The 550,072-nt window shown below is 36.9% G+C and overlaps 4 protein-coding genes and 1 long non-coding RNA gene across 29 annotated transcripts; 3 read left to right on the top strand and 2 right to left on the bottom strand.

Annotated features, from left to right (window-relative positions):
- The first annotated feature begins 4,811 nt into the window (after window positions 1-4,811).
- On the top strand, window positions 4,812-39,180 carry POSTN (periostin). Of its 8 annotated transcripts, XM_059996056.1 has the most exons (23): window positions 4,812-5,064; window positions 6,358-6,456; window positions 9,825-9,889; window positions 11,669-11,826; window positions 13,957-14,121; window positions 15,056-15,202; window positions 15,727-15,868; window positions 17,031-17,243; window positions 18,223-18,357; window positions 19,514-19,662; window positions 21,230-21,366; window positions 21,941-22,071; window positions 22,573-22,703; window positions 22,810-22,912; window positions 23,021-23,088; window positions 23,814-23,859; window positions 26,801-26,881; window positions 29,949-30,038; window positions 30,715-30,804; window positions 31,834-31,911; window positions 32,293-32,376; window positions 36,726-36,767; window positions 38,323-39,180. In XM_059996056.1, exons 1-23 carry the CDS (start codon window positions 4,946-4,948, stop codon window positions 38,358-38,360), a joined length of 2,511 nt encoding a protein of 836 aa, XP_059852039.1. In that variant the 5' UTR covers window positions 4,812-4,945; the 3' UTR covers window positions 38,361-39,180. The 8 variants fall into 8 exon arrangements, with proteins under 8 accessions (XP_059852039.1, XP_059852042.1, XP_059852045.1 ...); XM_059996059.1 differs by lacking the exon at window positions 29,949-30,038; XM_059996057.1 differs by lacking the exon at window positions 26,801-26,881 and having other exon boundaries at window positions 4,814-5,064.
- Window positions 39,181-163,716: 124,536 nt separating this feature from the next.
- Window positions 163,717-430,533, bottom strand: LOC132413827 (uncharacterized). Of its 2 annotated transcripts, none has more exons than XR_009516815.1 (5): window positions 430,411-430,533; window positions 418,161-418,249; window positions 359,940-360,045; window positions 239,347-239,395; window positions 163,717-163,771 (listed from the first exon to the last, which is right to left on the bottom strand). It is a non-coding gene; the product is annotated as an uncharacterized lncRNA (long non-coding RNA). The 2 variants fall into 2 exon arrangements; XR_009516816.1 differs by having other exon boundaries at window positions 430,373-430,484.
- Window positions 430,534-430,657: 124 nt separating this feature from the next.
- On the top strand, window positions 430,658-469,944 carry SUPT20H (SPT20 homolog, SAGA complex component). Of its 14 annotated transcripts, none has more exons than XM_059996066.1 (26): window positions 430,658-430,769; window positions 433,194-433,289; window positions 436,562-436,597; window positions 437,255-437,313; window positions 437,782-437,848; window positions 440,504-440,633; window positions 441,640-441,743; window positions 444,162-444,278; window positions 444,493-444,546; window positions 447,063-447,202; window positions 449,017-449,173; window positions 449,273-449,329; window positions 451,833-451,904; window positions 453,043-453,200; window positions 454,707-454,733; window positions 455,296-455,328; window positions 455,879-455,996; window positions 456,554-456,656; window positions 456,790-456,948; window positions 458,898-458,967; window positions 459,519-459,673; window positions 461,968-462,023; window positions 463,907-464,026; window positions 467,378-467,483; window positions 468,890-468,993; window positions 469,753-469,944. In XM_059996066.1, exons 2-26 carry the CDS (start codon window positions 433,287-433,289, stop codon window positions 469,891-469,893), a joined length of 2,346 nt encoding a protein of 781 aa, XP_059852049.1. In that variant the 5' UTR covers window positions 430,658-430,769; window positions 433,194-433,286; the 3' UTR covers window positions 469,894-469,944. The 14 variants fall into 14 exon arrangements, with proteins under 14 accessions (XP_059852049.1, XP_059852052.1, XP_059852061.1 ...); XM_059996069.1 differs by lacking the exon at window positions 430,658-430,769 and adding an exon at window positions 430,795-430,812; XM_059996071.1 differs by lacking the exon at window positions 430,658-430,769 and adding an exon at window positions 430,845-431,037 and having other exon boundaries at window positions 456,557-456,656.
- Window positions 469,945-470,007: 63 nt separating this feature from the next.
- Window positions 470,008-476,233, bottom strand: EXOSC8 (exosome component 8). Its single transcript, XM_059996080.1, has 11 exons — window positions 476,158-476,233; window positions 474,995-475,031; window positions 474,689-474,752; window positions 473,836-473,909; window positions 472,702-472,747; window positions 471,893-471,998; window positions 471,759-471,804; window positions 471,461-471,557; window positions 471,040-471,160; window positions 470,710-470,816; window positions 470,008-470,377 (listed from the first exon to the last, which is right to left on the bottom strand). The coding sequence occupies exons 1-11, from the start codon at window positions 476,172-476,174 to the stop codon at window positions 470,262-470,264; spliced, it is 831 nt and encodes a 276-aa protein (XP_059852063.1). The 5' UTR covers window positions 476,175-476,233; the 3' UTR covers window positions 470,008-470,261.
- A 1,178-nt stretch (window positions 476,234-477,411) lies between these two features.
- Window positions 477,412-514,673, top strand: ALG5 (ALG5 dolichyl-phosphate beta-glucosyltransferase). Of its 4 annotated transcripts, XM_059996048.2 has the most exons (11): window positions 477,412-477,543; window positions 480,951-481,122; window positions 481,480-481,526; window positions 483,639-483,707; window positions 488,482-488,574; window positions 492,342-492,455; window positions 496,102-496,161; window positions 501,605-501,756; window positions 508,719-508,804; window positions 510,911-511,026; window positions 513,436-514,673. In XM_059996048.2, exons 1-10 carry the CDS (start codon window positions 477,478-477,480, stop codon window positions 511,024-511,026), a joined length of 975 nt encoding a protein of 324 aa, XP_059852031.1. In that variant the 5' UTR covers window positions 477,412-477,477; the 3' UTR covers window positions 513,436-514,673. The 4 variants fall into 4 exon arrangements, with proteins under 4 accessions (XP_059852031.1, XP_059852030.1, XP_059852033.1 ...); XM_059996047.1 differs by lacking the exon at window positions 513,436-514,673 and having other exon boundaries at window positions 510,911-511,118; XM_059996050.2 differs by lacking the exons at window positions 488,482-488,574; window positions 513,436-514,673 and having other exon boundaries at window positions 510,911-511,118.
- The last annotated feature ends 35,399 nt before the right edge of the window (window positions 514,674-550,072 follow it).

The raw sequence follows: 550,072 nt of genomic DNA, 5'->3' as shown, positions 1-550,072 counted from the left end.
ACTGAGTTATTTGTAGTGAGGTGGATGGACCTAGTGACTGTCATACAGAGTGAAGTAAGTCAGAAAGAGAAAAACAAATACCGTATGCTAACACATATATATGGAATCTAAAAAAAAAAAAAAGGTCAGAAAGACCTACGGGCAAGATGGGAATAAAGACACAGACCTACTAGAGAATGGACTTGAGGATACAGGGAGTGGGAAGGGTAAGCTGGGACAAAGTGAGAGAGTGACATGGACATATATACACTACCAAACGTAAAATAAATAGCTAGTGGGAAGCAGCCGCATAGCACATGGAGATCAGCTCAGTACTTTGTGACCACCTAGAGGGGCAGGATGGGGAGGGTGGGAGGGAGGGTGATGCAAGAGGGAAGAGATATGGTGACATATGTATATGTATAACTGATTCACTTTGTTAGAAAGCAGAAACTAACACACCATTGTAAAGCAATTATACTCTAATAAAGAGGTTAAAAAAAATAAAATAAAATAAAGATGGCTTCACTCAAAAAAAAAAAAAGAGACCATCATTAATCTTCAGTTGTCTGGCATTTTGAAATGCATGTAGATTATTTAAATTTTTTCATATCAATTTCATATTATTATTTTAATCAAAACATAATAGACTGTATCTGTGCTTCTTGAAACATATACTGTACTTTCTCCACTAGATGTCTCCAGAGAAATACAAGTAAATACTGCTAATTAAAAATGCTGGTAATACACACCCAGCTCAACGAAGGACAAATAGTTACATTGGTTACTTAGTATGAGAGTGAAATCTGTCACTTGATAGGCTTTTAAGGAAAATGAGAGTCTAAATGTATAAAGGAAAGATGGCACACTACCCACGTTTATCACAGAAAGCCCTTTCGCTTCTAAATGAATTAACGTTAAAGAGACATCATTTAATGTTTACTTTGTATTTTGGCTGTTATGATTGTTTTAATGAGTGAAAAATAATCACAAAATTTAATTTTTAGCTTAATCTGAATTCCTTTTACTGTTGGCTGAGTTCAGCATAATCTAATCATTTTAACAAAAGGTTTTCTCTTCCTCGAAGGAAGCGAAGATCTCTGGGTCTTTGCCGGGACTTCAGTTTACAAGGCTGCAAACCCAGGTACCAAGGAAGGCTACGCACTTCACAGGCCAAGGTGCTTGGACACTGAGAAGTGTGCCCCCAAGAAACTGTGGCAGTAACTTCAAAGCCTTATCGGCTTTTAGAAGTAAATTCTATTACCTGTAGTTTCCAAATGGGCCAATAAGAAAGGAAAGTAGTACTTAAGAAACGCCAAGATCCCACAGACCATACATTTAAGAAACAGGGGATTTTAAATTATCTGGGGGAAATAACCACTCTGGATCATTCAAAACCAAGGAAATTCTGTTTTAAAAATCCAATAGTTTGGTATGTAATCATTCCACAATGATTCGTGTATCCAATCATCACGTTGTACACCTTAAAGATATACATTTTTGATTTGTCAAGTATGCCTCAATAAAGCTGGGGGAAAAAAAGTATGGTTCCTAGAAAAAAAAAATCCACTATTGGCTTGAGTATCCAGGTTTGTTGAATCCATAGGCCATGTCTAATCCCAGAGATTGTTAGGTAAGTTTAATGTTGGCTACATGCTGGTGATAGTAAGCATGATACTTTAATCACATCACAGTCTCCAGAGGCTACGAGGCTGCTACAAAGATCCACTGGATAATTTGCAAACTGCCAGTAAGTTAGATCCTGATAGCTAGAAACAAATGTCACTGTCTTTCAAACACATTATTTTTCCTTGGTTGTGTAATAAACCATTTCTTTTTCATTAATGACTTACAGTTCTGGGTCAGACTTTGCAACCCTGAAAGTCAGATTTAATTATCAAGGTTTCAAACTTCCTCCAAACTGTTAAGAAAATTACATAGCCAACCCAGGGTCAGGATCCTTTCATGAAGCAGAAGAATAAGGGTCCTATGTGGAGTGAGAGATTAACCCTTGATGAGTGCTCAGAAAGGAGAGAACTGTGTCCCTCTCAAGATGTTTAAACTTTTCCCTACAGCTTAGAAAGTATTCCCAATCTCCGGAACTATTTCCTTCCCTCACCCTGCCCCAAGTTGTTGGCTATGGACCAGGGTTCCATATTAGCTTCCCTGAAGTCAGGATCCTGGCTAAAGTAGTTGCTTGGACTTCCCCCACTATGTAATATCTTATAATATCACCCTTCTGGACTGGGCTCAGCATTTTAAGTTGCAGTGCCTTTTTTTTTTTTTTTTAATATATTTACTCTAAAATTTTCCTTCTCTTGGAATGTTCTCCAACCTCTAAATTTACATGAAATTTATATGTACAATCTGGCCTTCATTTTCAAGATCCTCTTTGATGGCATTACTCACCCTGAATATAAATATTTGTTGAGGGCTAGCATTTGTTGACTTCCAAATATGATGCTCGAGATGGATACATTTAAGACTCAATTATTTGAAACTCTGAAAAGAAAGATTTAAGAATACTCTTTTCATAGTATAAGCATATACAATGCTTTTTACAAAAAGTAAAACCCTACCTACTGTCAGGAAGGAGAAGTCATCTTTTGAACTATGAATGCATTTCCATTTTCACGACTTTCCTCATGCAATTATTTGTCTATTTGTACCAAAGGAGGAGTCAGGGTGAATGGAAGCCATTCATTCCAGTGGATAAAACTGTGGTCACAGGAACACAGGTCACAGGTCAAAATCGTTCTTTAAAATAATCGATATATTTTCAATTTATAGGCACTGTTAAGAAAGTAGGTAACATGACATATTAATTCTGCCTTCACCCCTATCTTCAAAGTCAAGTCCACCTGTTATCATTCTGGACCATATTTAAATAACTTTTTCACTCTTGATACATATTTTCCAAGTCTATATCTCTCTCTATACCTCATTCCTTCCTCTCCAATCAAACCCCATTGGATCTGAGCAGATTTGAGCTTCATTACAGAAATGCTTACTAACAGTTACAGCTGTCTAAAACGAAAAGGGTTGCATTAATCTTAGAGAGCATCTCAGTAAAGAGTGGATGACTATTTACAGTGATGATGTTGGAGGGATTTCTGTATTTTGAGTTTGATTTGTTTCCTGTAATTCCAAAATTCTACTGTTTTATCTTAGAAGATAAGCAATCTACGTTATAATGTCTCACCAGCCTAGAATTGAAGACTTTTATATAACTGTTATCAATAATGTTCTAATAGCTAATATACTGATATCAGATAGAACTTATTTTCAAAAAACCTTTTCATTCTACTCAATAAGCAATTACTGACCACCTTCTATCTGCGCAACATAAGAGTAATAGAAACCTATTGTATAAAGCAAAACAGTGACATACGAGCAAAGTTAGAGTAATTCCATTCAGAGAAATATAAGTGATAGATTAATTCTCTGCTTCCCACAAGGGACCAGGGAAAGAATATAATTTACCTCTTACCATCTTTTCTCCAGCTCTCCTTTTGAATTGCTCTTTCATTTTCTATACCTTAATGTCAAGATTTTCAAATTGAAAAGAAGCCTCTAAACATATTTTGGAATTTATTATTACATTGTATACTTTGTTACTAAACTAGCAGCAAGTTGCAGAATTATTTTAGTGCCCCAAGACAAAATCCTATAGCAAGCTTAATATAACTCTCCTGATACTTGGAATCCTCTCTGGCCTAATCCAGCCTTCGCTAAAAGACCTTCCAATTGGGCAACATGGAGTTTCAGTCTAAAATTTCTCTATATTGCCAGTGGGGAAACAACTCCGATGGGCCACTACAGCGGGAGCACTTTGCAACAAGACATATTTGAATTACACTTTCACTTTAGGATAGTGTGTAACTTATTTATCCAGGGAAACTCATTGTAGTTATTTAGCTAATTGTTGACATATCATGTGTGGAGTGGTGAGAGTGGATATTCCCTTGGCTAGGAATTGCACTGTGTAACATTAAGAGACTTTGGTTACTCTTAATAAAACAGAAGAAGAATAATTCTGGCAATGCCCCTGTTTCTTAATATGTATTGCATTATTCTATTGCAGTTAGACTGGTAATACTTGTTTCCAACAGGGGATGCTTTTGTCCTGTGGTTACCAAGAGATATGCTGTCAAATGGTTAACATCATGCCCTGTGTGTAATGAAAAAACAAAATGACACATGTTTTTCTTTCCTGCTTTGCTTCAAAAGTTAGGGAAACTTAACAGAACCAGATTTATGTTAACTCTATCTATTCCTTGATAGCTGAAAAGAGAAGTGAAATGGGAGGGATCCCCCCGGTTTACACATTGCAAGGAAAATGTGATCCCTCCTACATGTTTCATCAGCAAGTTAAAATTCTTGTCCCATATTCTGTGAAAGTTTATGTCCATTCAACATTTGTTTTTAATCAACAGCCATTACTGCCTTGTGATTATCCAACCTACATCTACCTTTGTTATCTGGTGAAAAATAATCTTTCAGTTCTGATGTGAACTGAATATGACAAGATGTGATAAGATCAAATCATACTCTCATTGAGCACAGGAACATGCACCCTGAAAGGGATGTATTACAGAATGATCCTTAAAATCTAAATAAAATCATTTCCCATAAAAACCCTCTAAATTACAAAAGAATAAAACAGAAATATGAACATGAAATGAGCCAGGTAGTAAAAATAAAGAGAAAGATAAATAATATAAAAATAAAGTAAATATCCTTTTGATAATGAGAAGAAAAAGAGGCTCAGTGTGCTCAGTAAACATAGCTGAAAAAGCAGATTCTAGCTGGCAACTTGAAGTTGCTGATGTCTTCTGGAGAGAGTTCAGATTCCCAGGTTGATACAGAGCTCCCTCCCAGAACTCTGCCATGTATATAAGCTCTGAGCTCTCCAAAGCCCACTGCCAGTTCTCTTCGTGGACTAACTGCAACGGAGAGACCAGAGATGATTCCTCTCTTATCCATATTTTCTCTATTCTTGCTTGTTGTGGTTAACCCTGCAAATGCCAATGGTCATTATGACAAGATCTTGGCTCACAGCCGTATCAGGGGCCGGGATCAGGGGTAAGTCAGTGGTTTGATTTTATAAACCTTCTTTTCCCTTAGCTTGTTATATGTACAATTCTACATACAGTTCCTTATTTATACCTCAGGGTTTTTTTTTTTTTTTCCTACTTATTACAATGTAACAAGAAAAAGGAAAAAATGAGTATTCTGTGGTTGATGTATGTGTCTTAAACTTTAAGGATTACTCTCCAAAAAACTTGTGTATAATTGCTTTTTATGGAACACTGTAAGATTTTAATGTAATTAACAACATTTAACAGGGCATTTCTTCATGATTCAGTTTATTTGTGCTTTTATTTGATTCCAAATTTCTAGAATGAGGTTTCCAAGATGAAAGAATCTATTGTTGGAGACTCTCATTATGTAAACAGCTTTGAAATATCTCACATTATGTTAGGGAAAACTTCATTTATTATGAATATTAATAGGTAATGTAACCAGTTTTCTGAATTTTTTGAAGCATTTAAGAATGCTTTTAAATTTTGCATTCTGTACAATTTGCAAAAACTTTATTTCTTAGAATAAACTCAACTATAACTTAGCATTTTTAAAGTTATCAGACATAATTTAGTAACTTAACCAACAATTTATTATTAATTTTTGAAATGGCTCTTGGCACTACATCCATAATGTCTCAGAGAGATGTTCATAATGCCTCAAAGTTCCCTTGCCTTACAGAGCAAATAAGACTTCCTTCTTTTTAAGGGAGAAAAACACTTAAAATTCTGGCAGAGGATGTCTTAATCTAATTACTTCCAGGCAAAGCAATAAATTTTCCTTTGTGCAGCCATATTATTTAAGTTAATCTTAGCATTCATTTACTTCTGTGATTGCTTACCTAGAAAATTACAGAGTACAGTGTCCTTGGACTTAGTAAAACCTGTCTATTTTGCTGTCTGATCTGTCATTGTTCCAGAGCCTTAAGCCACCCCCAAACCCTAAATGAGCACATGTTTGGTTTAAAAGTGTCAGTGAAATACCTACTATTAAAAGTAATAAGACACGTTGTTTAATTCTATTAGGTTAACTTTTGAAACAATGGCATTTTACTCTCAGAGATGTATAATTTCCTCTCTCTCTCTGTCTCTCATAGACTTTAGTTTTTCCAATGATTCAGGAGGATTGGATCAGAATGAGATTTGTGCTGACTAGAATCACATCTTTTTTTAGAATTGCATCTTTGATAATCGAATCCACATATTAACTTTTTTCTTTTTGTACTATCTGACATGTAGATATGAAAAACTAGTTGTCATTAGGACATTAACTTTCTTTCCTTCCATCTTCCAGCCCAAATGTCTGCGCCCTTCAACAGATTTTGGGCACCAAAAGGAAATACTTTAGCACTTGTAGGAACTGGTATCAAGGTGCCATCTGTGGGAAGAAAACGTAAGTGTCATTTTTTCCTTAATGTGCCAGTTCCAAAGACAACACCACAATGCCCATGTCTTTCCTTGGACATACACATGATCTTCTTGAAAATATTCTGCAAAATTGTGAGCTTAAAAAAAATGGATCACATATGAATAAAGACATTTTCCCTGAATTTCTCCCTCTACTAGTGGAACTCATGTTATTCCTGAATCTATGGCACTGGCCATGTGATCTGGTATAGAATCACTGACAGTTTGACTATGTCATTTCTACTCCTGGTTTGGCCTCTTTTATCTTAGGCAAGTCAATTAACCTCTTTGCCTCAGTTTCCTCATTTTATTTAAAAAAATGCCAGAAGAACAAATTGATCTGAAATACCAGTGTTTTCAGATAAAAATTAATGTTTGCCTACAGTCATTTAGAAATTATATAAAGTACACCAGTTTACCCCAGAGTTTTCATCAAAGCTTAAAGTTGGAAGGGACTTAGGTTTCATATCTTCATTTAATCCAGTCATTCCATCCCAAACTGTCAGATCTCCAGGGGTCCCCAAAGGTGATAATGGAAACCCACCACTATATTACTATTTCAACAGCCAAAAAGATGATTACTTTTCAACTTAGTTATATACTTCACTGATTAACCTAGAGTTGGAAAACATTTTTATTACTTGATAGCTTATTGGTTTAATCAATTAATAAATATTGGTAGAAGAAATATAATCCTAGACATATAAAGGTTGATAAGTACTCATGTGGTGCAAATTCTTCATTTTAAGATGAAGGAGCTGAATTATAGATAAAAAAAAATTAAAGATGTCATCCTCAGTCAGTGAAATGGCTCCTGCCTGCTTCTTATTACTCTGGACAGCAACCTCAGTGAAGGATGACTTGAGAACCAGAATATCTGAAGCACATCATCATTAAACTTCAGTTACTCTAAATAGGTGGAAGGATTGGGGGATTGTTAAAAAACATATTCTTAACTTAATAATATTGGTTACAAATATTAACTGTGGAATCACATAACATTTTGGAGTCTTGTTTCTTTGCCTGTGAAATGCAGATTTAATACTTGGAGAGTTTCTGAAGGTAAAATGAATGAACAAATGAACTAATGTGAAATTACTAAGTAACTCTAACTCATAACATTAATCGTACTTAAATTTAAACTACTTTAAGCAAATTGGGTATATGCTGGTGTGAAAAGGAGGCGTATGCAGATGCCTATTTAAAATGCATAGGGTTCTCTTTATTTTACTAAGAATCATGTATTCAAGGCATATAACCTTATCTGGACTGTGCCTCCCCATGGTAACCAAGGCTAGGACCCCACAGGACACTGCTGCCCGTTCCCACATGTTGGCTTAACAGAGTTTTAACCGATGTTACTTTTTGACCTGGACATTATTCTTATTAGTTTGCATAAATGTGCTAGACTTGTGGATCATTCACACAACTACAGCGTAAGTCAGTAGTTACAGGGATCCTGGCCATGATTTAGGTCAGGCCCCAGTTGGGAACTCCAAAGCTCTGGATTTTTCTCGCTTTGTTCTTTGTATTCTTGGTTACCATGAGGCCTATTTGGAAGGCACACTAACTGCATAAGAAAGGACCTGCTCTCTGAAATATTTAGGGAAAATTTTTATTACACACTTCCCGGAAGTGAAGGAAGTCCGATATAATCTTACTTTAACCATCTAAATATGTTAGAGATGCCGATGCTTGTACAAAGCTTATACCAAGATTCTTTCTTGCTTTCCATTAAAAAAGAAAAAAAAATTCCTGCTTTGAAGCCTGGTTTTTTACCAGAAATATAACAGTGTCTCCTTTGTTTAATTATATTAGCTTATTTCCCTTAACTTCATTTTCACAAACACATTAACATCTGTGCTCTGGAATAAATGTAAACGCTAGTTGCTAGTTTCAAACAACCAAAGGAATCAGTAACATTGACAGGAAGAATGCCTGATTTGCCATCTGCTTGCAGCTGCTAAAGTTTCCAAAGTCATCTTTAGGACTTCATGTATCAGTTGACAGAAATGTTTATCTTCTGTTTGAATAGCTGCTTTGGGGATTTGGGGGAAGTAACTGGGTGGGTCTAATGAAAAACAGGAAGTTTCCTAGGTTTAAGATATTCCCCACAATATATATTGGCTCAATAATATAGAATTTTGTAGACCTCCTTCAAAAAAATGTCAGTGACATTTCAGTTGGCATTTCCATGAGATTTTAGATACTATTCAGAAAATGAAGATAAATTTCCCACTTTCAGAGATATGCACATTCATGAGATTTTTTTACTCTTATTTGTCCTACTGACAATATGGGAACTTTGAGTTTTGTGTAGCATAAATTTCCTGGAAAAAATACTTCTTTGTTGTCATTGCTTTCAAAGCATTAACTCAGACAACTGTATTGTTCAAGTATCATCTGAAATTGCAATTGCCTGTTTTGGAATTCTATACCATATAGTGCATTAATATGAGCATATGTTATAGAAATTTTTGCTACTTTAGCAATTTCTTCTTCTATTTACTATTTTACATAAAGTATTATTAGTCCCGAACTAAAAATTATGTATCTCATTCTTATTGTTTATGATATATGCTAAAGCTAAAGTATAAGCAATTCTTAATCAATCCCTTGGCATCCAAATATTCACATTTATTTTTATGGGTAGCCATGTAAATAAAATTATTTCAGGGACCATATTTGCATAAGGCTCTCTTACAGTCTGTGTATGTTTCCGATACCAGCTATTCTTGAAATTATATTAAAATTAGAGAACAGTTTGAAAATTTAGTTTCCCACTTATCTCTATATTCTTATCTTTTAACTATCCTTAAGCCAATATTCCATGCCAGAAATTTTATTCTCATCTATAGTTTCATGTTTTACTACCTATAAGTGAGTTAATAAATTTTTCTGACGTTCTTAGTTCCTAATAACCTTATACTAATAAACATTTATAGCTATTTATAGTTTGCAAAATTATTTCCAAAGCATTGTTTTATTTGAGATTCACAACTACCCATGAATAAATATTTTAGCTACTACCTTCATGTTAAATAGTTGGGGAAACTGAGACTCAAATTTATTAAATGATTTGCTCAAGGTCACACATCAACTAAGTAGTGGAACTGGGAACCAAACTCCATTCTTCTGGCTCAAGATCCTGGAATTTTTCCACCATGCCATGAGGCTATAGAGAGAAATCAAGCTAATATAAATACCTTGATGTCATAAACAAACAAACAAAAAAACTGGATTTCTAAATTCTCAACAAATCAAGGCAATAAGTAATATGTTTTGCTAAGTTTATGTCAAAATATATCCTTTGTAGTTCTCCCATTTTAATATTAATTTTCTTCCAATGTATAGGACTGTGTTATATGAATGCTGCCCTGGTTATATGAGGATGGAAGGAATGAAAGGCTGCCCAGCAGGTAAAGTTTCAATTACTGAATTAAATGAGGAATTTGTCTTGTTTGAGGAAAAAGAGTTGAAGTAGCTTATAGCAAAGCCAATTGTGTGTGTGTGTGTGTGTGTTTAGCACCATGATAAATCCAAGATATATCCCCCATATCTTGGTGTTAATCATGACTTTATCATGTTGATAAAGTATTCAAATATACATCATATACACTAAATGCTGGACAACAGAAGCTTATTCTAAATTTAAATTAGTTCAACTTTCCTTCAAGAACAAAAATCGCCACTACAAAATCCCTTTCTTTGAATTTGTCTAGGAACATGGGCTGACTACTTGGCAAGACATCATCTTCTCTGCTTCAACAGCTCTGGTTTTATAACGTTTCTCAGATTGAAAGTTAGTTTCCTGTAACTTGCCAACTAGAGAAAAATTAGTTCATCTATTTCCTCTTTGAAATGACAGCCATTCAGATAGTTAACACAAATCATCACACCCTTCCTCCAGCTACCCTCTCTTCCCCAACAGAATCTTCTCTTCTCTGGGCTCATGGCCCCCAGTTTGAATGTGATATAGACTTTGGAGTCCTTACTGTAATTGACAGCAACCCATGAAAAGCCTCTAATCCAGTCTTTTTTTCCTTCTGATTGTGATCCAAGACTGGTGTCTACTATCTATGTGTGTCCAGGAAGCTGAGAAAATATTAAGACAAATACCTCAGTTTGGGGCAGGTGGGCTCCTGAACTTTGGTTAATGTTATTGGTAACCATGTCATATCGTTAACTCATGCTGAATTTTTAAGTAATTAACATTGATTACAGATCTTTTTTAAATGAATACTGTCAAATCAAGTCTTCCTTTGGGATTTGTTTTTTTTTTTTTAACTTAGGCGTGGGACTTAAATGGAACCCTGTGACATTTAACTGTCACATTTGACTCATTTTTCCCATCCTGTTGGGGTGTTTTTAAATCCTGATTTTGTGACTTAATTTACTAATTGTGTACCTAGTCTTGCTATATTCACAAAGGTAATAACCATTTCTCCTATGATATGATCCAAATCATACTAAATTTTAAATAAGACAGAGTCATAAAAAATAAGTTGGCTGCACCCAAACTTCAGGCTGACATTCATATATTAATCTTTCTTCTGAAGTTCAGAAGATGTATTCTAGAAGTATTAGATATTTTTATATATTTCCTTCCTGAAATTATGATGAAAAGAAGCAGGTCTACATATTTCTTTCAGGGACCCAAATCTGTATAATTACACCCCTATACCTCCTTCCTGAAATTATGATGAAAAGAAGCAGGTCTACATATTTCTTTCAGGGACCCAAATCTGTATAATTACACCCCTATACCTAACAGTATTATACTATTTAGGAGCTTTAAGCCAACACGAAAAAATAAATTACCTTTGCCATTGTCAGTGAGAAGTGAGGAACTTTTGTTGTTTTTCAGAGAAATAATCAAAGATACTTACTAATAATTGTAATTGAACCATATTGACATAGCAGATTTGACATGTAAACAGACTAAGCCTCAAACAAGGATAATAATTGAAAATTCATTTTCCCTCAACACCAAGGATATATGGAATGATATTTTTCAATAGTACTTTATTATCTGACATTCAAAAGGCAACTTTCACATAAAATTGATGATTTATAGAACTGTATTGTTGAAATTATCATTTAATATATTGGGGGGCTTTGCGTAAAGGTTAAATTATTGTAAAATAACATTCTTGAAATTTTTTCCTAAGTACTTATTCATCTCTTGATTATTTCAGTTATGCCTATTGACCATGTTTATGGTACCCTGGGCATTGTGGGAGCCACCACCACGCAGCGTTATTCTGATGTCTCAAAACTGAGGGAAGAGATCGAAGGAAAGGGGTCATTCACTTACTTCGCACCAAGTAACGAGGCTTGGGACAACCTGGATTCTGTAATTCATTATTTTCATGAATATAAATTTTTTTACTGCTATTGGTATACTTTAATTGGTTTACTGACTTGGAAATGAATAGAAATTGTATATCTTTCTGTCGTACATATATGAGGATACATAAAAGGATGAGTTAATTGAGGGTAAGGAGAAAATCATTTTAATACATCCATAAATGGAATAACACCCCAGTAGGCTCATGGACTAATAAAGGTAAACTAATAGTGGATTGAACAAGCACTTTATCATTATTCTATTTTACTCCTTTCCTCTTTCCCTTTTGGTTGTGAAGAAATATAGGTAATTTTAAATGACATATCTCATAGAAAGGCAAGTTAAGAAGCCTAGTGGAATTTAAAATTTTTAATAAGCTATATTATACATATACTTATTATTTTAATTATATGTAAATATATATGGCTGTTCAGAGACTGACAGATTTATAAACGTGTGTGGATATTTAAATTGAAGGGTTGTAAGCAATACATTTAATTTTCAGGCTTTTTTGTGCATAATCTGATTTACAACACACTAAATTATGACAATATACAAATCTGTAAAACTGGTATAGAAATATATTCCTACTTTCTACTTGATATGAAGATGAACTGATAATTACTACTAGAGTCATACAATACTTAGTAAAACTTAGGCAGATTCTTCTAGATTTTATCTTGCTTCATTAACTGTGAGGTTAATTGCTTGCATTATAGAACTTTCTCTCTTCTGGTTGTCTTTGACCACATCTCTAACCACCTCTCTGGTCCTTTTTGCAGACTCCTCTTCTTCCATGCCTTTAGAATGGGTCTTATTAAGGTCTCTTCCAGGAACTATACTCTGAAGTTTAGATGCACTTCTGATGGCTTCAGCTTTCACTTTAATGCATAGAGCCATGGAATCTGTGTTTCTTGAATCCCAGGAGAATATTTCTAACATCTATCTTAATATTTCTCCTTGGATACACCATCTGTATCTTTAAACAAAACGTTATCTAAAATAGATGCCACTTTCTTTCTCCCCATCAACAACTGCTTTTCTGCTGTCTTTTTTCCATAATTGGCAGTACCAATCTCAGAGTTCAAACTTGAAAATTATGAGTTATCCTTACTTTGCCTCTCTTCAGTTCTTAGAAACTACTGTTAGTCACCCATATCTAATTTTTCATCCTCATAATAGTCTTTTTCCTGCTATGCACTACCACCAGATTAACCTTCCTAAAGCCCAGGCTAATCATTATATTCCAAGCCCACAACAGCCTCAATGGCTCCCCATTGCCAGTTTAATTTACTCTTTACTTGGGCATTAAAGTCTTCTATGTTATGGTCCCATATACTTTCTAAAATTTCTTTCTTAATATTATCTGAGAAACGTAAAGGCATATAATAACCACAATGGACAACTTCTGCTTTCCCAACGTTCACCCTGTGCCAGGAGCTGGACTTAGAATGATCATCACACCGTCCCTACCCTGTCTACCTACCCTGCAAGACCTGTCTCCAAACCTGAATTGCCAGCCATCTTCATTTGATCTGGAAAGCATTTTTTTTCTCCTTCCGTCCTTTATCTTACTATGTTTATTTTTGCCTGCTGCTATAGAATAAGTACCTCAAAGGTCGAGACTTCACCTTACTTATCATTGTATTTCTCATAACACCAAGTACAGTATTTTAGTGTGGTATTGGATAAATTAAAAGGTACAGGATGGTTGAATTCTTGAATTTGTCATAGAATAAACATAAAACGGTTATTAAAACTCTGATGTTGTACACAAATATAATGCCACTTTTATTTTGTTTTCCACTCAAAGTACTTTAAATATCTGATAATTTCATATTCCCTAAGCCTTTACAGCAAGATCATCTCTTCATCAATACATTTATTAAAAATTTTGTTTTGTCTCTAAAAATGTCCAAGTGCTCTGTAAGAGCTGGAACCCTTTACTGAGTACCTCTACTTACAAAATTTCTTAATCAATTGAAATAGTATAATTTTAAGTTATTTATGTCAATTTGGCTTGACCGTCTGGGTAATTCAATGAGAAAATAACAAGAGAGTAGAAACAGAGTGATTATAAGATTTTAAATAATTAACTATAATAAAATAAACTTCTGTCATTTCAATTTTTCCTAGGATATCCGTAGAGGTTTGGAGAGCAACGTAAATGTTGAATTATTGAATGCTCTACATAGCCACATGATTAATAAGAGAATGTTGACCAAGGACTTGAAAAACGGCATGATTGTTCATCCGATGTATAACAATTTGGGGCTCTCCATTAACCATTATCCTAATGGGGTAAGTTTCATTAATAAAAAGTACCTTTCTCAATAACATTGCCCTTAATTTTTTTCTATACCTTTTATATAAGGTTCCCAGAAATAATAAAAAGTTAGTGAATATAATGTAAATGCCATATCAAGACTTTTCCTTACATCTAGAGCATGTAAATTTCTAATTCAGTGAGTGATTTCTATTAAAGAGTGATTGCAAGGAAGAAATTAAATTGATAGTTCATTGATAGTAGACTTAGGTGTTCTACAAAAGGAAATTTTAGTATTTGATGTGTTTGAAAAACTAATAATCAGAAAAAATAATAAGTATTTGTCAGAGAATTTATCAGAGAAAAATCAGAGAATGAGTATTCTTTTATTCACCCTCTGGCTACTATACTGATTTAGGTCCTTGTGTGTTTTAATAAAGTCTTTGTGGGAGACGTCCAACCAGGGTCATAGAGCTCTTTCAACAGTCAGAGTTCCAGGAAATAAAGGGTCAGTGAGGACTCAATATTTAGGAAATCATTGAAATAGAACTGATCATATTTATGCAATAATTGTTTGTTTCTGTCTCAGAACTTTTTTTTAGGACTAATTAGACTTCTTTATGTAACTCATTGACCTACATTAGAAATAGTGTATGACTATCTTTATGAAAGAAATAGAGGAATAAAAGCAATAATTTAAACAAAAAAAATGTTTTTGCCTTGCATTTCTAGGTATGTTAAGTGTAACTGGACTTGGGTTCTCAACTGGTTGCATTTTTTCCTAGGTTTTTTTTTTTTTTTTTGGACACAGTAATATGTAAGTCTTCACCCTCAGAATTTACATTCAGAATGTCAGTTCTTTCATGTTACATTTACCAGTAATCATGAAAAATAGGAAACGGGGGCTTGCAGTCTCAGTGGTCAATAGATAGCTGTGATTTCTAAAATTTGATTTTCTCAAATAATTAGGTTGTCACTGTTAACTGTGCTCGAATCATCCATGGGAACCAGATTGCAACAAATGGTGTTGTGCACGTCATTGACCGTGTCCTTACACAAATTGGTACCTCAATTCAGGACTTTATTGAAGCAGAAGATGACCTCTCATCTTTTAGAGTAAGTACAAGAAGTAATAGCAGATTGTCTGGGACCATTGAAATTCCTCCTCTTTCCCTGTCAGAATCTAAAATAATTATAAAAAGCTATTAAATCTGGCAGACACATAACCAATGTATTTCTTGAAATGAAAAGGTTTTCATTTTACGCAGAAGAAATCATCTCCTTATATGAAATAATAATATTTACGTGGACATGATAGATAAAGAATGATTAGTTTCATGACTGTAGTGTACTTAGTGCATTTAGAATGAATTCATCAATTATTACGTTTACTGCTGTATATTGTTCAGTCACACAAGCATTGGCAGAATTCCCCATCTTACATACAGTTTGAGGAAAGTTTGAAAAGACATGGTTGTTTGCATCAAAAGATAATATTTTAAAGATCTAACAAGAGTTATATCTAACTTCTATAGTTTTCTATATAATCAACTCCCTCATGTCCACCCAGACTGAGTGTATTGTAATTTTCTTCTGGATTTGCAATGTGCCAGCCTCTAAAAAGCACATTTGTGTTTCAGGCAGCTGCCATCACATCTGATATATTGGAGTCCCTTGGAAGAGATGGTCACTTCACACTCTTTGCTCCCACCAATGAAGCTTTTGAGAAACTTCCACGAGGGGTTCTAGAAAGGATCATGGGAGACAAAGTGGCTTCAGAAGGTACTTAACTGTCTCTCTCTAGGAGAAGTCTCCCAGAATTCCAAGAAAGGAAATGAAAAAGAGATCAAGTCCTGCCAGCATTATCACCTTTGATAAGCAAAGGCAAAGAAAAACTTTTATTCTGAGGTGGACTATAAAAATCTTAAAAAACAAAATCCTTGAAAGAGTAGGCAAAGTAATTCAATAATTAATTTAATAATTAAAATAATTAATCAGGGTATCCTAAAGATCACATTCTTCTGCACTGCTTTCAAGTAACTAAGTAGCAGACATTAAAAAGAATTAGAAAGTGTTGAAAAGAAATATTAGATCATCAAACTTTAATACTGTATACATATTGTTCAATGCTTTTAATTCTAAATTTACACTGAAGTTGAGTTGAGAAAATTGCATGGTTCTCTTTGGCCATTACCTATTGATACACAGAACTTGGCTTCTTTCGAGTCTCCTTTTTAGTTTCAACTAGATTTTACATTGTGACTAGCACATTTCGCTTACTCAGCCTACCCCAAATTGGCTTAACCAATTTATGATGAGATATTTTGGTGCAAATATAGACAATTTAGGCACAGATCCCTTCAGAAGTCCTTCAAGAAAGCATCTTTATTTTGGTTATTTTCTAGATGTTGCCTTTAGGGTTGTCACAAACCTTCAATTTGTAAAAAAAACCAAAAAAACAAAAAACATAGTATCTGCAAAGTGCAAAATAGTGAAGCTCAATGAAATGAAGTATGCCTGTAGAGCTGTTCTGTCATGGGTAGCTGATGTAAGATACTGCTTGGGTGTTTGGAACAGGTATCACTAGCAAATAACTTTATAGGCCTTCTGAAAGGAGGAATTATTCTTTGTTCCCATTGGAAATTCCTTTCTTATGATAGAGGGAACTTGATCTAACACATTTTCTAGAACTACACAAATAATTCCATGCAGCTGATCTTCTTTTCTTCTTACTTCCTACTGAGCTGAGCTAATTTTATTGTAGAGTTGAGGGAAAAAACATTTTGAGAACATAAACAGAATTTTAAAACCTTAGGTCAATACTTAGGTCTTATATATATTATATTTCTTAGGAATACTTAGTTCCACAGCGAAACACATCTTTTAAGGGTCAAATGCTATTCTCCTTGATCTGAAAGCTTACTCTTTGTACTTTGTCCTCCAGCTCTCTTGAAGTACCACATTTTAAACACCCTCCAGTGTTCCGAGGCTATCATGGGAGGAGCAGTATTTGAGACTCTGGAAGGAAACACAATTGAGATAGGATGTGATGGTGACAGCATAACAGTAAATGGAATCAAAATGGTGAACAAAAAAGATATTGTGACAAATAATGGTGTTATCCATTTGATTGATCAGGTCCTGATTCCTGATTCTGGTGAGCAACAGTTTCATATTGTTCTACCTACTATCGTTTACCAATTAGATGCCTTAAGAGTAGGCAGATGGAAAATAAATGTGCAGTATAAGGAATGCCATATGAAGCACAAACACAAAATTAACAATGAGCTGAGTACTAAATAGGCAGCTTGTGTGGTCATGGGCATTCCATGCATTGACCTCTGGCTTTCCAGAGTTTCTTTTTTTTTTTTTTAATGAATTTTTATTGGGATATAGTTGATTTAAAATGTTGTGTTAGTTTCTGCTGTATAGCAAAGTGAACCAGTTATACATGTACATATATCCACTCATTTTTAGATTCTAATCCCATATAGGTCATTACAGAGTATTGAATAGAGTTCCCTGTGCTATACAGTAGGTTCTTATTAGTTATCTATTTTATATATAGTAGTATGTATATGTCAATCCCAATCTCCCAATTTATCCCTTCCTCCCTTCCCCCTTGGTAACTGTAAGTTTGGTTTCTACATCTATGACTCTATTTCTGTTTTGTAAATAGGTTCATTTGTACCATTTTTTTAGATTCCACATGTAAGCGATATCATATGATATTTGTCTTTCTCTGCCTGACTTACTTCTAATACCTAATATTGATAAAGATTATCACAGTGCCAGAGCTTTTCTTGAAAACAGAAGGGAAGATATAACCAAATGGTTACTTTTGGATAAATGAAAGACCTATGGCACTCACAAGAGCAGAGAGATAAGAGGCAAGTAATAAAGAATCCAAGAAAACTGCAAAGCAAGAAGTCAGAAAGATATTGTCCTTCTGAAAGTCTTTGGTCATCAACCCCAAAAAAGGGAAGCTGGAACTCTCTTACTAAGGAAAGGCAGGATGTCACATTGCCAGTACAGCAAATAGCTTATGGAAAATAGCCAAGAACTGATTTACTAATTTCATGATTATGGTAATAACAACGATGACATTGTTTGAATGGTAATGGTTTATGTTACAGCCAAACAAGTTATTGAGCTCGCTGGAAATCAGCAAACCACTTTCACAGACCTTGTGGCCCAATTAGGCTTGGCATCTGCTCTGAGGCCAGATGGAGAATACACTTTGCTGGCACCCGTGAATAATGCATTTTCTGGTATGTACTGGACACTGTCATTCCTACTCTTTCCTCCTCTACACACATTGTTTCTTCACCATGATTGTTTGCATTAAGAAATAATAGATATTTTGTGAGGTGTTAATTAGTTTCTTTACCAGCTACACATACAATGCATTAGCACTATGTAGTGTCTATTAAAATGTCCTTCATTTCAAAACATTTCATTATAATAGATAATAGCCTACAGGAAGTGAAAGTTTGTGGTAAGTAGTCTTCAGTTGTTCTGTGAACCTGATCATATTTCCAGCATACATAATGGATGTATTAACAGATCTTAAGAAAAATAAATCTGATTTGTTTATTTAAACACCAACATAATAATATTTAGGAATACGTAGGTGCATTTTGCAACTCAGAATTTGAATGTAAGGTATCAAATTATAAATAAATACAAACAAGAGAAAATGATACACTTCCATATTATGATGTGAACTGTTATTACAAGTATTTGACCTAGTAGCTGCTATTCAAGGACTGTGTTTAGATTAATACAACCTGACACTTTTTCCAGAAAAAAATGACTTCACAAAGACATATTTAAATTGTTAGGCAAAATTTAGCAATTAAAAACTAAATAAGTATCACCTTTTTTAATGCTTTTCCAAATACTAGGTTGTGACATAGAAAATCATTAACGAGAAAATTCAAATTCCTAGAAATGCTGTTTTTTCTCTTCGTAATAGTAATATCCATACATGTTGACATCAACCCATCTTTAAGAGGTTACATGCTTCAACTCTCTCTCCATAAATAAAAATAAATGTAGAAATGATTCATCAGTAGTTTCTCATGTGACTAATGGACATCAGATTCTCAGAGAAAATCTTGGCCAGGCTTAGAGTTTAACTTTTGTCAGTGACCGCATAAAACCATGTGGCCCTCACATAGATGAAGCCCATTGTTTGGACTGCTTGGAATCATATTGTAGTCATTTGATGAAATAGCTCATGGAATTTCTAATTTGTGCACAGAATTCTTAGCTTTTGGCATGTAGTCATCTCATATACTATATATGTGTAGGATCCATAAGATCTATAGTGGTAGGGATTACCCATTTTCATGATTTTCTCTTACAGGAGAAACTTTGCTTTCTAAACAAAATAACACTCTTTTGTAATGAATTTACTTATAGATGATACTCTGAGCATGGATCAGCGTCTTCTTAAATTAATTCTGCAGAATCACATATTGAAAGTAAAAGTTGGCCTTAATGAGCTTTACAATGGACAAAAGCTCGAGACCATTGGCGGCAAACAGCTCAGAGTCTTCGTGTATCGCACAGTAAGTGAATCCAAATGAGATAAAATACCCATGCTGGCCTAAATGTCAAATGACGTGCCCTTGTCAAAGACTGTTCTTTTTTCTTTTTTTTAACATCTTTATTAGAGTATAATTCCTTTACAATGTTGTATTAGTTTCTGCTGTATAACAAAGTGAATCAGCTATACGTATACATATATCGCCATATTTCCTGCCTCTTGCGTCTCCCTCCCACCCTCCCTATCCCACCCCTCTAGGTGGTCACAAAACACTGAGCTGATCTCCCTGTGCTCTGCAGCTGCTTCCCACTAGCTATCTATTTTACATTTGGTAGTGTATATATGTCCATGCTACTCTCTCACTTCGTCCCAGCTTACCCTTCGCCCTCCCCGTGTCCTCAAGTCCATTCTCTACATCTGCGAAAGACTGTTCTTGTAACAAAAGTTCCTTAGAATTTTATTAATGTGGTCTTAATAGTAAATATTTATAGGAAGATCAGGGAACTGAATAGCTTGTTTAAAAAGACTTTGAGGAAAGTATACAAAAAGTGCTGTGTATTAATAATTCTGATAACTTGCACTTGTTTCATTATAAATAACGTTTTCTAAAGCATTATTTCAATTCCATAAATCACTAAAACTCATTTAAAATAAGCTTTTGCTTTACAGAGTACCGTACTTTACTGTTTACAAGGTAATTTTTATATTGAGTCCAATGTTTAGGATGATCTTTTAATGTATGACCATCATCCAACCACCGAATCTCTTTTGAATGGCTTTCAGGATAAACTTTTATAGGCACATAAAGATTTCTAGTAAGTGGTTCTAATGTGCTTTATCTGAGGGAAAATTTCTAGAAAATATTTATTATCAGAATTACAGTGCTACTTAGTGGTGCTGTTCAGTTTCTGTCCAGGCAACCTTGCAGCTACAGTTAAAAAGAACTCATAGGAAAAAAAAAAAAAAAGAACTCATAGGAGATCAAGCATTACCTTGAACTAAACATGACACACAGTGCTGTGCACCATAGTTCCACAAGGCCAAGACACACATTTTAAATGATGCAGAAAATGCGCCGCATTCTAAATGATACATATATAAATATTATTGTTCAGAAATGCTATAACTTAATCAGTAATTTGACTTAAAATTGATAGTGTCTTACAGTCAAGATAATATACTAAATATTTGTGAAGAGGCAGTAAAGTCACGAAACTTTATGGTTAAAGAGGGTCTTAAAAAGTTAAAGGGTGAAAGTTCACAAAAGAGGGTCTGTAAGAATGATTAGAACCTAGAGAGGAATGATAGGAAATGTAGAAGTGGAATTATATGGAGTTTTTAAATTCACTGACAAAACTACCTGCCCCACACATAGGGTAGCTTGCTTAGTAGTGGAAGACCTAGTTGAATAGGAAAAGTGAGGTCAGAGTGTACAAGACCTTAAAAACAGAGGAGAGAAACTTTTTTCTCGCATTAGAAGTCAGGTGACCTCTTAGAAGAGCCCATCCAGAAATTCAATTATGTAGCTTCTTTTACGTAGGGAATTTCAAGTAAGGAAATGGACAACTGTATCTTTATTTCTTTGCTAGGCTGTCTGCATTGAAAATTCATGCATGGTGAGAGGAAGCAAGCAAGGAAGAAATGGTGCCATTCACATATTCCAAGAGATCATCAAACCAGCAGAGAAATCCCTCCATGAAAAACTGAAACAAGATAAGCGCTTCAGGTAAGCTTACTAGTTTCACTTCCACAAGAGAATAAGAGCTTTTGGCATAGTTTTGTTTCACGGTAAGTATTCCAAAATCCATTCGGTATTCACTACTGCTGAGAACAGAATTTAGAATAGAAAGTCTATACAAATGTTTTTAAAATTAAGATATGTTCTTAACAATATTTTTCTTCCTGGTGCAGCATAATATGACTTGGTGAGTAAAAAACAAACAAAAATCAACCTAATAGACTGAACTACTTCTTGCAAATTTTTTTATAATTAAGTTTTTAAAAACTGATAGTATATTCTAGCAAAGACTATTTTGCAGAATATTAAATAAAGTGTGACCTCACCAAGATTATAGGGGGAAAACAGAGTTTAGGAAATTTAAGAATCATATGTATATTTAAATAATTTCCCCATGATAAACCTTTAACAGTAAATTGCATTTGAAACATATGAAAACATATGAACCAATTTCTCATGCTTCCACGTATAGGGATTCTACTCTATTTCATGCATGGTGGGTAGGCTTACCTAGATTAAATCTAATAAAATAAACATATGTCCATATGTCCTTCCTGCTTAGCATCTTCCTCAGCCTACTTGAAGCTGCAGACTTGAAAGAGCTCCTGACACAGCCTGGAGATTGGACCTTGTTTGTGCCAACCAACGATGCCTTTAAGGGAATGACTAACAACGAAAAGGAAATTCTTATTCGTGAGTAGAAGTGAACACCAGATATATTTGCCCCTTGATTTCAGGATCTCATTTCTTCCTCAAGCGTTCCTGCCCAGATATCAGCCACCAAAGTGTCCCCTCTTTCCTATTCATGGCTAGCCTTCGTCTCCTTTAATTTCATTTGGAATAATTAGAGGGTCACTCATACTGCTTACCGTAATGTTGTTGGACTAGATGTTCACTTATGTTGTCTCTATTAAAGGGCACACAACTAGGTGACAAAGAAAGAAATAGTCACAATTTCAAAAATAATTTGACTTTTTTCTCCCAGTAAGTTGGATAATATTTTGATTGAACTTATTGAAGGGACTGCATGTTTTGACATAGCATTGATATCACATTGAGAGAACAATGATATTATGAGAAATTACAGTGTGGAAAAAATAAAGACAAAGAAATATTTTTCTCCTTCATCCTCATAATATCAAAATGTCAAAATATATAACATGTTATTAAATAAATATATATTTTTCCCCCTAGGGAACAAAAATGCTCTTCAAAACATCATCCTTTATCACCTGACACCAGGAGTTTTCATTGGAAAGGGATTTGAACCTGGTGTTACTAACATTTTAAAGACCACGCAAGGAAGCAAAATCTTTCTGAAAGGAGTAAGTTCTCTAGTATGAATCTATGAGAGTGTTAATCTATTATTCAATTATCCTAATGTTCATATTTCATTAAATTTCCCATTGAAATTATCCCCTGTTTTAATAGGTTAATGATACACTTCTGGTAAATGAATTGAAATCAAAAGAATCTGACATCATGACAACAAATGGTGTCATTCATGTTGTAGATAAACTCCTCTATCCAGCAGGTTGGTAATTATTGAACTGAATAATGAAAACATAACTCTTTTTCAATAGAAACCTAGATTTTTATTTCATCCATTCTTACAATATTCATTTAATATTCCTCTTCACAGACACACCTGTTGGAAATGATCAGCTGCTGGAAATACTTAATAAACTGATCAAATACATCCAAATTAAGGTACAGATGTTATTGCATGTGTTTCTAATGTGTTGAACAGACATTGCAGGTTTAACATAAGAAACTAGAAATGTATACATTAATAAGTAGATGTACACTGGGACTGCATTGCTCTTTGTTGATTATAATGGTACACTGGCATCATTTCTTCATGGTTTTGTTTAAGGAGGATTTAATAAAAGCTACTTGGGGCCAAGCAGAATGTTAAGTATTATGAGAAATATTAAGTTGAATCAGATATGGCCCTTTATTCAAAAAGTTTACAGTCCAGCAGGGAAGATAAGACATGTAGATAAGAAACTATAATTTTTCTATTATCAAATATTTTTGCTACAGAATATAAGGGAAAGATAAAATATTTGCTTATAAGAAGTTGTCACCAATCACAATAGTTAAAGGTAAAGGAATATTCTAGGATAAATATTGGGTTGAATATTGGTAGGGTTAAAGCACCAGACAACATAGGGAGTATTATTTAATGAACTTTTAATTTGGGATTCGCTATTCTATAATTTTTAAAACTCTGAGTAACAAATCCAACCATTTTATGCCATGTTGCCCAACAGCAGGAAATTGGAAGATGATTTATATGAAGCCTTCATTTTTACTAAATATAATGATAGCTTCACTGTCTTTACTTCAGTGAAAATTAAAAATCATGGTGCCAAGATTTTGTTAATACAACTACTACATTTCATGTTACTAAATATAACGTTTATTTTCAGTTTGTTCGTGGTAGCACCTTCAAAGAAATCCCCATAACTGTCTACAGTAAGTACATAGTGAATATTTGTCACATATAAGTGGCAAGATGTAAAAAAAAAAAGAAAACCCAAGAATTTTCTTTGTGTTTACTGAGATGATTGATAATCTGGTATTTAGAATTCCAAACAATGGCAAATCTCATGTCACTTGAAACAGGGCTTGAGGTCTGGATGAGACCTCTCAGCCTTGACTACACCCTTCAACTCCAATGAACCACTTCCTCATTCATCTGCTAGCTTGATATAGATATAATTGCTAGCATTGCAAAGACGCAGGAGAAAAAAGACACAAACATACAAAGAGGAGAGCTAGCTAAAAGGCACTTGAGAGCTATCTGAAAATTCAAATATGTGGACACAGAAATAACATTGCTGAAAGATTTGTAGCTCATTCCACTCTCAAGACCTCAGCCATCTAAGGGCAGGCTGTCAGAGAAGTCTAATATTTATGGGCTGGTGGTTCAGAAACTCTTCCCCATTCAAAACTGGATGAAGGAACAAAAAAATTGTCAGGTGATAAACCTAGAGTTTCTAGATTCCAAGGTTCTTTTATTCCTGACTCTACCAGATTATCAAAATTAAACCTCTACTTCTTAACAATAGCAAAGGTATTTCATTTTCATAAATGTAACTCATAGTATTTCTTATTCAGTGTGGCTTTTTCCTCCTTTGTCTTTTTTCCTCTCTTCCGTTGCAGCTTTCAAAGCAGAAATTCTTTCCATTTTGTTTTGACTCTACAATTCAACACTCAAAATGCATCAGTAGCTAAAGCATTGCTTCAATTCCCACATTTATCTTGGCAAGAATTATTCTATTTTATACCATGAGCATCCTGTTATTTAATTAAGAAAATTTTCCTTAACATTTACACTAGATATGGAAAAGGAGTAAAGATGATGTAAGGAGCAAAACAAAAGGTCTGCTGTTCTTACTGATCTTAATTATGTAATAATAACATAAACAATCCTAGTATCAGGCCAGCTCAGCGCTGTTTCAATGACTTAGTTGGAATACTTATAATTCAACACGGTTTAAATTCCAGTATGGAAGTATACAATCTTATTAAAGATATATTTTATAAAAAATGAAAGAATGCTTATGGGCTCTATTCATCAGAAATGCTATGTCATCTTCCTCCACTAAAAACGTATATCTGCACTACATTTCTTTACCTTTTCTACTTTATCCATGAGAGGCCCACTACCTTTTATATGTCAATGCAATATTTTGCTTACATTGAGCCAAAATATTATAACTCCTTTATTTTCCTCTACTTAAATTGTTCTCACAGAGAACAAGCTACAGTTTGTGAAATTATGCAAGTCTAATGAATCTTACCTACCTACTCAGCTCTTGAAAGAGCTCTGAGATTTACATGCTGATGTGGAATATTTCTTTAGCTCTTCTCCGTGTATGCAGTTACTTGAAAGCATAGTTCAAACAGAGGTTGAGACTAATTAAACCAAAGATTCCATTTTCATGTTCCTTTATTGACTTGTCTCTAAAATTTTAATTTTCTTACTATGTATTATTCTTGTCCCCCAAATACCATACATTTTAAATTGTAAGGGGGGAAAATGCTCTTTAGTATGTGTTGTCAAATATATGACATTTGAGATGGAGAGGAAGAAAATCAGTATTTAATCCTCAACCCGTGATCTGTCAAAACTATTTAAGTCTTCAGAAAAGCAAGACTGAAACAAAACTAGGACCCCAATAAACATTCTAAACTTCAAGTTCCTTAACATGAAGTAAAAATTTAAGCTAAAAGTAATTAACCCATTCTGATAGTAGCAGCTGAGACCTCTGTGAATTTGACCTTCCTGGAAAGGTTCCTCTGTGGCCAGGCCACCTGTGGAATCAGTAATTGGACACAAAGATTTGACATATTTTAGTTTCATAATTTGAGATCTCAATATGTAAAATCTGAAATAACTGAGACACAGTCACAATTAAGCTCTAGAATCCATATGAATTCAAAGAGTTGACACACATAAACATCTCAGAAACCTGAACTGAGAATGTGACAGAAATCCAGACTGTGCTAATATCTCACCTCTAATGCTTCAACACAGTCTGTTATGATTGCACAGATAGCTTTAGTGCTTTATCTAATGAATCCATCTTTTAAGGCTCTAATCAGAAATGATAAAGAGCCAGTAGTAGCTCTGGTATCTGGCTCCAGAGGCACACTTCCAGTTAATCTATACAACCAAAAGCCAACCACATAGTTGGCTGTTATCTGAAATATATTTTGCACATTATTATTATTTCAGCTGGATGGATGACATACATTCAAAATACATAGCTTTCAGTATAAAAATGATGATGATAAAGCTGAAAATTAAAGCCAATTTAGCCTGTAACTTAAATAATTAAATACATGATCATATCATATTTGTTGCATAGAGCTCATGTCTGGCTGGCTGGAATCCATTTTTACATTTAAGTATTCTGAACTATTTTTGTATTTTCCTTTCTGTATCACTGTTATCAAATGCATGAAAAATATTTTGAGTCTTTTTCTTTCAATGTCTTCTTCTAATTGAGAAAGAATCCAACAATGCAATTTAAGATATTATGAATTGCATGAAATTAATCATGTTTATTTGTCTTTGTTGCTACGCAGCCAATATTTTCAAGAAGTACAAAAGAAGGTAAAGAGCTTTAGTGGTGCAGTTCAAAATGATAGATTTCTAGATAGAATTCCTTACTTAGCAAGTATGTATTTCACTGGAACAAATCCAAGTCACTGGACTTCAGAGTTCATCATCTGGACATGAGAAGATACTAGATAATTACCAGGAATATTTCCTGTATCTGACTTCCTGAACATATTACCACATCTGATACCTCAGTACCCAAACAAAGACCAAAAAAAGAGAGAGAATTTTGTTCAGGTTGTTTTTATGTAAACATCATTTATGTTCCACTTTCTATACTTTCAGCAACTAAAATTATAACCAAAGTTGTGGAACCAAAAATTAAAGTGATTGAAGGCAGTCTTCAGCCTATTATCAAAACGGAAGGTAAAAATCAATGTTATACATGGTTCCTTAAAAATCCATATAATAGACTGATTTCTATGAATGTATCTACATTCTTTTTGAAACTAACATGCTAAATATTTCTATATCAATGGCATGCTCATTTAACAGCAGAATGCGGAATGTAAGTTATTTAGCAGAGTAGATGGTGCATGAAATGTACTTTCAGTACATTTGCTTGTATTTGATTTCATTTGAACTTAATTTACCATTGCATTAGCACTAGTACCCAGATAACTCACCATACAAATAAATCCTAAGCTATTTTTCCTGCACCTAGACTCTTTTAGAGAGTATACTCTTTATAGTTTTGTTTCCAGTCTCCCCACATAAATCTCTTTTATACTGTTGCGAGGTGTTCCAAAAAGTGCAGGCATTTTTGATTCAACAACCTAAGAGAGCACAGAAGCTGTATACTGAAGAAAGCTTTTAAAATGTATATCCACACATGATATATTTTTTAATTAAACCACCAGAAACAGAGGAAATAAGTAGTTGGTGCAGTTGAGTCAAACCTTAGAATCCTTAATTCCAGCCCTGAATGTGTGTCTATATATAATATACATTATATATTCTTATATGTATACATATATAACACATTAAATAGACACATATACTTACATATATACTTATCTCCTGATGTTTCAGACTAGAGCATTAAATAAAGTTACTTTTCTCTCTCCCCCTACTGTGTATGTTAGCCAACTCCAACATCTCTGATGCCCCCTTCATTTCACATATTTTAATTACTCCCAAAGGATCGGAACTTAAGAATTATTTCCATGTCTAAGAATCTTAATGTGGTGACTGGCCACAGAAGAAAGACCAGGTTTTCTTCATTATTCTGTAAGAAGAATAGAAACAGTCTTCCAAAAAAGGAATAGATGATATCCTCAATTGAATCTCAAGAAAACTATTATTGTAATTATCTTTGATTTGGGTATTCTCATTTTACGAATTAAGATGGCAACTTCTTGAATACTTTTGATTCCTCGAAAAGTGTGTCATTACTTAAACCTTAGACATTGGAAGTATGTATGTAAAAGTGTATTTCCTAGCTAGTGAGTTATCTATATTTTTATACATTCTTGAGACTTAAAATTGAGGTATTTGGAATCTGTGCTTTTTTTAAAAAACATACTATACCTATTGTCATTTGAGTATTTGATTGCTCTTATATAGTGATGAAGAGAATTTGATGATTTAAGAAGTTAAATCTCAGAAATTTTTGTTGAGAAAATGTTTCTTGATCATTTTAATGAAAAATGATAAAATGATCCTTGATGTTTAGATTCTTGTACTCTTTTTTAAAAATCAGATTCCCTAAAATTTTGTATAATCACTTGTACACAGCTTCTATAGTAAAAATCATTCACATGTACTATTTTTATTTTCAAAGATTCTTCTCTTTTCTTTCAAGCTTCTTCATTCAACCCATTTATCTTCCCAATCTTTGTGAGCAGGATTCTATTGTATTACTTTTCTTCAATTAGGAACACAATGAAGCATCAGCTCTACTTGAGTTTTTCCTATGAAGGGAACTAAGATGAAAAATGGGGTCAAGTCACCTATGCATTAACAACTCTCCAGTTAAACAATTTGGAAGTTTTACTTTGTGCAATATAATGAGGGAGACAAATACTTATTTTGGCAGCCATTTACAATTGTTCAGTTCTAGAATTACTATTGGCATTTCCTTCTCACTGTTTGAACTTTTGCTGATTCATCGATAACTCTTGAATTCTTACTAAATAAATTAGACCCCAAGACACAATTTTAAGATGTTTCTTATAAACGGTACCTAACCAAATTTTAGAAGTAAGAATAAATCAACTGAATACATATTGAGCACGTATGGTGCCGGGTACTCTCGTAGGTGCCCGCCAGGAATAAATATGAAAAAAAGTTTTTTTTGGTAGTAAATCCCTGCCTTCATAGAATTTAAGGATAGACGATGTTTCTGAAATTCCAGTTGAGGCTCTTCTAAAGAAATGTCTATTGGGATATTTTATTAACTCATTTCCTGTTCTTAAACTCCTTAGCTGTTCTTTCCTTTTGAAGTTTCCTTAAAACTTGGGCTTACGTTTTGATACTCAGTGTCCCTTGACCACATAGATCAAATATTATGGTGCGAAATACTTACTGTTTGAATGAACTGTACTCTTGTTTTCATTATTTTAGATTGTCCTAGACTATATAATTCTGGGTAATGGTGTACATTGACAATTTCTGAACAAACAAATAAACCCTCTCAAAGATAAGCAAATATAGTTATATTCAACTGTTGAAGGGTGTCACAGTATGAGTTAAATGTACTGAACTTCTCTAAGAAACAGTCTTGATTAACTAATGTAGTAATCTGCTTTCTAACATTCAAAATGATTTTCTCTGGGAGCAAAATCATTTTGCAAGTCAAATGCAACACTTAACTTTTGCATTTGAAGGACTGTTTAACTATTTATTAGTAAATATATGCATCATTCACATATAGAAGGTAAGTACTCAAATCTATTTTCTCATAAAACCTGAATTTCGTATTTTAAAGGTAGGCATAAAGTTGGGCTTTTTTGATGTTCAGTCTTATGCCCATTAGATAAAAAATGTAAGATATTGACTGATTAAAAATTAAATTAAAAATTTAACAAGAAAAGAAAGTAATAGACAATATCAGTATGGTAAAGTAAGATCTACACTACTTATCATTAGAGCCACTCAAATTTGTTCATACTGTATGATTCACAATGTATAGTCACATATAATATTTTGCATGATCATACTTTACAACTATGAATAAATGGATCAATTAAACATCAGTTTAAATGCTAAAGCAGATGGAAGTTATTTTAGTAGCACACCAATAGATTGAGTTATTTGTTCTCATAAATACTGTTTAATTTGAGGACAATGGGAACTGTTTAAAACCGATTTCATAAAGCCTGAAACCACTTTGAAATGTGAGCAACACCAAATGTTGAAATAAATTTCCTGTTCTGGTAAATTTAAAGGACTACATTAACATGATAATTTGTCTCCTAAAACAATGCCTTAGGACCCACAATAACAAAGGTCAAAATTGAAGGTGAACCTGAATTCAGGCTGATTAAAGAAGGTGAAACAGTAACTGAAGTGATCCACGGAGGTGCGTTCTCTGTGTTTCCTGTAGCCTACTGTGAACATTTTCAAACAGTGTTGGTTTAAATATATTGAATATCTGAGGTTTTCTCTTGGACTTTTGTTTTATATAAATTGTGGGAAAACTTTTCTCAGTTACAGATTCTTATTAGCCGATCAATTAAAACATAGTTTACCTTTTAATGGATATAGTTGGAATTGATTTAACCATTAACTCACCAGTTCCAACAAAACTGTCATTACTCTGCATATGCAAGGATGATTATGAAATATAATGAAAACAATCATGTCAATACAAAAGAACATATTGTACTTAGAAGAAAGAGTGGCCATTCTATAAGACTGACTAATAAGTCATTGCTAGGACTTATAAGATTCCCATTCTAATGATGTATAATTCCCTGGACCCTCCCTGAACACTCATTCCACAGTCAAGAGACAAATATGACATGGAGTGTTAGCTTGCTAGTTGGCTCTCTCCCTTACCCAAGATTCAGGACATAACCACTACCTTTTAGACCTCTGTTATATGAATTTATTTGAGATACGTCCCCCAAATTATTATGATTGAATTCTAAATGGCATTGTTGTGAGAAATACATTTAATCATTAAAATGTCTAGCTTATGGCCATTTAGATGCCATAAGGGGATAAATCAAATGCATTTTCTTCCCCTATTTCAGAGCCAATTATTAAAAAATACACCAAAATCATTGATGGAGTGCCTGTGGAAATAACTGAAAAAGAGACAAGAGAAGAACGAATCATTACAGGTAATGTTTTTTTTAAACAAATGTGATCCTGAATCTCATATTGATCAAAAATAATGAAAATGAATAACAAAAAAATAACTGGCATGTGTACATGAAACACTGTAAAAGAAACTATCCTGATAAAATATCAATACATCATCCTTGATGATAAAAATCACCTGTGAGTGATAGAAGGGATAATCCAACTCACTTGAAAAATGTAGTTATTGTAAAATCTTCTTAGAAAAGTTTAGATTGGGATTACAGTTCTCTACTAAGCAGATCTTACAGGTAATTTTTAACTCTGTATATGAACTATGCCTGGATTATAAAGGGCAAACCATTTAATCCTAAAATATCTCTATAAGAATCATTAAAGAAACTAAGTCATTTTCTTAGCGGTTACTGAAGTCATTTTATTTCTTTTTTGGTAGAAATAATACTAATCCTAAATATGTAATCTATGTTTTCCTCTGAATTGGAAATTTTGGGACAAATCTATAAGCCTGTGTTTGTATTATGAATATGCATGTGTATCATATAATACACTATCTTCACTTTGCTATTTATTAATGAGTTACTAAATCCTAGAAAAAAACCATTCCCTCCTTCGATTTTCCTTTAATCTTAAGGTTTACACATACACATCTACACACCAAAATAATATGCAAGCTTGTATAGAACAACTGATCAATAATTTCAGTAAACCTCTGTATCAGTCTCCCATCAGTGAATTAGTCTAAAATTCTGAATTCAGCTATTTTTTAAGTCTTTGGGAATTCCCTGGCAGTCCATGTTTAAACAAGCAGTCAGCAAATATGGCCCATGCCAACCTATTTATGTAAATAAAGTTTTATTGGAACATAGTGTGACCATTCATTTATACAGTGTGTATGGCTATTTGCACTCTAAAGGACAAAGTTAAATAGCTGCAACACAGACCACAAGACCCATAAGGTCTAAATTACTTTCTATGTGACCCTTACAGAGGAAGTTTGCCCAGCCTTGTTTCAGTTCCTTATTATTATTATTTTTTTGTCTTTCCCTTAGGTCCTGAAATAAAATACACTAGAATTTCAACTAGTGGTGGAGAAGCAGACGAAACTCTGAAGAAATTGTTGCAAGAAGGTCAGTATGTCTAGAAGAATAAGAATGTGGATTTCTTTAAGCTATCTATGTCAAAGTCTAAAATAATCTTTGAAGCCTCTTACACTTTCTACTCTATCTCATTCCTTTGTTCTAGTTCCATACCAACACAAGAAAAAAGTCCAAAGATAGGGAATGAAACTCAAATGACAGTCATATTGATTGTTTTGTTCTATATTTGCTATACAGTGTTCAACAACTTTGTAAGAAAATTGGTTTATCAAAAAGTAACACTAAAAACCAAGAAAGAACCAAGTGTTGGTCTGGAATTCATTGTTGGGCAGATGCCATTATATATCACATCACGTCTCCTGCCTTTTTATTACATAAACCAATTTCTGCTATAAACATGTATCCTCTCAGAGGTCACCAAGGTCACCAAATTCATTGAAGGTGGTGATGGTCATTTATTTGAAGATGAAGAAATTAAAAGACTGCTTCAGGGAGGTTAGTAAAAGGGAAACAACTAACCCACTTAACAGGTTCTGATAACTGAGATTTTCAACTTTTTAAAGACTGAGCATTCAGGTTTTATTTTGTTTTTTTTTTAGTTAGGTTAAAAAAGACAACATCATGTCTGTCTTAACAGACTGATTGGGTCAATGGTGGTTATAGTAAGCATTATAAAGAAAGAATTACTAGTTTAAACAGTCTTTAAAAAGTTCAATGGGGAGCAGTGAATATTTTTTTGCTTTGATACAGACAACTGTAAAGATATTTTTGTATGTGAAAGGGGTATACTTTAAAAATTGGTAGTTATTTAAAGAAGCCCAAATTGAAATACTTTTTATATTTTAAAAAATGTATTCACTGCGCCCACAACAATAATAAGAGGCATGTTTATGAATTTTTTAAGTGCATAGATCTAGCAAAAAAATTGCATTTAGTATTTTTATTTTCCAAAACTACATACTTGGGAATGGGTTATCTGTTTCTTCTAACAGTTTGAGTCATAATCTATACCTGGAGCTGTAAATTATTTTGCATATGAAATTAATTTTAATATTTAAAATATGGAATGTTCTCTGCCTATGGCGTTAAAAGGACCTACTTTTAAAAGGAAAGAAGAAAAAAAAGAATTCAAAATCTTACACAAACTCTCAATGGTAATTACTCAAAGAAATAGTAAATGTTAATAAAGTATAATTTGGGTAATTGGTATTTGAATAAATTAATTTCCAGTTCATTTTCTTAACAATAAAAGAATGTAAGGTAAGAAATTGTTTTAGAGAAACAAGTATTTAAATTATTTTAAAAAATCAAATATGCTCTTTGAAATATACTGTGAATTGAGAAACACTAAATTGAAGTTTATCCAAAGTATGGTCCCAATGGGTTTTATCCTTAAAATTTAAAAAAATTGTAGTACTATGTCCAAGAAGTTGTAAATTCTCTTGGGACCATGTATATTTTTGGCAATTATTGTTTTATTCTTTACTTTTATATAGGTAGAATCTCTTACATAGTATTGATACTGTTCAGTGATAGTAAAAATAAATAATTTTTATTGAACCAATGATTAAATTTCCCCTCAATAGAAAAATTTGTGTCTGAAAAATACAAGATTTCCTTTCAGACTCCAGGGAATATGTGACACTCCCAAAGCCACAATAGAACCAGTTTCCTGTGAGATCTAATACAGAATTTACTCATCTACCCCTAAATGCTTAACACTGTACTAGAAAAAGGTAGGGATTTGAGGGAAGAGGTGAAGACATGAAAATTAAGTTGAATTCTTTTTTTTTTTCAGTCCTTGCCATAGTAAGCGGCTTTGTAGAATGGCAGTGCTTTGTAGAGAATGAACCAATTAGTAACTGCACTTGTATATATTGCTTTAATTTATTTAGGCTTAAACTTCGGTAAGTATGTTTTCCTCTCCTTCAATAAGCCCCCATTAACAAGTCCATTATAAACGACGAACTAAGTGCTGAAGACTAACTTCAGCCAAGAGAAGATAATACCTGTTACAAGAATAAGATACTCTAATTTTTGTTAATGGAATCCTTCTTTAACTCTAGTTTATGTTCATCCCAAAGGCTGATTCCTTTAGTTCCCAGTATTTGGTTTCTCCACATATTCATAATGCGCTGGTTTTGTCAATGTCACAACATAAGTTTTTATCAAAACATTTCCAAGGGTTTTTTTTTTCTCATAAGAAAGACAATATAAGCAGTATAGTTACTAATATCTGGACACTAAGTGGACATGCTAGTTTTCTTTCTTCCAGCCCTGTAAAACCATTGGGTCAACACTGAATAACAAGTATCTCTTGTCTAGATCCCAAGAGACACCAATTTACAAAGAAGCTGGTGTAAATAAAGATTATGTCATGCAAGATTGGCTTTTTTTTTTCTTTCAGAGTATTGATAATTGATCTATAGGTAAATGTGGTCTTCATCTCAAAGCTTGGAGTTTTCTATCTGAACTACTCATATTGTGGTACATATGGTACATTTTGATGAACTGAGTGTATTCCTCAATCATTTAGGTCATTCTTATTAACATGGCTAAGTGGTCAGTTTGGTACCAATATGATCTGTCATTGAAACACTTCAGACCCCTTAACTAAAACTTCTTCTCATAAAATGTGTTGAGTTTTTCACTCTTGTCTTAGATAGAACTACATTTACTGAAACTACTAAAGTAATTAAAGGAGAACAGCAAAGTAGTAGGCTATGGAGAAAGGAACAACAACAAGAAGTTATCTGGGAAGGTTTTGACAAATCTGCCTGTATAACATGTAAAGATTTATGGCTTCTGTAGAGAACATAGGATCAGGTTGTAGGTCTGGCTTCCAATCTGGGTTCCAACTTGAACTAACTTGTATTATAAATTGATGCTTTCCTGCCTTGCTTTCTTAATCTGAAAAGTGGGGATAGTAATGTTACCTACATATAAATGAATCAATATGTGAAAAGCACTTGGAATAATGTTCAGCGCATATCAACTCTCAGTGATGTTAGCTACTATCAGGATTACGGTCAATTAACGTTAACATGGTCAACAAAGTAATATTTTACACTCTAAATTTCCAAAGTCATAGCCATGTAAAAATGCAAAAATCTTGCAAATAAGTGAGCTGAAGCATTTTGTATGTTTCAGGAAACATGTGGTGGAGAGGAGCATTTTTGTGGGATTGTTCAATGATTAATTTATCTTGCCATATTTAGCTTCTCTAAACACGACCTAATACAAGTGTCATTCAGTTTGAGATGGCAGAGGGCCACTGAGCGCAAATCTGGTTTTCTGCACTTTAATCAAGCTTTTCTTCCAGAGATGTTTGTTTGCCACAATGAACACTTCTTATTTTGATTTTATCATAGCCAAATAATAATAAATTAACAAGTTAGTTAATTGGATAAATATTAATTGGATGCTGCCAAATTTATAAAAGAAAATCTGAGTGTAAGTGCTTGTTTTGAAAAGTAATGTCAAAATATTGTTTTAAATTGCATAATAAGTGCTCTTTGGAATTTAATAAGTCCATTATAAACAATGCTTTTTGTTCACTGCTTAAAGACTGGATCCATCTTTTCATGGCAACATTTTATAAGCCATTTTTTGTGACCAAGTAAACCTGAAGTTAAGAAAAATATATCAACTGGAGCATATTCCATAATTCAGACTTTTCTATCTCACATAAACTTTCCCTCACTAATCCAATCTAATGAGGTTTTCTCTAGTTCTGTATTTTATTATAGTATTAATATAGTGTGATAAATGGTTATGTATCTTATATTCTGGGGGGAAAAAAGACATGTTGGAAATATGCTATGTAGACAGAAACAGAATTCTTCAAAAAATGCTTAATGTTTCTTTCCCTTTTTTTTAAACTTGATATTATACAGCCCACAATACTGTTGGTGATAGTCTCATGTCATTTTTTATGGGATTTCAGGGAATTGAATATATATATAAAACAAAAATTTTGACTTCATTGTTGAGTATAGATGATATATAAAAATCAAGAATTCAAAACTTGGAGTAAAAAAGGTAAGCAGAGAAAGAAAGTCGCCATAGGGACCACACTTATTCATTGATCTCAAATGTCCAACGACAGAGTGAAAATGTGAATTTAGGTTGACCAAGTGGTCTTGTCAATGATTTAAAAGAAAAATGAGGAATTGGGAAGTATTTTGCAACTATAACAACAAAAAACTGCATTGTTATGAGACGCTTAAAATTCTAAAATAAGAAAGATTTTATTATTTTTAGCTACTTAACTTTTAAATGGTCTTGTAGGATTGGAATTAAATTGGGGAGTATGTTGGCACACACTTCCTGAATTGCTTACTGGTATATTTCTAGAGTTATGATATTTTGTTGTCCTCATGTATTATAAGTTGATCATAGATTAATTTACAATGAGAATTTTACAGAGGCAGAAGTCTGATACATCACAAATAGGAATGACTGGAAAAAATGAGTGGATATCTCTGGGAAGATTCTTCTGCTAAACTTTATAGAATGTTAGACATCCTTTCATCATAAAGTGATGCTTTTCATAAAAAGGGTGAAAAAGTCATGTAAGTCACTCCATGCAACAATGGAACATCATCTGGGGTGCTACATGCCATAATAAAACAATATGTTTTGCAAATAGTAAACATTCATTATGATATATGGAAAACAAATGTCTGTTTGTTGCCAGTGCAAAAGTCTCACTACTCCAAAAGAAATCTACATGTTTACATGATGTTTATTTAAAACTTTATACTCTTCTGATCAACTATGGTTTCCTGTCTCATATTAGTCATAATTTCAAAGTATTTTTAACTAAAGCTATTTAATTTCAGACACACCTGTGAGGAAGATACAAGCCAACAAAAGAATTCAAGGTAAATATATTGACTATGGTAATTTGCATATATGACAAACCTTTTGTTATATTAAGACAAACCAAAGAAAAGGAGAGTATTCTAATATATTTTATTTTGAGCAAAGTATTTTGATGATATGAATCAGAAAATAAATCTTTCACTATTAATAGAATATAAGAAAAACAAATGTTAAAAGAAAGGCAATTATACTCATGTAAAGTGCTAGATATACTGAACCACTGAGGTAGACTCAAGTAGAATTAATTTGAAAAGAAACCCTTGAATACCAGAGTTGAGCAAAAATGGGTAGCAGGTAGACCTGAACTCTGTGAAACTATTATTTAAAATGAGGCTACAGTTTGAGACAAAAGTAAATTCAAAACTGTATCTACTGTACACATATAGAAAATGATTAATATAGGTATGTACAAAATTTTGATATAATGTGTAGGTTATATACATGTATATATCACCCATGCACTATAATTTTCTTTATAACTTTATTTATGTGCATTTTCTAATCTTCCACATAGGTTACCTTACATTCTGATGCATTCAAAACTCAAAGATTTCCCTTGTGGAACTTAAAATAATTACATATTTGGAATTTCTAAGATAATTATATACTAATAGTCAAAAGAAGTTGAAGGCTTATGAATGCATTATAGGCATATCTGATTTTAACTCAGTCCAATCTAGACATTTGAAACTAAAGACTCAATTGTACACATAATTTTTTTTTTATTGGAGTAAAATTGCTTTACAATGTTGTGTTAGTTTCTGCTGTACAATGAAGTGAATCAGCTAAATGTATACCTATATCCCCTCCCTCTTGGACCTCCCTCCCACCCACCCCCCATCCACCCAACTAGGTCATCACAGAGCACCAAGGTGAGCTCCCTGTGCTATAAAGCAGGTTCCCACTAGCTATTTTACAAATGGTAGTGTATTTATGTCAAACAATCTCCCAATTAGCCCCTCATTCCCCTTCCCCACCCCATGTCCACATGTCCATTCGCTATGTCTACATCTCTATTCCTGCCCTAGAAATAGGTTCATCTGTAAGATTTTTCTAGATTCCACATCTATGCATTAATATACGATATTTGTTCTTCTCTTTTGGGCTTAGTTCACTCTGTATGACAGACTCTAGGTCCATCCACATGTCTACAAATGACCCAATTTTGTTCCTTTTTATGGCTGAGTAATATTCCATTGTATATATGTACCACATCTTGTTTATCCATTCATCTAACGCAGGACATTTAGGTTGTACACATAATTTTTAACTGAAGGCTTTATCACAGATTTCTTCTAAACATGAAAATTCATCCAAATTTTCTAAGGAACTAAAATCATCACTTTAAATTATTATTTTCATATACCTTTGATCAAAAGAGGACTTGGTTTTATCATCATAACCAGAATATATTATTAAGAAAACAATCTAACATTTATTATAATAAGAAATGATGGTCTTTTATAGATATAGTTATGCATAAAATATCATATTCTTAAACACTATAGTTTCATCACATTTACAATCTATATGCTCTCCCTTCTTCCTAATCAGGATCTAGAAGACGATCAAGGGAAGATCGTCCTCAGTGAAAATCCAGACACCAGACAACAAAGTTTACAAAGCCCTAAATCAACAACCTGATCTTAAAGGAAAAATATGAGAGCCATGCTGACGTGAAGAAATGAACCACCAGCACAAAAAAGCAATCACTGACCAATTCTGAATGCAAATATAGTATTTTGTTTTTCTGAATGAGAAACAGGAGGGAAATTGTGGGCTTAGCCTCCTGTGGGATAGAATCTGAGGGAAACGTAACAACCTTACAGGCTTTTACATCTTGACATTAAAATTTCTGGCTAACTCTGGAATCCATGAGAGAAAATCCTTGCCACTGGATTAATTACAGTTCAAATCTCAGAGTGGTGAGCTGTTATCCCCTTGAGAAGATTGAACCTTGAATAATGGATAGATAAAATGCATGCAAGGAGTTACCTCTCAATGGGAAATGGATAAATAAAAATGGGTGCTCAGTATAAAAAAAAAAATAAGAAAACCAAAACTTTTGTATCAAAAAGGTTTGCACATTTGTAATACAATGTGGGTTTACCAGAAAATTATGTTATTTCTACAACTAATTTTGTACTCTTGAAATGTTTGTCTTATGCTTCTTGCAATACATATTTTTATCTCAAACATTTCACTAAATCCATTTTTCAGGTATAAAAAGAATTACTTCAAAGTGGGTAATTCAAAAAACTCAAGGTTTAAGTTAATAAGAGGTTTGGACTTGGGAACAGGACTTTATACCTCTTTTTTTATATATAACAAATACTCATTAAAGGAAATTGAATGAATTTAGTGTTTTTCAAATTTTTAAAACTATTATGATATATAAATAATCATTATACAATGAAGCAATAATTAAACATCAACTGAGTACATAATATAACCCTGGAACTGTGCTAAGTTATGAGGATTCAAAAGAAGAATTAGACAACTACTGTCCTCAAAGGGTAAAAAGACAAATCAATAATCCACAATGTACCATGGGCTATAATAGAAGAATAAACAGCACTACAGGAGCACAAATACCTCAGTTAATTATTCCTAGGCTTAGGCTAACATAGAAGGAGCCAAAGAGATGCCCTTAACAGAGACTTGAAGTAACATAAGAGTCTACTACATGAAAAAGGAGGGGCAGAAAAATATTGGTTTGCTGAGAATGATAAAGAGATCAGTTTGATCTACTCAGATCTCAATAAATGTCATCCTTATCTTGGACTAGAGATAAGAGCAGACAGGGAATAGAACCCATACTGCTGAGAAACTGACTTGTGATAGTGTGATAAATTATATCATGCATTGAAAGTTGGTCATTGAGAGACTATAAAACTGAGGAAGACCAAACTAAAGATACCTCTTGGATCAGAGGCTCAGCCCTAGAGTAATACTAAATGATCTGAAAAGATTTGAGGTAGCTGAAAAGCATTGGTTCTTTGAGGAGCAATTGAGGTAAGGAAGTGAGATATAAAGTTCTAATGGTGCCACTAACTGCGGAAGTCTGGGTAGCCTGGGTTTTCCAGAATGTTTCCTAGTCTGGACAGTGGTGAGATTTATGCCTAGCATTTAGAGCCCTTGCCAAGAAACAAAATGTCCTACCAACTCAGTACTCATGTAGAGAATCTTTGGACTGCAATCTAAACTGGACAGAGTGTGGCTGTGTTTTAACCAAAATGATTCAAAGGAAGTGGTTACGTAAGGTGGTGCTGGTAGAATACACTACATCATCATTAACACAGATGGCTATTCCAGACAGACAGCATGTTGTTAATAATCCTCTGGAAGATCACAGGTTGATTGAATAGAACAAAGAGTATATGGATTCATTCAGTTAGCTCCCTTCAGGGTTTGTATTTGATAATGAACCAGGTGTTGCAAAGTTCGACTTTGAACATGGTCATCAGAGACAGTAGGGATGAAACAGAGGGATATTTTTAAAGACTGTTACCTTTAATTTTAAGGCCCTGATGGGTTTTTTTGTACCATAGGAGAAAAGAAATCAGTATTTGAGAGTATACATACAAAAATCTAGCATGTATCTCTGGGAAAAGACAGCCAAGTGACATATGCAAATATAAAGATAAAATTTAAAGAGAAATTATTTATAAAATAGAAATAAATACAAATAAAAAGAAAGAAGGTTAAAACATATGAAAATAAACAATAATTTAAAACTTCAAAATAAGAATTTAAAATATGTAGGTAGATAGATCAATAGATAGATAGGTAGATAGATATCAATCTTCCTGGGACACTTTCTACAAATCAAAGCTGCAGAGTAGTATGTGTTTTACACACAATATTTATTCCTTTAAAAATTCTCAAGAGTCTTATTATCTCCAGTTTCATAAGAAAAACATGAGGCTCAATGACTTTGCGTAACTTTTCTTACTTCTTTTGCACTGTACTCTTAAATCAGGCCATCAATCAGCTTACAACATGCCCATTACCCAGCAAGTATAAACTTGAATAGAGCAAACACATCTGTTTTTGAAATTGTGCTTACTCTGCACTACTTTATTTCAGCTCCTCTTCTAACCATCCTCTGCATAAGTGGCATTAAATTTAAGGCTGAATTTTAAAATAAGCCCTTCTAGTCAATCCTGATGCACAAGGTCCACCATCCTAACTTTGAGAAATATCGCTTTATAGAGATTTCTGCTGAGACCGTAGTATCCAAGCAACCAGTGATCTACTTTCTGTCACTATAGACACAGCATTTTCTAGACCTTTTATAAACTGAATCACATAGTATGCATGGCTTCTTCTTTGTCTGGCTTTCCTTTCTCTTGGATTAATATGTAGGAGTGGAATGGCAGGACCAGACGAAAGGAATAGGATTAAAGTTTTAGGAAACTGCCAAATCATACTCCAAAGGCGTTCCATTGTTTTGCATTCCCACCAGAAGTGCATGAGAGTTCCTGTTTCTCTTGCCAACACTTGACATGGTCAGTCTTTTTAATGTTAGGTTTTCTAATAGGTGTGTAGTGGTATCTCATTGTGCTTTTAATTTGCACTTTCCTAATGTATGTTTTTCATCTGCTTATTTGACATTTGTATATCTTCTTTGGTGAAGTGTCTGTTCAAATCATTTGCCAATTTTGAGTTGTTTTTTAAAAAATTATTATTGAGTTGAGAGTTCCTTATATATCATGGATACAAGTCCTTTATCAGCTATATAAGGTGAAAATATTTTCTTATAGCATGGGACTTAACTTTTCATTCTCTTAGCATTGTTTTTGAAGATACCAAAGCCTATTTTCTTTTGTTTCCTTTTATGGATTTTCCTTTTGGTGTCATATCTAAGAAATCTTTTATTAACCAAAGATCACAAAAATTTTCTGTTTTCTTTTAGAAGTTTTTATTAGAATTAGGTTTTACATTGATGTATATGATCCATTCTGAATTACTTTTTGTTTATAGTACAAGGTATGAACCGAGGTTCTTCTTTTTTTCTATACAGAGCCAATTATTCCAGCACCATTTTCTGAAAAGACTATCCTTTGTCTACTGATTTCCTTTTATACCTGTGTCAAAAATCCATATATTTGTGTATATATTTCTGTTTCTTTCTATTCTCTTCCATTAATCTATTTGTCTATCTTAATTGAAAAGTCACAATGACTGGTTTGAAATAAATCAATCAATCTGTTAGAATTAGTACTCCAACTTTGCTCATATTTCTCAAAGTTGTTTTGGTTACTTTAAGTTTTTACATTTCCAGATGAATTTTTTAATCAATTTGGCAATTTCAACCAAAAAAAAGAGATATCTGCTGGACTTTGAAATTGTGTTGAATCTATGGATCAATTTGGGGATAATCAAAATCTTCACAAACCATGAACAAAATATATCTCTCTGTTTGTATAGGTATTCCTTAATTACCTTACCAATGTTTCATTATTTTAAGTGTACAAGTCTTGCACATCTTTTTGTAGATTTTTCTTAAGTACTTGATATTTTTGATGGTATTATAAATGGCATTGTTTTTATTTCAATTGCTGACTGTTTATTTTCTGTGTATTGATCTTGTATTTTGCAAACTTGTTAAACTCCCTTATTAGTTCTAGTGACTGTTTGTAGATTCCATCATGTTTTCTACATTGACAAACATGTTGTCTTCAAATAAAGACAATTTTACTTTTTCCTCTGCCATCTTAATACCTTTAATATTTTCTTGCCTTACTTCATTGGTTGAAATTGAATAGTAGTATAATTTAGAATAGAAATGGCAGGAGTGGGCATTTTTTTGCTTCATGATCTTAGAGGGAAAACATTCATTCATTCTTTTAGCCTTAAGTATGATGTTTAGTTTCATGTTAGCATCACTACTTTTTCATAGTTCTCCATTATCAGGTTGAAGAAAGTGACTTCTATTTCAAGTTTGCTGAGAATTTTTATCAGGAATGAATGTTGAATTTTACCAAATGATTTTTCTGCATCTATTGGGATGATCATGTGGGTTTTTGTTTTTGACTTTTTTCAGTTTGACAATATGGTGAATTGAATGGAATTAATTTTGAATGTTTTGGATGTAAATCCTTCATTCCATTCATCTCTTTCATTCTGGGATGAATTCTACTTGGTCATGATATATTCAATTTATGAAAGCTTTAAAAGTTGTCACATGTATGTTCATGAGAGATATTGGTCTATAATTTTCTTTTATTGTAATCTCTTTGCCTGAGTTTGGTATCATGGTAATGTAGATCTCACAAGATGAGTTGGGAAGAATTTTGTTCAGTTTTTAGAAAGTGTTTTGTATAGAATTGATAATATTTTCCTCCTTAAATGTTTGATAGAATTGATAGAATCAAGGCTTGCAGTTTTCTTTAAAGAAACAACTAAATATCCAATTTCTTTAATAAGTATAAGGCTATTCAGATTATCTATTTTTTCTTGAATGAGATTTGGTAGTTTGTGTCTTTCATGGAACTTGTCCATTTTACACCATTTTGAAATTTATTGGCACAATGTTGGTCAAAATATTCCATTATTATCCTTTAAATATCTTTAGTGATGTCACCTCATTTATGCCCAGTTCTGGAAATTTGCGTCTTCTCTCTTTTTCTCCTAACCAGTCTAGCTAGCCATCAATCAATTTTATTGATTTACTCAAATAAGCTTTTGATTTCGTATGTTTGTCTGTATTGTGTTCCTATCTTCTATTTCACTATTTTCCACTCTTATCTTTATTATTGTCTTTCTTCTGCTTTATCTGGTTTTAATTTGATCTTGATTTTCTAATTTCTTAAGGTAGAAGCTGAAGTCATTGACTTAAAAACTTTCACTTTTCTAATACCATACTTTAGTATTATAAATTCCCCCACTAAGTATTGCTTAGTGGTCTCTCACAACATTTCACATGTTTTAAAAATTAAATTAAATTCAAAGTACTTTCTAATTTTCTTTCTAAATATGTTTAAAAGTTCCATTATCTTTTTAAGATATTGAAATAATAAGAAAAGTATCTATTTACATGTGTAGTGATGATTTCTCATGTTCTTTGTTCCTTTGTATAGATCTATATTTCCATCTGGTATCATTTTCCCCTTCCTAACATTTCTTTTAGTGCAGATCTGCTGGCGATAAATTGAATTTTTCTGTCTAAAAAAATCATTATTTTGTCTCTGTTTTTGAAAAATATTTTTGCAGGATATGCAATTCCAGATTGCCTTTTTTAAATTTATAATGCTTTAAAGATGTTACTTCACTATTTTCTTGCTTGTCTCATTCTTATTTGCTCTGTATTTAATATGTGCTTTTTGCTTTTTGATTATTATGTGGATTGGGGTGGTTTATTTTATGTTTTTGTTCCTAGGATGTATTCAGTTTCTTAGATCTGTGATTTTAGGATTTTTATCAAATTTTATTTTCTTCAGTTATCAATGATTTGTTCTGTCCCCTCCTTTCTGGGATTCTAACTACATATATTAGACTACTTTTAAGCTGTTGTATAGCTCACTGTTACCCTTTTTTCTTTTTTTAATTTTTTTTTCTCTGTGCGTTTTTATTTTAGAGAGTTTCTAATTTTATGTCTTCATGTTCACTAGTCCTTTCTTCTGCAATGTGTAACTTGACCCTGAATCCATTCCCTGAATTTTTCATTTCAGACATTATAGTTTTCATCTCTAGAAATTCAATTTGGCTTTTTTTTTTATATTTTGCATGTCTCTCCATAACTTTTTGAACATATGGAATATAATTATGGTAACTATTTCAAAGTTCTCTGCTATTCTAACAATGTGCCAACTCTGAGTCAGTTAACTGATTGAATTTTGTCCTCATTATTCCCCATATATAACTTTGCATGCTAGTAGACTTTGATTGGTTCCTGGACACTGTAAATTTTTCTTGTTGGATGCTAGATATTTTGCATTCCTACAAATATTCTTGAATATTGTTCTAGGATGTAGTTAAGTTTCTTGGAAACAGTTTAGTCCATTCGGGTCTTGCCCCTAAGATTTGTTAGGCAGTGCCCAATCTGTATAGTCTGAGGCTAATTATTCCCTGCTATTTAGGCATGGTCCTTCTGAGTACTTTTCCCAATGCCCAGTGAATTATGAGGCTTTCCAATCTGACTGGTGGGAACAGGTGTTATTCTAGGCCTTGTGTGAATGTGAGGTACTGCTTCCTCTAATCTTTTCAGAGGTTTTTTTCCTCTGTTCTCTATTAGTTTTCTAATATTAATGTGATTACTAATTAATAAATTATTTCTAATAATTTTCTAATATTTCTAATCATGTGCTGATGATTACCCTGCTGAATACTCATGGAAGCCCTCTGCATATCTTTAAAGTTCTCTCTCTGTGCAGCTCTCTTTACTCTGGTCCTCTGTCCTGTGAACTCTAGCCTTCTTAGTCTCCCTTTACACTCAGCTCTATCTCATCACTTCCATGAGTCAGCCAGGCTCCACCTGGATTCTCCCTTCCTGTACTTCAACCTGACAAGTCTTTCAGAACATAACACTGGGACAATCATAGAGCTCACTTCACCTGTTTCCTGACTCTTAGGCATCACTGTCATTCGTTGCCTGATGCCCAGGCACCATTCTAGAACATTCTTTGGAAATTTTTCTCTGTTGTTTTTTTTTTTAAATTGTTTTAGTCAGGAGAGTAAATCTGGTTCATGTTATTCCATTTTTCCTGCAAGTGCAAGATCTTCTCTAATTTAATTTAGTTATATTAATTCCATTTCATAATCATAAACTGCAACTCTAAATAGGAGCAGCCAACTGGAAAATGTTAATCATAAGAAGAGCCAGATGGAAACATGTTGATGGGATGCACACAGATCTATCATAAGTAACAGAAAAAGAATTCAAGATGAAATATCTTACAGCTACTAACATTGCTATTCAACGTGCACATGCACTCACATATACACCAATAAGAAATTGTCTATGTCTACCTAGAGGGGTGAGATAGGGAGGGTGGGAGGGAGATGCAAGATGGAGGAGATATGGGGATATATGTATATATATATAGCTGATTCACTTTGTTATACAGCAGCAACTAACACAACATTGTAAAGCAATTATACTCCAATAAAGATGTTAAAAAAATGCTAGAGAGACAATAAAAAAAAAAGAAATTGTCTAAAGGAAAATGGTAATTGAATTTTATTTCTTGAGATTTCTTTTTATATTCATCTGAACAGTTCTTTCTTTTTATCTATAAACTCTGAAAATAACATTTCTTAAAGTTTTAAGCACTTATTTATGTTAATTGAAAATAGCCTCATTGTCTTCACTTCTGAGAGTCTCTGAAACGTCTTACAAAACATCTTACAAACATTAATGTCTGTAATGTCTTACAAACATTAAATATTCATTGATGAGATTTCTATGCAATATGATGAGAAAAGAGTAGTAATTTTCTAGCCAACCTAGGTTCTAAAAACAACAATTGGAAAACTTAGACCATATGTCAATAAGGCTGTTGGATGACTTTCATTTTTAGCAATAAAGTCATTAACTAATGAATTTCTTAAACTTTAATGAGGTCTCACAAAAAGTTGTGGAAATACAGAAAAAAATCTGAAACATAAAAGGTAATTATGGAACTTCATGAAAGATAAATCAAAAAATTCCATAATTACAATCTTCAAGGGGTTGGTAAGAACAGTTAGCTTGAAAATATAAGAAATAATCCATGAGAATTAAAAAAAAAAACTGGACAGAAACAGGGTCAGTAAACAATGTGTAGATTAAGGATCCAGCTCAGTTGAAGGAATTTTAATAAGTCCCTCCTGAATGAATTATTCCTGAAAATTAATCCCAACTTAATTTTGTTAAACTTTAGAAACTATTTATTAGGTTAAGGCTCTATTATAAAAATCAACCTGGATTTTTTTCTTAATATGGCAGAACAATATACCATTTAGTAAAAAAAAAATTGAAATCATTAATTTTCCTGTTCTAGAAGAGCTCAATTAAATTTTTTCTTAAGTTCATTATATATCACCAATACCTGAGTTTCAAATATTTGTGCCACAATTTCTGTTTGCTTCTCTTTTACTACAATAAAATGATCATCTCTCACACACTTTAGATGGATTGGGTCCACAAATGCAACCATCAAAGACAGCAAAGAACCTGCTGCAACCATACCTAACTACTACATTGTTATCTCTGCAGACCCAAAGCTACTCTCTGGTATTCACTATCTTCTTAGCCCCAATGTAATTACATCTTCAGGAAAATGAGCATATAAAGAAAATAAAATCCCTAGGTCTTGTTTTACTATGACCGTTTTGCCTAAGCAGTTTTATTGCCAAACATAGGAACTATATTGGAAAAATTAATGCAAAGAGTAGGAAAAGACTGAAGTAAAAATTAACACAGTTTATGCTACAGTAGTCTTTGATGAGAAATACTTTTATGCATGAATTATTTAGGTAATTTCCTCAGTCCTTTATTATCTTCCTGTTTACAGCCATGCCTTTGCATAGGTCAGAGAAATAGGACACTTAACCCACTGCATTCCCTTAAATACAAAAGTCATATAATCTTGGCAGTAATTATGAGTTCTACCAAACCCAAAATAGCTTAATCTAGTTTGAGTGTAAGCCAAAGGATAAGCGAACTATGGACACAACCAGCCCACTACCTGTTTTTGTAAATAAAGTTTTATTGGAACACAGACATGTATATTCATTTATATACTGTCTGTGGCTTCCTTCATACTATTAGGACTGAGTTGAAGAATTGCAACAGAGACAGATAGACCACAAACCTAAAGTACTTACTACCTGGTCTTTTACAGAAAGAAAAATGCCAACCTTTGGAATAGACTCCAAGTTAGGAAATATTTCTGTAATTTTACACTAAACACAAATCACATACTTAATTCATAATTTTCCACCTGGTTGGAACTAAATAATTTGTAGAAATTAGTCCCTTTAACACAAATGTAATCCCTGCTTTGAAGAGATTTGCTTATTAGTTGATAACTTTGTATCCATTTCTAGTAATTTAGAATTCTCACATGCTTTCAGCACTAGGAAAGGAATGCCAATGTATTAATTAAAGTAACATTAATTCTACACAATTTGCATATAATCAGTAAGACATAAGAAATGATCATTCATTTCTTTTTGGAAACTATTATCAAACACTGGATATGCCAGTGATGGGGGCTGAGAGAACAGTCTTCCTCAGGTAACTGCATCTGTAGAACTATAGCCCAATTTGAAACATCATTTCTAAAGGTGCTACTGTTTATAAGAGGTTTTAAAGCCTTCAATTCAGGTGTCTAAGAAATAGAATTTATTTGTCTTATTGATCACTTAGTCTCTATTTCTAGTCACATTCATTATGATTGGCAGAAAACTTAATCTTTGGTCAACTGTAAATATTCTCAAGACATATAGATTTGAATGCATATGCTTTTCTTCCACTTACTTCTTAGATATCCAGCATAGTCTCTAGTTCCAGTTGGCATTTGCAGTACAGTAATCTCAAGGTATAAAGAAAGGTACTGGACTGCCTGTATACACATGGAAATTGGAGACAACTCCTATTTAGATGTAGTTGGATCTGTTTGCTGTTCAGTGCTCATCAGTATACCCAAGGTGTACACATTCCCACCTCGTCCTGGCCATTTGGCCCACGCGCCCTCCTTGGGAACAAGGTTCTATATCCATGCTCACAAGTCTCTGTGGCAGCAGGAAACTAACTCAGTGTTTACTCAGTCCTATTCTGCCAAAAATAAAAACCACAATACAACCATCTCCAAAGAGCCAATATTCAAAACGTAATACTAAATTTGGGCAATCTAAAAATAATACTAAATTTTGATGAAAATGGAAGTACATGGGAGAATTGCTGGCATATTCTTTTTGAAAATTATATCAACAGCTTGAAATTATATCAACACTGATCTAATAATTCCTAAGACTACACTGGTATTTAAGTACGAAGATTTCTGGGTGTGAATGTCTTCATATTTCTTACAATAACAAAAATATTTCTAATGAACTTATTATTTAAATAATATTAGATTTAGGGAAAAGTTGCAAAGATAATTCAGAGAGTTTCTGTTTACCCTTCACCCATTTCCCCCAACATTAACATCGTATATAACCACAAAAAACATTTTTTAAATAACCTGAATGTTCAGATTAGATTACGACAGCTTTTTAAATGTGTTTAAAGACAGAAAACTTTATACTGTCCAAAATTTTAAAAGGAAATTGTATCATATAAACCTATTTATACAGTATAATATATATACAGTATAATAATTTACAATATATAAAATATTGCTCATCTTCAAGAAGTTGCTCAAATGTCTCCTTCTCAATGAGATCTACCCTAACTACCCTATCTAAAGTTGCAGACTGATCCGATCCTGGCACTTAAAATCTCTTTTACCCTATGTATTTTTTTTATCCCATAGTATTTATCACCCTCAAGCATGCTAAAAACTTTATTGATTTATTGGTTATATTTGATGTTTATTATGTATTCCCCTCCCCTCACATAAACTCCGTGAGGGTAGGGATCTTTATCTGTTTTGTTCACAGCTATATCCCTAATGTCTACAACTGGGCTTTTCACATACTAAGCTTCAATACTGAATTTGTGAATAAGTCTATTTATAATAACTGCAAAAATTTTGGAAGAATATTACTCAAAATATCAACAAGGTAGTTTTACAGGTATTTTATAATCCTTTCATCATTTTCTGTATGGTATACACTTTCTATCACTGATATTTATAATCAGAAAACTTTTTTAAATGGATATTTGCACATGTACTATTGAAAAGACATGGCTAATGGGATTTGTATGTAAATGGTAAGGAACATGTAAATCCTTACACATACCAGAGGCTCAACATTTTTTTCAGACTTCTATGGACCTCCTCACTGCCTCATTTATTCATCATTGATTCCAGTCTGCAATGGTTTCAGTTTTTCTTGCTTTTCCTCTCCACCTTTTTTTTTCCATCTGTTAGATCTAAAATGTCTTCTCTTTGCATATCCCTCTAATAATTTCTTCATTTTAACACAAGGCTTTTCTTTTGCTTCTCTTCACCTCTTCTGCCTACACTACACATACCATACATCATATTTTCATGCTCTTACTTCTCTTACACATCCCAGAGCTTGCGTTACATAAAACACTCACATCTCCTTATCATGAAAGTGATCTATGTTTGGGTCACATGTATACTCCCATTGCCTTACACAAGGGCTGGCATAGATGATACAATTACAAAAAAGCAAAAATTAGGAGTAATAACATAGTGTCATCTCCTTAATTGGACATGTATTTTCAACTAGGAGCCTGTGCAGACCTTAAAGAAGGTAGACATGCCCTTGCACAAGAGATGAACATCAAAAAGGGGAAATTCAATACCTATCTCTAATTCTTGGACTTGGTTTCCCAAAATGCCCTACATCATCTGCACTGCACAAATCCTTTGTTTCATTCTTCTAGCCTCTTTGGTCATATACTTACTGCCTCTTCCACTGCTATGTCATCATCCTGTGCCTTTGTTCTAATAAATGTTTCCATTTTTCTTGTTCGTCACTTGGTTATACTTAGTATATATTTTTTCTTAATGAACTCACTCTGGGAAACAGCTTTTCTATGACTTTCCATTTCACACTTATAAGCAACCACCACCCAGACAATCTGACATTTCTAGTAGAACCCAAAAGTTATACAATAATAAGAATTATTTTTAAAATAAATAACACCTATTTGGCACCTATCATATGACAGAACCTGTTAAGAACTTTGTATGAATCCTCCTGACAATTCTATAAGGTAGGTATAATTTTTATCTCTATTTTAGAGAAGAGGAAATTGGATCACAGAGAGTTTAAATAATTTGCCCAGATTAGCAAGGAGCAGAAATCAAATTTGAATCTATGCAGTATGGCTTTATAGTCTGAGCTCTTAATGATATGATAGACTGAATCTCTTTTCTCAGTTTTCCCTGAATCTGGTCTTGAATCCCATTACTATCCTTTGGAGGCTTATGATTTATTTTCTGGACTATAGCAATAGTTTCTCAACTGGGCAATGTACTGCTAGTGTTTCTTGTCTTACCTCATGTTTAAAAAATTAACTAACTTATTTTTATTCCTAAAACTCAACTCTGATGGTGTCACTCCATTGCTTAGCAACTTTGCACTTTCACTTAACTCTGGAAGTCTAAACTTTTAATCAGGCATACACAATGCCCTTCAAATTAACCAAACCTCACACTAAACTTGACAAACACTGGGTATACCAACTGATTGAAGTACTCCTAAATATTTACCACATTTCATTCCCCCTCATGTTGAAGGCTCAGCTTGAGTCCCATATTGTCCATGGTACCCCTCTTGATGTGCCCAGCAAACCATCCATTCCTGTTCTGATTTCACATATGGCTTCAGTGGAACCCTCTTTTGTCACATGTTATAGCCGACCTCGTACTGTATCTCTCCTGCATTAATTCATTCAGCAAACATAAAGCTATATATTTGTGCTATCTTTCCTATAAAACCTCAGGTTTTAGAGACAGTGCTACTTTTTTTCATTTTGACATCCCTGTGGCTCCTAATTAGGTGTGTTTCACATAGGTTATATTTAATGAGTGATGATTGAAATAAATATATTTATTTGCTCAAAATTTTATTGAATACTTTTCAACAATTTCTCCTAAATCAAAGTTACAGTGTTTCCAGTTGTGCATTAGTCCAATTTCTCTCTATCTTTAGCCATTTCTAGACAATTAGGCTGTAAGCAAGGAATTTGGAGGGAAAAATTGGTGTCAGAATCTTCTCAAGCTGTTGCTCATCTGTACACATCTGTTGGTCATTATTAGTCACAAGAAAACATCTAAGAGTTTACAAGTTTTATTTAAGTTCTCCTTCATAGTCTCTTTATATTAGCCAACCACCTTCAGATCCTGTGTATACTAGCCCTTCCCATGTACAAGAACTTGCTTCCTGCTGAATCTTCCCGCTCATTCTTTATGTTTATAAAATGAAAAAGCTAATGATCAATGTCAGATTGAACACAGTTCTGGAAACTCCAGATGGCCTTTTTCTTTCCTTCAGAAAGACGAACTTTCACATAGAAATACTACTTTGAAATGACCATTTTGGGGTTTTGACAGATTATTTGACTTTTAATAGAGTGTTGTTAATGAACAACTGAATTTCACAAAAATGACGGCCCCATTATGAAACATATCTCACCAACACAGACTCAATCACAAATACAAGCTCCTGACAATTCTTAAACTTGTAGAATTTTAGTCTACAAATACTGCATTTGTTATCTATTCATAAGCATAATAATAAATACTTGTCAAGTTCGTGCGCAGAGCACATACAAATGCATGAACACAGAATTCAGAATGCTACTAAGTTTAACGCAATACGCCATTTCTTTCAATATTATGAATCACTACAAATAGAAGCTAGGAAAAAACTTAAATGTTATGCTCTCACATTATCTAATTGAATATTACACGTTACTTTTTCAACTAAATTTTCTAGTTTTTATTTTCATGTGTATATTATTCAAGATTCACTAACTTGTAAACAATGGAAAGACCACTCATAATAAGTCAAGCCAAACAATAAAATTATTAGTTTATGCTAGTAAGCATAAACAAATAGCTCCCAAGTTTCAACAAAAGAGCTGCAGACCAGAGCCTTAGGAACTGGAACAAGAAACTCAATGCAAATAAGCTCTAGCTCTTCCTGGGCTTTTGTTTTTGTTTTTGTCTCTGATTGTATCCATGGTATGGAACATGGGTAGTGATAATATTAGTCTATAAGCCCCAGAAGAAAGAATGGTTTTATATTTCAGTGCGTGGAAAGGATATCAACTGATCTGCCATGATTTACGTGTTCACGCTTTGGACCAGTCACTGTGGGCTGGAGACTGTGGTAAGAAGAATGCACTTGACTTTATAAAGAGCCAGACCTCTCCCAGGAAAAAGCTCCCACAATGTCCAACAATGTGTAACATGCTGGGGACTTCTGTACTGAAGTCAGCAGAGAACGGGCAAGGTAACGTAGGAGAGTCCATGCTTCACAGAGAGAGTGAGGTTTGGCTGAGCAACATGAGAGCTTAATAGTATGGTGCTCTGTTAACTTATACGACTAGGTAAAATTGAGTTCCGGGGTACCAAAGGATTAATGATAGTTCAGAATTCTCTCAAAGCAGGAGATGGAAGGTGCTGGAGTTTTCTGTAACTCCCGCTCGATCTATTACTGTAGAGGTTGCGCCCATCATATGCACCAACAGCCTCTTTACTTGAGGTCCCTTGTACCTGCCTTCGTTGCTTTTTCTAAACAGGTTTCCTTAATCCAGGTAAGGAAATGTCAGCCATGTCTAATTTATGATTCTTACATTTTTTAAAGCAAAATTTAATCTTTTAGGACATAAATCACCCCTCAATATAAGAAGCATATGAAGACATACATTAATTATGAAAAATTGTCAAGGCCTTATTCTGTTATTTTCATACCTAGGGGTTCTTTATTTACACCTTGGTGATATAAAAAATCACTATCAACTTCTTTTATCCTTCCAGTTATAAAATATTTTAATAGAGTATATCATATAATTTAAAGAGGAAATGATCTCTCCTAGTTTAGAACATACTTGTTGGAATTTATTTTCAACACTCACCACCAAAAACATGAGATTTAACTTATCGGCCAAAGGCATATTTCCAAGGAACTACCAAATCTATATTAAGTCACAAGCTAGACTTATACCAGTTAGTGTCTGCTTAGTAGGATACTATTGTTTCTCATGAGTTTTAGACATTTCCCCCTAATAACTAGCACTGAAAGCTGTGACTGTAGTCACCACACACCTAATATAATAGTTAACTTTCTGTTAACTTGGTATTCATATTACAGAAGTTACAAAATATTTTATAATAGTAACTATATTAACATTCTATGCAAGATGTGGTTTTACTTGGTTGTTTTCCCTCACCTTTATCCTGACGGCTCACCTGGGTGCGCTCATACTCTGGTGGTAAAAGCATAAATAGGTCCAGCTTTCCGACGGATCAGTTTGAATTAGAAACATGCCAATACTCTGGCCAGTAATTCAGCTTACAATAATTTATTCAAAGGAAATAATCAGAGAACCATACTACACACTTAATAAAATGTTTACTACAGGTTCATTTATGATGCTAATGTAAATATATATAGTATAGTAATATAAGAGAAATAACATTCATGTCAGACTTCAAGAGAGTTGTTAAATTATGGCTGTTAGAATAATAATCAGGCAGAAAATGATTTGATACTTTTTTTGTGTGTGTGTGTGTGTGGTACGCGGGCCTCTCACTGCTGTGGCCTCTCCCACTGCGGAGCACAGGCTCCGGACGCGCAAGCTCAGCGGCCATGGCTCACGGGCCCAGCCACTACTCCGCGGCATGTGGGATCTTCCCGGACCGGGGCACGAACCCATGTCCCCTGCATCGACAGGCGGACTCTCAACCACTGTGCCACCAGGGAAGCCCTTGATACATTTTTTTGAAGGACCTGGCAGAATGATCAGAAGAACAATAGAATAATATGTTACACAACAGGTTACTACGAAGAATATACAGCATGGATCCATTTAAGTAAAATATGTATGCATAGGCAAAAATAAAACTTTTGGCAATATCTTAAAAATAATTATCTTTAGTTGTAAAATTATGCTTCTTATGTTACAAAATTTTTACTATGATGCATCACTACTAAAATAGTTATAAAAATTAACGTTTAGTTATTTAATTTCATTCTCTAATATATTTACAGGTACTCCATCCAAGTATGAAAGAATGTATGGTGATGATTATGAAGGCAGAAGTAAAGACAAATAGGGAACATTTCTTCCAACTTACGAAAAGGAAGGTATAAGAGCAAGTATTATTTTTCTGTTTATGAAGACAAAGACTACCATTTGTTTATAAAAGCAGAAAGTAGGTGCAAAGATTCATTAAGGCTTTTTGTGGATGAAGTAGAGGTAGGAACATCTGGCATACTATCTACTATAAAAGAAAAGTGGGGACCAGTTAGAAAGCTACTGAGGCAATTTGGATGAGAAATCCTGGTGGCCTGAACAAAGGTAGTGGCAATGAAGACGAAGAGAAGATGATGGTTCTAACACATATTTTGAAGGTAGAACTGACAGGTCTTGGCAATGGATTGGGTTTAAGGTGGAAGGAGAGAAAGGCATCAGAATGATCCCCAGGTTCCTGGCTTGAGCAAATGGCTGGGTGATGGTGCCCTCCCTTTAATAAAATAGGAAAGCCTGGGAGAAAAAAAAAGATCAAGAGATCAGTTTTCGACTTGATAACTCTTGGGACCTCTATAAACATACAAGTGGATATAACAAATAGATTCTTGGACAAAGGAATTTAGAATTCAGAGCAGATACTCTAACTAGAGGAGATACAAATTATACATGTGTTGTCACATTGCTGTTGTTTGAAATTAAAAAATGGATTAGATTAGGAGACAAGTCAGAGAAAAGAAAGAAGAATTTCAGTAGCTGGAGATTCAGTAGCTGGAAGAGGGGGAGATAGGAAATGAGACTGAGACAGAATAGCAACAGAGATGGGAGATACACCAAAATCGTAGTTTCAAGGGAAGAAGGTTGTTTCAAAAACGGAGTGGATGAATGCATTGATCAATGGTAAGACAATGAGAAAGAGGATGACAGAAGTGTGCTCACTGAATGTTCCAACAAGATATCATTGTGGGCCTAGGCAAGGGCAGTATTGGGAACAGAAGCCAAGAATGGATTGACAAAAAGATGAAAAGTAAGAGAACGAAGGCAGCAGAAATATACAACGTTTTTGAAAAATTTGTCTTTGGAGGGAACAGAAAATGAGGCAGTACTTGGAGAGGGTTGAGGAGTCAAGGGAAGTGATTTCTTAAGGAAAAGCTTTTATTTTTTTATTGAAATGATTCAGTAACGATTCTATATTATAGGAAGCAAGACAGTATTACAAGCTGTCAATGAAAGTTTTCTGGGAGGTAGACAGCTTAAAAACATATCGAAGAAACCTCATTAAAATGTTCTATACATCCAGTTGAAGTAAATATGAATTCAATATTTTGTTTTTTCTTCATTACCTCTCTTTGGATATGAATTTTTTCTACTATAGTTTCTCATCCGGATTACTACATTAGCCTCTCACTGCCTCAAGCCTTACTTCTCTGTTATCAGTATCTCTCAAAATCCCAAGTACAACTATATCTTATCATAAAAAGTCATCCCGAAGCTTTCAGAATAAATGCTCAACTCCTTACTTTACCTCTTCACGTCAGCCCTACCTCTCGAACATCTCCTCCCACTTCACTTATTATGCACCGTTTTTCCAAACAACAGTGACATATTAAATATATTTGACTCTCTGCTTCAGACTTTTGTATACGCTTAGAATACATATTTTCTTAGAACGTTCTCTGCAATAATCACAATACTCAAATCATATCCATAAATACATACACTCTTACACATAAAAAACCCTTTTATATCTAGATAATATTTTTCAGCTCTCAACTCAAATGTCTCTTCTTCTGGTAAGCTTTCCTTAATCCATTTGTTTTGGATTCTGATTCCATAAAGTACATTTTACCAATCATAGCCCTCATCCCACTGTATCATATCATTGGTTTTCTTGTCAAAATTGGAAGAAAATAGAAGGTCCTGGAAGGCAGGAGCAAAGGTTCATGAACCTTGTAGTCCCAGATATAGCACAATGTCTGACAACTGTTCTTAACATAGAGTATAGCAAAATAGCTAGAAGGAAGCTGGAAAGAGAATTGGGAAGAAAAAAGGTTTTACAATTTATAGACATTCCCCAGCTGAATCTTAAGTCCATTATGCCAACCTATTTGAGAACCACTGAACTGGGGAAATATCCATTCCTGGGAAGCAACAGGAAAAAATTACTTCATTGCTTTCCTTATGGGTCTGAAATCATACCTAATTAAAAGAACACTTTGTTTCTCTTAACATAGCATATACTAAGAATTGCAGATGTCAAATTTTGGCACATTTGCAATAAACTTACCAAACAAAAATTTAAAATTCACTACTTGAACCAGATAGAAGATTGGAGGAAAATAAAATGTAACATTAATGATAACCATATTTTCTTCAAAATCGGCTGCACATTTCTGAGGAACACTGTTATTCCTTATGGTCTGGCTAATCCAAGTGAAAGAATCACTGCATATTTTGATGTGACATACTTTTTGGTCTTACTATTAAAACAAAAAAAATGTTTTAAGGTATTTCACCCCTTAAATAATTTGGCAAAATGACAACAAAAATATCCTTTGGCACAGTCCTATATACACATTATCAAAACTGATTAAGCCTTCAAAATATGTGTCCTATTCACCTCTGCTTTCCCGCTCGGCTATCTCTTCATATCTTGTGTTCTTTTCAAATTTACAACAGGTAACTGAATCATCTACTTGCTACAAATACACTGAGAATTTGTTTCTCACCCTCAGATTGCAAGAAAGGGGTAAAGGAAAAGAAAGAATATGTTCTACTTCTTATTCTGTTATCTTCTGATTAGTTTATTGATCCCAAACTTGCGTTTTCAGAATTATTTATCATCATGATATATGTTTGCTGAGTAGTTGGTTTCTAAAAGGACATGCATCTTGCTATGGGAAAACTTAGAATAAAACCACAGTAAAATACTTAGAAATTTTAGTTCCTCTTGAGCAATACAATGTTACATGTTAAGGAAAAAAGAATATATATATATATATATATATATATATACACACACACACACACACACACACATATGAATCACTGGGCTATACACTTGAAACTAACATGATATCGTAAATTAACTGTACTTCAGTTTTGAAAAATTGAGTAAAAAAATTAAAAAAATGAAGTGAAGCCAATCAATTTTTATGTCTCCTGGCTTCCCACTTTTGAAATGCCTGGGTGAATCCATCTCTTATCCTCTCTGCATCCTTGAGGCCTTCTTGTTTATTTGAAATAAAACTAAGAGAAACCAGATTGAAAAAAAAAAGAAGGCCGCAGTGAGGTAGAAAAATAAGGTTCACAAGAGTGAGTGAGTGAGAGAGCAGGAATAATTAACAATTTGGCATAAATTTGGAGAGCATGTCCAAAATACAAAATAATTGATAATTCTTTGGAAATATTCAGTTAAGTTGACGCTAATGGACTATATCCTCCTAGAATCTAGAAAGGAGAAAAATAACACCATGAAGTTGAGTTGAAGTTGAATGCATTTGTTAAAAACATAGTGTCTACTATATGGAACCAAATGGTTAAAATTAGAATTATGTTAAAATTCAAATAAATACCTTTTCTGATTGTGTTTCACTTTACTGATCTCTTAAATTTTAAATTTTTGTTTAGGTTAGGTAATTTATCTTTTATGAACCTTCTTTGGGGTATAAATAAATAATTCAGAAATAGTAAATAAAATTTCTAATAAAAATGTCTGATTGTATAAAACAGGGACTCTTACATAGCAGAATACCAAGCATCGAAGACAAATACCAAAGTTTTCACCATGGAATAATCCAGAACAAAGCCTATAAGACATGGAAATACCAACCACTTCTTTGTGTAACATAACATGTGAAACAATTATAAACTGATTAAGTGATGGATTTATTGACCTTTGTTTACAGGCTCTGACATCAACTGAAACAACTTATTTTGAGTCCAAAGCATGTTCATTAATTGAGTCCATTGTCTTTTCATATACTTGATTCTATCACCCCTACGACATGAGTGATTGGGCACAGACTCTAATTAACATGCATTTGGAAAAGCACTAGGGAAGAAGTTAACAAAAATTTTTTATGAAAGGTTTGTGGTCCTGAGTAGCAATGTGATAAAATGGAGAAAAGACAACTTCAGTGGGAAGGAAGGTTTAAATATTTGAATCAAGGGTTTATAGGTTGGTTTTGCTCTCAGCGTTCTAAGTTCTAGAGCACAGAGTATTCTGTGTTCTCCTTTCCAAAATATGTTTTTGTAGAGGTAATGAACATACATGGCATAAAATACAAAGTAAAAATGCCCATATTTTTAGAAAGTGAACCTCCTTCCTAACTTTAGCCATTCTTTCCAAATTTCCTGTGTAGTCTTAAAAAAATATGCTATGCATATATGAGCATATATACGAGTCTATGTCTATCTATCTATATATCTGTCTACCTATCATCTATCTATTCATCTTATACATCAAAGGTAACATATTAATCTTATTTCCTGTGCCAATCTTTTTTTTTTGAAATGGTAATATATTGTGAACATCTTCCATATTGGTATATATAGGGCTACTTCATTCTTTTTTTTTTTTTTTTGCGGTACACGGGCCTCTCACTGTTGTGGCCTCTCCCATTGCGGAGCACAGGCTCCGGACGCACAGGCTCAGCGGCCATGGCTCACGGGCCCAGCCGCTCCGCGGCATGTGGGATCCTCCCAGACCGGGGCACGAACCCGTGTTCCCTGCATCGGCAGGTGTACTCTCAACCACTGCGCCACCAGGGAAGCCCTACTTCATTCTTTTTAAAGCCTTTTAAGTTCTGTAGAAGTTTTCTTCTTTGACGCAAAGCTGACCCCATAGTTTATTGGTTAATACTAAATTTTTATTAAAGAAAGAAGTAAAAAGATACACTTGTTTATCTATTGGTGATCAATATATTCAATCTTCCCATTAACGACTTCCTTTCATGTTTACCATATATAATAATTTAATACATTTTCAATATTGGCATAATTTATTTTAGTTGTACTTTGTTAATTCAAAGTTTGAGAATCATGATTTCGAATAATGTATGGCTGTCTTCCAGTTTTGAAACTACTCTGCTCTTAGAGGAATTGGGTAAATCCAGAGAAGTAATAATTGGGTTAAAACTGTCCATCTAGAAGGCTAGTTCTCCAGCTGAGAGACTATTAACATGAATTTCATATCCATTAATTCTGATATCCTTTACAAATATCATTTACATGTGTGCACAGTGTCACGGGGATTTGGTCTCTGACTTGACTGCTTTGGGAGGCTGACAAGCACAGACTCTTTAAGAATAGAGCATCCAAACTAAACTGTAATCCTTCCAGCCTAGTCATCCACTTAGACAAAAATGACCAAATCTTTGGTCACTATGTTGGAACAGGAAAGAGCCATCACAGAAGGAGCCTTCAGTTGTATTCTGTTAGATTCTGGGAACTACATGATCAACCTCAAGATATGCAAAATAAATATTAGTTAACTAAAAAAATATGAAAGAAAATCATAAGCTAAATCAGTTAAGGTCTTTGCTCATGAGGTCAGAGAAGTATAAAATAATAATCACTAGCATTTGCACTATGTATTTTAGGTTTACAAAGTATATTCGCAAATACTAATTCAATTTAGTAATTGGAACTTGGTGTACTGCACGTGTATGAGTATAACCACAAAGAGAATTCAGAGATTTGTATGTTAACATAATACCATATGTTCACACAGGCCTCTACCTATGACTGACATTAATACCTTTAAATTATTACAAGGTAGTGAATAGAAGGGGGTGGAGGGGGGGTTTCTTCTGAGGTATTTATAGTGCTCTGTCTCTTGATTTGGGTGTTGGGTTTCATTGGCGTACTCAGTTTGTGAAAAGCCACCATGTATGATTTGCATACATTTGTATATCCCAATTTACTTCAATTAAATGGTAGGAAAACTACAGAGTAATACATGCTCTAAGTGTTAAAACAAAAATTTTAAAACATTAACCATAAATTTATCCAAATGTTCATGGTTCACATGTTTTTGATCTATTACATTTCCACAAAATATACCATCATAATGTGGCACTTTTTATAATTCTTTTTTCACTTTATGATGTATTATATACTAACACCTTTCCCTCATAGTAATAATACCTCTAAAGTAGCATTTTAATTATTTTTTCTATTTGCTGAGACCATCATTTATTTTTGATTTTTGTCATTTTTCTCTTCATGGGACATTAAAATATATCACAAATGAATTGCTACCTTTACTTGTTATGTTAGCACTCTTGTGCCCTCAAAGTCTATTTTGGTTTCCATTTTTATTCTGAGCCATCTAATCAAAAGTGATTAAAATTTTAAAAGTCATTTTCAGTAGAAAAGCCAAGCTGTAAACCAAACACGAAAAGAATTGTCATATTTCATCAATTCTAAGATGCACATATTCTTCACATTTTAACATCTCTGAAATCAAAATGCATAATGTAACTAATGATGGCTTACAGACACTATCACTCAGGCAGCCCTTATGATGAAATTGTCACTGCTTCATGTCTCACATGTGTCAACTTCCTCATAGCTCTTCGAGTCATGTGCTTTGTTTCTACTATATGTTTCATATAATTTCCATTTAAATATTTTCAAAATATTACATTTATCATTATTTTGTCTTATTTGAGTCATGGAAGCATCAGGAACGAAACTGATACTGAGACAAATATCACTGTAAGAGAACTAGTGATAATGCAATATTTTTGTAAAACAAAACAAAATACATTAAGGATTCTAAATGAGGAAAATACCCGTTAGTTAGAATCTTCACTTCATTTTGATTGCAAACAAAAGCAGGAGAGGCATATTGACTGCAAAATTAACAAAGCTTAAGCTGTAGGGTCTTTCGTTTGTCTGCTACATTTCCAATACACTGTTAACCAGAGTGTGCAAAAACACGATCCTTAGACCTGTGAGCTAAACTCCAAAGCTATAGAATTCATGCTTTAGCCTAGATGATAAGGAAGGTGGATGGGATACACTTAAATATCACATTCTCTTGGAACTTTTGTCTGGCTCTTAAATTATTCTTGGTTCCCTTGGTAATAGTTCCACAGTGAATGCTTTACTATAATTACATATGAACTTGGGTATATTTTGAGGCATTAATCTTTGTTAATTGTCATTATGCATACATACATACACACAGAACAAACAAAAAGAAATTCTTCCATACCTAGGGAAAGAAAAGGGGTCAAGTATGGTCCTAATTCCTAAAACCTGTGAATATGTTACCTTACATGGCAAAAGGGATGTGGCAAGTGTGATTAAGTTAGGGGTCTTGAGATGGGGAAGTTATTCTAGATTACTATGGTGGATTCAATGTAATCACAAAGATCCTTATAAGAGAAAGCCAAGAAGATCAGTGTGAGAGGCAATACATGATGTCAGAAACAGGGGTCACAGGAATGTGGAGCCACAAGCCAAGGAATGCAGGCAGTCTCTAGAAGGTGGAAGAGGCAAGGAAAGGATTCACCTAGAGTCTCCAGAAGGAATTCTGACCTCTAGAACTGTTAAGAGGATAAATTTGTATTGCTTTAAGCCACTAAGTTTGTGATACTTTGTAATAATAGCAGTAAGAATCCAATACACAGACGTGGATAAAATAAAAGGGTAAGTTATAAGGGGAGATAGCAGGTGTAAACCACATGGGCGAAAAAGTCCATTTAAGGGAATGAAATAATAAAAACTAGGACAAACATTTGGAAAAAACAAGATCATGAAGCCTTTTCTTCACAGGAGAGACTTAGGTATGTTCAAAAGGAAGAAGGAAAAGCAGAGAGAGAATTATCAAAGATTATAAAGAGAAACTGTGTGAAGGGATGAATTTCTCATGGAAACAGGAAAGAATGCTGTAATAAGCACAGCTACCATGTGCTTGCTCTGTGACAGTCCTTGTCAGTCAGGGTCCTTCCCACTTTACAGAAGTATCTTAACAAGTCCTTAGAGTGCCCCACTTACTGATGAGAAAATTATGGCTGAGGGTGGGTAAATAATTTGTCCAGGCTATACACATTATAAATTGTAGAGTAGGACCTGAATCCAAGTCTACCTGATAACAAAGGTCATGCTCTTAACTCCTTGAAAAGAGAGGAAAGGTTAGCACTGCTGTCAAGCCCTTACTCCCTGTCCTTTGAGACAGGAGGGGACGAAGTGAAAATGGATGAAGAAATTAATGTGCTTTGGATATAAAAGCAGAAGGATGGGGCTTCCCTGGTGGCGCAGTGGTTGAGAGTCCGCCTGCCGATGCAGAGGACACGGGTTCGTGCCCCAGTCCGGGAAGATCCCATACGCCGCGGAGCGGCTGGGCCTGTGAGCCATGGCTGCTGAGCCTGCGCGTCCTGAGCCTGTGCTCCACAACGGGAGAGGCCACAACAGTGAGAGGCCCGCGTACCGCAAAAAAAAAAAAAAAAAAAAAAAGCAGAAGGATGAAAATATATTTCAAAAGATAAGTTTAATGTTTTTTCATGAGCCAACTTTTAAAGTATGAGGTCAATATCAAAATATTTTCCATTGAATCACAATATTCAATCAATATGTGATTATTTTTATGCACAATTTTAACGACTACTATATGGTCAAGAATTTCAGTTCAACCAGATTGTTATGTTTTCCCTTAAAAGAGAAAAAATAAGTTAGGAATAAAATTAACATACCAGAGTGTTCAGGTTGAATCTAAATCAAAATAAATTATATTTCTAGTGTGTTTCAAAAGTAAGAGCTATTTTCCCACATCTCTGAGTTACAGATTTTACTGAGTGAGAAAGTCCAAACTACTTTGCAGAACACAGTGTGAATTGACTTATCCGAATGGTATTTTGTGTTTCTAATTTGGGAAGGTTCTTGGTTTACTAATTTTTCTGCATCCAAAAAAGGAAGAGAGACCACAATAAGAACTGGATAAGTACATGGAATCAGTCGTTAGTATGCAGATATTCTCACTTAGTATTTTTTTTAATGTTTAAAATCTATGCTTTCTTAAAAATCCAGGTATCATTCTAAATTTTAAACAATTAGATAGAATTCATTCAACACTTGATTGGATTTGGGCTAAATTTTGAAGACAATTTAAAATGCAAATTGATGACAAAAACAGTGTAACTTGGGAAAATATTTCAAATGAATGGGCCAGTTTGGACGGTTCATAGAAGTAATAATAAAGATAAATTAATGATTTCAAGGAAACTGTTGTATAGCAGAATCAAATATGTACTGAAGTAGAAAGAACAGATTGTCATTTTGAAGTAATACAGTTGTGATATAGACAATAAACATAAAATGGTGCACCAGACTTTACAGGAAAAGGAAAAAAGTTTAAAATCATAAATGAGGAATGGAGAATGGAAGTGCCAACTATGAATGGCAGTGTCCCTGTAGGAAAACAGAGCAACTGAACCAGACTCAATAATTAACATACAATGAAGAAAACATCCCCGAGTTTAAAAAATAATACCTAAGCATATAGATTAAGATACTTTATCATATTCTGGGGGTGGGCAATGAAAAAGACCATTCAAGTGAGACACATCCTGGAAAACAGCCTTCCAAAAAGGTTAAAAGTATACCTCCAAGCATCTATGCAGAAATTGAACATGCAAAAAATGTGAGGATCTATTAAAGAACAAAACTCAAGTTCTCCCCCAGACACTCTTCCAAAACTCCAGATAACAATAGAGAAAACTTTAGTGCAAACATAAAGTTTTGAATGCACCTGATTTTGGTCACCCAGCCAATCTAGATTTATTAAAAATAGCAACAGAAAATTTCAGATATTTAAAGACTCTGAAAATGTCTCCCTTTCCCTTCTTGAATAAAATATTACAAAAGATATACTCCAGCCAAATAAAAGTTACATTACCATCTTGTACATCCTTGCATAGCCCTCCTTGAAAGACCATGTGTTTGGGGATAATTTTTCCTCACTCATCATCCATCCTCATACAAAGAAAGCTATATTCATGGAGTTTATTCACAGATTGTACAATAACCATTGACTCAAGATCACTGTCTGCTCACATGCAGTAGAATGTTTGCTCAGATCTATTGGAAGCCATTATATGCCCAGTGTCAGTTGGAGCCCAGCTTATCTCGAGCGCTCTCATTTATTTTGCTTACAATCTGGCTCTCTCCTACTCTGGTCTTATTCCAGCCAAAGGCTTTCTGCTGGTATTTAGTGGCAGGATTGAGTCTGTGTTGGTGATGATGTGGGTTAAAACTCTTCCACTTCAAGCCCTCTGTATGCCTATAGCACCTGTATTCCTCCATCAGAGGACTTATAATAGTGCAGCTGTCTGTTAAATGTTTCCTAATTCTCCTACCACATTCATATAATCCTTATAAACCAGTTCCCAGCAGAGTCCTTGAAGTACAGTACATATTTTAAAATTCTGAATAAATGGACGGAAAGGAGCTGCTAGCCAGACATTATTTTAAATTTTATTTTTGGTTGACTGAGGTTTCAATAGTTTATCTGTGAAATTATAAAATTTGTGCATCTGTTGCTCCTCATATATTACATATTAAACAATGCCCTAATTTGGGGGGCCCCTTGTGGCTACTTTCTTACTACAATTTATTTACACAGAGAGTTTTTTCCCTTTTATTAAAAATATTATATTCCTAATATAATTGGCCCCAGTGTATGTCTTTTACATGTAGTATTCAAGTTATGTAGTTAAAATGTTGATAATCAATTCTGAACATGTTAAATCTAAAGGATGGATGCACAATTAATAGACCATAATCAGTGAAAACAAGAAAGTAGACAAGGTCAGAGGCATGCTGGTGCTGGCTCATAGCAGGTCATGAGAATCAATTGTTAAATTTTCAGGAATTTTAAGAGTTGGTTGTTAAAAATAGGCATTAGTAAAAGTAAATTATATAAATCTACAATTAAATAGGTTGCATTAAAAACAATGATAACAAATAACCCAAACTCATCATTTTCTAATTCTTTACTGCATTGTACTATAATCTGTGCCCTTGAGTTTATTTACATTTACTGAACTGTATGGTAGACATACCATATAATGTGCACTGCTAAGCATATCTTCCCAGCTCTTCATTGTTGCCCGCCCTCATCTTGGTTCACATATTCAGCACTCATTTGTTGGATTTCCTCATATTAATTTGAAGTTTTCCATTTTTTAGTCAATGTGATTATTTACAACAAGATCTCAGTTCCCTAGAGAGCAAGGCTGAATCTTCGCTTTACTTAGTGTCACTTGCATTGCACAGAATACATAACAAACAGTTAGGCTTACTGCTACACAGGTATCATCGAAGACTAAAACCTTTAGAGTTCCTTTTGAGTAAAGAGGATCAAAATAATAGTTGAAGCTTCTGATTCTTCACCATAGGGATGGCTCAAACCACCATTATTTTCTTGATGTCTGACCCTGCCATGGTTTGAGATTTCCCGGTTAGTCTAAGGATCACAAGAGGAAGACTACAATAAAAAACTGAGAAAAATGAGAAGCAAGGGAACATGGTTGGGAGGGATGCAGCAGTAGTATACTAGGTGATTTGAAACAGGAACAGCAAATTAGTGGCTTTACAGAAAAAAACATAGGGAACTGGGAAAGAAACATACATTTTAAAATATACACATACCCCCAGAACAAGTCGTTGGCCTTTCCACAAAAGGGAAGAGTGTTGGGTGCATCATTTCTACTTAAGCCACTGCTTTCTTCCTCCCAGGATTAAGCTAGTTACAGGAGGCTGTTACTCATCTCTTAGCTTTTATGAAATTAAAACACTTCTTGGCTCATATCCTTATTTTTATCTAAAATTTTGCATATCTAACATCTCCTGTGGTTACAAATTTTTTTTCTTCAAGTTTCCCAGGCTTCTCTTCAGACTTTTCTAAGGCATCACACAGACCTTTGTGTAATTTAGTAAGAAATCTGAATATCCTTTTCACCCCCGCCTTGCTCATCACCAAATGAAAAAAAAATAGAATTTCACTACTTCTTGTAAACTGATTGAGACATTGAAATTAAGACAAATTGGGTTAAATGAAAAGAATGACATACCACAGATGTATTTATAATTTGATTATAACTTTAATGTATAATTTGAAAGCAAAAGTTTCTCATAGTAAGAGTGTATGGATTAGTGAGTCACGGGCATCTTTGCATAACATAGATGTGGGGAAGAAGTTTTCTGTCTGCATAGACTGAAGCCACTATACGAAATTCTGCCACTTGTCACCCCTTACAGAAATATTTATGTGAACTAAGTCAGAGCTATTGGACTCTTTTCCATGTCAGTGTTATTGGATTTTTCCCTGTCTCCAACTTTTGCTTGCAACAGCCTGTACGTAGGATATTTGCTTTGCTATGTGAAATGGCATACGCAATATGCTTTAGATCTTGATAAATGGAGGAATCTGCCGAAGTTGCATGTCTTCCATCCTCAATTAAATTTTAATTTACTGAGAACCAACTACACGTTCAGCAGTGGTGGTAGGCATTCCAGGATAATTTTGATAAGATACAGTCTTTACTCTCAAGATGATTACATCAGGGAAGAGACAATTGTAGTGCCAAACACAATCTTTTAGGTGAAATTGAAATATTTGGCAGAGAAAGAAAGTATTAATGGATCTTAAAACTATAAATTAAGTTTTCCATCACAATACATGGCCAGTGGGAGAGTTGAGGGAGACAAAAAAAAAAAAGACATCAGTGATTTGGTCACATAAAGCTATGAGTCCTCTGATCTGCGTGTTAAATGATGTATAAAAGCAAAGAATTGGAAGTAATTCTTCCCAAGTATTTCCCAACTACTGTGTAGGATGTCCAAAACTTAAAGGGACACATCAGGTAGAAATGTACACGAGAAATAAGAACCGATGCAAAGCTCTATTTACAATAGCCAGGACATGGAAGCAACCTAAGTGTCCATCGACAGATGAATGGATAAAGAAGATGTGGCACATATATACAATGGAATATTACTCAGCCATAAAAAGAAACAAAATTGAGTTATTTGTAACGAGGTGGATGGATCTCGAGTCTGTCAGTGAAGTAAGTCAGGAAAAGAAAAGCAAATACTGTATGCTAACACATATATATGGAATCTAAAAAAAAAAAAAAAAAAAGGTTCTGAAGAACCTAGGGGCAGGACAGGAATAAAGACACAGACGGAGAGAATGGACTTGAGGACACAGGGAGGGGGAAAGGTAAGCTGGGATGAAGTGAGAGAGTGGCATGGACTTATATATACTACCAAATGTAAAATAGCTAGTGGGAAGCAGCCGCATAGCACAGGGAGATCAGCTCGGTGCTTTGTGACCACAAATATTAGAGGGGTGGGATAGGGAGGGTGGGAGGGAGATGCAAGAGGGAGGAGATATGGGGATATATGTATATGTATAGCTGATTCACGTTGTTATAAAGCAGAAAGTAACACACCACTGTAAAACAATTATACTCCAATAAAGATGTTAAAAAAGAAAAAAAGAAACAATGCAAAATTTCCATGCTCACCACTCTATCCTAAGAAGAGTTGAGATTAGGTAAGTATGTCTGGAAAACAAGGTGTTTAGAGGAGTATTTCTGTGTTATCAAATAATACTCTACTTTTCATTACAGTGTTAACAAAAACCAAAACACTTAAATACACCTCTTCAGATTTGGCAATCCCACCTTAACATAAGAAAAACTCCAGTGGGCTGGAAATCTAATCCTTTCTTTTTCCTCCTCAGAGTTTATGGTTTGGTTAGGGTTGCCTTTAAAGGAAATTTTGCTCCAATCACTTTTCAAAATGGGCTACATGTATTAATGAAATAACATCTTAAAGGTTCAGAGCAAACCAGAATCTTGAGCCAACAATATGGTTATATGCTCTTAGTATAAAGTTTTATAATAAGCTTAAACTATTGTTAGGCACAGGTAACATTAACATAAAGATTTACAAAAGTAGAGTAAAGGATTTGCGGGTCATTGGTTTTATTGACTGCTGCCTTTTTATAATTACTCAGATTTCAGAAATCAATTCTCCCTGAAAAACAATGTTTTTTTGTTTTGTTTTGTTTTTTGCGGTACGCGGGCCTCTCACTGTTGTGGCCTCTCCCGTTGCGGAGCACAGGCTCCGGACGCGCAGGCTCAGCGGCCATGGCTCACGGGCCCAGCCGCTCCGTGGCATGTGGGATCCTCCCGGACCGGGGCACGAACCTGTGTCCCCTGCATCGGCAGGCAGACTCTCAACCACTGTGCCACCAGGGAAACCCAGTATTTTTTAAGATTTTAGAAATGCTTCCGTTTCCTTCATACCAGCTTCAACTGATTATACCTATGTTAGTCTGTTTAATCACACTAATTACCATGTATTTTGACTGAGCAAGAAGAAACTATTAGGAAATTTACTCACCAACTGTTTTACTATAGTATAAGTCACCAGAAAGGGAAAAAATGAAACTTAGCTAATCATTTAGTTTACATGGAAATAGCAATAATACCAGATACACTTACCAGTTGAGCATTCAATATGAGACAAATACACTGCTTTATTTAATCATATCCATAACTTTTTTGGGGGGGATTTTTCTTTTTATATCCATAACTTTTTGATGAAGGTATTGTTAGTGCGTTTTACATACAGAAAAATTATAAGCTGCTCAAAGTCATACTTGGTAAATGACAGACAGAACCAAACTTCTGAACCAGGTCGGTCTGATTTGCTGCTCCCTAATCAATCTATTTAAAGTAAAAATGTTTTTGGTCCTTTCTTCTTCTCTTTTCTCATTCTCATGGAATCAAAAAATATATTTTGATTTATATCTTAAGCTTAATTTTTGTTTATTTCTTTAGAGTAAGAAAAATAAGTCATAAAATTATTGCAATACCAAAGTTCCATAATCCATACTCTTGGGTTAATTTCTTTTTTTGGTCAGCCTATCTGAAAACACTGACAATTTATCAGTGGTTTTCAGGTTTAGCTATATCAACTTTGCACTAATGAACTAAATAAAAAGGTTTCTCCAAGAATTAATTTTGTAGTGGGGTTTTTGCAAATTTCATTCTGTCACTTCCAATACAATGTTAGAGTGTTTTGATTTATCAAATTTTAGGGAATCAGAAGAAATTTAAGAAATTTTTAAAGAATCTTTAACATGTCTACATCATTGAAATATTTTTATTAAAAATGAAGAGGAAAAACTTGACATTATCACTTATCTATTCCTAAAGAAACCAAGAGAAAACATAAGATGTTACTACATATAAAATATTACTTTTTTTTTTTTTTTTTACTTGGAGCTTCAGTACTGGGCCAGACTTCTGTTGCTTTTTATTTTTCTGAAAGCCAAGTGTTACTGAGCATTATTTCTGTATTAACATACTCCTAACTTTACTTAGAAGACAATTTGAACTTTGAGAGGGATAACAAGATTCACAATCAATGGAACTTTGCATGTTCAATGTCTGACTATAACATTCCAAAGGAGTAAGTGAAAAAGTGAATAACCGTTAACAGCATTTTTGTTCTTAAAAGATAAAAATAGTATTCTCTACGGAGCGAATTACTTCAGTAAGTCTGTTTTATGCAATTTTCACATGGTGTTTAGTTAGCAAGAAGAAAGCTTGAAGCAGTGAACATTAAAATTTCTACTTTGATTCAGGATATAGGCCCTAAATTATATATGAAGGTCTTTTGTTAGTCATGTCCCTCTCTTAAAGATGTGGGTGGTATTTGGAAACTTAGCTATCAAAATTTTCTGGGAAATGTATGATTCAGAGAGGAATTTTCTTACATACTTTAAAATGAAGAAAACAATATCAGTTTAATAACCCTATTTGGTTTCAAGCTAAACGAAGTTAACGGAAGAGACACTAGAGAAAACAAACAAATACAGCTTGCTTTTCCTAAGTGTAATCAGAGAAAAGGGAATGCTTTGATAAACAATAAGGCAGTAACACAGTTTTCAAATACTGTTCAGATGCTTTGAAAATGTGTGTCAGCCCACAATCAAAAATATAGAGAAAAAAGTCTTATTTTTAAGACTTAAGAAGAATTTTATTTCTTAGGTGTAACAGCTATGTCTACATAGTAGAAAATAGAGGTGTAACTGGGCATAAGACTATGGAAAGCTAAAATTGATAATTCAGATACAAAATTAGATATGCAATAATTAGTTATAAATCTAACAAAATGAGTAGAGGACTTGATTACTGAAAACTATTGATAAAAGAAGACAAAGGAGATATAAATAGAGAAATATATTGTGTTCATCTCGAGACAGTAATGATGTCAGTTCACCTCAAATTGATATACAGTTTGATGCAGTTCTTATCAAAATCCCCACAAGAATTTTTGTATATGTAAGCAAGGTTATTCCAAAATTTATATGGAAAAGCAAAGAAACTAGGATACCTAAATAATTTTGAGAAAGTAGAATAAAGTGAGAGGTATCAGTCTACTCAATTTCAAGACATTATATAACTATGGTAATCAAGAATGTGTTGTATTGGTGAAGAAATTGACACACAGTTCAATGAAGCAAAATAAATAAGCTAGAAATAGATCCACAAAAATATGTACAACTGATTTTTGACAAATGTTCAAAGGGAATTTAGTATAGGAAAGCTAGATAGCTTCTTCAACAAAAAATGGTGCTCGATTAGTTGGACATCCATAGGCAAAAAAGTGAATCTCAACCTAATTCTCATAATTTATACAAAATTTACTCCAAATTGATGATGGAATTAAACATGAAGTGTAAAACTTTTTTCCTCTTCTAGGAAAAAAGAGAAAATCTTCTCGATCTAGGACTAGGCATAAAGTTCTTAAACTTGAAAACAAAAGCATGATCCCTAAGAGGAAACCACGATAAACTGGTCTTCATCAAAATTCAAAACTTCTGCTCTGAGAAAGATCCTCTTAAGAGGATAAAAAAAGAAGCTACTGAGAGAAAAATTTTGCAAACCACATATCTGACAAAGAACAAGTATCTGAAATATATAGAGAAATCTCAGAATTCAATAGTGAAAAGACAAACTGGGAAATAAGCAAAAGACACAAAGAGACATGTCAACCAGGAGGATGTATACAGATGGCAAATAAGCACATGAAGAGCACTGATGGTGACTAGTGTTCTAGATTTCAGGTTGGAGTATACTGTAGTATATCCAAACTGGCATTACCCTAAGAAGTTCGTATAAGAGATAGGACTTTGTCCCCTATATCTACATAGTTTCTACCATACATTCTCCATATATCTACTCTCCACACTTTGATGGTTATCCCTACTCTCTTTCTTTTCAGGTCTTCTTATAGCAATGGTTCCTGTTCTTGCAATCCCTGGGGTACTACCACCCTTGTTGGTTTCCCTAATCTGTCCATATCTTTATAAATGGTGTCTTTTTAAACTCTCCTAAAAGACTTGGTTTGAGTGGTTATCTCTTTCTTATCAGGACTCTGAACAATAAAGCAAACATCGTTTTAGATCTGCAGTCAAATGAGTTTTTTAATACTTCACCGTGAGTTAGAATTACCTACCTGGCCCTGGAACAGCTGGATAAATACAGGCCTCCCCCACAAGGACAAGATGCTTGCTACATGGTGCAGAGCAGATCTGTGAATGTGTCCTGCACTCTTTTTCTCCATGAAAAGAGAGACTCAGAAAGGATGGCACAGAGTATGCTTAGATACTTCTATTCTCACTAGTGCGTTAAATCATTCAGAAGAGAGAATAAGGAGTAGGCAAAGAGTGTCAATTCCAGGGACATTTCATCACATTGAAAAATTAGGCCAGAGAGATGGAGTCCCTCCCCTAATTTGCAGAGTATACCAAGAAATCCTATAAGCAATGAGAAAAAGACAACACAAAACAGAAACTTTCCAAAGGATATGAAAAGACAGTTCACAGAAGAGGAAACTCAAATTGTCAATTAGATCATTCCTACCCTAATGGACATTAAATATACTCTTTATTTTTATGAGATCACATTCATTATTAATTAAAATTAGTTTTCTGTTTGGTGTCATAGTAACTATTTTGGCATTGAGCAAAGCAATCAGAGGTAACATATAAGTCAGTTCCAAACCTTAACCTATTCTGTAAAGGCTTAAACTTTTGCCTTCTTAGTTCAGAATTGTTCTTCCCCTATCTTGGACTTTAAGGCTGCTGTTAATAATGAAAATAATAATGTCACTTATAAATAGGGCTTGCAATAAGCCAAGCAATGTTCTAAGTGCTTCACATGTGACAACTAAGTTAACTTTTACAACAATCATGAAAAGTGCATAGTATTATTATTCTTTTTGACCAATGAGCAAACTGTGTGCCTAAGTTCAGTTGGCATTTGAACTAGGACAGTAGGCCTCAGGATTTGTGGTCTTAACTACCATATTATGCTGCCTCTAATTTGCAACTCATTCCTGGCTTGAGCAAAATTCAACCTATTTTAATCATGTTTCTCCCCATGATTTGAGTAGCATAAACACTAACTCCTTCAAGAACCAGGAAAAGTACAAATTTGCTGACAGAAAATGTAAACTGTGGTCTAATCCAGTGTGAATACCTTGAAGAAAAATGGTAGGCGGTAGATTAATATATTTAATTGCAAAACAACAGATACAATCACGTAGAGCCAACATTCCCCTCCATCTTTGAGTTTACCAGTGTTTGCGAAAGGCTTAGAAAGACTTAAGGGCAATGGGAGGGGGAATTCCAGTCTGGAAATAGAGCTAGGACCTGACAGTCTATTTAAGGAGACAGAAGTGGTTGCCTGCACAGGATTTCCTAGGGAGATAAGTAATGCAGACTAAAGAAGGAGCACCAACGCTCAACACCGGATGCCACTGAACCTGTGAAAGCATTTCAGCAATAAACCAGGACCACAGGAATGCAGCACTTCTGGACAAAAAGATAATTATACTTAAAGCACAAAAAGTCAAAGGTCCTAACTGGTAGTACTTAACTTATACACCACTTTTTCCTCCCTTTAAAATATTTATAAACTGGATTAAAATTGGCAAAAGAGGAGGAGAAATTAGGGAAAGAGGGAAGAAATACAAAATGTAGATTACAACTACTTTTTAAAGAGATTTGGAAGAACTTGTTTTAGCAAAGATGGAGAAATCCTCCATTAAAATATATCCTGTAAGAGCCTTATTTGTCCTGTTCATTATTCTGTCTTTCTCTCCTCAATGCCTAGAACATTGTCTGGCATAAGGAGATGCTTAATAAATATTTGTTGAATAATTTAATTAATTAAGTGACCAAAAAGTGAACTAATGTTGGCAAACCAGGAACCACAAAATATTTTTATTTCTTTTTATACATAAACCGTACCCATTTTGGGCTGAAATCATCAGGACTATGTGAATGAAGATGGTGTTTTGACCCTAATGATCAGTCAGAGCTCAGCCGATTAAAACATTTACAGAGATACCAGACGTCTGTTTTCTTGCCAAGAGCTCCATTTTTTTTCTTTCTCATCCATATACCTTATTTTTGCCTCATCACCCTTAGGCCTACTTTAGTTTAAACGGGAGAACTGCACCAATAGGATAATCTCTCTCCCTCCCAATCGCACTTGCACTTTCTCTCTCTTTCTCTCTCTCTCTCCCTCCCTTCCTCCTGCCCTCCCCAGCTTTAACTAGGACTGTGCTCTTAATCACTTCAGAGAAAAAATAATAATCAATCCATTCACAGATGCACATGTTTATTTGTTGAAATCTCTGGGTTCTCCTGCCAGGGCAAACATTCCACTCTACCAAATGCTTCTTTCAGTTCACCCTGATCAGAGACAGAGAAAGCATTCAAGAGCATCCTAAGGAGCCATCCATCTGCCTGTGAATGAGAAACTGAAAGTTTTCAGAGCAGTCAATGAAAACACCTTAAAATCAGCACATAAAAACATCTGAGACTACTGTCCTCTCTAAACCCTAAAGCTGCCCGTTAAAAGCGTTTGCCTGAAATCAAAACCGTATGCTAGACCTTGTCTGTAGTTTTAGAGTAAATACTGTGTTGAACGTTCTCACCATCATCTCAGAGGTTTCCTAGGGCCTTGCCAATCATGTTGTGGTAAGCCAAAGGTAAGCACATGGGGTAAGGACTCATTTCCTTTCTGTTAATGTTGCTTCTAATGAGATAGTAAGGAGCTAATGTGGTCACTCTAACTTGCATGGTCCCTGCTACAGAGCAGCTGTCCAAGAAGAGTGATCCTCTTTCTCTTCCTCTGTTCCCTTCCCCACTTAACAAAGCTCAATCTCTTTCCCCAAAATCTCCTGCTTGAATATCTTAAATTAATTATATATGAATTGGAGTTGAAAACCAATGTTCTGGTTCCTTTGGATTTTCTTCTTGGCTTTTTGCGGGCAGATTTCATTCATATAAGTAAATTTATATAGGTTGCTTAAATGTCATCTGGATATTAAGACAAATATTTGCTTCATTGTACTGGTCAAACGGAGGAGGGAGAAGGAGATTAATTTGTCATCATTTCTTTCCCGTTAACATGCATTAATCTTAAATTGACACTAACACTACAATACCTACTAGCATAGCATCTTCTTTAGTCAAATTTGTCTATTTTCTTTCAAACTCTCCATGCCTTTGCTTGGGTCTCTGTCTTGAATGGTTTGAAACCTGACAGCTGTCTCTACCTTTTATGAAAAATGCATGGAACCTGGGATATAACTCTGTTCTCTGCTATATTATTAACAACCCTACTTATGTTTTGATAGATTCTTAGGTACTCTATCATCTATACAATTAATTGTATGTATTCTTTTGAATCTTTTATTAATTAACCAGTAGTTTATAAATCCCAAAAGCCAGAAACATGACTGAATAAGTCTTTAACTACTGGTCCACTTCTCTAAACCTGGACTTTAGGTCAAAGGTTATGTAGGACTTCAAGGAGGATAGCTGAAAAGTATGGACACTGGATGGAAGAGGCTTCTTCAGTAAGATATTATGAGACAATTTTTTGTAAAACTGAGCTGACGTCCCTGATGTTTTGATCTCAATGTCTGTATGTCTGTGTGTCTGCTTCTGTGTTATCAAGGTGTCCTTTCTTTATGCACACAATGTGTGTGTGCATAAAGAAATGTCTTTCCCTTTCATTTTTTACCTTTTCCTTCTTTTAAAACTCAAGAAGATGATGACTAAAACATGGGGGTTAACAATACTATTCAAGCCAAGCATATTTTTTGTTTGAAAACATTGAGATAACTAAGGCAACGTGTATATATTTCAATTATCTGCATTCTTTCTCAATTTTTCATTTGATCCTGCAAAAAGAGGGAGACAGAAGACACACAGACACTTGTAGAATCTCTGGGGTACTGATCTCGTGTCTTCTTTATTTCCTGGGGAAATGCTAGCTTTGGAAGTATCTCCCTTTTCAGCATTAATTGCTTATTTATAATGTGCCAATGAGTCTCCTCTTACACCTAATATGGGAAGTGATACAAAATAAGCACTGTGCAAAATATTTAGCAAATAAAGCAAAGAAGCAATTTTGTTGTTGTTGTTTTTTCTGGTTTCCCAGACAGGAGCTGAATGAAATCGCATTTTTGCACTAATAGTCATTAGTGGAGCTTCAAGGTGAATAAAGATTTAGGAGAGTAATGTTCACAAATAAATCTACTAGCTTTTACATTCACCTAAGAAAACTATTAAATAGCAGTTTGGGTTTATAAATAGCATTCTTCCATATAAGTTTTTAACTTTTTAAAACTTTAACACACAATACAAAATTAAAAACCACGATTTTTAAACATAGCTGTGAAAATATAAAGTCAAAGGAGGGCTTCCCTGGTGGCGCAGTGGTTGAGAGTTTGCCTGCCAATGCAGGGGACATGGGTTTGTGCCCCGGTCCGGGAAGATCCCACATGCCACGGAGCGGCTAGGCCCGTGAGTCATGGCCGCTGAGCCTGAGCGTCCGGAGCCTGTGCTCCGCAACAGGAGAGGCCGCAACAGGAGAGGCCACATCAGTGAGAGGCCCGTGTACCGCAAAAAAAATAAATAAAAATTAAAAAATAAAGTCAAAGGAAATAGAAAATGCAATTCCTGATAGACTCAAGACAGATCTCAATGAGTAGAAAAGCTAGAACCTATCTAACTAAATGAAAGTGGACTTGAAATAAATGTAACATCATTTAAAAAGAAAGAATAATTATTGAAAATTATGGGAGACAATTTAAAATGTGTCAGACTTGAGAGTTTTTTTGTTTTTGTTTTGCGGTATGCAGGCCTCTCACTGTTGTGGCTTCTCCCGCTGCGGAGCACAGGCTCCGGCCGCACAGGCTCAGCGGCCATGGCTCACGGGCCCAGCCGCTCAGCGCCATGTGGGATCTTCGTGGACCGGGGCACGAACCCGTGTCCCCTGCATCAGCAGGCAGACCCTCAACCACTGCGCCACCAGGGAAGCCCAGACTTGAGAGTTTTAACTGGTGATACTTCTATTAAAAATCAAGAGAGTGAGGCTGAGCTGGAGTGCTGTTTACAGAACAGGACAAACAGTATGGAGTGGCAGTGAAAATACATTAAAAAATATTCAATTTGCAAGCAAAAAAAAAAATTAAGGAAATGGCATTAAGAGAATTTTATCAAAGAGACAGGAGGAGCTTCAAGATGGCGGAAGAGTAAGAGGCAGAGATCACCTTCCTCCCCACAAATACATCAGAAATACATCTACACGTGGAACAACTCCTGCAGAACACCTACTGAACGCTGGCAGAAGACCTCAGACCTCCTAAAAGGCAAGAAACTCCCCACGTACCTGGGTAGGGCAAAAAAAAGAAAAAAGAAAAAACAGAGACAAAAGAATAGGGACGGGACCTGCGCCAGTGGGAGGGAGCCGTGAAGGAGGAAAGGTTTCCACACTCTAGGAAGGCCCTTCGGGGGCAGAGACGGCAGGTGGTGGAGGGGGGAAGTTTCAGAGCCACGGAGGAGAGCACAGCAACAGGGTTGCGGAGGGCAAAGCGGAGAGATTCCCGCACAGAGGATCGGTGCCGACCTTCACTCACCAGCCCGTTGAAAAATGAAAAAGTAAAGATGGGGTACTTATTGGCCAACACACTTGAGAAAGCCAAGGGTGGAGTAAGCTTTGGGAACAGGACATTCAGAGGTTCAAACAGTGTCTCATTTCTGAGCATTCATCTCTTTGTGTTTGGTTTCTTTCTCAGGCGGCCTCTTGATACACGAGAGCCAAGAGGGCCACTGGAAGTACAGGGTGTACCAGAGCTTGAAATCACAGGGAAAAGAAAGCAGCTCTATCTCTCATCTTCCATTCATGAGTTATTATTGAGAACCGTGATTGTGTCTGCTTGGGTTCCAAGGTGCCACTTCTTGGACTGATCACCATAGATGGGGGGATGGATGCTATGAGAGACTTACCCCAGGGGAGTCATGTGCCTACACTTAAAAGTGCAGCAACCACGACTGACATCAGCAGAATCAATCTGAGTAGAAGAGAGGACAGTAGGGACTGTGCCGGCACCAAACCAAACCAAAACAACAACAACAAATAAATAAAAATGTGCACCACAGCTCCTTGGAAAGGTCACGAATTTCTCATCACAAAATGTGTTTAAGCAGAAGTTGAATAACAGCTTGTCAGTGATAAAAGGTCACAGGGATAAACTGTGGGACCCTGAGCAAGTCATTCCTCATTTCCTCATTCAGTCACAGATAATCATCAAGCATGTACAATGTGGCAGGCCATGCAGACACAATGGTATACGAGATAGGTGAGGTTCCTGCCCCGGAGGAGCTTACAATCTACAGTCTCTAATCTGTAAAAGAGATTATGTTCGTCACACAATATGAGTGTGATTAAAAGAAAAGTTGTATGTGGAAATTGATAATTATAAAACAATATATGAATGCATAATAGTAAAGAGTCTAAGTAGAATAACTAATATTTGTGCTGGGAAAGGTGGAAAGGATTTAAAAGCAAAATTTATCTCTAAAGGAATTTTATTTACACATGCTACATGCATCCTGCCCAACAGGCTCCTGATCTAATCCCAAATGAATTATTTCCTCCAGGAAAGATCAAGAGAAAATAAACTCAGCCTATGATTTAGGGCTAAAGATTTAAGGAACAGATTATCGCATGGGCCATAAACATTGACACTGCTTCTGGGACAGGGGTCTGGGTGAGATCCACGCAGGCTTGACCTGAGGGCTCTGAGAGCCAGCTCAAAGCAGGACAACTTCTCGGAGTAGCTAGAGTGCCTCGGCACCCAGCTGTTTTGGACACAGTTGGCACCGGCTTGCTAAGCTAAAGCTTAAAGGACATGAAACAACCTTGGAAAGGTGGGTGGCCCCATCACCAGAGACTCAGATTAAGGAGGTTGGGAGTAGCACGATCTTATCCAGCAATGTGTCTCTAGTGCCCAGGCACAGTGCCAAGTACGTCTTCTGCGTGAAAAATAGTGTCAACAGTGGAACACACTTTAATTCCAACTATACCACTTTGGGGAAGCTCTTTATGTGAGTCATGGTCATTTCGTCTTTCTAAGCCTCAACTTCCTAATCTGAAAAAATAAATAAATTTGCAGAATAAATAATAGAATACTGAGTCCCTTTTACTAATTCTTAAAGGTGGCCTAATACCATAATTTTATCACCTTAAATGAGTGCCAACTTCCCCACTGCAATCTGTCTATTCAGTGAAGACACTCTAAGATATAAGAATTTACTGTTAACCCATGGGACTCAAACACTTTTGATTCATTTTGAATGAAAAAGAAGATGGTCAGATAACCTTCTGGGGGTTAGGTGGGGTGGAGCGTGTAAGGTTATTGAGCAATTTGAAAAAAATGAAAAGTTGCTCAGCACTGTCTTAGATTTTACCCTAGTTGTATCACCCATGTTCTTTCCCAGACACACACATGATGTAGGGTGACAGCCCCTGATGTATGATAGGAAGTAGCAGGATTAAGAGAAACCTCTAAATCAGTCAGTGCTTACCACAGCCTAGTTTCCAAACCACCTGAGCAGGAAGGTCTGTTTGGTCTAGGATTAGATCTGGCCCACATAGGACCCTTTGCATCTTTAAATCAGCCATTGAAAACCAAATATGGAATTTCCTTTTAGGTCCAAAGTACTGATGTCATACGTTCACCACAAGAATAAACCAAAAATAATCTGAAACAATTTTATTCCATCTGAGGGAGGAAAATAGGATGTAGAAACTCTGCCCAGCTGACTCAAAATGAAAAGTTCAGAAGTAACGGCCAAACATCTACCTCAAAGGGGATATTTATATTGAATGAGGAACCCCATTCCTTGGTAAGAACCAATGCTTTAGGATTGAAACACCAATGAAATAGCAAAGCCTTTTGGTTTTTCCTTTTGAAAGGTAAAGTAGGCTTTTAAGTCAAAGAAATTTTTTCAGATCTTTTTTCAGTCATTTGGCAATGGGAGCAATAGAAGTATTGTCAAAGGTCTGCTTGTTCCTTTCCTGTTTGTATTAATTTCAACATTTTTCTCTGGTGAGAAGAACAAAGGGGTGTATGTGTGTGTGCATGCGCGTGTGTGTGTCTACCTTTCATTTTGTCCTAAAAACAGTACCCAAAAAACAAAAAACAGTATCTTGATTTTCTGACAGTCTCAACAGCTCAGACATTTCTGTTAAGAGACCCTGCTTCTTTTGAGATAGTCTATTACCTCATGGCTGTGTTTTCCAACATTTTTCCCAACAAGGCACAAAGGGAACAGACAAGGCTGCCTTTGGATGAAGATGATTAGATGCAAAGGAGCTCCTGTCAGGGTGATCAGAGCAGAGACATCAGCCACTTTGACTTTAGATACTCAACAGTTAAGCAACTCCCTCCAAAGGAGATGAAGTAGGCAATCTTTCTCTGCCACCAATTCTGCTAATAAGATCACCTAACTTGTCTATATCCCCTTGCAGGCCTGCATTCTCTTTTTCATTTAAAATACCTTAATTAGCAATATGTTTGGAATGAAGTTTTGTATAATTCAGTATAGCTTTCCACAAATACAGGTTGCCTGAATTAAGTGGGTCCCTCCGCACATGCAGGCTGGGGTATCTCCCTCTGGCCACACTGTCTCTGATAGGATTCGGTCCTATATATTTCTGCTGCATTATTCTGCAATCAGGCGGCCTTGGTAAATGAGCACGCATCCCACAAGTGAAGAACGAATACGAATACTTACAGATTCACAGAATTTCTTTCAGAATTCAAGGATCTAGACTTCAAGGGGAAAAGACAGAGGTAGGCAATTTGACCAAAAAAACAGCATTCCAATGTCAAAGACATCTAGGGTTGGGGCACTGTAGTTTAGATATTTGTAACAGAAAAGAACTAGTGCTTGCTGAATACAGCTGGTCTCTGCCTAGCATGTCAGAGGATCCATCCTTACAGAAAAAGCACTTGTGAGCAGAGGTGACCAGAGGACTTTCTGAAGAGTGGGAAGAAGAGAACGCGCATTTGCTGGGCAGCGCTATAGTTGACTCTCACAGGAGAGCTTTCTGTTCTTTCTAAGTTTTGGCTTGCATACAACAGTGATTTCAGAGGGCCAAGGAGAAGAAATGGGAGAGAGCCAATCATTAAGCCTGCTAATTCTTTGCTTCTTTTTACTACTCCTCAACAGAGCATTGGGAGTGGCTGATTTAATTAGTCTGAATTTAGAATTCAAAAATCTCTATGCTTAAAGTATGGTAGCTAATATCAAATATTTTTGAGAGAAATATTCTTTTTTTTACCCCTGTAAAAAGCTAACCTACAATAATGAGGATGTACTTTCTCAAGGCTTGTTCTTGCTTACTCTCATTCATTCTCAAATTCTAACCACACAAAACTCAAGATTTTGGGCTTCCCTGGTGGCACAGTGGTTAAGAATCCATCTGCCAATGGATTCGAGCCCTGGTCCGGGAAGATCCAACATGCCACGGAGCAACTAAGCCCGTGCGCCACAACTACTGAGCCTTTGCTCTAGAGCCCATGTGCCACAACTGAGCCCGCATGCCACAACTACTGAAGCCCACGTGCCTAGAGCCTGTGCTCCACAACAAGAGAAGCCACCACAATGAGCAGCCCGTGCACCGCAACGAAGAGTAGACCCTGCTCGCTGCAACTAGAGAAAGCCCGTGCACAGCAATGAAGACCCAACACAGACAAAAATAAATAAATAAATAAATTAAATAAATCTATTAAAAACAAAAAACTCAAGATTACAATTGATTTTACCTATAAATTATATCACACTATCTTGGTTCATTTTTAAGGAGAAACAGATTTAGTTAAATTACACTTTCAAAGTAGATTCCTATAGTTCAAATGCTTGTGAAAGTTCTCAGTTGAAGGTTTTTCTTTTCATCTTTTTTTGGGTTTTTTGCTTTGTTTTGTTTTTTAAGTGACTTTACCATTAGTTGGTTTCATTGTTTCTCTAAGGGAAATGAGGTCCTTATATTTTAAACATACTGGTCAGAAACTTGGAATTGCTCTCTCTTGTTTTTTTTCCAGCTGACTGCTTCCAGAATAGATTGTAATCCACAGTGAACCCACAAACACCTTTATTTTTTTCAAATTAGACTACTGCTTTAATTTAAAAAAACACAACCCAATTCACCACTACCATAAAATTCTGACTAAAAAGATATATAAATATTAAAATGCTGATAATAAGTACTCATACCTTATAGAATTTGAAAAATAAAAATGCTATTACACACATACACATAGGGTTGGAGAGAAATAGAATTGGAATAAGTAGCTTCTGTCATCATTTTTGGGAAAAGAAGAAAATCTTAACTAGAGATTATTTGAAAATCTCATCAGAAAGTATTTACTTAACAGCTGATTTAAAATATACATAACTGGAGACAAAAGCAGCTCTCACCCTAGTTCTTTGGACTTTGAAACTGAAAACTTTTGAGGAGAAAACTCTGCTGGTTTTTTTCAAATGTGACAATAGATTCAAATGTTTCCTACAATTCAAACAAGAAATAGCTCACTAGACAATCTGCCAAGCCAACACTTTTATATATATTCAGCACAGTATGTGTGTGATTACTAAACAATTAGTAAATTTCTCCCTTGTGTGGCATCTGCACATATGTATGCAATGTATACTTATGGATGTAAGCAGAATGAAAGCCATCTTTGTGTGAGTATAAGGTTCCTTTTTAGTGAATCCAAGTTTAATAAAATGTCATCTGTAGCAAAATATTTGGAATGAGCCATAAAAAAATCATAAGGTTTTATTTTCTCAGGTGCTTCCACTGGCGAGAAAAAGAGCTCTTTCTGAATGTTCAGAGATATAAAGCATAGTCAAGAAGAGCTTAAATAATCCCAAATCTCTGATAATATCATCATGAAATGTAGCACTCCCCTAAAAATGCTGCTGAATGTAATTGCCAAAGGCTGACTACACTCAGAATGAACCGTTGTTCAGAACATGGATATTCGTATTTTCTAAGGTTGAAATAAGAGAACATAAACATATTGTGAAATGTATGGAATGGAATATCACTTTTTCGGTGGGCTCTATCAGGTTGAAGTTTCTGGAGAAACAGTAGTTTTGCCAGCTTTGGACTCCTTAGAGAACCCTTGTATTTCCTCATTTTTATTATTACTGTGGTTTTCAGGGTTTTTTTCCCTACCTAATACTGGCTACTTCTCAACATTCTTATATCATCTGTTTTGTCTCCTAATCATTCTCCATTCTAATCAATATCAACTACCATTGAGATTGCAATTAGTTCATGATTACATCGTGAAAAGCCTGTTTTCTTGGCCTATTTGAGGGCATTATTTAAAATTAAAAATACGTCATCAGTTCCCTAATTAGAGCATCAGATTCCCCCACCTGATCCCTTCCCCCGCAATATTCCTGTGTCTAATGGAGCCTGCAAAAGGAAGCATTCGTCAGTCTGAGACATACTGAGCTCTCTCAGCAATGTCTTTCCATTGTGAATACATTTCCTTTACTAAAATGACTGGCTCACCACAGCTAAACACACCCATATGGCCTTCCCCAAAGGCTGCCTTTAATAAATTGGCCAAATGAAACACTGAGAATGTCTGTATAGCAAGAACACTAATGTGTACTTTTTAGAAAATGACTAGAGTGTGGTTTTATCAAAAATTACAGTGTTAAAGAGAGAGAGATACAGAGAGAAACCAGGCCTATTCATGGGTGGCCAGGTTTCCATAGAGACACTTGCTTACCTCATTAATCCATTCCTTCCTTTCATAGTAATAGAATTTTTATCTGGATCACATGACCACTCTGAAGACTAGATTTCTGTTTCTTTGGCAGAATGATGTGGCATGTGACCAAGTTCTGGCTAATAGGATGTCTGAAACTTGAAGTGGAGAGACATGTCATCACATTCTCCCTTCTTCCATCCCAGTACCTGGAGGTGAAGGTGGAAAGGAACCACTGAAAACTGTGAGGATGAGGATACACAGTAGAGATGGTGTAGCCACAGGATAACATCTCCTGGGTCTCTGGAAACCCAGTGGAATTGCTTTCCTCCAACTTTTACATGAGAGAGAAATGAAATGCAATTTTGTGTCAGACACTGTTATTTTGGGTCCATGGTATAAGTAGCTGAAGCTATGTGCTAATTCTTTCTGTAAATGGCCTGTTTTTACACACTAGACTTCAGATGTCTTGGGAGTCACAGGATACATAGTTCTGATAACTTTATGTTTTTATTGTTCTAAGGAAGAACTTAAACTTTTCGCTAAACCAGCTAACCTTAATTTTGAAATCTTTAAAATCTTCACTCCAGTGCTACCTTCTGGGGTCTGGTATTGGTGTACACAGGAAACAAGGGGATGGAAATGGGCCTGGGGCAGAGTATGGGTGCTGGATCAGAGTCAGTTCACAGACATAGTCAACAAAACCAGGATTCGACATTTTAACAAGTTTTACTAGGGACAAAAGTCAAGGTCTCTTGACTCTTGGCCTAGTACAGGGATCATTCTCTTGCTATTTTGCCTTTTATACGTTTAAAAAACTATCAGGGGCTTCCCTGGTGGCGCAGTGGTTGAGAGTCCGCCTGCCGATGCAGGGGACACGGGTTCGTGCCCCGGTCCGGGAAGATCCCACATGCCGTGGAGCGGCTGGGCCCGTGAGCCATGGCTGCTGAGCCTGCGCATCCGCTCCGCACCGGGAGCCATGGCTGCTGAGCCTGCGCATCCGCTCTGCCACAACAGTGAGAGGCCCACGTACAAAAAAAAAAAAAAAAAAAAAAAAAAAAAGCTATCAGAAGCTAAATCAATCATATACACCTGAGCAATTTTTTCTAGCTTTTCCCTTTTCTTACTTTCCAGCTACATATTTCCCCTGTCAGCTCTTTGTTTCCTAAACCAACAAGTGAACATCTCTTCCACTGAAAAACCAGTCCCGTGACTCACAAGCAGCCCTTGCTGGGTCTGTGCCTTCTCTCACTTCATGTTTTGGGTAATGAGGCAGATAGTGGTTGCCACTGTATTCTTAATTTCTTGAACCTATGCCTATCTCTACCACTGGTTCATGAAGGGGTCAGTGTTTCATCGTCAATAGTGGTCTATTTATTTGTCATACCCCTGGGTGACTTTTAAGTTGATTCTTCATGAGGCATTCAAGTGAGAGCGTTTCATAGAATTACAGCATCTTACTGTTTAAACTGTCATCTAGTCTAACCTCACAACTAGAACAAAAGACTTACAGGTAGTTGCTAGCTGTGTATTTGAGCAAATTACTTAACTTCAGTTTGTTACTTATAGGTACAAATAAATATCTACATTATACTGTTAGCATTGTTTCAATAATAGTAGTAATGTCAGCCAATGATATTAGTGCTTGATATAGTTGTTGCTTATAAAGTTTAGTCTTCTCCTGATATCTTACAACAAAACCTCCTTCACATCCTTCAAGAGGTTAAAATAGTTTAGTCACTCTCAGTGTTAAAATGAAAGCTCATTCTCTGTAATTTTATCCATCTGCCCTAGATCTTCCAACAGGGCTTGGAGAATGAATCTACTCTGTCCACATGATACTGCTTCTTCCCAGCAAAACTTTTCATTTCTAGGCTGAACATTTCTAGTGACTCTAATATTCTCAGCTATAATAGAGATTCTAGTCTCTTTCTCAAAGCTGGCCTTTCTCCTACGAATGATCCCTCTACTTAAAGTAGAGTACACAGATCCACAGCACAGTGACCTGACTTGCACTTTTGATGGAGGGTAGTAAGCAAATGCCAGCATGTTCTCAAAAAAAAAGCCTAATCCAGAGACAAATTTTATTCATGATAGGGATGCCTTTGTCCAAGCTTTCTTCCTCAAATTTTGCTCCCTGCTTCTATTTCATCTGGTTTTAACCACTTTGGTATGATTCAGAGAAGAGGATTATCAAACCGTACAAGGATCTGTGTTTGTTTCTAGGTTCAGTAATTTACATGTTGGGTGCACTTGGGCAATGCCTTGTTTTCCTCACTTGCAAAATTTCTGCCCTGCCCATCCCACTTGATTAATCCAAGATTCAAATGAAAATATAAATGACAAAGCAGCATATAAATCTTGTATGTTACTGATAATAGTAAGAAAATTGTCCTTTCCTCATTATTTTTCATCTTTTTTGAGTTCCTTTGTTTACAAAATGGAAATTAAAATATAGAACTATTTGAGGATAAATTGATTATCTCCTGAAGTGCCCAGATACTCAACAAACATCTGATAAATGACTGAGGTACTCCTTGGATGAATGAATAAACAAATGAGGATATTTTGAGCTGACGGTCTAGCTTTAATTGATTTAATGTGTGTGCAATAGCATAACACAGTTCCTGGCACACATCGGTTAATAAATGTGAATTCTGTAACATACAGTTGATGAATTCTGGCTCTCAAAATGACATGGCCATTGTACCCATTGCATGAATGCAAGTCATTTTGCAGTCATCCCCTTGTGGCATTCTTAAGGAGGTAAGACACTAAATCTGAATAGGTCACCCAGAAACTACACATCTGCATGACAGATGAGCTAGATTCACCCAATTATTTCCTTGAAATGAATGACCAAAGTAGTCTCCTCCTTCCTCTGTCCATTAACAACCACTGTTCCTTTAAGCATCACTCATACGTGAATCCAATAAGGGAAATCAATTGAAACATATTGTCCTTAGGTAGAAATAGTGAGACACAGCTTAACAAATAACACCTTGATTCTCCAGAAGAGATAATCTATCTCCCCTGTTCAAAGGACTTGTTCATCTAATGATGATAACTTAAGCCAGTCCATTGCCTAACCTGACTCAACAGCTCACTGTATCTCCTGACCCCTTTTTAAGTACAGAGAGAGAAGACAGCCATATAAATTCACTGTGTCCAGTTAAGTATCCAATGTCTATTTGATGATTGTGAGTCTTTTTTTATGGTATCAATTATATCCTTGGGTCTCTCACTATATTCCCCTATGCTCTCCATTTGCAGTTATTTTGAATCTTTAAAAAGTCTATTTTTCTGGTATGGTAAAAACAGCTTTTTAAATTAAGCCTGCAGGATTCTTCCGTCATGCACTGCCTCAAATTCTGAGCTTAACAGGAATATGCTGTTAGAAAAAGTTTACAAACAAAATTGACCTGCACTTTCAGTTTCCAACTCTTCCCTAACCACATTGGAAAGCAACATTTACTGTTATTCCTTTATTAAATATAACATGACCACGAGCTACATCTGTTCTTAAAAATGTTCAAGTGTCACCTAAAACTCCATTCTCCATTCCCCTCCTTCTCTGCCAATGGTGACGATCTCGTAACTGCTTTAGAGGGAGAAGCAAGACCATCAGGTCAAAACATCCTCAAGTGCCCATTTCAAACTACTTTTCCTCACTTGTTTATTCATTCACCAAGGAGTACCTCAGTCACTTATCAGATATTTGTTGAGTATCTGGGCACTTCAGGAGATAACAAAAGAAGTATTTCACAATCTAAACACAAGATAAAGGAACCTTAAATCTATTTTCAAGGAACTGTGGTCTTCCAGAGGGTCCTCAGGTAAACAAGCAGTTAATATACAATCCAGAGAGTAATGAGTGTCGTGACGAAAAGTACAGTTAATGCTGCTAAAGAGGAGCAGAGGATTGAAAGCTCGCAGCCCAGGCTGGACCTTTTGTGATCTGGGCCCCAACTGTAGTGATGGTTAGGGCGACAAGACATGGGAACACGGAGATTTTCCAGGGGAAAATTAGAACGTGAACGAAGAAATAGAGGTAGAAAATTACACAAAATGTAGAGAGATATTATAATTAGTATAATTAACCTGACTTAACTAATTCAGAGGAAATCTAAAGAAGAGTGAGAGAAAAAAATTAAAAAGACAGATTGGAGTCTTTGTCAGGCTGGGTTGTATACACTTTTTAAAATTTGGAAATAGTGAGCCATTGATGGTTTTTTCAGTAGGGCAGAGATATTCAGGAACATTAATCTGACAAGTTTATCTACAATGAATTGGAAGGGGAAAAACTGAAGTGAGAGATAGCTTGGATATTCAATGTCCTAAACAAGAAACAAAAGGACCCTGAAAGAGGAGATAGGAATAGGGTAGAGGAGTGAGATGAAGACAAGTGAAATGTAGAAGATGCAGGACTTGGCAACTAACTGGATACGGCAAACAAGAGAGTGAGAGGGAGAGAGAGAAAGAGTATTCCCATTCTAAACCAAAGTTATCTTTTTAAATTTATTTCATGGATAAAATTGACGTTCATTTGTACTCTATTCTAATTTATATATGGAAAGGGAAGTTGCTGAAATTCTGCAAAGAATTAGTAACGAGAAATGTGATTCAAACATAATACAGAAATTAATTAAGCCAACCTAATGCGACAAAGTCATGATAAAAATATGATACGGATAGTTTTCTAACTTAGGGTAGAATAAGACCTCTGGAAAAAAATGCTTTGTTTACTGTATGAATAATAATTAAAAGAAGAAACATATGAGACAATGAGCCTCAAATAAATATTCAATGTGTATGTGACTGAGTCAAACCAATGATGTAGAATTGATTCTAGGCCTAGTTTTCACCTTTTATACTCAGAAGCCAAATACTAAAATAAGTAAAACATCGATATAAATGAAATAAAACATAATAAAAATTAAAACATCATATTATTTGTTTAAAACAATACAAAATTAAAGCATTCTGTTTCTTTACAAACACTTTCATGATTTCAATTCTCTTGATCTTTTATTTTCATTGACATATATACACTACTATATATAAATTAGACAACTAATAAGAACCTACTGTGTAGCACAGGGAACTCTACTCAATACTCTGTAATGGCCTATATGGGAAAAGAATCTAAAAAAAGATTGGATACATGTATATGTATAGCTGATTCACTTTGCTGTATACCTGAAACTAACACAACATTGTAAATCAACTATACCCCAATAAAAATTAAAAAATAAAAAGGGTTTAGCAGATAAAAACAAGGTCCTACTGTATAGCACAGGGAACTATATTCAATATCCTGTGATGAACCATAATGGAAAAGAATATGAAAAGGTATGTATATATATGTATAACTGAATCGTTTTGCTGTACAGCAGAAATTAACACAATGTTGTAAATCAACTATACTTGAATAAAATAAATTTAAAAAATAATGTAGGAATTTTCTGTTCATTTAACTGTGAACAATGAAAAGTCCATATTCAGACTCATTTGTGTGTGAAATTCATACTTAAATCTTTCCTCAATCATACTTCAAGAGATAAAGAACAGCAACCTCCCAGGTATTCATTGAAGGTTTAACAAAGTGAACCTCATTGGCGAATGCCTTCCAGAAGGAGGGCAGTAAGATAGAACTTGCTGACTACAGTGATCGTTAATGCCAGGAATGACAAGCAAAGCTTGTTCTGTATTTGGAGAGATTCAGAAATGGAAGATTCAGACAAGAGAAACTGGGGACGAAACAGAAGTAGAGTGAGAAAAAATAATATGGAAACAAATGGGGCTCAGATTCTGAATTTATACACCTTATCAAATGAACATACAAGTTTTTTTAATGCAGATTTGAACATAAATTAAATTATTATAGTTACATACTTGGAGAATTATAAAAATTCAACATCAGAAGTGACCTTATAGGCACTCTATCATAACTCTTTATGGACAAGAGAGTTGTTGCTGAGGAAGGGGAAAATTTCAATCTTTTTTCCCACTCTGGTTTTCTTGTTAATAATATCAGCATCATTAAAATCTACTTTATTTCTAAATTGCAACAGTCTGTATTTTAATAGAAAGGGCAAACACGATTTGAATATGAACTAATCCTCTGAGATGTGATCAAGCCCATTTCATTATTATATTCATTGTGGGTGTCCCTAATGATTCAACAGCTAGCCTTTTTCTTGGCTCTGTGCATTTTCCATGGCTCTGAGTCTCTCTTTTCCTCCCTCCACCTGTGCATTGCTCACATGACATGTGATCTGGGCCTGGAGAGCTGGCAGAATCTGAACAAGGGCCTTTGCCACAGCTTATGAGTATGTAAGTTGTTAATTTACTAGATCAAAGAATGGAAAAAGCTACAGGCCATATCCCTAATGTTCCTCATTAAAAGCAAGTACATAAGAATGGAGTATGATGATTAAAAAACAGCACTAACTGCACTCATTTCATTAAAGCATTGTGAATTGACAAAAGAGATTAAGTGGAGAATTCTTTCCAAAGATAAAAAGGATCCAGGGGAGTACAAATACCTAAGATAGAAAGAAATATAAATATTCATTTAGAACTAGTATAGGCACTTCTTTAAAAAAATATGGTAAGTTCTAGATGCATTTGTCTAAAATTAGGTGAAAATGACTTTTGGTTATTTATCACTTATCATTAGTTAAATGTCAAATAGCTGTGTTCTTAATCACTAAAACGGTGATAATAAAATATTTTTAGAAATGATATTATTTTCTATTATTTACAATTCAGGACATCATTAAGAATAGCATATTTGGACAATGACAACTGTGTCTGGTTATGGTATTTCTGCCAAACTAGGTGACACCACAATATAAATTAGACTTGACATGTGATTATTCTGAAGTTCTTTTCTTTTCCCACACTTTATTTCTATTTAAAAAACTGTGGAAGGGTAAAATAAAAATGTGTAAACAATTTATTCTAGAACAATTGTAGGAAATCTTTCTTAATGTTGGCTGCATTTTTCTGTTCATTTGTCCCATGAAATGCAATAGTAATGTTGGATAAAGAACCACATGTGTTAGTACTATGTTAGCCATTATGACTGTAGATGTAAATAGATTTTCTTGTTTGAAATCCATGTTATAATGTGTGTTCGTGGCATGGCACTCTTGTGAGCAATCATCACTGAATGTCTTCAGTAGGCTTATAATGAGACACATGTTTATGTTAGCACAATAATTTTTTTTTTCCAATTGAACTCACAGTCTCCTTTTTCAGATCTCTAGGTTGAAAAAAAATTCATGCTTTCTCCAAACATCCTGGATAATCCTATAACACATCCCCATATGTTAATAGCAGATTTTTTTGGATAAAGGCAGATCTTATAAGTATTCATAAATAATCAGTGTATACCATGAATAAGTGTGAATGGTAGACTGCCTAGATTGTTTTAAAAAAGTAATAAAAGGTGAAATATATCCAGAAATTTCCATCACAATTAGATGAGTAAACAAAACTGGTGCTTTTTGAAGTTCAAAAGATTTAAGATATAAATAGCAAAACACAAACAATTTAATTAAAAAACAGAGGATCTGAAAAGACATTTTTCTAAAGAAGACATAGAGATGGCCAACAGACACAAAAAAAGATGCTCAACATCACTAATCATCAGGGAAATGTAAACTAGAACACAATCAACTGAGAAAATATATGCAAAGCATACATCTGATAAAGGACTATTATCCAAAATATACAAAGACCTCTTAAAACTCAACAATATGAAAAAAAATCTGATTTTAAAATGTGCCAAAGGCTTTAATAACAGACATTTCACCAGAAAAGATATACAAATGGGAAATAAGCATATGAAAAGATTCTCCACATTATATATCATCAGGGATATGTAAATCAAAACAACAATAAGATACCACTATACCCCAATTAGAATGGTTGAAATCCAGAACAATGACAACACCAAATGCTGGTGAGGATGTGGAGCAACAGGAACTCTCATACATTGCTATTGGGAATGGAAAATGGTACAGCCATGTTGGAACACAGTTTGGCAGTTTCTTACAAAACTAAACATACTCTTACCATAAAATATAGCAGTCACACACTTTGGCATTTACCCAAAGGAACTGAAAACTTATGTCCACATAAAAACCTGCCCTACAATGTTTATAGCAGCTTTATTCATAATTGCCAAAACTTGGAAGCAACCAAGATGTCCTATAATATATGAATGGATAATAAACTGTGGCACAACCAGACAATGGGAATATTATTCAGCACTACAAAGAAATAGCTATCAAGCCATGAAAAGACATGGAGGAACATTAAATGCATATCAGAGCATGAAAGAAATCTACCTGAAAAGGCTACATAGTGTATGATTCCAACGATACGACATTCAAGAAAAGGTAAACTATGGCGAGAGTAAAAAGATCAGTGGTTGCCAAGGTTTGGGGAAGGAAAAGGAATGAATAGGTAGAGCACAGAGGATTTTGAGGACAGTGAAATTACTTCACTTGATACCATAATGGTAGAATCATGTCATTATAGATTTGTCCAAACCCACAGAATGTACATCAAGAGTGAACTGTAATGTAAACTATGGACATAGAATGATTATGTTTCATCAATGTAGTTTCATCAGTTGTAATAAATGTCCCAATCTGTTGGGTGATGTTGATAATGGTGGAGGCTATGCATGTCTAGGGTCAAGGGTTATTTGGGAAATCTTGAAATGTCTTCTCAATTTTGCTGTGAACCTAAAAGTGCTCTAAAAAAAATAAAGCTTAAGCAAAAAAAGAGACAGAGGGCAGACAGCAGAAGCAAGAAGAACTACAATCTTGCTGCCTGTGGAACAAAAACCACATTCAGAGAAAGAGAGACAAGATGAAAAGGCAGAGGGCTATGTACCAGATGAAGGAACAAGATAAAACCCCAGAAAACAACTAAATGAAGTGGAGATAGGCAACCTTCCAGAAAAAGAATTCAGAACATTGATAGTGAAGATGATCCAGGACCTCGGAAAAAGAATGGAGGCAAAGATCGAGAAGATGCAAGAAATGTTTAACAAAAACCTAGAAGAATTAAAGAACAAACATACACAGGTGAACAATACAATAACTGAAATGAAAATTACACTAGAAGGAATCAATAGCAGAATAACTGAGGCAGAAGAACGGATAAGTGACCTGGAAGCCAGAATGGTGGAATTCACTGCTGCAGAACAGAATAAAGAAAAAAGAATGAAAAGAAATGAAGACAGACTAAGAGACCTCTGGGACAACATTAAATGCAACAAAATTTGCATTATAGGGGTCCCAGAAGGAGAAGAGAGAGAGAAAGGACCCGAGAAAATATTTGAACAGATTATAGTCGAAAACTTCCCTAACATGGGAAAGGAAATAGGCACCCAAGTCCAGGAAGTGCAGAAAGTCCCATACAGGATAAACCCAAGGAGAAACACTCCGAGACACATAGTAATCAAATTGGCAAAAATTAAAGACAAAGGAAAATTACTGAAAGCAGCAAGGGGAAAATGACAAATAACGTATAAGGGAACTCCCATAAGGTTAAGAGCTGATTTCTCAGCAGAAACTCTACAAGCCAGAAGGGAGTGGAATGATATACTTAAAGTGATGAAAGGGAAGAATCTACAACCAAGATTACTCTACCCAGCAAGAGCAAGGATCCCATTCAGTCTCCATGGAGAAATCAAAAGCTTTACAGACAAGCAAAAGCTAAAAGTATTCAGCATGACCAAACCGGTTCTACAGCAAATGCTAAAGGAACTTCTCTAAGTGGGAAACACAAGAGAAGAAAAGGACCTACAAAAACAAACCCAAAACAATTAAGAAAATGTTCATAGGAACATACATAACTGATAATTACCTTAAATGTGAATGGAATAATGCTCCAACCAAAAGACACAGGCTTGCAGAATGGATACAAAAACAAGACCCATCTATATGCTGTCTACAAGAGACTCATTTCAGACCTAGGGACACATTCATACTGAAAGTGAGGGGATGGAAAAAGACATTCCATGCAAATGGAAATCAAAAGAAAGCTGGAGTAGCAATACTCATATCAGATAAAATAGACTTTAAAAAAAACAGTGTTACAAGACACAAGGAAGGACACTACATAATGATCAAGGGATCAATCCAAGAAGAAGATATAACAATTATATATGCACCCAACATAGGAGCACCTCAATATATAAGGCAACTGTTAACAGCTCTAAAAGAGGAAATCAATAGTAACACAATAATAGTGGGGGACTTTAACACCTCACTTACACCAATGGACAGATCATCCAAAATGAAAATAACTAAGGAAACAGAAGCTTTAAATGACACAATAGACCAGATAGATTTAACTGATATTTATAGGACATCCCATGCAAAAACAGCAGACTACACTTCTTCTCAAGTGCGCACGGAACATTCTCCAGGATAGGTCACAACTTGGGTCACAAACCAAGCCTCAGTAAATTTAAGAAAAATGAAATCATACCAAGCATCTTTTCTGACAACAACGCTATGAGATTAGAAATGAACTACAGGGTAAAAAACAAAAACCACAAACACATGGAGGCTTAACAATACGTTACTAAATAACCAACAGATCACTGAAGAAATCAAATAAGAAATCAAAAAAAACCTAGAGACAAATGACAATGAAAACATGACGATCCAAAATCTATGGGATGAAGCAAAAGCAGTTCTAAGAGGGAAGCTTATAGCTATACAAGCCTACCTCAAGAAAAAGAAAAATCTCCAATAAACAATCTAACCTTACACCTAAAGGAAGTAGAGGAAGAAGAACAAACAAAACCCAAAGTTAGTAGAAGGAAAGAAATCATAAAAATCAGAGCAGCAATAAATGAAATAGAAACAAAGAAAACAATAGCAAAGATCAATAAAACTAAAAGCTGGTTCTTTGAGAAGATAAACAAAATTGATAAACCATTAGCCAGACTCATCAAGAAAAAGAGGGAGAGGACTCAAATGAATAAAATTAGAAATGAAAAAGGAGAAGTTACAACAGACACTGCAGAAATACAAAGCATCCGAAGAGACTACTACAAGCAACTCTGTGCCAATAAAATGGACAACCTGGAAGAAATGGACAAATTCTTAGAAAGGTATAACCTTCCAAGACTGAACCAGGAAGAAATAGAAAATATAAACAGACAAATTACAAGTAATGAAATTGAAACTGTGATTAAAATCTTCCAACAAGCAAAAGTCCAGGAACAGATGGCTTCACAGGTGAATTCTACCAAACATTTAGAGAAGAGTTAACACCCATCCTTCTCAAACTCATCCAAAAAATTGCACAGGAAGGAAGTATCCCAAACTCCTTCTATGAGGCCACCACCACCCTGATACCAAAAGCAGCCAAAGATACTACAAAAAAAGAAAATTACAGACCAATATCACGGAAGAATACAGATGCAAGAATCCTCAACAAAATACTAGCAAACAGAATCCAACAAGACATTAAAAGGATCATACACCATGATCAAGTGGGATTTATCCCAGGGATGCAAGGATTCTTCAATATACGCAAATCAGTCGATGTGATACACCATATTAACAAACTGAAGAATAAAAACCATATGATCATCTCAATAGATGCAGAAAAAGCTTTTGACAAAATTCAATACCCGTTTATGATAAAAACTCTCCATAAAGTGGGCATAGAGGGAACCTACCTCAACATAATAAAGGCCATATAGGACACACCCACAGCAAACATCATCCTCAATGGTGAAAAACTGAAAGCATTTCCTCTAAGATCAGGAACAATAAAAGGATGTCCTCTTTGGCCACTATTATTCAACATAGTTTTGGAAGTCCTAGTCACAGCAATCAGAGAAGAAAAAGAAATAAAAGGAATACAAGTTGGAAAAGAAGTAAAACTGTCCCTGTTTGCAGATGACATGATACTATACATAGAGAATCCTAAATATGCCACCAGAAAACTACTAGAGCTAATCAATGAATTTTGTAACATTGTAGGATACAAAAATAATGCACAGAAATCTCTTGCATCCCTATACACTAAGAATGAAAGCTCAGAGAGAGAAATTAAGGAAACAATCCCATTCACCATTGCAACGAAAAGAATAAAATACCAGGAATAAACCTACCTAAGGAGGTAAAAACCTGTACTCAGAAAACCATAAGACAGTGATGAAAGAAATTAAAGATGACACAAACAGATGGAGAGATATATCATGTTCTTGGATTAGAAGAATCAATACTATGAAAATGACTATACAACACAAAGCCATCTACAGGTTCAATGCAATCCCTATCAAATTACCAATGGCGTTTTTTACAGAACTAGAACAAAGAATCTTAAAGTTTGTATGGAGACACTAAAGACCCCAAATAGCCAAAGCAGTCTTGAGAGAAAAAAACGGAGCTGGAAGAATCAGACTCCCTGACTTCAGACTATACTATAAAGCTACAGTACTCAACACAATATGGTACTAGCACAAAAACAGAAACATAGATCAATGGAACAAGATAGAAAGCCCAGAGATAAACCCACACACATATGGTCAACTAATCTATGACAAAGGAGGCAAGGATATACAATGGAGACAAGACAGTCTCTTCAATAAGAGGTGCTGGGAAAACTGGACAGCTACATGTAAAAGAATGAAATTAGAACACTCCCTAACACCATACACAAAAATAAACTCCAAACGGATTAGAAACCTAAATGTAAGACCAGACACTATAAAACTCTTAGAGGAAAACATAGGAAGAACACTGTTTGACATAAATCACAGCAAGGTATTTTTGGATCCACCCCCTAGAGTAATGGAAATAAAAAGAAAAATAAACAGATGGGACCTAATGAAACTTAAAAGCTTTTGCACAGCAAAGGAAATCATAAACAAGACAAAAAGACAACCCTCAAATGGGAGAAAATATCTGCAAACGATTGAACGGACAAAGGATTAATCTCCAAAATATATAAACAGCTCATGCAGGCTCAATATTAAAAAAACAAACAACCCAATCCAAAAATGGGCAGAAGACCTAAATACACATTTCTCCAAAGAAAACATACAGATGTCCAAGAAGCACATGAAAAGTTGCTCAGTATCACTAATTATTAGAGAAATGCAAATCAAAACTACAATGAGGTATCACCTCACACCAGTTAGAATGGGCATCATCAGAAAATCTACCATCAACAAACGCTGGAGAGGGTGTCGAGAAAAGGGAACCCTCTTGCACTGTTGGTGGGAATGTAAATTGATACAGCCACTATGGAGAACAGTATGGAGGTTCCTTAAAAAACTAAAAATAGAATTATCCTATGACCCAGCAATCCCACTACTGGGCATATACCCTGAGAAAACCATAATTCAAAAAGACACATGCACCCCAATGTTCATTGCAGCACTATTTATAATAGCCAGGTCATGGAAGCAACCTAAATGCCCATCTACAGATGAATGGATAAAGAAGATGTGGTACAAATATACAATGGAATATTACTCAGCCATAAAAAGGAACAAAATTGGGTCATTTGTTGAGTCGTGGATGGATCTAGAGACTGTCATCCATAGTGAAGTAAGTCAGAAAGAGAAAAATAAGTATTGTATATTAACACATATATGTGGAACCCTGAAAAATGGTACAGATGAACTGGTTTGCAGGGCAGAAATTGAGACACAGATGTAGAGAACAAATGTATGGACACCAAGCGGGGAAAGCAGCAGGGTGCTGGGGGTGGTGATGTGATGAATTGGTCGATTGGAATTGACATGTATACACTGATGTGTATAAAATTGATGACTAATAAGAACCTGCTGTATAAAAAAATAAATAAAATAAAATTCAAAAATTAAAAAAAGAAAAAAAATACATATATATGGCTCCTGTCTCTTAGTCTCTGTGGGAGAGAAGTAGTCTAACTTCAGTAAGCACCAGTTAACAAATACAGATGGTCTGATCACACAGACCAACTACCCTCCGACCCCGGAAACTCCTCTAGTACTTTTTTGGTAGCTTGCACCAGTGCTTAAAAACTCTCCTTCCGGGCTTCCCTGGTGGCGCAGTGGTTGGGAGTCCGCCTGCCGATGCAGGGGACACGGGTTCGTGCCCCAGTCCGGGAAGATCCCACATGCCGCAGAGCGGCTGGGCCCGTGAGCCATGGTCCCTGAGCCTGCGTGTCCGGAGCCTGTGCTCCACAACGGGAGAGCCCACAGCAGTGAGAAGCCCGCATACCGCAAAAAAGGAAAAAAAAAAACAAAAAAAAAACAAACTCTCCTTCCACTTAGAAATAGAGACGCAGACATAGAGAACAAACGTATGTACACCAAGCAGGGAAAGCGGGGTGGGGGTGGGGGCGGGATGAATTGGGAGTTTGGGATTGACATTTATACACTAATATGTATAAAACAGATAACTAACAAGAATGTGCTGTATAAAAAAACTAAATTAAAAGAAAAACCTCTCCTGCCTTTTAAATATCATAGATTACTGATGCTGACTCTTTCAAATATAACTAGAATGATTTTGGAAATACCAGAAATTTTTACAGCATATTAGATAAAACATGTAGACAAAGTTATGTTTAATTTCTTTCAAAATTTATGTGTGTAAATTCTGCGTAAGCTATAAGGTAGCTAAGAAATATTTTATTAATCGTGATAAAATATTAATACAAATTTAGTCAATTCTCAGTTTAAGTTATCCCATAAGATATTTAACATTTTCTAATTTTTATGAACAAAACTTAAAATTTAAGCTACCTGCCACTGTTTAGTTTTTAGTTACACATACCTTTCTCTTCATTAAATAAAAAAACAATATTTGTTCTTGATTAAAAAAAACAACTCTCCTGCTTTTTGTTTCAGTGGAGTTGAGCTCAATCTCTCTCTCCTTTTGCAGTAGTCTTGAATAACATCCTCCTTGCCTGTTTAACTTATCCAGTGCAATTTTACATTGACAACTCTCATAGAATTATCCCTCCATGGTTAAGGGCAACACTTGCTAAGTACTGGTCCAGGATCTGACATCAATCCAATCTTGAATATGATACAAGGAAATTAAGAAATCCTAGTTCAATAACTCACATGAGTTATAGGCTTACTTTGACCACACAATTTTTGTAAATGGGGCTTCTACCTTGCATTTGCAATAACACCCCACTTCTTTTCCATCCCACGGACTATATCTCCTGGCCTCTCTAATTAAGATTTCTTACCCTACAACCTTCCCATTACTCCATTCCTCCAAGATCTTGCCATCGTCTAATCCCACCAGGAACTAGATCCCAGATCATATACCCTACATGTGCTATATGACCATATCTATAGGGACCTTTACTTGTGTGCCTGACACCAAGACCCTCAGAACCATTTTCTGCTGTTCTGCCTACTTAGAAATATCAGACATCCTGCTTCCTGGGTTGTTCCATAACATACATTTTCATATGCTCTGTAGTTGTTATTTGTCCTGCTAAATGGCACTATTGTTCATCCCTTAGATTTTTTTAGGTAGGTGCCTAAGTCCCTGCCTTACCTCATGAGTGTGCCTACATTTCCAGGATGTACCGTCTGCTGGTCAAGCTTATCCCAAGGCACCTCTCAGGTGACAACTCAAGGCCATATTCTATGCTGAGACAAAAAGTTTTCCTAACTGCTAACACTGGGAATGGAGAGTTAGGCTCAGGTGGTATCTGTTTTGTTCCAGGCAACAGAATGTGCAAATTGTGCTTTAATATGTTTTGTTTTGTTTAAAAAATCAACTTAGGTATATCATTTCAGAATGAGTTGTGTTTTATGGTTTTATACTCAATTTAGGCATTTTATTTTTTATTCTTTTTTGGCACATCAATTTAGAATGATATTATGTCTTGGAATGCCTATAAATGCATAGGATTCTTTGGGGGATAAAATGATATTCCATAAAAAGCTTCCCAAATATTAAAAAATATTTAATTTCCAAAGAAAATAGCAAATATAGGAGAGATTAGAGAGGCCTCTGGGGCTCCCACAAATCAAGTCATGATATTGGACACAAATCTCTTCCAGCTGGTAGGTACGCTAGGGCATAGAGATAGGAACACATCGAAAATAATAAAGGAAATAAAATCTTGCTATTTTCTTCAAATTTCCCCTTCAGTTAGGTCTGCCCTTAATGGAAGAAACAATTTCTTTTCAGTAACTCTCGGGCTGCATAAATTTCCCAAGGAAAGTTTGCATTTCCTCAGAGAATCATCTACGATGTGCTCTTGAGTATCAACTTATAACACTACCAAAACAATTCCTTCTGTTCTGCACAGAGTGAGCACTGAATTTATTGAATTATTTTAATAAACAACTTGGTCAAAGCACAACAGTGCTCCTGGAGGACTCTTTTCTACAAAAGTGTAGATAGGCTTTTCTAAATAATCACCTCCCATCTCTACTCAACTCAGTAAGAATATATATGCAAAATAAAGGTGGAAGTGGGCTTTCATTATTTGCAGAATTCATTACAGGGAGATCATACCTTAAATTCAAATAGCATTCACACATGTTAGGTATGTCTAGCAAATCTAAGCTAAATCACTGGTTCTTACCCAGCAATTTTACTCCCCAGGGGACATTTTTCAATATCTGGAGACTTTTCACTGCTACAAAGGTGGGGGAGGAGGTTGTTACTGGCATCTAGTGGGTAGAAGCTAGGGATGTGGCTAAATATCATCCAATGCTCAGGAGAGCACACTCAAAAAATAATTATCTAGTCCAAAATTTCAATAGTGCTGAGGTTGTGAAACCTTGCACCAGGCAAATAGAAGTCTTATTGCTCTCATGCAATTCTTGGAAAGAATTCACTCCAAGAAGGAACCAGAGGGGACAGGGGTAAAACTGAGTACAGTATAACATGCTATACTTGTTTCCAACATAGCCTCCTCCCTCCTTGAAAGCATCCCTGGGTCCTGGAGAAAGCAGAGACTGGAAGTAACAACGCCAGAGTCTCTCACAAAAATATCAATAGGTCAGCATGATTTGGAAATATCTTCCCCAACATGAACCACAGAAAAGGGAATGAGATAACCTTCCAATTTCCTCAAGAGTAGAAGTTGGGAAACTTCCATTTCTGTCAAGGAAAAGTCTGACAGCCTAGGGACCTCAGAATTTGAAGAAAAACAAGAGGCGAGAGGGTTCCCTAAGTTTCCTTGCTGTCTCCCAGTCAAAGTGCTGTAGAAGCCTCCAACACAGAACACGCAACACACAGATAAAATAAGCTCCAAGAAAAGCCTGTTTCCCCTAGCCAAGAAACTGAGGAAAGGGCAACTAACAATTTCAGCAATACTTGCTTTACTCCGGCAGTTTCAGCGGGCCAGGTGGGGAGTTCATCCACACTCCAAATACATGGAAGCTGTGTCCATTCCCCCACCTAAAGAGGGAGGTAATCTTCCATCAGCTGTCTGGCAGAAGCAGCTGGTGCTCCAATTTCCCTGTTGGCATAGTGTCAGAGGGGCTGAGTGGGAAGTTGATTTTCTTATTGTTCTCTCCTTTTTTCCCTGTTGCCCTTTCTTCTAGGTTTTCAGTGCAATTTGTATCTTATTTTTCAATTTATTTATATTCTTACAACTCTAACTGAGGTAAAAAATAATCTCCTAAATTCTGCTTGCTACATTCCATAAATATCTCATTTTTTTAAACATCTTTATTGGAGTATAGTTGCTTTACAATGGTGTGTTAGTTTCTGCGTTATAACAAAGTGAATCAGCTATACATACACATATATCCCCATATCTCTTCCTTCTTGCGTCTCCCTCCCACCCTCGCTATCTCAGCCCTCTAGGTGGACACAAAGCACTGAGCTGATCTCCCTGTGCTCTGTGGCTGCTTCCCACTAGCTAGCTATTTTACACTTGGTAGTGTATAAGTTCCTATTCTACTGAAAGATATTTAATAGCTTATTTGATTTCCAAACGTGAGGTTTTTTTGTTTGGTTCGTTTGGTTTTTTAACTATTCTTTTGTTACTGACTTCAATTTTTATCTCCCTGAGGTCAGAAAACATGGTCTGTTTGGTACTGATTCCTTAGAATATACTGAAGATGTTTTAAAAGCATAACACAAAAATGTACAATGTTTGTAAATATTCTATGCATGCTCAAAAAGAATATGGATTCTATTTTTGGATGTAATATTATATATGAAACACAGGTCTGTAATCTCTTATTTGCAATTCTATAACCTGAAAGGGTCTAAAATTAATATTTTTAAAACTCATTTGGTGGGGAAATATGAGCTGACCTGAATGGATTCAGTGACAAAAACCTATCCTGAACTGGTAAGCAGCTACATATGTCTTTATTTACTTTTTATTTATTTAGCTGCAGAAATATTAATTTTTGATTATGGAATCCTGTGCTAGAGCCCACCAGAGATTTCATATAATATATAGCATATGTGTTATATAATTTTACCTTATTACCAAAAATATCTACATTCTGAAATTCATCTGGTCTTGTGAGTTTTAGATAAAAGACTGTGACCTAAATACATATACTAGTTTATTGATTATATTTAAAACTGCTATAACTTTGGTTATCTTTTAAAATTTTTTGTTCATTTTATGAAAAAAAAGTCAAAACTTTTCACATCAATTTTTGATTTACCTATTCTCCTCATATTTCTGTCAGGTATTACATTATATATTTAGGGGCCAAAATGTTTGTTGCATATATGTTCAAATTTATATGTTCAATTCTTGTGTTAGTTACCTACTGCTGCATTACAAATTATCACATACTTATTGGCTTAAAATTATACATTTATTATGTGGGTCAGGAGTCTAATTATAACTTAACTGGATTCTCTGCTCAGGGTCTCACAGGACTGAAACCAAGGTGTTGGCCAGGCTACATTCTAATATGAAGGTTCTAGTAGAGAAAAATCTGCTTCCAAAGATGGCTTAGGATGTTAGCAAAATTCATTTTCTTGTAGCTATAGAATTCATGGCAACTTGCTTCTTCAAAGCCAGCAAAAGAAAAAAGAGAAACTGTTCTACAAATATTGTGGCCAGGCTGAAGGTGAGTCCTTGAGCCAGAATCAGAGGAGCTCCCTGTCTCCCAGGAACAGATCTACCTTAGTATCCCTGCTATGGCATTATTGGTTGGGAGTAGCTCCAGGAAAAAATTGAGAGAGAACCTAAAGAGTACAATGTCATGAAAACCAAGTAAGGAGATATTTTCAAGAAGGAGAGCTAATCAAATATATCAACATATCAGGTATTGCAATGTATGTTTGTGGGTATATGTGTATAAAACATGGACACAAAATCCACTATAAACCTGATTGTTCAGGGACCAAAAAAAGAATATCATCCCATAAAATCTTGTTTTCATATTAAATAAAAAATTCTAAAATGCTAAGAATACATCAGGTACTTAATTGTAAGTAAAACATTTGTTCAGCACCTACTACATATAAGGCATTGCTATGGAAGGTAAATAATTCCTTATAAATATCCAGTATTTTACAATTTATAAACCATTGCTCCTGCCTTCTAGGGGTTAATGATTTTATCAGAGATTAGAAACACAATCGGCATCAGAAATATTTCTGTTAACCACAACATAATATATGAGTTTATCCTGATGTTAAAATTGTATTATTAATTATTTTTTAAAATCATTACTATTATTTGTTTACTGTTGTCTTATTTTCTTCACAATCCTGGCAGAAAAGAAAGTGTCTATTTGCAATGAACATTTAAATTCTACATAGATTTTGCCTTTAATGGCTAACTGAGAAGGAATAACTCAGTTATGTCTTTCTCTCCCTCCTTTACACACACACACACATACTCACACTCACAGTTTGAGCCTAGGATTAAAGGATTTGAAATGTCATCTGTTTTTATCATTTCTTCACTACAAGCAGGGATTTTACTTAGAGTAACATATTCATTTTGTCATATTTAAGAACATTAATCATCTTTGTATGCTGTCCAAATATAACACAACTCAAATATGATAAGGCATGGTAGTTTCTTTATAAAGGTTTCCAGACTGTTTTTCATTTCAAAGAGTTCTATCTGGGGACTTCCCTGGGGATCCAGTGGTTAAGACGTCACACTTCCACTGCAGGGGGCACAGGTTTAATCCCTGGTGGGGGAACTAAGATCCCACATGCCACATGTCACGGCGAAAAAATTTTAAAAATAAAAAATAAACAAAGTTCTACCTGTATTCTCCTGTTATACTCCTTACAAAGAGAGAGCTGATACAACACGGACCTTATGCCTTCCTACATGTTAGGGTTTGTAGGTATTATGATATAAAAAAATAGAACAAAAAATCCAAATTTTTTACTAAGTCTTTCAAGGCTCCACATAATATGGCCCCTGGTTATTCCTCCAGAACTTCCAAATCAGGGATAAACACTTGGAATAGAACGAGAATAGGATTTGTGCTGGGAGAAGGCTACAAGTGGAGCATGAGGTGACTAAAGGGCAAATTAGATACACAAGAGACTAGAAAAGAAACCTGGGAAGCATGATCCCACAGATGGACTACGAAGCATTGTCCTTCATAGATGAAGTCATTTTAGGACTCTTTACAGAGATAGCAGAGTTCAAACAACAAGCACAGAAATCACATGGAAATAAACATCAGTGGTTACGGGTATTGTTGATGGCAAGAACTTTGGAGAGAAACTGGCAATCTGTAAATATGATGGCTTAGGTCCAGATAAAGTCAGTCACCATAGGATAAGAAGAGGCAGACTGAGATAAGGTTGAGAAAGCACAAGATAAAATATCCACTAAAATTGTTTACAAAATAGCACAGTTTTCTGAGGTTCCAGATGGTATGTTATTATTTACCTGATCATACACCCCTGGAACATATTATTAAGCATCACCTTGGTGTTGGTCTTTTGCTTATTTTTCAACATTTACATTAATATCTTTCTCTTATGATATTATGTTTCATTCATGTAGTCTGCTTCTCAAGAAAAATTAGAGAGAACTTTTTAAAAGCACGATCCTAATGTAATGGAAACTATTATATGTCACCCAGTCTCCCCCCATGATGTTGCTTCAAAATACACAGGCAAACATACTTAACTGTAAAAGTGTTGATATTTGAGTTGGTATTTTGAAAAGCTCAGCAATATTGTCAAAACTTTAGCTAGACTAACTAGGGAAGAAAAAGAGCCTCAACTAACAAATTTCAGAAATGAAAGAGGAGACATTACAATTGATGCCACAGAAATAAAAAGAATCATAAGAGACTACTATAATTATACCCTAACAAACTGGATAACCTAGAAGAAACAGTTAAATTCCTAGAAACATACAACCTGTCAAAACTGAATCATGAAGAGTAAAATAAAAAATCTGTACAGATCTAAAAGTAATAAAGAAGTTGAATCAGTAATCAAAAACCTCCCAACAAAGAAAAACCCAGTACCATATGGCTTCACTTGTGAATTCTACCAAATATTTAGAGAAGAATTAAAGGCAATCCTTCTCAAACTCTTCCAAAATATTGCAGAGGAGGAAACACTCCCAAACTTGTTATATGAAGACAGCATTACCCTGATACCAAAACCTAATACTCCAAGAAGAGAAAATACTATCAAACTGAATTCAACAGCTCATTAAAGGGGTCATACACCATGACCAAGTGGGATTTATTTCTGGAATACAAAGGAAGCCACATATGCAAATAAATGTAATACACTGCATTAAGAATGAGGCACAAAAATCACATGATCATCTCAACTCATGCAGAAAAAGCATATGACAAAACTCAACAGCCTTTCATGATGGAAGCATTCAACAGATTAGGAATGGGAGGAAATTACCTCAACATAATAAAGGCCATATATGAAAAGTTCACGGCTGACATAATACCCAGCAATGAAAAACTGAAAGCTTTTCCTCTAAAAACAGGAACAAGGCAAGGATGCCCACTCTTACCACTTCTTTTTAACAGTACTGAAAATCATAGCCAGAGAAATTAGGCAAGAAAAATAAATTAAAAGGCATTCAATTTGGAAAACAAGAAGGAAAATTTTCTCTGTTCACATAGGACATGATCTTACATGTAGAAAACTCTAAAAACAACAACAACAACAAAAGTTGTTAGAACTAGTATGTGAATTAAGCAAAGATGCAAGATAAAATATCAATATAAAAAATCCAATCCATGGTATTTCTATACATAAACAATGAATAATCCAATAGGAAGTTATGGGATTGAAAACAATCCCATTTACAATAGCACCAAATGAATTAAATTCCTAGGAGTAAGCTTAACCAAGGAAACAAAAGACTTGTACACTGAAACCTATGAAACATTGATTTTAAAAAAAAAGATACAAATAAATGGAAAGACAGCCCATGTTCATAGATTGGAAGACTTAATATGTTAAAATGTCCATACTACTCCAATCAGTATACAGATTCAATGCAATTGCTATCAAAATCCTAATGGCATTTTTTGCAGAAATAGAAAAAAAATCCTAAAATTCACATGGAATCTCAAAGGACCCCAAATAGCCAAAACAGCCTTGAGAAAAAATAACAAAGCTAGAGGTCTCACTCTTCCTTATTTCAAAGCATATTACAAAACAACAGTAATCAAAACAGCATGGGGGACTTCCTTGGTGGCACAGTGGTTAAGAATCCGTCTGCCAATGCAGGGGACACAGGTTCAAGCCCTGGTCCGGGAAGATCCCACATGCCACGGAGCAACTAAGCCCATGCGCCACAACTACTGAGCCCGCACGCCACAACTACTGAAGGCTGTGCACCTAGAGCCTGTGCTCCACAAGAGAAGCCACTGCAATGAGAAGCCGGCGCACCACAATGAAGAGTAGCCTACACTCGCAGCAACTAGAGAAAGCCTGCATGCAGCAACAAAGACCCAACGCAGCCAAAAATAAATAAATAAATATCTAAAAAAAAAACCAAAACAGCATGGTACTGGCATAAAGACAGACATATAGGCCAACGGAACAGAATAAATAGCTCAGAAATAAACCCTTTAGTATATGGCCAAATAATCTTCAACAAGGGTGCCAAGACTACACAGTGGGGAAGGACAGTCTCTTCAACAAATGATGTTAAGAAAACTGCATATCTATATGCAAAGGAAGGAAGCTGGACCCTTACTTTATACCATATAACTCAAAAATTAACTCAAAATGGATTAAAAACCTAATTTTAAGACCTGAAACTACTAAAAGCCTAGAAGAAAACACAGATGAAAAGCTTCATAACATTGGATCTGGCAATGATTTCTTGGAACCAAAAGCACAGGCAGCAAATGCAAAAATAGACAAATGGGACTACACCAAACTTAAAAATTTCTCTGTAGCAAGGGAAACAATCAACAGAGTGAAACAGCAACCTATGGAATGGGGAAAAAAAATTGTAAAGCGTTTATCTAATAAGGGGTTAATATTTAGAATCTAAAAAGGACTAAAGAGAACTTACTGTATAGCACAGGGAACTCTACTCAGTGCTCTGTGGTGACCTAAATGAGAATGAAATCCACGAAAGAGGGGATATATGTATACGGATAGCTGATGCACTTTGCTGTACAGTGTAAACTAACATAATATTGTAAAGCAACTATACTCCAATAAAAATAAAAAATAAAATTAATAAAAAGAACTAAAACATCCACTTCTTCCTATGTATCCGAAAGAATTGAAGAGAGGATCTCAAAGAAATATTTGCACACACATGTACATTGCACCATTATTCACAATAGCCAAGACGTAGAAGTGACCTAGATGTCCACTAAAGGATGAATGGATAAAGGAATTGTGGTATACACATACAGTGGAATGTTTTTCAGTGGAAAGAAAGAAAGGAAGGAAGAAAGAAGAAAAGGAAGAAAATCCTGTCATATGCTGCAACACGGGTAAGCCTTGAGGACATTATGCTAAGTAAAATAAACTAGCCAGAAAAACACAAATAGTACATGATTCCACTTAAAAGAGGTATCTAAGTAGTCAAACTCTTAAAAATAGAAAGTTGGGCTTCCCTGGTGGCACAGTGGTTGAGAGTCCGCCTGCCGATGCAGGGGACACGGGTTCGAGCCGGTCCGGGAGGAGCCAACTTGCCGCGAAGCAGCTAGGCCCGTGAGCCATGGCCGCTGAGCCTGCCCGTCCGGAGCCTGTGCTCCGCAACGGGAGAGGCCACAACAGTGAGAGGCCCGCGTACAGCAAAAAAAAAAAAAAAAAAAAAAAAGTTGAATGGTGGTTGCTAGGGGCTGGGAATAGGGAAAAATAAGAGTTGTTGTTCAAAGGGTGTAGTTTCAGTTTTGCCAGATGAAAAAGTTCTAGCAATCAGCTGCACAACAATATGATATAGTTAACACTACTACACTTTACACTTAAAAAGTTTAAGATGGTAAATTTTATGTTATGTGTTTTTTACCACGACAGAAAAAGTATTGAATTTGAAGGCTCTAACTGGAAATATTTTGCATAATTCGAGCATCAAAAATAATAAAGATAATAACCTAGGGACGCCATAAGTAAATAGAGATAGGTGAAAGGAGAGAGAGAGAGAGAGAGATATCTAATCTATGTAGAAAGACTGAAATAACTTTTTAAAGATGGATTTTATAGCCTCCAATATAATAATCAACTTATCAAGGATATAAAACTATTGGGTGAAAATTTGTTGAAGATAGAATTTTTACATGGACTCAAGGTACTGCCCAATAAATTGCTTACAACTAGAAAGGGGAGATCTAGTATTCAACAACTTATCCAAGTGATAGTTGGACATCAGGTCATTATGTGATACAATAAAAATTACATAACATCATCTAGAATTCTTGCCAAGAAGGTTTAACCTTAATCTAATCATAAAGAAAATGATCAGATAATCCCAGAATGTGAGACATTACACATGACAAGTGCCCTGAATGTCTCAAAAAGTTAATGTCAGAAAAAAAAAATAGTTGCTGTGGGCAGGGGGATATTCTAGGTGAAAATATACTGTAGAGGTATAACAATTTAAATGCAAGATATGAATCTTGATTGGATCTTGGCTTTTAAAAACAACTAGCTATAAAAGCAACTTGGGGGGACCATTGAAGAAATTTGGTTATGAGATGTATATCATTTGATATTTTTGAATTATTGTTAATTTTCTTATGTGTAATAATGGTTACATAGGAGAATCATTATTCTTAGAAGTTAAGTATGGTTAAGTATTTGGAGTTGAGGTGAAATGATTTCTTCAATGTACATTCAAATGATTCACCAAACAAAATGTGTGTATGGAGAGGGCCACATGTGGCAAAATCATAGAAACCAGTGGATCTATATAAAGGGTACACAGTGCTCAATTATTTTAATTTTCAAAATAAAAAACCAGGGAAAATAAAGAAGCACAGATTTCTACGAAAATTGTTTTGAGGAAATAGAGGAGGGAAATATTGGGCTGGCCAAAAAATTCCTTTGGGTTTTTCTGTAATATCTTAGGGAAAAACCTGAACGAACTTTTTGGCCAACCCAATATATTGTGCATGAGCAATCTTCTCAAATATCTCCTTTTTATACCCTTGCTCTTGCACCCGATGTCCACTCCCTACTACAGCTACCACCTTCTCCTCATTCTCTCTCCTGCTCTCTCCCTCCCTCCTTCATTCACTCCATCAAGTACTCACAGACACACACAGAGACACACCCACACGCACATACATAAACACACATCCCTTGTAAAATTCATCCAGATTGCTCACTGCCCTCTACAAAACAAAAGCTAGGTAATCTTCCCAGCATTATAACAAGGTACTGCATATTTCTTTGAAAGAAATTAGGTTGGCAATGTGAAGAAGATGCTGAATTCATTTCTATCAACAAAGACAGTGACACGAATCATGGGCAACGTGAGGTTCCTGCTTTCTCAGTCCATCACATACATTCCCAAAGCCTCTGGCCACTCAATGGGAGAATGTGAAAACTATTTGGAGTCAGTTGGAGGTTGAGAAGGTTGACCTTCAAAGGCTGCCAAGTCCCTGGCCAACTGAGTTAGAAACAGTTGCAGTCTAAAATTTTGCCCCAGTAGCAAAGCGAACAAAGAACTGCTTAAAGAATATAAGAGACTCAGAAAACTCAAAACACACAAAATGAAACCTCCAAGTAGTACAGACATGGCTAAAGTCACCTCTGAGCTAAAAGAGCAAAATGATAAATTCTCAGGCATACCTCTTACGCACTACAGCCCTTGAACAAGGTCTAGATTGGGAAGGGGAAAAGCAACCTCATTGTGGGCAGAACATAATGATTAGGAAGGAATATTTAGTCTAAAGATGTTTGGTTAAGAAAATACTAGACCTTAGAGTCAGAACCTTTAGTGATAAAATTTACCACAAGCCTAGTTTGCTATGCTCTTTCTTCCTTAACAATAGTCCATAGTACTAATGCATAAAAGGCCAAGAGTTTTATATATTTGTTTTTATTGGCTTTGAAACATCCATATTTACAGACATGAGACCCACAGGGTCATGCAGAGAGTTGGAAATTATTTTCTGTCCTTGCTGGCTTTCTTTCACTGTGTGTGAGGCAATACCAGACTTCTTTTAAAGCTACCTCACTCAGCTAGAAAAGAATGGGGTGATGAATAGTAATTTTCCTTCAGTAAACCCAACTCTGCTGACTTCATGAGCCAAAGCCTTCATATCAAGTACAAAGTATTCAAAGCTATGGGCGTCTCCTAATATTTCCAGTACAGAAATTTCTCACAAAGTACAATTACAACACAATGGAAAAGGTTATGTCTTAAAGGAGTAAACCTGATTTATTTAAGGACTGATTATTATTGCTCAGTGTCTATGTGGTCATGTTTACCTGTTTATTCTGTCCTAAAGTTGTATCTTTGTGGCTGAAGAAACATTTGTAGAGCAGTCCGTTCAGTTGCCATACCATCAGTATAGGGCAATGGAGCAAATTAGCAATAAATTCAAGCAGATAGAATATAACAGATAGCTCATATCACATAAAACAACCAAACCAAAAACACTGAAAATAAGACAGAAAAATGTAACTGTAAAATGAGTGCAAAATAAAATGATCACCAATTAAGTCTAAGCAGAACTGAATGACTTCCAAGATGCTGATCAGGGAAAATGTCCTCTTGTTGAAACTAAAAGGAAATGTTCCCAAGAAAATAACTTGATGTTTATCAGAATTATGATGGGCAAAAACTAGCAAGAGATTGGTGCTATCCTGAAGAAAGGAAAACTTGACATTTGAGTTCCTCCCAATAATATGCTTATTTTAAAGCAGTGTTTATAAAAGAAAATTCGGTGGAGAACTGCAATTATTAGGCTAATGTGTTCACCCCAAATTATTTCAATTATTTAATTTATTTACAGAGATAAATTGAGACAAGCCACTCTTTAAGTAAAAGTCATTGTGTTTTTGGAGATCCAAAAGTGTAATTCTGTGCTTTAGAACACAGCCTGCCACATTGGAAATCATGTTTGTCAAGATGTCTCTAAAGCAGCAGTTAGCAAAATGTGCTTGGGGAAACGCAAAAGCATTACAGGTTATTACAAAGAGTGTTAATTTTTTCCAAATTCTTAAAACAATGTTAATTTAAAACATATTTATGACATCACCTGGTTTGTAATAGGAGGTTTTTTTAATCAAATGACAATAAATTTGAAAGGCTGCAGTTCATTTCACTAGAGCTGCATATCTCCAGAACAAAAGTCTTGACATGTTATAATGAAAAACGTTCTTTAGTCAATTATGGGAGGAATTCTGGCCTCGTGGCTGCAGGATTACTGAGAGACAATTTTTTACAATGTGTTACAGAGCTCCAGATATGTAGCCATAATGCACTTCTCCATGGAGCCTCTCCAGGGACCAGTGTTCAGAGGCACACACTGTGGAAATCTCCTCCCTGGAAAATGGTAGGCTTATAATGGCAGTTGAAATCCTCGATGTGGATAAGATATGCATTAGTTTGCTAGGGCTGCTGTAACAAAGTAACGAAGTACTGCAAACTGAGTACCTGTAACCACAGAAATTGAATGTCTCAGTCCTGGAGGCCAGAAGTCTGAGATCAAGGTGTCAGCAGGGACAGCTCCCTCTGAAGGCTCTAAGGCTCTGTTCCAGGCTTCTATCCTGGCTTCTGGTAATTCTTTGGCTTGTGGCTGCATACCTCCAATCTTCACATGGAGTTCTCCCCATATGCCTGTCTCTGTCCAAGTTTCTCCTTCACAGTTTACTCATCACAAGCAGTTCTATTGTTAACTCACACTTCAATTTAGCCTTTTCAAATTTTGTAGTGGAAAAGAAATCACTGTCACACAAAAGTAAAGCCAGCTGTATTTCTTTGTGGTGGTCTTAATATATTCTAGTGAACTGGAAGCTAGAGATCCTTATGCATATTTTGTTACATGTCCAAGTAAAACAAGTCTCTCTCTTTTTCTGACCAGCAATAGAATTCTCTGGGCCATATATTTTATCATTTAAAACAATTCAATTTAGCCTTATATTATACTATATATATATATATATATATATATATATATATATATATACATATATATATATGTATATATATTGCCTTGTGCTATTTCAACAAGATTACAAGTCCCTGGAGAGCAACAGTATATTTCATATCAATTCTGTATCCTCAGTATTGCTTATCTCAGAGCTCAATGCAAAGTACATGCTCAATAGAAACTTATTCAAGAAATTAAATTATTGCCTACTCTCCAAAGAGAAATATCACATAATCATAACTAGCAAAGTCATCCAGAATTCTACACTGAAGAAAACAAGGTTGAACCTTCTCCCCAAGCCTTCTCTAACTACAAAGCATGTATAAAAGTTATGACTTTTCATCGTTGAAATTTTTGTCACCCCTTGGCTCCTGCCTCGGTATCTGCCTGCTTTGCTCCCATACTTTCTGATGACTGTTTGTTGGCTTCCTCAACCAATTCATATTACTGCCCCCTTACATGCTGGCATTCCCCGATGTCCGATGCTTGGCCTGATTCACATTTCTAAGTTATCTCCCTGGACAATATTCACATAGTTCAGCTGTCAACTCTGGAGTAAATTATGCTTAAGTATACTTCTCCAGCTCTGATCTCTTTTCCCAAGCCCAGAGACAAATGTTCAATTTTCACTGACCCCCCACTTAAACTCATTTTTGTCCCCAATCCTTTCTTCTGTAACCTGTATTTTGGGGAAATGAAAGAGTATACACCAGTCATCTTTGTTCTGTTCCTCTCTTTCCCCTCCTACATACAAACCACTGTTAAGTCTTGGTAAGTTTATCTCCATATACCATCTATCCTGCCCTTCTCGTCTCTTCCATTGTTACTAATGCTGCTCTGTGTCAGACTCAGGATCTCTGCCTGGACTACTACAATAATTTCTTTCATTTCCTTGACTGCCCTCCTCATTCTCTTGCCATCCCAAAGTACTTTTCAAATTGCAGCTCTGCTGATTCTCTCCCATTTGTCACTTCAAATCTACTCTTCACCCTTTTCCACATTGATCTGTCCCCCTGGAAGCTGAAGTATGTGGAATACATCAACGAGAGTTCTTGTCCTTTAGCTTTCTGTTGGTTTTGACCAATGGGAAATGCTGGTAGGAGTTCAAAGAATAGGTGGAGAGTGAACCCAGATTTTTCATTGGCCTGATGTCTTTGATTCCATCAGGTGGCCCTCTCTATATACCTCTCTCTCCAGATTGTATCATTTAGAGCTGTGGAGGGTAAAACCCTGACCTTAACCCCAGTTTCAAGTCCTAGAGGCTGTATTTCTTTTGATTTTCATAAATTCTGCCAACATCTTTTACAGAATCACTGTATTAAACTTTTCTTCAATTACCTGATTTGAATGTGTCACCTGTTTTCAGCAAAGTTATTTACCAAAAACAAAAAAATTGTCACTCTCTGTTAACAAAATCTTCAAGATTTTTTCCATTGTCTAAGTTTCAAACTCTGTAGCATGGCATTCAAAATCTTCCACAGAGATTTTGCTCTGGCCTTCCTCTCCCATTATAACCATACCACTCTCTATCATTGATGTAAGCTCAGGCTCTCTGTAGTTTCCCCAATTCCCTAAAACGTCATATATCTTTATGCACTATGTCCAGAAGTTTCTTCTACTTCTTCTCTTTCTGGTAAAATGCTATTTTTTTTCAATGCCCTGTTAAAAATCCTATCTTTCAATGAAGACTTCTCAATTGAAATCATCTCTTGTTTCTTTGTTCTTCTAAAATACATTGCTTTATTAATGATGTTTTGGCTTAAATTATTTTATTAGTACTATTTTAAGTAATGGGCTATGTAGTAATATTTGGGTGTGTTCAGAATAAAATGTTCCCTTTTTTTGATATGTGTATTAATTGCATCAAAAGAATAGCTCTCTGTGCTGGCCAAAGTTTCTAGGAGGAAATGCAGCTTGAGCTGAATGCTACACAGAACTGTAATTCTGCCACTCATGCAAAAACCACTGTATCCTCAATCAAACAGTAACTTGTATGCAATTGGGCATTATCAGAAACTGATGATATTGAGAGGAAAATACAGATGGCACAACTAAAATAGAGGGCTTATGCGTAGTTCTTGGTGAGAGAAAAATAATCTGCAACAAACATAATTCTTAGAATGACATCTTAATTTCAGTGAGAAAGCTGGGAACATAGGCAAGGGCCACAGATGGAGCCAAGTTAGAATATTCTTTTATGCTTTGACTCATAACTCTGTGAACTGGGAAAGGAAGCTGAGAAATTCCCCCAAGAAAACGAAGGGATTTCTTCCCTGATTATGCTGTGCTGAGAATGTTCAATGAATGCTACCCTCAAATTTTCCCATTACTAACATCCAAATTTATCTGACTCTCTTGGTCCACAATCAAATTTGAGGCATAGATATCAACAACTGCAAAAGATACTAGCCCTTGAGGACCTGGTTTCTATCTTAGGCTAGAGTTAAACGCAAGTCAAGTTGAGCAAATGGAATGGGTCTAAAATTTTTAATTTTTTCTTACAAGCAATATTTACAAGTGCTTACATTACTTGGATGGGAATGGTGAAGTTGGAGAGTATCTATTCTACACTGAATGATGAAGGTAAAGACTTAAGAGGCAATAGTGAGTTTAAAATTACATATATTGAATTACTCCAAAACATATGAAAGGACAGGGAGCAAATAGAGCCCACCAGGCAGGTATTTGGTCTATAAATGAACCACAATTAGATATTTGAAAACAGTAAAAGTATTGACAAAACTTCTCACTTTTTGTCAAATTGTTAAATGTCTTTATACACCAAGTTGAAAAGGCACTACCTAAAACCAGCCCTGAACAAAGTAGCATTCTCAGCCGCACACATTTGGTGTCTTGTTGGACATCTCGCTTCTCAACCACACCTACATGCAGAGGAAATACTCAACATGAAGGGAAGGACAGTAGGACAAAAAGTATCAGCCATGTACTCAGAACATCAAAGCTCATCTAGAATTTCCCTTGAATCAGGACTTTTCTTAAAGTGAGGGCCAGGCATCCAATGCTGTGTGGGAATGATGAGAGTGCAAAGCTCAGACCAAGGCATGGTGGAAGAAAACACACATGCCAGGAGAGATCTCCCATTTTACCAACCCATGTCATTGCCGTCTCTAATTTTGTGGAACTCTTTCTTGCCTTTCTGTGCATTTATCTTCCCACAATCTCCATAGTCCCCACAACCCACAGCCCTTCCTCACTCCCCACCCAACCCACTGCTGGCAGAACACATGATGAGCTTGAAAGCAAACTCAGATGCTGAAGTTAGAGGTGGCTCGGCACAGAAGTGACCCCATTTGTTTCCATTCTTTGATAACTTTTTAAACTAGAGGGGAATACTTCTTTTGGAGATAACAACCAACAAAAGATGCCCAGAAATCTAGGTCATTTCTTTGCACTTAGTGGGAGCTCAGTCAATTGTTAATTGGTAGTCATACTCATTTCTGTAAATTGGATTTAAAAATCACATTATTCAGAAACCTGGATTGTATTTCCTCCTTGTAAATACATAATTATAGTTTCAACTTGGAGGCGAAGACTTTGTTTTATAGAAAGAAATAAAAGTGTGCTTTAGTTTGAAAGTATATTAAAAACTCAGTTTTATAAACATCTGCTATATTTATCAAATATTTTTCTTAAAAGCTATTTTTATACCATATTTTATATCCACACATGATTCATCAAAACAGTCCCCTTCTTCTTGGTTTCTTTAGAGTTTGATTCACTGTACAACTAACCTCAACATGGTGTTTGTTAGTACCTTCATTGGAGCAGGAAGTCACTGAATGTTTAAATTGAAAGAATATAATAGCCAGAGACACAGACTGTTCTGTTACTTCTTTTCCCACTAATCCAAAAAAGTGGCTTTGTTTTATCAGAAAGGAATTCTGTATTCAATTCTGTGGTCAACTATCTTTGTCTTTGTTTCCCTTAAAGTATCATTACTTGGATATTGTGGTTATAAACAAACTAAAAGACATATCCTTTTTTTCTCAAGATTACCATTAAAATATAAAAATCATTATAGTATCTTTAGTAGAAAATGTATTTTCTATGAGCAGTAACTTTGTGTTAATTGCCAAACTAAAAGTGAATGATTGTCTCATCATATTTAAAGTATATATGAATTTTCTACTTTATTCAGTATATTACTATATTAGAGAATTAGAATGGCCAGTTTGAACTTCTTCTGTCACTTAACTTTGATTCCTTTGTCTATAAAGGAGATACTCATTCAAAGTATTTCTGATTTCAGTCTACATCAACCATTATATTATTTAAGTCCTTCTCATGTTGCTTGAACATAAAAAGGAAGAAGCTTATCACCATCTAAGCTGATCAACATAGCCAGACTATATAACCACTGCATTAAATGTCAATTTTAGGCTTGGCTTGATGGAACCACCCAACATAGCACAGCTTTGTTAACTTGGACAGAATTTACTGATTTAAAAGTTACAAAACAAAGAGAGCACCAGCAGGGTACAGGGCAGAGAGACCAGTCACACTGTCCGAGATAGAGAAGACAGTAAGCTTCTGAACCCCCAAATCCACACCAGGATTATACAGATGGAAATGAAGTGTTTGAAATAATAAGGTCTTTACCTGGAAGTCCAGCTTCTAGTATATAAGTCCCAGCTTCATAAACACATATCCTTTTTTACATAGGGTGAAATTATTCAACACATAGGCAACTGTAAATATGTACAAGAGACCACTTCCTCTGGTCTTGGTCTTAGTGCACCCCATAATATCAGAATTTTGCCATAAAACTTATGACTGCAGTGTGGTACAGTATCCTTCGGCATCAACACAGTTCTCTTTGATGACACTCACCTTCCCCAGACTAACCCAGACTGGCCCAAGTGTACACTGGAAATCACTGGTATGGTACAAGAACAGAAGTTAGTTCTTTCTAAGACTCCTGCTAGCAGGAGAGGAAAATAAACAAGGAAGACAACAATGCCAAGTTCTTACATTGAGAAGATAAAACAAAGAAAGACAGACAACTATCTCCACATTATTTACTCTGGCCTCATATACTAGGTACATGTCCCTTATTCATTCACCTTAGTAAATAATGAGTACTTGCTTTATGCCTGATCCTATTCCAGGAGCTGAAGAGTGAATGGTGTACAGAAGAAAGTTCCTGCTCACATGGAGTTCACATTCTACTAGGCTTATATTCTGTGTGACACTGAATAATATTGCTTGGAGAAAGACCCTACCTGTGAGCTATTCCAGGCACAGTCTCTGTTTACTCAAAGTTAATGAGAAGTGGCAGAAAGGGACAGACTGCTTAAAAAAGTGTCAAAATTATGAGGAGTGAACATATGGGTGATGAGGCTGGTACAAAATTTGGGCCTTTCTCGTGGATCCATTTGCTAACTTGTGCTAAATTTCAAAATAATGATACATAAAATGTCATGGAAAGGCAAGAGGTTATTAGCAACTCACTTAAGGTAACAGAAAGTATCATGTTTATTTATATAGGATGATACCCATTCTTAAAATAATTATTAGTTAATTATGATCTTTAAGAGTCCCTAGAGTCCCTCTTTAATGGAGTCATAGGTCATAAGTAATATGTGTGAATGAAGCAAAAGACTGCAATGAGTGAATCATGGAAGCATGCTTCCTCTAAAGCCACTCAAACTTATTTTTAAGAACACTATGCAGGCTAAATTTGGCCCAAAGCCTGCCTTACAACCTCTGCCATAGTAGTATGAAAAACTAAACTCTTTAAATTATAAAAGTAATCATCAGCATTATTGTTATAGGAGTATTATTGTTGCACCCCTCGTATTTTTGACACCTAGAATCTAGTCACTCTTCCCTTCATAATCAAAACCCATTTTTCCTTCAGGGCAACCAATCTGTCCTCTATTTTCTGACTAGGCGTTTTGAATGAGTTCCCCCCTACCAGGAAGAGATGCAACATTTGACCTGGCATAAGCCAATGAAAGCATTACAATCCCCCAGAAAGTGACTGGTTTTGTAATAAGCACATGAACCAATCAGGCCTGATGCAATGCAATAAAATCCTCCTGTTATTTGTGGAAAACAGATTTTTCTTTCTCATATTAGATATGAAAACGAGATATTATAAGGTCTGGAGCATGGTTCTGTCATCATGGTATCAGGAGGGTAGAGCCTGTCTGACAGCAAAACCAAATAAGAGTACCTTGAACATAGTGAGTGGACGCTTAATATTTATTGAGCAAATGAATGAATAGTATCAGAATTTGCAGATCTGGGTTGCCATGGCAACTTAACATCTCTGTGGCACAGTTTCCTAAACTCTAAAGTAAAAGGGATAGTCTAGATTGGTGACTCTTACACTATCAACAGAGAAGAATAAATACAGTAGGCCCTCTCTATCTGCAGGTTCCATATCCTTGGAGTCAATCAACCCCAGATCAAAAATACTTGGGCAAAAAAATTCCAGAAAGTTCCATAAAGCAAAACTTGAATTTGCTGTGTGCCTGCAGTTATTTAAATAGCATTTATGTTGTAATTAAAACTATTCACACAGAATTTACATTGTATTAAGTATTATAAGAAATCTAGAGATGATTTAAAGTATACAGGAAGGTGTGTGTAAGTTATATGCAAATGCTACACCATTTTATATAAGGGACTTGAGCATCAATGGATTTTGGTGTTCATGGGGGTCCTGGAAGCAATCCCCCACAGATACCCAGGCATGACTGGACTCTAATCACCCTCAGATGAGGGAGTGTAACCAGAAAGGCCTCTCATTAGTGGAAATTTTATTCAATTTTTTGTTTTACTTTAAATATAGACACTTTCATTTTCATAACATTTATTTTAATAAACAAGTAAAAACTGATGTTCTGGGGAAATGGGCATGTTTATTCTTTATCTTCAAAAAATCCTTGGAACTTCACCCCTGACCTAGAGGTGCTGAGAAACATGGGACCATACTGTTCATACAGATAAGTCTATCATTAAAATCTGTTACTTTGCATTTCTGAACACTTGACCTTCAAGGCATTCTCTTAACAATTTACAAGTAAAAGAACAATATTATTGAGCTTTCCTATAATCGAAGTTAAGAAAACATTACCAAATAAGTAGTACTTGAGAATTCAATTAGGCTCCCTTCTTCCCTCCTTCTACTTCTCCTCATTACCACCATTCACAAACAACCACTTGCCTTCCCCTGTTTTGACCATTGAAATTATAATATGAATTTAAAGATTGCTACTCAGCCAGTGAAAATAAGCAGCCCTCTCTTTCCTCACTCAAGATGTAAATACATGTGTCAAATGCTTTATAAAAACAAAAATTTTAAATAAAGATCAACATCTTAGGTTTTACAAGTCAATAGACTGATTTTCCCACCTCGTTTCAACCAAAAAAAGAGGAGAGAATGTCAAATAAGTTCTTAGAACTTGATTTCAGTGTGCCCAGTTCTACGGATGCAATGTGAATCCTGTGAGGAAAAGTGCCACCCCAAATCCTGAGGATGTTCTGCGAACTTGGGGTGTACTTATGGAAACAGCATGTTATGGGGACACTAAAAGTGAATCCTGGATTTTCCAGTGTAATGTATGTTTGCTGGAACACTCAACTCTTCCCCAGGCAGAAGTCAGAATGTTTATAGCTTTCAGCCTCACTGTTTGTAAATGGAAAGCTGGGCTCGGCATTCATAATCACTGATTAAGCTGCTGTTTTTTACCCAAACTGGGGGGAAAAAACAGTGGGTTCTCTCATACGGAACCATAAACACATGTTATGTTATATGTAATAAATTCCCTAACATTGCACTTCTTTTGTAGGGAAGGATGAGGGATGTAATAGAATATTTTGAGCTGAAAACTAAAAGAGTCTGTCTGGTTAGCATATCAAGTTAAAAATGAAAAGAAATCCCTATAAATACTGTACCATATGTATTTAATAATTTTATTTTTGTGTTAGCATTAACATATGGAATGCTGAAGCTAGCAGGACCCCACAGCTCACCTAATCCAATCCCTTCTTTATAAAAGAGAAAACTGAAAGCCACTGAAGCAAAGTGACTTACTCAGAGTCATATAGTGTCAACGTAGAGAACAGACTGTATTCCTCCCGATTTCTAACGTAGCATTACTTTCCTGAATAAAGGATTGTATATAACATACACCAATTCTGTATGTTAACTACTAACCAGTGCCACAGATCATACAGATTGTGACTCAACATTTTGAATACATCTGAATTCTACTTCTCACTGTCTTCATCACTGTAGACATAAGTGTTTAGCCATTATGCTAGTCTGGGACCTTGCTCACTGGAACTACTTTCCCCACTTCCTCCTGTCCGTTAATATATGCCTTTCACTAAGCCAGAAATCTCAAAAAATACTAGTTAGTACGTCTGACTTTGCTGAGTCAAGAAGGTTAAGAATTGGTCTTGCAATGCAGGGGACGCCAGTTTGATCCCTGGCCGGGGAACTAAGATCCCACATTCCGCCGGACAACTAAGCCCGTGCACGGCAACTAGAGAGCCCACATGCTACAACTACAGAGCCCACACGCTCTGGAACTCTAGTGCCACAACTACAGAGCCCTTGTGCCCTGGAGCCCACTTGCCACAACTAATGAGCCCATGCACCACAACTAGAGAGAAGCCCATGCACCACAATGAACAGCCTGAGTGCTGCAACAAAAGATCCCATGTGCCGCAACTAAGACCCAATGCAGCCTAAAGATAAATAAATAAATAAATAAATGTTTAAAAAATTAAAATAAAAAATAAAGGGTGGGGCTTCCCTGGTGGTGCAGTGGTTGAGAGTCTGCCTGCCGATGCAGGGGACAAGGGTTCGTGCCCCGGTCTGGGAGGATCCCACATGCTGCGGAGCAGCTGGGCCCATAAGCCATGGCCGCTGGGCCTGTGCGTCCCGGGCCTGTGCTCCGCAACGTGAGAGGCCACAACAGTGAGAGACCCGTGTACCGCAAAAAAATAAATTAATTAAAAATAAAGGGGGAAGGGTAAAAAGATCTATTATGAGCTAGGAGGAAAAGCAGTGGGTCAGAGTGTAATAACCACACTTTCTAGTTTCTGCATTTGATGCTTTGACATCTTGGGGTTTTAGAGACCTTGTAGGGACTATCCCTCCCTTTAGCCAACTCTTAAAATAGTAAAGGAATGGCCTGAAAGTCCACCTTTCCTGTGCAAACCAATGTATCCAGAACTCACACCCCAACAACCTCCTTTATAGAGCTCTCACACCCTGGGCCATTATTCCTCTGTGCTAATTACCCTAGGGCCAGGTACCAGACAACTAGAGATAGCCCCGACACCCCAGAGCCCACTGAAATTATTCAAATTAGCCAAACCTAAATCTGCTTGTCCTGTCTTGCCTGTGGAAACCACAGTAAAGGCTCTTTTTTGGGGGCTACACCGTGCAGCATGTGGGATCATAGTTCCCCGACCAGGGATGGAACCCATGCTCCCTTGCATTAGGAGCATGGAGGCTTAACCACTGAACTGCCAGGGAAGTCCCTCACAGTAAAGGCTCTTGCTCACATTTCCCCCTCACTCTCTCTGCCTCCTAACTCTGGTGCTTCCTGCATGGTGTGATGTGCTCCCTTCACTTGGATACCATGAGTAACAAAATCTTTTCAATGGCAATCCTTTCCTTATCTGTTGACCTCACCATATCTGAATAATAGTAATACCTACACTTTACAACACACAGGTCAAAGGCCAGGAAAACTAAAGGTGCCAAAGTCAGAGACAGATTTGAAGCAAACCAGAGAAAACAAGAGGTAAGTTACAAGCAGGGAAAATATGGCAAAGGTATGGCTCAGGTAGACCTGTTGCAAACCCAGAATTCTGATTGTGGTATAACTTTGCTGCCCTCCTGCGAATATGGGAGGGTTGCCTTAAGATGGCACAATAATGACTTCCTACTGAACACACTGCTTAATAAATGATACGTGAGGACTTCAACATTCCTAGACACAGACTCACTATGTATTCCCACGACCAGTGCCCTAGATCTTGTGCACAGCGGAACATTAAAATAGCCTCTTAGTCATCTCTCTGCTTTTTTTTTCATCTTTCTTCCTTCTTTAATTCATCTATTCCACTCTTTCTAAGCCACAGCTTGTATATTCAAAAAAACACTCCATAGTTCCTCATTTCTTTCTCAGTTAAGTATTGAATCATCACTGTTACACTGAAAGCTCTCCAAATAGTGTCTCCAGCCTACCCTCCAGTCTTGACTTCCATGAGTCCCCTATATTCACTACGATCTGGTTAAATTAAACCATCCACTGTTCCCAACACATTTTCCCGTGTACTGAACCACTCCATTGTTAGGAGCACCATAGAATGTATTTTACAATATTGGCTTTAGAGATAAGCATACTTGGGTTTGAATTCTTAGGTCCTCCAACAAATTGTTGTGTGATCTTGGAAGTTTAAGGCTCCTTCTTCTCATTCTAAAATGGAATTAATAATACCCCGTTACAGGATTCTTATACACGTTAAATGAGATAATATGTGTATAAATCTCAGCACAAATTTGGGGTGAATTAATTCTAGTTAATACCAGCTATTATATTACTATTAAGCTTAGAACAGAGTTTTCAAAGTATATCATGTACTTTGTCATACTCAAGAAACTGACACGTTATAAATGTTGCCATTTTTTCAAATGAATAAATTCAGACTTAAGAGAAGTAACTTGCTCAAGCTCATACAATCAGATAAGAATTACAAAAGTTTCTTGCCTCTTGCTTTCACTCTTTTCTTCTCCATAGGACATCTGCCCTGCCATAAAGTCATTTAGTGGAGAGAATGTGACTCATGTAAATTTTATTGTCACAGTACTTAAGAATTTTTAAAAAAAATTTAAACTAATGTTATTGAGTACTTGCTATGTATCCAACACTATTTTAAGAGATTTATATAAATTATATCATTTAAATGTGACAGTACTGTGAGATATATATATTATACCCATTTTCAGGTAAGGAAATGGAGAATTCCAGAGATTAACTTGCTCATATCACACAGGGGTAACTGACAACACTATAGCCATCTAAGGCATAAGCTAATGCGCTTACACACTAGGTTAACTTGCGGTTCAAAAGAGGTATGCAATTGATTGTTATTGAATCAAATTTTAATTGGCTTCTGGAAAATACATCTTCTTCCCTATGCTAAAGAGTTCAAAATAATGAGATTTTATGAAAACTCATGTGTGTGTGTGTGTGTGTGTGTGTGTGTGTGTGTGTATGTGTGTATAGTGCCTGACTGTGCTATGTATATTTTAATAAGCTTTCTAACTTTCTGCCAACAATAACAGAAATCCTCAGTTAAAGCTGAGCACATGTCTACTTGGGGAGCAGAAGGGCAGGGAGAGGGGAGGGAAGTTGATAACATTTCCAGCCTTCTTTGCAGCTAGCTGTGACCCTGTGGAAAGTTCTGATCAATAGGATGTTAGGGAAATGATGTAAGTAAGTTCCAACACATACCTTAAAGGCAAGTGCAGGCTACTTCTGCCTTTCCTCCACTCTGCTTAAAACATGGATGTGGTGGCTGGAGGTACCACTGAGACCACAAGAGTGAAGATTATTCCCTAGGAATGATGTTGTGGAAATCTCAAAGTAGCCTGAGTCCCAGACAGCAACTGATCCACCTCGCCAGTCCTGAACTCTAAATCCTAACTTCCACGTGAAAAAAAATTTATTTCTATCTACTTAAAGCACTGTTATTTTGGTTCTCTATTACATACAGCAAAATTTCATGATATTTATTTCTTAAATATTTACTGATGAGTAGGGGAAAGTTAAGGAAGAAAGAGGAAACAATTGAAATATATTTTAAGGGATTTGTGGGTTAAGTATCAAGCCATAGAATTATGGAACCTCGGGGCTGGGAGGGATCTAACAGTTATCTAATCTATCCACAGAGGCCACACTCAATACACCCTCCAAACTTGGCAAAGTCAAGTCACAGGAAAACTATGAAAAAATATGCTGAATTAGATGTAGCTAAAACAAAGTGTGAAGCTTTGATACTTGTCAGAGCCACATCTATGAATTAAGAACACATTACTTGGGTAGTGTATGTGCAAGGCACTGATATAAACCTAAAATATGCTGGCTCTTTATGAGATGATGCAGGAGGGACAGAACTGCCGGAGTCACGGCCGAGGCCCAAAGGGGGATATTAATCAAAAGAAGATTTTCAGGGGCTCACACAGATTTACCACTTGGTGCTACATCCAAAGACTTTATTTAGTTCATGGAATTCAGAATACTTTGTCTCAATTCTTAGGGACTTGGAGAAGCATTTTCTCCCACACATCCCTCACTGCATATCTCCAGTGATTTGCTTCATGGGAAGCAGGTCCAGATCACATGAGACTCATTATGGCTTTTCAAATATGTATATTATAGGAGTTGCATTTGCGTGGTTATGCAGACAAGTTGAGAGTAAGGTCATTGTTGCTGCACAAAGTGACATTGTGGCTTATTCTCATGTTTATGCCAACTGTTCAGAAGGAAAACAGAAAATCAAAGATGCTGACTCCTTGATAATGCCTTAGGCAGCAGAAAGTTCAATACCATGCTCCTAATAGGTGCTACACAGCATCTGCTCAGAGGCCTGAGAAATGGTGATACCCAGGCATTAGGCAGAGAGATTCCAGGAATTATGGTAAAACATGTTACTCCCTTCTGTTCCTCAAAGGGCAAGGACGTGTCAGAGGAGAACAAGCTACTCTGTGAGCAAACAGGATCTTCGTGCTTGACTCCTGGATTAGCCCAGCCGCCAGAGTACCAAGACTTGCACCAGCCCCACCGCACCAAAGCAAGGCTTCCCCTCCATCTTCCTGAAAAATATTCTCAAAAACTGATTGTAAAAGGCCAACTTAAAAGATGCTCTAAAATCTGCAGAGGATTCAATTCTCTTCATCTAACACAATTGCCTTTCCAAGCATTTGACTTTTTTTTTCTCTTTCTTTTAAGACGTGATTTGTATGTTCCATTGAAGTGGAAATAAACCATTACAAAATGTATTTTTGTAAAAAAGCAGAACTACTTGGAAGGTCTTGTTTGATTTTCACTCTCCACTGTTCATGTGCCAAGAGCAATGCTGTTATGACCCATCTAATGTATTTTACTCCTTCAGAAGGGCCAAACTTAACTTACAGTGGATATGTCACAACTTACCAAAAACACAGGGATTAAACTGCACGGCTCCACATCAATTGTATTTGCCATTTGCCATTATTTTTGTGTTGTAAGGAAAGTAATACTGGCCTTTTAGCAAAATAAAATTTACTCACTTAATAAACATTCTAAATCTAATTATTTTGTTGGAGTTAAAGGCCAGGTATTTTATGATTTTCTTCCTGATAATAACCTTTGCTTATTATAAAAAATGTATAAAGAAAATATTTTGTAATTATGTGTGATGATGATTATTAATTAGTCTTATCATGGTGATAATTTCTCAATTATATCTCAGTTTTTTAAAAGTTTAAAAAATGCATAAAATACAAGTAAGTGTAAAGAAGAAGTAAAACTCACTGTAATGCCACCATAGAAATGTGAAGAAATATTCTGGTAATTTTATATAGCCCATATTTTATATTTAAAATTATATCACAGTAGTTATCCATGTTTTAGGACCTCATCTGTTTTCCTTGATATTTTCTTTGCAGTCTCTTTTGCTACATGGACTATATTTTATTGAGTTTTAACTCTTTACATTTTTTGGAAAAAATCTTCTAGCAGTAATGGTTAACGTTTCTTCTAAAATTATTTCATTATAGTGCTGCTCTGTCAAAATAAAGAATAAATGGATATCATTTAAGTCACCCTCTTTTATCAAACACACACACACAACAAAATTTAGGCTTCTCTGTCCCTTCTTATCATGGTAGCTCCATAAAGTGCTATTCAGCGTATCTGTATTAGAGAAACAGTGGTTAAAACACCTGGCACAAAGCATGGGAAACAGTTCACGAGTTGATCTCTGTATAATTTGTAAGCTGAGTATAATCTGTCTGAATCTTTATTTGTGTGTTATTTGTAAACAAATTATGTGAAATAATTCCAAAGAACAAGATGTATTTTGTCTACTACCAGAAGTATTTTTATCTAAATTCCTGCTGTAGTTTAAAAACATAATTACTATTAAGTGACAGTTTACTAAATGAATTTGCCTGCTTGTCACCTCATATTTCTTTTCTTACTAGTCCCCTCCAATTCATTCTATATAGATAAAACTAATTCTCTTATCTCTTTACTATTTTAAGGTTGAGTGAGTTTTTTCCTTGTTTTCTTCCATTTTTTCCTTCTAGCAGATTTACAATTTGTTCTTTTTCTTCTTTCTTTTTTTTAAAAGTGGTAACACTTGACTTTTACCATGCATTTTTATACTTAATGATTTCTGAAGTTAAAATTTTAATCTCACTCGTGAACAAGAGAAGCACCTTAGGTCCATGTTAACTTATTAGAGGAGGGGCTGTTTAGGCTTAAACATGGACGAAACCATGTTCGTATGCCTTCATGACTTTTTATTTCCTGGAGATAACAAGCTTGATCAAAAACTTTACTCAGCATGATCACTGATAACAGAGAAAGTCTTAATAAGCTTCAAATCACAATTCATATGTTTTCTATGTATATGTCTCCACTTTTGATATTAATTAGTATCCTGGTCTCTGCCCATAATTAATTCATCCAAACAGCCTAAGTACAATGACTTTAGTTTGAGATAAGCAGGATTAAGCCTTTTAAGAATTACTCTTATCAGATTAAATCTGTGTCATAAAGAGTTCTATGCATCTAGGAAGCAAAGGAGGGGAAGATGACCTAAGTCTGGCTGAGCTATGGTAAGTCTTATGTTTATTCATATTATATTTTGAAAGGAAAATGAGAACTATTACATGCTGTCTTAAAACATCAACTGCCTTATTGCCTTGTAATTTTATTTAACATTTGTATTGGTATGCTGCTTTCATGTTCAAAGTCTTTTCAAGCTCTGCCAGCGTAGAAATCATGGGCTACAGAGGTCTGCATTCTCCCAGGCAGCCAGCATAGCACACAGTGGTCACTCGGTAAATTTGTGATCATTGTGTCCAGAAGCAAATGAATACATGAGTTAGTAAATGAAGGAAGATACAGGAGAATAACTAATTGCAATGACCTGTTATTTTTTACCTAGGCTTTTTTGCAATTTTCTCACTATTATTTCATTTTAAAAATATTATTTAAATTTATTTAAAATTATTTGAATATATTATTCTGTTTAAAAAAGAACATGTGTCTTTTGTTTGCTTAACTCTTTTTGTGTGCTTGTTTGTAGCCAAAACTAAAACTGGTCCATAAGACGTCTATGAGAGCATAAGTTAACAAATATTCTCTTTTAGCTATTAGAAATGGAATGGATTACACAATCATAATTTGAAAAAAAAAACCAGCAGCCGTGGAGAAAAGAGGTAACTTGAAAAAAAGACACCCACAAGTTAAAGAAGACCTCTGAAGCTCATCTGATCTGTGCACCCAGATCCAGGAAAAATCACACATCTGTTATTTCAGACTATGGAGTACATTTTGCTTCTAAATAAACCCAGGAAAAGAGGCTCCACAATCATCCTTCCTGACAAATTCCAGTTTTAAAAAGTCATCAAAAATGAATTCCCAATATTAAATCAAAATTTCTCATTATGATAAAAGCGAAAAGTGACTGATACGGTGATAAATGCCTCATGTGTATTGTCTCATTTAATGCTCATGAGCCTTTGACTTAGGAAGTAATGAGGAAACTAAGGTTTATAGGGGTGAAGAAATGGTCAGAATAAGGATTTGACCCTCAGAAATCTGACTTCAGGATCCACTCCCGTATTATACTCTCTACTTCCCTGTGCTGTAATATAAATAATTTTCTTCATGGCCAATTGATAGTACAATTAAACAACAACAACAACAGATCTCCAATCTTAGGTATTCATATATTTTAAGACTATTTTTTAGAATTAATTCCTATTTTAAAAAGGAGTAAAACAGGGATGAATTGTAGTTCCTGCTTCTTCTTCCTCTCTCCGACATCAACCTAAAACACTCCCCAACACTCCCACCCCTACACACACACACGCACACACACACACACACACACACACACACACACCACTTTTTAATCTGTACCTAATCTATTTAGTATCATTCTTAGGCCAGTTCTTCATATGCTCTTCAACCGAAGCAAACAAAGATAAAAGTGCCACTAGTATCTGAAATTTCATGTTTCCGGCACCAACCATCCAAGACGTAGGTGATGCAGGAAGTAAGAAAGTCTCCAGAGTCAGAGTGTCTGGGCTCTAGTTACTATTTCTGAGACATCAGGGAGGTTTTTATTAACCTCATCATTAAAATGGAGAAATAAAACAATTTCTAGTCATTATAAAGATCTAATTACATAGTCTCTATAAAATTTTTCACATTATGCGTGGCACATAGTAAGTGTCAAGTAATGTTAGATACCAATATTAATTCTTGCCTGAAAAAACATCTAGTTACAAATTATACCATAAATATGTTGGTAGTGGTGATGGTTTTTAGCAGATCCACTATGGCAGCTACATAGAAAACATCTATTTTTCAAATGTTAACAGATTAATTATTTGGAGGACTCCTTTGCAGTTCTGCTCAGTGGCACACAGTCATAGCTAGAAATCAACGTGTTACAAGAGTTATATTAAGTTTCTGCTACGGTAGATGTAGGCATTTGAGATTATTCGGATGTAAAACTCTGTGCCCCTTTTTCAAACCATTTATTAGGCTCTGCAGAAAGCAGAAAGCACTATGAGGTTGCAAGCCTTCCCCTGGCCCACCTTCATGAAGAGATGGGATTCGTCTCTAGAAAGCTAAGAACACAGGTCTGGAATTTCCACATCAAAATATCATCTCTGCCGTCAAACAACCAACTTGGATCTCTAGTTTACCTGCTCTAGCTTCTCACCAGCAACTTTCATCTCAAACGACCTCATTCTGCTTCTGGTAAATGCCCGACCCAAATATCTGATCATTGTAGCAGCTAAGTATTCCTCTAACGTCTCCAAGCTTGATTCCTGCATTAGAGCAGATATCCATAAAACCACAAAATTGGAACATGCTATGCTTGACCTCATATATAAACTGTCTCTGGTTGTTGTAAAAATATTATCAAGTACATCGCTCATTCTGTCCTTTATGAAAACACCCACATGAAAAATTTCTCTCTAATCTCAGGGCCAGATTAAAAATATAAATATACTTGACAAATTTCTGAACTTCCCATTTTCGGATAGTGAGAGCTTTATAGCATGCTAGCTTCGAGGGTGAAGCTCTCAGTTAAATCTCAGTTCAAATATAGAGCTTGCCACCACCATATTTTTCTTTGATTATTTTAAATAGCTTCATATTTGTCAGATAATTTTTTATTGATTTTTATTGATTTTCACACTAATCCAGTTCCATAATGGTCCCTGAAGTGTCCCTGTCTGCTGAGGTACTAAGTTGACCACTATCTGCTTGTGATCTTGGGTCTCACACAGCCATTTAGCATCTGCAGATCATTGTACCTGTACCCATCCCAGCTTTGCTCAACATCTTGTATAACTACTCTGTAGCAAGCCCTGCTGAATAGCTAAAGCAAAAGACTTATTCCACTATCTAGTTTCCAACCCTGAACACTGGTCTTTTTCTGACTAATCACTTTTGCCTTTGTGGGTTATTGCCCCATTTCCTTTTCCCTTTTCTGTATCAAAAATCCTTGAGAATTTGTCTGTATTCAGTGTCTCCAACTCCTCACCACCTATTTTCTCTGAAACCCACCCTACCCACCACTCTCCTATGACTATTTTCAATGGTGCTGATGACTTCCCAGGTAATAACTATAATAGCTAATTCTCAAGTTTCATCTTTCTGCAATAGCACTCAGCTCAGGCGCTCATCCCCTCTTTCTGCATGAGCCTCTCAGCGACACCTCTCCTACCTCACCCATTGCTCCTACTGTCTCCTTGGTTAGCTCCTCTTCTCCCACTGCTAATGGCTGAGTCTCCCAGGGCTTAGTCTTGGACCCGTTCTCCATCTTCCCTCCCTCCTTTGATGATCTCATCCAGACTCAAGACTTTAAATGCCACCTGTATTCCAATGACTGCCTACTTGACAGAGCCATTGGACATAAACTACTCCACCCAGCTCAACTGAGGGCAATTTTATACTTAAATTACCTCAGGCCTGAAACTCTTAAAGTCATTCTTATGTCCTATTTCTCTGACAGCTTATATCCAATCTCTCTGAAAACGCTATTGGCTCTAACATCAGAATGCATCCAGATCCACCACCTCCCACACCTCCACAGATCCCACCTTGATATAGGCCACTATCCCATCTCACTTGGATTACTACAATAGTTCCTAACTGATCTCCTACTTCTATCCTTTTCCTACTGCAGTCTATTCTCAAAAAAACAATCAGATGATTTTAAATATAAGTAAGACGACACATCTTAAGTCTCCAGAGACTACCAATTTCTCTAGAGAAAGCCAAATTTCTTACGATGGTGCACCATTACTTCTCTGATCTCACTGCCTTGCTCACTTTCTACTGACCTCTTGCTGTTTCTCCAACACATTAGGCATATGCCCAACTCAGGGCCTTTGCACTTGCTCTTTCCTTTGCTTGGAATGATTTAATCTCTTTTTTCTTTCATGTATTTGCTCGATCCCTCCTTTGCAATGAAAGTTACTCTGATGATATATTTTAAAATTATAATCTGTTCTCCACACTTTTACCTCCTCTGCATTTCCCTTTCTCCTTTCTCTACTTTACTTTTTAATTTTTTTCCGTATAGTTTAACACTAACATACTACCTAATTTACTTATTACATTTATTGTCAATTGCTGTCTTACTTGGCACATACTAGGGACTCAATAAATATTTGCTCAGTAAACATGGCAAGAGTATAATAATCAGCATTCTTAGAAATAATAGAATCCACTTTAGCTAATTTGAGGGAAATTATTAGATAGTTCCCTTTATCTTTGGTACGACTGAAGTAAAAGTATAGAGAATCACTTTTCAGTAAGTCCCAGAACCACATGGTAACATTTTCTAGGTAAAGAAGCAGCCACTGCCGTTACCCTGACCTATGATCAGAAAGCAAGCAAATAAGGAAACTGTTGCCACTATTTGAACCCAAGAAGAATCAAATTCTGTTGTCACCATTCTTGCCAGAATATCCCATCTCTGCACTCATGACTGCCACCGTGGAAATGCCCACCTGGCTAAAACCTAGGTCACAGGTACAACCATAGCTGAAGGGCAATCTGATAAATATAGCTTTTCTCTTTCCAGTCTTTTGCCTTTGATTTCTCCAGGAAGACGTGCTGCAAGGGAGTGTGAGTGGGTGTGTAGTAAGCCAATTGCATTATGTATCACAACTCACCCTTGCAGTTACTCTACATCATAGAGTCACTAATCTGACACTTAAACTTCCAAATAACAATAGCAATATTTTTGCTAACCATAACGCAACTTCCCTCACATAAATTAAAAGGTACAGACCTTCTCCTCAAAAGAGGAGATTCAAAATGCCATCAAACATTACAACCATTTCTGGATGATCAGCTCTCCTCATAGGTCTCTAAAGGATACATATATATATATATTATAAAATTTAAAATGTATATATATAATAGTCAACTCCATTATCAGACTGGTTGTAAATATGTTTTCAGTTTTTTCTTTTCCCTCTTTTGACTATTTACTTCTAAGATTTAAATTATTTATGCAATCATATGTGACAGTCCCCCTTTGGTTCTTTTTATACAGCTTTTATACAATATTTTTATATCCAGCATCTTTTATTAATATAGTTTTTCTTAATTATATCATTTTAAAATATTTAAATCTATCTGGAATGTATTTGGGGATCTGGTCATGCTTGAACCTTATATATTCTATCTATAGTCCAACACATGTACTGTATCTATTGGGCTAATAACACAGTGCTACAGGTTTTGATTTTTATTTGTTCATTCATCCAATACATTTTAGACAAGGTAGTTACAGTGCTAGGTGAAAACGATAGTGAGAGATATCTTTATCATTACATTCTAGGGATGGAAATAGTTAATAAGTAGCAAGTAAAATAACTTCAGAAGGTAGGACAGTGTTATCAGAGGAAACAAATGGGATGCAGGGATTTAAAAAATAATAATACAAGAACACTCTTTTAATAGCAAGTTCAGGAGAGAGCTCTTTGAGAATGGGACATTTAAGCTGAGAGCCAAAGGATGAGAAGGCAACCAAGATGAAGGAGTTGGGCAGAGGACAGCCTGTTCTGCGTGTCCTAAGAGGGGAAGACCGGCCACAAATTCAGTGTGATGAGAGCACCATGAGGGAGGCAGGAGTAGCTAGAGATTAGGTTGGAAGGATAGAGAAAGAAAGTCAAAAATTCTGTTTGAGACAAGTTAAGTTTGAAACTGCTACATAGAGCTGTCAGATAAGCAGCTGAATATGTGAATTTGGATCTGGGATCAGAAGTGATAGTGGCATTTATAAAATTTTGGACATGTCTGAATAAACATGATAGTCAAAGCTATGGACATGAATGGGATAGTCCAGAAGGAGGTTAGAAAGACACCCAGAGCCAAGCCTTTAGGAACTCCAGCATTTAGCATTTGAGAGAGGAGGAGATGCCAGCAAAGGAGATTATGAAGCAGAGACTGATGATTAGAAAATACATACCAGAAAATAGTGTGTCCCTGAAGGTAAGAGAGGAGATTTTTTTCAAAAAGAAAGGCACAATTGCATTGAATGATGTTGGGAAGTCAAGTAAGATAAGGACTGAAGAGCATTCACTGGGGAAGTCACTGCTAACCTTGACAAAAGCATTTTTCATGGAGTAACGGGCAAGGAGGCCAGCCTGGGTGAAGAGTGAATGAATGACTAGGAAGGAAGTAGAGACCAGAGGAATGAAGGAAAGTGAGGGAGCAGATACAGGGTAAGTTCATAGAGGAGGCTGTGAGGAAAGAAATGAGTTTTATTGTGGCTCTTATTGTAGTTTTAATGGGAAATTAAAAGTACATTATTTATTTTTAAGTATATTAGTGTGATGATGGAAATGATCTAATCAAGAGAGACTGATATTTGGATATCTAGGAATGTAAGTATCCCTCAATAGTTTTTCTTTTTTTTTTTATAGAAAATATAGTACCTATGTTTGTTATAATTATTGTAATGACATCATGAAAAGAGTATTTTTGCCATCTGAGCTACATGTGCAGGAAGGACACTGAGTGAAAATTACCTTGTCAATCCTAGTCAACACAAACAGCTGTGAGATATAACCATAAATGTTGTCTTAAGTCACTAAATTTTGGATTGACTTCTTCTACAGCAAAATGGTAACTGAAGCAATGTTTAACATTCATAACAGAAAATGAAAACAAACAAACAAAAAACCCACATCCCTCGTCAATCTTGCTGCATGAAGTAAAATATTGCCTCATTTATTCCTTTCTTTTTATGTATCTATTCTTTTTCAGATTCTCTTTTATTTTATTTTATTTCTTTTTTTGTCTTTTTTTAACAGCTTTATTAGAGTATAATTGCTTTACAATGGTGTGTCAGTTTCTGCTTTATAACAAAGTGAATCACTTATACATATACATATGTTCCCATATCTCTTCCCTCTTGCATCTTCCTCCCTCCCACCCTCCCTATCCCACCCCGCTAGGTGATCACAAAGCACCGAGCTGATCTCCCTGAGCTATGCAGCTACTTCCCACTAGCTATCTATTTTACGTTTGGTAGTATATATATGTCCAGGTCACTGTCTCACTTTGTCCCAGCTTTCCCTTCCTACTCCCCGTATCCCCAAGTCCATTCTCTAGTAGGTCTGCATCTTTATTCCCGTCTTGCCCCTAGGCTCTTCTGACCATATTCTTTTTTTTTTTTTTTCAGATTCCGTATATATATGTCAGCATACAGTATTTATTTTTCTTTCTGACTTACTTCACTCTGTATGACAGTCTCCAGGTCCATCCACCTCACTACAAATAACTCAGTTTCGTTCCTTTTACGGCTGAGTAATATTCCATTGTATATATGTGCCACATCTTCTTTATCCATTCATCTGTTGATGGACACCTAGGTTACTTCCACGTCCTGGCTATTGTAAATAGAGCTGCAATGAACATTGTAGTACATGACTCTTTTTGAATTATGGTTTTCTCAGGATATATGCCCAGTAGTGGGACTGCTGAGTCGTATGGTAGTTCTAGTTTTAGTTTTTTAAGGAACATCCATACTGTTCTCCATAGTATCAATTTACATTGATACTGTATCAATTTACATTCCCCCCAACAGTGCAAGAGGGTTCCCTTTTCTCCACACCCTCTCCAGCACTTATTGTTTGTAGATTTTTTGATGATGGCCATTCTGACTGGTGTGAGATGATACCTCATTGCAGTTTTGATTTGCATTTCTCTAATGATTAATGATGTTGAGCATTCTTCCATGTGTTTGTTGGCAATCTGTATATCTTCTTTGGAGAAATGTCTATTTAGGTCTTCTGCCCATTTTTGGACTGGGTTGTTTGTTTTTTTGATATTGAGCTGCATGAGTTGCTTGTCTGTTTTGGAGATTAATCCTTTGTCAGTTGCTTCATTTGCAAATATTTTCTCCCATTCTGAGGGTTGTCTTTTCATCTTGTTTATGGTTTCCTTTGCTGTGCAAAAGCTTCTCAGTTTCATTAGGTGCCATTTGTGTATTTTTGTTTTTATTTCCATATTGTCTTGATTACTGTAGCTTTGTAGTATAGTCTGAAGTCAGGGAGTCTGATTCCTCCAGCTCCATTTTTTTCCCTCAAGATTGCTTTGGCTATTTGGGGTGTTTTGTGTCTCCATACAAATTTTAAGATTTTTTGTTGTATTTCTGTAAAAAATGCCATTCGTAATTTGATAGGGATTGCATTGAATCTGTAGATTGCTTTGGGTAGTATATTCATTTTCACAATATTGATTCTTCCAATCCAAGAACATGGTATATCTCTCCATCTGTTTGTGTCATCTTTGATTTCTTTCATCAGTGTCTCATAGTTTTCTGAGTACAGGTCTTTTACCTCCTTAGGTAGTTTTATTCCTAGGTATTTTATTCTTTTTTGTTGCAATGGTGAATGGGATTATTTCCTTAATTTCTCTTTCTGCTCTTTCATCGTTAGTGTATAGGAATGCAAGAGATACCTGTGCATTAATTTTGTATCCTGCAACTTTACCAAATTCATTGATTAGTTCTAGTAGTTTTCTGGTGTCATCTTTAGGATTCTCTATGTATAGTATCATGTCATTTGCAAACAGTGACAGTTTTACATCTTCTTTTCCAATCTGTATTCCTTTTATTTCTTTTTCTTCTGATTGCCATGTCTAGTACTTCCAAAATTATGTTGAATAATAGTGGTGAGAGTGGACATCCTTGTCTTTTTCCTGATCTTAGAGGAAATGCTTTCAGTTTTTCACCATTGAGAATGATGTTTGCTGTGGGTTTGTTGTACATGGCGTTTATGATGTTCAGGTACTTTCACTCTATGTCCACTTTGTGGAGAGTTTTTATCATAAATGGGTGCTGAATTTTGTCAAAAGCTTTTCCTGCATCTATTGAGATGATCATATGGTTTTTATTCTTCAGTTTAATATGGTGTATCACATTGACTGATTTGCATATATTGAAGCATACCTGCATCCCTGGGACAAATTCCACTTGATCATGGTGTATGATCCATTTAATGTATTATTGGATTCTGTTTCCTAGTATTTTGTTGAGGATTTTTGCATCTGTATTCATCAGTGATATTGGTCTGTAATTTTCTTTTTTGTAGTATCTTCGTCTGGTTTTGGTAACAGGGTGATGGTGGCCTGGTAGAATGAGACTGGGAGTGTCCCTTCCTCTGCAATTGTTTGGAAGAGTTTGAGAAGGATGGGTGTTAACTCTTCTCTAAATGTTTGATAGAATTCACCTGTGAAGCCATCTGGTCCTGCACTATTGTTTGTTGGAAGATTTTTAATCACGGTTTCAATTTCATTACTTGTGATTGGTCTGTTCATATTTTCTGTTTCTTCCTGGTTCAGTCTTGGAAGGTTATACCTTTCTAAGAACTTGTCCATTTCTTTCTGGTTGTCCATTTTATTGGCATAGAAGTTGCTTGTAGTAGTCTGTTATGATGCTTGGTATTTCTGCAGTGTCCATCATAATTTCTCCTTTTTCATTTCTCCTTTTATTGATTTGAGTCCCTTCTCCCTTTTTCTTGATGAATCTGCTAATGGTTTATCAACTTTGTTCATCTTCTCAAAGAACCAGCTTTTAGTTTTATTGATCTTTGGTGTTGTTTTCTGTTTCTATTTCATTTATTTCTGCTCTGATCTCTATGATTTCTTTCCTTCTACTAATTTTGGGTTTTGTTTCTTCTTCTTTCTATAGTTCCTTTAGGTGTAAGGTTACATTGTTATTTGAGATTTTTCTTGTTTCTTGAGGTAGAATTGTATTGCTATAAACTTCCCTCTTAGAACTGCTTTTGCTTCATCCCATAGGTTTTGGATAATTGTGTTTTTGTTGTCATTTCTCTCTAGGTATTTTTTGATTTCCTCTTTGATTTCTTCAGTGATCTCCTGGTTATTAAGTAGTGTATTGTTTAGCTTCCATGTGTTTGTGTTTTTTACGTTATTTTCCTGTAATTGATTTCTAATCTCAGAGTGTTGTGGTCAGAGGAGATGCTTGATACGATCTCAATTTTCTTAAATTTACCAGGGCTTGATTTGTGACCCAACTTGTGATCTATTCTGGAGAATATTCTGTGTGCACTTGAGAAGAAAGTGTAATCTGCCCTTTTTGGTGGAATGTCTTATAAATATCAGTTAAATCTCTCTGGCCTATAGTGTCATTTAAAGCTTGTGTTTCCTTATTAATTTTCTGTCTGGATGGTCTGTCCATATTTGTAAGTGAGGTGTTAAAGTCCCCCACTATTATTGTTGTTCCTGTCGATTTCCTCTTTTATAGCTGTTAGTAGTTGCCTTATGTATTGAGGTGCTCCTGTGTTGGGTGCATATATATTTATAATTGTTATATCTTCTTCTTGGATTGATCCCTTGATCATTAAGTAGTGTCCTTCCTTGTCTCTTGTAACATTCTTTATTTTAAAGTCTATTATATCTGATATGAGTATTGCTACTCCAGCTTTCTTTTGATTTCCATTTGCACAGAATATCTTTTTCTATCCCCTCACTTTCAGTCTATATGTGTCCCTAGGTCTGAAGTGGGTCTCTTGTAGACAGCATATAGATGGATCTTGCTTTTGTATCCATTCAGCGAGCCTGTGTCTTTTGGTTGGAGCATTTAATTCATTTACATTTAAGGTAATTATCAATATGTATGTTCCTATTACCATTTTCTTAATTGTTTTGGGTTTGTTTTTGTAGATCCTTTTACTTCTCTTGTGTTTCCTGCCTAGAGAAGTTTCTTTAGCATTTGTTGCAGGGCTGGTTTGGTGGTGCTGAATTCTCTTAGCTTTTGCTTGTCTCTAAAGCTTTTGATTTCTCCATCGAATCTGAACGATATCCTTGCTGGGTAGAGTAATCTTGGTTGTAGGTTGTTCCCTTTCATCCCTTTAAATATATCATGCCACTCCCTCCTGGCTTGTAGAGTTTCTGCTGAGAAATCAGCTGTTAACCTTATGGGAATTCCCTTGTATGTTATTTGTCGTTTTTCCCTTGTTGCTTTTAATAATTTTTCTTTGTCTTTAATTTTTGTCAATTTGATTACTATGTGTCTCATCATGTTTCTCCTTGGGCTTATCCTGCCTGGGACTCTCTGTTCTTCCTGGACTTGGGTAGCTATTTCCTGTCCCATGTTAGGGGAGTTCTCCTTCTGGGACCCCAATAGTGAGAATGTTGGCACGTTTAATGTTGTTTCAGAGATCTCTTAGGGTCTCTTCATTTCTTTTCATTCTTTTTTGTTTATTCTGTTTCGCGGCAGTGAATTCCACCATTCTGTCTTCCATGTCACTTACCCATTCTTCTGCCTCAGTTATTCTGCAATTGATTCCTTCTAGTGTAGTTTTCATTTCAGCTATTGTATTGTTCATCTCTACTTGTTCTTTAATTCTTCTACGTCTTTTTTAAACATTTCTTGCATGTTCTCAATCTTTGCCTCCATTCTTTCTCTGAGGTCCTGGATCATCTTCACTACCATTTTTCTGAATTCTTTTTCTGGAAGGTTGCCTATGTCTACTTCATTTCATTGTTTGTCTGGGGTTTTATCTTGTTCCTTCATCTGGTACGTAGTCCTCTGCCTTTTCATTTTGTCTGTCTTCTTGTGAATGTGGTTTTCCTTCCACAGGCTGCAGAATTGTAATTCTTCTTGCTTCTGCTGTCTGCCCTCTGTTGGGTGAGGCTATCTATGAGGCTTGTGCAAGCTTCCTGATGAGAGGGACTGGTGGTGGGTAGAGCTGTGTGTTACTCTGGTGGGCAGAGCTCAGTAAAACTTTAGTCTGCTTGTCTGCTGATGGGTGGGGCTGGGTTCCCTCCCTGTTGGTTGTTTGGCCTGCTGGGACCCAGCACTGGATCCTGCCCATTCTTTGGTGCGGCTAATGGAGGACTCTGGGAGGGCTCACACTAAGGAAAACTTCTGCTGCCAGTGTCCTTGTCCTCATGGTGAGCCACAACCACCCCCGCCTCTGCAGGAGACCCTCCAATACTAGCAGGTAGGTCTGGTTCAGTCTTCTGTGGGGTCACTGCTCCTTCCCCTGCATCCTGATGTGCACACTATTTTGTGTGTGCCCTCCAAGTTGGAGTCTCTGTTTCCCCCAGTCCTGTTGAAGTCCTGCAATCAAATGCCACTAGCCTTCAAAGTCTGATTCTCTAGGAATTCCTCCTCCCATTGCCAGACCCCCAGGCAGGGAAGCCTGACGTGGGGCTCAGAACCTTCACTCTAGTGGACGGACTTCTCGGGTATAATTGTTCTCCAGTTTGTGAGTCACCCACCCAGCGGTTATGGGATTTGATTTTACTGTGATTGCGCCCCTCCTCCCATCTCAGTGCAGCTTCTCCTTTGTCTTTGGATGTGGGGTATATCTTTTTTGGTGAGTTACGGTGTCTTCCTGTCAATGACTGTTCAGCAGTTAGTTGTGATTCCGGTTCTCTCACAAGAGGGAGTGAGCGCATGTCCTTCTACTCCACCATCTTCCATTTGTGGGTTTTATTTTTACCTCTGTTAATTATATTTTTGGCAAACCATGGCTAAGTCCCAATCTTCCTTTGTATTTTAAATAAATGAATGCTTTCCGAATTGTTTAAAGTCTTTGGTCATGCACTTAAATTGCTTTTTTTGTTTTTCATGTCAGTAGGCTTATCCAAGACACAGAATTATGTGAAACTTTTCTGTTTTCTTCCTAAACCTTCACTAAATTACAGTAAACAAAAAAAACTTATTAGCTGTGATTTTTAAAAATAATGCGAAATCGAAAGCATAAACAAAAACTGTCTCAATGCTTAGAAACATTTTAATGTCAAAGCAAATTATGTTCAAATTTCATTAAAAATATACTCGTATATATATATATATATATATATATATCTTCACATTGATCTATACATGTGTGTGTGTTTGTGTGTGTGCAGGCACATGCATATGTTTAGTTCCATGAGTGAAATATACAGGTCTGTTATGTAGTTGAAAAAGAATATTATTCTGAATGGGGAGCCAGCCTAAGTCAATTGACAATTGCAAACAAATGAAAATAAATAAGTTTTTAAACTTCTAATTCCAGGAAAAGAAATGATAAAAATTGTCTTAAAGAATGATTATAATTTTCACTTTTAAAAGCATTCTGGTTAATCCTAAAAAATACTTTTGAATAAATTATTTTTCAATATAACTATTTGTCAGATCTAACAGTAAGTTTTATTACACTTTTATTTTCAACACTTCTTTTACACTTCCAAAATAGGAATTCAAATGGTAACCATATTTTCTGAATTAGATTCAGTAGTTTATTTTCATAACTAGTTGGTAGGAAAATAGAGGAATTGAACTTTGCCTTGTTTTAATATTTATTTTAATATGGAAAATCTGAGGAATGTATACTAAGGAAACTGTGAATATTTCATATATGAAAATAAATTGCTTTTACTGTACTAAACCTCTAGAATTTATGGTATATTAACAGAATATATGGCATTTATATCATTAGAACGTTTCTGTTTTGGTAGTGATGTTAAATTTTATGATGCTCATTTGCCCAGTTTGCTAATTCTAGGAATGTATGCATTTTAAACACTTAAGATAGGGATGCCATCTCCAATTCTGATTACAAAGTTAACCTCCATAAGAGAATTAGGCTCAGGAATCAACAGCCTGAAAAACCTGAGTACCAAAAACAAGCATGTGAGAAAATGTATATAGAAAGTTAAAGACCACTCATAGAATTCTCAAGGAAACATAGAGCCCTTACATAGGTGTTCAGATGGATGCTTGGAGGGATTAGTTTTCCCTGCCCCTAATTTTGCCCTTTGATTCCTGGCATGGAATTCAAAAACACAGACCTTAAGTCCTGGGTCTATTCCTAGCTCTTCTGATAACTTGCTTTTGCACTTGTTTTATGCTTTTTGATTTTTAATTAATTTTTATTGGAGTATAGTTTCTTTACAGTGTTGTCTTAGTTTCTTCTGTACAGCAAAATGAATCAGTCATACATATACATAAATCCCCTCCCTTTTGGACTTCCTTCCCATTCAGGTCACCACAGTGCATTAAATAGAGTTATTTGTGCTATACAGTATGTTCTCATTAGTTATCTATTTTATACATAGTAAGTACATATATACAATGGAATATTACTCATCCATAAAAAGAAAGAAAATTGGGTCATTTGTAGAGACATGGATGGACCTAGAGACTGTCATACTGAGTGAAGTAAGTCAGAAAGAGAAAAACAAATATCATATATTAATGCATATATGTGGAATCTAGAAAAAAAATCTAGAAAAAATGGAACCTATTTGCAAAGCAGATATAGAGACACAGATGTAGAGAACAAATGTACGGATACTAAGCCAGTGAGGGGGAACTGGGAGATTAGGATTGACACATATACACTATTGATAACTTGCTTTTGTACCTTCTAAGTCCTTGACCTGTCCATGCTTTAGATTTGCCCCATATATTAGTCAGGAGATGGTTGAATGCAAATAACTTAAATATACCTAAAAAATACATTTATTGGAAGACTAAATAGGTACCTCATAGAACCCCAAGGAGTGAAATGCAGCAAAAACTGAGGAACTAGAACCAGGAAATAAAACTGTTGGGAATCAAGGCATTTACTTTCCACTTTTCTCTCTCTGTAGCCAAATGACTCATTTGGACTTCTTTTCTGTCTGAGTTTTCTTCTTTTTCCCTCCATCTTGGCTCCACAGTTTTATTTACCAGCACATGGCCCAAATATGAGCATCCTCACTCATACATCTTTACAAATCGCATACCCACAACTAAATGAGCAAGTCTTTCCAAACTGCAATTCAAGTTCCTGGAGGAAAAAATATAATTGCCTAACTTAGATCATATTTCTCCTTTGGTCCCGCCAGTTGTAAGCAAAGAACAGGAAGAGATGGAGTCATGAGGAATAGAGTATATTCAGCCAGCACTGGGGAGAAGTGTCTCTGAGATAGTTTCTGCTAAGAAAGTAATATGGGCTGGAAAGGAATTGATCTGTGGGAGAAAAGGTTTGCATCTCTAAGACTCTTCTCTGAAACTCTTAAAGATGATGTAGGTGTAAATGGAGATCACAGATGCAACAGTGATTTGAAAGTATATTTAAGTATTTTAAAATGCTGGATGTCAGTATCAATATTTCTTCTGTGGCTTGTTTGGATTGCTCTTGTACTAAATTTAACATTTTGGATTAGTTAACATAAACTTCCTAATATAGAGAGACTACACTTTAACAACTGCTCAATTTACATTTTTTTTTGCCAAAACAGTACTGGTAATGATAGATTTTTTGGTCAGTGACTTCTTGTTTTTCAGTACCATGACTTTACCCCAAAGTACATTAAATAAATAGACATAAGAAGTGATATTTCAACACTGGGTAAAGATTAACCAGTTTGCTCAACAAAAGTATCAAGTTAGTAAAGATCTTACGGGGAAAAAAAAAAAGCTGACTCACATATCATGTTTGGATAAGCCCTAAGTATTTGCCTTGCATACGTCCACCAAGCGAGAGGGGACACAAAGTTCTATCTTTGACTCTTCAGTCTGTTGTGGTATTACATATATTTCAGAGAATGTTCATGTTAGTCTTTATTATTATCCTAAATGTGTTTTTCTATACTAGAATTTTATTTTTAAGAGAAATTTGAGTGCAAGATAACCATGAGTGTAGTAAGCTGAATAACGGCTCCCCAAAGATGTCCACATCCTAATCCCTGGAACCTATGAGTTTGTTACCTTACAAGATAACAGAGGTTTTGAAGATACAATTAAGTAAATGGTGTGGATTGGGAAGAAGACACAGTCAGTTCTGATTTGGATAGTCTCAATTATTTGTCTCTTCTATAAGTGAGTGCTATTATTGTCCCAATTTACTAATGATCTCACTCAGGCTCTGAGAAGGTAAGTAATTTACTCAAGTTTATGCACTGATATGAATGAGAATTTTTTTATTTTGCCAGGCTAGGATGTACAAAACAAACAAGTTAAAACAAGAAGGAAGAAGAAAGAAAAAAAGAAGAGAAGGAGGAGGAGAAAGAAACTAGACACAAAATACCCTAGCATCCGCTATGACTCTCATTTCATAAAAGAAACCATACATTTTACCAACAACTAAAAAGATCATAATCCCAGTATAAACGATGGTTCTTAACATTAATTAATTTCTCCACAGACGATACTTGTTTTTTTCAACTGGGACCTTAAACACTTTGTGAGGAACCTCTTTTGGCACCAAATGGAAGAGGCGCTCTGACTCCCTGACTCCCGTTTACATCCTTCCCCCCAAACAAGGAGTCTGCCTGGAAGCCGGGTCTCCCTACTGCTGGCACCCAAGAAGGAAGCATTTCACCACATCTTACACAGAGGTTTCTCTTCCTTGCTAAGGTAAGAAAGAAACACTTACTACTTTCCCTCATTACTTTTTTAAGTTCAATTCAATCTTCAGTTACATACTCTGTTTCAAGTTGAAATAATTTTTTTGATCAAAATCAAATACCTTATCTGCTATATTACTGGAATGCACCAAAGGAAAGAATCTGTCTCACACACTTATGATAAACATAACTTAGGCATTGACTTGAGAAAATTAAAAGATTCACTTTATGACCCGAACCTCATCCATGCTGAATTGGTGAGTGTGTTCCTTGGGCCCTTAGAAACACAATTTGTAGATTTGTCCTTTTTCATGTTTCAGAATTTACATAAACTCCTATACTGTTACATGACAATAGAAAAGTCTTTTGTTACTAATCATAGGGCTTAAAGGAAGAGAAATGTGTGTTACGAATCACCACACGTTGAGAATAGATTCATAAAGTTTTATTTTGAAGACAGACAGCACTGATTGACTTAACAGAAAGTTATCATCGGCATGCTTTGCTATAAGTATTAGTTTGTAAAACATAAAGCATATTAGCCGAGATTATTACCCTCCCTGAAAACGGATCTTGAGGAACAAACATTTAGCAAGAGCTTAAGCTGATTGAATATTGATAGCAGATAATTCCTGCAGAATTCTCTCACTTCTTGAAACTTGAACACATTTACAAACTACTGTTTGTTTATCTTTAACAACAACAATAACAAAATGGTATAACCACTCTACTGTATCAGTGATACATTGTACTGGCCCCTAAGGTTCTTAGTGGAAGAATTCTCTGTAGTCAAGTCCTGACACCTATCAGGTAAGAAGTAACACCTGAGGTTATTTCTGGACCAAGTGAACACATTTATGTAAATACAACTATATGTGATATGGAAGACAAACTGTCATAGGTTAAAGAGTATTAGAAGAGTTTTAAATGGGATTCTAATATAGTGCCTCATTTAGTTCCAAAAAATACCTATCGACAATTTTTAAATGGTAATAATGAATTCATTTTTTAATTTCCACATGCCAAATGGTATACAGAAACTCATTAAAAACTACTTCTAGAAAAAAGTATTACCAAAAACATAATTAAAGGATATATTACGTGTTGACTGTTATTCAGATTTAGAATGAAGGTCATAAATTGCATCTGTTACACTGGAATTTAAAACTTTAGTTTTATTCCTTGCTATTTACAAGTGTCATTATACAGGGTAACAAAAGCAATTAAGATCGAAAGATTTTCCTTAAAATAATTGTTAGATTTCTCCTTTACTTTTGGCAGACATTGACATATATTTTGAAAAGACACTCAAAGTGCTCACAGTTTAGAGAAACAGACAAATATACAAATAGATGTAAACAAAACAATGTGGTGAGTGTACTAAAATGCACAAGAAGGGGGCAACCAATACTGCCTAGGAGAGACAGGGCAGATACTACAGAGAAAACAGAATGGTTGCATTGTTTTAAAGAATAAATAAAGATTTGCAAGGTAAAGAATGGGGAATGGGGGTGGGGAGTAGAGAGGAAGAATATTTCAGGCAGACTCTGGAAATATTTACCACAGTAACATTGCATCCCTATTAATCCCCTCTTAGACGGTTTGACTTTTCTAGTTTATATGATTCCACTCTTCTCCCTCAAGAAAAATCAAAACGAAGAAGTGGTTTGTAACTGACATGGCGATACAACCCAGAGCACTTTTTCAAGTGCAAGGGAAATACTTACTGGAGCCAAAACTCTGGGTGAAGGAAACAGTTGGAAACATAATGATAAAGTATTATTTTGAAATGGTGTCTATATATTGTTCTTTGGGAAGAAAAGACAAGCAATAGTATCATTTGACATAATATGACTATATGCAAATATTTTAATACAGTAAGGGTATTAAGAAGAAAAATCATTACTGCAATTTTTATTGCTTAAACATAAAGTTTGAAAATCACCTTAGTAAAAAAAAATAAAATATCTACAGCAACAATTAAATGTGTACTGATGTAAAACATTATGAACTCTTATGGAAAATTCTTTCTTCTTTCAAACACATTTTATGGCAATAATCATAATTAGGCACATATGTTAATGTGAATGAAAGTAGCACCTGTTTTCCATATTGTCTCATATCACTAGGGGGTTTTAAATTTTCTAGGTCAAATGCAAATTTCAGATGAATCAATACATGAGTGCTATTTTCTCAGATGCAGTAAATTATACATTTCTATTAACTTATCACCGTGTGATATTTACTTCACATGGTTGATGTAACCATTTCAATTACATAACATATTAACAATTATTCACATCTCTCATCATTATTCATGAATGTTAATCATGTAATGTCTACTTCTTGGTGAAGTAATCAGAGTTACATATTCTCTCTCAAACAAGTCCAGACATCCTCAAGGCGGCCAAAATTCCATGGACAATTTCCAGTCCATCTGTGATCTGAACTCTGTGGCATCTGCCTTTAATTGATCATTGCTCCTTTTTGAAATATTCCACTATTGGCTTCAGCAACAACACTCGATTCTGAGCTTCTCCTTACCTCTCTCATCTTTCCTTCCCAACCTCATTTGTGGACTCTTGATCTTCTTCTGCAGGTTATCTTAAACCCTAGCATCTCTTAAGTGTCTGTCTTCAGTGCCCTTAACATCTCATGCTGCCCACTCTTCTGAGAAGATTCATCATCTCTATGAGCCAACTCTTCTCTTCCTGTGAAAACTGCCTGACCCTAAGCTGGACTGATCATCCTTCTCACATCTGCTCTGTCTCCAGGGTTAACGACAGCACCAGTTTTTAGATCCCCAAGCCAGAAATCTTAGAGTCACTTTGATTCTTCATTCTCCCACCCCCAAACTCTGGCTGGCCACCAAATCCTACATACTGTTTCTTCTTAGTTCTGGTCTTTAACATTGTTTTTCTTGATGATGACATCAGTATCTCTGCCTCTATTCCTGCCCCCTTACACCCATCCTCACTACAGCCAGAGAGAACTTCCTAAAATATAAAAGGGCACATGTCCTCTCTTGCTTGCAATCTTTATAGAATATACCTCAACATCTCCAGCTAACTTCTGTTTCTTCTTCTACCTTACCTTTAGAGGTAAGGGTGTTAGAAGGATCTGGGAGCTGATCAAGAAAAAAAGATATGACCATGAGAGGCAGTAACCCACAGCAAGCTTTATTGAGCGATGCTTGAACAGGTTTGCATGTGGGGGAAATCCCTCACAGTAAAGTCTGTCCAGAGGCTATGTGCAGGGGTCCCCTTGCAGAAGGAGAGGAAGACAAAGGAACTCCTGAGGGAGAAGGAGATCAGAGAGGGACCTTAGGTCTAGGTGATACATGCTCACAAGGTGGGAGCCTCTGGATTAGAGCGTTTCAGAGGGCAGCAGCAGCTCTGGTCTTTATGTCCTGGGGCTTATCTATTGCTAGCAACTGTGTGTGGCAAGATTTTGCAGGGTGGGCAAAACAGGCAGACTCTAAATGGCTAAAAATCTGCTTGTAGGGCAGTTGTTTAAATAATTGGATGTGGAAAAGTTTGAGTTTGGCACCAGAGGGCTTTTGAGTTAACAGGTCTCAGCCCGCAGGGAAGAAATAAACCACCGAGGGGCCAATACACAGAGGCCACCTTTGCCTCGTTTATGTAACACTTCTCAACACCTTCTAACGGAAAACCTCCTTGATCCTGCCGGCTGAAACTTGGCTTTCTCCAAATTAGTAATTTATTTTTATATTTCTGTGCTGGTGCCCAAGATGCTTTTATGGTACCTACACCATTTAGCAGGGGGGAAAAGGTTGAATAACAGAGCTGGGGGCCAGTACTGGAAGAAATAAACCCATTTCATGCTTTTATACCCAAAGAGTAAAATGAAAACCTTCAATAAGCCAGTAACATTAAATCTATTAATTATAGTATTAATTCACTTTCACATAAACTGCTCTACTTCCTCCTCTGCAAAATGAGACCTCTATTCTTTCAAAATTGTGTCTAATTATTCCAGTCTAACTTTGTTAATTATATTATATATTCCTATTTCTATGTCATCTAAATATTTTATAAGCATGTCTTCATTTAAGTCATTGGTAAAAATACTGAACAGGTTAGGCCCAAATCTGAATTCCCAGAACACCACTAGAGACCACCCTCTAGGTTAGCATGAAGACAAATACTTATTAGACATCTTGTACATGAGCACTAAAAGTGATGAGCTCATGCTATATGTTAACTTATTTCATTCACATATTAGTCATGGTAGTAGCTAGCTATTATAAACCTCCTTTAGACAGATGAAGAAATTGGAGTTCAATGTAGCAAAGTAACCTTGCTAAAATTAGAAATGGCAGTGTTGAAATCCAAACCCAGATCTGTCCAACAACAAAGTTTTGTTCTTTCTACCAAAACACACTGACCTTCAAATAGTACTTCTTTCAACCTATTTTATTCCCTTTCATCAATGAGATTTCCCTGCCAAATTCCTAGAAATTCCAGATATGCTATGCTAATGATAATTTTATAGTGCCATAGCTCAGACACAGGTGTTCTGAAATCTTAGAAGCGTGAAGCAGGGAATAAAGGGAGGGAGTAGAGAATAAACTTTCCAAGAATAGATGTTTGGGACAAGCTGAACTCAGATGCGGTTTTATTATTAATATGAATGGGATCTAATCGAGGGGGTCCTAGAGATTCCATATGCAGGTCTCAACACAGGGAACAGGGAGGACCTTAGTTCCAAGCAGTCAGTAAGGTTGTGAAGGACACGAGTCCAATAACAGTGGTAATGGTATAAGGCAAGGCTCATTGGAAAGTTAGGCAGGATATCAATCCCCTGAGGAACCAACGAGGCACCTAGTCATCCACTGGACAAAAACAAAAGGAGGAAGGAGAAAATGCAATGGAACCACAGAGGTGACCAGGCTCATTTCTGGAACTCTGAATGCTGGATCCAGGCTCTACCACATGGATGGACTGACTTGGGGATTCAGCTGAGACTGAGCTTGCAGGTGAAGGGCACTCTGACTCCATGTGGGAGACACTGAAGTGAAGAAAGCCAGGAAATATAAAGCTAAACTTCAGTAACTGGAACCTGGCCTGGTTTTTTTTTTCTCCAAATGAGACAAATGAAAATTTATTGTTAGCATGAACATAGGAATAAAGAATTCTTAAAGCATTGCAGCATAAAATTCCCAGTTAAATCTATGCTTATGAGCATTAGGGAGATACATAATTTCCCCAGAATTTAGAGACATGTACTTTGACTAAAAGAATACAACTGATTTTAGAACTTTCAAGGCTTAGGGACAAAACTTACCATCATGTGGTTACAACACAGCAGTCATTCAATGTCAATGTTTGGAAGTGCCAAGGGAAAAATCATATCTTGGGAAATTTGCATACATACAGGTAGAAGGATTAATTCCTTCATTTATCTAGAATGTTAGGATACTGGTTAAGTACTACAGAATATGAAACAATTTGTTCCACGAAAGTACCTTCCATGTACATTTTCTTGAAAAGCATATCCAAAAACATTAATCTTTTAAGAGAGACCTTTTTTTTAATGTTGGCAATTTTTTAGAAACTAATTAGATTTAAAAAAATTTTTTTTTTTGTCTTAACTCCAACCATGATGTAAGGATAATGTATTCCCTTACAAGGAGGCTGTTTCTGTCTGGCTCAATTTGTTAGAGAATTATGAGGCCAGCTGCAATCCCCTTGTGGACAGTTAGCTTTGTTCATGCTATTCTGAGACAATCTACTACAGCCTTAACCAGAGCCAAACATCATGAAGATGAACAGGTGAACAGGTGAGAGGGAAATAATTCTAGCGAGAGAACTAGTTGCTGTTGTGCGTTTGCCCACCTGTGAGTTTTATTGCATTGTACTCTAATACCATCATCCCACAGAGATTTAAAAGAAAGAAAGATCACTATGGAGAACAGTATGGAGGTTCCTTAAGAAACTAAAAATAGAGCTACCATATGATTCTGCAATCTCACTCATGGACGTATATCTGGAAAAAACTATAATGCAAAAAGATACATGCACCCCGATGTTCACTGCAGCACAATTTACAATAGCCAAGACATGGAAGCAACCTAAATGTCCATTGACAGATGAATGGATAAAGAAGATGTGGTATATATATATACAATGGACTATTCCTCAGCCATAAAAAAGAATGAAATAATACCATTTGCTGCAACATGGATGGACCTAGAGATTATCATACTAAGTAAGCCAGAGAAAAACAAATATATGATATTGTTTATATGCGGAATCTAAAGAAAAAAAGACAGAAATGAACTATCTTTCAAAAGATAGAGACAAAACAGAAAGAGACTTGCAGACATAGAAAACAAATTTATGGTTACCAAAGAGGAAAGGGCAGGGGTAAGGATAAATTAGGTGGTTGGGATTAACATATATATACTACTATATATAAAATAGATAAACAACAAGGACCTACTGTATAGCACAGGGAACTACACTCAATATTTTCGAATAACCTATAAGGGAAAAGAACCTGAAAAAGAATATATAAATCATTGTGCTGTACCTGAAACTAACACAATATTGTAAATCAACTATACTTCAATAAAAAAAAAATGTTTAAAAAAACAAAAGAAAGAAAGGCACTGGAGTCTCCCAGAACAGAAGGCATTTCTCATGTGATTCAATGAAGAAGAAGCAGATCCATAAATAAACCATCAGAACTTCAGAGGCAGACTTTAAATAAGTGGGAGAGGGGCATCCCATCTCTTCTAGGGCCTCCCCAAACTTGACTTTGGACTTTATGAAATCTAGACTCATGTTGAAATACCCCTGGACAATGGATGTTAAATGTAACATTTTATGTTTTCTCAGAGTTTCGGATGAGGGCTCAATAAGAAAGAAGTTAAAAAAAAAAAAAAAAACTACCTTTATATCATAAAGCAAAGAATTGGGTCACCTATGCAGGGAGAGCTATGAAATTTTAAAGCAGATTCCTCTAGCCTCAGCCATCACCCACCTCCAGGCTAAATGAATAAAGAAGATGAATTTGTTTGAGAAGTTTTAAGGAGTTTGAGTATGGTGGTAGTGAAGATTCCTTTGCAGAGACTGTCAGGGTGCAGTGCATTTTTTTTTCATCTTCCAGGGGAGAGGAAATGGAATGCCTCAGTCTCCTCTCAAGCCATGGAACAGAACAACTTTGGATAACTTGTGTTATGTTCCCTGAAGTTTGACAGATGAGGGGGCTAAAATTAGTCTCATTCCTGAAAAGAAAGGCATTAGGTTAACCAATTGTCCTGGGATATTAAAGCAAGGAAAGATGGCAGAGATGGGAATGGCCTGTATGTTCCAGGCTGTGTGAGCTATCCTAGGGCCAGATGTGGACTCCACAGAAAGAAGCTGGGCTGAGTTTTCCTGAGTGGGACTGCTAAAGAGGAAGGCCCGGAGGCATGGGAGGAACCAGCAGAATCCAGAGGTCTTGGAGGAAGATGGCAAGCAACTAACAACAGGAAGTATCTACTATGTCAAAGGAACTGAGAGGGGGACCTCCAAAGAATCAGAAAAGACTCCATAACAACAACAACATCAGCGACAACAAAAATCATCGTTTTGAATTAGCAACATCCAGAGGGCATCAACACCAGATTCACTTCAGGTAAGACTTTCCACTTTTACGTCTCTTCCCAGAAGAGCCTCGTGCCATACAGAATGATGGTGAATGAGTAGACAAGATGAAGAAACAGAAAAGACACTGACCTTAGTAACTCCCTTCGAATGCAGTCTCCTAAGCCTGAAACGTGCCTGAGCTGGGGCAGTATTAAAACTTGAACCCAAATTAGAGAGTGGGATAAAATGATCACACTGAAATGGGCCTTTTATTGTTTAACAATAACCGGAAACATCACGGCACTTGGCCAAGTCCCAGGCACAGTGAAAGAGCTATTTGACAAAGCAGGTTTAGTAGAGAGTGGTGAAGACAAACAATGTTGTTGTCTTTTCGCACCTAGAATTCAACTTGTTCAATAAACTGGTGGCATTAAGACCCCCTCTGTCCTAGGGTCAGGCGACTGACTGAGAGAGGGTCATCACTGTAGGATTTACAAGTGAGGATGAACAGAATCTGTCTGGTAAAACATCTCTAGGTGTATGCTGCTCTCTTGTTATTTCCCTTTTGTTTGCACTAAGCAGTTAATAATGTCTTATTTTCATGTTCCAGCCTGCTCTCACCTGCTAGTATCTAGTTAGTCCAGAGCTTTAAAACTCATGTCCCTTACAGTCATAATGGCATTAATTAGGATGAAATCCCCAAAGGTCCCTCACATCAGAGTAAGAATAGGAACTATAAGGTCCTACTGTCCAACCATAGATAGATAGATTCTCCAGTGCCAAACTAGGAAGATGATATTGATGATTGTCTTAAGGAGAGAAATTTTCTTCAAAAATACTATAAAAACATGTGAACACACACATCTTATAGCTAGTAGTCAGTTATATTAGAGTAATTCAAGGGTATTCCTTACTCATGAGCAGAAGTACTTGATGTATTGACTTCAGACGATTGACTTCAGGGATGTCACAGCATATTCTACGCTGAGGCTCGAGTATTCTAGAAACTGGCGGTTGCTGGGGAGATAACAGTCCCACCCACCCCAGCTTGAGCAGCAGAATTTTAGATTTATTTTGGTCCCATGTTGTGGACAATTTTGGAAAAGTGTTACTTCCAGTGTAACTGCTAAACAATGAAAGAAAGGCATATACTACAACAAAGCAAATGTAAAGGAATAGAGCCAGAATTAGGCCATAGCTCAGTGAGGCACTGGTGCATCCAGAATTCATACTCCTCTCCCTCCAAAGCCTGTGTGTTTTCTAGATTCCCCCTTTTACTCCTAAAACCAGTCTTCTGCTCCTGAAACTGCACTCAAATTTTTTTTTCTTTTTCTTTTCTTTTTTTTTTTTTTGCGGTCCGCGGGCCTCTCACTGCTGTGACCTCTCCCGTTGCGGAGCACAGGCTCCGGACGCGCAGGCTCAGCGGCCAGGGCTCACGGGCCCAGCCGCTCCACGGCATGTGGGATCTTCCCAGACCAGGGCACGAACACGTGTCCCCTACATCGGCAGGCGGACTCTCAACCACTGCACCACCAGGGAAGCCCTGAAACCGCACTCTTAAGAGACCAGTGTCAATGACCTAACTGCCAAAGCCAAGGGCCCTCTTAATGTTTTCACTGTGTGTCCTTGTTTTCACTTTGCAATTAATCATTTGCGTAACGGTTTAATGCTTGCCTTGCCACAGCAGATTATAAGGTCCCATGAGGACATGTCTCTCCAGTTCATTGCTCTATATCCAGCTCTAAGCATGCCTAGTGTATAGCAGTGACTTTAAAAACATTGTTAAATAAATAAAAGGTACTTAGGGGCCACCTTGTAAGGTGGTTTTGAATGCCAGGCTATAAAGTATAAATTCATTGCATGAGCAATGGGGAGGCACTAAAGATTTCTTAGCTTGTGCCTCTTAGGTTTGACAACATGCTGGAAACATCTGGGTGGGAGAAGGGATGGAGACCTATTTCCCACCACAGGGCCCAAAAGGCTGGAGACCTATTTCCCACCACAGGGGCAGACGTGTAACCTCTTGCAGCAGACAGGTGAACTTAAACAAATGTCCAAGCAAATAAATCAAATAAATCAAATCTTAACCAGTTTTGTGTATTTGTGTGTGTGTGCTGTGTTTCTTTCCCTTCACTGACATGACTGGTTAGCTGTCTGAACTGATTAAAAATCACCAATAATTAGGGATACAAGGCCTATAGCCAAAATCAGATGGAAGTGGTTTCTGATCTATTTAGTAGGACCTCTTGCTGGAGAAGCCTTAACTGGACTTCAGTTTTGTAAATATCTAAAAATGGCCAGAGCATCTGTCCAATTTCTCTTTCTAGTCATTTTATATCCTTTCACATGAAGAGTCATTAATGTTTCACTTTCTGGATGGGAGTGGATGGCAGCCTCTCTTGAGCCAGGAAAAAAAAGTCTGGCTGGAGAGACTCTGGCCTAAGCTTGGGTATCCCTTGGGAAACAACCTCAGTTATAGGAGAAAAAGATCAGGCTATGGGTCAATGTCAATCAGACTATGGCAGGTTTTTATACCATAAGTAAGCATTGTTGTTCACATTTTCTTCATGTTAACCTCCTGCTCTGTCTTCAACTCCATCTCTTCTAGAAACATGTTTACTCAGCCCAGTGGATTTACTAAATAGTACCTTGTCTCATGAAACCATATTTTATAAACTATATGGAAAATGTGCAGTTAACTTATTTTCAGACACTCCTGGCCTATACTACAATGAATTCATTTTCCCCCGAATTTTATTTCAGGAAAGACAGCCAGAAATTCCAAACTCAGCATTCTGTGTCTGGGAGACCAAAAGAAGTATATGCTAGTTTCTAAGATTTGAAAGTATCAAGATTATTTTTTAAAAAACTAAACTCCCCTCAGAGCTTTAAAATTTGAATTTTCAAAATCTTATTTCCACTCAGATTATTAGGACTACATCCATTATATAATCAAAGAAAGCATTTATACCTATATATCCAATAATTCTAACAATATGGTATTTATCATTATTCTTTAGGGACAAATATGAAAATAAGAAAATAGGTATTAAAGGTAAAAATATCTATTAAAAGGTAGTCATTGGTATCATAATGGTCTTGGTACACTGGAGTACACTAGAGATGGGTTTTATAGTATAGAATTGTTCAAGCAAGTATGTCACTGTTTTTCCTCACTGCATCCCTGGTACCTGGTACAGTGCCTGACTGAGCACTAAATATATATTTGTTAAATAAATGTTAGTAGATGAATAGATAAATGAACGAGGATGAATGAATCCTTGATTTGATATAAATAACTTAATGGTAGTATGAGATTGTGTTCTCCCCACACTTTTTCACTCATAATCTATTGCAACTGAAGGTCATGCAAATTCACTCTCTGGGTCACTGAGGGGCCTAATGTAGTCCCATGGCCTTAGATACCACCTATATGCTAACCACTCCCACTCGACCTGGACCTCTTCCCTGAATTTCAGACTTATCTACCCAACTATCTATCCAAACACTTCTACTTCAGTGTGCGTATGTACATGTGCACACGAGTGTGAGCAAACTTAATGTATCCAAAACTGAACTCTGGATTTCTAATCATCCCCCCACAGCCGGTCTCTTTTTAGTCTTCTTCATATCAGCAAATGATAACTCCACATCTCAGAATAAAGCCTTGGGTTCGTCCTTGACTCCTCTCTTTCTCTGCCTCCTATACCCAACTCATCAGCAAATCACTCTGCTCTATCCTCAGAATACATTCTGAGTCCAACCACTTCTTCCAACTCCAGCACTAACCCTTCTAGCCAAGGTAAAGTAAGTTCTCTAAAGGGGCAGTTAAAGTAATAGGACCAGATGAGATGCCACAGAACTAAGTTGGAGAGCCCATCTTGGCCTTGCTTGTACCTGTAGATAGCTTAGAATCAAGACCTATTCTAAATCTTAGCTCTGAAAGAACAACACCCTCCTTGCCAGGATATGCCAGATGGCCTGGATGTATGTCTTGGACAAAGTTATGCTCTCAGTTTGTCTTCAGTCTGACCACAGTTATGATAAGTTAATGATTTCTCCAGAGCGGTCTGAGTTTTCAGAGTCTAGTTTGCTAGCATCCTCCTGACCATGGCTGAAGAGTGATTATTCACAGGAAAAATATCCTGTCTTGACAAAAAACAGGGGAAAGTTTTAGTTACTTTACACTACCTACTAGCTTCCTTCATCTGAAGGTCATGCTGCATTCATCTCACTGAAATCACCTCAAAACACATAAAATTGGTCATTTATAACATTCATTTTAAATAAGAATTGTATTTTTAAAAAACGTAAGACGCTGTCAAATTTTCAAGGTACGCATGCCTAAGACCAGTCCCTTCCTTCTCTTTTCATGCTCAGTTACATTCCCTGACCAACAATTCCTAAAGCCTTAGCAAGACTTTCATCTTGAAAAAGTTTACACAAGAGAAGCATAAACAACAGGAGTAATAATAATGGAAATTATTCTCCCCCCTTGAAAGAATTTTAGGTTCTCCTGCTATCTAAAAATTAAATGTCAATGGAAAAAGAAGTTTCTGTGAAAATATCTGTATAATGACTCTCTGAAATTTATTTTGCTTTGTTGATTAATGATTTGCTTTGTTAATTAATGATCCACAGAGTAACATTTTCTTCCTATAAATTAGAGTAGGATTACCGCTCAGGAGAATTTTTGAGTTTTAATTTTTCCTGTGGTGATCTAGGCTACATCCTAAAGCACATTTGGTGGAAGAGGCATCTTATTTTCTCTAAAAGTTCACTTGAGCAATGAGCTATGACTGGAATTAAATAGTCATTTTTATAACAAATCAATTATTATCTTTAGACAGTTTGTGAGAGTTAACCATTACCACTAAAACATGTCAAAACTATTGTTTAAAGAGTCAGTGGAACTCCAAATGTTACCTTCAGCCTTAATTTTACATACACTTTTCCAAAAACCTTTTGATGTGTGCATAGCCCACCAGGAAGAACCCCCAACCTGACCCAGGCCTGAGCAATCACAGTATCCTATGACCCTAAATGAAGTGAAGGGTCCAGAAATAGGCATGTAACCCAAGCAGGTCAGTTAGAGCCCTTTCCTTGAAGTGATTTTTTCAGACATTAAAAGAGAAACACTCTCTCCAGGAGTGCTCAGCTGAAAGGGGCCACTTGACCAGGCTGCGCAAGCTGAGAAGGTATAAGCAGCTGACCATCCAGGTGTTGATAGGGTGCCACCGTCGCAACTTGAAACAATCCTAGAAATTCTCATTTCCACTTATCAAAGCACAATGCCAAAGCCAACTGGAAATAAGCAGTAAATTTCAACTGAAGCACAGTTAAGTGACTTGTCATCATCCTTTCAACATTTCCCCAGCACAGATGTGCGGGGCAAGCTCTTTGACAGTAGTGTTTTTTATTTGCGATTTTGTTTTCCCTTTCAGGTTCGGAGCTTAGCTTTTATATTCCTAACAGGGAAACTCAGGCAGGCAACTGCAGTTCAGCTCCCTCTGCTGTCATTAGTGCCTGGAGCTATGGATAAATCAGAAACTAGTAGGGAACATATATGGAAGCAAGATGAGATGAGATGAGAAAGAAGGGTGTGTATGGTCCCTGGGTGGGCATCTAAGAATGAGAGCAGCCCTTCAACTACAGATGAGGGTCCTAAGAGAATAGAGGGCTCTCAAGCAAGGTCTCACGTTGCTAATGGCAACTCAGCCTCCAGCCCCCTTATCAACTGCCTTTCATGGAGGAGGCCCATGTGTAGTTGCAAAGAACTAGGCTGACTCACGGAGGAAAATGCAGCTGAGAAAAAGGCTGGAGAGGGAGGAGAGCGAGCGGGAATGACAGTGAGAGAAAACACTCATGACTCTGAATGAATTTGTGCTTGTTTTCAGTTCTATCCCTGCCCTCCCCAGGCACAGGTGCTCCCAAACTCTCTTTTTTGGTTAAAATTAATTTGGATTAGGTTTGTACTGCCCCATATATGCTGATTTTAGGCAACTTTAACTCTCTGAGCCTCTTCTGTGCCTCTATAAAGTGAATACAATAATACACCTTCTCAATGTCCTATGAATAATTAAAGCTTATTAAGAGCTAGTGTAATCGATGGAGGGTACTTATATTTAATAAATGTTACTTGCCTCTTTCATTTACTGAGCCTCATGGTAGGTGTGGAAATTAAAAACGGTACTTCTAACAGAACTGTTCTTTCTAGAAAAGAATAGATGGGGATGGTTTTCTGTGTTGTACCCTACTGCTAAAGACTAACAAAAGCCCAGCCAGGATATCCTTCAAAATGTGCCCATAACTCTAGAACCCAGAGAATAAAATGGCCTCCAAACACAAAATGCACCCACAAAAATGCTGATTTTCTGCCTGGAAATAGTTTTTGTTATTATTATACAGATGAGTACCAAAAAAAAGTTCACTCCAACATATGAGTCAGGGACTGCAAGTAGATACAGACACTGCCTGAGGTGGCAAAGGGGTTTTGAAGCCATCTGGAAAGACAAGAGTACCCTTTTCACATTTCTCACAGTATCTGAGTGAAGCCAGCAATGCCTTGAGAGTCTGAGCTCTGGCCGCCATGTCAACCAATTGTGGGCAGACTTCCCTCCAGCCAGGAGTGAAAAAATCTCTCTGCTCTTCCTTAGCAATAGCTTTCAAGCCATGAGGGAAAGAACTCACCAGGTGTGTGTCCTCAGCAAAGTTTGCTAAACATAGCTATTCATTATTTTACCAAGTGCTTTTTTTAGTCAACATGTGTTTTAGTTGGGATTGGATAATACAAGCAAGCAATTTGGAGAATATATATATTCATACTCAAAAAAAGTCTTCATGAAAATCATCGATCTAATTCAAATTAGATGGCAAAACTGGTTACTGCTGACATTGTGGATTCTGCCAACCTCAGGGAAGTGGATGTTAGTCCAATGAATAAATGTTTACTCAAACCTTGCCAGGGCCATGGGACAAATGATGTCTTAGGGAAGATTTGCATCTGAAATGCAGATCTGAAGTTTGGCCTTTTATAGGTTGAGGGAAAAGCCACCTGTTTAAACTGTCATTTATTTAAGATATACAGAAGAATAAATAGAATCTTGTATCCAAATATTACAGAATAAAGAAAACATGTATGCCTATTACATGCTGGATGACTTGGATTCAAACCTCATCAACTCTATGCCCATATAAAAATCACTTGATCTCCCTTAGCCTCTGTTTCCACAGACGGTGACAATTAGCTAACACATATGTAAGGGTCCAGTGTAGTGCTTCATGACAGACGCTCGATGTTTGTTTTCCCTCTGCCACCAGATGAAACTGGTTTTCATCTTCCTGGTTCCTGGTTTTCCACCATTACCAATAGCTTTAAAAAAAAGAAATTTCCCTTCCCATTCTGTCCTCTCTTAATGTGCAAATATTTTTGAAAGCACAAAAAAATTACTATAACACTTCCTTGAGGATGATTGGATTTCTCTTTGCCTTAACAAGAGAAATTTAGGCTTGACGAGGAGTGATGTGCTTCTGAGAAAGGACCCTGAGATGGAAGCCAGTGGTAGAGGGAGGTAAAATGCGTGCTGGATTCAATAATTTTGCAAACTCTGTCTATAATTTTTACAAAAGCCCTGAAAAGTACATTTTATTTGCATTTTACAGAAGAGGTTCCAAACCAAAATTTGTCCTCTTTCAAAACCCATTTTCTTTCTCCTGCCATGGTAAGCTACTATTAGGTGATCAGTATGCAGAGTGATGGGAATGATGACCTAAATAACTAATGATGTCTTTCTCTATAAAACAACATGATTTTTTTATTTGTTTAAGGTCACATAGGCAACATATCATGAGTATTAACTTGAATACTTGATTACCATTACAGTTTTTGAAAGCTCCAGGAGATAGAAATAGGAAAAAGTACACTAGAAAAAAAAAAGTGGTGGTTAAAATCTCAGACTCTCATTGTGTAACTTTAGCATATTAATCTCTTTGAGCCTCAGTTTCCTTGAGAATAATCTCATAAAAGAATTTTTTAATCTAATTTAATTTTACTATATTTGAAAACCTGAAAGTCCACTCAAAATTTATAATTCCAAAATCTTTGTCACACCAAAGATTCAACAGGCAATATCAAACAATTTGAGGAAATATCTAAATGAATGATCTTTTAAAAAATATTTCTGGCAGGAGAGTTAGGTGACTTGTGCAAGGTTGTATAATTATTTGACTACATAATACATATCAACTGTTCATATATTTTCCACTGTGATATATAAAAAATATGAATATACAAAGTTTTCATATATACATTTATAGTCAAGACTAGATTTCAAATGCTACTGGACAAAAACCATGGCATAAAAAAATCCAGTATAGTATTACTCTATTGTAATTTGTCATTACATTCCATTGTAATTTGGAATGTCCTATTGTACTTACCTTTGTGTGTGTGTTTGACATTTTTGTAATTTGCACTATTTTGAAAACAGTAATGAAATCACACCATGAAAATGACTAAAATAGACTAAGAAAAGTTACACAGCTTCCCATTCTCATTCAAAGAGATAATCTTATACTGATGTAAAATTCAGCCTAAAATAAATTACAATAATCTAGCATTTATTTTAGCTATCTTTCCCGGATTTAAAAAAGTAATCAGAAGTTTATTCTCCAGACTTACCTAAAGGATTCAAAGCTTCCCATAAAGATAAGCTAAGATGGAGACAATAAGGCTAACAGTAATATTGTGGGTGAGCAGTTAATCCCCATAGACTTGTTATGTCATGTTCTATTGGGGAACTCAAAGCAGGGGCAGTAATGGACCTGTACTCTTTGGGCCTTAGAACCAGACACAGCAGATGGAGGAGAAAGGACTGGAATTCAGTATGTACAATACTCACAGTATTCCATGTTTAGTAGTGAATTTGTCAATTAAATAGTAAAAGATTGAGAATTTAATAATGAATGTTCCAATTTATTAAATACATCCTACTTAGAAACACATTGCACTGAATTTTAATTGAGACTGTATATTATTGGTTCTTGCTGTAATCACCTGCAGATTATCTACATAAGGTGTGTCCTTGAATGTCAGATGTGTTCACCCACAGCTCACTGGGCCAGGCCGCAGACCACCTGCTCAGAGTCAGGTCACAGCCCTTCCTGCAGCGGCCCCCATGCCCTCTTCTAGTCTCTGGACAACTCCGCCAATGAGAACAAAGCCCACTATGTCTGAAAGTAACACAACAATTTTCATCAAAATGAAGTTCATCAGTTTTACAACATTTGCTCTCTCTTTCAACACTGGAAACACCGTTATTATTTTATTTTATTGGTTCTCTCATTTCCCAGATACATTTATCCAGATGTCTGGACTGTTTTCTCTATCACCACCCTTGCTCACTAATCAGACTTCACTTTGTCCAACTTTTGGCAGTTCACCAGGTCCTCTCTAGAGACAGTTGAATCAAGAGTTCCCCAGAACTAGAAATAAACATTTTCTTCCCAGTAAGGAAATTGTTTTCCTGGTAATCATTTATATTTAATGACTAGAGTTGTTTTTCCAAGGAATTTTAAATGAATAACATTTAAATCCACATTTAGTATGAAATTTCTCATCCTATCATCTTCTAATCTGAGTCATGACAGAATAAAATATAGTTCCTCCATCAATATGTGTAGACAATTCCTTCAGAATGAGCATGACCTAGATTTCAGTTGGTAAAGTAACTAATTTATTGGAGAAGAATATCAAATATACAATTGTTAAACTACTCTGTTTTCGTCAAACTGTCTTTGTAACATAACCAAGTTTGAATGAGCTGTCTCAAAACGTTTGAATAGTTAAGATAATAATCAATCTGAAACCCACCAGATATCAAATACAGATCCCAAGTTATTCCCTTTTAAAAGGCACAATAACCAAATATGGAATGCCAAAGTCATTTCGTGCTAATGTTCAGAAAGTCTAAACATCAGATGGTGATATAATCCCATATTTGTGTAATACAGTAACAACTGAAGATAATGATAGAATCATTTAAAATAAAGATCTAACAGGAAAGTTTACATAGGTGCAAAAGGCATTTGTATTACATATTGCATATTTTAATTATACTTAATCTCAAATAAATATTCTATGAAGTGCTGGAAAGGCTTTGTTAGCCCAGACATTGAAACTGTTTTAAGTCCTCTGAGAGCGTGGAACGTCCCTTACTTCTATGTGCTCCACCAGACTAGCACAGTGCCTGCCTCACAGAGCGAGGCAAACCACCTGCCCTGGTGTCATGTAGTGTGTTCAAGCACTTCCCAGGCCTCACTCCTCATGCTCCAAAACAGAAACTTTCAGGTGGACTATGGAAACCCACACGTTTATGTTCCCTACGTGTGTCTCATGCACAGTGAAGTCTGATAACTACTAACATAAAAAGTTACTCAGTAAATGTCTGGTGACTTTGGAACACTGATGAGTAGAAATGCAGAAGAACTACATTCAAATTTGCCATTGGAAAAATGTTATCTGGACACGCAGCCCAGTGTTCTCCCTCAAAGAGATTGATGACACTAAATTGCCATACTTTTCATTATTTTCATTGGTTAATATCAAAAACTCCAATCACACCTGCTCCATCTTTCAAACCCTGTCACTGGGCCATCAGGAATTACTTTTGTATAATCAGAAAATTCCTCTGAGTACTCGCTCTCTTTTCCTAGCTTCCCCCTCGCCATCTTGGCCTTAACTTGTCTGAAGGTACCGATTTCTCTGTGTCCCTCTCAAGACATGGCTCACACCGAGTACCTCAGGGTGCAGAGGGTATGTTGATACAATGGACTGAATGTTTACACCCCCCAAAATTCACATGTTGAAGCCCAATGCCATGGTATTTGGAGGCAGAGCTTTTGGGGGGTAATTAGGTCATGAGAATGAAGCCCTCGTGAATGGAATTAGTGCCCTTATAAATAGAGATATGAGAGAGCTTTCATCTGCCATGTGAAGGTAAAGCAAGAAGGTGGCCATCTGCAAGCCAGGAAAAGGGTTCTCACCAGGAACCAAATTGGCCAGTACCTTGATCTTGACTTCCCAGCCTTCAGAACTGGGAGGAAAAATTTTTGTTATTTAAGACACCAGTCTAAGACAGTTGGTATCCGACTGGTTCTCCACTGTCACTTCCAGAACAATTAGGAGGCTGATGCTGTAAGCCAGGTTGGAGACGATGGCAAATTTAGACTAAAATTTGTAGTACTGGGAATAGTGAGAAATGCTTAGCCTTGAGATATCAGTGCTCTTCAACACTAAGTTATCAGTGCCAAGTTCTCTTTGTACCTTCTCCTTAGGCAAGCTCATCTGTGTCCATAACTTCAATTACCATCTACACATGGGTGACTCGCACATACATGTATATTTCTTTGAAATTCAGACCCTTATAACCAATTGATTACTTGGCATCTCCACTCAATTTTCCCAAAATCACCTCAAAATCAACACTTCAAAGTTTTTTCTTCCCCAAAGGTTAACACAGCCCTAACCTGCACACCAACCTGGTCCTCCTCCAGAGTTTCCCATCTCAGAAATGGTACCACCGCCCATCCTTATACAGTGGTCATGGATTTCTCCATTCCTTTATCGTCTCATATATATTTATCAGTGAGTCTGTTTATTTTACCTCCTAAATATTAGATCAATAGACACTTCTGCATCTCTATCTCCATTCCCCTGGTCCAAGCCACCATTTTCTCTTACTAGCTAGTTTCCTTGCAAATCACTTTTATTTCTCCTCTAAGTCTCCTTTCCTCAGTGCAACAAGAGCGATCCTAACAAATGTCAATGGTTTCTCATTGTTTTTATGATGAAAACCAACATTTTGGATGTGATTATGATAAGGTCTTACATAATTCTCCAGTCATATTTTCTATCAGTACTATCCTTAGAGCCAGGAGAGGGACCTCTGTTGGGCCCCTCACTTTGGATGTTTTCCCATACTGCACACACACACACACACACACACACACACACACACACACACACACATGTACACATACAAAACACATTAAGAAACACATGGGAGCTTCTGTCACTAGAATAGGCATTTCACCCTAACACAGTACACCTCATTTCCCTAGACATGTACTCCTTGATAGACACTCAAAGGCCATAAGGGAACATTTCTCCATGTCTCTTCCAATATGTCCTCAAAACAGAAGGTGCTGGCCTCCAAATGCCATGAAGGTTTATAGATGTTTATACCCCTGCCAACAGCAGGAGGACAGTGCTGCTTCAGAATGCAGAGAGGGTTTAAGCAACATAAATTCTGAGATTAGAGTCTAGTAAAGCGATTAATTTGTCAAATTCTTCTTCTCTGATAGCATGAATGTAATAGATTCTTATATAATTTTACAATATGTGCATGTTCCACAAATATTTTCTCCTGGTAGACTATAACCTATATGAAGGCCAGGACTGTGAGGGTTTCTTGTCCACCCTGGTGTTTAGCATAGCCACATAATGAATAATGAATATTTGTTGATTAAATAAATAAATGTAGAATCAGACAGAAGTGGTGGAGTCACTCGGGCAATTCATTTAACCTCTCTGAAATTTAGTGTGTCACCTAAAATGAGGATAAATACACCTACCTCAGAGGGTTGCTTATGACTGTAACAGCATAATGCCATGAAGAGCACACAGACCCTGTAATTACAATTTATAATAATTCAGTAAATTATAAAAGATGATGTCAATCTTTACCATCATCAGGATTTCCCAGATCTTACCATTACTGATTAATGCTATGCTTATTTTTCCAAGTTTTCAGAACAAATTGACTGGAAACTAAATCATAGTGTGCAATTATACTGGAAAACTAAATCCAATGCTTTTTTCTTTTGTTGCCAGTTGTTTTCACAAGATGAGAGCTATAATGAACGAGTACAGCTGAATTTTAACTACAGGGGAGACATTTTATTACGTGACTCTATTGTGCTGACATAAAAATTGATCCTGCACCATACTGCCTCCCTTGAGCCTCCATTTGTAACTTAACACTCTTTAATTCTCTTCTAGTTATCTGCAGATGGCATTTGAAGAGCATATCAGAAAATCACACCTGAAATTATATTCTGTATCAGAGAGCATTTACTGTTAACTGCCATTACTTTATCATACAGATCTTGTAACATGAGTCTAATTATATTTGTGTGAATACATTTGTCCTTCCAACACTCTGGCTCTCGGTATCTTGACCCTCTTCTCCCCCAGTGATGTCATCCTTCATGCTACCTCAACCACTCACCCTCATGGTCGTAGCATTGAACTTGATATTACCGATGTTTGCAGACCCACCAAATCTCAATTTCCAGCCATTCCACGCCTTTCTCCTCAAACTTCCAACATCTTGTTGCCTCTCTTAACACCCACTGATGACCTTGCTTCCTTCCCCACCCCCAAAATAGAAGCACTCCTCTATTCTCTTTTTCAATACGGCAGCCAGATTGATCCTGACAGAGTGTAAATCAAATCATGCCATTCCTCTGATGAGAAACCACCCTTCCATGAGTTATTATCATGCTCAGCATAGAAGCCAAGCCCTACAATGGCCTCAGAGCAGAGTAAAAAAGAGGCACTACTGATAACTATATCAGGACAAAAGGCATAAACTGGGAATCTTCTATGCAAACTGGGAAGTATATTTCCCCTACATAGATCTGGCTTCCATGAGCTCTCTGACCTTATCCCCTACTGCTTTCCCCTTGCTTACTCTGGTACAGAGTGTGAGGAACTTTCTGTTCCTCAAACACACTAGGCACGTTTCAGTCTAGGGTTTTCTCTCTACTATTGTCTTTGCCTTAAACATTCTCCAAGATATCCTCTGCATTTACGCCCTCTCCTCCTTCAAGTCTTCACCTTCCTCAGTGAGGAAAGACCTTCCCTTGACCCATGATCTAAAACTATCACATACCCACCTCAATACTCTTTCTCCTGCTTTAGTTTTCTCTTTAGCCATTATCCTCATCTACTATACTATATAGTTTACTTATTTGTTTTGTTGTTGTCTGTGTTCTGATACACAAACACACAAGTATGTAAGATCTCTTTGGGCAGGAATTCAGGAGAGGGCCTTTTGTTGTTGTTGTTCCAAAACTGGAAGAATACAAAAGACCCTCAATAAACATTTACCTTTAAGTCTGACTTAGAGTTACTCAAGTTCTTATTCAGTTCAGGTAGCCTCATCCATCTAACATGGTCCATTCTCACAAGAAATGAGACTTTCAGCATCTTAAATGTAGATTGGATGGGTAAAAAGAAAAATCATGTAAAACATTAAGAGAAAAAGAATTATGCTCATGACCAGAGCAAAGGAAGGTAAGAAAAGATGAGGATTTTGTGGGCTGGAGTAGGAGAAGGGAAGTGACCCATAAGCTTGGCCTTGAAGAAAATGGAACTTGAAGGAAAGAAGAAGGAAGGGAGCTTTCTGAGCAGGAAGAAAAAAGTTGGCAAAGCAGGAAGACAGAAATGAGAATGATGTCTTAGTTCAGATTTTTCCACAAGCAGACCCTGAGCGGGAGGTAGTTTGAGTGTGATGCTTGGAAGCACATGTGAGGAAGGAGAGAAAGTGACACAGAGAATGGACAGAAGCCAATGAAGTGTAGCTTAATTCTCCTAGAGAATTCTGAGACACTGTACTAGCTTCCTATCGCTGCTATAACAAATTTACCACAAACTTGGTGGCTTAAAACAAATTTATCATCTTACAATTCTGGAGGTCAGAGGTACAAAAATGGGTCCTATAGGGTTAAAGCCAAGGTGGCAACGGAGTTGTATCCCTTCCAGAGGCTGTATGAGAAATCCTTGACTTCACCAGGTTTTAGAGGCTGCTCATATTCCCTGGCTTAGGGCCCCCTTCAGGCAATGGCATCATTCTACTTCCATTACCACATCTCTTTCTCTGACTCTCCTGCCTCCCTCTTTTTCCTGATAAGAACACTTATAATTACATTGAGACCACCTAGATAATTCAGGATAATCTCCCCATACTAAAATTCTTAATTTAATAACATCAGCAAAGTCTCTTTTACCGTGTAAAGTAGCATATTCATAGGTTCTAGAGATTAGGATGTGATATCTTTGGCGAGGAGGTGGTGTTGGGGTGGAGGGGGTTCGAGTTGGGGGGGTGCATTGTTCTGCTTATACAGATATCATGTGGAAAAACTTCAGAATCATTCATTCCAACACCAAGGATGGGGAACCTGGGACATATTGCACTGATTTCTAGCCCTGACCATTGTATGAAAGTTGCGTTGGGTCGTACCTGCCTGCAGCTGAGCAAATTCTCAGATGCAGGAGGAAGCCATCAAACAGAGATAAAGGTGCTGGAGATGGGATGCTGTCAGTGGGCAGAAATTGTTCTGAGGGCAGGGCATCATTGTATGTGGTAGCCAAGGAGGACAATTAGGAGTGTGTGTGTGGGGAAACCACAGGATACAGTACTTGAACAGATAAGACTGGCACAGGTTATGCAGTGGTCCGAAGGCCAAATCGTTGACTTTAGGAAAACATGAATTTTTTTTTTTTTTTTTGTGGTATGCAGGCCTCTCACTGCTGTGGCCTCTCCCGTTGCGGAGCACAGGCTCTGGACGTGCAGGCTCAGCGGCCATGGCTCACGGGCCCAGCAGCTCTGCGGCATGTGGGATCTTCCCGGACTGGGGCACGAACCTGCGTCCCCTGCATCGGCAGGCAGACTTTCAACCACTGCACCACGAGGGAAGCCCAAAAACATGAATTTTTAAGAGAAGAGATGAAAGCAATATTTTAGGGCTATTTATCTCACAGAAAAGTACTGGGAGCCCAGTCCTCTAATAATCCAGAGGTAAGATGATAGAATGTCACTACTAAAGTTCAGACCTGAGAACTGAGAGGAAGCAGTAAGGGCAGAAGGAAAATTAAGGCCTAAAGTACTAAAAATAGGAATCAAGGGAAAGAAAGAAAAATCAAAGATATCATAAGATTTCTATCTTAAAAGGCTGAAATGATAGTGATTATAAGGAGTTGAGAATGAAAACTCATTTGAAAGAATGGATAGGTTCAAGTTCAGTCTCATTAAATTTTAGATAAGATGATGGTGGTATATATCTAAATGAGCTGTCAAGTCATAAAAATTCCTCTAAATTATCCCTTATCTACACATTTCCAGTTAAGTTGGAAATCTTATTCAAAACAGTTAAGATAATTACCATTTCATTTTGTGTGTAGTAGAGCAAATACTTTGACATTTTTCATGAGTTCAGTTCCATTAGTATATTTCCAAGCTCATCTATATCAGTTTTATAGCATACTTAATATGAAACTAGAGTTTCTTGGAACCAGAGTTTTATACTAGAAGTTATGTAATAAGTTACAGTATTATGAATATACTTTCCAACTACAGACAAACCAGAAAGGCAGTATTGTATATTGAAAATCACATTGGTCTCAGAGTCCATGCATCTGCATCAGAGTTCTACCTAGCCCTTATACGACCTAACTGTGCAAACTTGGGAGAGTCATTTAAATGCTTTGAGTCTGTATCGTTATTGATCCTAAGGGAGGTGGAGTAGGTTCTCTCTAATGTTCTTCCTAGCTACAGAAGCCTCAGCTCTCAGCAGACAAACTGCTAAGCTTATAAGCAGTGTAGTCAAATTCTAATCACTCCAATATAGTACACATTTTATCTGAGTATATTACTGAATTGACTGCTTTTTAAAGCCAAAGTGAAAAAATATGAGTGGTAAGCACTATGTTATTAATACATAGATCAATTCACATGTTGTGAACTGGAACTACCATGACACAACCTACATTAGAATTATTAATGATATCTTATACTTGGTAGCATTTTACAGAGTTCTTTTAAACATTCTTCACTTAATCTTAAAAACTACTTCATACATGTCTTAATATTTATTTCATTTTATAATTGAGGAAACAGATTCAGCTGGGCAACTGCCCAAGGTTAAACAAACAGTTAATGACAGAGTCTAGATTCAAACTCACCTCTAGCACCTAGTCCAACAGTTTTCTATAACACTAAGATATTTCTCATTATGCCAGGCATGGAATGTCTAAATGTAATTTGAGGTATTAGAATAAATTTGGATTTATTTAAATAGAATTTGACAATTACATAAGCATTATCTTTTGTAATGATTACTTTCTCTGTTGTAGAATATATAATATTGTAAGTGTTTAGATGGTTTACTTATCTATCTGGGGAAGGAGATTCTCAAGGGTGGAGAATATGTCTGTTATCTGTATCTACCACGTGACCTGGCACAAAGTAAGTTCTAAAATGGTTTTATGTCTGAATGAATATAGTGACTTGAACTGGCATATCCATAGAGTCACTGTTTAATACTTGTAATTACTGACTACTATCTTTATTGTGTGAAAGATGTTAAAAGCTGCCATACATCTTCACAGGGTAGTTTTCTTAACTGTCATACAAAAAGAAAAAAAAAAAGCTGTAAGCCAGGGAATAGACAAATTCACAATAATAGTTGAAGTCTTTAAAAATACTCTCAGTAATTTATTGAACAATGAGATATTTAAAAAGGCAAAGATAAAAGAGACCTGTATCTACCATTTTATATAATGACATATTTATACCTTCAACAACTACAGAATACACATTCTTTTCAAGTGTACATGGAATATTCACCAGGACAGAATGTGTTGGGCTACAAAGTAATTCTTAATAAATTTAAAAGATCGAGATTTTACAGAGCACATTTTCTGATCACAACAGAATTTAACAAGAAATTTTTGGAAATAGCAATAAATGTAATTATATTCCTATATACCAAACCATAGAATGCTTTTATGTGTACATGATTTTTTTGCCCACCACATAATAGGTGTTCAGTATGTATTTATAAAGGATGGATGAATAAAGCCACTTTCTTATGATTATAAAAGCTCTTTGTAAGTTAGGGGAAAAAAAACCTGTGAAACAGTGAAGGTTTTATTAAAAATTAGAAATCCAGTCTTTATAATTCAGACCACATTTTTCAGTCGTCAGATAATCATATCATAATATACACCAGGCAAATATTTTTACCTGTTTGGATGAAATTGAGCACAAAGATAAACGAGTCAAGTTATCCCCCAAATCATTCTACCTCTTCCCCGAGGAGATTTAATGTTAGGTCAAAAGGCTAAAACAGGCAGTCGCTTTCCACTTCAACCTGAGAGCAACAAATTAGCTCTTAACTCTTTGACTCTCACAGGTTGTGCAGTTTTTCTTTTGTGTTAAATATTTAACGTCCCCAAAAGGTTTAAGGATGCCTTTTAGAATAATCTAACATTACATATTCTCTGTTTCCTGTATGATGATCCCTTCATTTTACTCCTTGATGCAGCATGTAACTAAATTCCTAAGAAACCCAGTTCACAATCACATCATCCAAACCTTTGGGCCAGGGTATGTTTGTCTTCATGAGTGTTTGGAAATCATTAATGAATATCTCAAAATTTGAATAACAAAAGTATCATTTTTATTACCATTTTTAGGACTATTTCACAAACTCTAGGACAAGTTCATTAAAATCAGCTTACTTATATTTTGAAAGAATTACAGAAAAACAAACATATTATTTCTTGAGAAAGCATTGTTCCAATATCCTAAAGCTACCAAGAACTTTATAAATAATCTGCTTGCCTATTGCTATCATAATCAAGGCAGTTCTTATTGTAAAGAACATTTGAGAATTTAACAAGCATTAAAACAATGAAAACTCTGGATAAGGAAGGGGTGAAGGTATCCAACAGGGGCTAATTATGCCTAAGCTGAGCTGTGAAGACTCAGTAAGATCTACCTAGGTAAAAGGAAGTTGAGGGGGAGGTATTTCTGGAAAAGGCAACAGCAAAAGTGAAGGCAAAGAAGCAGAGAAAGACGTGGGTGTTTGGGAAACTGCAAAGAGTTTGATAAGTCTGAGGCAAAAGTTGACCAGGAGAGTGTGATGAAAAATGAGACTGAACAGTTTGCCAGGAACCTGATTATAAGTTGCCTAGGACACTGTGGCAAGATAGCAAGGATTTTGGATTATATCCAAGCAACTATGGGAAACCAACTGGGAAATTTTAACTGAGTGGTGATATGATCATGCTTATAAAAGAACACTTATTCTGGTGGGTAATATTAAGTGCATTCAGAATAGTCATAAATATCGATGTAGATACTTTGAAGGCCTGACCTAAGCTGATGACTGAGGAGAATAATATGGGAGTACACTATTTTTCCTTCTCTCCACATTTCCCACCAATAACCCATAAAATTAAAACACCACCACAAAAAAAGAAAATATTGGACTGTGACTTCCAGTTGGTGACACTGAAAAAAAAGAAGTGAGCTTTGGGGACAAACCCACACATCAGAGAGATCATTGCCCTCCTCCCAACTGAGTCCGTACAGTAAGCAAACGATATCAGAGCCCTGGGTCTGCCTTTTTTAAGTTATTTTATTTAATTATTGATATATTTTATAAGTTTAAGGTATATACTGTGTTCATTTGATACAGTTATTCATTGCAATATGATTACGATCTAAGTAGCTTTAGTTAAAATCTCTATCACATTACATAGCTATCATCTCTTTTTTGTGGTGAGAACATTTAGATTTAGTCTCTAGGCGACTATGAAGTATTGGGTTGGCCAAAAAAGTTCGTTCGGGTTTTTCCATTACATCTTATGGAAAACCCCAAATAAACTTTTTGGCTAACCCAATATATAATACTGTATTGTTAATGATACTCATATGTTGTGCATTAGCTCTCCAGAACTTATTCATCTTCTAGTTGCAATTTTGTACTCTTTAACATCTCCCCAATTCTACCAGCCCCTGGTAACCAACATTCTACTCTCTGTTTCTGTAAGTTTGGCTTTTTAGATTCCACATATAAGTGAGATCATACAGAATTTGTCTTTCTCTGTCTGGCTTATCTCACTTGGCACAATGCCTTCAAAGTCCATCATGTTGTTGCAAATGGCAGGACCTCCTTCCTTTTTGAGGCAGGCTATCAGGCCCATCTCTTTATATACCCCTTTTCCCAGGTTTTATTTCAGGGGTTTGAGCAGGCTGTATGCCATGCAGTGGTTTCCCCAGGTAAGCCCTGAGATCTAGACCTGGGGTAAAGTATCAGGAAGTCTCATCCTGATCACAGATCCAAGCTTCACTTTCCAATCCAGCTTTAGTAATAATAAAGCTAATATTTTAATCTTTATCTGAAGGCCATGTCTATTGCCAATTGATTCTCAGAGAGAAAAATCAATTTCATAGGACTGGATGACTAAAGGTGGAGAAAAAGAGGGGAAGGGGAGTCACAGGCAATCCCTACATACAAGCCTTTCTCAACAGCTTCTCCACCACAGTCACCAAGAACTGCAATTCAGTGAAAATGTCAATGATTAATCCAGCTTGGAAAAGAAATTTCTCTCTAACATGGCATCTTTGGTCTCAGTGGATTCAGGCAGAAATGCTCTGGCAGAACATTCAAGGAAAGAAGCAGTGCCAGAATATACATCCTCAGCCCACTGTACGAACAGAATGCAAGCAGCCCTCCATCTGCTCACTACCCATCACTTTTCCACAGTCAGTCAAAGGCACAGCCAAGGAAAACAGCTTTATTAACACCACATGGCTATTGACTTCCCTGCAGGTAGGCTGGGGACTGGAACCCCCTCAAACTAGGGGCCCACCCAGAGATGATTCACATTTCTGAGAAAAGCACTGGTAAGACATTAAATGGCATGCAAAAGGTATCTGATATTTAAAGTAAACTTAAGTATCACTGACATCTCACATGAAGACTATATATAAACTGTGTCCCATTTTTCCTTTTTTCACTATTAGGACCTGAAATCCACACAGGGCCAAAATCCAATACTCCATCATCTGTTGGCCCTCATCTTTTCTAGCTCCCTCTGGGCCTATGTTCTCATGTTGTGAAATTCAAAACTATTCAAAGAAATTGTGTGTTGTGGATTGCAAACTTCTCAGTTAACTTGCTGAATTCATTAGTTTTTTTGTTCATAATGATATTGAGAATCAGGACAAATGTCATAATATATGAACTGAAATCAATAAAGCATTTCAGTAGTCTACAGGACTTCATGTCATCTTAATATATCCTGAAGCATAAAGCCTTTCAAAAATATATTAGTGCTTAAAGAAATGGGTAAAAACAATAAATGCATGTCCTTGATATATTTCATATCAATAAACAATACCACACACAAAACTTTGATTGCAATCTTGACTGAAGGACATTGATGTATTATACATTCTACTGTTTTTATATCTGGGATGTCATTAATTGAAGAAGAGTTAATATGAACTACTTCTTGCTGCTCCTAATATAAAATGAAGAAATTTTTCACATAGTCAATTTCTTCACTATTTTTCACATAGTTTTTCTTCAAAGAAATCATTAAATTTCAAAGAAAGCATTGGGTCACCTAGCACACAGCCATCAATCAATTTACTGAATGAATTGATCAATGATCACATATGATCCTGACTCATCAATGCAGAGAGGAGGAAAGGTAATTTGGGTAAAAGAGATAAAAGAATAACTTCCTTCTAATGAGCAAGAATCCTATTTTTAAAAAGAGAAAGGAAACAGTAGAAAACCGGGAGAAGATAATCACCCAAGAGCTATTTTTTTATTCAGCTACATATACAAATGCACGCACAAACTAATCCTATCTCTATCACACCTCAAGTAAAGCTAAAGTTGTATTACAAGGAAATCTATTAGTAGAAAAAGCAGGAATTTTACCAATGCTTTTTTTTTGTATCCCAGAATATATTAACCTAGTTACTGCCCTTTATTTCAAAGAAAAACAATGGTCAGCTAAGAGCCTCTGGTATTCAGGAAAGAGGTATTTGGAGAACACATTCATGCAGTATCGACATCTATATAGTAGCCACATGTTTCTTAGAGTGAAACGTAAGTTGGGAGTCTAGAAAACACACATATTCTAAGTTCTTAATAATATATTTATATTGAAACTTACTTTCATGTTAAAAATACTATTACCCAATTGACTCACCTAAGGAGTAGAGACTACTTTATCAGGTTTATAACTTGGATAAATAATAAGCTATTCATATCATATTCACATGAACTAGATATCACAGATGCTTCAGAAAATCTCCCTCATTTAGAATGATAGATTAAAAGGCTATGCTTTCTCTTAAGCTTAGCTGTTTTACAACTCATAATGAGATCCCATATTAGGTTTGGTTAACACTATGTTCTATCTTAAAAAATTTTAAGAAGATAAAAAATATCTCTGATGCATTACAAGGCAAATAATCTCATAAATAAATGATCAGTGATATTCTAGTTACCTGCCACATTTGCAGCATTTTAAGTTTGTCCTTAAAGAATGAAATTGACATTCAAAAGTAAAACAGCTAGGCATAAATTAATAAATACTGTATAATCATGTATATATCTTGATGAAAGTTGGTTTATGAGTAGAAAAAGTTCTGAAAAGATATATACTAAATTTTGTTAGTTATTTTCTTTTTCACTTATCTGTATTTTTTGAAAACAATTTGATAATATAAAAAATCCTTGAAATTATATTCATGTTCAAGATTTATAGTAATCACTTTGCTACTTGAAAATACAAAATTAAAGTCAATTTCATTTTAATTTCAAGAAGACAGGCTCATGATTGCGTGCTCCTTTATCTATTACAAGAAGTCTGAGTTCTGGAAAGCCTTACATTCCCTCATTTGCTACCAATTTAGCAGCTGCTTCTTTTGTTCATTTGGACAGCTCTTCATTCCCTGAAGGCCAGAGATGAAGCTCAGCTATGTGAATCATCACTACTTCCCACATGTTATTAATTTGACCTAACTTGGTATTTCTCAGCTGTGGGTCTCATTCAACTTTTAATTTTCTGTGATTGGCAGACATAGCACCTCACTGAGGATGTGTAGCCTCCAGCCTTTCTCCTAGTCACTTGCCTCCCCTTTTGGAAAATCCCGGGCTGCTCAGGAAAACAGCAACTTGACAATTTGATTAAATGTGCTTGTGCATCTAACCTAGAAGAGACTTCAGGCCTAAACTCTAGATTATAGTTATGTGGTGGTAATCGTAGCAGTTTTTGTGCTTATAGCAGGAGGACACAATTTTTTTAACTAGTAATTTAAAACAATGTTTGTGCATTGGGTTCAGTGGCTGCCTCAAACTACACCAGCATGTTGAAGAGAGAAGATCAGTTTCCTCTTGCTCCTTTCTTCTCCTCCTCTGTGTAACACAATAACTACCCAAAGTATTTAGACCTGTGCTACTCCAGGAAGTGTCTTCCAAGTTGATATAACCATACTTTTCACAACTGAAAAGATAGAGCTTGCCATTTAGGTAACAAATTTATATTTGCCGGTGTCTTTTTATTCCCATACAGACAACAACATTTTTCTACGGATGTGAGTCTGTGATGGGATTTCCAGATCACCTCCGTGAAGTGAAAAAAGGATGAGAGAAACTGAGGCCCAGGAAAATGAAGCAACTTGGCAAGCTGTCTCGGGTTGATTCTCTTCAGCCTTGGCCATCCCCACGGAGTCTGACAGCTGAGGGCTCTCTCTTTGCGGCGCTGCCAGCAGCAGGTAGCATAAATCCTGCAATTCTGAGTGTCCACAACACAAGGACATAAAAAAGATAGCAGAGCCAGAATTAACTTGGCTACTAACTTCACACCACTTCCTTGCATTTCATTGGCAGAGCGCTAAACCAGTATCAGCAAATAATTGACTACCACATAAACTCAGGGGCACGATGGCCAGAGACAAAGACAAATCAGAACAAAACCTCGGAGGTTAACCACACCCTCTTCTATTATTTTAAATGTAATTGCATTTTTGTCAAGATAATTCATGTATCTAGCTTTAAAGGTAATACTACAACATTACAAAGGTAATACTGAAATGAAAAAAAGGAGTCTCTAGCATACCCATTCAGACCTCCCCAGGCTGTCTCCAAAGGAAACTAATTTCAGTCCTCTTTAGCTGGTTTTTTTTTGTTTTTTGGTATTTGTCTCCCTATTTTTAAATGACAGGCTTACATATCTTTTACTTGATGTGACAGTTTCAGATATTATCTATCAGCTCCCTGTTATGAAAGATGAGGATTTAGCTGCTTTATATTCCTATAGTGGCAATCTTTCTCTCTCTTACTCTGTTACTACCTCTCCCAATATCACCCCTTCTAATACCACAAATATTATATCAATTGTCATAGCTCATATTAATGTGACTTAAATATTATCCACAGCTGATCCACAGCATGAACTAAAATTTTGTTTCTCCTGGAATTAATTGCTATTTTTTTAATTTGCCTTTTTATACACCTATCACTAATTATTCCCCAAATTCTCTGACTGAACTATAAAACTCCTCCCAATATAATCAAACACACTTCCTAATCCATCAGTTCCTTTTATTTTTGTTGAGTGCTTTGCTCCAGGAGCAGTCCCTCCTCTTCTCCAGCCTAGGCCATTGTCACACTATGCCTGCTGCTCAGCTGTTGTCATAGCATTTCCCTTTACCATCATTCTGAGATCTCCAAAGCCTGTGCACTCACTATTTTCTGGATCCCAAATCTTCCTCTTTCATCTTCCTCTCTGTCCTTTCACTGTAGAGATCATCTGTTCCCTTTGTGAGAAAGAATACTTGGAAGATATAGTTTTTAGAACTTCCATATCTCAAATGGTCATATTCTGGCTCCATGTGTAATGTACAGTTTAACTGGATATTGAATTCTAGGTTGAAAAGTTATTGTCCAAGACAGACTTGATACTTTGTCCACTAGTTACCATTGCTGTTTACAAATCTGAGTCATTCTGATTCCTATTCCTCTGAATACGTATTCTGTTTTATTTCTCTATGGAAGTTTTTAGGATATTCAATGTCTCCTTAGTATTTTGGACTTTCACAATGAAGAGGCTCAGCATGAGTCTTTCTCATTAACTGTTCTGAATACTTACTAGGACTTTTCAATCTAGAAAAGCATGACTTTGGTTATGTGAAATTTCCTTGTATTTTGTCTCTATTTTGCTTTTCTCCATAACCTCTAGCCTCCTTAGGAAAGGGCAATTTGTTGTATACTAGATCTCTTAGCTTGACCATCTACTTCTTCTATCCTTTATTCTTTTTTTTAAAGTTTTTATTGGAGTATAGTTGATTTACAATGTTGTGTTAGTTTCAGCAAAGTGAATCAGCTATACATATACATATATCCACTCTTTTTTTAGATTCTTTTCCCATATAGGCCATTACAGAGTATTGAGTAGAGTTCCCTGTGCTATTCAGTAGGTCCTTATTAGTCATCTATTTCATATATAGTAGTGTGTATATATCAACCTCAATCTCCCAATTTATCCCTCCTCCCCCTATCCCCTGGTAACCATAAGTTTGCTTTCTACATCTCTGACTCTACTTCTGTTTTGTAATTAACTTCATTTGTACCCTTTTCTTAGATTCTACATATAAGCGATATCATATGATATTTGTCTTTCTGTGTCTGACTTACTTCACTCAGTATGACAATCTCTATGTCCATCCATGTTGCTGCAAATGGCATTATTTTGTTCTTTCTTATGGTTGAGTAATATTCCATTGTATATATGTACCACATCTTCTTTATCCATTCCTCTGCTGATGGACATTTAGATTGCTTCCATGTCTCGGCTATTGTAAATAGTGCTTCAGTGAACATTGGGGTGCATATATCTTTTCGAAAATGGATTAAAGACCTAAATGTAAGGCCAAACGCTATAAAACTCTTAGAGGAAAACATAGGCAGAACACTCTTTGACATAAAACGCAGCAAGATCTTTTTCGATCCACCTCCTAGAGTGATGAAAATAAAAACAAAAATAAACAAATAGGATCTAATTAAACTTAAAAGCTTTTGCACAGCAAAGGAAACCATAAACAAAATAAAAAGACAACCCTTAGAATGAGAAAATATATTTGCAAACGAAGCAACCTACAAGAGATTAATCTCCAAAATATATAAACAGCTCAATATTAAAAAAACAAATAACCCAATCCAAAAATGGCCAGAAGATTTAAATAAACATTTCTCCAAAGAAGACATACAGATGGCCAAAAAGCACATGAAAAGATGCTCAACATCACTAATTATTAGAGAAATGCAGATCAGATCTACAGTGAGGTATCACCTCACACCAGTCAGAATGGCCATTATCAAAAAATCTATAAACAGTAAAAGCTGGTGAGGTTGTGGAGAAAAGGGAACCCTCCTACACTGTTGGTGGGAATGTAAATTGATACAGCCACTATGGAGGTTCCTTAAAAAACTAAAAATAGGGCTACTATATGACCCAGCAATCCTAGGCATATACTCCTAGGCATATACCTACATACCCTTTATTCTTTCTCTAATACTCTATCTTTTATACTTTTTGTTTTAGTTATTAGAAAATTTCATTAACATCTTCCAATTTTTACTAAATTTTTCATTCCTGCTCTAAATTCTTTATTTCCAGAAGCTCCTTCTTCTTTTCTGTACTACTTTACTTCTACTTTTAAAGTATGCTAGGTTATTCCCTGAGAATATCAATTTTGTTTTGAGTTTTTAAAAACTTTTTTTCTACTAACTGCATTTTTTCCCTTTTACTCAAAATTTGCAAAGGCTTTAAAACCTACGGTTAAATAGGCTCTCAGAAAAATGTATAAGTGATCATATAGCCAAGAGATGGGTTATTAAATATTTTGTACTGGAGATTATTCTGATAATTTAGTATCAAAATAACCTTTCATTTATGCCCTTATCAAAGACAAATACGAATAAGTGGTAGCACAGAAAATCAAAAGGCCTTGACCTAATCATTTGATTTATGGTTATTTGCTCCAGGTCAGACATAAATGAGTGAAAGCATCACACTGGCCCCTCCTCATTCAGAGGAAAAAAGAGTCTCTAACACTGTAAAGGAGATCCCTTTCTCTACAGTTAGCCTTCTCATAAACAAGCAAACACTGGCTCTATTTACATAACCTTGAGTAACCTCAAGAAAACCCAAAATTTGGGTGATAAAGTAGGATTTTTTTCCTTATACATCAAAAGGTTAGAGAGTGTGGAACAGCTTTTTTCCAAAGAAGAGGAAACAAATCATGTTAATAAATTCTCAGGAATTCAGGGACTATGTAGGGTATCTTCCAATAAATATCTTGAACATATTTCCACTTATAAAATATCTATATCTGACAGTTTCCCTGCCAGCTAAAGGGGATGTAATAGTTCATTTTTCTGTTTCCAAGAACATTTTTTGCACATCATTTTGCCATAGAATGGAGGAGGAATTCTCCTCAGTAACAACTCTAATTTTTCAGGGACTGTAATCTCTCTTCACTAAGAACAGTTATATTTCAAGAAAAAAAAAAATCACACAACAAACAACAAACTAAATCAAAGATAAAATGTAAGGCACAAAATAGAGCATATTTTCTTTAGTTTGTTTACTAGATCATTTCTATTTAAGCATGTGAATATAATCAGCAACATTTCATTTCTACAAACATGATCCTATACTTAGCTTAACTTGTGCCTCGGTTTTATTATTATGTAGTCTAAGGAAAAATTTTGAGAACATTATACTATTCATCTGAGTCAAAACGCTTAACACCAAATGAAAAAAAATTTCTTAAAACATAAAAAAGCAAAAGAATTGGAAAAGTAAACAACTAATTGTTCAATCCTATGGTGTCTACTTGTAGGAAGCAGTGTAACAGAATTGTTGGCCAAAACTGTAATTAAAAATGTCATACCAGGGTATTTCTCTATTCTGTAGTCAATGATTTAAGAACCAACAGTAAATTCTAAATTTGTACCTATAATGTTTTCATGAAAATATGGGTTTTTTAAAAATAGTATATAGCATAAAAATTCTAGTTGTAGATTATTTGTCACAGTAATCTTTGCTATTTCAAATTATCAATTTTGTTTACATTTTTACTGTTTGGATTGCCCCATGAGAATATAAACTCCATGAGATCAGGAACTTTGTCATCTTTTTCACTACAGTATCCCCAGCACAAAGTGACTCAATGAATATCTGTTGAATAAAGTAATTAACAAAACTTTTACACTTTTACACTAACATGACCCTATGCTTTTATTTAATCCTCACAAATATTCTGTGCTGTGGTATTTTTATCTCATTTACTGCTAAAGAATGAAAACTTTAGATTTGAATAGAACTGACTTCTCCAATACTTCTGTACGTAAAGAAATCAAATATAATCTAATATTTATCAACAGTTCATTAATCCAATCCTGTTGCTTCTGTGGGATTACTGAATTTAACTTGATTTCAATTCAAAAATGAATTTGTGGGACAGATACTTATGATAGGCAGGAATAACAAGTAAATTTCAAAGAAAGAGCAACTCCATTTTTAATTTTTATGATTACTTGTGCATTTTAAAGTATATAATTTGAAATGTTTTAGGAATTCTACTGACTCACTTTACCATAAGTACACCAGTTTTCTTTTAATTCTTGTGAATTTTTTGTCATCAATTTATTCAACAATTATGTCAACAAATATATTCATGTATTCAACATATACACTTATATATCTGTTGATTAATATTAGTACATTTATATTCATTCATAAAGAGAATTCTATTTTAAAGGCACCATGCTGAGTCCTAGACCCATGAAGCCATAAAAAATAGAAGTCAAATGAATCTCATTAAGCAAATTCATATTGATGTATTTCAAACCTCCATCTTTTTTTTTTTTTTTTTTTTTTTTTTTTTTTTGCAGTATGTGGGCCTCTCACTGTTATGGCCTCTCCCGTTGCGGAGCATGGGCTCCCTACGCGCAGGCTCAACGGCCATGGCTCACGGGCCTTAGCCGCTCCGCGGCATGTGGGATCTTCCCGGACCGGAGCACGAACCCGTGTCCCCTGCCGACTCTCAACCACTGCGCCACCAGGGAAGCCCCTCCATCTTTATTTTAGAACATGAAAGTCATCCACTCTACACTTTATAAAATGATGTGCTCATCATATTTCTGAAAATTGCAGATAATAAGGCACAGTAAATATGTACCATGTTGGTTTTCTCTAATCATCTTTCCTAAAACTCATCCATCCAATAAAATTGTCTAATTAGACTCTCAAAACAGTAAATTTTTTTGATCTATAATTAATTGCATAAGTTAGTTGTAAATGCAACAGAATTTAAGGAAGTTCTGCTTTATGTCATTCAGTGACCTTGATAAGGAAATAAGTTACATGTTTCCAAAAAATATTAAACACCCACCCCTCACTCCACAACTATCCTTTTTTTAAATAATTACATGGTGAAAAATTGCTATAAATCAGTTATTGGACATGTTTCAAGTCTAATCAAGTCCCCTGACATATAGCTACATAAAGTTAAAACTTTTTAAATGTCTTGTTTATATAATAGGCGGGGGGGAAAATGCTTGTATCCAGCAATATAACTTAGACTTGTTTTATATGGTAAAAGTCAGACAGCGGCAGTGGAAGAGTTAGACTTTTTTCTCAACTGTAACTGGATGCTACCATTCTGGAAACTGTCACCAGCTAGGAATCAAAGAACAAGATATTTGGCTGTTTGCTCCTGCTCAGTGTAGTCATTTCATTTCTATTAAATTCTGTATTCTCAGCTAAGATAAACAGGGAATTTACAGCAGCTGTGTATGCCAGTCTTTTCCCATTAATCCATATCTTAACTCCAACAATACAAACACCTAGCTATTATACAGAAATTGGACTGGAGTGGGCAAGACTGTAAGTGAAGAGACCAGTTAAGGTAATTTTATTAGTCTAGGTCTGAGAGGCAGCTTGGACTGGAGCAGAGCAATTGAGAGGAATAGAGGTGGCAATTAAAAGTTTACTAGTCACCTTATTAAGAGCCATATCTTTGGACGGTGATAGCAAAATCTGGATATCTAGGAAATGAGAAATGGGTAATAGAGAAAAAAAAGTGAGTATAGAACACTTTTTCAATAAGCTTGCTGTTTAAAGGAAGGGAAGAACCAGTCAGCATGTAAGGAACATGGAAGCCATCACTCCCATTCTCACAACAATAAAAATGCCCAACAAAATGCAAACCAACAGCTCTGCTTGAATATGAAGCAAAGAAGTGAGGTCACAGGGCAAACCGCTGCCCCCCAAATTGGAGAGGCAAACAGGAAGATACAGGGAATCAAAACTTATCAAAATAGAAACCCAGAAGCAGAAATTTCTGCAGGAACCATTACTCAGGTGGGAAAATTTAAACTGCAATTAATTAATTGCTGTAAGTTTAATGTGGACAAGTCTGAGAGTTACAAATTCCAGGAGTGCCTACATGGGAAGGGGTGGGGCCTTACAATTTAATGAATTTTACCTTCAAGAGGCCAACTAGATACTCTCAGTGAATATCAGAGAAAAATTCCCTCATGCTTCGAGCAGGAGAACAAAAAATAACCATTTTGAAGTAAGCCCAGACTATTCTATTCTTCTTAGGCAAAGCTATTTTACCAGGGTCAAACAGACTGGGATTTAAACAGGGCTTAACAGACCTAGAGGAAGGGAAATACTCAACACCAATCCTCTTTAGCCTTCCTGCCCCACTCAAGGGTGGACAAAACACTAAGAAGCATTTGTGAAAGTCACAGCCTAGGGGCACAGGCTCACTAAAATTTTGAGACCTAATCATAGGTCTAAAGAATGCCTACTCTCCCCTCACACTTCACTACCACGTCTTAGAGCTCCTGTTTATAATAACAGGGGATTACAACTGAAAGAACAGCATCTTATTGAAGGGAACCCAAAGGTAATAGTGATGACAACAAAGTCATTAGAGGAAGTTTTAGCTCCTGACACCTACAGCTACAGATAAACATAACACTTTACGCCAAAGTCCTATTTACCTAAGTTACTTTTACCCAGTACCTTGTGTCCAGCTTTCACAAAAATTACAAGGCATTCTAAAGTACAAAAAGTTTGAAGAGACAGAGAAAGCATCAGAATCAGACTCAGATATGATAGTGATGTTGGAATTATTTGATCGAAAATGTAAAACAACTATGATTAATGTGCTAAGGACTCCAACATAAAAAGCAGACAACATACAAGAATAGATGGATAATGTAGGCAGAAAGATGAAAACTCTAAGAATTTAAAGGACATGCTAGAAATCAAAAACACTACAGTACAATGAAGAATGACTTTGATGGGCTCATCAATAAACTACATACAACCAAGGAAAGAATCAGTGAACATGAAGAAATGTTAATAGCAACTTCTAAAACTGAAAAGTGAAGAGAAAAAAGAATTTTAAAAATTGGAACAGAATATCCAAGAACTGTGGCACAACTACAAAAGGTATAACATATACATAATTGGAATACCAGAAAGAGAAAAAAGAGAGAACAGAAGAAAGTATTTGAAGTAATAATGGCTGAGAATTTTCAACAATTAATGACAGACACCAGAGCAGATCCAGGAAGCTCAGAGAAAACCAAGCAGGATAAATACAAAAAAAACCCCCAAAAACCTATACCTAGGTATATCATATTCAAACTGTATAAAGTTACAGACACAGAGAAAATCTTGAAATAAGCCCATGGGGAGAAAACCACCTTACTTATATAGAGAAGCACGGATGCAAATTATATCACACCTCTCTTCATGCAAACAAGAAGAGAGTGATGTAAAATATTTAAAGTATTGGAAGTAAAAAACAAACTGCCAACAAAAAAATTTTCTATCCAGTGAAATTAGCCTTCAAAAGTAAAGGAGAAATACTTTCTCAGGAAAACAAAAATTTTTCACCAGTAAATGTGCCTTGCAAGAGATGTTAAAAGAAGCTCCTCAGAGAAAAGGAAAATGATACAGGTCAGAAACTTGGATCTACATTTAAAAAGGAAGAATGTTAGAATAGGAATAAATAAAGGCAAAGTAAGATATTTTCTTATTCTTGAGTGATATGATAATGTTTTTTCAAAATAATAATATATTCAGTGATTATAACTTTTGGATAAGTGAAATCAATGACAACTATGTTATAAGGGATGGAAAGGAGAAACTGATAATATTCTGTTATAAGTATCTGTGAAGCAGTATAGTATTATTTGAAAGTGAAATTGGATTAGTAGTAATTTATACTGAAAATTTGAGGGCAGCCACTAAAAAAAATTTAAGTAAACTTGATATTCTAAGAGAAGAGAGAAAAAAAATCATAAAATGTTCAATTAAAACCATAGAAGGTAGAAAAAGAGTAGAAGTTAAAAAAGAAAAAAGAACAAGAGGCAATGAATAGAAAACAGTAAAAATATGACAGAAATTAATCCAACTGTGTCAATAATCACTTTAAATGTCAGTGATATAGATACACCAATTAAAAGACAGAGATTTTCAGAGTGAATTTTTAAAAAAAGACCCAATTATATGTTGTCTACAAGAAACCAATTTTAAATAGGAAGCAACAGATACATTAAAAGTAAAGGGATAGGAAAAGACATACGACACTAACACTAATCAGAAGAAAACTAGAGCAGCTGTATAAATTGCAAACAAAGAAGAGTTCAGATCAAGAAAAATGATCAGAGATAAAGAGGATAATTACATAATGATAAAGTAGTCAATTCTCTAAGAAAATTTTACAATTCTTAATGTGTATGCATCTAACAACAAAGCATCAACAAAAACTGATAAAACTTCAAGGAGAAAGGTTAGACTACACTATAGTTAGAGATTCAACATCCTCTTAGAAACTGACGGAGCCAGTAGGCACAAAAAAAAATTTTAAACATAGTTGAACTGAACAGCATGATCAATAACTGGATCTGACATCTATAAAATGCTTCACCCAACAATAGCAGAATAAACATTCTCTTCAAGCTCTCAGGGAACCAAGATAAGCCACATTCTGGGTCATACACACACCATAACAAATTTAAAAGACTATAAATTATTCAAAGTATGTTTTCAGACCACAACAGAATTAAACCAGAAATTAATGATGAAAAAAATAGCTGAAAAATTCAAAAATATTTGGAGATTAAAAAATACATTTCTAAATAAAACATGGGTCAGAGAAGAAGACTCAAGAGATGGTAAACAATATTTTGAACCAAATGAAAATGAAAAGATAATTTATCAAAATTTGTAGGATGCAGCAAAGGCAGAGTTTAGAGAGAAATTTGTATTAGAAAGAAGAAAGATCCAAAATCAAAAATCTAAACCTTTACCTTATGAAAAGAGAAAAAGAAGAGCAAATTAAATTTAAAGGAACCAGAAGAAAATAAATAATAAAAATTCGAACAGAAATCAATGAAGTTGAATTTAGGAAATGAATAGAGAAAGTCAACAAAACCAAACGCAAATTCTTTGGAAAGACTAATAAAATTGATAAACCTCTAGCCAGATAAACAAAAAAAGAAGACACAAATTACTAATATCAGAAAGAGGAGAAATAACTAAAGATCTCAGGGACATTAAAAGAATAATAAAGGAACATAATGGACAACTTTATACCCACAAGTCTAATGACCTAAATGAAATGGACTAATTCCTTGAAAGATGCAATCTATCAAAACTTACACAGGATGAATTAGACAATCTGAATAGGCCCATGTCTATTAAAGAAACTGAATTAATAATTAATAACCTTCCAAAACAGAAAGCACCACATCATGATGGGTTTACAGGTGAATTCTATCAAACATTCGAGGAAGAAATTATACCAATTGTCTGCAATCTCTTCCAGAAAATAGAAGCAGAGGGAAAACTTCCTAACTCATTCTATGTGACCAGCACTACCCAAATACCAAGAGTGAAGACATTACAAGAAAGGTAAACTATAAACCAACATTTCTCATTAATATAAATGTAAGAAGCCTCAACAAAATAATAGCAAATCAAATCCAACAACATATAAAAAGAATTACTGATATATACCATGACCAAGAGGGATTTATTTCAAGTATTTGAAAATCAATTGATGTAAACTATCACATCAACAGGCTAAAGAAGAAAAATGATATGATTATATCAATACATGCAGAAAAATCACCTGACAAAATCCAACACTCATTCATGATAAAAAAAAAATTCTCAGCAGACCAGAAATAGAGGGAATTTCCTCAACTTCATAAAGAACATATACAAATACCCTACAGCTGACATCATATTTAATGGTGAGAAATTAGTGCTTTCCTGTCTATGATCAGGAACAAGACAAGGATGTCTTCTCTCACCACTCTTATTCAAAATTATACTGGAAATCCTAGCTAATGCAACAACACAAGAAAAGTAAATAAAATGTATAATGGATTAGAAGAAGGAAATAAAAGAAAGCAAGATATAGCTAGATTGAAGGTAAAGAAGGGCAGGAAGAACAGAGTAGAATTTGGACATATGGAGTTTGGAGTTTTGGAAGGGAGCACTTTGAGTATTCCTATGATCTGGGAGGAAGAAGTTATAGAAACAAAAATGTTTAACAAAGACAATAATCCATAAAGCAATGTCCTTCAGAAATAGAAGGGGACAGGATTCAGAGTATAGGTAAAGGAAGACACAACAATTTATGCTGAAGTTAAATATCACCAGAATTGTCTACACTCAGTCACTGACGGGGCAATGGAAAAGTAACAACTGAGTTAATGACTCTCCAGGATTCTGGGGTCTATTCCATTTAGAAAAAAATCTACCCTAGGCTACCTATTTTCACATTCTGAAGAGTTATTTTTATTTTTTTGCTAAGCCTCTGTAGAAGTAGCTATTCCAGTTAAAATTTCCAATCTTCCTCCCCAGTCAACCTCTCTTTCCACCCCCAACCCACAGAACTGTTGCAATGTTTCAACAATATGCAGTTTTACAAGATTTTATATCCAATTATTAATTGTTCTGGACTTTACCAAAATGAACTTTCTAATAGAAATTTTCACTTATCCAAAGTCAACTGGAAGAAAATCTCATTAAGGAAAATAAATAATGGCAGGGAATAAGGATAATGGTAACTTCTACTTACTGAGCACTATTCTGTGTCAGGAAAAATGTATCTGCTCTGATGCATCATTTCACCCTAGCTGAAAATTGAGTGCCAGTGAATGTTTGACCACTAGGAAATTTTTAAAATGCAAAGCTTGTTTCTAAACTACTCTTAAAGTAGTTTATAATATGAGGTAAATTTATTAGGTCTGGTTAAATGTAGGAGTGGTGGGCTTCCCTGGTGGCACAGTGGTTGAGAATCCACCTGCCAACGCAGGGGAAACGGGTTCGAGCCCTAGTTTGGGAGGATCCCACATGCCGTGAAGCAACTAGGCCTGTGAGCCACAACTGCTGAGCCTGTGCATCTGGAGCCTGTGCTCTGCAACAAAAGAGGCCGCGACAGTGAGAGGCCCGCGCACCGCGATGAGGAGTGGCCCCTGCTCATCGCAACTAGAGAAAGCCCTGGCACAGAAACGAAGACCCAACACAGCCAAAAAATAAAAATAAATTTAAAAAAATGGAGGAGTGGTAATTTACTTTATGCTTTTAAAATGTTACCAATAAAATAGTACATAAGCTAAAGAAAAATTGGCTCACTGATCATAGTAACTCATTAGAAGTTAGACAGTGGAACTGTTTCCTGTCAAGGTTTCCTTCTGAAAACTAGAAGGAACAATTTTAGTTGAAGTCAAGGTAAAAAATAACTCCGGTATGCCATATTTGAGAGTGTCAAGTAAGCATAACTCTATTTGGACTAAACCTGTTTTTCATTAGTATAAGTACCAGACTAATTTATCATCATCATCATCATCATCATCATTAATACTGAAATTAAACTTTGCTTTGATTTGGTATACAGTCTGTTAATAAAGTTTTTCTCACACAGTTAGGTGTGATTTCAGTATCTTTCTAATGATTAAGTAATCCTTTTTCATAATTTTCATTATTTAACTGCTAAAACTTGATGTAGAAAGTAATTCTGATAACATTTTATTATTCAAATCTCAAAGATAAGGATGATTGGTTTTGTGGAACCATTTTTAAATAGCAATTATTTACCAGTTACATTTATAAAAACTGTAAATTTCTAACTAACCATATATAAGTAACAATTAAGAAACCATATTTCTGTTAATTTAGATTTCTTAATACTTTTTTTCTTTTGGAAAATTTCTGCATCTTGGGGACTTAGGTTGTGACAATGGCTAGGTTCAAAGCTTGAATATAAGAAAGAAAAGAAAAATAAAATGCAAACCTAAACCTTGCATCCAGGTCCAAAATGCAGTTCAACAGATGAACTAGCACAAGTATTCAGAAACCCAAGAAAGAATAAGCTAGGAAGTCAGAGGCACAAGGAAAGAAGCCAGAATCATTCAGAGAAAATCTTCAGGTAATAGAGGAGAGATAGCAAATTTAGAATATTTGCAGATTCTAAGTTTCAGAATAAGACTTCCGTGGCCGTCTAGTGGTTAAGACTCCATGCTTCCACTGTAGCAGGCATGGGTTCAATCCCTGGTCAGGGAACTAAGATCCCACATGCCATGTGGCAGGGCCAAAGGAAAAGAAAATTGCTGAATATTTACTTCAATAGAATTGCTCAATGGTCCAAAGTGCCTCACTGTCCCTGAGTCAGGACATTCTGGAGTCATTAAAAGGGGATGATGTGGTCTAGAAAAAAAAATAATGGTAGATATTAGCGCTTTAATTCTATAGAAATATTCTTTTTTTCCCAACAACAAGTTTTTGCTTACAGTCATTGGAGATAGTTAAACTACAAAGTCAAAAAAATAGACATTGTTGGGCTTCCTTGGTGGCGCAGTGGTTGAGAGTCCACCTGCCGATGCAGGGGACATGGGTTCGTGCCCCGGTCCGGGAAGATCCCACATGCCGCGGAGCAGCTGGGCCCAAGAGCCATGGCCACTGAGCCTGCGCGTCCGGAGCCTGTGCTCCACAACGGGAGAGGCCACAACAGTGAGAGGCCCACGTACCACAAAAAAAAAAAAAAATAGACATTGTTCAGATAATATTTCTTATCTGAGATTCTTGAATAAAGATTCTTGGATAAAGATTCTTGGATATAGCAAATGAAATATAGCAATTTGCTCTCTAGAGGTTATTTTTCAGATACTAATAGTACTATGGAACACAGATAAGAGACAGAAATAAAATTAAAAGTGCCTCTGGGAATTCAAAACAGATTTATTCATTCATTTACTCCTTTGTTCATTCATCAGATACTCGAGCAATTATTCCATGAACAAGACACAGTGTTTGGCACTACAAATGAAGTAGGGAAAAAGCAACCCCTGCTGCATGGGATTTATAATCTTGTAGAAAAGATATTGATATACCATGAGTACATACAATGTATCCAGAGATACACAGCAGAGACTACAATTCCCATCACTCCCTGAATAAGATGGCAGGATAGGGATGGAGGAGGAAAGCTAGCCAGATGATAAAACCAAACTAATATTTAGGTGATTATGTTTTTAGGCAAAGGTGGGAAAGGTTGTAAGAGAAAAGCAGAGAAAGATGTTTTAGGCAAAGAGAAATAAATGAGATGAGTCCAGTGCATGTGAGGAATCAAAAAGAAATGCATACATTCATTTATTCAACAAGTATTTACTGAACACTTAGATGACTGGGTATAGGGGCATGGGCCAGACACTCAAGGCCTCTGCTCTCCCATTGCTTACATTTGGTGGGTTAAAATACATCTGAAGCAGAGGAAACAGTAAAAAATGACAAAGCCTTGATGTGTTTGAGGAGCCAAGAATGAGCCAGAGGAATGTATTGACCAAAAAGAAGAGAGACCTGACATGTAGTCGGGAATCAAATTCTATCATGCTACATTAGCCAGAGTAAAGAGTTTTTATTCTATTTCCTACCAGACGATTTTAAGCAAAAGGGATATATAGTGATTTATGTTTTTCAAAGTTTCCTGTGGCTATTATGTAGGGAATGGATTATTGGGAGGTAACAATGAAAACAGAAGCTATTACAGTCAGTCAAGACAGAGATACGGTTGGTTTGAATGGAAGCAGTGGAGAAGACAAAAAGTGAGTGAACTTTGGATATAGTTTTGGAGATAGAGTTGATAGTACTAGTCAATGAACTCAGTAAGTATGAGGAGTAAGAAAGGAAAATATCAAGGTTAATATGGAGTTCTGTGCAGCTGGAATTTAAAGGAAATAATAAGGCTTGTGAAAGATGAGGCTGAAAAAAAAAAAAGAACCAGTTTATGAGGAATATGTATGCCTTGTTAGAGTCTAAATAATAACACCAAAGGTAATCCACAGAAGGATTTAAGCAGCTATCTTGCTTTGAGCAGATATACATTTTTGAAGGATCGGTCCGGTGGAAAAATTAGTCTTCAAAATATCTTACCCTCAAAAACTAAGATACTCAGTAAAGATCCTAAAAATATTATTAAAACATATAGAAACAATATAAAGCATTACTAGAGGAGATAAAAGACCTATTTAAATGGAGAGATATGCCACATTCATGGATTAGAAGATTAGTGTTGGGAGATCTTCAAGATGGTGGAGGAGTAAGACGTGGAGATCACCTTCCTCCCCACAAATACATCAGAAAAACAAGTACATGTGGAACAACTCCTATAGAACACCTACTGAACACTGGCAGAAGACCTCAGACTTCCCAAAAGAGCCGTATGACTGACAGGGTTTTGGTCCTCCAGCTGGGTGTCAGGCCTGTGCCTCTGAGGTGGGAGAGCTGAGCTCAGGACATTGGTCCACCAGAGACCTCCCAGCTCCATATAATATCAAACGGCAAAAGCTCTCCCAGAGATCACCATCTCAATGCTAAGACCCACCAACACTCAACGACCAGCAAGCTACAGTGCTGGACACCCTATGCCAAAAAAATTGCAAGACGGGAACACAACCGCACTCATTAGCAGAGAGGCTGCCTAAAATCATAATAAGGTAACAGACACCCCAAAACACACCACTGGACATGGTCCTGCCCACCAGAAAGACAAGATCCAGCCTCACCCACCAGAACACAGGCACTAGTTCCCTCCACCAGGAAGCCACAACTCACTGAACCAACCTTAGCCACTGGGAGTAGAAACCAAAAACAACGGGAACTATGAACCTGCAGCCTGCAAAAATGAGACCCCAACTACAGTAAGTTAAGAAAAATGAGAAGACGGAGAAACACACAGTAGATGAAGGAGCAAGGTAAAAACCCACCAGACCAAACAAATGAAGAGGAAATAGGCAGTCTACCTGAAAAAGAATTCAGAATAATGATAGTAAAGGTGATCCAAAATCTTGGAAATAGAATGGAGAAAATAAAAGAAACACTTAACAAGGACCTAGAAGAGCTAAAGAGCAAAAAAAAACAATGATGAGCAACACAATAAATGAAATTAAAAATTCTCTAGAAGGAATCAAAAGCAGAATAACTGAGGCAGAGGAAAGGATAAGTGACCTGGAAGATACAGTAGTGGAAATAACTATTGCAGAGCAGATTTAAAAAAAAGAATTGAGGACAGTCTTGGAGACCTCTGGGGCAACATTAAACGCACCAACATTCAAATTATAGGGGTCCCAGAAGAAGAAGAGAAAAAGAAAGGGACTGAGAGAATATTTGAAGAGATTATACTTGAAAACTTCCCAAATATGGGAAAGGAAATAGTCAATCAAGTCCAGGAAGTGCAGACAGTCCCATACAGGATAAATCCAAGGAGTAACATGCCAAGACACATATTAATCAAACTATCAAAAGTAAACACAAAGAAAAAATATTAAAAGCAGCAAGGGAAAAATAACACACAAGGGAATCCCCATAAGGTTAACAGCTGATCTTTCAGCAGAAACTCTGCAAGCCAGAAGGGAGTGGAAGGACATATTTAAAGTGATGAAAGGGAAAAGCCTAAGGAACTTCTCTAGGCAGGAAACACAAGAGAAGGAAAAGACCTACAATAACAAACCCAAAACAATTAAGAAAATGGTAATAGGAACATACATATCGATAATTACCTTAACTGTAAATGGATTAAATGCTCCATCCAAAAGACACAGACTGGCTGAATGGATACAAAAACAAGACCCATCTATATGTTGTCTATAAGAAACCCATTTCAGGCCTAGGGACACATACAGGCTGAAAGTGAGGGGATGAAAAAAGATATTCCATGCAAACGGAAATCAAAAGAAAGCTGGAGTAGCAATTCTCATATCATAGAAAATAGACTTTAAAATAAAGACTATTACAAGAGACAAGGAAGGACACTACATAATGATACAGGGATCAATCCAAGAAGAAGATATAGAAATTGTAAATATTTAAGCACCCAACATAGGAGAACCTCAATACATAAGGCAAATGCTAACAGCCATAAAAGGGGAAATTGACATTAACAAAATCATTGTAGGGGACTTTAACACCCCAACTTCACCAATGGACAGATCATCCAAAATGAAAATAAATAAGGAAACACAATCTTTAAATGATACATTAAACAAGATGAACTTAATTGATATTTATAGGACATTCCATCCAAAAACAGAATACACTTTCTTCTCAAGTGCTCATGGAACATTCTCCAGGATAGACCATATCTTGGGTCACAAATCAAGCCTTGGTAAATTTAACAAAATTGAAATCGTATCAAGTATCTTTTCCAACCACAACGCTATGAGACTAGATATCAATTACAGGAAAATACGTGTAAAAAATACAAACACATGGAGGCTAAACAATACACTACTTAATAAACAAGAGATCACCGAAGAAATCAAAGAGGAAATCATAAAATACCTAGAAACAAATGACAATGAAAACACGACAACCCAAAACCTATGGGATGCAGCAAAAGCAGTTCTAAGAGGCAAGTTTATAGCAAAACAATCCTACCTCAAGAAACAAGAAACATCTCAAATAAACAACCTAACCTTACACCTAAAGTAGTTAGAGAAAGAAGAACAAAAAACCCTCAAAGTTAGCAGAAGTAAGGAAATCATAAAATCAGATCAGAAATGAATGAAAAAGAAATGAAGAAAACAAGAGCAAAGATCAATAAAACTAAAAGCTGGTTCTTTGAGAAGATAAACAAAATTGATAAACCAATAGCCAGATTCATCAAAAAAAAAAAAAACGGGAGAAGATTCAGATATACAGACTGCCAACAAACACATGAAAGAATGCTCAATATCATTAATCATTAGAGAAATGCAAATCAAAACTACAGTGAGATATCATCTCACACCAGTCAGAATGGCCATCATTAAAAAATCTACAAACGATAAATGCTGGAGAGGGTGTGGAGAAGAGGGAACCTTCTTGCACTGTTGGTGGGAATGTGATTTGATACAGCCACTGTGGAGAACAGTATGGAGGTTCCTTAAAAAACTACAAATAGAACTACCATATGACCCAGCAATCCCACTACTGAGCATATACCCTGAGAAAACCATAACTGAAAAAGAGTCATGTACCAAAATGTTCATTGCAGCTCTATTTACAATAGCCTGGAGATGGAAACAACCTAAGTGTCCATCATCAGATGAATGGATAAAGAAGATGTTGCATATATATACAATGGAATATTACTCAGCCATAAAAAGAAATGAAATTGAGCAATTTGTAATGAGGTGGATAGACCTAGAGTCTGTCATACAGAGTGAAGTAAGTCAGAAAGAGAAAGACAAATAGCGTATGCTAACAAACACATACATATGGAAGTTAAGAAAAAAATGTCATGAAGAACCTAAGGGTAAGACAGGAATAAAGACACAGACCTACTAGAGAATGGACTTGAGGATATGGGGAGGGGGAAGGGTAAGCTGTGACAAAGTGAGAGAGAGGCATGGACATATATACACTACCAAACGTAAGGTAGATAGCTAGTGGGAAGCAGCAGCATAGCACAGGGAGATCAGCTTGGTGCTTTATGACTGCCTGGAGGGGTGGGATAGGGAGGGTGGGAGGGAGGGAGATGTAAGAGGGAAGAGATATGGGAACATATGTATATGTATAACTGATTCACTTTGTCATAAAGCAGAAACTAACACACCATTGTAAAGCAATTATACTCCAATAAAGATGTAAAAAAAATAAAAAATAAAAAAATAAAAAAACAAATCAATAGAATTAGAAATGAAAAAGGAGAAGTAACAACTGACACTACAGAAACACAGAGGATCATGAGAGATTACTACAAGCAACTATATGTCAATACAGTGGACAACCTGGAAGATATGGACAAATTCTTAGAAAAGCACAACCTTCTGAGACTGAACCAGGAACAAATAGAAAATATAAACAGACCAATCCCAAGCACTGAAATTGAGACTGTGATTAAAAATCTTCCAACAAACAAAAGCCCAGGACCAGATGGCTTCACAGGCGAATTCTATTAAACATTTAGAGAAGAGCTAACACCTAGCCTTCTCAAACTCTTCCAAAATATAGCAGAGGAAGGAACACTCCCAAATTCATTTTACAATTCCACCATCACCCTGATACTAAAACCAGAAAATGATGTCACAAAAAAGAAAACTACAGGCCAATATCACTGTTGAACATAGATGCAAAAATTCTCAAAAAATACTAGCAAACAGAATTCAACAGCACATTAAAAGGATCATACACCATGATCAAGTGGGGTTTATCCCAGGAATGCAAGGATTATTTGATATAGGCAAATCAATCAAAGTGATAAACCATATTAAGAAACTGAAGAAGAAAAACCATATGATCATCTCAATCGATGCAGAGAAAACTTTCGACAAAATTCAACACCCATTTATGATAAAAACCCTGCAGAAAGTAGGCATAGAGGGAACTTACCTCAACATAATAAAGGCCATATACGACAAACCCACAGCCAACATCATTCTCAATGGTGAAAAACGGAAAGCATTTCCACTAAAATCAGGAACAAGACAAGGTTGTCCACTCTCACCAGTATTATTCAACATAGTTTTGGAAGTTTTAGCCACAGCAATCAGAGAAGAAAAAGAAATAAAAGGAATCCAAATCAGAAAGGAAGAAGTAAAGCTGTCACTGTTTGCAGATGATATTATACATAGAGAATCCTAAACATGCTACCAGAAAACTACTAGAGCTAATCAATGAATTTGGTAAAGTAGCAGGATGCAAAATTAATGCACAGAAATCTCTTGCATTCCTATACACTAATGATAAACATCTGAAATAGAATTTAAGGAAACACTCCCATTTACCATTGCAACAAAAAGAATAAAATACCAAGGAATAAACCTACCTAAGGAGACAAAAGAGCTGCATGTAGAAAAGTATAAGACACTGATGAAAGAAATTAAAGGTGATACAAACAGATGGAGAGATATACCACGTTCTTGGACTGGAAGAATCAACATTGTGAAAATGACTCTACTACCCAAAGCAATCTACAGATTCACTGCAATCCCTATCAAACTACCAATGGCATTTTTCACAGAACTAGAACAATACAGTTCACAATTTGTATGGAAACACAAAAGATCCCGAATAGCCAAAGCAATATTGAGAAAGATAAATGCAGCTGGAGGAATCAGGCTCCCTGACTTCAGCCTATACTACAAAGCTACAGTAATCAAGACAGCATGGGACTGACACAAAAACAGAAATATAGATCAATGGCACAGGATAGAAAGCCCAGAGATAAACCCACGCACCTATGGTCACCTGATATTTGATAAAGGAGGCAAGGATATACAGTGGAGAAAAGACAGCCTCTTCAATAAGTGGTGCTGGGAAAACTGGACAGCTACATGTAAAAGAATGAAATTAGAACACTCCCTAACACCATACACAAAAGTAAACTCAAAATGGATTAAAAATGTAAATGTAAGGCCAGACACTATAAAACTGTTAGAGGAAAACATAGGAAGAACACTCTATGACATAAATCACAGCAAGATCCTTTTTGATCCACCTCCTAGAGAAATGGAAATAATAACAAAAATAAACAAATGGGACCTAATGAAACTTCAAAGCTTTTGCACAGCAAAGGAAACCATAAACAAGACAAAAAGACAACCCTCAGAATGGGAGAAAATATTTGCAAATGAAGCAACTGACAAAGGATTAAACTCCAAAATTTACAAGCAGCTCCTGCAACTCAATATCAATAAAACAAACAACCCAATCCAAAAATGGGCAAAAAATCTAAATAGACATTTCTCCAGAGAAGATATACAGGTTGCCAGCAAACACATGAAAGAATGCTCAAGATTACTAATCATTAGAGAAATGCAAATCAAAACTACAATGAGGTATCACCTCACACCAATCAGAATGGCCATAATCAAAAAATCTACAAAGGATAAATGCTGGAGAGGGTGTGGAGAAAAGGGAACCCTCTTGCACTGTTGGTGGGAATGTAAATTGATACAGCCACTATGGAGAACAGTATGGAGGTTCCTTAAAAAACTACAAATAGAACTACCATACAATCCAGCAATTCCACTACTGAGCATATACCCTGAGAAAACCATAATTCAAAAAGAGTCTTGTACCACAATGTTCATTGCAGCTCTATTTACAACAGCCAGTATATGGAAGCAACCTATGTGTCCACTGACAGATGAATGGATAAAGAAGATGTGGCACATATATACAATGGAATATTACTCAGCCATAAAAAGAAACGAAATTGACTTATTTGTAGTGAGGTAGATGGGCTTAGAGTCTGTCATACAGAGTGAAGTAAGTCAGAAAGAGAAAAACAAATACCGTATGCTAAAACCTATATATGGAATCTTAAAAAAAAAGCTTCTGAAGAGCCTAGGGGCAGGACAGGAATAAAGACGCAGAGAATGGACTTGAGGACATGGGGAGGGGGAAGGGTAAGCTGGGACGAAGTGAGAGAGTTGCATGGACATATATACACTACCAAATGTAAAATAGATAGCTAGTGGGAAGCAGCCGCATAGCACAGGGAGATCAGCTTGGTGCTTTGTGACCACTTAAAGGGGTGGAATAGGGAGGGTGGGAGGGAGGTGCAAGGGGGAGGAGATATGGGGATATATGTATATGTATAGCTGATTCACTTTGTTATAAAGCAGAAACTAATACACCATTGTAAAGCAATTACACTTCGATAAAGATGTTAAAAAGAAAAAAAAAAAAAACCTGGGGGACATTGGTAATGTCACTTGCCATTTAACTTTTTAGAACTTCATTTGTTAAATGTTGGGGTGGGAGGAGGGTAGTGGCTAGATCATCTAAAATTTTCCTTTAGTGCTATTATTCTATAGCATTTCCAAAGAATTCTTTATTTAGAACCAATTCATAATTGGAAGTTCCATCTAGTGTTATGAAAGGGAATTTCAGGGAAAGTTTTAGTTAATTGTCTTTGCCACAACAACATGTGTCATTAGTTTAAGGGGAAAAAAAGAATGTATCATAATGTGTCATGTATTATTTTAACAAATACTCCTTCGGTGATATTCAGGACACCACCATGCAAGCATTCTGACATGTTACTTATTACTATTTTCCACATCACAAGTGTAGTTTTTGATTATTTTACCTAATTTTCTATGCTTTGTTTTAATATTATTATTCTCATATCAGTTTGGCAGCTGACCTGACCTGACCTTTTAGTTTGGAGAAGTACTCAAATAAAATATCATTAAACCAATGGATTAAAATTTTTTAAAAAATTAGTGTTATAAAGATTTCAACTCTCTCTCTAGTTAATATATAAACTATATATTATTGAGTTTATATTCAGTGCTATTCCAATCAAAATCCCTAAAAGTTATTTTCATGTAACCTGACAACATTGTTCTAACCCTGATAATGATAAGACCATTGTGCAAAAAGGAACAGTATGGGAGCTCTTACCCTTCCAGATATCAAGACTTACAAAGAAAAAAAAAAGGTGTAGTAATTTATGTGATAATTAATAGGGTGAGAGAAAAACAGACTAATTAGCCAGATAAAGAACTTACAAACAGACCTGCCATAAAAGGAAAAATTATTGAAATGACATTTTTTAAAAGTATGAGGAAAATGACTTAATACATGGTACTGGTTCCTTCTAATTATTTATTCATATTTAATGAATACATTATTTATTTTAAAGTAAATAATAATTATTTTATTATATGTGGGAAATTAAAATAAATTAATATATTATTATATGTGGGAAATTAAAATAAAATTAGATCCTAATCTTACAACACAAACACTAACCAAAGGGGGAAAGGGAACAAAGGGTTCAAATACTGATATATTTTAGGGTTGGTGGTAGAAAGTTAAGGATGTCCTCACCTGACATCTTTTCTTCTGTGGATTACAACCACCCATTGAAAGTGAGGGTAAAAGTAAGAGAGGAACATGTTTGGAAAGGGGGAGAATTTTGAAAGCCTTGAAGAATAAGTTAAAAATTTTCTAGGAAAATATAGAAGAAATTCTGCATAGTATTAAAATAACAAATGAGGGCTTCCCTGGTGGCGCAGTGGTTGAGAGTCCGCCTGCCGATGCAGGGGACACGGGTTCGTGCCCCGGTCCGGGAAGATCCCACATGCCGCGGAGCGGCTGTGCCCGTGAGCCATGGCCGCTGAGCCTGCGCGTCCGGAGCCTGTTGCTCCGCGGTGGGAGAGGCCACAGCAGTGAGAGGACCGCATACCACAAAAAAAAAACACACAAAAAAAACAAATGAGTTTGGAGACGTTGAATTTAAGGCAGTACCCATTCGAAAGAGCTATCCAACTTTCCGAAAACTTTCTGGTGGAGACTTAAAGGAGACAGCTGGATTAACTGAGAGTTGCTTATCACGACAAAGAAAGGAAAATGGGTTTAGGGAGTTGGGGACAATTGTCAAGAGAGTGGTCAAGGGGATGGAGCATGAACTATAGGAAGTGGGAATCCAGGGTTTGAATCCATCATCTGTGTGGATGATAAAGTAACCCGGGATGAACACAGAACTTAGAGTGAAGCAGAAAACGGGGACCCAAGTGCCAAAATCTTCCAAAATCCATGGAATCAAATTTATCCACTTTGATCATAGCACTTATTGGCTTTATTTTGGAGATAATTAATTAGAACCCATTTCTCAGTCCAAATCGGGCACATTCACAGTCCTAGAAAGTTACTGTTGTTGGGTTGACAGCAGAGAAAAATGTAATAAAAACCATAAATAACAAAGACAACAACCATAAAAGCATAACAGTCTAGGATCATTTACCATGGGAAAAGAAATAGCCTTCAACACATCAGAGACCCTGGAAGACATACCATAGTAAAATCCCGAGAGTCAGCAAAGTTTAATTTCTAGTTCCCTTTCTCCCTTGGGAAATTCTCTGAAATTCAGTTTTCACAGCTGTCTAATAAAGAGATTAGACTAGATCATCTCTAAATTTTTTTCTAGCTCAAAGTATCTATGTCCATAATGGTTACCTTGACTTACCAGGGGAAGATTTTTATTTAGGAAGAGATTATGTTACCTGTTTTATAAAAACTATCAAAATAATTTAAATTAAAATATCAAGAAGGTAAATTTCAATTATTTGAAAATTTTACCTATATTGTATATCAACAATGGAGATAAATCAATAAAAGGAAATCTCAGTAGAGACCTAATTGAATTCCCATATTCCAGAATTCCTTTGGTCCACAATTTAACACTATCTTGTAGAGTTCAAGTTTTGCTTAAGCTGTGTTAATACTGCTCCCCAAGTACATTGTGAGATCCTTCAAGACACTTTTAGTCAGTATTTCACTTTTCTTCACCAAGACTGTGCTCACAGGTCAGGGTATAAACTAGACACTTAGTATTTCCAGTGTCTAAAATGAATAAAGGCCAGATCTGGAAAGTATTGTCTAAAAGTTTCAGAAGAAGAAGGACACGCTTATACCCGCACAGAGAATAATCCAATAACTAGAGTCCAGAGCCTGTTGTCTTATCTATTTCAACAGAAAAACATTTAGTGAGACTCCCAATATCCTACATCAAAGAGTTGTGGTTTTTTTTTATGTAATGTTAAAATGGATTTTTGCACATCAAACAAATCTATTCCTAGCCTTACCCATTTCTGGCTCATATGTAATGTACTGCACATGTTTTTGACACATTATTTGCTCCTGATCTGCTTTCCAATTAAGTAAAAAAAAAAAAAACAATTAAAAAAGCACATATCAAACAGAAAACACCTATAGGCTTACAACTGTGCCCAAAGACCTGAAATTCAGATTACTATTATTTTCCCCAGTGTTTTCCAACACAGATCATAGTCATAAAAATGATTGTAAAAGCGCTTAAGAAAAGAACAGTTTATATTTTAAAGAATACAAAATGAGGTACTAGCTAAAATGACAGTAATTCTTTACTCTGGACTTAACGTTTCAGTGAACAGATGAACTCCGGGCCCCACTTCCCAGCAGCTAAATAAAGTTTCAAGAGTCTTTTGCAAAGAATGACAAGCAGCCTGAAGCACGTACTCCACATTCCTCTTACTAACTTTGCTTGTCCTGGCTTGTCTCTCCATAGAACACCACAGATCTTTCCAAGAAACTTCAAAAGACCCCTGAACAGCAAAAATAAAACACATATCAAGAGAGTCGAGCTGTTGGTGGAACAAAATTTACAACATTCTCTACCACAGCAGTTGAACATCTACTCTATGAGGGTTCTCTGGCATTAAAAGAAAAAGTAAAATTCCTTATTCATCTTTTTGTACTTAAAAACCTGAAGCAATTTTAACAGATTATCCACATGTGGACATAAGCCAAATTTTGACATGTGTTTCTGTTTCCTTCAATCAATATGATTCATAATCATAAGACACTAAAGATAGAGAGGCATAAGAAAGAAACCATATAAACAGAGGACTGGAGTTTGTCAATGGGCAAACACATAGTTAATGACAGAGCAGGGGGTAAAACCCAGGATTCCTAATTGGGAGTCTAATGTTCTTTCCACTACATCAAGATGCTGATTGTGTCAAATTTCGTGTTAACATGCCCCCAATTGATGAAAACATCTCTTTTAGGCAAAGGCATTTTCCTTTTACAGAATTAGTCTGGCCCATTCTTTGTAAAGTATAATAATAGTGAGAGATTCATATTTTTGTGTCATATTCTGACGTGTTATTTTAAATCACTAAGAATACTATAATTAATCATAGATTAACTAATACTGATTAAGTTAACTATAATTGATATCACATGTTTATACAACTAGAGAGCTATAGTAGATGGAACCCAAAGCTATTGATGTTGAAGAGCACGCATAACAGACTTTCAATTCTTCTTTTCTCCTCTTTAATTCTCGAATACAAAGTAGTAAGCTAAAATGTTACTGAATTCAATCCTTAGGAGAATGATAGAACTCACCTCCCAAAACACGAATGCTGCCATTAGTCATGGACAGGGACTTAATATTTTTAGAGGTCACCAGAAATATATATTCCTAGAATCCTCCTTATTAAGATTAAAAGGGCACCACATGTCTAATCTAAATATAGTGTCAAACATAAATAATTTCAGTCGAACTCGAGATGTATAAACAGATTTATCCAGATAGAAAAAAAATCTGTAGTAAATTCATAATATATTATAAATTATATACCAATTTATTAGTATATTACAAATTATGTGCCAGTGGGTATAAAAAGGCACCCTAAGAGGTTTGACATCTCCTGCATCTGGTCAGGAGAATTCAACATCCATTGCATTATTAAAAACTGATGTCTGTCATCATCCATACAGGGCCCATCTCATAGGCAAGAGAAATGACAGTTGGTACCACAAACAGGATCTGAATAGGCCCCAGGAGGTACCTCATTATTTGACATTATACAGAGCTGGAACTACGAGCTAGAATTATGACTGAATTTTTCATATACTCCTACACTTACCCTAGAGCTAGAAACAATGCTAAAAGTTAACTCCTTCATTTCCAAAGTCAACTAGCAAAGGTACGTTCAATCATCTGTTATATTTTTCAAGATCAAGAGGATTTTGAATATATGTTTTTTAAAATCTATACCTGATTGGTTTAAAATCTATACCTGATTGGAGACTGGTTTAAGATGGTGGAGTAGAAGGATGTGCTCTCACTCCCTCTTCTGAGAGCACCAGAATCAAAACTAACTGCTAAACAATCATCGAAAGGAAGACACTGGAACTCACCAAAAAAAGATACCCCACATCCAAAGACAAAGGAGAACAACAATGAGATGGTAACAGGGGTGCAATCACAATAAACTCAAATCCCATAACTGCTGGGTGGGTGACTCACAAACTGGAGAACACTTACACCACAGAAGTCCACCCACTGGAGTGAAGATCCTGAGTCCCATGTCAGGCTTCCCAACCTGGGAGTCTGGCAGCAGGAGGAGGAAATCCTAGACAATCAGACTTTGAAGGCTAGTGTGATTTGATTACAGGACTTCAACAGGACTGGGGGAAACAGAGACTCCACTCTTGAAGGGCACACAGAAAGTAGTGTGTGCATCAGGACTCATGGGAAGGAGCACTGACCCCATAGGAGACTGAACCAAACCTACCTGCTAGTGCTGGAGGGTCTGTGCAGTGGCAGGGAGTGGCTGTGGCTCATCGTGAGGAAAAGAAAAATGGCAGCAGAAATTCTGGGAAGTGTTTCTTGGTGTGAGGCTTCCCAGAGTCCGCCATTAGCCCCACCAAAGAGCCCAGGTAGGCTCCAGTGTTGGGTTCCCTCAGGCCAAACAACCAACAGGGAGGGAACCCAGCCCCACCCATCAGCAGACAAGCAGATTAAAGTTTTACTGAGCTCTGCCTACCAGAACAACACGCAGCTCTACCCACCACCAGTCCTTCCCATCAGGAAGCTTGCACAAGCCTCTTAGATAGCCTCATCCACCAGAGAGAAGACAGCAGAAGGAAGAAGAACTACAATCCTGCAGCCTGTGGAAGAAAAAACACATTCACAGAAAGATAGACAAGATGAAAAGGCAGAGGGCTATGTACCAGATGAAGGAACGAGATAAAACCCCAGAAAAACAACTAAATGAAGTGGAGATAGGCAACCGTCCAGAAAAAAAATTCAGAATAGTGATAGTGAAGATGATCCAGGACCTCTGAAAAAGAATGGAGGCAAAGATTGAGAAGATGCAAGCAATGTTTAACAAAGATCTGGAAGAATTAAGGAACAAACAAACAGAAATGAGCAATACAATAACTGAAATGAAAACTGCACTAGAAGGAATCAATCGCAGAATAACTGAGGCAGAAGAATGGATAACTGACCTGGAAGGCAGAATGGTGGAATTCACTGCTGTGGAACAGAATAAAGAAAAAAGAATGAAAAGAAATGAAGAGAGCCTAAGAGACCTCTGGGACAACATTAAATGCAACAACATTCTTATTATAGGGGTCCCAGAGGAGAAGAGAGAGAGAAAGGACCGGATAAAATATTTGAAGAGATTATAGTTGAAAACTTCCCTAACATGGGAAAGGAAATAGCCACCCAACTCCAGGAATCACAGAGAGTCCAGGCAGGATAAACCCAAGGAAAAACATGCCGAGACACACATTAATCAAACTGACAAAAATTAAAGACAAAGAAAAATTATTGAAAGCAACAAGGGAAAAACGACAAATAACATACAAGGGAACTCCCATAAGGTTAACAGCTGCTTTCTCAGCAGAAACTCTACAAGCCAGGAGGGAGTGGCATGATATATTTAAAGGGATGAAAGGGAACAACCTACAACCAAGATTATTCTACCCGGCAAGGATCTCATTCAGATTCGACAGAGAAATCAAAAGCTCTATAGACAAGCAAAAGCTAACATAATTCAGCATCACCAAACTACAACAGATGCTAAAGGAACTTCTCTAGGCAGGAAACACAAGAGAAGGAAAAGGACCTACAAGAACAAATGCAAAACAATTAAGAAAATGGTAATAGGAACATACATATTGATAACTACCTTAAACGTGAATGGATTAAATGCTCCAACCAAAAGACACAGACTTGCTGAATGGATACAAAAACAAGACCCATCTATATGCTGTCTACAAGAGACCCACTTCAGACATAGGGACACATAAAGACTGAAAGTGAGGGGATAGAAAAAGATATTCCATGGAAATGCAAATCAAAAGAAAGCTGGAGTAGCAATACTCATATCAGATAAAATAGACTTTAAAATAAAGAATGTTACAAGAGACAAGGAAGGACACTACATAATAATCAAGGGATCAATCCAAGAAGAATATATAACAATTATAAATATATATGCACCCAACACAGGAGCACCTCAATACATAAGGCAAACACTAACAGCAATAAAAGAGCAAACCGACAGGAAAACAATAATAGTGGGGGACTTTAACAACTAACTGACAACAATGGACAGATCATCCAGACAGAAAATTAATAAGGAAACACAAGCTTTAAATAGGCCAAATAGATTTGACACATATTGACACAATTAAATTTAATTTGACACAATTAAATCTATTTGGCCTATTTGACACAATAGGCCAAAGAGATTTAATTGATATTTATAGGACATTCCACTGAAAAGAGCAGATTACACTTTCTTCTCAAGTGCACACAGAACATTCTCCAGGATAGATCACATCTTGGGTCACAAATCAAGCCCTGGTAAATTTAAGAAAATTGAAATCATACCAAGCAACTATTCTGACCACAATGCCCTGAGATTAGAAATCAATTACTGGAAAAAAAACATAAAAAACACAAACACATGGACACTGAACAATATGTTACAAAATAACCAAGAGGTCACTGAAGAAAAAGAGGAAATCAAAAAATACCTAGAGACAAACGACAATGAAAACACGATGATCCAAAACCTATGGGATTCAGCAAAAGCAGTTCTAAGAAGGAAGTTTACAGCAATACAATCTTACCTCAAGAAACAAGAAAAATCTCAAATAAACAATCTAACCTTACACCTGAAGGAAGTAGAGAAAGAAGAACAAACAAAACACAAAGTTAGTAGAAGGAAAGAAATCATAGTGATCAGAGCAGAAATAAATGAAATAGAAACAAAGAAAACAATACCAAAGATCAATAAAACTAAAACCTGGTTTTTGAGAAGATGAACAAAGTTAATAAAACTTTAGCCAGATTTATCAAGAAAAAGAGGAAGAGGACTCAAATCAATAAAATTAGAAACGAAAAAGAGAAGTTACAATGGACACTGCAGAAATACAAAGCACACTAAGAGACTACTACAAGCAACTTTATGCCAATAAAATGGACAACATGGAAGAAATGAACAGATTCTTAGAAAGGTATAACCTTCCAAGACTGAACCAGGAAGAAACAGAAAATATGAACAGACCAATCACAAGAAATGAAATTGAAAGTGTGATTAAAAATCTTCCAAGTGGGCTTCCCTGGTGGTGCAGTGGTTGAGAGTCCTCCTGCCAATGCAGGGGACACGGGTTCGTGCCCTGGTCCGGGAAGATCCCACATGCGTGGAGTGGCTAGGCCCGTGAGCCATGGCCACTGAGCCTGCGCATCCGGAGCCTGTGCTCCACAACAGGAGAGGCCACAACACTGAGATGCCCGCGTACTGCAAAAAAAAAAAAAAAACCTTCCCAGAAACAAAAGTCCAGGACCAGGTGTCTTCATAGGTGAATTCTATCAAACATTTAGAGAAGAACTAACACCATCCTTCTCAAACTCTTCCAAAAAATTGCAGAGAAAGGAACACTCCCAAACTCATTCTATGAGGCCACCATCACCCTGCTGCCAAAACAAGCCAAAGATAGTACAAAAAAAGAAAATTACAGACCAATATCACTAATGACTATAGATGCAAAAATCCTCAACAAAATACTAGCAAACAGAATCCAACAACACATTAAAAGGATCATACACCATGCTCAAGTGGGATTTATCCCAGGGATGCAAGGATTCTTCAATATACGCAAATCAATCAATGTGATACACCATATTAACAAATTGAAGAATGAAAACAATATGATCTTCTCAATAGATGCAGAGAAAGATTTTGACAAAATCCAACACCCATTTATGATAAAAACTCTCCAGAAAGTGGGCATAGAGGGAACCTCTCTCAACATAATAAAGGCCACATACAACAAACCCACAGCAAACATCATTGTCAGTGGTGAAAAACTGAAAGCATTTCCTCGAAGATCAGGAACAAGACAAGGATGTCCACTCTCACCACTACTATTCAACATAGTTTTGGAAGTCCTAGCCGTCGCAGTCAGAGAAGAAAAAGAAACAAAATGAATACAAATTGGAGAAGAAGAAGTAAAACTGTCACTGTTTGCAGATGACATGATACTATACATAGAGAATTCTAAAGATGCCACCAGAAAACTACTAGAGCTAATCTATGAATTTGGTAAAGTTGCAGGATACAAAATTAATGCACAGAAATCTCTTGCATTCTTATACACTAATGATGAAAAATCTGAAAGATAACTTAAGGAAACACTCCCATTTACCATTGCAACAAAAAGACTAAAATACCCAGGAAAAAACCTACCTAGGGAGACAAAAGTGCTGTATGCAGAAAACTATAAGACACTGATGAAAGAAATTAAAGATGATACAAACAGATGGAGAGATATACGATGTTCTTGGATTGGAAGAATCAATATTGTGAAAATGACTATAATACCCCCAAAAATCTACAGATTCAATGCAACCCCTATCAAATTACCAGTGGGATTTTTTTACAGAGCTAGAACAAAAAGTGTTAAAATTTGTATGGAGACACAAAAGACCCCAAATAGCCAAAGCAATCTTGAGGGAAAAAAAATGGAGCTGGAGGAATCAGACTCCCTGACTTCAGACTATAATACAAAGCTACAGTAATCAAGACAATATGGTACTGGCACAAAAACAGAAATATAGGTCAATAAAACAGGATACAAAGCCCAGAGATAAACCCACGCATCTATGGTCAAACCCACGCACCTATGGTCAACTAATCTATAACAAAGGAGGCAAGGATATACAATGTAGAAAAGACAGTCTCTTCAATAAGTGGTGCTGGAAAAACTAGACAGCTACATGTAAAAGAATGAAATTAGAACACTCCCAATGCCATACACAAAAATAAACTCAAAATGGATTAGACAGCTAAATGTAAGATGGGACACTATAAAACACTTAAAGGAAAACATAGGAAGAACACTCTTTGACATAAATCACAGCAGGATCTTTTTTGATCCACCTCCTAGAATAATGGAAATAAAAACAAAAATAAACAAATGGGACCTAATGAAACTTCAAAGCTTTTGCACAGCAAAGGAAACCATAAACAAGACGAAAAGACAACCCTCAGAATGGGAGAAAATATTTGCAAATGAATCAATGAACAAAGGTTTAATCTCCAAAATATATAAACAGGCCATGCAGCTCAATATTAAAAAAACAAACAACCCAATCCGAAACTGGGCAGAAGACCTAAATGGACAGTTCTCCAAAGAAGACATACAGATGGCCAAGAAGCACATGAAAAGTTGCTCAACATCACTAATTATTAGAGAAATGCAAATCAAAACGGCAATGTGGTATCACCTCACACCAGTTAGTATGGGCATCATCAGAAAATCTACAAACAACAAATGCTAGAGAGGGTGTGGAGAAAGGGGAACCCTCTTGCACTGTTGGTGGGAATGTAAATTGATACAGCCACTATGGAGAACAGTATGGAGGTTCCTTAGAAAACTAAAAATAGAATTACCATATGACCCAGCAATCCCACTACTGGGCATATACCCAGAGAAAACCATAATTCAAAAAGACACAAGCACCCCAATGTTCATTGCAGCACTATTTATAATAGCCAGGTCATGGAAGCAACCTAAATGCCCATCAGCAGATGAATGGGGAAAGAAGAAGTGGTACATATATACAATGAAATATTATTCAGCCATAAAAAGGAACAATATTGGGTCATTTGTTGAGACGTGGATGGATCTAGAGACTGTCATCCAGAAGTAAGTCAGAAAGAGAAAAGCAAATATCGTATATTAATGCATATATGTGGAACCTAGAAAATGGTACAGATGAACCGGTTTGCAGGGCAGAAATTGAGACACAGATGCAAACATATGGACACCAAGGGGGGAAAGCAGCCGGGGTGGTGGTGGTGGTGGTGTGATGAATTGGTCGATTGGAATTGACATGTATACGCTGATGTGTATTAAACTGATGACTAATAAGAATCTGCTATATAAAAAATAAATAAAATAAAATTTAAAAATTAAAGAAAAAATTCCTTGTCATCATGGAGATTACATTCCAGTTGAGGGATGGGGAAGTGACAATAAACAAAATAAATAAGTAAAATATATAATATATTATTAGATGATGGTAAGTTCTGTGGTAACATAATGCAGAGGAAGATAGTATTTATGTGAGCATTAAAAACATGAATACAGTCCAGTGAAATAAACGCTGTCCACAACAAACTTTGTGATCTCTCATGTACATCTATTGGGCCTCATGTGATTAGCACAACACAATATCTCACACCTCAGATTAGCCCAAAGAGATTAAAAATCATCCTTTATTCTAAAGTCCTTAGAGCTTCTCCAGATGATGCATTCAATGTATCAATTATGCCCAATGTCAGAAAAGTCTTTTTTCTAGTAAATAACATAGACTTATTCGCTCCGTCTTCTGTGGAAAAGATCATTGGCTACAAGTACATAGTCTATCCCAGGAATGTCATAGCAGTGTGAGTTCAGAGGTCATAGACAAAGCTGCTAAACCAGCATTTCCAGTAATGCATTCTATGACCTGATGATTCTGATAATTATTAATAGGTGATATAGAAAGAAACAAATGATAGTTAACTTTCATGATCAAATGCAATTGCCAATTGCTGTGTTAAACAGAATTAAATAATTTTTTTTCATAAACCTTCTCAGAGTCTTTTCTATCCTAAGGTGAATTTTGAATTTCCAACGAAGGGATAAATAATCTTTCCCAAACATATGACCATGGAGTCCTCTTTAAGAAAATTTCTTAGGACTTAGTTTCCCTGGACAGTCTTTTAGAAACTCTGGTTTCAACTACTCTTCTTTATTCTGCAGCTCATAAAAAAGCCCCCAGAAGTGTTTGGCTACACTTATTAACACGGGGTCCCTCTCGAAAGAAGAAACTTTAGAGCTTTATGAGTGTGTCACACCTTGGTGTACAAATGAGTACAGATTTTGATGATGGCAGCTACCCAGAAAATAGGAGGGAATTGATTCGTTGACATGGGTGGAGGGAGAGCAAGGAGGTCTATAGGGAAGGGAAAGGCAATAGGTTATTTCCCTAGAAGCAAATGTCTCACAATTTTGCTAAGGGCCAACCTTAAACAGGCTAATTCCATAGATTTAATAAAATGTTGGTTAAATCTTCCCTCAAGGCTTCCTTCATGTTTAAAAATTTCAAATCCCTTGAAGATACTTGCCAATCATTTAATAACATTAATAGTTTTCTTGTGGCTCAGCAAAAAACTAAAGTGCAAGCTGGGCATCTGCAATTTATAACCTATCAGGTTAGTTCCTTTACACAGAAAGGAAAAAGACATTAAATCAGAATTGAGTTGCCTATGGGTACAACATATATAGAGAAAAACTGGAGCTGATTCTGTCTGCCTCTTCTAAATATTTTTGGTATAATGACTCTTCACATATAGGGAATTTATGTACATTAATTCCACCTAAGTGAACTAGAAAGCACATGATCTACTCTAAATTATCCATTCCAATACCTGTGTATGTTTACACATGCAATCCAGTTAATAGATGTTTTTCCGTATAATACCTGAAGGAACTATGAATCTGTTATTATGTTCCTGTGAAAAATATGTGTTAGCAAAAGGGAAGGAAACAGGGATCTATACCAACCAGATTAGTCTGTGTTTTCATTAGCTACAAAGCTGTGGAAATTTGGCAGGACTAACTTTCAGGGCTATTTCAACTGCAGCCAGCCACTTCCCCACCACCTCCCCTAATCTTAAGGTTTTATAGATCCACACAATTTGTACAGACCTGTAGGAAATTATGCACTGAGAAAAAGTTGCTGATTTATCAATTAGGTTAAAATCCCCTACCTACATTCTCCACTGAAAATTTCTTTTTGTCCTGGAATAGAACAGCTTTGGAACTCTACCTACAATAATACGATAAAAACAATGTATTTTGCATAATTCATTTAGAAATATTTTTGAAGATTAAATGTATACCAGAAAAATCCTCAACCAAAGGAAAAGTATAAGAATTGCTTCATGAGTAAATGATGGTTTAAGAAATCTCTCCCAGAGTAGATCTTAAATGTTCTCACCATAAAAAGAAATGGTAATTATGTGCCATGATGAAGGTGTTAGCTAATTGCTATGGTGATAATTGTTTTAAAATATATAAGTTTAAAACCATAATTCAAAAAGAGTCATGTACCACAATGTTCATTGCAGCTCTATTTACAATAGCCAGGACATGGAAGCAACCTAAGTGTCCATCAACAGATGAATGGGTAAAGAAGATGTGGCACATATATACAATGGAATATTACTCAGCCATAAAAAGAAATGAAATTGAGTTATTTGTAGTGAGGTGGGTGGACCTAGAGACTGTCATAGAGAATGAAGTAAGTCAGAAAGAGAAAAACAAATACCGTATGCTAACACATATATATGGAATCTAAAAAAAAAAAGAAAAATGGTTCTGAAGAACCTAGGGGCAGGACAAGAATAAAGATGTAGATGTAGAGAATGGACTTGAGGTCATGGGAAGGGGGAAGGGTTAGCTGGGACGAAGTAAGAAAGTGGCATGGACTTATATATACTACCAAATGTAAAATAGCTAATGGGAAGCAGCTGCATAGCACAGGGAGACCAGCTTGGTGCTTTGTGACCACCTAGAGGGGTGGGATAGGGAGGGTGGGAGGGAGACGCAAGAGGGAGGAGATATGGGGGTATATGTATATGTATAGCTGATTCACTTTGTTATAAAGCAGAAACTAACACATCATCGTAAAGCAATTATACTCCAGTAAAGGTGTTAAATATATATATATGTTTATCAAATCAAATCAATACCTTGTACAACTTAAATTTACACAATATTATATGTTAATTATACCTCAATAAAGCTGAGAGAAAACATCTCTCCCAGTCAAGACCTTTCCTCCATCCTTTGAACCCTATCCAATGTTTTATTCCACAGTATAATTCCTCTCCAATTTTCACTTCTAATGAAGACTTAGCTAATTTCCATGCATGACTCCACTCTTCCTAATACTACTACTCCTAATAATAATAACAATAATTATAATGTTTAACATTATATATTACATGTACAACAAAATATATAGCACATTTTGCCAACAAGCCCTGCCTCCCATATTCTAGGGATATTAGGGCTTATCTAGCAATGCTACATCTCAGCTCAAAAAAACTAAGTTTTCCTAAACCTTGTCATGTAGTGTTCTATCTGAAAAATTATAAACTTCATGTTCCTAAATAAAGGGGATTCTTAAGTACACGAACTATGAATATTTTCATTAGAATTTAGAAATTTATGCTCTGAAACACACAAAAACTATTTCACTACTTGGGGGAGGGATTGCAATAAGGATTTATGAATAATTTCCTTTATTTTCACATTTTGCAGCTTTCTTTCTTCATATTTTCTATCAAAGTCAAATTAGAAGACTTTATTGAAGGTTAGTCATGTTGTTGAATGGAATATTTCACAGAGCTGGGGAAAGTTTCCATACATATCCAGTCAAAGAGCCAGCATTACTGATTACTTAATGCATACTTTAACTTATTATTTTAGGAAATGTTCATGCTGAAATTGCCTATGGTGTTGCCTAGGCACCCACATACAACCACATCCTACAGAAATTATGTAGATAGGTAAGGTTTCAGAGCTGTGGTGCAGTTACTGCAAAACAATGAAACAACTGCATATACATATCAAAGACTTGAGATCTCTTTTAACAGACATAGGAGCAGCACTATTAAATTAGCAACGCCCATGAAATACAGGAATCTTGTTGAATTTCACTAACAAACACAGCTTAAAAATATTTAACATTATCGCTACCCTATATTTTTATACTGTTTTCAAATTTGTTTACAAAACTTAAACAAAGATTAGAAAGGTATGCTGAGTTGCCTATTGTTTTCATTTCTGATACTGTCCCAGATGTTCACTATGTAACTTCTGATAGCTTCTTGTATTGCTTCTTATTTTTCCAATATATCCTCTATTTCCAGCTGCATATCAAAGGGCATGTCCTCCATACTCTTTCAAGTACCAGTGACTAAATGTACGCCTCCCAAGTGGGAGTTCAAGTTAGAAGGAATGCTAATCTTAAGAAAGTCACTCCAAGAACATGGCATATCTCTCCATCTGTTTGTATCATCTTTGATTTCTTTCATCACTGTCTTATAGTTTTCTGCATACAGGTCTTTTGTCTCCTTAGGTAGGTTTATTCCTAGGTATTTTATTTTTTTGGTTGCAATGGTAAATGGGAGTGTTTACTTAATTTCTCTTTCAGATTTTTCATCATTAGTGTATAGGAATGCAAGAGATTTCTGTGCATTAATTTTGTATCCTGCTAATCTACCAAATTTGTTGATTAGCTCTAGTAGTTTTCTGGTAACACCTTTAGGATTCTCTATGTATAGTATCATGTCATCTGCAAACAGTGACAGCTTTACTTCTTTTCTGATTTGGATTCCTTTTCTTTCTTTTTCTTCTCTGATTGCTCTGGCTAAGACTTCCAAAACTATGTTGAATAATACTGGTGAGAGTGGACAACCTTGTCTTGTTCCTGATCTTAGAGGAAATAGTTTCATTTTTTTCACCATTGAGAACAATGTTGGCTGTGGGGGGGAAAATGCAGCTGTATTTTATATATGAGAGTTGTTAAGAGAGTAAATCCTGAGTTCTCATCACAAGCGAAAAACCTTTTTTTCTTTGTCTTTTGTATCTTATATGAGATGAAGGATGTTCACTAAACTTATTGTGATAATCATTTCATGATGTATGTAAGTCAAATCATTATGTTGTACACCTTAAACTGATACAGTGCTGTATGTCAATTATATCTCAATAAAACTAGAAAAAAATCAAACCAAGCAAAAAAATGAATAAGCACAAATATTTTTTAAAACTCTTAAAAAAAAAGTCACTATTCTCCCCTATGGCATAATATGGGGAACAATTGTGACAGTACACCTATAAATAAGGCCCAGCTTAGTTTCAAGAATATCATACCTTCTTATTGATTCTGGTTCTATTGTTTGTAGTTGGTCTTGGTATGCTTCCAATAATTCAATGAAGGTCATGCCCCATTTTTTCTTATCATAATGCAAAAAAGTATGTATTACTTATTGTAACAGTTTTCATGCTAGTTATATTCATACCTTTCTTCTTTCACTTTCCTGTACTTCTTATACAGATTGGCCTGTGACCTTCTTGTGTTTTTATGCCCAAATATTTTCAATTAAAATACTCATTATTTTATTATAAATTAGTGTTCTTCTACTTCTCTTTATATTAAAGTTAGACTCAGAGAATTATATTCATAAATGTTTAAATTATGTTGTAGGCAGCTTACCTTAACTATGAATTTTATTTCAGTATGATAAAAGAAAAATTACAAATAACATTTTATAAATAGAGAGTATTGGCTAATGTACATTGAGAAAACCTGTTTTATAGGACAAGAAGTTTCAAACAAAAGAGCTAAAATAGTCCTTTTCATATCAAGGTTTATGTATCAAATGGCATTGGAAAAGAGATAAGGTAAACAACGAGATTATTTTAGAAAGAAATCCATGAGGATAAACGTCATGACAAATTCCTATTATATGTTCATAAAAGTATATGAAGAAACTGAAATATATACCATATGATTCAAACTACATAACATTCTAGAAAAAGCAAAAACCATGGTGACAATAAAAAGATCAGTGGTTACCATGGAGGGAAGGAAGGGAGCACTGAGGATTTTTAGGGCAGTAAAAATATTCTATATGATAGTATAATGATGAATATATGTCATTACGCATTTGTCCAAACTCATAGAATGTACAACATCAAGAGTTAACCCTAAAGGAAGCTAAGGACTTCAGGTGATTATGATGTGTTAATTGTTATGATGTGGGCTCATCAATTACAACGAAGGTACCAATCTAGTGGGGGATGTTGATAATGGGGAAGGTTATACCTATGTGAGGGCAGGAGCTATATGGGAAATTTTTACCTTCCTCAGAATTTTGCTGTGAACCCAAAACTGTTCAAAAAATAAGTTTTTAAAAATAATAATAATTTGCTGGTGATGGTAAGTGCTAAGAAGAAAAAGTCTAGAAAGGATACAGAGAATGCCCACTTATATAGATCATCGGGGAAAAAAGGAGAGTGAAATTGACAATAGCAATGCAATAAGCAACATTTTCCTGCATTAGTTTTACATTTACAGAGTTTAGATCCCAAATTTTAGGGTTTTTAAATTATATTTATTTTAATTATAGAAATAATTTCAACAATTTTTTTTACAAAATAAACATAATATTTTATAAAAAATACTTGCCTTCAAATGCACAGAAAGCAACAATGACCATATTTTTGTATAACCTTCAGGTCTTTTTTTAATATACAAATGTGTTACTTTAAAACATCATAAAATTTTATAACTTATATTTTTCTTTGTTATCATTCTTCTGCTATTATTCCACAACATTCATAATCATCACTTTTGTCATTATATATTACTGAAGAGATAAATTATAATTAACTTAAACATTGCTCTACTATTAAATCTTTATATTGTTTCGAGTATTTTACAGTTTAAGTAACAGTGCCATAAAGATATTTAATCACTTGTATTTTCTCCATATTTCAGATGACTTTATTAGACTAGCATATAAGAAGAAGTGAGATTATGGGCTGGTGAGATTTAAAGGAAACTTTTACACCTCTTGGCAAATATTGCCCAAATAGGTTGTACCAATATAAATGCATAATCAATACAATTACTGTCTCAACACTGTCTTCTAACATTGGAAGCTCATTGTTTTAACTGAAATATCCTACAAAAATTAATAGGATATAGCATTTTCCCTTAAAAATTCATAACATAATAGGAGAAACAGATGCATAAATAATCATAATACTTTGGGATACAGAGTCTAATGGAAGTTATTGATTTACACCAAGATTAATGCATACATATGCGTATGTAGGTATTTTCTCCTCTATTCCCCATTATCTATTTAAGGATATGGCTTTCTAGATCTTTTTAAGTATTACAAACAACATTTGCCTTCCAAGTAGTGGGATTTCAAGCTAAGGTGTATGTCATTTGAGAAAGTGTCTACCAATGACAATCATTTTCCTGTTTTGATTCTAAAATTCGCATATAATATAGGCAATAGTGAAACATATTAAATTTAGCAAAAGTAGATTTATTTGTTCATTTATTCATGAAGCATTGGCACTTATCTTCCAAAATCAGCATGGCCAAAGAACCTTATGAAATTGCCAATATTTGATTTTATAAAGACCTACAAAAATACAATTTCATTAGTTCAACATAATATATATACATATATATAAATGAGTGTATGTGTAATTTTTTTGTTTTGTTTTGAAGTTTAATGTTAGATATACTTTCCGTCAGAGGGGAGTGAGAATTCAGTGTCAGAGAAAATTGTTTGTGCTGATCTCTAAGAGATGTGCAGGGGTTCAACAAATAGAGAGTCCAGCTTCCAAAAAAGGAATTTAGAATAAACAAACCCATGAAAGCATGAAAGGACATGGCATGGCCCGGAAATGTATCCAGCTTGTCTAGCATGTAGTTCTTGTATGGAGGAAGGGAAGGTGCCTAGAACAGCATTCTTTTGGCCCTAAAAACTCTAGCTATTCTTTTGGCCCTAAAAACTCACAGCAATGTCCTAATAATTACCAGTTCTCATCTAAGCATAAATTAACATTCTGTTCTAAAAGGGGATGCATCAAAGGTTTAGATATACAGATATGCTCTCTTTGACTTCATAGCCCAAAACGTCTAGACTTGCATAGTTCTTCTGTTAACTTACATGAATTTTTTTCTCCCCTCACTAACAAACCTTATCATTTCGACCTCTAAAAGTTTTTCTACTACATCATACAACCCTCATTTCTCATGTCTAAAGTAAGTTCATTGATATAATCCTGAATGAGAGCCTCTGGAATAAAAATGTGAGATTTAGTACTGGGATTTTGCAAATATAATTTTGACTTCTTAGTGGCCATGTTTGCTTAGTTTATATTTAGGATTGGGTTCCACAGTTGAGACAGCCAAGAGACTAAACTGATAATCTGGAGTATGATATTCACCTACTGTACTGAGTGGTTCAAAATTAACGAACCTAATCTCCCAAAGTCCAGTATAATAACCTATCAACTATAGAAACTATTTTGGTTCTGGGCATTGAAGTCTGTGATTGGTACAATGAGTGCTATTGCCCAACCAGATGTAAACATATAAAAACAGAAAGGTATCTCTTCCAGAGAACAACCACAGGAGACTGAATGTCTGGCATTGCCATTCAAAAGAAAACTTTTCTATTTTCCTACTTCTTCTTTGCCTTTTACCCTTTGACCAGGCTAAGTTTGGAACAAGAACACATCTAATAAATAAATCTAATTCCACTGAGCTAAACTTGATACCATTTACCAATATCTATGGTACATGCGAATTTCAGAATTAAAACAGAATTACTATCATTGGTAGTTTTCTCTAAAAGGAATACTAAAAAAAGGCAAATTTACTGACATAAAGTTAATGTATTTTGAACTGCCCAATTTCTTCAAACTTGGTAAAATCTGATCCTACAACTGTGAAAGCAAATCTAAGTGAATTGGGAAGTCTGTATTGTTTTGCTTGGCTGATTACATTACTTTTTAATTTTTTTATTTAAGAATTTTTTAACATCTTTATTGAAGTGTAATTGCTTTACAATGGTGTGTTAGTTTCTGCTTTATAACAAAGTGAATCAGTTATACATACACATATGTCCCTATATCTCCTCCCTCTTGCATCTCCCTCCCTCCCACCCTCCCTATCCCACCCCTCTAGGTGGTCACAAAACACCGAGCTGATCTCCCTGTGCTATGCGGCTGCTTCCCACTAGCTGTCTATTTTACGTGTGGTAGTGTATATATGTCCATGCCACTCTCTCACTTTGTCCCAGCTTACCCTTCCCCCTCCTCATATCATCAAGTCCATTCACTAGTAGGTCTGCATCTTTATTCCCGTCTTGCCCCTAGGTTCTTCTGACCATTTTTTTTCTTTTTCTTTTTTTTTTTTTTAGATTCCATATATATGTGTTAGCATACGGTATTTGTTTTTCTCTTTCTGACTTACTTCACTCTGTATGACAGTCTCTAGGTCCATCCACCTCACTACAAATAACTCAGTTTCGTTTCTTTTTATGGCTGAGTAATATTCCATTGTATATATGTGCCACATCTTCTTTATCCATTCATCTGTTGATGGACACTTAGGTTGCTTCCATGTCCTGGCTATTGTAAATAGAGCTGCAAAATGAACATTGTGGTACATGACTCTTTTTGAATTATGGTTTTCTCAGGGTATATGCCTAGTAGTGGGATTACTGGGTCATATGGTAGTTCTATTTTTAGTTTTTTAAGGAACCTCCATACTGCTCTCCATAGTGGCTGTATCAATTTACATTCCCACCAACAGTGCAAGAGGGTTCCCTTTTCTCCATACCCTCTCTAGCATTTGTTTGTAGACTTTTTGATGATGGCCATTCTGACTGGTGTGAAGTGATACCTCATTGTAGTTTTGATTTGCATTTCTCTAATGATTAGTGATATTGAGCATCCTTTCATGTGTTTGTTGGCAATCTGTATACCTTCTTTGGAGAAATCTCTATTTAAGTCTTCTGCCCATTTTTGGACTGGGTTGTTTGTTTTTTTGACATTGAGCTGCATGAGCTTCTTGTCAATTTTGGAGATTAATCCTTGGTCAGTTGCTTCATTTGCAAATATTTTCCTCCATTCTGAGGGTTGTCTTTTCGTCTTGTTTATGGTACATTACTTTTTTTTAACCTCTTCTTTGCAGTTCAATAGACTTATATAGAGAGATGCAGAAGAATAATGAGCAAGTAATGCCAGAACTAGAAAACATTCTTCCATGCTAAATCAACTATGGTACATGTCAAAACTGATGTTTAGAGCTCTCAAATATGCAGCCTTTGCGAGTGGTTTAATATATGACATATTCCATTGATTTCCTTTAGTAAGAACAGTGGAGTTTTCCAGCTGCACATTTTGTTAAACCTAACAAATAAGGGTTAACTTTTTAACAGTTTAGCAGTTATGAGGCTGCTTGAAGGCAGCCTCATAACATTTTCTTCAACTGCTATTATTATTTAACCATTATTAAGATCCCAATGAGAAGTAGGTGTTATCCAGTCCATTTGCCAAGCGATCAAATCCTTATGATGTTGAAAGTTTTTGTCTTTATGGCAAGTATGTGTCAAGAGTATTTTTCTCTAGTATCAACAGAAACTAAGCAGAGTAACCACTTTACTTAGCCTTTTCTTCCATAAACGTAAATTGAAAACAAAAAAGTAACAATAACAGCTAACAAATTTAGTCCTTACAGTTTACACGTATTGCTGTATTTAATCTCCTAAACATTCCTATGAGGTAGATGCTATTATATTCACATTACACCTAATATTTAGAAATAAAAGGGCAGAGAAAAAGTTCAAAATAATTGCCCTTTCACAGCAAGCCTATATCATATGAAGTAGTATAGAAGGAGGATTCTGATTTGTGTTGATTTGTATCATATAGTGGTATTTGATTTTTTTACCAAATATGTACGTTTTTACCAAAAGTGCTGTTCTTGTTTCTCACCTACAGTAATGTAAGCAACCTAAGTAAAAGGACAGGTCTTTACTGTAGATTTAATTTCACCATTTGCTAATCTTATGTAACATGGTATTCCGTGTCTCAGATCTCTTTCACAATAGTCCTATTTCTTTGTTATAAATTTATTCTCAACCAGCCAGAGTTCAGTTCTTGATCTTCTCACCTCTTGCCATCTTTATATATACTCACTACCTACATGATCTCATTGGTCCTATTGCTAAACACTCGCTGTACCCTGTAGACTTCCACACACATCTCTAGGCTTACTCTTCCCATTAAATTCTAGATTTTTATATCCAAGGTGACCACTCACTCCTGGGACAGTTCAAGTTTATGCCCATTGTCTTAGATTCCCAGCAGTTAGTAGTCCCTTTCACTCTCAAAGTGTCATGGTTGAAATGATCAATTACATGCTCACCCTTATTGTACCCAGTTTACTAGTTAATGGATTTCTGAAATTTAAATGATCAAAAGAGAACTTCTGGTTTCCTCTGAAAAAAATCCCATCTGCTTTGTGTTCTTCAACTCGGAAAATGCAATATCATTCACTCTGGTACTCAAATTATAAAAGTTTGGAGGCATCCTTGGCTCCTCCCATACCTCATAATAAATCAGTTATAACTTCAAAGTCTGTATAGAATCTGACCCCTCCTTCACTATGATCTTTGACTAAGTCACTATCATATCTCACCTAAGAAATTAATGAATTAAGGATTTTATGAATATGTTTCTGTGAGTTAAAATATAAGGTAACAGCAATTCTTGAGTACCCACACTGTAATAAGCACTTTATTGATAATAATGGTGAGCATTTATTGCATGTTTATAACACATTAGTCACTGTTTTAAGTGCTCTATTTTCATTAGCCCAGTAAATCTCACAATAACGCCTAGAGGCAATAGTTTTCCATTCTTAGACAGGCTTTAAAAAGTAAGTGTCAGAGCAGACTACAAAGCAAAGTAAGTTATCAGGGATAAAGAAGGACATTACATAATGATAAAAGGGTCAATTCTCCAAGAAGACATAACAATCTTTAATAGGGTTGAGTCCAAAAAGCAGAGCAGGAAACTACATGAGGCAAAAACTAATAGAACTACAAGGAGAAATAGATGAATCCACTATAATAAATGGAGATTTCAACACATCTCTATCAGAAATGGACAGATCCAGAAGGCAGAAAATGCGTAAGGACATAGTTGAACACAACAAACCATCAATCGAATGGATATAATTAACATCTATAGATTACTTCATTGAACAACAGCAGAAAACACATTCTTCTCAAGTTCACATGGAACATTCACCAAGATAGACTACATTCTGGGCCATAAGCCACACATTAATAAATTAACAAAATAGAAATCGTACACTATGTACTCTTAGATAATAATGGTATTAAATTAGAAATCAATAACAGAAAGATAAGCAGAAAAGCCCAAAATACATGCAGATTAAACAGTGCACTTTTAAATAACATATGGGTCAAGGAAGAAATCATAAGAGAAATTTAAAATATTTTTAACTAAAAGAAAATAAAAGTACGACTTTTCAAAATTTGTGGTTTGCAGCAAAAAAAAGTGCTCAGTGGGAAGTTATAGCATTGAATTCCTATATTAGAAATGAAGAAAGATATAAAATCAATATTTTAAGTTTTTCCTTAAAGAAACTGGAAAAAGAAGAGCTGATTAAATTAAAATAAGCAGAAGAAAGGAAACAATAAGAATTAGAGCAGAATCAATAAATTGAAAAAAGGAAATCAATAGAGAAAATCTACAATACCAAATGCTGGTGTTTTTTTGTTTGTTTGTTTGTTTGCGGTACGCGGGCCTCTCACTGTTGTGGCCTCTCCCATTGCAGAGCACAGGCTCCGGATGCGCAGGATCAGTGGCCATGGCTCACGGGACCAGCCGCTCCGCAGCATGTGGGATCCTCCCGGACTGGGGCATGAACCCGTGTCCCCTGCATCGGCAGGCGGACTCTCAACCACTGTGCCACTACGGAAGCCCTGTTTGTTGTTTTTCTTTTTTATCAACAAAGTTGATAAGCCACTAACCAGGCTAACTTAGACAAAAAAAAAAAAAAAAAAAAAGAGAGAGAGAGGAGGAAAACTACTAATATCAGAAATCAAAGAGGGGACATCACTACAGATTCCATGCACATTAAAAGGATAATAAAGGAGTATAGTGAAGAACACTATGTCCACAAATTTGATAACCCAGATGAAATGGACAAATTCCTTAAAAGACACAAGCTGCCCAAATTCACACAAAAAGAAATAAACAATATGAATAGGCCAATATCTGTGAAATAAATTGAATCAGTAATTAATAACTTTCCAAAACAGAAAGCACCAGAACAAGATGGGTTCACTGGTGAATTCTTCCAAATATTTAAAAGAGAAATTATATCAATTATCTACAATCTCTTTCAGAGAATGGAAGCAAAAGGAATACTTTTGAACTAATTCTACAATTCCAGCATTACGCTAGTACCAAAACTAGCCAAAGACATTACAAGAAAATAAAACTATACATCAGTAACTCTCATGAATATAGCTGCAAAAAACCTCAACAAAACATTAGCAAATCAAATCCAACAATGGATAAAAAGAACTATACACCACATTAACTGGGAGTTGTTTCAGGTATGCAAGGTTGGTTCAACATTTGAAAATAAATTAATTTAATTAATCACGTCAATAGGCTAACAAAGAAAAATCACATGAACATACCATTAGATTAAAAAATTAAAAAAAGCATTTGACAAAATCTAACATTCATTTGTGATAAAAAAAAAAACCTCTCAGTAAACTAGGAGTAGAAGGAAACTTTCACCAATCCTTTTTAACACTGAACTGGAAGTTATAACTAACGCAATAAGACAAGAAAAAGAAGTAAAACGTGTACACCTTGGGAAGGAAAAAATAAAACTGTATTTGTTAGCAGGTAACATGATCATCTGTCTAGAAAACCCAAAAGGATCAACTAAAACTCCTGGAAGTAATAAGCGATTATAGCAAGATTGCAGGATACAAAATTAATATACTGAAGTCTATCACTTTCCTACATATTAGCAATAAACAAGTGGAATTTGAAATAAAAATATCCCATTTACATTAGCACCCCCCAAAATGAAATACTTATGCATAAATCTAACAAAATATGTACATGATATATATGTAGAAAACTACAGAAGTCTGATGAATGTAATTCAAAGAAGAACTAAATAAATGGAGAAATATTCCACATTCATGAATAAGAAGATTCAATATTGTCAAGATGTCAATTCTTCCAAACTTGATCTATAGATTCAATGCAATCCCAATCAAATTCCCAGTAAGTTATTTTGTGGATATCAACAAATTGATCTAACATTTATATGGAGAGGCAAAAGACCCAAAATATCCAGTACAATATTGAAGAAGGAGAATAAAGTTGAGTAATAACACTTTCTGACTTCAAGACATATTATAAAGCTACTATAATCAAGACAGTATGGTATTGGTGAAAGAATAGACAAATAGATCAATGGAGCAGAGTAGACAGCCCAGAATTAGACCTGCATTAATACAGTCAACTGATCTCTGACAAAGGAGCAAAGGCAATACAGTGAAGCAAAGATAGGTTCTTCAACAAATGGCGCAGGAACAACTGGACATCCACATGCAAAATATGAATCTAGACACAGGCCTTATATCCTTCACAAAAATTAGCTCAAAATAGATCATAGAATGTAATGGAAGGTAATGGAGGTTATAGTCTAGCAAGGAAGTCAGATCTTACATAAGCAATAACAATGAAATGTGATGAGCATTGTTAGATGATAAATAAGTTAGGACTCTTTCAGCAGCCAGTGAAGAAAACATACACACTCAAAAGCAATCTGGCTTAAACAATAAAAGGGAATGTATTGGCTCATATAACTGGAAATGTCAGGCATACACTTACCTTCAAGTAATTTTTGATTCAGGGGTTTAAATAATGTCACCCCAAACTGGTTTCTTTCTCTCCATCTTTTGCCTTGCCTTCTCTAGGGTGGCTGCATTATCCAACTCACCTTGTGAAGACAAGATAGCCATAGCAATCATCATCTCACATCTTCATAGAAAAAGCAGAAAAAGGGAGCCACTTTTCCAATAGGTCCCAGAAAGCTCTAGATTCACTCTGATTGTACCAACTTTGATCATATACTCACTCAGAGCCAATGATCACAGCCTGGGAAATGTGATATACTGATTGTGAAGGCCAATATTTATGGCAACCATCTCATGGAAACAACTACTGCATTATGTCAGATTCAGTCAATGCACCACAACTATTTTTGTTAGACCTAGGCATAGAAATCAGTGTGTCCATGCCGTGATTGAGCACTGTGAAAAGGTATGAATACCTTCCTGAATCTTTCTTCTTTCCTAAGTAACACTGACGCACCTTAACAGAAATTTATTGACAACCACTGCATTTTCCCCTCTTCCTCACCTTTGAACCTCAAACCACAATAAAGCTTTCTACTGTCAAAATGCTGTAATCTAAGAATTGGGTTCTTCACCAAAGCAGATAGTATTTAATATAAAGTATTGTCTATTTAATTATCTTAAGCTTGTTATATTTTGTGGTATTACATATTTTTAGAACGTTATGCCTGCCATGTACCCTGTAACTGGGCAAGTATTAAAGCCACCATGTAAACCAAAGACATGACATTTATTTTTTAATATCTGAGAGGAAGGAAATGGTGATGTCAAAGACTGAAAGGGAAGCTCCTTTGGGCCAGGAGAAAACTGGCAGTGCCCTGAGTCTCAAATCATTTAAGGATCCCCAACGTACATGATCAGTTCCAGATCCAATATGTATTGAATGTCAAAAGATACCTGTAGAATAGAACGTGAAATTCCCTATGGGTCACAGATTTTTCCAAAAATTTCTGTTACGTTCGGAAAGAGAGAAGACAGAGCTAAGGAGAAAGGGAAAGAATTCATAAAAATAAGAGGGAAAAAATTCAATTAGAAGCATCTTATGTCAAACACCTCCTGTCAAACACTTGGTAGCAGTTAACAAACCTTAGTGAGCATTGAATCACCTGGAAATTATTTAAAATGCAGATTCTTGAGCATTACTTCCAGACATTCTGATTCCAGAAGTTTTGAGTGGTCCCTAAGATCCTACCTTTTTAATCTGCACCTTGGGTGATTCTGATGCTAGTGGCCCAAAATCTACACTAAGAGAAAATTACTTTGTGGCTAAGTCAAAAACTGCTATATCTAATAAAACCAAAATGTTTTAAACTACCATGCATTGAAAGAATAGAGAGTGGACATATGAGTCCCATCTCTCATTCATGAGTAAATCCCACCAACTGGATCAGTTCTGTTTCATAAATGCAGGCCTACATAAAACAGACAACGTGGATGAAGACCAGGCCTTAGAGGCCTACAGACAGTAGATTCTAAGATAGTGATGCCCCTGAGAAAAAACACTAACATCTTGGAGATAACAGTACATTTTTGAAGTGGGGATAGTGTAAGACAAAGGGCTTCAATCCACAAGGTTACTTGGAGGTCAGGAGTAGAAGTCTGGAACAGGCCTTGGATCAGCACTCTATGCTCTATTTGTAAGCATTTTAGCAAACTTCCCTAACAAATCTTAAGTTCTGGTTGATTTCCAGAATGATTCCAGGGAATGCTGGAATATCTCATCTGTAGAAGCAGTGACTAGCAGGGAATTGTGGTCACCCACATCTCCCCGTACAGATCCAATTTCTGATTCATCCGGTTACATCATGTAATGTGACCAGAGAAGAGAGTAAAGTATAATAAGCAGTCAAACTACTGTTCATGCCAATACCTGTTCATTTTCGAATCCACTAGTAATCCAAGGAGTCTGCAGTGGCTTTATATTCTCCACTAATTTTTCCACCCAGTCTATCCCCATAAAGCTGATTTCTGCTGGACTTGCAGAAATTTTCTGTACTGTATATTTTCACAAAGCCCAAAAATCCATGGGTAATAAGTGAAGTTCTAAAAGTTTTCATCTCTGAAACTTATAAATCTTGCCTTATAAACATATCCAAAAGCCAGCTTTAACAATAATTCATATGCCCATAAAGATAATGTTTTATACTGCCATGACACATAATGTGTTTGTACATGTATGTGTGTGTGGTGTGTGTATGTAGGCAGTAGGGTAATGTTTCAAGTAAAAATATATATTTATCTTTAATGGAAAACTCTATTTCTCTTTTTTTAACCAATGTTTATTTTAGGAGAAGAGGACAGAAGATTAAAATCAATACAGCATAGTGATTAAAAACACAGATTTTGAGTTGAATTTGAATCCGAACTCAGCTACCTCTTTTGAGATTTGGGGTAGGTTTCTTAAATCTCGACATAAGTATGCACATCTCTAACAAGGACACAAAAATACCTTCCTTACAGGATTGTTGAAAGTAGTAAAAGTTATAACGTGTATAAAGTGCTTAACACTTAACACTTAACACTATGTTATAGTGCTTAGCTATAACATAGCAGGTAATTATAATTATGACAGTGGTCAAATATCCACCTTAAAGAAACCAATTAGGAAGAAAATAAAAAGCATATTCCTTCATTAGTTTCTCATGGAATCTTAGGAGAATCAACTCCAGTGCTTTCAGAGAATATTTGAACATTTGTTAAGTGACCTGAAAGCATCCTGGACGTCCTGCATATCACAAAATTGGGAAGCCAGAGCGGCAGAGAACAGCTTTTTACTTACCCGTAACTGTAACTCATGGTGAAGATGTTGATTCCAAAAGAGCTACTATCTTAGGCTGTGTTGAAAATCAAGGCATGTAAATTTCCACTGTATTCAGCCTAGATTACTGTGTTCATTAGTTGGACTATAGGCAATTAAAACCTAAATTCACCTATAAAAGGGCAACCAGAATACTTATGAGTCTAGAAACCCTAAATGTTTGAGAATGCTAATTGTTTTCCAAAAATTATTCTGGTCTTTTCCCACAGTAATAGAGCACATTTTAACTGGGCATTTGACTGTCTGAAATAAATATTCCTGTACATGACCTGATTCTTCAGGTCAATAATATATAATGCAGTTTCTTGAGGCACTTTCTAAAATCTTTCCTTAAAACGCAGCTGGTGCATGGTCTTCTCTCATTTCTTCTCCATCCTTCTCTCTTACCTGCTAGCTAGAACATGAACATGATGGGTAAAGGGGTTGAAAAGCCATTTTGGACCATGAGGAAAACTTGGGAATGGAGGCTATCACAGAAAAACAATAAGCTAGAAGCCTTGAGTCCTAAATCTTAGTGAAGCAAAGCAACCCATAACATGACTTAACCAACTTTTACACGGGAGGGAAATCACTTCCTAACTTATTAAGTTACTCTTATTTTGATACTCACTGTTGAACCTTACCATAACTGTATTAAATGAAAAAAAAAAATTAGGAGAATGAGATTAACCTAAATTCACATGAGCTGAATTCAAAACTTAAAATGATTCCCCATGACAGTTAAAATTATTCTGGAGAATGTCATAACAGAAGTTGTGTAATGGATAAAGTAATATGGAGACATATCTCACTTCAATTTATGGAATATAGTTCAAAATACAAGTGCTCTCAGAAAATTGAATAATGTGAAAGTTTTCAAGGAGAATGAGATGGCCATCTGTCAAGTTATAAAACCCTACCTTAGTTTGAGAGACTTAACTACGGTACTTCTAAGTTACCTCAAACTTAAAGAATCTGGGATTTTATGTCATACTGCTCCAGTCATCACTAATACGCCAACACTGTCCATTGGGCTAAATTAATTAAGTGATTATATGAGTAAAGGATGAAGTCATTGAAGGCTGATACTTGTTAACCAAAGAAGGCAGAAGAAAGAGAAGAAAAGAAGCTGTATATCCGAGTATAGACAAGCAATACTAAATATCTGCACTTCCTGGCCACTTTCTTTAGCCTGCAGCAATTAATACAAACGCATATCCTTGACATCCCAAATTTTATGATGAATAATTATGGTACTACACACCCCATACATAAGCTCCCATTGATAACTCAGAAATGCCCTTTATGATGAACTGAAGGGATGAGAACAAGGTAGAGATTTTGAACTCTGGAAGAAAACCAAAACACTAGGTGGAGGGTTTAAGAGAAGTGCTGTGACATGAGAGAACCAAACTACAAGGATGAAAGGCCGGAAGAGAGGCCTGGAATGGGTCTCTTGCTAAAGAGAGAAACAAGCTAGTATGTGTGCTCTATGCCAAGGAGAGAAAAGAGGGAAAAGGTAAAAGGGCGAAACAGTGTAATTTTTATCTCATTAACACCTCTCTTGATCTCTAAATAATATCTTCCTACATATTCCTTATTAAACCCAGAAATAAAATCACGATGCTAACAGAGGGAGAGAGAGAGGGAGTGGAGTAAGTTTGTAATGGTGAAAAGCACACATAATCTTCAGAGAATTTTAGACTGTAAGGAATTTTTTTCTCTTCCTATTGGTAGGCATTCCAAGAGTTATGTGTCCCTGACAAATGATTACTCACATTTCTGAGCCCTTACATTAAAATCTAGTGTGAACATGAAGAATAGAAATTTCAAATGTTTCAGTCTGTGCTGTTAAATATCTTAAATATATAGTTTATAAATGAAAATAAGCAGATCACCAAATCATCAGAATTATTAAGCATATAGGAAAAATTGTTTTATTAATAAAGTATTCCAAATAAAGTAGAATAGCTAAAGTCAATACTAGAGTGTATTCTAAACACAGCAGAAAGTTAACAAATTTAATTCACTTTATATTAATTCCAAATTTGACCATGAAAAATACATATCACCTGGCAAATCCTGTTACACTTAAAAGATTTAAAGCGATGACTAAAAAACAAGAATGTCAATTCTACCAATGGAAGTAAATGACTAGTAAAATGAAATAACTTAAAACTGCCTTTGTTCCAAGTAATTATGATGACTGAGTATTTTTAACTGCTTGCTCCCTTCCTCCCTCTCCATTATTCTGTAATGCTTGAACTTGTCTCATGCAGCACCCTGGGAAAAAAATTACAAAAGCTATGTCGAATAAAAAATGAGAGTGGCATGGACATATATAAACTACCAAATGTAAAATAGATAGCTAGTGGGAAGCAGTCGCGTAGCACAGGGAGATCAGCTCAGTGCTTTGTGACCACCTAGAAGGGTGGGATAGGGAGGGTGGGAGGGAGGGAGACGCAAGAGGGAAGAGGTATGGGAACATATGTATATGTATAACTGATTCACTTTGTTATAAAGCAGAAACTAACACACCATTGTAAAGCAATTATACTCCAATAAAGATGTTAAAATAATTGCTTTACAAAAAAAAATGTGTGTCTGTCGGTAAATTTCATTAAAGTGAAATTCCAAAGCTTTCTTTTGACATATAATCATTTGCAAAATTTACACTAATGTTCAGATACAGAATAAAGGAAACTTAAAAGACTTAACAACTCCTCAGTGTGGTTTTCTGTTCCTCTTCACTGCCCTAATCTGCTATTGACAATCACTTGATTTAATGAAAGGCCAGTGTTACACCAACTTAAGCAGACCAACGCTGACTCTTCTCTTACAACCCATGCTCCTGAAACGCCTAGACTTTATAACCAGCAATATCATGAAGACATGCATTACCCTGCTTGGAGCACACAAAAAAACCTTTTTCCAGTTGCAACACCCAAATTATGTGTCCAGTAACTTTATCTGTTAAGTTCCCAGTTATCCTCAGGATATTATTAATCTCTGTAATTCTGAAACAGAGATGTCCCTCACTCTCTCTCTCTCCTCTCTTCTCATAATTAATCCAATAAAAACAAAACACATCACAATCTTCATTTTTCCAATTTTGAATTTCTGTGAAAATGAACTTCTCTGTCACCTCCATCTGGCTAACTGGTTCTTAATTCTTCCCTATGAAACCCATGATTTTCCTCCCTATAAACAGTTCAGATATTACAAACATTATTCTTTCATATATTCTGTTCTTTTTTTGTCCAAAAAATAACCTCCATGATTTTCTACACTTTGAGGACATCCACTTAGCATTTATTCTTCCCAACTAAAGAAGCCTAATGTTTTAGTCTGTCCTTACAGACTTTATGCCATTTAATACTTTTAGGGTTCTCCTTTGGTACTTTCAACATTGTGTATATATTTCTTGAGTATGGTAAAATTTTCCAGTGAAAACTGAAGAAACAAGATAACACAGAATATGAAAGAAACACATTGTTGAACCAAATTCTCATGCTTATTTTAAAACATCTTTTCCTACAGTTAATTACATACACCTAGGGTGAAAGAAAACTTTCAAATAAGAATTCATTCCCTTCCTCTCAGTGTTGCTGTGATGAGGGCAATGAGACAGTAAACTGAATCATACATCTCTCCCTGCTTCTCTTTCATTATCAGGACCAGGAACTGGAGAATTCAAAGTGGAGAGTAAAACAATGTAACATATATTTTGTTAAGGCCACATGCTATCACAATCACTCTCCGAGTTCTTCCACTTGCTAGCTCTATAACCTTGGGAAAGCAACTTAACCTTTTTCTGCCTCAGTTTCCTCTAAAAAATGGTATAACAATAGTGTCTTTGAATTGGGTTATTATGGAGATTAAATGAGGCAATCTATTAAAATAATAATCACGGTATCTGTCATATCAAGCACGCAATAAACAGATCTCCTTACTTTTTAATCACAATGATTCTGTCCTCCTCTCATGAGGCCATGGTGGCAAATATGAATGACACTGATAGAGTATTGGTACACTTGCTCATAAACATAGTGCTCTGAATGCAGCCTACCGAAAACCACTACACATCAAAATCTACTGCACATCAAAAATAAACACATCCAAAAATTTTTTTTAATTTAAAAAATATGCAATACATGTTATTTGAATCCTTCAAGCTTAGAATATAGTTATTTTAATTTTAATTACTTTAAAGAAGGAACTATCAATGCCACCAACGTGTTTAGCATTGCTTGGGATACCTTGAAGAACGTAGCAGAAATACAACAGGGCCTGCCTTCTAGAGCTTACCTTATGCTAAGATGACAAATACATCACCCAGCTTATAACATCAAACATACTATTAAGACAATATAACACTAAGGGATAAATTGTAGAATGGGTTCCAAATGTTTTACAGAGGGGGAAAAGGATAAAAGAGAATTCAAGTTATAAAGAAAGATTCTATATATTAAATACGTTGGAATTAATCTAAGCATTAAAGAATTTTTGACTAAGTCTTAGCTATCTCATTAGATGAAAAATATCCCCTGAATATGGGCCTGATTTATGCTTCTCCTGCACATACTCATTCACTGAAAAAACTTCTAAGCACCTTCATGTATCAGGTATTGAGGAAGGTATTGGGAATACAACAATAAACCTAGTACATTCCTCTCACTGAAAAAACCTCTGGAATTTCCTGCTCCTGACGTTGGTGGAGTGGCTTGTTGAAGAGCAGTATTTTCACAGGGTTAGTCTGAAACAATAATAAAAGTTGCAGAGAATAAGAAATGGATGTGTTTAAAGATAGAATAATTTAAGTATTCAAGATATTGGGGAGAAGTGGAAGTACCCTGTGGTGCTTTTCCCTTCAAGATATTTGTTAGGCTATAAAAAGGGCAGGATTAAGAGGTTGAGAAAAAAAGCAGAAAACAGTGGCCAAAACGCAGAGAATCTGAGTTGAGTTTTGAACAATCTAATGAGACTGGGGAGACAAAAACTGGAGTTCGGAGGCCCTCAGAGAAGATGGCACGGATAAACACCCCAGACCTCCAGAAAAGACTTTGAAATGACCAGACTTTAGGATTAAGGGGCAGAGCTCACATAAAAATCCAGCATTGATCCAGCTCAGTTCAAGACCTGGTAAAGGTGATCTGTTCCTGCTCTAAGGGCAGAGTAAGTTAATATTAAATCCTCTCTGGACAAAGATAACATCAAGCAGAACTTCACAAATTATCTCTGTAATTTTTTATACCAATATCTGGTATTTAATTTTTTTAATTCTTAGGCATGCCAACAGAGAGTTAAATGCTCAGAAATTGAGAAAAATTAAAAAAAAAATAAAAAAGAAACAGACTTCAGATGATGCAGACTTCAGAGTTCTTATACAAGGATGTTAAAATAACTGTGATTAACGTTTTCAGAAAATAGATGGGAAGATGGACAAACTGACCAGAAACTGAAATTCATTAAAAATTCTAGATTGAGGGGCTTCCCTGGTGGTGCAGTGGTTGAGAGTCCGCCTGCCGATGCAGGGGCCGCGGGTTCGAGCCCCGGTCTGGGAAGATCCCACATGCCGTGGAGCGCTGGGCCCGTGAGCCATGGCCGTTGAGCCTGCGAGTCCGGAGCCTGTGCTCCGCAGCGGGAGAGGCCACAACAGTGAGAGGCCCACGTACCGCAAAAAAAAAAAAAAAAAAAAAAAAAGTCATAGTAATACTGCTGAAAGACAAAGATGAAAAGAAAAATTTTTAAGTTGCTAGAGAAGAAAGATTCAGTACCTTCAAAGAATAGGGCTGACTTTCAATAGGAACAATGAAAACCATAAGACAACAGAATGCCATGTTTGAAGGGCTGAAAAGTAACTGCTGAGCTAAAATTCTACACCTGAGGAAAACAATTTTCAAAAAGGAAAATAAAGTAAAGGTAAAAATCTACTAAAAAGAATTCTTCAGGCAGAAGGAAAAATATCCCGATAAAAGCATGGAAACTGAGAAACAAATGAATAACAATAGAAAAAATAAATATATGGATAAATCTAAATGATTATTCACTTATAAAACAATGACATGAATTTCTTGGGGTTTAAAATATGTGTCCTCAAAGCACAAAAGAATGGCTAGAGATGCATGGTCCTGACACGGTGATAAAAACACTACTTTAGAGTAGATTTACTTTGTCAAGGATATATGTAATCTCTATAGCAACCATTAAAACAATAGCAGAAATACTGTTGTATTTACTAATATTTATTTCCTTCTATTCTATTTAGATTAAATTTTCTATTTCTAATTTGTTGAGATGGATGTTTAGATCATTAATGTTGGCCTTTTGTAGTGTAAGCCCTGATAATTGTGTTTTTTTGTTTTTGTTTGTTTTTTGTAATGCAAGTGCCTGACTTAAACTTAAGATTGCAGATGCATCCACTTCAAAAAGGCATTCACTTCAAAGACCGCTATCTCAAATAAACACATTGCCAGGCACACACTAGATAGAGCCAGGATGTCTCCCCACATGGAGGTGCCTTTGTTTTAGAGATCTTGGTTGATTTCTACTCGTTTTTTTCTCTTCCAGCTCTTAAAATTTCGACTCTTATGTTTTAAATTCACCAGTAAAGAGTGAGTCCACGAAATCCTTTGGCCCCCATCCTCAATCCCAATGAAAGTAGAACCCCAGGCCCCTGTGGTCTCTCTCTTTATGCATGACCTTGTTGTGTGGACCCAGATGTGCAGTGTAATTTCCAGGTCTTGTAAGTAATAAACCTTTATTTTTTTACAAAGTTTCCTGATGGTTATCACTGGCGGGCATCTTGCAATTATAACAAGAACTGCAAGAGCAGGTCCAACCACAACATTTATCATTGATAGGCTGAGACCGGCACACAACACCCTTCTTTCTAATGTATGCAATTGGGGCTATAAATTGCCTCTTTAGCTTTGTCCCACATGTTTTAATGCATCTTATTTTTATTAGCATACACTTCAAAATATCTTCTAATTTTCATCTTGACTTCTTAATTGATCCATATGTTATCAGTAAGTGTGTTCCTTAACTTCCAGACACTTAGGAATGTTTTTAATGATGTCTAGATTAATTTAACTGTGACCAGAGAACACACTTTGTATGATTTCAATCGTTTGAAATGTACTGACAATTAATAAGTGGCTCAGTGTACAATTTTTACAAATACTTCTTAGCACTTGAAATAGATAATAGAAAAAAACAAGAAGAATCCACATAAAAACTTGTTGTTAGCATAAACAAGTAAATTTAGCAGGGTTGCTAGGTACAAAGAATATGTTTAAAAATCAATTGTATTTCTATATACAATCAACAATTCAAAAATGAAAAAAAATTAATGATACTATTTATTAAAAACAGTGTGGTAAACGGGATGCAAGCCATTAAGACCCCTCTTAATGAAAATCTTATTAAACCAGCCACCAGCAGCACTGTCAGAAGATGAGAGCTTCCTATCCCAGCCTCTTGAGAATTTTCCTTGCTGAGAAGGAGCCATCTTGCTCAAGAGCATGTCTTTCCTGAGGCAATCCATATCCAATAATTGATCATCACCCAGAGGCAACTCTGATGAGATGCATTTACTCACAGGTCCCTTTGGGTTTGGCCAAGGCTTTGTAGAGCTATGTTAAAGTTTGACTTCTCCCTCTACCCAATCGTGCTCCCTCTCCCTCTCTTCCACAGACGCTCACCACTAATAAATAACCTATACGCATCTGCTAATCCCAAATAGCAGACGCAAGCTATTATATATAGGATGGATAAACAAGGTCCTACTGTATAGCATAGGGAACAATATTCAATATCCTGTGATAAACCATAATGGAAAAGAATATGAAAAAGAATGTATTTGTATAACTGAGTCATTCTGCAATACAGCAGAAATTAACACAACATTGTAAATCAACTATACTTCAAAAAAAAAAAAGGAAAAAAACCTATATGCCAAACTCCATCTCGGCATCCACTCACACCAACCTGCAACAATTGGTATCAGGGAAGTCCTAGAAAGTAGGCAATAAGATGAGGTGTTAGTACTGAATCACTTGCTGCTCAACAGGTATTGAGGACTCCATGACTGGAAGTAGCAAAGGCTGCCACTGACATAGGTGCTGGTCCAACTGTTAAAACTATAACAGGTGATCACTGGGGTAGTGTGCCAGTGGAGAAGAATGCACTACCTAATGCAAACATCAGGGTTTTGAGAAGTAACAAATAAAATAGTACCTATAAGGGCAATGGGATTAGATGGCTATTGCTGCATGTCTTTGACACCCTAAAAAAAAATAATAATGAAAACATCCAAGGGATGAACAGGCAACTGAAAGATAAGTGTGAAAAACACCAGACCTCCTTGGTAGCTCAAAAAGAATGTCTCATCTTCTGCAGGCAAAGGGCAAAGAAAGATCAGGACCATGACCAGGATTCAGGAGTTAGAGCAGCCAAATTCCAGAGAAAATTAATACCCAAACATGTTAGGTCTGTTATGCCAAGATCAGTGCTCTTATTATGGGCAGGGGGAGGAGTGAATGAGACCAGGACACTTGGGATAAGGATCTGGGCCTTCCAGAGCAGTAAAATTTTTGAATTCAGAGATTAGAGGCATGTCAGGAAGTCCCCTCCAAAGTAAAAGACAAATTATTGCATCTTGCGTCTCTCATCACAAAGAAGAAAGCACAATGCCTGATAACCTTTCCTGGTTGCCGAAGGAGCATATTTCACACCTGGTGACACTACTTTGACTATACAAGGTGAGATGTAATGTTTCAAGCTTTGAGAGGGACCCAGAGCACCAAAGGTTCTGCAGCAGGTCTAGGCTGGGGTGCAAGCAGTTCTGCCCCTTGAACCATATGATTCAGTAAATGCTATTGTATTAGAAATACCAATGTTGGGGAAAGATGCCATGTGAGACATGGAGTTTATAGCAAGCCCCAGAATGTAGTCCTCTGATTTTCTGGAGCAATTCCATACCATCTTCAGTAGAATTATACACCACTGTGGGGTGGGGGGAATCCTAGAGACTAAATGCCTGACCATAGAATACTAAGTGACCATGGATCTGGAAATGCATATCATGAGCTGGGCTGTGTCAGACCTGATAAGTCATAAGGACAAGCAGACTCAGAAATAGTCCATCATAAGTTGGAAATGGTATATCCTGGATCCAGCACTAGCAGAACCAGATTGCATAAGGAAGTTACAGAAAGAGATAGCCCAGATCCCAGTGTCACTCACCAATATTGTTCCTGTGCACCTTCTTTAGCTCAGACCTATGACCACATAGAGGATTTCTTATTACCATCAGAAAGAGAAAGAAAAGACACAAGCAAGCTTTATAGATGAATCAGCTCAGTATGTAATGCAAGGCAAAAATGAACAATAGTTTCACTACAGGCTTATTCAGAAGCATCCTTAAACGACAGTGCAAGGAAAAATCCTCTCAATGGTTGGATATTTGGGCAGAGCAACTAGCCATCTTCTTTGTGTGAAGAAATAGTCCCAGGTTAGAATGTATATAAACTCATGGATGCAGAATAGCCTGTCCAGCTAGAGCCTAAAAGCAGAAAGATTGGAAGATAGAGACAAGGAGGTCTGGGGTAGAGACATGTGGATGCACATGTGGGAGCGAGCACGAAGTGTGAAGACCTTTGTGTCACATGTTAAAGCATATCAAAGAGCATCCACTGCAGGAGAGGCACGAAACAGCCAACTACAAAAACTGATCTAGTCTGGTGACACTAGCCAGTGTCAGTGATGTCACCACAAAGCCACAGTAGGCACATGAATGGAGTGGCTGAGATGAAAGATATGGAGGCCCAACTGTGTGAGCTCCCACTGACTGGGGCTGATTTAGCTACTGCTGCCACTGAATGCCCAACCTCAGAGCAGCAGAGGCTAAGGTTAAGCCCCAGTAGGGCATTATTCCTCAAGGAGTTCTGCCAAGTTCCACCATATGGGGCCAAGTTTACTAAATGGGCTTTTTACTTCCTACAAAGGCCAATGACTTGATTTCAGAGAAACAGATACATATTCTAGGTATGGGTTTGTTTTTCCTGCACTTCAAGCCTCAGCTAGCACCACGATGTAAACGCTTATACAGTATTTGCTCCACCACACGGGACCTACATAATATTGCATCAGAACAAATGACCCGTTTTGACATCAAAGGCGGTACAAGAGTGGACCCTGACAACAAAAGTTAGGATTACATATTACACCACCAAAAAAGCTCCTGTTGTTGCTGAAAGTCACAGTCAATGTGCCAGTTTAGAGGCAATCCACCATGAGGATAGAATTCCCTCCTCTGTGAAGCAGTGTATACATTGAACTAAAGGACTGTTGGTGGTAATGTGCACCTAATAGGAAGAATACATGAGCATGGGAACCAGGGCATGTGATGGCCTGCTTATCATCACTCCCCATGACCCACTGAAGGACTTTGGAATTCCCATCCCCAAAGCTCAGAGCTCTGTAGGGTTAGAGGTCCTGATCTCTAAAGAGAGCACACTTTCACCACAGAACAAAACAATAGTTCCTTTCAACTCCAAGCTATAGCACCACCAGGGACTAGCAGACAAGAAGAATCACCATCTTAACAGGAATAATTGGCCCTGAGCGTAAGAAAGAGGTAGCATTCCTATTTTACAGTAATGGCGACGTTGGGTATTTTTGGCCATCTCTGGGATTCTCTGCCTAGTTGTGACAAGTATAAAGACTTTAGCCTGACAAGAGCATGGAGACTAGGAACTCAGCCTCCTCAGGATAATTCATTAAGATGAGCTGGGGTAGTACTAAATTTGAGGGACATCTAAGATGGATAATGGAAGAAGGAGAAAATGAGTATCAGTTGCAGCCCCACACAATCTGCAGTGATGGGGGCTATAGGTCTTCCTATGAGCCTTCCTCTTCTAAGTTTCTCCAGGAAGACAGGTCATCAGATTCTGGTGGAGCTGCTGCCAGAACGTACTTGAAGAAGTGGATTTGAGCAACACAAGAAGTAGTCTGTGATGGACATACCACAGGAAGTAGACTGAGATGGACATAGAGAGGTACCACCCAGATCCTGCTCCAAAGAAGGGTTTATTATTCCAGATTCTTGAAGTTCTGTGGGCTCCTTCAAGGGTGCCTCAGCTGCAAAGAGCTACCTCACACAAGAGTACACCTTTCTGGGGTAGTCCACACCCAGTGACTGATTGCTGCCAGGGTATAAAGGTCTGACAATTTCTGCCCCTCCAGAGATATCTGTGATGGGCTGTATTTGCTCCCCACACCTTGTGGGGTTAACCAAGGCTTTTCCAGGCTTGCAATGCAGTTTGACTTCTTTCTCTGTCCAGTTTTGCTTCCTTTTCCTCCCTTCCACAGGGATTGATCCCTTATAAATAGTCTGTACACTAAACTTCTTCTCATCTGCTTCTGAAAGACCCAATCTATGACAATCATCAAAAAACAACAGATACCCAGGAATAAATCTAACAAAATATGTGTGACTTTGTAGAAAAATGAAAAAAAATGTTAGTAAGAGAAAATAAAGAAGATCAAATAAGTGAAGGAATAATTCATGTTCATGGATTGAAAGTCAATTTTGTACAGATGTCCATTCTTTCCAAATTGATCTAAATGTAATGAAGTCCAAAAACATATCTCAGCAAGTTTTATTTGTGAAAACCGGCAAGCTGATTCTAACATACATATGAAAATTCAAAAGGACAAAAACAGCTCATGCAAAATGAGGTAGAACAAATTTAGAGAACTACAATTTAGGAAATCATAAAACTACAGTAATTACAAGAATGAAGTAATGGCAAAAAAAGATGGACTAATAGATGAATGGAATAGAATCAAGAATTCAAAACTGCATATATAGACATTTGATTTATGACAAGGTGATGCTGAAGAGCAGTGTAGGAAAGGATGTCATCTCAACATATGGTTTTGAATCAACTGGTTTCCATATGGAAAAAAATTATCTTAACACCTATCTCACTTCATGTTCAAAAATCAATTCTAGATGGACTGTATATAGAAATATAAAAGACAGAAGAGTAAAGCTTCTAGAATATAATATAGAAGAAGATATTCATAACCTTGGAATAGACAAGGATTTCCTATACAGGATGCACACAGACACACACACACAGACACACACACACACACACACACACACATACACACACACAGTCATTTCTTCATCAAAAGACACAATTATGATGGTAGGAATGCAGAGAGTGGGAGAAAATATAATCAACAAAGGAAATGATTCCAAATAACCAAAGAACACCTACAAATAAATAAGAAAAAGATTAAGCCCACAGAAAACTTGAAAAATCATTAAAAAGACGATGGGGCACATACAAATGACCATTAAACATATGAAAAATTATACAACCATATTAGTCATTAGAGAAATACAACAGTATACCACTTCACAACTATGAATAGCTAAAATTAGGAAGACTGACAATAGTAGAGAAACTGGAATTCTCATGCATTGATGATTAGCACAAAGTGACACCGCCATTTCGGAAAACTTTCAGTAATATCTTCTACAACTGAAAAATACATAGCATATGGCTCAACAATTCTACTTTTACTTTGATAGCTAACAGAAATGCACACCTATGTTCATTAAAAAACTATACAGACATGATCACAGCGGTACTATAATAGTTCAAAACTGGAAACAACCCAAAATCTATTTAGAGTTGAGTGGACCAAAAAATTTGCTATATCCATACAATGGAAGGTTATCTACGATGAAAAATGACAAAATACTGCTATTTACAATAAAATGGGTGCATTCCAGAAACTTAATTTTGAACAAAACCAGACCCCAAAAGATCATCATACTGCATGATTCCATTTATATAAACCTCAAGAGGATGAATGGAAATAACTTATGGAGAGGAAGAGTGGGTAGTGACTGTGAGGGTCACAAGAGGGGTTCCTGGGGTACCAACAATTGTTCTATTTCTTGACATGGGTGGTAGTGATATGAGTGTGTTCACTCTGTGAAAATTTATTGATCTGTAGACATAGGATCTGTGTACTTCCTTTGAACGGTAATAAGTTACATGCCCAGTACAACGTCAGATAAAAGGAAACAGATATCTGTTGGTTTAACTTGTGGACTTCATTTGCCATACATACAAGTGCATCAAAAGAATGAGAGATCTGGGCACGGGGATGAAATATGAAAAGCAATCCATCCTCACAGGTGCGAAGGAGGGCTGAGGGGAGAGACAGGCCCTTATGCTGGTGCCAAAATCACTACGCCCCTGGCACAGCTGTGTGTACCCATGTGTCAGGCTCATTTTATAGAAGAACATGTTGCTAACTCTGTAAGGCTATAGACCTAAACACACAATTCTGTTTCTAAGTTCACATCCTGTACCATACCTTATGTTTTACTTTGGCCGCTGAACTGGAATAGTCATTGCCTCCATTATTTCTAAGTTTTTAGTACTACATTTATGAGTTTCTCATTTTTAAGTGGGTAAACCTGGCCCACGGCACAACCCTAAATACTTTTATTAGTGAAAACACCATCCACTGCAGACACGTTCTTCGCAGGGAAAAAATCTGGCTTCTGGATACTTTGGTCTGGCCAAGAGACATCCCACCAGGTTTATAGTGAAAGATCAGAGTTCTCTCACAACAGCATGAGGAATATTTCCCATCACGGGATGACTGACTTCTGAGAGGAGTTTGCAGGACTGGCAAGACAACACGTGGACCAGGCCAAACCAAACATCGAGTGGAAAACTCCACTCAGACAGTGTTCCACGGGCCCAGGCCTCCTGAGGCCAGCTCACATGTGCCGCTGACTTCAGTTAGCGACGAAGCAGCAGCCAATCAGTACTGCACATACTGTACAGAGAGTGTGCTTCAGCCAGGTAGAGGGAAGGATGACAGGGCCACCAGGACACCATCCCAGGTCTAATCAGAATAATACGCTCTGAGTTTTCCAGGACCTCGTAATGCCAGAGATAGTTTGAACGTGGCTTTGAGCAAATATTTTGAGCATAAATGGCTCTTGGGACCCATGTGTCTAAATATTTTCCCTTTTAGCTAGGAGAGAAGAAACCTTTTCACATCTCTACAAAGTGAAAAAAATTTTTAAAGAAAACTTTATTTAAACCACAAATGTATCCTACCAGATTTTGCCATCTCCCTTCAACGTTCTTATTCCTCAATTGCAAATTCACTAGTTAGGAACAGTGCTTCTATACATCCTACAACCTGACAAGTACACTATTCATACCGCAAAGTATCGAATATTTATTCACGTGATCGTTACATCTACTTTGTTAATTTATTCTAAAAACCTTAAAAGGTGCTATGGAAGCACCTCTGAAATTATGCCTCCAATAAGAAAACTTTCATGAAGAAAGAAAACAAATAATTGAAAGTTGTTTGCGTATTTACTTTAAAATATGTGACATTTATCCATTTGGTCTAAAACTGGAAGGCATGATGATGCATATATGTGACAAATGCAGAACAAGACATTCTCTCCCCAAAAGATGAAAAGTCGCTTTACTTACAGCATATTATAGTAGATTTCACAGAGCAGTTGAAGATGTCAGAAGATTTCTAAATGTGAAAAGAAAGATTCATTTTTAAAATTCTGTGAATTTCAAATAATTGTGCAGATATATAAATCAGATTAATTATATTACATGCACTAATATTTCTATGACTAACAATGGCTGTTAACACCCAATTTCCAAAAGGATAAATATTTCCTGACACATAAATTCTTATAACTAGAACAACATAGTTTTTCCAAATAAATATTTTCACATCCATTTAAATAAAATCACATCTTACTGGGCAAAGAATAAAGAAAGAATCAAAAATTAGTGTAAGCTGTTAACTCTTAACAAACGTCAGCTGCCTTCTGCTGTGCTTCCTCGTGCTTCCTCAGAACTCCACATCATCCCACTTTGCAACTTACTTTTTCAGTCATCTCAGTAAAAATTCAAAGATTCTGACCCTTCTTCAAAGAAGGGTGAAAGACTGAAGCCCAGGCCAATTCACTCACCAAGGAGATAAGATTTCCCCCAGTATCCATTTTCCAATGCCAAAAGGTTTATGAGGGAAAAGAGATGGGTTATTTTGTCCAATCCAGAAAATGTTTTGACTAAAATATTTTTTATCCTTTTCTTTTAAGATAATATCTAAATTTTTATGGCTACTTACAGTTTACAAAGTGCTACCCACTTTATTTTTTTTAATCCTCACCAGAACAGAGCTCGGATCACTACTTTGTAGATGTAGAAACTGAAGCCAAAACCTGAATCTAAGCCCTCGAGCCCCAGCACAAGCTTTTGCCTCTTAACCATATCTGAGAGAAAGAGATGAGGCTGTTTAGGGCTCCCTTTTGTTAGGTGAGAGATGCAAAAAGATACAGAATTTAAAAGGAAAAGAGATGCTAATGGAGCCTGCAAAGATGCTTGGCGATTCTGACTAGAATTGTGAGAGAAATCTTTTGATAAAGGAGAACTGAGACAGGAAAGTGATCATTTCAACCTTTAAGGAATTCACTAAAAAATGAGAACAAGTTTAGTATTAGCTCTCTCAGAACCATGCTAAAGCAGGGGTTTTGACTGGTACTACAGAAAAAAAATCTGGGACAAAACACCACATTTGCAGTTGTAGTAAGGATGTCTCTGAGTTAAAGCTGCTTGTAACTCACAGCCCCACAACTTGTGGGAGTGTTAAAGGTTCTCACGATCCCCTTCTGTCTTCATCTTCTATCTGCTTCCACATGCACTGTCTTGGTGTCTCACTGTGTCAACCAAATTGTGAACTCATACACTTTACTGGTTTCAAAAGAATTAAAACAAATATTACCTTCTTTTAAAAAATCATACACAGATCAGTATGAGCAATGGAGGTTTTATTAAAGATTTCAGAAGATTAGAAGGGTGTGGCATAGCTCAAATTTTACAATTCATCTTTCAGATATACTTTTTCAAAATTTCTCTGACAAGAATGGGATTTAGGGGTCCTATCTTGGTCCCTTCTCTAGCTGGCACCTCATCTATTCTCCCAACCTCCCACCTTCCCGCTAACTGCTCTTGCTTCTCACTGGCTTCCTCTTCTTTCTCATTTTCCTTCCCATCCAACTCAAGAAAAGTAAAATGTTCCTTCCTGGCTCAAGTTTAACAATTTAGCGGTTGTCTTGTGTTGTTAAGATGTTCCTAAGATCTCACCATCCAATCCCAAGAGATTACCCAAGTATATCCCCGCGCCCCCCCAGAAGCTCTTAAATATAGTTAGAGAGTAAAGGAATGGGCAATAGTCATAAATGACCAAATGACCTTGGCTGGCCATTGATTTTTTTTAAAAATGTACATTTAAAACTAATTTAGATAATGTATGATTTGTCCTATGCATTTCATATTCGTAGTTGTTTTAGAAGTAAACTGCTTGTGTGTATCCAGGTCACATGAATTTGAAGGATCAGCAACTAAAACCCTTCATACAGAGTCCTGAGCAGTAAGTAAGGACATGGTCTCTGGAGGTAGATAGTGGAGTTGAAATTCTGTCTCCTCCACTGCCTTAGGCAAATTACTCAACCATCAGCAATGTACAAGGAGCCTGAAGCTGAGCCAGTCATAAGCAGACTATTTATGGAACAGTCTACCATGGTCTAGGCATGTGTCAACGATATGAGTTAGATGCCAATAAATATTTGTCTTCTTAACTCCCAAAACTTAGTATAGATTGGATATATGCACATTTCTACTCTTATTACTTTTTCAAAGGGCTGGAGGAAGAAGTGTGCTTCCTAAACAAAATTGGTGGTAAATAAGGCCATTTAATAATCCTGCTATTACAAAGATGATTTAGAAAAGGACTTCCACTTGCCATTTAGATAGTCCATGGAGATGAGGAGGGAAGAGTGATAGAGATTAGATTCAGATTCAAAATAACTTTTATAAAGTGCCCACTGTATGTCAAGAACTAAACTAATACTAATACTTTCATTTAATATAATTTAGTCCTTAAAACATACAGATTAAAAGAAGAGAAATTAAGATTCAGAAGGTTAAATAACTTGTTCAAAGAGTCATGGTAAAGAAGAAATAGAATGATATTTTCAACCAAGTGTGACCCAGACTCATTTCATTCTGCTACACAGCAGACAGTATCAGTACACAGATATCAAAACAATTATAGCTTTTTAAATCTACATTTTGGGGACAAAACTAAAAAACCTATGCAACTTTGAATGATACTATTAGGTAAATTAAAGTAATCTACCTGATATCTTAACAGTCCTTCTAAAACCAATTTTACATGATTTTTTAAAATATTAAAAGCATCTTTTCTGGGAACAATTTAAAGGATCAAAAGCCACATGACTAGTATATTGGTAAATGGTCTTCATTCCCCCTTCAAATCATTGTTCATATATCCTTCATCAAACCCAAGCCTTGGAACTTTTACCACAGTTGGGGAAATTTCCCCTTGACAATGCACAGATACACAATAACCCAGTGATAACCACTCCCTTGCATCTTTTGCACATGAGGCATTTTAAATGCTGGTGGAGATAATCTATCTCCAAACCAACATAAAATCTGAAGTGGAAGAAAACAGTGCCCCTCTTTTGTTAAGTGATATATCAGAGTGTCCTGAAGGTATATCAGAAACTATGCAGCTTAGCCTGCTTTGACTGTTCCCAGAGTCTCCCTTGGCTGTTCTGGCACACTTCCTCTCAGATTTATTTTCCACTACACCACTTCCCAGAGTGATTAGAAACAAATACCAATGCCAAATAAGTCTAAATATGCCTGAGGTCCTCTCAAACAGCTTGGCACCTCCTGCTGCTTTCACTGGCAATTCCATGATGGGGCTTTCTAGAGAAGTTTTCATTTAAATTCAGCTAATGCAATAATTTGAAATTTTGATTGATTCATTTTCAGAAGTATTTCTACTTTTCTATTTGGAAAGACCAAGTTATACCCTTGGTTAAGAGAGAGAGAGATTTTACATAGACTTAGCCTTAAACACATGTGGAATAAGCGATGATCTGAATAATTTGAGAGATATCACAGAAATCTAAATTATCTCAATATTTTTTGCCCCACTTACTTTTCTTGGCACTTTCTACCTTTTTATCTACCTTACTTGATATATTCACTTTTCAAGTCCCTCTTTTGAGCTGGAAAACTAAAGCAATTATCTCTGGAAGGCTGGTAAATACGTATTACCTAGGAAGAGGAAATGGGGGTCCATCTCTCATTGAAGAATAAGGGAGAACTGCTTTATGGGGCTGGCCATTTTTCATCTTTAGTAGCAGACATTGATGAGAAGCTATGCATGTTGCACAGAAATAGAGAAAAAGTATCTTATGTCTGTTACTTTGTGACCAAGGGCAGATCAATTTTAATATCTCAAACTCAATGTATGTTATCATAAAGTTCAGAGTAATTCCTGGAAATGGTTAATTCAACAGTATGTAAACAATATGTAAACTGAAAAAAAAAAGCTGTATTGTTTTCCTTATATCAATTTAATCATCTGAAAGATGTGACAGCTCTAAAAATAACACATCCAGACTATTAAAAAAAAAAAGTCTGGTGAAGAGCACTTCCCAAATGACAGAGTAAGGATCTCAAAAAATCTGCTCTTCTATAAAAGTAATGAGAACACTGTCAACATTTTTTAAAATCAACATTTTCAGAACTCTGGAAATTAACTGAAAGCTTGCAACAATAGGAGAAGAATTTATTCAAGGAAAAACACTGAATATCAGGAGGAACAGTAGGCTTTTTAGCATTTTAACTCACCCTATTCTCATTCTCCTCTCCCCATTTTCACAGTAGCCATAAAAACCAACAGACTCACAATTATAGAAGCTGTGAAAACCATAAACCTAGCTGGCACTGGAGGGGGAAAAATAGGTTTGTATCTTCTTTAAAAAATCCCTATTCCTAGAGATTTGTTACTATTTGACCTGGCTATTAGCTCCCTAGAAGCCCTCACTTGCGGGACTCATCTTTATTTGGCATAACTCAGAGCTTATTCACTGTAAATAGGCTTTCCCCAGGGCATTTATTGACAACAATCAGCAGCAATTGTTTAATAACACGGTTGACTAAGGTAGGGAAAATAGGGCAAATGAGGGGCAGACCAAAAAAATTAAAAGAAAAAAATGGGGAATAAGATATCTATAGTAGGCTGTGAAAAGGTCTGGCATTATCTGGGAATTTAGAAGGCCACATGAATATGCAGGTGTATTTTTTATTATCTTTAATTTTCTGTATATTATGATGTTTTGACATTGTAAGAATCTTTCTGTCTGGGGAGAGACTGCTCCTCCTGGGACTAGCCAATTCTTGGATATAGTAAAGGATTGGGAAGGAGCATGCCTTTGATGTGCAAACTAACCAGTCCAGACCTATACATCCTCTATCTGGCATGTGCAGCTCAAGGAGGCCTTAATCATCCCAGGGCCAGGTACTGGCAGCAAGAGACCATCTCTATAGGCCAAAATTCACTGGAGTTATTTAAACTACTCAATCCTAGGCTCTTTACCCTGGCCTGTCTTGTCTTTCCATAGAAAACCCCAATAAGTGCTCAGACCTAGATTCTCCCCTCACTTCTGAATTCTGTCTCCTGACCAAAACCTGGTATTCCTCACATGATCCTGTGTGGCGTTCCATGCTTCCTGTTTATAGAACTTCTGAGTACAATAAATTTTGTTTTCCTGAGACTTTCCTGTGTCCCCATTATGACCACACTTGACTGATCATCACATAAAAGAACAGAGAACAGCAGAGCTGTGAGCATGGCCAGGAAATATCTGAAAACTCTCACCTCAGGTTGACCTTGAGTCTCTGCACAAGCAGGAAATAAAAGCTAAGACAAGGTTGTAAATTACTGGAACACTGAAGGCATGCCCCCAACTTGCACCCAAAGACTTTCAACAAAGGAGGGGAGATATACTGTTTCAGGGGGGTATCTCTATCCAATCATAACTGACTACAAAGCTAACCAAGCAGAGGCCTCAGTGGCCATGCATGACAAAGAATAGAGACTTCATAGAATTTGTTCAGGAAAGTCACTAAACAAGTAAACAGGCAGCAGCAACAGCTACAACAATAAATATTAATAACAACAAACCCTAAAGGGGGGATGTGAGCCCTAAAATATTCAGTTTTCAGCAAAAAAGAATTATGAGACATGCAAAAAATAGCTAAATATGACACATACGCAGGAAAAACAGTCAATAGAAACCATCTCTTAGGAAGCCCAGATTTTAGATTTACCAGACAAAAACTTTAAATCAACTATTACAGATAAATAAAGGAAATTATGCCAAAAGAGTTAAGTGAAAGTATGAGAAATAATATCTCACTAAATATATAATAATAATAAAAATATATAAATTATTAAAGAACTGTAGAGAAATTCTGAAATTGAAAAGTACAGTATTGAACTGATAAATTCACTAGAAGAGAACAAAAATGGATTTGACCTGGCATAAGAAAGAATCAATGAACATGAAGACAGGCCTATTGATTTATCCACGGTAAGGAGCAGAAATTATAAAAAAATGAAGAATAATGAAAAGACCTCAGAAGCTACTGGAATACCATCAAACATACCAACTATGTGTAACAAGAGTTCCAAAGGGAGAAAAAAGCAAAAAAAAAAAAAAGGAACAAAAAGAATATTTGAAGAAATAATGGCTGAAATGTCTCAAATTTGATGACAAACCTGCACATCTAAAATTAACCTGTATATCTAAATACCTCAACAAACTACAAGTAGGATAAACTCAAAGAAAACCATAGTAGATACATCATAATCAAGCTATCAAAAGACAAAGAGAGAACTTTCAAAGCAGCAAGAATGGTGACTCATCACTTACAAGAAATATTTAATAAAAATTACAGCTGATTGCTCATCAGAAATGATGGAAGCTAGGGGGCAGTGAGATGGCATTTTCAAAGTGCTGAAAGAAAAAGACTTCTAACCAAGAATGTAATACCCAGCAAAATGATCCTTTCAAAACAAAGAACAGATTAAGACAGTCCCAGATTAACAAAATCTGAGAGAATTTGTAGTCCTATAAGAAACAGTAAAGGAAGTCCTTCTGGTTGAGATGAAAGGACACTAGAAACAGGAATCTACACAAAAAAGTAAAAAAACCTAGAAAATGGGATGAAGTGAGAGAGTGGCATTGACATATATACACTACCAAATGTAAAATAGATAGCTAGTGGGAAGCAGCCTCATAGCACAGGGAGATCAGCTTGGTGCTTTGTGACCACCTAGAGGGGTGGGATAGGGCAGGTGGGAGGGAGAAGTAAGAGGGAGGGGATATGGGGATGTATGTGTATGTATAGCTGATTCACCTTGTTATACAGCAGAAACTAACACAACAATGTAAAGCAATTACACTCCAATAAAGATGTTAAAAAAAAAAGAACCCTAGCAAATTTAACTACATAAGTAAATATAAAATACAGTATAAATGTATTTTTCATTTGCAGTTCTTTTCTTCTCCCATATTTAAAAGACAACTACATAAAGCAATAAAAAAAAACTGTATTAATGGACATGTAATGTTTAGAGATGTGATTTTATGATAATAATAGCACAAAGAAGTGGGGGAGAAAATGGAGCTATACAAGATCAAAGTTTTGGTATACTATTGAAATTAAGTTAGTATTACTCCAAACTAGATAGATATAAATTAAGATGTTAATTGTCATTCCTGGAGGCAAGAAGTAATAGCAGAAAAAATGATAAGAAAATTAAAATGATATAATAGAAAATATCTATATAATACAAAAGAAGACATTATTGGAGGAATAAAGAAACAAAGATATAGACATATAAAAAAACCAAATGGCAAAATAGCTGGTGTAAACCTTATCAGTAATTGCATTAAATGTAAATGGCTTAAACACTCAAATCAAAAGCAGAGATTGACAAGTGAATAAAAGTGCATGATCCAACTATATGTAGGCCATAAGAGACATAATTTAAAGACACAAACACATTGAGAGTAAAAGGATAGGAAAAGTAAACCATGTGACAGTAACCAAAACAGAAAAGGAATGGCTATACTCACAAAGTAAATAAAGTGGACTTTAAGACAAAAATTGTTATTCATGGTAAAGGATATTTTCTAATAACATAAAAAAATCAGTCCATCAGAAAAACATACACGTATATGTGTCTAACAACACAGCACTTCAAATACACAATGGAATTAAAGGGGAAAAATAGATAATTCAACAATAATAGCTGGAGACCTCAATGCACAACTTCAATAATGGATAGAATTAGACAGAAGATCAATAGGAAATAATATCCTTAAATAACACTATAAGCCAATTAGACCTAACAGACATCTACAGAACACTGCATCCAAAAACTAAGGAATACATATTCTTCTCAAGTGCACACAAAACATTCTCTAGGATATTCCTTATTCTAGGACATACAAGAGTCTTCATACATTTAAAAGGATTGAAATTATACAAAGTATGTTCTCCAGTCACAATAGAATGGAATTAGAAATCAATAATAGGAAGAAATTTGGGAAATTTACAAATATGTAGAAATTAAGCAACATACTGCTAATTAATCAATGGGTTAAAGAAGAAATTACAAGAAAAAGAATCACAAAGAAGAAATAAAAACTCTGATTTAAAGTTAGAAGATAATTTAAGATAAAGGAAAAAGAAAACACGATGTACCAAACTTATGGGATGCAGCTAAAACAGTATACAAAGAGAAATATATAGCTTTAAAAATATTATATTTAAAAAACAGGGCTTCCCTGGTGGCGTAGTGGTTGAGAGTCCGCCTGCCGATGCAGGGGACACGGGTTCGTGCCCCGGTCCGGGAAGATCCCACATGCCACGGAGCGGCTGGGCCCGTGAGCCATGGCTGCTGAGCCTGCGCGTTCGGAGCCTGTGCTCCGCATCGGGAGAGGCCACAACAGTGAGAGGCCCGCGTACCACCAAAAATGATAAATAAATAAAATAAATAAATAAAAAATAAAGATCTCATTATAATACATTTAAAAGATCTTACATCAATAGCTTAACTTTTCACCTAAGGAAACTATAAAAAGAAGAGCAAACTAAATTCAAAGCAAGCAGAAGGAAAGAAATAATAAAGACAAGAGTGGAAATAGATGAAATTGGGAACAAAAATACAATAGATAAAATCAGCAAAACCAAGGACAGGTTGTGTAAACCTTTTCTAATAGGGTGACCTGGACAGTGGGAATAATCACCCAGAGGGTACACAGACAGAGAGTCAGTAATACTACCTGCCAATGCCCCTGAGTAATGGTGGGGATGAGTGTAGAGGAGGAGAAAACCATCATCATCATGGCCAAAATAGCCCTAACAGTGGATCCTGCACCCCCTCCTACAGATGTCCCAGTTGCCTCCATCTTTGACAGGAGCAAGTTGACATTTAGGGAAGCATTTCACTCTTGCTGTGCCAGAGTCTAACTGCAGCAATGCATCAGGTCTAGATTAACAGTTGGGTACTTGAGGTATCAGAATGTTCCACACATAGAGAAATGTCCATTTGTTGTACTGAGTAGCACAGCAATCAGATGTTTATCTGTAAGATTGAGTGGTAGGTAACATATCCAAGAGTTCATCAAATTCAGAACAGCAGCAACTGCTTGTGACAGACATTATCAGTGAATCTGGTGAAGGAGGAGCCACACAATCTCCCCTGTGAGAGAGAGCAAAGACAGGTGAGATACCTATCCCCTTCCCCTCCCTCTACCATATCTGGGATATCTTGGATCCCAAGAAGTGCAAGTCCTACCAGTTGGGGGGACTCCTCCCCAACAACTGTGGTGTTGGCAATCTGTCCAGTACCATAGACAAGGACAGCACCCTTAATCCAACCACCAGGGTAGTGAACCCAAATATTCTGGCTTGGATTTCCTTGTGGTTCAGTAAAAATTTCTATTTTATATACAGATATCCATCTCATTGGGCTATGCAGAGCAAAAAGCAAAGGTACATTAAAGAAAATGTTGAACTCAACACTCAAATTGATGGTCATTATTTTTTAAGCACTTGTTGGAAAAAACAAAAACCAAATAACATTCTCTGCACCTGTACAGTAAATGAAGAAGGAAGTTACTGCCTTCCATCCCTTGCTGCTTAATAGCCAACATGATCCCTTCAGGAAAGAGATGAATGGGGTGAAAGGACTTTATAGGTTCCCCCATAGAGAGTGAGGTGTCAAATTACAAAACAAAGGTACATAATTGAAGGAAATGGGTGGTCAAACAGGCAATGCAAATGAGAAGAAATCACAACACTGAGACCCCAGACTGCTTGCCTGAAATATGTGATCCAGGCAGGGGTTATCTTGTCCCCACCCATCGGCCATTTAAGCCCATCCTTTAATTATGCATTAAAATGTCCCACCCTGTGGCTTGGGAATTTTATGGAGCATGGAGAGTCAATCACATGCCCCATGATTGGGCCACTGATGTGTAGCTTGGGCAGAAAATCCAGAGCAAATGCAATGTGCTTAAGAAACCTAAACAGAAAATAAATATGGTCTTGTAGGGTCTGGAATATGTAGCCTGAGTCATATGGGGATGGCTAGGTCAAACACCTAAAAAGTTTCAAATGCAGTCAGGATCCATCAGAACCCTCTGAACTGGACAAGAGGCCTGATGTGACCTAGGAAACTGCCATCAAAATCTCTGGGGTGGACCAGAGGGCAGACAGCAGAAGCAAAAAGAACTACAATCCTGCAGCCTGTGGAACGAAAACCACATTCACAGAAAGAGAGACAAAATGCAGAGGACTATGTACCAGAATAAGGAACAAGATAAAACCCCAGGAAAACAATTAAATGAAGTGGAGATAGGCAACCTTCCAGAAAAAAGAATTCAGAGTAATGATAGTGAAGATGATCCAGGACCTCGGAAAAAGTATGGAGGCAAAGATCGAGGAGATGCAAGAAATGTTTAACAAACACCTAGAAGAATTAAAAAACAAACAGAGATAAACAATACAGTAGCTGAAATGAAAAATACACTAGAAGAAATCAACAGCAGAATAACTGAGGTAGAAGAACAGATAAGTGACCTGGAAGACAGAATGGTGGAATTCACTGCTGTTACAGACAATAAACAAAAAAGAATAAAAAGAAATGAAGACAGCCTAAGAGACCTCTGGGAAAACATTAAACGCACCAACATTCACCTCATGGGGGTCCCAGAAGGAGAGGAGAGAGAGAAAGGACGCAAGAAAATATTTGAAGAGATTATAGTCGAAAATTTCCCCTAACGCGGGAAAGAAAATAGCCACCCAAGTCAAGGAAGTGCAGAGACTCCAAAGCAGGATAAACCCAAGGAGAAACACGCTGAGACAGACAGTAATCAAACTGACAAAAATTTAAAACAAAGAAAAATTATTAAAAGCAACAAGGGAAAAATGACAAACATACAAGGGAACTGCCATAAAGTTAACAGCTGATTTCTCAGCAGAAACTCTACAAGCCAGAAGGGAGTGGCATGATGTATTTAAAGTGATAAAAGGGAAGAATCTACAACCAAGATTACACTACCTAGCAAAGATCTCATTCAGATTCAACGGAGAAATCAAAAGCTTTACAGACAAGCAAAAGCTAAGAGAATTCAGCACCACCAAACCAGCTCTACAACAAATGCTAAAGGAACTTCTCTAAGTGGGAAACACAAGAGAAGAAAGGGACCTACAAAAACACACCCAAAACAATTAAGAAAATGGTAATAGGAACATACATATCGATAACTACCTTAAGTGTGAAAGGATTAAATGCTCTAAACAAAAGACACAGGCTCCCTGAATAGATACTAAAATAAGACCCATCTATATGCTGTCTACAAGAGACTCACTTCAGACCTAGGGACACATACGGACAGAAAGTGAGGGGATGAAAAAGATATTCCATGCAAATGGAAATCAAAAGAAAGCTGGAGTAGCAATACTCATATCAGATTAAATAGACTTTAAAATAAAAACTGTTACAAGAGACAAGAAAGGACACTACATAATGATCAAGGGATCAATCCAAGAAGAAGATATAACAATTATTTTAAAAAAAAGACCTATAAAACAGGAAATCGACAGGAACACAGTAATAGTGGGGGACTTTAACACTTCACTTACACCAATGGAGAGATCATCCAGACAGAAAATTAATAAAGAAACACAAGCTTTAAATGACACAATAGACCAGAGAGATTTAATTGATATTTATAGGACATTCCATCCAAAAACAGCAGATTACACTTTCTTCTCAAGTGCACAGAGAACATTCTCCAGGATAGATAACATCTTGAGTCAAAAATCAAGCTTTGGTAAATTTAAGAAAATTGAAATCATATCAAGCATCTTTTCTGACCACAATGCTATGAGATTAGAAATCAATTACAGGAATAAAAACATAAAAAACACAAACACATGGGGGCTAAGAAATACGTTACAAAATAACTAAGAGATCACTGAAGAAATCAAAAAATACCTAAGAGACAAATGACAACAAAAACACAACGATCCAAAACCTATGGGATGCAGCAAAAGCAGTCCTAAGAAGGAAGTTTATAGCACTACTACCCTACCTCAAGAAGCAAGAAAAATCTCAAATAAACAATTCAACCTTACACCTAAAGGAACTAGAGAAAGAGGAACAAAAACCCCCGAAGTTAGTAGAAGGAAAGAAATCATAGAGATCAGAGCAGAAATAAATGAAATACAAACAAAGAAAACAATATCAAAGATCAATAAAACTAAAAGCTGCTACTTTGAGAAGATAAGAAAAGGTGATAAACCTTCAGCCAAATTCATCAAGAAAAAGAGGGAGAGGACTCAAATCAATAAAATTAGAAATGAAAAAGGAGAAGTTACAACAGACGCTGCAGAAATACAAAGCATCCTAAGAAACTACTACAAGCAACTCCATGCCAATAAAACGGACAACCAGGAAGAAAGGACAAGTTTTTAGAAAGGTATAACCTTGCAAGACTGAACCAGGAAGAAACAGACAATATGAACAGACCAATCACAAGTAATGAAATTGAAACTGTGATTAAAAATCTTCCAACAAACAGAAGTCCAGGACTAGATGGCTTCACAGGTGAATTCTACCATTCTTCAGTTCTACAATTCTTCTCTATTTAGAGAAGAGCTGACACCCATCCTTCCTACACTCTTTCAAAATATTTCAGAGTAAGAAACATTCCCAAACTCATTCTACGAGGCCACCATTACCCTGATACCAAAACCAGACAAAGATGCTACAAAAAAAGAAAATTACAGACCAATATCACTGATGAATACAGATGCAAATATCCTCAACAAAATACTAGCAAACAGAATCCAACAACACATTAAAAGGATCATACACCATGATCAAGTGGGATTTATCCCAGGGATACAAGGATTCTTCAATATATGCAAATCAATCAATGTGATACACCATATTAACAAAATGAAGAATAAAAACCATATGATCATCTTAATAGATGCAGAAAAAGCTTTTGACAAAATTCAATACCCGTTTATGATAAAAACTATCCAGAGTGTGGGCAGAGAGGGAACCGATGTCAACATAACAAAGGCCATATACGACAAACCTACAGCAAACATCATTCTCAATGGTGAAAAACTGAAAGCATTTCCTCTAAGATCAGGAACAAGACAAGGATGTCCACTCTCACCACTATTATTCAACATAGTTTTGGAAGTCCTAGCCATGGCAATCAGAGAAGAAAAAGATATGAAAGGAATACAAATTGGAAAAGAAGAAGTAAAACTGTCACTGTTTGCAGATGACATGATACTATACATAGAGAATCCTAAAGATGCCACCAGAAAACTACTAGAGCTAATCAATGAATTTTGTAAAGTTGCAGGATACAAAATTAATGCACAGAAATCTCTTGCACTCCTATATACTAATGATTAAAAATCTGAAAGAGAAATTAAGGAAACACTCTTTAACAAAAAGAATAAAATACCCAGGAATAAACCTACCTAGGGAGACAAAAGACCTGTATGTAAGACATGATGAAAGAAATCAAAGATGACACAAATGGAGAGATATACCATGTTCTTGGATTGGAAGAATCAACATTGTGAAAATGACTATACTACCCAAAGCAATCTACAGATTCAATGCAATCACTATCAAAATACCAATGGCATTTTTTACAGAACTAGAACAAAAAATCTTAAAATTTGTATGAAGACACAAAAGATCCCGAGTAGCCAAAGCAATCTTGAGGGAAAAAAACGGATCTGGAGGAATCAGACTCCCTGACTTCAGACGATACTACAAAGCTACAGTAATCAAGACAATATGGTACTGGCACAAAAACAGAAATATAGATCAATGGAACAGGATACAAAGCCCAGAGATAAACCCATGCACCTATAGTCAACTAATCTATGACAAAGGAGGCAAGGATATACAATGTAGAAAAGACAGTCTCTTCAATAAGTGGTGCTGGGAAAACTGGACAGCTACATGTAAAAGAATGAAATTAGAACACTCCCAATGCCATACGCAAAAATAAACTCAAAATGGATTAAAAACCTAAATGTAAGACCAGACAGGATAAACCTCTTAGAGGAAAACATAGGCAGAACACTCTATGACATAAATCACAGCAAGATCTTTTTTGATCCACCTCATGGAGCAATGGAGATAAAAATAAACAAATGGGACCTAATGAAACTTAAAAGTTTTTGCACAGCAAAGGAGACCATAAACAAGATGAAAAGACAACCCTCAGAATGGGAGAAAATATTTGCAAATGAATCAATGGACAAAGGATTAATCTCCAAAATATATAAACAGCTCATGCAGCTCAATATTAAAGAAACAAACAACCCAATCCAAAAATGGGCAGAAGACCTAAATGCACATTTCTCCAAAGAAGACATACAGATGGGCGAGAAGCACATGAAAAGCTGCTCCACATCACTAATTATTAGAGAAATGCAAATCAACACTACAATATGGTATCACCTCACACCAGTTCAAATGGGCATCTTCAGAAAATCTACAAACAACAAATGCTGGAGAGGGTGTGGAGAAAAGGGAACCCTCTTGCACTGTTGGTGGGAATGTAAATTGATACAGATACTATGGAAAACAGTATGGAGGTTCCTTAAAAAACTAAAAATAAAATTACCATATGACCCAGCAATCCCACTACTGGGCGTATACCCTGAGAAAACCATAATTCAAAAAGACACATGCACCCCAATGTTCATTGCAGCACTATTTACAATAGCCAGGTCATGGAAGCAACCTAAATGCCCATTGACAGATAAATGGATAAAGATGTGGTACATAAATATAATGGAATATTACTCAGTCATAAAAAGCAACAAAACTGGGTCATTTGTTGAGATGTGGATGAATCTAGAGACTGTCATACAGAGTGAAGCAAGTCAGAAAGAGAAAAACAAATATCGTATATTAACGCATATATGTGGAATCTAGAAAAATGGTACAGATGAACCGGTTTGCAAGGCAGAAATAGAGACACAGATGTAGAGAACAAACATATGGACACGAAGAGGGGAAAGTAGTGGCGGCGGGGGTTGGGATGAATTGGGAGATTGGGATTGACATATATACACTAATATGTATAAAATAGATAATAAGAACCTGCTGTAATAAAAAAAATCTGTGGGGTGTGTGATAACTTCAGTAGCCAAATAGGCCCTTCAATTATTGAGTTTTATTTTCGGGGGAGAGAGGGCCAAAAGCCTTGTAATTATCTCCTCTGGAATGAGATATTGTGTCCCTTCCCAGATTATATCCAGGAATATCACTCGTGGGCTATGTCCTCCTATTTTGTCTGTATTAATGGCTCAGCTGTGTTGCTACATATGGGTCAATAGGGTGTCCAGCCCCTAGTGGGCAGTGCCCTTGTCTGGGCCCACCAGAAAGCCAATATAGTAGAAGGCCAACGCTCCCTCAGGGAATAGGACTTTTTCTAGATCATAGCACAGGTAGCCAACAAGTTTGTGTAGCCTTATGTGAGGACATTAAAGGCCTATTACAACCCATTCCAACCATATAAAGGTAAATTGATCCTGATCATCTGGATGGAAAGCGATGGTTTAAAAATGCATTTGACATATAAACTGCCACACGCCAACGTCCCTTGGCTTGGCCAATAGTCTCTGTGACAGTCACAATGTCAGTTCCACCAGCACAAAGGGCAGCACCAAGGCCTTGAACACAGGCCAGACAGAACTATTAAATGGAAAAATAGTTTCCCTTTGGCTCCCTTAAGTTTGGCAATGAAGGCCATTATTTCTTTTTCACCCCCAGGAAGCAAAAATATTGTTTTGAGGAGAAAATGACACTAGGCAATGATAGTCATGTAGGCTCAGGATCTTCTGCTTACCCCACTAAGGTGGCCCTAACTACAGCAATTCCAGTCAGAAGCTGGGGGTGAAGGTGGGTCAGAGTGCACATAGACAATACATCTATACTAATAATATACTTAGCAGTGGAGGTCACGACAATGGAGGTTGTAGGGACCCAAAAAGTACCCGTGCTAGCGAAGGCTAGGCAAGGGTCTCAGTGATGGTGGTCTCAGACTGAAAACCAAAGAGCAGTATCTGTTTCCTCCTCATCCTGGTGGCAAGAGTTGTGGGGATCACGGTCACCTATGAACCAATATCTGAGAGATCCAAGAAATACAATTTTCCTCCCACCTCCCCATTGAACTCTGACCTTGGCATAGGAACTCAGGTCTTCTCTAGGAACAGAGGGACCCCAGTCTTATCCCTGCTTCTGTTTATTTTTAAAGCTAAGAGTTCTGAGTAAAGGTTGGTGGGGCTCTCCAATTCATCTCAAGACTCACTGGGAAGGGAGGAAGGAATGGCACTTGTGTCAGTCACAGAGAAGTCAGAGTCATCCTGTGGACCCTAGCAGAGCTGCCCATCAGGACCTTCTAGGTACCTGGTCCAGTGCCTGGTCACAAGTTCTTTGGAAGGGAGCTCATCAATCTCCTCCTTTGAGTCTCATTATCAAGGAACAAAATCCAGAGATCTTTAGGGAAAGGCCCTTGTCCAAGTCGCCCATGAGAGGTTGCCCATTTATCACTCCTACACTGCTCTTCTGTGGTCACATGCAGACAGTAACAAAACAAGATAGAGACCCTGGCAAAGGCAGTCAGGAAAAGAGCAGGAAGAACAATCAAGTAGAAAGAAAGGTAGAGACAGAGAAACTTATAAGAGAGATCATGGTTGCCCTTTTCTGAGGATCTCATTATGGAGTTGCTGTTGAGTGAACTGGGCTGTTCTGGGATGACAGTCCTTGCACCCCGAGAGGCTGGCTGAAAGACTGTGAGACTACTCGTACTTCCCCACACATCCTCACCATAAACCCTACCAATGAAAGAAACGAAGGATGTTTCTCTTCCTCACAACGAACACAATGAAACACAAATACTTTGACAGTATCAAGTTTGGGAGATGATGTGGTGATGAGAGAAGGTTAGTTCCTGCATAGTTTTCTATGCAAAGCTAACCAACTGGAACTTGACCCTGCTGGAGACAGGAAGTCACTGAATACCTTTAAGCCAGAGAGTGATATAAACAGATTAATAGTTAGAAAAACCACTTTGTAAACTGTAAAGACTGTATTGGAGGGGCTAAAACTTAAGTGGAGGGAGAGAACAGTCGAACATAGGAATTTTTAATACTTGATATCCCTGTGTGACTTTATTTTTTTCTGCTCGTTCCTCACTGAGTTTGTAGCTGTAAAAAGGAAACTAGGTAATAACAGTTATAGAAGAAATATGAGCCTCTACAATCAAGTTGATCAATCCAAATAAGAAATCTGTTTAATCCTCATCTGTAGGGCTTTTCCTATCACTTCTTTATTTCACTTGACCTAAATATAGTCAGACTATGCATAAATTAAATTTATAGAGGTGACAAGCATTTAAATTAAGACAAAAAGTTAAACCAAAGCAGTGTGAATAATTTAAAATTTTCATCTATGGCATAAGAATAACTCTGGAAACAACATTCCCAGTGATACAGTAACAACTGTTAGTCATTTGTTTGTCTCCTCAGTGTACTGGAATGCAGGGATGTGTCATTAGTACAATGATCCCCAAGGACAAGTACATCTAGTTTCCTAAGCCTATGTAAAGGCAAGGTTTAATACATTGTAAGATCTTTATTTTAGCTGTTTTTAAGGTTTACCTTTCATTCCCACTAACATTTTTAGTTTATAAGTTCATACCCTTTGGGTTGCAAATCTTTAGTGGAAGCTTTGAGAAAGATGTTTAAATGTTCAACCTAAACAGTCATGCCCTAGGAAGAAGCCAAATGAAATAAACCAGAGAATTTTCTGCTTAAAAAACTTCAAAGAAATTGCCACCAGCTGTTCTCCTTCCACCATCCGTTTATTTTCTCTGAACACTGAACAAGAGGAAACAGGCTGTGGGAGAAAAGATTGATTTAGACATATGTCAGGACCCACTGATTGTAGGACTTGGTAGAATAGTCAACTGAAAGGCAGAGAGTGAGAGAGAGAAAATTAACATTTGTAAAGCACTTTTGAGAACTGGTCACTTAGAAATATATTGACTCTCTTCTAGAATTTGAGACTCGATAAATCTTCCTGGTGAGAGATCAGAATCAATTAAAAAGCAGTTAAGCCACAAGAAGTTTGAAATACCACTTTCATTACTGATGAGTGTTTTGTGAGAAAATATGGCTAGAAGTGTTGAGCCCTGGCATTAGTCCGATTTACCCACCACTCATGGGGGGCTAGGAGGGCAAGGAGAGAACGGCTTGAATTGAGCAGGCCCAGTTCCTCTCCCTGATCCATCCATCGGTAAGCCACTCCTCCCCTGGAGCGATGCTGGGGGCCAGGAGGCCATATGCTAATAAAGCCCCTTTCACATGGAAGGCTTTATCTCCAAAATTCACCACCACCTGATCATAATCAGTGATATAAGCAGAACCTCAGAAAACACTGCTACTTATTCAAGAGCAATAAATACCAAGGGGTAGAATCAAGATTTGAATTCCAAACCATCTGACTCTATACTCCTTTCCTCTACCCAGGATTGTTCCACTGTGAGGGAGGAAAAATTTCTTCTTTACCTTCTTAGGGTCTTCAGCTGAGCCTAAGAACTAAACTGACATAAGACATTAACAGGAGAAAAACATACAAATTTTATTTAGTAATTTTCACACGTACATGGGAGTCTTCACAAGAAAAATGAAGACCCAAAGAAGTGGGTATGTAACAGAGAAGAACAAACCTGACTCCATATTGGATCTATTTCTTTAGCTCTAACCTTTGTGCTCTGTTGCCTGTGCTTAGTCATGCTGTCTCTGCCGACAACATTCTGCTATAGAATGTTGTCTATAGCCAGAAATATACATGATAGGCCATTCTCAAAGCTCTTACCTTTAAAGGTATAACAATTTTCCATTCATACAGAGATAAAAAGTTTCAGAACAGAAAATAACAATTGTCTTGTTGGAGGTTTATAGGAACATCCTGACCAGACCTACATGCAGTGCTACAAGAACAAAGGATTCCTGCACCAAGAAGTTTGTGACAACCAGCCACACCCCTTTTAGTATAAAAGAAGCCTGAGTTCTAGCTCAAGTAAGATGGCTCTTTGGGACACAAGTTCACCATCTTCTTGGTCTGCTGGCTTTCCAAATAAAGTCGCTATTCCTTGTCCCAGCACTTTGTTGGCATGTGGCAAGCAGTATGAGCTGGACTCAGCAACAGCTAGGTCTAAGTGCTTATATACCAGGTTAAAAAATAATAGCAGTTGTAGAAAAGTAACTAAAATATATGGATAGACTAAAGGAAGATAAGAGTTATTTTGACAAGGTCTGTTTGTACAGATTTCTCGATGTGTACTCCACATCTCTGGTGATAGGAATGCTTCTTTCCTCCTGGTATAGGGAGGGCATCTCTTAAATGGGAGTTTCATCTTCTGCTTTCAGGAAGAAAAAGGGGAGGTCAGAGTGCCCTTCTTGTACCTGCTGATTTCCAAGTGCCTTTAACTCAAAGTAGTCAAGATGCCAAAGCAGCATATTTGGGGATGGTATGTCCTGAACTCCTTCACAATCTGTTTCTGAGAGTATGGCAAAATAGGGACTGTTTGACTGCTCTAATTGTATCCTATTAAGAGATTTATAAGGGAATTTATGATTCCTTCTAACTTTCTATCAACCCAGTGTAACAAAACAAATATTTAAGGGGATAACCTTCCCCTCAATGGAATTTGAAACTTTCCCCACAGATCCAGGGGATAAGAACAAGACACTGTATTTCTAAAGAGGAATCCTCTCTACCTAAAGGGAGGGGAAGTTGGGTTTTCTACTGGAATTGTTTTTGGAAGCAATTTTAAATGAGAGATCACATACCTTCTAGATCAGATATCAAGGTCAGTGTTAAGAGAGAAAAGAAAAAGACTAGGGAAATAAAGCCAGGGAGAAAACAGAAGTGGGGGAGCTTGGGAAGGGATGGAACGAAGGCAGACGGAGAGAGGAATCTGATTGCCAAGGGCTGTCAAGCTAAGAGAATTCTAAGAATGGGGTGTTGCCTTGGCAATTGCTGTCATGGCCATGGTTCAAATGTCTAATGGCCTTGTTGTCACAGTCCTAGCCAGCTAACCAAGCTGTCATCATCTGAGTAGGAACTCTTCCTACCTTCACAAAGTACTCACCCAGTTATTGAGGGAGGAGAGCCACAGAACTTGAAAGCAAAAATACATACACCTGAGCACCCCAAGAGATGGAGTGGATACACCTAGCCCCTGATGGGGCCAGGTGGGCGTGAATACTAAGATGCTACCCACCAGGAGCCAACAGCACTGAGATAGGAGGCTTTGGATACAAACTTGCCTAGGTTCTATCCTAGTCTCCCACTTGCTAGCTGTGTGACCACAAGTAAATTGCATAATCTCTTTATAACTCAGTTCCAAAACCTGTACAATTGGAGATTTAAAAATAGTGCCAACTCCACAGGCACTGTATCAGAATTTGAAGAGTTAACATATTCAAAGAATTTAGAACCATGCCTGTCACATAAGAAACATTCAGTAAATGATAATGATGACATCTAGTTTTTTAGATTACAGTTGAGAATCATCACCAAATATTCCAAAACTGTTAGCAATATTCCAGAACCTAAGTTTAATAATGTTTACAAAAACCAAAGAACTATATCATCCACTGAATATGGGACTAGTTGTCTCTAAAGACTCAGCACCTAAGATGTTGAATGCTGTTACAATTCTTTTCTGAAATATTTTCCCACAAGGTGGTCCAGGAGAAAGTGCACAGGCTTTGGAGCGAGGCAGACTCCCCAGAGCATCCAGCAGCCTGTCTGCTGCCAAAATTACTGTCACAGGCATTTGTAGAGAGGACCCTGTGTTAGCCTGGAAGTCAGCAACCACTAATTGACTAAGCCTGTCATTATCTACCCAACCAAGACCTAAAGAGGTGGCAAAGGGCAATGATTCCCACCCTGAGTTCTAAACCTGTCCATGGGACCCTGGTTATTGACTCTCTTTTGGGTTCTCTTTTCCCCCACTTAGTGGTACTAACCTGGCTACTGGGATGCTGTCTGTCACTTCTATCTCTGCTATCCTACAGGTCTGAGCCTTTGGGAACCGACCCTGGCTGATTTCAGATTTTGAACCATTCCTTAATCACTTCAGTTTAATTTAACACACAAGGAAAGATTCTACTTCCTCTTCCTGCATAGTTGCTGACTAAGTCTCGCACTACAGGTACAGAATTCAAACTCACTCACTGATGGATTTGATTCTACTGGCATCTACCAATGGCCAAAGGAAATATTTTGGCTCTTGCATATCTTACAGCTGGCAACATTACAGAGTGAGGAATCTGTGTCTGGTGGAATTTAGCAGAGGCCAGTGGTGGGGAAGGTGGAGAAAGGAGATCCTCAGGGAACAGAGCTGCTATGGTCTGAATGTTTGTGTTTCCCCCCAACCCCCAATGAAGAAATTCAAATGTTGAAACCTAATCCCATTGTGATCGCATTCGAAGGTGGGGCCTTTGGGAAGTGATAAGGTCATGAGAGCAGAATGCTCATGAATGAGATTAGAGGCCAGGGCTTCCCTGGTGGTGCAGTGGTTAAGAATCCGCCTGCCAATGCAGGGGACGTGGGTTCAAGCCCTGGTCCAGGAAGATCCCACATGCCGCGGAGCAACTAAGCCCATGCACCACAACTACTGAAGCCCGCACGTCTAGAGCCTGTGCTCAGCAACAAGAGAAGCCACCGCAATGAGAAGTCCGAGCACTCCAACAAAGAGTAGCTCCCATTCGCCGCAACTAGAGAAAGCCCGCGTGCAGCATCAAAGACCCAACACGGCCAAAAATAAATAAATAAAATTAAAAAAAAAAAAAGAGGTCCAATAGAGCCTGCCATGTGAAAATACAATGAGAAGTCTGTGACCCATGAGAGTCCTCACTCAACCATGCTGGCACCCTGATCTTGGACTTTCAGCATCCAGAACTATAAAAAATAAATTGCTATTGTTTATAAGCTACCAGTTCATGGTATTTTGTTAAAGGAGTCCAAAAAGGCTGAGACAATTGCATAGCAACAAATGCATAAAGAATCACTCAGAAAAAGAGTGTCAGTGTGGCGAGCATTCTGAGGCTTCTCTAAAGGAGTCAGAGTGACTGCAGGTCATCTTTTGTGACCTGTTCTAGTAACCCCAAAGCATGTATATAACGACATATACATGCTTCTGCTTTATGTAGGGTTTGGCCTTTCCAGTCTTGGAACTTCTGCTTCTGTGTAAGGCTACGTCCCCAGTAAAGGGCACCCCTATCAATTCATACAGCCTCCAACACAGGGATACTTACAAATTGATTTTCCTCATCCTTACAATTGCCACTTTATATTACCTCCTTGGGCCATTACTACTTCAAGCTCTGAATGATCTCTTTAAATCAGGATTTCTCAACCACAGCACTACTCTGACACTTGCAGACAGATAATTCTTTGTTGTGATGGGCTCTCCTGTGCATTGTGGGACATTTAGCACATCCTGTTCTCTACCCACTAGATCGTAGCCAGTAAGAACACTCTGCACCACCCTCTCTCCCATTTATAACAACTGAAATTGTCTCCAGATATTGTCAAATGTTCCTGTATTTTTTAAAATTTATTTATTTATTTTGGCTGCACCAGGTCCCAGCTGAGGCATGAGGGATCCTTGTGGCATGAGGGATCCTTGTGGCATGAGGGATCTTTAGTCTCAGCATGCAGGCTCTTAGTTGCAGCATGTGAACACCCAGTTGTGACATGCATGCGGGATCCACTTCCCCGACCAGGGATAGAACCTGGGCCCCCTGCATTGGGAGTGTGGAGTCTCACCCACTGAACCACCAGGGCAGTACCTGGAGTTTATTTTGGTTACCCTCTATATATTGCTTATTTGTATCCTTGCCCACTTTTCTAGAATATTGGTATCCCCACCTGCAATATCCTGAAAATTTGAACCTTAAATCTATACTTTAAAATATATGAATGAGCCAAAACAGCTGCTCCTCTTAGCAAATATTTAAGAAGACACCCACCAGAATCCTTGTCATCCTACAGCTCTGTGGCCTCTCCAGCTAGTTTCTTCATCTATAAAATAAGCAGAAGGACTAGATCATAATTCATAGATTAAGTGAATAGAAAGAGAAGTGTATAAAGCAGGCCATAAGGGAGACAGCTCTTTAGGATGGGAAGTTGTCTGTGATGAATAAAGGAAACAGTGGACAGAAATGACCTTTCACAAAAAAGCTCACAGGTCAAAATGCAAAGTATCAATTACAAAGCTAACAGAAGGGAATATCTTTGGAATATTAGCATGAGAAGAGATTTCCTAACAAACTACAATAATAAAATATATAAATTCATTGTCTCTTATCTAAATATATTTCTTCTTCTTTGATCATTATTCTGGTTAATGATTACCCTGTAGCCAAGACATCTGAATCACTTAAAGGAATTTTCAATTCAGATTCTTTCAAAACCAACCATCCATCTGTCACCAAGTTCTCTAGGTCATCCTATACAATGTGTCTGAGAACTGCCTCTTCCTACTCATTCTAATGGCCACTGCCTTAGCACAAAGTCACTTCCTCACTGCCTGAATTATGTCAAAATCTTTCCATCTAGGCTCTGTTCCACCTTTTATATACCTTTCTAATTCACCATCTGTTGCCAGAATATCTACATAATGATAACTCCAATTTTACAGAAACTTAGTTTCCAGAGCACCTACAAATATATCTCTTGGAACACATCTGACCATGCTATTTCTCTCTGTAATACCTTTGATGGCTAACATTTGCTTTAGTTGATCTTTTTTTTCCTCCATCTGACTCGTGCCTGCAGAGTAAAATATAATGTCCTCAGAATGGCATTCAAGGACCTTAAGACTTTGATCCTGCATAGCTTACATTCCAGCACCAGAACACTACCTATAGCCATCTGTATTCATTTATTAGAGCTGCTGTAACAAAGTACCACAACCTGGGTGGATTAAAGCAACAGAAATTTATTGTCTCACAGATCTGGAGGCCAAAACTCTGAGATCAAGCTGTCAGCAGGGACATGGCCCTCTGAAGCTACTTGGGAAGGATCCTCTCTTCCCTCTTCTAGCTTTTGGTGTTCTCAGATGTTCCACGGCTGATGGCAGCATAATTTCAGTTTCTGCCTCTGTCTTCACATGATATACTCCCTGTGTCTCTTCATATCATCACCCCACTATGTGTGTCTGTCTCTGTGTCCAAATCCCCCGTTTCTATAAAGCTGCCAGTCATATTAGATTAGGGCCCACCCCAAGGACCACATTTTAACTTGACTATCTCTGTAAAGACCCTACTTCCAAATAAGGTCATATTCTAAAGCACTGGGCATTAGAATTCCAACATTTCTTTTTTGGGGGAACATAATTCAACTCATATCTGAACAAGACAAACTCTTACATCTCCTGGCCTTTGTTCATGCCATTTTCCTGACCTGAATGTCCATCTTTCCTACTTGACCTCCTCAAATGTTGCTCTCTCTCCTGTACCATCACTCCCCCTGAATCTTCTCTTCCTACCCCTGAGTAAAGTAATCATGCTGTCATTCTATGGCCAGGGAGCCCATAGTCTCATGACCTGTGTTTCTGCTCCCTCAAATCATTGAGCATCTCCATGGTTCCCTACATGGAGCAGAAGCCATCAGAGGGAGCAGAATGGCCAATACAGAATATGGATGTGTGGATAAAGGATGATGCCCTGAAATGCGATGGGAGTAGAAGCAGAAGCCAAGAAAATTATATGTAGTGTGTGGTGTGGAGTGTCGGTGTGGTGTGGCATGTGTGTGTGCATACACACATAGGATGATTAAATGGCACAAGGTATTCAGGGAATACTGTGAATATTGATCATGGTAATAGAAGCTAGAGAAGTCACAAGTTAAAGATTAAGGTAAAAAAATTTTGACATTATGAAAGTAACAGAAATTACAGTCACTTTTATGAACTGCTTACCATTTATTCCAAATTACCATATAGTACAGTGTTATCTAATTTGTCATTAAACATACTAGGCTATTCTTGTCGGAAGTTTTTATTTTCTGGTTTTAAAGATTAAAATCTATATCTATGGTTAGCATTAATATCTCTTGCTCATGTAAGATGGTTGTCAGCTCAAAAAAAAATTAAAAGAATTAGAAGAATCATTGCTTTAAGGAAGGGAGCCAGGGATAAGAAAAACTACCCATCAGTAGCTCTTTTTTTCTTTTTTCTTCTGCCTGTCATCCTTTAACACTTGGTATCTCTCACTCCCTTCTTCACTTTGGACCAGTCCTGTTCAGGTTGTTGAGAACCAAGTTTGCTCGAGAGAAAACTAAGCTAAGTAGTAGGAAAGAAGTTCTCCAAACAGTCAGACTCCTGGTGGAGACCACGTGGTGCTGGTCTGTCTCAGTCTGTGGGATTCACAGAGGGTAGGGCGTCTGTTGCCTGCCTAACCTGAGATGAAGCGAAGCAGAGTCCCTGCAGGGTTCAGAAATGCCCCAACATTTCCACCTTCAGGAAACAGTCTAATTAGAAGGCGGGAGCACAATTGTTTAAAAAAACACATACAACAATTTAAAATATTGTGACTATAGAAAATTATAAATAAAATAGTTACAACGGCAGAGATCATTGTTTTACTATGCTAATACATTTCCTTACAGTATTTTTCATACATAAACAGTACTTTTTGCAATTTGAGATGCTGTATGCCTTTTTTTAACATTTGCTTTTGTGAAATATTTGGCATATAGGAAGATGTTTAAAAGAGCTGTGCAGCTAATCAATAGATTAGAAGGGAAACCTTCATAACCACCTCCCTGTTCGAGCACTGCTGGGACACCAGAAGCCCACAATTAATATCCCTTCATGCTGAGTCCTTCTTACCAAGTACCTTTTGCTTATAATTTTATTACCCAGGTTGCCTGACCACAGGGAGATTCCCTCCCCCCTGAGATTTTTTTCTTTTCTCATTGTAAATTGTCAAGTTACTGTTTTGGCTTTAGATATCAGTGTTTTGAACTTGGTTTCTGGGCATCTCCTCCCATGAAATGGATCTGATCTTGGTGCTGCCGAGATCACATTTCCAAGTCCGGAAGATAAACGCCAGAAATTGGCATGAGATAAAATCACCAAGGTAATTATGAGGCTGATAGAACATGAGCTTGCTGGCATTTCCAAGGGCAACACGTGCTCAACCATACCATTGGCTTAGTACACACATGCTTTCCCACAAACATTTTGCTATTTTAATTTTGGAGCAGACAGTTTGTCTAAAAATTAAACTAAAGTTGCAAAAGAACAGCTCGGGGGAAAATATGGTTGCCCAGCACTCTGCTCACCTTAATTTCAAAAGTATTGTTGAAGCTGTGTTCCAAACCTGAGATTGGAAGTTTGCTACAGAGTCTATGTAGGGACTCAGACAGCTACAGAAGACACATACTAGATCCATAAACAGCCTCTTCCTCCTTCCCCTGCCCTGTCTTTAGGAAAGTTGGCCTCTTGTTAACGATATCTAATCACCCAGATATACCCACTGGGTTTCCTACATGCTCAAAACAACACAACTGAACAGAGGTTATCATTTTCCCTCTCCACAGATACAGGATCAGATCTGCACAGTCTCCTCACTGAGGCTTTGGCCAAATGGAGAAGAGTGGAGGGAGGACAGAAAAGTTACTAAGACATAAGTGACAATCATTATATTACATTGAACAGGAACAACATGGGATATAATCAAAGCACAATGCTCTTGGTTTTCCATTTTAATGGGGGAAACGTTTCTCCTGCCACTGGATAAAAACTCACCAGACTTCATGATTTTCTTTTCACTTTACATATAAAATATTTCTATGGTCCACTTGAATATAGTACAGAAATGTAATCTGTTTAGTCCAAGACAGTAATGAACACTTTAATGTTTATTGAAAGGTAGGCTGCTCTCCTGGCCACCTAAGGCATGTATTGGCAGGGTATCTGATTGAGACAAAGGAGATGATAGCTGGTTTCTCTTCTCTTTCTCGGCTCACCTCCTCCTAGGTCTTTGGCAGTAGTTTCCACTCAGCCAGTGAAAGGAAAGATAGGCAAGGGAATAGCATAGAAAAGTTCCTACTTCGTGAGTGGGTGGTCCTAGGATTAACTCTGGACTCCCTGAGCCTGCAAAGTGTCAAAAATTCACTCTCTCTCCCATGGGTTCCTCTGTGAGCTTTCGTGGGCCCTCATGGTGGGCCTATCTGACCACACTTCCCCTGACATGAGCTGTGCTTCTCTTCCCACCGGCCATTTTCCCTGTAACTGCTCTCAAGCGCAGAGTCTCCTCATCACCCTCCTAGGTGGTCTTCTGGGGCAGGTTGCCTGCTCTTTTGGCCTGCTGTTGAGAATACTGTAGTTACATCCACTCTCTAACTCTGCTCTTTTATATTCTCCAAATGAGTGAGGGAGTTCAAGGATCATGGAACTGGTCCTTGAATAATTCACTTTGAAGATTCTTTAGAACAGTGTGGCTCACATTCACTTTGGTATCTGTTTGGTAGCTTCAGTTTTAACATTTTGTTACTGTTCATTCATTCTCTCAATAGTTAATTAACAAACATGTCTCCTGTTCTGGAAAATCTTTTCTTTTTCATTCTTAGTCTGATTTTTATGCTCTTGTCAACCTAAAAATACAGCAACCAAAAAAGCAAAACAACAACAACAACAACAAAAAGAGTTCCAGTTCAAGAGGCAAAGCATTTATTCTGGATCAAAGAGTTGCAATTCAAGGTACACATATTTAGGTAGAAACCTAAAATTACAGATGTCCCAATTACAAAATTACAGGAGATGTCCCAATTACAGGAGATGGGCTCAGCGTTTTTATGGGAAAAGAGAAGGAGATGAGGTAAGTTGTTTTTAAGAAGGGTTTATTGGCGCCAGATGAGGTAATCAATCAGGGGAAGTGTTCATTAATGAAAGCGGTAAAGCTAGATTTGTACTTCACTGATCACTCAGGTGAAGTGGTCACTAGGTAAAAGCTCACTTTTATTGGTCCTTTCAACAGGATATTCTTATTCTTGATGTCTTCTTGGAATGTTGGCGGTTTGGCCCAGTTCACTGGTTCAGAAAACAGGATGTACCAGGCAGTTCCTCTGGAATGGCTGCTCCAGCTCTATTTTAAATGGCTCCACTCATGTCATCTTTCACAGTCTTATCTTTGAGGTTAACTTGTTAAGTTCATATTTCCTGTAAATTCTATAATAATTAGATGCTTTCACAAAGAGATTTCTTCTTTTCCTGGGTGATGTCTACTTTTAAAATAATTTTTCTAATGTATTTTGTCTTCAATGATTTTTTTTCTTTTCCCCCCACTTTTCCCCTAATATATTTACTGCAATATATTTACGTAGACCCCAGGCTACGTAAATAGACATACTACTTTTTGTTTCATTTGTATGTTTCTTATGCAAGAAGTATGACTGAGCAACTGAGTCAACATTTGCTGTTTGATATGATGGAATCTGGATGAACTGTTCTTGAATCCCTTTCTACACTATACTTTCACAGCTCTATTTACTGTAGCCTCAAGCCTTATTACTTGGAGTTGGAGAAAAGTAAGTTTCAGCTGGGACTGGGAGCAATCTTTGTAAGCAAGACTGGGCTCTTCTGTGTTTTCAGGGATTTTGCTAAATATCTAACTAATCTTAAATTTATCTTAATCCAGTGTGGATAATTTGAAATTCAAACAATTCCTGCAATTCAGTGTGAGTCCCTAAAGGCAGCTCCATCAAGGTCAGCCTGAATTTTCCCCTAACCACATTTCATCTTTCCTTTGCCACCACCCACTTATATTCACCAAAAGAAGAGAGAAAAGTGGTTTTATTACATTTCTGTTTTGTTTTGGTTTTGGGCCCCTGTGTTAAGAGTCCACAGTGTGCTGAAGGGAACTTTACCAGATGCCCTTAGCCCATTTCTTTCCCCATCTCTCTCATAAGATCTAGTCTCAGATTTCCTCTTCTGCCTGCTGTTTCACCTAATTTCTGTTTGCTCCTGTATTAATGGCTTTTTAGTATTTTTAGGAACCTTTTGTTTTCTTTCTTCCTCTTTTGTCTCAACAGCAGTCTCCAAATATGGTAAACTCATTTTCTCTGACAAACCAGAAAGGCAGGAAAGAGGTTTTTAATTTCAAGTGCATTTCCATGTCTTCTCCCATGTCTGCCTACATCATCTCTCTGACTCTCCTTCTGCCACTGCTACATGGTGCATTTGATATTTCAGGATTGTGTTTATCCACAGCCCTTTTCTCACTTCCATCTCCACCCTGACATTCACTGTCGGTGCCTTCTATAGGCAAGTTAGTAGCTGATCTGAGCTGCTCCATTCAATGCCATGGTAACTCTTGGAAATTCTGTTGCTATTTTTATTTTTTATTTATTTATTTATTTTTGGCTGCTTTGGGTCTTCATTGCTGTGCGGGCTTTTTCTTTAGTTGCGGCGAGCAGAGGCTACTCTTCATTGCGGTGCGTGGGCTTCTTCTCATTGCAGTGGCTTCTCTTGTTGTGGAGCACGGGCTCTAGGCATGCGGGCTTCAGTAGTTGTGGTGCACGGGCTTCAGTAGGTGGATTGGATTACTTGGATTACTTTTAAAATGCTTTTTGTGCTTGTATTTAAACTTAGCATATATTCCAAAAATGTATTTTGATTACCTTGCCTCAAAAAGACAGAGTTGCTGGCTTTTTCAATCTGAATTTGAGTTACCTCCCCACCTCAATACACTATATATTTGTAATTAATCTCTCCCTTACTAACCCTTTCTAGGATTAGAAATTCTGGTTTATACTTTTACTTCCAAAAGACTTTCCCTACTGAGGATTGATTTCATTCCATTCAGTTCAATAAACACCTATTATTTCCTGCTGTGTGCCAGCCATTATATTAGTCACTGAAGGGCCATCCCATCTCAAGAAGCTCACGGTCCAGTAGGATTCAAGTTAAAAACAGGAATGTGAGAGACAGAGGTTGACAAATAAAATACGAAACAACTTTACAAATGGTATCAATAAACTTTTTTTTAAACATCTTTATTGGAGTATAATTGCTTTACAATGGTGTGTTAGTTTCTACTTTATAACAAAGTGAATCAGCTATACATATACATATATCCCCATATCTCCTCCCTCTTGCATCTCCCTCCCTCCCACACTCCCTATCCCACCCCTCTAGGTGGACACAAAGCACCAAGCTGATCTCCCTGTGCTATGCAGCTGCTTCCCACTAGCTATCTATTTTACACAAATGGTATCAATAAACTTTAAGACAAGATTTTACATGAATGAGTCATATTCAGACATATTTTCAGTCACCAATCCTATTTCCTCTGCTTGTGACACTGTTACTTACTGCCCTATAAATCTCGCTTATCCTTTAAACCTCAATCCAGATATCACCTCCTCCAATTAATCATGGCCTCCACTTCCCACCCAGGCTGGGTGGCTCATAACGTTCTCTGTCTTACTGCTTAGACACTGAATTGTATTCATTTCTTTACTTGTCTCTATCTTAAACTGGACAGTGAGTTCATTGATGACTGGGGCAAAGTCTTTATCTCTGACTTCCAGGCACCTCACCTTTAGGAACGCAATAAATATAGGCTGAAGGAATAAACGAATAGATGACTACATACAACAATAATACTAGCTAGTATTTATTGACTAATTTATCTGGCCCACCCACTAGGCTAAGTGTTTTTACATGTGTTATTTTACTTAATCTAATTATTATTCCTGATTTACATATGAGAAAAACAGAAGCTGTGAGAAGTTAAGAAACTTGTCTAGATGAAGTAACTATTAAATGGTAGAGCTGGAATTTAAACATTAGCAGTCTGACTTTGAAGCCTCCTCTCTTAACCCCATCATGAATGAATAATGTAATTTTAAATTTGGTATTACATAATACAGAATGAGACTATTTTCATAAAGCAGTTGGAATAAATTTCTGCTTGGTCTAGTTAATTTAGCAAAGGTTCCATCATGGGGGTAAAAATGTCAAAAGTTTAAATTGCCCCACAGATATAGACAAATGCTAAATACCCCACTGGAACTAGTTAAGTATAGAGTTGCCCAAAGGCAGGAATAGCCTTTCTAGGAATCCCTGCAACCTGAGGACATCACAACTAAATATTTTCAAGGTATACATCCAGCTTTCAAATATCATTGACAAAATTCAGCAATTATGTTTGATTTATTAATAACTATAGTCCTAGCTCCTTTTAAAATGAAATTTTTATTTCTAATTCAATTTCATAAGCCTAATAATTCAGTTTGTCATGTATATAGTAAATTTTTGTACTGAGTAATGAGGTTATTAAATGTGTACTCAGACTCTTATTATAATTAAAAGCCCTCACCTCTAACTCAGATTGAAGAAGTACAGGTATATTCCCATTCTGACTGAATTCTACACTCATGGAAAGTCTGACTGTTTTGAGCCAAACCACTCAATAATCTTATACTTAGAGCATCACTGAATAAGGCAAGAATTCGATCCAGCTTTACGAGTAGACAGTAAGATTGTATTTCAAAAAACTATAGAAAAGAAAGACAAAAGCTAGTTGGCTGTGCAAAAGTAACAATTTCACTCATTTCATGGTTTTATTCATGAGTTATCAATTCCAGAAGACTAAGTTCTGTCTCTGATCATGTCAACTTCATGTCATCCTGATTGCACAATGGGGCCCAACTTCCCCTTTGGTTAGTTTCCACAGTTTCTCTGTCTTCTGAATGATGCCCTGTGCCTCACCTAGCTGGAACACACAGGATCAGGGTGCCCTTATCACCCTCATTCTATGGGACAGGGCTTTTCCATCCAGCTACATAATAAGATTCTCAAGCATATTAGAGCCTGCTTCTTGAAGAGTAGTCCCAGTTCAGCAGCTTTGGCATCAAGGGAGAGCTCATAGGGAACAAAACTGGGTTAAAAACTTTCTTTTGAATGGATTTGTTAATATTACTATTAATGAGCAATTCTTCAAAACAATGCTATAAATTTTCATAAATATCTTTTAAACATAAAAGTAAATTTGATTGGTTCATACACCTCTTAATTAAATGGGTAAAGGTATTTTTGTTTCCCAATTAGTTACTGTATCCATGATAGAATATTAATAATTGCTAGAATGAGATAATGCTCAGCATCAGTTCTATTTTCCACTTTTATAGGGATGAAGTGCTAAGAAACTTTAGTCACGTAAACAGATAGATGATAATGAAAGGAATTTTGTTTGTTTGTTTAGCAAATGTCATTCAGTTCTTTGTACTCCTTCAACAAAACCACACAGTGATCTAAAATTAAAAATTATTTTTCATGATCAATCAGCTGGAAACTCAATGAGGTCCTTACCCAATAGTGTTGAAAACAATGAATTGGAAACCGACTGATTGCAAAAGGATTTACCACACAATCAGTAGAGTCACTCATATTGTCATTTTCTGAGTATTATCACATTAATATTAATTTTCCCCATTATTCTTTCACTTAGAGGCACCTGGTTAACTCTACATGTGCAAACGACTTAGACAATCAAGATATTATTAGTTCCAATGTATTTTACCATTATAGTTATCTTACTATATGCTTTAAATCATTCATCAAAATGCCAAGACTGTAAGTTTAGCTCATTCAATTACTATTGTATGATTTTACTATAGATTTTGCATCTCTAATCATAAATGAAATTGACCTATATTTTCCTTTCTTCTTCTGTCTTTGAGATTTTGGTATCTGGAATCTAAGTTATACTGGCCTTGTAAAAATTATCAAACAATTTTTGCCTTTTTTACTAATTTCTTGGACAACCTAAAATAAGGTGGTATTGGCTACATGCTATTTGAAAGTTGGGTAGAACTAGCCCAAAAAATCATCTAGCCTAGTGTTTTTATAGAGGAGATTGTTTTGATTACCATTTCAATTTATTTTATTTTATTTTCAATTTCTTTTCAAGTTTTCTGTTTCTTTCCTATTTCTATTTCTGTTTGACTAAGAACCAATTTCAGCATTTTGTTTTTTCCAGAAATGTAGCCACATCAGTTCTGGTTTTAAATTAATATATGATTGTTTATAATATTTGCTTTATATTTTTTAATTATTTACACATTTGTATATAATTATTTACCTTTTGGTTCCTGTTTTGTTTTTCTTTCTTCTCCATTTTCTCAGTAAGCTTTTCCATAGGCTTATCTAGCTCATCAATCTTTTCAAGAAACATATTTCAGTTCTCATAATCGAATGTATGAGGTAATTAGATGAAAGAAATACATTCATGAGAAACAATTAAAAACATAAAATGCTTGTGAATAACTATTTTAGAATGTATATGACTCTTATAAAAGAAATTATAAATCTTTATTGCTACAGAAATTAGAATATAGTCCTGTTTCTTTGTTGAAAGATTAATATCATAAAAATATCAGTTCTTCCTAAATTACTTTACAGCTTTAATTTGATTCCAATAAGAATGCCAAAATTTTTTAGAGAATTTTAATGTCCAAAAAAGGATTTTGAGTTTTCTCTGGAAGAATAATCAGACAAAAAGAGCAAAGACCCTTTTTTTCAGGAAGTAGGAATTCACACATAGCAGTTACTAAAATTTGGTATGAGAATATAATAATTTTTAAAAATGCAGTGCCAACATGAGAATAATTAAGCAAGTCAACCTATTTTTTAAAAAATATTTTCAAAGATATCCATGAAGGCAACAGAGACATTACTGTTTACTGAATGCCCATGGTCTCCCCTATGGTAGACCCATGTGACTAGTTCCAGCCAATGAACAGAAAGTGATAGGCATCAAGACACACAAAGGTGGGTGGGAGTTCTCCACTTACTCTCATCCCTTGCTCTGCCATGAGGAGTATACAAATGCAGATGCAAACACCCCAAATGGGAATAAGCTGAATCAGTCATCATGTAGAGGATAAAAGATGAAGCTTCCCTAGAGAGTTATCCAATTCTCATCAAATGCTGTGTGAGCTAGAAATAAACCTTGGTTGTATTTATCCACTGAGATTTGGGGGTTGATTTTTTTATCACAGCATACATAGCCTAACCTGACTAATAAAATAAATGAGGCATTATATTGGTGTCTTTCAATTTAAAAAAACCTGAGTTGAGTTGAGTACTATGAAACAGTGAAGAGGGCAATTATGATCAGCCCCCTGAAACCTTGGAAACAGAGGAAGTGAAGTTGCCTTCGAAAGCTAGCCTAAAGAATTGACACTTAATGGATCTGAGAAAAGACTCCTGAGTCAGAGATATAAGTCATATTTACTCATGGAAACGGAGCTTTATGGTTGTGTCTTTCCCCCGGTCCTCAAATCCCACAAGGATGATGCAGAGTAGGCCAGGTAGACACCACACACACAGTGGATCAGTTTCACAGCTGAGGAAGGCTGAGTTTAGGTAACCCAAAGATTCTATAATAGGCATTAAGCAAACCTACCTGATCTTTGCTCTGGAAGGAGACATTATTATACTGAAAAATAAGCACATCTGTGGTCTGCTAGAGAGAAAGACAGTATCTTTATCTTTCAAAGATATTCTCTACACGAATATCCTTGAAAAGAATAGTGTGAAACAAAAGGGCATTTAGTGTCTTTGCTTACAACATGCGCAGACAAAGGAGAGATACATAGAGAATTGTCTCCCAACAGTCATAAAAGTAAATAACCAATCCAATAAATCTACCATACCTAGTTTGTGTGGGTCTATAACAATCTACTTAGCTCTATCCCCAATTTACTTATAAAGAAAATGTGAAGGTTTCATCTCCATGAAGAAATGCCTTGGAATTTGGTCACCTTTTTTTCAGTCAGCTTCTGTAATAATGGGATTACAGGACAGAAGGAGAAATTAAGTCAAATTTAAGCTTTATCACTACCCAAATGCCATTTTGATGGACTTGTCATTAACCTCTATCTCTAAAGATTCTCATGTTTTATAGATATATCAACAATTTTGGCAAATTTCTATGTGCAGTGTTTCCCTCTTTTCCTAGGGTAAGATTTCCCTTCAGTTGATTTAACTGGGATAGGAGGGCTTTTTTCCATACTCATAAAATTGTAAGAAGTGAGACTACATGCAAACTCCAGCCAATGGCAAAGTGAGTTATCGAGTCACTGGCAAAATAATTAAACGAGAACAGCAGCTGTCAGACTGGGCTCAGCAAACACCTATGTATACAGTAAGAACTTGGCAAACCACTCAAAGCACTGTGCCTGGGTAGAACCAGAAGCTTGTGAGATGGACTCAAGTACAATGGAATAAATGCAGTAATGGTCTATGTACAGAAAACCAAATGTGTGTGTCACCTATGATAATGGAAAATCTGAGGATTAGATGGTTACATGATACACTGACTAATTTGTCAGTATTTCAGTGTATTAAAGGCTTCAAGACTATCTACGGAATCAAGTCTCAGCCACCAGGCAGTCTTTGGTGTTATATAGTTCTGAAGAGCACTGTAATTTAGGCATATTACTTCTCAAAGAGAAATGTTTTTACTTTCTAAAAAGGTTTGTATTAAATTTTATTTTATAGGTATTTTTTATAGGTATTTTTTTCTCTTTGCTTTTGTGCTGTAGAAAGAAAAGTTATCATAGTTACATGGAAAACTAACAATAAAACATGGAATTTATAAAGACGAATGAGGCTCAGAAATATCAGTGTTGCTATTGCCTAGTACCTTTTACAGTTCCAACACCAACTCAAAACAGGCAGGAAATCCCATGGGTAGTGAGAATAGCCTAAATGCCTGAACCATGTGTCTAAATATGAAGCCTAAAACATTTTCTTTCTGAAGCTTAAATGGTACAGTATGGTTTGTTCTACAAGCCATTTACTAAAAATTTTATAGATATATGGGTTCATATATAGATATTAAAAGTTCTAGACCAGTTATTTTCTTCTGTCTCTCCATAGGAACTTTGAAATAAAAATTCATTTTAAATGCTTCAAGGCTGTTATTTTGAAAAATGATTGAAAACAAGAGTTTTAAACATCACTGGAAAAACCTGGAAAAAGAAAGGAATTGTTCATTCTTGGCTGATACTGGATAAGAAATGTAGAGAATTTAACTATTCCAGGTAAAACCTAGAGATGTGAACTTAGCAGTCACCTACAAAAATATGGGGTAGAAATTTTAAGACGAATGTAATAATTTTTACTAAAAAAATAAGAAAGAGTTGAAAAAAAAAACTGAGACCTTCTCAGAGATATGCAGGAAATAGATTTTTTTAACGCTACCAAAGTAGCGCTGCAACTAGAGGAAAGGGAACACGTTCCATGGTGGTTCCCAAAGTTCTACAAAGCAGTATCGAAGATTCCACTCGTTATGATGCTGAAGGAGCTTCATGGTTTAGGAAATAATAGGACCGAAGGACTTCTTGGCCCCTTAACATGGTAATGTGTGTTATGAATTTCAAACAGGAAGATACAGAAAGCAGCATTTCCTAAACTGGTTTGAACATAGATCTTTCTAGACAGTGTATCTGGCAGAGCAGTGTTCCATGAAACTGCAGCAAAGACTGTAGGTTCCAAGTCCTAGACAGCAGAGGGATGGACAGCAAAAAAGAACGTAAGAAATAAGGAGAGAGAATAGTTATAAAGTAGAAAGAAATGTTGCGAGTATCCACATCTCCTAATGTGGATACTAAATGACGGGAACAGTAATGAACTACCTTCTAAAACCAAAATAAGTTTCTTATTTGAGATTTCATTATAACTACTGAGGTCAATACCTTTAACTTCAAACTCATTAGGCTTCTCTCACCCCTTTCAAACCATGGGAAACTGGCAGCAGATCCTAAACATCATCCTTCTTTAGATGAGTATCTCATGACATTGGCTTTAATATGGAGTCTCTTTGATGATAGAAAATGTAGAGTTTGGTGTAAGCTCTAGATAGACCAGCAGAGGCCAAAAGAATTACTTCCGTTTTATAAGGAGTACTATAATGAAGGTGTACCCAAAATGGAAAATGTGAGTTCACGGTGACAATCAGAAACAATTACAAGCTTTATATCTTACTAAAGGGAAAGTTGTTATTTATTTATGGCTGCCAATGGTTATCCAGAAATTTGCCTAGATGCTCAATATTAGGTGCGTAATATGAGATTTCTTTTAATTAAAGTTATTTTTAACATAAATTTGTGTTTGACCCATATTTTCTGTTGCTTAAATTTTTAACATAACTGTGCATTTATCCCATGTTTTATATATCCTAAATACTGCTAGGAAATGGGGTACATACCACTAGCAATGTCCCATGAAACATTATTTAGAAAAACTCATGAAAAATTTCAGATAGATGTACCACAATTTCAAGTATGCTTGCCACCCATAACTCTTTGTAAAGATAAATGGCCCTCCATCAGTCAAGAATCCAGATTAAACTCTTCTAATAATGCAAGAGTGACAAATGTGTCTACCAGAAGTCCACTGCCAGCCACTCATAACAGATTGCCATCAGCTAGGTCCTCATTAGAATTCATTCTCTAGCTATAGGTTATTGAGAAATCAGCTGAGACATATATTGAAATATCATTGAAAGATATTCATTTAAAATTTTTCAAAATCATGCTAAGCTAATCCCATTCTATAACTTGCTTTTCATTCATTCAATCATTAACCAATATTTACTGAGTGCCTATCTTATGCAAGGCAGTATACTAGGCATGAAGTGAGAATGAGTGAAAGGCCAAAGAAACAGAATTTCTAGGGGATTTTTTCCTCCTGTTTTTAACCTATGATTTTTCCAGATGGACTTTAGAAATATTTTGGTACTGGTGTAAGAATAGACAAACAGCCTTTTTAATATATCAGAAGTAGCTCAGAAACAGATTATTCTATATGTAAAGATTTTTCAAATGACAAGGATGTCTAGAAATTCACAGAGAGGAAAACTTATACAGCAAATGGCACTGGAATAATTGGTTAGTAATTAAATGGAAAAAACGTATATCCCTTCAACTCAACACCATGCAGTAAAATAGAGAGTACATTCCAAAGTCAAATATAGAGAAATCAAAAGACAGCACAATGGTCGTTAACACTCCCTAAGGAGTTTTCATAAAGTTGATGGGAAAAAAATTACCTAGAAAAAAGAAAATGAATTGGAAAATCTGACTAGATAGAAAGGTAAACATTTCTGTGACAAAATAAAAAAATACTACCAAAATAATAAGATAAACAACATATTAGGAAATGTATTTGTAGCCAGTGTTTAACAGTTTAATCAAATAAATGACCTACAAATTGATGAGAGAAATACTAAGACACTAAAAGTTCAACTGTCAAAGGACATGAACAAATAACTTGCAAAAGAGAAAATGAACTATATACATTAGCCTAGAAAATACTATCATGTGGAAACTAATTTGGCAACATGCATCAAAATGATAAAATATCCACTAATTTATAAATCTATCTCAGTGAAATAATGTTAATATCAGAAAAGGTTTATGTACATTATATGCAGAAATTTGAAGACTGTCTAAATAATCAGTGATACAGAAATAGTTAAGTAAACTATGGAACCTGCACTCAATGACTACCCAACTATTTTACAGGGTGGCTTCGAAAGTCTACCTAATGACATGAAAAGCAATTATGACTAGTTAACAGAAGCTGTTTAGCACTTATGTAACATGAGTGCAATCATATAAAGAAATTATATATAAAAGAAAACGACTAAAATTTGAATAAAGATATTCAAGTCATAATCATTTATTTGGCCAGGACCAGTGTATGATTGATATATAGCTTTTCCTAATTTTTAATTTTTTTCTAAGCACTTAATATTTGAATTATGAAACATTTCAAATAAATACATCAAATAGACATTTAGCAGCCTTGTCCATCTAAATTCTTCTGGGAACAATAAGTCTACAAAAATGTACTACTATCTTCAGACTGAACTATCAAGGCATAAAATTATATAAATTAATTGCTGTGTAGTAATCAACATTACATTCCATCATAATTCATAAATGCTGCAGTCCTTCTGGTTTTATCATTTTAGTACCTCATAAGTACTTTTGAAAATCTTTTCCTCTTGAAAATTGTGATTCAACACTAAAGTTTAAAGATATTTTTGGGAAAAGCACAAATGTGTTTTTAAATTTTTCTCTTTAAATGATATTACCATGAACAACCTTTTAAATATTAGAAAACCTAATGCACACACCCACTCATAGCATTACAAAGTCAAGATTTAAACAGGAAATCCTGCTACTGATATTTCAAACACACACACACACTTCATGAACAAAGCACAAGTTTTCAGATTGTGGCTACAGATTTTCTGGACCTTGCTAAGACTTCTTGGTCTGTTGGTCTATAACTCCTTCTTTCCAGAGCTTAGCAGATAGTGGTGTTCAATAAATATTTACTGAGTGAATATGTGAACTAATAAGCATTCATTTACTCCAATTATCGACATGCGTCTGCTCCTAAAGACATACTGAGAGACTTCATTTTTCCAATAGCATAAAATTCATTACATGTACAAATGTCATTGAGTATCACAGTAGACACTAAACAATATTTAGAATAGGAAAAACTAGAATTAGGATAAATACTATCTACTCAAGAAGATTCATTAATAAGAAGAATTAGTAAGAAGATTCTTCACTATTTTCATTAATAGTGTTTCTCAAAAAAAAAAAAAAGGGTTCTGTATTTCCCTAACTGGATCATAAAAATAGTAAACACATGTCATTAGGGTACATCGGTTGGGGTTACTCAACAGTATTTGGCATTTGTGTTGGCAGCAGTGTTTTTTGCAGCTTTGATGAGAAATAATTTACATATCATGTAATTTACCCATTTTAAGTGCACGATTCAGTAATTTTTAGTAAGTTTGTTTAGTAAATCTGGGGAGTTGTACAACCAATACTGCAATCCAGTTTTAGAACATTTTCATCACTCAAAAAATTCTCTCAAGAACATTTACGGTTAATCTGTGCTCCTATCCCAGCCCCAGGCAACCACTGATCTTTCTATGACTACACATTTTCTTTTCCTGCTATAAATAGAGTCAAACAATATGCAGTATTTTGCACTTCCCCTCCTCTTAGCACAATGTTTTTGAGGTTTATCCATGTTGCAGCATGTATCAGTATTTCGTTCCTTTTAATTGATAAATAGCATTCTGCTGTGCAGATTAAGCACATTTTGTTTATCCAGTCACTAGTTGATGGACATTTTGGATTATGTCAGTTTTTCTCCTTTATGACTAATGCTCCTATGAACATTTGTGTACAAGCCTTTGTGTGGATACAGGTTTTCATTTCTCTTGAGTATAGAAATGAAGTAGAATTGCTAGGTCACATGGTAAATGTATGTTCAACTAAGAAACTGCCGAACTTTTCCAAAGGGCCTATACCATTTTACATTTCCACCAACAACATATGAGGCTTCCAGTTTCTCTACATGGTTCCCAATGCTTGGTATAATCTTTTCTTTTTTTAAAAAATAGCCAATCCATTGGGTGGGTAGTGGTACCGCACTGTGGCCTTAATTTGCATTTCCCTAGAAACTAATGATATTGAGTACATTTTCATGTGCTTCTCAGCTATCCATATGTATTCTTTACTGAAATGACAATTCAAATCTTTGCCTATTTTTAAACTGGGCTGTTAGTCTTCTTATTCTTGACTTCTAAGAGTATATATATATATGTATATATATATAATGCACATCCTTTATCAGATGTTTTCTTGCAAATATTAGATATAAACTTGCAAATATTTTCTCCCAGTCTATGACTTTTTCTCCATTTTCTCAATGGTATATTTTGAAGCACAAAAGTTTTAACTTTGATGAAATCCAATTTATCATTTTTTATTTTTATGACTCAAGCTTTTAGTCTTGTATCTAAGAAATCTTTGCCTAATCCAAGGACACAAAGATTTGCTCCTATGTTTCCTTCTAAAAGTTCATTTTATGTCCTCATGTTCAGCGTAAGTGTTTGAAATTATTATAACCAGGAGAAAGAAAAGATGTAGTTCCTTGGTGGTTTGTGTTTCTTAGAATGTCGTCTTCTTTCTGTTTTTGAAGCAAGCTCCGGTTCAAATGGAAAGCATATCTGCTCAGGGCTGTCAGCATCCCTGCATACTGTGTCCTGGATGTAACAAAATACATTTATCTTGTACTTGCTTTGACTCTCACTGAACTACCTGCCACCCATCGTGAGTCCACAAGAATTCTATGTTCATGGAAGCATCGCACAAGTTATATGTATTTAGGGCAGCCAGAAACAATGGACATGCATATTGAACAAGATCTGCTCACATATATGTTCCATTGTCCCATTAAACTTAATGTACAATATACACAGGCTCAAAGCTAAAATTATTAAGAATTTCAGGTAGATGGCTTCAGAGCCCTGCTAAACACAGGACTCTGTGTGACTGTACAGGTCAAAGCCCCTAAAATTGGCTCTGACAATACATTTTTTCATAAATACTATTAACAGATTGAGGATATTTCCTTCTATACCCAGATTTTTAGTGGGTTTTTTGTTTGTTTGGCAGGGGTTTTGTTTGTTTGTTTTTTATCATAAAAGGGATATTGGATTTTGTGAAATGGTTTTTCTGGTGTCCACTAAGATGATCATGCAGGGTTTCTTTTTCCTTAATTGATGCTCAAATATTAAGCCACTCTTTCGTTCACAGGATAAACCCTGGAATAAAACCCAGGTATATAATTAGTTTATATGCTGCTTCTTTTGGTTGGTTGGTATCTTCTTAAGGATTTTTGTGTCTATGTCTATGAAGGATATTGGTCTCCAGTTTTCTCTTCTTGTGGTGTTTTTGTCTGGCTCTGGTATCAGGGTAATACTGACTTGAGAATGACTTGAGAATTGTTCCTTCCTCCACTGTTTTCTGAGAAAGTTTGTATTTGGTATTATTCTTTATTTAAATATTTGATAGACTTGACTAATGAAGCCAATCTGGGCCTGGACATTTCTTTATGGGAATATTTTTAATAACTAATTAAATATCTATATTTCTTTTAGATTTATGCAGATTTTCTCTCTTATTGAGTCCATTTTGGTAATTTGTATTTTTCTAGAAATTTGTGTTTCATCTAAGCTATCTAATTTGTGGGTATAGTAATATCCCTTTACACTCCTTTCAAATTTTTATAGTCAGTATTGATGTCACATGTTTCATTTATGATTTTGGTATTTTGAATCTTCTTTCTTATTTTCTTTGTCATTCTAATTAAGGGGTTTTCAATTTTCTTGGTCTTTTCAAAGAACCACTTTTGGTTTCACTGATTTTTCTCTATTGTTTTTCTGCCTTCTATTCCATTGATTTCCACAATAACTTTTATTATTTTATTCCTTCTGTTTACTTTGGGGTTTGTTTTTCTTTTTTCTGTATTTCCATATTCTATATTTTCTATTTTTATGTTTGTCTATATATTCCATATTATTTTCCTATATTATATTTCTATATTTAGTTTGTATATCTTTAAGATTAAGGTGGAAGTTTAGATTCTTGATTTAGGATCTTTCTTCTTTCCTGAAATAGGTGTTAAAATTTTAAATGTCCCTCTAAGCATTGCTTTAACTGCATCCTATAAATTTTGATATGCTATATTGTTTCCATTCAGTTTAAAATACTTTTTAATTTCCATCGTTATTTCTTCTTACACTCATGGGTTATATAGAAGTGTGTTGCTTAATTTTGAAAAACATGGGAGTTTCTCAGATTTTTTTCTGTTGTGAAGATCTAATCAAATTCCACAGTGGCCAGAGAACGTACTTATAATTTCAATATTTTTAAAACTGAGACTTGTTTTGTGGCCCATCAAATGGCCTGTCTTGGTGAATATTACATGTGCCTTTAAAAAAATGTGTATTCTGTAGTCATTGGGTGTATACAACAGTTAGGTTGAACTGCCTGTAGTGTTGTTCAAGATTTCTTTAGCCTTGGTATTTTCTGTCTAGTTCTATTAATTATTAAAAATAAAGTATTTAATCTTCAATTATTGTTTATAAAATGTCTCTCTTCAACTCTGTCATATTTTGTTTCATGTATTTAGGGCTCTATTGTGAGGTGCACATACATCTATAATTGGTATATCTTTTTTTTAAATATCTTTATTGGAGTATAATTGCTTTAGAATGTTGTGTTAGTTTCTGCTGTACAACAAAGTGAATCACCTATATGTATACATATATCCCCATATCCCCTCCCTCTTGAGCCTCCCTCCCACCCTCCCTATTCCACACCTCTAGGTTGTCACAAAGCATAGAGCTGATCTCCCTGTGCTATGCAACAGCTTCCCACTAGCCACCCATGTTACATTTGGTAGTGTATATATGTCAATGCTACTCTCTCACTTGGTCCTAGAGTCTCTCATACAGAGTGACGTAAGTCAGAAAGAGAAAAACAAATAACCATATGCTAACGCACATATATGGAATCTAAAAAAAATGGTACCGATGAACCTAGTGGCAGGGCAGGAATAAAGACGGAGACATAGAGAACAGACTTGAGGACACAGCAGGGATAAGTGGAAGCTGGGACAAAGTGTTATATTTTTCTGATTGCATTGTCCCTTTCGTCATCATGAAATGTCCTTCTTTGTCTTTAGTAATATTTCTCATCATAAAGTCTATTTAGTATGATATTAATATAATATCCCTAGCTCTATTATGGTTATTGTTTGCATGGTATAACTTTTTCCATTCTTTTACTTCCAACTTATTCATCTCATTGAATTTAAGATGTGTCTCTTATTGATAGCTTATAGTTGTATCTTGCATTTTTTGTGTGTTTTTTTGTTTGTTTTGTTTTTGTTTTGTGGTACGCGGGCCTCTCACTGTTGTGGCCTCTCCCATTGTGGAGCACAGGCTCTGGACGCGCAGGCTCAGTGGTTATGGCTCACGGGCCCAGCCGCTCCGCGGCATGTGGGATCTTCCCAGACCGGGGCATGAACCCGTGTCCCCTGCATCGGCAGGCGGACTCTCAACCACTGCGCCACCAGGGAAGCCCTGTATCTTGCATTTTTATCCAGTCTGATAATCTTTGTCTTTTGAGTGGTGTGTTTAACCCATCTATGTTTAATACAATATTGATATGTAAGGATATATGTCTGCATTTTTCTCTTTGCTTTCTATATGCTTCATGTCTTTTTTGATTCAACACTTTTTATTTACTGCCTAATTTTGTGATGTGTGTGTACCATTTTAATTCCTCTGTTAATTCTTTACTATATTTTTTAGTTATTTTCTTAGTGGTTGCTCTCTCTGCATTTTAACTTATCACAGTCTACTTCAGAATAACACTAACTAATAATTCTGGTAAAATATGAAAACTTCGTTTCAGTATATCTCCTTTTCTTCTCTTCCTTTGTGTTACCATTATATCTATTATCTCTACATATGTTATAAACTCAGGAACACAGTATTGTAATAATTGCTTCATACAGTTTTGCCTTTTAATGAAGTTTTTTAAAAAATGAGATAGATATGTTAATAGAATCTTTTTATCCACACATGTTGTCATTTCTGTCACTCTTCATTTCTTCAGTGGATTTGAGTTAATGTCTGGTGTCACTTCCTTTCATACTAAAAGACTTTCTTTAGTAGTTCTTGTAGGACATATCTGTTGGCAACTAGTTCTCTCCACCTTTGTTTATTTGGGTCTTCTTTATTGTGTCCTTTTCTGATGGTTCTGTATGTGGCCTGGAAAGCACATTCAAAGTTCAGACCATCAAGACTGCCCTAGCTTTTACTGTCCACTAAGCTCTCTGGAGTCTTCTCTATGCATGTGACATTCTATCAGTCACAAATGCATGGGTGGCTTGGGCCCATTTCTGTCTCTCCTGCACACACACATAGCCTCTGGTCAACCTGGGATATGTGGAGAGTTTATCAAACCCTATGACTGTTTCATTTCCTGGAAATCCCAGTTAAATTCCCAGCTAGTCCACCAATCCATCCAAATGGGACCACAATCTCAGTCCAGCAAAGTTGCTGGTTCTCGCTGTTCTCTTAGCCGGCAGGGTTTTTAACTCAGGACTTTATAACAACCACAAAAGGGTTCATTCAATAACAACTTAACCTGAATTGTAAAGTGACTTGTAAGTAGTTCATTAGTAATTAATTTAAGCATGACTGTAACTACAGTGTATGCATGACTTTATTTTACAATTACAAATTCCTCTTCTATAACGGATTGATATGGAGTAACTGTTAAAACATGAATTCTAGATTCAGAATGCCTGGATTTTCACTCCAACTCTACCACTCCTAACCTTGAAACAACAATGAAAAGTTTACTTCACCATAAAATAGGACTGACAAAAACAGTGCCTAAAAGTTTAAAGTGAAGAGTAAATGAAATCATATGTCTAAAGCATTTGGCACAGTGCCTGGTATGTAGTAAACACCCACTATAGATTATAAAGCCCTGGGTCATGGATAATTTGGATCATATTACTGCCCTGGTCCTGATCTTGCTCTCCTTATGTCATCCCAGCAGTTTCCAGCCTGCACCTACTTTTTGGTTTTTTGGAGGTTTGCTTTCCCCATGCCAGTTGCCACTGGGCAGGTCATTTTCCTGATACAAATGCTGATATATCAATGAAAGAAAGAAAGAGGGAGGGAGGGAGGAATGAAGGAAGGAAGCGGGGAAGAAGAAGCAAGAAAGAAAGAAGGAAAGAGAGAGAGAGAGAGAGAGAGAGAAAGAAAGGAAGGAAGGAAGGAAGAAAGAAAGAAAGAAAGAAAGAAAGAAAGAAAGAAAGAAAGAAAGAAAGAAAGAAAGGAAGGAAGGAAGGAAGGAAGGAAGGAAGAAAGGAAGGAAGGAAGGAAAGAAAGGGAAAGGAAGGAAGGGAGGGAGGGAGGGAGGAAGGAAGTATTGTCTGCAATTGCTCAAAGCTCAGTTACCAAAGTATGGATCTACTGCCTCATCTATGTGTAGTTCATTGAGTATATTTCTATCACTTGTATGCTAGTATTTCTTTTCTCTCTTTCTAGATACTTTTGCACCAATCTGCATAACCCAGGAACTATGGAAGTTAGGGCGTTCCAATACAAACTCTTTGAATGTTTGTGAATGTCTTCTGTGCTATACAGCTGCAGATGGGGTGACTCTTAGGTAAATATACTCTTGTCTATACTAAGGGATTTCTCTGAGACTCTCCCCCATTCTTTTGCTCCACAAAGCTCATTCATTTTTCGTTATTTCCTGCCTCTTGATACAAATATTTATATGATTCGGGATCCATTTTCTCTTGGAGCTGAGCCTAGTCTAACACAGGGCTTTTCTATTTAACTGCTTCACATTTAGTTCATGTGTGTTTATTTATATTTGTTAGAAAAATTCAACCACTTACCATATTCCTGGGTAATGGAGTGAAAAAAGTAAAGCACAGCTAGTCCAAATTTAAAACCTAATTACTTGGAAGTATTTATCCATCGTTTCTCTCATAGAATCTATGCAAATTGAATTAAGTAAATGTCTTCTATGCATCCTTGTGGAGTTTATAATACAACAAAGATGCTCCTAATAGGTTATATTTTTTGAGTGCTTACACACCCCAGGCATTATTTGAAGTATTTCATATATTTTATCTTGTTTAAACTTACAACAACCCTATGACTTTGGTACCATTATTATACCAATTTCACAAATGAGAGAATTATAACTCAGTGAAATGAAATATCTTTCCCAACGGCACAATCAGGAAGAGATCAAACAAGTTTGACCCCAGAGCCCTGCCATCCGCTACTCCATTTTGTAATAATGGTCAAAAATTGTAGAGTACTTACTATCTCTTCTCAGTACTATACAGCTACTCTTCTCAGTATCACATAGGTATGACTCCTTTCATCCTAACCACAATCCTACAAAGTCGTAATATTATAATCCCCACTTTAGAGATGGGGAAAATGAGGACAGAAAAATTAAGTAATCCCATAAGGCCACATGATAGGAATTGGTGGACCCAGGGTTATAAACAACACGTATTATTAAATCCAGTAGTACAGAAGCACCTCACACCACCTGATTCTTGTAAGCAGTGTACTTAGATAAGGGAAATCCCAGAGAAGTTTTCAGATTTTTTTCTCCTACCCTTTTGCCAGACTGTCTTTCAGGATGATGGGAAGGGAACTGAATAGAGTTTTTTAAAAATTACATTTTTATAAAAATGGAAATTATTTTGGTCAATTAAACTATTTATGCATTTATTCACAAATACTTAATGTTACCAAAAGGACATTAATTACTGAGTGAGAGTATCAAATCAAAACACAAATCTAGCCAAAAACAAAACATCAAAAACTGCCTCTGCAAGGATTTGAAAATGTACTAGAAGAAAAGTACTACCACTGATGATCTAATTATGTTGCTGTCTTCCAGTAAAATTTACCAGGAGTAACAATGTATTGTGTTAGAGTCTGAAGATTCCAATGGTTCTTTCTAAACTTGTATTCTTCAGCTTTATCATTTAAAACTGTAGAGTATAACGATATGCTATACAATAGTGTGCAAAAGAAAAATGTTTTTCTTTTTCCCTAGTAGAACTGATACTGCGAAATTTTGCAGGCTACCTATGAACAATTTCAGCATTATTCAGGAAAAAAAAGTCATTAAGTTTTACTTGTATGCATTAATATTAATTTAAAAATAAGTAAATATAAATGGAATTAGGTAGCAAAATATACAACTCATTCATAATACAACCATAAACTATTAAACATTATATCTATATCAGCTGAAGTTTTACAGATTTAGAACAATATCCTAAGTAGCCTTGGAAAAGTGCTAAAGAATAAATGAAACTTTAAATTTTCTAAGAAAGAGTTTTAAGAGCTAATACTGGCTACCAGTCACATGTATAAATCTTCCCAAAAATCTAAAAATAGGAATGTGTTAAACAGAATGCGCAAACACATAGAGAACGGCTCATCAAGCTTTCCCAGTTAGGAAAATGTGGCTTTGCCATACATCATTCAATAAAAAACAGATGGGGAAAACTGGTTGCCAGAAAGAAAGAAAAGATATACAGCATGTTATAATTATGAGATTCGAATAAACAAAGAGAGGGAGAAGAATATTTCAAAGCAAAAAGGCAAAGTTTCTTCCATGAAAGCTATCTCTCCTGAGTAGGGCAAACTAAGGATAAAATGACATCCTTTCAGAAATATTAAGTGCCCCTGGAATGGACATTTTTTAATCATCTAGAAACCACCCCCCCTTCTTTGGTTATAACACCCTAAATGCTTTGCCACCCCTGGTACTTGTGGTTCAGAGGTCCCATCCAGGCTCTGGGAATGGACTGTGTGATTCATGTTCGTTCATCCCCTCTAGCCTCATGATCAAATCAGGCCACATCAGGGATGGGCATATCCCTCAAATTGGTCCAATTTAGAGTAAATCCTAGAGTTTGTGCAGAAACTCTGAGGAAGCTATGCTCTTTTTCGCTGGAGTTGAACATAGGAGGCTGTAGGTCTAGAGCTACTGACAGCCATGCTGACACCACATGAAAGTAGAATGAAACCACCATGCAGGAGAGCAGGCTGAAGAGACATACAGTGAGTGCCAATGACAGCATTTCAGCCCCTTGATCAAACTCCTAAATCAGATGCTCCTCTGAAATTTTGAGTCATGTGGGCCAATAAACTCCCCTGTTACCTTATGCCAGTTTGGGTTGGATTTTCTATCTAGTGATCCTAGATAAGTCCTTAACAATCAGACTTTGTTCTCAGCAAAAATACTGAATAACAAAAACTAGAGTCACTGCAGTATACATAGCACCTTTTCCAACCTTGTCATAACAATTCTGTGAAGTAAGTGTTGCTACAATTCCCATTTTACAGATGAGGTTAAATGGAGTCTTAGTCTGTTGGGGCTACTATATGAATATACCAATTTCTGCTGTAAGAAATACCACTGGATGGCTTATAACAACAGGAACTTATTTCCCACAGTTCTGGAGGCTGGAAGTCCAAGATCAGGGTGCCAGCACGATGGAGTAAGAGCCCTCTTCCTGGTTGCAGACTTCTTGTTGAATCTTCACATGAGGGAAGGGGGGTAGCAAGCTCTCTGATGTCTCTTTTATAAGGTGACTAATCCCATTCATGAGAGCAAAGCCCCCATGACATAGTTACTTCCCAAAGGCCCTATTTCATACCATCATATCAGGCATCAGGATTTCAACCTATGAATTTTGGAAAGACACAAACATTCGTACCACAGCAAATAACTTGCCCAAGATTACACAGCTGGCACCCAGGTCTTCTGAATTCAAATCCCATGCTTTTGCACTTGTGCTTTTCAATCTCAGGTTAAAAAAAAAAAAAAATGTAATTTTCAGTGCGATGTCGGGTGGTACAAAGAGACATGGTTTAAGTGTAACTTATCTTTCTAGAACTTCAGTTATATTCAAATATCTGAGAGAAAAGATATGCTATGTAATATAATTTATAAATAGTTCTATATAGTGTTGATATTATTGTATTTTAAATCTTAATATAGAACAACACATACATTTTTAGAATTCAAATATGAAATCACAATAAAATGTCAGGCTTGCAACTGGCCACTTGAGCATTTACCCCCAGACCAAAAAAGGTAAGAATTCAATCCTTTTGCCATTAGGAAGCACATAAATGCAGCTTAATTTTGAAGCTCAAATGAAAGGACAAAATTGGTTGTTTATAAATAAGTAGGTTCCACAAGTAAAGTCTATCATTTTGTCTTACATTTAGACACAAAAAGACTATACGATATAATGACTCAACAAACCCAGAATATTTTGAACAAAGAACTGAAGCCTGTGTAAGTACAAAATATTCCAAACAGACTAGAATTTCTATTGCCACTTAGATGGTCCAGAAATTAAGGTCACAATAATTGTCCAGAGGGACTTCCAAAATATTTTAGCAGTACACTTCAAGCAAATGTTCCACTTTCTAATCCTCAGAAACTGTGAATATGTCACCTTGAATAGCAAAAGGGACTTTGTAAGTTAAGCATCTTGAGATGGGGAGATTATCCTGAATTATCAGAATGGGCCTAGTGTAATCACAGGATCCTTTTAAGAGATAGGAGGGCGAGTGTCAGAGAAGAAAATGTGATAACAGAATGAGAGGTCAGAGTGATGTGGGACCATAAGCCAAGGAATACAAATGGCCTACTGAAGATTGAAGAAGCCCGGAAACAGATTGTCCCCTAGAGCCTCCATAAGGAACACAAACCTACCAACCAATTTTAGGCTCTGGACCCCAGAACTATAGGATTGTATTGTTTGAAGTCACTAAGTTTGTAGTAATTTGTTACAGTGAAAACAGGAAACTAATACAGGGGAGCTGTGTTTTCTTATAAAAACATAAAAATATAAATATTGAAATACTGAGTGAAGCAGGAGGACTCTCCCTTGTGTAGGATTCCTGCAATACAAATTCCAATTGCCTAGTATCTGTTCTGCATCATCTAGTTCACTTTTTGCTAGGCTACTATTTCCCAGTCAACATTCAAAAACCTATTTTATTCTATATGACATGGAAAACTTCAAGTCAGAAAATAAAATTTTTAAACATACTTTTACAATAGCATCTAAAAGACATAACACCAGGAATAAATCCAGTAAAATATGTACAAGACTCTGCACATGAAACCTTAAAACAATATTGAAAGAGATTAAAGAAGACCTATATAAATATACAAATCATAACTGTAGATTAGAATACTAATATTATAATGATATCATTTATCCCCAAATTGATCTAATGCAATCCACATAAAAGTACCAGGGAAATTTACAAGATAATTTTAAAATTTATACGGAAATGCAAAGGACCGAGAATAGCTAAGACAATCCTAAAGTAGAAAAAAAAGGTAGGATGACTACTCTACTGAAAATCAAGACTTACAAATAGAACAATGGAATAAATAGAGACCTAGACACAGACCCATACAATATGGATCTTTGATTTATGAGAATGGCAACTTTTCAGAGGCTATCTTTAATAAAAAAGACTAGGACAGCTGGTTAGCCATAAGGAAAAAAATTTACCTCGACCCCTGCCTCATGCCAAACACATAAATCAAAGAAAGATAGGTTTATATGCTAAAGATAAAAAAAATAGAGGTTTTAGAAAATAATTCAGTACACTATTTTCATGATCTTGTACTGGGAAAATGTTTCATTCATAAAAATCATTTAATATGAAAGAAATGATCAATAAATAGGGCTAATTACAATTAAGAATTACTGTTCATCAAATGACACCACTAAGAAAGTGAAAAGATAGATCATAGTGGGACAATTTGCAACATATATAAACAAAAAATGGTTTACTTAAAACATATAAAGAATTCCTTCTTAAAATAACTAAGTCATGGGGATGTAATGTACAACATGGGAACCATAGTAAATAATACTGTATTGCATATTTGGAAGTTGCTAAGAGAGAGATCTTAAAAGTCTTATCACAAGAAAAAAAAATTGTAACTATGTATGGTGACAGATGTTAACTAGACTTATTGTGGTGATCATTTCACAAAACACTTGATCCTTGAACAACATGGGTTTGAACTGTGTAGGTCCACTTATTCGTGGATTTTTTTTCTATAAATATACAGTTGGCCCTCTGAATCCACAGGTTCCATACCCATGGATCCAACCAACTGAGGATTGTATACCATGTTTACAATCTGTAGTTGGTTGAATCCATGGATGCAGACGAATATGGAGGGCCAATTACAGGACTTGAACATCTGAGGCAGACCCTAGAACCAAACCCTTGCAGATATCGAGAGGTGACTGTATACAAATATCAAACCATTATGTTGCACACTTGAAATGAATATGTATATATCAATTATGCCTCGATCAAAAACAGTAGTTTTTCCAAATTAAAATGTAAAGGAGAAATAGTCCCAAAAAAAATCGACAAAAGTTGAGCAGGCACTTTTCAAAAGAGAAAATTGAAGACCAATAAACATAGAAAAAGGTACTCAAATTTATTATTATTTAGGAGAGTCAAACTAAACCATTTCACACCCACTAAACTAGCAAACATTTAAAAGACTGACAATACGAAATATTGGCAAAGATGTAGAGTACAATGCTGGTGGAAGCATAAATGGATACAACCAATTTGGAAAATAGTTTATCATTAAAGATACACATATTCTAGGGGCTTTCCTGGTGGCACAGTGGTTAAGAACCCGCCTGCTGATGCAGGGGACACGGGTTCGAGCCCTGCTCCAGGAAGATCCCACATGCCGTGGAGCAACTAAGCCCACGCACCACAACTACTGAGCCTATGCTTGAGAGCCTGCAAGCCACAGCTACTGAAGCCCACACACCTAGAGCCCGTGCTCTGCAACAAGAAAAGCCACTGCAATGAGAAGCCCACGCACTGCAATGAAGAATAGCCCCCTCTCAACCCAACTGGAGAAAGCCCATGCAGAGCAACAAAGACCCAACACAGCCAAAAATAAAGAAAGAAGAAATAAAGAAAGAAAAAAAAAGATACACATATTCTATATCCAGTAATTCCACTCCTACATATATGGTTCATATAAACATGTGTATATATGTATTAAGAGACATATAAAAGATGTTCCTAATAACATTATTCACAATAGTCAAAACTAAGAAACAACCTAAATGTCCACTGACAATAAAGTGAGTAAAGAAACTGAAATATATTCATGCAATAAAATAATATGTTTCAGTAAAAATTAACAAATGGCAGCTATACAAAACAACATGGATGAATCTCACAATCATAGTGTTGAGCAAAAGAAGCCAGAAAAAGAATAAATAGGTACCTTATATTTCCAGTCACATAAAATTCAAAAACAGGCAAGATGAGACTTAGGTTTATGAATGCACATTAGGTGACAAAATTATAAAGCAAAGTAGAGAATTGATTATTATTATCAATATAATGGTTATTTTTAAGAGTAAGAATGAAAAATGTGAGTAGGTATGGTAATGACAATATTCTAGCTTGACCTGGCTGATTGTTACATAAATGTTTGCTTAAACTTCACACTTGTATGCACTTTTTCATTTGTGTGACATTTTTTCAAAAATTAAATAATTTTTTAAAAGTTCTGCAGAAAGGGAAATAATTATATTTTACCATGTGGCTTAAATCTGAATAGCATACATAGATTATAACATATAATAATGTAATATGATATAATGTTACTAATATAGTAATCTAAGAAAAATTACAGTGTAATTCTATGAAGAGGATGGGGTCTGGGAATGCATATTTATGTGTTCAGGGAGGGGCATTAAAGAAAGGTAAATCCTCATCTTCTTTAGTGGAAAATCAACAGATAATGCTTAAAATTGAGCAAACAAGAAGTATCAATGCAAGCATGTTATTTAGAGATATGGAGAAAAATAGAAAATAATATTCCAGAAAAATAAAAAATTACTACCTCTGGAAAAGAAGAAATTAGGAGCCAGAGACAACTGTTGTAGACCTAATTGACTCTTTAAACGAGATTCATATATGTATCAGGCAGAAAAGGCTAGGTGATGATGTGATAACAAGCGATCTCCAACCTTGGACACAGAGAAAAAGCAAGAAGTAAACATTTTTTGGTTAGGTTTACTGACTTATACAAATTTAGGATTATTGACTTATACAAATATCTCTAAAATTAATTACATTGTATTTTCCAAGATGGCCACAACAAGATCTCTCATTTCACAAGTTCTTCTTTTAATGTGATATCACCACTCCTTCCACAGAAGATGTGAGTCTATGTTCCTTTCCATTGATTCTGGGTGAGCTGATAACTACAGCCTGTAACAACTGGCCAAAACTCACACAAGAAGAAATAAACAATCTATATAGCTCTGTATATATTAAAGAAATTGAATCAATAATTAATAACCTTCAAAACAGAAAGTACCATGCACAGATGCATACACTGGTGTATTCAATAAAATATGTAAGGAAAAAATAACCAATTCTCTACAATCTCTTTCAGGATAGAAGCAAAGGGAATACTTCCTAACTTATTTTATGAGACCAGCATTATCCTTATGCCAAAACCACACAAAGACATTACAAGAAAAGAAAACTATAGACCAATATTTCTTGGAAGCAACCAAGATGTCCTTCAGTAGGTGAAGGGATAAATAAACTGTGGTACATCCAGACAATGAAATATTATGCAGCACTAAAAGGAAGTAACCTATCAAGCCATGAAAAGACATGGACAGGAAGTTTAAATGCACATTACTAAGTGAAAGAAGACAATCTGAAAAGGCTACATACTGTATGATTCCAACTACATGACATTCTGAAAAAGCCTATGGGACAGTAAAAGTTCAGTGGTTGCCAGTAATTGGTGGAAAGGGGTGAGGTGAATAAGTGGACCACAGGGTATTTTTAGGGCAATAGTCTGTATGATGCTATAATGATGGAATCAGGTCATTACACATTTGCCCAAACCCATAGAATGTACAACACCAAGAGTGAATTGTAATGTAAACTATGGACTTTGGGTGATTATGATATGTCGTGTAGGTCCATCAGCTATAAAAATGTACCACTCTCGTGGGGATGTTGATAATGGGGAGACTTTGTATGTGGATAAGCTGAGGCTATATGGGAAATCTCTGTACCTTCCTCTTAATTTTGCTGTGAACCTAAAAATGCTCTAAAATAAATAAAGTCTTTACAAAAGCAAACTCAAATATGTCATAAAATGTAATTAATTTTAAAGTAATAAATTCATTTATTAAAATACAGATCCTCTCTCGTGATATTTTAAAATATCTAGTTATAAGAAATCATTCTAAAACATGTTGACACTTCTGCCACTCAGTGGTCCTTCTTTAGGTGATAATCCAAACATTATATCCTGAGAGTTAATTTTGATCATCCTACTTATAGTTATCCATTAGCTTTTTTTTTCCTTAACATGTTTATTGGAAGTATAATTGCTTTTCAATGGTGTGTTAGTTTCTGCTTTATAACAAAGTTAATCAGCTACACATATACATATATCCTCATATCTCCTCCCTCTTGCGTAGATCAGACAAAGTTTTAAACAATGTAGGATTAAGAGTTAAAATGGGGAAGACCAGATTGGTTTAGGCAAGATAGAGGAGACTCATTTCTTTACATATCTAAGTTGTAGTAGGAGTGAATTGTGTGGCTTTGCAACATTTTGGTGATGCAGAATATCTCTAAATATATCCATATTAGGATGCTGTACATGGAAAAAGAAGCAGTGAGATAATCTGAGGATATAGCCAACAAATTTTTACATTAAAAACATATGAGTCCTTCCTTAATGCTTCCTCACTCTCTAAATCAAGTTTATTTTTAATATTTGAAATACATCTGAAAGCCCATTCTCCCAAACCTTGGCATCACAAGTGTGTATTACAGACTTTATTAAAACATGGGTTATTGGGCTTCCCTGGTGGCGCAGTGGTTGAGAGTCCGCCTGCCAATGCAGGGGACACGGGTTCGTGCCCCGGTCTGGGAGGATCCCACATGCTGCGGAGCGGCTGGGCCCGTGAGCCATGGCTGCTGAGCCTGCGCATCCGGAGCCTGTGCTCTGCAATGCGAGAGGCCACAATAGTGAGAGGCCCACGTACCGCAAAAAACAAAACAAAAAACATGGGTTATATTTTTACACATTTGGACATACTACACATCCAGTTATGATCCTTAAATATAAAATATATCCAGTCAAAGATTAAGAGCTATGCACTTTGCTAGAGAGTGAGCCCTGAGTTATTTTGTGTTTTTTTGATGAACCTAAATTTTTATTTATTTTTTAATTTATTAAAATTTTTTTATTAGTCATCCATTTTATACACATCAGTGTATACATGTCAATCCCAATCTCCCAATTCATCACATCACCACCCCCACCCCCCGTCGCTTTCCCCCTTAGTGTCCATACATTTCTTCTCTACATCTGTGTCTCTATCTCTGCCCAGCAAACCAGTTCATCTGTACATTTTTCTAGGTTCCACATATATGCATTAATATATGATATTTGGTTTTCTCTTTCTGACTTACTTCACTCTGTATGACACTCTCTAGATCCATCCACATCTCTACAAATGACCCAATTTCGTTCCCATTTATGGCTGGGTAATATTCCATCGTATATATGTACCACATCTTGTTTATCCATTCATCTGTCAATGGGCATTTAGGTTGTTTCCATGACCTGGCTATTGTAAATAGTGCTGCAGTTAACACTGGCGTGCATGTGTCTTTTTGAATTATGGTTTTCTCAGGGTATATGCCCAGTAGCGGGATTGCTGGGTCATATGGTAATTCTATTTTTAGTTTTTTAAGGAAACTCCATACTGTTCTCCATAGTGGCTATATCAATTTACATTCCCACCAACAGTGCAAGAGGGTTCCCTTTTCTCCACACCCTCTCCAGCATTTGCTGTTTGTAGATTTTCTGATGATGCCCATTCTAACTGGTGTGAGGTGATACCCCATTGTAGTTTTGATTTGCATTTCTCTAATAATTAGTGATGTTGAGCAGCTTTTCATGTGCTTCTTGGTCATCTGTATATCTTCTTTGGAGAAATGTCTATTTAGGTTTCCTGCCCATTTTTGGATTGGGTTCTTTGTTTTTTTAATATTGAGCTGTGTGAGCTGTTTATATATCTTGGAGATTAATCCTTTGTTGCTTCATTTGCAAATATTTTCTCCCATTCTGAGGGGTGTCTTTTTGTCTTGTTTATGGTTTCCTTTGCTGTGCAAAAGCTCTTAAGTTTCATTACATCCCATTTGTTTATTTTTGTTTCCATTTCTCTAGGAGGTGGGTCAAAAACGATCTTGCTGTGATTTATGTCATAGAGCATTCTGCCAATGTTTTCCTCTAAGAGTTTTATAGTGTCTGGTCTTACATTTAGGTCTCTAATCCATTTTGAGTGTATTTTTGTGTATGGTGTTAGGGAGGGTTCTAATTTCATTATTTTACATGTAGCTGTCCAGTTTTCCCAGCAGTTATTGAAGAGACTGTCTTTCCTACATTGTACATCGTTACCTCCTTTGTCATAGATTAGTTATCCATAGGTGCATGGGTTTATCTCTGGGCTTTGTATCCTGTTCCATTGATCTATATTTCTGTTTTTGTGCCAGTACCATATTGTCTTGATTACTGTAGCTTTGTAGTATAGTCTGAAGTCAGGGAGTCTGATTCCTCCAGCTCCATTTTTTTCCCTCAAGATTGCTTTGGCTATTCGGGGTCTTTTGTGTCTTCATACAAATTTTAAGATTTTTTTGTTCTAGTTCTGTAAAAAATGCCATTGGTATTTTGATAGTGATTGCATTGAATCTGTAGATTGCTTTGGGTAGTATAGTCATTTTCACAATATTGATTCTTCCAATCCAAGAATATGGTATATCTCTCCATCTGTTTGTGTCATCTTTGATTTCTATCATCACTGTCTTATAGTTTTCTGCATACATGTCTTTTGTCTCCCTAGGTAGGTTTATTCCTGGGTATTTTATTCTTTTTGTTAAAGAGTGTTTCCTTAATTTCTCTTTCAGATTTTTAATCATTAGTATATAGGAATGCAAGAGATTTCTGTGCATTAATTTTGTATCCTGCAACTTTACGAAATTCATTGATTAGCTCTAGTAGTTTTCTGGTGGCATCTTTAGGATTCTCTATGTATAGTATCATGCCATCTGCAAACAGTGACAGTTTTACTTCTTCTTTTCCAATTTATATTCCTTTCATTTCTTTTTCTTCTCTGATTTCCATGGCTAGGACTTCCAAAACTATGTTGAATAATAGTGGTGAGAGTGGACATCCTTGTCTTGTTCCTGATCTTAGAGGAAATGCTTTCAGTTTTTCACCATTGAGAATGATGTTTGCTGTGGGTTGTCGTATATGGCCTTTATTATGATGAGAGAGGTTCCCTCTATACCCACTTTCTGGAGAGTTTTTATCATAAGTGGGTATTGAATTTTGTCAAAAGCTTTGTCTGCATCTATTGACATGATCATACGGTTTTTACTCTTCAATTTGTTAATATGGTGTATCACATTGACTGATTTGCGTATATTGAAGAATCCTTGCATCCCTGGGATAAATCCCACTTGATCATGGTGTATGATCCTTTTAATGTGTTATTGGATTCTGTTTGCTAGTTTTTGTTGAGGATTTTTGCATCTATATTCATCAGTGATATTGGTCTGTAATTTTCTTTTTTTGTCGTATCTTTGGCTGCTTTTGGTATCAGGGTGATGGTGGCCTCATAGAATGAGTTTGGGAGTGTTCCTTCCTCTGCAATATTTTGGAAGAGTTTGAGAAGGATGGGTGTTAGCTCTTCTCTAAATATTTGACAGAATTCTCCTGTGAAGGCATCTGTTCCTGGACTTTTGTTTGTTGGAAGCTTTTAAATCACCGTTTCAATTTCATTACTTGTGATTGGTCTGTTCATATTTTCTATTACTTCCTGGTTCAGTCTTTGAAGGTTATACCTTTCTAAGAATCTGTCCATTACTTCCACGTTTTCTATTTTATTGGCATAGAGTTGCTTGTAGTAGTCTCTTGGGATGCTTTGTATTTCTGCGGTGTCTGTGGTAACTTCTCCTTTTTCATTTCTAATTTTATTCATTTGAGTCCTCTCCCTCTTTTTCTTCATGAGTTTGGTTAATGGTTTATCAATTTTGTTTATCTTCTCAAAGAAGCAGCTTTTACTCTTACTGATCTTTGCTATTGTTTTCTGTGTTTCTATTTCTTTTATTTCTGCTTTGATCTCTATGATTTCTTTCCTTCTACTAGCTTAGCGTTTTGTTTGTTCTTCTTTCTATAGTTCCTTTAGGTGTAAGGTTTGATTGTTATTTGAGATTTTTCTTGTTTCTTGAGGTAGAATTGTATTGTTATAAAATTCCCTCTTAGAACTGTTTTTGCTGCATCCCATAGGTTTTAGATTGTCATGTTTTTGTTGTCATTTCTCTGTAGGTATTTTTGATTTCCTCTTTGATTTCTTCAGTGATCTCTTGGTTATTAAGTAGTATATTGTTTAGCCTCCATGTGTTTGTGTTTTTTACGTTTTTTTCCTGTAATTGATTTCTAATCTCAGAGCGTTGTGGTCAGAATAGATGGCTGATATGATTTCAATTTTCTTAAATTTACCAGGGCTTGATTTGTAAGCCAAGGTGTGATCTATCCTGGAGAACGTTCCGTGTGCACTTGAGAAGAAAGTGTAATCTGCTGTTTTTGGATGGAATGTCCTATAAATATCAATTAAATCTGTCTGGTCTATTGTGCCATTTAAAGCTTGTGTTTCCTTATTAATTTTCTTCTTCGATGATCTGTTCATTGGTGTAGGTGAGGTGTTAAAGTCCCCCACTATTATTGCGTTACTGTCGATTTTCTCTTTTATAGCTGTTAGCAGTTGCCTTATGTATGGAGTGCTCCTATGTTGGGTGCACATATATTTATAATTGTTGTATCTTCTTCTTAGATTGACTCCTTGATTATTATGCAGTGTTCTTCCTTGTCTCTTATAACATTATTTTAAAGTCTATTTTATCTGATATGAGTATTGCTACTCCAGCTTTCTTTTGATTTCCATTTGCATGGAATATCTTTTTCTATCCCCTCACTTTCAGTCTGTATGTGTCCCTAGGTCTGAAGTGGGTCTCTTGTAGACAGCCCATATATGGGTCTTGTTTTTGTATCCATTCAGCAAGCCTGTGTTTTTTGGTTGGAGCATTTAATCCATTCACATTTAAGGTAATTATCGATATGTATGTTCCTATTACCATTTTCTTAATTGTTCTGGGTTTGTTTTTGTAGGTCCTTTTCTTCTCTTGTGTTTCCCACTTAGAGAAGTTCCTTTAGCATTCCTTGTAGAGCTGGTTTGGTGGTGCTGAATTCTCTTAGCTTTTGCTTGTCTGTAAAGCTTTTGATTTCTCCATTGAATCTGAATGAGATCCTTGCCGGGTAGAGTAATCTTGATTTTAGGTTCTTCCCTTTCATCACTTTAAGTATATCATGCCACTCCCTTCTGGCCTGTAGACTTTCTGCTGAGAAATCAGCTGTTAACATTATGGGAGTTCCCTTGTATGTTATTTGTCATTTTTCCCTTGCTGCTTTCAATAATTTTTCTTTGTCTTTAATTTTTGCCAATTTGATTACTATGTGTCTCAGCATGTTTCTCCTTGGGTTTATCCTGTATGGGACTCTCTGTGCTTCCTGGACTTGGGTGGCTATTTCCTTTCCCAGGTTAGGGAAGTTTTTGACTATAATCTCTTCAAATATTTTCTCAGGTCCTTGCTCTCTCTCTTCTCCTTCTGGGACCCCTATAGTGCAAATGTTGTTGCATTTAATGTTGTCCCAGAGGTCTCTTAGGCTGTCTTCATTTCTTTTCATTCTTTTTTCTTTAGTCTGTTCTGCAGCAGTGAATTCCACCATTCTGTCTTCCAGGTCACTTATCTGTTCTTCTGCTTCAGTTATTATGCTATTGATTCCTTCTAGTGTAGTTTTCATTTCAGCTCTTGTATTGTTCATCTCTGTTTGTTTGTTCTTTAATTCTTCTAGGTCTTTGTTAAACATTTCTTGCATCTTCTCGACCTTTGCCTCCATTCTTTTTCCGAGGTCCTGGATCATCTTCACTATCATTATTCTGAATTCTTTTTCTGGAAGGTTTCCTATCTCCACTTCATTTAGTTGTTTTTCTGGGGTTTTATCTTGTTCCTTCATCTGGTACACAGTCCTCTGCCTTTTCATCTTGTCTATCTTTCTGTGAATGTGGTTTTTGTTCCACCAGCATCCGGATTGTAGTTCTTCTTGCTTCTGCTGTCTGCCCTCTGGTGGATGAGGCTATCCTCCATTAGCTTTTATAACTGGACATGACAATACACTTTAGTCACTCTGAAGATCTCTTGAGTTTCAGGTATATTCCTAGTAGCCCTCATGAAGAAGGCATTCCTAAATCACCTTGATAATCAGGGCCAATCACTACAGCCAACATTCTAATACCCTTTTTACCTCTTCATCCTTGTCACAAGCATCAGAATCATTAGAGCTTTGTTTCTCAGAAACAACCTCCAGAATCACATCACAAAATTGGCCTGCTAAGAGAGCTGCTGTTACTTCTGTGGAAATAGTAAATCCATTCAAAAAAAAAAAAAAACTACTGGCTTTTCCCTTTCAAATTCTCTCAGATCTCTGAGTCACAGGCAACTATCTCCCCACATTAATGAAACGTAAGAGAGCTTTACTTGAAATTCCAAACATTAGAGTGAAAAACTTTATCAAGGGAACTAAATTGTGAAAATAAATAAATCAGTTAATAAAGAGAAAAAGTACATCTGGTTTTTAAGGACCAATAGCTACCAGCTAGGGCACTTACTCAATATTCAAATATTCTACATAGAAAACAGGCAAATAAGTAATTGCAATCTGAGTAATTTCACTAAAGAATCTATTCTATACTTACATGTATGTTAAGTCAAATGTCTTACTGATTAACATACTATATAAATTTGGCAAATCTGTGTTGTCTACTCAGTTCACATCAGGAGATTACAAATTTTATTAGAAATGTATTTAGCAAGCCACTTCAGGACCTAATGAGATAAGGTGGATAATATTTATGAAAAGTTGATACAACAAGCAATGCATTCCTATATTTTTATATGTCTGGAAACTTTTAATCATATACACAGAAAAATGGTTTTTAAAAATCATATTTAAGTTTATGAATCACATGAACTAACTCATGAAGAGTTGCTATACTTCTTGGAAGAAAGTGCAGGGTACAAGGAGATAGAGGCAGTCTGTTTCCCTAGGTCAAAAGCACCACTGATTTAATAATAAAGAAAAGTGGAGGGAGATACTTTACATATAACCTTCAACTGTAATACGTATGTAGTCTCAGAAATATAAGACTGCAAAGAAAACAAAGACACTTTTGAATGAAGGAAAAGTAATATGTAGTACACTTCCAGTTAACCATTGCTCTCACCAGAGCAACCCTACATTGGTCCCTTCAGAGAAAATGCTCAAATATTAATCTCTTTAATTAAACTTTTAAAATAAATCTATTTAAAGAGATGAGTTAAAATTTAAAATGTCAGATTACAGTTTAAGTAATGTAGTAGTGTTCAGTGAACTAAAACAACAGCCATGTAACAGCTTAAAAGGGTTGAACTGGAATTCCACTATCTACATCACACCCAAACCTACAGGGGAGATTTAAAATATAGATTCCTAAGTTGCATTCCAAATCAGAATCTCCATGGGTCAGGATAAAAAGTATTTTTAATAAGTGGTACTAGTTGTCTCTGAAGGAACCTTTGTCATTCCCTTCTCTAAGAGTGGTGCTTTAGTTCTCCATTTTATCTTGTGTGCCTTTCCTCAAAATTGCCATGAAAACAGGTAATCGAAATGCCAACTCTAAGGTAAATAAGAAGTGGAAATCAAAACAAAAGACCTAATGTAAATCTACTGATTGTTATTGACTCTAATCGATCAAAATGTTTTTGATATCTACTTCCCATTTTACAACCTCAGTGTAGTGTTGTACTTAAGAACATAAAATTGGGAGACAGGTGCCCTGGTTCCAATCCAAGCTCAGTCACACACTAGCTCTATGACACTGAGAAATTTCCTCCGTTCTTCATTTTCCTCAGCTGAAAAATGCAGAAATAATATTAGTATCAACTTCATAGAGTCATTGTCAAGATTAAGTTACTAACTACATGCAAATTGCTATGAACAATTCCTAGCATACAGAAAGCACTCAAGAATCTGAGTTATAATTAATATTATTTTCATTATAGCATTGGAGTGGGTGTTAAAGAGTTGGAAAGCAATTAGGTTCAACTTATATAAATCAGGCTATAAAATATTGCAAATTACTATTTCTTTTCATAGATATTAAAATGTCCTTCTAGTTTATTAGAAACAAAAAAGTTCACATCCAAAAGAACTGAGTAATAATAATAATAAAGTATAGCATATATGTGTATACATGTCCTATATACACAAATACGTCCAAGACTAGTAAAACTGAGCACATAATTTTTAAAAAGTAAAGAGAGCCTTTGGTGGATTTATTCTCAAGTTGTTTGGGTCTAGAGAGTCTTAATTTCTCAAAAGAATCCTTGCCCAAGTAAATATGTCCCATGACACACGAATGATAAATGCATTGCATACTGTGGAAGATTTTCTTTCCAGAAAACAGTTATCAACTGCTTAAATAAATTCCCAAAAAGCAGAAGAACACCATACACGTGGTCAAGTCCTGAGTTTCTTGTTTCTGTCATTTAATTGCCTGTATTTGTATCTGGCTTTACCACAGGAAAGTTTGATGCATGGAATTTGCCTCGAAGATGAGAATAATAGACTCTCTTCTTTAAGATTTATTCTATACAGCATAATTTTCTGGGGGGAAAAAAGTGTGTAAAAGTGCTCTGTGGCAACATATGTGGAATCGCGGGTAAAATGGCAAAAAGAAAACATTTTCTGAAGGAAACTTCAGTGACTGGTGTGAAACCCTCTGTCAGATAAATTTAACTTTATTTAAACCCACATGACACTTATTATAATTTTTCAGGGTCTAAAGGTGAGAAGGGAAACAAAAAGTCAATTCATTAAGTAGGAATATTTTAAATTCATGTACACATGTCAAAAATTTATTGTGTTAAGAATTGAGGAAACATACTCCCTCTCACCCCTCCAAAAAATGCAGGCTACCTGCTATTCTTTCAAAATTTAGACCAATTTTGTGTTTGTCTCCTCTGCCCCTTTAACCACGTATAAGTTTTAAAACTAAAGATACAGCATTACAGAAATCTTTCAATCTTAGAATGGAAAAATAAGTAGGAGGACTAAAATGGGCTTCTCAATCCCCAAAGAATTAACATGGAATACTGATTGCTGCTAATTTAAATCTACTTTGAGTTCCTATCATGCCAAAGTACCTCCCTAAGTTTTCTAAATAACTCTCTCAAAGCTAAAGGGCAGGTGGGCACTTGCAAAGGTGTCTTGAGGAACCTCATCCAAGAAAGGTGATGCCAAACAGGGAATTCCACTGTAAAACAGGGCTGAGTGCAAAAAGGCATTACAATAAATTCGCTATAAACTACACTGCCTGCATTAGGGACTGGGAGAGTGTGGAGGTTGGGGGTCAAAATGAGAGTATCTAAGAAGAACCTTCTAATATATCACACTGAGGAGACAGCATCTGGACTCCTGCAGTTAAGGAAGGCTGGATGTTCAGCCAGTGTGAGCCAAAGGAGAAAAAGCCCCCGCTAAGTAAAAGGTGTTACCCTTTTTCCTCTAACCCCCATTCTCTTTGCTTAGACCCTCAACCAACCAGAAGGGGGAGAGGTAGGATGAGGCATATGAAGGAAAAATTACTACTAGTGAAATCGTGCAACTCAGATTGGGACTTCAACCCAGACAAAACCCAGATTGGGACTCGAACCCACAGTCTTTTAACTGAGATCACACACCTGGTCTCAGGCCTTAATGAAGCTCAGGTTCTTGATGTCTCATCACAGAAAGAATTCAGCGAGAGACAAAGTGATAGGTAAGAAGTGGATTTGTTTAGAGAGAAACACACTCCACAGACAGAGTGTGGGCAGTCTCAGAAGGTGAGAGTGGCCCCTGGGTATGGGGTTGTCAATTTTTATAGGAGTGAGTAATTCATAGGCCAATGAGTGGGAGAAGTGTTCCAGCTATTTTGGGGAAGGGGTGGGGATTTCCAGAAATTAGGCCACTGCCTACTTTTTGACCTTTATGGTCAGACTTGGAACTCTCATGGCACCTGTGGGTGTGTCATTTAGCTTGCTGATGTGTTACAACGAGCATATCCTTAAGGTGTAGTGGAAGTTGACTGGTCCGCCATCTCGGACCTATTTGGTTCTAATCAGTTAATAGTCCTCAGGCTATATCATTCTTTTAAAGGTTGTGCCCTGCCCCTTAAGTCCTGTTTCACTAGTCCTTGAGCCCCAGATCTGGCTGGGCAAGAGTGGGAGTTGAGGCTGTGTGAGGAGAGGGAGAAACTTTAAATTGGGTATGAGATTAAAACTTCAATGGTGTCTGGGCCGGATATATTTTTAGTATATTACTTAGTATATATATTCTTAGTATATTACTTGAAAATAAGGAAATCATCAAAGCTGCAATTTACTAAAGGTTATAGGATCTTGCAGAGCTGTCGTCCACGGGCAGGGAGACATGGTAGAGCATTTTTGAAGCTGGGGGGAGGGGGGGAGGAGTGTGGGGGATAGTCATTTCCTACTTGTACACCTCTAAGTCCAGGTCATTTAGTAAACAGGTTACATTTAGAATAAACCTCCATTCACTAATGTAAACTGTTTCTCTGTTCTCTGAAAGAGCCCAAACAAAAGACCTTTGGTATTTTCATTTAGACTCTCTATTGTGTAGATAACTTCTTAGATAAATGATGACGTATATCTTGTTATGGCTTTATCTTCCTTTTTTATAATTCAAACTCTAATCTAAATCAATGAAAGAGTATCTACTATTATTTTCACCAGCTTTTTTGGAGGTGGGGCAGACAAAAAAAATTCCAAGTTTATTTTTTAAATGACAGAAAGCGATAAGTATAAAAACCACAGGTATGCTTAGAGTGCATACATTCCTTATATAGAAGCTTGTCAGAGGACAGGCTTTACAGTGGTTTTCTGTAAGCATTTACTTCACAGTAAGCAAATGCTTTTGCGTTCACTTATCCAGATGAAAATGTGACTAGGCAAAAAAAAAAAATAATAAAGTTTTGCTAGTAAAATTCATGTTTAATAAAATCACACATATTTTCGGTAACTTGAACTGAATTTTTAGTTCTTGTCTACCACAGCCAAAGGAAAAAATTATTTCCTGCACCAACATTAGACTATGTCTCACCATGTATTATCAAAGGGGTGAAATCTACAGTCTATATATATACTCAGACATGCAAAAATATGATTTTCTGTATTTTAAATTACTTACCTCATCTTGGTTCTCAAGCTGCCTTTCCAACTTTGCCAACTAAATGTATCCTGGTGGTTTTATTGGAAAATAGTCTATTTAGAGTAATTACTTATTTCCAGATCTGTGCTTTCCCTGGAAGAAATTTCTAGATTTCTTCCCAACATGGCCCCTAGGTATGAGATAAACTTTCCAATCAGCAAAGGGTAGGAAGTGTCTGGTCCTTATGATTTTCTCTGATTGCCCAACTCATCCTATTTAGCCAGAGCATTGATCTCTGTTCTCACTGTGCCTGTTAAGATGTACCCTGGCCTGTCTGGTCACTGCATACCCTAACGTAGCTTCCACAGAGATGTGGCTGCTCCTACTTGGTCTATTTAGAACTAGGCTCATATGTGCTGCTGAAAATCATGGAACTTTGCTTTGCCTCCAGTCCTGAAGTGCTCACACACTCTGTGGCCTCATTATCCCAACCTCAGTCTTCTTATGAGTGAGTCTCTCAACACTTTCTTTTCCCATCCCTGACCTCTATTACAATAGTCAAGGTTCTGTGTTGTAAGCAACAGAAGTAGACTCTTCGAGAAGTGGGCGGTAGGGGTGGGGGAGAAGAACTGTAAGAAAATTTTTCATGTCTTGAAGAAACACCGTGATGGTTATAAACCAGAATTGAATCTGGGCTTCTAGAAACATAATCCAAAGCTATGCCATAGGACTTCTACTTCTGAGTAGAATATAGTAGGTGGCAGCAGGTCAACATTTCCACTGCAGTAACTAGAAAAAAAATAGATGAATTACAAGAATTATATTCTTAAAATCATTATTGAGCTATGAAAACAAAGAAGACTAGAAGGACTAAAATTATAGTCTTCCCAAGTGAGCTGATAATCTTTTTTGTCTCTGGAGGGGAATATGCTGATTTTTAAGAGCAGTCCTGAGGATCCAGGTTGGATTAGGTAGAGGTATTTTACTGAGGAAAAGGAATAAGTGAAGCCTTTGGAGTTCACATGGACTAGAATGATATATTAGAAACTAGAGTGGCTCTGAAATCATGATCTGTTTTCCCTCAAAGGATATTTCTTGAGTTCTGAAGTAGCACAAGAGCCTGATGTTCTAGGCTGGAAATAAAGTAAAATTCAAGTCCCCTACAGTGAGAAAGGCTGCCTCAAACACTCTGATGGTCTCCCCCTCAAGATCTTTGCCTGATTTTGGAACTACTTGTGATAGGAAACCAATGAATTATGCTCAAGAAATCTGAAAGGCACAACTGAATCTCCCAGTTTCTCAGGGCTGAAAGTATGGTGATTTTCCAGATTCTCAGTCACAAAACTGGGAGAGCAATGCCCAAGGAATAGGGTCAAAACACTAATTCCTAGGTCTTCCCAAAATCACAACCCCAAACCAAGCCAGGTCAATCCTGGGTTGGATTGAGGTGATAGTTCCTCCTATTATCTGTCTAACAGAGTAAAGGAGATACCATCTCTGGCAGAACTAACATCATCGAATGGACATTCTGGATCTGAAAAATATAATATCTGAAATTAAGATCTAGTGAGAGATGCATAACAGCAAAGTGGACACAGAAAAAGGCAGGATTACTGAACTCTAAGATAGGCCAATAGAAAATATGCATTTTGAGGCACAGAATGAGAGAGAGACCAAAAAACAAAACAAACCAACTTACAGGGCATAAGAAACATCTAAGACACAGTCAAAAGCTCTAATGTACATGTAAAATGAAGTCCAAAAGTAGAGGAATGGAAGAAATTGAGGCAGAAATAATATTTACAGAGATAATAGCCAAGACTTTTCCAAAACTAATAAAAGATAGCCATACAAAGATTCAAGAAACCCAGCAAGCCTACAGCAAAATAAACACAAACACATCATGGCTCATAACAAACTGCTGAAATTCCAAGACAGAAAAGCAGCATAAAAGCAATCAGAGAAAAGAAAGACACTGTTTCCAGGAGAGCAACAGCAAGACTAGCAGCTAACTATCTAATGACACTATGAAATCTAGAAGATAATGAAATGGCATTTTTTAAATGCTGAAACAAACAACAAAAAAACACTGCTAATCTAGAATTCACTATCCAGCAGAAATATCTGCCAAAAATGAAAGCCAAAATACAGTGTTTTTTTCCTATAAAAAAATAAGCTAAGAGGATTTGTCACCAAAAGACCCACACTAAAAAACATACTATTATTCAAACAACTTTTTTTTTGCAGTTTGCCAGGAAATCGTTACATTTTTGAAATTTATGTTACAAAAGCAGGATCTGAGTTTTATGTTGCCATCAAATAGTCTATAGTTTCTTTATAGGGGATAAAATAATCACACAAGCTAATTCCCCTTCTTGGGTCACTATCATGGCTTTCTACAGACAAAAGTATTGAGTAATTGCTACTTTTTAAAATTTTGATATAATGACAGCAATTAATTTTGAACTTTGTGCACTAGACATGCAATAAATAAATACAGAAATGTATATGAATCTTTTGGTTTTCAGTCCAGAGGCATTGAAACAGAAATTAAAGAAAATGCTAGGGCTTCCCTGGTGGCGCAGTGGTTGAGAGTCCGCCTGCCGATGCAGGGGACACGGGTTCGTGCCCCAGTCCGGGAAGATTCCACATGCCGTGGAGCGGCTGGGCCGGTGAGCCATGGCCGCTGGGCCTGCGCATCCGGAGCCTGTGCTCCACAATGGCAGAGGCCACAATAGTGATAGGCCCACGTACCGGAAAAAAAAAAAAAAAAGAAAATGCTAACATCTATCTTTAATAGCTTTGTAGAGTTTAAAAAGAATTTTCACATACATGATGTTATTTAATGCTTACAAACTTCTAGATAAATTAATGGTATTCAAATTTTATATATAAGAAATGCATCTCCAATGAGTTAAGCAACATAGTGTATCTTTTCTCAAGTTAGGAGGCCGAAAAGTTTGGGAAGAACAAAATAAAGCTAAGCCTCAAAGAGATTAAGTACCCAGCTTTCTTTACACAAAATGATCAGTTCTGTCTACTATCTAAAACAAACAAACAACATATGTATGTATGTGTGGTGTGTATATCTGTATATTTATTTTTATACATAAAAATGTAAATATTTATATTCTAAAATCACCATATATTTAATAAATGTGATCTTTCAAGCAGAGAACAGATGAAAGCAAAACCATCAGAATAAGTTTTTAACTGTCTAGCAATAGACAGCCTTTAGTGTTATTTTAATAATGAGGTTAACACCTCTCCATCATTTTAAAGTACCTGAAGTAGATTTTTCTTTAATTTCGAATTTGAGATATTTAAAATAGAAGAGTAATATAACAGACATCTGTGTACCCACAATCAAGTGTAAACAGATGTTAACACTTTATCACTTTTGTTTTTTTATTTTTGATTTTTAAAGAAAAAAATAATTCCCCCCATGAGTCCTCTCATTTCCTCCCTCAAATTAGCCAATATTCTGAAGTTGGTATGTTTTATGCATGGACTGTATATACATGTATCTATGAACAACTAATCCTAGTGTTTTTAAACTTTATATAAAATATATGCTCTATGACATACTTAAAAAACAATATGTTGGGTATTCATCCATGTTGAGGACATGTAGACCTTGTTCATTCATTTCATTTTTTGTGTATGGTTCCACATAATGATAAACCAGAGTTTACTTATTAGTTCTTAAACTGATGGACAATTAGATTATTTCCCATTTTTTGCTATTGCAAAAGCATTGCAATGAATATTTGGCATGTCACTTTCTGGCACATTGGAGAGTTCTCTAGGGTAGATAACCTGGGACAGTTGCTCTTGCTGAATGGAAGGTGTGTTCATCTTCAACTTTATTAGATATTGGTTAATGGCACTCCAATTGTGCCATACCAATTCATACTCTCAGTTGTAATTTTTAACTGAGCCTCTTTCCTACATCCTCACCAACTCCTAGGGTTACCTGACATTATATAATATTTACCATTCTAGAGGATGTGAAAGATAATATCATTATTCTTACAATTTTAATAGGCTTATTTGCCATTTGGGTCTCCTCATCTGTACATTTTCTATATATATTCTTTGACCATTTTTCTTCTAGGTTGTTGGTCTTTTCCTTTTTGATATATAGAAATTCTTCTACAGAATTAGTCCAAAATTAATCTAGAGAATAATCCTTTGTTATGTGTATTACAAATATTTTCTCCCAATCAAAATAAATAAATAATATGCCACAGCACTGAACTGATGAGAAAAACTTTACCTTCCAGTAAGCACTAGATATTACAATTTTCACTGCTCTAACTTCTCTGCCAGGAGCACCAGTTGCTAATACCACCAGCATTGATGCTCATCCTACATTAGAAATTTGACCTTATAACCATTCCTAATGTCACTTTCAAGAAAGAGTAAGAGTTCCCTATCACTTCTCTCTTTGCCCTCTATGTCCTCAAAGTCTTTCACGGCTGTGTGTGATGATGGAGGTACAAGAAAGAGTGAATATCTAGCATTTTCAGGTTTTCTAAGAGAGATCATCTCTATCCCACTCAAGAAGAGGAGGCTCTCCCAAGTAGAAAATAGTTTAGATGTTGTGTGGACTAAACAAGTAACAAATGTCCACTTCATTGCCCTTTATTAGCATTAATATTTAAAAGCATCTACAAACAAGTGAAACTGATTCTCACCCTGCTTTCTTGCAGCTTTTGATCTAGAATCATTTTTCTTTTAATTGCAGCAAATGAGATAATTTTTCTATGGTTACAACGATTCTTCCAAGGAGAAGAAGAGATAAGGTCCTCATATTCCATCAAGATGAACTAAAGACAATCTGTAAACTTATAACTAAACTAAATTTCTCAAAGTACACTGAGAACCAAACATAGCACAGAGTTCACAAATTCTTTTCATAAATAAGACGCATTAACAGAGTCCTTCTTAAATTCTTTTCATAAATAAGACACATTAACAGAGTCCTTCTTAGCATCGAGCATTTGCTAATCAGATCCTTGCCTTTCTGACTCACAAAGCCCAATAAAGAGGGCTTCCCTGGTGGCACAATGGTTGAGAATCCACCTGCCAGTGCAGGGGACGCAGGTTCGAGCCCTGGTCTGGGAAGATCCCACATACTGCAGAGCAACTAAGCCTGTGCACTACAACTACTGAGCCTGTGCTCTAGAGCCCATGAACCACAACTACTGAACCTGCGAGCCACAACTACTAAGCCTGCATGCCACAACTACTGAAGCCCATGCACCTGGAGCCCATGCTCCACAACAAGACAAGCCACCGCAATAAGAAGCCCATGCACCGCAGTGAAGAGTAGCCCCCACTCGCCACAACTAGAGATAGCCTGTGTGAAGCAATGACAACCCAATGCAGCCAAAAATAAATAAATAAACAATTTTTTAAAAGCCCAATAAAGAAGAAAATAGAACTTGTAAAAATAAAAGAGACTTTGGTTAAAAACACAAACCTGGGTTTAAATCTTACTTTAGTTTTTATTGGCTTTGACCTTGGGAAAAATCCTTTAATTGCTCCAATCTTTCATTTCTTACATTAAAATAAGACTGAATATTTACCTTGCAGTGTATTGTAATGATTCAAGACTACATATACTAAAATGCCAATTACATTTTTTTTACATCTTTATTGGAGTATAATTGCTTTACAATGCTGGTGGCACATATATACAATGGAATATTACTCAGCCATAAAAAGAAACAAAACTGAGTTACTTGTAGTGAGGTGGATGGACCTAGAGTCTGTCATACAGAGTGAAGTAAGTCAGAAAGAGAAAAACAAATACCATATGCTAACACATATATATGGAATCTAAGAAAAAAAAATGTCATGAAGAACCTAGGGGTAAGAGGAATAAAGACACAGACGTACTAGAGAATGGACTTGAGGATATGGGGAGGGGGAAAGGTAAGCTGTGCCAATTACATTTTAAAAAAAAATCTTTTAAAATGCAACATTAAGGAGACAAAATATCTTCAATGAGATTTAGAAAGCTACACTTTTTCCTTGGCAAATGGAAGAAAACACAGGTTAATAAATTCTGCCATGGAATTATGAGTACCTAGGAATAAATACAAAGAGAAGTTTCTCTTCTCTCAGTGTTTCCACAGACAATTTGCAAACAAGGAAGAATCTGATGGATTCAATTTTTTAGGAAAAGAAACTAAGCAAAAGGAAAATAAGTGAGTTATTGGATTTCTTACCATTAGATAAGAAAGACTAAAACTTTTAAAATATTTCTTTCATGTTTATATAAAACATATTTGGGCTTCATTAAAAATATTTCTTCAAGTATGTTCCAGAATCATCAGAGTCTACTCTCAAAACCATATTTTCTGGGAAAAAGTAGACTGGTTAAGAGTAATTATTTTTAATGTGAAAACATCTTTCATGTCCCTATCTCTGTCAGGTACTTCCCAATTGAAGATGATTAGATTTGAATCTCACCTATGAGATTATAACATGTAGGCAACCCAAAACATTTTAAGAAACTGACTTCACCAGAAAGTCATGATTTGTAAATGCAAAGTTAAGTATGAGAAATCGGTACATCTGACTACATTATGTGTTCACTCAGATGCCAAAACATCACTTCAATTTCTTATTTAAGCATCAAGAAGCAAGAGTAAAATGTGTCCTTCTTTCATGTGAGATAACATTATGAGGCATTTGATCAGTAAAAAAGGAGAAAAAAATTTTCCAAAGCAAAAGTGTAAAAGTATGTAAAAGCAAAATTTCAAAGTACCTCAACTTTCTACCTTCTACATATGTAGGGGTATATACTTTATAAACTATACTAGCAAGAAAATAGGGAGCAGCAGTTGAAGGACTTGAGGAACCATCTTGTTTTCTAAAACACATTTTTTTGCTTCAGCAATATAGGTCACATTCAAGTGTTTCCTTAAAGCCCTAGAAAAAGAAAACTCTTCTACAGTAACAATTAAACTTTTTATAATATTAAAAAGTTATAAGAAGTATTTTTCATGCACACTGAAACTTCCTTAACATAGAAAACATTCTGAAAACTCTTGAAAAAAATTTTCCCACTTCTATAATGAAGGTGATTGTATCCAAAAATTGAGTAAAACAAAACTAAAAAAATTAATTTTTTCTCTCTAGTTTATGGAGTATTGAGCCACCACAAATCCAGAAAGATTGAAATTGGTTACTTAAGTTATTAAGGAACATTCTTCATCTATCTTCTAATTAATCAAAGGGAAAACTAAGGGACTGAGTGACTTGATCAGGACTGAGTGGCAGAAATGAATCAAGGTTAGAAACTGATGGCCTCCTGGCTGGCAGGCTGATGCTCCTACATCTATATAACACTCCCTCCCAGTGGTTGGAAAAGTGGCAGGGAATAGCTGCATAACTGCATATACCATGATGATCTCAAATCATCAATGGAATGATATACTAGATTTTTGTAATAAGTTTCACATTCATTTATTCAAACGTATTTTTCAATATCTTCCCTATGCAAGGTACTATGGTAGTCTTTGATTATATATTAACATGAGCCACGCTCTCATAAAGCTTAATGTCCAGTATGGGTGAAAAACTTTAAACCAATAACCCCACAGTGTATCATTATAAATGGTGCAAGTGTTGTGACAGAATAATAAGAAGGATTTACTTTAGATTTGGTAGTCTCTATGTGAAGTGATAGTTAAACCAAAACGAAAATTATTAATATAATTTATCCAGTTTAATAAAGAGAAAGAGAGAATTTCAGAAAGAAGTAACAAATTCAGGGCCAAAGGTGAAGAAGAACTCAGCATATTTACAACCTGGAAAAGCAGCTTGTATGGCAGGAGCATATTTAATGAACAGAAATGGCACAAAATAAAGTTCAGAAGCAAGTCAAGGGTCATATTATCTGTGATCTTGTTAGCTTAGATAAGAGACTTTTATTTTATCATAATTAAATATAAAACTTTTAATGTTTGTAAGCAGGAAGTGACATGATCTTATTTTCATTTTTAGAAGACTATTCTGGACACTGCATGAAGAATGGACTGGAAGGCAGTAAGAGTAGAAATTAAGAGGCAAGTAAAAATGCTACTGCAAGTTAGACTGAACAAGATAAAAGAGAAGACTCAAATTCCTGAAATTAGGAATGAAAGGGAAGGAATAACTACAAACCTAACAGAAATATTAAAAAGGATTATATGAGAACACTATTAAGAACCAAATACCAACAAATTAGGTAACTTAAACAAAAGGGGGAAATTCACAAACTACCAAATCTGACTCAAAAAGAAATAGCTAATTAATAAACCTATAACAATTAAAAAGATGAATTAGTAATTTTAAAGTTTCCTGATGGCTTCCCAAGTAAATTCTATCAAATATTTACAGAAGAATTAATCTCAATTCTTCACAAACTCCTCATAAAAAGAGAAGAGGAGAGAGAAGGAAAGGTCTCTGTGAGACTAGTATTACCATGATATCAAAACCAAACAAACACATCACAAGAAATGAAAATACATTTCTTATTAACACAGATATAAAAATCCTCAACCAGTATTAGCAAACTGGATCCAGCAATACAGTCAGCCTTCCATATCCACAGTTCCACATCCATGAATCAAAACTATTCTAAAACAAAATTCCAAAAAGTTTCAAAAAGCAAAATATGAATTTGCCTTACACTGGCTACTATTTACAGGGCATTTACATTGTATTAGGTATTATAAATAAACTAGAGATGATTTAAAGTATACAAGAGAATGTGCATAGGTTATATGCAAATACTATGCCACTTCATATAAGAGACTTGAGCATCTGTGGATTTTGGTATCCACAGGGTGTCCTTGAATCAATCCCCTTCAGATCATCAAGAGACGAATGTATATAAAAAAGGATTACACACCATGACAAGGTGGGATTTACCTTGAGAATTCAAGGTTGGTTTAACATCCAAACATCTATTAATATAAGACACCATATTAATAAAATAAAGAACATGATCACCTCAATAGACACAGAAAAATGTTTGAAAACATCCAACACCCTTTCACAATAACAAAAACACTCAAAAAACAAGGAGTAGAAGGGAAATTCCTCAACTCAATAAAGAACATCTACAAAAAACATCTAGCTTCATAGTTAAAGATAAAAGAAAGAATGCTTTGTCCCTGAAGATTAGGAACAAGACAAGGGTGTGAACTTTCACCACTTCTATTCAAAATTGTACAGGAAGTTTTAGCAGGACTCTTAGGCAGCAAAAATAAATGAAATACATTCAGATGGTAAAGGAGGAAGTTAAACTATCTCTATTTGCAGTTGCCATAATTTGTACATAAAAGTACTAACATGCACTAAAATAACCACTAGAACTAATAAATGAGTTCAGCAAGGTTGCAGCATACAAGATCAATATTAAAAAAATCAACTTTATTTCTACTAATAAACAGTCCAAAATTAAAATTAAGAAAGAAAAACTTATAATAGCATCAAAAAGAATAAAATATTTAGGAGTAAAGTGCAAAACTTAGGAAGTACAAGACATACACTAAAATATACAAAATATTATTGAAAAATTAAAGAAGATCCAAATAAATGAAAATATACCCCATATTCATTAACTGGAAAACTTAATATTGTTAAGACAGCAATATTCCCCAAATCAGTCTACAGATTAACACAATTTGTATCAAAATCCTTGCTGTCTTTTTTTGCAGAAACTGACACACCTGTTCTAAAATTCATTGGGAAATTCAAGGGACACAAATTAGCCAAAATAATTTTGGAAAACAAAAGCAAATTTGAAGTACACGTCTCAATCTCAAATCTTACTGCAAAACTACAATAATCAAGACAGTGTGTGGTACTGGCATAAGGATAGACATATAGAGTAACAGAATATAATTGAGAGTTCAGAAACAAATCCATGCATTTACAGTCAGTTGATTTTTGACAAGGATGCCAAGACTATTTCAATAGGAAAAGAATAATCTTTTCAACAAATAGGGCTGGGATAAATGAATATCCACAAGCAAAAGAAAGATATTGGACCTCTGTTTTAAATTAAAACAAAAATTAACTCAAAATGGATCACAGACCTAAAAGTATGAACTAAAACTGTAAAAAATTTAGAAGAAAACATGGAGTAAATATTCATGACCTTGAGTTAGGTCCTACATACGACACCAAAAGCACAAGTGACTAAAGAAAATTAGATAAATTGAAGTATGTCAAAATTTTAAAATTTCTGTGCTGCAAATGATACCATCAAAAAAGTGAAAAGACAATCCACAGAATGGGGGAAAATATTTGTAGATCATTCATCTGATAAGGAACTTGTATCCATGATATATAAACAACCCTTACATCTCAATAATAATAATAATAAAAACTAATAGTAAGAACACTTACAACTGGATAATTTTTTTTAAATCTAATAATCCAATTAAAAATAGACATTTCTCCAAAAAAGATATGCAAATAGTAATTAAGCACATGAAAAGATGCCCAGTCCACATCATTAATCATTAGGGAAATGTAAATCAAGACAACAATGAGATTTTATCTTTACAATTCATCTTCACTAGCCTTCAATAGTTATAAAAAAAATTAGCAAGACTTGGTAAAAACATAAATTGGAAGTTTCATTCATTGCTGCTAGGAATGTAAAGCTAGTGTGGTCATTCTGGAACAGAATTTGGCAGTTTCTCAAAAATGTTAAACATAGAATTACCATATGACTCAACAACTCCTCTCTAAAATATATATCCAAGAGAAATGAAAATAAATGTTCATGCAAAGATGTGCACACAAATATTCATAGCAGCGTTATTCATAAGAGTCAAAAAGTGGAAATAGCCCAAATGTCCATCAAATGATGAATGAATAAGCAAATGTGTTTTACCCATACAATGGAATATTATTCAGCCATACAAAGTGATGAAGTACTGATACATTGTAGAACATGAATGAACCTTAAAACCTTATACTAAGTGAAAAAATTCAGTCACAAATGACCACATATTCTAGGGTTCCATTTACATAAAATGTCCAGGATAGGCAAAAGCACAAAAACAGAAGGTAGATGAGGGGTTGCTTGGGGATGGGAAGGGGTAGGAAGGGATATGGGGAGTGACTGCTAATGCATTCGGCATTTCTTTTTAGGTGATGAAATGTTCTAAACTGAGATTTTGGTTATGATTGCACAACGCTGTGAATATAATACAAACCACTGGATTGTACAACTTTAAAGGCATGAATTTAATGGTATGGGTGTTATATCTCAATAAAGATGTTTTTTAAAAAAGAGAAGAAAAAGAATGCACTGAACTGAAGAGATAGTGGAGTTGTTAACCAGAACAGTGGTAGTGGGTATGGAAAGAAATGTACATACGTGATAGACTTGATATAGAGGAGAGGGAGAGACGGGCATGAGAGAGGGCTTCCTCTTTCTGGCATGACCAACCTGGTATATCAGAGTGTCATGGGCTGAGATAGGAAGATCTGGGAGAAGAGCCACTGGGAATATGCAGGGAGAAATGATCACAAGTTCTGTTCGCTATACCTTAGTTTTCAGGAACCTAGAAGACAAGCCAGTGGAAATAACAAGTAGGTGGCATGAATTTGTTAGTGTCCAGCAGATAAATGGCACATAAAGGTTATGGAAGTAAATGAGATCAAGCAAGGCAAGATTGTAGACATAGAGATGAAAATGGCTCAGGACAGAGCCTTGAAGAGTTCCAAAATGTATAAGTTAATTGTGATAATGACTCCTTAAATGCCTATAATGGGGCATTTCAGCATTCCTGATAGCCTGTGTTGTGTATATACACTGGATTCTTTCCTTTGAACTGGATGGAACATCTTACAGATTTCTTCATTAATTAGTGAGCTAAATAATACCTTTGACATGCGTTTATTTTATATTTGTATGAAAATCATAGTTTTACCTTTTTAAACAATTATCCTGCAAACAGACAACAAATGAACTTATTTACAAAACAGAAACAGACTCACAGACTTGGAGAATGAACTTGTGGTTATGGGGGGGGTGGGGGGTGGGGGGGTAAGGTAGGGGGAAGGGATAGTTAGGGAGTTTGGGATTGACATATACACACTGCTATATTTGAAATGGATAACCAACAAGGACCTACTGTATAGCACAGGGAACTCTGCTTAATATTGTGTAACAACCTAAATGGGAAAAGAATTTGAAAAAGAATAGATACATGTATATGTATAACTGAATCACTTTGCTGTACACCTGAAACTAACACAACATTGTTAATCAACTATACTCTAATATAAAATAAAAAGTTAAAACAAACAAAAAATCCTCCCATGATTTCACATTGTCCTTCAAATAAGAAACCAAAATCCTTAAATGAGCAGTAGTGTGCTGCATGATCTATCCATCTCACCTGCCTCTCTGCTTTTGCTTCTCTAATTATTTCTGGTCTTTAGTTCTTCCATTCCCCATGCCCTTTCCCACTTAGATTCTTCACCAGGTCCTCTGCCTGGAGTTCCTTGCTTTCTCTGCCTTTCATCTCTTTACTAAGTATCTCCTAGCAATCATCTGTATGGTGTTTTGTAACCATTTCTGTCCAAGCCAGGGTCCTTCATTCTCACACAGAAAACATTTAACATTTGTTGAATAAATAGATGAGCGAATGAATGTTACATAATCCCAGCTCCAATTGTTCTGACTTGTTGGTTGTATTCTTGAAATTCAAGGAAAGTATGCAAGGGCATCTGCTTTTAAGTTAATGATTTAACAGAGACAAACGTAATATTTAAAATAAACTTTTTCCTCTAAATTCAATTGTCCCTGTAAATGGCCAAAGCAACCTTCACCCACAGCATGCATAGCACAGTACGTAGCTGCAGAGCCAGATTTCCACTGCCTGTTTCTCACTGTCATTCAGTCCCTCAGAAATTGGATGTGTTTTTCTCTGTCTGAGGAAAAAAAAAACAAAATGCCAAGAGCAATGTGATCCACGCTCCACGCCTTTTAGGATTCAGTCAGCCCCCAGGGTTTCTCCTAGGAAGGAGATTCCCCACAAATGATTTGTGTTCCTGACTGGGGTTGGGGAAGGGAGCTACCTCTGCAGGTCAAGAAGATAGTTCTGACACCTTCTGTCACTAGTCACGCCACTAGGCATCCATGGACGGTGTATTAAAAGGCAAATCCAGAATCACGGCACAAAAAGTTTCTGCCATATGAAAAGTACTTTTTTCAAACTAAAGCATCTGTGATTTTGCTGATGAATCAGAGCACATCTCCCTTCAAGTGGTTCATCTTTTGTACCCTCTCAACTCCCATGTTGGGATGGGAGGGTGGAAGTGGGGGATCAACTCAGTCAGCAAACAGCAAATACATCATATATAAGGGATTTTAAAATATGACTAAAGATTGATTTTCTCCTGTGCTTTTATTAGGTATAAATATCTGTTGACCTATACATTCACTTTTAATTTAATAATATTGTCATTTTTCTATATTCACAAAAGGAAGAGGCGCCATAATGTGGTGCCAGTCCCCCCATTATAAAGGCAGACTGGATTTACCAACGTATTTTTCAGGGAGATTGCCAAGTCATTTCCCAAACATCGTCACCACACTATTGTTTACTTACATTTGATATAAATGGAAGTTAACTGTAATAGTTGACTTAATGGTCTGTGGTCTCCCCTAATGTGTCCCTGACTTGATGAAGCAGTAGTGCTTCCTTCCCCAAGCTTGGGTTGTCCCGAGGTTTCCTCCCACTCCCAGTCACTTGGCTTTTTATGAGTTGAAAGAGACTGTATTTGGGAAGTATGAGAGTTTGGAGTCCATAGTACCTATAAACATCTGATATGTGAGCCAGATTTGGGGGTCATGGGGAACTGCATTAAGTTCTGAAATTCAAGTCTTGGTTTCAATTCAAGAGGTCCTGTTGAGACTTAACAGACATCAGATGATCAGATTCAAAAGGTATCTGCTTTTACCCACCCCTCCTGTCCTAGCATCCCCAAAACATCTAGCAATAGACCCAATCATAAGTCAAGAAGAGTACAATAGAAGTCAGAACTATTTTCTCCTTGTGCATTCTTTACAAGCTGACAGAAAGTTAAGGGTTTGCATTAATTCACCTTTCCTAATTCCCACATTTCTCCCATGCAACATTATTCCCTCCTTCTTGTAGGTTCTTAGAGCTCTTTAACTTCATTATACTATTGATCATATCCTAGTGAGGCTGGATGTATGATCATATCCTAGTGAGGCTGGATGTATATGATTTTTGTCTCTCGCTCTCTCTAGACTATGATTCTTTTAAAGATAGGAAATAGGTATTATTTTTCTTAGTATTCTTAAGGCAAAGCCCAGGACTTAGCATGTAGTAAATAGACAGTGGATGGTTTTAGAATGGATGAAGAAATTAAACTCAGCCCAGGAGCAATTTACTAAATTGCTAAAGCCAACGCATTCATTCTGGACCAGAGAGCTGACATCAGACATCATTTTAGTTTCTCCCTTGACTCCACTGTATGTGCAGGTCAGCCAGATCTCTGGTCTGATATTTAGGTATCCATGAGATACCAGAGTTCTAATCAATTAAACAGGCATTCTTTATATTAAAGTAGTTACAAATGCCTACTTGATTTTCAATGCTGGTGAGATAGGCTGGACTGTATAGAAATCTCAAGGCTAACTCGCCTACACTCTCTTACAACCTAGGGCAAATCCAGGCCTTAGGACACATATTTATTTAAAGCAGCAAATATCTATGGAGTGTCTTCAAAGTAGAAGATGCTCTATTAGATATCAGCCCCATCCTGATCCTTTCCCTAAGTCCTCAACCTGAAGTCCTTAAGCTCTCCGAAGATGAAGGCCTTTCTCAAGCAAAGACATTCCTGGCCCCAAAGTTTACCCTCAGAAAAAGAAATAAAAAATAAGTAAGGGAGTAATCTCTGCTCCCAGTTTTGTAACCATTTACTCCTACCTCTAAGGTCCCACTGCTGGGCTTGGGAATTATTATAATGATTTCTCTTTGACATGACCTTCTCCTGCCTGGGGTGGAATAAAGGACCAAGAGCACAGGTCCAAACAAAATCAGAAACAAATACCATAGTGATGTTTTAGAAACGAACTAAAGATTTTAATATCTATTTTATAATGATATTACTTATAATGATACTTTTATTCCCATAAACTTTCCTTGTATTTTTTAGGAACATCAAACACCTGCTACAGGTCGGGCACTGTCCAAAGGATGGGGTTTACAATAATGAACAAAAGCCTACTGATTTTGAGTCTACAGTCTAGTAGGAAGTGACAGAAAAGATCACCAGGGGCTTCCCTGGTGGCGCGGTGGTTGAGAGTCCACCTGCCGATGCAGGGGACACAGGTTCGTGCCCCAGTCCCGGAGGATCCCACATGCCGCAGAGCGGCTGGGCCCGTGAGCCATGGCCGCTGAGCCTGCACATCCGGAGCCTGTGCTCCGCAACGGGAGAGGCCACAACACTGAGAGGCCCGCATACCGCAAAAAAAACAAAACAAAAAAAAACCCACCAGATTTTGTAAGAAAAGATACTTTATAAAATGTCACTAATTATTGTGGACTCTGAGGTGGGAATTTAAAACAATATATCAGTCATTTAACTGAACTTTGCAGCTTGGCCACACCTCACTGTGCTAGGAGCTCTTAGAAGAAATGTCTATATTACTTTAGGTTCCTGTGGTCAAATAAAAGGCTTATTTTCAATGTTTTAGTTATAGGAAAGCCTGGAATCACAGGTTGGAATGAATTTCTACTTCTAGCTCATTATTCCAGTAAAAGCATATGGTTTTATACAAAAGAAGAAGATCCCTGCTGTTTGAAGACTAATTGATGACAGGATTATAAAAAGTTTTGTCTGAGAATGGTTTTCAGTAATTTAATGAGGAATTTCCTGTACAGTCTGGAGTGGAAAGACTAGGATGATGTCCTGGTCTTCACAGGCATGGAATCCTTTTGTTATTATTAAAAAATACTCCTGCTTTATATAGAGAGTATATAATATTCCTATTATATTATATTCTACATACTATATATACAAGTGTTTATATAGATAACTATTAACATTTTAATGGTTAATCTATGTAAATGGGAATTAGTAGCTAGGTATGGGAGGTATAGAGTTATACCAGTTTGTCAATGAGTCGTTTTATTGTCAGCCCAACATCTACACTCTAAACACAGCAATCCCTCTCACAACCCCAGTTAACATGTCCATACAGTGATCTCCCATGAGTCATGCTTGTACAATGGGACCATTCCATTGACCACTGTTTGTTGGAGCAGGCTTGCGCACCTGACCCAATCCGTGACAATTAGTTAAGATTGAGGCTGAAAGAAAGAAGTTAGTCCTTCTTGATGTAGCGGGACCATATACAAGAGAATCTTGGGTACTATGGGTTGGCATCTTCTACCTTGCTCCAACAAAGCAGAGAATCCATTCTTCAAAGATGGAAAGAAGAATGTTGCAGATATTCAGAGTCTATAAGTAAGGATCTTCCTGGGTTTTTAGTAACTAGATCCAGCCCCTTCTCATCTCTGAGTTCTAGAAAACACCCCTGTACTCTCCTAGTAAATTCCTTTTTTCTCTTTCAGCTAGCTACAGTCAGATGAATATTAATCAGAGTTCAAGAAGAGAAGCCTAGGTGAAGACATGGGGTAGGCCAGAACTAGATAAGAGAACTAGGTAGAAGAAAATAAGAAATGAGGGTCAATAGCAAGGTGATCCATGATAAAATAAAGTAGAAGTATATGTGGCAAATAATCAAATCAAAAATTGATTCTAGACTGTTGCTCATACACTGAAACATTCCTTCTGTGTGGTCTGAACCAACCTATAGCTAACACATGACCAAACAGAGATTCATGATGTCTCTTTCCTCTGTATCTTCTGATCATTCTCTCTCCAAGGGCTTTTTGTCCCAGTCTTAGCAACAACAAACTTATCATTCCTCCTTTCTCAAACAAATAAAAAAATAGACTAAACTCCTTCCGCTTCTTGCCCTTACTCAGTCAAGTGCCCTTTTTCCTCTCCCTTCTATCAAGAATGCTTTCCCAAACATTCCTTGGTTCCTTAGGCTCCCTCATTACTGTATGGCCTTGTTCCTAGACAATTCTATCCAAACAATGTCTCTCCGATCTATTCCCTCCTCTCTAATTTCCTCTCCAATAGCCCTAGTTGAGGTCCTCATCCTCTCTTACTGAGACTAATATAACGGCCTCCTGATTGGTCTCCCTGTTTCCAGCCCCTTCCTCTTTCTAATCCATCCCTTATAATATCACTAGAATTGTCTCCTAAAAACACAAATATGACTGGGTCCACTATCATTTAAAGACCTTTTAAGTCTTCATGTTGCCTTAGATTCAATCGAAATGTGGCTGTCAAACCACTTTCATTTTTATCCCAACTTATTTTTTTCACAATTTTATCTTCCACAAACCCCTACTCATGTACTATCTGGGATTGTAATGCCATAATCCCAAACACACATATTTTATGCTTTTGTGTTGTTTTTAAATGTTGTTTCCCTTGTCTAAATTGCCTTTTCCCCCCATACATACCATTTCCCCATTCTATGCCTCATGAATTTTAAGTTCTCCTTTGTGAAACTTTACTTATATTTTTAGCTGCTACCACAGCTCATAACAGATATATTTCCTTGTGACACCAATAGAGCACTTGCCTCACTGTACAGTGTTGTTTGTACAATCTTCCTACTGGGCTATAAACCACTAACAGACAAAGAAAATGCATTATTAATGTTCAGATCTCTAATGCCTACAAATGTCTCTTTAAATACTAAATAAATGCCTATTAAATCAAATTAAATTATTAAATAGTCAAGCTTCAGGTAAAAAAATTGTCATTTCTATTTCCTAAGATTTATACATTGACATGGAAATATTTCTGTTTTTAAAATAACAAGCCAACAATCACTTATTCATTCATTCATTCAATAATTGATGCATTATATTTCCCAAACACATATTATTTTTTAATTAAATTGTGCAGAAGTATCTTCAAAGTCGTTAATATAACAATTTTTATTTAAATAGTGAACAAAAGTTCCGGAGTTGGCAGTGGTCAGTAGTCCTAGCTAAGTATTCCTATTCAAATGGATATTGCAGTACAATATCAAGACGCAATACAATAAGCAAAATAACAACTCTGGTATTTTTTAAATACTTGCATTTGATTTTAAACTACACAGATTTCATAAACAAACCAGAAATTAAATGTTCAATACATTTCAAACCAAAAAACTATAAGCTTATTATAAAACATAAATTGCAAACATAAATCTATTTTAAAATATACATTTATTAGCAGATAAAATTAATTCTTACTCAAAATATAATAAACACTACATTAAGATAAAGCAAAATTTATCATAAAATTACTCTAAAGTATCAAAATATTCAGATTAGAAAAAAAATTAGCCAGTATATTCTAGAAAAAAATCAAAACGTAGTGAAAAAAGCTAACTCTGAAATAATTCTCTTTTCCAAAGTATTAAGAGAGGGGTGCAAGAATGAGGGGAACAACCTAAGATAATAGATTTTATACCTAAATGATTTTCCACTTTGAGAAATTTCACCTACTACAATTTAGTGGTTTGTTGAGTTTTTCCAATTGCTTCCTACGTCCAAGTTGTCTGGAATAATATTCTGAATGTTAGCACTTGTATGAAGTTAGTATAGCTTTAATGTTTCTGCCAAACGTCATTACCTCATTTCTCAAACTGAACTATGAAAATAACTGGAATCTTCTTATACAGACCTTTGATGACCTCAAATGAAGAAATGAGAAAAGCAAAGACATAATAGCTAGTGAAACTCTCCTGTGCTTTATGATTCAAATTATATCAATATGACTTACCAAATCTACCAACATTTGCTTTATTTGAGATGTGAGGCTATACTATGGCCAAGTAAATGATTAGATGTTTAAATGACCGAAATTTTGTTGCTCTACTATCCAATGATTGCTTCATTTTGATCCACAAAAAGTCAACCAGCCATATAGACACAGTCAGAACATAAGCCAGAGATCTAAAAATGATCAAAGAATCTCACCGGCATCCAATTTAGGACAGGGTGAAAAAAGTTCAGAGACTATGTCTGGTAGCATACTGATACGCTCCTTCCCCCCACTCTGCCCCTCCAAAAACTGCATATGATTGTGTGTGACTGTGCACATTTATATTCTCATATAGTCAATCCTCACTATTCGCAGGTCCAATAATAGTGAATTCACCTACTTTCTAAAATTTATTTATAACCCCCAAATCAATATCACTAAAAAAATCACTTTTGTGATAATTCATGAACATGCTCAGAGTAGAAAAAAAATTGAGTTGTCCAAAGCACTAGTTCCCAGCTGAGGTCAAACAAGGTGGTGCTCTGCTTTCCTGTTTCACTCTAACACAGAGACGACCAGAGGATGGAGATGGTAGGAACAGTGGTGAGGTGAGGCTCCAGCTCTGTGGCCAGGTGGATGGATTTGTACCCCAACTCTGGCACCTGTTAGTGGGGAAGGCCCAGGCAAGTCACTTAACATTTTTGAACCTTATTTTCTCTTTTGTGAGATAAAGATGATAGAACATACTAGAGTGTGTTGCTTTTAGGATTAAAGATTATATACTATGTGACCAGTCTCTCCCACCAGAAAGTTTGCACAAGTCTCTTAGTTAGCTTTATCCACCAGAGGGCAGACAGCAGAAGCAAGAAGAACTACAATCCTGCAGCCTGTGGAATGAAAACCACATTCACAGAATGAAAGCCAAAATGTAAAGGCAGAGGACTATGTACCAGATGAAGGAATAAGAAAAAAACCCAGAAAAACAATTAAATGAAGTGTAGATAGGCAACCTTCCAGAAAAGAATTCAGAATAATGATAGTAAAGATGATGAAGGACCTCAAAAAAGGAATGGAGGCAAAGATCAAGAAGATGCAAGAAATGTTTAACAAAGACCTAGAAGAATTAAAGAACAAACAAACAGAGATGAACAATACAATAGCTGAAATGAAAAATACACTAGAAGGAATCAAAAGCAGAATACCTGAGGCAGAAGAACGGATAAGTGACCTGGAAGACAGAATGGTGGAATTCACTGCCACAGAACAGAATAAAGAAAAAATAGTGAAAAGAAATGAAGGCAGGCGAAGAGACTTCTGGGACAACATTAAATGCACAAACTTTCGCATTATAGGGGTCCCAGAAGGAGAAGAGAAAGAGAAAGAACCCGAGAAAATATTTGAAGAGGTTATAGTTGAAAATGTCCCTAACATGGGAAAAAAAAAATAGCCACCCAAGTCCAGGAAGTGCAGAGAGTCCCAGGCAGGATAAACCCAAGGAGAAACATGCTGAGACACATAGTAACAAAATTGACAAAAATAGACAAAGAAAAATTATTAAAAGCAACAAGGGAAAAACAACAAATAACATACAAGGGAACTCACATAAGGTTAATAGCTGATTTCTCAGCAGAAATTCTACAAGCCAGAAGGGAGTGGCAAGATATATTTAAAGTGATGAAAGGGAAGAATCTAAAACCAAGATGACTCTACCCACCAAGGATCTCATTCAGTTTCGACAGAGAAATCAAAGGCTTTACAGACAAGCAAAAGCTAAGAGAATTCAGCACCACCAAACCAGCTCTACAACAAATGCTAAAGGAACTTCTCTAGGCAGGAAACACAAGAGAAGAAAAGGACCTACAAAAACAAACCTAAAACAATTAAGAAAATGGTAATAGGAACATACATATCGATTATTACCTTAAACGTGAATGGATTAAATGCTCCAACCAAAAAACATAGGCTCGCTGAATGGATACAAAAACAAGACCCATCTATATGCGGTCTACAAGAGACCCACTTCAGACCTAGGGACACACACAGACTGAAAGTGAGGGGATAGAAAAAGATATTCCATGCAAATGGAAATCAAAAGAAAGCTGGAGTAGCAATACTCATATCAGATAATATAGACTTTAAAATAAGGAATGTTACAAGACACAAGGAAGGACACTACATAATGATCAAGGGATCAATACAAGAAGAAGATATAACAATTATAAATTGTTATTTATAACCCAACATAGGAGCACCTCAATACAAAAGGTAAATGTTAACAGCTATAAAAGAGGAAATTGACAGGAACACAATAATAGTGGGGGACTTTAAACCCTCACTTACACCAATGAACATATTATCCAGACAGAAAATTAATAAGGAAACACAAACTTTAAATGACAAAATAGACCAGTTAGATTTAACTGATATTTATAGGGCATTCCGTCCAAAAACCGCAGATTACACTTTCTTCTCAAGTGCACACATAACATTCTCTAGGATAGATCACATCTTGCGTAAAAAATCAAGCCTCGGAAAGTTTAAGAAAATTGAAATCAGGGCTTCCCTGGTGGCGCAGTGGTTGAGAGTCCGCCTGCCAATGCAGGGGACATGGGTTCATGCCTTGGTCCAGGAAGTCCCACATGCTGCGGAGCAGCTGGGCCTGTGAGCCATGGCCACTGAGCCTGCACGTCCAGAGCCTGTGCTCCGCAATGGGAGAGGCCACAACAGGGAGAGGCCCGCGTACCGCAGAAAAAAAAAAAAAAAAGAAAGAAAATTGAAATCAGATCAAGCATCTTTTCCAACCACAACTCTATGAGGATAGAAATAAATTACAGGGAAAAAAACGTAAAAAACACAAACACATGGACGCTAAACAATACATTATTACAAAATAAACAAGAAATCAAAGAGGAAATTTAAAAATACCTAGAGACAAATAACAACAAAAACATGATGATCCAAAACCTATGAGATGCAGCAAAAGCAGTTCTAAGTTTATAGCAATACAATCTTACCTCAGGAAACAAGAAAAATCTCAAATAAACAATCTAACCTTACACCTAAAGGAACTACCAAGAGAAGAACAAACAAACCCCAAAGTTAGTAGAAGGAAAGAAATCGTAAAGATCAGAGCAGAAATAAATGAAATAGAAACAAAGAAAACAATAGCAAAGATCAATAAAACTAAAAGCTGGTTCTTAGAGAAGATAAACAAAACTGATAAAACTTTAGCCAGACTCACCAAGAAAAAGAGGGAGAGGACTCAAATCAATAAAATTAGAAATGAAAAAGGAGAAGTTACAATGGACACTGCAGAAATACAAAGCATCCTAAGAGACTACTACAAGCACTCTATGCCAATAAAATGGACAACCTGGAAAAATGGACAAATTCTTAGAAAGGTATAACCTTCCAAGACTGAACCAGGAAGAAACAGAAAATATGAACAGACCAATAACAACTAATGAAATTGAAACTGTGATTAAAAATGTTTCAAGAGGGCTGCCCTGGTGGCACAGTGGTTATGAATCAGCCTGCCAATGCAGAGGACTCAGGTTTGACCGCTGGTCCGGGAAGATCCCACATGCTGCGGAGCAATTAAGCCTCTGCGCCACAACTACTGAGCCTGAGCTCTAGGGTCAGCGAGCCACAACTCCTGCCACAACTACTGAAGCCTGCACACCTAGAGCCGATGCTCTGCAAAAAGAGAAGCCACCACAATGAGAAGCCTCTGCACCACAACGAAGAGTACTCCCTGCTCACCACAACTAAAGAAAGCCCACACACAGCAATGAAGACCCAAATGCAGCCAAAATTTAATTAATTAATTTTAAAAACTTAAAACAAAAATCTTCCAACAAACAAAAGTCCAGGATCAGATGGCTTCACGGGTGAATTCTATCAAATATTTAAAGAGCCAACACCCACTCTCAAAATTCTTCCAAAAAATTGCAGAGGAAGGAACACTCACAAACTTATTCTACAAGGCCACCATCACCCTGATACTAAAACCAGACAAAGATACTACAAAAAAAGAAAATTACAGACCAATATCACTGATGAATTAGATGCAAAAATCCTCAACAAAATACTAGCAAAGACAATCCAACAACACGTAAAAATGATCATACACCATGATCAAGTGGGTTTTATCCCAGGGATGCAAGGATTCTTCAATATACGCAAATCAATCGATGTGATACACCATATTAACAAACTGAAGAATAAAATCCACATGGTCATCTCAATAGATGCAGAAAAAGCTTTTGACAAAATTCAACACCCATTTTTGATAAAAACTCTCCACAAAGTGGGCATAGAGGGAACCTACCTCAACATAATAAAGGCCATATACGACAAACCTACAGCAAACATCATTCTCAATGGTAAAAAACTGAAAGCATTTCCTCGAAGATCAGGAACAAGACAAGAATTCCACTCTCGCCACTATTATTCAACATAGTTTTGGAAGTCCTAGCCACGGCAATAAGAGAAAAAAAAGAAACAAATGGAATACAAATTGGAAAAGAAGAAGTAAAACTGTCCCTGTTTGCAGATGACATGATACTATACATAGAGAATCCTGAAGATGCCACCAGAAAACTACTAGAGCTAATCAATGAATTTGGTAAAGTTGCAGGATACAAAATTAATGCACAGAAATCTCTTGCATTCCTATACACTAACAACAAAAGATCAGAGAGAGAAGTTAAGGAAACAATCCCATTCACCATTGCAACAAAAAGAATAAAATACCAGGAATAAACCTACCTAAGGAGGTAAAAACCTGTACTCAGAAAACCATAAGACACTGATGAAAGAAATTAAAGATGACACAAACAGATGGAGAGATATACCATGTTCTTGGATTAGTAGAATCAATATTGTGAAAATGACTATAGTACCCAAAGCAATCTACAGATTCAATGCAATCCCTATCAAATTACCAGTGGCATTTTTTACAGAACTAGAACAAAAAATCTTAAAATTTGTATGGGGACACAAAAGACCCCGAATAGCCAAAGCAGTCTTGACGGAAAAAAACGGAGCTGGAGGAATCAGGCTCCCAGACTTCAGACTATACTACAAAGCTACAGTAATCAAGACAATATGGTACTGGCACAAAAACAGAAATATAGATCAATGGAACAGGATACAAAGCCCAGAGATAAACCCATACGCCTATGGTCAACTAATCGATGACAAAGAGGCAAGGATATACAATGTAGAAAAGACAGTCTCTTCAATAAGTGGTGCTGGGAAAACTGGACAGCTACCTGTAAAAGAATGAAATTAGAACACTCCCTAACACTACACACAAAAATAAACTCAAAATGGATTAAAGACCTAACTGTAAGACCGAACACTATAAAACTCTTAGAGGAAAACATAGGAAGAACACTCTTGAACATAAATCACAGCAAGATCTTTTTGGACCAACCTCCTAGAGTAATGGAAATAAAAACAAAAATAAGCAAATGGGACCTAATAAAACTTAAAAGCTTTTGCATAGCAAAGGAAACCATAAACAAGATGAAAAGACAACCCTCAGAATGGGAGAGAATATTTGCAAATGAATCAACAAAGGATTAATCTCCAAAACATATAAACAGCTCATGCAGCTCAATATTAAAAAAACAAACAATCCAATCCAAAAATGGACAGAAGACCTAAATAGACATTTCTACAAAGACATACAGATAGCCAAGAGGCACATGAAAAGCTGCTCAACATCACTAATTATTAGAGAAATGCAAATCAAAACTACAATGAGGGGCTTCCCTGGTGGCGCAGTGGCTGAGAGTCCGCCTGCCGATGCAGGGGACACGGGTTTGTGCTCCGGTCCGGGAAGATCCCACATGCCGCGGAGCGGCTGGGCCCGTGAGCCATGGCCGCTGAGCCTGCACGTCCGGAGCCTGTGCTCCGCGATAGGAGAGGTCACAACAGTGAGAGGCCCGCGTACCGCAAAAAAAAAAAAAAAACTACAATGAGGTATCACCTCACACTGGTCAGAATGGCCATCATCAAAAAATCTACAAACAATAAATGCTGGAGAGGATGTGGAGAAAAGGGAACCCTCTTGCACTGTTGGTGGTAATGTAAATTGATACAGCCACTATGGAGAACAGTATGGAGGTTCCTTAAAATACTAAAAATAGAATTACCATATGACACAGCAATCCCACTACTGGGCATATACCCAGAGAAAACCATAATTCAAAAAGACACTTGCACCCCAATATTCATTGCAGCACTATTTACAATAGCCAGGTCATGGAAGCAACCTAAATGCCCATCGACAGACGAATGGATAAAGAAGATGTGGTACTTATGAACAATGGAATATTACTCAGCCACAGAAAGGAACAAAATTGGGTCATTTGTAGAGATGTGGATGGATTAGAGACTGTCAAATTTAGTGGAGTAAGTCAGAAAGAGAAATACAAATATCATATATTAACACATATAAGTGGCATCTAGAAAAATGGTACATATGAACCGGTTGCAAGGCAAAAATAGAGACACAGATGTAGAGAACAAATGTATGGACACCAAGGGGGGAAAGCGGGGGGATGGAGGGATGTGTGGGTGATGGTGTTGCGATGAATTTGGAGATTGGGATTGACATATATACACTAATATGTGTAAAATAGATAACTAATAAGAACCTGCTGTATAAAAAATATAAAATAAAATTCAAAAGAAAAAAAATTATACACTGTGAAAGATATATGGACCCTTAGGAGTTAATTCAATGCTTGGCAACTTTACAGAACATAGCTACTATGAGTAGAAGAATTCACTGTATCTCAACATTGGTAATGAGATTCTGAAGCATCACAGTGGCTTATGCTTGCTCTCTGAAAGGAATGGGAGAGATTATTCTTACTCCAGGCCTTATGTGTCCTTAGTTTTACATACACTTCAGTATTATTACACTGCTCACCAATTTAACTACAGGAATTTATGTGCTATCTAGCATTCTACAATCAATCCAGTTCCCTTTATTTGTTATACAAGATTGTTTATTGAATTGTTCAAAGCATGTGGGAGAGTTGGCTTGTGTAAGTTACTCATTGATACGTTTCTTTTATAATTCTACTACACAATATTTATGACAGGTTCAAATCTTCTGAAAAAGGAATAAACAATTACCAAGAAGCAGTTTATAGCAGTTTCTTGCCTCATGACATGATTTTCCACCTGGCTAACTGCTGCACTTGACTTTGATATAAACAAAAGTATAGGAACTATTGAACTAAATCAGGGGTTTGTCAATATTAATTGAACAGAAAAACAGCACTTTTGTTTGTTTGTTTGTTTGTTTTGCGGTACATGGGCCTCTCACTGTTGTGGACTCTCCCGTTGCGGAGCACAGGCTCCGGACGCACAGCCTCAGCGGCCATGGCTCACGGGCCTAGCCGCTCTGCGGCATGTGGGATCTTCCTGGACCGGGGCATGAACCCGTGCCCCCTGCATCGGCAGGTGGACTCTCAACCACTGTGCCAAAACAACACTTTTAAATTAGAAACATATTATGTATTGCTGACATATAAATAACTCTTGTAACTTATAATAAGATAATTAAATATTTTGTCCACTTAAATATATTTTAAATGGACAAAGGATTAGAATAGACCACTTAAAAAAGGTAATAAGAGCCAATAAGCACATGAAAAGATGCTCAAAATGATTAGACGTCAGAGAAATGCAGAATAAATCACCATGAGATATCATTACACAATCACTAGACTGACTAAAATTTTAAAAGATTTATAATACCAAGAAAAACTGGGACTCTCATACATTGCTAATGGGAATGTAAAATGCACAACTACTTTGGAGAACAGCGTGTCAGTTTCTTATAAAGTTAAATATACACTTATCATATGCCCAACAAATCAACTCCTAGGTAATTACTTAAGAAAAATGAAAACGTATGTCCACACAAAGACTTTAACACAAATGTTCAGAGTAGCTTTGTTCATAGTCCCCTAAAACTTTAAACAACTCAAATGTGAACAGGTGAATGAATAAACAAATTGTTGTATATTCATACAATTGAATACTAATCAATAACGGAAAGGAATGAACTGCTGAAACACACAACAATTGAATGAATTTTAAAACCATGATGCTGAGTGATATAAGCATTCACAAAAGAGTACACATTGTATGATTCCATTTACATGAAATTCTAGAAAGACAAAGCAAATCTATGACAACAGAAAGCGGATCGGTGCTTGCCAGGGGCAGAGCAGGTGAGGAAGAAGAATGTCGAAAAGGATCATGCGGGAATTTGGGGGTTATGGAAATGTCCTCCACCTTCACTGTGGCAGTGGTTACATGGCCATAGACATTTGTCAGAACTCACTGAACTGCACACTTAAAATGGGTGTATGTCCTCTCCTGGGTGTATATACGAAGAAAACGAAAACACTAATTAGAAAAGACACATGCACCCCACTGTTCACAGCAGCATTATTTACAACAGCCAAGATATGGAGGCAACCTAAGTGTCCATCAAGTGATGAATGCATAAAGAAGATATGGTATATATACACAGTGGAATACTACTCAGCCATAAAAAAGAATTAAATTTTGCCATTTGCAACAACATGGATAACTTGGAGGGTATTATGCTTGGTGAAATAAGTCAGATGGAGAAAGATAAATACTGTAGGATATCATTTATATGTGGAATCTAAAAAAAATCAAACAAACTAATAAATATAACAAAAAAGAAACAGACTCACAGATACAGAGAACCAACTAGTGATTATCAGTGGGTAAAGGGAAGGGGGGAGGGGCAGGATAGGAGTAGGGGATTGAGAGGTACAAACTACTAGGTATAAAATAAATAAGCTATAAGGATATATTGTACAGCACAGGGAATATAGCCAATTTTTATAATAATTATAAGTGGAGTATAACATTTAAAAATTGTGAATCACTATGTTATACACCTAAAACTTATATACTATACATCAACTATACCTCAGTAAAGAAAAAAATTTTAAAGAGCTGTAAATGAAGGAACCCATCCCCCATGTCTGTAAACGAGACCAATCCAAGAAGAAGCCATGTGGTCGGTACCCAATAGAAACAACCTCAGACTTGTCGGCTAAGTCCACAGACTTACACTGAACTCCTCAACTTGACCCCACCTTCTGTTCCATTTCTATCCTCCTGGATTCTCAACCTTTTGCTCAGTCTTCTGTTCTGGACCACAGTACTGCCCCTCTAATTTAATCATGAATATAGCTGGTTTGGTCATCTCTCTTGAACAAACTTTGTCCCCAAACTTTGTCCTCTCTTACTCTTCTCAGTGCTTGAGGTCACTACGATAAACCCTGGTGGTCACTTTCCCCTAACAGAGCTGCATCCCCTAGCCTTGAGGGAGCTAAGGACAGCTAGGTGACTGTAACTAGAAAACCTTTTAAATTAGAAGATGTCAATCTTTGGAAACACTTACACAATGCCTTTATTTTCGACGGTCACTGTATTTTAACCAGTAAGCTATTGTGTCTCTAAGTATTTAAAGGGAGTTCTGCACGTACCTCATTTGTAAGACATTTATTTCACCTGAGTTTAATTTAAATCTGCTGTATAATAAAATAAAATTTAAAAAAACTATCAGAGACTAAATTTTATGATCCTTTGAACTGTCTAGAATAATATCAACTTAGATTTGTGGCAAAAGATACACACAAGATAGGCGTTTTGCAGGTTTTCTTATTCAGTGTACTGTAGACTTATGGAGTTTGAAGAGTTGTTGAAGGGGTTTTTTGTTTTTGTTTTGTTATTCTGTTTCTTTGTTTTTGTTTTTTGCTTTCAATCCTTTTCAGAGTATGCTCCCAAGGAGAGCGTTATTTTTAAGCTGGTAGATGACAGAAAACATGTTCTATTGACCAATGGCTAATACCTAAAGCAGTTTTGTGAGGTGTGTAGATTTATGTGCTTAAATTTGCCCTGAAGTATCTTCCTAGAAGGTATTATGCTGATTATCCTTTCAGTTTACAAAATACCTAGTTTTATCAAACACTGACCTATAACTTCAGAGTACACTATCAGCCCACATCTTTCTTCCTCCTATGTTTGATTCATTTATAGAGGTTTCTCTAACCTCCATCTCCATTAAAAGTTCATCTTTCCATCCTCTGAAACCTTCCAAACCCTTTATTTGTACCTTTCTTTTCACATTATTCCTTCCAACCTAGGACCTTTGATAGAATATCAAAATGGAAAAAAGCATGCAGAAAAATTTAGAACCCAGGAAAAAGCAACTAGAATGGGACACAACATCTGAATTAGCTAAACACTGGAATAGAATCTCTTGAACCCCATGTATAGGAAGAGGGATTGCTCCCAGTCCCCTCTGACAATGTGTTCTTCCACAGATCAGTGTTACAGACAGTATGCTTCTTAAAATGGCAGCACTAACAAACATTTACTGAAATCTACAAGGTGCCTGTGTTACCATACAAACCGTAAAATGCAGAAGTTGTCCATTTTGCTTATTTTACATCAAAAGTGGGAGAAGAGCTAAGAAACTCCATTCAAGAATGCACCTAGTAGATACAGGACAAATGCTTGGCTTGGTATTAAAAACACTGGTAAGTATCAGCAAATTTAGACTTTCACAAGCTTAGTAGCTCTTGCTATCATTTTGAATTTAATCTGAGGAAATCTGTGGCCCTCATAAAACCAGCAAACAATATGAATTTTCAAAGAGCCTCTGATAATGAGGGTTTAGTTTGACTAGCCTCAAGCTTAGCTGGGAAAAACTGAATCAAAATTTATTTTGCCATAGCTGTATCCTCCAACTAGACCACTTTTCCAAGGGCAAGAGCAACTTGCATTTGGAGTCACTAAAGGAGGGAACTACAGCCCTGAATCATTTTAGCTTGGTGCTTCATCATCATCTTGCTGTGCGTATGTATCCCTGCAATGACATCATCCCACAAATCTGACAGCTCTATTTGTCAAGGAGGTTTTGTTTTAGTAGCTTTTAGTCTTGTAACATTTGGTTTCCATCCATTCTGTATGTGGTTTTAGAACTAATATTCTAGAGTTCCAACTAGTTATGTAATAGGAAATGGTGACCACACTTGAAATGATTTAGCAAGAGGTACAAAAAAGCTAAAGCGCTGGGACAAGAGGTTTCACGAGACCAGATTTTCAAGCCAGATTTCTGGTACTGTACTTCCTGTTTATTCCAAGTCAGAACTACTAGGAAACTCTCCATTCTTGTGGTAGCAGTACTTGAGATTCAATAGTAGCTAAAAACCAGAAACTATGTTTTCCTCTAAGAGTTTTACAGTGTCTGGCCTTACATTTAGGTCTTTTATCGATTTTGAGTTTATTTTTGTGTATGGTGTTAGGGAATGTTCTAATTTCATTCTTTTACAGGTAGCTGTTCAGTTTTCCCAGCACCTCTTACTGAAGAGGCTGTCTTTTCTCCACTGTATATTCTTGCTTCCTTTATCAAAAATAACGTGACCATAGGTGCGTGGGTTTATCTCTGGGCTTTCTATCATGTTCCATTGATCTATATTTCTGTTTTTGTGCCAGTACCATACTGTCTTGATTACTGTAGCTTTTGTAGTATAGTCTGAAGTCTGGGAGCCTGATTCCTCCAGCTCCATTTTTCTTTCTCAAGATTGCTTTGGCTATACGGGGTCCTTTGTGTCTCCATATAAATTGTGAAATTTTTTGTTCTAGTTCTGTGAAAAATGCCATTGGTAGTTTGATAGGGATTGCATTGAATCTGTAGATTGCTTTGGGTAGTACGGTCATTTTCACAATGTTGACTCTTTCAATCCAAGAACATACTATGTCTCTCCATCCGTTTGTATCATCTATGACATAAATCACAGCAAGATCCTTTTTGACCCACCTCCTAGGGAGATGGAAATAAGAACAAAAATAAACAAATGGGACCTAATGAAACTTCAAAGCTTTTGCACAGCAAGTGAAACCATAAACAAGACAAAAAGACAACCCTCAGAATGGGAGAAAATATTTGCAAATGAAGCAACTCACCAAGGATTAATCTCCAAAATGTACAAGCAGTTCATGCAGCTCAATATACAAAAAACAAGCAACCCAATCCAAAAATGGGCAGAAGACCTAAATAGACATTTCTCCAAAGAAGATATACAGATTGCCAACAAACACATGAAAGGATGCTCAACATCACTAATCATTAGAGAAATGCAAATCAAAACTACAATGAGGTATCACCTCACACCAGTCAGAATGGCCATCATCAAAAAATCTACAAACAATAAATGCTGGAGAGAGTGTGGAGAAAAGGGAACCTTCTTGCACTATTGGTGGGAATGTAAATTGATACAGCCACTATGGAAAATATGGAGGTTTCTTAAAAAACTAAAAATAGAACTACCATACAACCCAGCAATCCCACTACTGGGCATATACCCAGAGAAAACCATAATTCAAAAAGAATCATGTACCACAATGTTCACTGCAGCTCTATTTACAATAGCCTAGCAACCTAAGTATCCATCAACAGATGGATGGATAAAGAAGATGTGGCACATATATACAATGGAATATTACTCATCCATAAAAGGAAACGAAATTGAGTTATTTGTAGTGAGGTGGATGGACTTAGAGTCTGTCATACAGAGTGAAGTAAGTCAGGAAGAGAAAAACAAATACCGTATGCTAACATATATTTATATGGAATCTAAAAAAAAAATGGTTATGAAGAACCTAGGGGCAGGACAGGAATAAAGATGCCAACATAGAGAATGGACTTGAGGACACGGGGAGGGGGAAGGGTAAGCTGGGATGAGTGGCATGGACTTATACATACTTCCAAATGTAAAATAGATAGCTAGTGGGAAGCAGCCGCATAGCACAGGGAGATCAGCTTGGTGTTTTGTGACCACATAGAGGGATGGGATAGGGAGGGTGGGAGGGAGACGCAAGAGGGAGGAGATATGGGGATATATGTACATGTATAGCTGATTCACTTTGTTATAAAGCAGAAACTAACACACCATTGTAAAGCAATTATACTCCAATAAAGATGTTAAAAAATAATAATAATAAATAAAGGATATTCTAAAGACTTAAAAAAAGTCTTTTAATAATAATAATTATTATTAAATAAACAAAATAACAATAATTAATAGTAATAAATAAACAAAAACCAGAAACTGTGACATAATCTGAGATAATGTGGGGTTTGGGGGAAAGCTACTGTTTCTTTCCCTTTCTTCAACTGAATTTTTAGACTTTTTAAAATAATAATCAGAAAATATATCTGACCCATTTCAATTATTTTACAGGTATTTAATATAACTCTAAAACATGCATATAGTCTAGTAGAGGAGATAATACATAAACATCAATGTTCAAAAAAACCACCCAACATATGATATGTGAAATATAAGTAACCGAATACGTTGTAATTACAGATGTATTTAAAATAAGTATAACTGGTAGCAAAGGACAACAGTCACTCTTGTGTGAGGTAGACTTTATAGTGCTTGAGTAAGTGTTGAAAGATAACCAGATGTTTTATACTGAAGACTTTCGGTTTGGTGGGGAGAAGGGGAAGCATGGTGGGGTTAAAGAAAATAATGTAAATAGGACCGTGCAGACCAAAAATCCAATGTATGCATATGAGAATTATGAATAAGACATACGAGCCATTACACTGGTTTTATGTTAGATATTTCTGGAAGTTAAAAGAAGCTGAAGGTCAGAGAGTTGAAAGCCAAGTTAGTGAGTGTGAGCTTGACTCAGTCACTTAACGGAAGGAATTATAGTGTAGTGGTTACGAGCCCAGGCACTGCTCCGTCTCCCCCATGCACTCACATCCACATCCAGGGTTTGACTCCTGATCTTGTGTCTTGCAAGTTACATGATCTTCAGTGAGTTGCTGAACTTTTTGAGGCTCAGTGTTCTCCACTGTTAAATGATAATACTAATAGTTATCTCAAAGGATTCTTGTGAAGTTGAATTGTCTACCCATATAAACTGCTTAGAACTGTGCCTAACACACAGTAAGCTCTCCAGTATTGCTATTAGAATTGAGCTTAAAATAATATAAACCAAAGATTTAGGAAAGTGTCCAAATGCATTGGAGAAGGGTGACTGTAAGAAATGAGACCAATAAAGAGTACCACCAATCTCTTAAAAATGTAGCAATTAAGGGCTAATAAGGTAGTAGCAGTGGGGAAATACAGAAAGGAAAAGATGTCAGAAATATTCCAAAGGTGAATTTGTCAGGATTTGGGGATTGATTATCTCTGGGAGACACTAAAAAGGAATCAATCAAGGTGGTGCCAAGATTTCATTACTCCTCTTTTATAAAAATTAGGAAATAAATTAGGAGAGTGAGAGATAATTTGAATGAAAAGATCATGAATTCAGTCTTAAGCATGATGAGTTTCAGGTGCTTATAAGACATCCAGGTGGAGATGTCCACCAGAACCCTTACCACACAGAACTGGAGCTTATGAAAGAGAGGGATAGTGAGAGGTGGAAAACATCAGCTTAAAAGTAATAGGATAGAATTTGGTTGGAAAGGAAAAGAGAGGGACAGGGATATGACTTTGGAGAACACCAATCTTTGACAGGGAGGAAAAAGAGTAACTAACACTTTTAAAGAAGAAACAATCTGGGGTAAGAAGAATGAAATCTTCCAGAGGCCAAAGAATAAAAGTTTCCAAGAAGTACACATTAATTATCAAGGTGTAATGCTAAGAAAGTAAAAGAAGATTATTATTAATAAAAATGTGTTACATTTATCCCCTGGAAGCTCATTGGTGATTCCTGAGAACAGATTCAAAAAATGGAGAAGGGGGAAGGCAGATTGCAAGGATGAAAGGAATAAGTCATGGAGGCATCAAATATAGTCCATACGTTTAAGACCAACTCTTTTGTGGTTGATCGCAAAAGAGATTGGACAGTAGTCTTAAATAAACAGAAGGTTCAAGAGGTGATTAGTCTTTGTATGAATTTTTTTCGATTGTATGTTTTAAAGCAGAGGTGAGGAGGTGATCTGCTCAGGTGCTTCCCAGTGAGAACAGAAGCTCGACCAATCAAAGGAGATGCCTGCTGGCAGGTCACACCAGTGCAGAAAAGCTGAATGAGACCTGTTCTATAGAAAGAAGAGAAAGAGGCAGAGAGATATTAACATCAGAGAGAGAGGAGATCATTTACTGAAGAATTTTATGGAAAGGGTTAAAAAATCGTGGTCTAGATAGCACAAGCAACAATTTAGTCATAGAAAAAGAAGAAACCTATTTTTCCCCTACAATAGAGGTGAAGATACAGAGGATAGAGATTATCAGGAAAGAGTGAAAATAGAGACATCTGAGGACAAGGTGGGGAAAGCTGCTGGAGTTCATGTTAGATTACATGTACAAGAGGAGCAAGGGTCATCTCTTAGAGTGAGGGAGAGGTCATAGGATTGGAAGTTGAAACGTGTAGAAAATCGAAAACAGCTGCCATGAGGAATGCAATAAGAATTTAACAAGCAAAGAATAAAGAATGTTGCATTCTTTATTGACAAGAAGCATTAAGAGCCGGAATGAGGTTACATAGCATGAATTTGCAGTGGACCAAGTCTGCACAGTTTCATGACTTACTGTAACACCAAGCAGGTTACATCATCTTACTGCCTCATCACTTGTTCCACAATGAATACTTTCCTTTTCATTTTTTTCCAATATACTTTTAAATGAATCCAGAAATGAGCTAAAAATCCACAATATGTGATGAAAATCTACATACCATAATACAAGAAAGACAGTTATATTTAACCTAATATAGCACATTCAATTTTGCCTTTAACTGCAATTCTTATCCTCACAATATTATGATCGTGAATGATTAAATATTCTTGTCTTAGGTAATATTACCCAAATATGCTCATGTAATTACCACAATAAATAAAAAAAATAAGATCCAATTGTCTAATATAACTGATACTCATATTTTATCCCAGGGATTGGCAAACTATAGCCTGTAAGCTAAATCCAGCCCACCATCTGTTTTTGTACATCATATGAGCTAAGAATTATTTTTACATTTATAAATGGTTGAAAAAATTTAAAAAGAGTATTTCATGACATGAAAAACTATGATATTAGAATTTCAGTGTCCATAAATAATTTTATTGGAACACATCCATCCTCACTATTTATATATTGTCTGTGGCTGCTTTTGCACCACAAGAGCAGCACTGAGTAGTTGCAACAGACTCCATATGGCCCACAAAGACTAAGCCATTCACTATGTGGCCCTTTGCAGAAAAAGTTTGAGGATCCCGGCTGTATTCATATATTTAACCAATATTCATTGAGCACCTATTGTGTATTAGGTGCTAAGTATTAAGATGAAAAAGGAACACAGTTCCTACCCTCAGATTACAATCTCTCTATGGTGATGAATTAATGCCACTTTAATGGTGTTTGAAGGTTATCAAATCTGATTAATGCTGCATGCAATGGACCTCCACAGCACTGCATCACCCATACGTATTTTTCAGAAGAGAAAACTAGAATTTCACATGTGTGAGTGGTCTCATAAGTAATAAAGTGGAAGCTAGAACCCAAGCCTTCTAATGCTGGCCCACTGCACCACCTCACATCCCTCATATCAGCAAAATGGGAATGATTATTAAATCATATGGTCTATGTAAGAAGTGATAAAGACAATGTGAATAGATTTTTAAATACTTAAACTTTTAAAGCTATCAAAACTATGCAAATGCCAGAAAGTATTACCATTACAAAGTAATTAGGAAAAAGGATATCTGAACAATGAATAAAAGACAGATTGTGAAAAGTGTCACAAAAGAGTACAAATAAATTGTTACAGTGGTTCATTTCAGGAAATATCACAGTTCATGAGGGTATCAAGGACAACTTCAGGAAGAGGATAGCGCTTTGTGCTCCACCCAGAGGGATGAGTTAGCAAGGCTTCAATAGGAACAAAGGAAATGATCAATATTGTGCTTATGATTTCATTTAGCAAAATATTGAAGTTATTCACTCCTCAAAATCATTCCCACTGTTTGGTTGCAGTTTATCTAAGAATCATATCAAAATTAAAATCTGTGCACCTGTATGTCATCTCTGTTAGTATCCAGGGGCCAGATGAGACAGGCTGCCACTCTGTCCCCTGACACACAGTGGGCATTAATCACTTGATTCCTGTACTCTTTCCTACCAACCTGGAAATCATTCTCCCCACAGCTCTTCAGTCAGTACCATATAAGTTCAAACCTGTCTGAGAGCTCTGGACATTTAAGAAATTAAGTGGTTAACACCATATTGTAATCCAGAAGGATTCGTCAAAAACAAAAAAAACTGCATATTACTGAGTTCAGTATCTCTGGGAATGTACCAATTTGGTTTATTTTGCCCTATCTATAAGAGATGAAATTATTTCCAACTGAATACACATACTCCTCCTTAGAAATAAAATTTATAATAACTCAGAGTGGAGATACCCTGAGGCAGTATCTGGTAGCAACTTCATGTATATTCAGGCTTGGACTGTATTACATGATTTAGCTACTCGGTATCTGAAGATAAATTTAGGGAACTGCTTATCATTATTCTCTGAGACCATCTTTGGACTTATTACTCTTTGCCATGTCTTCATCAGTCATCAGTATTTTTAATACTAATCAGGACATTTTGACTCTTTTTGACTTGGATCCTGTTGAAGTAGCACATTCCTTACTTTTCTAATCCACTCTAAGTAGAGTAGGAGAGAGAGTCCAGATTTAGGAATGATTCATTATTCCTAACCTAATAAAAGTGAGAATGATGCTATGATCTAAAGTCTTAATAAGTTCAAATATTCCATAAACTCCTTTTCCTCAACTCCTGTAAGGAAGTAACTTCTAGTGACAGATTATATCTTCTTCAGCAACATCAAGTATTTAATAAGATAACTGACATGAAGATTCAAGTTCAATACAAGTATATCCCTGTATTATCAATTTATAATCTCATTCATGATTGCTGGTACTGAGTACTGGAGTAGTTACTTGATTGCTGAAGAAAATGCCAATCTTCTCCGTACTCACCTTGCCTTGCACACACCTCATGTGCAGTAAACGTTGTTTTGAATGAGTGAGCAAAGGCATGATTGTCACTATATAAAATCTACACTTTTGCAGATAATAAAGAGAAGGCTGTTTTCTGTCAAATCCCAAAATTTATATATTACCAACAAACATTAAAATCCTTTGGGTAAGTTATTATAATAACTATTCTGTTATCTGGAATGCTCATCACATATCTATTCAAGTTTATTTAATAAATGAATAAGCCTACAGCAATATTTCCTTCCTTTTAACTTGTTCTCTTTATGTGCTGTGCTCTTTTGGAATCAAAGAAGTGCGTGAGATCTCTATTGGATTGCCTTGTAGTATCACCTGGCTTTTTTATGGTTTAAATCTGCGTGTATTAGTAACTCACCTCTCCCCACCAAAAAACTTGGGAGCTCTTCTTATTATTTTAAGAATAATTGTCCATTCTTTATTAGGTTAATTCCTATAAAATACAGAATTGTTTTCTTTTGGCAAATGACATTCTATTCTATTGTATTTTCTTGTTGGTTTTTGTTAGTATAGAAAGAAAATATTGACTTTTATAAGTTGAAGTGAATTCTTATTTCTGAGTTAATCCTTATTCTGTTCCCCTGGATAACTCCTCTTATAAGATATATTCTCTGTCTCCATTTTGTTTTGTTTTGTTCCATTGTTATTTCAGTCTTTATGCTGGTTCATTTTATATTATCATTCATCTTTGAACATGGTCAGCCACTTAGTAAAAAAAAAAAAAACCAAATATGCTATATCCTTAGCCCTAAATTTTTGATATTAAAATGGTTGATGTGACTCACAGGATTGTCATTAAGTCCCAACTCTGTGTGCTGTGATCCTTGTTTCCTTGCATCCCCACCCTCTTTCCTCATTTGACCTCTGGCAATCTCACTCAACTAGAAAACAATGCTGTAGATAATTTAAATGTCATGTCATTGAACTTCCAGGCAAAATGGTAACCTAAACAGATAAAGTCTCCCTCCCACCATCATCTCTGACAACTAGAAATCCTGGGTCAACGTGTTTTAATTCAAATTACATGTATGTTTTTTAACATAGTATTCTGATTTTATATCATGAGTGTGATCTTGTCTAAGAAGAAAAACAGTGCCAAGAAATCAAACTTTTTCTCATTAGGTTTATTGTTAGCAACACTGGTATTATAGTTTGTAACTACTCTATGTATATTGATAAAGTGAAAGATAAGTAAATATATAAGGTTTTAGGAACTGTCTTATCTAAAATTCTCCCAGAAGCAGCTCTTGAGACAGAATTCAAGTAAGAGTAGTTGGAAAACACATATAACACTGGTAAGGAATGGGAAATTAATACAGGGTAAAGAAGGCATCCCCTAAGGGCTGTGCTACTACACCAACTACCACATTAAGCCATTAAAGATTAATTCCATAAGAAAACTCTGAGAATGCATGCAAAATATATACCTCAGAATTGTCCAACACCTGCTTATGAGAATCACTGATTGAGGGCTGCCCTCCAGGGATTGTGAGTTCACTGGCATTTCCAGTCTGTCATGTGTACAGGCAGCTCTCCAAAGTAGCAGGAAAAAGAGCCTTAGTCACAGATACAGATACTAGCAGTTGTAAATGAGCAGGATTTCCCACAGATATGAATGGAGAACTGACCGTATCTGCAAGGGTCCATCCCTTGCACCAATCAGATGTACTCTGTCCCCATATGAATTTCTTTCTTTTTTTGTAATTGAGGTATAATTGATGTATAAAATTATATTCATTTCAAGTGTACAATGTAATGATTCAATATTTGTATATATTGTGAAATGATCATCCCAGAAAGTCTAGTTAACAGCCATCACCCTACATAGTTACAAAAAAATTTTTTATGTTAATTTCACTTCATCTAGTTACTGTTTCTTCAAAGTGGTAACCAGTCAATTTTGATTAAAAAAGAAAACAAATTACAACAGGCTTAATCTTGGTGTAATTACTTAATTGTAACTACTTAATATTAGTGTATAATTACTCTGGTAAATGGCCATCTCTTCAGGAAAAGGTTGGGGAAATTACTACTGTCTGTGCTTGCTGAGGCACTGCAAAGTTCATCATCAGGAAGGCCCATCTTTCCCTTGAATCAATTCTGGGTCTGAGAACTGCTTCAGATCTGGAAACTGGATAAGGGATCAGGATTTTTGTTGTTGTTATTGGCAGCTGACATCAACACCTATCCTTGATCTTTTTGCTTAAATAGGTACAACAAAACTCTCATTGGGTGTCCCTCTACCTCTCTATCTTGCCTTTAGTAAAAACACTGAGAATTGAAGTGTCCTATTTCTTTGTTTAGAAAAACCCTATCAGGGCTTCCCTGGTGGCGCAGTGGTTGAGGGTCCGCCTGCCAATGCAGGGGACGCGGGTTCGCGCTCTGGTCCGGGAGGATCCCACATGCCGTGGAGCGGCTGGGCCCGTGGGCCGTGGCCACTGGGCCTGTGCATCCGGAGCCTGTGCTCCGCGGCAGGAGAGGCCATGGCAGTGAGAGGCCCGCGTACTGCAAAAAACAAAACAAAACAAAACAAAAACCCTATCAAGGGTATTTGAACAGTACTTGCCTTCTTTCTGTCTATAACTTATGATATAAATCAAGGATCTTTTCATGCCTTGGCAAATTGTCATACTACTTTCTAAGTTTGAATCCACTTCCAGCATTTTATCCTTCCCATTTTCAATGTGATGAAATATCTCTGAGAATTCCATGAATGAGAAGTTTTTCACTGGCAATCCTTTCTCTGAGATATCTTCATCCTTTCTGTCATGACCACTTTTCTCATTTATATTGTTAAGGCTGCCTTCACTAAGTTCCTCTGATTGCACATTGGAGTCTATTAAATAGAGGTGGTGCCAGTATTTCCATGGTTAGCTATTTCTTCTTTAACCCCATTTACATTTGATTAAAATTTCACTTCTAGAATTATAACTTGTTTTTTTTTTTTCTTTTCTGTGCTTGATTTTTGATGGCCAATTCCCTCTTTCAATTATTCATTTTGGTAAAATGTTACATGGCTTTATCACTGGGAGAGAAAGAGACAACACAACTCTACTTTTGTCATCTGTGTGCGAACTAACAGATGTGCCATGACCAATTACCTATAGACTCTGAAAAAAGTGACATAACTGGTCACTGATCATAATGTGTATCTGTTTTTTGCATAGTGATTTGTGCATTGGAGAGCTAGTAGCAAAGTCTGTGCTTTATGCAATTGCTAACAGTTAATATATCTTGGTAACTGAAATTTGAACTATGCTATTGGAGCACTGGTAGTTTTTAACTGAACTGCAGTAACTGAAATTCATGCATATCAGAACCATGCAAAGCAAGGACTGCAAATCTATTTTAACATGCCCACCTCTCTGAGCCTTGCACAGGCTCCGGACGCGCAGGCTCAGTGGCCATGGCTCACGGGCCCAGCCGCTCCGTGGCATGTGGGATCTTCCCAGACCGGGGCACGAACCCGCGTCCCCTGCATCGGCAGGCGGACTCTCAACCACTGTGCCACCAGGGAAGCCCCTCTCTCTGAGCCTTTTGACTCCTCCTTCAGTTCTCTGCTGTGGCAGTTTCAGCATCCCCACCATCCAAGCAGAATATTTTAATTGACTCCTGGTGCCCTTGCCAGGATATTAAGTCCTGAGTCGCGTAAGAATACTCATATCAGTAAACTCTCCTTTAACCAGCCTTATTTTGTAACTTCTGGTACAGCACTCTCAAGATTCATTTCTAGGCACATTTTCCTGATGTCTGACAATATATTTTAGCCAGGTCCTGCAACTCATCTGGTGAATAATCCCTTTCCTCGCAAATCAGAGATAGTACTTCCCCCGTGAGGCTATGCTGAGGTTGACCCCAGTTATTGGCCTGGCTACCGCAGGGGCAGCTGGAGCAAATCCTGAGGTAAGTATACTTGCAAGCATATTATCTTGTAAAACATCTGCTTCAGGTAAGGACTCTGCATATGTCCCGGCAAAGCAGGATTGAGAGTGGTAAAAGGAGTTGGCAACTTCTGCAGGCCCAGGAGTTTAAGGAGGTCTTGGAGAAATTCAGTAGGACACCTATGTAAGTCCAAGAGTTCATGGAGCTCTTGAAGGAGTTCAAGATTCTCAAGTCAATCCATTCTAGATATCAGGGTCCCACTCTTTTCAGATCCCTAATTTTAGAAAGAAACTTGCCAGAGCTGTTATTCAGCCTTCTTTGTAATTCTACTACTCTCACAGGCAGATACTCGGTCTAATTCTCAACACAATCTGTCCTCTAGCTTTAGAAGATTAGAGCTTCCTTAAATACTGCCAAAGAGATTTTGTGGCTTTCACACAATTCCCATGGTTCATGACTGGCTAGTTTGAGTATGTGGTTTTCTTTCTTTCTTCATATGTTAAATGACACGCTGACGTCATTTAACAGCAACTGATCAAATCCATAGTCCTGATAATCATCAATGTCACCATCTCTCAAATTCCAGAGATACTGCATAAGACAGTGCATGCCCTTCCACCTCATCCCATCCCAATTCATCACAATAAGAATCTTAGTGATTATAAAGCTACAATACACCAGAGCTTATGACCACCCCACTTATCACTAGCAATGGGGTCTTTGCTGCAACCTGGGTGTCAAGTGATTCTGTTCTAGAATCCATCTTGAAGGTCTGCTTTCCAGAACAACTTCTTGTCTCACTTGCCTTAGTTAAGGATTCCCACCCCCCAGAAGCAGACCCAGAGAAAACACTTAACTGAAAATATTCATTTGGAGTTTCAAGAAACAACGGAGGGAAGGAGGATATGAGATAGGGAAGAGAAGACACTCAATAAAGAATACATTATCAAACTAAATATCTCAGTGGGTAACTGGAGTTTAATCCCTTAGTGTGATATCTGGGAAATACAGATACAAATTATCCTACCTGAGGGCCAAAAAAACTGGAATATTTAAATACCAATTTCTCTCAGTCATTGGTTGTGAACAGAGTTGTTAATTCTTCAGCATGTCCAACCTGCCATGCTCATGAAGAAAAAAGCTTTCTACAGCATGGAGAGCCTCATGCAATACTAGTAGAAGTCAGCCAGAAAAGACAGTCCTGGAAAGGCCTCAGGAATCTGGGTAGGGGAGCACAGTACCTGCTATACCAGTCATCCCTGATCCTCAGGAAAAAATAAAAAAAAAAATGTATATCTTGAACCTTGGTGCTGAGTGGAGCTGAAAAATAGTCTCCCAGTGAATCTGGATCAAGAGAATTCTCTGGGTTCCCAGATCACCAAAGAAGGAGGAGCATTAGGCTGGTGTTAAGGCCTGAATTGTGTCCCCCCAAAATTATATGTTGAAGCCCTAAACTCCAGTCCATCAGAATGTGACTGTATTTGGAAGTCGGGCCTTTAAAGAGGTGATTAAGTTAGAACAAGGCCATTAGGGTGAGCTCTAATCCAATCTGACTGGTGTCCTTATAAGAAGAGGAAATTTGGACACACAGAGAGACACCAGGGGTGTGGATACACAGAGGAAAGACAATGTGAATACATACCATGAAGGTAGCCATCTGAAAGCCAAGGAGCCTTGAAAGAAACCAAACCTGCCAATACCTTGATCTTGGAATTCTAGCCTCCAAGACTATAAGAAAAATACATTTTTATTATTTAAGCCACTCAATTTGTGGTACTTTGTTGTGGAAGCTCTAGCAAACTAATATAGCTGGTATGGCTCGGTGATCCAGGAACATCATCCCCATGAGAGCAGAACTACAGGAAAATGATCCTTCTACCAGATCAATCTATCCTGATCAAGCAATTCCTCCACAGGTGCATTGCAGAACTTCTCCTGATGCTCCCTGGCTTGCCAGAATCTCAGGATCAACAGAACTTGTGAGTTTTACTATGCCTTCTTTTGATAACCCAGAAGTCCATCTTCAGAAATGGAATCCAGTAGAAATGACACCACAGATAATCAGTCATTTAACTATGCTTGATTCACTGCTCCCACCAGAATAGGACACATCTGGCCCAGACTCTGGACCTCCACTGCATCCTTCAGTCAGAGGTCAGATGCTGCAGAGGATGTCAGGGGACAATGTCTGAGAAGAGAACCTCCTGTCCCTCTTTTTCCCCTAGAAAGCTAGTACAGACCTTCCCAAGAATTGTTATTGCTATTTAACAATTCTTGGAAAATCACCAAGTGATTTTCCTACCCCAGCTCACCCTCAAATGGCAACGATAAAGGTCTCTCCACCAAGCACTGGATTTTGTCTTCTGTCCTGCAACCTGAAAATAGAAGTGTGTCACTTTCAGAGTTGACCCAGCCTTCCAATAAGCAGACTTCTGAAGATTCCAGTACCACAGGAATACATTCTTTTGAGTTTCATCTAAAGTATTTTTTTCTTTTAATTTTATCACCATTCATTAAGTGAATATGCAATGGCCCAAATGGAAATTTGATAGAATTATAATTCTTAAGATAGTGATTATTGTAATGTAAATCTTTTTTCACTTCCATTTTATTTAATTATAAATAGTGTAACTACAGTAAATTTGCTGTTTTGAACAAGTCCAATAAAACACAGCAGGAATTTTTTGCCCCTCTACAATAATTTTGATTTTTTAATATTTTCATTCTACTGCCCTTAGTTAAGTGTCTATATAATAGCTCAAATATAAACTTGATAAATTTACAATTCTCAACGTAGTGCTTTAAAAATATACATTGTGTAAATATAAATCTTATTAAAAAATTGCTTCCATTTTATGAGTTTAATTGAAATCTAATTTCAAATGTCTATCTTTAAGGCTTAGATAATGTTAATTTAGTATTTTGTTATTGCTATTTAACAAGTCTTTCTTATTAATCCAGAAACAAATCTTCTAGTTTCAGTGCTATAGTCAGGTAATTATACAGATGTTCAAATAGAAGCTCACTAGAATAATAATTCTTGGGATATTGTTTTATAACAATAAAAGTTGTAAGTGTTGCTTATTTAAGAATGAAATTTGTGAGTCAATTGCTTCATTCTCTTCGATTTCTAGATAATGGAAGTGTGGTATTTTGGCATTGGTGTTTGAATTAGTTTCCTGCAGCTGCAGTTACAAATTACCACTGTGAAAGGTAAATCAAAATTGAGTCAGTATTACTAAGAGAGTTCTCTAAAATGGAGCTGGGAAACGACTGAGGAAGTGTGACTTGTGCATGTCTCAGGCAGGATGGAATATGAACTTTGATCACTTATTATCTTAACACAGTCATTCGGAACATCTGCCCAGTATTCCAGAAGCTTAAGATACTTATTGGATGCTGACCCTAAAATAACTCATGGCAACCTATCCCTTAAGGACAAATATTTCCTTTCTTCTGTTATAGTGAAACATATTCTTGCCAGACAACTTTACCAACCATGTAGCTTTTGCCTTTATAAGCCCCTGACTCTTTCTCTTCCCTGAAACACTCTTTAGGTTTTTCTCCAATCTGTGTCTTGCAAACTGCAATCCCTAAGACCACCCCCCCACCGCTCCCCGCAAATAAACTCTTTTCTTATTTGGAGCCTTCTTTGTTTCTTGGTTGACACTCCGTACTAGTTGCTTAAAATGACAGATTTATTCTCTCACAGTTCTGGAGGCCAGAGTTCAAATCAAAATGTCATCAGAGTTGCACTCCCTCTAGAGACCCTAGGGGAGAATCTTTCCTTGCCTTTTCCACCTTCTGGTGGCGCCCAGCATCCCTTGGCTTCCTTGGCTTGTGGCCACAGTACTCCATTCTCCACCCCCATCTTCACTTTGCCTTCTCCCCTGTGTACACCTTCCCCTCTGGATGTCTATCTAATAAAGATTCCTGTCATTTGATTTAAAGCCCACAAAGGTAGTCCAGGATGATCACCTCATCTCAAGATCCTTAATTACACTTGCAAAGCCCCTTTTTTCAAAAAAGGTGACATTCACAGGTTCCAGGACTTAGAACATCGATAAACCCTTTGGGGAGGGGCAGGGTACCGTTTAACCCACTACAGTATTTTACAAGTTGCCCAAAGTGTAATGAGAGTTTTACATGAGTAGTCTAGCAAGAAGAGACTTTTGAAACTCAAAGTCAATTTCTGTATACCAAGGGCTATAATTACTCTGGTTGGTAGACTAATATGTTTACCTAAAAGATAGTAATTATTCTTTTTGAAAAAACTGATTAGACTAATATTTATAAAATGAAAAGATAGTAGAATTTGGAGTCAAAATATATTTATTTTTTAAAATGTGTGCCCATGTTAAGGACTGAAAAGATACACAACTAAAATGTAAACAGTGGTGATGGGAGGAGAATGGGAAGTGGAGGGTAGGGAGAATTTCTCATTCTTTCTCTGTATGTACTTGCATTAAAATGCACACACTAGTGCATATATCTGGTATCCAGGTTTTTGTGGCTGCTACCCAGAGGAAACATTCCTTGATACTTTGGCTCTAATGGCCAGCAGGGTTTGTGTTCACAGGTTCAATGGGATGGTAGCAAACAAAGAAACAGTTCTTAACTGATTCATGCCAGAGTTCAGTGCAGAGAGAAAAGAATGAAATGCTCTCTCCTCACCTTCCCCTGAAAGAGGTATATTTGCACACTTTAAAAACTACTGCCTGAGGGTTCAGTTTCCAGTCAGCCTGCATCTAGATGCTGACTAAGATTCTCCCCTTTGGGACACTGACAGGTCTTGGCACACTCTCAACTACTGGGAGCACCTAAGAACAAAGTAGGCTGCTTGGACAAACCAAAAGGTTTGAGAGACGACCAAGAGGTAGGAAAGAGTTGAATGGTGAGATTTGTCTCCTGTATGAGGTCACTCCAAAAAGACTGGGAGAGGTGGTTCTTTTCTCTAACACATACAAACCAAAACAGAGAGCCAAGGAAAACAAAGAAACGAGGAATATGTTCTGAATGAAAGATCAAGAAGAAAAGAGCATTTGAGATGCTTATGCACTTGGGAAGACTCAAAATTACTAAGTTCAAGAATAAAAGTGGATGGAAGTCCTAGCCAGAGCAATTAGTCAAGAAACAGAAATGAAAGGCATCTAAATTGGAAAGGAAGAAGTAAAATCGTCACTATTTGCAAATAACATGATATTATATATAGAAAACCCTGAATACTCTACCAAAAAAAAAAAAACTGTTAGAACTAATAATCAAATTCAGTAAAGTTTCAGGATACAAAAATCAATATACACGAGGGCTTACACGAGGGCTTCCCTGGTGGCGCAGTGGTTGAGAGTCCGCCTGCCGATGCAGGGGACACGGGTTCGTGAGCCATGGCCGCTGAGCCTGCGCGTCCGGAGCCTGTGCTCCACAACGGAAGAGGCCACAACAGTGAGAGGCCCGCGTACTGCAAAAAAAAAAAACCTCAATATACAAAAATCTGTTGCATTTTTATACACTAACCAGCAGAAGGAGAAATTAAGAAAATAATCCCATTTACAAATTCATCAAAAAGAATAAAATACCTAAGAATACATTCAATCAAAAACATGAAAGACCAGTACACTAAAAACTATAAGACACTGATGAAAGAATTTGAAGAAGATACAAATAAATGGAAAGATATTCCAAGCTTATGGATTGGCAGAATTAATATTGTTAAAATGTCTACACTCTGCAAAGCTATTTGAAGATTCAATGCAATCCCTATCAAAATTCCAATGATATTTTTCAAAGAAATAGAAGAAACAGTCCTAAAATATGTATAGGACCACAAAGGACCCCGAATAGCCAATGCAATTTTGAGAAAGAAGAGCAAAGCTGGAACCATCACAGTTCCTGATTTCAAACTGTATTACAAAGCTATGGTAATCAAAACATTATAGTATTGGCATAAAAGCAGATACATAGATCAATGGAACAGAATAGAGAGCCCAGAAACAAACTCATGTATATATGGTCAATTAATTTACAACAAAGGAGCCAAGACTATACAGTGGGGAAAGGACAGTCTCATCAATAAATGCAGTTTGGAAAACTGGACAGCCACATACAAAGGAATGAAACTGGGTCACTGTCTTACACCATACACAAAAATTAACTCAAATGAATTAAAAACTTGAATGGAAGACTTGAAACCATAAAACCCCAGGAAGAAAACATGAACAATAAGTCCCTTGACATCAATCTTGGCAATGATTTTTTAAAATTTGAGACCAAAAGCTAAGACAACAAATGCAAAACTAAACAAGTGGGATACCATCAAACTAAGAAGTTTCTGCTCAGCCAAGGAAACTATCAACAAATGGAATGGCAACCTACTGAAAAGAAGAAACTATTGGCAAACTTTATATCTGATAAGGGGTTAATATCCAAAACTATATATAAAGAACTCATACATCTCAATAACAAAAAATCAGACAATCTGATTAAAAAATGGGCAGAGGACCGAAATAGACATTTTTCAAAGAAGACATACAGATGGCCAACAGGTACCTGAAAAGATGCTCAACATCACTAATCATCAGGGAAATGCAAATCAGAGACTTGCAAAGAGATATTACCTCACACCTGTTAGAATGGCTATTATCAAAAAGACAAGAAATAACAAGTGTTGGCAATGATGTGGAGAAAAGGGAATCTTTGTGCATTGTTGGTGAGTATGTAAATTGGTGCAGCCACTGTGGAAAACAGTACAGAGTTTCCTCAAATAATTAAAAATAGAACTACCGTATCATCCAGCAATTCTTCTTCTGGATATTTATCAAAAGAAAACAATCACCACCCTGAAGACGTATCTGCACCCCCATGTTTATTGCAGCATTATTTACAATAGCCAAAACATGGAAACAACCGAAGTGTCCATCAATGGATGAAAGTTTATCCTCACTATGTGAGTGAGAGATAGATAGATAGATAGATAGATAGATAGATAGAGAATATTGTTCAGCCATAAAAAGGAAGGAAACCCTGCCATTTGCAACAATATGGATGGACCTGGAGGGTATCATGCTAAGTGAAATAAGTCAGACAGAGAAAGTCAAATACCATATGATCTCACTTTTATGCGGAATCTTAAAAAAAAAAAAAAGACTCATAGATACAGAGAATAAAATGGTGGTTGTCAGAAGCAGGGGGTGAGGTTTGGGTAAAGGATGAAGTTGGTCAAAAGTACAAACTTCCAGTTATAAGATAAATAAGTCCTGGGGTTTTAATGTACAGCATGGTGACTATAGTGAATAATACTGTATTATATACTTGAAAGTTGCTGAGAGAGTAGATCTCAAAAGTTCTCATCACAAGAAAGAAATTTATGTTTGTATACCTGAAACTAATATAATGTTATTTGTCGATTATATCTACTTAAAAAATAAAATAAAATTTTAAAAATAAAATGCATGCGTTAAGAAATTAACACACAATAAAGAGACAGAGAGAGAAATTCAAAATGGCAGAGAGAGAAAATAAGTATAGGAAGTCGACAGTTGGCTCAAAAACCACTCTCCAAGCTACAAATACCCCCGCCCCCTGACAGTTCTCTTCTGGTGGCCCAGCATGTTTTCCCCAGCCAGAGGCAGAACTTCAAAGAGTAAAGCCCCTACAGATGGAGATGGAATCTCAGTGAAGATGAACTTCACCTACTTTATATCTTGTCCCAGGACTTGTGTTAAACTATGGATACATTCTACTTTTCACAAATTCTGTTATTCTAGGCCTTAAAGATAAACATTTAGAATTGGATTCCAAATTAAACTCATAAAGTGCAAAAAGACCTGTTTTACACATGCAAGTTACACACACATACATGTACATACACACACACACACACACACACACACAGCATACATATGTATGGACTAAGAACTACCATATCAATCATCATTATATGTGCAGGGAATAGTTTTAAGAAAACAAAATTCTGGCCAGGACTATGAGTTACGATCATTTAGATCGTAAAAAATAGAGTGATTTTTTTCCATAGCACTTCTCTGTTCTTTCAAAATATTTGAAGCATTATCTAAGCACAAATATGAAATGTCTGATGGAAAAAATATCCTTTGATTATTTAAAGTGCCTTCTGGATCACAGATTGATTTTCTTCTGATGCATCAAAGTTTGAAATAGATGAACGTGGTGATGTTAGTTTTTCTTTTATTCCAATAATATCCTTCATGGTTACATATGTTTTCCCAACTTGTGCTCTAAACAAACATTCCTTTTCACAGTTACTCTTCCAAAAACAATCCATTAGAAGCTTTTACATGATAAAGATCCAGTCTACATCTTAACTTTATAAATCATATTCTCATGAATACACATGGTAAATTTTATCAACAGATAAATTATGATGGCAAAGGAAGAAATGTCATTATTTGGGAGGAAAATTTAAAACTGAGGCTGTCTATGTCTCATATGGACATCAAGGGTCCCTGATGGGTTTTTTTTTTTTTTTTTTTTTGCAGTACGTGGGCCTCTCAGTGTTGTGGCCTCTCCCGTTCCAGAGCACAGGCTCTGGACGCGCAGGCTCAGCAGTCATGGCTCACGGGCCCAGCCACTCCTCGGCATGTGGATCCTACCAGACCGGGGCACGAATCTGCATCCCCTGCATCGGCAGGCAGACTCTCAACCACTGCGCCACCAGGGAAGCCCGAGTTTTTTTAAAATAACAGATGTTTACCCTTGTTTCTGTTCATTGCCAGAATTTTTTGCAACTAACCGGTAAACTAGGGGTCAGCTTATTTCCCCAGAGATATGATTACATTAGTCACTCAGTAAATCTTGAATTAATTTTGTTCCAAAGTTTTCTGAGGAACTCATTAGATAATCTCTGGATCTTGGGAAATTAGGCACAGGGCCTAAAGGAATCACCTTCACTGAACCAAAAGGGAAAAAAAATTCAGTAGCAGCAAATATGCTGAAGAATTAACCAAAAAGTTCCCCAAGTCTTAACAAATACGAATTCATAATACACTGAATATTTCTACTATAAAGTAAATAACCAAAACCTATATTTATAGCATCTTATGCTAGATGGGCTGTAAATGTCAAGATCTGGTGTAAACCAGTGATTTACTTGGAGCAGCAGCGTTCTATGTCTAGCAGCCATTGGGGTGATTCTTCAAAAAAGAACCATTTAATAAATGCACAGACTTGACCTAATGCTGTAAGGTGTCACTGACAAATATCTATGCTGCTGGAAATTAATGCCTTTCAAGTACTGGATGAAATTGTAGTTCTCCTCTCACCAACAACCTGCATTCACCTTTTTCTCGCATCACATTTGAATCACATTGAGGAGATAAGCAGAGCCACATTGTTGAATATTCATTAGCTTCATCCCTGCTAGCCCTCTCAGTGGCACACTCTCTCTAGGTTACTTGTTCCAGAGACCACACACACAGGAAAGGCATACAAGCTACTATTGTTAGTCTCCAACCCCACAGAAATACGCCATCCCCACCCCACAACCAGAACTAGAAAATCCATCTAGCATCATACACTGAGTAGGATTAGAATCAGTTCACCCACTGCATTCCCAGATTGATTTTCTATCACATACTTTTTTTCATAAAATTTCAAAATGGCCTTCAAAGAAGGTACTAATTACTTCCTTCGTTTAACTGCCTAGAAATGAACTCCAAATATAATAATAACAAAACTTTGTTTCATAAATAAACAAGACTGGTCCTGTCCATAGTTTGTATATTTATCCGCAGCAAGTTTAGAACAAAAAGGTTCCATGGGAAATTAGAGTGATATTAAAAGCAAGTCAAAGCAAGTATCAAGTGCACTCAAATAAGTCATGCTACTAATTAGCAGTAAAGAGTCAATGGAATTCAGAAAATCCTTGTAACTTTGAGCTTTCTTTTCATCAATGTGCTATGGAAGAGAAAGGTTTCTTTTCACTGAGATATGTCCTCACTAGAATTTGTTTAATTTCTTTCTAGCAGTGGTAAATGACAATCAAAATCTAAACCCTGACTCTGAGGCCTCTCAACAGCCAGTTTTCACTGGAATATAAAAATCTAATGAAATAAAGTGTATTACAGTGAATAAAAGTGTATTCCAGCTGGCCTTAGTTGCCTTAAAAACCAGAAGAGCTGTGTGAACCCCTTCATAAATTTGCCCCTTTCAGTGAAAGGAGAGGTTACAGACTACAACAGACAATACAGGAGGGCTGGTGTGGCCAAAGGAATTCTGCTCCATGCAGGAAACACGAAGGCCCAGATGTCCAGTTGCCCATAACCCATCAGCACTCACCTCTTTCACATAGTTTCTATAAAGACTTTGCTGGAACAGTCTATATTCATCTTGAAAACAGACACACAAAAAAGAAAGGATAAAGGGAAGAAGGAGAGGGGAGGGAGGGGGAGGGGTAGAAGGATCTTTTCAAGACTGATTCTTTTCAAGATCTGAGAGTTTGATAACTCAGGGCAATTTGCCCTCAAAGAGCAAAAATATCTTTATATTTATGCTATGGAATGACATATTTAGATAATTAGAGAATGAGTAAAATGCTAGGACCATAAAGTTTTTTCCATGGAGAAATATAAAGTCTGTTTTTATAGCCCAAGTGTTGCCCTTTCTCATATCTTTTCAAGTATTTTGCTTACAGTGAATTTTCCTCGAAGTATTACTTATCTGAGCAAACCATCTGAGTTCCATTAGCAAGGCCAGCTGCAACAAAGGTCAGTTCTGATATCAGCTAGTTGCTATGAAGCAAAGGAAATAAAATTCACCATGACCCAAAGGATCATAATATACAACCATTATATATTGTTTAAACTGAGCACTGAAAAAGAAGTTTTAAGAGTAACATTTTATGTGAAATATAGTCTATTAGTCCAGTTTTTAATCTTGTCAAATGTATACATTACAGGAGATTTAACAGAGAAACAAATGCTTGACAAAACTTCCATTCCTAGTGTTTGTAGATCTATAAATTCAAATTGGTTATCAAAAGGTTCTTTTTCAACCTGTGTGGAATTTATCTGTCTGATAATTTATGAACACTTGTTACTCAGGTTTAGAGCTCTTTCTGCATCAACAGCAGATTCACACCAACCAAATGCCTCCGTGAACCCTTTTCTCTCAATACTCTATACAACCCCTCCCAGCCCGCTTTTGTAAATAAAATTCTGCTGGAACACAGCCATGCCCATTCATTTACAAATTTTCTATGGCTGCTTTTGAGCAGACTTTAAAAATTGCAACAGAGAGCCTATATGGTCCAGAAACCCTGAACTATTTACTATCTGGCATTTTAACAAAAAGTTTGCTGAACAGCGTTCTATACCCCATCTACCTATCTTTACTTTCCCAATTTTACTCTCATTTCCTACTGAAATACACATTTCTAATGCCTAATTTATTATAAACCTTAATGATCATTCCTTATACTTTCAGTATTTGCCTTGAAAAAGACTTTCAGTAAATTTTAATTCTTTCCAAGGAAATATGAATTGCTGTTACATTTCATAACATAAACCTTGCTCTTTATCCTCTGCTTGTTCTACATTTACTGGAGTCGCACTTCCCAGTCAGGCCACATACAATCGTGCAGGTTGCTCACTGCACAAAATGGCCCAGCAAAGGGGATGAGCTGAGGCTGGATGCAGCCCACACATCCCTTTTCTAGTCATAAACCTTGACACAATGCTATAACCTTCCACAGGAAAGGCCACCTTCATTCAAAATTGCATAAAGGTCTCTTCTCCTCATTAAGCTTTGCACCCACATGGTTGATTATGCAATGTGCACAAAGGTATCGTATCATCTGATCCAGCAGAACCCTATGTTCTCTTGTTCTTTTTCAGCAGATCTCTGATAGGATCCTAGGAAATGCAGGTAAAATTCCTAAGTAACATTCTGAATGTCCCAACTTTTGCACAATCTAGCCCTGGTATTACGCACAGGTATTCAGCAATTTATAGTGATGAAGTAGGAGCTAGAAGTTGAGAGAGAAGATAAAGGTAAGCTGATTAAATTTATGTTGAGGATGTGAGAAGGTTCTTAATAAGAGAGGAAAATAAGGAAAGAGGTTTACTTGCATAAATCAGTTATATCCTGGCCCAATCTCTGTGTGGAATTTATACATTTCTAGAGTTAAGTAACTATTTAGCAAAAAGAAAAACAGAGAAGAGGAAAGAAATTAATTTCTGGGGGTTGGGAGGGCAGTAGTGGTGGAAAGAAACGGTCTATGAGAAAAGGTAGGTAAAATAATGGTTAAAAGGAGGAAGCTAGGAAAAGCTCATGGAAAATTAGGGTGAGGAAAGGTCAATGATGAGAATTAAAGGGAAAAAGATGATTGGACATGAAGCGAAGGGTCTGAGTATGGAGTGTGAGAAGAGGTTTTGAGATTTGAGTCACAGGCAGAAGAAAAAGAAGAATAACCACAGCTGCAGTTCTAACCTTCCAGCTAACAAGTAATTAAAGATTGTTGATCTATTTTGTCTTAATACAATACGCAATTATCCTAAATATATAATGCGTGATAGCAGAGCTGAAAGAATTTGTATAGAGATCAGTGTCAGAATTTCAAGGAATTAAATATTTAAATATTTTATAATAGGGAAAGAAGATAAAGAATAATGTACAGGAGACTTCCCAGGTGGTCCAGTGGGTGAGACTCCACGCTCCCAATGCAGGGGGCCCAGGTTTTATCCCTGGTCAGGGAACTAGATCCCAAATGAATGCTGCAACTATGAAGCCCGCGTACTGCAACTAAGAAGCCCGCATGCTGCAACTAAGAAGCCCGCATGCCACAACTAAAGATCCCAAATGCCACAACTAAAAATATCCTGCATGCTGCAACAAAGATCTTGCATGCCACAACTAAGACCCGACATAGCCAAAATAAATAAATAAATAAATATTTTTTTAAAAAAAGAATAATGTATAAAGTTAGATTTGCATTTTATGTTTTTCTCAAGAAGTCTCTAACTTTACACATTTGGATCCTTTATTCAGCCTCTCTTGAAATAAATATAATTCTGATTATTCAAACTAGTATATTGAACTTATGAAAAGGTTTTGAAGATGATTTATGGCTTACCAGTTAGAAAGTGAATTATTTTACAAAAAAAAATTAAAAATGAATTAGCCCGTAGCAGCTCTAAACTGAACATTACAAAGTGATTATGTGAGTCACATACTTGAGTTTGAAGTATTATCAAGTCTTGAACTAACTAACAAATTAGCTGACTATTCTAAACCCCATGTTCATAGAAGTATTAATGATAAAAAAAATAGTGACCCAAATAGTGACCCACACATTCAGAAAGTTTATGGGGAAAATACCCTTTTTTAACTTGTTCCGCAATTTTACAAGGTTTGAAGTGGGCCTCTCCTAAAGGAACCACCCTTCCATTATGGGAGGCCTACCTCCAGCTATGTCACCTCACCATCGAGATCATACCTTACTGTACGTGACCTAAATAGAACGATGGAACCACAAGACCAATTTCAGCACAATATCACATCCAAAAGAAATAAAATTTGGATATTGTTTTGTTTTCCTTTTTGTCTTAACTTTCTTTTGTTACACAACAAATTACCACAAATTTAGCAGCTTAAAACAACAACTCTTAATTCACTCACAATTCCGTAGTTCTGACGTCTGGCATGGTGTGACTGGGTCCTCTACTCAGTGAATCACGAAGCAGAAATAAAGGGGTCAGCTCAGCTGAGTTTTCATCTGGAGGCTCTGAAAAAAGAAAATCCACTTCCAAGCTCATTCTATTGTTGGCAGAAGTTAGTTCCTGGAGGTTTTATGACTGAGGTCCCTGTTTTCTTGTTGGCTGTAAACCAGGGCATCTGTAACTTATAGAGGCCTCCCACTGTTCCCTGACAAGTGGCCCTTTCCATAACACGGCATTTGTTTCTTTAAGGCCAACAGGAGTATGTCTCTGCTGCCTTGAAACTCTGACTTCTGAAACCAGCCGGAGAAAACTCTCCACTCTTAAAGGGCTTCCCTGGTTAGTCCAGGCCCACCCAAGATAATCTTCCTTTTGCCATATAGTGTAATATAATCATCTCATCATATTCACAGGTGCCACCCACACCCCCAGGGAAGAGTATTATATAAGGGTGAGGGTCATTGGGAACTATCTTAGAAATCTACTTGCCAGTTTTGTTCCGATTTTATTCATACTATAGAGTTGGTGATACTGCCATGAAATGTGCACTCTCATATGGCCAGAAACTACCCTCTCAGCAACTTCTCAACATAATAATCCTCCATCAACCATGGCAGTTATCCTCCCGAAAAGCACAGTAGTTGGCAAGACAGCAGTTGGTAAAATCAGGATCTTACAAAGGAAATGATATTGGGGGAGTAATGAAAAAGTCATTAAATATGCATTAGGGTCTGTATATTCTTTACTAAGGCATTTGCTTCCTAAATAAACTATGTTAGTTGGTCAACGTTAAACTGTTTGAATAAACAATTGTCCTGACTCATCTTTGATTATTCAGGGAACAGGTCTGCAGACATCATGATTTGCTAAGATTTGTAAACTTTCACTTGTTTAATTTGCTTTTAAAATTTTACTCTTTTATAAAGCTTCTTGGATCAGCTCTTGCAAGCTTATAAATCTAATATCTTTTGCACTTGCAGTTTCCTTTATTCTTTTTCACAAGTTACCACAAAATGTTTGTGTGGCTCCCTAGCTTAACATGTTATTTTCTGGATCTGATCTATTATCCATATCACTGCACTAGCCTCAGTGCCTATATCTTCAATAAATACTTGTTGAAAGACTGACTGACTGACTGAATGAATGATTGAATATTGAGAGGGTACAGTACAAAGAGATGTCTCTACTCTTTCCTAAATCTAAGTGAAAAGGGAAAAAATAATTATCACACTCTTTTAAAAGAGTTGGACTGAACTATATATACATAAAAAGATCATGAATTTTTAATTTGGGGCATATTGATTAAAATTTTTTTGTTTATTTCAGAACAGCATCTAGCAGTGGTGGAACTTCTCAGGTATAAATGAAGAAAGGGAAGTGTGATGTGAATTTTATACGTCTACTTGGCTGGACCACAGTGCCCAGATATTTGGTCAAGGGTGTTTCTGATGAGATTAACATTTACATCAGTGGACTGTGAGTAAAGCAGATTGCCCCACATAATGTGGAAGGGTTTCATCCAATCAGATGAGGATCTGACTAGAACAAAATCTGACTTCCCCTGAGCAAGAGGGGATTCTGCCAGCTTGAGGGCCCACCCTGCAGATTTTAGACTTGCCAGCCTCCATAATCACATGGGCCAATTCCTTCAAATAAATCTCTCTCTGTCTCCATTTCTCTTTCTCTCTCTCTCTCTCTCTCTCTACACACACACACACACACACACACACACACACACACACTATTGGGGTTCGGTTTCTCCAGAGAACCCTGGCTATTACAGGAAGTCTCAAGGAGGCACATCCACACTCTCAAAGTGGGAGCCTGTTCTACTGGGAACCCTATCTCCCTCACAGCAGCTGAGGCTTTGATGTTGAGCCAGGGTCACCATCTGGGTTGGACTGTCCCTTGGTCAACTTGACATCATTGCTACCCTCTCCAAAGGTCTCTTATGCATCACAGAACACAAACCGGGAACTCCATTTCCAGAATCCACTTCCTTGTATGATTATAAGTTAGAGTCTACCAATGAGAGGCATTTGCGTGAGATCTAGAAGGCAGAAGAGATGGAGAGGCTATTACCTTCTGGAGGCAGTTGCAGGCAGTTGTAGATAGACACGTGAGCTGACATGAGGATCAAAGTAACCTGAGCTTCTTTCAGAATCATGGAAATCACTGCTGTGGGCTGAGATCATCAGTGCAGCTTTCCTGCCCTTTGCTCCTGCAGTGCTTTCAACAGTTACATACGCCTCTATTTCCCTGTCTTGAAACCCTTCCTATTCAGAATGCACACAATGCCTCTGTGTTCTGACCAGACCCAGACTACACCACTGATACATTCTTTTGGATGAAAGGGAGAGGAAGCTCTTCGTTCTTTCCATTATGCTAATCTATCAGATGGGGTATAATAACTTGGAACTCTAAGACGGATCGTAATCCTCGTCCACCCAGAAATTCCCATGACTCCTATGAAAGTGGGTCTACTCTTCACCCTCCTGTCTAAATCCATAGGCCTGAGATCACTTGGGAGAAGCAGCAAGACTCTCTATAGAGCAGGAATGAGGTGTTTCCCCTGGCAAAAATATCTCCTATTACACTTCCCTTGGAAGAGCAGGTTCCAACCTGTCTTATACAATCGTGATTAAGACACTAAAACAGTTCTTCCCAGAACAAAGAAGATAAATTGATAGTTTCATCTTTAAAAATCAAATTGCTGACAATACTAGAACAACAGTTTATCCTTCTTAAATATCTGTGTGCATTGTGTCTGTTTTCTTTAATTCCATCTCACAGGTATCCTCTTACAATAGGATAAACCTTAAACTCTTAACTATGACAACCTGGTCCATGTGGCCTCTGCATAACATCTCAGACTCACTTCACTCACTCTGAATTCAGGCCTCATTAGCCTCTTTATGATATGAGTCAACCCTGTTCCTTTGGGTCTTACGGCCTTTGCACATTCCATTCTCTCTGCCTGAAAACACTCCCATGGATTCGGACTCTACCTTCATACCCTTTGTCTCAATAATTTCTACTCACTCTCCAGCTCTCCTTTTAAACATCACTTCCACAGGCCGGTTTCTTCATCCTGTTATTCACACTTATATTATTGCACTTTGCAGTGCTTATTACAACTACAATTTACTAATTTTCAAAATATCTTTCTTCCCTTCTAGACGATAGCTTCCTGGTGTTACATTTTCACCACTGCATCCCTGGTACCTGGCATGTTAAGCAAATAGACCTTAAATACGTATTGAATAAAAGAAAAAAAAGAGAGGGAGGGAACAAGGAAGGAAGAAACAAACAAACAAAGGAACGAAGGAAAGGGAGGAGGAGATGTGGTGGTTAAAATTAAATTCACCATAAATCAGTGATATTTCAGGCAGCACTATAGAAAAAGGAATCTATGGATTGACTGGAGAAAAAAAGACCTTCACAGAAAGCTAGAGAAGTGTTCTGTCTGGCAAAAGATTAATACAGTGCTAGATCACTAAAAGAAACCACGTTTTTTTAAGATGGTGATGATGACAGAAACTGGAGAGGGTTCTGTGTTTCATCTGCAGTTTGGGGAAGATAAATAAGTTTTTAAATAAGGTAGGCAGACACCGGTGGGCCAGCAGAAACCGCACTGCCTCCATTTTGGGAAACATTTGGCTGCCACTATTCCCAACGGGCCTCCGAGGACTATGTCAGTGCACAATGGCTCCAGCCTTTTCTGGTTCTTGGCAATATAGAATAGCCTGAATCAAAGGGCAGGAAACAAAACAGTCATGGACTCTTCTCCCCAGTGCACAAAAGTAGCCACTTGCCACATGAAAAGGAAAGAAGAGAATCCATTATGTCGCCTACTGAGAATATGTTTAATGAGAGTAGCTCGTTTGAATCAATTTGTTCCGCAATATCTACTCGATTCCTATTATTACTCTCCAACTTCTTCATTCTACCCTTATAACTACCCCCCAAAAGTCAACGTCTCCCAGGGATTTGTGTGTATGTGTGTGTGGTGGGTCACAAGCAGAAGGAACTTGGCACCACAATCACAATTAGATAAGTCAAGCCAGGTCAAAGAGAAAGGTCGGGTCAAGAGGAAATGGTAGATACACAGTGAAGGGTACACTTCTTTAGAACTAGATATATGGACACTTGCCAGTGCTACACAACTGCTTATTGTGTGGAAGAATGCCAAAATGTGACAGCAAGAAATTTCCACAAGTAAAAAAATAAAAGTCTTTCTATGAGGGCTTAATGCACTGAAAATAAAAACCAATGCAATTTTATGGCTTTAAATTATAGGAAAGACAGCTGAGTGAAAAAGAGAAATATAGCTTAAAAATTATGTGTACTGAAGAAAAAGCATACACACTATATAGAACAAAGGTGCTACATCCAAGACATGTAATATTCTAAAGTGCAAAGTATTTAAATCTTTCCAGTTCTCTGAGGGAATGAAAGAATCAAACATACATATATGATACACAAATACACATTGATGTTATAAGGAAAATAAGGGGAAACATCTTCATAAGGATTTTGATGAGAATTCTTGGCCATGAGACTACACTTTAGCTTTCAGAGTTTTTATTCTCATATTGATTGTTCTTTTCTACTTTTCTTACATGACTCTGTTATTCAGGGCGTCACCCGAGTCTTGATCACTTTCTTTCCTAAATCTGCACAATCTTCCAAGATATTTTCTGTGCTATGAACCATTTTCATTTATTCATAGTAATTGCCAATATCTAATCTATTTCTTTAAATGTTTCAGTTCCTTAAATTTCCTCCAAGCCACAATAAGTCATCCTTCAGAAAGACAAGGGAAAAAAAACCACTAAAAAATTTCTTTAAATATCTATTTCTTCCATGTTACCTATATGTCATTTGGAAATTTTGTCCAAAAGTCCCACTTATAGTAATTATTCTTTTTTTTTCTCAAAGCATGAAGTCTGGCTTTGTATGTAGTTCAGTTTGCTATTGCCTCTGATGCAATATTGTGCAGATTGATTATGCAGAATGATTGATTCTCTCCAAATTTTCACCCATTGTAATAAAGCACTTTCAATTTCAGTCAGTGGGCTAGTGGAAATACATGGAGGAAATATAACTGCACATTTTTTCTTCTACAGATCACAGCTTTTCCCATTTGTTGGTAACAGATAATTTTGAAAAACCGACACTGAAACACACTGTTCCCAATCTCTATTGCAACTATGTACTCTTAAAAAAAAAAAAAAAAAAAAAAAAAAAAGCCCTGGAGGAATTCTTTGAAGAATTAATGCATCACTGTATGTTAATAGCATATGCTCAATAAATATAGATAAACATGTCATGAATGGATTAATAAGATAGATTAGAGAGAGAGTGTGTATATGCGTGTGTCTTCGTCTGTTTGGCTGCTGTAACAACATACTATAAGCTGGGTAGCTTATAAACAACAAACATTTATTTTTTATGGTTCTGGAGACTGAAAAGCCAAAATCATGGTGCCAGCATACCTGGCATTTGGTGAGAGCTTACTTCCTAGATGGCCATCTTTTCACTGTAAACTTGCATGGTGGAAAAGGGGCAGGGAAGCTTTATCAGGCCTCTTTTATTAAGAGCACTAATTCCATTCTTGAGGGCTCTGCTCTCATGACTGAATCACCTCCCAAAAGCCCCTACCTCCCAATACCATCACCTTGGGGGGTTAGGATTTCAACGCATGAATTTGGGGGAGACACAGACATTCAATCTAAGGTAGACAGATTAGATAGATAGACAAACAGATAATAGAGGATAGGAAGACAGATGATAGATAAATAGATAGAGAGACAGATAGGTAGGATTTGTTGAAAATGAACATGCATGGAACAAACTTATGGAAATAATGATTCAGTAGGTGAACCTGAGAATCCACTGATTCTGATGACCCTTCTGGTCAAAGATAGATATAGGGAGGGAATCTCTATCTCTGACCCAGCCTCTGAACACAACATCTGACTCTAAGGGCAGAAGAACCATAAGCAGTAAGAAAAAGCTGCCTCCCTCAGAATATGCTGGGGCCTAAGAAAACCTGCTCTATGAGCCCTCCAACAGATCTTAACACAAAAGGAGAGAGAGTCCTTCAGTCCCATTCTCCCATTCCAGCATAAATCATCACACCCTGAGGGCTTTGGGCCATGGTCTATGGAAAAAACTCGACTCTGGAGCACCTTCTTCCTGGAGTGAGACAAATCAGCAGCAAGCCAGTAGGTTTGGGCAGCACCCCCAGCAGCTACCACAGCATGCCAAGAGCAGACTGAAGTACCCAGTGGAGTGGCACGAGGTTGTAAAATATTGCCCAGCACCTGGAAACACTCCCTGGGGAGTCACAGGGACACTTAAGAGAACTGTCCTGGGGTTGAGAGTCTCCTTTGAGCAGATGGAGGATAGAACCAGACTGATAAATGATATATGTGCTCAAGAAAAGAATCTGCGAAATGTTTCTATGGAGAAAATCCTTGCTTTTATTCCTATCCCATATATAAGAAAATAACCGTTTTTAGAAGTAGTATATCTGGGTCAGATAGAGTATCCATCTCTGCATTAGGATCATGCAAAAACACCTCCTCTCCTTTTTGTCAACAACACTGTTTATCCAGATAATAAGAGAGACAAATTACAGGACTTTCCTTTCAGGTGATAAATAAATTAAGTAGCATACCAGACAAGATTTTCTTAGTTAAAAGCAAAATGAACACATGAATCATTGGTCTGAATAACTCAAGAAGAAAATTATCTTATATTTACCTCCTTTTCAATTTGAGCTGTACAATTTGACATAAGTTGCCCACAAACCAACTATTTTGGTTATGTTTGTTTTTAATAAAGCGCTAACACTCATTTTTCATTTCTCTAATGTTTCAGAATATAGTTTAAACCACTTAAAATTGAAAGAGGATGTTTAAAGCATTGATGTATGAGGGATATTTCTAGTTCTCTTCCTCCCACTACCCTTCCCAGGCCCACCTCTTTAACTCCCATTTCAATACAACCTTACTTCACTCCAGCTAATCCCTATCCCTGTCCTCACTTTCAAAGTTACACTTCTCAAAAGCATTGTGCACATTATTTCCTTCATTTCCTCACCCCTCATTCACTCCTCGACCCACTCTAGTCTGGCTTCTACTCTCACCAAAACCACCCTCCCTAAGATCATCAATTATCTCCATCTCCAATGGGCATGATTTCTCTGAAGAATTTTAGAATGCTGACCACTTCTCTCTCTCCTTACTTCTATGACTCTACCTTTTTACCTCTCCAGCCACTCCTTTTCTAGCTCAGCTCCAGACTTCTCCTCATCTACCAGCCTTTAAATGTTGGCTTTCCTCAAGTCTCCAGTCATGGGTCCCCTTCTCCTCCCACCCTACACCCGTGATTGCACTCCCAGTGCCTCAGGAGCTAGGCAGGTAACCTAATCCAGTGAAACAGACCAGGAAAAGCCCTCCAATGAAGGAAAAATCTACCATCTCGAAGGGAAACCCAGCCCCAGTTCATTACTGACTTGCAGGAATGTGACAGAAATGTTGCTTCCTAGCTTCAATGACTATATAAACATCAACTCTCAATTACTTATCTCTAGTGTAGACTTCCTTTCAAAACTCCAGATATATACATTCAAACACCTACCCAATATTTTCACTTGGATGTCTCAAAAGAGTTTCATACCCAACACACCCAAAACAGAATTCATGATCTTCCAACCTGGTCCTCCTGGAGAGCAGACTCATTTTATTGTCTACAATAAATGGCATCACTACGGTTACTAAATCTAGCTGTTGAGTACAGTGGAGCATCATTTACCCAGTTGTTAACAACATATTCTCAGAGCACTCAAAGTACATGTTTTCAGAATATATGTGTATATGATATATGTACATGAATATGTGTATAAATATAAATTTGAGATGTGTGTATAACATACATTATATATAATTTATATATGTCACTTATGTATATGTGAAATATATATGTGCTTGTATCAGTAGTATAGCACTAGTGCTTCCAGAATATAGTAAAGAATTATGTTAGAAAATATTGGTAAGACTTGGAATTGACTCAGAATAGAGTAACTTACATGACAGGCACAGTAAGGAAGGTTCCCACTCAATATAAGGCAGAATGTTTTATCTACAAGGCTGGTCTGATAAGTGCAGTGATGCCCAGGTTCCCCTTGAGGAAGGAAAGATTTATTCCGCTAGTTGCAGGAGAAGATAACCTTCAGTTTTTAACCCTTTTTGAGGATTGCCTCAGCTGACCCAAGATCCAATGATTAGTCAATAAGAGGGCATAAATGTCTAGCACTCTACTTCAAACTCATGACAACTCTGACGGGCTACTGCAGACCTGAGCTTGCCGTGGGTTCATTTGAAGCTTTCATTGGGACTGCATGACGGCTTGACTTCTCCTTCTGCCCAATCCTGCCTCTTTCCCTCCCTTCCCCAGGTGATGATCTGATAAATGACCTGCACCCTAATTCCTCCTCTGAGTTTGTTTCAAAAGTAAACTGACTTGGGACACTTGCCAAATATAGAATGGCTTGCATCTTAAAGAATATGGGACCATTGCCAGAAATGTCCAAAGATGGGACAATTATTTTGAAATGTTACAGAAAAGATGCATCTATTGGATGTCGTCTATATATGATTTTAAGTTTTGCACATTAGAAGTCATACTTAATATACTTTATATGTAGAGTACTTTATAGCTTTTACATATTATCTCATTCAAGCACAAAAAACAGATGAAGCAGAGAGAGTATCAGCCCCATTTACAGAAGAAACTGAGGTTCAGAAATATTATTTGGCCCAAGGTCACATATTCATTAAATTAACAGTCTAGTGCTTGAATTAAGTTTTTTCTCATTTCTCAACTTACAACTGAGGCTTCTTTCACTGTGTCAATTATGAGAAAGGACTATGGGTTTTCACAAAAGTATTGTCTAACCAAAAATTATATTAACTTTTTAATTTGCTCTGCCATTGCCAGTATTTTAATGGGTATTTTTAAAAAAATCATTGAAAACACAGCTGTGTTTCCATTTGCCAGGTATAAGTAACTCCATCCAAGAATTTTGATGGGAACTTTGAGACTTATAAGAGTCCTTTATTATTTCATTTGGTTCCACATGACAGCCTGCCTTTCTGCTCAGTTGTATAGGCATGTCCTATGACATACCTGGCAGCACACATTTCACAGACTCCAGACTGCCAGGACCAAAGCCAGAGGTCTTGGAGTAAAATTCTGGATATTCATAAGAACATTACAATAGCAGATGAGGGAAGCTTTGTACAAACTATTTCTGAAATTAAAAGTTAGCAATATAGACTCTATCCTAGCATCCACCATGCTGGACAGCAAAGACTAGTCCTTTGGGTTGTTGGAACTTGAGACCTTGTGGTAGACAGACACTTGAACAAAGCCCTGCAAAGGCCACAATCATCTTGAGAGTTACATTAGAGTCTTAGAATGGTTAAAGCACTTGCCTACACTCTGAAGAGAGGCAATAACATCTTTCCCCAGCTCCAGATTATGTCCTTTGAAACAACAGTATAATCCAAATTAATCTGACAAGAGCATAACTGAGACAGAAGTTTACGTGGAATCTGACCAGACTCCATTTAGCCTTTTAATCAATGAAGACTAGGCCTTTCAATAACATGTTTTTTGTCAGACAGAATTTCCATCCCAGAAGGAGAAATGACAGTTTCAAGCTAGATTATATGGAACTCCCTTGGAGGATGCCACAAGAACAAAAGCAGGTACCCATGTTAAGAGGGTGGCAAAGATATACCCACTCCTACTTCAATTTCATATTGATCTTTCTTATAAACTTTCACTAAAACATGTTACACACATTTAGAGGGGGAAAGTTTGAAACTACTCCAATAAGTGACACAAAGCTGGGGTTTCAAGGCTGGTGTGCCTACCAGATGCCTCCTTTCCAGGAGGTGTTAAGGTCTGGCTTTGAGACTGGGTCCTGTCACTCCCCAGCTGTGTGAGACAGGGCAACTTACCTGAGCCTCAGCTTTTCATCTAGAACTTGTGGCTAATAATACCACCCTCATGGGGTAGTTATAAAGACCTCATGAACTATTATGTGCCAACATCCATCACCACAACTTCCTCAGATGTGGTAGCATCTTCTGACTCTGCAGCTCCGCAGTTGCTGGTGCAGCGGCTCCATCTGCCCTCTTCAATCCCCAGAGCCACCCGGGCTACCATCAGAACTTCCAGCTTCTCAGACATCCATCAGCAGTGACAGAGGCTTTAGTCATTTTCATCACCACCATCATTGTTATTAATCACGCTATCTGCTATTTATGTATACAATGATGTACACAGTTGTCTTCCTGAAAATGAGGAGTATGAAATCTGGGAGGCAATAGAACACTTCATATGTGGGTTCTGGAGTCAGACTGCCTTGATTTGAATCCTAACTCCACAACCTATTAGCTGCGTGATCACAGGCAAGATATTTAATATTTCTAAACCTCACTTTTCTTTTCTATAAAATGGGCACAAAAATGGTACCCACTCCCTAGTGTCATTATAAAAATTAAATTAGACAATCCATGTAAACTTCATGGAACACAATAAGTACTCAATATATGCTAGCTAGCTATTATCACTGTAGCACCTTACTAGAGTAACCCTGTTTTTAAATGTCATGTTTCAGGCGGCAGAGTCTTATGAATTAATATAAAACGAGTAAGAAATATTAAGTGAAAATTCAAGAATGTGCCCATTACATATAATTTTTGCGTTTAAAAAGAGAGAAATATCTCTAGATACTTATCTGCAGAAAAACAGACCTCAGGGATTTCCTCTGAGAAGGGAAACCTGGGAACTAAAGAAAAGGAGTAGAAAAGAGACATGTTTTACTGTAGACTATTTTTACTCTGTGAGTTGTTTAATATGTGTGGGAACTACCTAGTCCAATAAATATAACATTAAAAATGAATCTTTTCTTCTAGTTTCACTACAGATAGTATTTGGAAAGTGTCATCAAGATACTGTTGCTTTCCAGGGACCTATTATAATAATCACAAAGGTATTGATTGGAAGAACTTTGATTGCAATGGTATCTCACAAAATTGTTCCATTTTACAGATTTTCATTGATTAAATCAGTTACTTCTTTGACAGGGAAGCATATGAATTTCAATTCAGATATCAGAAAGTTAATACATAAAAATTATGCTATATTTTATTTAAGGAGCATTAACCAAAATTTTCAATTAATGAGAATATAATTCTGCACCTGATATTCAGTAACTCACCACATATTCCCGCCCGCTCTCTACCACTCTACCCCATTATTTCCAAACTGATTCCAGAAAACTGAGTTAATGTGTAAGGAAGACATTTTAAAAACTGTCCTGGACTTCCCTGGTGGTACAGTAGTTAAGAATCCACTTGCCAATGCAGGGGACATGGGTTCGATCCCTGGTCCGGGAAGATCCCACATGCTGTGGAGCAACTAAGCCCCTGCACCACATCTACCGAGCCTGCACTCTAGAGCCTGCGAGCCACAACTACTGAGCCCACATGCCACAACTACTGAAGCCTGCGTGCCTAGAGCCCGTGCTCCACAATGAGAGAAGCCACCACAATGAGAAGTCTGCACATGAGAATGAGAAGCCCCTGCTCGCCACAACTAGAGAAAGCCTGCACACAGCAGCAAAGACCCAACACAGCCAAAAATAAAAATAAATTAATTTAAAAAAAGTAACCGTCCTTGCTATGTTTTCTATTTCTTCTATGAAATCTCATTCAACCCTCATAGATGGCCTTCTCTCCTACAGGAATGTTGTCTATAATTTATTGGTTGATTTCAATATGTCAGACACTGTTTTGAACACATTCTATGCATTTTCACCTACACTGCTCTCAAGAACAAAAGACTATTTTTAAAATTCAGTAACAGAGTATAAAAACAGCAAAACCACACACCAAATAAATGACTAAATGTAAGATAAGACTATGAGGTTGCAAACCTGTGCTTTTCATCTTTCAAAAAAAAAATACTACTCACAGTTATTGCCTGTACCTCTCATTGAACACTTAACATGTGCTACTTTGAATGATTTCTTTTCTGTTTTGTTTTTGTTTAACTTTTGCCCATGTTCAGTCATCCTAACTCAATTTTATAGTCCTTACAGGAAAGAACCTTGTCTTTTGACCCCTTTGTATTCCTAGCAGTTAGTATTGGACCAAAAGAATAACATGGGGATGACAGGGTTATGGTGATGATGGTGGTGATGGTTAGAATGACATAATGACAAAGCCCACTGGGTGAGATTTGGGGTAGGCACTCTAGGCTGAAGTGTACTTATTCATTCAACATGTATTGTCTCAATATCCACTTTAGGCCAAGCTAGTGCAGTCTCTGGACATAAGGATAACAAGGTACTATAAATCTATGATGAAAAAAAAACACTTTATGGAGTGCTTTTGGGGTACAGAGGGTGACTAGTATATCCAGAGAAGAGAAAAAGACTCTGTATTCCAGGTATACATTTATAGTCAAAGTCTACATTGCTACAATCTAAGCCAAGTTAAGGGCTTTGTATGCATTATTTCAATTAATCCTAGCTAAAACTTTGTCTGTTTGGTATTATTACCTCCTCTACGCAAATGAAAAAAAGTGAAGCTCACTTTTCCTAGGATTTTAAGTGTTAGAGTTAGGATTTGAGATTCTAGCCCCAGAATCTAAGCTATTAACTGATGTTTGACCTGTCTTTTTCTAAGACCTATACTATAAAATGAAAAACATTCCATTTGAAGTCATCTGAAAGTTCCACAAATTGTACAAAAACCAACCAACCAACCTGTATGTTAACACTGAGCAAAACCCACCTAGTACAGCAGCAATAACTCTAGCTGAAAAGAATTTGGGGGATTCTTACAACTCTACTGTGTACATGGCAACCTGTGCTATAGAGTAGAAGAGGAATATTGTCTGAAACTCTACTCTGGAGTGGGCTTGCCTACTAAGAAGTCAAAGGAGATTACCTACTTAATCTATGATTTTGAGTTTTCCTGACGAGGCAATTAGAGTGATAGTTTAAAGGGCCAAGATATAACATGGTAAAGAAGTTATGGGAATAATCAAAATGCAGTTTCTAAGCATACCAGAATACAGATGCCTAGGAAAGAAGTCAAACATTAGTAACCAAAATTATTCTAAATTCGTTTAATGCAAACAATTTGTCAAATAAAGTGAAAATAGTCTAGCTATGCATAGCTTACAACCTCTTGAGGAAACCAGGCAGAAAAAGCCTGGAAGACTTTCCCAGAAATAAATCAAAGCTTTAGCAATGATATTCACTACTGAAATATGGGACAGAAGTACAAGGCCAAAGAAGAGGCAAAACTATTAAATGGTTTCTGTCAGGAGCCAGAGTTATTGTAAATAGATTTGAAATGGGGAATTAAGAGACTATTACAGAAACATATGGCTTAAAATACCACAGTCTATTCGAGGGACCTAAATATTTAAATAAATCAGTTAAATGCTCTGGGCAGCATGAAATATTTCTGTAGGTGGAGTAAAAGAATGAGGTATGATCATACTACTAATTCCTTCCAGTCCCATAAGCCACCTCACCTCTGTTGCAAACCACAGGGCAGAGGTTGCAGTAATTACAACTGCTTGTCAGTGCGCAACCTACCCCTAGAGTCACTGAAAACCATGACATGATTAGAAATACAATTAAAAAGCAGTACTGATATATGAGAGAAAACATGGTGAACAAAAGACTAGCCCAGATCATTAGAACAGTGAAACTACTCTGTATGATACTATCATGGTATATACATGTCATTATACATTCGTCAAAGCCCATACAATGTACAACACTAAGAGTGACCCCTAATCTAAACTATGGACTTTGCGTGATAATGATGTGTCAGTGTAGGTTCACCGATTATAACAAGTGAACCAGTCTAACAGAGGATGTCCCTAGTGCAGAAGGCTGTGCATGTAGGGGCAGGGGTTATATATGGGAACTTTCTATCCTTGCCACTCAACTTTTCTGCAGCGAACCTGAAACTGCTCCAAAAATTAGTCTTAAAAAAAAAAAAAAGAAGACGAAGACTAGCTCACTGGTCACTGATGGACCCACAGAGTCCGTAGACAACACCTTAAAGAAATAGAGGATGAACAAACCAAACTCTGCAGCTCCACCCTACTGCATTCTAGTTGTTTGCTCCATTATGCAAAATAGTGGAACACCTCTACCTGCCTACTCCTACTCTTCATGCTGTTTGCTCTGACTTGTCTACTTATGAAAACATATTATGAGTGTGTCCATTTCAAAAGAAAATATTTATTGAATAACAAGTTAGTAAAATCCATTATTGAAAAAATTTAATTGCAAATTTAAAACTTATTAGTATTTACCCTACCAAAATGAGTCTATAATTATTTCCCCAAATTAGTCTATAATTTAGTATAATTACTAAAAATTAGTAGTGAAAATTAGCATGGCAAGCAGTAATTTTAGCATTCATAGAAAAAGCTCAAAGCTGTGTGATGGGTACATACATGAAGGATCATAATATTATTATCTACTTTTGTAGCTGTTTGAAAGTCTCCTTAATATAAAAGTTTTTTTAAAGGCTCAGCTAAGGAAGTTAAAGTATATACCTGCTTAATGTACCAATAACTCTACATAAGGTCATTTGATTGCTATCAGATTGTTTTCTTATAGTCATAGAAAAATATTTTATATTTTTTAGCACCAGCATTTGAAAATTTAGACTAGTATTTAAGAATATGAATTCAGAAACTAGATGGTCTCAAGTTGCATTCCACCTACTCTGCTGCTTAGCTGTTGTAACCTTGGAAAAGTAATTTATGCTGCTTAAACTCCAATCTCCCCAACCAGAAATGGGGATAATATTACCATGGGTGATTGTAGAATTAAATGACATAAAAAGTACAATGTCAGCACAGCACTGGGCTAATGATAGGTGCTCAGTAAATACTAGCATTATTAACATTCCAAAGTTCTCTATTGATATTATTGATCTAAAACTAAAGGAAGCAGTAAAAGTAATTAAGAATTCTATTTTGTAGGTGGGGAAAGAGATTTCAGAGATTCACAATTCAAAGATTAAAAGACTCTTCCTATTCTAGTGTATTTCTAGGTTAAATATTTAGAAATTAAAGAATTTACAAAAATAGAAGAAATTATATAATCCTATCTTGGCCTTTAACCCTAATTAAATAACTTAAAGAAAGTTTTGCCATTGAATTAACCAATCAGTTTTCAAGACTGCCCTGGCTTTTACTTCCCACCAGGCCTTCTAGCATCAACTCTGCACAGGAGTACGGTCTCATGCTTAGCCAGGGATATGTTGATCTGGGGGGGCCTTCTCCAGTCTCTCCTGAGTGGATATATGGAGAATTTATCAAAGCCCTCTGTGGCTGTCTCATTTCCCAGATCTCCCTGTTAAATTTCAGGCTAGTCCGCTAGTCCACTGCTTGCCCCAGCCAGGACTACAACCTTAGTGTACCTGAGCCATTGGTCCTCCCATTCATTTGCCAACGAAATTTGTGCTTTACTGACAACACTACTGGATATGAGGTTTTCCATACTCTGCTCCAAACCAAGTGAGCCCTCTCTGGCAAGGAAGCTTCTTGTTTTCTTGCTCTGCAGAGCCCTGTTTAGTTCTGCTCAGATCTACCTTGGGGGTGGCTGTGGATGAGAGAAGTCCCAAGCAAGAATGCCATAGGCTCCCACCATTCATATCTGACATTCAGTATTTTTTCATGAATAAATTGCTTCTCAATTTGTTGTATGCCTTTGGTCGTTTTCAAGAGCCCCGAAATAGTGGTTTTTGATAATTTTGTCCAGTTTTATGGCTGTATAACGCTTTATCAGAAAACATAATCAGAACCTATTATACCACGTTTTATCACAAAAAGTAAATAGTGGGCTGTGTTCTAAATTTTCTAACTTGTAGCCATCATTATTAGCATTTTTTATTGGAGTATAATTGCTTTACAATGTTGTGTCAGTTTCTGCTGTACAGCATTTTGTTTTGAGGATCACAATAAATACATGCAAAGTAAAATGTTCATCTAATCTCAATAAAATATTGGCCCTTTTCTACACAATATTTATATGTTTTCTATAGAAAGTTTATATGGGGGCCCTTGTCTATATAACATTTCTATATAATATTTCTATATAGTGCTTATATTTTTATGCTATGTGTTCCCATATAATCTTTTTTTAGAATTATTTTGTATATTTTTCATTTTTTTAAATTGTATTATTTATTTATTTATTTTTTTGCTGTGTTGGGTCTTCATTGTTGTGTGCGAACTTTCTCTAGTTGCGGCAAGTGGGGGCTATTCTTCGTTGTGGTGCGTGGGGTTTCTCATTGCAGTAGCTTCTCTTGTTGTGGAGCACGGGCTCTAGGCGCACGGGCTTCAGTAGCTGTGGCACACGGGCTCAGTAGTTGTGGCTCGTGGGCTCTAGAGGGCAGGCTCAGTAGTTGTGGTGCACGGGCTTAGTTGCTCCGCAGCATGTGGGATCTTCCCGGATCAGGGCTCAAACCCGTGTCCCCTGCATTGGCAGGCGGATTCCTAATCACTGCGGCACCAGGGTAGTCCCCCATAGAATCTTTTTACGACTCTATATAATGTTAAATGTTCATCTGACCTCAATAAAATATTAGCCCTTTCTTATATAATGTTTATATTCCCTAATTGTTAAATTATTCAAGCTCCTCAAGAAGCAAGGATTATGAAAGCTGGCAATGAACAATAATCCATTTTTCTGAAACTCTCATCTAAAAACAAGTCCTTTCTAAAGGAAGATTAGAATTTTCTTTTTTAAGCAAGATTTTAGAAATGTACTTTTAGTGAGAGTAAATGATGGTCGGATAAGATAAAAAGTCTCCATTAACATAATTATATAATTATATTATAATAACCAGGTTAAGACTCCAAAAATAGGTATATTTGACTACAGGACCCATAATTATCAAAGATATTTGTGGTTCTCTGGAGACACTCTCTCCTAGACAATAGTGTTAAAAAGGAACTCACTGGGATTAAGTGCAAACCCACGTCTATCCATTCAAGGTACATTGAACTGTAGCTCGACCAGTACTTTTATTTTCTGTGCCATTATCCTTCCTGACCATAGTCAAACTAATAACAAGATGAGCCCATAGAATAATCAAGGCAGGCTTAATTAATGGGTCACCTGTACTCAACCCCATTCCTTTTGAACATCTAACATAGCTATAACCTACAGCTTTTTTTTTTTTCTTATAGGATATAACTTTGTTAGAACTTGAGCACAATTAACTGAAAGGCAACTGGAAGATTAATAAGTGTGATATTATACTATGAACTCCTGCCATGTAATTTTTCTCATCTTTGAATAAAGTAAAATAATTTGCATGAATGTGCTTTCATAATAATCTGCCAACAAATTGGATGGTCTTAATAAAGGGAGTAACAGCCTGAAAGAAAAAGCAAAAGACAGTATACAATTCCTTACTGCTGTGGAAGGAAGTGAAGAAAGATATCAAAATTTCAACATCTTCCAGGAATGAAGAGAAAACATAATGGTTTTTAAGCCTTAAATTGTACCCTGCATTCCCAATATAGTAAAATTGGTATTTAAAACATTTTTTTTTCGCATAAACATACTGCAAGTTTCAAAATGAGACAACAGATGAAGAGCAATGGAGAGAAAAAGTTCTTTCATGAAGAAAGAAAAATCTAGCACATTGCAATGAGGCCCTCTGCTGCCATTTTTCACTACTACACAAAAACCTAATTTCCAGTGGTGTCTCATTGTCTTTGTGGGAGCCAATACTTCAAAAAAGCTTAAAGGAAAAAAAATGGCTTAAATCCTTCAAAAAAATTTAGTCATTTCCAAGATTTTTAAAAACGGAATTTATTGATTCTAGGTGATACTATTCTGAACATAATGTCTGAGCCACATAAACCTCAGTTAAATCCTTTAGTGACAGCATTATTTAAGAACCGATTTTCATTATTTATTTTGTATTCTATTTAAGTATTTCCAAAAGAAAATTATACTCATGCCAAATAGCTTCTATGAAGACGATAGTCCAACCAGAGCCATGGCCAAAAAAAAAATTTTTTAATTTTATAAATAAATCCTTGTATTGCAAAAGGCTATTCCTATTAAAATATCTCCATTACTTGGGGAAAGGTACCAAGAAGTCCAAAAATTAACTCAAAAACTCATATGAGACTAAAACCAGTGCCATTTGATCATCTTTTTTTTTTTTTTTTTTTTCCCCGGTACGCGGGCCTCTCACTGTTGCGGCCTCTCCCGTTGCGGAGCACAGGCTCCGGACCCGCAGGCTCAGCGGCCGTGGCTCACGGGCCCAGCCGCTCCGCGGCATGTGGGATCTTCCCGGACCGGGGCACGAACCCGTGTCCCCTGCATCGGCAGGCGGACTCTCAACCACTGCGCCACCAGGGAAGTCCTGATCATCATTTTTGAATTGCCTGGACCAGAGGTAGACCTACCAGGAAAAGAATAAAGCCTCACGTGTAGGGCTGCCATAAGTGCTAGGAGTGGCCAGGAGTTGTGAAGCATCCCGGGTGGGGAGGAGAAGCCAGGTGGCTAGGTGGCAATAAGGAAGCATGTCTATGTAAGCATATCTGGTACACTGTCTCAGCTTAGAAAAAAAGTTGAACCTCTAACACATGTAAATTATCATGATTTCTTTTCCTATACTAAATATGTCAGGCTTATTTTTATATTTATACTTTTATCTTCTTTTTCTTAAAGAGGGCCAAAAAAATTGTGTAAGCTCAGGACCCACAAAACCTGAATCTATCCCTGGGGAATACAATTTAATCAATACAGTCCACCCAGAAAATATTATTTCACTTCTAATGGGATCATCTTGGATTCATAGGGGAAAAAAATGGTTTCAATGGCAATTTTTAAACTAAAACTAAAGAGGAGCCTAAGAAGGCATTGGTGCAATACTTCATACAATTTTTTTAAGGGAAAGAAAGAAAATTAATATCTGCCCAACAGTGAAGCCACCTAGCATTCAAGAATCTCTAGCTCTTTATATCTATGTAGTAGTTAAGAGTACTGGCTGTGGAGTCAGGCAATTCTGGATTTCAGTCCTGAATCTGTCACTCTATAGCTATGTCACCTTCGACAAGTCAATTGTGTCTTGCAGTGAAAGGCATTGAATAATTATTTGTTGAAGAAATAAAAACATACATCAGCTCCACACACTGCCCAGAAAACTTTCAAGTTAGCAAATATAGCAATTTTTTAGAACTATTTTTTGCACATCTCTTAGACGAACGGTATTGGGCAAAAGAGTAAGAAGGGATACTGGAGTTTAAGCAAAGCGTTGTTTGGGTTTTTTACTACGATTTATATCTGTATTTGATGAGATTGGAAAAGTCTGCCTGGTGCAGAAAGCATTTAAGGATGGAGCCTGAAAGATTATTAGGATTAGACCTGGGTGATGGAGAAGGTGGAGAAGGCTGGAAGCATTTCAGGCTGAGGCAACAATACACTAAGTTAAGACCCAGAGACCAGAAAATGGAGAAATCTAAGGATTCTGGGAAAAGTCAGCAGCCCTGTTGGCTTGAGGTTTAGAGAACTCATGGGAGACTGGAAACAATTCAGGGTCATATCGCCACTTTAGTTAAGGTGCTTGCGAAAAATTCCTTATCACTAAATGTCCACACAACCACCACTATAAATTACATTTGGTTTTAATTGATACAAAGAAATATGAGACTTAGGACAAATTTTTACTAAACTACAATTAAGTTAATCTAGTTCCAGTGTTGAAAAGGGATTTTATTTTTTAATTCAATCTTTCATCCAAGAGTGGGCTATGTGTAACTTTTTAAATACTTCTCTCATATAGAAATCATTTGCATTTCAAGGTTTATGTTAAAGCCATTTACTGGAGGATTGAAAGGGAAGGAAGCATAATGTACATTAGGTTAACAACATAAATTTTCTAGGAAGTCATTAGGAGGAAAACTGTTCTCAAGGCAAATGGTAACAAAGATGGATGGACAGATGAAGTTGCCATTCTTATTGGTATAATAAAAAAGTAATGGCCTTGGGTCAGAACGTGAGATTCCAAGTTGGCCTCTGCCACTTGTCAGTAGTTTTAACGTGGGCAATTTAACTTCTCTATGCTTTGGTTTCCACTTCTGTAAAATGAGAAGCACGATCACAATAATAAAACTTGACAGTGGTATATTGTATTACTATCTGCCTGAGAGAGGAATATACATTTTCACCCCACCATCTTTGGACCTGACATGTGACATGTTTTGTCCATTGAAATGTGACATTTGTCCCATCTCTTTGCTATTAGAATGGTATGCGTGTAAGGATGCTCTTTCAGCCCGGATTCTAAAGTGAAGAGGACATGGGAAGCAGAGATGCAGCTCATCTACAGCCTACATTAAATGTAAATGACAAATAAGCTTTGTTGTTTGAAGCCACAGAGATTTGGGGGTCACTGCAAGGCCAAGTGATACACTATGCTACCCACTTCACACACTTGTTATAAAAGCTGAATAAACTATTTCAAAGCACCTTATAACATTCTATGCCCACTCATACCTCAAACTATCTGCTTCTCTCCCCCCATGTTGTTGCAGATCAGAAACTTGTGATGTGAGAGCGTAAGGAAGAATGGGAATACCAACTGTCAAAGCTGCACCTCGCTCTCCTGCCATTGACTCCCCACATTCAGTGCTACTGCCCTGTTGGCAGTATACTCAGTTCCTGTCCCATCACCTTACCATACCTCATAAAACAAAATAATCTTGGGTTTTTTGTTATTTTTGATGTGAATTCCCTTGAAAATAAAAAGGGGAAAATATCTTTCAAATGATACAGCTTTTCATGCTAGTTCTTGACCCAATTTTTCTGAGAAAATGCTCAGAACCACTTGAAGTCTGGTTTCCCTTTGTACTTTAGTTAAATCTTACTTGAATCCTTTGTTTAGCCAGTTTTACCAGAACTTCTATGTGGAACCTTATTCCCTGTTTAACTTAAAGGATTCCATGAAAACTAAAATTTTTTTTAAAGGACAGCTTTAAAAAAAAAAAAAAAAAGACATTTCATTTTAACCAGCAGTTAAAAAAAACTAAAAAACCTTTGACTAAATTCGATAAGGCAGTAACCAAAGAGATGGCAGAGGAAAAGCCTAAGACATGGCACCATGATTCTCAATAAACCAGGAAGAGATGAGGGCTAGAGAAGCAAGTGAGTCAACGACTGGGCCAGGAAACAAGAAAATCTTTATTTTTCAAGCCCCTGGGACTTCCAATTCTGCCTGATGAAGTTGAAAGAACATGAACTTCAGAGTTATACAAGCCTAGGGGCTTTGAATACGAGCTTAACCACAATTTCTGCACAGCTTTAGGCCAGTTATGCAATCCCAGCAAAACCTGACAGGATTGCTGTGAAGTATTAAATGGATCAAGGTGAGTGGAGCACCTAACATAGTACTTGGACAATAACAGCTTCTCAAAAAATTCACATTCTTGGCTCTTTGTCATTAACTCATCTCTCCATACCCTGAATCAATCTTCAACAATCAACATGAAAATTCTTTTGTTCCCAGATTGGGAATCTCTTGTAGAGTAACAAAAGTGACTGTAATCTACCACATAAAGACAGACGACAATAAAACATTTTATGTTTTAGAGCTCACAGTATTTTTAAAGTATGCACACATTTATATGTAGATATTTTTCTAAATATATTCATAGCTTCACACTGGTCACCAAAAAAGTACACAACTGAAATATGTAGAAATAAAATTACACATTTTCCAAACAAAGTCACATCATCAGTTCTGTATTTATTCGACTTTCAACTTTGAAATCCCCAGGAACTGGCAACGAGAGAGAGGGAGCCCCCACTCATCAAGGGTCATGTTAGTGATTCCAGGGAACGCTAGAAAACCTGTACTGAATCCAAGTTTTTAACTGCCAGGTTTTTAACTCCTGGCTACAGTTCCCACGTATGATATAATTTAGAAACTTAGTTTAGGCACAAGAGAATCATGGGATTTAAAACAGTGTCCCTCAACATGTAAAATTTTAATGAAAAACCCAGAAAAGTCATAAATTATCATAAAGAAACTAAAAAACAAACAAAAAATTTGCAAAATGGCAGGGAGACCTTTTTAAACCAAAAAGGGGGGAAAAAGGAAGGATGGCCATTTTATTAATGTGTAAGTTGAATAGAACCTTCCTAGGTCCTTTACACTCTTCCCCTTCTACAGGCATCTTCTGCACCAATGATTCTCTAGGGCCATTATGCCACCTACTATGAAGATGGAGCAGCCAAGTATGGTGCTACGTTTCCAACCCAAATTGATCACAGAAGTTTAAAAATACACATTTTTCACCCCAATCCTGCAGTACCAACAGAACTACCCACAACACTTGCACACATAAGGATTTGTTCATATAAACCTTGAAAAAAACTACCAGAGGCTTCCTGCTGCATTTCTTTGAAACCATTTGTTGATTCTTAGTCTGAGATTTGACTCAAAAATTCTAAATAAAATTGATTTTTACCTGTAAGTCTCAATATTTATCTCTAAAATCCCTCATGGTCAATCTCAGTTATCCCTGTCACAGAAAGAAAGGAGTAATGCAGACAGAAGAATCTATCAAAAATGATTTTCCTTTGCCCCTACTAACATTAAAGCTTAGACGTGTTCTGATACATAAACACCTATCTGGGTATGGCTGTTGTTCTCCATGCTCAGGGCAATAGTTCCAGAATTAAACAATGGAGGGAAGAAGTCACAGTCACGTTTCAGCACAGTTCATTCACATCTTCATTTATTAATTCAATATTCATTTATTGAGTACCTACTACATACCAAATAATGTTCTGATTTCTGGGGTTCTATCAGTGAACAAATAGAAGAAAATCCCTACTGTCATGGAATCTATACTCTAGTGGGGGCAAATAAATAAAAGAAACAAGTAAATTAAATTATTTAAGATAATTGTGGTAAAAAATAACAGTGGAGGGGATAAGGAGCATTGTACACAGTTACAAATATAAACAGAGTAGTCAGGGATCCCTCACTTAGAAAATTCCATTTGAGCAAAGACATGGAGTTAAGGGAACATTTCAACAAGTGCTAAAGTTCTGAAGCAGGCACACACTAATAGTATTTGAGAAATGGCAAGAGGGCCAGTGATGCTGGAGGATAGAGCAATAGGAGATGAGGTCAGAGAACTGGAAGGAGAGGAGAGGAGATTTAAATTTTATTGTTAATGAGATGAAGAATGGTTACAGGGTTTAAGTCAGAGGAGTGGCGTGACCTGATGAAGGTTTAATGGAATCCCTCTGACTGCTGTGTGGAAAAGAGCTTGAAGGAAGGATGAGAAGGTTGGAAGCAGAAAGCACATATAGTCTCTACCACAATAATCTAGGTACTCAGGTGATCATGGCTAGGATCAGGCTGAAAAAGAATAAGAAGTTATTGGATTCTGGATATACTTGAAAGGTAGAGCCAACGGGGTTCTTTTTCTATATGGAAAAAAAAAACCAACAAAAATGACTTCTTGATGTTTGGACTGAGTAACTAGGAGGAGAAAGTTACCATAAACTGAGATGGAGAAGACCTTGGCAGGGTCTGTTTGGGGCAGGGAAAGATCAGGAATTCAGTTTTGTATGTGTTATGTTTGAGATGCCTGTGAGATATAGACACCTAATGGCGGGTGTCTACTGGGAAAACCTATGGGGATACCTAACAGGCAGCAGTCAATACAGTTGACTCTTCCTCTATAGCTATGTAGCTTTATCCACCTCCAAGGGGTCCTTTGATGGTCTCTCTAAATACTTTTCCCTTTGCTCACTTAGGGGATTGAGATAGCACAGAATTTTCCATTGCTGATTCCATCTATGAGTCAAGATTTCCTCCATGCTTTGCTTAGGTAGCTATGCAGCAATACTGTGAAAGATAAAACATGTAAGGGGCAAGCAGGAAAATCTTAAAGAGACTGAATTATCCTGGAAATAATTTGGAATTTTAAAATCACATGCAAAAAAAAAAAATCTCTTGAAGTACATTGGGAAACCAGCTGTGGCTGAAACACTGCAACCATTAGGACCACAATTCAGTCTGAGATATTTGCATAATTGTTACTTTATAAGATCAAACTTTTCCCTGTATTTATTATTAAACTAATGCATTTCAGCTGCTGTATACTGTGGTTTACAAATCATCAGGAGCTTGTGACATTCACGGTCATGTGAAGAGCCAAAAAAGATGTGATTTCTCAAATTAAAAACTGATCTTATTAGGAACAAACATAAATATGACGAGCAAAGAAGCAAACCACAAACCCAGGTTTGCCTGCAGATCTGTAAAGTTTCCACTAGGGCCAAGTTCCAACAAGGAATGATGTTCTAAATTAGATGACAATTCTAGCATTTGAGTGGCTAAAGATTTGTTCTGAGTATTTAAAGACACAGTGTGGATCCTGCCTGCCAGTAGTGTACATTCTAAATCTGAGGAGTAAAGATATGTATATGTTGATGGAATTCTTGAGCACTGTCATTCCATCTCAAGATAAGCAAAAGGCTACTTTCCCACACCTATTAACACTCCTTGTTAAATGATACAGAGCTACTTCCTTTCAGGTTTCAACTAGATTCCTTCCACTTCTTTGCTCCTTTATTTGAAGAAACGCCCATCTGAACAAGATTACCCACTCTTTCCATTATGCAGTTATACTACTTAAGGCAGAACTAATTACAGGATAATGCAAGCAGTTGTGTTTTTTTTAACATCTTTACTGGAGTATAATCGCTTTACAGTGGTGTGTTAGTTTCTGCTTTATAACAAAGTGAATCAGCTATACATATACATATATCCCCATATCTCCTCCCTTTTGCATCTCCCTCCCACCGTCCCTATCCCACCCCTCTAGGTGATCACAAAGCACAGAGCTGATCTCCCAGCGCTATGCAGCTGCTTCCCACTAGCTACCTATTTCACATTTGGTAGTATATATATGTCCATGCCACTCTCTCATGTCGTCCCAGCTTACCCTTCCCCCTCCCCATGTCCTCAAGTCCATTCTCTAGATCTGCGTCTTTATTTCTGTCCTGCCCCTAGGCTCTTCAGAACCAATTTTTTTTTTTTTTAGATTCCATATATATGTGTTAGCATACAGTATTTGTTTTTCTCTTTCTGACTTACTTCACTCTGTATGACAGACTCTAGGTCCATCCACCTCACTACAAATAACTCAATTTTGTTTCTTTTTATGGCTGAGTAATATTCCATTGTATATATGTGCCACACCTTCTTTATCCATTCATCTGTCAATGGACACTTAGGTTGCTTCCATGTCCTGGCTATTGTAAATAGAGCTGCAATGAACATTGTGGTACATGACTCTTTTTGAATTATGGTTTTCTCAGGGTATATGTCCAGTAGTGGGATTGCTGGGTCATATGGTAGTTTAGTCTCAGGTCTGAGAAGGCAAATCTTGGAGTCTGAACAATTTGTTGCAGATTCCCAGACGATTATTTTCTCCAGACAACCTCACTAATTGTGGTTAATGAGTCTGTTTTATTCCCTTCAAAATAAATGAGAATCACAATTGCCATTTTCATAGCCCTGTAGAAGCTAAGAGTCCAATCTCTGAGGCAGTAGCTCCATTCCAGGCCCAGCTCTGACTCTTCTGAGCTAGGAGACCTTTGACAAAGTTTCTTAACATCTCTGTGTCCCAGTTTCATTGTGTGTAAACTGAGGTCAGCAGTAGGACCTATCAATTGGCTATTGTGTGGATCATATGATAAATGATACTTGGCATTGTGACTGGCAAATAATGAATGCTCAATAAAAAGGCCCACCCCTAATATCTGTGGAGTCTGGAGGAGAATATAAATGAAGATTCTTAAACCATCAAAGAGATCTGAAGCCAAACACTGGTGAAAGCGGTAAAGCAGGATTTTATTCAGAAACTATTGCAATCGAGGAAAAGGAGACTTCAGTATAGTATAAGAAGGATAAGCAGGAATTTATAGCCAAAGAATAGGATGAGAATGTCAGTGGATGGAAAATTACTAAGAGGAAGGAGACAACAAGAGTAGAGAGATTCTTGCTAAAGCAACTTAACAGGATTCTTGCTGAAGGTAGGCCAGGGTGACTGGATATCAAAGGTGGGGAGATTCTCTGTAAACTGACTTAGCAAGATTCTTGCTAAAATTGGGCCCAGCAAGAGGAGGGGGCCCAAGATGGAGGCCAAGTCAAGAAGAAGGCTAAGAGGAACTTGACTAAAGTTGATCAAGGAGAGAGTCTTTGTCAACAGCAGAGTTCTAAACATTTAAGAAGAGGTATAAAATTCAGTCAATAAACTGTTGAGTTACTTATTATTTTATCTATCATATATATTCTCTATGTATATAGTCTCATAATGACCTGGACTCCTCCCAGTTCGACAGCAGAATATGCCAGTCAGGGGAGAGCCAGCATCCTTCTCCTTAGGCAACAACTGCCCTCAGCTACCCATTGGGCACATGGGTGTGCATACCAGTGGGGCAGACCACACTCAGGAGGATGGAGACTGGGAAGAGGCCAGAATAAGCCCCAGAGGCAGTCTCAAGAACACTTGCAGAGGAAATCCCAGGGACTCAGTTACCCATGTATCCTCTTGGCCTCATGGACTCCTTACCCCATGGGAAGGAGGGCTAGAGCAGGTTGCAAAAGCATGGTGTCCAGAGAAGGAATGCTTGACAGTTTTATGTGTTTTAATAACAACACTGCTATGACTTCTACAGACAAGTGTTATAGAAGATACAAGCTCAGATAAGGCACTAAAGAAAACTTTGCAAGGGAAGGGAAAGGAAGAGTTAAGGAAAGTCTATAAGAGCGAGGGTATTCTAAGCAGAGAGAAGAGCGAGTGTTAAGATAACGTGGTGTATAAAACAACATGATCTCCATGCTCACAGTCTTTGAATATAGTAAGTATTGGACAATGTAATGGAAGTGAAACTGGAAGAAATATTGGAAGGCTTTATCACGGAGGAGCACATGTGTCATTCTAAGGAATTTAGATTTTATCCTGAAAGATCTGCTGCAAACTGGCCAAAGCCAGTTTGGCCCCTTGAGAAATACAGGTTCTTTTTTATTTTTTTCATGTTACTGAGGTAAAATTGACCAACAAAATTGTGCTATATTTGAAGCATACAATGTGATGACTTGCTATATCTATACATTGTGAAGGGATTATCCCCATCAAATTAACACATCTATCACATATACACCTTTCTTTTTTTGTGTGTGGTGAGAACACCTAAGTTCTACTCTATTAGTAAGTTCAAATTATACAAAATAGTATTATCAATTATAGTCACCATTTTATACATCAGATCCTCAGAACTTATCATTTTATAACTGAAAGTTTTTATACATTTTTTACCATTTTATTGATTTTATTATTGCATAAGTATCTTTAATTAGTTCCATGTAATCATAATTTACATTTATTGCATTCTTAGTATGTGTCCACCAACATACATGACTTTTTTTTTTTTACTCTGTAATAATTGCTTATTTTGTCACTGTTTCTGTTTGTGTAAAACCACTAGAAACATTTTTAATAGAAGAGATTATTTTACAGTTCTACTACAGATTTTACTTTTTTTTACTGTTATTCAAGATCAAAGTTTAAATAGAGTAACAATAGCATTTACAGAGAAACATGAACATCGCTCTTTGTTAATGAAAATGTCTTTGCTGTTAAAGGAACACAATAGGACTTTTTTTTTTCATTTTCTGTGCATTTTATTGCTTTTTTATTTATAAATTTCAACATTTTTGCATGTTTGGGATAATTCAAACTTACATCTGAAAACAACTGGAAAATACTTCCGAAGTTTTTGTTTTTGTTTTTTTTGTTAGTTTCTGCTTTATAACAAAGTGAATCAATTATACATATATACATGTTCCCATATCTCTTCCCTCCTGCGTCTCCCTCCCTCCCACCCTCCCTAGCTCACCCCTCTAGGCGGTCACAAATCACCTAGCTGATTTCCCTGTGCTACGCAGCTGCTTTTACCAAACTCTCCTCATCTCCCACCCCCTGGCAGCCACTGTTCTCATCTCTGCCTAGTTTATTTCACTTAGCATACTGCCTCTCAGATTCAAGCATAGTATCCCAAATGGCAGGATTTCCTTCTTTTTCAAAGTTGAATAATATTCCATTGTGTATATATATCACATTTTCTTTATCCATTCATTCATCAATGGACACTTAGGCTGTTTCCATGTCTTTGCTATTGTGAATAAGGCTGCAATGCACATGGGAAATGCAGATATCTCTTTGAGACAGTGATTTTGTTTCCTTTGGATACATACCCAGAAGTGGAATTGCTGGATCATATGGTACTTCTATTTTTAATATTTTGAGGAACGTCCATACTGTTTTCCAGAATCACTGTTTACATTCTCACCTCCAGGGTACAAGGGCTCCCTTTCTCCACATTCTCACCAGCATTTGTTATCTCTTGTCTTTTTGATAATAGCCATTCTAATAGGTGTGAGGTAACATCTCATTGGGGTTTTGATCTGCATTTCCCTGATGATTAGTGATGTTGAGCACCTTTGCATGTACTTATTGGTCATTTGTATGTCTTCTTCAGAAAAATGTCTATACAGCTATTTTGCCCATTTTTTAGTTGGGTTATTTGGGGTTTTGCTCTTGAGTTATATGAGTTTCTTATATATTTTAGATATTAACCTCTTATCAGTGGTTTGTAAATGTTTACTCCCATTCCATAGGTTGCCTTTTCATTGTGCTGATGGCTTCCTTTGCTGTGCAGAAGCTTTTTAGTTTATTGTAGTCCCACTTGTATATTTTTTTCTTTTACTGCCTTTGATTTTGGTGTAAAATCCAAAAAGTCATCACCAAGACCAATGTAGAGCTTACCGCTGGTGTTTCCTTCTAGGAATTTTATAGTTTCAGGTCTGATGTTCAAATCTATAATTCATTTTGAGTTGACTTTTATGTATGGTATAAGACAGGGATCTAGTTTCATTTTTTGCATGTGGATATCAGTTTTTCCAACAATATTTGTTGAAGAGATTATCCTTTCCCATTATATTCTTGCTGCCTTCTTGAAAATTGACCATATGTACATGGGTTTATCCCTGGGCTCTCTATTCATGTCCATCTACGTGTCTTTTTTTTATGCCAATAGCATACTGTTTTGATTACTATAGCTTTGTAATACAGTTTGAAATCAGGACCTGTGATGCCTTCAGTTTTTTTGTTTTTCTTTCTCAAGATTGCTTTAATTATTCAGGGTCTTTTGTGGTTCTATACAAATTCTGGATTGTTTTTTTCTATTTCTGTGAAAAATGCCATTGGAATTTTGATAGGAGTTGCACTGAATCTGTAGATTGCTTTGGGTAGTATGGACATTTTAACAATATTAATTCTTCCAGTCCATGACCATGGACTATCCTTGCATTTATTTGTGTCTTCTTTAAATTCTCTTATCAACATCTTATAGTTTTCAGTGTACAGGTTTTTCACCTCCTTGGTTAAATTTATTCCTCAGTATTTTATTCTTTTCGATGCAATTGTAAATGTGACTATTTTCTTAATTTCTCTTTCAGATAGTTGATTGTCAGTGTATAGAAATTGATTTTTGCATGTTTATTTTGCATCCTGCAACTTTACTGAATTTATTAGTTCTAAGAGATTTCTGGTGGAGTCTTTAGAATTTTCTACATATACCATGTCATCTGTAAACACAGACAATTTCACTTCTTCCTTTCTGACTCAGATGCACTTTTTATTTCTTTTTCTTACCTAATTGCTCTGGTCAGGACTTCCAGTACTACACTGAATAAAAGCGGTGAGAGTGGGCATCCTTGTCTTGTTCCTAATGTTAGAAGAAGCTTTCAGCTTTTCACCACTGATTATGATGTTATCTGTGGGCTTGTCATATATGGCCCTTATTATGTTGATGTACGTTCCCTTTCTCCCCATTGGGTTGAGAGTTTTATCTTAAATGGATGTGAAATTTTGTGAAATGCTTTTTCATATTTGTTGAGGTTATTGTATAATTCACCCTGATTGATATACAGATGATGAACCATTCCTGCATCCCAGGAATAAATCCCACTTGATCGTGGTGTATGACCCTTTTAATGCAATGTTGAATTCGATTTGCTAATATTTTGTTGAGGATGTTTGCATCTGTGTTCATCAATGATTTTCACCTGTAATTTTCTTTTCTTGTAGTGTCCTTTTCTGGCTTTGGTACTAGGGTAATGCTGGCCTCATAAAGTGAGTTTGGAAGTGTGCCCTCCTCTTCTGTTCTTTAGAAGAGTTACGGAAGTACTGGTATTAATTCTTCTTTAAATGTTAGGTAGAATTCAACAGTGAAGCCATCTTGTCATGGACTTCTGTCTGTTGGGAGGTTTTTGATTACTGATTCAATTTCCTTACTAGTTTTTGGTCTGTTCAGGTTTTCTATTCCTTCATGATTCAGTCTTGGTAGGTTGTGTGTCTCTAGGAGTTTATCCATTTCTTCCAGGTTGTCCAATCTGTTGGTGTATAATTATGCATAGTAGTTTCTTATGATCCTTAGTATTTGTGTTATCAGTTGTAAAGTCCCCTCTTTCATTTCTAATTTTCTTTGAGTCTTCTCTCTTTTTTCTTATTTAGTCTAACTAAAAGTTTATCAACTTTATCTTTGCAAAAAAACCCCATCTCTGTTTCATCAGTCTTTTCTATTGTCTTTTTAGTCTCTATTTCATTTATTTCCACTCTAATCTTTGTTATTTTCTTCCTTCTGCTAATTTTTGGCTTAGTTTGTTCTTCTTCTTCTAGTCCCTTAAGATGTGAAGTTAGATTGTTTTTGAGTTCTTTTTGGTTAATGTAGGCATTCACCTCTATAAACTTCCCTCTTAGAACTGCTTGTACTGTATCTCACATGTTTTGGTATATTGTGTTTTCATTTTCATTTGTCTCAAGATGGTTTTTTTATTTCCCCTTTGACCCACTGGGTACTCTGGAGCATGTTGTTTACTATTTGTGAATTTTTCAGTTTTCCTCTTGTAATTGTATAGGTTTATTTTGCAGTTACCATGACACTTACATTAAATATCCTATCATTATAACAGTCTATTTTAAGCTGATAACAACTTAACTTTGGATGCATACAAAAGCCCTACATTTTTACACTCTTCCCCCACCCAACATTTTTGTTTTTAATGTCACAATTTATGTATTTTTACCTTGTGTATCCATTATCAAATTATGGTAGTTAAATATTTATTTTTAATACTTTTGTCTTTTAACTTTCATACTAGATTTAAGTGGTTTGCCCACCATCATTACATTAGAGTTCTGAATTTAACTATATATTTCCTTTACCAACAGGTTTTATACTGTCATATTTCCAATGTTACCAATAGTATCCTTTAGTTCAGCTTGAAGAAATCCCTTTAACATTTCTGATAATGTCAATCCAGTGGTGATGAACTCCTTCAGCATATGTTGGTCTGCTTAATGGTGTCCCATAAGACCCTTAAGCTATTTTCACTCTTTCTCGTTCTTTTTTACTTTTGCTCCTCTAAATGGATGAATTCCACTGCCCTGTATTTGAGTCTGCATATCCTTTCTTCACTTGGTCCAGTCTGCTATTGAACCCCTCCATTGAATTCTTCATTTCAGTTACTATATTCTTCAGCTCTATGATTTGTTTAGTACTTTTTTATATTTCTGTCTCTTTGTTGAAATTCTTGTTTTGTTCATGCATTGCTCTCCTGACCTCACTGAGCATCTCTGTGACCATTAATTTGAACTCTCTATTGGGTAAATTACTTATTTCCATTTCATTAAGATTGGTTTCTGGAGATTTATTTATGTTTTTTTTTTCTGTTGTTGTTGCTTTAAACATAATTCCCTGTTTCTTCATTCTGCTTGACTCTCTGTGTTAGTTTCTGAGCATTAGATATAACACCTATTAGATATAACAGCCACCTCTCCCTGTTTTGACTTTCTGGCCTTGTATAGGAGATACACTTTGGAAATCAGCCCAGCCTGGGCTCCTGTTGCCTCTCAAACCTTTGTGATTGTCCAAGCTTCCTCTTTCTTCTTAATGACTGTCAGTGGTGGAGGGTGTTGCAAGACCTGTGAATGTCCCCAAAGTGTGGGAAATGCCCATATGCCTATTCAGGCTCCTAGAGGACTACTAACTGCCTACATCTTCAGCTCCCCAAAAGAGGTTAATTGGAAGCTCGACCCTCAGGCAGCAGCTGGGAAAGTGAGAACGTTAGATATGCAGTCTAGCCCCTATCAGAGATAAATCAGGACTAGGTGTTTTTGCTTACTTTGTGCTGAGCCAGAGGGAATAGTTTCTGGGAGTATCTGTGTACCCATAAAGAACCACCACTTTGCTTTTTGCAGTCCTGGAGGATTCATGAATGCCAAGTCCCATCAGCTCCCAGATGTAGGTGATTTGGGAGCCAGTCCCCTGAGGCAGCCGTAACAGTTGGGGAAACAAGCTCCTTCCAGAGAGACCTTGACAACTTGGTTTTACTGATGGAGTGAGCCAAAGAGAGAAGGTGGGGAAAGTGCCCTCCAGCTCTTTCAGGCTTCAGGAAGGATCACAGTCAGCACCTAGATGTGAGCTAAACAGAAGCCAGACCCTCAAACAGCAGCTGGTAGAGTATGCAGTTAAACGCCTTCCAGGAAAAACTGGGAGATGGGCATTTTTGTCTACTTCCTCTGCACTGAGCCCAGAGGGATAGCCATGGGGAGTGCTTGCATGCCTGTTAACAAGTGTTTTCTTGTTTGTAATAGTCCTTTGGGACTTGTGAATGCAAGACCCATTGGCTCTCAGAGCTAGGTGATCTGGGGACCTGTCTCTTGGGTGGCAGACTTAGGGACAGGTTGGGGTGCTATATGTGTGGTTCACACCTTTAGCTCCTCAGCAAGAAGCTAGGTTTGGATATTGGGGTTCCCTCCTGATTATAACATGCTGTGCCAGGGGTGGGGTTTATGGTGAGAATGTGTCTCAGCCTTTCCTACCCATTTTGATGTTGGTATTTTTTCAGTTGCCTGATGTGTAGGAGTCACTCAAATAGCTCTGTATTCCTCTCAGAGAGAAATAATCCATGTGTAGCTGTATATTCAGTGTGTCTGCAGGAGAAGGAAAATTCAGAATCCTCCTATGTTGCCATCTTGCTGATGTCTTTTCTAAAATGTTGGTAGTTACCCATGTTAGAATTAAGGGGGCCTATCCATCCTCTCCTCTTCAACCTTACTACCAAGTGGCATGTTACAATGAAAAGAAGTCCCCGAGGGAATTTAACTTATGCCAGGGATTTAAAAAGACCAGTTTATCATATCCATCCTCTCCAGATTCAAAATTGATCAATAAATATGAAAAAAAGATAGAAATCAAAATACACTCTTATTATTATTGGAAAAACTAGATTGGGACTCGTGGTACTGTGTAAGAATGAGATTTGGCATTTTATTTTAACTATACAACAAGCAAGAAGAAATATCTAGACAGAGTCTGAAATAGTTTCCTATCTAAAGGGAATTTACAAAGTTTAAATATGGATAAGGTCAACTTTAGTAAAATCAATGAGGTCATAGTCAGTGGGTTAATTATCACACAGCTGGTGAGCAAATTAAATTTCCTAGGACAAATACAGTTTATAACTTCAGTGATCCAACACAATTTCCTATAGCAAACAATTGAATAAGCCTTGAGGTTAACATAGACTTAATATTGTAGGTTATAACATAAGATTATAAATAAAACTCTGTCCTTCCTTAATCTTTCTTATCTGAGATGAAATGGTAAATACCATAATCTTACACTTTGAATTCTTAAAGCATTTATGTCAACAATGTTTAATCTGACTCTATATTTCTTTAATTTAAACAAGATTGAACATATCTGTTCAATTCAGACAATTCCAGGCTTGCCTGATATGCTTACTTTCAAGAAGAGAATACCAGAGAAGACCTGGAGACGGAAGGTGAAGAGTGAGAGGAAGGGGTAGGAAGGAAAAGAGAGAGAGAGAACTCTAGCACACCAAAAGCTAGGGTTATACACAGAGACCCTTTTCCCAATTTCACCAAAAAGTGAAGTCACTCCCACTGCTGGGCATAAGAGTCAGTCAGAGGTATGGAGAAGATGAAAGCTTGCTCCCAAATGAGTGCTTCTAAATGTGTGAAAGTGTTGGTGGAAGTTCCTATTTATGACCAGAAGGAACTTTGGAAAAAGAAAGAATAGTTTCCTTGGAGATAATATTGCTCAGGAAGAGTATGGCAAATGAGAAGAGGAAACTAATGTGGAATCTTGGGGAAAATGAAGAACCAGCAAAGGTAAGGGGTAGCCAGAAAGATAAAACGAGAAATGAGGGTGGTGTCTTAGAAACATAAATCAGATAAATACTGACTGGAAAAAGTTTCAACGAGGAGAAAAAATTGTTCAAGCTACCAGTAAAGACCACGTGTTATGAGTCCCTATGTGTCAGGCACAGTGCTACATGTGCACCTCAGCCAATCCTCTAAATAAGAGGCAGTCTTACTTCACAGAGAAGAAAACTAAGGTTAAGACAACTTAAGTAACTCATAACAAAGTTGGGCTTTGAACTTCTTTCTGACCATAGAGTTTATTATGTTTTCACCATGCTGAGAATGGGGAATTTGGCAAATATTTCATATATATCTTATACACCTCCCTGGGGGTCTCTTGAGACCATCACTAGACTCTCAACTGCTTGCTCCTTCTCAGCTATCCTGCAGCTGCTCCTTTTATGACATGTTTTATCAACTCCACTGGGGTTCCCAATAGTCCCAATGCCTGGGATTGATGTGTTGCTTGCCCAGCATACTAGGTATTTATTGCTGCATAGATAGTAGCTTTTAATTTCATAGTCTCTGTGGATCAGGAATCTGGGCTTTCTCTGGCTTCAGACCTCTCCAAAGGCTGCAATAAATGTGCCAGTTGGGGCTGCAGTCATCACAGACTCGACTGAGGAAGCATCCAAGCTCACTCTTGTGATTGTTGATAGTATTCAGTTCCTCATGAGCTGCTAGCCAGATGCTTGCCTTTGTTCCTTGCTATGTGGGCCTCTCCACTGGACAGCTCACAACATGACAGCTGGCTTCATCAGGGAGGGCAAAAGAGTATACGTTACAGCAACGTATACTTTTTTTATAACCTAATCTCAGAATTGACCTAATAACCTAATCTCAGAATTGACAACCCATCACTTTAGCAGTATTCTATTCATTAGAAAAACATCACTAGGACCAGCCCACACTACTGTGAGTCCCAAAATGACTTAAGAGTATTGTTCCTTTTGCATTCCCCACTCCTCACACCTTCAGGTCTACAGCTTTATGGTAAAATCCCAGTCCTCTGATTTATAAAACTAGAATGAGAAGGAATCTTCAAAAGCACTCTTGTTAAACTTCGTGTTGAAAGCCTTGAAAGATGTTGGGAACTTCAGGATGTCAGTCAGAAAATAAGCTCCACAATTTTCCCTCCTGTCTTGGTATTTAATGAAATGGGTGTTGTCATGTGACAGAAGGGACAAAATTGGAATGAGTCTGGACAAGATATGTAATATAAGAACTTACAATATCTTTGTAAAACTTCTCCATTTTCTAGTCAGACTTGGGCCATTCGGCCCATACATCTCGTAAGAGTCAGTGAGAAATGAATGTCTTCATCTTCCCCGTGGCCATGGACCTTAGAGCAACTTAGGCTTGCCTGGCATTGTAAAAAATTCATTCCCACCCCCCTGCTCAGAAACCCCAACTCAGTAAGTGGTTTGGGGAAGGGGCCTAGAATTTGTGTAATTGCTGACCAAGTGGAGAAATTCTGGCAGTAGGAAACCTACAGAAAGGTGGGAAGCAAACTGCCTCTGCCTTAGTGTCGGATCCACCCAAGATGTCTTTAGCCCCATTCTTACTCTTTCTCTGACTTCCCAAACCCATAGTACCTGTGTGATTCTGCAAGTCTTTTCCTCACCTTCTAGAACTTAACTTCATCTCTATTAGACTTATATCATCTGCTGTGTCACTATCACATGATAAAGTTCTGTTCCATTCAACACAGACCTGCCTGCTGCTACACACATGTAAGGAAGACAAAGTCTTACTTGTAGGTTGGCCAGATGTTTTTCTCAGAGTCAGGCCTAAGTCTTTTAGCCACAGATCGAAACTGTCAATAACTTCACAGTCATTCTGAACTGCTAATCTATCCAGAGATCCCTGGCACTGTCCAGAGAAATTATCTAACTAGGCTTTTGCTTTCCTCAAGCTTCAGCTCAGTCCTTAATCATTCTGAGTTTTTCCTAAATCCCTCTGTAATTGATGAGCATTGACTGGGTTTCTCTACTTCCGTATCTACCAGATACCAATACTATTTTTATTTTTGCTTTGAATGTTTCTACACTACCAATAGCCTTAAGCTCACCTGAGGATGCTTTCAGCCTCACATCCTTTCCTCTCAGGAGCCCCACTTCCTCCATTCCATGTGATTCCAGTGGGGACTGCCAATCATCAGACCTCACCTCTCTCATCTCAGGAATAGGCACAAGACCAAGACTTGCCAGTCAGAGTCTCCTGCTCCCCAGGACTCAATGGTTGGTGTACTTACTGCAGGGAAGGTTACTTGGGGTCTTCTTTTGTTTTTTTTTTAAGGGACTGATATGGATGCAAAAAGAGTGGAATACACTAGAGTTTTAAGGGTTATTTTGATCCAAATATACTTGGGACCATCTTTCCTATCATTTGAAAGAGAACCTGACATAGAAACAAAGCCAACAGCAAAGAAAACAGAGTCAAGAGATAGAAAAAAGAAACAGATGCCTGACAATATCATTTAAATAACTGGGGACTGTCATGTCTGAAGCAGTGAATCCCTGAACTTTTCAGTTATATGAGCCAGTAAATTCTCTTCTTTTGACTAAGATGGTACAAGTTAGACTTCTGTCACTTGTAAGAAAAAGAACTTGACCAATTTATCTCCACACAGCACAGCGATGCCATAGTCACTTTTAGGGAAGGGAAAATATTTCACCACCATTATATACTTCACAGTGTCACAGAAATTATGTTCTTTCTTTTTTAACCTCAACCAGCTAAATAACGGTGACGAGGTTCCCAATTAGTCAACACTTAACGGGCCTATTTTATTTTTAAACGCAACACTGCCTTCAGGTATCTGTGGAGAGGTGTGTGTCAAGTTACTGGCTTGTTCCCAATACAGAGGTAAAGCCAACTTGTATTTGTCAACGTGGCCATTCTTATTCTTTCATGGATAGGCCACGACATACACACAAAACCTGTGTATTAGTGGCCTGAAGCTTACAGGAAAACTTAGCATATCACTAATCTCAACTAGTAATTATCCCTTCCCAAGTTCCCCATTTCTACCAAAGCTTCCCTTTCTCCTTTGCCAACTACATTTGACCCATTGTTATGGTCTGTTGCTTCTTTATTAATAAGGTCTCTTAGGTCTGATGCTGTCTTTCTATTTTCACAGTCACACCCTTTATAGGGTCTGAGCACCCTCAGTCACCCTTCATCACATGGCTCCCTAACCAATGTGTTAAAAGGTGTTCCCAAATCCATTGCCACTGTATTCAATCCAGACCCCTCACCATTCAGCACTTCGTCCTCCTCCTCTCAACTACCATTTCCAATCTCTCCTCCATTTTCTCTTTTGATCCTCTTTTAAGTTGTTTTCTAAAAGTCCATTTAAGTTACTATCCTAAGTGGGGTCCACCCTGTCAGAGCCTGTTTTTCAATATTTAAACAAAATCATGTTTGGAAAAAGATTTTGTATAATAGCACAATTCCTAGGAACAATTTTATGGTAAGAGTGAAAGGAAAAAACTGTGTGGTTTGATATTTTAACTTGATAAAAATGTTTTCTAGGTTTCATTGTTCCAATTTATTAGTTAAATAATACAATAAATGCTTCCATATGACAATGACCTCATTTCTGTGAACAAATAAACTGACCTAAATACATGCCAAGAGAGATTGCTCAACTAAATCCATGAATGTGGGATTAGAAAATATAATGAACTCTAGCCAAGAAGAGTAGATGCTGAGAATATAAAATACCGTATATAGTTCAGGTATATAGAAATACAGTTTATTTAGAAATTAAATCCTCTTTAAACACTCAAAAAATAGAAAAATATGAGTGTGATCCTGAGAGAGTCAATCAACTGAAAGGTTTTTTTCCACATTTTGAAGTTTATTGTCTTTTAAGCTCATTCTGTCTAAACAAGTAGTTGTTTTGAACAGGGAGCCTTAAAAACTCTTGCCAGAATTCTCACCCCAAAATAACTAAGAATGGTTATCTGCTGAATATTGAGATCCTGATTTATAGTCTTTTTTTGTGACATTTATATTAAAATGACATCTCCCCATGGAAACTAAAAGGAATACTAAGTAAACTACAAAGGCTAAACTTCAGATTATGAGCAATTTACAAGGTCAACAATATGACTTGCAGGTTAATCACCAAACAAATAATTTGACTTCACAGTTTATGCAATTCAGATTATCAAGGTTCATTTTATTAACTCAAACTTGATCTGAACTAGCATGAGGATATTTACAGTCTTTGATTTTTTTTTATTCACCCACTTATTGTGAAATATTAATGGGAAGTGCTACCTCAGTGAAAAGGAAAAATTCTAAATTCCAAAACTATCTGGCCCCAAGTGTTCTGGAAGAGGGATGTGGACTTGTCCCTTTGTTTTATAACATCAAAATGTTGATCCTGTTTCTCCATTGTGTGCAGATTTTAGAAACTAGATTTAACATTAGTGTCTTCAACAGAAAGTTCCGTAAGTGATGAGATTAGCCATTTTCTCACCTGCCTTATTACCAAGTATTATTTATTATTGACCAGCTACTCTGAATAGAGCACCGTGCCAGGCCCTGGGGTAACAAATAGGGAAAAGGCATGATCCCTGATGCTCAAAAACTAGTGGAGGAGTCATGGGGCATGCATTTTTTAAAAATCCATCAAACCTATAATTAAATTCTTTAGAATTTGTAAGGAAAGAATGGTCACTCAAGACTTTAATCTCCTGGGAGCTCTATGAAAGAAGTGAGACTTGTGCTGGACCTGGAAGGATACATAAGAATTAATCAAATGGAGAAGAGGAAAGTGCATTCCAAAATAAGGGAAATGACATAAACACAAGAAATTTTAATGTGCAGAGCCAGCTCCTAGATAATGAAATGACAAATTTAGGTAGAATGGAAGAGGTAAGGGATTTATTTAATACTGATTATTTTTTGCAGGCACTCAACTGGAAACTTGAAATACAACAGATAAATAAGAGAGTATCTGCTCTATAAGAACTATAATCTAGTAAAATCTACATAAAGAATTGTCCTAAAATTTTATAGGAGCTGTGATAGTGTGACATGAGGATACAAAGGAAGAAATAATCAAACCTTTGTGGATAGCTAAGGAAAGGCTTCTTAGTGAAAGTACTGATTGAGTTGGGTCATAGAAAGTACATTAGGATAACCACATGCACAAAGTCAGAAGTTGTTCTAAAAACACTGTTAACTTAAATGGATCTACATTGTAAAGTTTAAAGCTCTTACAACATGAAAATTCTACAACCTCTTTTGATAACCCATTCCAGCATTCAACAGCTCCATAACGTTCTCTCTTACAAAGTCCTTTTTACTCATCATCTTGACACCTCTCTTATAAAACTCAACATGGAGTATTTTATAACTTCTAGTTAACGTTTATCACACTCATATTAACCTTTTCTGTATGGGACGATTAAAAGGGAAAGACATGTTGCTTAAATTCCAATACAGACAACATTAACTCTGTAACTCTGATTCAGAGGAATACCTGATTTAGCCTCTGTGCTCGCAATCTACCTTTGTTTGGTTTCCTTGGGTTGCTGTACAAATACGGAGAACATTACTGCCTTGGGAAATAGGATTAACTAAAATCCAGGTGCTTAAAATATTTCCCAATGCAAATATAAACAACACTGGAGTGTTTATCCATCAATCATTCCAAGTACTCATCATGGGCTATTTTACTTCCCACTTTAGTTTACTCTTTGTAATCCCTTCTCTTCAACATACTCAGGCACCCTATTAAACAATAACAAAGATTTTCTCTTTCTGGTATGGGAATCTCTCTCTTGCCATTGATAGAATACAAACATACACAAATCCCTTTAAATTTTAAGATAATCTTATTGCTTAAGAGTCAAGCTCCCCCAACCTTCTTCTTAATGGACTTAGTGTACTTTTTTTAAATACATGACCCATGAGCCCCCAATTTTCTTACAGTAATCACATTCCTGGTTTTCATGTACTTAGAGAAAGGACTTCCCAATATTTTCCAAAGAAAATGTCTTCTTTTTTGTTCACATTACCATATGAACAGATACATTCTACCATATATATAGAATTATATCATAGTTGATCCTTCAAAACAGAAGCCCCCCTTTTCATCCTTATGCCTACAATACAACTTCTGATACATAATAGTGCTCTCTAAATAGCTGGTTGAATTAATTATAGAAATAAAGTTAGTGGACTTATATTGTAATATGTAATACTACTTTAAACCAATGATGCATATATTAAAATTAAAAGTTCAATATTTTATAAATTTCATATAGTCATTAACAAGATAAAATACCTCTAGAATTTTGAGTTTTGTGAAAAAGTTACTTGAAAGAGAAAATATCAATTTAGTTTTAGTTTTGGGGAACTAGGAACCCGTCAGAAATGCAGAAAAAACAGTCTTCTCATATTTGTGCACATTGAGTGATTTGGTAACTCCCTACCTTCAGTGTTCCAGAAGCTGTTTTTATTTTAAAACAAAATAAACTTTTCAACAAAGTTATAACAATTAGCTCATCTGTCAGTAGTAAAAATATGCCAAGGAGTATGGAGAAGATATTTTGGGGCAGAGCTGCTTTCCCAAGTTAAGAGATCCAGCAACCTGGATCCCTCCCACTCCAGAAATCAGAATTTTTAAAGGAGCCTCAGGGCAGCTTTCTGCCTTGCCTAATCCTTCCTATCTCTAGCAGCCAACCCTAGAAATGCTATTTTCTTCCCAGCCTTTATGATTCCTGTATTGGCCCCACATTTCCTGACTCAGGCTCATTTCATTATTTTCCTAGGGGTTAGGTACACTCCGTGACTTTGGTCCTAGGTTTCTGCCACCCAGATTACTGCCTATGACTAGCTAGTTATAGCTACCCCCTGGTCCTAATCTGGTGGAGCCATAGACCTTGCAATGGTTGAGACTCCTCTATGGAAGTAGATGTAACTTTAGGTTAGAGAAGATAACTCTTAGTATGACGGATTCCTTCCAGAACCAACAATAACATATTTACTGAGAACTTTTTTATTAAAAAAGCACTTTCACAAACATCTAATTCAACACTTTTTCTTTAAAGATTTGTCTTCATCATGCCTTTCAAAAACTAAACTTAGTTTTTCATAAAAATAACTTTTCCTACTCATTATTTCATGGATATATAATATTTAATTAAATTATATAATTGCAATCACAAATACAAGGACAAGCAAGGCTAATTCATGGTAAGAATCATCATCACTTGTCTTAATCACCTCAGGATGCCATAAAATATACCACAGATTCAGTGGCTTAAGCAACAGAAATTTATTTTCTCATAGTTCTGGATGCTAGTAAGTCCAAGATCAAGGTCCAGTCAATTCGGTTCCTGGTTACAGCTCTCTTCTGACTTGCAGATGGACAGTTTCTCCCTATGTGTTCACAGGTGAGAGGAGAGGCAAAGAGAGAGCTCCCTGGTGACTCCTCTTATAAGGACATTAATCCTATCAGATCAGGGCTCCACCCTTATAACCTCATTTAACCTTAATTACCTCCTCACTCCAAATACAGCCACAGTGGGGGTTAGGGCTTCAACATATGTATTTGGAGGGGACATAATTTAGTCCATAGCCTCACTCAGTTGGAGAGTCAACTTGCAGGAGCATACTAATGAGTACCCTACCAGATGCAAGTGAGTGTTCAGTGATTCTAGACATAAGTCACTGTTTCACAAGGAGAATAAAGAGTTTTGGCTAATCTGGCAAAGGGGTTAAATAGATCAATGAAAAGAGTTTCAATGATCTAATATAACTATAGTTATATAACTATCTAAATTAATTTTAAATTAAGATAATTTCTACCATTACTTTCTTAGTAGAAATTAAGACAGTTGGAGGAGGGAGACCTGGTTCACCTGCCAGTCACTTGGATGACTCTTTTAGTTAAGAAAATATGAATCAGTATTGCTTCTGTTGTCCTTGGGTATTAGTATAACTAAACCATTGTTTATTTAAGTTCTCCCTTATCCTCTCACCCCTGTCTGATTTAGATCTCCTCCATCGTACTGAGGCAGCATCTACACACACTATAATCATACTGACCTGTGACCACTGATTTATTATCTGCTCCTTCACTGGACTGGAAGCTTCCTGAAAGCATGAACCATGTTGAATTTCATCCATTCAACATGGATGGATGGATGGACAGACAGATAGATAGATAATAAACCACATTTAATCTTTACAAGCAGAGATTTGAATTCAAGTCAATATGACTCCATGACTTCAAAGGCCAGGCTTCTTTAAATATAATATGGTTTCTCTTTCATTCAGTTAATGAATAAATTTATGGGTGGAATGAAATGAGTTATCCAACTAGTCTATAAACTCTGTATTGACTTTATTTCTACTTACAGAACACTGAAATATCTTAATAATATTAATAATCTGATGTTTTCAGTTATTTTAGTAAATCATGAGGCTTAAAAAAAGGTATTTCATTTTCCTCCTTTCCTCAGCAATTCCTTCCCTATGCAACAACACAACAATAAACAAACAAAACTATTAAATGTTTCCAAGCATGTTCTTGTACAGAATTTTCTACTAAGTAGTTAATTAAACTTAAAGGTTTAATACCATATAGACTGAAATGAAGAGATACTTCTAAAAAAAATTTTCTAATGGGAAAAGAGAATAGTACAGAATTTTAAAACTTCTGTTTTTAAATAAGTGAAAAATTTATATTAGCTATTTAAGAAATTCCTAAGGACACAACTAGAACTGCACTAGTTCAGCATGATTTGGGCCAGGCCCAGCTGCAGATAATAGTAAAAGGCAGTTGTACAACTATTCAAAGGACCCTTTCTCACAGTAAATCCCAAGATTATATTGGTTATCATCCTTATTTAAAATACATGGATGATATGTACCAAGATGCTGAAGTGTTTGGGGTTTAGATGTCAATTTGTTAATGTCTTTAATTCTTACTCTGATTTCCTTTGGCTCCAAATGCTGTGTTTCTCAACTCTCCTTGTTTCTGGCCAAGATAAAAACCCAAATAGTTCTCAACTAAAATGAAGTAAAGGAAGTAAAATATTTATTTATCTAGAAGAAAATTACTTCCCTGAACACTTGTTATAATATACCACTCTTCCCACCCCGAACTCCACTTCCTTTTTTCACCAGTGGGAGTTTTAATATATAATACTTTATAATGCATAATGTCAATATATGCCAAGCATATATTTTTTAAAAAGACAGAAATAGAGGTAGAGATAGGGATAGAAATGGAGATGCAGCTAGAGGTAGAGGTAGAAGTGATACAGGTAGACATGACAAAGATACAGAAGTAGATTTCAATCTACTCTTCTGAAGTCATGATCTGGTGACATTAAGGTGTGAACAGATTTTTACTGTTTCTAAATTTATGAATTGATGTTTAACTGTAAATTAAGGAGAGATATGTGAGAGCATTTCTTTCTGAACAAAGCTAGGACCTCCTATTGAATTATACTTAATATAAAAGCTCACCTTATCCGGGCTGATTGACAACAGCACTGACAGTAACCTGTTTAGAAGAATTTATCTTAGTGTCTTCAACTGTATAATACCATGACAAAAGTGTTTCTCAAAGCATAAAGAACATCTATGTCAGCATTTCCTCAGATGCTTATACATTTCTTACCGCCACTCTATGTCTACAGAATCAGAAGCTTGGAGTTGAGCCCTAGAATCTGCAATTTAGTGAATTCCTTGGATAATTTGTAGGCATGTTAAAGTATAAGAAACCTGCCATAGCCAATGACTAGCCAATAAATAGTGAAGGTAGAGATTATTAGTAAGCTTTAAGTTTTCTCTACCCTCTTAAAGACTCAGCAGCCAAGGTATCCATAGCAGGGCTCCAAAACATAAATGATATGGCACCAAAACACATGATATCAGTTTGAAAAATCTATTCTCTATCACTTGTGATCAAGATGTGCATGGTGTACTTGGGGCAGGGGGAGCAAGAAGAATCAGTAGTGTTTTGGAATTGATTTTTACAGGTTTGTGAGAAGCTTACTGCTAAATTTTACAAGTCAGATGTTAGATAGCCACTATTAAAAATTAAATTATACAAACTTGAAATTCACTACATTATGTTAAAAACTAAGTTAATAAAATTTAAAACTCGAGACAGCAGAAGAAGAACTACAATCTTGCAGCCCACGGAACAAAAAACACATTCACAGAAAGACAGACAAGAAGAAAAGGCAGAGGGCTACGTACCAGATGAAGGAACAAGATAAAACCCCAGAAAAACAACTAAATGAAGTGGAGATAGGCAACATTCCAGAAAAAGAATTCAGAATGATGAAGTGAAGATGATCCAGGACCTCGGAAAAAGAATGGAGGCAAAGATCAAGAAGATGCAAGAAATGTTTAACAAAGACCTAGAAGAATTAAAGAACAAACAAACAGAGATGACCAATACAATAACTGAAAAGAAAAATACACTAGAAGGAATCAATAGCAGAATAACTAAGGCAGAAGAATGGATAAGTGACCTGGAAGACAGAATGGTGGAATTCACTGCTGCTGAATAGAATAAGGAAAAAAGAGGGCTTCCCTGGTGGCTCAATGGTTGAGAGGCTGCCTGCTGAAGCAGGAGACACGGGTTCGCGTCCTAGTCTGGGAAGATCCCACATGCCGCGGAGCGGCTGGCCTGTGAGCCATGGCCTCTGAGCCTGCGCATCCAGAGCCTGTGCTCTGCAACGGGAGAGGCCACAACAGTGAGAGGCCTGCGTACCACAAAAAAAAAAAAAAGAAAAAAGAATGAAAAGAAATGAAGACAGCCTAAGAGACCTCTGGGAAAACATTAAACGCAACAACATTTGCATTATAGGGGTCCCAGAAGGAGAAGAGAGAGAGAAAGGACCAGAGAAAATATACAAAGAGATTACAGTCAAAAATTTCCCTAACTTGGGAAAGGAAATAGCCACCCAACTCCAGGAAGCACAGAGAGTTCCAGGCAGGATAAACCCAAGGAGAAACATGCTGAGACACACAGTAATCAAACTGACAAAAATCAAAGGCAAAGAAAAATTATTGAAAGCAGCAAGGGAAAAATGACAAATAACATACAAGGGAACTCCCATAAGGTCAACAGCTGATTTCTCAGCAGAAACTCTACAAGCCAGAAGGGAGTGGCATGATATACTTAAAGTGATGAAAGGGAAGAAACTACAACCAAGATTACTCTACCTGGCAAGGATCTCATTCAGATTCAATGGAGAAATCAAAAGCTTTACAGACAAGCAAAAGCTAAGAGAATCAGCACCACCAAAACCAGCTCTACAACAAATGCTAAAGGAACTTCTCCAAGTAGGAAACACAAGAGAAGAAAACGACCTACAAAAACAAACCCCAAACAATTAAGAAAATGGTCATAGGAACATACATATCGATAATTACCTTAAACATGAATGGATTAAATGCTCCAACCAAAAGACACAGGCTTGCAGAGTGGATACAAAAACAAGACCCATCTATATGCTGTCTACAAGAGACCCACTTCAAACCTAGGGAAACATACAGACTGAAAGTGAGGGGATGGAAAAAGATATTCCATGCCAATGGAAATCAAAAGAAAGCTGGAGTAGCAATACTAATATCAGATAAAATAGACTTTAAAATAAAGAATGTTACAAGACACAAGGAAGGACACTACATAATGATCAAGGGTTCAATCCAAGAAGATATAAGAATTATAAACATATATGCACCAACATAGGACCATCTCAATACATAAGGCAACTGCTAACAGCTATAAAACAGGAAATTGACAGTAAAACAGTAATAGCGGGGGACTTTAACACCTCAGTTACACCAATGGACAGATCATCCAAAATGAAAATAAATAAGGAAACAGAAGTTTTAAATGACACAAAAGACCAGATAGATTTAATTGATATTTATAGAACATTCCATCCAAAAACAGCAGATTACACTTTCTTCTCATGTGTGCACGGAACATTCTCCAGGATAGATCACATCTTGGGTCACAAATCAAGCCTTAGTAAATTTTAGAAAATTGAAATCATATCAAGCATCTTTTCTGACCACAACGCTATGAGATTAGAAATGAATTACAGGGAAAAAATGTAAAAAACACAAACACATGGAGGCTCAACAATACATTACTAAATAACCAAGAGATCACTGAAGAAATCAAAAAGGAAATCAAAAAATACCTAGAGACAAATGACAATGAAAACACGACGATCCAAAACCTATGGGATGCAGCAAAAGCAGTTCTAAGAGGGATGTTTATAGCTATACAAGCCTACCTCAAGAAACAGAAAAATCTCAAATAAACAATCTAACCTTACACCTAAAGGAACTAGGGAAAGAAGAACAAACAAAACCCAAAGTTAGCAGAAGGAAATAAATCATAGAGCTCAGAGCAGAAATAAATGAAATAGAAACAAAGAAAACAATACCAAAGATCAATAAAACTAAAAGCCAGTTATTTGAGAAGATAAACAAAGTTGATAAGCCTTTAGCCAGATTCATCAAGAAAAAGAGAGAGAGGACTGAAATCAATAAAATTAGAAATGAAAAAAGGAGAAGTTACAACAGAAACTGCAGAAATACAAAGCATCCTAAGAAACTACTACAAGCAACTCTATGCCAATAAAATGGACAACCTGGAAGAAATGGACAAATTCTTAGTAAGGTATAACCTTCCAAGACTGAACCAGGAAGAAACAGACAATATGAACAGACCAATCACAAGTAATGAAATTGAAACTGTGATTAAAAATCTTCCAACAAACAAAAGTCCAGGACCAGATGGCTTCACAGATGAATTCTATCAAACATTTAGAGAAGAGCTAACACCCAACCTTCTCAAACTCTTCCAAAAAATTGCAGAGGAAGGAACACTCCCAAACTCATTCTGTGAGGGCACCATCACCCTGATACCAAAACCAGAAAAAGACACTAAAAAAAAAGAAACTTACAGACCAGTATCACTGATGAATATAGATGCAAAAATACTCAACAAAAAACTAGCAAACAATCCAACAACACATTAAAAGGATCATACACCATGATCAATGGGATTTATCCCATGGATGCAAGGATTCTTCAATATATGCAAATTAATCAATGTGATACACCATATTAACAAATTGAAGAATAAAAACAATATGATCATCTCAATAGATGCAGAAAAAGCTTTTGGCAAAATTCAATACCTATTTTTGATAAAAACTCTCCAGAAAGTGGACATAGTGGGAACCTCTCTCAACATAATAAAGGCCATATACGACAAACCCACAGCAAACATCATTCTCAAAGGTGAAAACTGAAAGCATTTCCTTGAAGATCAGGAACAAGACAAGGATGTCCACTCTCACCACTATAATTCAACATAGTTTTGGAAGTCCTAGCCACGGCAATCAGAGGAGAAAAAGAAATAAAAGAATACAAATTGGAAAGGAAAAAGTAAAACTGTCACTGCAGATGACATGATACTATACATAGAGAATCCTAAAGATGCCACCAGAAAACTACTAGAGCTAATCAATGAATTTTGTAAAGTTGCAGGATACAAAATTAATGCACAGGAATCTCTTGCATTCCCATATACTAATGATGAAAAATCTGAAAGAGAAATTAAAGAAACACTCCCATTTACCATTGCATCAAAAAGAATAAAATACCTAGGAATAAACCTACCTAGGGAGACAAAAGACCTATATGCAGAAAACTATAAGACACTGATGAAAGAAATTAAAGATGATACCAACAGGGTTTCCGTGGTGGCGCAGTGGTTGAGAGTCCGCCTGCTGATGCAGGGGATGCGGGTCCGTGCCCCAGTCCGGGAGGATCCCACGTGCCGCGGAGCGGCTGGGCCCATGAGACATGGCCGCTGACCCTGCGCATCCGGAGCCTGTGCTCCGCAACGGGAGAAGCCACAGCAGTGAGAGGCCTGCGTACCGCCAAAAAAACAAAAGATGATACCAACAGATGGAGAGATATACCATGTTCTTGGATTGGAAGAATCAATACTGTGAAAATGACTATACTACCCAAAGCAATGTACAGATTCAATGCAATCCCTATCAAATTACCAGTGGCATTTTTTACAGAACTAGAACAAAATGTCTTAAAAAATTTGTATGGAGACACAAAAGACCCCGAATAGCCAAAGCAGTCTTGAGGGAAAAAAGTGGAGCTGGAGGAATCAGACTCCCTGACTTCAGACTATACTACATAGCTACAGTAATCTAGACAATATGGTACTGGCACAAAAACAGAAATACAGATCAATGGAACAAGATAGAAAGCCCAGAGATAAACCCATGCACCTATGGTCAGCTAATCTATGACAAAGGAGGCAAGGATAATCAATGGAGAAAAGACAGTCTCTTCAATAAGTGGTGCTGGGAAAACTGGACAGCTACATATAAAAGAATGAAATTAGAAAACTCCCTAACACCACACACAAAAATAAACTCAAAATGGATTAGAGACCTAAATGTAAGACCGGACACTATAAAACTCTTCGAGGAAACCATAGGAAGAACACTCTTTGACATAAATCACAGCTGGATATTTTTTGATCCGCCTCCTAGAGTAATGGAAATAAAAACAGAAATAAACAAATGGGACCTAATGAAACTTCAAAGCTTTTGCGCAGCAAGGAGACCATAAACAAGAAGAAAAGACAACCCTCAGAATGGCAGAAAATATTTGCAAATGAATCAATGGACAAAGGATTAATCTCCAAAATATATAAACAGCTCATATCACATCTGATAAAGGAGTAGTATCCAGAATATATAAATTATTCTTACAACTCAACTATAAAAAGAAAAATAACCCAAGTAAAAGATGGGCAAAAGATCTGGATAAACATTTCTCCAAAGTAGATATATAAATGACTGATAAGCACACAACAAGATGCTCAACATCATCAGCCATTAAGGAAATGCAAACTAAAACCACAATGAGATATCACTGCTCATTTACTAGGATGGCTGTAATCAAAAAGACAGACAATAACAAATGTTGGCAAGGACTTGGAGAAATTGGAGCATCCTCATACACTGCTGGTTGGAATGTAAAATTGTATAGCCAGTTTGGAAAATAGTCTGGCACTTCCTTAAAAGGTTAAATACAGAGTTACCATATGACTTAATAATAATTCCATCCCTGGATAAATACCCAAGAGAAAAAATATATATACATGCACACTAAAACTTATACATGAGTATTTATAGCAACATTAATCAAAATAACCAAAAAGAAACAAACCAAATGACCCTGAATTGATGAATAAATAAATAAAATGTGATATATCCATATGATGGAATATTCAGCAATAAAAAGAAATGAGGTTGGGGCTGTGCAAAGATCCTGTAAGGGAAACTAAATAGAAGCAATGAATGAGATAAGAAGACCCAACCCTTGCAACCACCCTGGCAGCTCTAGGTCTCACTGGTCCCACTTTACATACAGGTAAACAGAAGCTCAAAGTGGTCATGTTACAAGACGCCATAGTAAAGCAGTGCCAGAATCTAAATCCTGGGTTCTCTGGGTTAGTCCATGTTTTTCCACCCCTATAGGATGATTCTAAAAATGTATATATTATTGTTATTATCATACTCATCTACTGTTTTGGCATGAGGTTTTTGGCCAGTAATTTACCATAACAGTTACATCACTGAGTTAAATTTCTCCCACTTGTGAAGAACACAAACAACACATAGCAGCAATCCCAATCAAAATTCTTAAATGATTAAATTGAAGAACTTCTTTGGACTCATAAGGCTACCCATAGCAAGGCATGTTTCTTACGAAGTTCTGGAGATAGCACTGGGAAAGGGGCCTGAGAACAGCCCCAGAGAGGAAGCAGTTTCAGGTTTCCACTGTAGCCACAGATATGTAAATTTACTTCCTCCTCTCCTTTGCTGCTCAGTGCTTTTTAACTCCATGTTTGGTTTCACCAGTATTCTTCCTTCTGGTCCTATCTTCCTGTTTCTCCACTTTAACCAGAGTACTATATACAGTTAAAGCAGCATATAAAATGACTTTAACTTCTGGAGTACAGGAGTATTTAAATCTAGGAAACATAATTTTAGCATAGTGATAATGATTTAAAAATAGAGGATTTCCCTGGTGGCGCAGTGGTTGAGAATCTGCCTGCCAATGCAGGGGATACGGGTTCGAGCCCTGGTCTGGGAAGATCCCACATGCCACGGAGCAACTGGGCCCGTGAGCCACAACTACTGAGCCTGCGCGTCTGGAGCCTGTGCTCCGCAACAAGAGAGGCCGCGACAGTGAGAGGCCTGCGCACCGCAATGAAGAGTGGCCCCCGCTTGCCACAACTAGAGAAAGCCCTCGCACAGAAACGAAGACCCAACACAGCCAAAAATAAATAATAAATTTTAAAATAGAAAAATTATATTGCAAAAAAACATATTTAAACTTTTAAAGCAGCAAACATTTATATTTGAGTCAAAAAATTTTTATCCAGAAATTCCTAAAATTGATACATCATTAATATAGATTTTTTTCACTCTTTTACAAGACTTAAGCCTAGATCCTTCATGAAGTGCTTTTTTTTTATTAAAAAAAAATTTTTTTATGTGAGCACTGCATTTTTTTTAATGAAGTGCTTGTTTTTAAAATAAAGTCCTGACCTCTAGTGGCTACAATGAATTAATACCTAAATCTACTGAAGTCTTAACATCACAAAAAGGAGACAGCCAGACATGATAACCTCTCATCAATGTAACACAATAGGCAAAATACAAACTCATCTATGAAATATTTGTGAAAAAAAATCAAACTTGGATCTGTCTAGCCTCCAGGTCTAATCTAATAACCTGGTTAGAGGAAATAAAAAGGAGATAAACATGTTAAACAATATCAATCTAGAATGTCAGAAATTCTACCCCACAAAATGTCCAATCTTTTTTTATGTTTTTAACAAACAAAGGATGTGAAAAAATGGAGACAGAGCTTCATAGATTAAAAGTATCTTAGGGACTTCCCTGGTGGTCCAGTGGTTAAAACTCCCCACTTCCACTGCAAGGGGCATGAGTTCAATCCCTGGTCAGGGAACTAAAATCCCACATGCCGCAGGGCATGGCCAAAAAAGTAAATAAATAATTTTTTTTTTTTAAGTATCTTAAGAGACATATTAGGCAAATGCAATTGTCGATCCTGTTTGGATCCTGATTTGAACAATTTTTTTTAATTGTGAAAACTAAGAAAATGTAAACACAGTGTATCAGATGATATAATGGAATTATAGTTTACTTTTACAGTGTGATATTGATATTATGATTACTTTTTTTTTTTTTTTTTTTTTGCGGTACGCGGGCCTCTCACTGTTGTGGCCTCTCCCGTTGCAGAGCACAGGCTCCAGACGCGCAGGCTCAGCGGCCATGGCTCACGGGCCCAGCCGCTCCGCGGCATGCGGGATCCTCCCGGACCGGGGCACGAACCCGTGTCTCCTGCATTGGCAGGCGGACTCTCAACCACTGCGCCACCAGGGAAGCCCTATGATTACTTTTTATTTATTTTTAGTTTTTATTATTTTTTTGCGGTACGTGGGCCTCTCACTGTTGTGGCCTCTCCCGTTGCGGAGCACAGGCTCCGGACGCGCAGGCTCAGCAGCCATGGCTCACGGGCCTAGCCACTCCGCGGCATGTGGGATCTTCCCGGACTGGGGCACGAACCCGTGTCCCCTGCATCGGCAGGCGGACTCTCAACCACTGCGCCACCAGGGAAGCCCTATGATTACTTTTTAAATGATCTCTTGGAAATACATAGTATTTACAATTGGAATTTTTTAAGTTTAAAGAAGAGAACTACAAGTAGAAGAAACTATAAATGTGAAGGCCTGGAGGCAGAAATGTGTTAAGATGAGATCAAAAAGGTCATGGAGGTGTGAGAAATAAAGGGTTTTGTAGGATTTTTAATGACTTTGGCTATGTGAAGTCATCAGAACACTTCTAGCAGAGGAGTGATATAATCACATTTAGATGTTTAAAAAAGGTCATTCTGTATGGAAAGCAGATGTCAACAGGCAACCAGTTAAGAAGCTATTACCATAATATAAAGAAAATGGTGGCTTGGACAGCATGGTAAGAAGTGGTCACATTCTGGTTATATTTCAAAAGCAGAACTGACAGGATTTACTGATGTCTAAATATGAGTGTGAGAAAATGAGAGAAGTTAAAGACAGTTTCCATAGTTTCCTAGCCTGCGCTATTGGAAAGATGGAGTTGCCATTTACTGAGATGGGAAAGGTGGCAGGAGAAGACTTGGTGAATTTGAAGTTCAATTTTTACCATGTTTTTCCCCCAGTTTTATTGAGATATAATTGACATATAATACTGTATTAGTTTCAGGTGTACAACATAATTTGATATATTTTGAAATGATCACAGTAAGTCTAATTAATATCCATCACTTCACACAGTTACATATATATATATATACATTTATGGAGGGAAGGGGAGAGAGAAAGTGAAAGGGAGGGAGGGAGGGAGGGAGGGAGGGAGAGGGAGAGAGACACCCCCCACAACTTCTTTATCCATTCATCTGTGGATGGATGCTGAGATTGGTTCCATGTCTTGGCTATTGTAAATAATACTGCAGTAAACATGGGGGTGCAGATGTATCTTCAAAATAGTGGTTTTGTTTCCTTCAGATATATACCGAGAGTGGAACTGCTATATCATCCAGAACTATTTTTAATTTTTTCAGGAAACTTCATACTATTTTCCATAGTGGCTGCACCAATTTACATTCCCACCAACAGCACATGACGGTTCTCTTTTCTCCATATCCTCACCAACACTTGTTATCTGTTGTCTTTTTGATGATAGCCATTCGAACAAGTGTGAGGTGATCTCTCATTGTGGCTTTGATTTGCATTTCCCTGATGGTTAGTGATGATAAGCACTTTTGCATGTACCTGTTGGCCATTTGTATGTCTTCTTGGAAAAATGTCTATTCTATTCTTCTGCTGGTTTTTTAATAAGGTTGTTTTTTGCTACTGAGTTATATGAGTTATTTATATATTTTGGATATTAACTCTTTAACAGATATATGACTTTCAAATATTTTTTCCCATTCCATAGGTTGTCTTTTCATTTTGCTGATGGTTTTCTTTGCTATGCAGAAGCTTCATAATTTGATGGAGCCCTACTTGTTTGTTTTTGCTTTTGTTGCCTTTGGTTTTAGTGTCAAATCCAAAAATTCATTGTCAAGCCCACTATAAAGGAGCTCACCTCATGTTTTCTTCTAAGGCTTTTATGGTTTTAGGTCTTACATTCAAGTCTTTAATCCATTTTGAGTTAATTTTTGTGTATGGTGTAAGATAGTGGGCCAGTTTCATTCTTTCACGTGTGGCTGCCCAGTTTTCCCAACACAATTTATTGAAGAGCCTGTTCTTTGCCTATTGTATATTCTTGGCTCCTTTGTTGTAAATTAATTGACCACATATGCATAGGTTTATTTCTGGGATCTCTATTCTGTTCCATTGATCTATGTGTCCTTTTTTATGCCAATACCATACTGTTTTGATTACTGTAGCTTTGTAATATTGATTGAAGTCAGGAAGTGTGATAACTCCAGTTTTGTTCTTCTTTCTCTAGACTGCTTTGGCCATTTGGGGTCTTTTGTGGTTCCAAACATATTTTAGGAGTTTTTTTTATTTCTGTGAAAAATGCCATTGGAATTTTGATAGGGATTGTAATAAATCTGTAGATCGCTTTGGGTAGTATAGATACTTTAACAATACTAATTCTTCCAATCCACGAGCACAGAATATCTTTCCATTTATTTATGTCTTCAGTTTACTTCATCAATGTCTTATAGTTTTCAGTGTACAGATTTTCACCTCCTTGGTTAGATTTATTCCTAGGTATTTCATTCTTTTTGATGCAATTCTAAATGGAGTTATTTTCTCCATTTCTCTTCCTAATAGTCATTAGTGTATACAAATGCATTGATATTTGTATATTGGTTTTGTATCTTGCAAATTTACTGAATTTGATTATTAGTCCTAACAGTTTTTTGGTGACATCTTTAGGTCTTCTATATATGTCATCTGCAAATAGAGACAGTTTTACATCTTCCTTTCCAATTTGGATACCTTTTATTTATTTTCTTGTCTAGTTGCTCTATCTAGGAGTTCCAGTACTATATTGAACACAAGTGTCATGGGCATCTTTGTGTTGTTCCTGATCTTAGAGGAAAAGTTTTCAACTCTTCATCATTGATTATGATGAAGATATAATCAATGTGGGCTTGTCATATATGGCCCTTATTACATCAAGGTATGTTCCATCTACACCCAGTCTGTTGAGAGTTTTTATCATGAACGAATGTTGAATTTTGCAACATAATTTTTCTGCATTTATTGAGATGATCATATAGTTTTTATCCTTCATTCTGTCAATATGATTGATTGATTTGCAGATGTTGATCCATCCTGCATCCTAGGAATAAATCCTAGTTGATCATGGTGTAAGATCCTTTTAATGTAATGTTGAATTGGTTTGCTAATATTGGGTTGAGGATTTTTGCATCTATGTTTACCAGTGAAAATTGACCTGTAATTTTCTTCTATCGTAGTGTCCTTGTCTGGCTTTGGTATTAGGATAGTGCTGACCTCATAAAATGAGTTTGAAAATGTCCTCTCCTCTTCTGTTTTTTGAAATAATTTGAGAATATTTGATATTACTTCCTTAATTGGTTAGTGGAATTCTGTGAAGCCATCTAGTCCTGAACTTTCATTTGTTGGGAGAGTTTTGATTTCTAATTCAATAACCTTACTAGCAATTTGTCTGTTCAGATTTTCTGTTTCCTCATGATTTAGTCTTTGTAGGTTGTATGTTTCTAGGAATTTATCCATTTCTTTTAGGTTGTCTAATTTGTTGGTATATAATTGTTCATAGTAATTTCTTATGATCCTTTGTATTTCTATGATAACAGTTGCAAAGTATCCTCTTTCATTTCTTATTTGAGTCTATTTTTTTCTTGGTGAGTCTAGAAAGGGTTGTCAACTGTGTTTATCTTTAAAGAAAAAAAGCAGCTCAATCTTTTCTATTCTCTTTTTTTAGTCTCTATTTCTACTCTTTTAAATTTATTTCCTTCCTTCTACTAAATTTGGGCTTAGATTTTTTTCCTAGTCCTTTGAGGTGTACAGTTAGTTTTTTTAATCTGAGATCTTTCTTGCAACTTAATGTAGGTGTTTATTCCTATAAACTTACCTCTTACAACTGCTTGTGCTGTATCCCGTAAGTTTTGGTATGTTGTTTTTCCATTTGTCTCAAAATATTTTTTGATTGCCCTTTTGATTTCTTTGACCCATTGGTTATTCAGAAGCATGTTGTTTAATCTCCACATAAATTCTCCAGTTTTCTTCTTATAATTGATTTCTGATTTCATAAAAGATGCTTGATATGAGTTCAATCTCTTAAATGTATTAAGACTTATTTTGTGGCCAAACGTGATCTATCCTAGAGAATATTCCATGTGTGCTTGAGAAGAATGTGTATTCTGCTGCGTTGGGATGGAATGGTCTGTATATTTCTGTTAAGTTCATATTTCTGTATATGTTTGTTAAGTTCATCTGATATAACATGTAGTTTAGGACCAATGTTTCCATACTGATTTGCTATCTACAAGATCTATCCATTGTTGAAAGTGGGGTATTGAAATCCTCTACTATTACTGTATGGCTATCTATTTCTCTCTTCACGTCTGTTAATATTTGCTATATATAATTAGGTGCTCCCATGTTGGGTGTATATTTACAAATGTTATATTGTCTTGGAATGACCCCTTTTTCATTATATAATGACCTTCTTTGCCTATTATTAGACTGTGGCTTAAACTCTATTTTGTCTGTTTGTCTGATATAAATATAACTAAGCCTGTTTTTTTTTTTTTGGTGTCCATTTGCATGAAATATCTTTTTTTCATCCCTTCTCTTTCAGTCTGTACACATTCTTAAAGCTAAAGTGAAAGAGCATATACTTTTTAAAAATTCATTTAGCCATTCTATGTCTTTTGATTGAAGCAGTTTTTACCATGTTAAACTTGAAGCTTACTAGACAGATTTTCAAGAGGAGATGTGGATGAGTATGGAGTCCAGGGGAGTAATCTAGGCTGGAGACATAAGTATAGGAGTTGTGAAACTCTACCACTAACTCTCCTTTGCCTTTCTTAACTTCTCCAATTTCCTCACCTTTTAGGTAGGACCAAATGTAACTGCCATTTTTGTAGGTTAAAAATGGTAAAATACAGCAATTTCATACGGTTCAACCAAATATAAATGGAAAGATTCCTACCCTATTTCTTAAGGCAGTTAAAATGTTCAATGAGATTAACGTGTGAAAATTTACACAGTAAATGTTTAAAGTATTGTTATGAGAGAGCTTGTCTAGTTACAATTTAGAAGAAGCATTTTCATAACTCAGAATTCATTCTCATGCAACACACATTTTAAGATGATTTCAGGTTTTCTCTATGTGGAATCTGTTTAGGGAGGTCCCATGACTGGAGTTAAAGCATTTAGCAAATGTTTGAATGCTCTGTGCCAGCACAAAGCTCATCACCTGTTTGAGAAACTGCTCTTAGACGATGCTGGAGAGATAAAGTCTGCCTAAACGTGCTTTTTATTTTTATATTTTTTATTTTATTTATTTTAAACCTGCTTTTTAAAATAATCCAGTCTAGACTTATCCAATCCTGGATCAATACCCCTAATTAGCATACCAAAAAGTGGTCCAGTCTTGACCCAGGACCTGCTAAAGTCAGTTTGAACTCCACTCAGTGCTGGATAACCTGGTTAGGCACTCTGTATCTAGCAGCAATACCTTAGTTTGGGTCATTTCTCTTATCTTTGTTAACTAACCATTTAGTCCCATGGTTTCCTTACAGTTCCTGGAATGTGTCAAGGATTTCCTCTCTCCCCTCTATTCATTTCCCCACCTTTCACTTGTGGGTTCACCCTCCTCACCTCCTTCAGATCTTTGCACACATGTTAATTACTCATGGAGTCTTTTGTTGACTATCCTTTTGTAAATCAAAACCACTCCACCTAGCTCCATCCAGAACTCCCTATCTCTTCTCCCTGATTTACTTTTTTTCTTCAGGGCACTTATCATCTGAGAAAGCAAAAATCCCTGAAATCTGGAAATTGGCCTGATATTCACAGCTAGGCCATGGTGTTCTCCTGTTGGCCATAAACAATCTCACAGAATGTCAACAACAGGCAAGGACACAATTATAAAATTGTCCCTGCTTTCTGACAACATGGATTCCAAAGAAAATCTCCACTTATTAGAACCTCCCCAAAGTTATCCAGCCAAGGCCTAAATCCTATAATAGGTTCTTTTTAATACCTTCTTACTGAGCTCCCCCACAGTTCCCTATGGTGATAGTTCTCCCTCACTGCAACAAGTAATAAACCCAAGTTGTTCAACTACAGGTGTGTTCCTGGTGATATTTGCCTGGAGGATACTGATACGTTTAACATATTATCTGTTCTTCTTACTTATTTTTTGGTTGTCTGTCTTTTCCCACTAGGATATATTTCTATGAGAACATGGATTTTTGGCTATTTGGTCAGTATTAACATTGCCAGCAGCTAGAACCATGCCTGGTATATTACAGGCTCTCAATAAATAGTTCTTGAATGAATGAATGAACAGTAAGCACTCACATTTCAGTAGGCATTACAGATGCAAGCACGAAACAGAGCAAGTCCTTGAGATCTTCAGAGTTTGACTAGTACTGGTTCAGTAAGTTTGCCTGAGGAAAGGAAGAAAGCGGCAGAGAGAGAAAGTCAAATTCTGCACTGGGGCCTGCTGTGTAACTCTGTTTTCCATTCCTGCTTTCTTTTCCTTTGCTTTCTTTCTTTATCAGGATCATCCTTGGAAGAAAGTCAGACACACTCTCCTGAAACCAGTGCTGGCTAAAAGAAACTATGGTTTGACCTGTGCCAATGAGAACTGAAAATGTTATGGAATCTTCATGCCAAATCTATAAAACTTAACTCTTTATGGCCTCACTGAGACAATGCTTCAAGAATTAGAGATTCGTTCACTGTAATTTAGAAACCCCTCTTATGGTTCTCAGATTTCATGGCATGTAAGAATCCACTGAGGAGTTAGAAAAAGAGACTATTTTAGTCAAAACAAAATTGACTAAGTTTATAATAAAATGAATACCTTGAGCTTAAAGGCTTAAAAGATCTAAATTTACACGTCTACAATTTTAATAAATTGAATATTCATTAAAACACTGGCAACTATAAATAGGTTTTTTAAGCACAAAATTTTCCCTCAAGACAATTAGCAATACAAGTGACATTTCTCAGGGTTCTTTGCAAAGCCTTTTGCCTCTACAGCCAACACACATACTTCTCCTTTTCCTTGGTTTCAACTATCATCTTTATACCAATTATTAATAAATTAATCATTATGATTTAGGGAATCTCTTATAAGTGTGGTGACTTTCCCAACCTGGTTGGGGCTATGGAATTGTCCCAGGTAGGCTCCACCCAGGGGACAAAAGCATCCTTTAGCAATAACATTAGCCTGTTACCCTTTGATTGCAACAATGCTTATTTTGGGTAAACTTTTAAAAAGATATATAGGATCTAGATTTTTTTAAAGAGAACAATTTGTTCGAGGAAAATACTAATACAGTACTAGCTATTCCATTTGGTGCCAAAAGATGTTACTTGTACACAGGAAAACTCTCCGTGCATAATAGAAACAATTTAAATTGTTTTCAGCAAAAATTTTTGAGGCTCTAATTTGTAAGGACACCAGGAAATGCATTCTGGGTGATGACAGTATGAACACAACATGGTTCCCAACCTCAAGGGGCTTAAAATACCACAGAGAAACAGATGTGTGTTCAAATAAGTATATATAATGCATGGTACATACAATGAAAAGCCAGAATTACAAACTGTCAAAGCAAAAATTGCCCCCAACAGAGTTAAAAACGTAAGGAAGACTTTACTCAAGGCTATCTAAATAGTTAAGAGAGATCAGAACACAGTCTAAACTCAACTCTGCTGAAACAAATAATGGGAGAGTTGTTTTGGTGGTTTTTAAATATTTTTATTATAGGAAAATATACATAAAATTTACTATTGTGACCTATTTTAAATATACAATTCAGTGGCATTAAGTACATTCACAAATGTGCATCAGAATTACCTGTTTCCAGAACTTTTTAATTCCTCCAAAATGGAAACTCAATACACATTAACCAATAATTTCCCATTCTTCCCATCCCACAGTCCCTGATAAACTGTTCTACTTTCTGTCTCTATGAATTTAACTATTCTAGGTATCTCATTAGGTACAATCATACAATTAATTGTCCTTCTGTGTTTAGCTTATTTCATTTAGCATAATGTTTTCAAGGTTCATCCATCTTGTAACATGTGTCAGAATTTCGTTCCCTTTTAAGGCTGAAAAATACTCTGTTGAATGTATACACCACAGTTTATGAATTTATCTGTTGATGGACATTGGGTTGTTTCCACCTTTTGACTATTGTAAATAATGTTACTATAAACACTGGTGTACAAATATCTGTTCAAGTCTCTGCTTTCAGTTCTTTGGGGAATATATCTAGAAGTGGAATTGCTGGATCACATGGTAATTCTATGTTGAACTTTCTGAGGAACGACCATACTGTTTTCCATAGCATTTGCACCATTTTACATGCTCGTCTGCAGTGTCCAAGGTTTCTGATTTCTCCACATCCTTGCCAATGCTTGTTATTTTGTGGGTTTTTTGGTATAGCCATCCCAAAGGATGTGAGGTAGTATCTTACTGTGGTTTTTATTTGCATTTCCCTAATGACTGGTGATGTTGAGCATCTTTTCATATGCTTATTGTACATCTTTGGATAAATGTCTATTCAAGTCCTTTGCCCATGTATATTTCTGATCCTCTGAGGCACAGGCTAGTAAAACTACTCCCTCTTGGGAGGAAAGTACTTGTCCATATTAGGTAAATTATCCATCTCTCCAAGGGAGCCAAATAATAATGATTTTCAAAGGCCAAGTAATAATTCAGTGATGAGTAAAATTTTTCCACAGCAAGTAAGAGTTTAGAGTACTTATACATTCCCCCAAGCCTTTCAATTAGAAATATAGCAGATGGCCCAATAATTTGTTATTTCTAAACCTAAATGCATTTACCCAACATGTAGCTGATTATTAGCATTCATAACAATATTTATGACATGTGTGTTGGCTCTGTAGATGTACAACACATAGTCTTGATGACATTATTTAAAACTTTAAAATGTAGTATATTAGGATATGAACTTCTCAGTATTACACACACACACACACACACACACACACACACACACACACACAGAGTAACAGTTGAATAATTACACATCACACACATCTATTCCCTGTTAAGGATACAGCTAAAAATCAGTCAGAAATGTTGCCACTTGTCATAAAATATTTTCCTTTGTTTTCTATCATGGAACTAGCCACAGTGGATGCTAAGGTAGGTGATAAGAGAAGTATATTTGTTTTCAGTGGTTTCTCCAGCTTCTTCTTAGGAGAACTTATCATTGGATGAATCTCGTTTGCAGGCCTTCCAAACAAATTTACAGATCTCTATAGGGTTGATGGACAATTATGTCCATGGGCAGTGGGTACTTCAAATGGTGGCAAGCAGTGTGTTTTCTCTGCCAAGATATATTTAGTTCCAGTGCAGTCAATAAAAAAGAAAACATGGCTGAGTCTTCAGTAAAACCTAAGAGGCTTCCTTCAATATTACACTGATTGAACTATGAAGATTCAAAGCCAAAACAGCTAAATATATAGGAGAGAAAATAGTCCATGTTCTCAAGTAATGAAAAACATATCAATCTATCACATACTATATTCTTCGTTTGACTTCCAATTTTTATAAAAACAGAAATAAAGTGCAGATATCTTTCAAGGCAACTTGAGAAACTATTACAAACTCAACTTAGGCACTGGTCCTCCCATCACCTTCATCTTATTCTCTCATTCTCTCCAAACAGCCTTCCCTTGTGTTTCAAAAAAAAACCCTTATGTAGCTTATTAGCTCTCATAATTCAAAAAGTCCTTGAAATAATCTCTTTCTTGATAAAATGACACAAATGATGATCCAGAAGAATAAGCTTATAGGAACCACCGAAAAATCGTTTACCAGTTTATTAATAAAGGATATTGTAAAGGATACAGATGAACAACCAGATGAAGAGGTACACAGGATGAAGTACGTAAGAGTCCCAGGAGCAGGAGCTTCTGTCCCCAAGGAACTGGGGTGGCCCCACCCTCCTGGCATGTGGATACTTTCACCAAACCAGAAGCTCCTCTGCCCATTTTTCAATCGAGTTGGTTTTTTTTGTTGTTGTCAGGTCATAGGAGTTCTTAATATCTTCTAGATATTAACACCTTATCAGATATATGATTTGCAAATATTTTCTCCCAGTCCATGAGTTGCCTTTTCACTCTGTTGATTGTGTCCTTTGAAGCAAAGAATTTTATAGTAGGAGAGGTTTTAAGAGCTGGGGTGAGGACATTGTAGACCACCTGGGTTAACTGGCCTTACCCAAAGGAAAAGTAAACTTGTCTTATCTTCATGACAGGGGGTACTTTTACAACCTGGAGCTAGGCACCCACGGTGGTTAGGCTCCTACTCTCCCAGTAGACAATGAGTGATGGGAGCATATCTTCCTTTATTATTTATTACATTTCAAAGGGGAGAGAGGAGGTTAAAGCCTCTTTTTTTTTTAATTTACATCTCTGGAGGTTCCTTAAAAAACTAAAAATAGAGTTACCATATGATCCAGCAAGCCCACTTCTGAGCATATATTTGGAAAAGATGAAAACTCTAATTTGAAAGATACATGTACCCCAATGTTCATAGCAGCACCATTTATAATAGCCAAGACATGGAAGCAACCTAAATGTCCGTTGACAGATGAATGAATAAAGAAGATATGGTAAATATATACAGTGGAGTATTACTCAGCCATAAAAATAATGAAATAATGCTATTTGTAGCAACATGGATGAACCTAGAGATTATGATACTAAGTGAAGTAAATCAGAGACAGACAAATATCATATGATATCAATTATATGTGGAATAAAAATTGATACACAAATGAACTTATTTACAAAGCAGAAACAGACACACAGACATAGAAAACAAACTTATGGTTACTAAAAGGTAAGGGGAGGGAGGGATAAATTAGGAGTTTGGGATTAATAGATACACACTACTATATATAAAATAGATAACAAGGACCTACTGTATAACACAGGGAACTATATTCAATATCTTGTAATAACCTATAATGGAATAGAATCTGAAAAAGAATAGATACCTATGTGTGTACCTTATATACATATGTGTGTGTGTATATATATATATATATATCTGAATCACTTTTCTATACATCTGAAACTAACACAACATTGTAAATCAACTATACTTCAATTTTTTTAAAGCCATTAAAAAAATCAATTCTAAAAAAAAAAATTACATATCAAAGGGGCAGAGAAAGAATTTACAAGTTGTCAGAAGTAAATGCTCTAAGAAAAGGGAAGTCATGAGCCTAGAGGGAAGAAGCCTGTCTAAAGTTTAGTTAAGCTGAGTGAACTGTAAGGCCCTGTTGATGAAAATAAAGCATTTGGGGACATCAGAGATCAGAAAAACTAATTCCAACTGAGGAATCCCAGAAAGTGTCAGAAGTGATAACATTATGTAGCCTAGAAAGCAATATAAGATTCAGCAGAAAAGTTATTGAGGAGGAAAATACAAAGTAAAATAACATCCCTAGAGAGAAACAGAGAGAAAGAAATGATATTTCATGACGAGATAGCTAATAAGACACCAGTGTGTCAAAGGAGTTATTGTGAAAGACTCAGTCTGGAAACATGGGTGGAATCAGACTGCTGAGGGTTACTATCATATTAAGGATGCATAATTTATTTTGTGGACCCTGGGGGCTCAATGAAAAAATTTAACAGCGGAGATATGACATGATCTGTGTTTTGAAAGTATGTAAAGTAGCTAAGCAAGGAGGAGACAGGCAGTAGAGAAAACCCTGCCTGTTGGGCCTTCCTGTTGTCACTGTGTGGCCTGCACAGCTGGTAGGTATTTCCAAAAAATGTACGAAAGTACAAAAAAAGAGTATAATGGCCTCCCATTCATCAGCTTCAACAATGACTAATCCATGGCTAATGTTGATTTACGTAAACCCACACCCATTTCCCCCACTCCTGTCCCCATGAATTATTTGGAAGCAAATCTGAAACATATCATTTCATCTATAGACATTTCAGTATTTATCCTTGCAGGATATATCTTTAAAGAATAAAGATTCTTTTAAAAAAACAAGCCACAGTACCATTATCACACCTAAAAAAATAGCAATAATTCCTCAATATTTTTGGATATGTAATCAGTGTTCAAATTTCTATATTATCTCAAATTTTTATAGTTTGCTTTCAACAATTTCTTTGTTGGGTCTCCCACTCCTCTCTCTTTTCCTTTTGATATATTTGTGAGGAAACACTGTTCTGTGTTCTGCAGAGTTTCCTATATTCTGGATCTGGCTGACTGTATCCCTGTAATGTCATTTAACATGTTCCTTTGTCTTCTTTATTTTTTGTAAATAACTAGTTAGCTACAAAGAGGTGTGACTGGATTTTTTGCTTTTTTGCAAGAGTCCTTTCTAGCTAGTTTCTCTTTCTGTGATGTTAGCAACCAATCAATGACTAGGTAAATTATTTCATTTGGAGTTTCAAAATGGTGAAAATCTGATCCTATTAATTCTGAATTTATTAGTCTTTATTTTTCTTTAAAAAGAAATTTCCACTCATGAATTAACTGAATCCCTTGAGGTACAGTGATTTATAAAAACAGGATAAATGTTTAATTCTATCTGTTTATTTACCAGTTTCCATTAGTATTAGTAACAGGAGATATAAGTATTTATCTATATCTATTATATTGTATACCATGTTAAAATAGCAGAATAAAGCAAAAACCTAAAATATAATGGTTACCAATTGAGGAAGGGAGAAACAGGATGAAGGAACTGGAATAGAAACTAAAATTTCTGAGTTTAATCTTATTTTATAGATTTTACTTGTAACTATACAATTATTTTAAATACTTATAAAAATAAATTATAAAATAATTGCTAAGAACTAAAAAAAGTTTCAATTCCTAAAAACAGAAGCAAAAACAAATATTTCCCTGTATCAAGTTGTTGACATAGCCATCCAGAAAGAAATTATTTTAAACGACTTAAAAAAACTCATAATTTGTATATGCATTTCCAGTAGTATATAGTCTAAGGACAAAAAAACCCTTCAATAAAAACCTTTAAATGTTCCAGTGATTATACTGTCGATGGTAGCATTAGTGTTGTTATTCTGAGATGGTTGCAAATGTTATGTGGGACAAAACAATCATCATTTTGATGCAGTTGGGGACCAACATTTTCAGTGTGGGAGAAAGGCTATCAGATGTAGGATCAAGAGGTTAAATAAAAATCTTATAGTACTGAATTTTTTTTTGTATGACAAATCTTGTTTTCTTACCTCCCAACCTTATTAAAGTTTTTATTTAATTAAGCCTAAAAGACTAATAAAAAAATTAAGGCACCGTTCTAGATAACCGTTTATCCACTAAAGCTTAAACTTTGAAATACATTTTTTGGACATATTAAACATTTATTACAGGTTTGAAGTTGCCTCCTTTTTTTCAAGGAATATAATATATACAGGTAATTGAGTTTGTGTATAAAATTATACTTGGCATATTAATTTAAATAGGATTTAAAATCCTAACAGAATTTTGTTTCTTTTATTTTTTCTTTTTCTTTTATTTACTTATTTACTTGTAAATGCTATATTTTGTATCTCTAATACACAAAGTCCATTTTTCTTATTCTCATAACTAAAAAAAATCACTATTCCATCTAGTGTTATTGTATTAGTTTGCCAGGGCTGTCATAACAACATACCGCAGACTAGGGGATTTAAACAACAGAAATTAATTTTCTCTGAGTCTGGAGGCTGAAATCCAAGATCAAAGTGAGAGCAGGGTTGGTTTTCTCTGAGGCCACTCTCCTTGGCTTGCAAATAGCCCCTTCTCGCTGTACCCTCACAAGGTCTTTTCTCTGTGTGCTGGCATCCCTAGTGTCTCTCTCTCAATCTGTGCCCTAATCTCTTCTTTTAAGGATACCAGTCATATTGAATTAGGGCCCACCCTAACAGCCTCATTTAACTTAATCACCTCTTTAAAGGTCCTATCTTCAAATACAATCACATTTTGAGGTACTAGACATTACCGCTTCTACATATTAATTTGGGGCGGCGGGGGGTGGTGGCAGCACAATTCAGCCTGTAACAGTTAATAGTAATTCCTTAATATCACATAGCCAATTCACATTCAGTTTTCTTATGGTTTACTACACTATGTATTGGGCAGATTGTATTATCATGCTGTCACTTTAACAAGTTACTCTGTGCCTCTTTATTCAAGTAAACCGGTAGTTAGACCTAGGGGCTTGATTCAATTCAGATTCAATTTCTGTTTTTATGAACATAATTCATAAATAGTAATAATATGAAATACACTACATCAGGAGGCATAGTTTTAAATTGCCAGTCTGATAATTCCAACATCCATGCCATGTCTGGCTGTGATGCTTGTTTTATCTCTTTAAACTGTATTTTTGGCCTTTTAGTATGCCTTGTAATTTTTTCTTGATAGCTAGACATTATGTACTGGATAAAAGGACTGCTGTAAATAGACCTTTAGTTATGTGGTGGTAAGGTTTGGGAAAGGGAAGCAGTCTACAGTCCTTGAATTAGGTCTCAGTCTTTTAGTGAGCCTGTGTCCCCGAACTGTGAACTTCACAAGTGTTTCTCAGATTCCCCCACCCACAGGTGAGACACATGGCTACAGTGGGCTGGAATTGGGTATCTCCTTTCCCCCAGGTCAGCTAGGCTCTAATAAAACCAGCAGATTAGGCTCTGGTTTACTAGTTTCCACTGAGGGCAGGCGTTGTTAAAACTACAAAGTGCTCTGGTGTTTTCATCCTACCAGCCTGCCCTGTGGATCACACCTGCCAGCCTCTACAACTGCATGAGCCAATTCCTTAAAATGAAGGAATGACTCTAGCCAGAGCAATTAGGCAAGGAAAGGAAATAAAAGGCATCCCAACTGTAAGGAATAAGTAAAACTTCCTCAATTTACAGATGACACGATCCTATATAAAGAAACCTTAGGGCTTCCCTGGTGGTGCAGTGGTTGAGAGTCCGCCTGTCAATGCAGAGGACACGGGGTCTGTGCCCCGGTCCGGGAAGATCCCACATGCTGCGGAGCGGCTGGGCCCGTGATCCACGGCCGCTGAGCCTGTGCGTCCGGAGCCTGTGCTCCGCAACAGGAGAGGCCACAACAATGACAGGCCCGCGTGCCACAAAAAAAAAAAAAAAAAGAAACCTTAAAGAACCCACGCATGCATACCACACACAAGTATTAGCACTAATAAACAAATTTGACAAGTTTTCAGAGTGCAACATCAACACTCAAAAATCAGTTTTTTTAATACATCAATAATGAATAATCCGAAAAGGAAATTAAGTAAAAATTCCATTTATAATTGCATTTACTATGGACTAAATTGTGTTCCCCCAAAATTCATGTTAAAGCCCTATGCCCCAATGTGATTGTTTTTTGGAAAGAGGGCCTAGTATCCTTATAATAAGAGACACCAGAGCTGCCTTTCTCTCCCTCACCACCACATGAGGACACCCGGAGAAGGCAGTTCTCTACAAGCCAGGAAGACAACTCTCACCAGAAACCAAATCTGTCAGCACTGTGATCTTGGACTTCCCAGACTCCAGAACTGTGAGAAAGAAATTTCTGTTGTTTAAGGCACCCAGTCTTCTGTGGGATTTTGTTATAGCATCCCCAAACAGACTAAGATAGCATTCAAAAAAAAAAAAAAGAACAGAAATAGATAGAAATAAATTAACTAAGGAGAGGAAAGACTTGTACACTGGAAACTACAAATATTGTGAAAAAACATTAAAGAAGACTTAAATAAATGGAAAGACATCATGTTCACGGATTGGAGGACTTAATATTTTAAGATAACAATACTTGTCAAAGAGATCTATTAATTCAATGGAATCCCTATCAAAATCCCAGCTGTCTTTTTTGCAAAAATGAAAAAGCTGATCCTCAAACTCATATAAAATTGCAAGGGATCTGAAGAGCCAAAACAATATTGGAAAAGAACAAAACTGGAGGACTTCCACTTCCCAATTTCAAAACTTAGTACAAAGCTACAGTGTGGTGCTGGCATAGGACAGACATAAGATGGACAAAGTAGAAGTAATACTCCAGAAACAAACCCATACATCTATGGCAAATTGATTTCTGACAAGGTTGTCAAGTCCATTCATTGCGGATAAGAATATTCACTTCAACAAATGATTCTGGGACAACATGCAAAAGAATGAAATGGAATGCCTACCACAGAATGTATATAAAAATAAACTCAAAATGGACTAATGACTTAATATAAGAGCTAAAACCATAAAACTCTTAGAAGAATATAGGGGTGAATTCTGTAGAACCAAAACTAAAATGGAGTCACTTATATTGGGGACAAAATGGAGTTGGACAACACAGGTGCATTAAAGAAACACAAAACTTTACCTTACCTAATGTAAGTTGCAGGAATTTACAGCCCTCCTCAGAAATCAGCAGAGGATGCCAGCCAATCCCCAAAGACCAAGTCTGCTCATGCTGTCTTTGGACTTCCTTGGTCCCCTGACACAACTACACTGATCCAAATAAGGATCAGCTGAAAAAGCCAAATTACTTCTGCATTTACCCTATACAAACTCTTTAGTCTGTGAGCAACTCGGAAGTCGTCGCTCCCATAGCCTCAAGTTTCTTGGCTTGCAGGTTGAAATCCTTGTGATAAATTCACTTTCTGCTTTGTGTAAAACGAAGTGCAGAGATGGTTTTCAACAATCCTTATGACCTTGGATTTGGCAATGGATTCTTAAATATGACACCAAAATCACAATCCACAACAGAAAAAAATAGGTAAATTAGACTTCATCAAAAATTTAAGTTTGAAAATCAAAAAACATTAGCAAGAAAGTGAAGACAACCTACAGAATGTGAGAAAATATTTGTAAATCATATACCTGATAAGGGTCTAGTATCCAGAATATATAAAGAACTCATAACTTAAACAACAAAAAAACAAACAACCCAATTTAAAAATGGGCAAAGGACTTGAATAGACATTCTCCAAAGAATATATACAAATGGCCAATAAGAACATGAAAAGATTCTCAATTAATATCGTTAGCCATCAGGGAACTGCAAATCAAAACCACAATGAGATAACATTTTATACCCGCTAGAATGGCTATGATCAAAAACAAAACAAGACGAAAGTTTTGGTGAGGATGTGGAGAAACTGGAACTGTCATACATTGCTATCAGTATATAAAATGTCTCTGCCACTGTGGAAAACAGTTTATTGACTGAACAAATATTTAAGCACAGAATTACCATATGACCCAGCAGTTCCATTCCTGGGTACTGACAAAGACTCTCTCCTTGACTAAACTTTAGTCAGGCTCCTCTAAGCCCTCTTAGCCTCTACTTTAGTATCGGTCTTGTGGGGTCTGCATCAACCAGTTGTAGTAAGAATCCAGCTAGGTCAGTTTAGAAAGAACCCCTACCCGGGTATCTGATCACCCTCAATATCTGATTGGATTCTTCATGCCCCCACCGTTAATAGCTGATCATCCTGGTCTGCCTTCAGTTAAGAATCCTTTCAAGTCGGTTTGGCCAGAATTTAGCCCTTACACCTGATATTTCCTTTTAGGAAATTTCCATCCACTGTTTCCTCACCCCACCTTGGCTCTAAATCCTTACTTGTCTATGCTGTTTTTGTAACTGAACCCAGTTCTATACTAAGGTCTCTTCTCCCTACTGCAATAGTTCCTGAATAAAATCTGTTTTTCTTACCGCTTGAATTACTGTCAGATTCCAGGTTTCTTTAACAGTATATGCCAGAAAGAGTTGAGAACAGGGACTCAAAACAATACTTCGACACAAATATTCATAGCAACACTATTCACAGTAGCTCAAAGGTGTAAACAACCCAAATGTCCATCGCTGGATGTATGAATTAATTGGGGTATATACACACAAATAAGATGCAATATTAGCCATAAAAAAGAATGAAGTCCTGATACTTGCTATAAGGTGGATGAACCTGGAAAACATTATGTTATGTGAATGCAGACAGATGCAAAGGTCACATATTCCATTTACGTGAAATACCCAGATTAGGTAAATCCTTAAAGTCTAAAAGCAGTTGGGGTCTGCTAGGGTCTGGGAGAGGGAAGAATAATGTGTAATTGCTTAACAGGGGTGAGGAAATTGTTTTGGAACCAGTATGGTTGGTAGTTGCACGGAACTGTGAATGTACTGAAGCCTACTGAATTGTGTACTTAAAAGTGTTTCATTTCACATTCTGTGAGCTTCACTTCAATAATCATTTTTTAAAAGTTTATAACCCAACAACCAAAGTTATTTAAAGGTACAGAATTACAATCAGACATTGCAATGTGCTCTGGTTATTCCGTTCCTGAATCTTTACAACTCTTCAGTGAGGTGTTTTGTTTTATGGCATTAAATTCATTGGCACTTGATTGATAGACTATCATAGGCTGCAAGGCCTGCACTAGTAAATACAGGAATGGTGTCTTTCCCTTTCATGAGGATGGGAGGAGCAAGGAAAGCTTGTTCCAAGTTTCTTTCACTGTATAAATTAAACAGGGCTCCCTACCTCACAAAGAGCCACACGCTACCTCTCGTTTTACGGACCTGGATGCCGGACCAGCGAAAGCGCTCGTGAGCCTCGCCCCAACACCGGGCCTTAGTCACAAAAGGCCTCGCGAGGACCAGTCCCAGGCGAGAGCATCCTGGCGTCGAGCCTCCTGGCCGCGGCCCCGCCTTCCCACCTCTACCGCTTCCGCCCACGGTCGCCCGCCCAGCGCGCCAATCGGAAGCGCGGGCGCCGTAACAGGCGGTCGGCTGAGCTGTGGCGCCGTGCGGGCAAGGGGGCGTGCGGAGCGAGCGGAGCGAGCGGCGGGCGGGCGCGTAGCCGGCAGCGCGGCGCCGAATTCGGCGCGTCGCGTTCTGGTCGAGCCAACAGCGATATCCTGAGGCTGCGGCCCGCACAGGTGGGCTGCGACGGGTGGCCGTGGCGCGCCTGCGGAGGACAGGGTAGGCGCGCGAGATTCAGGGTGGGGTCAGAGGTGAGCGAGCGGCTTCCCGAGTGGCTTTTCGCCGCTTCCGGGGCCCGGAGCCCGAGGCAGGAAGGCGGTGTCCCCAGAGACGCGGTGGGCCTGGTCGAGCCAGCCGCCCTCCCGGCGGTCCCTCCGTTGCCTCTCGCGGTGCTGCCAAGCCACGCTTTTCATCTTAGGTTTGACCCGTGGGTTCCAGTTACAGGTATTTCCGGAAACTCGCAAGAATTGCGCGTAGCGCTTCTTTGGGGGCGGGGTTCTCGGTGTCCATATTGAATAAAGGTTGTTCGCTGCGCTGTGGAGTTGCGCCGTTTTTCAGGTAAAGTCTGAGTTGTAAACAAATTCTTGAGCAGTTGGAGGAGACTCACGTCGATCGAGGAAGTCAGTGGGATTGATGGCGACGTTCAGAATTGATCACTGCTCCTCGCCGTGGTTCTCGGGAGTTCAGAAATAAACTTGGCGAATAGCTGCCGCTGGAAGCCATCTCTGATAACCACCACCAGGGAGGGGCTGCGTACAATGAAGTAGGACTCCCAATAGAAAGTGATTAGCACGATTTTCGGAGTCAGATTGAGTACCGTGTACGATGGGTGATAACCATAATGGTAAAAATAGGTCAAAATTAAGAAAAAAAATTTTATTAGTCTGAGCAGAATCGAGGCCTTTAAATGTTTTGCTTTCAAAAATCTAAAAATGGGGCTTCCCTGGTGGCGCAGTTGTTGAGAGTCCGCCTGCCGATGCAGGGGACACGGGTTCGTGCCCCAGTCCGGGAAGATCCCACATGCCGCGGAGCAGCTGGGCCCGTGAGCCATGGCTGCTGAGCCTGCGCGTCCGGAGGCTGTGCTCCGCAACGGGAGAGGCCACAACAGTGAGAGGCCCGCGTACCGCGGGGAAAAAAAAAAACCTAAAACTGGGTGTTGGATTGAGTGGTCTGGAAGGTTGTAAGATTTAGGAGAAAGAATCTTAATATTAAAAAGAGAGGTCTGAATTCCGGTCTAGTTGTGTGATCATGGGAAAGTCACTAGTTCTGAGAGCCTTATTCTGTAAAATGAAGACGATGATAATTACAATGGTTTTCTTCCAGGGTTCTAGTAAGTTCTGTATACAGTCAGAATGTTTGGTTTGTAAGTGGTTATTGTGTTTTTTAGTACTTAGTTTAAATTCACTAAGCCTTCCTCTCCACCATCCCCCACAATTTAGTGACAAGAGATAGTCATCATCACATTTCGCCTCTACCTAGTGTATCTTCATCTTTAGATTCAACGATCAGAAAATTTTCACCGTAAATTCAGCGTAAATCTTTCATGAGCTCTTCTAGAGTAGGATTACTGTCTTATTCGTTTTTTAAATGATTATTCCTGGAACCTGTATGGTGCTTGTAGTTTTTGGTCGTTTGTGGGGTTTTTCCTGTTTTTTCCACCCCCTCCCCTCCTTTTTTTTTTTCCAAACCTGAACTGGCAAAACTTAAGCTTTGGGTTCACCCAAAGCGAGCCAAAACAATTTAACACGGAAAATAGTGTTTTCTGTCGCTTAAAGATGTGCTCAGCTGTGTATAGACACAGGGGTGGTTACAAGGAGTTAGGTAAAGAATTAGATTAAAAATAAGCTTTATTTAGCATCACTCTCAGAGCAAACATACTATTTCTGTGGGAAGCAGAGAGGATATAGCAGTCGAGTTAAACTGGCAGCACCTTTGAATCACTTAGAGAGTTCCAAAAATGGTGATCCCTGCACCCTACTCCAGACCAATTAATGAGAATCTCTGGAGGGTGGAGCATGGGTATCCCACGTTTTAAAGGTTCCCAAGGTTACTTTCTTGTGCAGCCACGATGAGAGTTTGTGTTAGAGGAATGAGGTTCTTCAGGAGTGTATCTTGTTTGCTTGAAGAGGGGAAAGGCTGGAAGAATTGGAGCTGCATTGGAAAATGTAGCCTGGGGCATTTGGGGGAATAGCATTAGAGGACTTTTATCAGCAGGTATGATGAAATGTATGATTTGTAAAGTGAACGGTGCAGTGACCACGGCCAGAGGGCAGGCTGTTAAAATAATCCAGAGTAACAATGAAAGCAGCAACTGTGATGATAGAAGAAATTAAAAAACATTCTCTCCTGGGTGTTAAACATTTTTAAGAAACTGAGTAATGATTTTAGCTTGCAAACTGTATTTTGCCCTACCTAGTTACAGCTTTTCAACAATGAGTGTATAGATTGTCATATAATGAATTTTATTGTTACTAATTATTTTTAAAGGGTCTTAGAAATATATATGCCTCAAATAATTTTCCTTGTTAATTACTAAGTAATCTCATATCTCTTGAGAGCTTTATGTTAATATAAGGGTTGTGTTATTTTTGCTTTTTCAGTACTCTAAGACTGGTTTCTAAAGGTACGGTTTTCACCCCACTTCATCAACGCACATAAGTTTTCTCCTTTTTGGACCTCTATTTTATACCACAATGGTAAGCTACACCTTAGTATGTTAATATTCTTAGAATGTTCTCTTCCTTCATCTCGATAAAGGTATCTGTACGAAACAGAAATATTCTTGTAAGCTGCCCAAGTTACCCTAACAGGGAAATTACTTAGCAATCACATACAAAATTTTCTCTACAAAATAGGGGACTCATCTCTCAGTGTTAAAATCATATCCAGATTACACAGATAATCTATCTGTTCTTATTTTTGTGAAGTATTAAAAAATAATTACTTCTGTCTGCTTTACTATAGTCGAAATCATTGGCAAGAAGGATGGGTATAAATACAAATAGTTTTGGGGGCATAGGTTTCTCATAGTTTAAAGTTCCTCTTAATTTAGATTTTAAAAAAATTTTTAACAACAAATGTAACCTGCTTACTGCAAATAACATTTAAGCAGCATTAGTTTTAAACTTCTAATGGCAGATTTCTACTTACCATTTAGAGTCAGTAAACATACTTAGGGCTGGGCATTTAACTCTTGCCTTTAAAGAATTAAAGACAAAGAAAAAAAATCACTTTCTGTTTTAAAAAAACAGCAGCATTTGACAGAGGATAAATGAACATTAACCACCATGTTGGATAAACCTCAGAAAACATATATCTTCTCTTCTTGGGATCTTGCGTGTATACCCTTGCAGTGTTAGAGAAAAGCTATCGCAGTGGGGTTCTGACCTTGCCTTATATTTTGCGTTCGTATTAGCCAGTCACTTGCCTCTTAAGTATTTGAACGCAATAGTGAATATAACGATACTAGTGTTTACATATGCAAGTATATCTCACTGGAGCTTTTAAAGTTTTGATATCAGAAGATTAAATATTTACTTGAGAAGACTGGCTGTTTGAAATTGTCCTAGAGTATACATTTGATTGTGTTTATTATAATTTTTTGATCTAAACTTACTTGAAGGTTTTATGGCCAAAATAATTAAAAGAACCTTGTGTTTTTGTCAAGAGTACATATTCAGAGTTATGTTTTTATGTTGGAAAATAGTTTATTCTCAAGAATCCCATCTTGAATCCTGGGAAACAGTTTCATTGAAATCTGCCCATAAGATATTTTAATAAATTAAATTGGTATAAATTTATTTTAACAAACTTTTGAAATACTGGCATATTTTAGACTTTTTTACTTAACTCCATTTAGATGCTTGATATGTAGGGGTTCTATTGCTGTTTAAAAAGCCCAGCTAGGGACTTCCCTGGTGGTCCAGAGGTTAAGACTTCGCCTTCCAGTGCAGGGGATTGCAGGTTCGATCCCTGGTCGGGGAGCTAGGAATCCCACATGCCTCGGGACCAAAAAATCAAAACATAAAACAGAAGCAGTACTGTAACAAATTCAATAAAGACTTTAAAAGTGGTCCACATCAAAAAAAAAAAAAAAAAAAAGAGGTACCACAGTGTTCATTGAAGCACAATTTACAATAGCCAGGACATGGAAACAACCTAATTGTCCATCAACAGATGAATGGATAAAGAACTTGTGGCACATATATAAAATGGAATATTACTCAGCCATAAAAAGAAACGAAATTGAGTCATTTGTAGTGAGGTGGTTGGACCTAGAGTCTGTCATACAGAGTGAAGTAAGTCAGAAAGAAAAAAACAAATACCATATGCTAACACATATCTATGGAATCTAAAAAAAAATGGTACTGATGAGCCTAGTGGCAGGGCAGGAGTAAAGATGCAGATGTAGAGAATGGACATGAGGACACGGGGTGGCGGGGGCCGGGGGGGGGGAGAGGGAAGCTGGGGCGAAGTGAGAGTAGCATCGACTTATATACACACTGAATGTAAAATAGCTAGTGGGAAGCAGCAGCATAGCACAGGGAGATCAGCTCAGTGCTTTGCGATGACCTAAAGACATGGGATAGGGAGGGTGGAAGGGAGGGGAAATGGGGACATATGTATGTATGCATATGACTGATTCACTGTGCTGTACAACAGAAACTAACACAGTATTGTGAAGCAATTATACTCCCATAAAGATCTATTAAATAAAAAGAAAAAAGGCCAACTATTTTTATAATCATATGTATTCTCCGTCCTTAGGACTAGGAGGACAGGGTCTCTTCAACTTTTTCTTGATTTCCAAAGTCTGGCAATATTTATTCTCCCTACCCTCTAGGGATTTTGGTGGGTGCTAGGAGCTTTTATTCCATGCAACTTAGTAGACTGAAGTATTGGAGTCTGCAAAATAAAACAAAAATATAGGTTCTTGTAAATAAAAATTGAAAGTTCTTTGCCTCTCAGTGAAATTAAAAATGACTGTCATTGTGAATGAAAAATGCTGTAACTCTATGTGATACCCAAACCACAAAACCAGAAAGAAATCAGTGGTGGTGTATTTGCTTAATTTTTTTTTAAATCTAATACTTTTTTTTCTTGGGTATCATTACAGAAGAATGCTATACAAATGAGGAAGACAGTTAACCACCTTATTTCTCCCTCTTGCCTTATAATAAGGGTCTCTAAGAAATCAATGAAGGATGGGGATCTACTAGTAGATCTCAAATTGTACATGTAATAATAATACTATATTTTCATCATTTCTAAGATGCATTTGCTTTTACGTTTTAATTACTGAAGTGATAATGTGTCTACAGTCAGTGACATCTTACAGTTATAATTGGCAGCACGTTTTTCTTAATGTTAAATAATAATTCAGGCATATAACTGATGGTATCTTAAATTCATTACAACGTGCTAAGGATAGCCTTCATTCTATTTTTGCTAGGCACTGACCTAGAAACATTGTATTATAGTTTCTCTGAATAATACTAGGAATTTCTAAGTTGATATTAGATACCAACATAACAGCCCCCTCGGTTTTCAGGATTCCTAGCAGCTTAAGGGATTTTAATCTTTGCTTCACTTTAATTGCATACCTGATGGCCAGTATATTTTCCTGAATGGTGCTCTTAAAATGTTGATGTTTATAAAATGGTAGTAGTTACCATATCCAACCCTCAGCCCTGTATCAGCTGCACAAACATGGCCAGAGAAAATCATGGTAGCATTTCTTAACTAATTTGTGGTCATAATCAGGTGCCTGAGACTGCATATATTTTCTTTGTGCTATATTTTGAGCATACAATGGGGTGGGTGGAGGAGAGAAATAAAGAAAAATGTTAGACCTGTTTTAGAAAATAAAACACATTTAAACACTTAATTAGAAAATGTTATATGTATATTAAATTATGTTTGTGTGAAAATAACTAATATTACCAAATACACTATTTACTTTTTACAGCAACAAGCTTTAGAACTAGCTTTGGATCGTGCGGAGGTGAGGCGTGACTAAGTTACATATTGAAATAGTGTTGTCTTTAATTGACAGAACTCAGTTTTAAGAGATTTTCTTATGTGACTGTCAAAGGAGTACGTTAATATTAGGACGAGTATGCAAATTTTTCTATAAATACATAAAAACTACCAGATGATGTTTGGATCGTCTGTTACTTAGAATGCTCAGATAATAATGCTGTGGAATAGAAATTGAATAACACAGTGGAATAAACATTTGAACAAGGTCATAGAGTTTCTAAAATTATGTTTCCTGTTTTAACAGATATTCTAACTGCTCAATTAAAGGGGAAAATAGCTCAAATACATAGAGTCCTTGTAATTGGGTATGCTATGCATATTCTAAACAACCATAAAACATTGAAAATATTGCTAACCTGTGAAATCACAGTGGTGAAACTCTTATGATTTTGCTTATAATATAGTAAGTAAATATTGTGCTAAATTTTAGTGCAGTTTAAATTTCACTTGTTTGTAACATATATTTAGAAATTAAGTAGGTTGCCCTAAAAGGTATGATTTAATATGCATCAGAGACTTGAGTGACTGAACAGCCTTTTTAGCCTTACACGATTTATTAATACAGTTCTTCATGCAGTATGCAAAAGACAAGCTGTTTTCTTAAACTTCTCTTTTTTAGTATGTCATTGAAAGTGCCCGACAGAGACCTCCTAAAAGGAAATATCTATCTAGTGGAAGGTATGAATGCTTAATTAATTGCTATCTTAGACTCACAGAAATATGATGATAGCCATCATTTATTTCATTCTTCCTAGACACTGAGCTAGAAATGTTCTGGGTACTTTGCATATACAGTTGACCCTTGAACAATGTGGGTTTGAACTGTGCAGGTCCACTTATTTGCAGATGCTTTTCAGTAGTAAACACTACTGTACTTCATGGTCAGTGGTTAGTTGAACCTGTCGATGCAGAGGAACCACGGATACAGAGGGCCGACTCTAAGTGATACGAGGATTAACCCCTGTGTTGTGCAAGGGTCAACTGTATTAGAAATTTCTAGGTTGGTGTTAGCTACCATATCCAACCCCACTTCACCCCTAGTTTTTGGGAAATTGGAGGAAAAATTACAGGAAAATTCAAAATGTTTATTTTATGATTATTATATTAACATTACTTTGTATACTGCCTTTGTTTATTAAATTTTAGAAAATCAATATTTCAAAAACTTTATGATTTATATATTGAAGAATGTGAAAAAGAGCCTGAGGTTAAGGTAAGTATAAATTTTTTATGTTATTACAACTTTTTAAATGTAGTGGAAGAGGGAAATTTGAAGGAATTAGATTTGAATGATTTATATTTTTGTTAGTGAACAAATATCTTTTCTAACCAGACTAGCCAGTTCTGCAGCTAAACCAGAGCTCTGGCTAATCTGGCACATGGCAGAGATCACCTACTTAGGTAGCAGAAGGGAACCATGTTTGCTGAGTAACAGATTATCTCATTGGGAAGTTAGAAGAAGCAAAGCCACCATATATATTACCTTTTGCATCTTTTTCTTCCTGAGAAGTTATTTGTAGACTGAAGACAGGAGAAAATTAACCTATTTCTTCATGGTGAGTTGCACTGGGAAGTTAAAACTATTACAGGATATGTAGGAAATTTAGATGTGATAATAAAATGTGAATTTGGTCAGAAAAATTAGTTTATGCCCAGGTTAACTTAATTCATTTTTATTTAGCATGAAAGTATGGGCAGTAGAACTGTAATAGAAATTGATTTCTTGATATCTTTTGGACCCTCAGGTCGTAAGGGCCTTAAAGGGCTCTACTGAGCTTCTGTTGTCTGTCTTTAAAAATGAATACCTCTTAGGCAAAAAATTAGTGGAATTCCAGTAGTATCTAACCTTTAAAATCTTTAGGAAAAGAATAATTGTGAAACCATGAGTAAATCTTACGGTATGGTTTCCATAAGTTCTATTGAGATATAGTTGACATACAACAAGTTGAGTATGTTTGAAGTATACATTTTATAAGTTTTGACGTGTATTAAAAAAAACAAAATTTGAATAAACTTGAAGATCTAATTGGTTTTATTAAACGATTCATGAATTGGGCAGCATCTCATCTGGCAGAGATACTCTGAGGAGTTGAACAACATGGAAGGCTTTTATTGTAAGGAGGGCAGGACAAGGAAAGAAAATTATCAGCAAGGAAAAAATGAGAGTTCATTGGAGGAAAGTAAAAGTGCCAGAAATGATGGCTTTTTGTTGGCTGAGCTACAGATGTTTTCCATTGGCTGGGCTGCAGTCCTTTCCCATTCACTGAGCTTGTTGCTGGGAGGAAGAAAGTCTCCCTTCCCCTAGTTGGGGAAGTAAAGGAGTTGCATTTCCTGTTTAGGAGTTGAAGTTAGTTCTCTTCCTGGTGGGATCAGTAATGTCTTCCTGTTTGGGGTAATTGATGATGAATGGTGGGGCAGAAGAGCTCCCTCTGCAGTCCTTCCCCACTCCAGTTTTAGTTGAGGTTTCCTTTTATTAATTTTCACAGTATACACCCATGAACTGTCACCACAGTCAGTATAATGAGCATATCCGTTGCCTCAGAGACAGAACTAAGATAGGAGAGATACATAAATGAAGATGCTAAATTGGGGTTGACAGCCATTGTCCACCAGCCAGATCTGGCCCACAACATGTTTCTGTAAATGACCTTTTATTGGAATACAGCAGCACCCCTTGATTTATATCTTGTATGTGGCTGATTTTGAGGTAAATAGAGTTGTGATACAAACCATATGACCCACAAGACTAAAGTACTGTCTGGTCCTTTAAGAAAGACATTTTCTGACTTCCCATCAATGTGGTTAAAAGTTGCTTTGCTTTGCTTTTTAAAAATTTATTTTCAAAATGCAGTTTTTTTGATTCTATGGTGACTATAGATCAAGAATTTATAATTTCTTTCTGCATATGACTGTGTGTATATATATATATGCATGTTAAATATGATACTCAAAATGGATTTGTTTTTCAAATCCATATTCTATTGACATCTTTCACAAATAAGATTTGATGAAAGGATTTATTATAAGTGGGTTTCATTTTAAATCATATACATTTCTAAAATAATAGATTTTGATGTATGTGTGTTAGGTTCCCTGATAGTTTTTTGTTTTTCTTAGCAAAGTGGTTTCTAAGGAGCTGTTAAATTGAATTTACAGAAAATTACTTACGTCCTTTTAACCAGTTAGATATTTTTGGGTTTAACATTTCAGCTGATTAGAGCTGTTGAACTTGTTCGGATCTAATTTAGGCCATAAAATATTTAAGAAATATACTCTGTAATAGTACAACCAAAGAAAATGCCCCAAATTATTTATGTAGATTTATACTTAATAGAAACTAATTATACATTATAGCATCTTTCTAAAAAATATTTACATTTAATGGTTTTCCTTTTTAAATATTTTTAATATTTGCTACTTGTGTACTCAGGTACATATTTAAGTGTGTTTATTGTTTTATATATAGATCAGTAGTTTTTCTTTGTGATATTAATTCATTTGCCTAAAACATAGTAATAGATCAAAATTAAGTTTACACAGATGTGGAAAGAGTATCAAAGATTAAGTCAGGGGCTTCCCTGGTGGCGCAGTGGTTGAGAGTCCGCCTGCCGATGCAGGGGACACGGGTTCGTGCCCCGGTCCGGGTAGATCCCACATGCCGCGGAGCGGCTGGGCCCGTGAGCCATGGCCACTGAGCCTGCGCGTCCAGAGCCTATGCACTGCAGCGGGAGAGGCCACAACAGTGAGAGGCCCGCGTACCACAAAAAAAAAAAAAAAAAAAAAAGATTAACTAAGGTCTGATTTTTGTTAAATGATTGCATTCTTTGTTATGCTGGATTATTTTCATGAGCTCTGCCTCTTTTTAAAGCAGAAATTAAGAAGAAATGTGAACTTGTTAGAGAAGCTTGTTATGCAGGAGACATTGTCATGTTTAGTGGTCAACCTATACCCAGGAAATGAGGGATATTCTCTGATGCTCAGGGGAAAAAATGGATCAGGTAAGAACTTCCGGAGGGCAGCAGCCACGAAAATCCCTCTGCTCGGTCGGATGTGCTGTCTTTTAGAAGTAGTTTCTTAACCTGCTAAATGATCTGTCCTTCAGATCAGTGATGACTTGATAAAAGAAGACTTTGATTCCAAATGGTTCTCTTTATGATGTTTTGTTAGAATATTAGAAGTTACCTCTAGTGTGATTAGCCTTCTGGAATTTGAGAAGTATTCTGACTGAGGTCTTTGAAGTTAAATTATAAAAGACATAATTTTAAAATACTTGTCGAAGTTTCCTTTCGTTCTGTTGCTATTTATTTATTTAAGATAGCATCAGGTGTTTTAAGGTATGTTTTTCTTCTGTGCTTTGAATATACTTTGAGTCTGAAGCTTTCAAAGTTAAGCAGATTCACTGCCTTTTGAAATGTTTTCAACATTTTATTCCTATTAATGTGAATATGAAAATAGAGTTTTAAAATATAAATACTCTTAGATTTCACTAAAGAGGCATTTAAATTTTGATACAGTGATGAAACTATGAGTTCTACAAGGAACTTACCTAGTTAAGAATTTTTTCTTGTGTTGGTTGTTAATTGTATAACACCAAGAGAATTTTGGTCTATAAGTAGTCATTTTTCAGAAGTGATACCAGATTACCCCTCTGACTTCCAGATTAGATTAAGCACTCTTCAAGGAACTTTTTAGTTAACAGATGTTGGAATTTTATCATATTCTGATTACTATACTGCTGGCTGTGATTTGTACTGTGATTGTTGTGCCAGACGTTTTTCCATAGTATGTTAGGTGTTTCCTCCTTTCTGCTCTAAAACTGTATACAGTTTATCAAGTTTTTTAGCAATATGTAAGGTGATTTATTTTTAAGACTTAAATAAAGAAGGACTTTAGGAGAGCTTTTGGCTTTATTCTCTTTATTTTTTATCAGAAGTTACTTAAATTATTACCTAGGCTTTTCGGTGAGGCTGATCACTTTCTGAAATTTTATGTTTTAAAATTAAGATTCTGAGACCATTCGACTGCCTTATGAAGAAGGGGAATTACTTGAATACTTGGATGCAGAAGAATTACCTCCTATTTTGGTTGATCTCCTAGAAAAATCTCAGGTACAAAATTTTTCTCTTTAAAATGTCCTTAGATTTGCTAGATATATGTTGTTTTGTGATGAAGGGTATTTAGTTGTATTCTCACTAGTGCATGGAACATGAAATGAGACATTGTACATAGCTATATGAAAATTGGTTTATTGTGGGATATTTATCCTTTAGGCTCTACTGAAATGTTTAGATTTAGTTGATTCTTCTAAAATTGTTATAACAATTAACTCATCCACTGGAAATCTCCCTATAGCTACAATCAAGAAATTATGAAAGAAACTGCTTACCTTCTTGGCTTTCCAGCCATACTATGGTAGTTTACTGAGGAAAAAGAAGCCATCAGATGGGAACTTCCATTTCCTCCCAGCATCCCTACATCTCTGTCCACACTTTCTGCCTGCCTTCCTGTTAAAATGGATGAAATAAGCTGTTCCTAAGGCATCTTCTCCACTTTATGTTCTGGATCCTTCTCCTGGTCTTGCAACTTTAACCCTCCTCTCTTCTATTATCTATTTTCCTCTCTCTGGTAGATAAAGAATATAAGCATACTGTACCATCTCTCAGCTTCTAAGAAAATCCTTTCCTGTTCTCATCTTAATTGGTGTCTTAGCAAAGTTCAGTGTAAATAACTACTTCCTCCTTGAAACACCCTTCTTTTGGCTTCTGAGACATCACCTTCCTGGTTTTTCTCTTCTCTCTAGTCTCAGTCTTTTTTGCTGTCATCTCTGTTCCCCCATAAATATGTTCAGGGTTCAGTCCTAGGGATTCTGTTCTTTAGTAACACCCTCTCCCTGGATGATCTCAAACAGCTTAATGAGTTTAAAAAAATGACAGTTAATCCCTTGCTTATCTCTATCACAATGACTATCCCACCAAGCTCCAAATATACATATTTACTGGGATATAGATTAGGTTCTTCAGACTTACCATGACAAAACAGAGCTTTTTATTTTTACCTCCCAAACCAGTTCTATTACCAGTCTTTCCAATCTGACAGATAACTATACTCTCACCTTTCACATTCAGTCCACCAGCAAGTGTCAGCTGTACCTTCAAAATATATGGTCATGACCTTCTATAGTTACCTTCCTGAACTTCCTGTTTTCATTCTAGAACCCTAGAAATCAGTTTTCCACAGACAACCAAATTAAGCTTACAAAACAAAAACAGAAAACAACAACAACACAGTTCCCTGTCTGAAGTTCTCCAGTGTCCCCTCAGTGTACAAAACCCCTGCCTTTCTGTTTGTCTTCACCTCCTGGTTCTCATCCCCACTCACTACACTCCAGCCGTCCGGGACTTCTTTCCATATTAAAACACACCGAGCTTATACCTGTCTTATTCATCTGCTCTTCCCTCTGCTCTTCTCATCTGTCCCAGATGTCTGGCCCTTTATTGTGATTCAGGTCTCAGCAGAAAATTACTCCCTCAGAGAGTTCTGTCTGAGCACACAGTCTAAATTAAGCCCCTCCCTATTTTATTTCCTCTGTAGCTTTCACTGTCTCAAGTTACCTTGTTTATTTGTTTACATGTTTATTGCCTGTCTTACCACACTGAGCAAGTATCTCACCACTTTATCTATGAAGCTTCTTGGTAAAAATGACACACAGTTCACATTGTAGTGGCTCAGTAAATGTTGGTTAAAAAGCATGAGCATAATAATGACTGACAACATGGAGGTCACAGTACCCACTAAAAGTTCTGAATGGTGAAAACACACAATACCATAAGCGACTGTGGCAAGTGATAATTAGCAAGACTTGAGTGACAGATTCTTACCTTTGGACTTAGAAAAAGGATTAAAAAACAGTATCTTTAACAGAGATTATTATTTGAATTAATGTTAGCTTTCTTCCTCTTATTAGTAAAGCCTATCTTCTGGAAATTTTAGCAGAGCAAATATAGCAGTTGTATCTATAAGCTGAAACTCTGGCATGGTTATTGACAATTTATAATAATGACAGGGTTAGCAGAGTACAACAGTGAGCCAGTGAGTGTCAAGAAGAAAAGCAGGGACTTCCCGTCCTGGCGGTCCAGTGGTTGAGACTCCATACTCCCAGTGCAGGGGACGCAGGTTCGATCTCTGGTCAGGGAACGAAGATCCCGCAAGCCTCATGGCACGGCCAAAAAAAAAAGAACAGCGATACCAGTTATCTGTAACATTAACAGTATACAAATGCCAGATGTCATTCTATTACTAGCAAACAGTTAAACAGTGTTAAACTGCTTCTTGAGTCATGATGAACATAAACAGTTGCTTTTAAAGGGTTTATATGGTGGTAAATCCACCAAGGAATTCCATTTAAGAGTGTGTGAGTGGTCAGAAACATTACATAAGAATGTAAAGAACCTGAAACATTCAATATAAACCCACTTATTTAGGCTTCTGAAAAATGACATCTACTTATATATTTTCACTCAAAACAGGTTAATATTTTTCACTGTGGATGTGTCATAGCAGAAATACGTGACTACAGGCAGTCCAGTAACATGAAATCTCCTGGTTACCAAAGTAGGCACATTCTCTTACGTCCAACAATGCAGGTAAGGAATGTTTAATTAAGAAGTATTATTTCATTATAAAGCAGAAACTAACACACCATTGTAAAGCAATTATACCCCAATAAAGATGTTAAAATAAATAAATTAAAAAAAAAAGAAGTATTTCAGATTTTATTTGGAGTTTTACTTATTAAATGTCTTCATATGTTTGTATGCCTATACATTAATCTGTTTTTTTAACTTTTATTTCTTCTAGACTTTAATCTGTGATGTACATTCAATAACAAGTGATAACCATAAATGGACCCAGGTTAGTTCTGTTTTTTAATCCCAAACAGTAATATATAGGATGAAACAATATTTACTAAGTTAAGCAAAAGATATTTTCTGCTCATAATTCTATTTATGAGTAAAGTTTGGGATTGATTTATGAGCTTTAGAAGTTAAGGGTCTCTACAAAGATGCAGTAATCCTTCAAGGAACTAACAGTTCAGTCCCAGTTGCTTTTAGGGCATAGTATAATAGGGTGAGGCTGACCTCACCCAATTGAAACATAGTTTTGTATCCCCTCTCAAACAGAATGTTTTGTTGTGGATACAAATAGATGCTGATATTCTGTCATCTAGGATTCTAAAGCAGACCTAGCTCGTCTTGTCTTTTTGCCATCCATACTGGTTGTAGCCCTAGGGGACGTCTCTTACCTGGAGACGTCTCTTATCCGGAGAATAGCCAGTTAGTCCTCCAGTGCTGGCTCAGTATATGTGAGGTGCCCACTCACAAGAGTGTTCACTTATTTATCTGTTACTATAAAGAGGTATAGTTAAAGTAAAGAAAATATCAGTAAAGTAAAGAAATATCAGTATTTCTTATCAGTAAAAGTATCAGTAAAGTAAAGAAAATAATGAGAATTATTCTAGCTGTGAAATATGATTATAAGTTAAGATTCAGTTCATCAGTAACTATCAAGTGTTGTATTGTAGTTTGGGCTGTAATCTTCTTGTTTACAAGAAGGTTAAAAGCTATTAAAAGAATATTCAAAAACAAACTCACTGGTCATCATTGGAGGTTCTTAGGGCATTGATTTCTTACTCTGAAGATTGGTAAATAATGGGAGAGACCAAAGCCTTTATTCTGCCTTTTCAAGGAAAATTCCTTAGAAAAATTTCAGCTAACAAGTGTAAAAGAAATGATAAACTTTTTAAAATGTCATCAACTTGGAAGTCTTAATGAATCTAGATGGCTGTATTTCTTAGATATGAAAAACCTATAGTCTGTCTAAACTGTCTGGTGTAAAAGTGGGATAGTCAATCCTTGTGTTCCTCCTTGCGTGGCGGACGAGAAAGTATACGGTAGTACTGTTGAAGAGCTCTTGTTTAAAAAATAGAACCTTAATTTAAATCAAGCCTCTACATCTAACCAACAGTTTAAAAGTAATTTATGGAGTAAGAGAAACCATTAAATGACATGGATGAGGAAGCAACCAGCCAGACCCAGTTAAATGATACGCTGAGGAAGCAGTTGCTCAAATCCCAACAAATCAGTTTCATGAGAAAAGAAAAAAAGATGGGGGAAGAGGTGATCGTTACAGAATTTTTTTTTTTAAATGTTTGAGAGATAAAAACCGAATACAATGTGTAGGCCTTGTTTGAGTTCAAATTCAAACAAACCAACTAAGAATACACTTTTGAGATAATGGGAATTTATCTAGACTGGATATTAGAGGTCCTTAGCAGTTAGCAGTGCGTCCTGAAGGATTTTTCAGATGAAATAATACAACATCGAAAATGTATTTAAAATTACTCCAGGAAAACAAAGAAAAACAAAAAAAAAAAGAGGAGCGGTTGTTAAATAAAATAGGGTGTTGGTACGTGGGTGTCATTATATTTCTGTTTTGTGTATTTTTGAAAATTTCCATAATAAGTTGAATAGACCTAGTGAAAGAAGCAATGTTTCTTTTTTCTTCTTTTTTTTTTTTTCTTTTTTCTTTTTTGCGGTACGCGGCCCTCTCCCTGTTGTGGCCTCTCCCATTATGGAGCACAGGCTCTGGATGCACAGGCTCACGGGCCCAGCCGCTCCGCGGCATGTGGGATCTTCCCGGACCGGGGCACGAACCCGTGTCCCCTGCATCAGCAGGCGGACTCTCAACCACTGCACCACGAGGGAAGCCCGCAATGTTTCTTTTTTGAAAAAATTTTTATTCAGCAGTAATTAATTGATTCATTTGACTTTTAAAAAATTGAGTTAATAGCCATTAAAATATTTCAGAGTTTAAGCAAAAAAAAAAGAAAAATAGGATTCAGTAAAGTAAGTTAAATGATACTGGTAAAAAGCCTGTATAAACTTTGGAATTGGTGTATATAGTTTATACAGTATTAGTGGAGTCATTTTTATTCTTGTAATGAAGTTAAGCTGAGTATAGAATGGGACTGTTATCTCAATTAGTGAAAGTGCTGTCCTCTATCTTGGTCCTGTAAGCTTTGTGGGGACAGAGGATTTTATCTGTTTTCTTCATGATTTATCCACCCCCACCCCCGCCCCCGGTCTAGAACAGTGTCTTACACATTGTAGGTGCTTAGTAAATATTTGTTGGGCTAATGGATAGGCAGTCTTATAATTTGACCACTTTGTACCAATTACTGAATTTCCATTAGTAGTTTCATTATGCTGTCAAGTTTCTAAAGTTTACACATTTAGTTTGGAACTTGAAATACTGTATTTTACTGTACTCCTTAGCAGAAATATTCCAAGGAATATCTCTAGATTAAGTGATATGTATGATTTGAAAATCTTAAATCTGGTATTGATGTATGCTCTTACATATTTCAGGAAGACAAACTTCTGCTTGAGAGCCAACTGATTCTAGCTACAGCTGAACCACTGTGTCTTGATCCTTCTATAGCTGTAACCTGCACTGCAAACAGGCTGCTCTATAACAAGCAAAAGATGAACACGCGCCCAATGAAACGGTAATTACCTTTGTGGAAGGATAAACCAAAAGAGAACTAGAGTGGTAGCTCTAAATTTTGCCATTTATAGTATCTTTTCCCTTTAAAGAATAAATGTGCTCTGATTTTTTTTTTTTAATATTTATTTGTTTATTTATTTGGTTGTGCTGGGTCTTAGTTGCGGCTCACCGGCTCCTTGGTTGCGGCTCACCAGCTGCTTAGTTGCAACACGTGGGCTCCTTAGTTGTGGCATGCGAACTCTTGGTTGCAGGATGCATGTGGGATCTAGTTTCCTGACCAGGGATCATACCCGGGCCCCCTGCATTGGGAGTGTGGAGTCTTAATCACTGTGCCACCAGGGAAGTCCCTGATTTTTTAAAATTGGATTTTTAATTGTCTTTTAATACTTTTATTGTGTAAGAATTAGGATTTTTTTAATATGTACTCTGCTTTATATTGAAGTGATGCATTTTCTGCATTCTTTTGAAGAACAAACTACCTATAAATTCAGAGTTTGTTCACCAAAAAGATAGAAATTCTGAGAAGAGACAGGTATGAGCAGAAAGAATAATTTATCACTTTCTAATACCAGTTTAATTTTTGTTAATATTACCTTTAAAGATACAATTTATAATTTCTTTTAGAGATCTGGGAAAATGATCACAGTTTGAGAAGTCAGTTTCTAACTAAATGCCTTTTTATAACATGTTAATTTGTCTTAGAATGTTTTAGCTATCTCTTCTAGTTAATGAAGTAAAAGAATGCATATTAATTCAGACTGCAGTTAAGAATGCATATTAATTTGGTCTGCAGTTATAGTAGGCTCATCATTAAGTTATCTTTGCATAATTGTTTGAGTTGCCCACTTTGGATCTTCTTCAAGTTTGAAGGGGCTGAAATAACCTACCCATTTTCTAAATTCCCTGCTTTACTACGGAAATAATATATTCTGGGGAAAAGGTGCAGCTTTGGAAATAGTGAAATAAGTCCATATAGTATCCATTAGCAGTCCTATAAAGTCTCCTAGCATCTCTGTCCACATCTCTCCACGCCCACTGCCAGTGCCTTAAGCCAGGCCACCATCATCTTCATCTTGACTTCTGCAATAAAATCCTTCCTAACTGGTCTTCCTACTTCACCTTCGCTTGCTTCTGGTCTGTTCGCCATATAAGCAAACCACAGTAATGTTTTGAGAACCTCAAAGCCGACCATGCCACCACTTGCTTAAATTCCTCGAAAACCATCCCATTGTACTTCACATTCAGTCTAAACGCATTATCATTCATCTGCAAGGCCCCTGCCTTGCTCTTTGACCTCATCTCCCATTGTGTGGACCCTGATGCTCTAGTCCTCCCTTCATTTTTCTGTTTTAAAAATAAGCCAACTTTGTTCCTGCCTCAGCACCTTTTAAAATTCTCTCTCTCTGCTTCAACTGTTCTTTCCCTGATCTTTCCACAGCTTGTTCCTTCTTGTCATGTCTCAGCTCACGCATCATTTCTTCAGAGTCCTTCCCTTCCCTAATGTTGCCCTCTCTATCACGTATTCACCACAGTACCCTGGTTTTTCTCCTACTGCTTATTGTTATCTGGAATGATCTGACCTGTTTACTTGTATATGTGTGTCTTCACTTCTGGACTGTCAGCTACGTGGTAGCAGGAATTTTGTTAGTCTTGTCCATTTTTATTTCACCAGTGCCTAGAACATTCCTTGGCAAGTGACAGTGTTCTACAGATATTTGTGATTTAATTACACATTTAATACCTACTAATTTAAACCATGTTTTTTCTGAGTTTCTTGTATTAGCTTTGTGTATTTCTAATCTCTTAATATTTCAGGTGTTTCAAGAGATATTCCAGGTCCTCTCTGAATCGGCAGCAGGATCTGTCTCATTGTCCACCTCCTCCTCAGCTAAAATTACTTGATTTCTTACAAAAAAGAAAGGAAAGAAAAGCAGGTCAGCATTATGACCTCAAAATTTCTAAAGCAGGAAACGTAAGTATATATTTTTAAATGAAGCTTATTATCATACCAAATGCCTTGCCTTATTTTCAGTGTTCAGTGTATTTATTTATACTCTTTTTAATTTTTTAGTGTGTGGATATGTGGAAACGGAGTCCCTGTAATTTGGCCATACCTTCTGAAGTGGATGTAAGTCAGTGCATGAATTACACGTCCTTTCATGTAAAGTTCCTAAGTTTGACTAATAGTAGTTTAAACTTTGGGAAAACAAAGACTCTTACTACTTCTTTTTTTATTTTATTGAATGAAAGATTCTTTAAATTCTGTAGTGCTTTACAGTTTTCAGAAGTTTCACACATGTAATTTTATATAATCCCATAATAACCCTTTTTTTCCCCATTACCCCTATATTGCCCCTCCCCCCTTCCTTTTCCCCACTGGTAACCACTAGTTCATTCTCTCTGTTTGTGCTAAGACTCTTCTTAAGTCAGCTGCTCATTTTCAGAAGCTATTCTATTTTCACATTAACTTGTCTAAAAATGTAACTCCTTAATATAGGTCTATGTTTAGAGCAGGAATAATAACCAAAGTATTTCAAAATGTGTAAAAAGATGTACGTATTACATAATATGCATAAAATGACTGATTTTTTTCATAATATTTCATCATAATTTCCTGACAATGCTTTTCTCGCTGGCTAAATTTAAAAATTAATAATATTGGAGCAGTAGCCAAGATTAGGAACCTTGGGTGGTATTCTTTGCTGGCCCATGAAACACATGAACTATAAATGAGCAAAGACAGGAAAGATAATTTTGATGGGAGGTTCCATATTTCTTTTGTTTCCCCATTTCTCCTATTTTTATTATTCACTCAATTCTTTAGAATTGGTCAGTTATTTTAGCAGATGTTTGCTCTGTGCATCCTTCCCAGGCTAGCACATGTATAATTCTTATTACCTTCGATTTTTAAAAAATTGTCAGAAGCATCAGAAGTACACTGTATATACAGCTCAAGAGAGTAAGCCACATTATCTTTCAGTAACTTATGCGCCCCTCAAGGAACGTGGCCTGAGAAGAGATATTTAGTGTAAATACCAAAGTGTGGGATTTAGCTTCGGAGGGCAGTCTGGATATCTAAAGCAGGGCTTCCGAAACCTTAACGTACGTAAGAATCACATGGGTTGCTTGTTAAAATGCAGGTTCCAGTTCAACAAGTCTGGGCTAGGACCTGAGATCCTGCAATACTGAAAAGCTCCTAGGTTGGTGGCACTGGAGTCCACAGACCACGCCTTGAGTAGCAAAGCCCTAATAAAAAGTGTCTTAGCCTAACTCGATCAGTTGAAGCATCTAGGATACCAGTTAAACATACACACTTAAACCCTCATTTCAGACCTGCTTACTGAATCAGCTCTCCAGGGGAGGGATATGGGAATCTGAATTTTTACCAGATGCCCAAGTGAATCTGTTACTCTTAGAATCATGGTTACCAGGAAGATGAGAACTTTTGGTTCACACAGACTGGTAGGAGATACATGGAATATATGGTTCAAGTCTGACTAGAAAATGGGAAAGATTTACAAAAATTTTTACCAATTCTAATGTAACTTCCCTAGTCTCTTCCTAGTTTTGTCCACACTGTTACATGACAATTCCTGTTCCATTAGAGGCCCAGCCAAAGGAAATGATCCAGATCCTGGTCCTAATCACCTCGCTGACATCCCAGTTTTCCTAAAAGTCAAATGTAATATCACCTTACGGAGCATAAAGAAGAGGCACTGTCCAAAACAGCAGCTGTGTTTATTACATTTATTTAATGGCAAAAGAGATTCTAATTTCGTTTTATTTATAAAACCAGTTGGTCTAATTGAATATATATCAGGAGAATTTTAAACTACTTAAGCATAAGTAGTTGGTGTTATTAGCGATTCAAGAATTTTTGTGCTAAAAAGTATAGTAACTGAAAGTGGGGTCTGGCTGCTCACCACTTAAAAGACAGTAAAGAGGCCAGTTCGGTGGAAAGTTAAGTTTGCTTTATTTTAGATGCCAGCAGCTGTGGGGGAGAGCAGACGCCTCTCCAAAGGCCGACTACCGCTCCTGACAATCAGGGAGCAAGAGCTTCTATACACGGAGGGAGGGGGCTACATGCAGAAACAGTACAGTCAGCTCTGACAGTCGTCTTGAAATTGGTCATCAGTGGTCTGACCAGCATCTCGATTGTTTTAGGGACAGTTAATCTTCACTTCTAGGGTCAGTTTGTTCCCATTTCTTTGAGGCTAGTTCTCGGAATCGTGGCAGCTTATGGCATGGCTACAGCCTGGTCATCATGTAGTTGACTCCTTCCACCTGGTGGGGTTACAGTATCTACAAGACAGCTCACAGGATAGGGCTCAGAGTATTATCTATAGCCCTTGAGGAGGAACTAAAGGGCCTTGACTTTTCTCCATTACTAAACTATTATTATTTGGTCTTCTTAACTGTTTTCCTTTGTTTCTGCATTTTCTCACTTCTCTGATTAAACTTATTCTTTGGCTAAAGTTTTTCCACAGACAAAAGCAGGGGGACGGGGCGGGGGTTGGGTTGGGGAAGGGTCCTGCCCCGTTTCAGTGTATTGTATTAAGTTATTTAGGTTTTTCTCTTTGGTCATAATACTGATTTCATTATATCTGATGTCTCCTGATTTGATTGCTTAGGTGGAAAAATATGCCAAAGTGGAAAAATCTATCAAATCTGATGACTCACAACCAACAATCTGGCCAGCCCATGTAAGTAACCATTGCAGTCTCCATTTCTAATGATGCTGTTTCTAATCTGGGATCTGAATTTATTAGACATATAAAGTACAGTAGCCTTTATTTTGGTATCTTCTTTTGTTTGTTTTTTTAAGAACTTTCTGGGAGTTCAGTGAATTAAAAAAAGGAACAACAATTTAGTTTTGTTTTTCATAAAATGCGGTTTCCATTCTAAGGACGATTTTAATGCATAACTGCATTTTTACTTTTGTTTTGGTCCCCTGTTGGTAGTTGTGATTTGTTTTCTGTTTCAAATTAATAATTAATAAGTTATTCTAAGGATATTTTTAAAGAGAAATGTTTTGTGTATGTTTCTCTAATTGCAGTGACTTCTTAAAGGCATATTTAATTATGTGGCATAATTAATAGGCATAATTAATTATGAATCTAGGAGTGAAATGAGAGTTGTTTTTTTTTTTTAATTTCTTTATGGCTGTGTCGGGTCTTAGTTGGCAACACGCGGGATCTTTGTTGTGGCGTGAAGGATCTCTCGTTGCAGCACACGGGCTTCTCTCTAGTTGCGGCATGCGGGTTTTCTCGCTCTAGTTATGGTGCGTGGGTTCTGTAGTTAGAGCGTGTGGGCTCTGTAGTTTGCAGCATGCAGGCTCAGTAGTTGTGGCGTGCAGGCTTAGTTGCCCCGTGACATGTAGGATCTTAGTTCCCCAACCAGGGATCAAACCCGCATTCCCTGCATTGGAAGGCGGATTCTTTACCACAGGACCACTAGGGAAGTCCCATGAGAGATACTTGGTATGTGCAATAGCAAAAAGACTAATGACAAATGGAAACAGGTTTGCTTTTGAAAGTTTTATCCTTTTCGTATTTAATATTTGCATTCATATGTTCAGTATATGAAATTCTGACATTTCACTAGGGCTTTGTTAACTAAATATCCCGTTGAAACTCTTGTTCCCAGAGTACCATGTTGAAAAAAGAATCCTGAGCTTCTTTCCCTTAGGCTTTTTTCTCTTAAATAGGTCTAAGGACTATGTCCCATGTGTCTTTTTATTGCAAGATGTAAGTTAGTGTGTCATTTACTTCTGATTTGTGTTAATTCTGACTATGTATTTACTGGAGAAGGTATTTATTTGGGATGCTCGGTCTTTTTCAGGATGTAAAAGATGACTATATATTTGAATGTGAAGCTGGTAATCCATATCAGAAAACAAAGCTGACCATTTTGCAGTCACTTGGTGATCCACTTTACTATGGTAAAATACAGCCATGTAAAGAAGACGAAGAGAGTGACAGTCAGATGTCTCCATCCCAGTGAGTTCTGTTAAATACAGGCAGTTGACAAAATAAGCCATCAGAATGTATGTAGCAACTACTGATGAACTATTAATGAATAAAAGTTTCCCTGTTTTGTTAGTTAAATACTCCAGTTAGATTTGGCGGCAGACCTAAGTAAACTTAAATTGTAGTTACCTTGCTGTCCAAGAGTTCTTTAAAATAATAATTTCTTTAAAAAACAAAACCAAAAAAACCTGTGCTGTAAATTCTTCTTATATTTGCTTTGAAAGATATGCCCGTCATATCCCTCTTGGTATATTTATGTGTTGCCACTTATGACTTTTACCTCTCTGTGAGCATGAAGTGCTTCCGGGCAATAATTTGTTTAAATGGGAAGCAAGTTCACTGTAAATTAAATGTAAAAGCTGTTAAAAATGCTTGATATTTCAGCACTGCCTGTAAGGACACAGACTCAGTGCTTAATGTAGTTACTGGCTCTAGAAATACATATATAGTTGTCCCTTGGTATCCACAGGGGATTGGTTCCAGGACCCCCTTGGATACCAAAATCTGCAGATGCCCAAGTCTCATATCAAAATGGTGTAGTATTTTCAACCTCTGTACATCCCTCCCTTGTACTTTTATCTGGGTTACTTACAATACCTAATACAGTGTAAATGCTATGTAAATAAGTAATAAATACAATTAAATGTTACGTAAATAGTTTAGTTGCCAGCCCGTGGCAAATTCAAGTTTTGCTTTTTGGGACTTTTCTGGAATATTTTCCCCCCAAGTATTTTCATTCCATGGTGGTTGAATCTGGGGATGCAGAATCTGCAAATATAGAGGGCCAACTGAAGTTGATATTCCTAAACTTACGGGTTACATGTATTTACTACAAGGTACCAGTATTTAGTTTTGTTTTCCTTGTTAGTTTTATTATTAGTTCTGCTTTTTAATCAAGTCGATGCTGTTTTGAAAAGAAGGAAAAAATAAAGAGAACCTCAGCAGAAAAAAGTAGGGGCCAGCTCTATGTTAAATCCTTACAAAATACTAATTGAAACTATGGCAGAAAAATGGATTTTAAAGAGTAACCTCACCAATACCTAAGTAAAAGTCAATGGGAGGAAACAGCAGTCAGGGAATCAATCCTCAGCTTATTTTTTCACATTAGCAGTTTTTATTTTTGTATGCTAAGTAGAAAAATCAGATATTTCGATTAGCTGTATTTTGCAGTCTTCCCTTTAAAGATACACGTTGGTCATTTTAAATAGTTACTAACTTTTCTCAAACACAAGGGCATATGTTCTCTCATTAAAAAAAAAAATTGTTCAAAAGGCCAACTGATTAGATTTGTTTGACAAGAAGAGAATTGAATTTTTTGCCTTTTACATCAGGACGTTGCTGCAGAAATGCTGCATGGTTTATTACCTTCTAGTCCTTCTCCCATATTCATAAATTACTTGATTTAATAGCTATGAAGTCAAAGTTTGAGCTGCATTAACCAAGTTTTTTCTTTTTTTTTTATATTTTATATTTCAGCTTCTCCACAGATGATCATTCAAATTGGTAATTAAAAAATAAACAAACTCACTATTTTAATACATTAAGAAATCATATAAATGTCAAACTCTTTTAAGACTTGATAAAGGCTTTTTATTTAAATTGGCGATAAACCATCTTCCTTGTCTAAAGTATATTCTAAGGGCCTGCTATATAGACATTAATAATGTCTTCCAAAATCAAAGTTTAAAGTGAGAGGAAGGCCAAAGGCCTTGTACATGGTAGTTCAGTGAATATTGCTGTAGGACAGACACTTGTGAGGGTGTATAGCACTTGGTAACTTTCAGCCCAGATTTTGTTTTGAAACATAGGTTTTCTGCCAAAGTAAATCTCCTTTAAATTAAGTCAGCCAACTTATTCACAGAATTATTTTGTAATGCATGCAGAACTTGGTCATTGCTTCCTATTTTTTAATGTATTTTAAAATTTGTGTTTTCATGATATCTTGGTAGATTTTAATTCAGTTTATAAAATTACTGTCACTAAAATATGGAAGTCTTCAAAAGTAATCTCAGGGCTCCTTAAAACAAGTCTATCTAATACTTTTCTTTTTTAAAAAACAATTTAGGTTCATTATTGGATCAAAGACTGATGCTGAGAGGTAAAAATATTTGCATCTTTATTTGTGATCTGGATGGATTCTTGTAGGGTAGAGACTACTCCATTCGAAGTCAAAGCTTTGATTTTAATTATGCCTAGGTATTACTAGGATTTTTAAATAGAATTAGGAAAATAACAACTAAAAGGATAATGTTTAAAATGTAGCTTTATTTTAAATAAGAGAACTTAGATATATCTACAGTAGCTAAGGAAAATGATTTCTAGGTAACAGTTTAATCAGAATATAAGTAAGAGTCAATGGGTAGTTCTTTTGGCTACTTATTGGTGAAATAATCCCTGTATTTCTGTATTGGAGACAAGATACCGCAAGTATCTTTAGATTGTTAATTAGCAAAATGTTTTCAGCATTAGCTTGTCATTGAAAATATTAGAAGAATGTGCTTTTATCGAAGATAAATTGTCTAATTTTAATTTTTGTGTTATTTTTGATAGAACTTGTTTCATTAACAGTTACTATTCATTTCCTATGTAGTAAATTTATGTTTAAAATAGTTAGCTAATCATTACCTGTTTTCTCCCTAATATTTCAGAGTAGTCAGTCAGTACCAGGAACTGGTCCAGAACGAAGCCAAGTGTCCAGTGAAGATGTCACATAGCTCCAGTGGCTCAGCGAGCTTGAGTCAGCCTTCTCCAGGGAAGGAAACAGAAGTGTGTTTGCTTAGCTTTTTTTGTGCTGTTACTTTTTTCTGCCTAATTGTTCTCAAGGAATCTGAGAAATGTTAAGGACTGTTTTATGAGGGATAGGGGTATTGTTTAGTTTTGTTTTTACTTTTGATTTTCTTTTTATTACTTAACTTTTTATGATGGAAACTTTCAAATGTACACAGAGGTAGAGCAAAAAGTGTGATGAACATCTGTGTATACTGATCACCCACCTGGCGTCAACAGTTACTATTTTTCTGGAGACGATTTAAGGGTGAAGCTTTGCTGTCATCTTACTCTGCTCTTCTCCCTCAAACTTTCTCCCTACCTTATTACTCAGAAATCTTTCCTTCATCCTGTGTATACTGTAAGTTATCTCATGGATCTCCTTATGTGGAATTACATTTTTTTGAAACACCTCTAATACCCAATCTATAAACATTAAACGTACATTGCAGTTTTTTAAACCGTGTTTTCATCCAGGAGTTATAATAGTGTTACTAATTTGTGAATTTCTGATTTGACCTTAATTTTAATGAGTATGCTTAATGTCACTGTCTTAGCAGCCGGAGACCCTGTCAGTTCAGTCTTCAGTATTGGGGAAGGGAGTAAAACATCGACCTCCACCCATCAAACTTCCCTCAAGCTCAGGAAATAGTTCCTCAGGTATCACATTCCTTAGTTTTTTGTAATCTAGAGTAAGAAACAACAGATGATCGTAATCCATTTACTCATATTTTGATTTACTCAGAATTTTAAATTGTAAATCTAGGAAACAGCGTGTATATTTTTCTTCTAGGTAACTATTTTACACCACAGCAGGTCAGCAGCTTTCTTAAATCTCCAACTCCTCCTCCTGCTTCTAAGCCACCAAGTCTTTCTCGGAAGTCATCCATGGATCTCAATCAAGTTAGCATGCTTTCTCCAGCTGCCCTGTCACCTGCCAGTTCATCACAAAGTGAGTCATAACTTAAATTCTTCATTAACTCTTCGTAAGCTTTTGCATTAGTGTTTCTTAAGATGGCTCTTTTTGACCAGTGAAATAGTGAAATCTGAATGTACTGTCTACCCAAAATGTAATTTTTTGAGAAGCTTCATGCCAATCTCTTGTTGACTGTATGTATTACATGTTTATTGTAATTGTATTTGTTCTTCTGTATTTATGTATGCACCTCGTGTATACCTTTCTTATAGACTTGTAACCTACACATCTCCTGAAAAAAATAATGTGGTAGTTAAATGTGGCAATGAGTCCAAATTATTTTTTATTCCAGTGTACCCTTGGGGCATTTTACATTTTATGTAAACTATGCAGCTGATATGGAAAAAAAGTCATAAGAGTTGTTGCTGCAGTCTTATCTTTGTAAATGTAAGAAGCCAACTAGTTCCAAGGTGGTGATACAGTAAACTGAAAGCCGATTTTTCAATAACACTCTTACACTTACAAATTGTTATCAGTTAGTAAAATGTGGGATGATCATAAAGCATCTGAAGATATTAAAATGTAATTTTTACTACTGAATACTTTTTTTTTTTTTAACATCAAGAAGAGTTATTCAAGAATTCTAGCGTTAGTTTGGGAGAATTTCTTCAAATTAGTAAATATCTGAGATATTTAGGTACCAACTTGCAAAAAAGCATTCCAGTTTTTTAGATTTTTTAATAAATAACTAATGTGTGCTGAAAGTTTTAGTACACTGCACAGTGACAGGGTGGTCTTTGCATTAGATGTAAACATCTTCATCTTGATAGCTCAAAAGGTGTAATTTTTCTGCCTTCTTGTTTTGCACAAAGAAAAATTTATAAATTTCCTGAAAGTCTTATTCACACTTCTTATGTTGTGGGTATGGATTATGTTAATCTACTGCACACAGTTGTTACTTTAAGTAAGGGTTGAGTGACAGCTTCTGGACATTCACATTTCTTTCCTTTCTTTCTGCAGGACATGAAAGCTAAAAAAGAAAACACCTCAAGAGCTTTTGGTTTTATTTTTTTGGTTTTTGTTTTTTGTTTTTGTTTTTTTAAAAAAAGTTGATAAACTGTGCATACTTCATTCACAACAGATTTTCTATACATTCTACATTTAAACAGAAGTACACAGTTACTGTTAAAGATGCAGTATTATCTCTCAAATATTTGCTTCATTACTGTGCTTTGTAAAATTTGTGAGGATAAACTTGATGTGTTAGGAATTAAATATGTATATCTAGGTGCCAAATATGATTGTAAATCATATGTAATTTATTAAATATGTTCAGAGTTTATCTCAGACTGTTAACAGAAAATAAGCAATATTTCTAAGTGAAGTCCTAAATTAGTGAAATCGTAAATAACAAAAATTAATTTGAAGTCCTTTTAAACTTTATAGGCCAAAGGTAGCATGTAGGAAACTAACTTTTAAATGGGTATTGTGGTAGAATACAAACGTATATTTTTACTGTTACTGTAATAGCATCTCTGATGGGATTTGTAGGTGATATACTGCATCCTTAATTGTAATTGAGTGTAGCAACACTCATGTATCATGTGTAGAAATTAACACTTGCAGTTAACTGCTTTAAAAAAAACTGGAACAAATTGTCAGTGCTAAATAAGATTCCATTAACCTTATTTTAAAAAGGACTGGCCATTTATAACAAACTAGCAATTTTTATTTTTCTCAATGAGCAGGATCTGGAACTCCTAAGCCATCTACTCCTACACCAACCCCTTCATCGACCCCACACCCTCCTGAGGCTCAGAGCTCAACTCCTATTACCCCTTCAGCTACCCCTACTCCCCAAGATTCAGGCTTCACCCCTCAGCCCACTTTGTTAACTCAGTTTGCTCAGCAGCAAAGGTCTCTGAGCCAGGCAATGCCTGTAACGACCATTCCTCTTTCCACCATGGTAACATCTATAACTACAGGAACCACGGCCACCCAAGTCATGGCAAACTCTGCTGGACTTAACTTCATCAATGTAGTGGGCTCTGTTTGGTAAGTTTGCATTGATGCCCTGATTTTTTTTTTAAGATACTGTAAGCAATCTAAAGAAATTCTTATTTGTGAAATTAAGAACAAATTGCATATTATTGAAATTGAAAGAAAATAGTTTCTATGCGGATAGAAGCTATCTCAACAAGTATGCTTTAATTTTAGGTGATCAATCTATTACATGCACTAATGATACTACTACACATTGACAGTGGCTTAGATTTTCCTGTTTATCCTCTGTTTTACCATCTTTTAATCCATTGATTAGGACATTACTCTTCCAAATTATATTTTAAATATATAGTACTTGATAAATATTCAGTAAATATACAGTACTTGATAAATATATAGTACTTAATTGGTAAATATATAGTACTTAATTTTTGGCAACCTTGCTGTCACTTTCTAGCAAAAAAATGAAACTAAGCCTCCAAATTGACATTTAAGACAAATATCTGTGTTTGTTTAGTGGTTTGTTTTTTAATCCAAGGAATTATGTGGCTGATTTTCCCTTTTATAGTGCTAGTTTAATGCTCTGTCTTATTCTCCTGCAGTGGAGCTCAAGCTTTGATGAGTGGTTCAAACCCTATGCTGGGCTGTAACACTGGTGCCATAACTCCTGCAGGAATAAACTTGAGTGGCCTTCTACCCTCAGGAGGTCTGCTACCAAATGCATTGCCCAGTGCAATGCAGGCAGCTTCTCAAGCAGGTCAGAATATTAGAAATAATAACCTCTAATAAAATTGAAGTCCATGCTTATGTAAAAATGCCATTTTAATGATATTATTTAACATCCTTATTTTATGAAGTATTATGTCGGAAATATTTCCTTTCAAAAGCTTTAAGAGTTCTGGTATTTGAATTAAAAACCCATCTAGCTATGAACTTCTCTGTGAGGAAACTTGGTAAGCCTGTAAGTCTCTGCAAATTTTATCTTTACCTTCCAAAGACTATTATAAAAGTAACTTTTATAATTGTCAGTGTAGTCCTGTCCCAGGTAAAAGAAATGTATTTTGAAAACATATATGAGCAAGAAAAGCAACACAGCATGGCATTTAAAAGCCTCAGTTCTGGAGCCAGACTGCCTGATGTGAATCCTGCTTGTGCAGCTTACTCTAACTGTGTAATCATGACAGAGTTACCTTTGTGCCTCACTTTCTTCATAAATGTGGATAATAATAATACTTTACCTCAGAGTTGTGAGGATTGAATGAATAAATACAGATGAGATGCTTAAACTATGCTTGAGATGTGATAAACATTCAAAAATATTTGCTGTCATCATCATTAGTAGTAGTTTTCTTGCAGTAGTAGTAATAATTATAATTACATATACTGAAAAAGAGTTTTAACAACTTGTGCTTTTTTTTTTTTAATTTACTAATTATTTGGTTGCATCAGGTCTTAGTTGCAGCAGGCGGGCCCCTTAGTTCTGGCATGCAAACTCTTAGTTGAAGCATGCATGTGGGATCTAGTTCCCGGACCAGGGATTGAACCCAGGCGCGGAGTCTTAACCACTGCGCCACCTGGGAAGTCCTGACTTGCACCATTTTTTAATGCTCTTTAAGAGAATGTATGATATCTCAGAACAGTTCGATTTCTTACTACTGAGAAAAAAATTAACAGGAAAAGTAAACTCAGCATAGTAAGAAAAACTTACCTGAAACTTTCTATGAGTTAAGAGAAAGAGAACCCAAAGAATATAATTTAAACATGTTAATATATTGCTGTGATTTTCTAATTCTAGCTCATATTCTTATTTTAATATGTCTAAATATGCTCTAGTGACAGAAGCCCTGGAAATGGAATCAGTGTTGAATTTAGGATTTTATATTTACATATAATTCTACCAGTTACTTGTGGCTCCAAATGCTAACTGTGGGGTCTGAAAGCAGTCACTTAATTTTTCCACCTTAGCCTGAGTTTCATCTGTTCTAAAATGGGAGTGAAAATTTCTAAATTCATTTGGTACTTATGAGAAATAAATGAAGTGATATGAAAGTGCCTTTAGAAAGCTATAAAGCATTATACAGATGTCATCCACCTTTAAAGGGAGTTATGTCTTCTTTTTTTTTTTATGAGAATCCTGGAGGGAATATCAGTATTGTCACATTTTTATCTGATTATGCATTTTCCATTTCTTATACAAGACTTTCATACTGTCATCTGTGCATTATTTGCTCTGTATCTTTTTTGGTACAATTATCTGCTTAAAGGACTATATACATTTTTAACTAGTGTTCGAATTGGTATATTTAGTGAGGAAAATATATACAGTACATACTTTGAGACTGGGATCAGCAAACTATAACCCACATCTAAGCTAAGAATAGTTCTACATTTTTTAAAGTTTGTTTTTTTAAAAAAAGACAAGAGAAAGAGTATATGAGAGTCTCTGTGTGGCCCATAAAGCCTACTGGAAGAGTTTGCCAACCCCTGTTTTATGATGTGCTCCATGTTGTGTCACAGATTTTGGGGAATAAGTTCATAATTAACAGAGCATCGTTTCCTGACTTTCAGCTTGATCCTTACACACAAAATTCAACAGCGTTCTTTAGCATTATTAATATTAGCATTTGTACTTTAAAAAATGGCACAGGGCACACTGCTTCTCAGAGATAGGGTTATTATCATATGCTGTTTAGCACTGAGGAATATAAATAGATGCCAGTCCCTGAAATGTATTTGCACAACAGTGATAGTTTTATTATATTTATGGTGTTTGCATACTGCTAGATTACTTTTCCAACCAACAGTCAAAATAGTTATAAAGAAGTCTCAGTTTCTGAAATACAGATTATAGTGTACATCTGGTGCTCACATCTTTGGTATTGATGAAAATAGGGGGTTTTTTGCTTACAAGAAATTTTTAAAGTATAAAAAATAAGCACATCTGTGCAGGAAGTACTTAAAGTATTATATTTTTATATACTAAAGTATAAAATACTTTCAAGTATAATAAAGTTGTAATTCCCTGTTTTAACCATGAGTTTTATTTAATAGGTGTTCCATTTGGTTTAAAAAATACTTCAAGTCTCAGGCCCTTAAACCTACTCCAGGTAAACCTGAAACACTGCTTTTTATTAAAGTTTTTATAGTTTTTGTTTGTTTGTTTGTTTTTAACCATGTAAGTTTGTACATACCAGCATTTGAAGTTTTGAGGTTGTCCAGAATCTTCTAAGGGTGTGGTTACCTTTGCATGTTCAAGTAGATAAGGGGAAAGAATTGGTATCCTATGTACTGCACTTTCATCGGCTCTGGCACCACTGCCAAGTCAAGAACTAGTTCCAGAGGGGAGAGTTGACAACTGCCCAGGAAAATAACTTGCCTACAATAGTAGCAGCAGGTATACTTAGAAATAATTTCTGTCTTAACAGACTTTTTATGTATGCATGTAGGTATTGCTGTTTGCTTATAGTAGATTTTCTGTGTGAATAGAAATTTTTAAAATTAGGTATGTGTGTTCTTTTCCTGAGGAGAATGTGACTTCGTGGCACAGTGCCAGGCACCTAGTAGTCAGTCAATAAATGTTTGTTAGATTACAGTTTGTGTCTAGTAGTGAGGCTTTTCTTAACACATTTTATCAATGTTAACATATAAAGAGAGATTGTAGGTAAAGAATTTAGTACATGTTGTGAACTTATAATATTCTGAGTGTTATGCTAGGTCCTTTAAGGATGGAGTTCAGTATTAAACTAGTAGGTTGGAAAATGGATGGGATTATCTACAGAGAATTTTTAGAAAAGGTAGACATAAATATAAAGACTTGGAGACAAAGAATGGCAGAGCTATGGATTATTGGGAAATAAACAGATCAACCCAACCTGATATTCAGAAGTAATAAATCAGGAAATACATTTAGAACTAAATCTTAAAACTTATTTCCTGTCACAATACGCAAACAGTGTCAGTATTTACAGACTAATTGCAGAATGATCTAATTGTGTTATGGACACATTGGTTTATTTAGCCGACTTTCCTGCATTTTGCTGTAGGAATTTCTACAAGGATCAGTCTCAGTGTTAAGAGGAGTGGGATTCCTTAATAGCACTGATAATAAGGATTAAGGGCAAAGCCACCTTATAAATTATATTTTGCAACATTTATTACTGTCTACCTAATTGAGGAAGGAACATTTGACCTGTGCTTTGTGCAGGTTTACCTAACAGTGAGCTATGCTGGGTATAGAGCTTTTGACCCGAGACACCTTTTCTGACTATAAAGACCTAAGAGTTCTGTATTTGATATTTGCTTGGACTTTCCCACAAAACTTCAAAGTGCTTTTAACTTAGACTCCTGTAGAATAAAATGGAAAAACCATTTGTTTCCTGATGCATTTGGAATGCATAGTTTTAGTTTTTAGTGTGGAGTTTTCTGGATGATGCTTTTTTAAAAGTTTTTTTTTTAATTTATTCAGAATGACAGAGCAAGTAATGTCTCCAAACTAAATATGGACATCTAATGCATTTTCTTTTCAGCTTTGGAATTCCTAGCTATGTTACATAAAAATCCATGCATTTCTGGTTTAGGGCAAAGCTAGACCAAATTTAGGGAGACAAGTTTTCTTAATATATATCTGATTATCACTAGCTTCTTGTTTATACTTCCAAATGCATTTAATGCTGTTTTGTGTTGATGTATAAAAGGAGTTAAATAAAAGCAGTGTGTGTATTTGGATAGCTAACTATTAACTTGAAGCAGAAAGACTTACATTGGAGATTACTAACATATTTGAGAGCCAAAGTAACAGCATTTAAAAATTGTGTTTAAAGCGATTGTTCCTTTTTTTTAAGGGCAGGAATCTTGTTTTGTTTCCATTTTTGTTCACCTGTTTCCTCAGTCCCTGGAAGAATGCCTGACACATAGTGAATGCTCCAGAAATGTTTGTAGAATAAAGAAATTTAATCTGAAATCGGCTAATTAATTCTTGCTTACTTAATAGCTTCCAGGTGGCTCGCTCATTTTTAACACACTGCAGCAGCAGCAGCAGCTTTCTCAGTTTACACCACAGCAACAACCTCAGCAACCCACAACTTCTGTTCCTCAACAGCCAGGGGAGCAGGTATGTCCTTTCTACCTTCCATATGCTTTGTATCATAGAATTATAACCTTTTTTGGTATATGCCAAGCATATTTCAAGTGTTTTTATTTAGATTGTTTGAACCAACTTTTCATGTGCGGTTTTTCTTCATTAACAGTAGCAGCTATCAGTTATTGGGTGCCTATTTCTAATTCTCACAACCGCCATACTTGAATAGATGATGTCACTTCCATCTTGCATAGTCTGAAATAGATTCAGGTGACTAACTTGCTCACAACCATACATCGAGTGGCAGAGCAGGGATTCAAGTCCAAGTCTTTCTGCCTCTATAGGCCATGTATTTTCTACCCCATCATCATCCTTCTTTTGATAATATTTTGTCTCTATTAGAATACAGATGTTCTTTTTATCTTGAAGCATAAAACAGAGCGAAGATAGACAAAAACAAATACTTTGTACATTGCCAAACAAAATGAAATTGAACAAGAACTACAGTAAATTAAAGTAATAGAAGGAACTTCAGATTTTTCTGAACCTTTGCTGCACTTCGGAATCATCTGGGAAACTAAAAATTACTGATTGCTGAGTCCCACCCTCATCGTTTCTCTTAGTTCATAATTAAATATATGTAATGTTCACTATCAGTCCTTCCACCAAAGATTCCCCAGTCAAATCTTGATTGGATAATGTTCATCCTCTATTAGATTTTTCAGGAAAGGCACATTTAAAACTATTTTTCTTTATTACCACATAAAGGATTACTTGGCTGGATATAAAATTCTTGATTTGCACTTTCTTTACAAAATTGTAAAATACTGTAACATAAAATTTACCATCTTAACCATTTCTAAATATGCAGTTTAGTAGCATTAAGTATATTCATATTGTTGTGCAGCCAATCTCCAGAACTTTTTCATCTTGCAAAAGTGAAACTCTGTACCCATGAAACAACTCCTTATTTCCCCCCTCTTCTAGCCAACTTTCTGTTTCTGTGAGTTTGACTACTCCAGGCACCTCATATAAGTGAAATTATACAGTATTTGTCTATTTGTGACTGACCTGTTTAATTTAGCATAATACCCAAAAGGTTCATCCATGTCGTAGCATGTGTCAGAAATTCCTTTTTAAGGCTGAACAGTATTTCATTGTATTTATGTATCACATTTTGTTTATCCATTTATCCATCAATGGACATTTGGATTGCTTCCATCTTTTGATGGAAGTCTGAGTTATCTTTTTTTTTTTTTTTTTTAATGAATTGTGCTTTAGGTATTAAGTCTGAGAACTCCTCACCTAGCCCTAGGCCCCAAAGTTTTTTTTTCATAGTTTCCATTTAATTCTATGATCCATTTTCAGTTGATTTTTATAAAAGGTATGAGACTTTGGTCCACGTTCATTTTATGGGGGGATATGGATGTCCATTTGCTCCAGCACCATTTGTTAGAAAAGCCATCCTCCTCAACTGAATTACTTTTGCACCTTTGTCAAAGATCAGTTGGCATATATGTGTGTTTGTGTGGCTCTATTTCTGTATTCTCTACTCTGTTTCACCCATCTATGTATTAATATCTGTCACTCTGTTAGTACCATACTGTTGTGATCGCTGTAGACTATGTATATATATACACACACACACACATATATATACACACATACACATACATATAGTAAGTCTTAAAATCAGACACAGTGATTCTTCCCATGTTATCCTTTTTCAAAATTCTTTAGCTGTTCTAGATCCTTTGCCTTTCCTTATGAATTTTAGAATCATCTTATCTATATCTACAGAAGACTTTGCTGGGATTTTTAAAGGAATTGAGTTAAACCTAAAGGTCATTTTGGGAAAGGCTTAGCATGTTTACTATGTGAGTTTTCTAGTCCATGAACACAGTGTGTCTCTAGGCTAAAATCAGCTAGTTTTCAGCATACAAAACCTATATGTTTCATAGATTTACACCTAAGTTTCTTTCCTTCTTTCTTTCTCTTTCTTTCCCTTCCTTCCTCCCTTTCTCCCTCCCTCCCTCCCTTCCTTCCTTTTTTTTTCCCATTCTTGGGAAATTGTTAATGGTATTGTTTTTAATTTCGTTTTCTGCATGTTCATTGCTAGTATACAGAATTGGTTTTTGTATGTTGATCTTGTGTTCTGCAATCTTACTGACCTCACTTATTTGTTCTAGAAGTTTTTTTGTAGATTCATTAGGGTGTTTTTTCCTAAATAATCAATGCCATTTGCAAATAAGGGCAGGTATTTTTTCTTTTTAATCTGTATGCCTTTTTGTTTCCTTTTCTTGAATGTGCTCACTAGAAGTTCTAGTACTATGTTGCAAACAGTGTTTTAAGCTTTAAAAACTTGTTCTGATGAAGCTTTATAGAAGCAATATTGAAAAAAACAAACAGCCCTATCAAAAAATGGGCAGGCCTAAATAGATGAAAAGGGAATCCTCTTGCACTGCTGGTGGAAATGTAAATTGGCGCAGCCACTATGGAGAACAGTATGGAGGTTCCTTTAAAAACTAAAACCCAAGCTGCCATATGATCCAGCACTCCCATTCCTGGGTATATATCCAGAAAAGATGAAAACTCTTATTTGAAAAGATACATGCCACCCCCATGTTCATAGCAGCACTGTTTATAATAGCCAAGACGGGAACAACCCAAGTGCCATCAACAGATGATTGGCTTAAGAAGATGTGTATATATACAGTGGAATATTAGCCATAGAAAGAATGAAATATTGCCATTTACAGCAATGTGGATGGACCTAGAGAATATCAAACTAAGCGAACTAAGAGCAAGACTAATGTTATATGATATCACTTATATGTTGAATCTAAAAAATAATACAAACCAATCTATATACCAAACAGAAACAGACACAGACATAGAAAACAGACGTATGGTTACCATGTTGCAGGGGCGCTTAAATTAGGAGTATGGGATTACCAGATACAGACTACTATACAGAAAATCGATAAGCAACAAGGATTTAACATGTAGCACAGGGAACTACCTTCAATATCTTGTAATAACCTATAAGGGAAAATAATTGAAAAATATGTGTGTGTGTATATATATACAACTGAATTACTTTGCTCTATACCTGAAACTAACAATACTGCTTATAGAAGCCTTAGTAATTATTTTTAATACAGAATCAGTTCTGAAAATTAGGTTTTATTTTCTTGCTTTCAAAATACCATAAGCTTATTCTTGCTAATTCTAAATACCTTTGACGTCTTTTCCTTAGGCCATTCTTTTTGCAAGACCTAGACTAATGTTGATTTTTTTTTTCATATAGGAGTAAAATACTAATTCCACCAATCCAAAATTGTTTTTATTTTTGTACAAGTCACGTGTTATTTTTTTATTCAGGCTTCTGAACAAAGTTGTACCAGTCAAGAACAGGCCTTATCTGCTCAGCACACTGCAGTTATTAACCTTGCTGGAGTAGGAAGTTATATGCAGTCACAGGCAGCTGGTTGGTATCTTCATAACTAAATATGTTGAATTTATTTAAAGTGTCTAATCTATTTGGGATCTCACCATTTTAACTGTTTCTTTTCCTTGTGCAGACAGTTACAAGGAAAAAGTTTAGTTGTATTTAATGTGTGAACTATTAAATGGATTGATGGCACTCAGATTTTTTTCATTATTTTGATAATTGATTAAAGTGCTTTGACCTACATATATTAACAGCAGTTAATGTTTTCCTCATGTTAAATTTTGTTGGGAAAAGTTTACAGTTACCCAACTTACTAGGAAGCTTCTAAAGCTGTTAGCTCTTCAGTTTTCCTGGGTTATTGAGACTGCATTTTTCCAGATTGCACAATCTTTTGTCTCGTTCCAGTGGCTTGTAGTTGTATGAATTAGGACTTAATAGTCAAGTAGCTTAGCTTCTGTAAGACACTTGTAAAAAAATGATTGTACTAAGTGATTGCTCACCACTTCTAGTAATAAATGGTGCACCAAAGATATGTGTTTAATGAAGATCATTTCATCAGTTGAAGATAGCAATTATAACTACATTTAATTAAAATCAAGACGCCACATGTATAAGAAAACTGAGATACTGTTTGAGGATTAATGAGTGAACATGTTAACATTTTGAATTATCATTGGGCTTACCATGATGCCTTTAGAATCTGGTATAATTCTGTGTCCGAATTTGGAATAATTTATGTAAAGTTCTAATTTAGAGGCAGTGAATTTCCAAATGGAAATTTATTAGTATAAACTTTTACCCCACAAGCTATTTTTTCCTAAAATAGCTGTAGTATAATTTAGTGGAAAGAACTCTAGGCTGAAAAATGAGACTGTTCCTAGCTCGACTTGCCACTAATTACCTTTGAGTCACTCAAACGATCCAGGTCTGAAATGTCCTCAACTGAGCAGTGAAAGAGTCCCTGATCTCACTCAGCTCTAAAAGGTTCACCACCTTTGTTGCTAATAGTGTAGTCTAACATTCATCTTTTAGCACTTGTCTACCAGTTTTGTCCTTATGGTAGTTTGGATTTCTCCCACTCCATTTCCTACCTGATTGGTTATATTTTAAAATAACATACTGTATTCAATGTTTTGCTAGAAAGCCTTCTCAACAAAATAGCACTAGTATCAAATTTCATTGAGATGTAAGAAAAGAGAGGGATACAGTGCTTTGGCCCACATGCTTTCCCTTCTCTTCCATGTCCAGGAAGTTCTATCATCAATGGTACCCTCAACTAACAGGAGACTGTACTAAATTTATTCTGAAATGTCTGTGATTTGATACTTAAGATTAATCATACTGATACTTTTCTATTATTTCATTTTCTGTGTTGTCCTTTTCTAACCCTGGTAGCCTTCAAACTTTCTGACTGGCCTGCTTTCCCCTTCTCCTCTCTGTAGTGTTGTCTCAGCTTGGCTCTGCCGAGAACAGACCTGAGCAAAGCCTTCCTCAGCAGAGATTCCAGCTCTCCTCTGCCTTTCAACAGCAGCAGCAACAGATCCAAGTAATCCAGCAACTTCACTCTGGTTACATTTTTAAAGATACTCTGCTCCAAAAGTACTTCAAAATACCTTACTTTAGTTTTATGTTACTGTCTTTTAAGACTATACAGTAATTGGTAAATAATTTAGCAAATTTTATTTAAAAGTCTGACAATTTTAGCCAGTGAACTTGGAGCACTGAATATTTTGTACATTTAAGTCATACTCCTTTCCTAATTCAAAATCTTCCCTGAAGTGCTGGTGGCACATTAACATACATTTTTATAGGTTTCAGTACATTTTGAAATAGTTGTAAGTGCCAATGGTTAACTTTTTAATACTGTACTGCAGAAAAAGGCAAGTGTACCAGTGTTCCTATTTGTAAATGTCATACCTGTTTTTGAAGAATGTTGTTCCATTATTCTAGAAGTCAGCATATTATAGTTGACTTTCTTTAATTTGCAGGGTGGTTTTATATTGCTATAAACTATCATACAACAAAATGGTAACTGAAGTTGCTGAGTTACTGCAATATAGACTGGCCAGGCAAAGTAACAGAAATACTTTTGAAGTTTACCAAGAGCCATTTTTAAAGCCCGCAGCAGGCTTCTGTGCCACTGGTGCTGTTTGACTGTGCATTGTCCTGATGTGGTATAGTCCTTTTTTGTTACCTTGGTGCTTTCTCCCTTTCAGTTTTGTTGTTTTCATCACTCTCAGGAAAAGCATCTTCCATACCTGCCTACCTTTAACCTAACTTGATTTTTTTCCCCTCTGCTTTGCAGCAGTTGCGGTTCTTGCAGCATCAAATGGCTATGGCGGCAGCAGCAGCAGCACAGACAGCTCAGCTACATCGTCATCGGCATACAGGCAGCCAGTCAAAAAGTAAAATGAAGAGAGGCACGCCAACCACTCCAAAATTCTGAGGCTTGCATTATTTTTTTTTTAAAAAACGTAAGAGCATTGAATCAAAAGGATTCTGAGTTTCTACTTCGTTTTTGTTTTTTAATGTGTCAGTATTTTACATTGCTAGATATACAAACTTTATACAGAAGCACAACCCTATGATTTTTAAATAAAAACAGGGAAATGGTTTAACGAACCATTAGGGTGAGTTTGCCTAAGTCATTGCTTTTTAAAAATGGTTTCACTGTACATAATACAGAAGTGACCTAAGAAATACTAGAAACATCTTTCAGAAGAATGTAGTTTGATATTTATTTAGTATAAAAGGTTTGTGCACAGTGTAACAAATACAGTTTTTACAAATCTGTTTTGAAAATGTGGTGGTTGTTTATTTGGGTTTCATACTCTTAAATACTTCATCCATCAGTTTTTTTACTTCTTTGTGTCTTGTAACGGCTCGGCTCATACAATCTTGAAGTTTAGCTCCAGTCAGTCCACTTCCACCTGAAAAAGTATTGTGCCAACACTTATTTTTACATGATCTACATCATGTCAAGTTATTGACATAAAACCAAAAAAGTGAATAATATAAACCAGTGGTGTGGTCTCAAGATTTGCAGGTTTATGTTTTAACAAGACCTCCTGAAGTTTAAGAACCACTGACATACAATATAAAAATGCAAGGCATCTGAAGTAACAAAGAAACCACATAGTAAATTTACATTACATAAACCAGTAAAACATCCCACATTCCATTTGGCCCTCCCTAACATAAAGAAGCTCATGCTGAGTTTTCATCTACGTGTTTAGTACTGCAATGGAAGGAAAGTGCGTGCCTGGTTTGTGAAGACAACATAGCTTGCCTTCCTCGTCCATTACTACTGTTAAGGTTCCAGTTGCCAGGTTTTCCTCCTCTTCAGTAGGGTCAACTATAAGCAGAGTGCTATTTTAAAAATGAAAAGGTATAAATTATCAACCCATGGGACAAATTTTATTTTAGAAAACCGTACAAATTAAACTCACTACCTGCATTTTAGCTTAAGCAAGGAGCTAGAACTGGTAGAAACCAGAAAAGTTAACAGCAACCTGAAATTCTACTACTTGTAAGAATCTTTGTCCTCCCTTCAATTAAATATACAACCTTTTAATACATTTGATTAACTTACTCATCAAACACAGCAAAGGAAGTTGCAACTGGATGAGTTCTAATATTCAAATAACTTTTCTTCTTTAAATTAACTTCTGCTAAAGCAGTTTCTTCATTTATAGTAACTTCAGGCAACTGTACTAGAAAAAGGCGAATATGTAAAGTCAGTCTCTCACTCTAGTGAAAGAAACAAAAAGGCATTCTATGCTTCATTAATTCACTTTTCCCTCTATTAAACTTGTCCAGAACTAGTATTTTTAAAAAAATATATCTTAGAACAATTAAGGCAAATACAGTAGATACAAACACGTTTTTCTTTAATTTAGAAACACATGAATGATAGGTAAGTCTTAACAAAAACTTTTAAAAATTTATTGAGAAATTTTACCAAAACGGAACATTCTGACACATAAGTAGGAGTATTGCCTAAGGTTGCTTACCATTTTTTAAAGCTGCTAACAAAGCAAAGGTGCAAGCATCCAAAATGTTTCCATCATGGTTGAGGCAAATGAGATCACAGTATAGAACCCAAGCAAGCTAAAACAGTTTAAACAAAGTGGAAATTAAAGCCTTCTGATTGCTATAACGTGGTATTTGTTTCTACTTACAAACCACACCCTTGGCTAGACAATCAAGATAACCTTCAAGGCTCAGAAACTTTAAAAAAAAAGAAATTAAATTTCCCCCACAAAACATTTCAGAATTAATAAAAGCTCATAGCTTCTTTATTCCTCTTACCTTTCCTGGAGAGATACACAAGTCCTCTTTCTGAATTACCTGTGAACTTGATTTGAAGACATAGAACACAGTAAATAAAAGTTCAAAAACTCTCTAAAATGAATGATAGTCACATTTTATCATAATGATCTTACTTTTCAATGACATCTGCAATGAACTGGCTGGCCACCTGGGCCTCTTCTCCAGGAGGTCCAGACCGAAATCTCCAGGAACACAGAGGTGATAGATCCACATTAGGAACTGAAAGAAACTGCAGCTATGAACCAAACATCACCTGTCGTTTAGTTTTAAAGATAATATCAATCCATGGCAAAGACAACTGTAGACATGGATAGGCTTTCCAAGTGGAAAGCACTGTAACACATCAGTTATATTCTTTTTCATCTCTGTGAGAATCTTATGCTTAGATAAAATTTATTTTTTCCCACACAACCGCCCCGCCAAAAAAAAAAGCGTGTGTTTAAGAAACAGCCTTAATCCTAAATTATTCACAAAAGTTTCTGGGTTTCTTTCAAAATACCCCAATCTGTAACAGTAAATAGCCCCTCTATTCATACCAACTGTTCTGCATTTTTAAAAGGTTGGTTCCTACCATAAAGAGAAGATGGTCCAAGTTAAGGAAAAAAATCACATACTGGTATAAAGGAAAATTCTTTATGGAGACAGAAAAGTTTGCAATTACAGCCCTTTGCCTAAGAGAATCTATTTTCTTGGTTGATGACATCTGTATAAACCAAAAGTGATCAAACAAGTTTGATAAAAGGTATTTACAAAATTCTGTATCTTGCTATTATGCTATCTTCTAACATAAACATACATAAAACTTTTCAGGGACGTCTGAAGCTTATGAATAATTTTTGCAACTCACCTAAGATTTAACTATAATAATAGTGTTAACTGTCTTAAAGTATTTGTATTAAATTTATGAAGGCATTTAACTTACCAACATATCCTTTATCAGGGGCATCTGTTGGTGGTGCTCCAAATTCCTACAGAAGCAGACAAATGTTTCCTATGAAAGAAGCTACTAAAAAATTGTGAAGAAGTCAGTTATGGAAGCCTCTACCAAAGACCATCTTAGCTAGTTAACTACATCATGAGCATCTACTGGGAAGATGAGCTTAGGAACGTATGTCAGGGGCTCTAGGAACATTGGACCGCGCCTCACCAGCTCTGCAAGGCAAGAAGGCAGTGCAGTAGCACAGCTGATGGTAGTGCTACTCATCAAAATTACTTGGGGCTCTTTAGATTTCTGTCCCACTCTCTCTTCCTAAGAGAAAGAAAATAGATTCTCTTATTCAGTAGCCAAGAATCTGAATTTTTAAACTCCAGGTGATACAGTCAGATTTAGGAATCGATGGTATAACGGTCAAGAGCAAAAGCCCTAGAATTACCTAATTCAAAAGTGAGACCCACACCTTTTGGCTGAGAGACTTTGGGCCAGTTATTGAATGAACTTAGGTTAAGTAACTCAGAGTTCAGTGTAGTCGAAAAAGCAGAGGCTTTGGAGTCAGTCATGTCTAAGTTCTATTCATGAGCCTTATGTTCCTGGACAAGTTACTGAATGTCATGTAAAATAGGAAATGAAGAAAGAAATACTTCAAATGATTATCCTGAGGATTAAACTGGATAATTCTGTAAAACACCTAACACAAGGTGCCTGGAACATAGCAAATACTCAGTAAATAGTAGCTATTACTCCCTCAAGTTTTTCTTTTGAGCAATTTCTACACATTTGCACAGATTAAATGGCATCACTAGATAAAAATGTCATCAAAAATCTCTCAATTTCTCAAATTACAACCAAATTCTTTAAAAAGTAAAGGTGGTGAGGATTGTTTTAAGTTGTTCCATTTCAGCACATTTGAGAATGTTCATAAATTGTAATTAAGAGCCATTAAACTTGGGTTGTATTATCTAAAACTCAAAGGTGAAAACTTGGGAAATGAAAACAAATACTAAAAAAGACACCTTATTGCCTAATCAACAGCAGAACTACAGGTGTGTATTACAATCTAATAAGTATATAAAGCTAATTTAGTAACTCAAATCTTAGTAATATATACAGTAAACCTACCGCTTTAATTCCACAAATTACTGTAGTGTTTCCCAGCTTCACTAAAGAAGAACCATCTGCAGTACCAATTGAACCTGAAAAGGTAAGTATTTAAACAAAATGAAAAAGTGTTTTCGTCTTCTACGTATGATTCTATCTTGCTACATATCTAAGTTGTTTATGAAAATTTATTCCTTTCTTGAGTCTTTCTAAAATTACAGTTGACCCCTGAGCAACATGGGTTTGAAATGCACCTTTCCACCTATATACAAGGATTATTTCCAATAAATATTACCACAGTACTACACGATCCACAGTTGGTTGAGTCTGAGGATGCACAGCGTCGGTTACGAAGCACCGATCCATAACTGTAAAATTACGCTTGGATTTCTGACTGTGCGAGGGCCGGCACCCCAACACCCTCGTCGTTCAAGGGTCAGCTGCACTGGTCTAAGGATTGTTCATTGTCCCTGAAGTGAGTTAATCCTTTGTTGTTCAATCACAGGGCTGTTACAAAGATTTAAATCTCTTGACACAAAATCCCTTAGACACGGTAGAATTTGTCTGAAATACTGTTTAAATGGCTCAGAGGCTAAAACTTGGGAATGTCATATAGGTAAAATTGGGAAATTCCATGTTTGCAACAGAAGGTTTAATAAATGTAAGATATGTAAGAAAACCATGTCTTAGAAGTTTTGAACAGGGGAAAGCAGGAAAACACTTTATAGTTATTTTAAAATTTAAAATGAGCATAACAACTGAGAGGACAGTGAGTTTAAAAAAACTTTGCAAAGAAAAATTTACTTTAAATAAAAACTATTTTCAGAACTGAAGCAACCTCAACATTCTATTTTAGAACTCAAAATACCCTCACCTATGTTGACAGTTGTGGTCCTGAATTCACCAAGTTCTCTTCCATCAGGACGGCAATTCTCTTTCTAAATAAATATATGAAAGTAGATTACATCTACGTATATATTTTACACACACCAGTGAAAATACACTAAACCTCGTTAATTCAAATTAATTTGAATTACTTGAAAATTGTCTTTTAAAAACTGAGGTATAATTGTCGTATGACAGTTTAGGTGTGCAATGTAATGATTGATATTTGTATTTATGAAAAAAGCACGATATCATTATCAAAAAGCAAAAAATGTACATAACCACCTTTACTTACCAAAAATCTTCTGTAATACTCCAGAGGTTCCACAGTTCTGAAACACATGTTAAAAATGAGATAAATTAGTAAATCAATATAAATCCAGAAACTGGCAAAAATCTTAATAGTGTGGTAATGGAGCAGAAATCTCCAAAATTTGTAACTAAGTTTCTTTCATGAATTCTAACGTTTATGTTGCCACGTGTTGCTAATTATAAAAATTAGATACCTTTGCAATAATCATACTCAAAGACTGTCCTTAATTTTGCTTTAAACAAGTATAGGGTTGGAGCCCAAAACCCTCGGGCATCTTTAGAAGAGGATTAATACAGGTGTGAAAATAACATCACTCTCACTCTGAAGCAGGGATTCTTGGTGGGCAGGAAAAAAAAGTTACATGTTTTTCGCTATCCCGTGACTGAAATTTAGCATACTCTTCAATTACGACCGTTGGCAATAAACCATTAATGTTAGCCGTACCTGCGACTTTAACAACCACAGAGAGTAAATGTTTTCGTTTTTACTTTAGAGTTGTCAAAGGTACCTGTAAGACTCATCGTTACTTCGAAATTCCAGGAGTTAGTTACTAACCTCCCCAGGAGATCTTAATTAAGAAAGTTAATTCTAAAACAGATGTATATCTCATTATACCATAAACTTGGAATTTATACAGATAACTGTTTCAGTACAATTGGTTTCCTTTGCGATCTTATTTCTTTTATTTAAAACTGGACTCAGAACGAAAATCTACAAGCTTCTCCAGAGCGGCAGCAAAAACGCTTAAGTAAAACCTTCCGAACGAGGAACAACGCTTTTAGAAATAAATTTCAAGGGAGAGGGAGAGCAGCGTGGCAGGTGCTTCTAACAGAACACTTTTCACGAGGTTACAACTGCTCCCCGGGGTCTGCAGGTCTACTACACACCAAGCCACAGCGCTCGCAGCGGGTAGCGAGCTCAACACAGCCCCTTCCAGCGCTCGCCTCCCCGACGGGAAGAGGCCCCCTTTCCCTTCACTACGACCACCTCCAGTCCTCCCGCTCGCCGCCCGCTTCCGTGGTGGAAAGAAGTGGGAACCAGGTGTGTGTGTGTGTGGGGGGGGTCTCCTGGGGAGAAAATTACGGGTAACGGTAGCCGCCAACCGGCGCGGTACGAACTCGCGCCCGCCAGCCTCCCACACTCACTTGAATCCGGCAGCCATCTTCCGCCCGCGCGTCTGCGTCTGCGCGGCTGCGTCTGCGCGGCTGCGTCTGCGCGTCTGCGCGTCTGCGCGGCTGCGCCTGCGCGCGCGCCGCCTTCGCCTGGGTAGCACTGCCCCTTCCGCCGGCTCTGAGGCCCCGCTTCGCATTTTCAATACTGACGCCTGCGCCCTTCTCCCGCTGCCGGGTATCTAGAAGACAGGGTGGAGTGGGTGGAGCGGGCGGCGTGGGGAAGGTTTCCAGCCTGCATTTGCTTAGACTTCCCCTAGTCAGACGCCCCTCGAGGTTTCCTAGACTTTGACACGTTTTGACGAATCGGCTATTACAGAAGTGATGAGTGCCTGTTTAGAGACTGGTGGTTGAAGAGTTTCAGAGAAAACCGACCTTATATAAAGCAAAGAATCAGGTGTTGAGTGTGGAGCATAATTCCAGTGTTTCAGGGTCCTTTTCCCTTCTCCTTCTTATTCTGGGCCCTGGGCTTGCCTTCTCCCAGGTAAAAGCCTCCCTGCTCCAGCACCGAAGAATTACGTAAATTTTCTGTGCGCTTGTTTTCCGCACCAGGTGACATTTACAGGTGCCGGGAGCGGGCTCCAAAGGAGCAGCTTTTGTTGTATCCTGTGTCGTGGCTCAAGACCTCCATCTCCTTCGTATAAAATACAGGGCATCCAATTCAGTTTGAATGTCAGATAAACAAAGAGTACACCCAAAGTGGTTCGTGTTATTGTTACCAGAAGCTGGGGGAGAACTGGGAAAGTTTTAGAAATAGATGGTGGTGATGGTTGCAGGAAATTGTGAATGCAGTTAATGCCACTGTAGTGTACACATAAAGTGGTTAAAATGGGAAATTTTATGTTTTATCACAGTTTTAAAAAATTAATGTAATATACCAAAAACAAATGGGTGGGTTATATGGTCTGTGAGTTTTATTTTAATAATGCTGTTAAAAAACGATTCGTTTCCTATGTGAAATTCAACTTATGTGGACATCCTGAATTTGTACTTGCCAATTCCGGCAACCTTACTACGGTGGAACAGAGAGTCGGCCCCCCGCCCTCCCAAAAACGGACTGAGCGCCTCCTATACAATTACATATTCTTCGCCTTGCCGCGCGGGGGCGCTGTGGGCGGCGCGGGCTCCCGGGTCGTGGCTGGGTCTGGTCGTGGCTGGGTCTGGCCGCGGCGGCGCTGTGGGCGGCGGGCGCCCGGCTGGCGCTGTCTCTCTGCGGGTGGGAGGCGGGGCTGCGCGGCCGCACTTCCGCATGTGTGTAGGCGCGGGATAGGGCGGGCAGCTTCGCCGGCATGGAGGATGGCTCCGCTCCTGCTGCAGCTGGCGGTGCTCGGCGCGGCGCTGGCGGCTGTAGCCCTGATTCTGGTGAGGAGAGGGGTTGGGGACCGACGCGGGCCTGGGCTCACTGCTCTCCGGGAGACTCGGGCCCCAGGCATCCTCTCCTCCGCGCTGCCGGCTCTTGGGCGTGTCCCTTGCACCATACTTCCTCTGAGCCTTGACCCCAGAATTTCCTCTGCTAGAATTTCACACCCCCTTTCTTCCGTTCTTTATGTTTACTTTAGAGCTTTATATCCCTGCGTGCCCAGAGCCTAGTACTTGTGTTTACTGGGACATGCCCACCTTGTCTTATGTCACCCCTGGTCCCCGGACTCTGCCCACCCGCCTTCTGAGCCCCGACCTCTCCAAGATTTCCTCCCGGGTCTGCAATCGCTGTAGTTCTGGCCCCATCGGGAAGGTCTTGAGCCCCCAGAAAGTGTGTGCTTTCTAGACACTCCCTTTCCTGGTGTAGTTAAGCAAATAGAAAGTGTTGACAGCACTGACAAGAGCCGCCTGTTACAGATTGGATAAATCAGCGGATCAGGAAGACCCACTAGGGACATAGGAAGACCAAGATAGACAAGGCCTGGTGTTATCATACGCCTGGGGGTCGTTATATCCTAGAATTCAACACCCTAAGCTTGCTGCCTCTAGAAGAGACAGTACAGGGGAATTCAAACTACGATTTTCTTTGCCATTACTGTGGAAACACGGAAACATTGTAACACCTGCTGATCCATAGGTAATAGGAAATTTGTTAAGTGAGCTTTTCTCCCATATAATTGGAATGGGCCTGCCTCTAGTTTGTAAATGGAGCGTTTTCCGCTTCCTTGACGTTAAGGTTAGCAGCCTAGATAGCATTGCCAGGAAGGCCACTTTGCCATCTGGCCAGAATGTATGGCTTAAAAGTAGTGTAGATAGAGAAAAAGTGGTGTATCCTGACTTCTTTAGGGTTTATGTCTGGGTGAGAGAGGAGTCCTCTCTTTCCCTTAGTGTATATGGAGATTTGGGGGGGAGGGAGGTTTCAGGTTTTGGGTTGGGCAGAGCTTGACAGAATCCTAGACTGAATCTGCCTTGTGTTGACTGTGTTGCACAGATTTAAATGTGTACGTTATGAGATTGTACTGGAAGTATTTGATCCTATTAGCCAGAACTGGTTATAAAAGCTGTTATTTATTGAGTACTTACAGTATGTTGGGTATTGTATTCAGCATTCAACAGGGATTATCTCGTTTGATCTTTAAAACAGTGCTGACAGAAATGTTATCATTAGCTTCCTTTGACTGATGAGGAAGCTGATGAGCTGGTATGCAAATGTCACCCAACTAGTGGAACTTTGTTTTTTTTTTCAATGAATATATATGTATATGTGTGTATATATACACACATATACACACACACACACACACACACACACACACACACATACATGTATCTCCCCACTGTCTCCTCACCCCACTTCCTTTCTGAATTACTTTTGAATCAAATTCAAGGCATAACATTTTATCCGTAAATCTTAAGCATTTATCTCCGAAGATAGGACCCCCTTTTTAAAATAAAACCACAATAAGGTTATTGCAGATTTTTTTTTAACATTGTTCAGTGATTTCAAATACTGCATCAGTTCAGATGCCTCATGTATCTGTTAGTAAATTGGTTTGTTCCATTCAGTATTCACACACACTTAGCACTCGATTGGTATGTCTCAAGTCTCTTAAACTATAACAATTTCTCCTCCCTTTTTTTCCTTTTCTTTAATAAGCGGTCATTTGTCCTGTAGAATTTCTCACAGTCTGGATTTTACTAATTTTATCCCTTAAGTGACTTTTAACATCTTACTCTGTCCCCTGAATTGCCTGTAAACTGCTAGTTACATCTAGAGATTTGATGAAATGCATGTTTGTTTTAATCAAAAGAAGTGTGTGAGTGATGCTGATTACTTCCTTTTGTGTCGTGTCAGGAGGTGTGTTAATCTCTGATTTTCTTTGGTATTAAGAGGGATTCTTGGGTTCAGGAGTTGTTAGCTTGACCCACCGATTATAAAGTGTGTCATTAACCTAATGGTTTAGCAGTCATTGATGATCACTGCCTAAATCCAGTATTTCACTGTGGGTTGCAAAGTGGAATATTCTGACTGTATCATTCCTTCTTCATGTATTACCTGGAATTTTATAATGAAAAAAATTTCATCCTCAGCTATTCGATAATGCTGAAATATCTTTCATATATAAAAGGTAAGATAAAAGGCAAGTTTTCAAAATAATGAGATGGTTCCCTGGCATCTTACAAAGGTGACTAATTTTTTATATTTAGTATCATGAATCCGTGATATAAAATTTTTCATGTGTTTTAATACATTGCATTAATTATTCTTTTTGATGCTTAAAATTTCCCGCTCACAGGCCAATGGGAGCCTGTCAAGTTGGCTACTTTGTCATGATTGTTGGTAGCCTCCTTGCTTTCCCGTCTCTGACCACCATTGTACATTTCCTGTCCTGGACTTGAATCAGCCATTCCTCTTAGGAACATTGGTTACTTTTAATAGGAAATTGAATTTAGAAACCACAATCTGGACACTAGGGGTGCAGAGCAGGAACTCTTTAGCCACTAGTCTGGATACTGCCTTCATATTCATACTAATCAGAAGCATATTCAATTTCAGTATGTACTCAATAGAATATTATAAATGGTCACAGAAGTACAAATGAGTAGCATTCCAAAAGTTGGTAGGTTGATTGTTTTGAAAGCAGAAAGTATACCAATGGAAACAATGTTACAAAGAATGGTTATTTCCAGGGCTAGGTCCCCACTGAATATGGAAGGGTGTTATATAATGTTAGCAGTGGGATGGTGTCTACAGCCTACAAGTTTGATACCTGACTCCAAAAAATAGTGTATTCTGAATTCAAATCTGGGATAAGTATCAAGAATATATTCTTAAGCACTACTGATCCCTACTCTGGGGGTTGGGGGACTCTTCCCTTCCTACGCTGGGTCAACCTGGTCTCAGATGGGAGGTCTGCCCTCACCCAGAAGCTCTACCTGCAGTGTGTCCTCGATCACATAGGCTCCAAGTGGGATGGGGCCTCGCTGTGTGTGTACCAGGGGTCAGGAGTTCAGGGCATCTCAGAGTAGATGGCACTTCTGTAATGACTGTTCCCTTTTAGATCTGGGGTGACAGAGGCTGGGGAATGACAAGTGAGAGGAGACAAAGAGCCTCCTAGAGCATTTAGGAAAATGCTTAGTTAGGGAAAAAAAGGACAATAATAATCAGTTCAAAAATAGGGAACTGACTGGTTTGAATTTTGAAGTCACCTCCAGACCATTGTTAATGGACTAAAACAGTAAATATTTCACCTCAGGGTGAAAAAATCATGTAAATGATGTATTCTAATGTAGCAAATGTTTAAAAAGGTCAACATAACACAATTTCTTATTAACATATCTGCCTTTAGATTTCCTTTGTTGCATTTATAACTGCTACAGAGATGCCACACCTGCATCGACATGAAGATGAGAAGTTCTTCTTAAATGCCAGAGTCCAGAGGGAAGCCTTACCCAGCATACGGGACTCGCCTACCAAGCAGCTTTCTGTGGTCGTGCCTTCATACAATGAAGAAAAACGGTGTAAGCCCTGCTCGATTTTTTTGGTAAGGGGTAATTTGGGAAGAAAAGGACATTTAAAGTATGGACTTGGCCAGAAGGTTGATACCTGTGGGCTATGGAGAGTGCACAGTTGGTAGTTGTAGTTCAGAAGAGAAAGAATGAGTGTTAGCAGCCGCATCAGGTCTAGGGCTGAAGTGTTCTAGAGGAGTGATGAGCAAGAGGTGAACAGAAGACAGACATTCCAGGTGGAAATGGCCACTGGGGGGCAGTCCAGGAGGGACTTGTTAGGTTATTCAGGCATTTTCCATATGCAAACTGTTCTGGGACTGGGAAAGTTATTTTCAAAAGCAATTTTTAATATATATTTTTTTCTTTAAGTGCCTGTAATGATGGATGAAGCTCTGGGCTATCTAGAGGAGAGACAGGTATTGTGTTTTCTCATCCAGTATGGGGTCTAATTAAAAGTAGAGCAGGTCATCAAGCTGTGGACCCCGGGCTAGATCCACTGTGAGAGGCAGTGCCGTCCATTCTCGGGCCATCGTGGTCCTGGCCTCTGTGCTCAGCATGTTGCCAGCTGTCAGCCATTTGCAGGCAAGCCCGACAGCACACTCCCTCCAGAGCAAACAGGAAAGCTGATGTTCCTCTTACGGACTCTCCCTCCCCGCTTTGATCCTCTCTTGCTTGATGATATACTTAAAATTGAGTGATAGTGTGTCTGCAAACTTTGTATGACAGCACAATGCTGTTTTTGCTTTTGTGACTTTTTAAGTAAGACGTTTATTTGAAAAAGACCTATAACTAGAGTGAAATCATTTTGTATGTATTATTCTGAAGAGTCCCCCCTCATTTATTTTCCTCTGCTTTCTCTGCATAAAGAGAAGAAAAGTAGCATGTGCCCCTCTTTTGTATCCGCTGCCATTGGAATCTCTTGGGAGAGTTTAAGAAAATAAGTAAGATTTATGGCTGTTTCTTTTTTTTTCGTTTCTTTCGTTTTTTAGAAAACTCCTTGTTTTGATTTACTTTGTTTTAGGTTTTTTTGTGTAAAGGGAAAAGAGAAGATTCATCGAAAGAGGGAAAAAAAGAGGAAGAGGACTGAGCCCTTATTATATTTGAGCTTCTGCCTCTTCTATTATGTGTAATCTGCACACCAGCCACGTGGACTAGGTTGTGTTATTTTTTTTGCGAGAAAATAGGCCCAAAATGCTAACTTGCCCGAGGTCATAAAGCTAAGAAGTGGCACAGCCACGTGGAACCTGCACCCCTGACTTCAGACCTCATGGCTTTGCCTTTTATACCTCGTAGCCTCTGAGTGGTGCTCAGGAGGGCAGCCAGGGGAGCACGGGAGGCCCGTGGAGACTTGGTCCGTGTTCACCTTCAACTCCCTCCCAGTCTCTGGTCTCCTTTCTGTCCTTGGCCTTTTTCCTTTATGTGCTTTGTGCACTTATATTTATGTTCATATTTATACATATCAACACTAAAACAATTGTTTCTTTTTTTAAATTTTTTTTATTGAAGTAGAGTTGATTTACAATGCTGTGCCAATCTCCACTGTACGGCAAAGTGACTCAGTTATACACATGTAGACATTCTTTTTTTAATATTCTTTTTGATTATGGCTTATCACAGGATATTGAATATAGTTCCCTGTGCTGTACATTGGGACCTTGTTGTTTATCCATTCTAAATGTAATAGTTTGCATCTACCAACCCCAAACTCCCAGTCCATCCCACCCCCCCCACCACCACCTTTAGCAACCACAAGTCTGTCCTCTATGTCTATGAGTCTGTTTCTGTTCTGTAGATAGGTTCATCCGTGCCATATTTTAGATTCCACATATAAGTGATATCATATGGTATTTGTCTTTCTCTTTCTGACTTATTTCACTTAGTATAATAATCTCTAGTTGCATTCATGTTGCTGCAAATGGCATTATTTCATTCTTTTTTATGACTAATATTCCATTGTATATATATACCACATTTTCTTTATCCATTCATCTGTTGATGGACATTTAGGTTGTTTCCATGTTTTGGCTGTTGTGAACAGTGATGCTGTGAACATAGGGGTGCATATATCTTTTTGAATTATAGTTTTGTCCGGGTGTATTCCCAGGAGTGGGATTGCTGGATCATATGGTAATTCTGTTTTTAGTTTTTTGAGGAACCTTCATACTGTTTTTCATAGTGGCTGTATCAACTGACATTCCCACCAACAGTGTAAGAGGGTTCCCTCTTCTCCACACCCTCTCCAGCATTTATTTGTAGACTTTATAATGATGGCCATTCTGACTGGTATGAGGTGGTACCTCATTGCAGTTTTGATTTGCATTTCTCTAATAATTAGTGATGTTGAGCATCTTTTCATGTGCCTACTGGCCATCTGTATGTCTGCTTTGGAGAAAGTCTGTTAAGGTCTTCTGCACATTTTTCAATTGGGTTATTTGTAAAACAGTTGTTTCTTAACTTTCTTACAACTTTATTAGAAATCTTGATGGTAGTCATGCCAAATTGTGGTATTTTATCTTTGCTTCTTGCAGAAACAAGATCCTACATTCACTTATGAAGTAATAGTAGTTGATGATGGCAGCAAAGACGAGACTTCAAAGGTAAGTAAACTTGCTTTTAGAATTGCCAACAGATGGAATAATTTGCAAATGTAAAATCATATTTCTGCTCGTCAGAGAACCCTAAAGCTGTGCCAGATAGTCTCCATTTAACATAAGTGGGTAGTAGAAAAAGCAGAGAGATGTCATATATGGGAAGCTGGAAAATATACCCGCCTTTCCACTGCTCCTTGAGACCAGGGAAGCTTGGAAGGTCACCAGATAGGGAGAGAGTACACATAACAACAGTTCACCTTGGCCTCTGGGGAACCCTCTTTGCCCACCAATTTATGGTTCCTTTTATTCTAAGCATAATTCTTTTCTCTATGCTCCACCTTAAATTATGGTTTCTAAAGTAGTCATGCAAATAGGAAAACACCTTCATATCTGCCCCTGGGGATTGGGTATGTCCTTTGGCCTACCCCACAGTCCCTTCTAGATTGACCCATGGGGTGACAGTATCTTAGGGTTTATCCTCTCTCCTTCCTGCATTCCTAGACCTGTAACTACTGGGCCCTGGTGCATTAATCCTGCAGTAGTACATGTATTAAATCTTGTCAGTGATCCTGATAAATTACTCTCCAAACATCTAAGTATTTTTGTTATTATGACTGCTTCACATTTTGGTTTTTGACATTCATGTTTCTATAATAAAAGATTCACTTACGGTGCTATTAATATTCCTGTTAAATGGCAACATAATAGATCTTAAATATACAGGGGAATATCTGTTCACCTGATTATTCATCAGTTATGATTTTGGTCAACTCCAGCTGTGCAGGAAGTGCTGGACACTGGCTGGACCCCACAGGTACACGCGCCTGCCCCCTGGTATAAGGAGCCCCCAGGACAGTCAGGCAGCACGGCTCCAATTGCTGTAATGCAGGTAAAAATGGAGCCAAAGAGAAAGATGCTGAAAAGAATTTGAGAGAAAGAGAACTAAACCTCTAAGGGTGATAATGATAATGACTAGGAACATGGAGGATAGTATATTCAAACTGAAAAAAATATATAATGTAAACAAAGGCATAGAGGCCTGAAAGTATTGGTGGATCTGTGTTAGGAAGAGTAGGTGCTGCACTTGGAATAGTATGACTTGAAAGATGAACACAAACTGTCCCACAGTTTATTAGTATATGAAGGGAGTGGTGTAGAAAGTCAGCATCGGGCATCTACTGCTGAGATGACCGAGCAGCCTCAGCCCCGCTGAGAAGAAGCAGCTTTTCCTGAAGAGTATTTCCTTCAAGGCCTTTTGCCATGTGAGTCTCAGGCTGCTCTCTGGAAGGATCCAAGAGGGAGAGGTTCGCACTTGTTCCCAAGGTTGGGAGAAACAGAAAACTTGAAATCATAGTTTGTAAAGTTTTTTTTTTAAAAAAAGAAAAAGGAACTCTTTTCCCCTAAGTTGAGTATTTATTATCTTCCCGTAACACGTTTCACTCTCCGAGGGGTCTGGGAAAAAATTTAGATATAATTCTTGTTCTTAAGGAATTTTAAACTAAGGGGTAAAATTTATGCCAAAGTACAGAATAAGAGAGTATTGCATTTGTACAGAGATATTTATTATACCCTCAAATAACATAAGATGCCAGAAAGGTAAGCATTCCATGTGAGCTGAATTCACAAATGGTGAGCAAGTGTCAGCTGCTGCCGTGTTCTGCAGGGCATACTGTGAAGTGTCAGTGTCTGTATAAGCCAAGCAGGTGGGCCTCAGTGGTGTTTGTTTCCTTCAAAGCCAGATCACGTCCCCTTTAGAAAGAGCCCTCATCCTCGCCTGGTCAAGTGCCTTTCAGTGCACTCAGCTGCATGCCCAGTGACTTCATCTTCCTGGTTTGGGTCTTATGATGACTATCATGCTTTCTGCCACCCCAGAATAAACATCAGCAACTCAAATAAATGTTCTCTGAATAGACATTTCTTGAGCCATTAACATGAGTCAAGGAGTAGGACTGGTGCTAAAATACGAAGATGGAGCCCTGCCTCTACCTTCAAGGACTTCACATCCAATACTGGAGACACGCTCCAGAGAAATAGAGCACAATGTGTTCGATATTTTCATCAGTTAGAAAGTGTCTCATGAGGGGAGCTTATGTAACAGAAAGTGTTTGATTATCTCATACGCCAGAAGGTCTGGACATTGTTGTTTCAGCATTTGGACAGTGTCAAGTGGCTGGATCCCTGTCTTTTCAGTTACCACACTCTCCCTCATCATCAAACGGGCACAGCTCCAAATATCACTGATCCTGAGGCAGTTGAGACAGTCAGGACATTAAGAATTCTCTTGTGTGCCTCTCTCCTTTTATAACCAGGAATAAAAATCTTCACAAGAAGCTCCCACCCTCCAGCAGACCTCCCCTAGAGTCCATGAGGCAGAACTTTGGTGATATGGCCACCTTTGCCTGCAAGAGGGGCTGGGAAAGTATAAATACATGGTAAAGAGGATTTGGACCAATAATGATTCATCTCCTAGGACTGCACACACTGTCACTATGCAGACTGGGGCCAAAGGAGCAAGGAAAGAGGTGTTGTTTGTTGGGTAAGCAGCTAACAGTGCCACCACAGTCCTATAATAAGAGTATGTACAAAGGACGGTGGCTACCCTTGTTCACTGATATTAATCAATTCCAGGCTGTGTGTCAGGCACTAAAATATTAATCCTTGGGACTTCCCTGGTGGCACAGTGGTTAAGAATCCACCTGTCAATGCAGGGGACACAGGGATCGTCCTGGTCCAGGAAGATCCCACATGCCGCAGAGCAACTAAGCCCGTGAGCCGCAACTATTGAGCCCACGCGCTCTAGGGCCCGCATGCCACAACTACTGAGCCCACACGCCTAGAGCCTGTGCTCTGCAACAAGAGAAGCCACTGCAGTGAGAAGTCTGCACACCGCAACAAGAGTAGCAACAAGCCTGCGCACAGCAACCAAGATCCAAAGCAGCCAAAAAAAAAAAAAAAAAAAATATATATATATATATATACACACACATATATACATATATACACATATATATACATGTATATATTAATCCTTGGCTTTAAGTAGCTCATAGCCAAGTGGGGAGGGGTACAGTTCATTACTAAATGAGTGGTGCAGAGTGATTTATAGCAAATATAGATCACTGTTCCATGACTTTGATTATTAATAATAATGAAGTCAGGAAAGTTTCAGGCATCCCGGAGTCTTGAGCCTGTTCCTAGTGGGAAGGCTCTACAGATCTACAGATGAGAGATCTATCTGATCTACAGATGAGAGAAGTAACAGTTGAATGGGAAAATGCATTAGGAATACTTATTAGAATTATACTTTTTCCCTGGGGAAGGTGACTATGGGCGTGGAAGCTAGGAAGAAGAAATGGTGTTTGAGCTGAGTCTGAAGACAGGAGTGCAAACACCAGATAAGAATAGCTTCACAGGGGTTTCCCTGGTGATGCAATGATTAAGAATCCACCTGCCAATGCATGGGACACAGGTTCGAGCCCTGGTCCAGGAAGATCCCACATGCCACGGAACAGCTAAGCCTGTGCGCCACCACTACTGAGCCTGTGCTCTAGAGCCCGCGAGCCACAAGTACTGAGCCCACATGCCACAGCTACTGAAGCCCGCATGCCTAGAATCTGTGCTCCGCAACAAGAGAGGCCACTGCAATGAGAAGCCCGTGCACCACAACGAAGAGTAGCCCCAGCTCACCACAGCTAGAGAAAGGCCACACGCAGCAATGGAGACCCAATGCAGCCAAAAATAAATAAAAATTAAAAAAAAATAACTTCACAACTGCCTATGGAAATGAGCCTCAGAGGCAAGGGGTGATGAAGAGGTTCTGCAGAGGGTGATGTGGAAAAGCAAAGGGCATGAGCCACACCCCAATGGCTTGAAGTCTAAATGAGGGACAAAGAGATGTTGATAGCAAATACAGATCACCATTTCATGACTTTGATACTAGATCAAAGAGTAATGGCAGTCGCTTAAGATAATAGTGAAGTCAAAGGAAAATGTTTAAGATGCTGGAGTTTTGAGCATATTAGAGGCTGAGGACCCAGAAAAGAGGAAGAGATTGAAGATTCAGAAGAGGACAGATCGTGGATGATTATCTGCTGAGAGCCAGGAATTCGAGTGAGAAGATTTGGGGAAAATGGTCTAGGATACAAACAGCTTCTCTGCGGAATGAGGTCAGTTGCTGACAAGTAAACAGGTCATTAGGCAGTATTGGGAGCCCAATCATAAATGTGTACCAGGGCTTCCCTGGTGGCGCAGTGGTTGAGAGTCCGCCTGCCGATGCAGGGGACACGGGTTCGTGCCCCGGTCCGGGAAGATCCCACGTGCCGCGGAGCAGCTAGGCCCGTGAGCCATGGCCGCTGAGCCTACGCGTCCGGAGCCTGTGCTCTGCAACGGGAGAGGCCGCGACAGTGAGAGGCCCGCGTAACACACACACACACAAAAAAATGTGTACCAGTCAATTAGAGCATGGGTTTTATTTTTACTTTTTCTAGCAGCTTGGTAGCCTAGGCAAAAAAGTCAAGAGAATAAGAGATGGCCACTGCCTGTTCTGGTGTTTCCTCTGCAGGAAAGTGAATTGTGACTTCGACCTAGTAGGTCAGTGTCGGATCTTGGCACCAGGAATTCAACAACTCCTCTCGGCCACCAAAATGTGCGGTGGGTATAATCTAGTCACAAGGAGAGGGCAATTAGCATAGCAGTGTTTAAGCCAAAATCAGAGACCCAGTTTATATTGCTGTCTTGGAATTCAAATTTATTTTATTCTGACTTTTATATAATTTGACAGGTAGCTTTTAAATATTGCCAGAAATATGGAAGTGACAAAGTTCGAGTGATAACGCTGGTGAAGAATCGTGGGAAAGGCGGAGCTATTAGGATGGTAATACCTAATTTCAGCATTTTTATTTGAAATATAAAGGTATTTTGAATAACCTCTTTTGTAGATTACAGTACATGTATGTCCTACAGCCAGCTAGTTAAATACTAGTCTTTCAAATTAGTGGTAAATTGCTTTTAATAATAACTTCATGCATATATGTACATATAATATCCAATTAAAAAATATCATGCCATATCTATAACATACTGGGTGACTCAGGAAAATGTTTATCTTGTTCAAAGTTGAAAACATTGCCCTCTGTCTCTTATGTGTCTTTGACATAGTTACCAGATAATACAATTACATGATTTTTTGCAGTTTACAAAATGCTTTCATGTATTGAGTTTTACCTATATGAAGGTGCTATGCAAAACATGGTAGTGTGAATTAAGATAAATCTGGGACTTCCCTGGTGGTCCAGTGGTCAGGACTCCATGCTTCCACTGCAGGGGTCTGGGAACTAGGATCCCCAAAAACTGCACAGTGTGACTGAAAAGAAAAAGATAAATCTGATATGGTCACTCCTGATGTAATTTGCAGTCTAATACAAAAAGTGATGGTACTTATGAGAGAGGCACAGATGAGGTACAGTAGAAGTTCCAGCAAAGAAGAGGTTACTTTCAGCAGAGGCATATCAGGTAGGAATCAAGATACACTGAAAAAGATCTAAAAGCAAGATATGTGAAAGAAAATCCAAACAACAGTGCCTTAAATGATGTAGAGGTTAATTTATTTATTTTGTGCCTCCCAAAGAAGTCTAGATGTAGGCAGTGCAGGGCTCATTCAACAACTCCTCAGGAACCCAGCTTCCTGCCTTTTCGCTCCCTCTTCCTCCTGCCCACCTGCATACAAAGTGACTGCGGGAGCACCAGCCATTACCTCCTCATTCCAGACAGGAAGGGTAGAGGGCAAAAGACACACGCCAGTTAGTTTGTCCCTTCTAAGGAACCTTCCCAGAAGCTCCACCCAGTGACTGGCCAGAACAGGGTCACGGAGCCACCCCCATTTCCAAGGAAGGCTGAGAGATGTTTTTTCTGACATTTTCATTCTCGGCCAAATCAGGGTTTCATTTGTAAGGAAGAAGAAAAGAATAGGTATTAGGTAACTAGCAACCTTGGGCACATGAGTAAAATAGCAAACTTCACAAAAGATATGTCCCTGAAGCCAGGCCTCCAACGATGGTGAACACTGGCTTCCACTTGCTGACTGATTATTTTGAGCTGAACAGCAAAAATTTACCACTTCAACATAATTATCACATTTAAACCTCCTCACATCATCTCAGTGAGTTAGGTCCTATTATTTTGATTATATAGATGAGGAAATTGAGTCATAGATAGGTAAAGTGACTTACTCAACGTCACATAGATATTAAGGCAAGATTTGGATTGGGTTGATTTAACCATGAAATCGTGCTCTTCACCTCCCTGATCCCATATGGAGAAAGATTTGAGAGAAGAGCATGCCAGTCAGCAGAGCAAGAAAAGACAGAAGTAAGAACTCTTGGGGTATGTACTAGAAGCAGTGAGTTTTCTCTGACAGGGTCACAGGATATGCAGAAAGGAGAAAAAGAAAATAAGATTGATGCAATATCATCGTGGGCTTTAAATGCACCCATTCATTTATTTATTCAGCCCACATTTGAGTGCTCACTAAGTGCCACGTACTTCATTAGAGATGCCAAGATGAAAGATACCTGTCCTGTCCGTAGGGTATCATAGTTCACTAGTGTTATAAATGCTCCAGTATAAATGCTCTGGGAGGAGCAGCAAAGACTTCCCACAGGAGATAAATTCTGGATGGACTCTTGAAGGAGGATTAGGAATTCTCTAGGCAAAATTCGAGGCAGGGAGCTTGCAGAGGAGAACATGAACAAAGACACAACAAAGGAACTTCTAGTGGTACATGAGGCTTGACTTTAGAGATACGCTGGAGGGTTATGTGGGTGTAGATCACAGACTTCAGGCTAGAGGCTGCTAGACTTTCACCATTGACAGAGTGACAGCAGCCAGCGCAGTGGTGTAGGCAAGGTACCATGAATATTTGGATTATGATGGTGACACAACAGAGGAAGAGGAAAAGACGAATATGAGAGGTATGCAAAGTGAGGTAGAATTGTGTCAGGTGATCGGAGAGAGCAATGAGTTACTGGTAAGTAGCCTTGGGTACCTGAGAGGGGGAGGATGTCGTTAGAGAAGAGGTGAAACACTGGAAGAGGAGCTGGTTTAAGAGACAATATGTTTAGTTGAGTTTGAGCCATACTGAGTTTGAGATGCCAAGTAGTGGTATCCAGAATAGCCTGGTGGAGAGGGTGTGAGAGTCATCCACATGTGTCAGCTGAGAGTTGAAGCCATTCAGTTGGCAAGGAAGAGGGTATAGAAGGAAAAGAGGGCCAAGAACCAAGCCTTGGGGCAAAGAGGCACATGAGGAAGAAGAAAAATCAGAAAGAACAGAGGGGAGAGGGTGTGACTGAATGGACAACTGTGGGAGCAGCTAACTTAGACTCTTTCCAAGAAGTCTGGCAGTGAAGTGGAGGCCATCCAGATAGGATGTGAGAGTAGCAGGCATTCAAAAGCCCCCTTTAAAGAAAACGATGAGGTGGCTGAAACAAGTTTGAGGGCGAAGGCAATTTTCCATTAATATTGTGTAACAACCTACAGTTCAGCCTTATCAGGTATCATTGAAATAGTCCTTTATCGTTTTTTTTATTTCAAACGTATAGCTACAGATTTTGTGCCTTGTAATGTTTACTCTTTTCCAAAACTTAATAATGTTTATAGATTAAATATAACATTTTTATTTCTGCTTTTTTACCCATATTCTAACAGATATGATAAAGAAAATTACAGATACTAATTAGCCTTATGCTATACAATAATTGATCAAATTTGTCTAGATTTGTATACATACATCTTATCTATAGCCACACTGCTGAGTGACATCAAAGCTGTATTCTGTATCAAACCATAAATATATTTACACTTAAGACACACTGTATTCACTCACATGCACCATGAAATTAAGAGTTGATGCGTAAATCACTTTTTGGCCTTTTGGCTAAGATCAAGTGAAGAGTTGATGCATAGTTTATTTCTGAGTGAAATATACACTCGTAGAGCCATATTCTGCCCAAAAGACCAATCAATTCAAAATTGAATGGCGTAATTTTGCTAAGTGTCAGATGCCTCAGATAGCAAAATAACATTTGAATATATCCATACTTTCTAAATTTTAGTGACATTCCACATTTCTTTATTCAACAATTAATTTTAAATACTTTAGATTCCATAATAAAAGATAGTGAAGATCTATCATGTTATGATGCATGTCATAGCAAAGCTATCTATGTTTTGTTCTTCCTATGCTGCTGTAAGGAACCCCTGATCCCTTTTATGCAGCATAATACATATACAATACAGATATAATATTTATGATAGGTATTTTACATTTTTATTCTTACTGATGCAGCATATCTTTAACTTATCCAAATCTATTTTCTTATCTTGATATTTTCCAAGGTATTAATAGTATGACTTCACAAAGTTTTAAAAATCATGAAATAGACATTAGCTACTTTTGGAAAGATCTTATCGATGTAATTTACGTTCAGTGAACTTCGGCCTCTTTCTGCCATTTCATACCTAATATTTAATTCTTGGATATTTTAAGTACAAACTGATATGTCACCGAATTTAACAAACTGATATGTCACTGAATTTAACCTTGATTTTAAGCAACTTTCTTTTCTTTGAAATTTTTAAATCCAGGGTGTATTCAGTTCTCGAGGAGAAAAGATCCTCATGGCAGATGCTGATGGAGCCACAAAGTTTCCAGATATTGAGAAATTAGAAAAAGGACTGAATGATCTACAGCCTTGGCCTGTGAGTATAAGAATATAGTTTAAACAATATTCATTAAAGAATAGAGGGGGTCTAAAGTAAAGTTAAAATGATATTTACCTGTAAGTTAAACAATTGGGAGATTTTTTTTTTGGTGTGAAATTCCTGTATACAGTCCCACAGAAGAGCTAATATTTTATTATAAACATCTGCTGATTTTCTGAGATTCACTTGACAATTACTTATTTAATATTCTGTCCGTCTCAATTTTAAATTGCTTTACTTCTACCAGAGTTTTAATATTTATCATGCATATTTAGCTTAGTCTTTTATTTAAAAGCATAGACTGAGACTTCTGGGTAAAGATGTGAAATGAAACTGAATCACCAGACTCTTGTTTTTGATGAAACAAACAAAAACAAAACACAAGCAGCAATCTCTCAAAAAAAGATTATGTGTAAGTGCGTGCCATAACTTCAGAAAGTGGAGGTTGACTTCCACTCAGTATAATACATTCGACTTTCATCCAAATTGCTATGTATATCAGCAATTTGTTCCTTTTAATCACTAAGTAATATTCCATTGTATGGGTGTACCACAGTTTCTTTATCCATCCAACTGTTGAAGGACATTTGGACTGTTTTCCAGCATTTGGCAATTATGAATAAAGCCAGTATCAACATTTGTTTTGAATTAAAAAAGTAGAGGTTGAGGAAAGAAAGAAAATCTTGGTGCCATTCCCACCTCTTAAAAGCCATTTAGAGAAAGAAGATGAATTTATCAAATTCTGAGCGTTTTTAAAAATATTCCCAATCTAGAAAGAATCAGACTTCAAGAATGAGTTAGCACCCATAGACAACCGTATCCCAGGATTCTAGCAGAAGCGGAAATTGCTAGGGCTCACCATTGTCCTGGCCTCAGACTGGGTTTGGGTTGATCACAGATCCACGTGATTGGATCCATTCCTCAGAGGAGTGTACCCTTGTCCTTGTACAGGGTACGACAAAATCTCACAACAGCAAGGAACCCAGATAACCCAGGAAAGCTACATAGAGCTTTAGGGTGCTGCCCGCCACCACCAAGTATAATCCTCAGGCCTTGAGACTCTAGTTCAGAAGGGAAAAATAGGTATCACGAAAGGTAGAAGTTTATCAAGGAGAATTCACCTATACTGTACAAGAGCTACCCATGTTAATCATGACAAAATGAAAAGAAATAAATGGCAGCTACACCAACATATTACTACAGAAAAAGAATTAAAGAAAGTTTCATACAAAAGGAAGATAAACCCCATCTGAAAGCCAGTGTAATCCAAGGAAAAGGCTAAAATTACACAAGAGTATTTTTGCTAAAGAAATAATACTTAATGAAAGTAAGAATTCAGCAACACAGGCAATTTGAAGGTGAGATGACAATTGCAGATTTAAGAAAACAAATTGAGGGCCAAAATAAGATCAATAAATGGAACTATCCATGAATGAAATAGACCAGATTTAAACTTAATTATTATATTTGTTAAAATAATTCCTGATCATTCAAAAAGTAAACAATTTAAAACACCACACATAGAAAACCTATTAAAGCAAAACATCCAAAACCCAGAAAATTTAATAATAATTATAAAAATCCATCTCATATTTCTCTTCCTAGGAATAAATATCTATTTAATTTCATAGTTTGTGAAATATTGTTTCTTCCTCCACCATCACCCACTCCCGTTTGTTTTTTCAAGATACTAAATAAATTAACTAATATCATTCTTAAAAGAATTAGTTTTGCAAATATCCCTTTTACCTGTGCTGTTCAAAGCAGTAGCTACATGTGGCTATTTAAGTCAATTAAAATTAAATAAAATTTTACTTCTTCAGTCTCACTGACCACATTGCAAATACATGTGGTTAGTAGCTACCTTATTGGCTGACACAGATGTAGAGCATGTCCAAAATCAAAGTGATTTTGGACAGTGAAATTATTAAATTATTATTGGATATGTTACATGTTTACTCTTACTAAAAAAAAGTATGTCTTTTTTCATCTCTTAGTAAATCATGATAAGCTAAAAGAAAAGTCCAACTGGTGAAATTCTTGGGTTTGATATCCTAGTTCTCTCCAGAGAATCTACGGAGACTTAATATATTTCTCCCGCATTATTTCTCTACCTTGGGGACCCAAGAGTGGGAGGGAGAGTGGAAGGTGTCAGATTGTTAGCTGCCTATATGTCATTCTGTGGTGAGGCAAAGAAAAGTTAAATGATTCAGCCAAAGTCAGGGGGTGAACCAAACCATACACTGGAAAAAAAATCTGAACCTTCCTCTTATAAATCCAGGTCCTCTGAAAAGGAAAGGAGTTCTGATGTCATCTTTTTTTCTAATCCTAACCCAATTTACTGCATTGTTACTATAAATGTTGAGTTTTTGTTTTGTTTTGTTTTTTGCTTTTTTGCGGTATGTGGGCCTCGCACTGCTGTGGCCTCTCCCGTTGCGGAGCACAGGCTCCGGACGTGCAGGCTCAGCGGCCGTGGCTCACGGGCCTAGCCACTTCGCGGCATGTGGGATCTTCCCAGACCGGGGCACGAACCCGTGTCCCCTGCATCGGCAGGCGGACTCTCAACCACTGCGCCACCAGGGAAGCCCTATGATGTATTTTTAAATCCTCTGGAGCTAGTCCTTCATCACTCTTAGAATTTTCTCGGCTCTTCTTCGTTCTTTATTTTTCAATATTAACTTCCAAATCAGCTTGTCTAAATCAATGAAAAGTTATTTTTATGTTTTCATTGGTATGGCATTAAATTTAAAGATTAGCTTAATGAGCATTGCCTTTTCAGTGCTGTCAGTGCATCCTCTCATCCATGGTCATGGCATGCCCTCTGTGGCTGGATTTTTTTGTTTCCTTTGGTTGCGTTTATATCTTTATTTAGATCTTGCCACATTTCTTGTAAAGTTTATAGATTTTTCTTATTGATGTTATAAATACTGTCTTTTCGGGGCTTCCCTGGTGGCGCAGTGGTTGGGAGTCTGCCTGCCGATGCAGGGGGCGCGGGTTCGTGCCCCGGTCCGGGAGGATCCCACGTGCCGCGGAGCGGCTGGGCCTGTGAGCCATGGCCGCTGGGCCTGCGCGTCCGGAGCCTGTGCTCCGCAATGGGAGAGGCCACAGCAATGAGACGCCTGCCTACCGCAATAAAATAAAATAAAATAAATACTGTCTTTTCTTCCATTATATCTTCTGATCACTGTTTGTACATATGAAGGCTAAAATATTATATATATATTCATTTTGTGCCCACTCATCTTTTTACATTCTCTTATTGTTTGTAGTAGGTTTTCAGTTGATATTCTTGGGTTTCCATAATGTAATGATTATATATAAAATACCATCTACAGATAACCCTTTTCTTTCTAATACTACTACTTTTTCTTATAATTATATTGATACAGTATTTTCAATTAGAAAAATCACTTAAATATATGACTTTTGAAATAATGCATGCCCCTTATATTTAGCCCTGAATAGTGTCATCTTGGTAAATACAATTAGAGTTGTTTAAGTTGTACATATTCTGAATTCCTCAGTAAACCTTTAAAGATATTTAATGTTACTTTTTAAAAAAATAGTTTCTAAAAAATGAGGTATTCACATTGAAAATAAATATTTTTATTAATGATACTTATTTCACTGCTTTTTTCCTCAGGATCAAATGGCTATTGCATGTGGATCTCGAGCTCATTTGGAAAAACAATCAATTGCTCAGGTGAGGCTTTCATCATGGATCAGTTTTCTCCTTTTTTACATATACATTAGCATGAGATAAGCTTTCATACTTAATCTCATAAAGATGAGGTTCCTTTCAGAAGAAAGGATTAGCATATTCAGGAATTGATTTTTTTTTTTTTTCATGAGTATACAGGGAGGATGTAGACTTCACTTTGATTTTGGATACAAGCAGCTCTTTTTTTAAGGCACAAAGAGAGTCCCCATTCAGTTATTATATAAGGCAAATTTCTCCAAGTGATCCATTTTTGAACCTATCAACTTGCCTTTAGTTTTTCTCATGTCAGCACACTTAAGTACTATATTTTAAGTTTTATTCAAAGTTTAAATTTGTTTTTAACTGTTCCTCTTAGAAAAGCATTATACCTTCAGATTTGTAAAGTTGTACTGCCCTTTTTAGTATATTCAAAAAAATCACTGAAGACATTAACTTCTTCAGGTTGTAATTTACAGATCAGGCTAAGAAGCTGGAGTAACTTTGAGGAAAAAAATATAATAAGGAACTACTCTGTGCAGTATTTTTTATTTTAATTATTTTTTCACTTGAAAACGTAGACCTAATGTATCAAGCTCCATAACTGTCCATTATATTCTTAACAGTTCATCTACTAGATTGGTCAAGTAGATCAAGAATAAAGCCATATTTTCAGTGCAAGGTCAAAATTATCTGGGGTGTTTTGTTTGTTTGTTTGTTTTTCCTTTAATGCATGTTCTTAGGCCAATCCCAGACACTAAGTCAGACTCTAGCCACGGGACCAGGAATGTGCCTTTTTAACAGTTTCCCAGGTCACCCTATGCATACCAGAGTTTGAGAACCAGCGGAATAAAAGATTGAACCTTTCCCTTAGTGATTCTGAAGTAGGACATGAAAATATTCTCATTTTTTTCCCAATATATACTGATGGCAGAGTCATAAAATCCCTTAAGGATTTTGCTCAAATGTGGAAACCTGAACTTTCCTTTTTTGTTTTTGTTTTTTTTTCGCGGTACGCGGGCCTCTCACTGTTGTGGCCTCTCCCGTTGCAGAGCACAGGCTCCGGACGCGTAGGCTCCGTGGCATGTGGGATCTTCCCGGACCAGGGCACGAACCCATGTCCCCTGCATCAGCAGGCGGACTCCCAACCACTGCACCACCAGGGAAGCCCCTCCTTTTTTTAAGAAATAAATAATTTTAACATCTTCAGCATCTAGTCCAAATGTAACTCTATAACCCTATGGACTGTTATTGGTGTTTCAAAAAGGTTAATCTGTTAACCATAGAGAATCAAACTCCTAGAAATTTAACACTGAAAGAGTTTAGAGATTAGCTAGTCCAACTTCAGCACTTTACTGATACACAAGAGATAAGGAAAGAAAAAGTGCATGTGCGAAATGTTCAGCACATTATTTATCATTGTGAAATACTAGAAACTATAAAATACTAAATCCCAACACTAGAAAGTGTACATATTTCCCCTGGACGAAATGTCGTGCAGTGATAAAATAGATGATAATGGAGACTGTATAATCATGTTGGGAAATACTAACATATTAGGTTGTATGGAGAAAAAAACAGTATGATATTGTAAATACAGTATAATTGTGTAAAAAACACTTAATGAAAATAGACTGATGTTAACTTAAGGGTTTTGTGAGTAAATTTGGTCCTTTTTTAAAATATATATATAGATAGGGGAAAAGAGGATTATCTACTTGGAAAGGAAAAAGGGTTGGAGAAATAGGAGGCAGTAATTAGGAAGCAGTTGAAGTAATCTAGGCAAGAAACAGTTGGGACCTGTATTGTTGGTGGCAGTAGAAAAGAACTACGGTTTTTGATTTTGTTTTTAACGGTGCAAATTCTCTCACTTAGAACTTCCATTGGTTGAAAACTCTTTGAATTTTTTTCCAGAATAGTAAGATGAGGCTGTGCTATGGTCTGAACCTTCTTTTACCTAGTGATGCTTTTAACCAGTCATCAAGGGATCTATTCTAGGATCTATGCGTTTATAATTTATCTTGTCATCTATCCATCCATTCCTCCATCTGTAAAACTTAGTTACTGACATAGTGCTTTTGGACCCTACAGAATTGGCTGCTACTCTAGAAAGAAAGGGTAAACTGGTCCACTGACCAGAGATCAGCAGTTGTCCTCTGCAGATGCTACGTATAACTCCTGCTGAGTAGGCTTGTAGTTCAAGTCCAGGTGATTCTCACAGAACTATACCTGTCTTATAGAAGGTCATCTCCAAGGGGCAACACAACCATCTGCCACGTGTCCAAGAAAGTGCGGCGTGGCCTTCCACTTCTCAGCCATTAGGGTGTTCTCTTAATGTGCCATAGGTAATATAGAGCCTGCATGGTGATCGATCTGTGGACAGTGAGAAAATTATAAAAGTATTAATTAACCAAGATAGTAAACAGCAACTTCAGTAGCTTAACTGTGTAGTTTTCAGTCTTATCTGTCTTAAATACCTTTACACATATTCTCAGTTAATCTTACCGTCTGTTCTGTTGCTCTCTTGGAAGACAAACATGCATGATACAGCCATGGGAGTCTTTCAGGCATCCTTAAAAGTGTTCATATGCCCATGTGTTCTGTATAACAGTTAAAACAGTCATGTTTATATTGTCTGGGTATTCTCAAACTTATCATTTTTAAATGATTCAAAATAGAATCCATTACTGTTTGTTTGATCTCTTTAGATTTTTTTTTGAAGAGTCTGCTTCAGTCTTAGGACTTCTTTAACTTCTCTTTTTAAGATAATAAAATTACCAGTCAGCTTTAAATTTCACCTGAATTCCTTGTTTACATTTCATAAACATTAGAGATGATTGTTAATATTAAAGCAGTGAATGTTTTTAAATGTCTACTTCAGAAGTTCATATAATGCTATTCTATGACTTTGTTACCTTCATTTAACTAAATAAGTCTATCCTGTAGTATGTTTTTAGATGTCTTCTAAATTCTAAGACATTTTGCCAAGTTTTAAAAATTAAAGAAAGTTCCAGTTGTTTGTAGATTATATTGTTATGCTTTTCAATATGTTAGAAATCAAATAAGTTAAAGTCCTCATGTGAACTCAACATGTTTCTGTTTTTTAAAAAAATAGCCATTATCCTAAAACAAACAAAAATGTTCTATTAGCATCCAAGCAAAAGCAGTCATGAATATTTTCATTTGGTTATTAGTAAGCTCATCTAAATCATGTTAAAAATCATTCAAGGAGAATAGTTTATAGGTATTATTTTTCTACCTTTTTTTTTTTTTTTGCGGTACGCGGGCCTCTCACTGCTGTGGCCCCTCCCACCGCGGAGCACAGGCTACAGACACGCAGGCCCAGCGGCCATGTCTCACGGGCCCAGCCGCTCTGCGGCACGTGGGATCCTCCCAGACTGGGGCACGAACCCACGTCCCCTGCATCAGCAGGCAGACTCTCAACCACTGCGCCACCAGGGAAGGCCAATTTTTATTTTTCTGTCTTTCGATTTCTGTTTGTTCCTTTCCTAAGTATAAATGCTCTTTTGGAGGTTTAATCACTCAACCAGTATTTATTGGAAATATTTTAAATGAAAGGCACTGAGCAAGCTGTTGTGAGATTCCCAAAGTATTTTAAGATGAGGTTTCTGCCCTATCTGCTTAGAGAGGTAAGACATACTTACATCAAAACATAACTAACGATTCTAGGTGATCAGTGAGAAGTGCTAGAGCTTTTCAAAGAGTTTGTTTTACGTACCCTATAGATAAGTATTTTATTCTTCCTTCCCTTCTTGCCCTATTTAATACACAAGTGAAACTGTGGTCAGGAGGTTAAAGTGAGCTTTCAAGCCTTCTTCCCTTATTAAAAGCTTTTATTAAGTTTCTGTTACTTCCTGTACCAAACACTTGGTTAAAGGCTTTAATATTATCTCATTTAAACTTTACAGTACCTTTGTGAGGCAGGCATTTCATTCTAGATGAGAAAAGTGGGATTTAGAGAGTGGAAGTAACTTGTTCAAGGTCAGCCTGCTAATCATTTTTTTTAAATAAATTTATTTATTTATTTTTTTTCTTCATTGGGTCTCCGTTGCTGCATACGGGCTTCCTCTAGTTGTGGCAAGCGGGGGCTACTTTTCGTTGTGGTGCATGGGCTTCTCATTGCGGTGGCTTCTCCTGTTGCGGAGCATGGGCTCTAGGCATGTGGGCTTCAGTAGTTGTGTCACGCAGGCTCAGTAGTTGTGGCTCACAGGCTCTAGAGCACAGGCTCAGTAGTTGTGGCGCACGGGCTTAGTTGCTCTGCGGTATGTGGGATCTTCCCGGACCAGGGCTCGAACCCATGTCCCCTGCATTGGCAGGCAGATTCTCAGCCACTGCACCACCAGGGAAGCCCACAGCCTGCTAATTATTAATGGAGCCAGGATTCAAATACAGGCCTGCTCAGCTCCGTGGCTTTTCTCCCATCATTTTTTCACTGTTGAGTCATGATTTTGTTCCATGGTGATAGAAAAAGACATGTGAATGAAGAACAATACTAAAGATTACAATAATGAAAAAGAAAATCCAGAAGGAGGAAAGGACTTTTATTTAGTAGGATGAGATATTAAATATTCTGCATAGACTCTTACTGGTTTGCTTATGTGTATATGTAAATATCATTCCATGGGTCTATTACCATAATTACAGAAAACTTTAAGAGATCTTATCTTTTTTTAATCCTAAATATGAAAGTCTTGAATTCAGTGATAGTTAATGATTTTTTTAAAGTTTGCATTGTTTAATGAATAATGGAATATGTGTCATGTTACTACTAATAATAAAATTAACGACTAATAACAATAATGAATTCTCAGATAGGATTAGACTACTTAAGTTTAATATCCAAAGTATTAAAGAACTTTCCTGTTAAAATATATTTAATCAGAAATATCTGTCATAGTTAGAGACACTGGGTTTTTGTTTCAAACTCCTTTCTAGTCTGTGACACTCTGCTGTACCTCTTCTATCGCATTCTCATTAGCTAGGTATCATACTTCAGGTTGAAATCTTAGTGTTTCATTTTTCCAAGATATTGTGGTAACTCACCTTTTTTTGAAACTGAAATGTGTTTGGGGCACAAAATATAAGGTGAATGAGATGTTCTCCTGGCTCAGAGCAGCCCTCCAACTGCTGTGGAACATTTCTGGCACATTGAAGCCCTGACTCTCACAGGCATTGTGATTCTTCTTGTCTGACTCCACCTCCAGGAAGTGAGTAACTACTTTTCTAGCCTCTGTCCAGCTCCAAGCATTAGGCGTCCTCACAGTTTCTAGAATAGACTTTGCCTGTGCAGCTAATGGAACAATGGCGTTCATGTGTGAGATCTACCCAGTCAATTAAGTATTAAGTTGCAGTTGTCTACAGCCAGGTGTTTTCAATGTCTCCTTTATAGATAAATAGAAAAGTCATTTATATTTTGTCTTTGTTTCAGCGTTCTTACTTCCGTACTCTTCTCATGTATGGGTTCCACTTTCTGGTGTGGTTCCTTTGTGTCAAAGGAATCAGGGATACACAGTGTGGGTTCAAATTATTAACTCGAGAAGCAGCGTCACGGACGTTTTCATCTCTCCACATTGAACGATGGTAGGTTCCTAACCGGAATGTGTCTGGTGTATCTTATACAGCAGTTTTCTCCAGGTAATGGGCAGCAGCCCTGTAGTCCCATAACGAACATCCAGGTTTAAACAAAATTGACACTTATATATGTAAACTTAATCTGTACCCTTACTAGTTTGGTTCTTATTTACCTCAAACCAAACATAGGGTATAAAGCTATATATTTACTTTAATTGTAGACAGTATAAATTGAGAGGCCTGAAAACATCCTGTTTCCTTAAGCTTCCTTTTTTTCCTTCAAAGGAAAAAGAAAAAGCTCAGACATATCAAAGCAGAAGAGGGTACCCACTTTCTCTCCTTTCCTTTCTTTTGCAGGAGTAAGTTCCCTCTCCTGCCTAAGACCAATCCTTGGACCTCTGCATCCCCTTCCACCTTCTAACAACCCAATCCTGTTCACTTATTTTCTCTCCTGTGTATTTAGCCTTTTCTCTCAACCACATCTTTCCCATCAGTTTTTTCAAGTTTAAATTTCTCTTGCCATTAGAAAAACACCCTCTCCATTGACCCCTGCCCCCAGCACCCCTTCAACTCTAGCCTTCTTTCCTTTCACAGCGAACCTTTTCTTGGAAAAGTGGTCCATATTCAGTGTCCCCATCTTTTCGCTTCCCACTCACTCCTCACCCATCCTCCCATCTAAACATCTAGTTACCCTCCTATGATTAAATCCAGTGGTCATGTTTAAGATGACGACTTACCGTCTCAATGAACCTGTCAGCAGCATTCGGCCTCTCTTTGTCCCAGACCTCGCCTCGGCTCCCAGCCTGTTTAGGGAATAACAGTCACATAGAAGCCTGAAACCTTGGCGTCATTACAGCCTTCCCCACAGCCCCTCCGTATATCCAGCCCATGACCGAGGCCTGTTGTTTTGAGCTTTTATGTCCCTTCATTTCTCTTCATCTTCACCACAATCCAAGACATCATCAGTTCCTATGCTGCAGTCCAAGGGGACCCTTCAGAAATTAGAAGTGATCAATCAGATGCACCTCTTCTGCTTTCCATTGCCTTTCGGTGCCTTCCAAGGCCTTGAGAGGGATACCAATAGGCAGTATCAGTATTGATATTACGGCCTGGCCCACCTGAGTCTCCATGTGCGGATTCTTCTTCTCACCACCCACTGCCCCTCCGTCAAGTTCTCCTTATCCTTCCGATCTTCGTTAGAACAACCTGCCCTCACTCTCTGTACCAGATCAGATGCCCCTGATTGTATGCTGCTGCAGTGCCATAAGCCATTCTCGTAGCACCTGTCACATCTGTAGTGTTTTATTTGTGTAATGTTTCTTTTTCTCTATTAAAACGTAAGCTCTACAAGAGCAAGAATCCCATCTGATTTTGCTTATTGTATAGCAAAGAGAGTGCCTGGCACATCATAGGTACTCAGTAAATACTGTTGAAAGAATACTTACTGTTAGTACTGGGTTCTGTGTGAATTCTGTTCATGGTGGGAGTCTGCGTAATTATTCCAGTAGATGTTCATTTTTATAGTCTCTATAACTTTCATGTGTCTATTTGCAAAGATCTGTTATCTCCGTAGAAAGAGATGTCATATAATCTTCCCAAATAACTTTAAAGAAACTGTAGTTTCAGAATTAAAATTATCAAACATGTTTTTGAATCTTTCTTTCCTAGATTAAAATTTTTTAAGTAATGTGTATTTGGTTTTAAAATTTAGATGCATGTTTCTATTATGTTAAAGAATAAAATGTATTGATAGTTAATGGACTCCAAAATCAGAGGATCTTATTTATTAAGAAGCCGCTCTAGAAATAAAGCCCTCCCTCTGCATTAGATGTTTTTCAGTCAGTTGTTATGTCTCCATTTATGGTCAAAGAGCTAGGTTCTTTGTAGTTCAAAAGGAAGGATTTAAAAATGGAGAACATTAGGGTTAGGGTTGATGACTTAAAAATTATGAAGTTTCCTTGTCAGGACTGTTATAAGTCAGGATTGTTGTAAGGCAGCATTGTCCAACAGAAATATAATATGAGACACAAATGCAAGCCATATATGTAATTTTACATTTTCTAGTAGCCACATTAAAAAGTAAAAAGAAAGGTGACATTTATTTTAATGCTATATTGAACACAATATAAATGTAGTCATTTCAGCATGCACTCAGTATGAAAAAAATACTGAGCTATTTTACATGCTTTTCTTTGTACTATGTCTTCAGAGTACAGTACATCTCAATTCAGACTAGCCACATTTCAGTTGCCCAGTAGCCAGCTACATGTGGCTAGTGTATTGACCAGCACTGTTCCAAGGTTTTATGGGATTTTTAAGTTAAAAAACATGTTTTTATTTTTTTCTTCTTTAAATTTTATGTTCATGTGCATGCCTTTTTAATTATTTATTTGCAATTTGATTGGCATAATATTGACCTGACTTAAAATTTTAGCCTCTCACATCTCTCTTTAGGGTCCAGTTATGTTTATGTTGTGCCCATAAAGGAGAACACCAAATACACATGTATCAACCTGATTAGCAGTATACCCTTCACCACAGTTATGTTTCATTTCTTTATTTAAACATCTCTGTTCCTTCACTTCAATCAAGAAAGACTAAAGAGCAGATTTGTTTTTTCTTATGCAGCATAAGTTTTAGAAACCAAATTGTGCATCCACTCATTTCCATATGTGTCTCCTTAGACGGTTTTTTTAAGAGGACTTGTTCTAAAGATTCACTGAAATTTTTCTCGTAACTTTCAGGGAATCCAAGTCAAGTAGAGTTTCTAGGTATTACAACACTTCAAGGTATACGCTGTACTGCTGAAGTTAAAAGACTACAGGCATCTCTTTGATTCCGAATTACTTGAGTATGGGTAACGTTAAATGTTAAATATAAATATGTATATAAAATCTCCATCCTCTGAACTCTACCTCACCTAAATTCTTTCCATTTAATGTTAAGGTATAATTTGACCCAATTTATGAATAATTTTTTAAATGGATTCTTTGAAATGTACTTCTAGTGAATTTTTTTTAATTTTTAATCAATGTTATTCATGTTTATAATTTAAAGTCATTCCATCAGGCTTATAACAAGAAAACAAAGTTGTCCTTTGCCCCATCTCCGTCCATTCCCCATTCCTGCTCCCTCACTCTAGTCACTTTCATCTCTTTACTGCTTGTTTGTGGTGTTTGCTTTCACATTGAAAACAATGGGTCTGCATAGCTACGTCTCAGTTTTTCAGTTTTAGATATTAATTTCCACAATAGGAAATCAATGGACAAGTATTTCGTTCTCTTAAACTCCTGTACACCCTCCACAGATATGCTCCTAATACAGTTTTCAAATAATGTTTGCTTAGCTCAGCATTGATCGTTATAGGTGGGTAAAGAGAATTCAAATTTGAGCCGTAGCATGCAGTGGGATTATACGACCCACATAGTTGTAGTACTTTTTGTTTTTCTAAAGGTAATAACTGGAGTTTTTTGCTGGCATTACTTGACCATGGATCTAACACTTGTCCTCACTCTCTGACAGAAGCATAAGTTCCCAGACACATCAGATTATGCCTCAATTCCATCTTTTTCTTGGAGATGGAAAGCCTTTCTCATTGGCTCTTTCTTTCTAGTTGTGTCCTGGCCTGCTGCAGCTCCTGTCCTAGATCTTGTTTTCCTTGGTTTCCATCCTAATTTAGTAGAGCACACCTCTCTTACACCTCCTAAAAAATATGAGAAAGACACTGCGAGACCCCACATGTAGAGACGTGCCTTGATTCTACCCTCACACTTGTTTACCAGTTAGCTGGAGAAAGAGTTATAGGTTGGAAATCCTTTTTCCTCTGGATTTGGAAAGCATTGCTCTGTTGTCTTTGGCATCAGTGTTTCTGTGGAAAAGTCAAATTCTGTCAATAATCTAATCTTGATTCCTTGTGTATGGCATGTTTTTTCCACCCCACTTTGGAAGCCTTTTATTCAGTGTTTTGAAATGTCATGATTCAGCGACTTAACATGGCTCTTTTTCATGCATTTTGTTGAGTACTCAGGAGGCCCTCTAAGTCTGGAAACCCATGTCCTTTAGTTCTGAGAAATGTCCTTTATTCATTTCTTCGATGATCTCCTCTGTCTTTTCTCTCTTCTGTCTTATAAAACAGATATAGAGCTTCCCTATTGATCCTTTCGTTTTATTTTCTCTCCCTCTTCCTATTTTTCTTCTTTTGAGATTTCCTCAATTTTATCATCTAACCCTCCTTTTAAATTTTTATTTCTGCTATCAAAACCTCAATTTCCTGCAATTCTTATATTCTAGTATTCATTTTTTAAAATCTGTTCTTGTTTCATGACTACAGTAGCTTCCACTAACACTTTATTTTCTTCTTTCCTTGCATTGTTTCTGTTGCTCCAGTTTTTTTCTTTATGTTTGTTTTTATCATTAACGTTTATCCTTAGATATCTTTAGTACGGTGCTAAAAATTTTAGCTCATCAGCAGCTGGGTGCGTGGTCCACAAACTCTGACTGATAGATTTCACTACAAATTAAACTAGTGGGGCCATTTTGTGTGGGTAACTCCCAGCTGTCACTATGTTTGGGGCTGGTCATTTTCACTAAAGTGGGATCCTTCAATTTGCTGCCTAAGAAATATGATCCTGGCTGCCAGCATTCACAGAACCGGCTGGAAGAAAGGAGAATCTCATTCAGATTTTCAGTGAGCCCTCCGGTTTGCAGCCCACCTGCACCTCCACTTACAGAGGTCACTTGGGCCCTTGATGCCTGAGCCTCGGGGGCTCTGTGGTGCCCATTAACCTGCTCTGGGCTTCTCCCTCTGCCGTTGTCTACTTTCTAGTTACCACTTGTCTAGCTACTTTCCAACGTTCACATTTTTTTTGTTGTTACTCTCATCTTCTCTTTGTTCTCGTATGGTTATCCCATCATTGTCATTTTAATTTTAGTGGGATTTCAGGAGGGAGCAGTAGGGTGTGTGTGTGTGCCATGTTTAGCAGAGTCTCAACGCACTCTTTGTTCTTCAGAAATACATCTGTTCCTGAGGTAACAGCTATATCAGGAACTGAATAACAAAAGAAAACGTGGTGACTCTGCCCTCCCCACATTTACCAAAACTCAAGAAGTCATCTCAGTTGGAGAATAACCCTTATGCTGCTTCTCTTTATTGGCATAAGGTTCCATCCAGAAGTACTTGGTATTTTAATTATAATGTTTCCTTTGGTAACAGATTGGTCTCTTATTTGTAATATGGTGATATGAACTGCAGTTTGTTTTGTTTTTTGTTGTTTTGGGGTGTTTTTTTTTAAATAAACATCTCATGTCTTCTAAAATGTTTAAGGGGAGAAGTGTATAATAAAAATAATAGTTTATAAGATGAATAGCCCTTTCAGTTTTTTTAATATAAAAAGAATTAATTTATATTTTAGTTTATCGGTGGTTTTTTTACCCCACTCCTTTTCATTCATCATTTTTATGTTGTTTTGTGTCTTTGATAAGTCACTAATTCTACATGATATATTTGGAGAAATACTTAATAATCTTGATCTGATTATTAATTAGCATTACTCAGCAGCCCATTAGGTAACTTTTTGGTTTTATGTTAAAGGAAAGTTTTAAGGGTTAATATTCAAATTATTTCCTTCTTTCATGAGTGTCACAATTCTACTTAACGGAAGTTTTACTTAGTTCTTTTAGAAACACAAAGAACACATTTGTAGGTGGTTTTATTTATCATCTTAGGTAAATATTTTATTAGGATAAGGAAAAGCATTAAATGTTTTAAAAAAAAATAGTTTTCATATTGAATTATCCAAACACTTGGGATTTAAACTAGTTGCATAATGGATGGTGGTGGTATTGTAGCCAAGAAAACAGAACCCCCAAATTCAGATTGTCTGGAATCAGGGAAATCAGATAGAAGTGGATTTTAGGCGTTTTCTTGTTTGTGCTCACATCTTAAAACCAAGCCTGGGAAGTCTGAAGTGTGTTCCATGCAGTCTAGAAAGTGGGGCATTTCATGTCTCAAGAATGAAAGCAAAACAGTGAAAGACTTCAGTGCTTTTTGAGACAAGTAAAAGCATGAAATGCAGCACAGGCAGTGGTGCTTCTCTTTTTGAGTTTAATGCCAGTGAAAGGAAGCAACTGGTTGAGAGAATTTTGTAAAAATCCAGGAAAACTTCTAAGTCAGGATTCAAAAATGTTAAGGAAAGCAGATTCGACCAAAACCAAAGGGCTGATTGAAGAGGAGCTTTTTAAGAAAGAGTCTTTCCTAGGTAGAAGGAAGGCTGAGCTGGGAATACAAGCTAGAGATGATTTTAAGTGTATGTTAAAATGAGACAACGTATCTAATTCCTATGTATATATGTAGTTATACCCACGAGGCCTTTCAGGCCAGCCTAAACTGGCTTTTCAGTTCCACCAGCTACCAGTACTGTATTGGCCAGGATGGCATTGGGGAGGGGAAGAGGGAAGGCAGGCCACAGGGACCCCGTACTTAGAAAAGAACCCTTGATTCTTTGGCGGTAGAAGAATGGAATCAAGCAGCTCTGAAGTGACTGAGAACATGCTCTCCTAGGGCTCCTCAAGGTTCTGTTTTACCAGCTCTCTGAATCTGTTGAAAATGCCATCAGTCCTGTCTCTTGAGCTAGTTAAGGTTGGGATTTGAAAACCATCAATCTTGAACATTTCCAGGATTAAATTTTCTCTTGGAGCCCAGGAGGCCGTTTTTACCTCTGAGAGTTTCTGAGTTGTGACAGAGACGCCGTATTTCTCATTTATATGTTATGCAGTGACACGCGATGTTATATTATTTGCCTTGAAGCTCCTGAACTACTTTGCTTTTATTTGACCTTATGTTTATCTGGCCTTCACTTTTACAATATAAGCTTTTATATCTGCTGTGTAAGCTTCTTTAAAATATGCCAAGGTAGAGATTTAATTACACTCTGTCTTTTTAAAAATAAATAGCAATGTATTTTCTATTTCAGGGCATTTGATGTAGAACTGCTTTACATAGCACAGTTCTTTAAGATCCCAATAGCAGAAATTGCTGTCAACTGGACTGAAATTGAAGGTGAGTATATTGTTTACATTACAGCTGATCTTAAGTGGGGGAAGACGTCAGACCATACAGTTGTCCAGTGAAGTCAGCTGGCTTTACTGTCACCCCAGCTCAGCTGTCCTAACTCAGAGGCAGTTTCATAGACAGTAAGTACTGCCTGCTAATCCTTGCCACCCTCCTCCAGCTGGCTTACTGCCTTCTGTAAGCCCATAATTCATTCTGTAAATGCCTTCTTCTCCTAAGAAGAAGTCTCTTCTTAGGGTCTTCATTAGGCCTACTGGCTTGCCTAAGCAATTCAATAAAAACTTGTACAGTAGACAGGATCATGGTGATTTCAGGCTAGAAGCAAGGTGAATAGTCTTCAGATAAACTTTATTGTTTGTAATACCAATTTTTTTTTAGTATTATTTCATTACTCAGTGAGTTTTGAGTACCTACAAACCACTGTGCAAAGCTAAATGAGGAATTAGTTGTTTTTACTCCAAATGTCCATAATCCATTCACAGCCGATTTTTAACTGGCATCTGTACATATATCCAAAAATGTAAAGATTTCTAAGATTTAAAATGTGAAATCTATCATACTTCCGAATAATTTCTATTCAGAAAAGCTTAGACAGCGCTCACTGTTTAGAATTTAAAATATATTCTATTGTTCTCCTTTGCTTACCTTAGAATGATCCTAAATTAATTCACAGTGTAGGAGCAGTTAACTGGAGACTTTTTCAAAGTCACCTCTCCCCCAGGTAAGCATGGCCTCCTCTTGAAAAGTCACTGTTGAAGTAAGCAACTTCACATGTTTAGGGACAGAAAAAGGGTAGGAACCCGTCTGGAAATCATACAAGCTCTGTAGACCTCTTGGAGTCTTGCTGAATCATATTGAGTTTACAGCAGTGTGACTAATCTCCACAGTAGCAGCCTAGACCAAAGGGGATGGAAGCAGGTGAAAGGATGCCTCAGGCTCGTTAGGATCAGCTTGGTGGATGTGTCTGTGTTGATCTGTGCCCAGCACAGACTCTATGGGAAGCTGAAGTGGGGAAAAGTAAAAATATGTTTCATTTTATATCAGTTGCTCACTTGCATTTCTCAGAGAGTTGAGTGTTAAATCTCGATAACCAGCACTTAGCAGTTTTTCTGTTAATCATCCCCAAACCCTCAGCCATATACGATCGGTGCCTCCCCACTAGAGCAGGGCCACCTGAAATTCTCACGGTTTAGATCCTCCCAAGTTTTATTTCACTTCCAGGTGTTTTGTTTTTGTTGTTTTTAGAGAAACCACTCACTTTGGCTTTGAAGATATTTAAATCTCTTATCCATGATTTAAATTAATTACAGTGGATGTGTTAACTTCATTGTGGTAATCATTTCACAGTGTATACAGCTATCAAATCATCATGTTGTACACTTTAAATACATTTCAATTTTATTTTCCAATTACACCTCAGTAAAGCTTGTGGTGGTGGGGAGAGGTGGGAAGAAAGGAACAGAGAAAGCAGCTAGAGCATTTGGGCTTCAATCTGGAAATTGTCAGTGATCGTCCTGTGGTCTTTACCACTTCACTCTACCATCCAGCATGCCAGTTACCTGAGATTGGAGGGCAGGGCAGGTCTGCTTCTGACTTACCAAAAAAACAATTCCAAGGGGTAAAATCAAGGAATATAAGCTTTTAAGACATGCTCAAGGAGGCAGATCTCATGCAGTCAACTGCACTTGGCATGTTGTCATTTGACAACCACTGGACAAGAAGATGGCCTATAGCTAAGGTGTATTTATTTTATCTGATTGAGAGCCTTTGGTAGAATTAGAATAAATGTTGGGTTTTTGTCTTGGCTTTCTTATCTCAGATTATTAATCTGTACTTGTATTATGTATAGAGGTGTATCTGATTCTCTGTAGTACATGAGATTGAAAAGCAGTGTGTAAAACATGAAGATTTGCCCCCGAAAATCATTTTTAAATGTACAAAGGAATTGTTTAACAGACATACATATATAATATAAATAATGTAAGTTAAATTAAGGTGACTAGAAGCTCACAAAGGTCGTGACTTCTAAAATACAATTTTAAACTGTTATGTTTCCTGAAAATATATTTATTTTTAATTATTTTTAAATTGCAGGTTCTAAATTAGTTCCATTTTGGAGCTGGCTACAGATGGGCAAGGACCTACTTCTTATACGACTTCGATATTTGACTGGTGCCTGGAGGCTTGAACAAACCAGGAAAGTGAATTAGGTGATTTGCCATCTTTGGTTGTATTCTTATCCATCAGTATCACATTATTTCACTTGAAATTAAAATTTTAAATAAAGCTGGAATAAAACTGTTCCATTGTATGCCTTTTGATAATTTTAAAGAATTTACTCCAGCAGTACAAATCTTTATACCTCTTTTGGACACAAAAATTTTTAAGGTGTTTGTAACAAAAGTCAGATTTTCTTTTGCTTTAGCAATTTTATTCGTTTAGATTAATTATCATTATGATTCTGAGAAATACAATTTTTAAACAGAAGACAGAAGCGATTATTCTTACTCTAAAGTGCCTTATTCTCATGAACTTAAATATAAACCACAATCATATAGGTGTTCAGGGATTTAAAAATAAATGTTTAAATATATATAAATTTATCAATATTAAACCCATAAAACTTTTTCATTCTGTAAAAGTCTAGGAAATTATGTTAAAGAAAGAATATAGGCTTGCTCACAAAGGTATCCACTTTCTCATACAGTCTTATTTATCTCCTTCCAAATTTTTCTTACTTCCTGGCAACCCTAACCTCTTGAGTTCATGTTAATAAAAATTGGAAATTCTTTATTAAAAAGAGAAAGTTTTGCGATATTAATAAATGTATTTAATAACATCAGAAGCCTGTGTTTTTGAGAAACTAAAGACTAAAAAATAGCAATTATAAAACAATGAACTCCTAAAAATAAGAATTAGATTGTTTCTGATGTTTTAGAGAAAATAATAATACCTAACATTTACTGAGCGTTGACTGTCTGCCCACCACCATTCTAAGCACTTAGTATATAATGACTCACCTAACTTTTACAATAGGAGAGGGAACTCAAGGCATAAAGCAGTCACTTGCCCAAGGTCACAGAGGTAGGAAACAGTAGAGTTGTGACCCTAGCCCACATAGTCCGGATCCAGGGCTTACACTCTTGAATGAGTATGCTACTTCAGTTTCTGACAGTATGATAACTGGGGACATGTAAGTAGAAAGTTTCAGAAGCACATGAAATACAACATTTTAAAGACAAGACTTACGTGGAAAAGTAAATAAGCTAAAGATGACTCCTCTCCAGTAGTTTAAACAACAGTGACGCTGTCACATCTGCACTAAACAAGCGCCTTGAAAACAGAAACCATTTCTTACTCAAATTAGTATTCCCAGTACAGTGCTTAGCGTAAACACTCAATATCGATCAAGTAAATAAACAAACTTCATTCACTACCAGGTTTTGAGAGCCTTTAAGTCACTTAAGTGAACAGAACAAAACAAGGCTTATGCAAGTAGAAATGAGAGAAAACAAATAGTAAAATGACAGTGAGCATTAACAAGAATTTAAAGTTACAAGCCTTGAGCCAAAAATAAGATCCTTAATGAAACTATAATAAGACAATAAAATAATTTATTGTTCTTTGTAAGCTAGTGATAAAAATGTATGTTTGAAGCATGAGAGGAATTTTCAGAAAAAGGGTCAATATTTTTTTATGTAGTTCACTCATGAGCCCTATTAAGAAAGGTTTCTGATATCCTTGATGCCAGTTTATCTTCCTAGGCACAGGTTCACCTAAGCTAACAGCGTAGTACAGACTCGGGGGCACTCTGTAAGAGAAAACATAGTTTAACTTGTTGACATTATAGAGCCTGCTAACAAAAAGAGGCAAGCAGCCACAGCAAAAGCAAAAGTATCAGCTACTATCATTTTACCATGTGCAAGGAACTGTGATAAGAATTTCATGTGCATTACTTAGCTTAATCCGATCAAACAACTCTATCATACGGGTATGATTACCCACATTTCAGAAACGAAGAAATAGTGTTAGACAAGCGATTTGCCCAAGATCACACAAGTAGCCAGTGTCATGCTTCTACTGAAATAAAAGCAGGAAATAGGATCATGGGCCATGATTAAAACTGAGGGTACAAAATCTCATCACAATCAGACAACATGACCATTTACAGTACTTTCTACCTTCTGACTTGTTCTTATAGAATATGTACACGTGGAGTTTATTTGACTCAAGATTATGTCTGGATGATGACATGTTTCTTGACATCTGTAATTCTATGTCTCTATGTAGTTGTGTATTTCCACGATTCACAGTTGATTCTCCAGTTCTGTTTTCCACTTTTTTTTATTGTTATAATTTCCTCAAGAGCAGAAACCTTGCCTTTTATTTGTGTCTCCACAGCCTCCTAAATTGTGATTGTTCAATAAAGGTTTCCCAAATGGTTAGATAATGCCAGCATTATAATTCATCTGTCCAAGAAAAAAATTACATGAATGAGGTTATCCATTTTATCGACAGCTAAATCTCCTGAAGCAGTCTTATGAGTTGCTTTGTTTTTGTGCAAACTCAAAGCCACCAAATCTACAAACTAATGATTTTATTATGTCCATCCAATATAGGACTCATTTGGAATTCACTGATTTTGAAGTAAAACTCATTAGTATTTTGATGGTCACAAAAAGCAATACCTTCCCAGATTTGATCCTCTAGACAACTACTGCCCTTCTACAACCAAACACTACAGGAAAGAATGGTGACCTCACACCTGCTGACAAGAGCCCAGGCTGAGTGGGCAGCCAAGATGCACACCCTCACAAGGCTGGAATCAGGTACCTGGACATCCTCACCCGGGCGATGTCAGAGACACCCAGCAGGGAGCAGGACTTTCCTCCCCCAAAGCCAATCCTGAGTCCACACCAGGGGAAGCTGGCCTTGCACTCCCCTCTGCAGTAACAGCAGCTCCACCCCCTCCCAGGGATGGAGTCAGAGGAGGCACTTCCTCTGGTGGCCTCGAAGTGATGAGGCCACCCCACTGCGGTGACAATGAAGACCATGTAGTGAGCCAGAACTCCTACCCCTGCCCAAGTATAATAAATAAATAGTCCCCCTTCATTTGGGTGTCAGTGGGGGCCAAGGGGAGAACCTGTACTTACACCTCCCCTGGCAATATAACAAGACGGTGCTCCCCCTTCTCAACCAGAGGAGTGTCAGCTAAAACAAGAGTTGTGAATAAGATCCAGAGTCTCAGAACATAATAAAAAAAATGTCCAGGTTTCACAAGAAAATCACTTGTTAAAGCAAGAACCAGAAAAACCTCAACTTGAATGAAAAAAGACAATCGAGATGCCAACACTGAGATCCCAGAGATGTTAGGATTATCTGACAAGGATTTTAAAGCAGCCATGACAAAAATGCTTCCACGGAATTACAAACATGCTTGAAATTAATGAAAAAAGTAGAAAGCCTCAGCAAAGAAACAGAAAGTCTCAGCAAAGGACAATATCAAGAAGAACCAAATGGAAATTGTATTTATTTATTATTATCTTTAATTTTTTTATTTTGGCCACACCATGCAGCATGTAGGATGTTAGTTCCCCGACCAGGGATAGAGCCTGTGCCCCCCAGCAGTGGAAGCATGGAGTCTTAACCATTGGACTACCAGGGAAGTCCCCCAAATGGAAATTTTAGAACTGAAAAATACAATCACTAAATAAAAAGCTTGGTGGATAAGCTCAACAGCAGAATGGGGGTGGCAAAGGAAAGAATCAGTAAACTCAAAGATAGCACAATAGAAATTAATCTGATCAAGAGAGAAAAAAACAGAAGGAAAAAAAAAAAAGGCTCAGTGAAACTATAAAAAGATCTAACAGTATCATCAGAGTCCCTGGAAGGGTGGAAAACATCCTTGAAGAAATACTGGCTGAAAACTCCTCAAACTTGGCAAGAGGCATAAATCTACAGAATCAGATTCCATATAGGATAAACCCAAAGAAACCCATACCAAGACACGTCACAATTAAACTTCTGAAAACTAAAGACAGAAAAATCTTGAAAGCCACAAAAAAAAAAAACAAAAAACTGACACCTTACCTATAGTGGGGAAACAATCAGAATGACTGAATTTACCATCAGAAACTATGCCAGTCAGAAGGATGTGGCACAATATTTTTTAAATACTAAAAGTAAGAAACTGTCAACACAGAATCTCATACTCAGCAAAAAACAAATCTTCAAGTATGAAGGGGAAATAAAGACAACCTCAGATGAAGGAAAGTTTAGAGAACTGGACACCCACAGACCTACCCTAAAATGATGGCTAAACAAAATTCTCTAAACAGAAAGAAAACATCAAAAGGAAACTTGGAACGTTAGGAAGGAAGAAAATACATGGTAAGCAGAATATTGACAAATACAAAAGACTTTATCTTCAAGAGTTTTATATTATGTTTGATGGTGGAAGCAAATACTAAAGCAGTTTGATGTGGTTCTAAATATATGTAGTGGAATATATAAGACAATTTATCACAAATGAGGGAGGGAAAAGGGGCAAAAACAGAGGTAACAGGCCTTGCATCCCCTAGGCAATCTTCTGACATCGCAGTTGGGGAGCTGTGACCCACAGTTGGAGAATCAATAAGCTAAGTATGCAACTAGTGCCCAATCTGTCTTTTTTAAGATAAAAGAAGTATTAGCAGAATCTGCCAAAAGCAAGCCCTATTCAGAAGGTGACAGATTCTCATACTAAAGTAGGTGGGGTAAGAGTTTGACGCATTAATGTTTCCAACTATGATTACTTTTGTCTTTCCACAGGCCAATTATTTAAAGAGAAATAAATTGAGATTTTAAAATTTTAAATCCTCAGTTTAGTCAAGTCTCACAGTTTTTTGAATTTTTCGAATACCTGTACACTCACCATTTCTTTTTTTTTTTTTTTTACACTCACCATTTCTGATGATTAATCAGTGCATGACAGCTGAGTTTTAGCTGCAATTTTATCACACTTTTCAAAAATAATCATTTCAGAAAAAAACACTTCCAAAAAGAATAGAACCTTATTTATATTTCTTTTCTTTTTTCTTAAAATTTTTTAACATCTCTATTGGAGTATAATTGCGTTACAGTGGTGTGTTAGTTTCTGCTGTATAACAAAGTGAATCAGCTATACGTATACATATACCCCCATATCCCCTCCCTCTTGCGTCTCCCTCCCACCCTCCCTATCCCACCCCTCTAGGTGGTCACAAAGCACCAAGCTGATCTCCCTGTGCTATGCGGCTGCTTCCCACTAGCTCTCTATTTTACATTTGGTAATGTATATATATCCATGCCACTCTCTCACTTCGTCCCAGCTTACCCTTCCCCCTCGCCGTGTCCTCAAATCCATTCTCTATGTCTGCATCTTTATTCCTGTCCTGCCCCTAGGTAGAACCTTATTTATATTTCTTATAGGAAATATATGTTAGAAATTTAAATTTCAGACTTCCCTGGTGGTCCAGTGGTTAAGACTCTGTGCTTCCACTGCAGGGGGCACGGGTTCAATCCCTGGTAGGAGAAGATCCTGCATGCTGTGCGGCGCAGTCAAAAAATAAAATATATATATATATAGTGTGTGTGTGTGTATGTTACACGGGCCTCTTACTGTTGTGGGGCACGGGTTCAATCCCTGGTAGGAGAAGATCCTGCATGCTGTGCGGCGCAGTCAAAAAATAAAATATATATATATATAGTGTGTGTGTGTGTGTGTGTGTGTGTGTGTGTGTGTGTGTGTTACACGGGCCTCTTACTGTTGTGGCCTCTCCTCTTGCGGAGCACAGGCTCCGGACGCACAGGCTCAGCGGCCATGGTTCACGGGCCCAGCCGCTCTGCGGCATGTGGGATCTTCCCAGACCGGGGCACGAACACGTGTCCCCTGTATCGACAGGCAGACTCTCAACCACTGTGCCACCAGAAAAGCCCTAAAAAATATTTTTAAAAAAAGAAGTTTAAATTTCATTAAAAATGTGGTTTCTTGGACATCATTCTTCCCTCTGAATAGGCAACTGATGTGGAAGGATACTGTTTGGGTGAGTCAGGAGACTTTTTTCCAGTGATGAAAGCTGCGTGCATCTCAGTTTTCTTATCTATAAAACAGTAATACAGAGATAACACATGAGCTGCTGAATGAAAGGAAATATACAAGCCTAAGCTTTAAAAACAAGAATTTTGTGAAAATGTAAGATAACACATATGCTCATATCAGGGAGAATATTTTATATTTGGTAAATGCAGAATATTATCTTTTATTGGTTTACAACCTACCTTATTCTAAAGGTAACTATTCTAAAAGACTATTTCTCCACCCAAACTTCTCTCTTAAATAGGAGAGCAGAAAGTAATGGATTAAACTAACACACCATTGTAATGGTGTAACACACCATTGTAACACACCATTGTAAAGCAAGTATACTCCAATAAAGATGTTTAAAAAAAAAAAAAGTAATGGATTGGCTTTCTTCTATGCTTAACTATTTTCAATAGAGGCCTTAAAGCAGATCTACGGCTCATGAAACAATATGTGATATGATACAAGCACATCATGAAGACTCTTTATGAATCTTAAGATTCTGTATGAACATGAAACATTTTATTTGTACAGAAAATGCTTTTAGAGATGTTCTTTTATTCTCATTTAAAATGTTCTGAATATTTCTTTAATTTCTCCTAGAATTCATTCTTTCAGAAGTCATCTATAAATTAAAGAGCAATGTGTAGATGAAAGAGTATAGTTTATTAAGCCCTTATAAAATAATGCCACAGAGAATGGCAAAAAGTCAACATATTGATCGCTAACAAATACCAGGGAGAAACTTGCATCTTCCTGCCAGGCAGCTAGTAGGCAGGGATCTTGGACTTCCAGCTTCTAGAACTGTGAGAAATAAATTTCTGTTGGTTAAGACACCCAGTCTATGGTATCTTGTTGCAGATACCTGAACTAAGACACCCATTCTTAGTAGTAAAGCTCAACCATAATTCTGTGATACCTTAGGATGTTGCCTTTTATCCCAGAATGTATTGCAAAGTTCCCATATCAAAATTAAACTTATCTTCATCTTAAAAACTAATTTCTGCTATTCAAAAGGAATGGGAACCCATTCAGTCCTGTGGGGATCAGATACCACAAAGTCAAGTACCCCCTACAACCCACAAAAATTATATTGAAATAAGTGGATAAAATTTTAAAAAGTCATTATAACTGGGTTAGGGTTTGTGTTACATATACCATCAAATAATTAAATCCCACATGAAAATAAGAATAAACCTTAAACTTACACTTACTGTTAAGGTAAGTTTTGTGGACCATACGACTCTCCAGGTCCTTTAACGTGTCTAGCGCGTCCCCAAAATGACTATGAATCACCCCGCTTCAGAACACACACACACACACACACACACACACATATCTAGTTTTTCAAAAAGAAGACCAGAGGCAGGCGTTGCTTTCTCCTGCACTGCTAAGCCCTTGGCACACCAAAAGCCTGGTACGAATCCAAGCCCAGGATCCGTTACTCTATTCTCTTCCTCTATTCCTAATACATCTCCATACATTTAACAAGTATTTGATGAGCACTTACTATATGCCAGGCACTTTTTAGGTGTTGGGAATAAACAAGAACAAAATCAGACACACTCCCCATTCTTTTAGATATTACAGATGATTAAAGGAGACAGACGGTAATCAAGTAATTAAATATAAGTCAATTTGGAACAATGGTGTTGGTTATGAATGAGAAATACATGGTCCTACAAGATAATAAATCAGAGGGTCTAACCATATCAAAGATGCCCAAGAAGGCTTCTCTAAGATGTGACACTTGAGCTGAGATTTGTAAGTAGGTGTTAATGAGACAAGGAGGGGAAGGAAAAGCCCAATACAAGGAGCCCAAGGGAAATGTGAATTGGGAGTTAACAATTGTTGAATAACTCCTGCCATTTAATTAAGTAGAATGTTTTCTTCTCTTTTCCTTTTATGTGTTTCATTCATTCATTTATATTTATTTATTTATTTTTGACTGTGTTGGGTCTTTGTTGCTGCGCACAGGCTTTCTCTAGTCATGGTGAAGGGGGCCACTCTTCATTGTCTTCATTGTGGTGTGTGGGCTTCTCACTGCGGTGGCTTCTCTTGTCGTGGAGCACAGGATCTAGGCACGCGGGCTCAGTAGTCATGGCTCGCGGGCTCTAGAGTGCAGGCTCCGTAGTTTTGGCACTCAGGCTTCGTTGCTCCGCAGCATGTGGGATCTTCCCAGACCAGGGCTCGAACCTGTGTCCCCTGCCTTCGCAGGCAGATTCTTAACCACTGCACCACCAGGGAAGTCAATATTCATTCATTTATTCATTTAATTTGTTAAAAAACTTTGTGGGTTTCTTAAAAGTAGTAGAGGCATCAAAGAATGAGGATCAAACATGACAGCAGAAGTATAGGCAACAAATGTAAAAACAGACAAATGGGATTACATCAAACTTTAAAACTTCTGGGCATCAAAGGAAACAATCAACAGAGTATAAAGGCAACATACAGAATGGGAGAAAATACTTGCAAATCACATATCTGATAAGGGGTTAATATCCATAATATATAAGGAGCTCCTACAACTCAACAACAAAACCAAATAATCAGATTTTTTAAATGGGCAAAGGACTTGAATAAAAAATGCTCCAAAGAAGATACACAAATGGCCAACAAGCATATGAAAAGATGTTCAACATCACTAATAGTAAGAGCAATGCAAACCAAAACCACAATGAGATGTCAACTCACACCCATTAGGATGGACACTATCAAAAGAACAGAAAGTAACAAGGGTTGGTGAGGATGCAGAGAAATTGGAACCCTTGTGCACTTAACATTCTGGTGAGAATGTAAAATAATGCAGCCATATGGAAAACAATACTGAGGTTCTTTACAAACTTGAAAATAGTACTGCCATGTGATCTATCAGTCCCACTGTTGGGTATATATCCAAAAGAATTCAAAGCAGGATCTCAAAAAGATAGTTGCACACTCATGTTCACTATAGCATTATTCACAAAAACCAAGAGGTAAAAGCAAACCAAAGGTCCACTGACTGATGAATGGATTAAAAAAAAAATGTGGCCTATACATACAATGGCAAATTATGAAGCCTTAATAAAGAGGGAAATCCTGCCATATGCTACAACATAGACAAACCTAGAGGACGTTATGCAACGTGAAATAAGCCAGTCCCAGAAAGAGAAGCACAGTATGATACCATGCATATGAAGTTTCTAAAAGAGTCAAAATCCGGGGCTTCCCTGGTGGCGCAGTGGTTGAGAATCTGCCTGCTGATGCAGGGGACACGGGTTCAAGCCCTGGTCTGGGAAGATCCCACATGCCGCGGAGCAACTGGGCCGGTGAGCCACAACTACTGAGCCTGCGCGTCCGGAGCCTGTGCTCCGCAACAAGAGAGGCCGTGATAGTGAGAGGCCCACGCACCGTGATGAGGAGTGGCCCCCGCTTGCCACAACTAGAGAAAGCCCTCGCGCAGAAACGAAGACCCAACTCAGCCCAAAAATAAGTAAATAAATAAATTTAAAAGAGTCAAAATCCTAGAAACAGAAAGTAGAAAAGTGGTTACCAAGAGCTGTGGAGAAGGAGGCAGGGGAATTACTTTTTAATGGATATGGAATTTCAGTTTTCTAAAGTGAAAAAGTTGTAGACATCTGCTGTATAACAATGTAAATATACTTAACACTTCTGAACTGGACACTTTAAAATGATTAAGATGATAAAAAAAAAACGTCAGGGACTTCCCTGGTGGCGCAGTGGTTAAGAATCTGCCTGCCAATGCAGGGGACACAGGTTCCATCCCTGGTCCGGGAAGATCGCACATGCCGCGGAGCAACTATGCCCGTGCGCCACAACTACTGAAGCCCGCGCACCTTGAGCCTGTGCTCCGCAACGAGAGAAGCCCCCGCTCACTACAACTAGAGAAAGCCCGAGCGCAGCAACGAAGACCCAACGCAGCCAAAAATAAATACAATTAAAAAAAGAAAGTCAGTCTCACCTAGTCCCTAAATAGCATGCTACCAAGCACCAATTTGAATGAATTCCAATATTAACATAAATTCAATTAAAATAATAAAGCTGTATCTCAAAACTTTTTAAAAATGAGGATCAAGAAAACTCACTGAATTATTGAAATGTCATTGTTGACCTCTAAGAATGTTGGAACAGCACTGAAATCAAATAGTTTGACAATTCTCTAGAAAAACTGAGGTTTTCATACTCAAAACCTCATGGAATTCGGCACATTCTAGGCATTCTCGGCTGTCATTATGATCGTGCAAGTTGTGTCTGCATCCAAGTCTCTGGCCAAGGTGGCTGGATGAAATCCAGGCTGCACTCTGACTCAAAGCCAGCACCCGCTGGGCTGCATCCACCGAGGTGGGCGGGCGCACCGTGTGGTTCTTTGGCTATCTGGCTGGTAGGCATTCATACTCATTTCTCAAGGTGTAGCTGAATTTCACCTCTGTGGAGACCTCCCTGACACCTTCCGTGTCCGTGGCCCTAAGCGACACATGAAGTTGTATGACAATCATCGGCATGTGGGTCTCTCTAGTGAGACTGAGTTTACTGAGGGCCTCTGTTCTGTGTCCATATGGTTAGTCCAGGCACCTGGTACTCAGGAAAGTGTTCAATGATGGTTATGGAGTTAAGATGGCTCTTGAAGGAAGATTCAAGGGGGAGGCAGGAAAAGTGGAGAGCTACAGATGAAATGTAGGAAGGAGATTGGAAGTGGGAGAGGTGTACAGGCAGCAACTCCAATGGCTCTGAGTGGAACCATTATAATGCTGGATCAAACATAAGGTACAGCAGATGTACAAAGCAGGATCTTTGCATCGATGGATTACTGTAGACTTTCTCACAACCTTGTCCTATGTTGGGCACATGACAAGTGAAAAGAACCAACCTTCTCATGGGTAAGGAGGCTGCCCTTCCTACCACCTCTTTATGGGCTGCAGGAGCCCATGTTCAGCCAAGTTCTTGTAATTCAGAAAATTCAGCTTCGTTTTGCCATGGTTTTCAGGTCTTAAACCAAAATTTTACTGGTGTTTCTACCAAATCACAACCCGTGACTGAGTCTCAGCTCTCACATAATTCCCATTATGTACTTTTTTGGTGGAAGTTCTAACAAGCAATAAAACTGCAGCCCATCAAGAAATCAAGAAGGAAAACTAAAGCAAAGAGTCTGGATTTCCTATTCCAAGGATATTCAGTTTCTGAAAAATGGAGTGTCAGCTCTGAGCCTTCCTTCCCAGAGTGGGTATTTTCTCCTTGGAACTCATATCTTACTGTTCCTGGGTATAAAGGATTAACCTGCTATACTAGGTTTGAGGGATAAGTGATAGGCATTGTATAAGTGACAGGCTAACTTCTCGATGCCAAAATTTCATGGTATGTAAATGAGAAATGTACAGAAAAAGAAGACTACACACAAAGAATCTGCAAATCCAAGTCCTGCCAAGAGCCCAGAGAATTCTGTGAACTTCAAAAGACTGTGGCAGAAGCACAAGCCAGTACTGCAGAGGTTATAATTTCTTGCTCTGCGTTGTGTCCTCTGCATTGTCTAATGCACGTAAGCAAAGGAAACAGATAGTGGCTGGGCCATTTCTTTTCTTAATAACATTAATAAAAAGTAAGCCACATATTATCAATTGTGTGACCTCATTAGTTTACCTGCAATAAAGTGCCCAGGAAGTGCAACCTGTAGTTCTTAGCAGTCCAAAGGTTTCCTGGAGTTTCACACCCAGAACAATCTCCAACTTAACACCTAGCCTGGAGCAGAGGAAAATGGGCCAGGTGTAGAAAGATGATTTAAATTCTACCACAAATGCTGTTTTACACAAGGTCACTGCTCAACTGACAACACTATGATAATGCAAACATGGCATCTGCTACAGGAAGAAACCTCAGTGCTTTGAGAAGGAGAAAAAGCAGTTAAATTCACGGCTCTGCATTTCAGGGGTATCAGGACCTTGTGGAGGACTCATTTTTCTACACACAAGAGCAAGCTGAATACTGTCCCGTGCGGCTTTCTTCTACTTTCATCTCTACAGTAAGTGCCTTTTCTATGAAGAGCTGCTGGCTGATGGGGAATCAGAGGCCATCAGTATGTTGGTGGCATTTCCTAAACAAATTCTGAGCTAGTTGGAGGAGTCCACAGTGACCTCCAAAGGCAGGCTATCCAGGGGGGGAGCCAGGCCATGAGCAAGGAAGGCTGTCCATTAACGTTGTTCACGGCCCATAAGGTTGTACCTTTATTAGATTAGACAAGAGTATATATTATATATGCTAGGCTGTTAAGCAAATAAATACGGGTAAGGAAATGACAGCCCACAAAATTATATGGCTTGTTTTAACCACCACTCACCACTCAGAGTAGCTTTTCTTCTGCTTATGCCAGGGCAAACCAGCTACTCTGGCGCTGTCGGTGGGAGTAATGATCCCCTTTCCTCTGCAAAGCAAGTAAGAAACAAACAGCAAATAACAGCAACCCTCAGGGGCCAGAGACACGTCAGAAAGAGTCACTCGGGGGCGTGGGGGGGAGTCCAAACCGATTTGTTGGTCCCGTATCTCTAGTTCTGGTAACGGCTCTCCGGCCTTGGGCTCCAGGTGGAGGCAGGAAGTCTCAGCGTAGCGGGGAAGAGACGCTAGCTGTCCCGCGCTGGCGGGAGCCTCGCCGCCGAGGGAGCTTGATCGTGGACCGAGTGGAGTCCAGGGTCTCGCGGGAGGACGCAGACGCACCCCGGGGCTGGGAGCCCCCTCGCGCGGGCCTCCACGAGGCGCCCCCGCCGCGGGTTTTCGCGCACGTGGCTGCGGGCCGCGCCGCACTCCCCCTCCTCGTGGGCTCCCGGAGCGGCCCGGGCGCTCGGCGGCGGCGGCGGGCGGCTAGCGGCGAGAGGCGGGCGGCGGGCGGCGGGCGGCGGGCGGGGGCGGGCCTGCGAGCAGGGCTTCTGGCGGCTTTCCAGGTCGGCGCACTAATACGGGCGATGAGGCTTCGCGGCTCCAGTCTGACTGACGCCGACTGGGGCCGCCGCTGCCGCCGCCGCTGCAGCCGCTGTCTCGGTCCCCGCCGCCGCCGCCGCCGCCGCCGCCAGGCCCTGCCGGCGCTGGACGCGTTCAGCCAGGCGGTGAGTGCGCGGCTTTTGGAGCGGGCGGCCGGGGCACCCACCGCGGGGGAGGGGACGCGGCCGTACCTGAGTGGGGGTGGGGGGTAGGGATGAGCGGCACCGCGGGGAACAGGTAAGAGCTGCCCTCCCCGGCGCGCGCTGGGCGTGTGCGTGTGTGGACGCGGGTGCGGCGAAGTTTTTCTTCCACAGGGAAGTCTTGGAGGCTCTTTGGTGTGTGGCTTGGCTCTTTGTACTCTCCATCCCTGTATTTCTTGGTGGGGCCTGTTTGGGGTGGGTCGGGGTGGGCGAGAGGCCGGAGGGGGCAGCTCCGGGGAGACGGCCGCGCGCCTTCCTCTCGGCTGCGGCCGCGGGAGCCGCCGGCACCTGGGACCTGTCAGAGGATGCTTGGCCCGCGGCGGGGGGCAGGGATGGGCGCTCGCCGTCAGCCCCCAGGCTGGATACCGCGAGGGGCCGAGCACCGAGGACAGGCGCCGTGGAGACCCCGATTTGCCGCTGAGTAACTGTTTGCTGTGGCCGGAGGGGGAGGACAGTGGAGAAATCGGGGTGCGGGGTAGTATATGTGACTCCGCTGGCCTCCCAGGCCTTGTATCTCGTAGGGTTTTTTTTACTCTGCTTACCTTTGAGACACGCGAAGTGAGCAAAAAGAAAAAAAGAAAAGTTAGGAATGTTGTTCAAGTGTCTCTGCGCTAGCGCTTGGATTGTGTTGGGAGCTGGGGTGTTTGTCTTTTCCTTCGCCTGCTGTTCGGTGCCAACTCTCCGCGGAGGGGAGGGGGGCGAGGTGGGGAACAGATACAGGAGACTTACTGACGCCAGCATTGTGATCGGAAGGAGCAGCGAGCGTGGGGCGGCGGCGGGGGGACGGGACACATTTTTATGGATGGCTAATCGCTGACAAGTCTTCCCGTTACTATGCCTTCCTCCTCCCACTCTTGACAGTGGAAATTTGAAATGATAGTTTAGAAATACTCCGTTGACTTGTTTCTGGGCTGGAACTGGTACGCGTGAGAAATAACGTACAAATGATGTAAATCGACTTTGGGAATAAAATTGCACGTAAATCCTTTGCCCAGTAATTCACAGTCGGATACACACCCACAGGACACTGTGGATTGCTTTTAATGGATCCAATTTACAAGTACCGTTTCAGTGGCTTGCCAGATTTCTCGGATAATCTTTTGGAAGCGTTGTTGAACAGGAATAATAGAGAATAGCTGTAAAGTCATAAGGCATTTAATAATGCTACCTCCTTGGCCATAATTGAGCCAAGCATTTGGGCATCCTTCTGGGTGAGTGACATGTTAATCCTACAGGCATATCTTCTGCCTTGGGATTCCTCTCGGTGTCAGGGAATGCCATTGGATGTTTACATTTTAGAAATAGTGATCTATATTTAAAAAGGAAGTAAAAATAAAATCCAAACACATTCTCCTAACTCTAAATAGACAGTTCAATAAGTAAGTATCCCTATATTTGTAGGAAACCATGAGCAGGATTTTGGACCGCTCTCAAGTTTGTGGTTATCCAAGAAGGATACTGCAGATAAGAAAATGATGTAATCATTTATAAATAAGGAGCATTTAAAATATATTATGATAGAAGCTTCAAATAATATATCAGAAAAATAACTTTTAGTGGCAATGGTCGCCTTCATTGATGGCAAGACTGCTGTCTTTAGCAGACAGCCTTCAGCTTGTTAATCTATTCTGACACAACCAACTCCCGTTTTTATGCTTCACTGGCTATCTTTGCCAAAGCTGTTTTTTGCTTGAACTCTGTGGTTTCAAGCTATGTTTAAGAGAATGCCAACGTATTCTTGATCTGAGCAAACTCATTTTTATCACTACAGTGTTTGCTAAAAATCAAAGACATAAACAAATCTTAGGTTAAACCTCAAAGTACTTTGCCCTTCTCACATCTTTGTCATCAATCTTATAAAGTCAGCATGAGCTATTTGACTTTTCTCCTTTTAAAATCTTTTTCCTTTTCTTATATATCCCCAGTTAATGAGTAATCAGAAAATATTCACAGACGTCAACTACTATATCTCTGATTGCCCAAGACCATGGAATGAGAATTAGGAGGGGTTTTTGTTGTTAATGAAACATTGCTAAGGATTCTGGAAGTAATAAACAACTGGTAAATTTGTTTATCCTTTCTAATCATGTGGTCAGTTGGAGGAGAAAAAAAAATCTGTCAAGAAATTATTTCATAAAGATTAAAATATTCAATTTCAATTTTACAAATAGTTTAATTCTTTTTAATGAGAGTTCAATTTCCTTTGCCACATTTGGAGAGTTGGTGTTTAATAAGTGGTCACTATAGCACTTAGACAACTAACTAGTTTATATCTGACATTCCCTCTGCAATAAATAAAACAGCAATTTCATCATGTTTGGCTTTAATATGTTGGAAATAATACTTGTCCACAAAATATACTCTGATACAAGGCAAGCTAAAAGTTATGAAAATGAACAAGTTTGTTTTTTTAATTCGCAAAACATACTACCTTGAATTTTAAAGTTCTAATGAAGCTTAGTGCAGATTTTCTGCTCATCACTTCTAACATTTAATGAGGAATTCAGAAACAGGGAATAGTCCAGAATAAAACAGTAAATGTAGCAGTACATTGAAAGCATGAATCTCTTCAAATAGTTGTAATTCTAGGCTGTTGGGTTTATATTTCCTTGGTTACTGTTGCCAGTGAGTTGAAAAGTTATTCTAAAGGGGGAAAAAGAAAAAGCAAACAGTAAATTTGTAAGTAGTTATAACAGTATGAGCACCGTAGAATATTTTCTTTTCTGTTAACCTAGTAAATGTTCATGTCATGAGTAGGGGCATAACAAAAAATAAACAAATATCCCTTGGCCATAAACTAACATTTTCAAATAAATATTCCGATAAATGATGTCTCTTAAGAAACGTGAGCTAACTAAAGTTAAGATTTTAAGATGTTTGTTAGCGTTAGAAGCCATCAGACCCGTGGAAGTTGGATGTTCTTCTTGCCAGTGGACCTCGGCCTGACACTACCTACCCCAAACCATTCTGAACACCACCCACTACTCTCTTTTTGCATCAGCCTTGAGCTGACCCTAGACCACGTTTCCAGGCTTATCTTCCCACCCCTTCCATATTTTATGCTGCAATTAAAATAAAGAATTGTGATTTTCCCTGCATACCCTGGCTTTCCTCTCCTCTGCACGTTTCCTCATGCTAAGGCCTAGAATGCCTTCCCCTGCTTCCCGACCTCTCACCAAATCCACAGACCTATCAGCATCTTCCTCATCTTTAATGACCCTGTCCAGGTGTGTCCTCCTCTGATGCCCCTGGTCTCAGGTGTGTCCTCCTTTGAGCACCTGTGGCTCTTGACATTTTGCACTCATGCCCATCTTGTCTACTATTGAATTACTCATATACTAATTTGTTTCTTCTCCTCAGACAATCCTTTCAAGATCTGTGAAGGAACGGACTGTGTTTTTGTCTATCGTTTTCATTACCTTCTTGCCCACCACAGTGCCCTGCCTAGTGCTCAGTCAATAAATATTAATTAATTGACACATCTTTCACTGAACCCATGGTCTCGTCTGGAATAAAATCTGCAAAGGAGTTTCCCCTAAACGATAGGTCTTAACGGTCCATCTTTCAAGAAGCCAGCGTTGAACTTGAGCTGAGGACATGTTAAGAGGCTGTGGAGAATAAGCCCTCACCCCAGCCCAGCTGAGCCTCTTTCTCCTGAATATTGTGGCTGAACATTACAGTCAGGAAAGCTTATATGATACTCTTATTGCATTAGCAATTTTCCATATCAGATTCACTAAATACACAATGGAAACCATTTAGCAAAAAAAAAAAAAAAAAAGACCAGATTTTTAATGTGATATGGCTACCACAATGAAACTCTAATTCGATTCCACAGAAAATTGCTAACACGATATGCTGACCCCCTTTCCCCCAGCAATAGCCACAGAAAAATTGATACTGTTTTTAGTGTACATGTTTCAAACTGTGCTCACAAAAGAAAAAGCCGACTGCTGCTGAGATGAGCTTCTGCTCTGGTCAGATGGGATGTATAAAGAATCTTGTTATCAGTCTTGTCAGAGAGCTGAATCTCCCTTCTGTGCCTTGTTGATTACATTACCAAACCATACTAACTCCCATGGTAAGGTGCATCGTATTCTGTTCAGTGGTTCAGAGTGAATAGAGTTAATATAATGTAAAAAATATAATTTGTATATAAATATCATGCCTATATAACATAGTCCATTATACAGTTTTAGTTGGGAAATCTAATCAACTCAAACCAGTTTTTTAAGAACCAGAGAGACTATGACATAAAATTTAAATGCAAAACTTAAAATGAAAATGCATAAATAGAGACAAATTATAAATGTGTGTGTACAAAGCTGTAGCACTTCAGAAGTCCTAAACACTGATGAAATGTTGGTTCTCCCCTTTCATCCCCTACACCGTATTTAATTCAAAGATGAAAATTTAACCCATGAAATCAGTGTAAAGGAGTCCTGCAAAGTTCTGATTTTTCCAAAAGGACAGTTTTGATTTTCTTTTTCGGGGGAAATACTAAATATCAAAGTCCCTCTCTTTCTCTCTCTCTCTGCGTCTCTCCTGATTATCTGATATCACTGGTGGGGATTATTTTTATATATGAATTTTCCCTTAGGGAAATTTAATATTTCATATCTGACCACTTCCCTTCCCCTTTTTCACATTTAACTTTGAGGGACTGTACGTAGGAAACGTGTATTCCTCAATCATGAAATGGGTTTAGGGCTACGGTAGTGCAAAGCTGTCTTTGTTTACAAACACTGGGATTATCAGGGGTGGCCATCCAGTTTTCTAGCCACTGGACAGATAACCTGCAGAGTTCATATGTTCCCTGAGGGCCACCCAGATGTGTTGATGGCCTTGGGTATTCGTTCTGAAACAACTTAGGGTTTGGAAGTGGTGGAGGTGTGAACATTCTGTGAGGGAGCAGCAGTTTCACCTGGCCGATTCCGGGAGCACATCCCCAGATAGAGGGGGCCACGTGCCCTCACAAACCCTTCTTAACCCATGGGGTATCTTCTTCCATGTGGCCTAATATTTTTCTTTTTTAATCTGTTAAACTGCTTAGAAGCTGATCAAATGTAGATTTGCTTTAGTTAATGTGTGTGTGAGTCAGTTTGTTTTTACAAAATGCGGTTCATTGTGAAATAGGTAGTTGAGGCAATTTATCAAAAGCCTTTGAAGGATTTTGTCCCGAGCACTTAGGGGCTTTGGAAGCAGATGTGCAGATTTTTTTTTTAAGGAGAGTTTGATGGGTGGTAGAGTTCATCTAAAGTGCTGTGAGTTGCTTTCTGAGTACTTGTATGTAATTTAATTGACTTGGTGGTAACACATTTCAGAAAATAATTCAGAAAAAAATGACAGATTCCATCAGGGTTCTCCATCTCTTGGTAGAATATTTGATATCTCCTATTATTCGCACTTGATTACAAATCTGTTCGTTCATCTTGCTTTTCTTCTTTACTAAGAATCACACATGAGAGAATTGGAATTTGGTAGGAGGAGAAAGAAGAAAGAGTAGGTCATTTCAGAGTTGGTGCATTAGGACAGTTGTGAGGATTGGAGGTACCTGAGCTCGGGCAGAGGGTGCGGCAGAAAGCAGGTCGGCAGGTGCCGAAGGTGGACGTCACCTATTTGGGCTGGTTTTAGCAGTATTAGAGGCTACCTATACTAGGAGTGGAGAGGGTCTTGGTGGGCTGGCCAGGGAATTTATCAGCACTTGCAACATTGTTTCTGCGAGGAAATGAATTCCACTTTCCCTATGACCACACTGAAATGCACACTTGTTCATAAAGTGGGACCACCAGGGATTAATGACATGAGTGATTATTATTAATGATATGAGTGATTATTCGAAGCCAGTGAATGTGAAAAATGAGAAAATGTTATAAACTAAAAAGATTTTAGGTCCCAAGTGCTTTTCTTTCACTTGTTGATGCCTTTATATCCTTCTTGCCTGATTTCCTAGGGGTAGTAGGATTTCATTTTTAGGAGCAGAAGTTGGATCAGATGTTTGTCAGAGACAAACCCTTGTGTACATAAATGCTTCCCTTAGGATTTATTAGTTATTATGTGTTTACACAAAGCAGTCGTTAGGAGTTGGATGTTTGCAAACAATGGCAAGTTGGTATCTGGGTGTTATTTCAGAGGGTGACACCTTCTTTGTGTCATCATTGATCTAAATTGATTGCAAATATTCATTTTAAAAAGTTTAAAAAAATACTGTATTGATTATGTTTTGGGGTCATAAAATGTGATTTTGTGGATGTAGTAGTTGCTCTAGAAAGTGGGACTGATACACTTGGTCATTCATTCAACATTATTTACTCTGTGCCTTTTGTACCTACACTGCCTGTGAGGCCCCAAACCAGGCCATCTGGACCATATAAAAAGGTAACCATGGGCTTCCCTGGTGGCGCAGTGGTTAAGAATCCGCCTGCCAATGCAGGGGACACAGGTTCGAGCCCTGGTCCAGGAAGATCCCACATGCCGTGGAGCAGCTAAGCCCATGTGCCACAGCTACTGAAGCCTGCACTCTAGAGCCCGCGAGCCACAACTACTGAGCCCACGTGCCACAACTACTGAAGCCCGCGCGCCAAGAGCCCATGCTCCGCAACAAGAGAAGCCACTGCAATGAGAAGCCCATGTAATGCAAAACGAAGAGTAGCCCCCGCTCGCCGTAACTAGAGAAAGCCCGGGCACAGCAACGAAGACTCAAAGCAGCCAAAAATAAATAAATAAATAAAATTTATTTAAATAAAAGGTAACCACATAAAGTAGCATAACAAAATAAAATCCCGGTATCCAAGATTTCTCAGCCTAATTAGAGAGAGAGAGAGAGGTCAGGAAAGCAGATACCAAATTGTTTATCCAATAGTTAAGTTTTTTTATACAAAAAATTGACCTATTTGGATTTCTCTAATTTTTCCTGGTTAGAATTCCATTTTAGCTGTGTGTGAATTTTGAGTCACTCTTGACAAGGTTAATTAGGACGGTATTATATGGGGTTCAGGACTCTAACTAGAGGTGAAATAGAAGGCATAATGGGAATAGAGATTCTGGTAGTAAGTCCCTGTGAGAATTTAAGGATGCTGAGGGCATCTCTGGACTTTTACCGCTCTGATTTTCCCAGTTACCCTCTACTGGCTGAGGGAGTTTGCATGGCCCCTCCTACAGGAAACCTTCCCCAGCCCTTTTTGTTTGTTTGTTTGTTTTTTTTTTGCTGTATGCGGGCCTCCCACTGTTGTGGCCTCTCCCGTTGCGGAGCACAGGCTCCGGACGCGCAGGCTCAGCAGCCATGGCTCACGGGTCCAGCTGCTCTACATCATGTGGGATCTTCCCGGACCAGGGCACGAACCCACGTCCCCTCCATTGGCAGGCGGACTCTCAACTACTGCGCCACCAGGGAAGCCCCCCAGCCCTTTTAATAACAGTTACAATAATGCACCTGTCACCTGTCTGGTAATAATGTGTTTAGATTTCTGTTTCCTCCTGTAGACTGTAATATTTTACAGGAAAGGGACTGTATTTTATCTTGAAATACCCAGTGCCTAGCACCATGTCTGGTTCATCATTGCTACTTGATAAATTTAGTTCTTCCTTCAACCATGTCCTTTTCTCTTCCCCTAAGATAGGTTGGTGTTTCATAGGGTAAGGAGGAAGGAAGGAGAAGCCATTTGGATTTTAATCTGTAGGCACAGGAGAGCGATTCCATTTTGACCTGTGGTCAAAAAAGAAACACTAAAGGATTTGAACAGGCAAATCACATAATCAAGGGGTGTTTGAAGGAAGGTGAAGACCAGTTGAAGTGACACGGGGCATCTGAATGCCCACATTCAGATCCAGCGAAGCTGGTGAGATGGTTGATACAGCATGAATGCCTTTGGCCAGTAAAAATCTGCGCTTACCCGAACAGCAATGCATTACACAGCTCATTAGTGATTCTCCTCTATCGGTTTTTAATCTCATCCTTCAGGCAGCCTGTGGCCAGGAAACTCAACCTCCCACAATACATGCACATCAATAAAACGTTTTAAATTGCCCACATCATTTTTAAAAACATTTAAAATTTTCTTCACAGCCATTGAACACTTTGCAGGTATTCAAGTACAGGTTGGTGTTCTCTGTAACATCACCTTCAGTAGATAGACTGTTACATGCACAGGAAGGAGGGAGCACATTATGTAATTCTGCCCTTCAGAAGAATTTATCGTATCACGTCAGCAAAGTAATGGGTTTCAGGTCAGCAGTTAGACTGATTACATAGGGCTTGATAATAAAATAGTTCATGTTACTGATAAAACTGGATTTTACGTTTATTCATGCAACATTTGTTGTAGTCCAGACCTGGTGTTAGGCTGTACTGACCACCCCGTGGCACAGCCTGTGCCCTTTAGAAGGAGCTTGACATCTCTGGGGAAAACAAGTAACAAATACAAGGAGTCAGGAGTGATGGTGCTACCGTGAAGGTCTGTGCCAGGGGCTGGGAAGCCCAGAGGAGCTGTGGAGGCCGATTCATGCTGCTATCTGGGGCCGCAGGGAAGGTTTCCAGGAAGCCGCCTTCCAGCTTGGTCCTGAAGGAGGGGCAGGAGGTGGCTGCACACAGGCCTCCTGGGCAGAGGGGAGGGAGTCAAGGGCAAAGGGGGCGAGAACTAGTGAGGCTGAGAATGTAGTTGGGGAGGCCAGGTTGTGAAGAGCCTGGTTTGAAATTGAACGCCAAAAGCATCAAATCATACCCCACCCCGCAATGATATTTACTGTTGTTTTTTATATAAAATACGCAAATACATACCCAGAGTAGAAATTTGGATACAAATATTTTAAAGCACAAACAAAGCACGTTTAATCCCCACCCCTGGAAATAGATACTGTCCATTTGGCTGCAGACTCACAGCCAGGTGTCACTCAGGACTCGGAATGACATCACGTGAGGACCCAACAGGGAGGGTGCTTTCTGGGGGGTGGGCTGCTGAGGGGGGAGGCACAGTTGAAGACAGCTGCCTGGAGTGATCCAGACTCACTGAGGACGTCCAGGGTGGGACATGGCTAAGAAGTGTGTGGCAGGGCCCATCGCAGGATTCGGTGACCTGTGGGGTATGGGATGGAGGGAGAGGAAGGAATAGAATTTCCGTGGGATTGTTCTGGGTCAGGCGTAGCTCCTGGTTTCTAGCTTGGACTAGTGGTTAGAGGGTGGTGCTACCAGCACGAGGGGAGCACAGGGAGAAAAAACGGTGCTTTAAGAGGCATAACAGGATCTATTTCTTTCTCTTCTTTTAAATTAGTAAACTTTATTTTTTAGAGTAGTTTTAGGTTCACAGCAAAATTGAGTGAAAAGTACAAGAGATTTCCCGTATACCTTCTGACCCCACACGTGCACAGCCTTCCCTGCTACTGAGAGCCTGCACCAGAGCGTTGGGCTTACACTGTCACCCCAAGACCAAATTTTACAGTAGGGTTCACTCTTAGTGTTGTGCGTCCTGTGGGTTTGGACAAGGTTATAATGACCTGTCTCCACCACTGTATTCTCCTGCTGAATGGTTTCACTGCCCTAAAAATCCTCTGTGTTCTGGGCTTCCCTGGTGGCGCAGTGGTTGAGAGTCCACCTGCCGATGCAGGGGACGCGGGTTCGTGCCCGGTCCGGGAGGATCCCTCGTGCCGCCGAGTGGCTGGGCCCGTGAGCCATGGCCGCTGAGCCTGCGCGTCCGGAGCCTGTGCTCCACAACGGGAGAGGCCACAGCAGTGAGAGGCCCACGTACCTCAAAAAAAAAAAAAAAAGTCCTCTGTGTTCTGCCTCTTCATCACTCCCTCTCCCCAACGCCTGGAATAGATCCCATTTCTACATTTGGATATACTGCTTTGAAGGATTCTGGAGTTAGTAGTAGTCAAATAATTTAAAAATCGTTTTAACCAGCAGACCCTTTCATCGAGGAAGCCTCAGGAAGTAAAGCCGAGTGAAGCAGGGCTGCTCTGGTGGACGGTGGTATCCACAGGGAGACAGAGTCCTGGGCCCCCCTCCCCTGGTGTCCGTCTCCCCCCACCATCCCTTGTTGCTGTGCCCGAGGCTCCCTCCAGTCTCCAGGATCCTGAGCAGCCCCCTTTGGAAACTGCACATAAGCAGCTCTGGAGCTCAGAGGAGGGCATGGTAGTTACCAGATGCAGTGACCTCAAACTCTTGGGCTTTCGGAGATTTGGTGACTGATTCTTAATAGATTTTTTTTTTTTTTTTGATTTCTACTTGTTTGTTTGCTTGTTTGTTTTGGTCCCCTTCCTTGGCATCAGGCTGCCAGTTTTGATTTCACTTTGCTGTCCTACCTGCTAGTAGCACCTCCTCTTCCCTGTCTGTTTGCTGCTCTGATTTGCTGTAAGCTTGGGAATCCTAGAAACATGCTTGTTGTTTAAACTGAGTCGAAAATAGTTGCAAATAGATCCTGTGTGATCTTTTTTGTACAGGCTTGATAACACAATTGTTCTGGCAGGTAGAACTCTTTTTTGTTTGTTGCTTGTTCTCAATTATCAGCAATTGTACAGAGGCAATTGCTGGATAGTCAAATTTTACGCGGTTTTCATTCCATCTCTGTCAAGGTCCATCTATCTTCTCACCTTCCCTTTCTTTCTGTCTGATCCTGGAATTCTGGATTTACATAGAAAGTATATTATGGGCTTAGGAATTTCTTTTTTGTAAAATAGGTGTAGCATGGAACTTTATTTATTTATTTATTTGGTCGCACGGTGCAGCACGCAGGATCTTACTTCCCTGACCAGGGATCGAACCTGGGCTCCTCAGTGGGAGCAGGGAGAATTCATCACTGGGCTACAGGGAAGTCCCTGGGCTCAGAAATTTCTATCCATCAGCTCTACTGGGTGAATAGTAGCAGTTGAAGCTGATTAGGAAGAAAAACATGCCATATTTTTAATTCCTAATGAAATGCTGATATGTTGAGATAGTTGAGACACTGTTTTTTTCCTTTGATGTGAACATTTATCCTCCCCTCCCTTTTTTCTCTTTCTTTGCCTCTGATCCATTCTTAGATTGTTTTTCTTTCTTTTTTTCCCCTTTTTTGGGGGGGATATATTTTATTTGCACAGTGAGGTATGCATAAGGAATCAGCAGAAGTATAACTGTTAATAATAAAAAAAGAGTGTCCTTACATAGTTTACAGTTTTCAAATTATTTTTGTACACATCCTCTCAGTATGAAAGGTAATGATTATTGTTTCAGTTTTACAGAGCAGAAAACAGGATTGAAGTGTTTAATTTGAAGGTCTCAGTTAATTAGCAGTGGAGCTAACATTCAGACTCAAGTCTTCTTCCTCCAGTTCCTGTGTTTTTAATCCATTACATTATGTAGTCTCTTGTTCATGGAATCAGTAGTTAAACTGTGGACCCTTCCAAACTTGAATAATAAAATATCACACTTGTGGGGTGGTATACAGTATTTCCAAGCATTTGCTGACAGTGTAAAGGATATAGATTGGAATGCTAGAAGCTTATGCCGTAATCTTCCCAAGGTAGTGTTGACATTCTCTTATAAGTGTTATGAATTGCTTACTCTTACACAATGTTTAATCTTGCTCTTAATATTCAGAATACTACATGGAAAAAATATGTAGCATTCTAAGTCTACCTTAAAGTGACCCACACGATTAGGTGTGTTCTTTACATTACCTCTGTCAACCTTTAAAACAAAAACGTGGGGCTTCCCTGGTAGCGCAGTGGTTGAGAGTCCGCCTGCCGATGCAGGGGACACGGGTTCGTGCCCCGGTCCGGGAGGATCCCACATGCCGTGGAGCGGCTGGGCCCGTGAGCCATGGCCACTGAGCCTGCGCGTCCGGAGCCTGTTGCTCCGCAACGGGAGGGGCCACAACAGTGAGAGGCCCGCGTACCGCAAAAAAAAAAAAAAATGTTTCTTGTCTCTCTATTTTAAGAAATATTTCTAAATCTCCAATAATTCTAATTCCAGAATAATTCTGAATCAGAAATTTAATAAATGATGTCTAACCAACATTGACATTCTAGCTGAAAAATCAAACTATATGAATGCCAAGAGAACTGTGTCTCAGGGATTTAAGTGAACATAGATTAAGACTTCTCACAGGCTTATTAAGAATAAGTTCCAATGATATCAGCTTACTTTAGCACTTCATATTATGAACACAAGGCTGCCTAGTAAGCCATGTCTTGGTTTAGGCATAATATATCACTTGTAGTTAGGGCCTTTATTTTATGTGAAATTCAGTATTAATATAAAAAGAAACCAATCTGCTGTTGGAGGAGTTCTGTTTTAAAGTGAGATTGAGTGTGTGCTTTATGCATTATGAAGGTTTTGACATACCTGTGAGCTTTTTTTTGTTTTTTTTTTTTGCGGTACGCGGGCCTCTTACTGTTGTGGCCTCCCCCGTTGCGGAGCACAGGCTCCGGACGCGCAGGCTCAGTGGCCATGGCTCACGGGCCCAGCCGCTCCGCGGCATGTGGGATCTTCCCAGACCGGGCCACGAACCCTCGTCCCCTGAATTGGCAGGTGGGCTCTCAACCACTGCGCCACCAGGGAAGCCCTGTCTGTGAGCCTTTATCAGATGAGAATCAAGTGATCATATGTCACTTCCTCTGGGCCACAGTATACCCAAATCCAGGAGTGATGATAAAAAATATATTTAAAAATTAACTTTAAATATTCTTGTACGTAGTTGTGTAGTATAAGGTAAGGTTGTTTAACCCAATAATATTCCCATGCAGTAGATTCTATTATAGTCCTATTATAGTCCTATATATAGATTCTATTATATTCCAGGAAGGATTATAAAGTCAATTTTATGGAAGAATGAATTTCAAATTGTGTGGACCTTCCAATAGATTTGAAGTCCTAGAGATTCTGGAATATTAGTAGGTTTTAACACAACTTTAAATATCGTATGTGATAGTGCGTGAAAAGGAATTTATATTTCCGCTTTCTTTCAAAATGCTCACAGCTGATGAATCTGTGGATGTTTGTTTAATTTAGTTATTTGTTTTGTATGAGAAGAAGTGATTCCAAGAAAATAAAGCTCAATAATATCAATTAGTGGTATATAGACTTGCTCTTGGTTGGTTCTGAGATAGAAAGTAGATCTCATTTTTAAAAATAATCTCTCTAGAAATGGACTTGAGGATGTGGGGAAGGGGAAGGGTAAACTGTGACAAAGCGAGAGAGAGGCATGGACATATATACACTACCAAACGTAAGGCAGATAGCTAGTGGAAAGCAGCCGCAAAGCACAGGGAGATCAGCTTGGTGCTTTGTGACCGCCTGGAGGGGTCGGATAGGGAGGGTTGGAGGGAGGGAGACGCAAGCGGGAAGAGATATGGGAACATATGTATATATATAACTGATTAATTTTGTTGTGAAGCAGAAACTAACACATCATTGTAAAGCAATTATACTCCAATAAAGATGTTAAAAAAAATAAAATAAAAATAATCTCTCTAGAGATTGTTCCATATTTTCCCTTTTTCTTCATGTAGAAGGAAATGTTATTTTTAAAACAGTACTCCCCTCTTCCCCAGCCGCCCCAAACTACCACTGTCAGAGAAAATTGATATGTTTATATGATTCGGCATTAAGTGGAAGAAAAGATCTAAAAGGCAGGCAGAATGCCCGGACTGCACAAAACTATGATGGTCCTGCAGTAAGTGTGGGCCATTGAAAGGTGAGTAACCTACATAATTGGGCCTGGGCTGTGTGCGAAGATTTCCCAGCATTTTATGTTATTAGGGATTTTAGTTTCTTTCAAGGCTTCCATGTACCAATGGCACATTATTTTCCATCTCAAAATTAGAGTTTTAAAAAACCCTCTGATTTTGGCAGAAGGAGACTTTATTTGTAAAATCCCTTGAAGGTAGTGATGAAGCAAATTATCATAACATTTGGAATAAGATTTTTCTTGTGGTAAAATATACATAAAAGTTACCATTTTTAAGTGTACAATTCAATGGCATTAAGTATATTCATGTTGCTATGCTTCCGCCACCACTATCCATCTCCAGAACTTTTCCGTCCTCTCACTTGTAACTCTGTACCCACTAAACAAAAACGCCCCCTTCCCTTTCCTCTCAGTCCTGGTAGCTTCTATTATACTTTCCGTTGCTATGAATTTGCCTGTTTTATTTACTTCATGTAAGTGGAATCATACTTTTGTGTTTAGCTCATTTCATTAGCACAACGTCTTCAAGTTTCATCCGTGTTGTAGTATGTGTCAGAACTCCCTTCTTTTTAAGGTTGAATAATAGTTCATTGTATGTATGACCCATTTTGTTTATCCATTCTTCTGTTGATGGACACGTAGGTTGTTTCCACCTTTTGGGTATTGTGAATAATGCTGCTCTGAGCATTGGTATATGAGTACCAATCAGTGTCTGTGTACCTGTTTTCCTTTGTGTATATACCTAGGAGTGCAATTATAGGGTCATGTGGAAATTCTACATTTAATTTTTGAGGAGCTGCCAAACTGTTTTCCACAGCTGCTGAGCCATTTTACCTTCCTACCAACAGTGCACAAAGGTTCTAATTTTTCCACATTCTTGTCAATGCTTGTTAGTTTCTGTTTTGTTGATAACAGCCATTCTAAAGGGTATGAAGTGTTATCCCATTGTGGTTTTGATTTGAATTTCCCCAATGACTAATGATGTTGAGCACCTTATCACAGACTTATTGGCCACTTGTATATCTTCTCTGGAGAAATGTCTATTCAAGTGCTTTGCCCACTTTTCAACTGAGTTGTTTGGTTTTTTTTTATTGTTGAGTTCTTTATACATTCTGGATATGAATCCCTTATCAGATATATGATTTGCGTGGAATGTGATTTTTAATGGAAAGAGTCTAAAAAACTACTATATATATATGTATTTTCCACCTATTTGTGTATATTACTTTCCACATTTAAGAATTCTGTGGAGTTTCATAACATACAGTCATATAAGTAAAAGAAAGCAGATATTTAAAAAGATTCTTTGTTTCTAAAACCCAACCAATCTTAGGTCACATTAATTTTAAACAAATCATGGTTAGATTAGAGAATATCTAGCCAGCAAAAGAGATAAGAGTCCAGTGTGTGATATAACATTCAGTGACACAGCAGTTGTTCTGCAAATGAAATTAGAAGGGCCATTTGGTCTTTGTAGCTCTAGAAAGTTGGATCACTGAAGAAAAATTAGCTGCCGTCCCCTAGAGTCTGTTTTTGGCCCCTCAGTGTCCTCCTCATTTAAAAGCTTTCATTTGAGTTAAGAGAGTTGTAATGCAGGTAGATTAGAAATAAGAATTTTTAAAACTTGGTTCTAGTTCTGCTTTTGACATATTAATATGGTGATAGTATTATTGAAAATCCAGCAGCAACTCTTAACTGAAAAACAAAGATATTTTAAAAAGTATAAGACCTTTTGAACAGGATAAGGACAATAAATATTTTTAGTCTCATTTATGTGTGGTATCAAAAAAAAAAAAAAAGCCAACCTCATAGATACACAGAACAGATTGGTGGTTGCCAGAGGTGTGTGTGGGGGAGGGAGCAGAATAGTTGAAGGGGGTCAAAAGGTATAATTTATAACATAAATGAGTCATGGGAATGTGATGTACAGCATGGTGACACGTGATCATACTGTATAGTGCTGCATATTTGAAAGTTGCTGAGAGAGTAGATCTTAGAAGTTCTCATCACAAGAAAAAAATTTATGTAACTAGGTATGATGACAGATGGTAACTAGACTTACTGTGTTGATTATTTTGCAATATGGACAAATATCAAATCATTGTCTTGCACACCTGAAACTAATATAATGTTATATATCAATTGTACCTCAATTAGAAGAAAGGATTTTTCAGAAGAATACATTAGAGGAGAGAAAGAGTAGGAATAGAGTAGAATGACCAGGAGTCAATTTCAAGAAATGAAAGCCTAGGTCAGCATTTCTCAGCTTTGACTCTACTGATGTTTGGGGTTGGGTAATTGTGGGGTGCTGTCCTCTGAGTTGTAGGAGGTTTAGCATTATCCCTGGCCTCTACCTGCTAGATGCCAGTGGCACCCACTCCCTCCAGCCCAGTTGTGGCAACCAAAAATGCCTCCAGACTTGCCAAGTGACCCAAGGGGGGTAAAATTACCCCTCCTCCCTCCTTGAAAACCACTGGTCTAGGATGGTAAGAGCCTGAGTTGAGTTCCAACAGCAAGATGTCATAAAAAGGGGAAAACAAGTGCCATTTTGAGTAAAGAAAATTTCCGGTAATTAATACTTATTAAGCAGCTACCATTTCCCAGGCACCAGCACTAGGTGACATAGTGCCGTCACACAAGTAATCATAAATATTTATTAAATGCAGATTTTATGGGAGGGATTGGAGCTACAGAGATGAATAAGACAGTTTCTGTCCTTAAAGACTGTTGTTTAATAGAGGAGAGACAGATGAACAAATAAATTACTATCCAAAGTGAAAATAGTAATGTGTATAAGCTACTGACTGAGAAGAGAATTCATCTGGGAAAGTCACGTGAGCTGGATTTGAGAGATGAACAGCAGTATTGCCTCCCGGAGTGGGTTTTGCAGATGAGGTGGTGAATTCTCCATGGTCTTTTAGTCGCTAAGTTGAAGACCAAGTTGAGGCAAAGCTCTCTCCAGACTGTCACCTCTGTCCAGGGAATAAAACTCCCAGAATATAATTAAACCTGGGATGACTGCCTGGGGAAATTGTACATTTTCCCTGAGGGTTTGAGTGGAGCGATTAGCACCTGGCAAATCCCAGAGCTGTGCCATTTTAGTGACAGCTTATATACTTCACATATTGTTTTAAATCATTATCAGATGAGGAGATGCATATCTCACTCCCTTAATAAATCAGACTCTCTGCCACACTATATCAACAACACCTTGTTGATTTTGAAAAAGTTAAATAAGAGGCCTATTTGCATCCTCTGGTTAACAGGTTCTTTATTAGCAAGTAGGTGTGCTGTCTTGGAACCTAGAAACAAATGGGGCCATGTGGCTTAATTTGTGGAGTGGCAATAGATTGCTTCATCTCACAGCAGCAGTGTTTGCTGTTATGTAGGAAAAATGCAATTATTCAGTGGCAGTTTACATAATATACATTCAACAGTAGTGGTGCTCTTCATACTTCCTTAATTATTTACATTTTAAAAATTTTACATGGAAAAAGGAAGCAATGAGCATCAAAGAAAATTGCCAAAGCATTTATCTTAAACTGCACCACATATTCTAGCGCTGCTTTTTCTTCACTGGCTTCTGTCCCATTAGTAACAATAGTGTTCAGTCTTGCTGATGTCACTGCTCACTCATTTAATTTAACTAAATGTGATAAATATGTTTAATGAAGATTTCGTTTGGAACTTTTTTAGAAGGTCAGTATGGTACTTTTGCATTGCAGGGTATGTTTTCTGATATGATTGTAAAACTACATAAACTTATCAAAAATAATTATTTATGTATCCTAAAAGCTATGGAGACACTTGAGATAAGATGCAAAAGCTCTTTTCCCTCTCAGTTCAGAGAAGACAATTTATGGTTATTCTGCTTCATCTCATCTGATGGTTTGTTTTTGAAAAATATAAAATGTTCAATGTGATAGTAACGAAATGATTTTTAGCTTTAGTATGTGTGAATTACTAAACACTGACACACACCAGAATGGCTCCAGCTGCTCCTGCCCCACTGACAATATGGCTTTGAAAGGGTCCCTTGGCACCAGAGCCCAAGCCTAAACCACCTGCCTTCCTGCCATTTCAACTCTTCTCTGACAGGAATTGTTCGACCATGGTATTATCTTCCTCTCTTTTCCTTTTCTCCTCTCACCCCCACCATTTTCTCTGAGCTGTGGACAACTCTGTCTTCTCAGTACCTCATTCATTCATTTAGCAAATATAAGCACCTACTATATGCTAAACCCTATTCTAGGAGCCTGGGGTACAGTGGTGAACAAAATGGACAAAAATCCACGTCCTAATTGAGCCTATGTCATGGTGGGAGAAAAGAGACAATAAACCATAAAAATAAATAAAATACAAAACAATCTTGAAAAAGGAGAACAAAGTTGGAAGGCTCACACTTCCTGGTTTCAAACTTACTACAAAGCTACAGAAATCAAAAGAGTGTGGTATTGGCGTAAGGCTAATTAGATCAATGGAATAGAATTGAAAGCCCAGAAATAAAACCAACCATCTATGGATCTGTGGCTGATTGAGTTTTGACAAAGGTGTTAAGAACACTCCATGGGGAAAGAATAATCTCTTCAACAAATGGTGCTGGGATAACTGGGTATCCACATGCAAAAAAATGAAATGAGACTCCTATCTCACACTATACACAGAATTAACTGAAAATGATCAAAGACCTAAATAAAATCACTAAAACCATAAAACTCTTAGAAAAAGACATAGGGGTAAATTAATTATGACCTTGAATTTGGCAATGAGTTCTTAGATAGGACTCCAGAAGCACAAGTGACAAAAGAAAAAGTAAATAAATTGGACGTCATCAAAATTAAAAACTTCTGTGCATCAAAGAGCATTATCATGAAAGTAAAAATACAACATATAGAAAGGGGAAAATATTTGCAAGTCATGTATCTCAGAATCTCTATATCCAGAATATATAAAGAACTCTTACAGTGCAACACAAAAAGACTAACAATGCAGTTTTAAAATGGGCAGAGGACTTGAGCAGACTTTTCTCCAAAGAAGATATACACATCGCCAAGAAGCATGTGAAAAATGCTCAGCATCATTAATCATTAGGGAAATGCCAATCAAACTACAGTGAGATACCATTTCACATCCTCTCAAGATACCCCACGTTCCTTAAGTTGATGCCAGTTTTCAAGCAGGTAAACATGAATATATTTTATCAGTAGATTTCCCACTCTGGTAGATTCCTTTGAATGGCAGGTTGGGCTTAAGCAGAAAAGGGCTTTGTCATAATATGGAATACTATATGCAGCATTTTAAAAGAATAAAGTAGATTTATATAATACTAACATAGAAAATACCCTCAGGCAAGTTGCAGAATGATTAAATATTTTTAAAAATTCAAACTAATACTATATTTTTTTGGTGAGGACCTATCTATATGTGAATATGAAGAGGAAAATATCTAAAAATAAGCCCAAAGAGGTAGTTACACCAGGAAGGACATGAGGATTTGGGAACTGTGGTTGATGATCAAATGAAATTTAATCTTATCTGTGTTTTAACTTTTGTAAGAATAATAGCTTAATGAGGAACTTATATAATTAGAATTGTAAAATGCCTTGACTGATTTAGATATGACTAGAGGCAAAATGCCTCTGGGTTTATTTTGTTTTTGTTTTAGCAATTACTCTGAAACTGTTGACAACCAACTGTAAAATCTGTACAGGGAGTGCTCAAAATCTGTTTTTTTTTTTTGAATTATGGCACAAGAAAGTATTGTAAGTGAAATAAAAATGCAACTTAGAGTTAAAATTGAAAGCTGAATATTACTCTGACTACCACAAAACTTTAAAAACAAAATACTAACATGAAAATGCTTACAATGTTTCATTCTTTGAAATAGGCAGAATATAAGAATATCTGTGAACTAACCCTATTTTACAATATTTTTATTTAGAATAAAGAGTTCTAAATTCATAAAAATGTTAACAATGGTTAGCACTTCTGTGTGAATGAACAGTCATTTTGGGACTTTCTTTTTAAGAAATTTTCCATATTTTTCTAGGTTTTTTTTTTTTTTTCTTTCTTTCATGAACACAAAATTCTATTAAAATCAAGGGGAGGGGCTTCCCTGGTGGCGCAGTGGTTGAGAGTCTGCCTGCCAATGCAGGAGACACGGGTTCGTGCCCCGGTCGGGGAAGATCCCACGTGCCGCGGAGCGGCTGGGCCCGTGAGCCATGGCCACTGAGCCTGCGCGTCCGGAGCCTGTGCTCCGCAGCGGGAGAGGCCACAACAGTGGGAGGCCCGCGTACCGCTAAAAAAAAAAAAAAAAAAAAAAAAATCAAGGGGAGAAAATGCCCTCACTATTTTATTTAAAGAAAAAAGGAAGGGAGAGAGAAAGGAGGAAAGACTGGGCAGGGCAAGGCAGGAAAGATGGGGAATTCTTGTGCTACTCTTCTGCCTCTAGTATTAATAGCTTGAATTGTGTGTTTTCATTGCTTTGATCTTTAAAATATAATTTGATAACATGTATGTATCTCTGTGATATTTAATTTTTGTTTATCTGTTTTTAAACTTTATAGAAATGATTTCATACTCTGTATAGTCTTCTAGGCTCCACTTTGTTTTTCATTTAACATTTTATCTCTAAGATCAACCCTCAGTATAGTTAGTTATATTTCACTGTGAGATTATTCCATCATTTATCTGTTCATTCTCTAGTTGATGGATGGGTTATTTCCAAATTTGTGCTATTTTGAATAATGCTGCTATATAAGTATTACCGTATATGCAGTAGTGTCATTTAGGGCAGTGCCTTTCACATGGTTTTAACTATAACCCAACAAGACATATACACAGATCTCTCTCTCTCTCCCTCTCTCTCTCTCTCTCTCTCTCTCTCTCTCTCTCCCTCTCTCTCTCTCTCTCTCTCTCTCTCTCTATATATATATATAACTTCAAAAACTTCAAGATATAATACTTTTCCCTACTCTGAGCAATGATGCTGATAAGACCCAGTCTATTTTTTAAAATACTGACAGAGATCCAATAAGTTGGATTTTATTAACCATTCCTTTTTTTTTTTTTTTTGCGGTACCCGGGCCTCTCACTGCTGTGGCCTCTCCCGTTGCGGAGCACAGGCTCCGGACGCGCACGCTCAGCAGCCATGGCTCACGGGCCCAGCCGCTCCGCGGCATGCGGGATCTTCCCGGACCAGGGCACGAACCCGTGTCCCCTGCATCGGCAGGCGGACTGTCAACCACTGCGCCACCAGGGAAGCCCCTATTAACCATTTCTACCTGAGGTTTGAAAACTAGTCTAGGACATACATCCGGTTGTGGAGTTGCTAAGTCTAAAGATATGCAAATTTCAACTTCACAAGATAATAGCAAATTGTTTGCAAAGTACTGATCCACCTATTCCTATCAATTTTTGTTAATCACATTCTTATCAACACTTGGTATTTCAGACAAAGTTAGGTTTTCAACAAGAAGTCTATTCACTTAATAAATTAAGTGAGGACATATTAATGATTGTTACTTACATTCTACTCTTACAACTAAAAATTTCTAGCCAAATGAAGTGCCAGGATTTCCAGAAGACTGGAGAACACTGAGTTGTTCTGTATTCTGCTTGAGATCTTGCTTGGCAAATGTCTTCACATATTCTTTGTTTGAAACTATATCTCACTTATTACTCTGTTTGCTTTGCTGCTCAAGTATGCAAATAGTGATCTACCTCAGTTGTGGCTTCATGCTTGATTTTAAAGTTAAGCATCGCTGAGATATTATCTGCTAAGTAACATTTTAACCAACTGAGAAAACAGGTACGTTGTCTCTGATGTGGTATGACACGGGTCATTCTAAAAAGACTGGAATTTTTATGGGCAGTGGTGATGTCAATTTTAAAGCTCCAAGGATCAGTTAAGTATAAGCAGGCTGTTTGATGAAAAGTTTTGGTTGATTTTGTCGAAATGTGTCCCTTTGTAGAACCAGCCTGACATCTAAGCCTTCATAGTAAGAACTTAGTTTAGCTAGTTCGTGGGTCTTGTCACCGTTTGTGAGGTTGAGAATGTCTTTCCTGCTGTTTTTACACTTGGCCGGGGAGGGGAGTGCCTCTGTATGCTGGGGCACTTCCTCTTGCCTCTTGCTGTGTTTCATGACTCCTTAGCACATAAAAATCTACTTGTTAGTCTAGATTCAGTGACTAAATCTACAATGGAAGAATTTTTGCTCTGCACAATGATTGACTTCATTATTCACAGCTATCCTCTTGGTTAATGGGCCATCAACCATAATCTTATAAGACTCCTTCCTTATGTCTGTCTGGCCTGGGTGACTCCAATAGGAGGTGAACTTCCCTCCAGCTTAATCTTTCAAGTCAGTGATACAATTAAGCCTAGTCACCCAGTAATGCCATGTTGTATTTATTTCAATGATATTATCATCATAATTGACAAAAATTTTCCCAACACTGCCTTGCACCCTTTCATCCTTCTGGGCATGAGTTTTTCTAGCTTGAAAATGTACAGAGCTCATTACAATGGGTGAGCTCACTTTGACTCCAGCACAGATTCCGTTTTTCGTTTTGTTTTGTTTTTAGTTTCTGGAATTCTTTCTCAAGGGCGAGAATCCTAACCGTAGGTCTAAAGAAGCACTTGCTTGCACGGTGGGACAGTAGCAGTTAACAGATGCCCAATGGAGCGGCAGGAGTAGATAAATTTACAGCACAAAAATGTTAGGACTCTAAATGGTGTCGTTTCCTCAGTTATATCGCATCTATGTTTTTAGAGATTCTACCTGGAAAAAAACCTAACAAGTTGGAGCAGCTCAAGTTCATGTCTCACGGTCCATCCACAGGTCTAGGGAACAGGGAAACTGTCCTGTGGGGTGCCAGTTACAGACTGTGGGTCTCACTGGGCCTGGCACAGTGAAGAAAATAGATTGCTTCTGGGCTGGCCCAGAGTTTTAGACTCTCTATGATGAAATCACGTGTTGCCACCTATGTTTAAAATAAAAATAAAATAAAACAAAGCAACACTTCCCCATAAACCATTTGGCAAAGCCAAAAATATCCCCCCAAATATCCCTCATTGCATGTTTAAGACTAAATATTTTGAAGCAGTTGAATGGCCTTGTGTCCTGACTTAGATTCTTTTAATTCCTTAGGTAATGAAGACTTTGAATCTGGGAAGCTGTTGTATAGTTTTAGCACACAGCACAGCACCTAACGCATGGTAGAGACTCAAAGATTTGTTGACTGAATCAAAGAATGAATGAAAATGTACAAACTACCAGTCATAAAATAAATCACAGGGATGTAAAGTACAGCACAGGGAATATAGTCAATGATATTATAACAACTTAGTATGGTGTGTAATCTATAAAAAATGTTGAATCGCTGTGTTGCACACCTGGAACTAATAAGTCACTTGTACCTCATAGAAAGAAAGAAGGAAGGGAGGGAGGGAGGAAATGAAAGAAAGAAAGAAAGAAAGAAAGGAGGGAGGGAGGGAGGGAGAGGAAGAAGGAAGGAAAAGAAAGAAAGAAAGCAAGAAAGAGAGAAAAAAGGAAAGAAAAGGAAAGAAAATGTGGAGAATTACTTCAGGATGGCTTTGCAGGGTAATTTCGAGGCTGTGTAGAAATAACCCCTACTACTAGGAGTGCACCTAAGCACAAGCGAAGGTAACAAGATGCTTTGGTCATGCCAGGCAAATGGCCATTCACTCTGCTGTAGATCTGCATTTCTCAGAGGAACAAAGTGGAAAGAGGAAAAGTGAAAGATCACTTGTGTTTACCATAATTACAGGCTGGAGTTACAGAAATAAATTTAAAAAATCTTTTTTTGAGTAAGCCCCCTGCGCATTACTTGTGTGTTGATATATGAGAAGTTCTGAATGAAAAATAGGAAGATTTGAAAAAACATGTTTCTGTCCTCTGCGTGGTGTGGCTGTCATGCACTGTTCTGCTGTGTCACCACAGCACATACCCCATATTTGGGCTGAACAGCATTTATTGAGAAACGTGGAGGGCGGGGGGAGACAGAGAGAGAAGGAGGATGTACGTGTTGGAGGCGAACTCATTTCTATTGTTCCTAAACACTCATCAGCGTTAAAAAATGACATCCAAGGTGTCCTGGGGTGACTTTATAACAACGAGGAGGTGGAAATATACCTCCTTACCTACAAAAACAATTTCAAAACATCTATTTAGAAAAAGGGAAATATCCCTCTTCTGAATTTGAGCTAAGCTATTCTACATGGATATCATCTGATACTTAGAATAATACAGTTTTCTGAAGGACACACTGGGAGCATTTTTTAAAAGTGGTTTATTGACTACATCAGTAAAATAATACCGTATTGCTTACAAAAAAGCTGGCAGGTTTGTAAAATTCTTAAAGTTTTAAGGATGTTTGGTGTTTTGATGGGCAAAGAGTTTAGAAGATAAAGCGTCCCCAAAGCTAATTTGATTTGCTCTGCAGTTTGCTAACAATGGGGTTCTTTACTGCCTAACGAAATTGTTTAGATGATAAGATGGCCAGAATACGTTTTTTTTTCTTTTTTTTTTTTTTTTTTTGCGGTACGTGGGCCTCTCACTGCTGTGGCCTCTCCTGTTGTGGAGCACAGGCTCCGGACGCGCAGGCTCAGCGGCCAGGGCTCACGGGCCCAGCCGCTCCGCGGCATGTGGGATCTTCCCGGACCGGGGCACGAACGCCTGTCCCCTGCATCGGCAGGCGGACTCTCAACCACTGTGCCACCAGGGAAGCCTTCCAGAATATGTTTTTAAAGTTAGAGTTGTATTTTAGAAGTAGCCGTATAATGTGAGCTCTCTTAATTCTAGTAAGGAGTCTAGATTGTTTCTATTAGATATACCTTTAGAAGCAAAATATGTAAAGTTTAGCAGTTAACTAAAGGAACTGCAACATAGACAACTTGGTAAATATTTATTGAATGAAAGGGTATTTATTCCTGAAAAAGCTGAATCAGATTTTTGTAAATTGCAGCATACTTTTACATTTATAATGAGTCATTTTGTAAGACAAATAATCTCTCCCAAATTTACATTTGTGGCAAAGCCAGATTTTCATAGATCAGAATTGCTTCGAGTAAGGGCACCTTTAAGATGCCTTGTGTTGTATCTTTTTGTGGTTGCTAAGGTACAGAAAGTTTGTTTTTTTTTAAGGGCAACAGTTATTCAGTTTATAAACAATTCAGTAAAAATAGATTTCTGAGGATCTTCAATTTGTAATTGATAAATCATCCATGCTGAAATAGTTGGCCTTGATTCTATTTTCCTTGAGAATGTGGAATGTTTTATAAACACACTAAGAGTTACAAATATAGGAGGGAGGAAAGAAAGAATTGCACTGTCTAATGTGATGATATACATTTGTGCATACATGAAATTTCAATCAAAACATTCTAATACAAACAGTAAAGCATGTTAGAATTTGGTCTAAATTAAGGAAAGTCTCTAAGTAACACATAATCTACTTTGTTGCAATCCTATTTGGGTCCTACTGTGAGTTAAAGACCTATATTTTTTTCTGTTATCTTGTCTCTCTGCTGAGTTCTGGTGATATAATTCAAGTTTTAAGTTAAGTAAGAGCTCCTGATGAATGGGTCGTCTCTTTGTAAGATGTTCACTACCTATTGTCTAACTGGGAATGCAAGACTTATCTTGGGAATAAAAAAACATGGAGCCACATTTTAAATAGCACACTACTTTTTGAATGGATACTGGAAATCCAGTCTTGTCATTTTAACGAGAGCTGAACCAAGATCTGTAGGCCTCTCAGAGAGAGTAATCATATGGTTCTGCTTCAAAATCTGTTGAGGAAAGGTGGGGGAAAAATCAATCTTTGTTAATAAAAGGTTTATACAGAAAGAAATTGAAGTATGAAGCAGAATCGATGCTTGGAAAAATAATGGGCAAAACATTTCCTAATTTTTGCAGTTCTTCTCTTCTAGGTTTTTTATTGGGATTTTTCTGACTCTGGAGGTGTTTTTCAGTTGATACAGAATTCAAAAAGTACAGAAGTAACATGTCTTTCACCCTTCTCCCCAGCCACCATTTTCTTTCCAGAAGCATCTAATGTCGTCAGTTTCTTGTGCATCCTTTCAGAGTAATGAAAGTATTTATCCTCAGTCCCTGCCTCGAAACTATTATATTAAAGGTTCAAAAGGCAATCAAGTAAGTCACTCCTTTCTGTAAGGAACATGAATCCTCTGTATTACCACTTCAGAATTTCCTCTGACTTGCTAATTTCCAGGTGCTGGGTGGCATGATCATCACAAAAAAATATTTAGAAGTGTTATTTTTTCACACTTGAGGGCACTGCCTAC

The sequence above is a fragment of the Delphinus delphis genome, chromosome 18, assembly GCF_949987515.2.
Source record: "Delphinus delphis chromosome 18, mDelDel1.2, whole genome shotgun sequence".
Classification (NCBI taxonomy): domain Eukaryota; kingdom Metazoa; phylum Chordata; class Mammalia; order Artiodactyla; family Delphinidae; genus Delphinus; species Delphinus delphis.
This window is presented reverse-complemented; position numbering and strand designations above follow the sequence as displayed.

What these genes read in the sequence shown, in the direction of transcription:
- POSTN (XM_059996056.1), top strand. Translation starts at nt 4,946, where the DNA reads ATGATTCCTCTCTTATCCATATTTTCTCTATTCTTGCTTGTTGTGGTT. An exon ending in TTAACCATTATCCTAATGGG is followed by an intron (nt 14,122 to 15,055) that starts GTAAGTTTCATT and finishes TCAAATAATTAG; the next exon opens with GTTGTCACTGTTAACTGTGC. An exon ending in GCAAAATCTTTCTGAAAGGA is followed by an intron (nt 22,704 to 22,809) that starts GTAAGTTCTCTA and finishes CTGTTTTAATAG; the next exon opens with GTTAATGATACACTTCTGGT.
- ALG5 (XM_059996048.2), top strand. Translation starts at nt 477,478, where the DNA reads ATGGCTCCGCTCCTGCTGCAGCTGGCGGTGCTCGGCGCGGCGCTGGCG. An exon ending in GCTATCTAGAGGAGAGACAG is followed by an intron (nt 481,527 to 483,638) that starts GTATTGTGTTTT and finishes TGCTTCTTGCAG; the next exon opens with AAACAAGATCCTACATTCAC. An exon ending in CAACTGGACTGAAATTGAAG is followed by an intron (nt 508,805 to 510,910) that starts GTGAGTATATTG and finishes TTTAAATTGCAG; the next exon opens with GTTCTAAATTAGTTCCATTT.
- EXOSC8 (XM_059996080.1), bottom strand. An exon ending in AGTATTACAGAAGATTTTTG is followed by an intron (nt 474,753 to 474,994) that starts GTAAGTAAAGGT and finishes ATATTTATTTAG; the next exon opens with AAAGAGAATTGCCGTCCTGA. An exon ending in GACCACAACTGTCAACATAG is followed by an intron (nt 473,910 to 474,688) that starts GTGAGGGTATTT and finishes TTACCTTTTCAG; the next exon opens with GTTCAATTGGTACTGCAGAT.
- SUPT20H (XM_059996079.1), top strand. An exon ending in AAAAAGAGCCTGAGGTTAAG is followed by an intron (nt 437,849 to 440,506) that starts GTAAGTATAAAT and finishes TTTTTAAAGCAG; the next exon opens with AAATTAAGAAGAAATGTGAA. An exon ending in TCTTACGTCCAACAATGCAG is followed by an intron (nt 444,279 to 444,492) that starts GTAAGGAATGTT and finishes TATTTCTTCTAG; the next exon opens with ACTTTAATCTGTGATGTACA.